Source organism: Antechinus flavipes, chromosome 1 (assembly GCF_016432865.1).
Source record: "Antechinus flavipes isolate AdamAnt ecotype Samford, QLD, Australia chromosome 1, AdamAnt_v2, whole genome shotgun sequence".
Classification (NCBI taxonomy): domain Eukaryota; kingdom Metazoa; phylum Chordata; class Mammalia; order Dasyuromorphia; family Dasyuridae; genus Antechinus; species Antechinus flavipes.
The window spans coordinates 326,516,455-327,064,482 of NC_067398.1; the positions used below are offsets into that span (position 1 = coordinate 326,516,455).

Below are 548,028 nucleotides of genomic sequence, written 5' to 3' on the forward strand. Positions count from 1 at the left end.
CACTTTAACAATTTTCTTATTATGTTTATCTTTTGGGTGAGGAGAGAGAAATGTCTCTTCTACTCTAGCACCAACTTGAACAAAAGGTAATAGGTTCCTCTCAGGTGAAGTTCAAAGATGGCTGTTAAGTTACAAATTTTCTACTTATGTGATGGTTGAGTTATGACCTTCACAAGGACTAGGATCATTTGCCAGTCTGTCAGTGTTTAGTTTTAAGGTAGGTTTAAGGGATATTAGAGGAATGTTTCCCTTATTTACCCTGACTTGAAAATCTAAAGAATTGGCAAGTTTGTAGGAAATTATTTTAACTATAGAAAGAAAATGAAAGTTATTCTACAAGCCTTTTCTTGGGGAACTGGAACTTGGTCTCTGGGTGGAAGTACAATTGAGATGTCATCATGTTCAGTGTGTGTCTACTGGGTGAGACTGCTACAGTCTGGCACATGCCCAGGGGACTGGAGTGAATGAAACCCAGCACAACACAGCCTTACCCTGCCCAGAACTGTTAAAAGATTGAAAAGACAGTCATATCCTTCATATCTTGTTTTCTTTTCTTTTTTTTTCCCAAAACATCTCCTACCTCTCTTCCAAGCTTTCTATTACTTTGAACTTGCCTTCTTAACTTTTTTTTTCTTCTGCCTCTCTTTAAATAAAAAAAATAAGTGGTAGGAGACTTCCTTTGCCAGTCACAGACATTCCTGCTAATCTCTCCCTACATTTTCAAGAATCCTTTGCTTCTTTTGGAAATATTTTAAAAGATTAATTCAACAAATCTACAAAGAAATTTTATTTACAGTATGCACTTTACACTTCTTTTTCTCTGTACTTACTTTCCTAAACCTCCATGATAAAAAAAAAGATCTAATCATCATTCAGTCTGTTTTAGTGTTTAAGTCAGAGAGGGGAAAGAGCCAAAGTTACTTTTTTTTTTTTTTTTTTGGCAGTTTTCAGTCTCAGGACATCAGTGTACTTCTTGAAAGTAACCTGCTAGGGAGCCAAGCCTTGTCTGAAAAATCTTCCCCTTAAGTAACATTTTAAGAGAAGAGAGAACTTTAACTGCTTATCTCATCAGATTAATGTAAAAAGGCCTTGGAAGTTTTAGTGGACTTCAAGACCAATATGAGCCAATAGTGTTATTTGACAGCCAAAAAATCTAATGCATTCTTAGGCTTCATTGATAGAAGTGTAGTGTGCTGATCAAGGGAAATCATTTGGTCAGCATTTATTAAGGGCCCGTGTGCCAAATACTTTGCCAAGCAAAGGATACAAAGAAAGGCAAAAGATATTCCCTACTCTCAAGAAGCTCACAGCGTAAAGGAGAAACCTACTAGATTCTGTGTGTGTTGTAACACATACATCCCCAGTTCTGTATTCTGTTCTTAGGGCCACATCTCTGGAAAGAAAGTGACAAGTTTATGTGCATATATAAGAGGATGGCCAAGAATCTAAACCAAGGGTATTAAGTGTATAAACTGTAGGCCACATGCAACCTGTAAAATTCAAATACTACCTAAATAAGACTAAAATGCAGTTAAGAAATATTTGACACAATAAAACATAGATAATATTACATTTTGAAACTAAGTCAATATGTGGCCCACAAAAATTTTTATGTACATCAGCTGGCCTCAATTTCTATTTAAGTGAATACCACTTATCTAAAACATGCTATATGAGAGTCAGGTAAAGATGGTAGGAATGTTCAACCTAGAGAAGAGTAAATTTGGAGGATATGTAATAATATCCATAAAATATTTGAAAGGCTATTAAGCCTTTTTTTTTCTTGGTCTCAAAGGACCTTTTGAACAAAAACACAACAAGGTTTCTTAAGTAAAAACAATGGCCTGCCTATTTTATCTTTTTACTTACCTTAAACTATTTACTTATCTTTTTACTATCTAGCCATTCAAGGATCTCTCCAGATTATTAACAAGCTATTTAAAGATTTCACAAAGGTTTGGGTTATACTTACCTCTTTTCCTTTACCCTCCATTTCTTCCCTATTCTCTCCCTTTTTTCTCTTTTACACACATACACACACTTTAACAATTTTCTTATTATGTTTATCTTTTGGGTGAGGAGAGAGAAATGTCTCTTCTACTCTAGCACCAACTTGAACAAAAGGTAATAGGTTCCTTTTATGGTACACATTCATCCAATTGGTTAATATAATAGAGTAGCTGTTGTGAGAATGATGAGTCATATGATATCATAGTGAGCTGGAGCTCCTGTGATTCCTCTAGGTTTGAGTTTATTTCTAGGAATTTCTGTTCATCCTTAATTTGTGACATTAGTATAAGATCTAGAGAGAACCATGATTTTATTATTAAAGTTGTTATTCATTCTCACCAGTTTTACAAAATCTCAGGAAAGAGAGCACTATTTCCCCTTCTTTATGTGGCCCTTGTATTATTTGCTATCTGCTTCAATATCTATTGTCTCCCATCTGCTATTACCCTGTCAGGTTTTAATACAACATTGTGTTAATATTTATATCTGAAAGTTTCCATATAGCTCCTTGGAATACTTATGGTTTTGGTTTTGGTTTTTAGTTTTCCAATCTTTCCTTGACACAAGGGTTTGGGAAAAGCATTTCAATTAGGATACATTTAATCAATTCTTGATTTAACAAATTTTAAATAAGTACCTACAACATAGCTGCCAGACATTGTGTTGAACATTGAGGATAATAACAATACTACCCCCAGAGTTAGCTGAGCTCTTCAAAATGTTATATAGGCAGCTTCAATGAATAGAGAGCATTGAGTCTGGAGTCAAGAAGAGCTGAGTTCAAATCCACCTTTAGACACTAACTCTGTGACCTTAGGCAAAGCCACTGTCTCTCTTTTTTTTCTCATGTGGAATATGAGGATAATTGTAGCATATACCGTCACATATACCTCCCATAGCTGTTGTAATAATAAAGTGAGATGTTTGCAAAGCACTTTGCAAACCTTAAAATGCTATATGAATGCTAGCTATGGTGACAATGATGATGTTATATGTTAATTATGGAATGGATCCCATTTCTAATACATGTTCTATGTCTGGGAACTCCATCCTTTCACCTTTTTTGCTAAATTCAATGTTATTCCCCATCATTTTTCCTTCCACATGACCTCCTGATTGTTTCCATGTTAATCCACTCCTAATCATCTATCTTAACACTGGGCATTCTTCATGCCCTGCTTCTTAGATGGCACTCTTGAGTCATTGCAATTGAGATATATAAAGCTAATGGGTGTGGGAGGGGGGAGTTTCAGTGACTCAGAAATGAGATGGGACTTCCTAGCTAAACTCTTAGATTACTATTTTTAGAATTAAGTTGTTGCTACCACTCTTACTAAGAATAAAAATACCTCATTTGCATTACTTTCTATGCTTCCCAAATCAAGTTTTTGTTTAAACAATAGATAATAGATCCAGAAGTGTAGAGAAACCTGAAAATGAGAGAGGTCCATAATGAGAGTATTTACTTTACTTTCACTGGTGATACTCCTTGAAATCTTTATTTGAAGAAATAAACCAAGCCAACTAAACTCATTCCTACTATTCTTCCTACTGTCCCTTCTCCCCTACCCCATTTATATGTGTTATTCCCTCATTAGAATGTTTCCTGAGGGAAAGATTTCATTTTATTGTGGTTTGTATTTGTATTCTTAGCATTTAGTGCAGTGCTTGGCTGTGGTAAGGACTAGGTACATGCTTTATCTCTCTACAACAGGAAGATGATAGATTTAGAGTTTCAAGGCACCATAGAAGTCAATTAGTCCAAAGGCATATATGTAATAAGTAACAGTGCTTGGGAGATTCCAATCCAAGTTCTCTAATTGTGCTAGCATGCCTCTACTAAGGTGGTAGGGAGAAGCTCTGCATGTGCTCAACTTGTTTGAGAGATTCACTACTCTTAGGAATTAAATTCTGCATAGTCAGTAATCACATTTAAGATATGCTGTATTTCTGGACAAGTTGTTTTAAGTTATGTATCTGGGAAAATGACATGTTACAATTGATTTTCCCATAGGACAAATGGTCATAATAAGGATTTATATTCCTTTCCTAAGAGAGCTTAGTGATAAACTTTTTGAAAAACTGCTATGTGCTGTAGTTCTTCAATTACAAATTATGTGTGTGTAAGTATAGATCATTTTTAGTTGGAGTAATTTTTTAATCTTAACTATTTCAATATATTTCCTTTGTAATCACATGTGTTTTCTATATTTAATATTTGAAAGAATCCGTGAGACTGACAAAGGGGTACTTGACTTGAGTTAAAAATCCATACTATACAGTATAAATGTTTTCCAAAGACTATTACTTAAACACAATGGTGAAATCAGTTCTGTAGTTGTCTCTGTATATGCCATCATCAAATATATTTATTTATTTTTAATGTTGTTTTCTATTAGTAAGAATATAATCCTTTGAGGGATAGAGACAAGAACTGTTTTTGTCTTTTTATCCCCAGTGCCTAGTATGGGGACTTGTATTTAGTAGGCTCTTCATCAATACTGGAGAGTTGTGAAGTCTGGGGGAGAAGAGAAGAACTTTTTTATTCTCTGTATCTTCTTTAAAAACAAAAAAAAAAACAGGGAAAGTGTAAATTGACATAAGAAGGGACTTAAATGAATTCATGTTTTCCTTCTCTTGGATCTAAAATGCTGTTTTTTTAGAGTACGGATCAAATTTCACCTAATGTTTCAAAAACATTAGTAAATCTTCATCTTAAATATAGTTTGTTGAGGTCTAAGTCAGAGATTTGAACCTACTTTGTTCTGTCCCAGGGTCTAAGGTGAGCTAAAAATATTTAATGAGATCAGGAAGTTACACAGGCCAAGGAACAGGGACCTCAGTTATCCATCTCACTGGCTGAACATATGGAGATGGGATTTCTCTATAAGAGAAACAAGTGTTATCTAGGAGAAAAAGGAAATAGAATTTACATAACTTTGAATAGCTGGTTCTCTGGTGGAATGGATGTATGAAAATAATTTGTTCCAATGCCCATGAAAGCAGCTAAAGCAGGTGCTAAGGAACACTCAGAGCTTGGTCAGACATTCACAATTACAAGCTTATCCATGTCATCTTGGGCCATCATCAGTCTAACTGATTTTCAGTAGATTCTCTGAACTGGTCTCTGGGTAAACCCCAGATAGTGAATGTAATGTAGGACCACATGGGCATTTTTCTGAATGGAGATTCCCCGTAAGAAATGTCTTGCTTAAAGACATTAAAGAAAAAATTCTTGCTTAAAGGGTCTGAGAAGGATGTACACAGTGAAATATCCAAATATCTCCCTCTCCCCCAAAAAATGATAAGCATTTATATAATACTTTAAGCTTTGAAAAGCACTTTGTTTATATCATGATGATACTAATAACCCAAGGGAATTCCCTTGGGTAGTAAAAGAAAAGCAAAGGGAATAAACTAAGGAAAGAGGCCATGAGAGTTGACCAAAAAAAAATAAAAAAGTGGGAAATTGGTCTCAGTGGGGGAATGTATAAGGTAGTGAATTTAGGAGAAACACAATCCAAACAACACTTACATGTGGATATTTGACATAATCTGTATGCTTTAGCAGTGCGTCCGTCTGAATTTATTATCCTAGACTAGAAACTTGGCTTGGTTGTTTTGTTTTTTTTTTTTTTAACCTTGTCTTTTCCCCACTGAATTCTTTCCATCATACCCCTCACTGGAGCTATTCCATACCCTGTCTTTAAGTCCCCATCCTGAGGTGTGTACTCTCATACCCAGTAGATGACATCACTCTCTGCTTTCTAAGAAAGGTTATGGAAGATATCCAGTGTGAGTTCCTTCAGTTTCACTTCTTCAGGCCAGTATACATCTTCATCCATTCTTCCCTCCCTCTTTTTTCTAATTTCAGAATTCAGCTTGCCTTTGGATACAGAGATTTGGATGGGTGAGACCCTTAGCTCTGGATAGAGCTAATTGAATACAATAAGGCAAAGTAGGTAGTTTTTGGACTGTATAAACCTAGCACTAAGTTCAGAATGTGAATACTCCTAGGGAAAAAAATCACAAGCTGGTAAGAACAGCAGGCTCCTGGGGTCATAAAGATAAAGTTTATTTTACTTCCCATTTTTCCCCAAGAGTAACCCTTAGGCCTTCGGGTTTGAAAAGAAAGCCATATGCCTTAAAGGTAGTGAACTGTTAAGGAAACTCCATCCACATGCATGCAGTAGGAAGGAACTGTACAAACATCCGTCACACTGTCCTTCCCTCAACTATCATCAAGGGACAGTGTCTCAGAGTACTTAGTAGGTACTTAATAAGTATGAGTTAATTGATTGAAGTATTTGCCATTTGACTATTCTATATATATATTACATCTTCTGGAAGTTCTCAATTTCTATGATTTTGGCATCTAATTTTTATTCAGAATTTTTAATGTCCATAGTGATGGTCCTTCATAAATAAATTATATTTAAATAGCACTTTGAGATTAAATAAGCACTCTCCTCACCACAACCCTATCAAGTTAAATAGTGCAGGTATCAATGTATCTATTTTACAGGTGAATAAAGAGGCTCACAGAGATTTAAGTGGCTTTTTGAGGGACATGCACATGAATAAGTTTGAGTAGGATTCTCTATTCAACTTGGAGCTACATTTTCCCATTATATTGTTTTACCTCATCCCCATAATTCTTTAAACTCCAGCCCTAAGATTTCTGTCACCCAGCAGAATGGTCCTACTGTAGAGCTCTTCATCACATAAGACACTTCTACCTCCAATAAATTGGACCTGAAATTACCTCTCTGACCTCTTGTTTTTTTTCCATTGCTTTACTACAATGGCATGTTTTTAGTCTCCATCCTAATACTATTAATCACTTCCTTCTCTTGGAGAGATAAATATATTAAAATGAGTGGAAAGAACTATAAATAGGAAGACTTCATTTTTAGCCCCTGCTCAATCACTAACTTACCTGTAACCATCTTTGGGTTTCTGCAAAATGAAGAAGTTAGGTTCCCTACCATCACCACACCATGCCTTCTGCCACCAGCCAATAAGTCTCATACCAGCACCTGGAACTCTAACAGTTCTGATTGGTGAGTTTTCACCTTACATTGTTGGGGGTCTAGCACTTCATACTACATACCATCCATCTCTACACTGTGACAGCCCCAATCCCTTGATTTTTGTTTTCCCACATTAGAGTGTAGGCTCCTTGAGGGCAGGGATTATTATATTTGCTTGAATTTGTATCCTTAGTGTTTAGCACCATACCTGTCATATAATAGTAAGTACTTTTTTTTTTAATCTGTCTTTAATAGATAGTCTTAGATTACTTCCAAACTTTATTCTAGACAAATCAAACCACCTGCATTGCAATGAATGTGCCCTGACTTTTCCTTATTTTTATCTTTTATTATACTATGCTTTATGCCCAAAAGGGACTCTTCTTTTGAAACCTCTTCCACTTCTCAAAGTCTATCTCAGTTGCTAACTTTATAAAGCTGTCAAAATATTTGGAGACATCCTTTTTTTTTTTCCAGAGCTAATGAATTTTCCTCAACTAAAGGTGATTTATCTGGTCTGGAATTGCCAGTATTTTGTATAGACTTCTTTTCACATATTTTCTCATTTGTGTTGTAGTTATTTGTGTCATCCACTCATCAAATTTTGTCATTTGTACCTTCTGAAATATCTTTAATCCATTCTTTCCCTTACAATCCCAGTCATTTCTGATTGGTAGAGCAGTGTAATAGTACTAGAACTCAGATTAGAAAGATATGAATTCAAATCTTACTTCATACACTTAGTAGCTGTGTGGTTCTATATACTCAACACAAATTTCATCTGCAAAAAAAAGATAATAGCACTGGCCTTACAGGTTTGACATGAGGACTGAATTGAGATGATATTTGTAAAGCATCTTGTCAACACTATATAAATCCTAGCTCACTCCAGTTCTTGTGTGCCACCACAAGATTAAAACAACTCTTTGATTATGTAATGCTCCTACTAGAACCCACCCCCACCCCCACACACACAAAATCCATAATTGATCTGACACACGAATATGATCTTGTATATCTAGTCCAAGTCTGCTTTTCCTGACACTCTTCTAACTGAATCTCAAGCTGGTCTAGTTATTGACTGTTAAATGTCTTTTGTGCTTTCTCCCTTTTCTTATCCCATTTCCCTATTTGAAACATCATTGCTTTGCTTTGCCTATTCAAGCCTTAGCCCTCCTTCAAGGCCCAGTTCAAGTCTTAGAACCTCCATGAAACCTCCTCTAAATAAATACTCTTACCTATGCTGATTTCTCCCTTCTCAACTCCTGTGTAATGAAGTACTAAACTGTTACTTTCTGGTTAATTGTGCTAGTTGTGGCTCCCTAACCAGATTATAAACCACTGGAGGGCACGGATAATGTGGAATTTAGATTTCTTTGCAGAATTAGCCCCACAGAGAAGGGAAGGGAAAAGAAACACTACTGGCACTATACAACTATTATATGGCTCTTCCCATCAGGGATACATTTGAATCTGCTGAAGAAATAGGTTTCACATTCTCCCAGGAACAAGAATTTACAATTAGATTTGAGGAATCCTGTTATGTGTCCCAAGAGGAAGAGAGACACATAGAGGTATTTGGTGCAAAGATAAACACTGGGTAGAGGGTATTGAGCTAAAAAGGCTCACTGGGAAGTGTACTCTTGGAGTAATGTGAGAGCTAGAAAAGATTAATAAAATCTATTAAACACAACCCCTTTTTGCTGATTCATTTGGGAAAGAAAAAATAATAGATGAGGCTGTAATACTTCTCTAGTGATATTGAAGTCCCGAGTAAGAACCTTGAAACAAAGGCATAGGTGGTGTTTTCCTTCCTTTTTCCAGTTGTTGTGATTTTGGAAAGGACGTGAATAGCCAGATACCTCGAGGATAGTAAAATTGTGTTTGGCCAGAGTCCCACTGACCTATTAAGTGAAGAGGACCAAAATGGCATCATTATCTTGGGCTCAGGGTACAGTGTGTCTGAACTGTGACTAATCAGAGCAATATGAGCTTGGAAGGTTCCACCACAGGTCAGGCACAAACAGCCTATATGAACATTTGGAGTGGAATGTGTGAAGGGCGGGGAGGGGAGGGGAAAAGTGTTCCTCTTCCAATCTACTGACCCTTACTGAAATCTGCCTCCTATTTCCCTGGCTCCACCCCTCAACCTTCCATTACATTGCATCTCTATCATTTTACCTGGCACTGGTGGTAACTTCTCTCACACCCCTTGACATACTGGTCCTAGAGGGGGAATCCTGATACTCTTCAAACTCCCTAACTCCCAGTTCCTAAACCTTCTAAAATCCCATGATCTACTCTATCATTCTACTTGAGCTGCACATAAGGAGAGTTACACATTAGATCTCACCATTATCTATAGGAGTTCCACTTCCTTAATTACAAATAAGCATTCCCACATCTGACCATAACTATTTCACTTCTCCCTTTGTCTCCTAGCTCCTAACTCTTTAACCTTATATGGTTCTCCAATCCCCCCCCCCCCCCCCCCGCCCCGCCTCAGGCTATTGCTCCTGTTTTGATTTCACTCAGCTTCTCTAATCTTGGCCCAGTCATTAGCCGTGTCTGTGCACTTGAAGCCTTTGCCCCCTTGTCCTGCCATCATTCTTTGCTTGCAAAACCATGGATTGTTCCCACTGTCCATCTCCTACACTCCTAACCAAGAGGTTTGATTTGTCCAAAATTGCCTCATCTCTCATCCCTGTGCCTCTGCATTGGCCAACCCCGCTGCCTTTAATACACTTTTCTCTCAATTCTATCTCATTTACTTTGTGATACACACACACACACACACACACACACATACACACACACGTGCATGTATATGTAGTGTGTAACATTATATATATGCAAATAAAAACATTTGTGTCTGTATGCCAAATACACATTATCTTCCTTGACAGAATATAAGCTAATATCTTCCCATCCTTTTTGAATGAGTTTCTTTTTTTTCCCCTCCCTTAGTATATTTTATTTCATTAAGTATTCCCCAATTACATTTAAAATTTTTACATTAATTGAAATTTAAAATTGAATCCCAAATTCTCTCCCTCCTTATCCTCTCACACTCTTTGGGAAGACAAACAATATGATATCAAGTATACGTGAAGTCATATGTATTGCCTTGTTGCAAAAACAAAAAAAAGTTTTAAAAGTATGCTTAAATTTAAAGCAGAAGACTTGAATTTGCATTCCTGTTCTACCACTGTTAGTTGTGTAATTGTGGTTGTTAGCCTCTTGGAGATATGGCTTCCTTATCGCAGAACTGCATGAAGTTCGAATGTGAGAAAAATAATTTGTAAACTATATTTGAGCTTTATTACTTTGTTTTGCAATGTCATCTTTTTTTCTCTTTGCCTTTATGTTAAATTTAAATATCTCTTCATCACCCCACACATACATATACCTCTCCCCCTACACACACACACACACACACACTCTTGACCTGGTCCCTCATAAGGTCTCTCATACACTCCATCTCTATCCAAGATTCAGAACTCTCTCTTCTTCCTCTGTTCCACTTTGCACACCCTTCCCTTGACATTTTCTCTTCTGCCTCCTCAGCATTTTTCTGTCTATGGTTGCCTTAAAAAAAAATTCCATCATGTCTAGAAACATCCTATTATCTCTGAAAACTTGAAGAGAAGCCTTCCATTAGTCCTTTCAGCTTTTTTAAAGGGAAATTTATTTGAATTTAATATACATAGTTCTTGATCGACTCTGAAAGAAACATAAATATATCCCCAATTCTTTACAAGTCCCTTGAACTGTTCTAAATAACTGAAATACAAAATAGATAAGTATATGAGAAGTACAAAGTGAAATGTGAAGACTAATGGGAGAAAGGATAAAAACTGGTAGGAAGCAGGGATAACTTCATGGAGGAGATAGCATGGCAGCTTGGCTGGAGCATAGAATACTTAGAGAACATAACTGAATCAGACATTGGAGGACCCTAAATGATAGTTTGAAGTTTAATTCAATAGAGATTAGGAGCAATCGAAGGGTTTTGAGCAGAGTCCTGATGAGCATGAAAAAAAAAATCTAACAAAAGTAACAGGGAGAGAATGTAGGTATAAAGATTGATTAGGAAGACCATTGTCTTTTAATGGAATAGCAAGTTTACACTTAGTTCCAGGAGTTGGAGGAGGGCAAAAAGAGAATTGGGTAAAGGAGATGGCTCGCAACATAATGGGGTTCCAGAAAGCATAGAAGGTGCTAATGGAGAGCTGACTGTGAGGAGGCTTAGCATGTCAATAACATTCTCTTCAAAGCATAACTTAATGAAGGAAATTAATGTTATTTCAATTCAATTTAATTCTGAAAATATTTATTGAATATCTACTGTGTACAAAGTAGTTTTTCCATGCCTACAAAAGGATATCCATCATCACTGCTGTATAGGTTTAATAGTGCTCCAGTAATCTAGAGCTAACACAACCCCTGCTGCTGGTTCTCCTTTGATATTATGTTAGTTCCAGTTCTTGAGCTCAAAATGTTTTTTATCACTTGCCCCTGAACTAAGAGTCCAGTGCTCTGGGCCCTGGTTATCTGTCTTTTATATCTGTGTCCCATCTTCAGTTAGGAGCCTGCCTCTTCTTCCTCCCCATAGTTAATAGTTAACATTTTAAGGTATAAAGATTTACACATCTCACATGAGCCTCAATGAGTCAATCAAGCAGCATTTATTAAATGTCTACAATATGCCAGGCACTGTGCTAGATGCTGGGAATACAAAAATAAAAAGAAACAATTCCTGCCCTCAAGGAGCTTACATTCTATGGGGGAAACATTGATACATGCTACTAAACGAAAAGTACATAGTAAATTGGGCCGGTGGGTTACGCAGGGTCTAGCACTTAGGGAGATGAGGAAAACTAATCCAGAAAGTAACATAAACTGAGCTTTGACAGAACCTAGTGATTCTAAGAGACAGAGGTAAAGAAGGAGCGTATTTTTGCCTTTGCTGGCAGAGTGTTGGGAAATGGAATATTAGGAGACAGATGACATGATAGCAAAGAAGCCAATGTAGCAGGAATCAATAATATGTGAATGAGAATAATGGGTAACAAGCCTGGAAAGGTAGACTGGAGTCAGATTGTGAAGGGCAGTCATTTAGAGGAGTTTGTATTTAATCTCAGAGGCAAAAGGGAGCTAGTGAAGTTTAGGGGTTTTTTGTTTTGTTTTGAGTTTGGGTTTTTTTAATTTTTATTTATTTTTGCTTGTGACTTTAGGGCTATCACTTTGGCAACTGTATGGAAGACATAATGGGGATGGGGGGAAGAAACTTGAGGTAGGAAGACCAACTATTGCAAGTCCTGAACTAGGGTGGAGGCTGCCTATGTGTGAAGGAAAAGTAGGGGAAATATGTGAGAGAGACTGCAAAAATAGAATGAATATAGGATCTAGTCAGATATGGGGAATGAAAGTTGAAGATGACTCCAGGTTTGTGTACTCAATGACTGGAATATGGCAGTGCCATTGGCAGACACAGCAAAGTTGGAAGGGTGAGGTTCGGAAAAAGAGATGAGGTTGAGATGCCCCACAACTTTCTGAGGTAGGTAGTACAGATATTATTATTCCCATATTTAAAACTAAGAAACTAAGATTCAAGGAGATTGTGACTTTCACAAAGTTACAGTATCGTAGTTTTAGAACCCAAAGTGACTAGCTTATCTAGTTTAACAGAGACCCAGAGAAGTCAAATAATTTGACTAAATTCATAAAGGAAGTTAAGAAGAAACCAGAATCTGAACCAGGACTCTAACTTTGCCTCTGTCAGCCCATTTCTTCTAGCACTGTAGGGTCCTATCTTCACTTCTAGTTGCTCTCAGGAATCAGAGATCTACCACTAGAGTGCAAGGCACGTGAGTTAGATCCTGATCTCTGGAACCAAACTTCCTGGATGACCTTTCTCTTGATCACAGGCTCTTCTGACTTGCTAGAGCATCTACATAGTTGCCAAACTTCCTTATGATTTCTATTTGCCTCCCAGAATTTTTATATATTCCTTACTGACGCCCATCTTTTGGGAGATCTGCTCATTGGCTTCTGCTGGATTTCTGTTGCATATATATTAAGAGAAACTAGACATTCCCCCATCCCACATTATTGAATCTATCCAGTTTTCAAATTCCAGACACCCTTGGTTTCACCTGAACTAGCAAACCCGGTAGTCAAGATATCTAAAGCCCTTCTAGACATAAAATTCTGATTCATGTCTTAGTAAAAACTAACTCTGAATAATTTGTGGCTCAGCAAATTAGTATAAAATAATGATACAATTTTAGAGAATAAAGAAACCTTAAAGATTATCTAATTAAATATCCCAAACATGTAAGAAAATCATTATCTTGAATAAGTGGTCACCACAACTCTATTTAAAAATTTCTAATTATTCCATCATTGGTTAGCTATGTTTTGATAAACTTCAAATACCCATTCATCAGTATGATCACTCCTTTGACTGGTACACATGGCAACCTATAGCTGTCTTCCACATATTGTGCAAGTTTTGAGCAAGACATTCTATAAATCCTTCACAAAAAACCCACCCAGTTTACTGGAAGCTTTCTGTTTTTTTTGTTTTCCCCAATATTTCATAGATAGCACTGGCACACTCAGAATGCCCATTTTTTTATCCTATGTTCAGCCTTAACTTGCTTGTCCTTGATATCTTTCATGTTATTTATCAAAAGCAGGGTCTTTATCAGAAGCAAAAGGCCTTGTATTGTTTAACATTTTTATCAATGAATATATTAAAGCCATAGAATTTTGTATCAAATTTGCTGATGATAGAAAGTAAGAAGGAAAGACCATGTTCTATGATAAGAGTCAAGATCCAAGAGATTTCTACAGAATGGAATATTGGGGTGAATCTAATAAGATATGTGTGACCTTGAAACTTATATTCATCTTTAAAATGTGATGGTTGGACTACATTTACCTCTGTCTTTGTAAAGATGAAATTCAATAGAGGCAAATGTGAGGTCCTCCCTTTGAATTTAAAAAAAGAAAACAAAAATATTCCATAAAAACACAAGAGGGGAAGTATTACTAGACAACAGTTTGTGAGGAAAAGATCCTGGTCTTAGTGGTATGTAAGCTCTGCATGAGATAGTCCACCATGAAACTATGGGCTGCCTCAAGCACTTGTCTCTAATTGGTAGTCTGCCATTGCATTCTGTCCTGGTCAAAACACACCTGTGGTACTGTGTTCAATTATGGACCCATTTTCAGAAAGACAAGTTGCAGAGCATCAAGGAAAGGACATCTAGATTAATGCAAGCTCTTGAGCCATGCCATACAAGAGATGGGTGAAGGATACTTAGCCTAATGAGACTTAGTGGGTCTATGTTAACTATCTTTAAGAACTTGAAAAGTTGTCATGTATTCAAAGCATCAGTTTTGTTCTTTGGCATCAAAGGGCAAAACTAGAAGTAGGAAGTAAAATATATAAGGAAGCAGATTTAGGCTCAATATGAGAAAAAATTTCCCAACAAAAATTGGCAGCTTTGAGATGAGGCAGCTTTGAGATGAAGTAGATTTTCCCTAGCTAGAGCTTTCTAGTAAGGTTCTCTAAGTGTTGGGGATGTTCACAGGACATGGACTAGATGGCTTCTGAAGGCTTTCCAACTTGGAATTTCTGAGATTTTAATGTTCCAGAATTCATAGTAATATAGCATCAACAGGACAGTGTTATTAAAAGATGGGCAGTTGGGGAAAAAAAAAAAAACTTGGATCAATGATAGTTAACTGACGCGATTCCTAAATGTAACGCAACCCAACATCTTGGCAAAACAGTGGTGTGGAATAAGTTGGGGAAAGAACCTTTCCTGGCTCCTAGTTAGCAGCATGAGTTGACCAAGTCAACTTCTCTGGTCTGTTTTCCTAACTGTAAAATGAAGGCGTCGACCTGGGTCAGGAGTGGGGAATGTCCGGCCTGCAGGCTAAGGCCTAGGAAATCATTTGCTAAGGCAACTGCAGGTGATGATGAACTGAAAGCTAGGTACAACAACCTCGCACTGTTTGATTTTTAAAGCAGATAATTTTGTATGGCCCATGAATATAACTATACAAGTGGCCGTTGGCAAAAAAAATCTCCCTACCCCTTGCCTGGGTGATTTAAGATTTCTTCTAATGCTAAATCTAAAATCTCATAATCTTATTTTTGTTCCAAGTTCAGAACAGTCATACACACACACACTCGTACACACTCATTTTTAATGGGGTGTGCAATATATCTTTTTCATCCTCTGTTGCTTTTCCTCCCCAGTATAGATGGGTAGGTCAAGCTCATGAAAGATTGTGGAAGCCCAATATTTTTCTAGGGTTCAATATAATTAACGCATCAAACACAAACAGAAACATATGGAGAATCAGGCCACCAAGAAGTAATTCTACTTTTATTTGGACTTTGTCCAAGATTGTCTAAGCCAATTCTACTATTATTAGCACCTACTATGCTCCAGGCACTGCGCTAAGCAAGCTCTAGTGACACAGGTTACCACCTTCAGGAAGCACCTACCTTCCTGTTTTATGCCTTGCTGACACTGAAACAGTGGACTGAACAACATTCTCATGTATGCTTTTGATGTGTTATTTAGGAGACACTTTTGTTTGAGAATCTATAAAGCTATATTTTGCTCTACTAGGTCACATCAGCTTTGTAAGTTAAGCACAGTGGGATATTATATTCTCTACATCTCTCAGTTGTACAATTACAAAGATGTGGGCTGCAGTCTTCTTGTTCTTATTCATGTTTTACATTAATGATGTCCTCATTGTGTACTTCATTCACATAAAATGGGCATGTGACAAGTTGTTAAAGTCTTCTCAAGCTGCCTTTTTTTTTTTTTTTTTTTTTGCGGGGGGGGAGGTGTCATAGTACTGTCCACTATCTTTTTGAGTTCATTTAAGTTTTCATTCTTTGAACTGATCCCTAGATGTCTTTTAAGATTGTATGGCCTCCTGACAGAGCTTTCCTTCCTTTCTTTTTAAATTCCCTTTTGCCTAGGCTAAAAGTACAGGGGCTACTCACAATCTTAATTCTCCTGATTTTTGTGGATTTGGTCTCTCCTTACACAACCTCCCGCCTAGCCAGGGGCTTACTATATTGATGCCAAAGTTAGTAGACACCTAACTGGCTTAACCTACTGCACCCCAGAATTCCTTAGCTCAAGAGATCCTCTAGCTACAGCCTCTCTGAGATCAGAGAACATAAGAGTAACATAAGAGCCCTATACTTATCTCAGCATTAATTTTGACTATTATATATTTATTCAAGTCTATGCTTCCTGCCTTTCAAAGTGCCAGCACTATGTTCTCACCTAGTACATCAGGTACTAAGATGGAGCAGTTCACATGGGATTGATATATTAATTTTTTGCCATAGGAATTTTGACAGAACTGATACATTTGATGTCTATTGTTCTTCCAGTTTCATTTACAGATTCTCCTAAGATTTGGCTCAGTTGAGTTGTATACCAGCCTCACTGCAACTATTTTTTTTTTCTGGATGAGGTAATTGGGGTTACGTGACTTGCCCAGAGTCACACAGCGAGGAAGTGTTAAGTGTCTGAGACTGGATTTGAACTCAGGTCCTCTGGACTTCAGGGCTGGCACTCTATCCACTGAGCCACATAGCTGCCCCATTGCAACTATTTTTTGCCATTTTGGAATGACACTGTTCATATTCACCATTTGTTGGACAGCTCTAAATGTTGAAGAATCCTCTCTGATTTTCAGATGAAATATGCCTACTTAATTCTTAGGAATATATTTTTTCATTGATCCTATTTTTCTCCTGTGTGGCAACACAAAGTAAACCTACTCCCCATCTTCTACAGCTTTTCAAATTTTTAAAAATAGAAATTGTGTCTTTTTAGTGTTCTTCTTTCAAGGATAGATTTCTCCAAGTGTTTCAACTGTTCCTTGTGACAATGTTTCCTAAATCCCAGCTATAAAATGCCTGGCATGGGAAAAAGATAATTGACCCAGAAGTCAAAAGACTTGGATTTGTCACTAATCAATAAATTGAGAGACTTTGAACAAACCAGAATCTTTTGGCTTGGGTTTGGTTTTTTTTTGTTGTTGTTTATAAAATGATCACTGAATTTCTGATTTTATTCCTGTGGAGACACAGGACTCTTCCTCAAATATGATACTCAGATTCATCCCAATAAATATACAAGATGTAATTCATATTCATTTCCTTTTTTTCCCTTAATTTTTGCTAAATTGTCAGGTCAAAGGGAATACTAAAGATTGAGTCTAGATTTCAGCTGAGAATTTGAAAAAATTTCTTGCAACATCTCTAAATAAACACATAAGGACGATATGTGGATTAAATTAGTATATATAATGGATTTGATGTTAAATAAAAAAAAGTTTCTGGTAGGGTATCCATAGATCTTTTGATTCTATTCTGGCCAACATTTTTCTTATTTGGAATGCTCATCAAATTCATAAATGACACACAAAGTTGAGAGGAAGAGCTAATATACTAGATGACAGAATCAATAATATTAATAGATTGTGATAGTCCAAATATTAAAACAAATAATTTTATAAAAGTAAAGTTCTGTATTTAACTTCAAAAATATCAAATGTATAAGTAGAGGAGGGAAGAAGCTTGGGGATTTTAGTAAATTGAAAGCTTAAAATGATGGGGAAGATGCACAATGCAACGGAAAGAGCAAAAGAGTTACAATCAGAGGACCTGGCTGGGTGTGCTCTACAATATGACCTCAGGAAGTCATTTGACTTTTCTGAGCCTCGGTTTCTTCATCTATATAATAAGGAGGACTGGAATAACCTCTAAAGTTTCATTTAGTTTTAAATCTAATAAGCCTTAATTAGTTCACATTAACAGAAATGTAATGTTACTACTGTATTTTATTCTGGTCAAACCAAGTATGGACAAATGTGTCCATTTATGGAGTGTCACTGAAAAAATGAAGAAGAGTCAATAAGACTATGAGGATATCAAATAAAGAACCATTAAAATAACTGAAAGCCATTTGCTTAAAGGAAATATGGTATAGGATATGGAAGCTATCTTCTAATATTTAAAGGCCTGATTTTCAGAGGACTGGACTAGAATAAATATGGGAGTTATGTGAAGGCAGATAGCGATTTTGGCTCACAATAACTGAACCATCCAAAAAAACAGAATGGAGTATTTTATAGGGAGGTAACCTTCCCATCACTGTAAGTGTTCAAATAGGGACTGACTACTTATGTTAAAGATATTTAGGAGATTCTTTCATTGGGTAGAAGACTACTATCTATGTATCTAGCTGTAATATATCCATAATTGACTAAGCTGGTTCTTTTTCAAAAAGAACAAAATAATATCCAGTAGAAATATGAAGTTTTTTTTTTTTTATTTTGAAAAAAATTCGTAGGTGTTACAGGTATCATTACATATTCTATATAATGGCACATAAGTCAACCTTTTAAATTAAAAACAACAAAACAAAAACCTCCTTCCCCTAAACTGGAGTTGACTTATATGTATTAGTATAAAAAGTATAAAAAGACTCCTGATCCATACAGTGCTAGCCCAAACCAGCAAAGCACCACTCTGTTGGCTTTGGTCTCTCTTTTGTGCTGCTTTCCTCTAGATCCTGCATCAGGAATCCAGTGGACAGAATGCTGAGTAGCAGCTATGTCTGTAACCCACTCAGGTCTGTGTGAGACCCAAAAAAGGTAGTGGGTAGTTGGGTTTGCGTGGAAGATCAATTTGTAAGATGAACTTAAGTCATAATCTGAGGTTTTGATCCAGTACTACCTTATACAGTCATACAAATCAAAATCTGCTAAAGGGAAAATCTACTCTAAATAGACCTTAGGAATTGAACAGATTTTATTTTGTTGTATTCCCCATTAGAAACACTGGTATTTATCTGGATTAGAAATTTTTCTCACGTTTGTGAACAAATCACTCTTTAAAAGTTTGAAATACCTGCCATAGCCACTGTTAAGTAAACATAAATTTATAAGTTTAACAGCATTTTCCCCCTTTTCTTTCTTTTTCTAAGCTCAGAGAATATAACTGGCCAAATTTTTGACTTGGGACTTTCTGTTTTCTTCAGTTAACAGGTTTAGGTTACATGTCAAAAATCCCAAAAGACCATAATCAAATTTTCATAAGCAGCATCCTATGAATCAGTAACACAACACAAAGTTCTGTAAAACTTTAATTTATTCCCCTCCCAAGTATCCAGAATATATACCCTTTTTGTTGTGAGAAATGTGACAATGAAAGTACCAAACAGAACTGTTCTTATGGAAAGTAAGGGGGAAAATAGAGTACATACTACCAGGCTATACAGAAAACATCCCAATTCTTATTTAATGGAGCAGTGCAATTAACAACATATTGTCTCTGGCAATATTATCTTCCATTGGATTTATGAATGTTTGGGAGGTCAGGGTTAAATCCAAAGTGAAGATGGGCCTCTGATGTATTTTTCTTATTAAATCTTAATAGGACTTTTAAAAAAGAAGTTATATTGGATGACCCATCAAACCATATAATTTAAGTCAGGGGAATTAAAAACCCAAACCTTTCTTTTAGTTTATTCAAAATAAAAATACACATAGAATTATGAAAATATAGGTTTACTATTTCCACCACGTAAGTTGATGCTGTTGTTTGAAAGGCTTGAAATTTTTTGTTCAAGTTTTTAAAGCTCATCTCGATCCCTCAATAAGGTATACCTATATTCGCTGGGTGCTAGTTTCTGGAAGGAACTCTCTGGTGGACTGCTTGCTACATCTTGAATGTGCTGTAAAAGATAAAAAGATAATATATTTCAGCTTTTTAGGTTATGCTGTAAGTTGATCACAGAGTTAAGATAGATAGCTGAAGCTCAATAAAAACTTGATGATTTAATGACTAAAGATAGCCACTTTATTTGAGGGGACATCCATTGATTTCATTTTCGTTTTCATCATTAAAGGATTCAGAGAAACTCTATCCAATAAAGAAATGAAAAACTCGGAGACCATCTTTTTCAATATAAAAAAAAAAAAAGTCTCTTGTTTATTTTTATTTTGGCCATTGCTTCAGGATTGCTTAACAGCATTACTTTCTACAATAGAAACTTAATAAATTAATGCAAGAGAAGAGCTTTTCTTCCCACTAAAATATACTATTTAAAGAATATGAAAACTCCTACCTGTCCAGGGGCAACATCAGTGGGATCAGGACCATGATGGAATTCTCTGTGCAATTTTCCTGAATGCAAGTCTAACACAAACTGTTTAAGCTTGTTTGGAATCCTGAAATCAAAAAAGCATATAAATTCAGCTTAGAAAATTAAAAAGTGTTTTTAAAGTAAAAACGACAACTGGTGTTGTTTGAACAATTTAATGCTTTGGATAGAGCTGGCTGGCTTCTCTGGTCATTAATTATTTTCTGGTAGCTAAATAAAAGAAGGTTTGCATTAATGTTACCACTTTCTTTTTCTCTCTTATCCTCTCCTAAGGGCAAGCAAGTGTGGTTTCTTTCCTTCAATAACTCCCACTGAGTTGTACTAACCAATAACTTCATTGTATACCCATTCTGACTCCCCACTAGCCACAGAGCAACAGAGAACAGCAGGTGCCAAATGCACAGTTTACAAATACAAATGACTGTTAGGTAGCTATATTGACAGGATGCTTTTGAAAGGTTCTCCAGTGCTGAAGTAATTGCACATGGACCACAGATAAACACCAAGAGATCAATTTAAATTTAATCTGACATCATCTACTGTCCCCCACAGCAAAGTGCTAAAATATCAATTCTATCCATGAATCTCAAAGGTTCTATAATGCTTAAGATGAAAACTACTATTAGCTGTTCTTGTAAAGTCTGAAGATCAGATCGTACCCAAACAGTATGAATTGCTTTTGCTGGGCAACTAGCAATTTATGAAGAATCAAACCTTCAAGGAAACAAATTAATAATGTTTCAAAAGCAGCATCTATAATCATAACTTTAAAAATTAGTGAAGCTTCTCAACTCTTATATTGCTTCTGCCAAGGAGAGAATAAAAAAAAAGCATATATGGTTTACTGATATCTAAGATAAAGTAGGAAACACATTAGAGATTTTGTTGTGGTACAATCTTGTACAACCATCTTCTTGGCAGAGAAATTGGAGTGGTTTGTTATTTTCTTTTCTGGCTCATTTTACAAATGAAGAAACTGAGAATATGAAGGTTAAGGGACTTGTCCAGGGTTACACAGCTAGAAAATGTTTCAGGCCAGATTGGAACTAGGGGAGATGAGTCTTCCTGAATTCAATCACATCACTCTGTATTTCCTAATTGCCCCTCATTAGAGGCTTAACCATACTTGAAGAGTAAAAATAAACAGAAACAGAAAAACTTCATCCACATTTGCTAAAGAACTCCAAAGAATTTTGCACAAGAGGTTTCACAGGATTAGGAAAGGAAAAATAATGTCATGATTTCTAAAATAAGGGAAGAGAATAGTCTGTAAATGATGTCATTGAATTTGATTTCCATTAGGAGCAAAGTTCTAGAATTTAAGTGCCTTATATATAAGATCTTACATCTAGAACTAGAAGGAACCTTAGTGTTCATGAGCCCAATTCCTTTACTTTACAGATAAGGAAACTGAGGTCTAAAGAGAAATTTTAAATAAATTTTAATAAAGCTAGCCAAGTTTTCCTGATTTAAATCTAACACACTCTTCACTACCCCCACGCTGCCTGTCCTAAGTGCTTGATAAATGTTTCTAGAGTAATTAAATTAAGGAGATGTTTAGGAAAAGGAAGAGGTAACCACAAAGAGGCCAGCATGACTAAATCAAGAACAGGTCATACTGGTCTAAATATTTTTTTCCGACAATTATTCAAAGGAAGAATCAGGAATGCTATATAAATTACTTGGACTTTAAATGACTATTTAAACAAAAATTTTCACTGAATTTATTATGAAAAAGAGCAATGTAAAGAGGTCATAAAAAGAGGGGAAAGATCCACATGTACAAAAATATTTATAATAGTTCTTTCTATGGTAGCAAAGAACTGGAAATTGAAGGAATGCTCATCAACTGGAGACTGGATGAACAAGTTGTGATATATTAATATAAATTGCTTTAAAAAAACTGGAATGAAATGATGCTGAGTGAAGTGAGCAGAACTGGGAGAATATTGTACATAATAACAGCAAAATTGTGTGATGAACAACTTGATGGACTTAGCTCTTCTGAGCAACACAATGATCCAAGAAAATTCCAATAGATTTGTAGTGGAAAATGCCACCCATATCCAGAGAATGATCTAGAGTCTGAATGTAGATCAAGATATACTATTTTGACTTTTGTTTTTTTGTTTTTTCCTTTCTCTTTTTGTTCCGATTCTTCTTTCACAACATGAAAAATGTAGAAATATGCTTAACATAATTGTATACGTATAACCTATATCAGACTGCTGTCTTGGGGAGGAGAGAGAGAGAAAAAAAACTGGAACTCAAAATCATAAAATGAATGTTGAAAACTATCTTTACATGTAAGTGAAAAAAAATGCTATTAAGTAAGAAAGGGGTAAGAAATGTTAAATTATACAATAATATAATTAGAATGATTTCGAACAGTTAAATGCCTGGACCCTAAGAATAGTCATTAATAAACTGATGCTAATTTCAAATGAGGTTTTTTTTGTAGTTTCTCCTATGAATCCTTGCTTGGTCTTATGTTTTACTAGGGTTCTCTAATCACTTATCATAATTCTATCTATCCCTAATAATTGCATGTATTTATGTCCCAATGGCATATTTATCAAATTTGCAAGTGACACAAACCTGGGCTAGAGAGTTCACACAGTAACCAGCTGAATGAGGATATAAAGACAAGTCAGAAATGTCAAACACATGCATGACCTTGTATTCCCAAGCACAGATTAAACCAGATTAAACTGTAATTGGGAAATATTTAACAAAATAAATACAACAGAACATATATTATTTTATATGTTTTTCCTCCCAGTCAATATAGGTTTTTAGTAACCCTTTTTATAGTTTACTAATCCTGTGTCTGTTTGACTCTGATACCACTGAACTAGAACTTAAAGCTGATCTAATTAGATGAAAATATAAGGCCTTAAAGAACAGTTACAGGGTAAAATGGATAGAGCTCTGGGCTGGGAATCAGGAAGACTCATCTACCTGAGTTCAAATTTGGTCTCAGATGCTTATTAATGTGTGATCCTGGAAAAATCCCTTAATCCTGTTTGCCTCAGTTTCTTTATCTGTAAAATGAGCTGAGCTCCAGTATTTTTGTTAAGAAAACTCAAAATGGAGTTTTTATAAAGAGTCAGATGTGACTGAAAAACAAATGAATGGCAACAGAAAAATGCAAAGCTTTACTCCTGAGCAACTTCACAAGTACAAGAAGCTATCAATAAGGACAGTTCATCTGAAAATGACTGAAAAAATTTAGTAGGTTGTAGGCTCAATGAGAGAGTGAGGCTGAGGACTGCAGACAGTTTTCTTTCTCTCTCTCTTTGTCACATCCTCTCCCACCCCTCAGCCCCCCCCCCCCAAAAAAAAAAAAACAACACTGGTGATGTTACTGGTCTTCTTTGAAAGTGAAGGACAAATAACATCAGCAATAAAGCTACTGAGTGTAAACAGTGCTCCCTTCTCTCTTTTTTTCACCCTGTGCAAGGTCAGAAATATTAATCTGACATTATGTTGTTCTATCCTTGTCTTCTGGATCAGCTTCTGTCACAAGTAGCATCTAAACTACACACTAAGAATCTCTATCTCACAGAAATAAATAGTATTCATTCAAAGCTATAGAAATGATAAAAGACATGGTGCCCAGAAGTGTGAGGAGTATTTTGAGAAATATCTGAATACTTTCCAGTTGTGTACCTTTATTAGAACAGCTAAATTAGTCCTACTTTAAACTTGTAATAAGTAGGTTAAATTATAAGCAAATCAACTGCATTCATGAAATATGCTTGTATCTCATGTTGATATAAATTTCCATTAGAAAACCTAAATTCTGATATTCTTTTTTTAACAGCCAAAAAAGAATATCTCTAAACTTTTAAACCTTCTATTTTTTAAATGAAAGTAAAGTAACATGCTTTAACTTTAATATGTTTAGGACTATCTACTTTGTCAGAGATTTTTTCCCCTCCACTCAAAAGTAGAGTGTTATTATGAGTCTTATTTGGGAAGTAGGCTCAATAGATTTTCCAATATTTCAATTTCTTAGCTAATCAGATCAAGAGACGGCAGAAAATCAAAGTAAATTTACTGAAAACTGCTTTTAAAAATGTTTTTTCTTCTTCATCTGAGTTAAAAGAGAATTTTACAGATAATAGTGAATAGGTATAACTGTAGATCCCTGCTGGAAAGCCACTCTGGCTTAGAGCTGAGGCCTTTCATTATGGATTACCTGAGGAAAAGGGGAAGAGTATTTTTTTTTCCTAATATATTTGGGTCCTTTATCTTTTCAGAGGACCATGGCAGGGGGGTGGGGGGATGGGGGGGGGAGAGGAAGGGGGAGGAGAGGAGGAAATACATTTATTAGTTCAGTATTACCAAGATGATATTTTATTTGGCTACAAACTGAATCACATTTCATGTTTAAAGTAAAAACTACTGATTAACACTACTTTCTATTTAACTCTGTTGGCTCCTGGATTTTGAGATCAACTGCACATCTTTCCTGCTCAAAGTAATTATTTTCTAATCTTAAATAATAATAATAAATAAGAAAAATATTTTCTAATCTTAAATAATAATTTAAACTTAAATTCATTATGCTATTAACATCCAAAGTCTGTTTCTGGGTGCATTATGCATGTGTGTATATGTGTATTTAGTATCATGAGATTCAATTTTAAATTGGACAAAGATTTACTAAGTGTCCAATGTGAGCAGTTTACTATACTGGGCAATTAGAAAGACAGCAAGTTTAGGTAAGACAATTCCCTAGTCAAATAAGGGAATACTACACATAGAGAACAAAAACCTATATTTATTTGTATTAATATGTATTATCAGTCATGTAGTACATAACTATTAATCAATAAGCAATATTAATTGCTTATATTTCAGGCACCATTTAAATACATTTGAGAGGTACAAAACAAAGTGTGTTGAGACCAATAGGGAAAGATTCTTGGAGGCCCTAATGTTTGATAAAAATTCAATAGGCTGCCTATAAAGGGAAGACATACAAGGCAAAGAAACACAATATATCAGGGGTAAAAAATTGGGATTGGGATCAGACCAGTTTGGAGAGACCATAAGACTATAAGGCAGGGAATAAAATAAACAAGATAAGGACATATTATGGGAGACCTTAAACCAAGGAGAAGATTTTAAACTTTACTAGGTAGGCACTAGGGAGTCACTGAACATTTCTGAGCAGAGATCTGACATGATATGAATGAGTTATGAAAATCTGTGTGCAGTATCCTATAGGGAAGATACCCAGACTTAAGCAAACATGAAACTCACTAGATTAGAATGGGAATCTCTCCAAAGATTTGCAATTGCGAATTTTAGGTTCAGTCAGAAAATTTCTAATTAATATTCTTCTGTTCCCCATTAAGTCCTCCAATAGCTATGCCAATAGTTTATTAAGAACTCCCATATCTTTTTGAAATGCTAATTATGTATTATGTGTAGTTTTCTGTCTTATTTGATAAATCAATTCCTAAAGAAAGAAAATGGGAAACCAGAACAGATTTTGACAAACTTGCAGCTCAAGAAACCCAAGAAATCTGAAACAAAGTACCAATGCCTATAATATTTGAATCACTGTATGCTGTGATTTTCTTCTTTTAAAATAATATAAAAGATGGTTCTCTCTGGGAGAAAGCAGGTTTCTCAGAGAGGTTTTCTGGAAGTAGTCTTAGTATCAGTTAAGAGTAATAATCACCCAAAATGCAGCCAGGTGATAAAAGTTCAGATCTTTTATTGTCTCCAATATAGTCTGGTTAGCTTAGAGGCCTATCTCTCTGCTTGGTTCCAAGAGCTCCCTCCGAATGTCTCCAAATCCAAAGGTTTGTCCTTCAGCCTAGCCAGCCAAGTGGAAAATGGAATGGATCTCTCTTGTCCCAGAGAGAAGGCTTCTGGCTCTCAATCTCCCAAAGTGCTCTGCATCTGTCCCAGCGTACTCCTCTCCAATAGCTGAACTCTCCTGACTGGGCTCACTGAAGCTCTATTTATGCTCCTCAAGAGAAAGGGATTATGGGTTTCTTCCCAGAGTGCTCTCTGGCCCTAAGAGCTTCAAGGGAGCTGTTAATTCACAAAGTTACACAGTTAACTTTGTGAATCTCCCATACTTGTGAACCTCCCATACTTGTGAACTCCAATGAATACTTAAATATTTCTTGCTTATATGAGCTCTCTAAACTATCTATCAGTTCTACTTACTACCTTGTTTCTCCTGGCCCATAACATCTCCTTATAGGATTAGATCAATGATACTGAACCATGCTAAATTAGATAATGTCTCTATCTAATGACTTAACAGTTTGTAAAGATTCCAACAACTGTAGATATAACTGGAGAGCATTTTGCAAAAATAAAGGTCAAAACTGGCAAATAAAGGGTTTCTTCTACCTTTTAAATTCTATAACCCTCAAAATGGAAGACATATACAATTGGGGAAAAATCCTTTGAAAAAACATTTCCCATAAAATTGGATGTTGAAAAGTATTAGACAATTTGAAAAATTATCCATTCCTAAAATTTTCAAATCATAAAAGCACTAATTTGTGAATTTGGCCATAAGAAAAGCTGTATTTCAACTTTTAGCAAAGAACAGTTTATTTTATGAGAGACAGCATTGTAACACTACCAGGGAATTAAGGAGCCATCCCTTTATGCCAGTGTTACTTTCATTGGGTGGTCCTGAACAAGTCACTTCACCTAACTGGATCTTAATTTCTTCTTCTGAAAATGTAACTTTTTGCCCAGATGATGATAGGGGCATCTTCTCATTCTAACATTCTATGGCATGATGTTGCCATCTTGTGGCTTCTTTAGAAATCAAAGTAAGGTAGCCCACAGTAATATATCTATAAGATGAAATGGGTCCTAGGAAAATAGTCCACAGAAATCTCTCACATACAGAACAAGAGAGAGACAGAGAAGAAAGAAGAGGGGGGTGGGGGTGGGGGGTGGAGGGGAAATAATGTAAAGTGCAATGAGCCCAGAATCAGGTGACCAAATCTGGGTCCAAGGACCCCCATCTAAATATTGATATAACCTTGGGCAAATCAATATCAACACTATTAAAAATGAGCATATGTAGAATGAAATTTCAAAATGTCCTTTTTGAAAATGATAACATGAATTCAATTAAAAAGGAAGTATAAGAAAATAGTAATTTAAAAAAACACTTTGTATGGCCATTATGAATAAACATATTCTTCTACATTATCTGACAGAGTTTAAACATATTTCAAGGCCTGCAAAAATAAGTAACATGCTGTGTCTTTTTGACACAGAAAAGACCATAAGAGGATAGAATAAGCTAACAGTGCCATGACAAAAATGGCTTACGAAAACTACGAAGACCTGTGGAAAGATAATGGAATATTCAATATCTAGTTATATGCATAGTAGAAAACCATTACATAATTGCTTGAAAATGAAAAAAAAAAAGGAAACATGTATAATGTAATTCATATAACTAAAGTATAACAAATTCTTGTATTGTGTTAATCTTGACTTTTGCTGATTAAGGGCAGTGTAAGGAACAAAACAAACAATTCAACATTAATCAAAAAGTTTACTAGAGAGACCTGAGAAGCAAAGACATTAAAGAAAATTCCCTAAAGGAGGAAAAATGTGGAAAATTTCTGGTTATTTATATTTTTTTATTCCCACTATAGTATTCCTTGAAGACACCTTTTACTTCTGTTCTTCTTTAAGAGTTCTTCACTGGTTATGTGTGATAGCTTACTCATACCCAGTATGTGCCCTTCCATCAACATCTGTGATTTGCATTCTTAATTCTTTGAAAACACACAATTTCATGTCCTGATGCTAAACCTACAACACTACAGAATATTTTTATTAAAAAGATGAACTCTTGTTTTTAGGATAATCCATGGGAAGTGTATGTTAACAACAACTGACATAAAAATAAGACATTTTCCAGGAAGACAGTTTTAATTCCATTAAAATAGTTTTGTAATTTCTTGAAGGCAATTCAGCCTGATAAATATCATAGTGGGGTGATTCGTGGGGTGATTCCGGAAGGTAATACTTTTGGAATATAATTCCAGAAGGTTCCACTACCTTGGAAGGGACTCAACTATGGCTCTGGCAACAAACTGTGGCTGTTTTCTAAGGACCAACCATATTAATCACTAGGAGGTTAAGCAATTGATGATAACATTTTTGGCCATGGCAACTCAAGAGACAAAGTCATGTTCTTCAACATAGTAATAATGTCAGAGTGGTTAATGTTCACTTAAAAAGTTCTCTTTTTAAAATATGCCACTCAGAAACTAGGCATTGACCCACACTTAACACCGCATACCAAGATAAGGTCAAAATGGGTTCATGACCTAGGCATAACGAATGAGATTATAAATAAATTGGAAAAGCACAGGATAGTTTACTTCTCAGACCTGTGGAAGAGGCAGGAATTTATGACCAAAGAAGAACAGAGATCACTATTGACCACAAAATAGAAAATTTTGATTATATCAAATTGAAAAGTTTTTGTACAAACAAAACAAATGCAGACAAGATTAGAAGGGAAACAATAAACTGGGAAAACATTTTTACAATCAAAGGTTCTGATAAAGGCCTCATTTCCAAAATATATAGAGAATTGACTCTAATTTATAAGAAATCAAACCATTCTCCAATTGATAAATGGTCAAAGGATATGGACAGACAATTCTCAGACGAAGAAATTGAAATTATTTATAGACATATGAAAATATGCTCCAAATCATTATCAATCAGAGAAATGCAAATTAAGACAACTCTGAGATACCACTATACACCTGTCAGACTGGCTAGAGTGACAGGGAAAGATAATGTGGAATGTTGGAGGGGATGTGGGAAAATAGGGACACTGATACATTGTTGGTGGAATTGTGAACACATCCAGCCATTCTGGAGAGCAATTTGGAACTATGCTCAAAAAATTATCAAACTGTGGATACCCTTTGATCCAGCATTGTTCCTACTGGGCTCATACCCCAAAGAGATACTAAAGAAGGGAAAGGGACCTGTATGTGCCAAAATGTTTGTAGTGGCCAGAAGCTGGAAAATGAATGGATAACCATCAATTGGAGAAGGGTTAAGTAAATTGTGGTATATGAATGTTATGGAATATTATTGTTCTGTAAGGAATGACCAGCAGGATGAATACAGAGAGGACTGGCGAGACTTACATGAACTGATGCTAAGTGAAATGAGCAGAACCAGGAGATCATTCTATACCTCAACAACGATACTGTTTGGGGATGTATTCTGATGGAAGTGGATCTCTTCAATAAAGAGAGCTGATTCAGTTTCAATTGATCAAGGATGGACAGAAGCAGCTACACCCAAAGAAAGAACACTGGGAAATGAATATAAACTGCTTGCATTTTTGTTTTTCTTCCCGGGTTATTTATACCTTCTGAATCCAATTCTCCCTGTGCAACAAGAGAACTGTTCGGTTCTGCACACATATATCGTATCTAGGATATGCTGTCACCTATTCAACATGTAAAGGACTGCTTGCCATCTGGGGGAGGGGGTGGAGGAGGGGAGGGGGTGGAGGGAGGGAAGGGAAAAATCGGAACAGAAGTGAGTGCAAGGGATAATGCTGTAAAAAATTACCCTGGCATAGGTTCTATCGATAAAAAGTTATTAAAAAAAAAAAAAAAAAGAAATAAATGAAATTCACCTGCTCAAAAATAAATAAATAAAATAAAATAAAATAAAATATGCCACTAACATAGTCATGTTAACAACTAGTATCAATTACGGCATTTCCCAGGGAGACAATTTAAACACATTATAATTCTGTCTAACAGAATCCATTATCATAACTCCCAGGCATGGCTTTCAAGTCAAAAAGGGAATCATACAAACCATTGTATTTTTTCACTGAATGTACCATAAATGACATCACATTCTTTAACTCCATTAAAAAGTACATTAAACAGTTATCTCATTCTATGGAAACTTTCTCCCAATGATATCAAAGTATATTCTAGACTTGAGAAATATAAAATTCCAAATGTGTACCAAGGAAGAATGGAATCTGAAAGTTTTGTATTTGAATCTAAATGATAAATTGAACCAATGTATGAAGGCAACATTTTAAAATACATCTTGGTTTTCCTCAGGTTAAGTCACAATGAAAAAATAGTTACCAGGAAGAAAACTAAGGCTAAAATCTGTTAAAAGACTAAAGTCAAAACTTAATAGTAAGAACACATTTAAAGCAATTAACACCTATATAATACCAGTTTTAATGAATGTTTTTGGCATGACATAGTCCCTGAAGGTAATCAAACAAAAACTTATAAAATTACACTTAATAAAATATGGGGCTTGTTAACTCCAAAGCAGCTATAGAAATATATTTCCTCACCAAAAAGGAGGAAAAAGATGAATAGATATTCCCAGAACAGGTTAAATATATATAAAAAATATCTTTAGGAAAATCAGGCCTTATAAAGCAATAACAAAAACTGACCACAGATATAAATCAAAAACCATTTATTAAACATCTACTATGTGTGCCAAACACTAAGACAGGTGCTGGGGAGACAAAGAATAAAACAATCCCCAATATGAAAGCATATACATTTATATATAAAGAATTTTTTATAGTTTAATATTTATATATTTCATATTTAATATAATTTTTTTTAAAAAATCAAGTGTATGTGTGTGTACACACACACACATATTGAAAAAGAGAGAGAGAGAGAGAGAGTGTAAATTAAGAAGGAGAGTACTAATAGTTCTCTCCAAGTTGTACTACTGAGCCTGGACTTTGTCTACCCTGATACAGAAATCTCTTCATCCTGAACGCTCACTCTACTCCTGAGATACTTACTATGTTGGCAATTTTAAGAAGGAGGTCAATCATGTTTTCAATCTTCTCTAAGCATCACTCCTGACAACCCACCACAGGATTTTCTCTATCATTCCTCAAACTGGGTGACTTCATCACCACTTTCTTTCCCATCAACACCCACCTCCTCCACTTTTCAATTTCCTTTTTTTGTGCTGCCTTCCCCATTAAAATGTGAGTCCCTTGTGAACAGGGATTGTCTTTCTTTTCACTGGCATTTGTATTCCCAGTGCTTGACAAAGTGCCCACCCAGCACATGATATACACTTAAATTCTGGTTGGCTTAAGTGGAGTAAAATCAGGAAATGTTTCATGCAGAAGATAAGCATGAAGGTAAGTATACATAACCTAAAGGAACTTACCTTCTAGAAAAGTCAATACAAAAAGATGTTGGAAAGGAGTGATGGGAGAACAACTGATTTAGGGCAAAGGCAGGAGTAAACACAAGGTTCTGGGAGGGGATGAGGATAGAAGTCAAAAAGATAGCTTGGTGAGGAAAAGACCAGTAAATGAGAGAGAGCTGCCTCCTCCCACCCTACCTCCCCACACCCCCGGCCCACCCAATCAAGATAAGGCAAAAGCTTAGCTATCAGGGCTGGGGATTCAGAGCTGTATTTTAAAGGAAAACAGAGAATCTATTGAGATAGAGGTAAGAAGTGCATTCCAGGCACAGAGGATAGCTACTGCAAAGGAATAAGGATGGAGGGGACATACTGTGTGTGTGTGTGGGGGGGGGGGGCAGAAAGAAAGCCAGTCTGACTGTATTTTTAGAGAATACAGAAGAAGAATGTCTAATAGAAAGGCTGGGGTAAAACTGTAAAGGGCTTTAAAAGTTAAACAAAGGAATTTATATTTTATCCCAGAGGCAATAGGGAACCATTGGAGTTTACTAAGTTGGGGAGTAATATCATCAGATTTGTGCTTAAGAAAAAAAATTCTTTGGCATTAGTATGGAAGATGGACTGAAGCAGTGAGACTTGGAGAAGACACACCACCTAGGAGACTAGGACAAGAATCTATATGAGAAGTCAGGAGGGTCTGAACTAGGATGGTGGCTGCAAGGTGGATCTGAGAGATACTGTGAAAGTAAAATGTCCTTTTTCTGGCAATTAAAAACATATAAAGTGAGAGAAAGTAAAGAGTTGAAAATAATGCCAAAATTAAGAATACCAAAAGCCTGAGGAAATGGTGATGTCTTTATAGAAACAGAAAAGTTTGGAAAAGGAGAAGATTTAGGGGAAAAGATGAGTTTAATTTTGGACATGCTGAATTTGAGACATCCCTTGGACAAAGCATTTAAAAATGTTCAACAGGCAGAATTAATGCAAGATTGAAGCTCTAGAAAGTCACAGTACGATAATATAAAGATTTATGTATAATCTACATAGAAATGATAATTAAACCTATGGTAAGTTAAAAAGAGAAAAAATAATACTAATAGCTATTATTTATATATTATACTTTAAAGGTTTACAAAGAACTTTAATCTCATTTGATCCTTACAACAATCTTGTGATATAGGTGTAATTAATATCTCTATTTCCTATTTATATATTAGGAAACAGCCTGAATGAGGTTAAACGACTTTTCCAGGACCACACAGATAGTAAGTGTCTGAAGCAAGATATGAGTCTTCCTGATTCCAATTCTACTGCTCTATCCATTGTTCCCTTATCTATATCTATACCTAGTATGTGTAAATGTATATGTATGTATGTGTGTGTGTACACACACATATATAATATTTTTGGTATGATATTGATTTGTATTAACTCAAGGTACTTCATCTCCTAATTTATGAAATGACTAAGATCTAAGAGAAAAAATCAAAAAGGCATTTCATGTGAGGCATCTCATCAACTTAATGAACAATATATCAACAAAGAAGTGGGGGGAAAAAAAGAGATCAAATTCTAAATTCCACAGAATTCACTTTAAAAGATATCAAACTTGTTGATTAATGGAAATCATGCAATACAGTGGTAGAAATAGCACAACATTTCAAGGCAAGGTGTAAAATTTTAGCATTTAACAGTAACAAGACAGACAACATCAGATGGCTAGAATTATACATCAGAACTAGCTATCCTTAATAAGCTAAGAGATGACAAGTCCCAAAATATCCTTCAAAATTAAACAAATAAACTATTGGACTAGAACATCATTAAAGAACACTTACTGCTTCCAACATAGAACCCTAATGAATAAAAATTCTAAAACAATGTGTTTAACAGATTTTACCATAATGGATCTCATAACTTCCAAACCTGTCAAGTATACAACTAGCAGGTCTACGTGTGGCTTACAACACTCACAAGTGTGGCCCAAACCAGATTAAAATATATTTTGCAAATATGTAACAAATTAAATAAAAATACAATAAAACATAGAAAACATTACATTTTAAAATTAAGTTGTTTTGTATCATGAGCAAAAAGTTGTCAGACTTGACATTTTTGACCTTTCAAATCTCTTCCTAAGAGAAAACGTTATGCACCAGATCTAAAGTTTAAAAAAAAAACCTTTCCTATTCCCTTTCCTCCCTACTTTCCTATCTCATAAGATAGATTTGTGCATCCAACTGAGTCTATTATTTCCTCTTTGAGCCAATTCCAATGAGTGTAACATTTCATGTTTTGCCTTTGTACTTCCCCTATTTCCCCCTCCACTATAAAATCTCTTATGGGGCTTTTTTGCGTAAGATAATGTATCCCATCCTATCTTTTCCTTTTTCCTTCTCCCATTGCATTCTTCTTTGTCACCCCTTAATTTCATTTCTTTTAAGATAACTGTGCCATCACATTCACTTCATACTTTTCTGCTTTCTGTCTGTGTATACTCTTTCTAAATGCCCTAATAATGAGAAAGATTTATAAGTTATAAATATCATTTTCCCATGTAAGAATATAGTTTAACAATATCAACTCCCTTATGATTTTTCTTTCTTGTTTACCTTTTTATGCCTCTTTTGCTCCATGTTAAAAGTCAAACTTTCTATTTAGTGCTAGTCTTTTTATCAGGCATGTTTGAAAATCCTTTTTTTTCACTGAATGTACATTTTTTCCCCTGAAGAATTATACTCAAGTTTTGTTGGGTAGGTGAGTCTTGATTTTAATTCTAGCTTTTCTGCCCTCCAGAATATCATATTATAAACCTTCCAGTCCTTTAATGTAGAATCTGCTAAATCTTTTGTCTTCCTGACTGTGGCTCCATGATATTTCAACTTTCTTTTTGGCTCCTGCAGTATTTTCCTCTTTAACCTGAGAGCTCTAGAATTAGGCTATAATATTCCTGGAAATGTTTATTTTCAGATTTCTTTCCAGAGGTGATTAGTGGGTTCTCTCAATTTCTATTTTCCTCTGATTCTAGAATATCTGGACAATTTTCCTTGATAATTTTTTGAAAGATGATACCCAGACCTTTTTAAAAAAAATTACGACTTTTAATAATTCATAAATTATCTCTCCTGGACCTATCTAGGTCAATTGTTTTTCCAGTGAGACATTTCATATTTTCTTCAATTTTTCCTTCATTCTTTTGATTTTGTTTCATTGTTTCTTGATGTCTCAAAGTCGTTACCTTCCACTTGTCAATTCTACATTTTAAGGAATTATTTTCCTCAATGAACTTTTATGGGTCTCTTTCCATTTGACCAATTCTACTTTTTAAGGCATTCTTCTCATTGACTTTTTTGTACTTTCTTTACCATTTGGCCTATTGTTTTTTAAGGTGTTATTTTCTTCAGTATTTTTTGAGCCTTCTTTACCAAACTACTGACTTGTTTTTCAAGATTTTCTTGCATCACTCATTTCTTTTCCCAATTTTTCCTCTACCTCTCTAACTTTATTTTCAAAATTCTTTTTGAACTCTTCCATGGTCTGAGACCAATTTATATTTTTCTTGGAGGCTTTAGATAAAGGAACTTTGACTTTGTAGTTTTATCCTAAGTGTGTGTTTTGATCTTCCTTGTCACCATAATAATTTCTGTTTGTTTCTGCTCATTTTCCAGTCTATTTTTGAACTCTATGCTAAGGTATAGCCTTGGTTCCAAATAAAGGGGGCACTATCCCAAGCTTTAGGGTTTTTTGTGAGCTGTTTTCAGAGATTAATTCTGGGGACCTGTAGGTTTTTGCTTCTTTTAAGAAAAAATCCAGAACTGAAGAGATTATCTGAATCTCAACACCCCAAACAACAGAATTGCAAGAGAAACTGTTAGCCGCAAAAGAGTGATAATAGAAAGAACAGCAAGAAATTTCTAATTGTATACAAGGAGACAGAAATGAAGGTGAAAATCTCAGTCATCTGTGAAAAGGAGGAGAGGGACATGAATAGGACCATATGCAACACCCTGCAGATAGAGTACATATTGGATGGTACATGGAGTGGGAGGGGAAGAACAGAGTTCATACCAATAGCAGAGGTGACTGACCTCTGTGATGATTAAGGAGGGAAATGGGTAATTAGGAAAGGGAAAAAACTGAAAAGGAGAGGAAGTGTAGGAGGTTTTATTTTTGAGGTGGAAGGAAGTTCTACTAATGAATGTTCCTCTGGATGAAGGAAGATGAAGACTTAACCTTCAGGGTTTTGGAGCCTGGAAAAATCTATTTGTCTTGGCAAATGGCAGGAGTTGAAACCCCTGGGAACAACTGGCATTTGGACCAAAGGAGATTTTTATGCAAATGTAGAGGGGGAAAAATGATCAGTGAGAGGATACAGGTTAATTACCATGGGGCAGTATCCTTTCTGACACTAAAATTGTCACTATTCTTAGAGTAAGGCACAATAGAAAAGCTTTACAAAACAATGACAGAAATCACCTACAGGTCAGAGCCTAGAATGGATACCTTGTGGAAGCTTTGATTTTATAAAGAATGCTGAAAAAAGAAAAAGACCAGATGATTACACGGGTCATGAATCGGACAATGAGCATCTAGAGTAAACATAAAGAGAAGATGGATAATGAAGAGAATGAAAGAAATCCTTTTTTAAAAGGGACACAAAAAATTAAATAGGAAAGGGGAAGAAGAGGAAAAATGAGAGGGTAGAAAGATATAGAAATATGGGTTAGCTAGGTAACAGAGTACATAAGAGTGCCAGAGAACTGGAGTCGGGAAGACTCATCTTCCTGAGCTCAAATCTGGCCTCAGAAACACTTCTTACCATTGTGACCCTGAGCAAGTCACTTCATCTTGTTTGCCTTAGTTTTCTCATTTATAAAACAATTGGAGAAAGAAATGGCAAACCAGTCTAATATCTTGACAAGAAAACCCTAAAATAGAGTCAGAAAGAGTAAGACATGACTGAAAATGACTCAACTACAACAAAATAAACATATAGTCAAATAAAATCAGAAGACAGGAATTAATAAAATCCTAAAGGAAAAAGAGCAATTTTTTTGTCCAAAAAAAAAAAAAAAAAAAAAAAAAGGAATCAGAATTGAGGAGAAAAGAGGCTACCTTTTTTTTTTTAAGGTCAAAGAAAAATAACTGAAGGAATGAGAAATACTCTGCTTATAGGAAAGGGGGAGGGAATCATAACTTGAAAAAATAAAAATTTTAAAGACAGTTGAAGGAAAATATAAATCTAACTCTTATAACTTAAAATGTGAATGAATTAAATAATCCAATGAGATGAAAAAGAAGAGACAAGATCAGACATGAAAACAAAATTCTATAATTTGTTGCTTACAAAAAACACATTTTACTATCAGACAAAGCAAAAATAAACATTCAAAACCTTAAAAAAGATATAATAAACAAGGAAAACTGAATTATGCTAAAAGGAACCATAGAAAACAAATCAATATCAATAATAAATTTAGATATTCCAAATGACTAAAAGATACATCTGAGCTTCAAGAGAACAGGACTTCTTGAATAAACTATATTGTTTATTACAATACTGACAGGAGACGCTGCTATCCCTCTTTCAGTTTTGGGTAGATGTTAACAGAAAGATTAAACAAAAGGGAAAATATGGCGTTAAATAAATTTCAGGAGAAACCAGAGTTAAAAAGGCTTTAGCATCTTCTAAATGAAACAGCAAAAGAACTTACATATTTCCCTGCACCACATAGAACTTTCACAAAAATTGACTATGTACTAGGTAACAGAGATTTTGCAAGTAAATATAAAAAGGCAGAAATGATCAACACATCCTTTGCAGACCATAATGCAATTAAGAACAGAAATTGATTCAAAAACCACAAACAAATGACACAGACCCAAATGGAGATTTAACAATGAAATCTTAAACGAGTGGCAAAAACAAAACAAAACAAAAAAACAAAAAATCAAAGCATAGAAATTAATAGTTATGTAAAAAAATATAATGATGAAACAACATACCACAATTTCTGGGATGTAGCTAAAGCAGTCCTCAGGGATAAAATCATATCCTCATAAATTGTACATTAATAAAATAGAAAAAGAAAAGATTAATAAACTGAATATGCATATAAAATTAGAGAATCAACAAATAAACCTAAAATAAATACAAAAGACATTAAAAATCTGAGGGGAAATAAATAAACTGGAAACAAAAAAAAAACCCATAGGAATAATAAAATTAAAAACTTTTTTTTTGAAAAGAAGAATAAATCTGATGAACACTTTGCTAATCTGATTAAAAAGAGCAAAAAATCAAATCAACACAATAGCAAACAAGGGGAAATTATAGCAAAACCAGAAGAAATAAAACAAATAATTAGCACATATTATGTACAGTTAATATGCTAACAAAATTAAGAACACAAAAAAGAATACCTCCAAACATATATATTATCCAAATTATCAAAAAACCAGACAGAAATCTTAAGTAACCCAATCTTGGGAAAAGAAATATATCTAGTTATAAAGGAACTACCAAAGGGGGCAAGGAGAGACAACCCTAGCTCTGCTGTCTTCAAAGGACAATCTTACCAAATTTTTAAAGAACAATTAGTACTTCAAAAATTAAGAATCCTGTCAGAATCCTTCTACGAAACAAATACTGTCCTGACACCTAAACCAAGGAAAGAAAATACATAAACAGAAAACTACAAGCCAATATCATTAATAAACATTGATTCCATTTTTTTAATTCAGTTTAATAATGATTTATCCAAGAAATCATTCATGATTAACTGGGATTTATATCAAGATTATAAGCAGCAATAAAACAAAGGAAAATTCCATTCCAAATAACTACAAAATGCATAAAATATCTGGGGATCAATCTTCCAAAGTACACAAAAGACTTGTATAGATTAAATTACATAGTACTCCTTAAAGAATTAAAGAACAAACTAAGTAGCTACAGAAATGTTCAGTATTCATGGCTAGGCCATACCAACATAATAAAAATGATAATACTACCAAAATTAATTTACTCTTTAATGCTATATAAGGTTGCAGGCTGGATTATCATAATGTCCACTGTCCTAGAGAAGACAGGAGCGAGAGCCTACTCCTTTATGCTCTGGTACCATACAAATCCTAATCTTATTAGAACAAATCAAAATGCTCTTATTACCATCTGCTAGAAATGTGTCAGTGCAGATGGCACTTACAATTAAAATGAGCAAACTATGAATATGAATGGAATGGACTGAAGACATAAATGCACATATATTATATGTCAATGCTATATTGAAAAAAACAAATCTCACCAGTTACAAACTGGATCCTAATATTGCTGTCAACAGTATTCTCAGTTCCAAATCATATAACACACTACTGACCTGGCATAGGACAATCATTAAGAAAAAATATTGCACTCAGATGACTCAGTGGATAGAGCACCAACCCTGAAGTCAAGAAGACCTGAATTCAAATCTGACCTCAGATACTTAACACTTACTAGATGTTGTGGGACCCTGGGAAAGTCACTTAACCCCAACTTTCACTTATTGCAAATTCTAGAAATTATACCTAATAATGAAAAAGATGACAAAAAACACCAAAGTCTCAAATTATTTTGAAAAGGAATGGCCAGTTAAGACTAATTCAAAAACTTTTTGAGTGAAAACCTGAATCTAACTATCAATTTACATCCCAATAGAGTAATTTGAGAAAGCTATCATCTGACATAAACATCATGCATTCTTCTGCAGAACTTGATATAAAAGCATAAAAACATTCCAGGACCTGCACAAAGTAACAAATGTAACTAATTTTGCCACAGTAAAAATCACAGAAGATGGAGGTAACAAGCTAGATATAGATCTAGAGACATTGAACATATAATAGAAAAAGCAATTTGAGAAAGTTATTGAAGAAACATTTACCAAAAAGCAATGGAATATCCCATCAACAGGTACCTAGCTAATGGTCACAATAAAGAACCTAAACTTCATATGGCCGAACTCAAAGAAACATGAGGAAAGGAATTTGGAATATATAAGTATACCAGAAATTCTAGATTCCTTTAATCAGCCATTGAAAGCCAAAATGAAAAGGCTGAGGCAATATAAGCAGTCAAAGCAGCATGAAGAATAAAATAAACATTTCAACACCAATCGAAAGTTTTGCCCCAGAGGTTTGAAAAGCAATGAAATCAAAGGCAACAGAAAGGAGGATGTGGAAATTTTCTGGTCATCTATATAATTAAAGAGCTCTATACAATAAAAGATCAAATTGACTTTAACAAGACATAGAGAGCTTGCAAATATACTACAATGAATGACAAAACAGTCACATCAAGGAAGGGAACTCCTTTGATAAAACTAATTTCATGGCAAAATTAGAAATCAGCCAGATCAAAAAGTTTTGGCTCAAATACTTTGTAGTGATATCTGAATTACTAGCAAGGCCCAAATAATTTATTCTTAAGAGAAGGAATTATTTATTGCCAAAGAATGATAAAATTGACGATCTCTTTAAATACAGGTGATGTATGTGTTAATGTACGTTATACAAAGCATTTGGTTTGTAGCTTAGGAAAAAAATCTATAGGTATTCACAAGAAAATAATATATTATATAAGGCAAAAAAGAAAAAAAAAAGGAGTGTGCCAAATAGTCCCTAGGATAGAGAGAGCAATTATTATTGATTTGACAATAATGAATAAGCTGTCACAAACTCCCAAAACATATAAAACATAACAGTGTAATAGTAAAGACTGTTAAACAGGTAACTGCTACTAGAGTCTTTAAAATATATTAATGCCTTTGAAATTACTGAGATCTAAGAGTAGAATTAAAAGCTCCAATGTCATGAACAAGAACCCTATGAATTCAAACAGATATCAGCAAAGAAGTATTCGATAAATAGCTTAGTTATAGGGATCTGTTTATGGAAAGGGAGGGATTTATGATAGCAATTCAGGACTGGGTCATTGCAATCAGAAATTACAAAAGGATCTCATTATTCTTAATGAGCCTAGACTTAGTGATCAGCATACATTGTATGAAAATTATACAACAGGTCAGCATAGGCTATAAAAAATCAGCAACTACTGCCTAATGAGACATGACCAGGTGACTAGAATTAGATATTAAGAGGTTTCTTTTTTTCCCCCACAGACTGACAATTGACAAATCCTTAAACTACATGCAAAGACCAAAATATTCTTAAGAACCTTAACAATAAACTATGCTAGAACAGGACTATGATTACAATGCAAACTACTGCCCACAAATGCTCAACTATGTTTTCATTCAGTGTCAACACACCAAAAATACTCCTAATATCCAAACTACACAAAACAAAAAAGCTTTCAAAATCATCTTATGTGAACAGAATGAGGAGGTACATATGATTCTTACCATGTTTTCTGCTCTAAGAATTTATATTGATGATGCTTTCAGCAAGACTAGAGATGGGATAAACCATTTACAAGTACTAAAAAGCCATTATTTTATCCATCTATACAGTAGTTCACAGAACAATAAATCTAAAAAAATAATGCTAGAGGGAGCAGCTAATTAATGCTGTGGATAGAGCACCAGCCCTGAAATAAGAAGGACCTGAGTTCAAATCTGACCTCAGACACTTAATACTTCCTGGCTGTGTGATCCTGGGCACTGAATCCACAGAAAGAAAATGAAATAATTGTAGTTAAAATTTATAATGTCACTCTGCATCTATTAATTTTGGATAAGCCTGGGTAAGAGATCTGTCCTTGGTGCCAGGTCCTCTTCCTTCCATACAAAGTTATCTTCAGTCCCTTTGATCCTTATTACCTTCTCTGTAAAATAGAAATAATATTCACGCTAGCTACCTTGTTAATGTTGTCATGAGAAATAAGACAAAACCACTTTGTAACCCCAGAATGCTTCACAAAAATAAGTTATTGAAATCAGGAATTAAGATTTCAGTATATTGAGTCTGAAGTTGCTTCTATGTATGACCAAGTTGGATATAAACAATCTTATGTATTCCTTTTATTTTATTAAATAACTTTTTATTGACAGAACCCATGCCAGGGTAATTTTTTCCCTCCCTCCACCCCCTCCCCCAGAACTGTCTGCATCCTTAGACCATTTATCAATTTACAAATGACTCTTCTTTCTGTAAATTTGAATCTGTTCCTTATATATCCTGGAAATAAAACCTTAATCCTTTTCTTTCTAATTTTAGCTTTATTAGATTTGTGCAAAAAAAAAAAAATTAGCTTCATGTAATCAGGATGATCTATTTTATAATCACAATTCTCTACTCCTTTTTTGGTAATAAACTTTTTTCCTATCTATAGATCTGATCTTTCTAACAAAGTATGATGTGTTGACCTCAATCTATTTTTTAATAACACTGCTGTATCCTTTTCCCAACAATTTTTGTCAATAGTGAGTTCTCATCCCAATAGCTGGGGTCTTTGCATTTATCAAATACTAATGTTTGCTTCTGGGTATTTTGCACCTAATCAGTTCCACTAGTTAAATTTCTCTATTTTTAAGGAATACTAAATAGTTTTGAGAATTACTGTTTTGTAATATAGTTCGAGATTTGGCACTGCTTAGCCTGGTTTATTCCCCTTTCTTTTCATTGTTTCTCAAGACCCTTGATGATCTTTTTTTTCCCCTCCTCTATATGAATTTAATTATTTTTTTCTAGTTTTAGAAAGTAGTCTGTTGTTAGGATGATTGGTATAGCGCTGAATAAGCAAATACATTTAAGCAATATCATCATTTTTATTGTATTGGTTTGGTCTATTGTATTGATATTGGTCAAACAAACAATATCCATGAGCAACTAATATTTTCCCAATTATTTAGATTTGTCTTTCTGTAAACAGTTATTTGCAGTTCACATAATCTTCTGCTATGGGCAGACAGTTCTCAAGAAAGAAAACTAGGCTATTTATAATCATTTGAAAAAAATTGCTCCAAACCATTGGTTGGTTGGTTGGTGCCCTTCCTTCTTGAAGAGGAACAAAATGACATCACTATGTTAAAAATTGAGTTGCAGTGTGTCTGACTGTGTGGTTGATTAGATCAAACTGAGCTTGGAGTGCTCTGCCACAGGTCAGACACAAATAGTCCATATGAACTTTTGGGGTAGCTTCTCTAATTTTGAGCATCTCATATTTTTTGGGGGGTTACTTCAATTCTGCTTTGCTCACAGAGCCCAGCCTCTTCTCTGAAGAGGCTACCCCATGCTGGGAGTTCTTGTGCCAGTGTCTCCCATGTCTTATAATTGATTCTGAAGTTCTTAAAAGAGACCTTGAGAGTGTCCGTGTATTGCTTTTCTGACCACTATGTGAGCACCAGCCCTGTGTGAGTTCTCCATAAAGTAATTTTTTTTGGCAAGTGTACATATGATATTTGAATAATGTGGCCAGCCCAACAGTCGTGCTCCAAACCATTACTAACTAAATAAATGCAAATTAAAGCAATTTTGCAGCTCCACTTCCCACCTATCAGAAGAACAAAGGTGACAAAACATAGAAAATGCCAAATGTTGAAAGGTTTATGGGAAAACAGTTAATTTGATGCCTACTAGTAGACTTATAAGTGGATATAACCATTCTAGAATGCAATTTAGAATTATGCACAAAAGTTATTTAAGCAGTACATGCCCTTTCATACAGTTAGAGCATTGTTAGGCCTATCCTCAAGAGATCAAAGAAAAAAGAAAAGATCCTTTATGTACAATAACATTTACAGCAGTTCTTTTTTTGTGATGGCAAAAAAACTAAAAACTAATGAGACGTAGAAAAGTTGAGAAATAGCTGAATAAATTGCGATATATGAATATAACAGAATATACTTATGCTATAAGAAACAAGCAAAGAGATGATTGCAAAGACATGGAAAAATAATATTAACTTATTCAAAGTGAAGTAAGCAAAAATAGAAACATAATGTATATACTATCTTAATATTTTTAAAATGAATCATTTTAAGGAATTTTATAACTAATGGGATTGGGTAGAACTCAAACAATTTACATAATTATAACACTGTAAAAAGAACTTAGTAAACTTGTCAAAATTATAGTCTATATAATGACTATTCATGATTCCAGAAGACCAATGATAAAAGATGTTATCATTACAAAGAGATGAGAAATTATTAGTAAAATGTATATTAGCAAAAAAAATTATTAACAAAATGATAAGAAATCTTTAGGATTTCTGGATTTCAGATTCAGTTATGAACATATTAAAAATATTCACTGCCCCAAATACTTTGTTATTATTATAGCCTGAAAAATTTACATTTAATGAAGTAAATTATATTCAAAATAATCAATTCTAAAAAGTTTTCCTCCAAAGTAGAAGCTTGCCATTTCACTCAGTCTGCCAATCTATATCCAGCTGCCAACTCCAACAACTTCTGGGTTAAAAATGTGCCTTTAGAGATTTTTCCTTGTTACTTGTCTTATCAAAGGAAGGTTTGTCAGCCATCATTTTTGCCATCCAGAATCAAATCCTCTTCCTAAGATAAAGTATTTATTCTTTGCTTTTTTTTTCCTGTTAAGAGTAACAACCCTACCTTTACTGCCCACATTTTCCTTTAGGCTCAAACTATATTAAAATCTCCGAGAAGGCAGAAGAAATCAATATGACAAAGCTTAATTAACTTCAGACAAGCAAAATGAATGACTTTTTGCTATTGTAGCAAAAAGTCAGTATAAAAGTTTTTGTTGTAGTGTTAACTAAACACTAGAAGCTTTTTAAGATAAATTTTGCCTTTATTACTGATATATAAATTTTCCCATTTATTGTTCTACACAACTTCCTATATACAGCAAATTTCCTGTAAAAAACACACGAGGTGTGAATAGTTAACACACATACACACACACACACACACACACCCTGGACCAAATAATTTTCCAACTGGTGAAACTTAAGGCAGTTGTGAAGATCATAAGAATTAGAACTGGAAATGACTTTAGAAATGAATCAATCTAACCCACTTAACCCATTTTACATTTAAAGAAACTCAAGTTCAGAGGGGTTAAAAGACTACAAGGTCATATGGATAGAAAATGAGAGAACTCAACTCATCTTTTAATTCCAAACTTACTGCTTTGTGAATAATAACAACAGCTCACATTCACATAGGGCTTTAATATTTGGCAAAAACTTTACAATGAAATAGCTTATCTTGGAAGACAAACCTGTGCTCTAATTTTCTTTTCAGGTTATCAAGCTTTAAGACATTGAGATAATTAAATTTTATGTGAAAGAAAGAATTCTTTTATAAAAGAAAAGTATAAATAGAATTTGAATCAGCAAAGAAAACTAAGAGTTCAATGAGAGCAGGAATTATCTTTAAGACATCCCTGACCAATGACTTCTTGGTCTCTATTCAAAGATTCTTAGAGATAAGAGGCAGATTTTGCTTTTAGACATTTCTAATCATGAAGAAATTTTTCTTTAAATCCAATTAAAATCTGCCTTACTGCAACTTCCATAAATTGTATCTTGTTCCCTTTTCTGAAGCTAAGCAAAATGAATTTATTTCTTCCTTCCACATGACAGTCTTTAAAATATTTTAATTTACCTGTTATTTCCTTTTTCCCAAAAATTTTCTCACTCTTAATTTAAGCCAAACATCCCTAGTTCTTTGAACAAAATTTTTAATTCTCTCACCTTTCCGGTTTATTCTCCAAGAACAACTATCACATAAAAGAAAAATTCAATGAAAGTGGGCAGAGGGTGGAATTAACCACTGAATTAACAAAACATCACTATTGCAATATAGAATATCTGGAAAAATGAACATTTTAAATTCAAACTCAACATTTTGATTTCTGTCAACAATAAGGAAAGGCTCAAATACTTACGATAAATCCTTGAAATCTGGAAAGACATACATGTGCCTGAAGCTGTCAATGGCTATTACAGGGCAATCTGCTGGTGTTTTTTGTATATGCAGAAGTGGATGTCTAAATTTATCACAATCAGCATGTAAAAAGTTTATTGTACCTTAAAAAGGAATAGTATTTGGAGAAGATAAGAATTATTTGGCATATTACTAAAATGTTAAAAGTAACATGATAATTCAAATACAAGCCATTTGTCTAAAATGAGAATTCTTTGAAAGAAAAAAACTGAAGTAGATCATGAAAAACAGCTACATAAAATTATCTCAAATTACATATGTATATAAGCGAAAATTGGAGTCTAAGCAAGGAAGGTATTATAGGGAACATGGAGTGGGTCAGGAGCTGCCCTAAAGTCTTAGAAATGGCAAACGGGCACTCTCGACAACTTTACTGGCACATTTGAGAGGCTAAAGGAAAAGTTGAATGAGGACTGGAATGAGTGGGTACCAGAGCCTCTCATCGACATGAAGTAAAACATGAGACAATAGCCTATATGAGTTTTTGTATAAGTCAGATTGGGGGGTAAGTGTGCGGGTGTAATAGATAAAATATTGGACTCTGGATTAGGTAAGTTTAATTTTGAATCCTGCCGTAAGACACTTACTAGCTACATAACCTCTGATTACTTCAATTTTGTCATTGTTAAAACAAGGATAACAACATCAATCTACCAGAGTTGTTGCGAGAATAAAATGAGATAACATATGTAAAATGCTTTGCAAATTTTCAAGCATTAATGTTGACTATTATTATATACTTGAACAAAAGACACCGAAATGTAAAATCAATATCCTTGAGTTATTTAAAGTAATCTAGGAATTATAAAAACTAAGAATTGCACCTCTTTTCCAATGTACCTCTTAAAGCAGTAAATATTTTACTTTTAAAAGTGAAATTTATATTTTATCAAATTTATTTAAGAGATTATAATTTGAAGTTTACAGTTCAAGTCCATTTTTCTGATAATCTATTCTGCAGATTATCCAACTGTCCTATAAACAGAGTCCCAATTCATTTATCTACATGGGAACCATCATCGTCTAATCAGAAATTTTATCTTTATATTACATTTGGTAGTCAATCTAACTCAGCTTATTAGGCAATTATTATGTTTATTGCACTGCCATATTCTTAATTCATTTTGTCTCTATAGTTTTCTAATTACAGACTTCCTGATACTTCAAGATACACAATAATTTGAAAACTTCTTTTTGTGTAAAAATATATTCTATTCGCTGACCAGACAGTTCTTAGTTACATGACTGAGGAACTTTAATTAAAAAAAAAAAAAAAGGAACTAAAAAGAGGTCATTTGAGGTCTAGAGGAAAAGTATCTAAATTTGTCACTTTCTCTCCTAAATTTGCTGCTTCCCTCAGCTATTTGATCTATGACATACTAATGACTCGAAGCTCAAATCAAAGAAATCTATGCAATAGAGCTAATCATGGCACTTTTGTGCCTAATGTTCTTCAGTGGGCCGAGGACCCTTGACTTACTATATAAATATAAACTTATTAGCCTGGTATTCAGAATCTTATACAATCTGTTTTCAAATTATCTTATCAGCCATATTTCAGTAGGAATGAATACCAATTATCCCTATATTTTAATGCCCCAATCCAAACTAGACTTTACACAGCAATCCGAATCTCCCCAAGCTTCTTTCTACCTTCATCCTCTGAGATGTCCCCCCAAGGCTAGAACAGGACCCCACCCCACCTCCTAGCACCTTTCTTTTCCTTTGCAGCTCACCTCAAGTTTTACTTTTTTCATAATTCTTACTGCCACAAGTGATCCTTCTCTTCTTTGACTTTCTCAAGTCATTTTCATTTCAGTTCTCCTCTTCGTTTTATCATTTTCTAACTTGTGTAACATTATTTGTATATAACTTTTCCCCTTATTAGATTATAAGTTCCTTAATGGAAAAGACAGCATTGTTTTTTATCTTTTGTGTGCCTAGTTCCTGGTTCAGAACCTTTTACACAACGCATAAATAAAAAGTCTGTTGAACTGAATTGAATTGTCAAGAGAATCAATGCTTTTTATTTCCTCTGTTAATATTCCCCTGTATTTGCTTGCTAAATTATGACTTGGCTACATCTCTAAAATTATTGATTAGATTTTCACATGTAGGTTCCATACCAAACATTTTTAAGTATACTTGAAAAGATAGCAAAGAGAAAAGAGAAACTGGTTAACCTACCTTTTTCACTTATTAACTGTCGGGCTACTTCATTTTGGAATACATCTAAACTCACTGTATCCTCTTTCATGTGGAAAAGTATGAGAAAAGGCAGTCCTTCTTCTGTCAATTCCTGTATATAATGAAAATTATTATAGCTTTTCATTTAGTTCCAGTTATATTCTAGAATTTAGTAGAATAGAAATATTTTTAAAACAACCCAACAAAAGCAGCATGCAACAACACAAAAATCTGATGGGAAAACAGTCTAAATATAAATATTGATAGCATTACTCTTAAAGCAAGAAGGTCCTAAGTATAAACAAAACAACTATTTTTCATCTCTGACTTCTAAGAATTATAAGAATGATAGACTGGGGCAGCTAGATGCCACAGTAGATAGAGCACCAACCCTGAAATCAGAAGACCTGAGTTCAAATCCGATCTCACACACTTAACATTTCCTGGCTTTGTGAGCCTGGGCAAGTCACTTAATCCCAATTGCCTCAGGAAAAAAAAAAAAAAAAGACAGACTAAGTCCAAATCATGGTCCATCAAATTCAATAATCTTTGCAGGTAGCACCAAGAGATATTCTGCAAGGTACTATTATTGTCTTAAGAGACATAGCCCTAAACATTCTTGACTTCCTTTCATTCTTTATCAATCTATACATTATTTTTGAATCTATCTTCATCCAAGTTATTTCTCTTTCTACTCCTATATTTTGAGATTCAATGACCATAAATAAAGATGGCAAGAACATTAGGGGTTAGAAAACTTACATTTTGCCAAAGATTAGTTGAATAATTTTGGACATAACATTCAACTCTGGCTGTTTCTCTATTTCTAAAGTGAAAAGGATTAGACTCAAAGATCTTAAATGCCCTTTTCAAGTGAAAAAATTATATGATTCTATGTTTATCCTATGCATACCCTTCTTACTTCTTTAGATTTCAATCATATCTCTTGTCAATTTTCATCTTTTATTGATTTTTTAAATGACTTAGTAATCTTGAAAGACCAGTCAGTATTAGATGGTTTTATTTTGTATTTTGGTGTCTGGAGATAGTTATAGATTCCATTTAAAAGTAGACTTGTACATTACTGGAAAAAAATTGCTTATTTCAGATAGCTGCAAGATTTGAACAACTGTTTTTAATCAATCAAGAACTTCTCCCCTATTCAATTCAATCAGTAAATGTTCCTTGAGCAGCTCTATGTACCCAACAGTACAGAAATTATAGATTAATATAAAATATGGTCCTTATCTTTAGGGAATTTATAATCTAATTAGGGATGTGACACTAACTGATAAAATAACTAAAATAAAACTAGATGACAAGATATACTATAACTGAATATTAATACACTGGAATTCTGGAAAAAAGTGAGATTTATATGATTTAGAGTAATTAGTCAAGGCCTTGTTGCAGAGACTAACCTGATCTAAGACTTGAAAGATGAATATGATGCAGACAAAGAGAAAAAGAAGAGAGGAAGAAAATTTTCTAAGTGGACGGGGATCAAAAACTACAAGCAGAAAGGCATAGGTATAAAGAGCAATAAAAAACATACATAATCCAGGGTCCTTTCTATCATTTTTGGAAGCTATGAAGACTTGTTGGTCAAAATCAAACAGCTTCTAAATATCAGACGTCAGATCTGAACCCATATTTTCCTGACTCCAAATTTAGTACCTGAGATATTTCCTGACAGCATGCCCAGTACTAAATGCACTATTATTCAATCTACCTCTCTATATATGTAATATATCTATAATATATACCTAAAACATAGCTAAACATATCTAAAAATAGATACATATATATCTTTCTTCTTTTGTCAGGATCTGTGGTGTCAGTGGTATGGAGAATTCTCAGCATGGAATCCAATGAAAGTCAGCAACTATTTAGTCTCAGAGAGCTGTGTCTATACTACTAAAAGGTAAAATAATTTCTCTTCCCTCTCTCCATCTCCCCCCTTCCCTTCCTCTCCCTTCTTTTCCTTTCCTTTCCTTCGTCCATCTCTCTGTCTCTCTGAAAGAAAGTATCAGCTGACACTTACTTATTGGTCCTTTTTGGATTAGGAAATCAGTGTCTTAATCTACTGGTACTAGATTCTTTGGCTCAAATATAACTATTTGGAGAGGCCTCTCTATTATATAACTAAATATACTCCTAGCAGGCTAGATAAATCAACCAATGTGGGTTAGTTTGCACAGGAAAGGAAGAAGATATGCTAAGACAATGATATGTAAGACAGGATTCTAATAAGTTTATATTCAAAATAGATGAGTACAAAAGATGTACAGATGTGTAAAAAAGCAAGGGTACAGATACTTAACCAAGAGCAAACACAGACTAGTACCATTTATTTGTAAAAATAGCATCACAAAAACTAAAACTCAAAATGAGCACAATCTTATGGAAAATGTTGAAAATAATAAAATGAGCTTTAAAGTATATTTTCCAACAAGAAAAGGAAAAAAAGGAAGGAATAAGCCTATTGGTTAAACTGGTGACATTATGTTAATGGACAGCAAAAAAATAAAAAAGTAAAAATAAAGCTGCTTAACTCTCATTTTGGTTCTATCTTCTCTGTAAAAAAAAGAATAATGCAAGGAGTAAAACAAATATAGTTAAAAGTTAACTACAGCCAATGACTGATGAGGGTATAGGGAGAGAACATTTAGCAACTATAAGTTCAAATCTCTTAGTGTGGACAAATTAGGCTGCAGGATGATCAAATAACTCAAAGATGTGAAATAAAAACCAACTGGGGTAATCTGTAAACTATAAGACTATGAAGGGTGTGTTATAAGACTGATGGATAATTTCCTCAACTCTTTTTTTTTTTTTTAAGGGGAAAGAAGGTAGATTTCTGCCAGCTACGATGAAGCAAATAAAGTCAAACTCAGGCTAAATTCTAGAAATCCTGAACATATGGCTTGTCAGCACATAAGAAGATAAGTGAAGATCATCAGGATTCTAGAATTCACTAAAAATAAATTATGCCAAACCAAGTTTATTCCTGATTATGATACATTTAATGGATTCTTAACGGTCTGAATTAAATTGAATGCTATAGATGACCCCTATCTAGATTCAGCAAGGCTAGGTTTTTTTAAAATCTCTTATAATACTCTTGTGGATAAGTATGAAAAAAAAAATGTGGGCACTGTACATTTATATAGTTTAATGACAGAGTCCAAAGAGAATTTAATGAATCTTTGCCCACCTGATAGAAGGTCTCTAGTTCCATAAATCTTTGGTGTTCAATTCTGTCCTGATCACTATTGTAATCAAGGGATTGCATATCTTTCCAATTGGAGAAGGCACAAAGCAAAGAATACTAATATACTGGATGACAGAATCAGAATCCAAAAGACCCATGATAATATAAATTCCTAAATTCAAGTTAAAAAAAAAAAAAACAAACAACTTCAAGCATAGGATGGTGGAGATTAAAGATAAAAATGCTTAGGGTCCTAACTGACTGAAAGCAAAACCTGATTCAACCACATGATGTGAATACAATTCCTGTCCTCTGCTTGCCAGACCACAGCTGAAACATATATTTCAGTTCTGGGTGACACATTTTAAGAGGGACCATGAAAAACTGGAAGGTGTGCAAGAAAAATAAAGCAATAAAAGTGAAGGGATCTGTTAAGTGAAACAAATTTGAGGATGGAAAGAGACAAATTCTTGGAAGTCATCAGGTTGAACCCAAGAAAGTTCAGGGGATGCTAGAATGTGAGTATACAGGCTGACTATGTTTGATTCATTTCAAGAAGTCATCTCTGAATTAAGAAATGACACTTCTAACTGTCTGTTAAGTTTTTGAGGATAGTGCGTGATAGGTTTCTGATCCTAGCAAATCCTTCAGGTTAAAATGGAGTAGCTGAGTCTTGGTGGAAGCTTTTCATCAGGAACAATGTTACCAGAGTTTGGGGTTGTTGTAAGACTCAAATGATAGCTCACATAAAGAATTTTGTAAATCTTAAAGCAATATATAAATTCAAGTTATTATTATTATATTGGAGCAGTAAAATAAGAAAAGTTGGAAATTAGACATATGCTCTATGTATGAGAAATGGCAAGAAAAATTTCAGGATGTGAAAGCAATGTAATAATATCCAATAAGGAATGATAGATAGGATGAATTCAGTAAAAATGGGAAGGCATTTATAAGTGATACAGGTTAAAGAATAAAAACAACATTAAAAGCAATGTGTTTGTCATTGAATTTTGCAATAAAGTCATTTTCAAATGTACCTGTGCATTCCTTGCACTGAGAAAATATCTCCCATCATCTCTGCTTGTCCAAATCTTGCCCATCCTATGAGCTGTAGCTCAAATGTCATCCCAAATAAGCAATGGGTTGTTTATGAAATGCCTACTACACTAGGAAATGTTGAAAACAAATCAGTTTATCCTCAGGGAGCTTACAACTTAGGAAGGAAAGACAATGTGTATATTTTAGATATAAACAAAATAACTTGTTGGGGGTTGGGGATGAGATGAGGTTGAAGGCTTTAGCAGCTGGGGGTGTTGAAGAAGATGATATGAGTGAATTGAGTGATCCTTGAAGGACGCTAGAAATGATTCTAAGAGGCAGAGGCCCAGAGAGGAGAGATGGAGTGCCTGCTTGAAGGAAGAAGCAGAAGGTTGGACCACAGAATGAGTGAGTAATGAATAATAAGTCTAGAAAGGTAGAACGGGGCCAGGTTGTAAAAGACTTTAAATGCCAGAAAGAGGAGTTTAAATTTTATCTGACACATAAATAGATTTTTAGTAAAAAAGGAGAGGGAACTAGTCAGACCCATACTTTAGGAAAATCACTGTTACACAGAGACAAGGCCCCAGAAAGAAGCTAATTAGGATACTATTATGATCAGAGATCATAAGGTCACAGGTGATGCGTGCTAGTGCTTCATCCCTGATATGATCATTTCTGATATTTTTTGAGATTCACAATCTTCTGTCATTTTCTTGCATGAGATTTAATAAATGAGTCTATATTCCAAATTATTCCAAGACTTGCTCTTGGTTTCCATGTCTTTTCTCTCAATAAAGTGAAAACTCTTTGTTGACTAAGGAGTTTTTTAAGGTTCTTTGACTTTCTTGAATAACTGCTTTATAATAATTAAACTTCTATAGAAAAAAATTGTCCATTAATAAGCACTCACTAAATGCCTATTATGAGCCAAGCATTATGCTAAATAATGGAGACACAAAGTAAAGAAACAGCTCCATGATAAAAGTCTTAGTGGAATACATACTTTTATCTACCTTCCTTCCCTGCCCCTTCCAATTTACGCAGCTTACTTAAATAGGCCAGCTCAATCTAACATCATATTTTGGCAAATGAAAACTTTAATGTTAAAAGAAAATGCTAGGACCCTACTTCTTCAGGGTATTGATGTTCATGACAATAAAGAATAACAAAATAATTATATGAGCAACAGAGATACACAAGAGGTACAAAGGATATATATAGGAACAGCATGATTGCTTTTTCATGCAGATCTTGTAATTGTGGTTGTTTTTTTTTTATTCTTTTTACTCTGCTATGTGTTCCTTGCCAATGGGGAGACTAAGAAAGGTCTGACTTGTGATAATTTTTTAGTATGAAAAACTTTAACAAGCAAAGAGACAAGAAAAAACTTTATAAAATGTATCAATTGTCCATAAAGATTACTAAGTTTAAAATCTTTTGCATGAACAAAATTAGTGTATCAAGAAATATGAAGTATGTATGGGGAAGAAGGGGGGTGATATCCAAAGACAGATGTTAGTCTAATGGATATAAAAGTATTTACAAAAAGACTTTTTATAGTAGCAAAGAACTAAAAGTAAAGTGAACTCCCATTGATTGGAGGAAGAGTTGAATAAACTCTTCAAACTCTGTGGAAGATGAATGCAATAGAATATTACACTCCACTGCTTTAAGAAAAAAAGGAATTTGGAAAATTTAGAAAAAATGAAGAGATCATATTTACTGATGCAGAGGGAAATAAGTAGAATCAGGAGGCCATATATAATGTTCTAAATAACATAAAAGACAATAATATTTAAAGTCACATTAGAATAACAATCAGTACAGCCACAAGTCTTGACAAGATTTTTTTTTTAATTAAAGATTTTTGTTTTCAAAATATATGCATGGATAATTTTCAACATGATTCATCCTTGGCAAAACCTTGTGTTCCAAGTTTTTTCCCTCCCTTTTCCCTAGCCCCTCCCCTACGCGACAAGTTAAATGTGCAATTCTTATGTACATATTTCCACAAATATCATGCTATATGAGAAAAATCAAAAAAAAAAAAAAAAGGAAAAAAGGAAAAAATGAAAAAGAAAAGAAAATGCAAGCAAACAACAACAAAAAGAGTAAAAATACTATATTGTGATCTATATTCAGTTCCCACAGTCCTTTCTCTGGGTGTAGATGGCTCTCTTCATCACAAGACCACTGGACCTGGCCTACATCATTTCACTGAAGAGAGCCATGTCCATCAAAATTGATCATCATATAATCTTGCTGTTGCTGTGTATAATGATCTGGTTCTGCTCATTTCACTTAGCATCAGTTCATGTGTTGACTTAAGAAGATTAATGAAGAACAACACTTACTTCATAATTGGCAGAAAAGATAGTAGCATATACATGTAGAATAACACACATTTTCAGATATGGTTAAGACACATCTGTTTGTTTTGCCTAATTATATTTCCTTCTTAACAAGGAGAAGTTATGAAGTTATCAAGGAATAACTAAAGGGCATTAATACAACTTTTCTTCATCTTTCTTTAAAAAAAAAAAAAAAAAAGATTCTTGCCAGGAAAGAGCTGTGGTTCAAATTTTTGTCTACTGCATTTCACAATTAGGAGTTCTAAGGCATTTTGAAAAATGCCATTATATTGTACAAAAAAAAATCACAGCACAGTCAATATAACTTGAAATGTTGTGATAATTAACCTTTCATCTTTAGAAATATTAATCACAATATATGGGAATTTCTTTCTTTTCTTTTCTTTTCTTTTTTTTGCAACACTAGCTTATTCAAACAGAACCAAAAAATAGTATGAAGAAATAGAGAAATTCAAACCAAAACTTTAAACCAAAGTTACTATAAACTTATGATAATTGTTGCGGAAAAACCACACTGAAAATGCTCCATGACAATATAACAAAAATTAAACAACAACCATCAGTTTCACATATTGCAAATTAAGATTTTAAAATTCTACTTAATAGTTTTTGATTAATGCTAAAAATGCTAACATGATGTTAATAGTATACTGTACAAAAAGTCCAGAATAAAATATTTATTCTTCCCTTAAACGGATCACATTATCCACTCTGACATTCTTTACAAAACCTGAAATATAGTAGACACTAAAATACTGAGGATTATAATTTAATTTGTACAGAAATTCTGTAAAGTACTGTGCTTCTGAGACACTGAATATATGTATAGGATAATCATTCAACTTTGTCCAACAGTATTTAAAACAAATTTTAAAGATTTTTTAAAAATTCTTAATCATACTTTTATAATTTTATCTCTGATGTGAGAATCTGTTATAGAGAGCAGCTGCTAGAAATAAATCCAAAATCAAGAACAATTATCTCAAAAATCTCAGGATACATCAAACATATCTAAATTGTCTTCATCTCCCACTACTCCCATATTTTTACATGTTTTTTTCCCCTTATGGAAGCAAGCAGATAGAAAAATAATGGTATATCACTATCTTCAGATACAAATGAGGAAACTGAGAGATGGTGATAGTGATTTATTATTACTTATTCTGCTATTAGTTTATATGATCCTTAAGCTGAGTTGACAGTATACTCAGATTTCTTAAGTCTTAGCAAGTGCTCTTTCTTCTATATTGAAGAATAATAAGAAAATATCATCCTTATATAGGTGAAGGAGGTGAAAGATCCACTGATTGATATCACAGGATCAGGACAAAGATCCTACTTCTGACGCTTACCTGTGCAACTCTAGACAAATCATTTAGCTTCATCTAGACCAAACTATGATTAATGGAACTGAGTAAGAGAAGGGTTGCTAAATGTTTAAAAATTACGTTTTGATATAATCATAATAAAACTAAAGCATTTAGATATAGAATCACAGAATCTTAAAACATCTAGTCTAATCCATATCTGAACAAGAACTGAACTACCTGAGAGGGGATAATCCAGCCATTGCTTGTTTTGTTGGGGCTTAGGGAAGAAGGCTAAATAAATCAGGCCCATGAAATGCTCCATTATTCATAATTATAGTAACATCAGCAGGAACCTTCATTTCACAGTTGCTCAACAACCTTTTCACTAATCTTAAAGTGACTTCTTGTCATGTTCCCCATAGCTCCAAGTTAGAATTCGGTTCCATATTTCTTTTCTCTTCATAGTTTCAATCACTACTCATACACTCATCTCCTACTTCATTGAGACTATCAAGGCCATCTGACATGGCCTAGCTCAAAAAAAATCTCAATCTATTTTCTATTCCTTCATTCTCACTTGAAGAAAAGGTATCTTTAATTTTTTCAGATCAATGTCTCTTTTTATGCCCCTTTCTAAATTTGTCTTTATAATATTGTCAACATGCAAGCTATTTTTTTGTTCAACTCACTTCACTCTGCATCAGTCCAAACAAGTCTTCTCAGATTTTTGAAACTATTCCTCTCATCATTTTTTAAATAGCTTTTTATTTTTCCAAATACATGCAAAGATAGTTTTCAACATTCACCTTTGCAAAATCTTGTACTCCAAATTTTTCTCCCTCCCTTTTCCCATCCTCTCCTATATACAGCAAGCAATCCAATATAGAATAAACATGTGCAATTTTTGTAAACATATTTCTCTATATATTTTAGAAACTCATCATTTCTTAAAGCAAAATAGTATTCCATCATATTTATATTCTAAAATTTGGTTAGTCATTCCCATATGACATACACTCTCAATTCCCATTCTTTGTATGCACAAAAACAAATCTATCGCCTCTAATTTTTTTGGTACAGCTTCAGTTAGAATTTGTTTTACTCAGAACTAGTCTCTTCCTTGATCTATTTTACTCTTTACTTTCACTTTTCCCTTTCCTCCCCATTTGTCTATTAACTGAAAGAATTCCCTGAAATTCTTTCAGGATTCAATTTTGTACATTCTTTCTTCCTTTGACCAATTCAGATGAGTGTGAAATTCAAGTGTCATCCACCACCCTCCATCCTTTTCTCCTCATTTTTATGGATTTCTACTTGCACACACCAATAATGTGATATCATTTTTTCTTTTACCTTTCTCTTCCTTCCCTTACCCGAGTACTTCTCCTCCTTTTCCCTTTTGTTAAAATCATCAAGATATAAGAGAACCACTCCCAGGACTTCTAATTAGGCTCCCTCTATGATCCTTAATAATTATAGGGTCTTGAGAGGAGATGCACATCATTTTTCCACGTTAGAATATACATAGTATAGCCTTGTTTCAACTCTTATGATTATTCATTCACATTTACCTTTTTATGTTTCTCAATCCCTGTTTTTGCTCTTCAAAAGCTCTATCCAGCACTGGTCTTTTCATCAGGAATGCTTGTAAGTCTTCCACTTCATTAAAGATCCATTTTTCCCCTGTAGGATTACATTGTTTTAATAGATAAATTATTCTTGGCCATAAGTATATCCATTGTCTTCTGGAATATCATATTCCAAGCATACTCTGATCCTTTGTAGTTGAGGCTTCTACATTATGTATAATCCTGATTGTGGCTCCTCAGGACTTAAAATTCTTTCTTTTTGGATGCTTGAAGTATGTTTTCTTTGTCCTAGAAGCTTTGGATTTTGACTATATATGTTCCTGGAAGTTTTCATTTTGGGGTTTCTTTCAGTCTTCTGAAAGTGGATTCTTGCTATTTGAGTTTTGATTCTAGAGATCCAGTAAGTTTTCTTTTTTTAATCATTATTATTTCTTGAAATATGATGTCTAATCTCTTGTTTTTAATATAACTTTCAAGTAATCCAATGATTCTTAAATTATTTCCTCTTGATATGTTTTCCAAGTCAGTTGTTTTTGCTATGAAACCTTAAGTTTTCTTTTCTTTTTTTTTTTTTTTTACTTTGTTTTACAATATTTCTTATTGTTATGTGGAATCATTAACTTCTATCTGGTCCATTTTAGTTTTCAGTAAGTTGTTGATTGGGTGAGATTTTTTATCTATTGTGACAGTTTCTAATTCCCTTTCCAATTCTTCCAAAACTCTCATTTTTTCCCCCATTTTCAATTTTTCTCTAGTTCTCTTATTAAAATATCTTAAATCTTAAAAAACAAATCTTTTTGTTTCATCTCTTTCAGGAAGCTTAGTTGAATTTGTGCTCCTTTGAGGCTATGCTTGTTAGACGTTTTGAAGTCATTCTCTTCTTCTGGGTTTGTATTTTAAGCATTTCAGGATTCTTTTTTTCCTTTTTATTTTTTGTCCACTCTTCCAGCCTACTTCATTTATTTTAGGATCAGGCTCCACTTATTTCTCTAAGGAATGTCTGGGCTGTTCCTGCTTTTGATTTCTTGGAGATACTGAGTGTTGTATTTATTATTCCAGTCTTTCAGGAACAGCTCAAGAAAGAATCTATAAACTTGCAATGTTCCCAAAGTGTCTGACCCAGAGCACATTCTGGTCCCTACACCCAAGTTTTATAAGTTCCTAATGTGAGTTTGGGCCTGAGCAAGATGGGCCTGTGGACTTGCCTCCTTTTTGAAGTTTCAGAAAACTGTTTCTGGACTCAGTCACTATTAGTTGGAAAGATTAGTTGAATGTAACTGAACTGTGTAAACTTTTCTTTTGTCTGGGATTCCCTCTTATTTATTTCTCTTCAGGCTTCAGACTGGGCTAGAAGATCCTTTTCACCTCCAGGGAATCTGCTACCTGATTTGAATTAAAGCCTTACTGAGGATAGAGCTCTAGGCCTGTTTGCATTGATGATTTTACACCACCGCTCCAAGGAGCCCAGAAATTGTGATTGCTGAGTAGCTCTGAGAAACACAAATGTACACCCCACTATGCTGGACCCAGGGCTTCTTCTAGCCTTTGACACAGCCTTTCTCTGCTCTCGAATGTTCTGTGCCTGGCACGCTCCTAGCCAGATCTTTATCCTGAATATCCACACACTTTTTTTTTATCTCCCTATTTTGATGTGGGCTGAAAAAAATTAATCTGCAATTTGTTCTTGGATTTCCCAAACAGGATTAGTGTTACATTTTCTAAATCTGTTTGAAGGAGTTAGTAGGGAAGGGAGAAGAACAACAATTGTTTTGTTCTTCCTTATACTCAACATCTTGGCCCACACATCCTTTTAGATCCCTTTTCAGGATACCACTTCTATATTGTAACTAACAACCAAAAAGGTTTCTACTATGTGCCAGGCACTGAGGATATAAATATGAACATATGACATAAGGAATATTCATTCTAATGGGAGAAATAGTCACATAAGAAAATATATACAGCATAAACATAAAGTTAATAAACAAAAATATATGTACAAAATAGTTAAATACAAGATAATTCAGGAAGAAGTAGCAATTGAGGGAAATCAGAAAGATTTGCTGAAGATGGTGTTTGAGCTGCATTTTAAAGGAATACATAAAGTGAAGGTAAAGAAATAATGGATGCTAAGCATTAGAGATCATGAGATCAAAGTTATAAAAGATAGAAGACTAGATCACAAAGAGGGAGGGTGAGCATTGTACAAAAGTACTAAATTGGTGTCAAGTTGTATGGAGCTTTAAAATTTAAACAGAACTATGTATATTTTATTCTAGAAGCAATCAGAGTCACTGGAGTTTACGGAACAATGGAATCAATTGGCCAGATTTGCCCTTCAAGAAAACTGCATTAGTTATAGTAATTTTGAACTATTCAATTGTGATAGGAGACAGAATCTCAGGGCAAACACTAGAAATGGATATATAGTTCTGGGAGTTATCTCCATAGAAATAGTACTCCATGGGGTAAACGAATGATTCCAAGACAAGGGAGGAGGGGCCAGGGAACACCTGCATGCTAAGGAGTTAGAGAGGATGAGCCAGCAAAAGTCATTGAGAAAAAGTAGCAAACAAGTGAACTGGGGAAAAATAATGTTATGAAAGCCAAGAGAGGAAAGAGTTTTGAACAGGACATTTGGTCAACTGTTAAATACATCAGATAGCTCAAGAAGAATGAAAGCTAAAAAAAAAGATCATTAATAACTTAGCGAGGAGTTTCAGTTGCATTTTTAGAATGACAGAAGACTGCAAACAGCTAAAGAGTGAATGAGAAGAGAGGAAGAAGAGGTAATGTGTAGATAACCTTTTTAGAGAATTTGATTAAAAAGAGATATAGAACTACTAGTCTGAAAGGATTCACAGAATTTACTGAAGGTTTTTTAATGATGGGGAAGAGATGGGAAGAGTAACAAAAGACCCAATATATAGAAAATGGATAAAGATTCAAGAAAAAAATTGAATGACTGAAGATATAATCTGCTGAAGATCACAGGAAGAGTGAGGACTAATTTCTTTTTTAAAAATTCATAATACCTTTCTATTTTTCAAAATATATGCAAAGATAGTTTTCAACATTTAGCCTTGCAAAACCTTGTGCACCAATCTTTTCTCCTTTCCTCCCCCCTAGAAATAACCCAATGTACATTAAACATGTACAATTCTTCTAAATATATTTCCACATTTATTATGCTGCACAAGAAAAATCAGATAAAAAAGGAAGAAAAAAATGAGAGAAAAAAAACAAACAACAAAAAAGGTGATCCACATTCAATGCCCATAGCTCTCACTCTGGATGCAGATGGCTTCCTCCATCACCAAGTCTTTTGGAATTGGCCTGAATCACTTCATTATTGAAAAGAGCCAAGTCCATCACATTGTTCACTGCAACAAGATTATGTGATATTATCACATAATCTTGTTGCAGTGAACAATGTTCATTTGGTATTACTCATTGCACTTAGTTATCAGTTCACGTTAAGTCTACCCCAGGCCTTTTTGAAATTATCCTGCTGATACAAATTCCTTTTCTGCCAAATTAATCTTCCCAAATACATTTGTTAAATAATAATTTCCTTTTCCTAAAGATTTATCAAATTCATATTTTAATATATTGTTGGCTCATGTACTCTATTTCATTAATTTATTTGTCTAGTACCATACAGTTTTGATGACAATTCTCATTTCAAGTCTGGGAATATAAAACCTTACCCCTTCACTGGCATTTCTTTTCAGTATGCCTCTTAATATTCTTGCCAAATTATTTTCCCATATAAATTTCATTATGATTTTGTTTAATTCCATTAAGAAGCTTCTTTGTATTTTAATTGATACTACATTAAATCATGAAAGGGATAGGGATTCGATTTGTGATTTCATTAGCAAAGGGAATTTTTGGGTGAAGACACTCCTTGAAAGTGAAGGGCAAACAACACCTTCTCTGCAATTTATAGTCTTTTAGAGAATTTCCTAAAGCACTAACAGGTTAAATTTTTTGTTCAGTCAGTTAAGTGTCATAAGACTGACCTAAAGTCAAGTCTTCAATGTCAGCTTTCTCTCCAATATAACAAGTTTCTCATTGCATTAAATATATAAGTTAATTTGAGGGTTTTTTTTAACTTTATTAAAATGAAGCATTCATAAATTCTGAATATCTTGTTTATACTGGTGCCTAGACTTCCATATCTCACTTCTAAACCCTTTGAAATTTCATTCCATTTCTACTACTCTATTAAATCTACTCCCTCAAAGGTTAAAGACCCAATCTTCAAATGAATATTAAAGGTAAAACAGACCTTAGGGAATTTTTATTTCAATCTGTTAAATGAGATACTGAGGTCCTCAACAAAAAAGTACTTTGTCTTAGGTGATAGATAATAAAAGGTAGAAGCAGGACTCAAATCCAGACCTTCTGAAAACAGGCAGAATTTAAGGCCCAGGGCAATTTCATTTTTGTCTCTGTGATTTGCACATGTTATATATAGTAGGTACTTAGTAAGTGCTTGAATTCTATAATACCATATTAGCCAATTAACTGCTTTTCTTGACCTCCTTGGATCTTTATATCTACCCCACTGTCCTGATATTTCTCCTTGGCTTCTGGGACCCAAATTTTCCCTGTTCTTAACAGTCCTTTTCTGTTTTCTTTCTTGGCTCTTCTTCCTTCTATGTCCTCATAGTATTTCCCCCAAACCCTTCCCTGACCCTTTTCTCTCATGTACTTCCATTATTACTTCTTTGTAGATGGTTCCTAATTACCTACATACAGTTAATGATCTGTTGTTTCTGATTCCTCCCAACCCTCATTTTCTTCAAACTTTGCTATTACTAACAAGAACACCCAGCCACTGAGACTCACAACCTAGTTGTTATCCTCAATTCTTCAATCACAAACATGCAACCTAATGCCAAGGCCTACTAATCTGTCTCTCACAGATGACACTTTCTCTCCTCTGACACAGCTATTACCGTGGCAAAGTCTTCATCACATTACACCTGGACTACTGAAACAGCATTTTTGTTGGTTTCCTTGCCTCAAGTCTTTCCCACTGCAGTTTTTCCATTCAACTGCCAAAGGGATTTTCTTAAAGTGCAGTTCTGAGTCTCTTATGTCCTCTATTCAATGAATTCCACTGGCTCCACATTACCTTCAGGATCCCATATAAAATCTTCCTTTTGGTTTTTAAAGCCCTTCACAATCTGGCGCGCCTTCCCTTTTCAGGCAATGGCCTTTTTGTGTCCTGCATACCTGACATTTCATTTCCCAATTCTGTGCATTTTAACAGGCTGTTGCAAAGCCTGGGATGTCCCCTCCTTCTCACTTCTGCCTCCCTTTAAGACAACTTAAATCTCACCTTCAACAAGAGAACTTTTCCAGTCCTCCCTCTGATATTATATCTCCTTTACCTTTTCTGTCTTTAACATACATCTTTTTTTGCATGTTGTTTCTCTCACTAGATTGTGAGCTTCTTGAGAATGTGGACTATTTTCTTTGTCTCCCAATCAGTGCCGGATGGTAAGCACTTGTTGACTTGACACAAGTATCTCTATGTGAGCATCACATCCTGCTTGAGGCCTGCAGGATTCTTGGGGACCAGCAGAGGGCAACAAAGTTCTATCTAAAAGAAGCAACAGTTCTACCCTGCCTTACTTTGAAGTGACTGCCCAAAGCCAGAGAAATCATGATCATGAAAATGGTCAGAATAATATGGGAACCAATAACCCTTAGTGATAAGGGATTATAAAACGTCTTCAAGTCTTTTGGACGAGTCTTTAGCCCAGGCAGACATTTTATACATACCGCTATGAAAATCTTTCAGTAGATTCTTGAAGAATCCATTTGGCCTGAAGAAAGGGTGTCATGCTAAACCCAAGGTAGCATTTCAATTTTGGCCCTCTTTGATAATTACATAATTAGAGATGGAAGGGCCATCAAGTATATTGCTACACACACACATACCCCTATCTATCTATCTATCTATCTATCTATCTACAAAAGCGTATATGTATATATGTGTGTAAGCAGGAAGGTCAATAGTCTGCTGATGATTCTCAATACTCTATGAAATAAAGTATTTGATGATGTTACTCTTGGCTATATAAAATGAGAAAAGGCCCACCTGATCTACTGGTACTCAAAATAATGATGATTCATTTTGACAACTGGGCACCTGATCCTTTCCAGGTATAGCAATCAGAATTTTTAAGTGATCTAATTACACTTCCTCTTTACATCCTGTGGTATCTTTCCACTGAGATATAATATTAAATTAAAAGGCACATGGTGGTGGTGGAAGGGAGGGTTTCTAAGCAGGAACTCAACTTAAACGAGAAGCCCTATATACCAAATTAGAAACTTACACAATAAAATGATTTTGGATATTTGATGAATCAGAATGTAAGGCTTTTTTTTTTTTTTTTTTTCCCCGCTGAGGCAGTTGGGGTTAAGTGACTTGCCCAGGTCCCCCAGCTGGGAAGTGTTAAGTGTCTGAGGTCAGATTTGAACTGGGTTCTTACTGACTTCCTACTGCTCTCTCCACTGCGCCACCTACCTGTCCCTTGTACGCTTTCTTGACTTTGATCACTCAGAAAATTCTTCATCTCTTTTTTAGGTTTCTCAGGCAACCAAGGTAGAAACATGCAGAACTGAGGGATCGAAGGAAACTCTCCAAGTTTTTCAGTTTTAGAAGTGATTCTTGCTTCAGGGGGAAGGGGAAGGAGAAGGAGAATTTATGTAGACTCCATACTACTCAATGATGTGTTCCAGGAATTTCATTTCTTTTCCCGTAAAATGTGTACTTTATCAGTTTTGCAAATAGCTTGTTGTGCCAGGAGTAGGATACACTAAATTTAGACAAGATGTTGATTAGGGCTCCAGTAACTATTTTAGGATGTCGTCCAGATAGGGCCTATCTTTCTGTAACAGTTATAGCATATTAAGTTTAAGGTGTCCTATCATAAAAGCACAGGGAATTACAACTGTCATATATAAGCTTCCATTCTAACAGGTCACTGAACTGAAAGGTGATTTTTTCTAATTGCTTTCTTCCTTTATTCACATAAGAACAGCCCAGTTTCATGAACATTTGCACAAGCTAAAGCTTATTCAGCAAGTCAGGAATTAGCAACAGAAGTTATTGATCTTGCATCAAGATTGAATTCAAGATTTTATGGTTTGAACAACAGAATTTCCTACTTTTATTTGTGATATTCAGGATGGTATGCACTAAGTAAATGAATTGACAAAATTCTAGTATAGCTGATTTTCCAGAATTGTTGGAGGGGCTGTCAGATCTCAGTAAGGGGTACTTGACTGGCACTGTTTTACCCAACAGGCCATTAGTAGCACATGCAGACTGCAAAGGCAGGTGAAACACCTCAATTTGCAAGGGACTAAACATGTTCAGATATTTCCTGAAAAGACCAAGGAAAAAATAGAATGCGGAGAGAGGTTGACTACAATGTTGAGGTAGTGATAATAGCAGCTAGCATTTATTTAGCACTTTAAGGTTTGCAAAGCACTTTTAAAATGTTATTTCATTTAATTCTCATGAAACCCCTGTGAAGTAGTATGATTAGCACCCTCATTTTTCAGATTAGAATACTGGAGTTCAAAGAGTGTAAGGGACTTGTCTAGTAAGCATCTGCAATCTTTCAGATTCCAAGTTCATTATTCCATTCATTATCTCACTTTACTGGTAGAAATGATGATAGTGCAGAAGACTAGTTGGGAAAAAAATTAAGCCTCTTTGAATTTCATGCAACAGCTGCATCATATGCCACTAGAAACAATGCAGATCAGGTTTCCATCTGTTCTAACAAGAGATATACCTGTCATCAGTTATGGACACAACTAATAACTGATGAAATATTTGCCTCTGAAGGACCAAAGGCAGATTAATGACATTTCTAGAAAGTTCCAGAGTCCCCTCGATCTTAAGTTTAGAGCAATGTTTTCCAAACCAAAGTATATTGCAAAGTATTAAAACATCTAAATTTCCCCTCAGTGACAACTTAAAATTGCATAAGTATATAACATATATTAAATTCTGCATTAATAGTAAAAAAAATTCCCCTTATTCTTTTAACTGAAATAAAATGTAAATCACATTAAAAATTATAGCTAAAGATAAGTACATAAATGCCATAAAAATATAAAAATAAATTGAAAATAATTAGTATTATTACTGCTCCATCTTGATAATTTTTCTATTCTTGAAATGTGACATCAAAATGTAGAACAGGGTCAGACACCAGCTGATTTCTTTGCTTTGATTTTTATTATTGCTAAAAAGGTTTCTTGCTGAGAGTAATTCCAAAGGCAATTAAATATAAAGCCTCCAGAAATGATTTTTCAACAAATAAGCACTAAAAAGATTCCTTTGGTCATTTCAATTCAACAAATTTTTATTTGGAAAAATAAATTAGTTTATTTTATGGTGAAGTTTTGCTGGCCTCATTTGTATTTGAAAATACATCTTCACAAATGGCACACAATAGTCTTTGCACATTCTTCTCTAAACCAGGCCAAACAATAAGCCCAATTTAAAAATAACTGATGCTATGCATCTATATAAAACCTAAGAATTTAAGCATTTTTTAAAGTCAAATGCAAAAAATAAATCTTAATGTTCTTCTTCCAAGAAAAAAATAACGAATCAACTATTTTGTATTTGATTATCTTTGACAAAACAAAATCAAGCAAAACTTGACTAGTAGCTATCTGAATGGAAGACAAGATGTGGCTGGAAAACTAGTCAAGATGTCAGAGTTAAAGAAGAAGCATTATAGAGAAACTCCCTCACCAACTACTCAAACAAAGATTTAAAGGAGGAAAAAAACCTTGGAAGATCATCTTTCTTTACAAAGATTACAAATTCTACCCTCAGGAAAGTGACCAAGGCAAGAATGATGAAACAGTGGTGGACCAGGAAAGTAGAGCCAGCCCAGGAGCACAAAACAGGCCAGCAGCACTATCCCACTCTCCCTAAAATCTGACTATAAATTAAGGATTCAAACCCCAAGGCAAAGAGCAAGACAGCAACTCAATTACTTGTATCACAAAGGAGTTCCCAGATACTCTAAGCAGAACAAGACTACTGCTTTGTGTTTTAATCCGGAAGGGGGAATCATCAGACATGCAGGCCCTGATGTATATATAACAGGATTTCAGCTCCATCATTTGACATAACCTGAGTATGATAACTCTACTATGTATGTCTTCATCTTTATTGTCAAGATCCAAACCAGGCTATAGAATAGCAGTGATCAGACTGTGCCTTTGATTGGTCCACACTGGGTTTGCTGAAAGTCTGTAGTTTACTCACTAAAGCCAACACTGTCCTTAAAGAAAAACAGTGGCAGAACACTAATAAAAACAGAACAAAACCACATAAGGCCATGACAATCCCAACAGGAGTGAACAAATGATTAAACTAAAACCTTTGAGAGAAAGGGTTGGAGAGTCCCTGATGTGAACTGTGTCCCTTTTAATCCATGGGAGAAAGATGATTGGAGTTTGAAACTCTCCTCTAGGAGGGGCACACCCTTCTGTCCATAAGGGAAACTTCTAAGGTAAGTAATCTCATTCAATTTTGAATTGAATTGAAGTGAAGTGAAGTGAAGTGAAAAACAGTCTCCTAGATTCATCCAGTGATAGGCCCACCAAAGATCAAAGAAGCCCTAATATATCTAGTGCTATATGCCCAGACATCTTTGCAGAAGTTCTAAGGCAATTTTGCCCTCTAAGAAAGCTGTCTTCTTAATAAAACTATCCCACCAGGATTCTTTGCCCACTAAGTAAACTATCTTCTTAGTGAAAATAAATCTCTTTTTGCCACAGACTTTGGGTTTTCTAATTCTTTCACAAAGGACCTGCGATATCAACCAGAGGGGATCTCTCACTCTCAATTCTTGCACCTTATCACAAAGTCTGGCCCTAATAAAAATTCCCCAAATAATGGACTAGGAGTGCATACTGAAGTGAATTTTCTTTTCTTTCTTTTTTTTCTTTTCTTTTTTTGGCAGGTGGGATGGAAAGAGAGAAGAGAAGATATGTAGGAATTTGTTTTGTATTGAAGAAGGGACCCCAAAACTCTTTATCTTTCTCTTTCCCTGACTTTGGGAAGGAGCTATGAGGTAAAGCACTTGAAGCTCCTTGAAGGAGAAAATCTCCAGTGAGAGACCCCGCCTGAAAGGTTCAGCTTCATTCTGTTATCTAGGTGGGGTTGATTCAGTCCTGAGCTAAAGAATTCCAATCCTATTCCATTGAAGATTTTCTATTCAGTTCAGATGGGACTGAATTCCCATTGAAATCCAGCTTGTAGATAGAGAGCCAACTTGGGACTCAATCCTTGCAGAGGTCTTAATATGCCATGCTATGCTATGCTATGCCAAGGAAACCTCTGCCTGCTGGAATAATATTCTACCCGCTCTTTATCTCCCTCACCTGTTTCCCTAAAGAGACATTTTGCCTCTCTGTCACGATTTCTCTAAACTTTACTTCTCTGCCAGAACTCCTCCACTGAGGAATTCAGCCTTTCTATTCATGCATAGTAAAGGCTGACTTACCAATGCCAATAATAAACCTCTTTTATCAGTCTAGCCTTTTTGGGTTTGTAAATTCCTTTACAAAGAATCTCTGTGCCGCCAGAAGAAGGTTCCCCAAACTCCCTACCTTTGTGATGAATCCCAAGGGATTGCAAGGGAGCCTAACCTCTCCATTTGGTTCCCTGAATCCCGAACCTGCCACTAGACCATATCATTTAACTCTCTGACTACCAGAAACCCTAATCTCATTTTGATTCCCTAAATCTAGACCTCATCATTTGGTTCCCTGACAAAAAGAAACCTCAAAACCTAAATCTCATCAGTATGACATATTTGCAATGGGCTTTGTTTTTCTTGCCTTCTCAATGGGCAGAAAAAGAGAATATAGAACTGAAATTTTAATTTGATTTAAAAAAATAAAAACTTGGATATTGAGAACACAATCACAATTCCAGAGGACTCATGATGAAACATGCTGCCCACCTTGACATAAAGAGGTAATGGATTCTGAGTGAAGATGGAAGCATTTTTGTTGGACATGGTTAATATGGAAATTTGTTTTGAATGTATGTGTTTATAATGGATTTTATTTTTCTTGCTGTCTCAATGGAAATAAGAGATGGAATGAAAATAACTCAGAGAAGAAAAAATAGAATTTTATATTAAAAAAGTAATCATGAAAGAAAATCATCCAGATATATTAGAGGAAAGGAAACTGAAAATAGAAAGAATTCACAGATACATCCTGAATGAAACTCCAAAATAATAATTCCCTAGAATGTCACACCCAAAATCTGGAGCTCCCAGGTTAAAGAAAAAATACTACAAACAATTTGAGAGAAAGTTTTAAAACCAAGGAACCACAGGCAAGATCATAAGTTTTAGCAAAAGTTACTATAAAGAAGGGTTCTGAAAGTAAAGAATGCAAAAGTTTAAAAAGCAAAAAAAGATAAAGACTTACAACCAAGAAAAATTTATACAGGAAAACTGCATATAACTCCTTCAGAAGAAAAACAGATCTTTAATGAAACAGAGGCCTTCTAAACATTCTAGATGAAAAGAGTAGAGCTGAATGGAAACTTTGAAATATGAAACCTATTATCATTAAAGATCATAGAGGAAGTAAAGACAGAGAGACTGGGAATAGATTTTATAGGTTTTGAAGATTTTAAAAGAATGGAAGGGAAAGAAGAAAGGATATAGGAGGAGAAAATGAAGAACAGGGAAAAATCTCACATAATCAGAGGGCATAAGTAGAAGTTTACATAAATATGGAAAGGTAGAGGGGATGGGGTCATTTGAATCTCATTTTCATCTGAATTGGTAAAATCAGGGTAGAGTACAAGCACAAACACAAACACACACATATACATATAATTTGGTATAGAAATACATTCAACACAACAGAAAAATGAGAGAGGGAAAAGGAGAATAAAAGAGACAATAGATTCAGGGAGAGCAGATTGATAACAAACCCTAAACTCTGAGAGGGGGTTCTGAAGAAGGCTTTAAAAGGAAAGAACCTATGATTACAAATTCTGCTTGGTCTCCAACTGCACAGAACAAAATACTCCCTGATAACCTCCCCACCCCCCATTTTCTAGTTTTCTTATGTTTGTTGTCTTTCCCTGTTAGACTTTTAAGTTCCTTGAGAGCAGGAACTGTTTCTCTTTTTTTCTTATTTGTATCCCCAGTGCTTAACATGGTAGCTGATACACAAGACGCACTTAATAAATATTTAGTGAATTTAATTGAAAGAAAAAGTTTAAGAAAACAGCACAGAAATACACAATTAGCAATCAAAACTATAAATATGAAGGGCATGAATCACTGATTGGAAAAAGAATAGATAGGAAAACAAAATCCAACAACATGTTGCTTATAAGAACCACACTTGAAACATAAATACTGACATGGAATTAAATAAAATAAGGAGCTAGAGCAAAACTCTATTTTTCCTTAGCTAAACTTTAAAAAAAAAAAAAAAGGAGGTAGCAATTATGATCAGAGCTATGGCTTCAGTAAAAATAGATTTAATTTTGAAAATTAAAAGGAAAACTACATTTTGCTTAACGACAGTATTGACAATGAATTAATTATAATACTTAACATATATGTACCAAATAGCATTTGCATTTAAATGGTTAAAATAAAAAACATAAGTTATAGGAAAAAATATGGTTTTATCTGGAAATATAAATATCAGGTGCTCAATAATAAGAATGCTAAGAAACTGTCACCTACTATCTGTAAGACCTAGGGCACTTGATATATTAAAACTTGGTTTTCTCATGTATAAAAGAGATGATCTCTGGGGTCACTTCTGGCTCTAAACATATGGACCTTTCATTTCTATCTAGGAGTTAAGAGCGTCTCAGAAGATTATAAAAGATTCCTTAAGAATCAGTCTTATGAATTGATAAGCTAACAGCTCATAAGGTTTACAAAGCTTTTTTTATGAATTACTAATGTATTTGTAATTAGATGTCATTATGATCGAAGCAAAGGTAAAATCCCTTTATAGCAAACAAAATGGAACATTTAATCTGGTTTCATGAAATTTTAACAGCTTGAAGACACATTTTTATTACATTGACATAATTTGTGGTTTATCTACTATGAGTTCTGGGTTAGGCTTCTTTGCCCAACATCTTGGCCTCTTGAAAGAGACTCAGCAACTACATACAATTTAGGGGAGGGAAGGTAGTCATGTCATTTTGTACAAAAGAATATTTTACTTATAATGAATGTATTTCAAAACAACTCACATAGGATAAGAAAAGCAAGACCTAAGAATTAGCTGGGTTGAAACAGAAGTTTAATTTTTCAGGTCTTTATTTCTTTTAGATTTTTGTATCATTTAGGGATTTGTTTTACACTGGCATAAGACTCAAGAGTTTAGATGGATTTTAGTGGTGGACGTTTAGAATGGGGAGGGGCACACAAAGGGGTAATTATGTTTTCTCTATCTTCACTTCAAACAGCACACAATTATTCTGATACAGATTGGAGGTAGTATGTGTATGATAAATATACATATGTGTTTATATTTGTGTATGTGTATACAGATCTACACACATATACATACACATAAATAAAAGCTTTGTGGCACTGTATGGAGAAGGTGTTCATAACATATTTTGGCAGATTGGAGAAATCTAGGAACCCTTTCTTAGAATAATGTTTTTAAATGTATAAAATAAAACACAGAATTACAAAGGAAACAAAAGGTTGGTGAAAATAAAGATTTAATTTTTCTCCCCATCCAAGTTCAATGACCCCCTCAAAATCAAGGATACTACCTGCATTATCTCAAAAGAGATAGCTGCAATGACAACACTATAAACCTCAAAGTACTACGTGAATATAAATTATTATACCTGTCATTTAAAAATATGATGTATAAAAAAAGATTATATCTTTAGGTAATTATATTATTATATAATATAATATTGTATAATTAAATTATATATACATATATTAGGTAACTAAGGTAACTTTATCATAGAATTTTATGATTTTATAATTTTAATTAGTTTTATAGTCATGTTTTTACTTAGATCTAGATTTTAATTTATTGTGATCTCACAATGTCAGAACTCCTTCCATCATTTTAGATCCCAACCTTTTCACATCCTGGTAGAAGATATTCAGAAGCAGCTGAGAAAAATTCATTCCCTATAGTGGCCAGTCTTCTGGTGATAGTCCTTTACATATTTAGCTATGCTGATCCCTAGATGACATGTATGCATATAGTCTACTATTAACATTTTTTCTAATTTACTGAGACTTGCCAGAATTTATTTAACCTATGCTGGAATAGCATTTGAATAATCAAAGATCACCTCCATGCACAATGAGACGTCAGAAAGGCTTCACTTTGACTCTGATTAAATCTATGTTAAAAGGGATAGGGAGCCATTAAAGCAATAATTTCTTTTTCTCCACCTTTAATTATAAAAGCAGACATTATTTCTGCATCTGAGGAATGCAAAAACCTAGTTCTTGGATAAATATAAATTAAAAATACAATGCTGAAAATTCCATACCTCTCCATTTTCAAATGTTATTTCCCGCACAAGAGGAACACATTTATCTTGAGCCCAAGCATAAGCCAAGTCAAAATTTGTTAGAGATCCCAGGTATAACATATCTGGAGCATTTTCCTATTAGGAAAAGAAAGTGAACCAAAATTTTGTTAACAATTCTTGCAGGTACTTGGAAAGTATAACAAAAATATAAGATAGCATGTCAAATCAATTCCCTGGCTAACTGATTGTTAAAATTCAATTATTTATCAAGTATGTACTGAATATCAACATAATGAACATGTGGGCATTGCATGATCAAGGTAATACGTGAATAAGAAAATAAGCATAAGCCAAAGTTTGTTTGTTTGTTTTTGCTGATGCAATTGGGGTTAAGTGACTTGCCCAGGGTCATACAGCTAGGAAGTTAAGTGTCTGAGACCAGACGTGAACCCAGGTCCTCCTTACTTCAGGGCTGGTACTCTATCCACTGCGCTACCTAGCTCCCCTGACAATGTTTTTAACAACAACAAAAATTGTACTATAATTGTATAAAGTAACTAATTATTTAAAGTCCAACTCTACTGCCAAGAGTACAACTCCATTGGGCTGGATTCATTGTTTGAATACCAAATGTATACATGCCAAAAAAGTTACTTCATGGAGAACTCACACAAGGCAAGCACTCACAAGGTGGAAAGAAAAAGTGATACAAGGACGCTCTCAAGGTCTCTCTTAAGAACTTGCTAATTAATTGTATAACATGGGAGACATTGCCACAGGACTGCCCAGCATGATGTGCCCTTATCAGGGAAGGGTCTATGCTCTATGAGCAAAGCAGAGTTGAATTAAATTAAGAGATGTAAAATGTACAAAGTTAGAGTCTATCCCAAATGTTCACAGGGACTATTTGTGTACGACTTGTGGCAGGGCACTCTGAGCTCATATTAGTCTGATGAGCCATAGTCAGACAAACTATAACTTGACGATTAACACAGTGATGTCATTTTGATCCTCTTCGATAATGATGGACAACAACCAACCAATTAACTATGGTATACATCAAAATTTCATAACGAGTAAGAAAAATGAATCAATACTAGATACATGCATCATTTCAAAGGAATGTCTTTAAAACAGTAACTAATATTTATATTTTCTTTAAATTTCCAACATTTTTAAATGATTAGATATATTTGAGCATATCAGAATCAAGTATATATCATATTAAGTCATGCAAATTAATAAAATGCTTCCTGGATACAAATTGGGTACTAAATTATAGCCTGATAGAATACTATTTCATGCTATTGAATGAAATACACAAAAGTTCTCCCCTCTCTCATGAATTGTATAAACATTCTATCCGAAAGCATAGTCCCTAGAAACAAAGTAAATGCTTAATAAATGTTAAGTTTTCTTTCTTCCAAAAATTTAGTAACAAAGTTAAATGGAGTTATTTAGAATTTTTTTACATACATATGATTCATAGAGGTAAGAGCTGAAATACCATAGTTAACCAGATTGCTTTTCCAATAAACTTACCCCTGGTGGTTTGTAGAGTATGTTGTCTCCACTATATCTTTCTGGTTTTGAAATAGACCTAATAGCAATAAAGAAGTAAATGAAGATACTTTTTTCTACTAGGACAACAAAAGTTAAAAAAGTAATGAAATTGCAATAGCTTTGGCTAATTATTTTCAGTGGAAAACTGTACAAAAAAAAAAGTAAAAATGAAGATAACCAGAACTTAGCTCTATATTAAAGCAAAGATCAATAAAATTATTAGGTAGTGATGAAAAAACAGAAATGATGAAAAAACAGAAAAGTTGATCAATGGGATATAATACATAAGCAAGACCAAAAGCAACCAAATATACATAGTAGTCCATTATGACAACTATTAGAATAGGGTCTTACCATTTGACAAAAAACTACCAGGAAAACTAGAAGGCAGTTTGGTGAAAATTCATTTAATTTAACATCTTATGACAAACAATAAGCTTCAAGTAGATATATGACCATTTCCTATATAAATAACCTAAATTTATATATTATAAATTTGAAATTGTAAAAAATAAGAGTAGAAATATTTTATACAGCTATGGTTAGAGGAAGAATTCTTCTCTAAACAAGGGATGAATTTTATCTTAAAAGATAAAAGAGACAATCCAATGATGTAAATTAAAAGTTTTAGAAACAAAATAATAAACTACAAAAAAACTTTTCAGCAAATAACTCTGATGAAAAGATAAAAATATATAACAACAGCCATTTTTCAACTGCCTAATAAAAAGGCCTGGGTCCTTTTCAAAACAAACCATAAAAAATAATCCTTCATAACACTAACAATAAGAAAAGTGCAAATCAAAACAACTCTGATTCACTTCATCCTCAGAAAGGCAAAGATGAGAAAAACCAAATAAATGTTGGTGAGGCTAAGAAAAGACAGGAACTCTGATGTTCTCTTGATGAAGCTGTGAATTAGTCTGGGAGGTGAGAAGGGAGGTGAGAGGTTAGTCTTGCTGAATGGTTCTCGTTCTCTAATCCATCCTTGATACAACAGCCAAATAACCTTTGTAAAGTATATGTCAGACCATTTTACTCCCAGACTCAAAAATTTCCATTGGCTTCTGATGATGTTTTAAACTTAAATTTTACACTCTGGGATTTAAAATCTTTGATAAACTGACTCCCTTTCACACTTCTTTCACATTATGCTCCCCTTTATGTATTCTACATTTCAGTCACATTGGTCTACTTGCCATCCTTTGAATTTACAATCCATCTCCTATATTCATGTCTTTACACTGACTATCATCTCTCATGCACTTTTTCTTCACTTGCATCTATTCGAATCCTTAGGCTCAGTGCAATTCTTTTTATAATTATGTTAATTCTCAATAGTGTTATTCATCATAACTAAATCTAAACAAGGTCTTAACCCAGAGCTTTTATTAGAATGCTGCTTTCTAATTCATGCTGAATTCCATTTCAAATTCTTGCCAGGACTGGACTACTTTAGCATATGACAGCATAATTTCAGGTCTCTTTATCATCAAAACATCACAGGGTCATAGATTCAGCATTGGAAAAGAGCTTATAAGTTACCTAGTCAAATATTCTTGTATTAAAGAATTTTTACAAATTTTTTCAACTATTACCTGTGATGGGCCAACTTTACTGAGATTAGGCTGAAAGACTTTTCAAAAATTATTATTGCTAGGGGCTCAGTGTATAAGACCAGATCTCCAATATTGGGTATGCAAGAAGACAGACAGGAATTTTAAGATCTGTTACCTAAGTGTTAAGTAGGGCTAAATAAATGCTTTATTCTAAGAGAAAAGGGACTAGGACTAAGAGGTATGAATTCGAGAAACCTCAAGAAAAAGTCAAGCTTCATCAGGATGGAGTAAAAGAGAATACAGAAGGAAAACAAGGGAGGCAAATGAATTGTAGCCACGTTCTCACTCTCTATCTCTTTAAAGCAGTATAAGCCAGGCTTATTTAGACAGCATTGCCTTGGAGATTACATAATCTTTGTTAGGTTGAAGGGAGGCGGTCTGGTTTTGAAAGGTAGCAGTGATAAAAGTTTTGACAATGGACAGTATAAATAAGGGGACCAATTTCCAGGCTAGTGTTTTGGAATATACCCTTTTTGGTCCATGAGTTATTGGAACCCTAAACTCCAAATTCTTCCATATCTTGCAATGTATTTAAGATAGTATAACATCCTATGGAAAAAGCAAGGTACTGATCTTGAATAGGATAAAAGAAAGAGTGATGATATATATACATAGTGGATCTTTAAGGTGACTGGCACTGTATCTTGGTGATGATTATTGACAATAGCAATAAAAAAAATTAAAAATATGAAGCACTCAGTTTAATAATCCTTGCAATAATGTTGGCTGGTAAAGTATTAGCTTCACACTAGGAAGCATGCTGTTTAATATAGTAGATCATGGTCAATAGTGTCAAAAGTTTCAAATGTCAATTATTTGTCAGTCTGCCTCTACCTGAGGGGTGTCCTTTTTTCTCTCTCTCTGGATATCACCTTGCCTTACCTATTAAGGACTCGTAGTATCAACCCCAATTTTTCCATCATTGTGGGTCCCCGGCTATCCCCTGATCCCATTCCTCTAGACTTTGATATATCAGGAAATCACTCAGGAAAAATACTCAGATGCACTTTGCATTGCCTAAAAATAATGGAGGGTTGAGCCACTGTGGGGCTCTAGGAAAAAACAACTATGTTAAATATACATAATAATGAAGCTGAAATTTAATTTAATAATAATGAAAATATTAAGAGTGAGATGGGGAATCTATGAGATCATTTGAGTCAACTTCCCCCCTCCCCCCCCGCAAATTCTAACATTAATCAACTTACCCAACGGCAGAAAAGAAGACACAATCATCGTGCAAAATATTTGCTACTCTTTCAAAGGTTCTATAGTTGTCTGAGTCCTTTTGTTCAAAATAGCCAATGATTGTTCTTTTACTGCGCTATAGATATAAAACAAAAGCATTTACATGATATTCTTTATATATAGAATGTTCTTCACTCTATTGTGTTAACATGACATTGTTCATATATCCCTTTCTCATGTATCTAAATAGCTATACCTGTCATCCATGTTTCAAAATATATATAACCAAATATAAATTCAATTAAAACATTTAAAACTCATAATATGAAAAAAAATTTTGCTTAAATACTGATCTTTATGATAATGAGAAAATTATTAAAACCTATTTTCAACATTTTTATTTTGAAAAGTCAAAACAAGATTTTAAATTTAGGGTTGGATACATTTTAAAATATAATAAAATCTCATTAAATAGAACTATACAAATTTAACATTTGTGATTAACTAAAAAATGTTGGGCTGATTACAAGTTCGTATAGTAAGCCCTTAAACACTTATCAACTGACTTTGGCACAATTTATGGTGGAAAAAGTGAATTATAAGACAAATTAATCGTGTAAACCGGGGGGAAATACTTAAAATATTTAAGTAGCTTTCAAGTTGGCTTGATTCATTAAAGCATATTCATAAAGAAACTATACAATACGAATCTCTTAGGAACACTGATTTGAGAGTGAAAGAAGTCCCTTTTTAAACAGATAAAGAAACTTCAGAAAAGTTAATAGTGACTTTGCCAAAATCACACAGATAGCAAGTAGTAGAGTCAAGATATAAACATAAGATTTCAGTCTCTGATTCTGGTACTTTTTAAATATCATCTTTTGATACCTTTAGTCATATATATGGGGGAAAATATATGTACTTCTTTTAATAGGCTTACATCCACCACTCCCTCTGTCAATTAAATCAAATTATTGATATTTAAATGTACTTTAAATATTCTAATCAACAATTTTTTATTCAGCAAAATGATAGCGCTATCTTAAACTGTAATTCAAAAAGCCAAATCAGTACAGATAAAATTTTATTACAATAAACTTTAATTTTATAATGTTTTAAAAATAGTCACTTTTTTGATTATATAGAAGTGAACAACAACAAAAAGAAGGTATTAAAGAATTGTAAATTTTTGTTTTTTGTTATATTATTAGTATTGTAATGAAATTCTGTTTACAAGATGGGTTCTGAACAAAGTTGTTTCAGGAACTTACATCAAGAAATTTGATTTCTTCCATGTCATGTACTTCTTGAATAGGGTCACTTTTTTGTTGTCTGATGTAATCTGCTATTGCTGTCACTGATCTCTGACCCCTGTATTCTCTCTTCATCATCATACCATTCCGGAACAGTTTTAGGGTAGGGTATTTGCTTATCCTGTATCTTTGGGCAATTTCCGCTAAGAGAATGGAAAAGTTAAAAAAAAAAAAATCTCCTTCAGTCATATTAAAAGAACGATATGTTGATCCTTTGTCTTATCAAATTCAAGTCTATTAACATCCATGTACCTACAAGTGTTAAAATCAAAGTTTATAGAAAACTCAATCCCAGCTTTCAGGGGGCTAACAATTTAGTAAGAAAAGAAAAAAAGTCTTTGGGGTGAAGGAGGTGGAAAACCTAAGAAATAATGTGGAATGAAGTAGGGTAAGAGCCCTGTCTGCTGTACCTGCATTAAATATCTCTATTGAGGTTTTATCCTTTTGCTTAATTATTTAGACTAGCAAAGAGAGTTATTACCTTATGTGAGGGAGAATGATAAATAGAAGGTTTGAGAAATTCTGTAAGACTAGTATTTTTATTTCTAATTCTTTCCACAGAATGAGCAGAACAGAGAAAAGCAGATAGGAAGGGTGGGAGGCATCTAATTACCAGTGAGGTAGACACTGAACTAAGAATACAATCACTACTTCCATCAGTGATGCTTACTTTTTAACTGAAGATTAGAGGACTCTGAAAGGCATGTGGGAAAAGACTCATATCATAAAAGGTAGTCATTATTAATAAGTGACTTCATATAAATCATACATAAGACCTTTTTAGGTGTTCAACTGATAATAGCAATCAAACAACAGAGCATCCAAAGATATTTATAAAATGACAAAATGATTAGCAATAATCCATTAAATAAAATCCAAATGACCAATGACTGATTTAAAAAAAAAAGATTTAAATAATAACTGAGGCAGCTGGGTGTCATGGAGAGAATTGAACTTAAGTCTCAGAATTTGCTGGTTCCAGGCCTGCCTCTGACAAACGCTGGGCCACAGTACCTGGTGATATAATTCACTCAGCTTCTGGGTTTGTTTTGGGTTTTTTTGCCCCCATAGAACTCTCCAAGAGAGTCTATTTCTGAGCAGGAAGAGCAGATACATATTCAGTAGAAGGCATTTCCTCATTGGGACTTGCTTATATAGATCAAATCACAGATCTTATTCAAAGCAACAAAGAATTTGCCATTATGCTCAATTCTTAAGATGTTTTTAAAGATACTAGAAATCAGAACATTATTCACAACTAGCTTAAAATCTATTTTTAAATCTAAATAAGTTTTAGTATTACTACTCTAAATAAAACCTTGCTATTTCAGATTTATACACAGTTCTTCCTCTTCCTCATGTAATATATGTATATATTTTATATATATAATATATATATCTTCCCCCCCAATAAAACCATTCCAACTATATCTCAATTTAATACTTCACAAAAATAAAAAGTAAAGCTTAAAGTAATCTTTTCCCAAGATTAAACATTAACAATCCCATCATCTTGGAAAAGGTCACAAAATCCTTTCTGTTACATCACTTTAAACAGACTGTAACAAAATATTTAAAACAATATGACTGAGTACTTACAGTGCTGATCACAATCTACTCGGGCAAATACTACTTGATTCTTATTTGGATATTCTTCCTTAATGACATTGGAGGCTTCTTCAAAGATTGGATGTAACATCTGGCTGAATCGACACCTATACACAATGAAAATACAAATTAAAATGGAAAAACAAAGCATTCAGATTTTATTATAATTATTAATACTCATGGTGAGTTTACTTCTGTTGAAAAAATATACCATTAATTTATTTACAATGTGATAGTTTTCAAATAAAGCCAAACCACTTTGGTTTTATTCAGTCCCTACAGTCCTCTCTAATGCAGATGGCTCTCTCAATCACAAGTTTATTGAAATTGGTCTGAATCATCTCATAAATAATCTATTTTAAACAATCTATTTGTGTGTAAAGCCTCTACTGCACATCATAGGAAAAAAAGGAGTGTGTGTGTGTGTGTGTGTGTGTACCCCAACAAAAAGCTTTAAACTTGAAAAATACTTCAAGGACCAGTGACTCCTCTACTATAATCCTAGCAATAAGGAGGAGGACATCTAAGTCTTAACCTGTTTATCCTAACACCCTCCAGACAGGCAAGCATTGCCACTTGATCTGTCAATGAACCCTCAGAACCCCCGGGCTTCAACATGCCCCTTAGTTCTAAAATCTTCAATATATATTATCTCTCCCAATTAAAAGATGAAATCCTTGAGAATGAGAACTATTTTAAATTTTTATTTGTATCCCTAGTGATTATTTCCATAGCTCTTGACCTGCATTAAGTACCAAATAAATGATTTTTCATTCAAAGAATGACTAATTGATCAGAGAAGAAGGGACATATTCAGAAATTGCTGCTCGGTATTCAGTCATATCTGACTCTTCATCACCTCATGGCCCAGACTGTCCATAGGGTTTTCTTGGCAAAGATACTGGGGTGGCTTGCTAGTTACTTCTACAGTAGATTAAGGCAAACAGGGTTAAGTGACTTGCTCAGAGTCATACCACTATTAAATGTCTGAGGCTAAATTTGAACTCATGTCTTCATGACCCCAGGCCCGACACCCTATCCTAGGCACCTAGTTGCCTCATTCAAAAATTAAAGCAACATAAAAACAAAATTCATGTCTTCATGACCCCAGGCCCGACACCCTATCCTAGGCACCTAGTTGCCTCATTCAAAAATTAAGGCAACACAAAAACAAAATTCATCAATAAAAGTTTAAAACAAAGGAGTGGGAATACTAGGTGTTCCTATCCCTAGGTGACTATTAGCCCAGCCACATAGTTTAAGTTCTATTCTATTACTCAGAATCAGGTAGATGTTCTGAAAGAGTACCTGTCTCTACTAAGTATCCTGCAAACAAGTTCTATTCTATGGCCATGGTTCAGCCAGGCACCCAACTTCTCTGATCTTCAGTTTTCTCATCTTTCAGGAGGTGTCTGAACTACATAGCTAACTATGAGGCTGTGAGGAAGAGACTTTGTATACTTCGAGGTATACTATAAAAATTACAGTTATGATTGCCTTTTATCTATCTATGCCATAAAACCAAAATCATACATAAGAAAGAAGAACTCTTGGGAAGATATTTTGTCCCATAATGAAGCTTGTAAGAATAGCTAAAGCTTTCCTTAAGCTAGATGTTTTAGAAATCTGAGCACAAAAGACTTATTTCCTCCCCACCATGTTTCCTCCTTTTTTCCTCTTTTTTTCCTTAGTATATGCTCCCTCGCCCTGTTCTTATATATATAAATGTCCCTAAATGGGGGGAGAGAGGCGATTTCCTATTCCTTCCTACCAGAAAAAAATTCAATTTTGAAATGTAAATAATCATAAAATGCATAAAAGCAAAACTATCACTTACCAGTCGGCATAAAAATTAACTAGAGCAACATCTGCATTGTCTGAAATAAAAAAAAAAAACACATTATACTTAAGTTACTCATATCCATATTTTTCCTGTTACTATCATTTTAATTTTATTCAGAAACTAATATGCATGACATCATCCTAGACAGTTATTGACCTCCCCCTTTGCTTCAGAGACTTCTAATATGCATTATCTCTAGATGATATCCATTGTTCTTGACATCTACAAAGGATTAGGGGAAGGAATGGGAAGGTTTAAGATCAATCACTTTAGGTACAGGTATCAGCTTTGATAAGAGTTGGGTAGAAATAAAACTAAGAGTTGTAAACGAAATTTGTATAAAAGCTCCATTAGTAGAGAAAACTAGGACTGGCTACCTAGGCACAAAACTACTTCAAAATTCTAAAAGATTGATGAGGTTTAGGTTTTGGGATTCCGGGAACCAAAATATGATGAGGTCTAGATTGAGGGTTGTCAGGGAACCAAATGATGAGATTAGGGTTCCTGGTGATTAGGGAGTTATAGTCTAGTGGGAGGTTTGGGGTTCAGAGAACCAAGTGGAGAGGTTAGGCTCCCCTGCACCCCACCTGGGATTCGGTGCAAAGGTAGGGAGTTTTGAGAACCCTGTTCTGGTGATGTAGAGATTCTTCGTAAAGGAATTTACAAACCCAAAAAAGCTAGATTGATAAAAAGAAGTTTATTATAGGCATTGGGAAGTCAGCCTTTACTATAGAAAGGTTGAATTCCATAGTGGCAAAGTCCCAAAAGTAGTGGAGGAGTCCTGGCAGAGAAGTAAAGTTTAGAGAAATCCCAACAGAGGGACAGAGAGTCTCATTAGGGAAATAAGTGAGGGAGATACAAAGAGGGTAGTGCCGGAAGGGAATATTATTTCAGCAGGCAGAGGCTTCCTTGGCATAGCATGGCATAGCATGATAGGACCTCTGCAAAGAGAGTTTTAGATTGGCTCTAGCTTTGGCTACAAGTGAGGCCTGTTCCACGGGGCTGGGCTAGTGGGTGGAATCCAAATTGGCTCTTTTTATCTACAAGCTGGATTTCAGCTTGAGCTGGAATTTAGGAAATCTTAGAATTGAATAGTTTAGAATTAGAATTAGAGAATTAGAATTCTCCAGTTTAGGACTAAACCAACCCCACCTAGATAATAGAATGAAGCTGTTATCTTGTTTCTCTCAGGTGGGGGGGTCCCACATTTGCAGGATCCAAGGAGAATCTCTCCTTCAAGGAGTTTTAGAGTTTCTGGATCCTTCTTCAAGATGGTCCATTATTACATTTTTTCTATTATTAACAATACCACATAGTAAATACAATCCAATTCTAACATTTGTGCATTTACCATTTATGATTTTAACCATTTGCATGATTTTATTCACCTCATTTTTACTTTTATAACTATGAACACTCACAGCTATGCCTAGTGGAGAAAAAATCTGAGGCACAATATATGCAAGTTTGCATATTCTACTACTTAAAGTGTGCTCCCATACATTTATTACATATTTTCATTATTTGCCTTTAAAACTGAAGTTTTGTTGTTGCAATTATGCCCCCAAAGTAAAATGAAGTCCTTTGGGCTCTAAGGTGATTCTGAGACTCTCACCAGCTTTTGTATTTTTAAGTCCTATCAACTTCTTTCTTGATTTCTGGAGAGCAGCCAAGATAGAGAGGTTTACAGTATAGTACAGGAATACCTCATTTTACTGTACTTCACTTTATTGAGCTTCACAGATATTGTGTTTTTTACAAATTGAAAATTTATGGCAACTCTGTGTGGAAAAGTCTAGATAGACAGCATTTTTCTAACAGAATGTGCTTACATCATAACTGTCGCATTTGATAATTCTCATTATTATTATATCTGGTATAATGATCTATGAAGATATTAATGCATTTGTTTTTGCGAGACCACAAACCATGCCCATGTAAGACAACAAATTTAATTAATAAATGTTACGTGTATTCTGACTGCCCTCCTACTTGGTCATTTCCTATGTCTTTCCCTCTTTTGAGGGCTTCTCTATTCCTTGACAAACAATAGCATTAATATTAAGTCAACTAGAAACCCTATAATAAATGGCCTTTAAGTGTTTAAGTGAAAAAAAAAAAGAGTCAATCAATGTGGCAAATTGTATTGCTATCTTATTTTATGAAATTGCCACAGCCACTCCAACCTTCAGCAACTACCACCCTGATCAGTCAGCAGTTATCAATATCAAGGCAAGACCCTCCACATGTAAAAAGATTATAGCTTATTGAAGGCTTAGATGATGTTAGCATTTTTTTTTTAGCAAGAAAGTATTTTTTAAATTAAAGTATGTACACTACTTCTTTTATACAATATTACTACACACTTAATATACTATAGTATAATATAAACATAACTTTTAAGTACACTGAGAAACCAAAAAAATCTGTGTGACTCAATTTACAGCAGTGATCTGGAACCAAACTTGTAGTATCTCCAAGGTATGCCTGTATATATAATACAATGTCCTTATACTGACTGCCATCTGACACAGAGGAAGTTAAGATTCAGGTTTTAAAATGTTTTCATTTTAAGAATTTTATTTGCTATTCAGTATTTATGGTAGGGTATGTTTCAAACATTATTAAAAATAAATATTGTTGGACAGCTGGGTGGCACAGTGGATAGAGTAATAGCCCTGAAGAGAGGAAGATCTGAGTTCAAATCTGGTCTCAGACACTTAACATTTCCTAGCTATGAGATCCTGGGCAAATCACTTAACCCCAATTTCCTCAGCAAAAAACAAACAAATAAATAAAGTGTCTGAAATCAATGTTCATTTTAATTGGGATGTTAGCACAAAAGGTCATAGAATTCTAGGGAAGTACTAAAGAGAAAAAATGTTTTGCATGTTGCCAATTTTATTTTGTATACTTTATGGATTATTTCACAGTTACTATATAAGAGAAAGTGCATATTATCAGGACCAATATTTTGTTATAAAGAATTGTATGAAGAAAAGTGTATTTTCAGCAATCTCTAGCACTTTTTTGATGACTTTTTTGAGGACCTAACCCCCTATCAATTCAATATATCAATATTCACATTTTTTACTTTTGCACTGTTTTCTAAGGAAATTGTCCCCACAAAAGTTGAAGATTAAGTATATTTTCTTTGTTCTCTATTCACTTATCAATAACTCTCTATAACAAAATAATTATGATATCTGCATATCATCACAGGAAGGAATGAGGAGAAAGACAAACTCCATGTAATACTTTTTGTCTTGCCAACAAGTAGCAAAAAGCCACAAAACAAATTGGGAAAATATTTCAACCCTTAGACAAAAAGTGATTATAGATATAATATCTCCCCCTTCAATTACACATTTAAAGCACTTCTTTTGATTTCCCTAATTAACTTTCAGTGTTGAACTTTGATTTGGACAAAACATATTACAATAAAACAATTTGCATGTTTATTCACATTAATTGCAAAATGTTGTTTATTTGTTTTAACTCACATCATTTTAATTTTTACATTATTAGTTCAGTGAATGTATGATGAAATACTATTTAAAAGTGACAATTAGTAAAGAAACACTTAAACAAACCCTAAATATAACTGTTATAAAACTTTTTTAATAAACCATGAGTTTTAGCTCAAAATTATAATCACTGTCGACAAAATAACTCTACTACTACGATTTCAAAAATGAAAAACCATCTCCATATCCATCCCAAAACTCTTTAGCAATGGTTACAATCACACTGCTTGCAAACATAACAGTAAAACACTAATTGCTTGGATGTACTTAAGCAGCATCAAAAAATGCATTTTACCTTTTTTACATGAAGTAGCTGGCAATTCTTCAAACTATCAATGATTAAGTTTAAAAAGCAATCTTTGGAATATGGTTTCAGACCATTCAGATCATACAGCCCCAAATACTATAATGTCCATGTCTATTATTTTATATATATATACAATCAGAATTGAGTTTATAAGTTGACTTGAAATACCTGATGAAAGGATATTCAGAAGACAATAAGCTACAATAAGATGTTGAATTATCATAAAAATAAAAAGTTATTTAATATATTTAAATAGGAGAAGAAAGTAATAATATATTTTAAAAAAAGATTTCTGAAATCAAAAAGATTTTCTGGTTATTTTCTGGTTTCTTTTCAATTACTAATGAAATGAAATTAATCAGAATACTGATTTCCCAAATATTTCAATTAGTCAGAGTTTTCCAATAATTTAATATGCAACTCTTTATAGAATAGTAATTACACAAAGAAAATTTTCAAGTACTTACTTAAAATTTCATCTATATTTCCACTATCAAGACTTGCTATTTCAGCTGTTATTGGAGTGAAAATCCAAGTTATCTGAAAATGTAAAAAATACAAAATTAGCAATTAATGTTTCAAGATGAGGTAAATTAAGTCAATGTGTGGAACACTCAGAAATTTTATAACTAAAGTAAATTCCACGTGAAAAAAAGATACAAATAACCGATAATCAATTAATGTTTTCTAAGGAATTTCAGATCTAAAGTTTCATTTTGGAAGGCAAAGAAAATTAGAAATATTTGCTATAAAATTGTCTTTGCTTTTTTTTTTTACTTCATTTATTTGTTTGTTTGCTTGTTAATTAATTAATAAATCAATTAATTGCAAAGATTGGGTCTCCTTACCCAAACTGGAATTTGGAACTATTCATGGACCCAGATCTCATTCTGCTCAGCATAGAGGTTTTCCGACAAAGGTTGATTCACCTCTCTTTAGGCAACCCAGAGTCCTTCCCACTAGGGTTCACCATATTGATTGGACATTGACACCTAACTGCTTTACTGTAGCTCAGAACTCTCAAGCTTAAGAGATCTGCCAGGTTTGGCCTCTCCAAAAGCAGAGATTAAAAATGTTCATCATTCTACCTACAGCCTGTTTTTATACTACCAAATAAACATAATCATAAATTCTGTAAGTAGTTAGGAAAATTGAGAATGGTTTACCTGTTCAAAGGAGCTGGCCTTTTTAAGACATTGCTAGGGGCAGCTAGGTGGCACAGTGGATAGAACACTAGTCCTGAAGTCAGGAGGACCTGAGTTCAAATCTGGTCTCACACACTTAACACTTCCTAGCTGTGTGATCCTGGGCAAGTCACTTAACCCCAAATGCCTCAGCCCCCCCCCCCCCAAAAAAAAGACATTCATTGCTAATTCTATAGTTTACCACAATCTCAATATCTGCTATATTAGATGCACTATTTATTTAACTAAACCAAATTTATTTATGACTAACGTCCAAGGAAAGACAGGTTCTTTATTTTTAATTAAAGAAAATGTTTATTAAGATTTTTCAAGTCTGAATGAATTTAAAGTAAAATTTATTCTAAACTACAAAGTTATTTTAGCACTATTTTAAGATACAGTTAATGTTTGTCCTAATGATTTTTGTCAAAATGGCCTTAAAAGCTTCTGCCAAGTTCCCATCATACAACTAGATCAATAAAGTGGGGGAGATGAAAAGAAACTGAGATGAAAGGAAGAAAAAAAACATTAATTATAACAATAATTAAAATGCTTACAAACTACTCAAGGGCTAAAATGCCAATAAAGACATGAAATCATGCCCAAGTTATATAAGATATTCACAAACGACTGTTTCCATCATATTCATTCTGGGAATCCTCCCTATGGGTTCAGTTCATAACTGTGTGACTGTAGTTGGGCAGGACTCAACTACTAAGCCTGAATTTCCTTATCTGTAAAATAAAAATGATAATACTTGATCAATCTAATGACCAGTTTATTGTGAGGAAAGTGCTTTGCAAACCCTAACCTGTTACATAAAAATATGAATTATTATTATGAAGATATATCTAAGTAAATGATCTAGTAATATGGCTGTCTTTTTGGCTGGTAAAACAGAAAAAAAAATACAACAAATCACAGTTTTTGGAATTAGAGGGCCTAGGTTCAAATATCCCAAATGTCAGGCTTTGATATTTACTACATGATATTAGATAAGTCACAACTACTCTGGGCCTCAGTTTCCTCATCTGTATAAAGTAAGTCACATTTCCCTCTAAGATTTCTTCCAGCTGTAGTTCTATTATCCTATGTAGCTATGTTTTCCAAAAGATAAAATATATAACTTTAAATCTTAGAATATATGATTTGAATAATAATTTTTACTGCTTATACTTTGAGATGTAAATGACGTGATTAAACCTTAACAATTAATAATTAATGCCCAAACTTCTTATATCCTACCTTTAAAAGTTATTAACACATTTATATGAGAATATATTCTTTTTTTAAATTTAATTTAATTTTATAATAATTTTTTATTGACAGAACCCATGCCAGGGTAATTTTTCTATAACATTATCCCTTGCACTCGGTTCTGTTCCAATTTTTCCCCTCCCTCCTTCCATCCCCTCCCCTAGATGGCAAGCAGTCCTATATATGTTAAATATGTTGCAGTATATCCCAGATACAATATATGTCTGCAGATCCAAACAGTTCTCTTGTTGTACCAGGAGAATTGGATTCAGAAGGTAAAAATAACCCGGGAAGGAAAACAAAAATGCAAATAGTTTACATTCATTTCCCAGTGTTCTTTCTTTGGGTGTAGCTGTTTATGTCCATCATTTATCAATTGAAACTGAGTTAGGTCTCTTTGTCAAAGAAATCCACTTCCATCAGAATACATCCTCATACAGTATCATTGTTGAAGTGTATAATGATCTCCTGGTTATATATTCTCCTTCTTGAAAGAGATAACTGGTTCCAGATCATCACTAAACTCAGCTATATAAGGACAAAATTTTTAACCAGGAAAATTGTTCAAGAACAGATCAAATATAAAATATTCAAATAAAATTATATAGTGATGTATAATACAATTAATTCCATCATTTAAACAATTAAAGAACCAGCATCATTGAAAAGTCATACAGAAAACTTCAAAATTACTGATAATAGATCTTTGGAAAAGAAGCAGCATGGTATAGTAGATAAAGATCATGGAGTTGAGGACCTGGGTACAACTTCTGTCTCTGATGCATACTGGGGTTACCTTCTTTGAGCAACTGAGGCCTTCAGTGCCCATGCAACTCCCTAAGAAAGGAGCTACTAAACCTTTTGGTTCCTGTAACCCTTACTTTCCTTTTTTGCTCTCTAATGAGATTCGTATAAGAAACTCATTTAATACTGGACTAGATTTTTAAAAAAAAGTGATAACAATGAAAAATGAAGTAACATCTCTATAATAATCAGAAATTCCAAATTGATTCCTAATAAATGAAATTATAACTTTTTTTGTGTACCCTTAGAAAACTATATCCTCTTCTTACTAAATGTTCTCATAAAGCTTTAATGCCATCTATAAAAACGTAATATCTGTGAATCAGGAATTAAATCAGGCATATTTCCAATTAAGTTCAAAGTGAGAAACAAACTACAGATTGAATATGATACATGGGTATCTTTCAAAAACACTTTACTTTCCCTCTTTTCAATATAGAAGGAAATAAACTGTAGAGTTTAATCATGCATAGCAAAGAGTTTTTTTAAATAGAAAACTTTATTCAGTATGTAGCATTTTTAGCATATTATATATAGTTGTTCACTGTTTCATTCACAAAAAAAATGAGATTTTCTTTCAACCAGTAGTATTTTCAATATAATTTTTGAAATATGAAATTAGTTTCTTATACTAATCTCATTCCTATATCCCATGTGGGTATACATAACTCAGACTGAGAACTGCTGCTAAAGTCTATAAATTGTAAAAAAAGTTACCTATTTGCAATGAGAGACTGAATTTCCTAACCTGTATATAAATGAACTAGACTCCCTCTTCCCCCCAAAAATCTATGATAATAGAAATACTAAGTAATAAAAACCATCTTTATCAAAAAGTCATTTAATGCATAAAGTTCTGATGAACAGCTTGTTTTCTTTATGAAATACTTCCAACCAACATGCAATATGATACCCAGTTGACAAGATTTATTCAAATCAAAGTTAACTAAAAAAAGCCAATGACCAAAAATCTTTCCACATAGTGAGTTATCCATTTTTTACCATCATTATTAACATGTAGCACAAAGGAAAATATATTTATTTATTTAAATTGCTAATAACAGGTATCTTGGGCAAAAAACAAGATTCTTCAGAAAAATATCTTTGAATATCAATAGCTTAATTGACATTTTTGCTTAAAGACTGAAAAGGTCTATCTTTTTTTGAATGGCTGATTCTAAATTAGGGTAGTAATAATAACAATGATGACAGTAATAGCTAATGTATAATGCTTACTATGTACTATATACTGTATAATGCTGTACTACATAAGGCGATTTATTAATTTATAATCTCATATGATTGTCACAATAACCTTGGGAGATAGAAGCTATCATCTCCATTTTTACAGATGAGGAAACTGAGGTAGAATGTTTTTTTTAAAGTGACTTGTTAGATCACACAGTATCCAAGAGCAAATCTGAGTTCAAGTCTTCCTCTAAGCCCTATGTTCTCAATAGACACCTAGATGTATTATCAATGATTATAAGTATTTTATTTAGATCTTAAAGATACTTAATCAAAATTTACAAAAACAAATAAATTCTTTATACTATTTACAGATATCAAAGGACAAAATGAGGAGATGTCATTTAAGATATTGTCAGATATATTCCCAGTGAATGTTCTATTGCTTAAGAGTTTTGTATAGAAAGAGCACCAGACTAGAAATCAATCAATTAAAACCTAACTTTTCAGCTAATCACTTACAAAATAAATATAACATGGAAAAGTTAAGATTCAAAGATGGTAAGTGGCTTATTCAAAGACACATGACTATAAAGTAGCAGACCAAGGTATTAGTCCTCAAACCATTAGTCTGCTACACTATAGAAAGTCACATCTGAATGCTGCAGCTTATTTCCCTGTAATATTCTGACAGAAGGATCAATGCTTAATTGTAAGAATAAAAATTGGTATGGAGAGCTAATTCAATTCATCAATTAAATTAACCAATACTTAATCACGTTCAAGGTTTGATGCTAAGAAATTTGGTAACAGACTGCTAGGGTATGGGACCCTGCTGAGAGGTAGTACTGAGGCCACCTTGGCCTTTGGTGCACAGTAAGTTTTCTGCCACGTTGCAGAAACGCCCTTGTTGAACAAGGAGCAGTGATGCACAACATGGGAACAAGTTCAGCCTGAGGGTCACAGCAAATGGCTCTTAAGTAGGGATGCCTTAACAAGGCCTCTCACCTGTGAACAAGTTGCTGATGTGGATTGGCTCTTCTCCCATTGGCATGCACACGCAAAGCCCACGAACTGCTTCTCTAAATGTGACTGGAGATTGCCTACTGTTCACAAGCTGATTATGCTTACAAAAATGTTTATCAACAAGACTGTGCAGCATAATAAACTGGAGCTCTTTTCCCACTCTATGAGTCTCCTGCCTTACATATCTTGCTTCTGAGATCAAAGGGCTCATATGCTTTGAGCTCTTAACACAGCTGCAACAACTAACTCCTGGGAATAGGGACTTAGAATGCTGCCACAGCGATTATTTTGTGGTCAAACACTACTTCGTGGTCAAGACAACCTCCAAGAGGACTCCAGAGGAAGATTCTGCCAAGCTGCACTATTTCCAGACCAGGCAGAGTGTGGTGGAGATGGCTAAGTAATCTAATGTGGCAGAAAGTAGGTACCCTATTCCCTTCAGATAGGGAAGTATATGTCAGGACTATATATACATGTTCAAAAGGGCAGGTATGCACAGTTCAATTAGGAGAGCCAATCCAGCAATTTAGTAACCCACTCACAGGCAAGAGGCCCTGTTAAGGTACCCTTCCTCGCAAGCAACTACACTGTGACTCTCAGGTTGAACCCATTTCCATATCATACATCACTGTTCCTTGCTCAACAAGGGAAATTTCTGCAATGTGGCAGAAAACTTATTGTGCACCAAAGGTTGAGGTGGCCTCTGTTCTCCCTCTCGGTGGGATCCCATACTCTAGCAAAAGACAGTTTTTATTTACAAAAGAAGTTTTCACAATGTTGGAAAAGGGGAATGGGAAGGATACAGAGAAATAGTAATGTATGGACCACAAAACCAAAGTACATAAATAAATACAGCACAAGGTATATCATAGGGGAAAATGGAATAGTGGCTATCAATAATATATTTTGTAACATCTCTCAAATATGTCCCTTATCTCCTCTGATACTTTCTGATGAAGACTTCACATGCTGTGTTGTTTTTGTTACATTATAAAAAGGGGAAAGCCCTTGAAATAAATGGACTCCATTTTCCCACCATCCTCAGGAGTCCCACCTCATCACTTCTCCACTAGGAAGGTATATCTTAATCACCCCAGCTTGGGGGTTCTAAAAAATATTTTAATCACTCCTATTTGGGGGCTCTAGAAAAAGCAGGACACAACAAGTCTTCCTAGCAAAAACTGACTTCTCAGTGTCAATAAAACTTCCCTTTTGCCATCCAAACTTTTCGGGTTTGTGAATTCTTTCACTCTGGACCTGTGCCAATCAAAGAGGGGTTCCCACAACTCTCTGCACTGCCACTAACCACATCATTTGGTTCCCTAACCTCATCACTAGAATATACCAAACAAATACTTACTAAGCATGTATTACATGCTAAGCACTGGAGATTGAAGGACAAAAATGAAACACTCTCTATCCTCAAAGATTTTACATTCTAGCAGAGGAGACAACATATACACATCTATACAAGTATATATGAAATAAACAAAAGGTAACTTGGAGTGGAAAGCACCAAAGGCTTCACAAACAAAAAGGTGTTTGAACTGAGCCATGAATAAAACTAGGGGTTCTAAGAGGCAAGCATAGAGTGCATTCCAAGTATAGGGAACAGCCAGTACAAAGGTTCTGGGAGATAGAATCTTGTGTTTGAAGATCATCCAAATAGACAGTTTGGTAGAAAAACAGTGTGAACATGTATAATAAGGTTGAAGAGGAAGGCTGAAGCCAGCTTCTGAAGAAATTTAAATGCTTACTAGAGGAGTTTGTATTTAAGATTATTAGGAAAAAGAAGCCACTGGAGTTTCTTAAGTAGAGGATAGAATAATCAATAAATACTTATTAATCCTCTATGTGCCAACCACTAAAAATACAAAGAAAAAAATGAAAGTTCTAGTACTCAAGGAGATTACATTAAATCGGAAAAACTATATTAAAATATACGTAGATAAAAAACAAAAACTACATGATCACACACATTCATACCCATATCCATGCATCTGAGCAGATTAAAAAAGGACAAAGGGGAAAGGGATTTGGGAATCTAAGGTAATGTTTAATCAAATTGGTTAACTATGTCAAGATTGGGAAGAAGGAAAATGAAGCTACAGCAAGAGTGAGGGTTTGGGAAGGCAGAAGTCTCTGAGAAGAGTGAGTTTAGGAGGAACAAGGAAGTGGGAAGGTCAGAATGATAGAATATAGGAAGTTATTCCAGATAGAGAAATTTAAAAGTTCTTGATCATGGGGTGGCATACTCAACAGTGATAAAAAAGATCAATGACAACTGTCTCTCTATATGGCTAGGGTGGCTCTCAGAGATATAGATTGTGGGAGATGAGAAAGCTGATAAAATGGAAAAGAGGGCTGAAGGAATCATCCCAACAAAGACTTTAGTTTGAAGGAACCTCAAAGGCCATTAAAATGTAACTCCCTGGTTTTGCAGATGAAAAAAATTAGAATCCAAAAAATGCTAAGTAGTTTATGCAAGGTCCCATGGGTGGTAAGTGGCAGAAATTAATTAAAAACTCAGGTCTTCTGACTCCAGATCATAGAACTTTTCACTGAATATAAATCCAATCCCAAAATTTACCCATAAAGAAACTGTTTTGGTATCTAAGGTGGGATTTAAATTTAGTTCTTCCTAACTCCAAGTCCAATACTCTACGCACAACACCATGCCAATTCTCAACACCAAACTGTCTGCTGCAGTCCCATAGTGTCAAAGAGAATGACTTAGGGGACAACAGATAACTTATCATCAGAACCAGACAGAGATGTAGAAGTAAGCAGTAGAAATCAAAGAACATACCTATTCTTTTCTGAAAGTGTAAATTTAAATGAAAAAGACAGAAGGAATGATAATAGTCTTATCTGTCAACCTCTTACTCAATGTAAGAATCCTCTCTAAAGCACCCTAACAGATGATCATCTAACCCAAGCTTGAAAATAATCAGTGAAAGGAAGAATACCCACAAAATGTACAATTCCAGACAGCTATAATAGTTAGAAACATCTTTTTATTGGACTGAAACATGCCTCCCTACAACTTCTGCCCAAAGATCCGAGCTCGGTCCCATGGAACTAACAGATAATTCAAATCTCTCCTACTTGACAACTTGATTTTTAAGGAAAAACAAAATTAACCTCCACCCCTCACCCCCCACTACTATTATTTCTATTTTTTGCACTTGACTCCTCATTTTTAAACCAACTTTCATCATTTTGGTTCAGCTCTCCTTTATTAACTCTTTAACCTAATTATCATAGTAGAAACCTGAATTATCTCCTGGTATCATTTCTACCTTCTCCTTTGCTAAAGCTATCTTTTTATTTTCAATTTGATTTTTTTTTTCGGGGGGTAGAGAGGGGCAAGGTAATTGGGGTTAAGTGACTCACCCAGTGTCACATAACTTATAAGTGTTAAGGATCTGAAGCCAGATTCGAACTCAGGTTCTCTAGACTACAAGGCTGGTGTTCTATATACTGCACCATATAGCTAGCTGTCTTAATCTATCTTTTTATATATATAAAGTTCTACTCAAAATCTTTCAATGGCTCTCTATTTTATTTTCTTTGGCAAAAACAACAACAAAAACTTTTCTATGAAATTCAAGGTCTTCCAACAATTTGCAACCAACCTAAATTCATATTCTTCACACACACACACACACACACCACCCCATTCAAGTCTATTCCTTGACCTTACTAGCATAGATTTGGACCCTAATGGTCCAAATTGCCCCCATTACAAGAATAATGGTGATGATGATGATAACTAGTATTTATGTAGCAGTTTAAGTTCACAAAGTGCTACACATGTTGATCTGATTAACTATATCCTATGAGGGTGAAATGAGGGCATTTGCTTGCCCAAGTTATAGAGGCAAGATTGAAACTCAGGCCCTTTGATTCCTTATCTAATGTTCTTTTCCCCTTGACTTGACCTTTCCTACCCTTGTGCACTGTATGCCCACCATCTCCATGCCACTCCCCAGACCTCCATTACTTTACCTGCTGAAATGGGGTCTCTTCATAAAGTCTTCTTATTTGTCTCCTTCAAATCTCCATTCCAGCTAGAAGTCATTCCTCCTCCTTTCTCTAATTCCTCATATCACCATTTGAACTTCTTTTACATATTTATCATAGCCTAACATAGTTACCTGCTTATTCATCTTACTTCTCCCAGATGAATTCAAGTTTCTCAAGGATAGGACTATGTTCTTTTTCATCTTTTTCAACTCTGTACCCAGAACACAAGAGGTATTTAATAAATATATGCTGAATTGAATCTAATGGTTTTAAACCCAAATCCCCTCCTTCCTTTACCATTCAGGTGGCCTTGTTTTAAGATGTAACTTTTTAAAAATTTTTGAATAAAATAAAAAATTTCTTGTCCAGAGATTATTTTCAAATTGGTTAAATGAGTGAAGTGGCAAAATGACTTGGGTCTATTAGGACAAAAATATAATAAAAACATTTATACAAGAGACTATCAAACACTGAAACAATTATATAATATCTAAGCCTACTGATATATTTAATGAGCTTTGTCATAAATGTTTTATTAGGCTGTGCTAGCAAATGTGAGTTTGGATTAAAAATAGAATATTCTTAATTAGAATAATTTTTTATGCCAAAAATTTACAAGATTTTAAAAAGCTGCCTGTTTTCAAACCAAGTGAATTATTTTACTTTTTATACATTTGTGTGTATTCAGAACTTAAGTACTAGAGAAGAATGAGTTTAAATACCAGAGGGCTTTTACATTAATATTCAAAGTGAGGCTTTACAAAAATTTTGTTTCTCTAACCTAATTTGAAAACTATATAGATGTTAATTTAAAAAAAAAAACTGTTCTACTGCTATCTGTTTAAAAATAGCATCAATGGGTAGTTCTACATTTAAAATATTTGCATGAAATAGTTTTCACTTCTACTATAAAGTGTCTGGAGGATGTATGCAATCTATTCTTCCTTGTGGCATTACTTTTTCTAATTAGCATTAGATCTGCTGGGCATACTATATTAATAGTTTAGTTTATTCTTGTTAAATCTTTCATTTACCTTCCTTTCTGTTGGGAGATGCTAAAAGGCCTTTACAAACTGAGTCTCTCCTGTAGCAGGAAATTAGTGTTGCACCAGGCAAACAACTCTCTCCCATTTCTAATCCAGATTGACATGTTGGAGCTACCACCTGAAGCCCTAACCCCACAGGATTCAATGGATGGCTTTGTTCCCTAGGTGCATTTTTCTTTCTGCACTGTTAGTCTTCTGCTCTTAAATTTGCATTAAGCTGGCAGGCAATAGGAAACACAAGGGTCTGCAGGCTGCTAGAGGAGGATAGAAGATGGGAATAGTCCCTAGAGAAAGCAAAGCTGAAACTGACAGCAGTTGTAAGAACCCCTGAAGTTTGACTTAAGAACCATCTAATATGGAACATCTCACTGGAGATTCCCAGAAGGTTTATAATGAATTAGAAAGTTCAAAGACTAGAAAAAATAGTATATGAAATAATAGGAAAGTTAAAAACGATTCAATTAATTTACTCAGAGAAACAAATTTAACCCTTCATCATCTTAGTGGCATTTTATAGAAGTATACAACTTTAATAAAATATTACTTTTCAGTTTTACAGGTTTTTATATATGCTACCAAAATAATTTTTCATCAATTCAAGTTATACTTTTAAAGTTCAAAATAGCATGTGTAAATGGTCGATAGTTACTGTCTGCCTCTAAAAGGAGGGGTAACTCTTATTGTGAAACACCTGTGTAGCAGAATTTCACAATGATTTCCATACTAGCAACAATTGTTGACAAACTGCCACTAACAAAAAGATTAGCAGTGGCAGCATTCTTTAGCCCACCAGTCCTTCCAATTTAGCCCTCATGGTCATCATCTGGGGAAGTAATTTCTATGGAGAAGAGGCCAGTCCTGCCAATCACCTGTGATTCACAGAGCAGGAAAGCCAGCCTACCTGAAGGAACAAGGCACTCTGACAGAGAAACAAGAGGGAGCAGGGACCAAGCAAATAAAATCATCATATGTATATCCTGATGGAGACAGACCAGGACCCTAAAGCCAAGATTCACTGTTAACAGTAATGCACCTAAGTCTAATACCCTCAGTATCCTTGTGGACATGCAGCTTGGCAACTGCTACTTAAGGTGCTACATATATATCCAAATCCAAATCTTAAGTACAAAGATACTAATAGTAGAAGTAATTTTTGTTGTAGCAAACAAATGGATACAAAGTGAGTGTTAGGTAATCGCTAAATAAATTGTGGTCTATGAATGTAATGAAATATTCTATTATAAAAAATGATGACCTCAGAAAAACTTGGGAAGATGTGTATGAATTGATATTTAGTGAAATAAGCAGAATCAGGACAATTTGCATGATGACCACACTAATTAAAGGTAAGGAACTCTGAAAGACTACAAAACTGAACTCTAAATGATAAAATAACCAAAAACTTCAAAAGATTAATGATGAAGCATCTTTTGGGAAATGAGAAATCAAGAATAAATATAAGATTAACAGATTGATGAGTGTGTGGGGAGGAGTTCTAAGAAGGATAATGCCCAGGAAAAACTTTGTTTTGCAAAACATGTTAAGAGCAATTTTTAAAAAGCCTATGTGGGAATCAAGAAAGAAGAGATAGTACAATGCTTAGGAAAGATGACATAGTAACAGACTGAAAAAGTCAGAAGTATTCAACTCCAATTTTGTTTCATTTCCAACAAAATGATCTTCAAAATTGAATAGGATAGAAAAATAATAAAGAAAGCTCAAGACAAGTAAATAGAGAGTTTAGTGCCTTATAAATTGCTCAAAATGAAATTTATTCTTAGACCTAAGCAAATGAAATTGTAGGACAAAGGGAGATCTTAGATCTTCTGATGGCAATATCTGTGAAACTATAAAGAACATGTTCATTCTCAAGGACAGAAGAAAAATGATTCTAGAAATCTAGATTCTAGAAATTACCTTTCAGATAGTATGAAACTGATCTCAGAAAAAATTAAATAAACAGTTTATTAAAAAAAAGTAGCAGTCAGGAAGACCTAACTTATTTATCTAAGATTCTGACATGAGCCCTCTTCTTTTTTCCCTCTGTGATATTTCTCCTGATGATCTCATCAGCTACCATGATTTCAATTATCATCTCTACACAAACAATTCTCAGACTTGTCCAACTCTAACCTCTCTTTCTGCGTTGTCTCCAACCTCTACCTACCTATTAAACATCTAAAATTGTAGGTCTTTAAGTTCTTTTAAAAGATGGTACAAAAAATATCAATAAAAATCATTACTCAATTCATCATCAATTAAAAGAAAAATATGACAAATGCAGAGACAACAATGAATTTGATAAAGAAAAAAAGGACTCAGTTCACTGTACTACAGTTTAGATTACTTGGGTAAATCATGTTATAATAAAATACATGTAAGAAGAAAATTAAAATCAAATAAAGATGAATGTTGAAAACCATTTTTACATGTAATTGAAAAAATAAAACACTTGTGAAAAAAAAGAACTGGAAATATCTTCATGGAGTTTTGCTAAGTATAGTTATTGTGGTGCTAGGAAGTGACTGTCTTGTTTTACATAAATTGGACTTTCAGATCAATAAGGTTTTTCTGATTTTGGAAGGATGGACAAACAAAAAGAAAGCAGATGGTTAGCACATATCCAATGTCCATTCAGGGATGGGCAAAAAGTTTTCCTAACTAGTGAGGATTGTGATATATGTTTGTTGCTTGTTTGTTCTTAATAGATGGAAAATATGCAGGAGAAAAGACCCTGCCATCATAGTAAAGGGAGATGTTGGGGAAAAGATTCAGCATTTTAATACTAGAAAGCAACAGGACTGACGCAACACTGTCCCAAGCATTAAGATAATGTTGAAGCCATAGAGTAAGCCAAATAAGAGGATTTGGGTAACTAAAAATTAAGCAGATTGAGTAGACTTGTGGACCATCCAAAGAAGCATTAAGCTGTTATCTTAAGTACTTTCACTTGTTAAACAAACAAAAATCTTTAATACTTTCCCAGTAAATAGTTTGGGGGGTTTGGGGACATTAAAAATGGCTGCTACCCTCATGAGGAAACAGAGAAATTCTTGAAATCAAGACAAAAACAAAGTGAGGCCAATTATGGAAGGCAAAAGACTAAAGACCTGGGAGATGAAGCTTTTTATAAAGTTTCAGACAGTACAGGAAATGGAGCCAGAACTTAAAAGAGTCCAGGTCAAAACAGCTTTACTATAGTTCCCCTTTTCAGGACAGAAAGTCATAGTCTTTACTTAAGATCATAGGAGAGTTGGTAGTAGGTTCACAAAACAAATCTCTCTCACATATTTTTGTGTACTTATTAAGGAATGAAATTATGTAAAGAATTTTAATATTGTTGCTTCTTTTTTAGCAATCCATAATTTAATAAATCGGATAAAGTATTCATGGATGGGCAAAGATATGAACCAAACAAATTATATCAAAATGAAAAAGAAAAAAAGCCTGGGCTATTGTCCGCATATTTTAATTTCTTCTGTCTTTAAATTATACTATCAAGTACTACTAGCATTTTGTAAAAGCAAGATCCGAGTATCATTATTAATACTAAAAGATTTAGTTCAAACAGTTTTTAAAATCTATTTTTTGATACTTGCTCCTACACCATATCCATTTCTTGCTTCCTTTTCCATCAGAGGCAAATGTTACTTACACAGTTGATAAGAGTGTTGGGCCTGGAGTCAGAAAGATCTGATTTGAAATTTGGCTTCGGAACTTACTAGCTGTGTGACCCTGGCAAATCACTTAAAAACCTCTGTTTGCCTCAGTCTTCTCAACTGTAAAATGGGGACAATAATGCACTTCCCTCATATTTGTAAAAGCACTTAGCACAGTACCTAGCACATAGTAGATTCTATATAAATGCTTATTACCTTCTCTTTCTCCTAGATTTGAGCCATCCCTAACTAAGATTAAAAAGGGTAAAACAAAAGCAGTTCAACAAAACCTTATTACACCTTCTGTGTATAAAATCAAATTTTCTCTACTATTCTCTGGGACCAAGATTGGCTATTCTAGTTACAAATCAAATTAAATCCTGTTTTTTCTTTTGTTCTTCTCATTTATTTTGTTGTCACTATGCCTACCTTTTCCCTGATTCCAATTAGTTCAATCTTAATCAATTCACATTTTCTCAAGTACCTTTGAATTCTTTATGCTCACTTCTTAAGTACAGTAATATTTCCATTATATTCATAACTTTAATATTTACATACCTCTAAATTTTGCAAAGTGTTTTGTATATATTATATAATTAGATCCTCATAGCAATCCTGTGAAGTACATGTTATTACTAAGTGACTTACCAAGGGTCACACAACTAGGTCTGAAATGGCATTCAAACTGGAAGTCTTCCTAACTTCAAATCTAGCAACCTATCCATTAGATCAAGGTTTCTTATACTTTTTCTACTTATGATCTCTTTTTGTCAAAGAACTTTTTACCAGACCCCAAGCATATTTGGTATATGAAATATGTATACAAATCAAACATTTTCTGAATAATACATCATAATTTCACAACCCACACATTCAGTTAAAGTGACACCAAAAAGGGTCATGACCCACAATTTAAGGAGCTTTACATTACACCACCTAGATGGCTAGGAATAGTAATGTACTTTAATTTGTTACTACACAAAATACTGTTATAAACATTTCAAAAAATATTTCTAAAGTGTTTATCATGGATAATGAGTGCTTTGTAGCAAATACTAAAAGAAGGCATTCACAATGACAAGAGTAACCTAAAATTTACTCTCTTATCATCTCTACTTCTTAAAAATCTTTTACTTTCTATCTGGCTCAGCAAAGACATTAGCTCCTTCAACAATTTATCTGGATCTGTCTTTTGCTCTTATCATATGCTACCCCATGTTATTTATCTGTATACATGACATAATATTCAATTCTACAAACATTAATTAAGTACCTATGTATAAGCAAGCTTAATATAAATTTTAAAATGAAAGTTCCTCCCTCAAGGAGCTTACATCCATTCCACTGTGAAAGCAACAAGAGAAGTAATTATGAAATAATAAAAAATGATTAGAGGTTTTGAGGTCACTCAGGAGACCTAAGGATCAGGAATTACTCAGTAGAACTAGAGGTATAGAAGTCTCTTCCAACTCAGGTTCTGATTCTATGATCTGAAGAGATTATTTAGTCCAATCCCTTCACTTTACACTTAAGGAAACTGAGGGCCAAAAGTGGTCCCCAATAATTATACAGATAGTATGTAATAGAGCTAAGGTCTGAACTTCAGGACTTTGATTTGATCCTGAACATCAGGATTTGATATATAATGACATCATTTAATTTCCCACACACAAATCACTATAATTCAGGGATGTCCAGAGGAGCAATTTAGATGTAAAGGGCTATTTGACTCTACCCTAAATGATCAAAAAGGCCTGAGCCTTTTAAAATCATTTTTCTCTCCCCTCCTTGATGTCAGTTATAACAGTCTCTTTCTTCTCTTCTAATGTGATGCTTCTAATCTGCTACTGATTGGGAATTTAAATAAAGAAGCTTTGTGTTGTAAATATAGAGAAAGAGGGCATATGAGTAAATTACATAAGCTTTATGTGTAAGTACCTTGTAAAATTTATTTTCTATGAGTGAAGTGAGAAGAACCATGAGAATAATATAATATATCCAGTAACAAGGTAAAAGAAAAGCTTTTAACAACTCTGAGCAGCCATGATTTCGAGAATCAAAGAAAAAAACATGCTACTATCTACCTCCTGACAAAAGTGATATTCTCAAGATTCAGAATGAGATATATTGTAATGGGCTGAGGCTTGAGTTGATGCACTGAGGTCCCAAGCACATGAGGCTAAATAGTCATTGGACCATACTCTATTAATATATAAGCTTGGAGAAAGAATGGCCCCCGCCCACTCTTTGTGCAAGTCCTGATGTATTGTATAGGAAATGACAATTCTGGTGGGTGGAGGCAGGGGAGTGGAAAAGGAAGGGGAGGAGAGACTGCTTGGGAGCCATCTTGACTACCTTTTTTCTGTTTGTTTAGCCTCATGTGCTTGGGACCTCAGTGCATCAACTCAAGCCTCAGCCCATTACAATATATGTTTTTGAAAATAAGAATTTACCTAGGAATTTGTTTTGCCTGACCATAATCATTTGTTACAAGGGTTTTGTGTTCCTCCTTCTCCCCACAACTTCCCCTCAGGAAAGAACAAGAAAGGTGGAAGGCAAAGAAAATAAATGCTTGTTAACATTGAAAATAAAATTTAAAATTCAGTCTAAATGCAGGGGATACCTACCTGAAACCTGATCATACTTCTCCTAAATGAAATTTTTGAATAGCCCAGTTCTAGATCTATTATATCACTACAGATATTCAAAAAGATTTTTTTTTTAAATAAATGAAAGAGGAAGAAAACTGACTTCTGCTTCTCAGTACTAACTGGGTCCTCCTTATTCCAGGGAGTGAAGCATTATTAAATTTCCTCAGGCTAGGATTCTCTAAAGCTCTGATACTTCCAATTCAAAAATAGGAAATAATACAAAGGCAATCAAGTCAATTTATATGATGAAGCTATACATCCAGATTGTTTGCTTTAAACATACACAATCACACAATTCACAAATGCTGGAATTGGGACTAAAATTTAACCCTTCTTCCATATGGCAACTCTTCAAATACTGGAAGACTGCTATATAGATTATGGCTAAGGAGGAAATGTTCAAAAATTGGCTTAGTAATGTGTTCTTAAAGAAAAGTTCAAAGAAAAGTTCTGACTTCAGAAGTACAGCATTGACTTTACACAGAGGCAGCTAAGTCTTAGAGATCTCTCACAACTATCTTCTCTTAGCTTCCAAATCATTCCCTCTAAATTCAAACCCTCACTGTATCTCCTCTGACCTATTACAATAACCTTTTTATTGATCTCTTTTTCTCAAGGCTCTGTTCCTCTTCCATCTACTATGAACACAATTTCCAAAGCTTTATTCCTAAAATACAAGTATGGTCACCTCACTCCTTCAAAAAGCTACAATGGCTCCCTATTAATACTTGAATTCAAAGATAAAAATTCTTCAGTTTACTTTTTAAAGCCCTTTAAAAATGTTTCTGGGTTTATTACATATTATTCTCCTTTACACATTCTAGAAACTAGATGAACTGCTTATAAATGTCATCACAGGATGTTATGATACCATGTTTATATTTTCATTTACAATTATTACATCCCCACTAAGGTTTTATGAGTATAATTTTACTTTTTTGTGTGTATGTGTGAATTCAATTGCTTTGAATACGTTATTTATCAAATTCTTCTTATCCACATGTTCTTTCCAAAGTTACCAATAATTTCTTCATTGATAAATCCAAAGGCCTGTTCTCATTTCTCATCTTTTTTAACCTCGGCAGAATCTGAGACTGGTGACGATTTCCTCCTCTTTGGATTCTTATGACACTGTTCTCTCTTGGTTTTCCCTCTACCTGTCTGATTGCTCTTTCTCAATCCCATTGTTAAATTATCCTCTGTATCCCTTTCCCAAATTCTACATATCTTCCCAAGGCTTTCTCCTGGCCCCACTTCTCTCCACATTCTTGCTAACTTCATCAACTCTTATAGAGTCAATTATCATCATTGTGCAAATGACTCTCAAACCTATATATCCAGTTTCAGTGTCTTTCCACAGTTTCAGATCCACATCACCAACTATTGACAGAGATTTAAAATGAATCTCACATAGGCATTTCAATTTCAACAACTTCAAAATAACATTCTCATTAACATTCTCCCTACATTTACCCCTCTCCTGAATTTCCCTTGGAGTTAGTCACTCTTGTCTCTTCATTGTTCCTCATCCAACATAACCTATCACCTGCCAAGTCACCAATTCTACCTTCACAATACTTCTTGTGTCTATCTCTTTCTTCTCACACCACAAATAACCTAGTCCAGGCCCTTATCACCCATCTGGACTAAGCCATAGCCTCCTACTGGTTCCTCTTGCCCAAAATCTTCCCATTGCATATTCTTCATATAGCTGCCAACGTGATATTACCTAAATTCTGACTGTCTCAGTTTCCTGAACTGTAAAATGGAGGTAATGATAGCCCTTACCTCTCAGGTTAAAAAAAACACTTTGCAAACCTTAAATAAGTTATATAAAAACTAGGTCTCATAAAGCACAAATCTGATCATATTCCACTCAGTTAACTACACTGGCTCCCTTCTATCTCTAGGGCCAAATATAAACTCCAGGCCATGGCATTTAAAGCACTTTACAATCTGGTTCCAACCTACTTTTTCAGTAGCATACATTACATTCTCCTCTACAATTCTCAAAGTCAAACTAATAATTCTTGCTATTCCTCATTTCCAAGCTTTTACAGAGGTTGTCCCCCACACCTACAACATTATCTAGTATCACCTGTTTCTTAGAATCCTTGGCTTCCTTCAAAGGTCACTAAAATGCTACCTCCTAGTTTTCTAACTTTTTTGTATGCCATGATTCTTCTGATGAAGTCTATGAAACCTTCTCAGAGGAATGCACAAATTAAAATACATAGGATCACTGTATCCTATTTTATTGAATAACCAATTCTATTGAAATGCAGTTATCAATTTTTTTTAAGTTCACAAAAACCAAATTAAGAACCCCTACCCTAAATGACCTAAAGAGTCTCACAGAGACTCTTAAGAGTTGGAAGGGACCTTGAAGATCATTTATTTTGTTAACCACTACTCTTGTGCACTATCTTCTCAAGAATTTCCCTGATGGGCCAGTTTCAATGGTCTTGTGAGAAACAGAACTATTTCTACTCAGAGAAAAGAGTGTAGGAACTGAATGTGGACCACAACATACTATTTTTACTTTTTTGTTGTTGTTTGCTTGCATTTTGTTTCCTTTCTCATTTTTTTCCTTTTTGATCTGATTTTTCTTGTGCAGCATAATTGTGGACATATGTATAGAAAATTCTTCTACACATATATACATACATATATGTCTCTATATGTTATACATATATTGGATTACTTGCCATTTAGGGAAGGGGATGGGGAAAAGAAAAAAATTTGGAACACAAGATTTTGCAAGAGTAAATGTTGAAAATTATCTATGCATGTTTTGAAAATAAAAGTTTTAATAAAAAAATCCTCCAAAAATTAATTTTCCTGATGTTGCTATAATTTGATATGCTCTTCTACTCTGCTTCTTGGCCTCTACCTAATCAAACATTGTCCAGAGAAGGGGGTCCACAATAAAAAACTTTGCTATTAAACTTTAGGACAACCTAGTGAAATCATTAATAGGGTAACGGTGTAGGGTATAAGGTAGTGTGCGCCATGGATGACAACATAAATATTTAATACATTATTTGCAGTCAGAAAAAAAATTTTGTAAAATATTGTACATGAAATAAGATGGTTTTAATATTACCATATTAAAGTTGATATACAGTTAAAACTATATATAAGTTCCTATTTTATATACATTTCTCTTTTCTTTATTTATTTAAAGGTTCCTGTTTATCAATATTACTTAAGTTCATAATATTTTTTTAAATGGATATTAAAAACTCTGAAGAGAAAATAGCATAGCTTATATGGCATGGGGAATTCATACAAGCTAATATTTCAGTATTTCCACTAAATGCCAGTCTAACAAGTTTACAAGTTCACAAATATAAAAGGAGACATGTAGTTAGACTTCTTAGTTAAAAAAAAATAAGGAAAAGCTAATACTGTAATTTTATAAACTCTGTCCTTTGGAAAACTGTTGATGGTTGGGATACTGACTTAGAAATAGGGAACTAGGGAATAGCTGACATTTAGCTAGCGCTTTACAGATCTCTTTCAGATTTACAATCTATTTTACATACTTCATATCATCTGAGGTAAATGAAGTCTCTAAAGAACTGAAATTGAGTATTACCTAAAGAGCAATGGAGGATATGATGGACATGAACAGACCATAATACAATAAAAGCAAGAAATTACAAAATTAGGTAAGGGATTTCATCAAAGAAATATACTGATAAAAAAAAAAAAGGCAGGACACTTTGCAAAAGTGAGGGATATAATGGATTGTCTCTGTGGTCTACTAGTATTTTCAGATGTCAAAAGAAAGGCCCTTAAGTAGTTGGACAAATCCTCTAAGATTGAATTTATGACAGGAAAAAAAGCAATCACACATAAAGTACACATATAAATGGATAATGATCTGTCTTCATAATAATGAATTAACTATTAAAATAATTATTTATATTATTGTTTCTTCTGTTTTACAGCTATACTTTCTCACAGAAATCAGGACATTTTTTAAATGGAAGAAACTTTGGGGTGCATCCAGTTTCCTTCCTGAGACACATAACAGCAGGGTGAGCACTTCAGTTTCCCTTTCTATAAAATGGCAATAATAATAATAAAAATAGCACCTATCTCACAGAATTCTACCCCATGTTTCTTTTTCTAAGAAAGTTACTAAAGAAGTACAATTGTACATTTTATCATCTATCTTCTTTATCATAAAGTTTACACAATGGGTAATTCAAAACACTAATAAAATCACAAGTCAAGCTGTGCTGACCATAATAAACATTTCTAAATCACACCTCGCCCCCCATGTCTGTGTCTGTCTATCTGTCTCACACACAAACACACACATACTCTTTTTATATTAAAATATTTATATAGTAGAAGGGAATTGGAGTTAGTAAATTAAATTTAGATCCTAGCTCTTAAACTGAGAAGCTATATGAATTTAGGAAATTCTTTTAATATTTCTGATCCTCAGTCTCCTCATCAATAAAATTAAGATAAAACTTCCACTATCTATCTCATAGTATTACCATGAGAAAAGTTTAGTCTTCAATCTTAAGAGTTAAAGAATTCTAAGTTATCAGAATAGCTTAAGAAAAAGTCCATCTTTTAAATATTCAATCTCCTCCCTGTGATCTCAGAAGAATCAAAATATATTAGAACTGAGATAATTACGGCTGTGAGATCTGGCATTCCAAAAAATAAAAGATGAGCATAGTCTGCATATTATCAGTTTTAGATATATTGTTAACAATGGAACAACTAAAAATAAGCAAAACAGACAAAAATAAATTATGATAATCAATATCAGTAATACTACAAAATATAACATTAAATCTTGCACAGATACCCATGTTGAACAAGGTAGTTTTGGAAAAATCTGGGAAGAATTTATATGAACTGATGCAAAGTGAAGTGAGCAGAACCAGGTGAACCATAGACACAGTAATAGCATTTCTGTACAATGATCAAACTATGAATGACTTAATTCTCAGCAATACAATGATCTAAGACAATTCCAAAGAACTTATGATAAAAAGTGCTATCTACCTCCAGAGAATGAACTAATGGACTGAATATTGTTTGTTTTTAACTTTCTTTACTTGGGAGCTTTTTGGACTGAGTTGTCTTCTTGCAACATAGCTAATAAGGAAATATTTTCCATAACTGCAATGTATAATACATATCAAATTGCTTGCCTTCTCAAGGAGAGGGAGGGTAAGGGAAAGGACAGAATTTAGAACTCACAATTTTAAAAAAAGTTTGAAAAAATTTTACATGTATATGAGAAAATAAAAAATATTTTTAAAAAAGATATATAAGACAACACTGATGCATAGGTTACAATCTGCATCAAAGATAACGAGGAACTTTTCTTATGGAAATAAAATATTAAGACTATATTTAAATAAGATGATATTCAAATCACTAAAAACATCTATTTTCAGTAGAAATTTTACTTTTTAACACAAAAAGCTTTAAAAGAAATTTATCAGTCACAAAGTTAAGATTGTCCAATTCAACAAATGATATTTTGTGATGTCCAAATACATAATAGATGGGGAAAATCCCCTTGTAAATACTCAATGAATGTCATTAACCTGGTAAACTACAGTGAATTAGTTTTCTATAATTCTGTTCTCCTGTTTAAATGTACAGCTATGGGAAAGCTAGAAAGACAAATATTGAGTATTAAAACCAAATACAAACTACCACTTTGATTTCAAAGCATTGTGTACTTTTTTTAAAAAATGAAAATTAAATTTCTCTTGTCGTGCCACCGTTTCCTTTTACTTACAGATCACTGCAACAGGTTAAAAAATTTAAAAATAAACAAATTTTTATATACTAAGCACAGTTGCAACATCAAAATAACCAATTCCCAAATTTCTTAATCATCGTTCTTAAAACTTAACAGAGCTCTTAAATCAACAAATCAGACAGACAAGTCATAGAGAACACAGAACACAAATTACACAAACATAGACTGTACACTTACAACATTAGACAAACATTTAACATAGAGACTAGGCCTTTTCCCCAAGAATAGCCTGAGGGAAGTTTCAGCTCCATTTTCTTTCCTCCCAGAATCCAAACAGAGCTTTTCTAAGCTACCAAGCCCCAGTTTGGTGCATTTCTCTGCCTTCACAGAGAAAGCCCAGATATAACCAGATAGTGCCCAAAGCCACTCAGAACCAGATAATGCCACATAGTATTCTACTGGCATTTCCCAGAGTTGTGTAGCTCGTCAGCCCAACTTTTTCCAGGAACCGGATTTGCTAGCAATCAGACCAGACAGAAAACTTACCCTGCAGGGGTTTCAGACCAGATTCTCCTTTTTGGTCAATAGGGGTGTTGACAGTGAGTTCTTGCTGTGGCTGGAACTGGTCTCCATGGGATTCTAGAAGAAACTATATGCCGACTTCCCTAAAAGAGTCCAGGACCAGCCAGCTCAAGGCTCCCCGTCAAGACCTGATGTTCTCCAGTCTCTAATCCTGCTCTCAGATCTCATCTCAAGAGAGGCCTCCAAATGCAATGCTGGAGAAACTGATGTAAGATAGAGATTAGAGAGTTTTTAATATTTTATTTGGATTTTTGAGAGAGACTGTGCTGGGGGCATGATGCCTCCAGGGCTGATGTCCAAAGCATCCCAGAGTGAATGAGAGGTTCCCATGAAATATATATACCCGCAGCTCCAAGCTCGGGTAGTAAACAAAGGCGGGAGGGTGGAGTCCAAACTGTGGTGAGCAGGAACTTCCAGTCAGGGACTATTAATCCGGTTCTGACAGGTTGGGGGTAGGCCCATAAATTCTTACAAATTGGGAGGATTTAAGAGGTGTCCACCTAGAGCCAGGAAGTCTGGATTTAGAGGATACCAATTCGGTATCTGACATAGGACATCTGGAGTTTTATTTTTTGGAATGCCAGATCTACACAGCCCTAATTATCTCAGTTCTAATGAGCAGAAAAGAGGGGTTGCAACCAGAGAAACTGAGGCAGGGCAATTCAGGAAAAGTGAGGCAGGACAATTCAGAGAAACTAAGGCAGAACAATTCAGGGAAACTGAGGCAGAACAATTAGGGAAAGTGAGGTAGGACAATTAGGGAAACTGAGTCAGGACAATAAAAGGGAACTGTGGCACAACACTCTGAGGTATGAAGAACATTTGCTAACATTACAAAGAACCAAAATGAACTGACTTGACATTCATTTGGGTCAAACTACAAGTAGCTTCAAAACATGGAGGACATGACAGGATCTCCATACTCAATGAACTGATCAATAAATGATGCTACTAGACTATAAAGGATAAGGAGAAAGAAAATTTCACTAACAACTACTCCAACATTCCAATCATTTTGAAAAACAGCAAAAAAGAATGATGTCAAATTCCAACCCAGAAAACATCACAGAAATATCCAAATATTGTACAAGAAGCAGCTGGCATACAGAGAAACTGAGTTTCACTTGTTTCATATGTAAAAGAAGGATAACAAATACTTGTGCCATCTCTATCACAGGACTATATATACTCTCGATCTTTTTTTCCTTTTCTGAGGCAACTGGGGTTAAGTGTGAGAATGCTTTGTAAATAGTAAAGCACTACTTATATAAAGAACCATCACATAGAAAATTTTAATATATTAATTATTTGATAACTTATTAATAATCATACTATATTATTTGAAATGGGTAGAATCAAAAAAAATGTATTATCTTTTTTGTTATGGAGAGGTTTTCTTTTTGGACATCTACAGTAAATCACATCAGATCCATAATTTTTCTTAAACAAAGTTACAATGAAAAACTAGTTTATAAACAAATTTCATTTATCATATAAAGACTTGCTAAACCGCAACAACTGATAAATGAAGTCAAAATTAGCATCAAACTCATTTATTTTTAAAGTTTTCTTTATTGAAATTAAATTTGTATTAATTTATTTGTATCAAATAAGGAAAAATCAAAAGATGACAAAATTGATTTTAAAATTCCATGATGAAATTTTATTTCATTTTATTTCATATTAAAATTTCTTTTAATGTTCAATAGAACAAAATAACAATATGCTGAATCAAAATCTAAGAAAATTTGACTGGCATGATTCTTTGTACACATACAAAAGCAATAATTTTATATCAGCTCTTATTTCTAATAATGCTTTTCACATACTAAAAAGTTCATTATTAAATGAAAAAATAATAAATGAAAAAATATGGCTTTTTAAATAGTATAAAGTATCATATAGGCTAAAAGTGATTATACTATTTTAAATAGTATAAAGTGTCATATAGGTAAAAAGTGGTTATTTTATTGAAAGATGATCTTAGTTCCCTGGCAACTTAAAATTCTATTATTCTAATTAGAAAAAGATGAAACAATCTATCTAATGAAGAAAGGATATAAACATTGTACCTCAAGTAGAAGGAGGGACCTCCCCCTAAACCATATACAATGATCCTTACAAGTCATATATGGACTTAGAAAAGCACATTTTAACAGTATTTATGATTATTGTATTTTTATTTATTTTGTTAAATATTTCTCAATTACCTTTCAATCTGATTCACTTCACTAGAGTACTGGACTCCATAAATTGCATGTTCGACACTTTTGCTTTACACTATTTCAACATTTCAAACACAAAGCACTATAGTCAGGAATGAACTTTTATTAACTGAAAATTAATCTATATAAGGGAAAGCATAAATTTCTTATTATGGATTTGGTAGTGGAAAACTGGCAAAGAAAGTGATAGCCCCAGGCTCCATAATAAGAGACCTTAAATGAATTAGTTCTGAACCTGTTTATTGACTCATCTCATTAATTCTCAAATAGGTTAACCTTTTATAATCAATGGATTACTAGCCTCAGGGTGAAAAACAGATCTAGAGCTGTCACTTGGTTTTTAACTCTCAGAGACCAAATCACAAAGTACCTATTAGGGTGTCTGCTTTTATTGATTCAACGTTCAACAAACATTCCCTGAAATACCTATTAGGTGGAAGAATCAAATAAATATGGTAGAAAGGAATGCATGTAGAACATGGGTTGGAGATCAGTAAAGGCCTTTTACCAAAAGTGAGATTTGAACTGAAATTTGAAGGAAACCAGTTTATTTAGCATGAACAGATACATTTCTCCAATAGTTAATATCAATTAAGAACAAATTCACAATTTTTAAATCAGCTATACCAAAACATTAATTATTTATGACACATCTTACTCTCTTTATTTGGGGAAAATATCAACAACAATGACAAAAAAGACAACAGTAATTAGACTAAATAGGCATGGCAAGGAATTTTAGAGATTTGGTCTATCACTAGCTAGGAATAAAATAAACAATTGCTTCCTAATGCAAAAAAAAAATGTTAATAATGACAAATATTTATCTGCTGCTAGGGTTTAAAAATATTATCAAATGGACATAGCCTTCTTCAACAATGAAATGATCCAAATCAGTTCCAATAGAGCAGTAATGAATTGAACCAGCTATACTCAGCAAAAGAACTCTGGGAGATGACTATGAACCATTACATAGAATTCCCAATCCCTCTATTTTTGTCTGCCTGCATTTTTTATTTCCTTCACGGGCTAACTGTACACTATTTCAAAGTCCGATTCTTTTTGTACGGCAAAATAACTGTATGGACATGTATGTATATATTGTATTTAACTTATATTTTAACATATTTAACATGTATTGGTCAATCTTCCATCTGGGGGAAGGGGTGAAGGGAAGGAGGGGAAAGGTTGGAACAAAAGGTTTTGCAATTGTCAATGCTGAAAAATTACCCATGCATATATCTTGTAAATAAAAGCTATATAAAATAATATAAAATAACTCCCTCAGTTATATTTTATATAAAATAATATATATATATATATATTATCAAAGATGAAAAGATCAGTGTTTTAGTTCTAAGCCCACAAGGAATATCTAACAAACAGGAAGATATTACCATTATCATTATTATTTTAAAACATCAATAAACTTCTAAGTAACTAATATCTATTATGCTTCCAACACAGTAGGGAAACAGAAAAGAATAGCATTGTATGGAAAAGTTGAAGAACTTACAGATCAAGTACATATTGATCAGAGACTGTTAGCTAAATTAATTGAAACCTTAAAGGCCTCGATTTTGGCTTCTTGGGAAAAATGTGATTTTAGATAAGGTCTGGACTACATTCCATTGTCCAAAGAAGAAAGCTATACATTCTACTGCATTCCACTGACCAAATAGAGGAATAAAGGTTTATGTGACCAATCACACCATATAGAGGATGGGATTTGGGGGGTTCTTTGTCTGAAATGTATAAAAACTGTGAACATTTTCAAGGGTGTGGCTCTCTCCTGTTGTGAAATTCGGCTCACAAACCAGGATGGGGTCTGGTTCTCAAGATTTTAATAAATAATTCTGCTTAATATGAGTGATCTCTGAATAGTCAATTTGGGTAAGTCTCTTCGTCCCAAACAGCATGATCCCTATCTTAACAACAACAAAAAAAAACTACCTTATAATTCATCTGAAAATTATACACGAAATGAAAACAAGTACAAAGACTACATATAAAGTATAGTAAATCCCTTTGCAAATTGGTGCTGTTCTTTCTCATTTTTTTCTGTTCCCTCAAGTACACTCTATCCTTTAATTATCCAATATTTCGTCCCTTTCACCTTTTGCCTTAATATGCCTGATTAGAATCCCCTTTACCTTTTTTTTTTTAATCTTTTTTTCCACTTCCCAGTCTTTAAGATTTAACTTAATGGCAACCTCCTCAAAAAAAAAAATTTTTTTTAAAGAAAATCAGAAAACTGAAAGATACTTCAAAATTCTAATTTTTCCCAGGCTGGCTTATCTGATCTTCCCCAATATGCAATGACCTTAATTCCCTCAGGCCTTCCCTAATACACTGTCAACACTCCTCTTAAGATATGGGATGAGTCAGTATATATCATATCCTTAATAAGTTCCTGTAAGTGCAGGAATTTTCGCTTATCTAAAGATTTTATCTGTAGAGCCAATATTTGAAATAGAGCAGGCTCTTAATAAATGTTCAAAGTCATTTACTACAACAAATATAGAGAAGATAAGGATAACTTGTCAGTGATATTTGAAAACTAATGACTAACAATATATTTTACCTTGCCCAAATAATCTCCAACTAGTTTTGTTTCAAAACTTTCTTACAATATGGGACTTGATTCTGAGATTCTCTCTTGAAGGGCAGCTACATTAGTAGAATATGAGTTCTGAAAGACTGGAATACATTAACTATGGGCCTGATGATGAACTGTGCATCTCGTACTGTTACCTGACAAGGTACAACCAATCCAGCTTTTTTTGGAGCGTTTATCATAGTCTCAAAGTAATGGCTTTTCCTGATGATGCCAAAGTGCTAAATTGTACAGGCAATCTTTAGCAAGGAAGTACAAATACCTAAAAAATCAGAAATACCTGGCATCCTGACATAAGTAACATAACCACAGGTTTCAAGATTTTTATCACCAGTTGGCTAATCACTTTTCAGTTTTTCTAGTCCATTTCTAAATGTGTAAAATTTATTTTGTAGACCATTATCCTAAGGAAAAGATAAAACTAATCCTACTGCATTCTATTAAAAAAAAAAACTTCTATAATGTGCAAAACCTAGTTTACTTGTCCTCTGAAGTATTTAAATAAGAGTAAAGTATACTAGCTGCTTCATGCAGAACATCTTTGTTATACCACGTTCCCCCAGTCTCTTTCTAAACTGTTATTAAAAGTACATCAATATTTAATAAGCATTATTAAGAAATATTCTAAGAGCATCAATCTATTTCTAAAATATGTATATAAGGAAGTGAAAAAAAATGTCATAAACAATTTCGAAGTATCAACAGTTGAAGTTAATTGGTCCCCTGAACTAAAATGCCCAAAATTACTCTCCAGGTAGAGCTGGAGCTATTCTATTGGGGCTATTCTATGTCACTGGTGGTTTACATGGCATTGGGAAGTCTGTTAACTTTCAGTCTAAATACTACTGACAGTATTTAAATGCATTTTTTTTTTGGTCTGGAGAAGAGCGTTAAGTTACTTAATTTCCATGAATTTCAATTTCTTCATTTCTAAAAAGAGTTTGCTCTGGGCAAAGGTTGATTCAGGATAGACAGATGGTTCAGGCTTAGGACTAGAACAAAATGAGGCCCTAACAAGTCATATAACTTTTTTTTTTTAAGTGCTGCTTTATCGCTTTTGGGGGCTTAGAGACTTAAGTGAGGACCAGACCATGAGTGCAGAATTTCACATATTATTATATTAAATCTGACTGATGAGTTGGTTTGCTTTACTGAACTGTTTTTCCCCTCTTTCTTGTTCTTTGATATAAAAGATGACTAAGGGAGAGATGCAAGGAAAGCCTAAATGCCCTCCTTTGCTTAGCTACAACTTCCTTTTATGTTCTATCTCATTTATAATAACAATATCAATACTAATATGTTTGACATCAAGTCAAGCACTGATCACTAGACAGGGAGCTTATGTCAAATGCATCAATTTAATTAAGTAATGTTATAGACAGGTCTAAAAACTGCATTCTCTAACCTCAACACTACAACAGTAGAAAAGACCAAGCAAGACTGAGGGCTAAAAATAAATGTCATTGTTTCAATGTGTTGCCACTGAGTGAATTAACCTGTGAAAGCTGTTTCACCAAATGGAGACAGTACTCTAAAATTGAGTTAGGCACAAGGCCTGAGTTTCATGTTCTCAGGGATGACATGTCTTCCAGGGGGAATTTAGCTTTCTCCCCAGTATCCCTCCCTCTATGTAGTACCACATTAGCTCTAGAACCAAATAAGGCAATTTGTTACTCTATTTATAGAGATATAATTGGTTTAAACATACTTCCCTATTCGTGATTTGGACCGCAAGGTCATCCATTCTGGTCACTCAGAGCCAAGGTCCAGCCTATGAGTATTGTTATCCAAGACTTGTATATAATCCCCTGCTTGCTTTCTGTAGCCCACCTCTCCTCACTGCTAGACCGCTCTGTAAGACGCCCAGCTCTCACGAGATTTGCCAAAAATGAACCGCTATTGTTTTTCTACTTTGAGATATCTCTGAAGGACTCTTAGAGCTTCTGACAGTAAGCTCCACCTGGTTTTGGAAAGATCCCTTGCAGAGGGACTCATAGGAAAGCAGAAGTTTAGACGGAATTCCAACAAGATCAAAGTCTGGCAAGTTGAGTCATGTACGTTATATGCATATAACCCAGGCAGTCTACCTGAAGTCTGGGGATTCATTTGTTGAGTTCTCTACTGAACTCAGGAAGTGCACTGACAGCTTCCAATGGCTGAGGTAGGGAACCCAAATGGAAAGAAGATGGTGAGAAAGCCCCTAGGGTGACTTAAAGGGAGAGGGTAACCTTCCCTATTAAGCTAAGTTTGGTTTACTCTGAACTTGGAAGTGTGATGACCTTCGCAATTATGGTAAAGAAACAATCTAAACCAGTGCAATCAGAGCACAGGAATGAGGTACCTGTAGATAGTCCATTAGGCAATTGATTACAGAATTGGGAATTACCAAAATACAAAGGAAAAGATTTTTTTAAATGATTAAGTACTGCTGCTTTGCATGAGGCAAAATGGATATTGGGGTGGCACTATGTAGCCAAGATTCGGCTCCTCCAAGGATTGGATATGCTAAAAGTTAAATATATATATATATATATATATAAAAACTGACAAAGAACTGTTTAATCCAGAGGAAGCCACTTACGTGGCTCTCTAGATGCCGGGAGTCCAGCAGTTGGGAAAACACAAGAAGAAGGAAGAATAGAGACTTCACTCTTGGAATCCCCTCTCAGCTCTATCCCTAACATAACCTTCCCATTCCGAGGCTGCTGCAATGCCTCCTCCTAAGGCAGAATTTGAGGAGAGGGAAGGAAATCTCATAAATCTGAAGGAATTTCCACATGGCCCTTTAAGGAGAGAATTAAGACAACTTTTGAAAAAAAGCAGGAAAACTTAATTCTAGAATCAAAAGCTTCTGGCATGTTCCCTTTTAGGGAGGTGCTAAAGGCACAGGGAGGTTTAGGGTATGTGAATGCCCTCCTCAGCACAACAGAAGGGAAGTTAAGTCATTGATGAAAGACCAGCAGGTCTATCAGATCAATTTTGGGGCCCTAATATGAGGAGGTCCAATGAGGAGAGAACTTTGGTCAGAAGAGCCATCATGACTGAATGGGAAAGGAGACATCCTCCTGCGGCTGGAGCAGTACCTGCTAACCAAAAATATCCCAATCAGGATTCCCGGTGGGATCATAATAACAAGGCCTACAGAGGCCATATGCAAGAGAGATTAAAGATGCTGTGCCCAAATCACAGAACCTTAAGAAAGCCTTTGGGATAATGCTGGAGAAAGACAAGTCTCCTTCAATGTTTTTAGAAATATTAAAAGAGAGTGTGAGGAAGTACTTGGAATTGGACTCCTTGGATCCAGACAATGAATCCACACTAAGAGTACATTTCATTATCAACTCTTTGTCTGTCAGTAAAAAGCTATGTAAGATAAATAGATGGAATGATAAACTGTTAAAGGATCTATTGGAAGAGGCAAATAAAGTCTATGTAAGATGAAATGATGAGCGGCAGAAGCAAAAGGCAAAAATTATGATAGGTAGTTAAGGTTGTGACAGGCTCACCCAACAGTCCAAGATGGTGGGAAAGACTTTCAAATAGAAGAGGTCATCAAGAAAGGAGAGTGCTGGGAAATTGGGGGAAAAAAAAATTGGGCGTGCAGGAAGAAGAGACACATTTTGAGAAATTGTCCTAAGAGGACATAATTCCATTATGGAATTAGATGATTATGGAGGCCAGGGATTCATAGAGCAATCCTATCCAGAACCCTTGATAAATTTAAAGGACCCATGAGGAGGAGGTGGAATTATTGAGAGATAATAGGACTATTCAGTCTTCTGTAATTTACTTCCCCTCTTGGACAAAATTATCAAAAGAAACTCTTATCATTTCAGGAATAAAAGGTGAAATTTTTCCAGTACCCTTTTCTGAAGTCTTACAAGTTCAATATCAGAAAATTACTGTCCAAAACCAGCTGCTTCTGATTCCAGAGGCAGGCACAAACTTACTGGGAAGGGACCTAACTACTAAACTGGCTATTCAGCTGATTCCATGGGGATCTCACATTGTCCCAATCAAGATAAGACTTATGAAGGAGGAAGAGGAGAAACAGATTGACCCAGAGGTTTGGGCCAACCCCTAAAATAGAGAAAGAGTCTGATGGCACCACTAAAAATTAAGTTAAGAGATCCCACCATGATGGCTTCGGTAAGACAATACCCTGTATTTCTAAAGGGAAGAAGAGGGCTTCACCCTATTATACAAGGAATATTGAGGGAGAGACTCCTGGAACCTTGCATTTTCCCCTTCAACACACCTATACTACCAGTTCATAAAGGGGCTGGGACATATCAGTAAGTCCAAGACCTGAGGGAAGTCAACAAGATTCTTCTACTCTCACCCAGTGGTCTCTGATTCATATTCTATTCTAGGGAGAATAAAAGGAGAAAGTAAATGATTCAGTGTCATAAATCTAAAGGATACATTTTGGGCTTGACACCGACATGTTAAAAGTAGGGACATTTTGCCTTCGAATGGAAAAATCCAGATATAGGAAAAAACAAGAATACAGGTATTATGTTCTTCCTCAAGGGTACACTGAGTCCCTGAATTTATTTGGGCAGGTCCTTGAGGGCTTTCTGGAAGGATTCAGGGCCCCCTTGGAAAGCCAGGTATTGACTGCAATATATTGATGACCTATTGATAATAGGGGGTAAGAGAATCAAGGCCAGCAAAGCTACAATTGACCTGTTAAATTATTTGGGATCAGATGCTATGAAGGTGTCACAAAGTAAGTTACAATTTGTTGAGAGAGAAGGTGAAGTACTTGGGACACTGGATCAGTGATAAGCAAAAGAAATTAGACCTAGAATGAATGGCTGGCACTCTCCAGACTCTATTTCCAAGGAATAAAAGAGAACTTAGGAAATTCCTAGGAGTACTGGGGTATTGTAGGAGTTGGATCAACACCTGTACCGTTTTAACAAAACTTATGTATAAGTATTTATTGGAAGAAGTGCCAGATAAAATAAATTGGGACCCAGAGGGAGAAGTGGAGTTTAAGAAATTGAAAGAAGTACTTAAGACTCCTCCAGTGCTGGTTCTCTCCACCTTGGAAAAGCTATTTCACTTATTTGTGAATATGGATCAAGATGTGGCTTTAGGAGTCCTTGCTCAGATCAGGGGAGGACAAAAGGGTATAGTATTTCTCTTCTGTTGTGGTGGCAACTGCAGTTCCGGTGAAAAAGAGTAAAAATGACTTTGGGGGGAAGTCTTATTGTTAGTATTCCACACCAAGTCTGAAATATCCTTAATCAAAGGGCAAGAAGATGTCTTACTGATTCCAGAATTCTTAAGTATGAAGCCATTCTCCTTGAAAAAGATGATTAGATTCTAGCCCGAGATCATAATTTAAATTTTACCTCCTTAATCTCAGGGGAGAGCTATCCTACCAATTGTGTAGACTCCATTGACCTCTAAACTCAGGAGCAAGAGGACCTACAGGAATTCCCAATTCCAGGGGGAGGGGAGGAAAAACTATTTATAGATGTGTGATCTAGTATGGTGGAGGGAAGAAAAATCAATGAATATGCAATAATAAATGGTGATAATTACTCCCTAGTTGAGGTAGTTGATTATCCAACTCGTGGTCTGCCCAGAATTGTGAACCATATGCTTTAAATCAAGTCCTAAAATGCCTAAAGGAGAGAAAGGGCAATATCTACCCTGACTCCAAATATGCTTGAGTGGTGACTCATATTTTTAGAAAGATATTGGAAGAAAGGGGAATGATCAATAGTAAAGGAGGGACTTGGTTTATGGTACCCTGATCTCTCAAGTATTGGAGAATTTAGAATGGCCAAGAAATATAACAATAACTCATGTGAATGGCCATTAGCCTGGACAATTCTTTGAAGCCAGAGGTAACTGTCTTGCTGATGAAGAGGCAAAAAGGATGGGATTTGTGGAACCCGATGCCCCGTGAACAATTGTTAGCATTAATTACCTCTTTTCCTCTGAATATTCCTTCCCCATTCTTTACCCCAGTAGAACAGAAAAAAGGCTTTATCTTTGGGGATGGAAGATCAGGATGGTCAGTAGTATCTCCCAGATGGACAAGAGGTACTAAGCCAGGTATTCAACACTTGCATCAGGGCAGTCATTGAGATGTCCAAAACCTGTGCGATGCCATTCTCACAGTATGTATCTGCTGATCTCTATACCTTAGCACGACATTTGGCGGAGAGAGCTGCCTTGTGTCAAGGCCTTTCTATGTCAAATTTCTAAAGGGGGGAAGTCACCAGGCCTTCGGCCATTCCAAAGCATACAGGTAGACTTCACTGGGGGGCAACCCAATAGGCAGTCTCAAATACCTACTGGCCACAGTGGATCATCTGATATCTTGAGTGGAAACCTTTTCCTTGCCTGAACCACCACCCCAGTGGTCTGCAAGATTTTTTAGAGCAGATAATTACATGGTATGGAGATGGTGGAACAAATTGATTCAGATCAGGGAACACATTTTATTGGTAGCATTCCGCACCTTCTTACACAGGCCTTAGAAATTACTTGGAAATTTTATACTCCCTGGCAATTGTCTTCATCAGGAAAAGTGGAGAGGATGAGCCAGGAGACAAAGAGACAACTTACAATGCTGATATTAGAGATTTGGTTACCCTGGACTAAGTGTCTTCCTCCAGATATGCACTAAGCCCCAAAGGGATATTGGGCTATCTTCCTATGAATTTCTGTTCAAGAATTCACACCTGGGGAGAGAGAATTGGGACCCTTTGTATAATCCAAAGGTCAGATTCTTAAGAGATTATGAATCTACTTTGGCAAAAATACCTCCTATTTTACAGACTAAGGGACTGCCCAAACTCCACCTTTGGGCTTCCTGTACATAAATTCCAGACTGGGGTTTGGATCCTGATCCAGACAGCTCACATTAGCCTAGAGGGACCTTTTCAGATCTTTCTAACCTCGGACTCTGCCATTCAGACTCAGAAAAGGAAAAGGAAAAAGACTCATCACATAAAAGTAAAGAAGTTTGTCGAACCTAGTAAATGGACAATTGAACCTTCTTCCACCCAGGATGATCAAGAAATATACCTGAGGCGTAAGTATCCCACTGGCTTGGTACATGAACCCTGAGCCATTACCTCAACTCTGTAAGATTGCAAGACTGCTGATCTTTCTCAATATTGCCATTCCTTTTGTTCTGTTAGTCATATTTGTATTAGGAATCTTTGCATTTCTCACCATTGTGTGGGTCAGAAATTATTTAATAAAAAAAAAGACTGGAGAGAGATCTCTAGAAGCAAAGTTAAGTTTATTATACGTACTAGAATCAGGCATCCCACCCATCGAGCAGAAAATCGAAGGGAGGAAGCACCACAGGGGGCAGGGTCAATGCTTTTAATCCCTAACTCAAGTTCCCCTCCCACCATTGACCCTCATTCTTATTGGCTGAGGATCTTACATTCTAAAAGCGGAAACTACCCAGGAAATTGAACTTGACCAATATGTACATAGTAGCCCATATTTGGTTGAAATAGGGAGGATAACAAGAAGGGGCCTTAAGTATGCCCTTAGGGAGATAATAGAGAGGAGATTTTAAGTATGCCCTTAAGAGGATAGCAAGGAGGAGACACTTTAAGTATGCCCTTGACTTGATGCTTAAAATCCTTCAGGCCTACTCAAACTTTGAAACAGATGAAGCCTTACTCGATTTTCACAACTGTCTTGAAAGATCTCACCTTATCTCGTTCACCACTACACTGCATAATCAACCCATTCCTTTTTATAACTCATGTCACAGCATGATCAGTGCTCTCCTTTTCATACCTTTTGCTTATCTAGTACCTTTCCCTTGATTTCTTCAGGAGAACATCTTTGAACAACTAATAGAAACTATTACTAACACCTTCAATTTGACCAATTGCTTGGTTTGTGGTAGACCTCAGCAATTGGAAAAATGGCCATGGCTACCCAGTCCCCTTGAACTGCAGTGGGTCTTGAGGGAATAAGTGGAAGCTTATAAGAATAATACTGGATTTTGGTAGTTAAATCAGGAACAAAATTGGCACCTAACCAAAGAATGGAAGAGCTTATATTATTTGAATAAAACTGGACACCATCCCTCAGGACTGGGTCCAAGCTAAGAATTCTTAAGTCACTGTAGGTGGACATACTCTCCAAAGGAAACCATACAGATAATCAATTGCTCCCAATACTGGCCACTCTTTAATTCTACCCACATATGATTTTACTTCCAACCCTCCCATATTTGGAAAGCATGCCAAATTAAAAGGGAAGGAGAACAGGAAATGGTGACCTGTGAGTTTCTATTGGGCATTATTCCAAGAATCATTTCAGAGTGAGAAGATCATAGCTCCACATTGGAGGCAAAATCTAACCCAAGAACTCTAATTCAATAAACTGCTTGCATTCTTGTTTTTCTTCCCGGATTATTTATACCTTCTGAATTCAATTCTCCCTGTGCAACAAGAAAACTGTTCGGTTCTGCACACGTATATTGTATCCAGGATATACTATAACCTATTCAACATGTAAAGCATTGCTTGCCATCTGGGGGAGGGGGTGGAGGAAGGGAGGGGAAAAATCGAAGCAGAAGTGAATGCAAGAGATAATGTTGTAAAAAATTACCCTGGCATGAGTTCTATTAATAAAAAGTTATTTAAAAAAAAAAAAAAGAACTCTGATTCAATGTATAGGGTCTGGGCAGGGAGAGGAACGTCTAAAACTAAGAAAATACTATACTAGGGATTGGAAGTGGCGAGACAAAAAGGGAAAGAAGAAACACTTCCCTAGCTTTTTGGAGTAAATAATCTTTGCAACCCTGGGAAATGCTTTTGTTAATGGACAGAATCCATCAAACTTTGGAACTGTACCTGACACAAAAAAGTATCAAATTATAGGTATGGACCTCTTGGGGATAACATCCCATTCTATTATTCCCATCCAAATGTAAGGGAGATGTTAGAAATGGAAGTTTGAACATAGTATGTTGTTGCCCAAAGGAGGACCTGCTATAAGGAGCCATTATTGGATCTGTGGCCAAATAGCTTATACTCATCTGCCCACCAAATAAACTGGAAGCTGTTACATTGGGGCAATCAGGCCAAAATTCTTTCTTCTTCAAGGACAGGAAGATAAATATGTAGGCAACCAATTATACAATGATTTGAAGAGGGCAACCTTAACACTTCCATTGTCCAAACAGCAGATGCCAATGGTTGGGAAGATACATAGCCGCCAGAAAAGATCACTCAATAGTATAGATCAGCATAGGATGGAAGTTGGGCAAACTGGGAAAACATCTTCACAATTAAAGGTTCTGAGAAAGGCCTCATTTCCAAAATATATAGAGAATTGACTCTAATTTATAAGAAATCAAGCCATTCTCCAATTGATAAATGGTCAAAGGATATGAACAGACAATTTTCAGATGATAAAATTGAAACTATTTCCACTCATATGAAAGTGTTCCAAATCACTATTGATCAGAGAAATGCAAACTAAGACAACTCTAAGATACCATTACACACCTGTCAGATTGGCTAAGATGACAGGAAAAAATAATGATGAATGTTGGAGGGGATGCGGGAAAACTGGGATACTGATGCATTGTCGGTGGAGTTGTGAACAAAACCAACCATTCTGGAGAGCAATTTGGAATTATACCCAAAAAGTTATCAAACTCTGTATACCCTTTGATCCAGCAGTGCTACTACTGGGCTTATACCCCAAAGAGATACTAAAGAACGGAAAAGGACCTGTATATGCCAAATGTTTGTGACAGCCCTTTTTGTAGTGGTTAGAAACTGGAAAATGAATGGATGCCCATCAATTGGAGAATGGTTGGGTAAATTGTGGTATATGAATGTTATGGAATATTATTGTTCTGTAAGAAATGACCAGCAAGATGAATACAGAGAGGCTTGGAGAGACTTACATGAACTGATGCTAAGTGAAATGAGCAGAACCAGGAGATCATTATATACTTGAACAACAATACTGTATGAGGATGTATTCTGATGAAGTGGATTTCTTTGACAACGAGATATATAACTCAATTCCAATTGATCAATGATGGACAGAAGCAGCTACACCCAAAGAAAAAACAATTGGAAATGAATGTAAATTGTTTGCATTTTTGTTTTTCTTCCTGGGTTACTTCTACCTTCTGAATCCAATTCTCCATGTGCAACAAGAGAACTGTTTGGTTCTGCACAAAGATATTCTATCTAGGATATAATGCAACATATCTAACATATACAGGACTGCTTGCCATCTGGGTGAGGGGGTGGAAGGAGGGAGGGGAAAAATCAGAACAGAAGTGAGTGCAAAGGATAATATCGTAAAAAATTACCCTGGCATGGGTTCTGTCAATAAAAAGTTATTAAAAAAAAAAAAAAAAAGAATGGAAGTTGGGAATACAGGACCCTAATTTATATACTAAATAGGCTCCAGACTATAGTTGAAATAATAATTAATAAGACCACTAAGGCTCTCAAACCTTTTATCCAACCAAGCTACACAAACTAGAGAAGCTGTCCTATACAGTATTGCATTATTTTTTGGCCGAAGTTGGCTCTCAACATGCTGTATAAAGATTGATAATAATAGGCAATTGGTAAAAGATATAACTATATAACTAAAGACATCAGAAAATTAGCACATGTCCTGATTCAAACTTGGACTTCTCTATTTAACACTTTGTGGTGGTCTTAGTTTGAAGGACCCTGGTGCAAACAGGCTTTATGGTTTCTCCTAATAGCCCTCAGTGGAGTTATTCTCCTTTCTGTATGTCTCCCATAGATGATTCAACTTATTACCAATATGGTTCAGAAAACTCTGTCCAAAATGATTATTATAAAAGATACAGTCAAGGAATCAGTGTGATTGATGGTGCTCAAGAGACAAGGATGGGAATGGGTAGCCTGGGAGGATGGCAAACCTGAAAGTAAAGTTGACCAGAAAGTTGAGGAAATGTATAACAATTGGTGTAAGAAGCTGTCAAAAGATAACATAAAAGGGAAGAATTGGGTGGACTAACCTGTGAAATCTGTCTCACCAAATGGAGAGTTAGGTGCAAGGCCTGAGTTTCATGTTCTCAGGGATGAAATGTCTTCCAGTGGGCATTTAGGGACCTTCCACTCATCCTCCCCAGTATCCCTCCCTCTATGTAGTACCACATTAACTCTAGAACCAAATAAGGCAATTTGTTATTCCTTAGAGATATAATTGGTTTAAACATACTTCCCTATTCATGACTTGGACCGCGACACCATCTACTCTGGTCACTCAGAGCCAAGGTCCAGCCTATGAGTATTATTATACAAGGCTTATATATAATCCCCTGCTTGCTTTCTGTAGCCCACCTCTCCTCACTGTCAGACTGCCTTGGTGGTGGTAAGATGCCACCATGAGACTTGCCAAAAGTGAACCGTTTTTGTTTTTCTACTTTGAGATACCTCTGTTTTAATTGCGTCAGCAGTCTCTGGCCCAAACCCCACAATCAAAATATTGTTTAGTGACCTGACTACTGATAGTAAACCTTTTCACATGTATTTAGTCTGGTCTTCAGAGAAAATATATGGCCTGTTGCTGAGATGGTACTTGAGGTCTTTCAATCAGTAGAATCTTCGAAAGCTTGCATATCACTGGCATAGACTTTGAGAACTTAGGGTTACCTCCAAGCCATGGTAAGGCATAACAGCAGACTTTGTGAAAAACATGTGACGGATGCAGGAATTCTAATACTTTGTATGCTCTAAACATATTCATAGTATTCGTATTCTTCTTCTAGTAATTCTGGGTACAAGATTTATCCATATATCATATGACTTAAGGATTATTTCAAAAAATAATGAATTATAGTCTATACAACTGGATGCATGTTCTCATTGATTAAATTTTCCACTATGACTGCCAACATATATGTAAAATGATAAAGAGAGGAAGAGTAGGGGGCTGTCAAACACCTGACTTTTGCAGCTACCCTTTTGCACCACAGGATATGATTTGGAAACATATGGTCACTGCACTGACAATCCTTCTGAGTTTTAACAGATGGTGCTCCTGTAGCTTTTTTGGCCATTTGTAATGTCAGTTATAGTAATATAACTCTTCATTATGTAAGAATTAAAAAATTAACGGTTTCTTGAAGTATTTATCACATTTTTTTCTATAAGTTGTGCCACAGATGTCAAAATAGTGATAAGATGTCAAAATAGGACAAGTGCAATTAAGATTGATATAGACAAAAATCATAGTATATATTTTTGCTTTTAATACAAACATTTTCAAATACTAATATAAGTAAAGGGAATATTTTTGCTAAGTGATATAAATAAAAATGGAGCAACTACATTTTATGCTTTGTAGGATGAAAGGTATCATTTCCTTTGCATAGAAAGCCATCACTCTCAATTACCTGAGCACTCAAAACCATTTTAAAACTAAATCCCTGACTTATTATAAATGACTAGTTGCTTGAAAAATGATTATTTTATAGAAATATATAATCTTTCTCCAGAGATAAAAGTGTAATTTAGTAAGAAGAAGAAAAAAAAATCACTACATAAGAACAAATCTCTGCCATCAAAAGACAGACATCAAAAGCATATTTAAGGGTAGACTTCAAATAAATGTTTTTATACTGTCTCAAACATTCATGTAATCTCTGCTGACATATTATCACCATTGAACAGATGGGGTATAAAGATATAATTTTTTGTTACTCCCAAGAGTAGGATATATACATGTGATATTCACAGAACATGTACATGGTAACCACTCACTTTTTGCAAATTCAACAAATATCTATTCATTCACTATATATTGAATGAACAAAGCTACATGTTGAGGGAGATGTAAAATTTAGACAAGAGAAGACTTCTTACCCTAGAAGTCTAATAGAAGGATAAATACACACACACACACACACAATAACAATAATATAATATAGGCAGAAGAAAGGTATAAATGTGAAGTACAAGTGAAGGAAAAGATCATAATTGACTAAGGGAACAAGAAAGACTTTCAAGGAAGAGGTGATAACTTATAATGGGGTCAAAAAGCATGCCTGGGATAGGTAATATATATAAAAGACAAAAAGTTAAGTAGCAGAGTGGATAGAGGGCCAGACCTAGAGTCTAGACGACCCAAGTCTCAGATATTTACGAGATGTGTGACCTGGGAAAATTACATAACCCTATTTGCTTCTCAGTTTCCTCATATGTAAAATAATCTGAAAAAGAAATGACAAACCACTCCATTATCTTTGATAAGAAAATCCCAAACAGAATCAAAAGAGTCAAATACAACTGACAAATAACGACTGAAGAAAGGCAAAAGAAAGAAAGAAAAATCCAAGGTGTTATGTAACATACAGAAATTAAAAATTTCATATATTAACATTTCTTTTTTTCCCTTTGTATACTGAAATGTTTATGCTTGTTGATGATTGTTAAATTCATAATAAAAGGGAAGGAAAGAGCTAACATAATGACAATTCATAGAGAATGCTGAATGCCAGTTTAAAAAGCTGAATTTTACTAGGCAACAGAGAATTACTGGAGGACTCTGTGCAGAGTGATGATCAAATAAATAGTAGTCTGGCAACAACAGAAAGAACAACTGAAGGGAGATCAGCACAGAAAAAGACCTACTAAGGCAAACTGGATAGAATGCTGGGCATGGAATCAGGAAAATCAGATTCTTACCTCAGATATGACTTCATGATTCTTACTAGTTGTTTGACCTTGGCTAAGTCACTTAACCTCTGTCTGCCTCAGTTTTCTTAGCTGTCAAATGAGGATAATAAAAGAACTTGCCTCTCAGGTAGTTGCAAGAATTAAATGAAATAACTAGTCCCTGGCACATAATAGATGCTTGATAAATTTTTTTCCCCTCCCTTTTCCCCTTATTATCAGGCTACTGAAATTCTCCAGATGAGTATTAATAAGAATTGGAAGGAGAGAAAGAGGCAGAAGTAAAACAGATATAAAACTTGGTAACTAACTAGATATAAAAGGAGAAGACAAACACAAAAATAATATCAAAGTTCCAAATATGTGACTAGGTAAACAATGCGACCACCAATGAAAATAATAAACTTTGAAGAAAAAGCCTATTCTGGAGAAATAAAAAAACTATTTTAGATACATTAAGTTTGAGCTATCAATGGGATATCCATAGCTTGTAATTAAAGATAGAAGCCTAGATAGAACATAATTAGAAATAAAAGCCTAATGATGAGGAGAGGAATCAAATTTGGAGGGAGAAATTTGGAGTAATTGAAACTATGAGAATAAATAATGTCAGCAAGGAAAAGAAAGCTAAGGATAAAACTTTGAAGAGCGTCAGAATAAGGAAGAGAAAAAATAGAAGAGATTGAGAAGGAAAAATAAGAGAGGAAGAAAAAACTCAGATTTCAAATTACAAAGGGTTGTAAGGGACACATGAAAAGGAAGTGGGACCACTAAGTATAAGTAAATTTTCCCCCCCAAGAAATTAAGCTGTGAATAAATGCAGAAATGGGACTACCATCACAGAGTCGCAGAGATGTAAGGTGCCTAGTCATCTTGTTACCTCTCATTTTACACATGAAGAAACTATAGCCCAGAAAGATAAAATTGTTTGTCCAATATGACCTCATCTCATTACAAGAGAAAGCATAAGACTTTGTTGTCCTTAAAGTATGCCAAGAAAGTAGTTTTCATCCCACTCTGCCCTTCCACAGGATGACAGATAATGCCTCATTAACTTCTACAATAGCATTTGCTGAGAACATAAAGTACTTTTACAAATGTTCATTTTAATTATTTTAAAATCTAATTTTCACAAACTGAGAAATTAAGCCATTTTTTAATACTTAAATTTTATTTTAACAAAGCAAATAAACATAAACTTAAAATGGTATATAATCTTGGGAAAGAATTATGCAGAGATCACCACAAGTGATCTAGATCTGCTGATTTCTACTCTATAAAATGTGAACATTAGAGCAGAAGACATGTAAGGTCCCTTATGCTTTAAACTTCTGATCCTATAATGTTTGAAAGTTAATACTTTCCAAGAGCAAGAAACTACACAACCCATGAAGAATAGACGAGAGAAAGTGTGTTTTCAACAAAAAACACCTGGGCATGTTTGCACACAGATGAGAAGGAATCAACATAGGGGAGATTGGAAGCAAAGTCCCAAAAGAGAGTAAGTAGATGGGATGTAAACCAGTGACAAATTCTGAATAATTTGCCCTGTATCTTAGTGATAATATATATAGTAAAACATTTTGGAGTCTAAGTTAAAATAATTTGCTAGTCACTATGAAATACACAACCTACCCTCTCTTCAATATAAAATGACCTTAAAGTCATATTTCATACTAGTCTTCTCTTAGCCCAAGTTCATTCATCCTTCAGGCTCCAAGACTCCAGCACATGACAAGCCTCTCTTCTTTCAACATGCACTGTGCCATCCTCACATCTCTCCAAAGCTCCTTGCACACATCTATCAAGATAATTTTCTAATCTTTTATCCCATCATTATCCTCCTGAGGAGGTTTTAGTGGATTACCCAAAGCCTACTGAATCAAGACCTAACTGTTAAGCTTAGGATTCAAGAGACTTACACAGTATGACTCTAACCACCTACTTTTTATTTCCCACAACACAAAGGTTCAGTTTTATCTAAGTTGAACTACTCACTGTCCCTAACACAACTCGCATTTCCATTCCTTTTGTTCCTTTAACTCCTCTTTTTAAAAATCCTCTCATGCTCCCTGTCTTTGCCTATTCACATTTTAGTCTTTCTAATACCAGTTCAACTTCCATCTCAGTCCTTGATGGTTTTATTGACTACATTGAGACTAAAATCCAAGAATTCTAGAACTTAATGTCATCCCAGGTACTTCTTTATGCATGTCTCTTTGGAACCTCAAACTTAATATGACCATAATGAAACTCATCTTTCTCATTAACCCTGTTCCCTGCTCCCCATCCCAACTCTAAAACACACAACAATGAACTAGATATCATTTAGCTAAAAGTCCTCACTTCACAAAGAAACTCAGACCAACAAAGATGAAGTGACTTGACCAGAAGTCATAGAGTTAATAAATGGCAAAACAGAAACACAAAAATGCTAGGGTTTTTTAGCTTTAAGCCCAGTGATTTATTACACTGTACTCTCTCTTCTTTTCCTATATTTCAATGGTATTTATTATCTAAACCTGAGAAACATTTCTCATATATTCATCTATGCCTTACATTCCAAATGAGATTTTGAGCTCCTGGAAAGCAGTAACCAGTCTTCTATCTTGTATAATGCTTAGCACAATGTTTCACTCAAGAGTTAAGTATTTAACTGCCTACTGGTTGAACAGAAAATAATTTCATTATTAAAAAGCTCAATTTCCTTAGTGAATATTTAGTGAAAAACCAGGCTGAATTACACTCATTAACTTTATTGCAGATTATTTTTTAATTTACTGATAAAATCTCCTATTATTGTAGATAAGATTAGATGATGATGTACTAGAATAGTATAATTTAGTCAATGAGACAGATTAAATAAACAAGCATACCACCAGAATAGTGAATGATCAATGGATAGATGCTAACCTGAAGCAAGGTGTCTAGAGGAATGCCACAAGGCTTTGCCCTTGGTTCTGTTCTAGTCAATATTTCTATGAATGACTTAGGTAGATAGAGATAGCATGTTCTTCAAGTTTTCAGCTGAATGAAAAAAACTGAAAGAGATAATTAACATTGAATAATAAAAAAATTTCAATAGTCAAAATCCTTCCTAGGATCTAAAATAAACCAAATCTAAAAGGGTAAAAATTTTAAAAGTATCAATATAAATCCTTACTCTTAGATTTGACAATTCAAGAACAAAAACATAGGATGGAGAAATATGACTGGACAATAGTTCATGTGAAAAATACTGACACATTGTAATGGATTATAAACTCAATGAATAAAGAGTACAACAGGTCAAATTAAAAAAAAAATTAATACAAAAGTTTTCCAAACTTCTTTACTCCATTCCCTAAACTATTCCTCTTTCTATTTCGGGGGGGAAAAATCCCATCTTGCTTTCTTACTTTAATATAGAGAAAATAACAGCCTAATTCAGATTCTATATTTCTCCTATTCCCCAGTTTCATATATATCCTTATAATTCTTTGCTCCACATTCAGAAGAAAAGGAGGTTCTTTTTTGTTAAGGTCAACAATTTCCCTTGTGTCATTGATCCCATTCCTTTTCATCCTTCCATCTTCCCTAGTAACTTGCTCTATATCATTTCCTTTCTTATTCTTGTTTAATCTCTTCCTTTCTTTTCCTTCTTTAATCTTTCTTTTCGGCTGTTTATCAACATCATCAGATCTCTCATCCTTAAATCTTTATATGATCTTGACATTCCCTATCAATAATCTATTAGGTACCTATTATGTGCCAGGTACTGTGCTGAAACACACACACACACCCCACTCCCCCACCCCCTCACCCCACCCCAGCAAAAGACAGTCCTTGGCTTCAAGGAGCATACAACAATCTGATGTGGGAAGTCAACATTCAAATAATCTCTCTCTCTACCTATTCATCTTATTATTTCAATAATATCTTAATATCTCAATCACACATATATACACAGAGCAAGGTACACAGGATAAATAGGAAATAATTAATATAGGGAAGTCATTGGAATTAAGAAGGGATTGGGGAAAGCTTCCCATAAAAGGGATTTAAAGAAAGCCAAGGAAATCAGTAGTGAAAACTCAGTGGTGAGGAGGGAGAGCTTCTAGAAAAGGGGAACAGCCAGAAAAATGCTGAGAGATGGTGTGTCTTGTTCATGAAACAACCAGAAGGCTAGTATCACTGAAATGAAAATGAAGAGTATGTGGTAAGGAGTAAGATATTAGAAGACTGGAAAGGTAAGAAGGGGCTAAACTATAAAGGGCTTTGAATGTCAAAGCATTTTATACTTAATCCTGAAAGTGATGGGGAGTCATGGGAGTTTACTGAGGAGTGTGTGTGTGTGTGTGTGTGCGCGCGCACACATGTGTAAGAGAGAGAGAGAGAGAGACAGACAGACAGACAGACAGACATTAGGAAAATCATTTTGGTGGCTGAATTGAGGAAATAGATTGGAATGAGAAGAGACTCATGTAGGTGAAGCACACCTACCAGCAGCAGGCTATTACAATAATGAGATGGTCTCCACCAGAAAAAAAGAAGAGAAGAAAGAATATTACAGAGATGTTGCAGAGGTGAAATAGGCAGGTCTTGGCAACAACTTAAATATATGAAGTGAGAGATATTAAGGAATCCAGTATGACTCCTAGATTTCAAGCTTTTGACAGTAATAAATATGGTGGGGAATGAGGAAAAAGGTTTAGGAAGAAAGATAATAAATTCTATTTTGGACATATTAAGATATCTACTAAACATCCAATTTAAGATATCTGAAAGGCATTTGGAAATATGAATTGGAAGTCAACAGAAAATTGAGGGCAGAATAGCTAGCCAAGTTCCTAGAAAGGATGGTCTATTCCCTCCTGATATCTTGGGGTTTACTGGCTAGATTTTTCTTAAGGACCAGGCCTTAAACCAAAATCAATCATTAACTCATTTGGTTATTGTTATGGTCCAGATTGACTCAGATCGAATGCAAATAGCAGTCATTTCTTCTCTGGCCAGAAACCCTGAGGATCTTCCCCTCCCAGATTTATTATTATTATTATTATTATTTTTTGGACTTCAGAGGAGATTCTTTGCTTCAACTGAGGCTATAGCCTCAGTCAAACTGAAAACTGTTGAAGACTTCAGCTTAAAAAGGCCAAGATCTCCCACTGCATCCAGGGCCCTTTCCAGTCATCTTGATCTATATTTGGCTACTGGATTCAGACGGCTCTGGAGGGGAAAATGAGGCAAGTGACCTTGCCCAGCCCTCCCTCACTTCGTCATGGCTTCACCTGCGTGATGTTATGATCCTCTTTGAAAAAGAAGAGCAAACAACAGCAACAACAATCTCCATTTAATTTTTGATAACTGATGACCACCTCTTTTTCCTGTTTCTCCAAGTCTTCTCCCACTTCTGTGACAGTGATTTCTCCTATTTTTTGATTCATCTCTACTTCCATTTTCTTCTGGTAATCCCACACAAAGGAAGAAAGGTATCCCTCAAGTATCCAAACTTCTTTCTATAATCTCTCCCCAGGTAACATGGTCATCTGTACCAATACATTCGGTTATCTCTATAAAAATGACTCAATATGTTAGATAATTACCTAATATTACTCTCTCTTCTGAATTACAGTCCTGCATCACTATTTCCTGGATATCTTTATAAGACATACCATTACTATCTCAAAGTTAACATGTTCCACATGGAACTCATCCTCTTTTCCCCTAAACCTTGCTTTTTTCCTCTAAACTTACCTATTTCTGTCAAGAACATTACCAGACTCCACCAGTCACCTAAGTTCCTAATTCGAGTGATCCCTTCTTTCTCATTTCTCAAACCAATCAATAGCCATTTCTTGTTGATTCTACTTTATTTTATTTCCCATATCTGTCTCCTTTCAGATCCTACTTCTCATCTAGAGTATTGTAAAAGGTCTCCTAAATGATCTACCAGCTTACAGACTCTCTCTATTCCAAACCATTTTCTACAATTATGAAAAAAAAGTCCTAAGGAAAAGGTCTGGCCATGCCATATCCTTCTCAAAAGTTTTCAATACCTCCTCCCCCATTATCACCAGGATAAAATACAAACCCCTTAAGTTGTTTAGGATCCTAAACTGCCTGATATCAGCCAAAACTTCTTTTCTAGTTTTATCTCCCTGTCATATACTGTAAAATCTAGGCACACTGGAGTATTATCTGATCCCTGACCTCAACATGCTTTTTTCCACTTTCATGCATTTGTGCTTTTCAGGATTTTCTCTTTCCATGCATTTTGTATTTCCACAAGCGGTCCTTCATGTCTGAAATGCTCCCTTTCTCAGAATCCTTAGCTTCCTTTTATGCTTAGCTCAGGCTTTACCTTCTCTGAAAGTAGGGGTTCTTAGCCTGGGATATATGATTTTTTTTTACATTTATATAATTATACTTTCATATAATGTGTGTCCTTTGTAATCCTGAATATTTTATTTTATCCTTTTAAAAATATTATTTTGAGAAGGGAGTCAACAAACTTCATTAAACTGCTAACAGAAACCACAACACAAAAAAGGTTAAGAATCGGTGTCCTAAATTCTTTTCTGATGTATCCAATTATTAATGTTTTCCCTTTGACAATTTTCTTGTATTTTCTTATCAATGTACATAGTGCATTCTTACCCCATCTCTCATCACAGGAATGGGGATGCTTTCATTTTTGTTCTTGAGTCCCTAGCATGAAGCCCAGTAATTTGCACAAAACAAAGACCTAAAAAAGTTTGTTGAACTGAATTGGACAATGTTCAGAAAAAAGAAGATAAGAGTCCCAGGTTCTCAATTTTGGTCAGACCACAACAGAAGAAAGCACTATAGTCAGTTCTAAGAAATATATATTAAGAAGAATCTTGAGAAAATGGAACAAATTCAGAAAAGAATGACCAGGATGGTAAGAAGACTTGACACCATAACAAATGAACTAAAGATAATTTTTTACTGGATGAGAAAAATGTGGGGGTGAAAAGAAATGAAAAGAAGGGAACATCCTACATTTTTTAATTAAATGGTTTAAGTGCTGAATACAGAGGAAGAATTAGATACCTTTATTTGGTCCAAGACAGAAGAAACAGGAACAATGTATGGAGCCCCAAGGAAACAAATTTCTAATTGCTTTAAACTTTCGAAAATTTCTTAATAAATAAGAGTTCATAAAAGTGAAAGAGGATTTAGGAAATAGTGAATTCCCCTTATCAGAAGTCCTCTAGCAGAGGCTAAGCATTGTTAAAGAATATTATTGCAAAGGCAGCTAGGGGGCGCAGTGGATAGAGCACCAGCCCTGAAGTCAGGAGGACCTGAGTTCAAATGTGACCTCTGACACTTAACACTTCTTGGCTGTGTGACCCTGGGCAAGTCACTTACTTAACCCCAATTGCCTCAGCAAAAAAAAAAAAAAAAAGTGCTTATTTATGGTTATAAGTTAGTGATTCCATGTTCCTTTCCTGAAATATGATTCAATCTTCTTCAAGAGTTTTGTTAAATTGCCATAGTCTAAACAAGAAGACAAAACCTTCTAAGAAACTATATCTGTTGTACAGTAGTTTTCCTGTTCAATATTTTTCATGTTTTCTAATATTTTCGTGTTTAGAAGTATCTTTTTTATATAAAAGATATTATTGCTTGACCACCTCAAGACCAGAATACACAAGACAGAAGCAGCCTATGTGAAGTTAAAGAACTTATCTTCTACTTGTCACCAATCACTTCTCACTATGGATCTACTGTGGCTTCTCAAAAATAAATTAATAATGATTAGTGGCTAAAGTTAATATGTCACCAAATAATATCAATTTGGAACAAGGGTCTATCTATGCAAACTACATTTAAGTTTATACCAAGCAGGTTAATACAGTGGGGAAAAAAAAAAAAGAAAAGAAAAACAACTGGCTTTGAAGTCAGGAGACCTGGGTTCAAAATCTGTCTCAGACTTTTAACATTTGTGGCCATGAGCAACTTAACCTCCTGCAGTATCAGTTTCCTCACATCAGTTTTCCACATACAAAATGAGGAGATTGGTCTCATGTCTCAGACATGGGGGTTGTGTTTTTACTATTGTTGGGAACGCCTAAGAGAGAAACTTCCTCTTCCATAATTGTTAGTAATACAACAGATAGATCTTTTAAGTCTTCAATATTAAAATTATTTCCTTCCACAAGGACTCAGCAATGCTTCTGTTTCAGGAAGAGCAATGAATGTTTCTTCCATTTTATTTAATAAACAATTATATTTTATACAACCTTCATGTTTACACTGTTTGATAACTTGTTTGAATTTTTATAATACTTTTCCTTTTAAAAAGTCAAAATCTTTAGTCACTAATATCTTAAGTCCTAGAGGGGAATTTTCACCTGGATTCCAGGGAAGTCGAGAGAATCTCACCCACACCAAACTGAATTATTCCAATTCGACGTCTCTTATAAACTATCTTTTTGCCTTTTAAAAAACTTTTCAAATATAAACAATACCAAAACTTAGCACATTGTAGCAGAACCAGCATAATTGCTTACAAGTGATGGCTGCTTAATGTTAGCTCAACTGAATTGGTGGTTCTCAAGTGGCTCCCTATAAAATCCTGGGTAGGTCCTTTAACTTCTCATTCAGACCCAATTCCTCATCTGCAAAAAGAGGGAGATGAATGACCTGGTCTCATTCTGTTGAGCTGAAATGATATTCTAATCTTAGCAAATACTCACTGTAAGTCTAAATTAATTTCTTTAACTTCAGCCCCATTTCCTCATCTGCAAAAATGAAAAAGACAGGCAAGATATTCTCTAGGGTCCCTTCCAACTCTAATATTCTATACAATTCCCTTAAGGCTAAAATGCTTTCTAACTCAGTATTCTGGTAAATAACCACAGTGTACCTGTCCACTGTCACAAAAGGCCAGGCAAACTTTGGTCCGTTTCCAAAATAATGTTGTCTAGGATAGGTCACCATACTAAAGGTGTGTTTGGGACAGATGGATTAATGAGGGAAGGTCCTCCACACAATGGGATTCGGAGAAGAATTAAAAATTCTGGGTGTCCCAGTAGATCCAAAGGCAAGGTGAATAGATGAATGAAAACCTGGTTCATTCCCCCGAACCAGGTCCATGCCCGAGGTAGAAAGAAAAGTGGAATTGGAGGTTCAAGCAAGCAGTCTAGGAATTGCACCGCCACCGCGTCCGTCTTCTCCCCCCTTTCTCCCCCAGTGGAGTGTCAGCCACACAAGTTCCGTGTTTCCAGCCAATCACATGTAGCCACAACAGAGGGATCCACCAAAGAGGCAAGGTTTAAGGGGTTGAGAGAGAACCGGCCACCGCACCTGTCAGCTTCACACCCCGGGACTTCCCCACCGGCCTCCCCGGACAGATCTTCCCCTAGCACCCCCACCCTGGCTACGCAGGAGCAAGGCCACGCCCCCCCGACCTCGAGCCCCACTTCCTCGCCTCCAAGGCTGCCCAGAGGGGGCCTCCAAGGCTGCCCACCCCGCTCCCAGGTCCAGGGGAGAGGAGGGGGCGGCCTGCAGTGTTTCATTCAGACTCCAGATCTCAGCTTTCCTTCTCTGCAGATGTCGCGCGCCCACCACCCCTGAGACACCGGCGCCCGGGCCGCCTGGGGATTCCCTCCCATCCCAGGATTCGGTGATCAGGCCTCCTTCCCCCTCCCAGTTCAGCCCCTGACTTCTCGGCCCCCAATCCCAGCTCACCCCATCATCCCTGGCCTGGTCCAGCCCAGCGGGAGGGAGCAGGCCGCGGGGGAGCGAGACCCTGACCAGAGAAAGAGGTAGCATGGGGAGCCGGCGGGGGCGGGTCCGGGCCGGCTTCCCTCAGGAGGCTCGGGAAGCGGCGCCTCCGGCGGAGTCGCGACTCCTTGCAGCCCCCGGCCCAGTCAGCGGCGGGAGGAGGAGGAGGTTGTCAGCCACTCACCAAAAGCAGCAGGGAGCATCGGAGGTCGGGGGAGGGCAAGAAGATGGCAGCTTTCATTGTAGCGAAGGGGTCTTGGGCAGGGAGAGGCGGAGGAGGTGGCCAAGCTCCGGGGGTAGGAGGAGGAAAAGAAGGAGGTAGTAAGGAGACGGCGGCGGCGGCAGCTGCTCTTCAGGCGACTGCAGCGCCTCGTCCTCTCGACCCGGGGCTCCAGCAACTAACACCCGGGGCAACTTCCAGAGAGGGCCCGCACGCCCTCACTTCCAGGTCCTGGCCACACCGAAGCACGCCGGGAACTGTAGTTCCGAAGCCCTTACGTGTCGGTAACAGAGCTGAGAACTCGGTTTCCCAACAAGCAGCGCGGGCCTGATTCCACACCCCTCTGGCTCTCCCGGCTCCCCACCCCTCACCCTCACTTTGCGGCGTAGCAGTTTGGGATGGGAAAGGAGACGTTTATGAAAGAGAGTCTGACTGACTGAACCACAACTACAATTCCCAGAATGCACGGGAAAAGCAGTTAGGGGTGTCCCGTTAACGCCCCTCTTTCCCAAACTCTACGGAGACCCGCGGCTTCTGAGCGGAAGTATTCCTCTGGGGCTCGGAGGTTTAGGGTTTTTTTTTCCTACTTCGGTGGAACTGCCTGTGGGATGTCGATGCAGTAAGAGGTGAGGGTGAGTCGGAGGGGGTTCGGAGGAGGCTCGAAGAACTGGAAATCAACTTGAGGGCTACTCGGGGATTTCGGTTCTTATAGGTCTGTCCAGGCAACAAATCCCTTAACTTCATTTCTAGAGGTCCCAGGGTGACACATTAGGAAACACCCACCTACCTACCTACCCCACCCTCAACGAGAGGCTGTTAGTACCAATCTATCCCTCTTGGCTAGAGGAGTGGGGAAAGTGTCCAGACTTCCACTTAACTGCAGGGATTGCAAGCTCCACGAGGGCAGGAACTGCCTTTGACCTTTTTTTTGTATCGCCAGCTCTTGGACACTAGTATTACTTCATAAATATTGATTGAAGGACACATCCTTCAGCTTATTCGGAACAATACCCAGTTTTGGTCAAACTATGTAGGAAGGAGGAAGGAGAAACTGGAAGATAGTATCCCAGCTAGCACAGGCAGAGAATCTGAATCAACTCAAAAAAAGCGGCCCTAGCCTCTGAGGATAGCCCGTTCTTTCTAGCACTTAAGAACACGTGAAACTTAGTATATGACTCGTAGGCACCTTTCATAACACGATTGTTTCCACTATGAGTGCAACTGGTGTGCTTGAAGTCTGAAGAAAGTTTTTTAGAGATCTTTCTGGGACCTTTTCTGCCAGCATGTCAATCCCAGCTTTTCGGGTCATTACACTGTGATCATGAATGCCTGGCCTTTACCATCATTAGGAAGCTATCCTCTTTAGAGCGGAGATTGATCCAGTAATCCTTATCACTGACAAGGAGTAACACGATCTAGATTGACTGAAGAGATTTGTCTTGCAGCTCTGCCAAATCTTGAGAGTCTCCGAGGTTGTAGTGTTCGTGCTTTCGGTGGTAATTGCATTTTTTGATTCTTGGTACTGAACACTTATTTGTAACCAGTCAGCCTGACTTAAGACAGGCTGGTAAATTTTTTTTGGATTAGAAAAATAATCTCCTAAGGAGTAACTCAAGGTAAAAATTGACCAATTGAAAACTGGCCCTTTAATTTAGATTTTCTGCCTTCAAAGAAAATTCAGTGAAGTTCCCAATAAATATATACCTACTATGTGCAAAACACTATACTTAGAGCTAGGAATACAAAGGTAGATATGACATGTACTTGGGCTCAAGAAGTTTACTATAAGATGAGAGTTCTGGTTCATTGTGAAAAGGGTTAAAAGGCTCATCCAGGCAAAGTACAATGAAAAATCACTTTACTTTGAGAAATATCAAATAAGATTTTGTGAAGAAAGCAGTACTTCAATTCGAATTTAAAGAGAAGTACTTCAGCAGAAACTGAAGACCTGAGGGAGTAGGAGAAGGAATTCTATTATAATCATAGAGATAAGAGAAAAATGGTCAGTAATCTAGGAAGGCTAGAATGTAGAGAAGTAAAAGGGGAGTAGTTTGAAGTAAGACATAATTGGATCCAGATTGTGAAGGATCTTGAATGTCAGGAACAAAAATTTATACTGTAATTGATAGGCCATGGGTAAATTGGAGACTAAATTGGAATTCTCTGATATACCCTCTCTCTAGAAGCTTTTACAATATAACCAGTTGAGAAATATTTGAGCCAGGGTGGTTGTAGGAGTATTAGAAAGAAGGAACATGCAAAAGATGTTATAGGATAGACTCACCAGTTCTCTGCACCTAGTTGGGTATAAGTCAGTAATGACAGATTGTGATCCTGGGTGGCTGATACTATTAGCAGAAACAGGGAAGTCAGCAGTAGGGCTCATTAGAAGAGGAAGATTTTTAGTTTCTTCTGCATTTGAATCAATATAGTTACATTGATACAACAGTAAACTTTCCCATCCTAAGTAGTTATACTACCTACCTAAATAGTAAAATATGATTATGTTATTTCTAGTAAAGTCACATTTCTCATACTGAATCACTTTTGATGCCAAATTATGGTTTCCTAGAGAACAAAAAAAATCTAACATCTCAAAATTTGTGTTTTTCTTTGGTATAGCTAAGAAAGAAAAATTCTACTCTTCGTGGCTAGAGAAGAAAAGAAAAACGTTTAACATAAAACCTCTAATATGGCAAATTTAATACCTTTCTAAATTTTAACTCAGAAATTAATCTCAAAGTTGCCAGTGATTTGAGAGGTAAGGCAAAATAGTACAGTGCAAATAGCACTGCTTTTAAAGTCAATAACCTTGGTTTGAAAATCATAATTCTAGTAGTATTATGTCTTTGAGGCAGATGATTACATACCTTCCCATATACCATTTTTAAAATGAGCATAATATTTGAATCATCTACCTTTCCAAAAAAGTGCTTTATAAATCTTAAAGTGCTGTAATAAATGTGAAGTATTTGTTATTGCTATATTTTGTCCACCCCTATCTGAAGCTGTCATCTGCTCTGGACTTTCTGAGAAATGGTCATCTGGACTTTTCTTAAAGATTTCCAGTGTAGTAGAAGTTATTACCTCATGAAGAATTCCATTTCATTGCTGGACAGTTCTAATCATTGATCAATCAGTCAGTAAGCATTTAAGTACCTCCTATGTACCAAATACTTTAAGTGCAGAAGAAACCCCCATAATAAATAAAACACAATCCCTAACTTCAAGAAGCTTACAGTCTAATGGAGGAAACAGCATGCAAGCAAATGATAAAAAAAAAAATGTATTATTTTGTAAGATATGTAAGATAATAAGAAATAATTAATAGAAAGAAGTCACTGGACTTAAGAGGAGTTGGAAAAGGCTTCTTCTAAAAGATGGGATTTTAGTTAGATTTAAAACCAGGAAGGTCAGTAGTGAAAATGAAGGAAGACATGGGGACAGCCAGAAAAATGCCCAGAGCTGAGAGATGGTGAGTCTTGTTCGTGAAATAGCCAGGAGGTCAGTGGCACTGAATTGAAGAGTATGGGTTGGGGAGTAAAGCATAAGAAGACTGGAAAGGTAAGAGAGGGCTAGGTTATGAAGAACTTTGGATGTCAAATAGAGCATTTTGTATTTGATCCTGAAGGTAATTCAGGAGCCATGAGGTTCACTGAGTAGGAAGTAGTAATGATGTGTTTGAGGTTCAGTATGAGATATAGGAGAGCAACAATTGGCATTTGGTCATGTGAAGAATTGACAATGGCCATTCTCTTTACCAAAATGTAGGTTTATTTATGAGAAGAGGTTATAAACAAAATAAAGAGATATAGTAGACACCAGGAATGACAAATATGAAGAGAGTATCCAGAGAGCATATAGTTAGCAAGGAAAGGGCAAATATGCCACTGAATAGCAGGCTAACTCTACAGAGGAGTTTAGCATACTAAAAGATTGTTAGCCATAAGAAGGAGAAAGATACCATAAGGTATGGAGGAAAGGGAATGGAAAGAAAGTCACCACAAGGTAGAACCCATGGCAGGATAACCCGAAGGGATTCAGCAAGGATGGTGTGGCCCATGGACAGATTTTTTTGGGGAAATTTAACCTCAGAGGTTTGACATAATTTGGCTTTCTTGTTAGATACAGTAAAGTAGGTTTACCCCTGACCTCCACAGTGGGATCAGACTGTAAGGCTGGAGGTAATACTGTTTTTAAAGTCTTGGGTTACCTATTCAACATGTAAAGGACTGCTTGCCATCTGGGGGAGGGGGTGGAAGGAGGGAGGGGAAAAATCGGAACAGAAGTGAATGCAAGGGATAATGCTGTAAAAAATTACCCTGGCATGGGTTGTATCAATAAAAAAGTTATTTAAAAAAAAAAAAGATAAAGTCTTGGGTTACTAGTATATTTATTTTTTACTGAATATCTCAGGATATTAATAGTTAGGCCCAGAATTGAAATGAGAAGAGTGTACTTCCAAAGAAGATCTACAGACAAGATGCATTGAAAAAATGTCTGATTTCAGAAGAAAAAATAGAGAACATACTGGAAATACACTGCAGCATCTTTAAGTTAATATGTCACTACATTGTCTTTTGAGTCACCTGCAATTTGAATTCTCTATAAAATCCAACATTTGAAACAACATAGCATTATTGGGGAAAATGTTTTTGTTTTAAAAAATGGCTCTTGTAATATCGATATGTTTTACTTGACCCCACATATGTAATCAGAATCAAACTGCTTGCCTTCTCAAAGAAGGGGGAGGGCCAGGAGAAAGGAAAAAAATTTGGAATTCAAAAATTTTTTTAAATGATTATTAAAAATTTTTTGTATGTAATTGAAACTAATGAAATAAATAAATTTTAAGGCTGGGCCTTGGTGCAAAGAATTAACTGGGAATAATTAAAAACTATTGCTGAATTTCCAAAATTCAATCTATCCCTCTCTTCTCATTTCAATTCTGGGCCTCTTTCATTGACCATCTGCAGTGCCTCACCCAACTATATGTACCTACGTAACATTCAAGGTAACATTCAACTTCTTGTTGTTTTCTGAGTATTAAATAATTTTCATCCTCCATTAAATAATTTTCATCATAATTATTCTTGAATAAATTGTTATGGTAATTTCTTTTGAATAATCTTAGAATTTAGAGCTAGAAAGGATCTAATCCAGCCATATTATTTTACCAATGAGAGAACTGAGGAAAAGCAGATAGACCAGAGATGCATACCAAAGAAATTCTTGCTGGAGGTAATACTGTTTTTAAAGTCTTGAGTTACTAGTATATTTATTTTTACTGAATATCTCAGGAAACACTGTTATTTCCCTGACAAAAAAGGGAGAGAGAGGAAAATTGCAAATAATAATACTCAAGGTAATTAAGAGAGCATCAATAATTACTGACATATCAGCCATACAAATCTTTGTGAGAATGATCAATACCCATATATGGGACAGGGTTTTTTTAATTAATAAAATAAATAGGTTTTCACAAATGATTCTTTAATGCATAAGACTACGGTTTTATAGTCACATAATTAACTGGAAGCCCTAAAGAATGAAAGATCTCTAATCATTTTTTGCTGATTTAAAAATTTTGTATTTGACTCAATAGAAAAAATTGAAATGTTAAGAGTCAAAATTCAGTAGTTCCTATGTTACTAATATTAAAACACAATCTTAATGACTCTTGCAATAAAATCTTTCATACATTCTTTAAAAGCATGTAGGATTCCTTTATAAATGCAAGAACTCTAGAATCCTCTGATTGTAAATTTCAAAGAGGTCAGCAAACAGAAAGATATTTAAGTTCAGTCCAGTCCAACTGATTCTAGTATGACTCCCACAGTAATAATCAGATGTTTCCTATGTGTTAAAATTTAGTTAATTTCATTCTATATATAATTTTTCCCCCAGTATCCATCAAATTTAATGCCTTAGATTCCTCCTGGGAAAAGGAGTAAGCATAGTTTTCTGGGTATTCTACAGGTATTTGATCTCTTACCTTTTCTGAAACCTGAACTATATTTGCTAACAAAACTACTCCATGACCATGGAAATGACTTCATACAAAAGGTACATGTTGACTTTGTTTGGAGTATCTTATCAAGTTCTCAATAGAATTTTTCTGCTTATTTATTTACTAATAGGAGCTCTTAACCTGAGATCCAAGAATTTGTGATTTTTGTTTTTTGTTAATATTTTTACAATTATATTTTAATCAAATGATTTCTTTGTGATCATATAGATGTGGCTTATATGTATTTGCTAACAGTATTCTGAGAAAGGGTTCAGAGGCTTTACCAAACTACCCTAAGGAGTCCATAACAAGAAATTAAGAACTGCTCTAATAGATTTTGGTGCATTAGCTACAATTACCTTCATAGATTATTTTTTTGTTTATGCTTATTATGAGCACTGCAAGATAAGAATACCAAGTAACCCATGAAATTATATTTCTTAGTGTTTTCAGGCATACAATTAAAAACTCCTTTGTTTGCCTTTTAAAGGAACACCATTAAGTTTTCTGTTAACTACAAATTCTTTTTATCTGTTGGTTTTGTTTGTTGCAATTCAGTTCTTTCAGCAGTAAGCCAATTAATTGTTTTTAAGACAAAGCACTAAGTACAGTTACTCTTTGTATACCCCAATATTTCTAGGGGTCTAAAACTGATTACTAGTATCACTCCAGTAGGGCCTTCTCCCACTGCCTCTGCCCAACTACCACTCTTCCACAACATTCAAGACCCTTTTTTATTTATCTTATTTATCTTTTTTTTTTGTTTTGTGGGTTGCCATAGTTAAAGAATTCATTATTTAGCATCCAACTTATTGATAAAGGATGTCTGCACACTTAGCTAAATTGTTCTGATATTTGACTGAAGCTGTGTTTGAAACTTTGTGCCCAAGCTTATGCTGCATTTGCATATCTTTCAAAAGTTCAATGTAATCTCCATACCAACAAAGTAAGTTTTTATAACTAGGGAAAGCATTTTGTTTAAATGTAAAGGATTTTTTTTTTTTTTTTTTGGTAAAAGTAAAATAATGACTTATGATGACCTATTACATATAACTTATTTTATAGACATAAGAATGGATGGAGAAGAGTGTGGGAAACTCTTTTGTATTGCATTAATTATCTTTTATTGATTCAGGTTGCATAGGCTCAGAAAACTATGAACTCTTCAGAGAGCTGGGTCCTTAGTGGTTCCTCATTAGCATCCCAAGTTCACGCTGCTGCTGTTAATGGAGATAAGAGTGCTCTCCAAAAGCTGATAGCAGGTAAGCATGCTTTTTAAAGTCAGAAAACTTACAAAATAATTTGAGGAGTTTTTTTTTTTTATCTCAATTTGAATTTTCAAGAAATTATTCATTTTAGTAGAAATTGTCCTTTTATTCAAAGTCTTCAAAGTGAAAAAGTAGGAAGGATACCTAAAACAGGTTGTTTTAAAACAATCATTTGTGTAATATTGCCACTGAAAGTTAGAGCCACATGAAAATAGAATAAATATGCCCACTCATGAGTTGAAATAAACAAGTGCTTTTAAAAATAAAGTAATTATGAAGCAAGAGAAATGTTAGTAAAATAGTAAATGAGAGTTATGAGTTCATATTCAGCCTCAGATACTTATTAGCTCTGTGATCTGCCTAAGTCACTTGACTCTGCCTCAAGTTCTTCATCTTTAAATAGGAGTCATTATAGCACCTATCTCCTAGGGTATTTATGAGGATAAATTGAAATAACATTTGGTATAACTATACAAATCTCACAGAGCTAAATAAATGCTTGCTCTTATGAACCACTTTCCAAGCTCTTAATAAAAAGGCATAAAAAATAAAGGATTGAGATCTAATAATCAAAATTGTATATTAGATGAAATGTGGCTAAAAAATTCAGTTTATTAAGTATTATGCACCTACTGTGTCTAAGTCACTATGTTAGTCACTGGGAGATAGAGACCAACATAAAATAGACCTTTTCCTCCAGAAGTTTGCATTCTACTAGGCAGCACAGAGTGGTGGACAGTGCTGAACTTAAGAGTTAAAGAACCTGAGTTTTAACTTGACTTTTCTACTTGCACAGTGAACAATCTCTTAGCCTTTCCAAGTCTGTTTTCAGATCTATAAAAGAGGGAGAATGCTGAACCAGCTGACCTCTGAGTTTCAGTTCTGGAGCTTTAATTTATGCTTCTATATTGATATTAGTTACACCAGACATACAGGATAGTAAAAATACAAAATAATTTTTAGAGGAAGATAATAGCAATACTAGCTGAGTAGAATAGGAAGGTGGTTTTTTTTGGGGGGGGGCTTTTTTTTGGCTTTGGTTTTTTGTAGCAGCTATACTACTATATGAAAGTGAGTCAGTCACTGGGGAATATAGATACCTTATTGGATGTGGTAATAAGTTTTAAGGTATCCCAATTTTGAAAATAAGAGAGCACTCAAAATGAACCAGAAAATAAAGAAGAAAAAATAAAATACATAATTACTACTTTCACAAGGTCATTGTAGTAATCCTGATAATTATACCCTGGTTATTTTAACTTCTAATCCCTGGTAATGGAAAACAGGATTGTTTAGTAGAAGGAGCATTCCATCTAGGTTTGAGTTATGAATATCACATTTCTTAACTGCACTGTGATTTGGGGCATACCCTCTTTGAGACTCCATTTCCTCATCCTTAAAATAGAAATAATATTTGCAACTTCGCAAAATTGTTGTGAGGAAAGTATTTAAGCAATTCTGAAAGAGCTACATAAAGGTAGTATTATTGGTTAAATAGTAAAACCAATATAATAAAGATTAAACATCTAAATGTTATAATGATCATTTAACCTTCAGCAATATCTTCAAAGGGACTCATCCTTTTCAGACTTCTTTATTTTCATAATGTTTCAATGAGATAAGTGGTAAATGAGATTTTTAAAACATATGTCTGTTCATAATTCTTAATCCCTTTTGTTGCCTAATAATTGTTGTTGTACTCTGTAGTAATTCAAAGTAAAAAGAAATTTTGAGTTCTGAGTCAAAAAAAAAAAAGGTCCTGATAGGTTATATTGTTTATTATTAGCATAATTAGTATATGTTTAAATGAGATCTAAAATTAAAGACCTCATAAAATGATTACCATATCCAATTATAAAAATACTTTTTTTTTTTTTTTTTTTTTTTTGCCAGCAAGTATATCTGTTGAGCCTTGATTTGTTGCCTTCAACATTAGTGGAAAATTATCCTAGACCTAGAAATCTTAAAGAAAATAAACTAAGCACATATGTGATATATTAATTTTTTAAAGTGATGATAAAACAATTATAATCATTACTGTTATATAATTTTATGGCTTATGTACCTAATGTTGTTGATAAACTATATAAGTATAGTAAATCAAATTAATATTAATACTTCTTAATATGAAACAAAAATCATGTCAAATTCTTACTTTTTTTGTAATTTGCATTATGATGGTCTTAGAGAATTTTGAAGAAATCTAAGTACTTCAAGCAACATTAATCATCCGCAGTTACTTGTTTTTTAACATTAATATCAGCTATATTTTTTTAATAACATGCTTTTCTTTAAGAAAAAATTAAACACGAAAATTAGACATTAGCAAATATAACATTTTTCTTATTTCTGAGATATAAATATGAAAATTGAAACAGCTGAACTAACTAAAATCCAACAATTCAATAAATAATTAAGTACCTATTCTATATAAGCAATTGTTTCCAGCCAGTAAAGATCACAGATTTAGAGTCTAAGCTGGAAGAGATCATCAAAGAAACCCAAATTCCATTTCTTCTGGCTATAGAAGATTTCATGCATGAAGTGATAGCTGAATTTAGCCTTGGAGAAAGATTTCTATAATATAGGGATGGTATAGGATCTGTTCTGGGAATGAAGGATTTTGTATTAAAAAGCTAAGATTTACATATAATTGGGGGGAAATAAAATACTCAATTTTTTAAAAAAGCTAAGAAGGTAAAGGCAAGCCAAGACTAAAGAACACACAACAAAAAATTATCTCTGGGACAGAAAATAAAGAATAGGAGGACTGTATGTGAAATAAAGCAGAAAAGATAGATTGGAATTTTAAATGTCAAGCAACTTGTGAAGAAGACACAAATCTAAGATAGGGATAGAGACCAATATGAAATAGGCCCTATACTCTAGAAGCATTCAGCTATTAAAACTTTTTGAACTTGACTTATCAATATAATTACTTCTCTAAAATTCTTTTTAAAATAAATTACACATTTTCTAACATAATTTTTGTGAATAGAGCTTTGTAATAGGCCTCTATTTTAATCCTAACCAGAGTTGATTTTTATTCCTATCCTATGGAAATATATAACAGTATTCAATAGAGATTATAATGTCACTATCACTCTCCACAAAATCACAAAATCTATGACCTTATCAATGTGAGATTTATCCCCTTTCTTACGGTATACTCTTGTTCATATCTTATTTTAAATCTTTCACAGGGCTCCCTGCTAGATCTAGATAGCTTGGTATTGCATAAAAAGTAAAGTCATGGTATAGGATGGGCTCACCTTCTTTTTAAGTAATACATCTGTCCAATGATAATTCTTTAAGATGCTTCTTTTGTATAGTTACTGATTAATAATCTGTTGTGCCCTGGTCGTGTCTTTACTTCATTGCTCCTTCAAGTGACCTGAAACTTTAATTCTTTGGAAGCTGTAATGTTTATGACTTGAAGCTATGTAGATAGGATTACCAGAAGAAATAATGACATTAAGAAGAAAGATTTCAGGGAGAAGCGTGGTATGAATAAAAACACTGCTTAGTTTCTCAAAGATAATCTAGTCTATCCTCTTCTTCAGTCCTTGTCCCAATTCATTGTACATTCTTGATGTCTGTCCAAGATAATATGTACTGATACTCCCGACCATACAACTGTATATCATAGCTTGGACAATATGCAGTCTTTGTTCAATTTGTTTTTCATGTATTGAATAGTTAGACTAAACAATTTACTGATTTATAGTTCTTATTTAGGAGATTCTAAAATGTTCTAGGGCTTGCTGGAATCGGAAATGTCATCTACAAATAGGAGCACCTAGAAGAACTATTCATCTATCAGGATATCATCCTCTTTAATTTGGACTCTATATTGAACATCATCTATGATGGCCAGTCTATGGTAGTGATTGTTTCCCTGTTTTATTCTTCATTTGATATTAATAATAACAAATCACAAAGAAATTTGTTATTACATTTTTATTTTTACATTATTATTATTTACATTTTTCAGAGAATTTTATAAAAATTTGGCATATTCTTGGGATACACCTTGTTAGATGAGAACCTGTAAAGTGGTGTTTTGCTCTGCCAAATCAAAGAACTTTTTTTTATAATCATCATCAGTAAGCACAAGGAGATCTTATAGTCTATCAATCTTTCAGTTGTCTGATTATAAAGATGTTGTATGCTATAGAATATCACTTAAAATACCTGCTGTTTCTTTCTTGTGCTTTCATCAAGGATGCCCTAAAACAATGCGTAGGTTATTGTAACAGAAATTTTTAGAAAAAGGAAAGTAGCCATATAGATAAGTAAATTTTGCTATTTTTCTCAATTGCCTTTTGAGGTAATAATAAAGCCTGTGATTTTTTTTTCCAAGCCTTTGATAATCTGTCCCTCTTTCAGATCTCATGAAACTTAATCTCTCCAACTCACTTAAAACTTTTCCTTCTAGCAAGGATCTCCTCTCTGTATATTTGGTCTACTCCAGATATCAGTAAGCTGTGATTCACTGCCAAATATGACCCACCATCTCCTTTTGTATGATATGTAAGCTAAGAATGGTTTTTACAATCTTAAAAGTGCAATAAAACGTTACTTAAAAATGTAAAAAGCCATTTTTCCCCAGCAGGCCATAGAAAAATAGACAGTGGATTTGATTAGCAAGATATAATTTATGATGCCTGGACTTTAGTTTTTCTGCTCTTCCCATTTCTGTTTTCTTTAGAATAGATTTTGATTTTAAAATCCACTTGTTAGGAGTTTTTTTGTCAATCATGGAAGTAAAGAGAACTATTGTAGAAATCTTGACCAATCTTTTAAATTGATTGTTTCTTTCTTATCTTCCATTTACATTTTAAAATGTCTGGGATGACCTGACTTAATAGGATTTCTTGCCATACCATTTATAAACTTATTGTTTCCTACATGTTTCCACTATTTCATGAAAATAATTATTTTCCACCATCCTGCTCCATAAGATTTTTCAAATTTATCTGTACTCCAAATGGTATTGACTCTAGATTTGCTTAATGTGGAAATCATCAATCTTTTTACTGAAGCAATTGATTTGCCTCTATTAGATTCTTTTAAAAATGGTCATTCCTGGGGCAAATCACTTTAACTTTTCACTCTTCAGAAGAGTTTCCATACTTTGATAAAAATACATGGCTGAAACAATAACAAAAAATAGATATAGTGGATAGAGTACTGACCCCTGGAGTCAGGAGGACCTGAATTCACATCCAGCCTCAGACAATTGACATTTACTAGCTGTGCGACCCTGGGCAAATCACTTAATCCTGATTACCTCACAAAAAAATAAAAAAAAATTTTTTTAAATGATGACAGCCTGTGTTTATTCTTTTTGTCCATTTCTCTTTTTTTAAAAATATCAACAAATTCTCCTGTTTTCATTTTCATTCTTCTAATTTTGTATTGATGTTGATCTTTAGTTTAAATAAGTTGATTGTGTAAAATAATTGATTTGGAGTCAACACACATCAATAATCAGTCATTCCTTGTCTGTTAAAACATTATCAGTTTCATCTTTGGTGATTTTATTTGATGCTTGCTAATTTCCCAACTCTCTTCTTGAAGACAAATATTTGTAATACATAGTGCAAGACTTCTTTGAGAAGTTCCTCACTCTTGAACCATGTTTTTCCAATAGATTTTTGCCATTCTTTTCGTTGAAGTTACCTAGTATTAGTGGATATGTTGACTTTATTTGTAGTGCCTTAATGTTTATTTTTCTACTTCCTCAGCAACAATAGATGGTGGTATATGGTATAATTTTCTTCATAGTGGTTTAATTGCATATGCTTTTATAATTATTGAGTATAATTTTTATGAAATGTTGTAGTGATATTTTTGTTGCCTTTAGTTGTAAAATAAAATTAATTTCATTACCTCTTCAACTTGCCTTTTTAAGATGAACCCTATATTTTATCTCTCCATTAAAGTATAAGTTTCTTTCAGCTCTTCATTTCATTTATTGCAAGACTATCAAGAGTAATATCATTTTGTTCCTTTAGCAGTTTATCAAGTCACTGGTCACTAGACAAGTGTAGAGAGTCACAGACAGTGGGGGAACTCTGAGTGAGGTATAAGACCCTCCAGCCCAGAGGGAACCTGCTGACAATGTCTGGTTTGGCTCCCATCTTCCCCAAGGGCTCTCGGCCTTCCTGAGAAGTCAGGGGTAATGACAATCTTTGTTGAGATTGAAGCAGAGTGCTAGCAGATGCAAAAGGGGATACCAGGTGACCAAATACATAGCAAGTTGTTTATGTGATCCCACATGCATAATGTTGTTTTTGTTACATTATAAGAAAGAGAATGTCCTTGAAATAAATAGACTCCATTTTTCCATCATCCTCTGGAGTCCTGCCTCATCACTTCTCCACTAAGGGGTATATCTTAATCACTCTGGTGTGGGGGCTCTAGAAAGCAGGACACAATATTTGGTGCCCCAACATGGGGCTTTATATCACCCTAGTGTGGGGCTCTAGAGAGCAACGGTACGTTTTGTTACCCCCAACTTGGGGGCTCTAGAAAGCAGGACACAACAGACAAGTCTCTGACATTTAAGAGTACCAATTAATGTTTGAAGATCTTAAAATCATGTGTAGCTACCCCTGGTTTTCAACGTTCTGTCACCATCATTATTAAAATAGGAGGTTGATTAAGATTACTACTTAGATTACTTGGACAAAGAATCCATCGCCAAGTTACCATCCTATCCATGTGATGGTATCTCTATACTTAATATTGTCCTCAAAAAGCAGTTTCTGGTTGAAATCTTTTTAAAAAGATTCGATAATAGCTTTCGTTCTACTGGTGTAGTCTTTAAAAACATAGAGTTACCTCCTTACCACAGTGAGACATCAGAGTAGATCTTGGTGTCCTACCACTTAAGGATATTGTTTTTCTGAAATTATTTATGTATGAGGGACTAAGTAAAAAAAAAAAACTTTTAATATTACAAGAAAAGAGTCATCCATAAATCAAAAGACTTATTATTTTAGAGATGAATATATTTTTGGAATCAAGTATAGTAAGATTTGAATTTGCAGCCAGTAGTCCAGCTCCAACACCAATACTTTTTCAGTGTTCCATTGTGGCCCTGGATTTTCAAAGTCTGTGTCACAGGCAAACAAACTCTGGCAGGCCTTGTTTGTGATAAAACTTTCATATAGGTAGAAAAACTCACCGGTAGCCAAAGAAACAGCATTGCTAAGTTTGGAGAGACTTAATATCAAGCTGGCCACCATGTGATGCTTTCTTTATCCCTTGTCTTCCCTCTCCTCTCACCCCACTCCTAGTTCAAGCAGAGAATTGGCTGTGGCCTGTTCTGGTCCCCACTGATAAAGTCAAGTACCATGCAGCTTCGGTCATTCATATAAGCAGTGTATTTGATAATTAGCTTTTACGTAGAACTTAAACTGCCTTGTACTTGTAATTATGCAAAAAAAAAAAAAGATATATCCTTTTATTTGACCAGTTATTTTTAAGCAACGTTCTTAAAAATAGAAAACATGAACTAATCAAGCATGTTATAAATTGGTAGGTTTAATTTTTAACTCTTCTTGGTTTTTAAACTTCTTAACTGATTTGTTCTGACACCTCACTTTTAGTAGGAACTTTTCCACTAGTTTTGTCAATAATTTTGCTGTCATAGTTTTCAAATTTTGTATTCTTCTGCAATTAACTACTATTTCTTCTTAAACTTGCATGTATTTTAAGCCACTTTTATTTAACCTTTATGTTTTATCTCAAAATATATGCTGTGTTTCACTTTTCTAGACTGTGGCTTGTCACAACGGATGAAGCATTTTGTCTGGATTCAGCTTTGCTCACTAACCACTCAGTGAATTCATTCGCTTAGTATCTTCTGACTCTCCTACTCTGTCTCCATGAGAAGTATGTCAACGATAGTGTAGTATGTGTGATTCCTTGAAAACAGACATGTCCATCTCTACAAAACCTGACTGATTAAATCAAAAACCTTCTGTGTTGCACATTGTCATGGAAGAGAATTGAAGTTTTCCCTGAAAGAGACCTGTGTTAGTGGCAATTCTTAGTATTTGAGATAATATGGTACATTCCTTTTTTTTGTTTTGTTTAACAGATTTAACTATATTTATACACTGTGTTCTCTAAAACTTCCTCCAGTCAATCGTGATATAATACAGTGCTCCATTAAGAAAGATAATATTCCTTTATTCCAACAAAATCATTGTAAAGGGGACCCACTTGATATTTTTAAGTTGTTTTATAATCAAATTATTGGTTTTTCTATCCTCACTATTAAGTCAATTAGTATTTATTTTTGTATTTGGTAAATGATGACAGATGCAAAGTTTGAGTTAATGTCAAACTTAATTGGGAACATACTTGAAATGATATAATTTAATCCTGTCGGTGTTACATAATAGTCCTCTGACAAAAGTCCTGTCTTAATTTCAGAAATATCTCAAAAGAAACAATGTGATTCTCCAGAAAAGTCTATTATATTTCAGTTTTATCATCAGTTGTATGTGTCATTAAATAGTGCTAGTTTGTTAAATATCTTTATTTTGGAAAGTACTTGAGATTTCATCAGATCTTTTTCAGGATTATGTTTACATGAAATCCTTTACTGGTGAGCAAATCCTGTCTATGTTTTCTGTGCTGTTGGCTTTTCCTTCCAATTCTGCTAGCAACTAGTTTTACAAGGAACCCTTTATAGCAATTTTACTCCAGTGAATTATTGGAGATTTATCACTTAAGTAGAATTTCCATTTCAATTTTTATTTATATTTACAATGCAAAAGTAAATGAATTATTTCTCTAAATCATTTTACAAAAAATAATAAAAAGCAATAAATCCATTTGGTGTGTACTCAATAATACCGCTATTAATACTGATATCTTTGGTGGTGGGGTTTTTTTTGTGTGGAGTCGGGACCAAGATGTGATGTCATCTCCTAATGTCCCTTTTGTCAACAGGGATGAAGTGCTTTGTAGCATTTTAGGGCATTCCCTAAATTTGATGAATAAGGGAGTGGGGGGAATGGTTAGCCAAAATGGGGGAAAATGAAAGATCCATTTCAATTCTTTTTCCTTTTTACCTAAAAGCCTACTTGAAAAATACAAAGATTATCAAGTGCTCTATAAATTCTGAGGCCCACAGCATGTGTAAAGGAGAGAAAAAATAACATTTTACATAGAGAAAGTAATTTAGGCTAAACTCTCATATGATAAGGTAAGTGCTTATCCTGATGATCTCCTTGAATATTTATAGGCTAAAGATTGTACTTAACTAGAAGCTAAGAATTTTAACAATCAAGCCCAAGTAGTAATACAGTATAAATATATCAGGGTTACAAATCCAGACACATGCCTGCTTCAAGTCTGCCATATAAGTCTGTAAATAGATATAGATTTATCCTTGACCTCACTGAGAAGATCTATAAGATAAAATGCTGAATGTCTTATTGTGAGCATTTCAAGAGTAGTACTTTTGTCTCAATTGTTTCCTCCCAGTATTTTAAGTGGGACATCATAAATTTCTGATTTTTTAGATGTCTGCTTATTGTTTGGATCCTGAACTTTGTGAGGAATTTCTCTAAGCTTTGCTAGGCTACTCCTCAGACAGTTGTTAAAGAACTTGTCACCTTGCTAGCACTTGAACCTTTTCCAGTTTGGTAGAACCTGCCAGACCTTATACTACTATAGCTTTCAAAAAGTCAGTGACATCCTTCATGACAAAGCATTACAACAGAAATGCTGGTGAGGCAGTGGGTGGTACAGTGAATAGAGTACCAGCCCTGGCGTCTAGAAAACAATTCCAATCCAGTGTAGTCTCAGATACTTAGTAACTAGCTGTGTGATCCTGGGCACGTTACAGAATCAAGATTGCCACCCCCCACACAAAAAAATTGCAGGTGTAGTTTTTTCCTGTTGTACCTACTGTTCTCCACACACACACTGCTCCTGCTTAAGCATGCAGAGATTTTTGGTGAGGACAGACCTGTGTGTCCTATCTTGGTTTAAGTCTTTGACCCAATCGCTGGCTTTCATTGGCCAACAGCTGATTCCAACCCAAGTCTCATTTGGTCATTGTTTGGGTTCTGAAGGCCTAGAGTGAGCTAGCCATTGTTTCAGTTTTGGACAGAAATCTCGGCGGTGTTCTCCCAGATATATTTTTTTTTGAGTAGGTAGAAGAGGCCATTTTATCTAATGGCCTTTACCTTAGACCAGGGGTCCTCAAACTTTTTAAATAGGGGGCCAGTTCACTATCCCTCAGACTGTTGGAGGGCCGGACTATAGTAAAAACAAAAACTTTGTTTTGTGGGCCTTTAAATAAAGAAACTTCATAGCCCTGGGTGAGGGGGATAAACATCCTCAGCTGCTGCATTTGGCCCGCGGGCTGTAGTTTGAGGACCCCTACCCTAGACAAACAGATCTAGGAAAGACCTTAGCTTAAAAAGATCAAGGTCTCTCAGGACCATCTCCAGTAGTCCTGATCTATTTCTTGCCTCTGGGCCCAAAGGGCTGTGGAGGAGAAAGTGAGCCAGGTGACCTTGCTCCTCACTGTCTCACTGAAATCCAATTCACTTGCAAGTCATGGCTTCCCCTTCCTGATGTCATGGTCTTCTTAGAAAATGAAGGACAAACAACATTGGCCCCAACTACAAGTAGCAATAATAAAAGTTAACTTTCATTCCAACCAAAGGTAATGTGAAAACTTAAAAATATTAGGATACGTCTTGTAAAGAGAGGAAAGAATCTAGAGTGAGCAGTGAGACTTAAGAAGTTAGGAAGATAAAGCTGAGGTCACTTCAGCTTGTTAGTGATTTGGGGGCTAGGTCACTTATTGCAAGTAGGAAGATAGCACTATGGATTTGTAAAAGTCACCGTGGAGAATGAAATAAGAAATTGATAGGGTCAGAGTAGAATTGTCCAGTAGCGTCAGGACCAAGCTTAAGGCAGATAATTATTTATTACAAATTACCATGAATTTGTAATGGAATAAGCTCATTTTTTGTGACTTTGTGCTAATGGTGCTTAACAGCCCTGTAAGCAGAAGCAAAGGAATCATGTTATAAAGGTTTCCCAGTGATACACATGAGAACAGATGATTCTAAGTAGTAGCTATGAAAGTTACAGCATTAGACTACATGGTCAAGACTAAATACTGAAGCAAGTGAAGCTAGAATGATATGGACTGGCAAATAGACTTGGGTCAAGAGTCCTAAGATCATGATGAACGCAAAATATATGATTAGTTGTGAGTGAAAGAATGAGAAAAGAGGTTATGGTGTGTCCTGGATATTGAAGACGGTATGATAACATGAAATGGTGAAGTCTAAGGTGTGTCAGAATCGCACCTGGGGAGATGAGAAAATGCAAAGGTGAATTTTGGAGGAAACTCAAGCATCCCAAGAAAGGAAACAGAGTTTATTCCAGGCATAGGGGACAACTATCTGATGGCATAAAGATGACAGCCCTCTGAATGACAGCAAGAATGTCACTTTGTGGTAGTGTGTGTGAATTGGAATAGTGAAAAAAAAAAGTCTGAAAAAATATGTGGGAGCCAGGTTTAGATGAACTTTAAATGCCTAACAATAAGAGTTGGTATTTGGCAAGAGGGAGCCATTGGAATTTTTTGAGCCAGGTGAGTGATGTAATCAAACCTATGTTTAAAAATCATTTACAGCTGGGTAAAAGATAATTCAAGAGAAAAGTCAAGGAGACAAGTTAGTAACTACAAAGCTAAAAGATAATGAACACTAGAAATCAGACAGAGTAGTCTTATCATTCATATAAATTATCACCGCTTAGTAAAATAAGCCTTAAAACAGGAATTCTTAAACTTTTTTGTGTCATGGCATCCTGTGATCATCTAACAAAGCCTGTGAATCCCTTCTCAGAGTAATGTTTTAAATAATTGAAGGAAATACCAAATTTCAATTAAAAATTTGTCAAAATGAAGATACAATTTTTTTCTATCCCAATTTATGGATCTCTAAAACTTGTCCCCCATATCCATTAAATATCCATGGGCTCCAAAATAAAGAACTTAATGAAATGTCAGAATGTGGCTGATAAAATGCACAGAATAAATGGCATCACCTGATCCTTATCCCAGTTCCCCAACATATCTATGCTATGCTTCTTTTGGTCTTCACCTCCATTTAGAACTGAATACCCCCCCCCCTTGTGATCCCAGCTTTTTCTGGTTTCAGACCCACGGTGGCCCATGCATGCCAGCCTCCAACTCAGTCTGGATACTTCTCCCTCCTTCATACCCTTTTTGAACTCTAGCTCTGAGAAAAGTAATCCAGTCAATATCACCAATCCTGGGAAAGACATGTCAGTGTCTTTTACTCCAATTACCTTTCTAACTTTCCTGCCAGAAAATTACCACTCTTTATATGTCTTGTCTTTTCATATTACAACTTAAATTACTACCTATCCATTTAGGACCAAGTTTAATTCAGTTTAATAAGTATTTATTATATGTAAATATATATGTATATATGTATGTATATATATATATATATATATATATATATATATATATATATATATATATATATAAATTGTATATAAAGCCTATATTATATATGGACAGAAATAAAAGAGAAATGTATGTCTAGATAAGAAAATGCAATACATCACATATACATGTAAATGTTAAATTTTATATATATATATATATATATATATAAACCTTTTAATGGATCCTCTAGTAACAAGAGGGAAGAAGCCTGTTGAGGGCCCTGACATCAGATGCTCCAGAATTTATTAGTTTCTCTATTCAGAGAACTCAGTAGTTAAATTATCTAGTCAAGTCAAGGGATAAGGGTGAGAATTGTTCAATCGTTTTGGTCATGTCCCACTTTGTAATTCCATGGATATCAGACCTTTTTATCTCACAAATGGCCCAAGCTCATGTTTCTTGCTTCCATGACACCATCTATCCTCATCCTCTTTTCCCCATTTGTCTTCAGGTTTTCTCAGTAGTCTTGATCTTTTCCATTGGGTCCCATCTTCTCATTATGTGACCAAGTATTTAAGTATTTATTTAAGTATTTGTCCTTCCTAAAAAATAGTCTGAATTAATTTAAGTATTAACTGATTTGGTCTCTTTGCTATCCAAGGGATTCTCAAAAGTCTTCTGGAGCACTACAGCTTGAAAGTATATGTTGGAAGGCTCTCAGCTCAAGGGTGGGAGTAGGGGTAGGGGCCAAAAGTTATCCAAAAAACTAAAGAGAACTGATCCTGTCTACAAGGCCAAGCTGATTTCTCTTGAACAATTACTCCTATATACATAAAAGAGAAATCATAAACAAATTGGTGAAACATGGAAGAAATTACCTGTCAAATCTATAGATAGGAAAGTTCATGATGAAGAAAGAGACACAAAGATTCATAGGAGACAAAATGGATGATTTTGATTATATAAAATGTAAGTTTTTACACAAAACCAATGGAACTAGAGTTAGAAGAAAAGCAAGAAAGGGGAAGGGGGAATTTTTCTGATTCTCATTTCTAAAATATGTAGGAAATTGTTAAATTTACAATAATAAGCTGTTCCTTAATAAATGGACTAAGAATATAGATAGGCAATTTTTAGGTCCAAGTTATCAATAGTCATATGGATAAAAACATAATGCTCTAGATTACTAATAATTAGAGAAATGTCGATAAAACAACACAATGCCACTTTACACACATCAAATGGGTTAAGATGGCAAAAAAGGAAAATTGGCTCAACCACTCTGAAAAGCAATTTGGAACTATGACCAAAAAAGCTATTAAACTACATAACTTTTGACCCAGCAAAATGCTGAAATCTATATCCCAAAATGATTTTTTTTGAAAGAGGTGAAACATACATATGTTCTAAAATACTTATAATAGCTCTTTTTGTGGTGTCAAAGAAATGGGATGCCCATTAATTGGGAATGGCTTAACAAATTATGGTATATGAATGGGATGGATGGAATATTATTATACTGTAAGAAATGATGAAAGAGATGGCTTCAGAGAAAAACAGGGAAGACTTGTATGAATGTATGTAAAGTGAAGTGAACAGATTCAGGAGAGTAATTTATCCATTAACAATAATATTGTAAAAATAACCCAATGCCAAAATCACAATTCCAAAGAGCTTATGATGAAACATGCTATCCATCTCCAAGTAGAGAATTAATGGACTTGGAGTACAAATTGAAGGACATTTTATGTTTTTTGCGGGGAGGAGTGGCTAATGCAAACCTTTTTTTTTTTTTTTTTGGCATGACTATACATTTGTAATAGATTTGTTTTGTTTTGTTTTGTTTTTCTATTAATAGGTTTGGGAAGGGGGAGAAGGAAAGGAGAAAATTTTAATTGAAAATAAAATTTAAAGTATAATTTTTAAAAAGATTACCCCTAGCAATTGATTTTTATCAGCTTTTAAATATATTTGTTATGTACTTCACCTCCGTTTATGTACCTAACACTTCATTAACAACAAAAATAAATTACCCCATTAGGTGGGGTAGGGGGTGGCATTTTTCAACTGTACTCACCCTTGCCCAGCTTTGCTCCATGAACTTACTTTAACCTTCCATCTTACCCTTTCAGTGGTGGTTTACCTTGTTAAGCTACAGTTACTTCATCTTGTGAATTGGGTCTGCAAGAGGAGAAGATGTGATAAAAGGATTACCAAAATTTGTATTCTAAAGGTTACACAAAGTGGCTAAAGCCTGGATCTGAGTTTGACCTGGAAGTTTTCTTTAAGGATAATGGAGCGAGGAGCTGGGAAGAATAAAAGTTGAGCTTTCACAGCTAAATTAGGCTCCTTTTACAGTCTATTTTCTGAGAAGGAAAAATCCAGATACAACATAGGAAAGGTGAAGCTATTTGGGATATAATGGCATCTGAGGAAAATCCAAAAATGCTATGGTATTTTTTTTAAATGCCTGTTTACTCAAAGATTACAAGAAACTACCTGCTTTTCAAGACCATTTTGGCCACATAGAGTTAAGAGACTCCAGCTGGCACTGGCTTTGAGAAAGGACCTTGACAATGGTCAACAGATACCTGGAGTGTTAATTAAATACTTATCAGCTATACTTCACCATTGAGTTTCTCCTACTCCCCCAAAAAGGAAATAAACCTTCACTTTCTAACTTATGAGAGATTTAGGATAATCATGAAAACTTAACCATCATGAACATAGTTAAAATGGAATGTACAACTCTAAGAGTTTGTTCAATCTACCATGCAAATAGGATCAAAATTTGAAGTGGTTTCATCGTCCTGCCTGGTAGTGGGGAAGATGAACCAATGAATGATGAAACATTATGTGATTACTAAATACGGAGCACTGTGCCTAGTTCTGTGGATACACACATTCCCTCTTTTAAGGAGTTTATAATTAGTGAAAACTACAGAATGAGAAATAAATAGGAGAATGAAAAAGACAATGGAATGGCAGAAAAAGGGTCAAGATGTCCAAACATAGCTACTGTTGCTTATTTGGAAATCAGGGATGTATAGTAAAGGCTGTGTATTCAGAATACAAAAAAATTGTGATTTTTTTTTTTTTTTTTTTTTTTTTTTGCTTTTAGTTCAAGCCCTTTCTTTGACCCAACTATTGTTCTGGTTTTGTTGACTCTTATATTGTCTTTGTACTATTGATCCTGCCCATTCTCTATGAGCCAATGATTCACTGTGGCTTATCTAGTTATCACACAACATGTAGATCCAGCCCTTTTTTTTGCCTTTGGTCTCTCCTAGAACAGACAGGCTAGTAACAGTTGTTTTTTGTTTATTTTAGTTTTGCCTTTTGCCTCAACCCTGCTTAGATTCTATCTAAGTCTAACATGCTCTTTGATCTTAGGTTTCCAGTCTCTTATTTTTTTATCCTTCACAAATCCAGACTATCTTTACCCAAACATCTTTTCCCACCTCGTCTTGGTCTCCAGATTTGTGACCAACTATAGAAGGTTCTATTGCCTCATTCTTCCAGTCTGTCTGTGGTCCTTATGCCCTACAATTTGACACAAGAGCTAAAAGATACTAAACTAGGGCTAAAGTAATTTTGAATTTAAACATGAAGATATACTTTTAAGACGTTTGTTTTAGGAACTCTTAAAAATATTATAAGCACTGCCCCAGTTTGAGGTATACTGCAGAAGTTTATTTTGTAAGTTGTTTGAGACTTTGAAAGTTCCCAATAGAAACAAAGATGAAAATGATAGTAAAATTCACAGGATCCTGCCCCCTAAAACTCTTTTAACTCATAGTATATTCTTTTCAGAGTAATGAATTCATTGTATAGAGAATTCTAAGAAAATCCTGCCACCAATTTAGTTGGACATCTACCCTGTAACCTAGTCTTCTGTATTTGCCTGGGGCGATGCAAAATTAAGTGACTAGGTGACCTGAGATTGATATATAGTGAAAAAATCCAGTTTGATTCCTGCCTCAATTTCACTGGCTATGTGACTTTGGGCAAATCAGTAATTTTTTTCTCATGCCATTTCTTCAAATGTAGAAATATCACACAAAGTTGGCATGGGGATCAAATGAGAGAGAGGGGGGAGGGGAGGATTATTTTGCAAAGTTTATTTTTTTATTAAAATTCTTTATTTTCAAAACATATGCATGGATAATTTTTCATCATAAACCCTTACAAAACCTTATATTCCAATTTTCCTCTACCCCCTTCCCTAGATGATATTTTGCAAAGTTTAAAGCACTACATAACATTAGGTAAAAATTTTCATAGGCACTTCACAGGAAGACAGCATGGTATAATAAACAAAAAAGGTGGGTGTCTTTAAAATAAAAAAAAGACCTAGACTTGGGGCATGTAGATACAGCACTACCTTTAGAGTCAAGAGAACCCAAATTCAGATGTAGCCACAGACACTTCCTAACTGTGGGACAAGTCACTTACCATCTCATCTCCTAAAAAACTAGATTCAAGCCTACCTCTGCTACATTCTGACAGACTTTGGGCAAGACTTTAAACTAACAAGAATATAAAAATGGGCGAGTCTGCTTTGGTAGTAAGCTTTCTCTCTTCAGGAATGCCTTAAAACCAGCTGTTCTGTTTTCAAACAACCCCAGGATGTCCCAAGACCCTCTCAAGGAGTCCACAAGGTCCAGATGCTTTCATTATGCTGAGATATTCCTCCCTTTTCCAACTAAATCTGTAAGACCAGGTTTTATTATTATGCTTCAGCAGATATAAAAATCTAGCTGTCTTCTTTTAAGTCACAAATATGTATGCAAAAGAGTACCACTCATTACTAATTTTTTTCTTTTGAAAATGGTTACTTTTCATTAAAAATTTTGATAATTCATAATGGATTTGCTGTTGCTTTTAAATGAATTAATGAATAAACACTTATTAAGTACCTACTATATGCAAGGCATTATGCTAAAGATATAAAAAATAATCCAAAAGAGGGTCTCTGCTTCCAAGAAGTTTACAATTTAATGGAAGAAACATGCAATCAAGTATGTACAAAGCAAGCCATACATTGGATAAATAAGAGATAACAGAGGGATGTAAGGAAAAGTTTCATGGAATGAGCCTTTTGTTTTTCTGGAGATTTTTGAGTGGAAGCTTTTTAGTCTTCCCCCCTCTTCTCCCCTCCTCCCCCCAGAAAGTCTAATTCTTCATAACCCGTTTTGGTGTTTTCCTGGCAAAGGCAGTGGATGGATTTGCCATTTACTTCTCCAGCTCATTTTACAGATGAGGAAACTGCAATAAACAGGGAGAAGTGACTTGCCTCGGATCATACAGCTACTAATTGTTTGAGGATCAGATTTACAAACATATATAACCAAGGAAAGGAAATCAAATCTTTTGCCTGCTAAATAAATCATGAGGTCTTTATCAAGACTAAATTGGTTCTTTAACCTAACACCATCCTGTGGAAATACACATGAAATATAGTATTTTTACTAGCAAATCTGTTTCTTGTGACAGTATCAAAACTGACAAAACCAACTTCCTAATGATATGGCCCATATGCTTAATTTGTATTAAATTATGTATTAAATTGTATTTAATTATGTAATTAAATTGTATTAAAATATGTATTTGCTTAATACATATATCATTGTATAAAATGAGCTGGTTGGTATCCTATTGCTTCTTAAAATTTACCTCTATATTAATGAGGTTAAGAAATTAAAAAGTTTTTATTAAGTGCCTACTATGTGCCAGGCATTGTACTGAGAGCATTGGTGACATGAAGAAAGGCAAAAGCAGTCCTTGCTCTCAAGGAACTTACAGTTTAATGGGAAATATAACATGTGCCCATTCAAGGGAACAGTTGAAAATTTGGATGTAGAATAGCCTTTAGCAAAAATTACTAGATCTAAATTGTTGCCTAAAAGAGAGGTATTTCTAAGGAGCCTGCAAATTACAAAAACCACTGTTTTTTAACATCCAGCATATACAATATAAATAAAACATGAAAACACAAAATCCATAAAATTCCAATATTATAAGCATAACCAAAACCTTATGGAAGCTGCCATAAATAAAAAAGATAATAAGCTAAGAACAGGTACATATTTCATTTCCTTCAAAAAAAAGAAAATTGATCAAATTAACTTAATACTGAATTCGTTAAAATCAGTTAACAAAATTATATGACCCTATTAATGCCATTTCCTACTCCATCTCATTACACATATATTCTTCTATTCTATTAATGTGAAATGATGTTCATTCTTCCCTTTTCAAGTTCAAAACTTGGTCTTCAACTCAATAGAGTTTTCCCTTGAGGAAAAATTTCTAAACTTGGGCCTAGAATTTGCTATTCAGCTTCAAATTATATAAACTTCAAATTGTGTTAACTTCAATTCAAAATTATGTTCTGTTATCCAACATTTCTGACATCTTTGGTAGGGGATTCTGTAATATTCTCCATCTACATGAAGCCTAGTTAGATACTAGCCCTCAATGAAGTGTTAGAAGTTGTGTGGTAGTAGATAATGCTGGAACTTAGAGCCAAGAAAACCTGAATTTGAATCCTACCTCAAGTACTTCCCACCTATGTGACCGTGATTAAGTCACCCCTCTGTTTCAATTCCTTCTGGGGAAAAAATGGGGATGATAATAGTACCTATAAGTTTGTGAGAATCAAATAAAAGAAAAATAAAACAAATGTGATATACACACAAATATGAATAATATTTGTATACATGAAAAATGTTTTGCAAAACAAAGCACTATACAAATGTTACTTAATATTTTACCTAATAAATTATTTTCCTCAGAGCACTTGTGATTGATTTTTATGTTCCAGAATAGTGAGAGATGTATAACTACTGTTTCATAATTAGAAGAGTTAATACCTAATGATGTAGTCAACCTATATATCACAGACAGAAACAGTTTCTTTAGAGAAATGCCAAAGTGGTGTGGGTTTTGTTTGTTTGTTTGTTTGTTTTTGTTCATTTGTTTTGCTGAGGCAATTGGAGTTAAGTGACTTGCCTCGGATCATACAGCTACTAATTGTTTGAGGATCAGATTTACAAACATATATAACCAAGGAAAGGAAATCAAATCTTTTGCCTGCTAAATAAATCATGAGGTCTTTATCAAGACTAAATTGGTTCTTTAACCTAACACCATCCTGTGGAAATACACATGAAATATAGTATTTTTACTAGCAAATCTGTTTCTTGTGACAGTATCAAAACTGACAAAACCAACTTCCTAATGATATGGCCTATATGCTTAATTTGTATTAAATTATGTATTAAATTGTATTTAATTATGTAATTAAATTGTATTTAATTATGTAATTAAATTGTATTAAAATATGTATTTGCTTAATACATATATCATTGTATAAAATGAGCTGGTTGGTATCCTATTGCTTCTTAAAATTTACCTCTATATTAATGAGGTTAAGAAATTAAAAAGTTTTTATTAAGTGCCTACTATGTGCCAGGCATTGTACTGAGAGCATTGGTGACATGAAGAAAGGCAAAAGCAGTCCTTGCTCTCAAGGAACTTACAGTTTAATGGGAAATATAACATGTGCCCATTCAAGGGAACAGTTGAAAATTTGGATGTAGAATAGCCTTTAGCAAAAATTACTAGATCTAAATTGTTGCCTAAAAGAGAGGTATTTCTAAGGAGCCTGCAAATTACAAAAACCACTGTTTTTTAACATCCAGCATGTACAATATAAATAAAACATGAAAACACAAAATCCATAAAATTCCAATATTATAAGCATAACCAAAACCTTATGGAAGCTGCCATAAATAAAAAAGATAATAAGCTAAGAACAGGTACATATTTCATTTCCTTCAAAAAAATATTGATCAAATTAACTTAATACTGAATTAGTTAAAATCAGTTAACAAAATTATATGACCCTATTAATGCCATTTCCTACTCCATCTCATTACACATATATTCTTCTATTCTATTAATGTGAAATGATGTTCATTCTTCCCTTTTCAAGTTCAAAACTTGGTCTTCAACTCAATAGAGTTTTCCCTTGAGGAAAAATTTCTAAACTTGGGCCTAGAATTTGCTATTCAGCTTCAAATTATATAAACTTCAAATTGTGTTAACTTCAATTCAAAATTATGTTTTGTTATCCAACATTTCTGACATCTTTGGTAGGGGATTCTGTAATATTCTCCATCTACATGAAGCCTAGTTAGATACTAGCCCTCAATGAAGTGTTAGAAGTTGTGTGGTAGTAGATAATGCTGGAACTTAGAGCCAAGAAAACCTGAATTTGAATCCTACCTCAAGTACTTCCCACCTATGTGACCGTGGTTAAGTCACCCCTCTGTTTCAATTCCTTCTGGGGAAAAAATGGGGATGATAATAGTACCTATAAGTTTGTGAGAATCAAATAAAAGAAAAATAAAGCAAATGTGATATACACACAAATATGAATAATATTTGTATACATGAAAAATGTTTTGCAAAACAAAGCACTATACAAATGTTACTTAATATTTTACCTAATAAATTATTTTCCTCAGAGCACTTGTGATTGATTTTTATGTTCCAGAATAGTGAGAGATGTATAACTACTGTTTCATAATTAGAAGAGTTAATACCTAATGATGTAGTCAACCTATATATCACAGACAGAAACAGTTTCTTTAGAGAAATGCCAAAGTGGTGTGGGTTTTGTTTGTTTGTTTGTTTGTTTTTGTTCATTTGTTTTGCTGAGGCAATTGGAGTTAAGTGATTTGTCCAGGGTCACACAGACAGGGAGTGTTAAGTGTCTGAGGCTAGATTTGAACTCAGGTCCTCCTGACTTCAGGGCTGGTACTCTATCCACTGCACCACCTAGCAGCCCATAATACAAGTTATTGCAATCAGGAAATAGCTATTCCAAAAAATAGATAATGATCAGCAAATATTGAAACCTTTTTTTCTTTTTAAAATTCCAAGTCATTTGTCTATGTACTCCATCTTCACTAAAATTCAATGCATCAAAAATGTAAGTACCTACTATGTACAAAATGCTGGGGAACGCTAAGAAAAAGCAAAAAAATAACTTATGCTGTCAAAGAGCTCAGATTTCATAAGATATATTGTTCCCAATGTATCTTATACCTTTTGGCTGACATGAAATATAAATGTAAGTCTTATTGACTTTTACACTGCTTTTTATCTAAGTAAATTTTTACAATTTATTTTATTGAAGCTAAAGTGCCTTCCAGTCCTTCATGAGCTATAGTAGAACGATTAGCAATAGTTACTTGCTTTTAATTTTATTTTTTCTTTCTTTTATAGCTTTTGTATCAATTGAGCCTGGTATTAGCTCATCTCCCTTTTCATTCTATTCCCTCCCCCCCCCCCCCCAGCCTTTTTTAAAGAGTCTGGGGTTTTACTTTGTTACTTAACCAGATTTTTGTCACAAAACGTCCCTAAAAACTGTTCTTAAGCAATGAAGAAAATGAAGGACAAGAGTATTTAACAAAAAGGTAAAAATATTAATGGGGCAGCTAGGTGGTACAATAGAGTGCTAGGGCAGAGTCATGAAGACTGGGCAAATCACTTAAGTCAGTTTGCCTCAGTTTCCTCATCTGTAAAATGAGCTAGAAAAGGAAATGGTAAACCACTTCATTAGTTTTGCCAAGAAAACCCCAAATGGGTTCACGAAGAGTCAGACATGGCTAAAAGGGCTGAACAACAACAAAATAAATGTAAATGCTAAATAAACATTAAGTAGGCATGTTGAACTATGCTGGGTAGTCAAGGAGATAAAATGTTATATAAAATATCTCTATTTTCATGAAGCTTCTACTCTATAAAGGGATAAAACCCATATAGAGACAGCTAGAGTTTACAATATAACAATAATTAATATTGTTATAGAGAATGGAGAAGGGGATTGGGGGTAAGGGGAACTTCAAGGAAGGCTTCCAAGAGAAAGTCCATTCTTTTTTGTAGTTTTTTAGAAACAGAGCATCTACTACATATGTGACAACAGGGTACAGAGAATCAAGTACAAGGCTTGGAATCAGGAAGACTCCTCTTCTTGAGTTCAAATCTGGCCTCAGACTTTAGTTCTATGACCTGGACAAGTGACTTCAATCCTGTTTGCCTCATTTCCTCATATAAAAATGAACTGGAGAAAGAAATGGCAAACCACTCCAGCCTTGCCAAGAAACCCCAAAATCAGGTTACAGAAAGTTGGATGTGACTGAACTATATTTACTACATATCTTGTATTTAAAACAATCCAGATATCTTCATTAAAAATTGGTTTATACCAAGAACATAAGATTTTTAGTGACTGGAGTTCTATCATTAATAAAAGAATTATTTTAGGAACCTGAACTCTCAATTTCTGTTAAGTTGAATTCATTTAAATTCTGTTAACTTCTTATTCAACTTTCACATAATTGTCAGCAGAAGCTCCTTTATTATATTCACTTTAATTTCTGCACTTACAATACATATTCATTTTTCAGGAATTTAATGCTGATGAATACTCCTATGTAAACTCTCAGGCAGCTGACAAATAGTGATTTATGCCTGGCAGAAATCACACCTCTTAACAAAAGCTTGCTGGACAGGAAGCTGGCAACATGCAGGAGCAGAGAGGAATGTGAGAAAAATTAGCAGGAAATGTAGAACTGAAAAAATATGGTGATGGATGACTCCTTCAAAGAAGTGGTGTTTATCCAAAGAAGGAGTTAAAGCCTACCACTTGTCACCTGATGACCTAGCTGCTTGTTTGCTGCATCAAATTATCAGTAAGAATGATGGTGGATTCGGAATCAATAGTTCAGCAGATCCTGGGAATCAGGGATTGTGCCCTGACTCTTTAAATGAGGAACCCCATTGTCCTTCAGACTATTCCATGTTTCCCACGAGAGAGATTTTGCCAGCCACAATTTGGGGACCTGACTTGCCAGCTTCATGGGAAATGGCGAGGAAATGGCTCTGTTATCACCAAACTCAATTAAACAAATACCATTTGTGTTCAAATGTGCATTTTGATCCAAGTGAAGAGACAAGAGCTTATGATCTTTCTTCATCCAGAGACTCACAGTATATCCTCCCTCCACTGCCATCAAGAAAGAGAGCTTTTCTTAATTTTTACTGTTCATGCTGGAGTTTCAATTCACATAAAAGCAAGAAAGAATGGACCGTTTGCATGCTCAAAAATAGTTTTGAAGATTTAACTAAGTCTTTCTTCAGTTGCCACTAACTCATAGAATATCTTCTCACACTCTAAAGGCATGAAATGGCATAGATATTTATCTCCTCAGGCCCCCCTAGAATCTCAAGGGAAAGATATAGAGATCCAATTTGCCAGTAGAGTTGAAATAAGGACCGTTCCTATCTCTATGGAATATGTGAAGCCTCCCTATGTATTGGCACCAATCCCAGCAAATTACACATACTCGAAGGTCTAGGGCCTCACTGTTCAATCCCTTCCCCACAGCCTATTTTAATTCTCTATTACCTTACAACAACGGGAGAGTTAGAAATAGTTATTGTTCCCATTTTACAAATGGCAGCTACTAAAGATGGGAGAGGTTGATTTAGCCAGGTTTCATATAGCTAGTAAGGGTCTAAAGCAGGATTCAAATTCAGGTTTTTTTAAATCAAAGTCCAGTTCATGGATTTATCCATTGCTCTTGTTTAAAATTTTATTTTTTCTCTTTTGAAAGAATAGTGAAAATCACTGAAGTTTTTTCATTGCTATTTCCAAACAAATGGTCAGAAGCTTTAAATAGTTTTTGAAACTAAGTTCAAGTCAATACAAACATTTATTATGCACCAGCTACATGAGCATCATTTTACCAAATACTAAGAAAGATGCAAAATCTAATACATGATCCCTATTGTTATGAAATTTATCTAGTTTATATAGGATAGCTTTATAAAAGAAGTAGAATGTAAGCTCATTGAGAGCAAAACTTTTTAATTTTGTCTTTGTATCCCTAGTGTCTTGAACACAATATATAACACCACCAGGGGCACTTTTTCCTTTCTTTCCTTTCTCTTTTTTCCCCTCCCATTTTCCCATCCTGGCTTACTCCAGGATGTGATGCTAATTTGCTCAAACAACTTCAGTGAGTTGAAAGACAATAAATTTTAGAGAGATGGAGGACCACCAAACTTTATCATTTGCCTTACCTCTTTGCCCTGTTGATCCCTTTCTCATCTGCTCAATTGGTACAGTTTCAGTACCTTTGTGCTTTGCCATCTACCTTGTTGATGAATTCTCATGACTTCTGAACTTTTTCATCTGTCCAGCAATTTAACATTTTTACTTATCACCTCTACTATAATGAGTTCCTTGAAAGTAAGGATTTTTACTTTTTCTGTTGTTAGCCCCCACCTAACAGCAAACACCAAATAAATTCTTTTTTTTTCCTTGTTAATAAAAGTTCTTCTCATTTAAATCACTCTAAAATAATTTATGATAAATTCATTAGAAGTGAAAAGTATATATGTATATGTGTATATATATATGTTTTCAGTTCTCTTTTAAAGTATTTAAATTTCTAAAACCAAATTAATTTTTGCTACCCAGTATGTGGGTATACACTAGATCCTTGCCACCCCATGTGTGGTTTTCTTGGCAGAGATACTGAAATAGTTTGCAACTTTTTTCTCTAGCTTATTTTATAGAGGGGGAAATTGAGGTAAACAGGGTTAAGTGACTTGCCTAGAGTCACACATAGGAAGTATCTGAAGCAAGATTTCAACTCATGAAAATGAGTCTTCCTGACTTCAGGTGCCATACCCTGCACTGCCTAGCTGCCCATATACAATAAATATGCACATAAACATGAAGATAATAAACACATAGGGATATTGGCAGAAATAAACATTTTCATATTATAGATTCCTATGTATAAACATCAGCTCTCCCATTTAATTTATACCTATTGCCTTGGGATATCATCCCCTTTGAAAACTTTACTGAGTTTTAATGCAATCTCATTTTTTGAACAAACCAAGTTACTTGTTTACTAGGAAAAAGTGGGACCAGATGGTGAAGTATTGACTTCCTCTTGGACAAATGTGATCACATTGTGTTTGTTGAATGAATTATTTTGACTCTTACAAATTCATGCAAAATTTTAGCTTTTTACCAAATGTATATTAGTCTTTAACTCAAAGACTCATATAGTATGACCACATTATGCTTATAGAATGAAAAAGTGATTTTTAGTTTTTTCAAATCCATCCAACTCTCTCAGCACCTGTTTAAAAATAAATAGTTGGTGGAGAGCCTCAGTTAAGTAGGAAAGCTATTTTTAAAATGTTTCTTCCTCTATCAGCTGAAAGGTTCATCTTCTCATTGCTGTCAAAGTTATTATCCCACATAGTAGTGCTTCAGCATCTTTTTGGTGGAATTATATTCTTCAGCAACCTTATTCTCTTTTATCTTGGTGAATCTCTTCCATATCTCTTTGTAAATCTACTTTAGTTAATCCACCTATTGCATTAGAGACCTTTCTGAACTGATCTTTTAATTTTTCATGTATGTTATTACAGCATTTGGATGGTATATCTGTTGTCATGATGTCTCATCCTTGAACATATATTAATGATATTTGGGAATTTCTAGTTTTTTGTTTTTGTTTTTTTATGTTAACTAGTCAAATTCTGAAATTTCTTGTGTCATTGTTGAGCTGATTGCATCTCTGGAACTAAAGAGAATGATGGAAGTTTTTGGAATCTGACATTGAACTATTTTACCTTTCTTTTGATGGTCCAGGCCAAAATGCTCTCCTTCAGTGCAATAGTTTGTTGTATGCTGGGTGGGGGTAAAGTGACAGCATCCTGTGCTATTTGCAGTTCTACTTCATCACATTTGTTAGGAGGAACTCATTGTTTTTTATTCTTGTTTTTCAACATTTGGTTTTCACATGACTGCTTGCAGGTCCTCCCATTGTTCTGCTAGACTAGCTTCTCCCAGTCCTGTCCTACCTGTGCCAAATCTGCATTTGTCTCTGCACCTTCTGCTCCACCTTGATATAGGTTTGAAGTTGAGTCACTAAGAGGATGACTATTTTCAAGTTTCTAAAATATGTCATATCAGCTCTTCTTTTTTTTCTTCTTTTTTGCTGAGGCAATTGGAGTTAAGTGACTTGCTCAGGGTCACACATCCAAGAAGTGTTAAGTGTCTGAGACCAGATTTGAACTCAGGTCCTCCTGACTTCAGGGCTGGTGCTCTATCCACTGCACCACCTAGCTGCCCCAGTCTACTCTTCTAACACTATAGAGCTTCTACTGATGAACTTTCCCTAAAGACTCATTTGACAGTTATGATTAACCCTTGGCAAAGATATTTATTGACTAATAATTCTTATCAATAATAATGTTATTTTATTAGCAACAATAATAGCAAAGGCTCATGCATCTTGGAACTGGGTATCTGCTGCCTCAGGGTCACTGCCCTCTGTCTATGGGTGATTCATACTTTGAGATACTGCAGATTTTGTGTTCTTTGTCCTTATTTTTTGAAGAGGACCAATGACATGAAAGGTGATGTCAAAGTCTCAGCCTCATTCTTGCCTCATTCTCATCAGAGTCCAGTGGCAGACAAAATGATTGGTTTACCTTACTCAGGCCAAAGATTGGGAAAGAAGTTTCTACTTTTTTCTTTTTGGAGGTAATTGAGTTTAAGTGACTTGCACAGGGTTATACAGTTTCTGAGGCTGGATTTGAACTTGGCTTTTCCTGATGCCAGGAATTTTATCCATTCTTTTTTTTTTTTCCCATTAAAAATACTTTATTGATAAAAATGTTAACTCTTATCTGAGCCTTCAATGAGTTGTAATCTTTTTGTGGTAGAGGGTTTTGCCTTGAAGTTGATAGTTACTGAAAGATGAGGATGCAGATTATTGAATTATTATTCTCACAGTAGTTGTGAGAATGTCTTTTTTTCTTTTTTCTTTTCCTTCCCACTTAATAGTATTTTTTCCAATTACATGTAAGATCATTTTTAACATTCACTTTTATAAGATTGAGTTTCAAATTTTTCCCTTCTCTTCTTTTCCTTTCCCCTGTCAAGAAAGCAAAACATCTGATATAAGTTATATATGTGCAATCATATTAAACAATTTCTACATTAGTCATGTTGTTAAAGAATCAGAACAAAAGAGAAAAAACAAAAGCAAACAAGTGAAAATAGTATGTTCTGATCTGCATTCAGACTCCAGAGTTCTTTCTCTGAACAAGGATAATGTTTTCTATCTTGAGTCTTTAGGAAAAACATTTGTCTTTGATCATTGAATTGCTGAGAATAACAAAATCTATCATAGTTGATCATCATACAGTTATTGCTGTTACTTTGTATTGTGTCCTCCTGGTTCTGCTTACTTCATTCACAAACAATTCATGTTACAGGTTTTTCTGAAATCCACTTGCTCATATTTTTTTAGTATAATCTTTTTATTTGTTTGTTTATTTAGTAAAAGATCTGGGTATTTTTACTGAACTTAAGAAGATCCAAGATTTAGCAGGGGTCCTCAAACTATGGCCGTGGGCCAGATGCAGAAGCTGAGGATGTTTTATCCCCCTCACCCAGGGCTATGAAATTTCTTTATTTAAAGGCCCACAAAACAAAGTTTTTGTTTTCACTATAATCGGGCTCTCCAACAGTCTGAAGGTCAATGAACTGGCCCCCTATTTAAAAAGTTTGAGGACCCCTGATTTAGAGGCAACATTACGTAGTGAGATAGGCAGCTGGCATTGGAATTTTGATTTTTTTTTCCTCTAGATTTTTATTCTTAAATGGGTTATTGAGAGGCCTCTTACCTTAACTCATTTACTACTCTACTTCTATCCTGAACGTCAACAATGATTCCCCACCTTTCCTCACTCTTCCTTCCTTTCCATACGTACAACTTTTACTTAGATTCCACAAAGAAAATAATTTAGGCTTTAAAATAAGACAGGAAAAGATTTCCCAGAGAATATTTCCTATTTTTCTAGAAGTTTGGATTAAATATTGATATAGGTTCCTTCATTCAGATACAAATGAAATAAGTAAAGTGCTTGGTACATAGTAGGCAATATTGTTGTCATTTCATTCATGTTCCACATTTTGTTACCCCATTTGGAGTTTTCTTGACAAAGATTCTAGACTGGTTTATCTCTTCCTTTTCCAACTATTTATGGATTAGGAAACTGAGGCTAACAGAGTTTAAGGTGACTTGCCCCAGGTCACAACTAGTAAGTGTCTGAAATTAGATTTGAACTCAGATCTTCCTGCCTCTAGACTTCACTGTGACCCCCTACTGTGGGACACTATGTAAATGTTATTCCCTGCATTTTCCCTTCTACATCTGGAAAGACCTTTACAGTGGGGAAGCATTTGTTCATAAATTTAGGATGGCTTTATTTTAAAATTTAACTTTTTATTCAATTAGCAAGCTTTTATTTTAATTTTTCTATTTTTTTCCCCTATTGGGAGGAGGAGAAGAGAAAGGAGGGGAAAACCTGTAGAAATAAACATCATCAAACAAAACAAATTCCCACATTGATGGTATGCAAAACTGGATGTCTCATTGTACATACGTAATCCATCATCTTCCTATCAGGAGGTGGATACTATTTTCAACAGTGGTCCTCTAGAAGGATTTCTTAAACTTTTTCTACTCACTACCCCATTTTGCATAAGAAATTTTTGGTATGTAAATATATAAAGTAGGTATACAAATCAAACATTTATTGATAATAAATCATAATTTCATGACTTCTACATTCAGTTAATGAGACCTCATTTGGGGTTATAACCCACAGTTCTAGAATAATGGTTGATCATTGAGATAATGAAATTTTTTATATATTTTTAAATCATTTTTACAATGTTATAGTGATAGTATAAATTGTTTTCCTGGTTCTGTTCACTTCATTCTTCACCAGTTCTAACAAATCTTAGGTTCTTCTGAAACTATCCTTTTGAAAATTCATACAGCATGATTATATTCAATTATAAAAGCCATTCCCCCAGTTGTTGGGCTCCTATTAGTCTTCTATTTTGAAATTCCACAAAATGGGCACTTATGTTTTTGTATACAAAAACTTGAATAGGCAAAAACAGCACTAAGATTTTTAGGACACCTATACAATTAGATTTGTTCTTCTTTCTTTGATTTCTTTGGGGGTGTAGGATTAATGGTAGTCCCACTGAGTTAAAGAGTATACACAGCAAAGAAATTTGGAGGAAATTATTTTAAAATACTTTTCAGAATGGCTAGACCAATTCACAACTTCATTAAGTATAATTAAGTAATGTACCTAATTTTCCATAATTCTTACAATATTTGTTATTATTCTTTTTTTGTCATTTTGCCAAGTCTGATGGGTGTGAACTGAGCCTCAGAGTGATCTTAAATTTTTATTTCTCTAATTATTAGGGATTTGGAGCATTTTAATGTGATTATTGTAGTTCAGATTTTTTTCTTTGAAATCTGAATATCGTTTGACATTCATCTTTCTTAATCCATATCAAAGAAACTTATTGTAAAGTTGATTTCTAATAACCTGTTTTGCTATGTTACTTTTGTTAAACGTATTTGTTGAAAAAACTTCATAATGAAAATTGTCAGTGTTATTTTCTGTGATCCTCTATATCATTTCATTGAAAAATTCTTACCCATTCTAGATCTTAAAAGATAATTTCTTAATTGATTCTCCAATTTGCTTTGTGATATCACATATGTCTGTCATATATATCCATGTGGAGTTTATTTTAGCATATGTTAGATATTGGTCTATACCTAATTTCTGCCAAACTTCTTTCCAGTTTTTCCAGAAGTCTTTGTTAAATGACAAATTCTTACCTCAGTAAATATGGTCATTGAGTTTATTAATACTATGTTCTTTTAATTCTGTGTGTTGGGTTCCATTGACTGACATTTTTTCATCAGCATTAAATCATTTTGATGATTACTGCCTTATAGTCTGTTATGTGATCTGCTACTGCTATGTCCCCTGTTTTTTAGTTATTTCCTTGAAGATCTACTTCTCCAGATGAATTTTTAAAAATTTTTTCTAGTTATACAAAATACAAATATGTTAAGTATTGTTATTTTTATTATATTAACTCATCCTGCCCCTGAAAAATTAATCTCTCCAATTATTTAAGGTTATACTGATTACTATAAAGATTATAGTTGCGGACTTCTGGTTAAGATGGCAGAGAGGAGGCTCACAGCTGTGTAGCTCCACGCTTTCTCTCACTATCCATTTCATTACAAGCCTCTGAATTAATGCTTGACTGAAAAAAAAACCCACAAATAGTTACCAAGAGAAGCCATCCTTGAGATTCGCCAAGAAAGGTCTGTCTTTACTGGAGGGCTGGGCCGGTTTTAGATCGGGCGCAGGCGGCGGGCAGCGGCAGTGAGAGCACGGGAGCAGACGGGAGAGGGTGGGGAGTGATCGCAGCCGTCTCTATGGAGAGAGCTTCGCTATAGGATTAGATACTTTGCTCCGGCAGCAAGTCAGCAGCCCAGCAGAGAAGCTAAAAACACGGGGGGTGAAGAACACAACCCCAAACAGCTGGAGTCTCTCGGGACCTGGCCGCCCCCCCCCCCCGCCTTCCCCTCCACAGTGACTCAGCACGCTCTGGGATCTCAGAGCGCAGGCGCAGCACAGTCGGGCTAGTGCCTCACTGCTACCCTCTGCAGTCTGTAGAGGAAGCTCGGTAACACACCCAGCCCCTCCCCCAAAGAAAGACTCCAGTTTTTTCTGTTTTTCTTTGCTAGTTTGTCTCTGATTATTAGACAGAATGAGCAAGAAACTGAAGAGGACTTTAACCCTTGACAGCTTCTATACAGATAGAGAGCAGACTCTAAATCCTGAGGAGACTAAAAACAGACAGTCCCCAGGTGAATCCCCAAAGGAGGAGATCGTCTGTTCCTCAGCACAGATGAACCTCATAGAAGTGATTAAAAAGGCTCTCACAAGGGAGCTAGAAGAAAAATGGGGAAAGCAGAGTGAGGCTTGGCAAAAGGAGAGGGAAGCTTGGGAAAAGGAGAGGGAGGCTTGGCAAAAGAGCCTGGAGAAGTCAGTTAAAGAGAGAGTGGATAAAGAAGTAAAATCCTTGAAAAATAGGATTGGTGAACTGGAAAACAAAATTGGCGAAATGGAAAAAAATTCCACAGAACAAAAGAACTCAATGGGACAATTAGAAAAAGATTTTTAAAAAGTGAGTGAAGAAAATACTTCACTGAAAATCAGAATTGAACAATTGGAATTGAATGACTCGAGGAGACAAGAAGAATCAGTCAAGCAAATCCAAAAAAATCAAACAATGGAAAAGAATGTGAAATACCTTCTGGGGAAGACAACAGACCTGGAAAACAGATCCAGGAGAGACAATCTGAGAATCATCGGACTCCCAGAAAAGCATGATGAAAAAAAGAGCCTGGACACTATTTTCCAGGAAATTATCAAAGAGAACTGCCCAGAAGTCATAGGAACAGAGGAAAAAATAAACATTGAAAGGATTCATCGATCACCCACTGAAAGGGATCCTAAAATCAAAACACCAAGGAATATAGTGGCCAAATGCCAGAACCCTCAGACGAAGGAAAAAATATTGCAAGCGGCTAGAAAAACCCAATTCAAGTATCAAGGAGCCACAATAAGGATCACCCAGGATCTGGCAGCATCCACATTAAAAGATCGAAGGGCCTGGAATATGATATTCCGAAAGGCTAAGGAACTTGGTATGCAACCAAAAATAACTTACCCAGCGAGAATGAGCATCTTTTTCCAGGGAAGAAGATGGACATTCAACGAAGTAAGCAAATTTCACCTATTTTTGATGAAAAAGCCAGAACTTAGCAAAAAGTTTGATCTACAAATATAGAACTCAAGAGAAATCTAAAAAGGTAAAGATTAATCTTGGGAACTATATTTCTGCTATATAGATGTATAAAGAATACATGTATACCTTGTTCTAGAAATTGATGTGGAAAGGACATTGTACCAGAAAAAGGATAAAGTGGGGGTAGTACATCTCATGAAGAGGCATAGTAAACCTATTATATCTGAGAGAAAGAATGGAGGGGGATGAATATAGTGGGTATCTTACTGCCTTCAGAATTGGCTTTAAGTGAAAAATCTTAAGACATATTCAATCTATGGTGAAACTTCTCCCACCTCATTGAAAAGTGAGAAGGGAAAAGTGAAAAGGAAAGGAATAAGCTAAGCGGAAGGGAATACGAAAACTGGGAGGGAAAGGGGTTAGATAGGGAAAGGAACTCTAAGGCGGGGGGAGGGATACTAAAAAGGGAGGCTGTGAGAAGCAAGTGGTGCTCACAAGCTTAATACTGAGAAGGGTGGTAAAGGGGAAAGAAGGGAGAAAAGCATAAACTGGGGTTAACAAGATGGCAAGTAATACAGAATTGGTCATTCTAACCATAAATGTGAACGGGGTAAACTCCCCCATAAAGAGGAAGCGGTTAGCAGAATGGATTAAAAGCCAGAATCCTACAATATGTTGTTTACAGGAAACACACCTGAAGCGGGGAGATACATGCAGGTTAAAGGTAAAAGGTTGGAGCAAAATCTACTATGCTTCAGGTGAAGTCAAAAAGGCAGGGGTAGCCATCCTGATCTCAGATCAAGCTAAAGCAAAAATCGATCTAATTAAAAGAGATAAGGAAGGGCACTATATCTTGCTAAAGGGTAGCATGGATAATGAAGCACTATCTATATTAAACATATATGCACCGAGTGGTGTAGCATCTAAATTCTTAAAAGAGAAATTAAGAGAGCTGCAAGAAGAAATAGACAGTAAAACTATAATAGTGGGAGATCTTAACCTTGCACTCTCAGAATTAGATAAATCAAACCACAAAATAAATAAGAAAGAAGTCAAAGAGGTAAATAGAATACTAGAAAAGTTAGATATGATAGATCTCTGGAGAAAATGTAATGGAGACAGAAAGGAATACACTTTCTTTTCAGCAGTTCATGGAACCTATACAAAAATTGACCATATATTAGGACATAAAAACCTCAAACTCAAATGCAGTAAAGCAGAAATAGTAAATGCATCCTTTTCAGACCACGATGCAATGAAAATTACATTCAACAAAAAACCAGGGGGAAGTAGACCAAAAAATAATTGGAAACTAAATAATCTCATACTAAAGAATGATTGGGTGAAACAGCAAATCATAGACATAATTAATAACTTCACCCAAGAAAACGATAATAATGAGACATCATACCAAAATGTATGGGATGCAGCCAAAGCGGTAATAAGGGGAAATTTCATATCTCTAGAGGCCTGTTTGTATAAAATAGAGAAAGAGAAGGTCAATGAATTGGGTTTGCAACTAAAAATGCTAGAAAAGGAACAAATTAAAAACCCCCAGTCAAACACTAAACTTGAAATTCTAAAAATAAAAGGAGAGATCAATAAAATTGAAAGTAAAAAAACTATTGAATTGATTAATAAAACTAAGAGTTGGTTCTATGAAAAAACCAACAAAATAGACAAACCCTTAGTAAATCTGATTAAAAAAAGGAAAGAGGAAAATCAAATTGTTAGTCTTAAAAATGAAAAGGGAGAACTCACCACTAACGAAGAGGAAATTAGAGCAATAATTAGGAGTTAGCCCAACTTTATGCCAATAAATTTGACAACTTAAATGAAATAGAAAAATACCTCCAAAAATATAGCTTGCCCAAACTAACAGAGGAAGAAGTAAATATCCTAAACAGTCCCATCTCAGAAAAAGAAATAGAACAAACTATCAATCAACTCCCTAAGAAAAAATCCCCAGGACCAGATGGATTTACATGTGAATTCTACCAAACATTTAAAGAACAATTAACTCCAATGCTAAATAAACTATTTGAAAAAATAGGGATTGAAGGAGTCCTACCAAACTCCTTTTATGACACAGACATGGTACTGATACCTAAACCAGGTAGGCTGAAAACAGAGAAAGAAAATTATAGACCAATCTCCCTAATGAATATTGATGCTAAAATCTTAAATAAAATATTAGCAAAAAGATTACAGAAAATCATCCCCAGGATAATACACTATGACCAAGTAGGATTTATACCAGGAATGCAGGGCTGCTTCAATATTAGGTAAACTATTAGCATAATTGACTATATCAATAACCAAACAAACAAAAACCATATGATCATCTCAATAGATGCAGAAAAAGCATTTGATAAAATCCAACATCCATTCCTAATAAAAACACTTGAGAGCATAGGAATAAATGGACTTTTCCTTAAAATAGTCAGGAGCATATATTTAAAACCATCAGTAAGCATCATATGCAATGGGGAAAAACTGGAACCTTTCCCAGTAAGATCTGGAGTGAAGCAAGGTTGCCCTCTATCACCATTATTATTTAATATCGTATTAGAAACACTAGCCTCGGCAATAAGAGTCGAGAAAGATATTAAAGGAATTAGAGTAGGCAATGAAGAAACCAAACTATCACTCTTTGCAGTTGATATGATGGCATACCTAGAGAACCCCAGAGATTCTACTAAAAAGCTATTAGAAATAATTCATAATTTTAGCAAAGTAGCTGGCTACAAAATAAATCCCCATAACTCCTCAGCATTTTTATACATCACCAACAAAACCCAACAGCAAGAGATACAAAGAGAAATTCCATTCAGAATAACTGTTGATACCATAAAATATTTGGGAATCTATCTACCAAAGGAAAGTCAGGAATTATATGAGCAAAATTATAAAAAAGTCTCCACACAAATAAAGTCAGACTTAAATAATTGGAAAAATATTAAGTGCTCTTGGATCGGCCGAGCGAACATAATAAAGATGACAATACTCCCTAAACTAATCTATTTATTTAGTGCTATACCAATCAGACTTCCAAGAAAATATTTTAATGATCTAGAAAAAATAACAACAAAATTCATATGGAACAATAAAAAGTCGAGAATCTCAAGGGAATTAATGAAAAAAAAATCAAATGAAGGTGGCCTAGCTGTACCTGATCTAAAATTATATTATAAAGCAGCAGTCACCAAAACCATTTGGTATTGGCTAAGAAATAGATTAGTGGATCAGTGGAAAAGATTAGGTTCACAAGACAGAATAGTCAACTATAGCAATCTAGTGTTTGACAAACCCAAAGCCCCTAACTTCTGGGAAAAGAATTCATTATTTGATAAAAACTGCTGGGATAATTGGAAATTAGTATGGCAGAAATTAGGCATGGACCCACACTTAACACCATATACCAAGATAAGATCAAAATGGGTCCATGACCTAGACATAAAGAACGAGATTATAAATAAATTAGAGGAACATAGAATAGTTTATCTCTCAGACTTGTGGAGGAGAAAGAAATTTGTGACCAAAGATGAACTAGAGATCATTACTGATCACAAAATAGAAAATTTTGATTACATCAAATTAAAAAGCCTTTGTACAAACAAAACTAATGCAAACAAGATTAGAAGGGAAGCAACAAACTGGGAAAACATCTTCACAGTTAAAGGTTCTGATAAAGGCCTCATTTCCAAAATATATAGAGAACTGACTCAAATTTATAAGAAATCAAGCCATTCTCCAATTGATAAATGGTCAAAGGATATGAACAGACAATTTTCAGAGGATGAAATTGAAACTATTACCACTCATATGATAGAGTGTTCCAAATCATTATTGATCAGAGAAATGCAAATTAAGACAACTCTGAGATACCACTACACACCTGTCAGATTGGCTAAGATGACAGGAAAAAATAATGATGAATGTTGGAGGGGATGCGGGAAAACTGGGACACTAATGCATTGTTGGTGGAGTTGTGAATGAATCCAACCATTCTGGAGAGCAATCTGGAATTATGCCCAAAAAATTATCAAATTGTGCATACCCTTTGATCCAGCAGTGTTTCTATTGGGCTTATATCCCAAAGAAATACTAAAGAAGGGAAAGGGACCTGTATGTGCCAAAATGTTTGTAGCAGCCCTATTTGTAGTGGCTAGAAACTGGAAAATGAATGGATGCCCATCAATTGGAGAATGGCTGGGTAAATTGTGGTATATGAATGTTATGGAATATTATTGTTCTGTAAGAAATGACCAGCAGGATGAATACAGAAAGGACTGGCGAGACTTACATGAACTGATGCTAAGTGAAATGAGCAGAACCAGGAGATCATTATACACTTCGTCAACGATATTGTATGAGGACATATTTTGATGGAAGTGGATTTCTTTGACAAAGAGACATAACTGAGTTTCAATTGATAAATGACGGACAAAAGCAGCTACACCCAAAGAAAGAACACTGGGAAACGAATGTGAACTATCTGCATTTTTGTTTTTCTTCCCAGGTTATTTATACCTTCTGAATCCAATTCTCCCTATGCAACAAGAGAACTGTTCGGTTCTGCAAACATATATTGTATCTAGGATATACTGCAACATATCCAACATATAAAGGACTGCTTGCCATCTAGGGGGAGGGGGTGGAGGGAGGGAGGGGAAAAAAATCGGAACAGAAACGAGTGCAAGGGATAATGTTGTAAAAAAAAAAAATTACCCTGGCATGGATTCTGTCAATATAAAGTAATTATTAAATAAAAATTAAAAAAAAAAGATTATAGTTGCTTTAATATTCATATGTTCATATAGTTCCTCTGTATCTTGATAGTACTTGGAAGTATTAGCAGTACTCCCATGTATTTTATAAATTCAGTGATTACTTTAAATAGAATTTTTTTTATCTTTTTATTCTCAGTTTTGTTGGTAATATATAGAAATGCAAATAATCTATATGGCGTTAGTGGTAGAATTGAATTCCTGCTCCTGTACACTCTACCTTCTTCTCCCATAAGTTAAAAGTTTGCTTAAATTATTTAATATCAAATTTTAATTAATTAAATTAATAAATTATTATAAATATGTTACCTGTAATATATTATTAAATTATTATAAGTTAAGTTCATTAGATCAACCAAGGTACTTTTAATGCTTATATGGCCCTGTTCATAATCTGGAAATTATCATTCTTCTACCAGAATACAGATTTATCAATCACAGATGGTAGACATGGAGATATTACCCACAAATTTATAGTTATTCTTTTTTTTTTTCCTGAGGCAATTGGGGTCACACAGCTAGGAAGTGTTAAGTGTCTGAGATCAAATTTGAATTCGGATCGTCCTGACTTCAGGGCTGGTGCTCTATCATTGTACCATCTAGCTGCCCCTTTTTTAACAGACAGAAGCTATTTTGTAAAATTTTCCTAATTTTTTGCTAGACTTAATTGCTTACAAAGACCCATCCCGACACAAAAACCTTTAGTCACAACTGCAAGGTTTTTTTGTACTTAACTGTCATGAACATGAATGATTTGTTGAGATTGGGATAATGAGTAACTGCTCTGAAAATTAAAGTTCTTCATTGTTATTTTATTATTTTAGGAGATTTTTTTACCTTAGGTTGGGAATTGAAAGGCAGAATTCTATGCTATCTTGTGAAATCAGGTATAATTAATTCTAGATTTGGCACAGAATTTCTTATGAGGGTTCTGGGTAGAAGAACTTTCACAAAGCACTTATTAGTCTTGCTAGTTATGTGACCAATATGATAACTTTGATAAATTAAAGGTATTTGAAAATCATTTGCTTTCTTGGGAACAGTCAACTTACCACAATTTACTCGTTCTCCTTTTAGGAAACCGTGATCTCAAAGACAAAGAAGATCAGTTTGGGAGAACCCCTCTCATGTACTGTGTGTTGGCTGACCGTGTTGATTGTGCAGATGCCCTCCTAAAAGCAGGAGCAGATGTTAATAAAGCTGATCACAGTCAAAGAACAGCACTCCACCTTGCAGCACAAAAGGTGAGGAAAACCATCCCATTAAAGCCTAAATAGTTCATGTAGTATTTATTACTGATTTCATTTAACTACTTTGGTGTTAACATTATTAGCTGTCCTGCTTAGAAATAATAATCATAACTGTGGACTCATGCTTAGAAGTGTTTTGTTAATTAGCTGTAAAGTGTTCTTTCCATAGACTAAACTTTCATTACTTAGTGATGATTCAATGAAATTATAAAACCTTATATTCTGTCTTTGAACTGAAAGTATTAGCATTGTTTAATATGGCATTTTTTCAGTAGTCAGAGAATCATAGAATTTTAGAGCAGAAATCAACTTTAAAATTCATTGAATCCAGTCTTGTTTTCATAGACAAGAAAATAAATATCTAAAGTTATTTTTTAAAATAATTTGTTCCAAATCTCACTGATTTACTAGTTGATTTAAAATACCTTGCTCTATTCAGCTACCAACTGGACTTTTTGTCATTGTAAGAAAGTAAACAATGAAAACAAGTTTTGAAAAAAAAAATAATATTCAATCATTTCCTTTTTTGGAGGGGGCAGACTGAATCTACAATTTCATTCTATGAAATTCTATGTTCTATGATGATATGCTTATGTAATCCTTTGCAGTTTGAATATCTTTTTCTTTATTGGAAGAGATAATACTAGTAGATCTGTCTTCTCTTTGTCATCCATTAACATTACTTATTTTTGTCTTAATTTTGCTTTAAAAGGGTTCCCTATTTTCATTTTTTTGTTAAATCTCTGCTCATTATTGACATTAGCTGATCTAATGTCTTTCTTACAGATTTATGCTATTTTTGTTGGTTCCTGATTATATCTCATTCTTCCAATCTTTGGCACATATTATTTTTTAACCTAAAGTGTTTTTCTTCCCCTTCTCCCAGATATTCCTTCTCTTTTTTTCTCTACTTCATTTTTCATTTTATGATAAAAATTTCACTTTTTAAAAAGTCCTTCCTCTGGCATCAAATTCCTTTTCATAATCTCTGCCATGAAGAACCACTTTTGATGGAACTAGGGATGAGATTTACAATGGACTAAGGCTTAGAAATTGTTAGAATATAGTCTGATATTCTCAGGCTGCAGATCATAGCCAGGAGAAGCATGAGTCAATCATGCAAAGTTGTTACCATAAGATGTGGTTTGATTAGTAAACAGGCAATCAGCAAGGGGTAAGGTCCAAATTAGAAATAAGAGTTCATGCCACAGGACTACAGTGTTAAAGAGAAAAATAAACAGACAAGATCTAGGTCAAACAGTAAATAGCAAATGCTGGTGGAATGGGGAGGGGAGGAATGAAAGAGAAATCTGATTTCTCACTAAAAGCCTGAGATAATTTGTAATACTCTCAATTTTCTAGAAACATAGTCATTCTTATATCTAAGGATAAGAGATTGACCTTCCTTATGCTTTATTTATATTAGTCTCACTGGACAGCTCCCAGCTCCTGTCAATGAGGAGTCGTTCCAAGATGCCCATCTCTAAGTGGCTACAGATATCTCATCATGGAATTATATCTATCTGATCTGTGAATTTTTTGCAGTGTACATATGATTACATCTATCGTTTCCTCCTTTTACTATTATAAATTCCTAGATTGACAAGTAGGCTGGTTTCTACCTAAAATGATCTATAAAATGAACTCAATCTTTTGCCAAAAATCCATCATTTGTGTATTTTAAAATATGGTACAAAGAAACAAAATCTCAGCACCCCAAATCCTGTCCTTGAATACTGTTACTTTTTCCTTTTTCGAAGATATAGAGTTTAACTGGAAGAAGAAAATGTCCCCTGTGCCCCTAAATTTTCAGTTTCCTATTCGTTTGTTATTGTTATTGCTGTTTGTCCCTTGTTCTAGAAAAGGAACATGATATCAAGGAGGGAAAGCCTCGACATGAGGTTGAATTGGATTTCAGTGAGGGAGATGTGAAAGATCACCAGCCTCACTTTCCCCTCCAGAGCCATCTGGGTCCTGGATGCAAGGACCTTTTAGGTCTTTAGCATATCTCAGTTTGAGGCCACGCCTATTTCAGTGATTAAGGTGAGGTAGCAATTGAGACAAAGAAAATCTAAATAAATTTGGGAGGGGAAGACCCTCAAGATTTCTGGCCAAAGCAGAAATGATTGCTATTTACAATCAATCTGAGTCAATCAGGACCCAAATTTAGAACCTAAAAAGGCACTAGAGATATATTTCAAACTCAGTATCATTCCCATATTACTAAGAAGTGAGTAATAGTGTTTGGGTTAGGTGGAACTTAACATGAATTTTATCATATCTGTTTACACACTCCAAAAAGACTACAGTTTTTCACACAACACAAAAAACACTTGTCTTCTTTGAGCAAGGAGTCACTAAGTACCAATGTGAATATCCTTGCTTCACCTACTATAGGGAAAACACCCATGTTATAATATTCCTATTACATACCTTAATTAATACAATTTATTCTCTATTCTTCTATGGTGAAAATTTCTTCTACTCATTAACCATTTCAACATAGATTTTTATTCTATTCTATATCCTTAGGATATTTTTATTTATGGCTTTCTTCCTAGATTATTTCTTTTCACTTATGTCTTCTCAGATAAACTGATGCATAAAAACACATTTCTTAAGGCCTGAAATTTTCTTTTCTAGCAAATAAATTAGCTTGAACTTACAGCATATATAAACATTGACTACCATAGCAAGCCAGGAAAAACCAGTATATGCCCTATAACACTGCAGTGGTTATCAGCTTACTTCCTGGGCCTCCAGTCTGAAATGAGTCATGCTTAATTTTCCCTGGAAACTTTCCATGGTACCTGTTTTGGTATATCTTTCCTGGGATTCCTGAATGCAACAGTTTAGTGGTAGTCCTTATTGGTGCTACTTTCTGCTATCATTATTGATGTTAGTAGTTGAGATTCATTAGATATCAGATTTACCAGGTAGGTATAACCCTCTCATCAAACAGTCAAGTTTGTCTTTAATATTCTAAAATATCTCAATTTTTTTTTCTTCATCATCACTTAGGGCACCTGTGCTCATTATTTAGTACCTAACCTAGGAGTTCTTAGCCTATGGTCCTTGAATTTGGGGTTTTTTTTAATGTTAATTTTATTTTAATATTATTGGTTCCTTTTGTAATCTTCTATATTTTATTTTGTACATTTAAGTATATTATTTTAGGAATAAGTGTATGTGTGGGTCAGAAACCATTTAATAAAAAAAGACTGGATAGATCTCTAGAAGCAAAGCAAGTTTATTATACATTCTCAATCCCACCTATCTAGCAGAGAATCGAAGGAAGGAAGCACTGTAGGGGGCAGGGTCAAGGCTTTTAATCCCTAACGCAAATTCCCCCTCCCACCACTGATCTTATATTCTAAACGCGGGAACTATCCAAGAAATTGAACTTGACCAATAAGTACATAGTTGCCCATATTTGGCTGAAATAGGGAGGATAACAAGAAGGGGGCTTAAGTATGCCTTTAGGGGGATAACAAGGAGGAGACTTTAAGTATGTTCTTAGGAGGATGGCAGGGAGGAGACACTTTAAGTATGCCCTTGACTTAATGCTTAAAGTCCTTCAGGCCTATTCAAACTTTGAAATAGATGAAGCCTTACTCGATTTTCACAACTGTCTTGAAAGATCTCACCTTATCTTGTTCATGTATGACACATAAAAAAGTTAAAAACTGGTCTAAGATACTACATTTCTAAAATGATCAAAAAATAGTGGAGGATCTTTGTTTAACTATGTATATACTAGGGAATAATTCTACTGTTTTTTCCATTGCAAATAATACTTTTTACATGAACTAGTTCATGATTGTGGAGATCTTAATTTATAACCTAATTAAAAGAATTCATCTCATTACTACATTTTAGAGTTTCAAAATGTTTTTTTTTTTTTTTTCCAGTCAGGAAAAACAAACAAACAAAAAAAACCCTTTTGGTCTAAGGTATCATGTGATGTAGGACCTTGTCTTCATAATACTACTTTTTTGATATGTGCCTTATTAGTGCACAAAGTAAATACTTGTTCACTCACTGTAGTCTGTAGGACTTCATGCAATGAAATGACCATCTTGGAGAGTTTTAGTGGTGAACTTTTGTATGTAATCAATTGTGTGCATGTATTATAAAGGAAAGTGAGTAATGATTGTGTCGTTGACATAATTATTAGTTGGGATTATTAAAAGAGTCAGGTATCAGAAAACATTTCTTGGAATGTAGGACTGCATTTGGAATTTGATACTTAAGATAAAGATGAAGGTTTTGTCTCTTTCCATTAAGATAGCATCTATATCACATGCAATCTGGAGCTTTCCTCTTAGGTAATGAGTAGAATTGAAATGGAAACTAGGAAGCTTGATAGCCATCATGAATTTGGCCATTTTGAGTAATCTTTAGGGCTCCAAGGATTCTGTACAAGATAGTTTTCTGTCCTTTTAGGAAGATAGAGAAAACTTTATATTTGACTTCTTGCCTTTATAGTTAAAAAATCAAATTAAAACTCAAGAATTTTTTTTTTGGGGGGGGAGGAGGAGAGAAAGATATTAGCACAGTTAGGATGCTTAACTAGTATTGATATTACAGAAAAAATCTCAAGCAAATAGTGAGTCAATATCCACAAGGGCATCAGAATTTGGTTCAGACTGCTTCTCAGATGGAAACAGAGTTGATATTCCTCTATGCTTGACAATACATATTCTCCCCAGTCAACCTCTATTCTTCTGTTCCAATGCTTTTGTAAAGAACATACTGAAGAATTATCACAGAGTTTATGATCCTTTCCCCTCTAGATGTGTCTATCTATATGTAAGTACTGCAAGACAGAGTGCCTCATTGATTTGTTCCTTGCATGGATTCCATTCCCAGACTCCTCAAGAGACTTATTCAAAGAATGTCTACTGTGTAAGCAGTAGGATAATCTTAGAAATGTAAAAACTCCCTGATAGCAGTTATCTTCATTTGCTACCAGTGTTGTTCCAAGAGAATCAATAGCTCTTACAAGAACTGGGTCATTTGTTTCCTAATCTTCAGGTATCATCTTATCTAAAATTGAGAGCATTGAGAATTTTTAGTATATAATTACAACATTTGGTGGCTTGAGGATGAGCACATTTTTATGATAATGACATTAATATTATTAATACAAAAGCAAGAGGATGTCTTAAATTAAGCACAGTGGAAAGAATGTTCTTTATCCTAATCTTTCTCAACAAAGAAATTTTAACATATACAAAAAGATTTCTATTTATGAGGATCACACTAAAAGAATTTTGAAATGCAGTTTTTATTGAGGAAAAACCACAAGGTAGAAGGTATCCTGAGCTGGCCTCAGGATCAGGAAGACAGAAGTTCAAGTTTCACTTAATGACTGCCTAAACTTGGGCACTTCTCACTTAAGTTACTCTGACTTCAGAAGTTGCACTAGTCTTTAGACTAAATTGAAGAGTAGCTGCAGAGGCAACCAGATGGCAAAGTGGATGGAATGCCAGGCCTAAAGTCAGGAAGATTCATGTTCTTAAGTTAAAGTGTGAACTCAGACATTTAGTAGGTGGTGATCCTGGACAAGTCACGTTCCCCTATTTGCCTCAGTTTCCTCATCTGTAAAAATGAGTCTGAGAAGGAAATGGCAAATCACTCCAATATCTTTGCCAAGAAAACCCCAAATGGGTTCATGAAGAGTTAAACACAACTGAACATCACGCGGATCTGCCTTTATACAAAATTGTTTGGGGTTTTTTTTTGGTCTGTTTTTTAATGGAGATTTTCTTATGCTATATTGAAATCTTAGGTCTGGACAGATGAGGGGGGAATTGTTGACATGACTTGGAAATCACATGATATATTTTCCCCCTTATAAAAACTTGAAATGTGGAAATGTTTCAGTGTTCTAGAAGATTGTCCTCACCATTTTGTTAAACTAGAAAAAAAAAAAAAGAAAGAAAGAAAGAAAACATCATTAAATAAAACAGTTTGCCCTTAGCATTTCAAATTTAGTCATTTATATTTCCTTCAGTGTTCATTCTAAACCAGAGGTGTCAAAATTTTGCCCACAGTTAAACTCCTGAGTGTAGCCTAGACCAGATTAAAATGTAATTTGAAAATGTTAAGGAAAATGAATATCAATACAGTTCAATTTAGTGTTAATATGAAGTTTTCTAAGCTAACATATAGCCTATAGCATCTGTTTCCTATTTGAGTTTGACACCATTCTTCTAAACAATTTTTAGGTCCTCCAAATTTCACCTTCTTGCAGTGGCTCTGTGTTTTCATTAGGTATGTGTACTATGTCAGTGATGCAGATTACAACCTCTCTATACTTACTCATTCTATGAGATTCTTATTCATATATTTCCAGCTGCTCTCCACAGGGGATTCATCCAACATGCTGAAGGCTTTCCTCTGATCCTCCTAATATCTTCAGAATAGAGATGTGGATTGCACTTTGTCTCTCTATTAGTTATCTCTTATGTTAAGAGAAGAGCAAATTAAAACGACTCTAACCAAAGGAATGAAACCGCTTAGGAAAATATTCTGTATCTATTTCCAGGCCTGCCTGAAGTCCTGCCATTATCAACCCTGTTTTCCTTCTTACTTTTTTTTCCCTTTTCTTTATACATATATATTTTGATATATATCTTTGTAGATTTTGCTCTGTATTTCAACAAATATCTTTTCATATTTCTTTAAATGCTTTATATTTTTATAATACTAATATACATTAAATATATTATACTAGTTGTGATAATATATTAAATATTATGTTATATTAAAAGATATTAAATAATTAAATTAAGAATATTAAATATAGCATAACCTTTCTAGGTATTCTCCACTGTTAGGTATAGGTTGTTTTCTATATGCTTTTTAAAAATATAAAGTCATCTTACCAACATTATTGTGTCCAAATTTTTCAAAAAAATTAATGTAAAGTGTTTATTTTTCCCCTAAGATTAAACAAATCTTAAAATGATAAACATCTAAATTTATTTAAAGTGAAGATATTCACCTTAAAGCCTCTTTTTAAAATAAAGCTTCTGTTTATAAAAAGGTTTTTCAAATACCTATCATTTTTCCCCTTGTTGTTCTTAGATTTTGGGAATCAAAAGAATTGAAAATAACATTAAAATGAGTTAGCAAATTCAACAGGGATATTAAAATAATTGTACATAATGGAATCAGAACCAGACATATCTGATTAATTGAAGGATTACAAAAAGTCTTTTTCATTAGTTGACTATATGAAAAGAGACTAGCATTAAGATATTATATTGCTAAATTTACTAGTTATGTATTATAATCAGCTATGTCTGTTAGGTCACTTCCAGAGAGTTACTTGTTTTGAATTTATTTTTCATTATAGTAATTTTCAAAATTTTCCTCATTGTTATCTTTTAACTACTGATCAGATTTTCTCACCTCTAACCTGAGCTTTTAAGTGTATTCGTTTACTTCAGTTATCTAGTTTTCACAGAAAATAAACATTTATTGGGGAGACACCTCCATCAACTAAAAGATGACACCATTTTGCTTTTTAATGAGGCATAATTCCTTCAGGTTCAAAAGTTCAATTGTAAGTATTTTATTTGATGGGGGAGAAGGAGTTGGAGGAGATGCTTGGGGATGGCAGCCTGGGCTTAACAGAAATCCACTTTAAAAAGACTTAGGAGTATTAGTGAACCTTGAGTTTAATAAGAGCCAGCAGGGTGTAGTGACTAGGGGGAAGAAAGCTAATATATTCTTGGACTGCATTAATGTACTCTAAACTGGTAAGACCACTTCTGCTGTATTGTGTCCAATTCTGGGCATTTGTATTTTAAAACAGGGATAGGGAAACTATAGCATGTTAGAATAAGACTGCCATCATGAATCACTGGGGAATAAAATCTTAATCCAAACAGTTAAAAGAACTGGGAATTTATCTTAGTAGAAAGATGTAAGGGGAAAACTTAGACACAGTCTTCAACTATTTGAAAGACATTATCTTTGTGTATTTCCAGGGGCAGAATGAGAACATACAAACTAAAATAGGTTTTGGTTCAATATTTTTTAATGGGACTTTCAAAAGAGATCTTTTTAAATGGGATATTCTTGCTTTGAGAGGCAATGAGCTTCCTTTAATTGGGAATGTTCCAAAGGAGTCTGAATGACCATCAGTCAGAAAGGCAGAAGATACCTGTGTGAGTGAGGAACTAAATTAGAAGACATCTAAGATATTTCAAATGCTAAGACTATAATTCCATAACTTCACTGTTAGATATACCATTGGTTATTTTATATTTTATACATTTTTAAGAAAATATAAATTTCTTAGTTTTTTAATCAGAATTCCTGTCTTATTAATGCAGTATGCCTGCCTGGAAAAGATAGATTAATTATCAAAGTTCCACAGATAAGATATAGAAATGCTTGGAGTCAGTGTCACTGTATTAAAGATAGCTTTGGATGGCACAGGAGTTAGTGTTGGAAGACCAGAGCAGGTAATACTTCAGGAATTTAATTTCTCTGTTTGTTTCCTCATCTATAAAATGGAGAACATAATAAGCACCCACTTCACAGAGCTATAGTGAGGACCAATAGAGAACACATAGGTAAAGCACTTTGCATACTTTAAGACCCATCTAAATCATCTTCACCATCACCATCCAATCCCCTATCTTTTTTCACCTTCACTACAAGAGAATAATGAAACTAGTTGCAAAAACCATATCTATATCCTTAGTCCTGTTTTCTCAAATCCAGTCAATCTTTGACATAAACAATTTTGTTTTACAAAATTGGAATAATGGAGAAATGAAATCAGATAAAATATAATACCCAAAGCAACTTCATTTTCTTCACTTTTTTCAATTTAATGTTTCCCAAGAGCCTATTATATGCAAAACTCTGAGCTGGGCACTAGGGTAAGATATGAAACCAAGGAATTTATAGAATTCATAGTCTAGTAGAAATAAAACATATACATACATATTTAATTTATATCAGATTGCTTTCTGTCTTGGGGGAAGGAGAGATAATTTTGGAACAAAAAGTTTTGCAAAGGTAAATGTTGAAAACTATCTTGGCATGTATTTGGAAAAATAAAATACCATTTAAAAAAATATGCATAAATACGTGGAAAGAGCAAAGGAATTGGAGTTAGATCTAAGCCTGTTCTTTGTCTCTCACATTTCTTAGCTATTTGACCAGAGGCAAATCTCTGAACCTCTATCTATAAAATGGGCAAAATATCTGTACTTCCTAAGGTGCTTGTGGAGAGATTTCTTTATAAACCTCATATAACCTCATATATGATTGTGAGTTGATGGTATTATAATTATTAGTAATATCAGACAAAATAGATCTTGGTAAGTTTTTTTTTTTAGGTATAAACAAAAGACTGTGTATAGTCTGATTCTGTAAGAGGAGAGGACATTTGAATATGTTCTAGAAACATTTTTAACAAATCTAATGCTAAAATGGTATAGGAGGGAATATTCCAAAGATAAGAAAGACCATGAATAAAAACTTACTGATGGTAAAGTGTTGGAAATTGGAAAGTTTAGCACAGTAAATTCAGGTCTTGAAATCCTAAAGAGAATATGGCGTGATAAAGTTCAAAACATACATTGGCACTAGATTATAGAAACCTTTGAATGCCAAGATTAGAAATTCGGATTTTAACCAGTTATTAATAGTAAGTCACTGAAACATGAGCAGAGGAGTGATGTAATGAATTTTATATCAGGATGGTTAAATATATAATGGACAAAATGTAGAGAGTAAGACCCATTAGAAGACTAATATAGAAGGATCTATATTAGAATGGCTACAATTGCAATAGAAATGATAAATTCAAGGTTTATTGATATTAAACCCAAGATTTTTTTTTGCCCTCTGGAAATTACATTAAATTATTGCTGTCACTGCAGTTAACACAATAATGACTACCTGTTGAAGATGCCATTATCTTTAGTTTTCTCCATAAAATTGGAAAAAGTGAAAAGCATTTGCATAAAACTAATTCCCACATCTTGTTATATATATATATATATATATATATAATATATATATATATATATATATATATAAAATATAAAGTATATCATCTATATGTTTAATAAAAACCAAGAGTGTATAGTGACTAGGGGGAAGAAAGCTAATGTATTCTTAGACTGAATCATTTTCTGGTCTAGTATAATCCCTAGGGTCTTTTCTCCTTAAATAGTTATTCTATATCTTAGTTTATTTTACATTTTTAGGTTTATAATATTCATTATGTGCCTCTCTAATAATCATTCTTTTTCTTCCTGGTTATTTAACAATAAAATTTATCATTCAACATATTGGCCATCCCATTTAATTAGGTGTCTGTGACCTCAGTGTATGTGTTCTTTATACTTTCATCAAAGTCAAAGGTGAAAATAATAAACTCAATATCCATTGTAACACAAATTTTTTCTCTTACGTTTTCCCTCTTAGCGTTTATTGGGAGACACACCAAATGTTATTTACACAGAAAATGAGCATTATTATGTTAGAAATGAAATATTGTGAATATCAGAAATTCAGTTTTATTAGTACATTTGTCCATTTTAAAAGCATATTTATATAAAAAAAACTTTGAAGGGTGCTAGAGTTTTGACTGTAATTATTGTAAATAGAGCTTTATTTCTCTTGTTCAGACATGTATAAGCAACTATAAAAATAGTACCTATGAAAAATAAAATTATTCTTAGCTTATTCAGTGAGTTTACCTGATTTATTTTTCATTTAACATTCTTAATTTAATCTCAAAAAAAGCAATCAGTCATACTTCTTTCATGTCTTTTCACAAAAGAGACTAAATTATCAATGTTTTTGCCCTAGGTAAGGCCAATCCACTTCTATGAATTCCACAAATGTGTTTCTTCATTAATAAGGACAAAAAAACTTCATTGGTCTTACTAAGTATATTTTAAATCTTGAATAGGACTTTAATCTCCCAGGAGTTTATTCATTTAGTTTCAAGAAGATTAATGCAACTCAATTAGAAAATTTATCTCATATTGGATATAAAAATGAAAAAAGCTTTAGGCTATAGTGGATTTTAACCTAACATTCTCCACAGAAAAAATTCCAAACTAGATTCAGCTATTACTTCTATGAAAGCAGAATTTTCAATTTCCTGGGACCATCTTAAAAGTTTGGAACCAATCAGTGAAAGGTTAGAACATTTCTGAAACATTTTATGGAAAATTAAGGACTAGATTATACTATCTATATAATTTTTTTTAATTTCCTAATTCATGAAAAATCTAACCTCTTCCCCTTCCCAAGCTGTAGATGAAAACTCTCTTGACCACCATCAAATACTAGAGAAGACCAATAAATATATATTTATTGCTTTTTATAAATGCAAAAACTTAACCATATTCATATTTATATATTATTATCATAATACTTTTTTTTAGTTTGGCTCCTAACCTCAACATTTAATCAAAACTACTTTCTCTTAAATTACTAATAACTTCTTAATTGTCAAATCTAATGGCTTTTTCTCAATCCTCATTCTCCTTGACAATTTTGCAGCCTTTGATAGTGCTAATTATCTTTTTCTCCTTGATAAACTATTCTCTCTAGATTTTCATGACACTGTTTTTTTTCCAATTGCCTGACTGTTCCTTTTGTCTCTTTTGCTGTATCTTTATTCACAGTATGTCTGCTAAAAGTGATATTCTAGTGATGTGATGATTTAGGCCCTCTTCTCCTTCTATACCATTTCATTTGATGAGCTCATCCTCTCCAATGATTTGAAGACATTGTATGTGATGCAACTTTTGATAATTTTTCAATGTGCATTTTTGGTACTTTTTTCTTGTTTCTTATAGTATATTTAAAAAAATTATACTGACACTCCTTTGGTATATTCAATGTCTTTCTTTTTTTTTTTTTTTTTTTTGCTTATAAAGATTTCAGAAATTTTTTTTGTTGATATTCCTATAATAAAAGTGTTTCTATTTCACCTCTAGTTTCCCAGATATCTGATTTTTTTTCTTTCTTTCTTTCTTTTTTTTTTTTTTTTTTGCTAACTCTAGATCTATTTTTCTTTGAGCATCTAGTTACAATTTTTAAAAATATGATTTGTTATAGCTATATATTATTCCTGTGGTCTAATTTGAATGTGTAATATGTTTTCTGGTTTTCGAATTTTAGTTTAAGCAATATTTATGTAAATCAAAATTCCTCAACAACAATAAAGCGGGTAACCCCTAAGGTCACTAAATCTAGATGTCAAATGATCCTAAGAAGTGATAGTAAAAGAGAAAGTTAACTGAAGTTATGATCACAGAAATAAAATGTTGTAATAAAAAGATATCTCTGCAGACTTTGTATAGACTCAAAGCAGATAATGAACAGGAAAAGTTGTCTTTCTCAAAAAACAACAAACCATTAAAAGAAAAGAGACTTCTTGGCCACCATCTGGTAAAAATCCAAGTCTATGTACATCTCCTTTGGGCATGACATTTTGAAGCAGACAGATAAATTGGGGACATATCAGAAAAGATTAACAAGAATAATAAAAAAAAAAAAAGTTCAAGAATTAGACCAGAAGAAAAGGTTAAGAGAAAAATACATGTTTAAGCTGGAGGAAAATAAAATATAGGAAGATTTAAGGGAGTACAAAGGTGTCAGTTGAAAAAACTAAGAGTTTTTCATCTCCCAGGGACAAAAATTCCAGGGGAAAAAGAGAAAGGAGTTAGCGTTAAGCTTATAAAGCACATAATATTAAATTTGAAAAACAGTAAAAAAAAAAAAAAAAAAAGAAAGAAAGAAAATAATAATAATCCTATTGCAAAGGAAAGTAGCTTAAGCCCTGAAGCAACATTTAAGAGGCTGAAACAAAAAAGGTAAGCTTTTAAAATACATGATTGGATATATTGTTAAGATTTTTAAAATACATTACATTAAAAACTACATTTTTTTTTTCATAGCTTTTTATTTACAAGTTACATGTATGGGTAATTTTACAACATTGACAATTGTCAAGCCTTTTGTTCCAATTTTCCCCCTCCTTCCCCTCCCCCTTCCCCTAGATGGCCAGATGACCAGTAGATGTTAAATATATTAAAGTATAAATTAGATACACAATAAGTATACATGACCAAACAGTTATTTTGCTGTACAAAAAGAATCAGACTCTGAAATATTGTACAATTAGCCTGTGAAGGAAATCCAAAATGTAAGCAGGCAAAAATATAGGGACTGGGAATTCAATGTAATGGTTCTTAGTCATCTCCCAGAGTTCTTTCACTGGGTGTAGCTGGTTCAGTTCATTACTGCTCCATTAGAATCGATTTGGTTCATCTCGTTGCTGAAGATGGCCAGGTCCACCAGAACTGATCATCGTAGAGTATTGGTGTAGAGATAAGGATCTCCTGGCCCTGCTTGTTTCACTCAGCATCAGTTAAGTCTCTCCAGACCTTTCTGTATTCATCCTGTTGGTCATTTCTTACCAAACAATAATATTCCATATTATTCATATACCACAATTTATTCAGCCATTCTCCAATTGATTGGGCATCTACTCAGTTTACAATTTCTGGCCACCACAAAGAGGGCTGCCACAAATATTCGTGTACATGCAGATCCTTTTCCCTTCTTTATGATCTGTTTGGGATATAAACCCAGTAGTAACACTGCTGGATCAAAGGGTATGCACAGTTTGATAACTTTTTGAGCATAGTTCCAAATTGCTCTCCAGACAATCTGGAATTATGCCCAAAAAATTATCAAATTGTGCATACCCTTTGATCCAGCAGTGTTTCTATTGGGCTTATATCCCAAAGAAATACTAAAGAAGGGAAAGGGACCTGTATGTGCCAAAATGTTTGTAGCAGCCCTATTTGTAGTGGCTAGAAACTGGAAAATGAATGGATGCCCATCAATTGGAGAATGGCTGGCTAAATTGTGGTATATGAATGTTATGGAATATTATTGTTCTGTAAGAAATGACCAGCAGGATGAATACAGAGAGGACTGGCGAGACTTACATGAACTGATGCTAAGTGAAATGAGCAGAACCAGGAGATCATTATACACTTCGACAACGATATTGTATGAGGACATATTTTGATGGAAGTGGATTTCTTTGACAAAGAGACCTAACTGAGTTTCAATTGATAAATGACGGACAAAAGCAGCTACACCCAAAGAAAGAACACTGGGAAACGAATGTGAACTATCTGCATTTTTGTTTTTCTTCCCGGGTTATTTATACCTTCTGAATCCAATTCTCCCTATGCAACAAGAGAACTGTTCGGTTCTGCAAACATATATTGTATCTAGGATATACTGCAACATATAAAGGACTGCTTGCCATCTAGGGGAGGGGGTGGAGGGAGGGAGGGGAAAAAAAAATCGGAACAGAAACGAGTGTCAATATAAAGTAATTATTAAATAAAAAAATTTAAAAAAAAAAACATATGCAAGGATAATTTTTTTTTTTTTACCATTGACCCTTATAAAACCTTGTGTTCCAATTTCCCTCCCCTAATTGGCAAGTAATCCAATATAAACAACATACTTTAAAAAATGGAGATGTAGTTCAGTAACAATGCACACACTCAACTTCCATTTACCTTATGAAAATTTAAGAAGAAACAACATATTTAAGAAACTAGTATTAAAAAGAAAGTCAGATCTTAAAAAAAAAAAAAAAGAAGAAGACAAATTGCTCTCCAGAATGGCTGGATGTATTCACAATTCCACCAACAATGTATCAGTGTCCCTGTTTTCCCACATCCCTTCCAACATTCCACATTATCTTCTCCTGTCATTCTAGCCAATCTGACAGGTGTGTAGTAGTATCTCAGAGTTGTCTTAATTTGCATTTCTCTGATTAATAATGACTTGGAGCATCTTTTCATATGGCTAGAAATAGTTTCAATTTCTTCATCTGAGAATTGTCTGTTCATATCCTTTGACCATTCATCAATTGGAGAATGGCTTGATTTCTTATAAATTAGAGTCAATTCTCTATGTATTTTGGAAACGAGTCCTTTATCAGAACCTTTGACTGTAAAAATATTTTCCCAGTTTATTGCTTCCCTTCTAATCTTGTCTGCATTAGTTTTGTTTGTACAAAAACTTTTCAGATTGATATAATCAAAATTTTCTATTTTGTGATCAGTAATGATCTCTAGTTCTTCTTTAGTCATAAATTCCTTCCTCTTCCACAGGTCTGAGAAGTCAACTATCCTATGTTTTTCTAATACATTTATAATCTCATTCTTTATGCCTAGATCATGAACCCATTTTGACCTTATCTTGGTGTATGATGTTAAGTGTGGGTTGATGCCTAGTTTCTGCCATACTAGTTTCCAATTTTTCCAGCAATTTTTGTCAAATAGTAAGTTCTTATCCCAAAAGCTGGGGTCTCTGGATTTGTAAAACACTAGACTGCTATAGTTATTGAAACACTGTAACTTCAATATAACTATATTTTTATATAACTATATACTATATAAACTATAATATTTCAATGTTTTGTAAATAGTAATAGCAAAGTATTTTGATGTATCTTAACATTTGTTTTAATTATTCTCTCCCACTAAAAATAAGTTATTTGCTTATGAAAACAAAAGCCCATTAGCACCTTAGCAAAAGAGGTGATTCCTTGTACCCAAATTAAACAGGAAAACATTCTTCAGTCTTGAAGTTTTAGTATATATTTGCATGAACTAAAATAATACTCTATACAGACATCTGACCACATGACTAGCACAGTTTTAATTCAGTAGCAGATGATTATATTGTTTAGTTAGTCCCTTGAGTCCTGAAACATATTAGAAACAAATTCGGGAAATTAAAATACTATACTAAATTTTCACACTGATTTTACCAGTTTCTGGGAATTCCCTCAACACATTCATAACCCCAAATCTCTAAGGCATTTCACACTAACCACATCTTGTCTATACTTTTCTATAAATCCTTCTCAGTGATTTTGGTATATAACTCAGTTTTCTTATTACCATGGCCTGCCACACAGATCAACACTTCCTATTAGAAACTGTGACTCTTGGAAACTCCAAGGGACTAAGCACAACAAAGGTTCTAATTTAAATCAAATTAATGGGAATTTTTTCTTTTTTAATTAATATTTTATTTTTGTCAATCGACAAGTGCTTATTCCTTCTCTCTGTGAGTCTTCTTACTACTACCCCGACAAACATAGAACCTTGTAATAAATATGCATAGACAGCTAAGCAAATTCTTGTACTGATAATGTCCAAAAATATGTCTCTTATTCTTCATGTTTAGTCTATCACATTTGTTTCAGAAGATTGGTAGCATTCTTCATCATGAGTTTTCTGGAATCATATTTGGTTTCTGTGACATTTGAACTTCTTGTACTATATAAATTATTCTTCTGGTTTTACTCACTTCATTCTAAATCAGTTCATACAAATTTCCCTGATTGAGACTATCCCTTTCATTGTTTTTTTATTTTCTTTTTAATTTTTAGTCACAGTTTCACTGCTCCCCTACTCATTGAGAAACCTAGAAATAGCTTACCCATTTTATACATGAAGTTGTGCAAAACATTTCTACATTAGCCATGTGGAGGAGGGAAAGGCCAAAAAAAAAAAAAAAAAAAAAAAAGAAAGAAAGAAAGAAAAAAACCAACCCTTTGAAACAGAGAAAAGTATGCTTTAATCTATTCTCAGAATATCAATTCTCCATCTGGAGGTGGATAACATTTTTCATCATGAGTCTGTTGGAATTATCATGGATCATTGTATTGATCAATAATCCAATAAGTCTTTCAAAATTATTTATTGCCATGATATTGCTGTTACTATGTACAATATTCTCCTGGTTCTGCTCATTTCTCTTTGTACCAGTTCACATAGGTCTTGCCAGGTTTTTCAGCAATTATTTTCTTCATTATTTCTTACAACACAATAATATTCTATCAAAGTCATGTACACAAATTATTTAACCATTCCCCAATGATCATCCCCTCAATTTCCAAAGAGCCATCACAAACAGAGCTGCTCTAAATATTTTTGTACATATTGGTCTTTTTCCTTTGATTTCTTTAGAATATATTATGGAAAGAATAAATTAGAGATAACCTCAGAGGAAAAGCTGAGTGAAATGGAGCTTTCTTCCTTACATTCAAAAATTAGTTGAGATCTGATTAAATTCTGAAGGTTCTAAGTCCTGGAGCAGTCATTAGACATTCAGCTTACCTACTGAGTGACACTAGAAAACTACTGAGAGGTTAGTTGAGCTTGGGGGTTAAGCAGCACTAATTAATGACAATGACTTTCTCCATACTCATGATTGTGGGAAACTGTGGAAGAAATGGTGCTACTTCAAAGAGAAATGTAGGTTTTACTTTCAGAACAGAACCAGTGTTCTATTGCCTCTTGGATGGGTGGAGTCATGAAATATTCTATCAATTTCAGCTCTAAGGAAGCTGTGAATAATCTTTTATGTTATCTAATAGGGGGCTCTTTTCAATTAGATTGGGAATGGGTAAGATAGCACAGATATAGGCAAGGTTACAAATGGGGAAGTGGTCAATAAAATGATGAAAGCAGGATTAAGTTGATATCGGAGTATAACAGAGTTGTCAAAATCGAAAGGGTTGAGATGAGCTGGAAAACCATTTATGAAAACAGAGATTTGGGTAAGACAACTCATACCAGATCTGCAGGCAGGATACAGGGAGCTCTGGAGAAGATGACTTACATAACATATAGTTACTCATGTTTCCTACTCCTGCTGAGCTCTGAATTGGTCATAAGCAGATTGTATCACATTTTCCAGTAGTTACACCCTGGAAACCCGTGGTTGTACACACCTTCTCCCTGACCCATCACAGCTTGCAGTCTGATTCAGGATTCTGGGCTTCTATTTTTCCAAGTGAATATGTCAGTAACACAAATTTACCCTATATAACAAGGAAGTATCCCTGGTCTCTGAGATGCTGATGATACCCAACAAGAACTAAATACCTCTATGCAGTGGCAATTACACCTACCAATCGATCATCAGTATAAGAGCTGATTATCAAAACTAAGATGAAATAATCAATCTCTATCCCCTACTTTTGAGTGCTTAGCACATGAGTCACTTCACAAATGTTTGTTTCCTCTCCTTTCTTTCCTTCTCTCCATGAGAAGTTTTGAGCTTTCACTATAACATTTAAACTTGTCTTATCTCAAAATAATTATTTATATTCCATAAAGAGCACAATTTACTGCCATTAAAATTATATTTACAAAAAATAACATTAGAAGTTCCTTGTTGACTACGCTTTTAAAAAGTGACTAAAATGTCAGTACTATTAGGTTTGTGACCCCAGGACAGAGGAAAAGGATAAGGAAGAATTTTTTAATCATCTATTGTGTGCCAGGCATTAAGCTGGATGTTTTTTGGTTTGGATTTTTTTTTTTTTTACACGTATCTCACCTTAAGCATCATAACAACCCTGTTACAGTTACAGTTGAAATAAAGAGGCAAGTAGAGGTTAATTGTTTTGTCCAGGATCATTAAGCTACTAAGTGCCTAAGGTTTAATTTGAACTCATCACTCTGTCTCCAGGCCCATTGCTTTATCTATTATGCCATCTAACTGCCTCACAAATAGATCCAGAGAACAATAAAGTATTTATGGCAGCACTTTCTGTAATAACAAAAAATAGCAAACAAAGCATATGCCCAGTAACTGGGAAATGGCTAAACAAATGATGGTACTCATGAATATAATGGAGTGTTATTGTTTCACAAGCAACAGTGAATATGGATAATATGAGGAAGTATGTGAAGACATCTCATAAAAAGTAAAGCAGGACAATGATGATAACAGTAAGAACAGAAAAAACAACAAAGAAAAATGAAACAATGCTATATGTTTTTCCAAATTTAATGTTTTGTCTTTCCCCAATGTTAATTTTATTTTCCCCCAATTACATGTTAATTGTCAATGGTTGGGTTTTACTTTAAGTTTTGAGATCCATAATGTGTCCTCCCTCCCTGAGATGGTAAGTAGTGGGATATAAGTACATATGTAATCATATAAAACATTTCCATATTAGTCTTTTTGTACAAGAATATTTAAATGAAAGAAAGGAAGTAAAAAAATATGCTTCAATCTGTATTCAGACTATCAGTTCTTTCTCTGGAGGTGGATAATATACTTCATCGTTAGTTCTTCGGGATTATTTTGGATCACTGTCTTTCTGAGAATAGCTAAGCCATTCACAATTCTTCATCTAACAATATTGTTATTACTATGTGCAACATTCTTCTGGTCCTGTTCACTTCATTTTATAGCAAATCATGTAAGTCTTTCCAGATTTTTCTGAAATTATCCTGCTTATCATTTCTTATGACACAAGAATATTCCATTATAATCCCACCACATGGCAAGGAGTTGGAGATTGAAGGGATACCCATCAGACAGAACAAGTTATGATATATGAATGTAATAGAATACTATTGTTCAATAAGAAATGAAAAAAAAAACTTTTGTGAACTAATGCTGAGTGAAGTAAGCAGAACTAGGAGAACATTGTACACAGCAAAAGCAAAATTGGGTGATAATCAACTATGAGAAACTTAGTTCAGCAACATAGTGATCCAAGAAAATTTTAATAGGTTTATGGTGAAAAGTGCCATCCAAATCTAGAGAAAGAACTATGGAGACTGCAGATTGAAGCATACTATTTTTACTTTTTGATGTTTTTTCTTTCTCATTGTTTTTCCCTTTTCTGATTTTTTTTCATAACATGACTAATATGGAAATATGTTTAACATGATTGTATAAGTGTAACCCATATCAGATTACTTGATGTTGTGGGAAAGAAAGAGGGAAGGGAAGGAAGGAGAAAAAAATCTGGAACTCAAAATTTTACAGAAATAATTGTTTTTTAAAAAAACTATCTTTACATGTAATTGGAGGAATTCTATCAAGGTAGGGAAAAACTAGTCATATACCACAGCTTGTTTAACCATTCCCCCAATTGATGGGAATCTCTTTGGTTTTTCAGTTTTTAAACTCCACAAAATATAATTTTTATACAAATAGATCCTTTTCCCCTTTTTAAATCTCTGGAATATAGACCTGGAAGTAGTGCTGAATCAAAGCATGAAACAGTATTATATTTCCATATTGCTCTCTAGAATGATTGGATCTATTCACACTCCACCAACAATACAATTTTCCTACATCCCATCCAATATTCATCATTTTCCTTTTTAGTCATATTCACCAAGATGTGAGGTGGTACCTCAGAGTTGTTTTAATGTGTATTTATGACGATAAATAATGCTATATAATTACATGAAGAAGGAAACAATAATTTTTTTTTAATTTTATTTTATTTAATAATAACTTTGTATTGACAGAATCCATGCCAGGATAATTTTTATACAACATTATCCCTTGCAATCGCTTATGTTTCGTTTTTTCCCCTCCCTCCCTCCACCCCCCCCCCCCAAGATGGCAAGCAGTCCTATATATGTTAAATATGGGAAACAATAATTTTTAAGTGCTTACTATGTGCTGGGCACTCTGCTAAGTGCTTTATAAATTTTATCTCATTTAATATTCATAACAGCCCTGAAAGGTAGGTACTATAATTATCTCCACCTTACAAATAAGGAAACTGAGGCAGAGATTGAGGGACTTACTCAGGATCTCACAGCTAGTAAGTATCTAGAACTGAAATCCAGTCTTCTTAATTCCATACTGTAAGTATCTAGAACTGAAATCCAGTCTTTTTAATTCCATACTGTAGTATCTGACTCTTCTTTCTTTCTTTTTTTGTTGTTGTTAAAACTTTATTTTCAAAACATATGCATGAATAATTTTTCAGCATTGACCCTTGCAAAATCTTGTGTTCCAAATGTCCTCTCTTCCCTCTTCCCCCTCCCCTAAGTGGCAAGTAATCTAATATATGTTAAACATCTTAAAAATATGTGTTAAATCCAATATATGAATGCATATATATACAATTATCGTGCTGCCCAAGAAAAATCAAATCAAATTGAAAAAATGAGAAAGAAAACAAAGTGCAAGCAAACAACAAAAAGAGTAAAAATGCTATATTGTGATCCACACTCAGTTCCCACAATCCTCTCTCTGGGTGTAGATGGCTCTCTTCGTCACAAGATCATTGGAACTGGTCTCAATCATCTCATTGCTGGAAAGAGTCACATTCATCATAATTGATTGTCATATAATATTAATGTTGCCGTGTATAATGATTTCCTGGCCCTGCTCATTTCACTCAGCATCAGTTCATGTAAGTCTCTCCTGTTCTCTCTGAAATCATCCTGCTGGTCATTTCTTATAGAACAATAATATTCCATAACATTCATGTACCATAACTTATTCAGCCATTCTCCAATTGATGGGCATCCATTCAGTTTCCAGTTTCTAGCCACTACAAAGAGGGCTGCCACAAACATTTTTGCTCATGTGGGTCCCTTTCCCTCCTTTAAGATCTCTTTGGAATATAAGTCCAGTAGTAACACTGCTGGATCAAAGGATATGTGTATTTTGATAACCCTTTAGGGCTATTCTCTTCTTTTGAATTGAAAGATTGTGGATGTTGGATCCTACATGTGCTATTGGATTTGATTGCTGTATTGATTGCTTCTGCTGTACTGCTTTCAAATCTATTTCGTCTTAAATCTTTATTATAAGGGATAGTTTTATGAGTGAGGAAAAGAGAAGGGATATTTTGGTACTTTGGAGTTAGAGAAAAGTAAAAAAATATCGACAAAAGCTTTTTCTTCTAAAAAGTATTCCTTGCTGTACCACCCAACATTGCACCCTATAAACAATTGATTATTTTGTCTAAGTATCAGCTTTGCTGAGCGTAACTTTGCTCTTACCCTAAAAAGAAGTAAGGCCAGAGACATGCTTCAATGAGAGAAAAACATTGCAGGAAGTCCAGCTGGACCTATATTTTTATTAGCAGTTTCCACTTCTGGAGACAGATAGCAATGCTTCTGACAGAGTAAATTTTGATCACTATTTTTCTCAGCCTGGCCTTGATAGAGCTTATTGAAAAACAGGAATTCTGCAGTTTCATAAGAAGAACATTCATAGTGGACCATGTGCATTGGGGATTCTCCTTCAGTTTCTGGAAACTCTTCCTCAACAAAACAGTTTTTCAACTGTTGGGTAATTTTTGTGTCTCCTTCTGCACAACCCTTATAGACCAGCAAAAGTTAGAAGGTAAAGGAGAAATTAAAGTTAAAAGGAGAAGCTATCACTACAACCCCACTAACCTGTATCTACTTCCTGAGAAGTTCCTGGCTCCTCATCTCTATTCTCAAAGGATGCTTCTCATGGAATATGAAGCAGCCAAAACTAAATCTAGTCTGCTTTGGAATATGTGATAGAATTTAAATATACAAAGCCTTTATTAAGCATTTACTATGTACCAGCTACTGTGCTAAGCATTGAGGATACAAAGAAAACAAAATGGCCCCTATCGTCCAAGTACATAAATTTTAATCAGGAAAGATAAAACATAAATGGGAGCTAGAAAAATAAAAATTAGAGGGGAAGAGAGTACCTATGGAGGGGCAAGGCAGCTGATGGAAAAGTGGAATGGTCCAGAGAGTGAGATAAGCAAACAGTTAAGTGAGCAATATGATTGGGGCTCTTCAAGAAATAGTCATCCCCAATTCCAAAGGACCCATGATGAAAAATGCTTTATCTCCAGAGAGAAAACCGAACTCTGAATGAAGAATGAAATATATTCTTTTCACTTAATTTTTCTTGCTTTTTGTATGTTTTTTTTGTAACATAGCTAATATAGAAATTTTGCATGACTTCATATATGTAATTGATATCATATTGCTTGTCCTCTCAAGGGAAGAGGCAGGAGTGGGAGAAAATTTGGGAATCAGATTTCTTTAAAATGTTCTTTTTTTTTTTTATATATGTGACTGGAAAATAGAATGTGTATATATGTGTGTGTGTGTGTATATATACATGAAATAGTTATCTCAGACCAGAACTCACAAATCTATGAGCAGGCCTCAGGGCAGGGCCATCCTTAGGGTGAAATAGCCTGAAGAATGAATTGAGAAGGAAATGAAGTTTATTATGAAATCATCCATAACTTGCTTTTACCCAATTTGAATTTTTTTTCTTTAATCACTGTAATGATTTCATTTGGCCTAGTTGCCTGGATGAAACGTGTCGTCAGAAGCTAGCTGGAACTTTTGAGTTTCAAATCTTTATCAAAAGCACCACTTTGGATTTGTTGGCAATCCTATCAAAAGAGAATAAAATATCACTCTCTCCTCCCATTCCCCAAATGTAAAACACACTTGTATTTGATAGATGGCCTGTACTTTTCTGGGGCTTCACCAACCAGAAAGAACAATCGGCCAAGAGAGTTAATTTGTAGCAGAGAGACAATGGGGATACTGCTTTTGTCCAAAATTATACACCTCCCAGAACAACATATAACCCTGAGGTAGACATGTGAGAGGAGGCAACAAAAATAAACTTGCTGACAAATTGCTGGGACTTCCTAAGGGCCACTGATGCTAATCTATTTGAAACAGGCCTTTTGAAAAAGTTAAGAGTTGCTGCACCTTACTATCAAGGGCCCACAACTGCCCATAATTGGGAATTAATTTCCTTCCTCTGAGGCTAAGTACTCCCAGACTGCAAGAGTGTCAGTCAAGATTTAACTAACACTGGTAATCCTGGAGGAAATTTGATTTAAGAAGGGAAGAGCTGAGAGAAGGCATAAGGGCTAATTTTATGGAGCAGATAGCAGCCGAGCTAAGACTTGAAGGGGAAGAAAAAGTTTCTGAGAAGCAGATATGTAAAGGGAATTTTTTTTGAATGTGGCAGAACATGAAGGGTTAGAGATTTTCCCTACTTCTTTGACAAAAGTATTAGGAATTTTAGTGGTTTCATTAAAGCAGGAAAACTATATTAGCAAAATTAAAATTAGAAATAAAAAGATCCAGATTTTACTAATTGCAGGTGGCATGGCAATGTATCCAAAACACATTATTTATTTTTTTAAAAAGGTAAGACACAGAATTCAACAAGTGTGCAGTATATTAGATTAAATGATAAAGAATCATATTCTCCAAAGCAATCCTAATAGACTGGACAAAAAATGCCCTTGCATCCAGAAAGAGAACTAAGGAGACTGAATGTAAATCAACACATGCTATGTTCACTTCTTTTTTCTGTTTTTTTTTTTTTTTAATGTCTCCCATGGTTTTTCCCTTTTACTCTGATTTTTCTCTCCCAACATGATTCATAAAACAATATGTATTAAAAATAAACTTACTACAATAAAAATCATATTTTTATTTATTAGCAATAAAAAAACAAAGAGTAACTCAAGATATAGATAGAGTAATTCAAAATGAGGAATTCAGTGAATTCCGTAATCCAGTTTGCCTGGGTGACAGAGCAGAGGATAAATATGAAATAAGAATCAAATAAGATTGTGGAAATCCTTAAATGCTTGATTTAGGAGATTGTATTTTATTCCACAGGTAATAGAGAATCATTAAAAGTTTTTGATCTGGGAGATAATTTGTAATAAGAACGGTGCCTTAAGAAATCACTTTATAATCTGTGTGGATGGATTAAATGAGATTGGAAGCTGAGATACCAATTAGTAGGCTATTTCAATAGATCAGAAAAGGTTATGAAATAATATAGCGGCTTTGATTAATGGAGGGAAGAAGCAAAGATGAAAGAATTAGAAAATAGATACAAGACTTGACAAAGAATTGGACATAGGACTTAAAGAAAAAATTGCCTACATTTGTATTTGAAGGACTACAAAGATAATTCTTTCAAAAAAAAAAAAAACAGGGGAGCTTAGAAGGAGGGATAGGGAAGAAGGTGAAGGGAAAAGTTTAAATGATTTCTATTTTGGATTCATTGAATTTGAAATGTCTCTGGGATATCAAAAAAGTAATGTCCACAAGATACTTAGAATCATAAATTATAAAGCTGGAAGGAGCATAGAAATCTCTGAGTCTAACTCGTTCCTTTGAGATAAAGAAACTGAGTCTAAAGAAGTGATTTTCCCTGGATCATACAACTAGTAAGTAATTGAAGTAGAATTCAAATTTAGGTCTTCTGATTACAGCAGCACAGTTCCTTGACTAAACTTCATTGAGAGAGGCCATCTTTTCTAATGTTCTCATTTTTTAAATTGAGGAAATTTTGTGAATAATTGTCCAAGGTCAAGCATATATTAAATGATGGAGGTATTTGAACTCAAGACTTTTGCTTCTGAGACTGATATTTTTTCACCCATTTTACCAGATGTAAATTGCTTTGAAGTTTTTTTGTCTCAGGTTTATCATAGCTGCTATATGTTAACTGTGATCTAGCTGCCCCTTTTACCATTTCTTGCCCCTCACTTAGGATGTGCTTCTTCCTTACATTTTGTACAATTCTATTCACTTCTTACATCGTACCATCTTTAGGAACCTAATAGGGTAAAAGTAATAATATTAGGAAATTCTATACACAGCTGTATGCTAGTAAATTAGATGATTTAAAGGAGGTAGAAAATTAAATACAAAAATGCCAATTATCAAAACAAGAAAGATATTTTTTTAACTAGACCAATATCAGAAAAACTACAAGTCATTAAAAAATTGGATGCTGCCAAAAAAAAAAAAAAAAAAATCACCCCACCAGCTTTCAAGGTGAATTTGTTAAAACTTTCCAAGAAGAAATAATCTCTCAGTTCTATGAATTATTGATTATATTAGAGAAATATGGAAGAGTGTTTAATATCTTTTATGAGGCAAATATGGTATTGGTTTTTTTTTTTAAGAATAACAAAGATAACAACAAAAAGGAAACTTATATGCCCATTTCCTTAATGACTATAGATGCAAAAATGTTATACAAACATTAGCTATTGTAATATGATAATACTTTTTAAAATAATTTATTATGTCCATACAAGATTTTTACTAAGTATACAAAGCTAGTTCAACATTAGAATATCTATCAATCTAATACAACAAATAACATTTCCCCTGAAACATGATTATAATCAATGCAGGGAGGAAAAGCCTTCGGAGAAATCTGGTATTTTTAATACTTTGTTTAAGAAAAAGACACATTAGAAATCATATGAATAAAAAGATTTTTCTCAGCATAAAAGTATTGACTATAAACTGAATTAACATAATGTGAAGTGGAGTAACATTAAAAGCATTTCCACTAAAAATAAATCTGATAGTGCCCACTGTGTTTACTTTCAGTAATTATTTGACACAGTATTGGGATTTTAGTGGTTGTAGGAAAACAAGAAAAATATATTTTCCCAATTAAAATTAAAAATAAAGAGATCAAAATTTCACTAATTGCAGGGGATAAGGTAGTAAATTCAAATGGTCTCACTTGAAAAAATTAAGATAAGTGAATTCAACAAAGGTATGGGATACTAGATTAAAATGCAAGGGTTCGTTCATATCCTTATTAGTAATAACATCAAGAAAACATCATGTAAAAAGATCAAAACTTTTTATAATAAAAACAAAGTATAAAATAATTTAATATTAGCTTCCTTAGTCTGATTTACATAAGGATGACTTTGGAATAAAATGGACTTATGTGTCAAACATTAGGAATAAAAATGGAAAATTGAGATAGCACCTGCTCCCAAAGAGCTCATATTTCTAATTCAGAGGAGACAAAACACAAGAATTCTTCAGGGTGTACAGGAAGATTTAGTAGTCTTTAGAATATGGTCACTGGATAAATGGCTAGGTACAGAGGATACAAAAACAGGGCAAGTAGAAAAGCCTAGTGGTTCTTATGACTAGGCTATGGAGGCAGGAGATTCTCCATTTTAAATGGAAGAATTACATTTGGTGATTCGTTGTTCATCTCAGGATTATAAGGGGTCCTATATATATGTTCAAAAGCCAGGGGAAATTCTGATGTACTCTGAGTTGACAGGGTCAGGCTGAGAGTATTGAGGAAGCTGAAATAAAGAAAGATACAAATAATTGGAGGGAAATTCAATGCACCTTTGAATCAATATAATTAAAGTGATTATGCCCTCAAAATTAATTTTTGTATTTAATAAGTTACCAATTAAAATTCTGAGGGTTTTCTACTTAACTGAATAAAATCATGTGAAATATTTATATGTCAGAGCAAGCAGGATCCTAGATCTGATGGAGGAAGAAAATCAACGGATCACGTGTAGAGATGAGACCAAACAGAGAAAGAACTTGAATACAGCTTCTGATTCACCTACCATCCCTGGAGCTGGTGTCTAGAAGGGGGGAAGTTTTACTTGTTGACCTTGATTTTTCTGGACAACTTCTCTCTGAGTTCTTGGAAGTAATTGTCTATCTCATCTTCTATGTCCAAGAGATTTATCTTATTGGATCTGTCAGAAAAGAAAGATTTGCAGTATGCCCATCAAGATGACTGCCACCCAGAGCTGAAATAGCATGTTCTAACTAACCCTCAATGAGGTAAACATTTGCTTAAGAAGAATAATGAGTTCAAGGTTGTATAGGTGATTCTGAACAAAGAGCATCATTCAGTAGAGTGATTCATTCTTGAATTCAGTAAGCTGCCACTTTTCTCTACCAACTCTAATTCTTTGTTGTCCTAGCTGGATCATTTGTTTGATACCTTTATTCTGAAGATTATCATCTGTGACGTTATTTTGGACCACATCCTTCTAATCCATAGCTTTACTATGGATTGTTCCCACACATGAAGCTGTCGTATAAAATATGGAGAAGATCAAGGTGACCAAAGAGCTCCCTGGGATCCAGGGATCAGAAAATGTGCAAATCCCAGCTGGCTAATGCTAGCGGAAATTGTGACCTCAAATATTTTAAAGACAATTATATGTTAAGAAGAACTCACAAGGGAAGCTAAAATAGGACTGTTCAGATAGCACAGGACTTGACTTTGGTGGCCAGAATGGCACCCCACTAGCCTGGAACTCTATTCCAACTCGAAGAGCTCTAACTACATTGTACAGACCCAACCAAACCCAGAGGTCCACTTAACTTGTGCTACTTCCACTTCCTGTACTGGTGACATGCTAAATCTTTAGTTTTTAGGAAGGAATCTCAAGGAGTGAATGGAGAGAATCTGAGTCCCTGTTCTTTTTATTTCTAAGTTCCTCTGGACACAAATGGTCATCAGTATATACTGTGCTATGGTATTTATTTCAAAAAGTTTCGAGTTTAAAAAAACAAGACTATCACGGGATATATGTTAGAGGAAGGGTCGGGAAGAGATCGGTGGAATTGGTCTTATATGTACAAATTTTTAAATATTATTTATTTTGATCAGTTGTTTTCTAGTCATGTCCAACTCTTTGTGACCCCATTTGGGTTTGTTTGTTTGTTTGTTTTTTTGCAAAGATACTGGAGTGGTTTGTCATTTCCTTTTCTAGGAGAAGGCAGATGAGGAAACTCAGGCAAACAGGGTTAAGTGACTTGCATAAGGTCATACATCTAGTAAATATTTAAGGCCAGATTTCAACTTAGGTCATCTTAATTCTATGCCCAATACTTTATCTACTGCAATATCCAATTGTCAGTTACAGAATTATTATTCATATCCCTCCAGGAAATTTCCAGTGGCCACATTACTCACCCAGAAGCATGCTTCTCCAACTTCTTTTTGGGGAACATCTTCACAGGCATTCTGCACATATGCCAGTCCCCATTTCAATAGTTTACGTTGATTAAATTTTGAGACTTTCATCAAGCTCTTCAAAGAATGTCTCTACTAATTCATCCTCTGCAACAGAATATAAACCAATAAGTATATTGCTAATAAGAGTATTTTGATTAATATCACAGTGAGTTAAATGAGCCTGGAATCAGAAAGATCTGAAATCAAATCTAGATTCTGATAACTACTAGCTGTGTAATCTGGGCAAGTTGCATAAGTCTCTGTAAGCCTTAATTTCTTCATCTATAAAATGGTGATAATAATAGTATCCTTTTTCCAGGGCTGTTGTAAAGATAGAATGAGATAATTGGTAAAGTGCTTGCAAACCTTAAACTACAAAAATCATTATCATCATTATAAACAGCAATTATTTTTATGCTTGACTTTTTGCATATACTTATGAGGACTACAACATGAGCTGACCAAATGCCCCATGAATTAATGTTTCTTATTGACTTTGTACATATGATAAAACCAGTCTTGTCAACTTTACTTTCTTGTTCAAGGAGAACCTTTAACTCATCCTTCCTTTAGCTTTGACTTAGTTGTGTTTTCTGCTTCCATTTAAAACAAAAAGATGTCAAGATGTCTATAACTTGGTTCTTTGGGGACTCTGTTCCTTTGTTGCTCCTTGTATGATGATCTCACAATTAAAGGACCAGCAATTAAGAATATGGACAATTCAAGAGATGCATGATCCCTTATACCTTCTGTTCCCTTTTCTACTACTCTGGGAAGTAGATAGAAACAATCCAGGAATGGGGACCATTTGTATTTTTCTTTGTTTCCTAGATTACCCTGCCAAAAAAATGGTCTGCCTCTTAATAGTTTTTGACACTCTTGCCTACTCCCTTCCTCTCGATATTCTCTCCTTCTTGAAGTATGGTGGCTTCCAGACTTCTCAGCTCAGAAACACCAAAAGAGATTTAGAAGGTCAGCAGAAAAGGTCTAGGGGATGGGGTCCTAGCCCATGATCCCACCACAGCCCACACTAGTCCTCCCTAGCCCCAGCCTGGACTTCAGTGTCAGCAAGGTGGAGCCTCTTAATCAGCGGCAGTACTGGAGGCTTCTAGACCCCTCAACCCCAGGGACTCAGACCAGGAAGGTCTCAGAAGTGGAGAGGGTCTGTGGCAACAGGGTGGGAGTCTGATATGCAGTCCCAATGCAGGCCATGCTAGCACTGCCTAGATCCCAGTTCTGGCCCTAGCATCAGCAAAGCAGGACTCTGTTGCTTTGGTACATTAGATCTTACAGCTACAGTAAGGCAGGGACACTTCTAACAGCTCCAGGGCTCAAAAGAGCACTTGTGGACAGGTTCCTAGAAGGAGCTCTGAAAACAGCTGCACCCGAAGCCTGGGGCAGTGCCCCCTCTACCCTGAAAACAGAGCCCTACTTTAACAGTTAGAAGTGAAGTAATAGGCTAAGAAAATGAGCAGACTACAGAAAAGGTTTCTGACCATTGAAAGTTATTATAGTGACAAGGAAGATCAGAACAAACTCAAAAGATGTAACAAAGCCAAAACTTATAAATCTAAATTCTCCAATAAAAATAAGAACTGGGTTCAGGCCATGGAAGAACTCAAAAAGGATTTTGAAAATCAAGTAAAATAAATAGAGCAAAAATTAGGAAAACAATTGAGAGTGGTACAAAAGGAAATACAAAAGGCTAATGAGAAGAAGAATGCTTTAAAAAGCAAAATTGGCCAATTGAGAAAGCAGGTACAAAAGCTCACTGGGGAAAATAATTCCTTAAAAAATAGAATTGAGCAAATGGGAGCTAGTGACTTTGAGAAATCAAGATACATAAAGCAAAACCAAAAATATGAAAAAATAGAAAAAAAATGTGAAATATCTCATTGGAAAAACAACTGACCTGGAAAATAGATCCAGGAGAGATAATTTTAAAATTATTGGTCTACCTGGAAGTCATGATTTTAAAAAAAAGAGCCTGGGCATCATCTTTCAAGAAATTATCAAGGAAAACTATCCTGATATTCTAAAACAAGAGGGTAAAATAGAAATTGAAAGAATTCACCAATAATCTCTTGAAAGAGATTCCAAAATGAAAACTCCCAGGAATATTATAGCCAGATTTCAGAACTCCCAGGTCAAGGAGAAAATGTTGCAAGCATCCAGAAAGAAACAATTGTGGTGAAACCACAGTAAGGATAACACAAGATTTATCAGCTTCTACATTAAAGAATTGGAGGGCTTAGAATATGATATTCTGGAGAACAATGGAGCTAGGATTACAACCAAGAATCACTTCTTCAGCAAAACTCAGTATAATCCTTCAGAAGAAAAAGTGGTCAATCAATGAAATAGAGGATTTTCAAGGGTTCATGATGAAAAGATCAGAGATCAGTGAAAAATTTGATTTTCAAATATAGGACTCTGGAGGAGCATAAGGAGGTAATCAGAAAAGTGATATCATAAGGGACTTAATAAGGTTTATATGTTTATACTTCTACATAAGAAAATGATACTTGTAACTCATAAGAATTTTCTCATTATTATGGCAGTTAGGAATATATATAGGCAGAGGGCACAGGTATGAATTGAAAATGAAGGAATCATAACTTTTTTAAAGTGATGAAATTAAGAGGTGAGTGAGGAATGTCCTGGGAGAAAGGGAAAGGAAAAAATAGAATGGTGTGAATTATCTGCCATATAAAAAGAGACAAGAAAAAGCTTTTACAAGTGAAGGATGAGAACTCTCATTAGAAATGGCTCAAAGAGGAAATAACATACATACTCAATAATAGTATAGAAATCTATTTTATTCTACAGGAAAATAGAGGGGAATGGGAAGGAGGCAGAGTGCTAAAAAGAGTGTATATCCGGGGAAGGGAGTGGTCAGTATCAAAACACTTTTGAAGGAGAGGCAGGGTGAAAGAGAGAATAAATGGGGGGAAATACAGTTAGTAACAGTAATTGTAAAAAGAATTTCAAAGTTTCTCTGATAAAACCTCATTTCTAAAACGTAACAGGGAACTGATGCAAATTTATAAAAAATAAGAGCCATACCCCAATTGATAAATGATCAAAATATATGATCTGTGCCCAAAGTGCTGTGAATTCATACATATCCTTTGACCCAACACTACTAGACATGAATACAAAAAGAGATTCAGGGGGCAGGGAGAGGAAAGGAAAATGATCTATATGTACAAAAAATATTCATAACAACTCTCTTCTCAGAGCAAAAGAAAACTGGAAATTGAAGGGATGACCATCAATTAGGGAATGGCTCAATTACACTGTGGTGTGTATTTATGATTGAATATTATTGTTCTATAGGAGATATGAGCAGGATGCTCTCAGGGGAAAAAAAACACCTAGAAAGACCTCCATGAACCTCAAGCAAAGTGAACTGTACCATAGCAATGTTCTGAGATAACCAGCTGTGATGACATTGCTATTCTCAATGGCACAATCATCCACCACTACTCTGAAGAACTTATGATGAAAAATCCTATCCATACTCAGAAAAGGAAAAGATTGAAGCGCTCTCTCTCTCTCTCTCATCCTTTCTTTCTCTCTCTTTTTCTCAAGGGTTTTTATTTTCATTAGGGTAGGAGATTTATATTTTTTCACAACAATTTTTATGGAAATATTTTGAATAATTTCTCAAGTAGTTTCTTAATTGTGGGTGGGAACAAGGGAGACCTAGAACTCAAAAATTAAAAAAAAAAAACAAAACAAATGTTAAAAATAATTGTTTTGAATGTAGCTGGGAAAATTTTTAAATAAATAAAATAAAATGAAAAAAAAGAAAATGCAATAGAACAGACTTGCAAATCCAAACTTAACTTATATAATGTCAATAAAGAACATTAGGAGCAGCTAGATGGCACAATGGATAGAGCACTGGCTCTAGAGTCAGGAGGATCTGAGTTCAAATTTGGCCTCAAACACTTAACCCTTCCTACCTGGATAACCCTGGGCAAGTTATTTAACCTCAATTGCCTGGGAGAACATTAGATAAAAGAGCATTTTTATAAATGTCACTTAATCCCTTTTTAGAATTTTTTCTTTTTTCTCAATTATATGTAAAAACAATTTTGACACTCATTTGTTATAATTTTTGAATTCTGAATTCACTTTTTACTTCCTCTTCAATCTCTTTGGAAAAGGCAAGCACTTTGATATAGATTATACATATTCAGTCTTGCAAAACATTTCTATATTAGCTAATATTACAAAAGAGAACCCAGTTAAAAAAAAAAAAAAACACCAAAAAAAAAAAAAAAGAAAAAAATTTTAAAAGTTCTTCAGTTTGCCTTGACTATCAGTTCTTTCTCTGGACATAGATAGCCCTTTTCATCATTAAGAATATTTCATTGTATTGCTGAGAATGGCTGTCTTACAAATGATCATCATGCAATATTGCAGTACCATGTCCAAGGATTCCAAGCTCTGATCATTTCACTTTGCATCACTTCATATAAGTCTTCCAAGTTTTTCTAAAAATTTTCTGCTTATCATTTCTTATAGCATAATAGTTTTCTGCCAAATACTACAAGACCAATTAGTTCTACCAGAGCAATGTTATAAAAGGATAAGTGGCAGGCTGATGTTGTTTTAAGACATATAAATTATGTTGATTATTATGTATTAAAATAACAGTAAAAACTATGTTGATTAAAACAGAGTTATATGAGGAACATCCATAACTTTCATAAACATATAGGGTACTTAGGATTTTATATCAACCATATAATTCACAAAAAAGCTATCATCTTTCTGTCTTCCTCACTTTGACCTTCTCTTCAAGATTATTGTAAGAAAAGTACTTTGTAAATTTTAGAGCTCTAAGTAAATCTGAATCTTTTATTACTACTAGTAATAATTATTATGCTAAGAACTAAGCTAAGAACACAAATATCTATTTGCTACAAATAGATTGAGAGTTCCTCACTGGCAGAGATTCCCATGGAAACCAATCAAAAAATGAAAAGAAAAGAGTGAAAGTATATTGAATTTCCTTTAGACCTACTGCTTGGTTTTCATTAGGCCCATGCTGACTTCTTTTAGATGCTGGGCATATGGCCAGTGATTATTTTCATGGCTGATGCAGTGGATCTTTAAATCCATCAATTTTCTTTTTTAAAAAAAATCATTTTGTTTAAATCCTCCTTTCAAAACAAAATTTAGGCTTTAACTCTCAATAGTGACTCTTGCATATTATAGTACCATATTTACTCATATAATTTTTCCTCTTTCTTTCCCCTATAGACATTATGATTTAAAAAAAAAAAAAAAAAAAAGGAGAGTGATGAATACTGTGTGAACTCAAGGATTCTTGAAATTATAATTCCTGGCATAATTCCACTTTTCAAAGGCACTGATCACCATTTAAATGTATAAATTTGGCTGAGATTTCTCTAGGTAAAAATACTCAGGCTATTATCCTCTAACGGGTGAAAATACACTAGAAAAGTTGGTCAAAAATCCTTTTGTGACAATTATCAGGTATAAGACTATGGGTTGGTCATTTAATCTCTCTCAGTATTGTTTTCTTCCTTTTCGTGAGGAAAAAACTTTGAAAAGGACCAGATGTATGTTAGTTATTAGCGGGCATATAGTAGGTGCACATTGTTTACTAAAGAAATGTCAAAGCAAATCCAGAAATATCAGTTACTTTAACAATCTAGTGCAAATTATTATTAAGATAATTAGTATACTGTTGGATGTTGATTTCAAAAGGAGTACAGAACAAATATATCTCTAGCTTCTACTTTTTTACTCTTGTCAGGAAGGGAAAAAAGCAAGGACCAGAAGCTGGTCTGAATTCCTGAGAGAGAGTAGAGGTAGCAGTCTAGAATTATCACTTATCTGATCCTTAAAATATTATTGATCTGGGAGGAGTAGCTTCTGGGTATAAGCTATTTCTTAATAAAGTAAAAGAAACCAAAGTTTTATATCCAAGACTTAACTTCCTTCCCACAAAATGCCATTTCCACAAAGAACACATGTAGCAAATAGCAAAGAAAGTCATTTATCCTAGTAGATAGCAAAACAGAAATCAAAATATAAATGTGAGAATATATGCAGATAATGCAATTGTGAAGTATCTCTGCTCACCCAGGATTCGAGTCTCAGATTTTATTAATGAGAAAATTCCCCGTAGTCTCTAGAGAAGCAAGCTAAGGTAAAAACATGATGGAGACTCTCAACTTCTCTCATGTCTATTATTCCCAAAATCTTTTACTTCTTTTATCAATCAAAAGTAAGGTTGGAATTGTTCATCTCTCCCAAAGACAAAAGCTAAGAGATTCTCAAAAGTTGATTAGAGCAAAAAAAACAAAAACAAAAACAAAAAACTAAGGAGATCTTTCCTCTCTTCCAATCTGTCCTCCTTTGAGCAAGCACAAGATACTGGTCTCCACCAAGGAGGAAAGAGCCCCATATCAATGGGCTTTGGGGTTCAGGTTATACTAGCTTTTCTAGGTTTTATTTCCATTTCTGAGGGACAATCTACATTATGGATGTGATCTTGGAGTTAGTACAAGTTGAATTCAAATCCTATCTCTGATGCATACTACTTGTGTGACCAAGACAAGTCATTAACTTCTTTGTGCCCCAGATCATTCTCTAAGACTATAAGTTAAATACATATCTCTATGAGTGGGATATGGAGGCAGTTTCCACACTAATTAGCTCTCATGCTAATTAAATTATAAGTCTATTTCTCACAACTTTCTATTGCTACAGAAAATAAATTCACAAATAATCTTAAAATTTGGAGACAGAAGCACATATGCATTGATCTTTTTGTAAAAACAAACAAATAAGCCCTAAGAAACCTATTTCAGCTGTACCCGTCGAGATGCATTCAAACTGTCAGGAATGTCAAGAGAACAGTATCCCATGGCCAGATGTGGAATTACATCACCATTGTTTGCTAAAACTCTGTGAGACAGGGATCTAATTTTTTTCTCCTTCTAAGGCAACAAAACAGTAAATAGCAAGCCTCTGGATAATACCCAGGGGTAAACCTCGCCAGACAAAGTGCTATAAATTTTATCTTAAGATTGCAACCACTGGGTCTTACTGTGCCTTCAGAGATTATAGATTGCTGTGACTGGAACCAGCAAAGGTGGCAGTTGGGGAAGAAATGACAGCAGGAGGAAGCACTTGTATTTCTTTCTTAAAATTATGAGATAGGCAACTATATGATAGGTAAAAAGTATTAAAGCACAAACAGATATAAAAAGACAAGATCCACATCTAAATGGGTAAAATAATACCTCAATAGCTGGAAAGTGTTGAGGTCATCAGGGACCAATGAAATCTAACCCAGAATGAAAAAAGAACAACCTTTAATACTATCAGAACTCTCTAGGCAATTATTTTTCACAGCTCCAGAAGGACAAGATGTCTGTGATTGAATCCTTCAATAGTTAATGTGGTGTACATTCAGTGAGGGGATAGGAGGGAATTTGGATTTGTATATGTGGATTAAATAGCTGCTCTTGTTTATTCACATACATTTTTAGCTGCTCGAAGTCCAGAAAATATGGCTTTTTCACTTTTGTTTCTTTCAAGTTTTTAACATTTTTTATAAGTTCTTAGTCTTTTCTCACATTCATCCTAAAACTTCATCCCATTCAAACACAATCACCAGCATCTTAGACCTCCTATAACTCTTGCTAGAATCAAACTTTTTTTTACTTACGGTGCCTATCATTTGTCACTAAAAGTGATCTATCAATTGTTAAGTCCTATGTATGAAATATAGTATCTAATGTAGTATCTTGCACACCAGTAGATACTTAATGGAAAATGAATTTAAAATAAGATCATTTATCTTGTCCTGTGTGAAGGATGCTGGTGATAAAGGTGTAAGAAGGGGAGACCTGAAACCAGAATATATCCATGACTTTGAACTACTAGAAGAGAATGTAAAGAAAAGATGAAAGCTTATGGGGTGGGGGGAGTAATGAAAGGAGAGAAGGTACAGGAGAACAGTTTAATTTGAAATTTAAAAGCCCAAATCTTTGTATGTCTGAATCAATTAACTATTTCTTGAACAGTTACTCTAGTAGGGGATACAAAGAAATAAAAGACAGTCTCTGCTCTCAAAGAGGCTAGACATATCCTGATTTCTTTCTTCAATAAGATAATACCATAAATCAAGTCTAGTGTGTTTAGGTAAAGCTTGAATGGTCACTTGCTCATTATAAGCCCTAACTTTGTTTATCTTGTTAAGTTTCTTTCTGTGCCTTAGGAAGAATATTTTGGCAGTTATATGAAGAATGGTTTGGGAAGAGAAAAAGTTGAAAGTATGAAATCTAGTTTGGAAACTATTTCAATGGTCTATGCAATAGTAAATAAACCCTTAAACTCAGTGGTCATTTCTGTAAAAAAATAAAAAATAAAGAAAAGAAAAAAAGAAGTAAGAGATGATAGAAATGATAAAATGTACATAGGAATAGAGAAAGAGTAAAGAATTATAAAAGACTCTGAAATTGTGATTTTCACAATGATATTTCCTTCAATACAAATAGAGAGACTTGAAATCATGGTAAAACATGTGCAGCATATTGCTGTACTAAAAGATAAAATGAATAGGCAGAAATCAGAGATAGGAAGATGATGGGAAGACATATGAGCTGATATAGAATGAAATAAAGCAGAACCAGGAAAAATACATATACACATTTATAATAATTTCTATTACATTGTAAATATAAACAATTTTTTAAAAAGAATGCTCTGTAATTATAACAAAGTATGACTCCAGGAAAGAAATAAGAAAATGAACTTTTCTTCTTTGCAAAGTTAGGTGACGTGAGTATAGAACACTGAATATTCTATGAGTTGGTTAATGAATTGATTAGTTTTACTGAACTGTTTTCTTTTTTTCCCTTTCTTGAATATTTTTTGTTATGAGAGATGGCCTTCTGGGAAAGAAAGGAAAAGAAACATGAAGAAATTAACATTATATTAAAACAAAAAATAAAAAAATTTTAAGACATAGAAAAATTTGAAGAAAGAAGAGGTTTGGTGGAGAACTAGACATTGATTCTGAAACTTCTGTAAAACTTCTGGATATATAGAGTTGGAAGTAGAGTTTAGGAGACAAATTAAGACTACGTGTGTGTGTGTGTGTGTGTGTGTGTGTGTGTGTGTATACAGAAGCCATTTCTATAATGACTGAGTTACTGTGAGAGTATTGAGAAAGAAAAGTAGAACATCCAAGATAGAGCCTTAAGGGACATCTACAGTTAAGGGGAACACATGGGTGATGATCTGAAAAAGAAGACTGAGAAAAAACAATCAGACAGATAGGAAAAGAAACAAGGGAGAATAATATCACAGAAATGAAGGGGGGGAAAGCACAAAGGAAGAAGATATAGTCAGTAGTATCAAAAGCTGCAGAAAGGTCAAGAAGGATTGAGCAATTTTTAAAAAAAACATTGAATTTAGCAATGAAGAGATTACTGGTAACCTTGGGAAAACAGTTTCAATTAAAAAACTAGATCATGAGGAATTAAGAAATGAATGTGATGTGAAGTAGAGCAAATCAGCAAAAAGAACTTTTTCTGGCAGAGTGGCTGGGAAAAGTAGAAGAGATATAGTCCAAGTACTGAATTCCTAAAGAAAGGAAAGAAAATGACTTGAATATAAAGGGTTATAGATCTCTTCCATTAGGATCTGAAGAGGTTGCCATGGGTTGATGTAGTGGACTTCAAAGGAGAGGTTCTTGACTAATATTAGTAGAAGAAAGGTGTGGAAGTGGTGATTTCCTCATCTTGCCCCTGTGGACCAGGATGCAAGAGAGAAAATACATCCAGGATTGGGGAGGGTGTTCAGTGATTTAGGGGAGGGAAGCCAAGTTTCTGTGAATGTGAGAAAGTAGAAGGAGCCTAAGAGAAAAAAAAATACTCTTAGGTAAAGGAAAGTATGTTACAGATAAACTGGGTTTTCAATGGAAATTTAGAAGGGGAAGACATTGTGGAAGATATGGGAAGGAGAGAATTAAAGCAGGTGGAAATGAAAAAACAGTGATTAGAAGTACCTAGAGACAACAGTTTTTGCCTAGTCAGGCAGACAGTGAATCTGAATCACAGGAATTAGGAGAGACAGGTAGGTGTTGCTAAACATGGAATAAGGAAGTTCCTTGGACTTTAGCTCATGCCTAAAGAATTCTGTAATGATAGAGGATAGTATCCTTTAAGTACCAGGAAAGAATGGAGAGTGATTCAGGCATCTGATATAAATATCTTGTGATTGGGTTTTCAGTGGCCTAACTGAATTCACATTCACATTTTTTCCTGTTATGTTCTGCCAACCTGCATAATCATGCTCTACCTGAGAATACAAGTTCTGTTCCCCAGAGAGCATGATGTTCTAGTGTGGTTTTCTACCTATTGTCCCAAGCTTGGGAGTTTCCTATTGATCTTTGTGTTCTCTTTTTTTAATTCTCATGTATTTTTATAAATGCCAGATCTTTCTTTATATCTCGTAATGGGTATTTTTTCAACCACTGTGTGACGTTGCATTATTCTCTCTTCTGAGAATACAGTTGTCTTGTTTTCTTTTCCTTTTAGAGATTTCTCCTTCCTTTTTTCTACCCCATAGTATTTATTCATTTCCCTGAGACTTCTCTTTTACTTAATCATTTCTGTACTCTTTTTCTTTGGTTTCCATGAAGACTTTCCCCCTATCTTTTCTCTCTCTCTCTTTTTTGTTATCATTTTTATTTTGTTTGATGTATTTATTGCTGCTCTTAGGTAATAAAGGACATAACCCCTCACTTAACATGTTGCTGAAATTCCTTTCATGATCTACATCATATTTAATCTTTTGTGGTGATTTCCATTTTCAGCTCTCTACCCTATCTACATTCTCAAAGATCATTGTCATAAGATTACAGATTAAGAGCTAAAATGTACACTGGAGATCATTTAAGTTCAATTTCATTTTACAGATAAGGAAACTAAGGCCCAAAGAGGTTAATTTTGCTCAATATCACATAGGTTATTCATTGGCAGATTTGGAATCTAGTTCTAACTCCAAACCCAGTACCTCTTTTTTCTTACCACACTTCTATTTTACCTCAAGAAATCAAATAACATTTTTCTCAACTTTCATTCTCCTTAAATTCTCTCATATTTTAATTCAGCTGATCATATACATCCTTTCCTCCTTGAATCTCTTCTCTTTTAGTTTCTTAGACTTACAAATTCTCCTGTTACCTTTTTGACCTTTCCTCTGTTTCCTTCAATGGTTCCTTTTCTCCTTTCTCTTTCTTTTTTGTTATTAAACAGAATTCAATTAATTAATTTGCTTATTTTAGTCCAATTCTATCAAAAAATTTATTAATATATGAATATTCTTGCCTGGAGAGAGATTTAAATGGGCAAAAAATTCCCTCCTATTTAGAATTCTCCCACAGCTACTTCTTTAATCACCTCTTTTCTTCATGCCCACTGTGAGCATTTTTCAAGGTTGAGTCACTGGCCCTTTGCTTTATCATGCACTTTCATAGTTTTAGCTACCACCTTTATGAGAATAGCTTCCAAATATATATCTCTAGGGCTGCCATATTTTCTTATCTCCACCTGGCCATTTCCATTTATCAGTGGTAAAGTATTTACTTATGTCTCCAACTCTCAACTCAAACAAGTCTAAAACCAAGTTTAATTTTTCTTCCTTATAAGGAAAGGCTTCTTTTAGTTATGTTAACGGATCTACTTTTAAAAAAACACTAAGTCAAATTTAATTAGCTGAAACAAAGACTGACTCAAAGACACAGATATGACAAAAGTAACAGCCACAACAAACTGAGAGACCCAGAGAGAAGAAAAAAAGATGAGCACGTTTTAAATTAGATGGCCAGATGAATCAAGAGTTCTCCTTCTTCAGTGTTTGGGGAGGGAAAACACCACTAGAAAGCCAAAGACACAATCTTACACTGTAGTGGCCTCTCCAACTCCTATTCCATCCTTGTAGCCAATACTCACAGATCTAACATCCCAGAAAAATGGGGTCTGTACCAGAAATGGCAAAACAACTTGATTTGAGGCATTCCCCCAATAAGTTTGTTCATATAGTCCCCAGTTATGCTAAGTGATTTGTGAGCCTCAGATGAAAAAAAAAAAAAAACTGGGGAATTTCCCAAGCACTTTGCTACAGTGAGGAATGAGACTTTAAAAATCAGGGGTAGGTGAGGGAGCCCCTTACCTTCGGGTGAAGCAGAAAGTCAGGTTTTGGAGCACAAATGTTTGCTGAGCTACAGTTCACACCCCACCTTAGTAGGAAAAAATATTGGGGTACTCATTACTTGGACCCCATTTTTCTGGGATGCTGAATCTGTAGATATCGGCTATAAGAATAGGATAGGAGTAGGAGAGGCCACTAGAGTGTTGGATTGTGTTTTTGGCTTTCTAGGGGTAGTTCTAAATAAACATGTGACAAATTCACAATGGCCATTCTCTTTTCCAAAAGGCAGATTTCTTTAGAAAAGGTTACAAACAAAATAAAAAAGAAAATAGGTACTAGGAGTGACAAACGTGAAATAGAGTTGGGAGAGCATATAGTTAGCAAGAAAAATCTTCCCAGGGTTCCCAGGGGAACACATAATTAACCATGCAGATAAAGGAAATGCTCCATGAGATAGGAGTAAGCCATTGACTGACAGAGCCATCGAGAAGTTTAACAGACTAGCCAGAGTTAACTAGAGTAAGAAGAAAGATGCCATTAGAGGGAAGACACTATGAGGGAAAGAAAAGAGTGCTCATGATGGACTTAGTCCTGGAAAGAACTTAGCCCAAGTTTATCTTTCTTGCTGACGTGACTCTCCCAATTTTAGCATTTCTTTGATTAGATGTCCTCCCTTCTTAGAGTTTTGTAAAAACATCTTCCCTCTTTTCCTTTCCCACTCCCCAAAAATGAATCCTTCTGTTCTAAAATCTATTCATTATCCAGAGTTGAATGTAAGCTCCTTGAGGGCAAGAACTATATGACCTTTTGTCTTGTGTAAGGGGAAAACTCTCTAATTTTCACATGTGACAGGAATGCGGGTATGGATATTAAAAAGTCACTTAATGCTGGGTGAGGTTAAGTACCAGCTTAAGTACCAGCAATAGTACTAAAAGGTGTACTCAGGATTAATCACAGCAGCCCCCAGCCTTCTTTGTTTTGCTTATAAGGCTGTGTATTTATTAAGATTCTCTGGTTGAAAGAGAATTCTAGGTTATACTCTGTAAAAAAGGTTAAGGCTTCAATCAATGATTTCACTGATCTAGGCAAATTCTAGATTGAGACCTCTATATCAATATACCTTCTCTGCAACTTGTTTCAAACTACAAACTCTTAAACTTAGACCAAAAATTACTGTTAATGGTCAAATACATTATTAGCAGTATTAATAGCATATAAAAAGTAGATCAACATTAAAATAGAGAAAGGCCGTGACATGAATTGCAGATGGATGGACTTTTTCCTTTCATTCCCATCTCCTGTCCTTCCTTCCACTGGTTGGAATGGAGAAATGGTATAACAGTATCCTACTCAGGCATTGATCCAAAAAAGTGGAAAAGAAACGAACTATGAGTTAGACTTCAACCTCAACAATTGACCAAGCTGCTGATTTAGCCAAATTGCTTTCTGTCCCTCTGACCTTTTCTAGTCATGAAATCCTGGGTCACTAATTAGGATTGGCAGAGAGCTTAAAATAATGATAAGATTACTTCCTGAGTCAAGCAAGAAAGAGCTTGCCTCAACTCAGGGGGATCAACTCAGCCTTGCAATTCTAACTCCTGTAGAGATCTTAGAAACCCTCACTTCCTATATCCAATCAGTAAGCCAAATTATATCAAATTCCTAAAGTTAAATTTCCCTATAAATCTGTCCATCACTTATGCCATTTTTGCTACATTCCCTTTTTTATAATAGCCTTTTATTTTTCAAAATACATGCAAAGATAATTTTTAGCATTCACCTTTGTAAAGCCTCGATCCAATTTTTGGATCCCTCCTCCCTTCTCTCTTCCCTAGACTGCAAATAATCCAATATAGGTTAAACATATGTGATTCTTCTAAATATATTTTCATATTTATCCTTCTGCACAAGAAAAATCAGGTCAAAAGGGGAAAAATGAGAAAGAAAAAACAAGTAAGCAAACAACAACAAAAAAGGTGAAAATTTTCATGTTATGAACCACACTCAGTCCCTACAGTCCTTTCTCTGGGTGCAGATGACTCTTTTCATCACAAAATCATTGGAACTGGACTGAATCACCTCATTGTTGGGGGAGGGGGGGAATGTCAAGTTTATCACAGTTGATTATCACATAATCTTGTTGCTGGGTACAATGTTCTCTTGGTTCTTTTCCCTTCACTTAGCATCAGTTCATATAAGTCTCTCCAAGCCCCTCTGAAATCAGTCTGCTGATTGCTAAAAGTCCCTTTTGGGTTAGCCTGCCATAACATTCTGCCTCCTGGTATCTTTCTCCTTATCCCTCCCCCATTTTTCTCTTTTTTTATAGCTACTTAACTCTAAGTGCTAAAACTCCTCTGTGGATTTAGCCTGCCAGTTAATGGCATGCTTCCACTTCATGATATATTCCCTTTCTCCTGGTTAATTGTGAGTTCTATTGGGGAACTTGTCTTTTCCATTGTTAATTGTTAAAATCCCTATCCTTGCTAAGTCTATGCTCTCCCAAATCTATTTCATATTTACCATTCTTGCTGTCTGTTGTCTCTTCATTTTGTCTGTAACATCTTTTAAATAAACACACCTTTTGGCAAAGGAGAAAGCCATGGTGAATTCTTCACATATAAACTGCTGTAGAACCCCATCATTTGGTCCTGAACTTCATCATTTGGTGCAAATTGTTCTCCTCAATCTGATCACTAGTTCACCTGTACTCACTCACTCTTGTTTTGACTAATGACTAAAAATGACTAATCATTGTTACTGTTCCTTGCCTTAGGTGACAGTATTGGTAGAAGTATCTAGCCACACATCTTCCTTCCCTAAGTCTTTCTAGTGAAGTTTTCTCAAGGTCAAAAAATCTAGAAAATTAGAGAATCCTAGATAAATAACTCACACTTTCAGTCTGAAATTCTATGCAACATTTATTTGGTCATAATGGTTTATACCAAGTTTACATTCCCATCCCCACTGCCTAAAACAGCTTGTTATTCAGCCATTTCAGTCGGGTGCAACTCTTCATGACCCTATTTAGGGTCACATAGCTAATAAGTGTCTAAGGCCAGATTTGAATTCAGGTGCTCTATGTATGTGCCATTTAGCTACCCATTTATTTTGTACATAGAGCATTCATTAAGTGTTTACTATGTGTCACATATCATTTGAGTGCTGGAGATACAAGTTCAAGCCAGCAAACCAGTTTCTACCATCAAGGAACTTATATTCTAATGTGAAAAAAGATAAAAATCTAAAAGCAATCTGTGTTTTTTCCTGCAGGAAGCCTTCTAGGCAGATCCTACTAGTTCAGAGGTTCCCAACTTTTTTGGGTTATGTGTGTGTCATGGAACCCTTTGACAATCTGGTGAATCCTTTGAACTCCTTAGAATGTTTTTAAAATGTATAAGATAAAGTACATAGAATTAAAAAGAAAATTAATCATACTAAACTATGTTTATTAAAATATTTTTGAAAATAAGTTCACTGCTTTTTTATTTCTTCAAATCATATTACATATATTTGTTACAACCTGTTACTATAATGAGCTCATCTTAATCACACTGGCAGTATAATGGCTCTTCAGGTCCAAAGGTCCTTTCTGCTACTTTAGGAAGTTAATATTTAACAAAAATGTTAGAAATACCATCAAAGTCTGAGCCCTTCCTTCATTGAGACAGAAGCTGTGCTCTCTGCTTTAATTATGATTCCATTTATCTCTTGATTATCCTTATTCTCTTAGTGGCTGGGAAAGAATTCAGATTACTATCAACATTTAGGTAAGAAAGCAGGAAAGTATATTAAAGTGTGATTAATAAGAAGGTACTGAGAGGGAAAGTTGGAGAAATAGAATAGACCTTTTCTTAGAACTTCCTTCAATCTTTATGAAAATGGTGACATTCCAATTTTCTGCCTTGAAATGCCAAGTCAAATAGGCTTCCTTGATTTCTCCCTTCTTTACCACAACTCAAGCCTCAATTTCTTCTTTTACTGGTTGCCCATATGTTGTTCATTCTTTTTGCCTTGCTTCTTGATGTCCCCATTCCTTCAGCTTTGTGGCAAAAACCTTAAAATGTCTGTCTGGTTCTAAGATAATTTTTCATTTTATATAAGTGCTTCATCTAATGAATTAAAAAGCCTAACCCTAATCCTAAATTCATTCATTCAGTGACTTTCAAGAACTTTTAGCATTTGTTGTCATTCAGTTGTTTCATTACTGTCTGACTTTTTGTGACCCCCATTTGGGAGTTGCTTGGCAGAGATACTGGAGTGTTTTGTCATTTCCTAAGGCTGGATTTGAACTCATGAAGATGAGTCTTCCTGATTCCAAGTCCAATATTCTAGCTACTGTACCACCTTGCTGCCTCTTTGGAACTTAGTCAAGGCATTAAGGGATTTTTTTTTTTAATATGTTTTCTTACCTGACAAATTTATAGGATTAAATGAAATGAAGTCATTTTAATTGCACCCTTATAGTCCAATGTTGAATTCTGCCCCCAAACCTCCTCCATTAAGTTTTTTAGGGCCAAGACTGACATTTTCTCTTTGAATCCCCAACACCTAACAATTTGCCCATATTCAAATACTTAAATGGATTTGTTTCATTGGTTTGGGTAGCTGAATGAATTTAAAAAATTATTACTCTCTTACTCTGTGCAAAGATAGTTCTTAGTGTTGTGAGATAGAAGCAGAAAATTAAGATAATCTTTGTTCTCAAGGAGCTCTTCTTTTAGTAGGTAGAAGCTTTGCTCTCTACCTTAATTACAATTACAGGAGTTTCTGAGTTTCTAATCCTGAACTATTTGACTATTTATGCCAAAAACTTTGGTGGCAAAACTTCCTATTCTGGGTTTTTTTCAGTTAACACTGAGTATATCCTCTGCTAGGAATTGCCAGACTGCATCTCCATAGGGTCTATTTTTTTTAGGGTGATGACTGTGGATAGTAGGCTGAAAGTATTCCCATTCCCAAGGGTCAGGCTCCTGGAGTGCATCCATCAGGATCTAAGGGGAAATAGTTCCTTCCAATGATGCAGGTTAAAATCCATCCATGTTTACCCATCCTGTACATCTATATCCCTACGTTTTCAGGTCATAGTCCATTTCCTCTGTCTCAGAAATACATATTGTTGGCCATGTTCTATAAGATATCCATTCAATGTATATGTAATCTAAACTGTAAAATTATGAAGGATGATGAGCAATTTCTTCTCTTTCTTCACAAAGAAGAAAAAAAAATGGTGGGCAAAACTAGGCAAAGGAAAGATCGACAACATGTACAATCACCCAAAGCCATGGTTGAGTACTTAAGGATGACAATGAGAAAAGGAAATAGAAGAAAAATGGAGATTTGCAAACTATTTTCTCCATCAAGAATATTGGAATCACCACAGTTGGGTCCTAATATCATAGTCCCTGAAGTGTTAATTGTCAGTAAATGAGATTTATTAAATGGCTACTATGTGCCAGGCACTGTGCTGGGGATGCAGAGAAAAATAAAAGATAAAAAAACAGTTCCTGCTGTTGGCTTACAGTCTGAAGAAATGGTAATGACACCAAAGAGAACAAAGACAGGAAAACTAGTCAGATTAGATCAGAGAAGGGATTCATCCTGAAGGTTATATGACTGTCAGGCACTGAAAGACTGGAATGTAAAAGACAGGAAGATGTCAAAAGCAAAGAAAATCATTTCAGATCTTATTGATATTTTTAAAAAGTAACAATAGAACAGCAGTTACTAACCTATGTGACTCTCATCTATACAAAATCTTTGAGGGTAATATGAACATGAATTGAGGGCATCCCCAAGACGGATATTAGTAGGGAACACACAAGCTTTTACAAATGATGTTCAATACTGAACCACATTCATTACCATTCTCAGAATTGACTGAAAAATAGTAAGATTCCTTTGTACTTCCTTATTTGTTGGTTTTTAAACAGTGTTCAACTCAGTTGAACAAAACACTGCCTTACAGTATCCTTGAAAGCCAACTGGCTTCTAGCCATTATCAACATCATTCATGATTCCTTGGAAGAAACAGCCTTTTTCAAATGACCCTCATAACAAACATCAGGCAAAGCATAAATTATCGAATGTGTGCTTGGTAAAGATGTTTGCATTGTGCTGGAAGAGATCCTACCTACAGTCCCAATCAAGAAGGGATTCCATTAGATGGTGAGATCATCCAAATGCTCCTGTTTGTGTATAACATGGTGTTGATTGTATCACCTTTCAGAACATTACAGAGCTTCCAGGAAATCTGCAAGTACTAAAAGAGTTCAGTTTTTCCATCACACAGCAAAAACCAAAAGGATAAAGAATATCTCATTTCAACATGTTTTGCCTTTAATAGGTGTTTAATAAATTTTTGTTGAATTGGATTTAATTTGTTGAATTAAACTAAGTTGACTATGTGCATTTCTAGCCATCTTTTTCAACTATCTTACCCAGAATGCCTTTTCACCCAAAGTCCATTCATCCTTCATACTTGTTTTAGGCTCCTTATCTTCTGAAGTCTTCCATGAATTCCTGAAACTTGGAATGATATTTCCCTCCTCTTAACTAATAGCACTCATTTACAGTTGTTTATTTTTCAAATTTAATCTATATGATCAAGGAATTCTACTATTGTTATTTAGTATATAACACAGCTTTACTAAAGTCTTACTACAGTGCTTCATCTTTACATGGAACTGTCCATTATGTTTTTGTAGTGAATACAAGTTCTTTATTATAAGATTAACAATGAATTCTATGTATATTACCTAAGACTGTACCTGCTAAATTAGAATGAAAGGATTATAAATTTAAAGTAAACCCCTTACTCCTCAAGTCCTTTAAGTCCAGGACTGCTATACTCTTTGTATATCACTCATCTATCCCAGAGTTATATACATACACAATGGGTACTTAGCAAAATAATCAAGTAATTAGATCAAACATAGGTATTGCACTAAACTGTGTTTTGGACTTTCTAGAAAAAAAATTTAACTATTTATTTGTCCTGGACCATCCCCACTACATGGAGATTTTAATAAAGCCTCTGAACTTCTTCTTAGAGTAATGTTAAATGCATAAAATTAAAAATAGATTGCAAAGGAAACCAGTTAAATTGAAATAACAGTTATCAATTTTTTTAAGTTCACAGACTCTAGATTAAGAATCTTTGTCTTACAATAATACTATAATTACATTAATTTAGAAAATGGAATGCATATTATGTTGATCTAAAAGGGAAAATGAAAAATAAAAAATAAAAAAACAACATGGAGATATGCTGCAAATCAATAGAGAACTAATGCAAACTGTATCATTCATTCCTCAACTACTTATTGAACATCTCTACTTGTCAGCACCAGCTGCAGCTCGTCAGCCCAGCATGGGTGAGGCAAGCTTCAAAAGCAGATGGCTCCCAGCAGTCCAAGAACAAACAAAGCCAAGTACTGCTGCTATTGCATGCTCCATGGAATCTTTTGGCCCATTGATTTCCCCATGTTATTTGACCCCACATCTTACTACATGGTTGGTTCTCTTGGTCTGATCACTTCTTGGCATGTAACATGTGTATTCCACTTCTTGCACTGTATGAACTAACTGGGAAAAACCTGACTTGGTCAATGAAATATTCCTGATCCCATCCACATCCCCCTTTCTCACAAACTTGACAGACTATCAGGCCCAGATCTCTATTTAGACTCTATTTGTCTATACTTACTCCTCCCCTGTCAGCCAAAAGAATTTGTCCAGGATAAATGAATAAAGCATTTATTAAACATTTACTGTATGCTAAAGATTGTGTTAAATGCTGAAATTACAAATAAAAAAGACAATCTCAGCTCTTAAGGAACTCATGTTCCAATTGGAAAAAGAATACATAAAGAATTCTGTAGGTCACATGGTTCTTTGAATACAGTGGCAAAGCATATTTTTACGCCTTTTCTTTAATGTCATTTCTTCTGATGAAAAGATATGTTTCTAATGTTGAACCATTTGACAGTGTCAAGGACTTGGCTAGGAAGAACTTTTCTGGGTATTCAGTAACTGTAGTTATGGCACCTGCAGGAGCAGTTGTTAAGCTATCTCTCTACTGGATTGTTTTCTAGGATGATGGATAAGGACTCACTGGGCTACAAGCCCAAGAGTCTTGAATTCAGAGTGCTAGATTGTTTCCATCAGGGTCTGAGGGGTCATGGTGGTCAAAGTGGTGGTTTTTTACTTGCCTGACATAGGCTGCCTCCTGTCTCTCTCTCTCTCAGGGGATCTTGCTACATCTGCTATGTTGTATGCATTAATTGCTCCCTCCCATCCTTTTCCTCCTTTCCTTTCCTATTGCCTCAACCACATGATTGAGTTTTAGACTGGAACTTTTATCACAGCACTGCATAATAAAATAACAACTCAGAGGAATTGGGGAAATGCCCAGAAGAAATGCTAGTGTCAAGTACAGGGGAGAGGTAGAGAACAATGAAGACTGAGAAAAGACAAAAAATTGTTAGCATAGTTTCATCAACAAGTAATTTTCTTTTTTTGGCTGATATACTGTTATGCATGTTGTAATCATACTCTACCCTCATTTCAGCAATGTAGTTGACAGTGTCTCTCAAAACAACTTCATTGACATGAGAAAGAGATATGATACAGTTTACTGAGCTGATTAAAGGACCAGATTTGAACAGTGATGGATAAAGGAATTGATGCCATCTTTGAGATGAGCGATATGCCCTAGCATTTTGCCTTTGTTCCTTCAAAATTGAACAGTGACTTGTATCAAGGCATGAATGAAATATTTATTATTTTCAGATAGCAGAAAGATAGAAAAAAATAACTAATACATTTTCCATATGGAATCTGAAAGAACTTAATAGACTTCAACAATGGACCAAAGAAAAAGAATAAATCTTAATGGAGATTAATATGAAATCTTACATTAGGATTCAAAAAACTCACTTTAGAGGTACACTATGGGCAAGAGATGACAAAATAAAATTTGATGTGAAAAAAAGACCTGAAAGTTGTAGCAGACCATTGTATCAAAATCAATCAGCAATATTATATAGCAGATAAAAAAAAAAAAACTAACAAAGAAGCATACTTTCCAAAATTAGGTTTTGGCCAGTGGTCTGCTGCTAAATGTTTAATAACCAGCTCTATAATTGGACAGTTCTATACAGAAGACACCTTTTAGGTTAATCTGCTATATTAATATTGTCTCCATAACTTTCTTAAATATAGACAACAAAGCAATAAATCAGGCCCCCAAGGGTAGTATTTGCCAATTTTTCAGATGTAAATGTTAACAGTAAACATTCAATACTTGACTTCTGAAATCCAGCATGAGCTATCTGTAGCATACCCCTGCTTCTTTCTCACTTCACTTTGGACAGACCTCACCTGGAATAACTGTGGTCACCTTTGAATGCTACATTTTAGGAAAGTTTTTTTTTTTTTTAAACAAATTGTAGAGTAACCAAAAAAAGGGTTATCAGGATTATAAAAAAGGCCTTGAAATTAAAATCATGTCATTTTAAAGAACTAATCAAAGAAAAACTATTATCCTTTAATGTGGAGAAGACTTAAGGGATACATGATGTTGTCTTCCAGTATTTTAAAGGTTATCAGGGGAAAGAGGGATTGTTTGTTTTGCTTAACCTGCATCACCATCAAGCCTCTATATCCAGCCAAAAGCAGAACTAGGACCAATGAGTTTTGAGTTATTCTCAGGAGAAAAAAAAAAGACCAACCTGCTAACAATTAGAGCTGTCCAAAAGTAGAGTACCCTACCTTGAAAGACCATTGCTGGAGGCTTCAATGAGGATTTTATTAGAAACATTATTGAGAAGATTCTTTTTCAGATATGCATTGGATTGAATGATCTTTGGGTCCCTTTTAACTCCAAGATCTTAGGAGTGCAACTTCTATCAATCTTTTGTGAACAAATTAAATTTCTAGATTTAATGCTGAAGTTTATAGAATCTGGTAGAAGACAGTAAAATGCTTTTTTTTTTTTTATCATAATCCCTTGTTTACCTAGTTGTTAGCACTAGACAAAAATCCAAAATGAACTCTTCTGTTCCCTTGAGTAGCTTCCTAAAGAACTATTTCTAGGAAATAAAGAGGGAAAACATAAAAATATAGAAATAGTGGAGTTTACAAAGTGAAGATCTTTATTCTAGTTTAATTTGGCAATAGAATAACTTGTCTAGTCCAGTTTAAGAGGTGAGGACTCAGTGTTTTTCCCTTTCCTTCATCCAGTTGCATTTGATAGGCTAGAGAATGAAATACAGAAATATAATAATTGTAATATAGAAATGTAATAATTATAATGTAAAACAACATCTTTTTGAAAGAAAGTATACCTATGTAGAGAGTCTACATATGCACACACACACACACACACATATATACATATATATGTGGAGAGAGAGAAAGAGAAGTTTCCATATGAAAATAGAGAGCCCTTGCAGGTTGGGAATGGACATACTCAAAAATCAGAATGTCAGGGTGTTACCCTTGAACTACAGGACAAAATCATAGAATCAGAGTTGAAAAATCCTTAAAGATCATCTAGTCCAACCCCCAACCTGTGCGAATCTCTTCTTCAACATCATTAATGAGTGATATCAGTCTCTATTTGAATTATACTGTGCCTTACTGTCTCTGTTTTAGCGAGCATCATGGAGGAGGCAGAGAACCTTGGTTCATACCCCCGACCATCTGTTTGTATGAATTTGGATAAATCATTTACCTTTCTAGACCTCAGCTTCCTCATCTGTAAAATAAGTAATTTGGATTTGATGATATCTTAGGTCCTGTCCAGTGACAACTCCCCAGGTATCCATTTTTGCACTAATCTGTATAGTATTTTCAATCTACAACTGCCCTGGCTGCTAGGCTAATAAGGAAGATATTTTGTTATCTAATCTCAAAATTTCTGCCTTTGAGTTTTGGGTCTTCCTGTGCTAGCCTTATAGTTGCCTTCTTTCCAAAGTGGGAATTAGACCTCTGTAAATTTTACTCTCATCCCTGATCTGTTTAATTTTCCTGTGGAATATTTATTTAATAATTGTTAGAATTCTACCCTTGGATGAACCTCAAGAATTTATTTTTTATCATATTACTCTTTTGTCATCTGGACCAGGTTTTATTTGATAGCACATTTTTTCTCCAATCTTTTCCCAAATTTTTTTTCCATCATTTTCCTTTGATAGCTAGAATCAAAATTCATAGCTTTTCCATTTTCAAAGACTTTTCCTTTTATTTATCTGAGAGATGTCTCTAGGTTTACTGGAAAAAATAGAGGTCTTAAGTTTTCTAGGTTATGAAACTTGTGTCACCAGCTAGCTCTACCTATCTCCCAAATATCTCTTTGAATCTGTGCTGAAAGTTTCTCTCTCCCATTCTTCTCCTCACTTCATCCTCCTCCTGTTTCCCAAATCCCATCCCTGCCAATTGCCAAGGAAATAGTCTTTATGATCTTTGTGACTGCAATTTCATAATAAAAATATTTTACATACCATAAAAATAAATCATAATTTCTACCACAAGAAGAAATTTTCTACTGCAAGTTTCATCAAATAGTAAAAGATTTATTAACTTGTCAGTCAATGTATCTTTTAAATAACTATTCTTCATCTAAAACTTGGCCCTTCTATATATAGGATCTTTCCATTCTTGAAATCCCCACTCCGACCACCAACCCAGACATTCAGTTCCTGAAAACTTCTACATGGCAGCCAGTATTTTACTGTTCTCTAATCATAAGAGGCAATGCAATACAGGGGAAAGAATATAGGATTTGGAATTGGAGTCTGAGTTTCAATCGCAGTTTCCCTATTTACTTCCTGTATGAGTGATTTTTGGCAAGTCACTACCCATTGTTTGAGCTCAGATTCTTTATCCACAAAGTGAGGATATTGGACTTGGTGAACTTAAAGGTTTTGTCCTGTTCTAAATCTAAAAGCCGACGATCATGCAGTCAACCAGTATTAACATATATGGTCCATAATAATAAAACAAGGAGTGATTTATCCTATTGTTGACTTTTTGCTTATGTCCATGGTACTCAAATACAACTCTTATTCCTCATTTGTTAGAACATATTACCAAGCAACAGGGCCAAGAATAAATATGTTTGTTTTTCTCAGAATCATTGAAATATGTATAAGGCAACATTCCAGATACTACCAACTGAGAATCACAAGCATTCAGGTAGGCCTTTATCATTTTCTCCAAATGTTTCAAAGGCTGTCATGTAGAAGAGAGGCATTAGCTATTTTGTATAGTTTTTAGACAGAAGTAGAATTAGTAGGTAGCAGTTATAAGGCAATTTATTTTAATTGAAAATATAATGTATGATGGCTGATCTCTGCTTACCATCCACCTGTCTTACCACCACAGCTTTTCTTCTATCTGGTCCCCTTCAAAATAGCTTAGTAGAAACTTCCTTGTGCCGCTTACTCTTCCTTCACCAGTAATGTGAGAGACAAAATAATTTTAATGTCCTGTCTTTCCTATACTTACTTTTGTTTCTCAGCCCCATATTGCCCCAAACTCACCATAAGTCAAAGATCAGAACTCATACATAGGATTAATCAATTGGGAACAAATACCAGAAACAGGGATATAACACTTTAAAGAAATTATTTTGAAATGTTTCTATGCATCATTAGAAATGCCTGGGTGATCTTCAGTCACCTGAATCCATGCCATGGAGGATGTGTTTCAGGACACTAGATTCAAAAGCAGGATCTCAAATTGCCACAAGCTACCTGTAGCATCTCCCCTCTAACCCTATAAACCATCTTGGAGCTACATTGCTATACCTAGTAGTGTTCAGAGAATGTAGCTAAGAACAGCTCCATAGGTGTATTTATAGAAAGTTGAAAAGATAGGCTAAACAATGGAACAGTAGAAGGTTTGAATTTATCTATTTGTTTATGTAGAGATTCATATGAGAAAGATGCAATGTATGTGAAATGGGCTTGGAGAAGCCTCTTGGATAGGAGGAACCACAATGGTCCCTTCTAACTCTGAGATTCTCTGATTCCAAGTAGTTGGAGAAGTAGTATATACATCATCTACTTATACATGTTGATAAAGATCAGAATAGTAAGGTGATAAAAAAAAAACCACCACCCCCCAAACATTAGATTTCTCAAAAATTAATGTCATATTTCCAAAATCGATTTAGTTAGTCAACAAAAGAAAAGTGATCTCTTTTGCAGAATATATTATTTTCTTACATTCATATAGCACTCTAAGGCACAAAGTTTCTTCCAACCAAAATCTCATGAAATATGAGCTAGGGACAAGCCGTTTAGTGTGTCTGGGCCCTAATTTCCTCATATATAAAATGCCAGAATTGGATCAAAGGATTAAGGTGCCCTCCAGTTCTAGATTCTCTGATCCTAAGTAGTACAAATATAATTGTCCCCACTTTACAGATAGGGACACCAAGACTCAGAAAAATTTAATCCCAAACACTAAATGTCAGAGAGTCGTTTCACATCCAAGCCATTTGACTCTAGGAGCAAAATATATTTGAACAGTCTCTTTTGATAAATTATTACATTGGATAAGCAGAAAGTTTATTAATGTTGTTCTTGCACTGTGCTGGATAAGATTCTTGGAATAGAAATAGTTGCTGTAAGTACAGATGGATGTTTTAAATTATAGGTGTTAATGAAATAACTACAAATCCAAATTGGATTTTTATTGTTGATGTCTTAATATCACATTTCATTATAAGTTTCTCAAAAACTTAAGATGGTTCATGCAATTTAGAAATCTGTGTTTTTCAAATTGATCGTTTTATAAAATTCTCCTAATTGGTCCCTCAACATTGGCCACATTATGCATCTTATATACTTTATATATAATATGTATGTACATATATATGTATATATATGTACTAAAAAATAACTATTTTAGGCATCTAACATTGAATAGATTTTCCTTTTTTGTTTTTCTGAGATTTGGAGGGCGAAATGGGGGTGAAAAAATAGCTTTGCCTTCCAGCATATCCAAATTTCTAGGGCCAATAAGTTAATGAGCTTCATACTAGGCTTAAGCAATTCCACCCCAATAGGGTGGCTGATGTGCTCAATAGCACATTTCCCCCTTTGGTGCTTTATACTGTATTTTCAGGTTAATTTCTTCAGTTTCTGTTCCAGCCAATTTTCTAGGGAAAGAGAGTCAGTGCAGCCTAGTGGAGAGGAAAAACATAAGCATTTGCATCTCTAGAATGTTTGTATTGACAAATGGCAGTCAGCTATTGACATTCCTGTCCCTTGATGATACTTCAATTGGCTTATCTTTGCTGGTCAAATGCCTTAATTGTTCTGGCCTTTAATTCAGTCAAAGTTGGAGCATGAACGGAGGAGAAAGGGAAGGAGGAAGGCTTGTAGAAAACATCAAGCTTGAGCAGGGAAGCTGCTGGCAACGATCAGCCTGTCATAATGTTATGATTTGTTCATTTTTATACCATTTATTAGCCTTTACTTGTTGTGCCATTTGGCCTCTGGGGCAGATAAAGTGCTGTCTAATTTGGTGGGTTTGCTTCTGTCAGAGTGCCCTCGACAGAGAAGGTGTTAACTGTAGTGACAAGGAATCAATAGCTGTCCTTGTCATGAGGAACGTGAGTAGTTGGGCCTTTCATCTGGAGGATTAGAGGTCTAATTGGATTGAGAATAGGGAGGGTGGGCTGTTGGGTAACCCTGTCAGCTGGGTGAAGCTGTCAAATGTCAGCCTTATTCATGCTGAAGGGAAGGAGGGAGAGTTAGGCTTTAGAATCCAGGAGGCAGGCAGGCAAATGAAAAGCTCTTTTTATAAAGTAATGGATGGTGAAGTAAAATAGATGAACATATGCTATCTCTTATTTTAAAATTAGACATCCCTTTGGATAATGAATCTCTGCAACTTTAATGATATTTTCATACCTCGTTATGTGAGGAAGCACATTCTACACGTCCAAGCTGGTTCTTTATGTCCTCTTTTTTTCAGCAGATATACTGGTCAAATAGAGATTAAAAATGGGAAGTGGTTTATTTGGGAGCAAGAGGGTCTTAAATGATTACACTGTTATTAGACGATGACAAGCACCTTTGTAATAATTAGCTATTAATGAGGTAGATGGGTTGTTTTTGTTACTCATGTTGTTGTTAGGAGCATCAACTAACCCAGATGGAATACTTTATAATTCTGGATAGATATTTGGCAGCCTTTTTTTTTTCTTTTGGACTGCTATGTGGAAGTTAGGTTCCTTTTTAAAATAAAAGGTTTTCAAATGTACAGGAAATAAGCCAATGGATGAAAAAGGATAGGGAGTTAAATTCTGTAATTTATTTAAAAAATAATGCTCAAGAGATTTAATCTTTTAACATATTGGAATAAATAAAAGGATTAGATTTTAAATGCCAAGCATCATGGTATACAATTTCTTATTCCTTTCCTGCTTGACACAATCTCTTCTCTACTTACATTTTTTTTTTTTTTGTAACATGCCCACTGGGAGCTGGGGTATGGGTGGGATGAAGGAAATTGAATTGCTTGCTAACTGCAATATTCTTAAAACTATCTCTTTGAGACCAAGTACTTTAAATTCAAGTAAATCCTTGTAAAGGTAATATGAACGAACTGTATTTTGATAAATGCTGAATACAAAAGCAGAATTTGCAGCATAGACACAAGTGTTCTACATACAAATCTAATTTAAAGGATTGTTGTTCTCTAAAAACATTTATAAATTTCTTTGAATGTACTGAGGATATATTAGCCTCTGGGAACAGTTTTGAGTATCCTAGTTAGTTACAAGCAATAATAAGGTTTACTTCTGTCACATAAACAAGCATATATAGGATCCCACAAAAACCTCAAAAAAGACAAGTTGATGGTAATGATGATGGGAACTGAATAATTCTTGGGTTGGAGAATATTTATTCAACCATCTCTCTAAATGACTCCTCCATGTTTATAAAATATAATTTCAACCAGTTTGAAATGATTCAAAGAAGTTCTGCAACAGAATGAAATTTAAATACAAATAGGGAAGAACAGAAACTATTAACATGTTATCAACAATGAAAACTATTGAGAATAGCTATAAGATTGTTCAATCATAGATTTAGATCTGGAAGAGATCGTCAAAACCTTTGAGTCTTATTACAATAAACTGAGACTGAGAAAAGTTTCATTATGTGACCTGCCACAGTCATAGAGCCAATCTGATTTCATACACACACAAAAATCACAAATCCTTAAAGTATTCATGCATAAAAGTTGTAGTTTTTAAAAAAAAAATTTTTAAAGATGGCTATTTGATGGTATGGAAACATCCTCATAAATTATCATTTTGTTGTTCTTATTAGAAGAAATTAATCTTTATGAATAACTGGTTTTTATGATTACTGGAGATTACTACAATTAATAAAAATTGTAAGGTGTCATTTCTTCCTAAACTAATTCATTTAGAGAAAATGACAGAAGGGAAGACTACTTGATGTCACAGCAAGACCTTTCAAAGAGGACTGGGGGGAAGGGAATGATGAGTTATTTCCTATGAGCAGATAAGAATATTATCTTTCCTTAATGACCCCAACTCCAATATGAGTATTCTTTTTTCTATCCCCACCCCAACTACACCTTCTGCTGTGTTAAAGATCTCTGGTAACTTAATCACCAAATCCACTGGTCTTTTCTCAGCCTCGTTGGTCACTGTTGACCTTTATTGCCCATTAGCTCCCTGAAATTCTCTTTCCCTTTGGCTTCCAGGGACTTGTTGTTCAATCTATACTAGATGGCTGGTGATGCTAGTTGAGGGGCACACAATCTCAAGATCATCCCTCTGGGTCACAAATAGCATAACGTGGATGAACAATTTGGGTTGGACACAATCTCCCTAGCTATCTATTTCTTCATTTCCAAAATGTGAGTGTATTAAATTAAATGATTTCAAAGAACTCTTCCATCTTCAAATCTGTGGATCCCATGACTTCTATCATCTTGTAATTGATGTTTCTGGAACTTTCTTAATATTTGTTATGGTCTTCATTGATGATCATGTAGTCTTCTTACATTCAGCAGAACAAATCCACCAAATATATTCCCAAAAAAGTGAAGTAGTAGATTATATAAATCCAAGGGAGTCTCCAGGTGCTTTCTCTTTTTTGGTCTCTGTTGTATTCTGCCAATCCTTTCTCTAAGGGAAGTTGTTGAGGGAAGGACTTTGGTATTTTTTTCTTTGATCTATTTATGGTCATTCTGTGACTAACCAAAGCTCTTGGGTTTGAGGCATAGAGAAATTCTTAAGTGGGACAGACTGAACTGAATATGTGATTGGTTGGTGGAGCTTCTCCTACATTCTTGAAGAGGACCAAATCATATCACTGTTAGTCAAGTTAGTAGGTCCAACTGTGGCTGATCAGACCAATATGAGCTGGAAACGCTCTGCCATAGGTCTGATACAAATGGTCCCTTATTAACATTTGGGATGGATTCTCTAACTTTCCACATCTTGTGTTTCTTCTGAGCTAATTCAATTCTTCTTTGCTCATAGATCACTGCACCTTCTCTGATGAGGACATGCCATGCTGGGCAGTCCTGTGCCAGTGACTCCAAATGTCATACAATTAATTCTAAAGTTCTTAAAAAACACCTGGAGAGTGTCCTTCTATCACTCTTTCTGACCATCTTGTGAGCGTTTGCTCTGTGTGAGTTCTCCAAAAAATAGTCTTTTTGGCAAATGTACATTTTGCATTCAAGCAGAGTGGCCAGCCCAGTGGTGTTGTGTTCTCTGCAATAGAGTTTGAATATATGTTTAAAGGAAGGACCTCAGTGTCAGGTGATCTTCAGAATCTTCCTAAGACAATTCAAATGGAAGTGATTCCATTTCCTGTCCTGGAGCCGATGTACTGTCCAGGTTTCACAGGCTTGTGATAAATAATAAGGTCAGCATGATGGTTTTGTAGAGCTTCATTTGGTATTCAGCTTAGTACTTTTCCTCTTCCACACTTTCCTTTTAAAGCCTTCCAAACACTGAGCTAGCTCTGGCGATGTATGTGTCAACTCCATTATCAATGTGTACATCCCTGGAAAGTACATCTCCATTTGCTGTAATTGATAGTTCCACATATGGATGGTGTAATGCTGGCTGATAGAACACCTGTGTTTTCTTGGTGTTTATTGTTAATCTATCAATACTTTATTGTAACTCAGCTTTAGAGCCTTTATTGAGTACATGATGATCTGCAAACAAAAAATCATGCACTCCTTCCACTTGATTTTAGGCTTGTAGTTTTTTCAAGTTGAAAAATTTTCCATCAGTGTGATAGCGGCCTTTGATGCCGTGTTTGTCCTCATTTGAGGACTGAAGGATTGAAACCATCATGTTAGAAAGCATGGGAGCAAACACACAGCCTCGTTTCACTCCATTGGTGATTAGAAAAGCTGAAGAGCATTGTCCATTGTCCAGAACCCAAGCAAGCATGCCATTGTGAAATTGACAGACTATACTGATCAGTGTACTGAATATGTATCCCAAAGTGATTGATATGGAGAGGTAAGTTCTGAGTCATTTCTTTTTTCTCAATAAATTTGCTATTTATTTTCCTCCTATTTCTCTATAGTAGCAATTTTTTATTTAGCATTTTAAGTTCACAAAGCACTTTTCATATATTTCATTTGATCCTCAAAACAACCCTATTAAGTAGGTGCTATTATTGTCCCCATTTTACTGATATCTATGTCCAACATTCAAGGATTATACAGGTAATATGAAGGGAGAATATGACTCTTTTTTTACCCTTAGAAAATTCCTGAAAGCTAAATATTTGGCAAGTTCATAGCTGGGGTTTGGATGAGATCAGGATAGCTTTTTGCTGGGTTAATGGTCCATGAAGGAATTGTACACATTTGGACTATTTAAGATTACCCTGGGAATGGGGCAAACTGGCAAAGTAACAAGTAGAATAGGATAGTTTATTAGCTCCATATAATAGTGAGGCAAAAAATGATAAGCCACAAATCTCTAAAATGAGAGAAAACTTCAACTTTTAGATATTTCAGAATTTGAGTTGTTTGAGATTATCAGTGAGGAAGAGTATAGGCTCTTAGGTGTGATCTTTTAGGTTATTGAATAGGATAATAAAGAGTACTTATCTGTATCTTGTATAAAAACTGGGGTGGTTTTAAGCCATGGCAGGATACACTTAGATATGCTATTTTAATATCCATAATATCCATATTCAACTTGAAAAAACTACAAGCCTAAAATCAAATGGAAGGAGTGTTGGTGTATGATTTTTTGTTTGCAGATCACCTTGTACTCAATAAAGGCTCTAATCCATAATATCCATTTTAGCATCCAATCAGTCATGGCAATAAATGGGAGCTGCAGTCATGAATGGAGTTTATAAGTAGGGTTCCTTAAACAGTGGTCCAGATGAGACCTTCTCCTTTTCTTTCTCTCCATCTCTGCCCTCCAATTTGACAGGCAGGGGAGACAATGTAATATTCAATTCAACAAGCACTTATTAAGGACTTATTATATAATGCTAGAACTATGTTAGGGCCTGGGTGATGAAACTCATCCCTGCTCTCATGGTTCCTTATATTCTCTTTCAGGGAAACAACATATACACAGATAAATAAATACAAAATAGATGCAAAGTAAATGCAAGACAATTTTCTGATAACTGGAGAGGTCAAAACATGCCTTGAATAAAAAGTGACACTTGGACTGAGCCGTGAATATACCCAAAGATTCCAGGAGACGGAGGGGAGTAGGGAGAGCATTCTGGCATGGCGGACAGATAGAGCAAAGGCAAAAAAGATGCAATATTGTATTTGAGTAGAACATAGGATATGTGAGGGGAAATAAAAGTAAAATCAGTCTAGAAAGATAGGCTGGAGCCAGATTGTAAAATGTCATAAAAATCATTATATCACAAGGTGTTCTGGTCTTCATGCATCTAGCATACACACAGTGTATGTTTAAGTTGTGGGTCCCCTTGAGGGTACTAAGGTATTGTTCTTAATGCCAGCCAAAGCTAACGTTTCCTTGAGTAGCATAAATTCAAAGTTGGACCAAAGCCTTGGTCCAAAAAGATCTTGGCAAGAAGTTCATATGTTGGCTATGGCTATATGTGTACCCTGTGAAATGGTCAGTTGCCACAAATATATAATATGCTTTAATTCTTTCAGCCATCAAATGACAAAGCAAACAAGTTCTAAAAGTTTACTGGTGCTTGTATTCTCTAATACATAGCATAAGCTGGTAGTACCTTTTTATTTGCCTATACTGATCAGAAGTCTCAAACTTTTTTATGGCATCTGCAGCTATCTTTGGCCAGTAAAATTCTGTTTCTTACTGTTTTTAGTGTTATTTCATGAACTAAATGTTCAAAGTCATCATCTAGAGTTTTCAGGGCCATAAAGAGATGTATGCTGGTTAGTATTGACTGCTTTTTGTTACCATGTATATGATAAATCACCACATTCTGGTACAATCTGTGATTACACAGCTCCAGCTTCTAACATTGTGTTAACAACACTCAAGTACCTTCAAGGAACTGGCACTTGAGTCTTTTGGCAGATTAAATGACTTTCCCAGGACCACACAGTTAACAAATATCTATGAAAAAAATTTGAATTCAGATCCAGGTCCAACACCATCTATTGCACCAAAAATCCATTCCTTGCCTAACAAACAATGTAGGATATCTTGGTATGGTATATGGGTCCATTTTGATTCTTTTTTGTTTGAGGTTAGTCAATCAAACTAACCCAGGAATTGTACTAAATGTTGGGAAAAGACAACATGTCCTCAAGGAATTCAGTTTAATAGAGGAAGATAACACATTTAAAAAAAAAAAAAAAACTAAACTAAACCAAAAAACAAAAAGTAGGGGAGATAGAGCCTTTGCTCTATCCGTACACCATGCCAGAATGCTCTTTCTACTTCCCTCCATCTCCTGGAATCTTTGGGTACATTCACGGCTCAGCCCAAGTATAATTTCTTATATAAGGTGTGGAAACATGATGAATAGCTAATATGACTGCCTTGAGCCCCTTCTTTAAGTAGAGAATATGGGAGAAGCTCTTACATGTTCAACCTTTGTCCTCTCTAATCAGAGGGAGGGTGGGAACCTAGGGGCAGGGGTTACTGAAGAGGTCTGAGTTTTATGTAATTTTACATAAAGATGAGTTTCATTGTCAACATACATATACCTTTCCATTCTTCATTATCATCAAAATTAATGATGCATATGGGCTATTAAACTCTTTGAAAGTCCAGGAGATTATTTAAATGTCCTCTGAGCTCATTCCTCATAAACAAGTTTTTCTAGATCTTTCCTGGAATGATAGGGAGTTGATAAATTGGATTTTATGAGTTGTTCCTCAGTCATATTGCATATTCCACTCTTGCATATTGAGAACAAACTTGTTCTGTTGCTGAACTTCTATCTCAACTACTTCTCTACTGCCTGGGAATTCTCAAAGTCATATTTCTCTGACTCTGATTCAGAAATTGAAAAGTCAAACTTTTTCTGCTATTCATTGTCACTATTTGATTCTATCTTGAGTCCTATATGCTGTTATTCATACTTCACGGATAATTCAAGCTGGCTAATTTAAACTGAGTTAAACTCTGTTGCTTGCAAAATACTGGTAGTGTCCTGAATAGAATGGACTTTGTTCCAATTAAAGCTGATGTTCTGTTTATTTATCTTAGGCAAAGGCATAGAAGAACTACAATGGTCTCATTGTAGCTTATTGCCTTATGGACACCAGAAATAGCTTCAGAAAATTCAAAAGTTATTTCAATGTATCCCAGATAGGAGTAGTTTTTGTCACTTAGCCCTCAGAGACCAAAACTTTCAAGAGATCAAATGGGTATTTATTTTTTTCATTCATTTCTCATAGAATGACTAGAACATGGTAGTCACTTGTACTCCATTTCCTAAATCTGGTCCTACAATCAATCTTTACCTTCTATACCACCACCAAATCTTCTTCTCTCCTTAGATACACGTAGCATTTTCTCCACAATTGTAACTAAAGGAATGTCTGCCTTTTTGGTGTTTCTTTTGATGGTGATATTTATGTGTCAGTCCAGTTTGACCTCCCTTTCCTTACTTCATCACATTTCCAGATGGAATAAGTTTATCCCTCATGTTTCTGTGATTTGCTTCAGTTGAATAGAATTGTTGCTTTGCTTAGTTTCCTTACTTTAGGTATGCAAAAATGTCCATGTGGTAGTTGGAGTTGAGTATTTGTTATATGAGTTCTTGTAACTCACACACAGAGATAATTTTAAATCACACCAGTCCTATAATCCTATGGGTAATTGGATCATTCTAGTCAAATCTATATAAACTTAGGAAGGATTATTAGTAGTATTAGCCCCAGTCTGGATAGTGAATATCAGGTAGATATTCACTATCTACCTGAAACAGAATTAGAATGACCTTTTTCTCTTCACTGAATTTTCCCCAAAATTTAATCCCTATCACTGCTATTGTTTGTCCAAGGACATAGAATAATTCAAATTTATATATTTATTTTACATACATACACTCAGAGTTTCATTTCCTTTCATCTGCCAGTGTTCAGAAGTAGAGTCTTTAAGGCTTTCTACTAAACAGGCATCTGTTAGGGGCCTACATGACTTGTCCAGCCTAATTCTCCATGGAATCTTCCTTAGGGAGGACTAAGGCTCTTCCCTGAAAATGTTTCTAGACTTGGATTTATCTCTGTGTCACTTACTGTGCTTTCACTTTATGATCTACATCCAAAGGATGCTTCTTTGTATTACTCAAGGACTTCACCTCAATGTGATAAAACTATGAGGCATTTCTAGCTAGTACCATGAGGCTAAGTTTGGGCCTTCTCAAGGCTACACAGCTGAATCTGAGAAACTTGTCCATCCTGGAAATCAGGTGATAATAGAGGAAACCACTGATGGTTTCATTCCCATTGTATTTGTGTTAAGGATAAGGTTCCCATTCAAATATTCTATATGGATGAGAACAGAAGAATCAAGGACAGATCCTAGAAAAGGCATGGTAATGTTTGATGGATCCTGGGTTCATAAAACCTGCTTTTTGGCCCCATAAATTCATGCTCAACTTCAATAATCTGAAAAACCTACAATTACATTCTATCCACATAAGTCATGGGTCCTACAGGTTTTAGGGACAAAAGTGTAGTCAGGACTGGGGAAACAAAGTGCACAGAAAAGAAAAGATTTGTGGTCACAAGGTTATTAGAAACTAGATTAGTGAACAAAAAACAAGAAATATCAAGGGGCAGGGCAAGAATAGTAGGATGTCAGAGCTCTGGACATCATAATCAGTGCCCAATAGAAACAAGAACTAAAGAAACAAGATTATGGGAGAACAGAAATTTGACACCAAAAGCAATGAAAGAAAAGGATCTGGTGCTGAGACAACTTGTTTTTACATCTTTAACAATCATTATGCCTGTCTACTCTGGGAAGAACGAGGTGTGAGTAAACCCAGCCTTCAGGCAAGACTAGACAGGTGATGAAAAATGACAATGGCTGACTCTGATCTGGGGTGGGGAGCAGAGTTCTGCAGCAAAAACATTTCCTTGACTCTCTCTAGAGAGCACATAATAATAATGTTATGCTTAAAGTTTAACAGTAAATTATATAAGTGGGGAAAACATATATACTAGACATACTTTTAAGTTTAATTTTAATTAAATTTAATTTTCTGCAATACTTTCTTAAATTGAGACAATGAATGAAACAATAAATCAAGCCCTAATTTGTAATACTTGAGATTTTCTGAGGTGTAAAATGTATATACTGAAAATTTAACAATCAATTCTGGAAAGCAAGTTGGCTCCAGCATACCCCAGAATATGGATAACTAAGTTTAATAAGATAAAGCACATAACTCAATTAGTAGTTATGTTTTTATTAAAAAAAAAAAAAACCATAAAACTAGTAAGGCAAAAACTAGGCATTGACTCACACCTAATACTGTATACCAAGATAAGGTCAAAATAGATACATGATCTAGATGTAAAGTATGATGTTATAAACAAGTTAGGAGAAACATAGGATAGTTTACCTCTCAGATCTGTGGAAGAGGAAGGAATTTGTGACCAAAGAAGAACTTAGAGATCATTACCGATCACAAAATAGATAATTTTGATTATATTAAGTTGAAAAGTTTTTGTACAAACAAAACTAATGCAGACAAGATTAAAATGGAATCAGTAAACTAGGAAAATATTTTTACATTCAAAGGTTCAGATAAAGGCCTCATTTCCAAAATATATAGAGAATTGACTCAAATTCATAAGAATTCAAGCCATTCTCCAATTGATAAATGGTCAAAGGATACGAACAGACAATTTTCAAATGAAGAAATTGAAACTATTTCTAGTCACATGAAAAGGTGCTCCAAATAGCTATTGATCAGAGAAATGCAAATTAAGATAACTCTGAGATACCACTACACACCTCTCAGATTGGCTAAGATGACAGGAAAAGATAATGACAAATGTTGGAGGGGATGCGGGAAAACTGGGACACTGATACATTGTTGGTGGAACTGTGAATGGATACACCCATGCTGAAAAGCAGTTTGGAACTATGCTCAAAAAGTTATCAAACTGTACATACCCTTGACCCAGCAGTGCTACTACTGGGCTTATACCCCAAAGAGATCTTAAAGAAGGGAAAGGACCCATATGTGCAAAAATGTTTGTGGCAGCCCTGTTTGTAGTGGCTAGAAGCTGGAAAATGAAAGGATGTCCATCAATTGGAGAATGGCTGAATAAACTGTGGTATATGAATGTTATGGAATATTATTGTTCTGTAAGAAACGACCAGCAGAATGATTCCAGAGAGGCCTGGAGAGACCTACATGAACTGATGCTAAGTAAAATGAACAGAACCAGAAGATCATTATACATGGCAACAACAAGACTATACAACGATCAACTCTGATGGACATGGCTCTCTTCAACAATGAGATGATTTAAACCAGTTCCACTTGTATAGTGATGATGAGAGCCATCTGCACTCAGAGAGAGGACTGTGCGAACTGAGTGCGGATTATAACAGCATTTTCACTTTTTCTGTTGATGTTTGCTTGCATTTTGTTTTCTTTCTCAGGTTTTTTTTTTTTTCCTTCTTTACCTGATTTTTCTTGTGCAGCAAGATAAATATGTATATATAGATATTGGATTTAACATATTTAACATGTATTAGACTACCTGCCATCTAGGGGGAAGGGTGGGGGGAAGGAGGGAAAAATCTGGAACAGAAAGTTTTGCAAGGGTCAATGCTGAAAAATTATCCATGCATATGTTTTGTAAATAAAATCTTTAATAAAATTTTTAAAAAATAAAACGATATTAACATAACAACATAGAAGCAGCTGGATGGTACAGTGGATAGAGACCTTGAAGTCAGGAGGTCCTGAGTTTAAATTTGACCTCAGATACATCATTTACTAGCTGTGTGACTCTGGGCAAGACACTTAATCCCAATTACCTCACACAAAAAAAAATAACAGCATAAATTTCCTTACCTAAACAGCTGAGTGGCATAATAGATAAAGCATTGGGCTTAAAAATCAAAAAAGAAATGACTTTGAATTCTCCCTCCAGTTTTTACTAGCTGTGGGACCTTAAGCCCCTTAAGCTCTTTCAGCCTCAGTTTCCTCTTCTACAAAGGATAATAAAAACTTCTATCTCAGGGTTATATTGTGAGAATCAAGTGAAATATGTGCTATGTAAATAGTGTATTATTAACAATAATAATGTATGTGATGTATATGCAAAATAATAATGATTTCTTATTCACAATGTATTACTGTGTAATAATAATTGTATATAGTAAAAGTAAAAAAGTTAAAGAAATGTGATAGGATAGGATCAGGGACTGGTCCTGTAATTTCACTGGGTTAAGAAACTCCAGAGTGAGTAAATTCCCTTTATCAATGCTGGGCACCCTCTCTGCCAACTCTAGACTTAGAGAGCTGCCTAGAAAACAGAGAGGTTAAGTAAGTAAATATCCCAAAATCCCATGGCCATTGAGTGTCAGAGATGCTTCTTGAGCGCCTAACTTCTAGGCTTGCCTTCTAGCCTCCTTATAACATTTCCTCCCTACAGAAATAGCATGCCTATGTCTAAGTCGCACAACTTTCTCACTGCCACAGTCAATGTATATGTGAGTCACATTCAGAATCTTAGTGGGGCTATCAGGAACCATTCAGAATTAATTGACTAAAGTTGTAGCCTTCATAGACACCTCTTGCTAGTTAGATCCTTTACCAAGATTTCCCAATAGATCAAGATGCATTCTCAGGATATGCAAATAAACTCTCTTCTCCTAAGAAGTCACTAACCAGTATCCCCTTGAAGAATAGGAGCACTACAATGAGAAGAAAAGGAGAGGCACCAAATTATTGACAGGAAGGAAACCAAGTGACAAATGGATTGGGGTATAACTATTGCTGATGCCATTTATTCTGTTTTTCCTGTTGTTATCAGTTAAAACGTTAACTCCAGATTTGAAGATTGCTTAATATATCTATGTCTTATTGCTTCTGTTTCTGCCTTTACATGGTGTTAAAGATTTTTCGTATTTGTCTGAAGTTTCAAAGAAGTGTTAATTGCCTTATTAACCTCCCATTTTATCTTTAGAGTTCCCTGATCCCTTTCCTTAATTTGTTTTTTTAATGTCTTTTGTTAATTAAAAAAAATGTACATTCTTTATTTTTTATTTTTAATACATTTAAAAATTTTTAATTTTTATGTGCATTAATTTTTAATATCTACCTCATTCTTTTCTTCAGTAAACCCTATCTTGTAACAAAGATTTAAAATGAAAGAAAAAAAATAATTAAATGGAATCAGACGTAAGTGACAGAAAACACAATATTCCATGTCATATTTTCCCACCTCTGCAATGAAGGGAGGAAGGAACATATTCTCAACTTTTTTCTTCGGCAGTTTCCATAATGATTAGATCTATTAACAGCTCTGCCAACAGACCATTTATTATTGTGCCTGTTTTTCCACAATCCCTCCAACATATTCACTGTTTCCATCTTTTGTCATCTTTGCCAGTTTGTTGGATGTGATCCTATATTTGTTTTTGCACTGATCAAAATATCTGTTGTGTTAGATTTCCTAACGTTGCATCCTGATGTGAATAAATCTTTGTGACTTCCATTTTTACAATTTATTTTAGTCCCCATTGGCTATAGCAATTACACTTTAGCAATGCCGCCTTTGAAGCTCTTTTATTAGTGCTCAATCACCTTTTAAATTTCATTTTATAAAACAATGTTTTTCTTTTTTAGAACATTTAAGATTATTTGAACAGAACAGAACTTTAAAAAGAAAAAGATCTTTTTAGAAATGAGGCTTTTATCTGAACCTTTAAATGTAAAAATATTTTCCTAATTAAGAAAGAGAATACAGAAGATATTTTCCATGCAATGAGAAATAAATTAAGAATATTATAAAAAGTTATAATTGTTCATAAATCACATGGTAATATGTCATTTGGTGTAGTACATTGATGTGTTCAATTGGAAACCAACAATCCTTCTTTTAGAGACTAAATGAAGTCTTTAGTAACAAAGCTATGTTACCCCAATCCTCTTCATCCTCTTCATTTGCCCTAGTCATATCTTGATCCAGTTTCTATCTCTGTTGGTTGATTTTGAGCATGGACTTTCTTATTGTTTCTAAGCTTTGTGATGTGTACATGGGCAGAGATATAGAATTTAAATTAAATGAAAGTCATCATATTATGGTAGTAGAAAATCAAAGGATCTAGATCCACTATTTTCTGGTTATGTCTACTTAATTAAATCACCTAATATCTCTGGATCGCAGTTTTGTCACCTATAAGTGGGAATGTAATAGCACCTGCTCTACCTTGTAAGGATTAAATGAAACCCATACATTAAACAAACACTTGAGAAACTGTAAAGTTATGTCACTTCATTAATTTCAGTATATGTTATAACTCTAAGGATAGCTTAAGTTTGATAGGAGACCCAATGCCTTATCCCAATAAAGAATTTTTGCTAGTGAAATTTCAAACAATTCCTGGCCAGTGGGGTAAATTTTTTTTCTGGGAGACTGGGATTGCTTTGCTCCTCACTATACCATATAAGCAATCTGTCTTTCCTCTGAGTCAGTCTAGTGCAGTTGGACCCCCTTCCTTCATTTCTTAATTTGAATGAGATTTAAAAAATACCCTGGCCTTTTTGTTTTAAAAATGGATCCTATTGCCTTATGGACTTTTAAAATGATTTCAGAAAAGATTTTACTTTTATGAGCATACAACTAAGGAATTTATTAATATTCTGCCATGAAACATTGAATTTATCCAATATGCTTCCTTCTTTTTGGTAGAGAGGTAAAATATTTACATAGAGAATGTTGCCTATACTACCAGAGGCAATAACTGTTGCCCATTGCTTTTGCTTTAGTGTTTTTCTTAGTTACAGGAGAGATATCAATGAGAAGAGTTTGTTATTTTTACCTCACCCTTCAGATGCTATAATATAGTAAATGGGATAATATTTGTAAAGTGCATATCATAATGCTTAGCACAAAGGTACTGTGTAAATACTTATTTCCTTTCCTCTCCTAATATAAAAGCAAAAAAAAAATTTAGTTTTTAAAAGGGAATGATACATTGAGAGTGATTCAGTAGCAGGGTTTTCTTGGAACTGCTTCAAGGCTTAGATACCACTGATCAATTAATCAGTACTCTGCCTGTTTGTCCCTAGTTTGAAGTAAACTAAAATTTCCTACTGGGTCTGAGCTGGAATCAGAAAGACTTGAGTTCAAATGTGACTTCAAACACTTACTAGCTGTATGACTCTGGGCAAATCATGCAACCCTCAGTTTTCTCATCTATAAAATGAGCTAAAGAAACAAATGACAAGCCACTCCAGTATCTTTGCCAAGAAAACCTCAAATGGGATCACAAAGCGTCAAACACTAATGAAGACTGCTTAAAGTCCTCAGCTAAGGTACTATTTCTTTGGAATACAAGTTATAAAAAAAAATATTATACAAATTTGAGTTTAGCTGACAAATATAAACAATATAATTGGCATCCAAGGTTGGCTGCTTTATTCACTGTCATATAGATATGTATATTATAGAGAGAGGGACAGTGTAGGCTATCATCCAGACAATATTTATCAATCACCTACTATGTGTAAGGCACTATTAGTACAATTCTTTCCTTTGGACTTGCGATCATTTAAGGTAATGTAGGAGGGCCTAAACCTACCACTAGTATGCAAATTATACAAATGTAATTTAATAGTAATGTAATTGGGTTCTTAGAAGAACTAATTTCTTTTTTGAGACATCTCAAAATAATCTTGTCCAAAACAACTCATCTTTTGTCCTAAATTTCCCTCTTTTCAAGTTTTCTATTATTGTTGAGGGTACCACCCATTAGCTTAGTCACCTAGATTCAAACTGTCAGCTTCTGTAGCACCTCCTCACTTGCACTCATTACATATCCAATCTGTTATCAATTCTTGATTTGGGTTTCTTTTCTTTTTTTTAAATTCTAATCATCACTGCCCATGTCTCTTAAATCCAGTCCATTCTCCAATCTGCTGCCACAGTGATTGTATCACCCCACCCCTTCCCCCACATCTCAACTGTCAAGCATTAACACAGAGGCTTATTGTTACCTCTAAGTTCAAATATAAAATTTATAGCTTATCATAGTGTCCCCTTTCTATTTTTCCAGTCTTACATTTTACTCACTTCCAATTTTCTCTGGTCCAATGACACCAAAACTTCTCACTGTTTATCATACAAAATACTCTATCCCTCATCCCTTTACTCACTGCACCCCATGTGTCCCTCCTCATGATTTTCTGGCTCCCTTCAATACTCTGCTCAAATCCCATTGTAAATAATTTTTATGTGCAGTTATTTGCATGTTGTTAATCTCCATAGAATATTAACAGGGATAATTTTTGCTTTTCTTTGTTTCCTTTGCATAAAATACTTATTAACTGATTTCTATCACAATGCCCCTGGTGTCTCTCTCTGTCTCTGTCTGTCTGTCTGTGTCTCTCTGTTTCTCTCTCTCTCTGTCTCTCTCTCTCTCTCTATATATATATATAGATATATAATGTTTCTTTCTCAGCAATATTCACCAATATTCTCCTATTGGTGTCAGCTCTTCTTCTGAATAGTTTAACCTCCCACTTTATGACATTGTTTTGTTTTTATTCCCATCTAGGAATTTAGATCTCAACCTTGTAGAAAAATTCAAAATATCTGCTCAACCTCAAGATATATAATCATTTAATCATTTGAATACATGCTCACTGATGTCATAGAGATTCAGACATGGGGGGGTAAAATTGGTATTCTATTTTTTATGATTATTAGGACTTTAGAACCCCTACTATATCATCTGCTTGTCATATAATACTTAAAAAAAATAATCCTCAATGAGGACCCCTTTTACTATTTTATATAACTGATGTTATGGAGAATCAATGGTCTCATGAAGTGTAATGCTCCTCTGGACATATTTTGGTATTTGTTCTAATAGGAAGAAAGTGACATTTATTTATAACATTTATTTAGATCTGGTCTGATTACTTTAATTCCTTGCAATTATATTCTTTGCCCTACTTAACCTCCGGTAAGGAGGATTAATTATTATTGAATAGAAGTGGCTTACTTATTTCTCTAGTAGGATATACTATGACTGGCATTTGCCTCTGAATCAATGTTTTTTTTTTTTTTAATAATTGTTTGGTTTTTTTAATAGCACTTTTGATTCCTAGAACCAGATAGAAAAGCAAAGAGGATTTCCTGAGGGACCTGTTCCCTTGGGTTTCTAGAACAAAGAACAGATCTCTCTTTGAGGATTTCTCTTTAGTTTTGTTTAAGTATTGTTTGATAAGCAGAATATAAAATGGACCTTCTAAAACTCGACTTACTAAGGATGTTTGTTAAATTCACTCCAATTTATATCTCCACCTCCCCCTTCTCTAACCCTCGTCTCCTGATATTAAACTCCATCTGTATTCTATTAACACTGGAACCTTAAGATTGTCTTTAGTATTCATGGTAAAGACAAAAAGAACCCATAATTACATGAAAGGATCCTTCCAAAATCATCTTGGAGAGAGAGAGGGAAGAAAAAGGAATTGGCAGAGTTAATTTTCATTGCATCCAAAAAAAACCAAGAAACACCTTTTCATGGGATACTTGGGTATATCCTCTTAATAGTATTAATGGTGAATATAGGCACATAGGATGGCCATAAAGATAATTTAGTGTATGAGCCAACATCTGAGATAGAGGGTGAAGAAATTGTACAAAATTTGACAAGTTTTTCCAGCTGAAATTAGCTCATATTTTGTCACTTAGTTACCTCAACACAAAGAAAAAGGAAACAGCGTTACAAAGAACTAGTTCATTAAGAATAAATTATGCCAGTCTAGCTTCTTCTCTCACTAGATCTAAGCTCCTTAAGGATAAAGCCTTTGTTTTCCAGTTAGTATTTATATTCCCATTTTAGGAGACTTCCCTGGCACAGAGTAGATGCTTAATTAATGTTGATTGACTATTTATTGACTGACTACCCACAAATCATCATATCACAACATTGTTGGTTGTTCCTTGAATTAAATACCTTTTTTTCCTCCCACTGCTCTGCCTTCCCTCCCACCCACATGTCTCCTACCTGCCCTGCGTACTTCCCTAGATCTACCGAGTTTTTGTTGTTTTTGTCACTGGTGTCCCTGGTCAGCTAGTTCCTATCTATTACTTGGTCCAGTTGTTGCAGTGCTGTCTAACATATAATGTTACTGCCCTCTTCTGGCTTCTGCAAATGTGAACACCCAGTCTCCTATTCTCTGGCTATGGAGTAAATACATGTACAATATCAAATTGAATGAGCAACAAATTATGGCAAGCATGCACATGAACACAATATAGTATTGTCATCGAATTATCATTTACAACCAAGTTAATCTGACATTTAATAATGTAGCTGTAATTGCCATTATTCTGCATGATCATCCAGCATAAGCAATAACTGTTCTGTATTTTCATGTACTCAAGCCAAGTTTTTACAATTTTTCTTCTCCCAGCCTGTTAGTTTTCAATACCTATAACTAGTATCAGCATCAATAGTTTCCCCTGATATCTCGTACCATTTAAATCTTCATACACTATGTCATTATTTTGTTTTTTACTGGTTGAAGTTTGCAAATTGAGAATTCCCAAGGTGCCAAAGCAAGAAAACTAAACCTGTAGCCTAAGTGCACTAGGCTCAGGAGTATTTTGGGTTTAGCTTATGCTTTCTCAGAGCCAATTGTTAACATTGTGAGCATTTACACTTTAAAAACTATCAACCACTACAAATCTGGGCTTGAATTATTGTTTTGTTGATTGTCAAGATTTAATAAAATAGTGGAGAAAATATTAGTAATGTAGATTAAACTTGAAAATATATTGATAGTTTTAGAGAGCCAGTTATTAAATATTTACCAGGATACTCTGATCTTAGACCTCTAAAAATAAAAAAAGGGGGACTCTACTAATGGAAGAAAATAGTGTAAAAAGGAGAGGCAGGGGTCACCAAAAAACAACTTTGACAATTTCAGAATTTTACCGAAAGGTGAACCTTTTTATCTCATACTGTGTGATTTAGTCACTCAGAAGACACATCAAAGGATAGGAGACTATAAGTTAAAAGATTTTGGCATTAGATATAATGAAGTCTTACCCCTTTTTAATAAAGAAATTAAATTAAACAGAGCAAAAAGCAGAGTTAAAATTTGAACCCACTTCTTCTGACTTCAAATCCAGTGATGTTTTCCTCCATTATATCATGCCATGGTGCTTATAATAACTATTGATACTATTTTAATATTATAGTTATCAACAACACTTATTACCTGCATACTACATGGAGGGCTTTTGCTAAAACTATAAAGTGGTGTGAGACACAGAATTTATAATCTAGCTAAGAAGAAAGATAACATATTGCCAAATTCTGCTCTAGGCACAGGGAGATAGGGAAATATCATAGCTAAAAAACAATAAATCTGAAAAAAAAAGGATTAAAGAGGTTTAAATGTCAATAAAATCAATATGAACATTTCCCATATTTCTACCCACTCTTTAAGAGTTTTGTGACAAGAAAGCATCACTTGCCACAGGAGAAAGTTTAAGCAAGAGGGCAACCTAGAAACTGTCTTTTTCTTTCTTGTAAGTTCTACTGAGTCACTGGCTTCTCCAGCTCAGGAGCCAGTGATTAGGGGAAGTCTTTCACATTTCAAATGGCCCACATCCTTGGGGTCCTTTAAGTGCTTAGAATATGGTCCAGCCATCCCCAATACTCCCAAATGTTGAACCAGTTGGTCAGAACCAAGCAAAGTGTTTCTGAACACGTGTGGTATACCATAGTATGTTTGTAGTTCAAGTCCTGTCTCTTGACTTGTTAGAGATGTTCTCAGATTCCTGCATGGCAATTGATAGAACAAGGTATTTTCTGCTACCTCCACTTTTGTGCCTAAGATCTTTGAGCCTGATAATTATTTGAAGGGTAAGAATGAAAGTGGAATGTTTCCTGAATTATGAGAGATGGGCTAACCAAAAAAAATGTGGGGGCTCTTATCTATGATGTCAGGTGTTATGGGGCCATCTAAGATAGACAGACACTTTATTTTGGGGGAAATTATTGGAAAAGGAGGGAAAGACTTCTTGGCAGATTTTAGATGTAAAAGCAAAATTAAATTAAAAAGGAAAGAGATGTGAAATACTTAGAGGAAATATGCCAAGTGTTATGGACATAAATCTTCCCAAGGAATTTTGTCTCTTAAATTATCTGGCAAATGCCAGAAGAATAACTTTGGGTTATTCTCTCAAGTGAGGGAGCCTTATGAAGATGCTTTCATTTTTCTCCCTTGGGACATCACAAGTGAAATGCTAGCTCAGATTCCATAGGCAAGGACAAAGAAATGCCCAATACACAAAAATTTTAACTTTGGGATAAAGGCTTTACTTGTGAATATAGCTATGCATAGATATTTCTTTGCACATATGTATATATGTATCCATATATGTGCATATTTTTTCAAAGCATTGATTCATTTATGGTCCTAAAATTAAGGAAGGGTAGTACTTGAAATTCCAAAATTCTAAAAAGCAAAACCACATTTTTATGTATGTAATAAGAAAAAGGTATAGAAGCTACAAAAGCCAAACATGAAAAGCCATTGCAAAATTAGCATTCTGTTGGACCTAGGCGAGAGCTATTGTCTTCAAGTATTTGAAAGGCCAATAATTGGAAGAGGGACTAGGCTTGTTCTGTTTGGCACTGGAGGGCAAAATTAGGACCAATGTGTAGAAGTTGAAATAAGGTGAATTTAGATTTGATTACAAGGGGAAAAAAAACTTCCCAATCATCAAAGCTATCCCAAAATGGAATGAATGATCTGTGTTTGGAGGTAGTGAATTCTCTTTTGCTAGAGCTCTTCAAACAATAGCTAAGATAGCTATTCAATGGGGTGATGTAGAAATAATTTTTTATTTGATTGAGATAGCCAATAAAGTTGCTTCTGACTGAAATTCTGCCAGTGTGCGAGGTAATACATTTCAGTCTCCTAATTTTGGTCAGAGCTCCCTGGATATCAAAAAGTATCCAAATGGGTAATTCTAATGGCCTTTTCTATAATATTCAAAAAGTCCATCAGCTCTCTAGAAAATATTGTCTTTTACTTTAAGGAGGATTGTCTTTTAAAAGGTGTTTTCAGGGCAGCATTTTTTAATATCAGAACAAGTTTATTATTTTCTCATTTCACTATTTATCATTTCTAAATAGGTGAGAACAGGGTTTCTCACTTTGTTTTGTGTCTTTGCCGTATTTGGCAGTCTATTGAAGGCTATGAACCTCTTCACTGAATAAAAATCTGGAATTTAAAAATATTTTTAAAGACAAAGCTGTGTCAGTTGAAGAATTGAATTTTTTGTATATAAAGAAAATGGAGATTGTAGGATGAAAGTTTTTATTTCAAAGTTTTTGCATCAATTGATATGTCTGGCCCTTTTAGTGTTCAATGCACAAAATAAAACACACAAACTTAAAAAAGAAATCAGTGATATTGAAATAAATAAGAATTTATTTTTCCCATCTAAATTCAGGAACTCCTTGAAACCTGTCAACAGACCATAGGTGGAGAAACTCTGGGTTAGAGATTAAAAAAAAAAATTAGTCTGATGAAACATCATTTTGTACTTGCATGCAAAAATTTAATTGTGTTTTGATGTTTCAGAATGCCATAAAAATGGTATCAGTCATCTAGCCATTGCCATGCTTTATACAGAAGATTTTCTTACCATATATGGCAGTTCTAATTGACATTCAAGGCTCAAATTTGTATCTACTCTCTCTGAGCAGTTCAACAAACATTTATTAATCTTCTGCTTTGTGTAAAGCACTGTGTCAGGCACCATAATAAACAGAAGCCATTTCACAGAGGTAGGGCATTTGAGGGACTAGACTCTCAGACAAGGAATAGGGATGTGGGAAGAAAGGAACTGATGTCTTTTGTTTTTTTAATTAATAAAACTTGCTGACAATAGAACACACTGTTTTTTTTTTTTGTTTGTTTGTTTGTTTGTTTGTTTGTTTTTTGCTAAAATGTACCTAGTTAATATCCCTTTTCGTTGAGCTCAATGGTATTTTGAAGCTTATTTTTTTAGTAGGTAAACTTACTTATTTTTCAGTGGGGTTATGATTGCAACTTGACATAAACCAGAATATTATGCAATGTTTTCACAAGTGCTTTTGTAAACACAATAGTAGTAATGGATCATTTTGAAGGAAGGCACCATCTTGCTGCATTATCTAGAAATCATCTTTCAGGTTTCTGACATAGCCTTAATCTGATGCTCAGGCTTGTCATTTGGATCAATAGTAAACCAGATAAGATGTCTTCTACTTGCAAGACTGTGGCTGTAAAAGGTATTTGAAAAATAAATTCACTTTTTACGGTCATGCCACAAACTCAGGGCATACTAATTTGTCATTTGTCTCTCTATCTGTCTGTAAACAGTTGGTTAAGTTGATGATGGATGAGAATGAGGTGAATTCTACTTGAAGCAAAAGTAATGTAGAAATAAACTTTGATTTCCACAAACTGGCTACTTGAGTTGGTATATCAAGGATAGGATTCACTTTAATTAATCTACACCTATAGAATTATGAAGAACCAATTTTGCTCTCCCTCTCATTCAAATTGTTAGGAGACTTCAACATTTTCCATTCCCAAATTTAGCTCTGTAGATGTTAATAGAATTTGTGAATGATAGAAATAATGTCTTTTAAAAAAGTGAAGTGATTAGATAATCTTTTCCTTAGTTACAGATGACAATGGATGATAATTAAGATGATAATTCTGAGTGCTAGAAACATTAATATGTGAATATGAAATATGTAGAAATAGAAATGTAGTCTAAAGGATAAGAAGCTATTCAACCAAAATCAACAAACATCTGTTAAATACCTGCTGTATGCAGAGTAGAGGTAAATAAAACCTAGGGTCCTTCCCTTATAGAGCTCAGGAGGGAAATAGAACACATGTACAAATAATCATGACGCAAAATAAGATAAAGACAGGCACTTGGCAACGTCTGAGAAGGAAGCTAATTTACAATTAGGGAAACTCAGCATAACTTCATAGAAAAAATAATATTTGAGCTGGATGGTGAAAGATTACAAATTAAGTAGATATGAGGAAAGGTTTTAAGGAACAAAGTGTACAGTAACACAGAAACAAGATATTTGGTATATATACAAGGGAGGGTAAGAAATTCAGTTTGACTGAAATGTGGAGTATATGGAAGGAAATAGAAGAGTTAAAGTTGGAAAGAAAGATTGACACTACATTATGAAATGACACAATGTATGTAATTGTAGACCTTTCTAGATTTTTGTGTTTTGCTTGCTGATTTGACTTTTATATGTGAAATCCTCAATTTTGGAAATCTTTGTTCTAATTTTGAATAAAAGCCTTCGGTAAACATTAACCTGTTTACATTCAGTAAACATAAATGGTATGCTTTAAAGTTTAGATACTAACTTTGGAGAGTAAAGAATTAAGCTGCATGGCTTGGGCAGGGTCTTAATGGCCTTAAAAAAAAACCTATTTGTTACCCTTACACACCTAAACCCAGAAGTCCTTTCATTCATGCAAAGATAGTTTTCAACATTTATCTTCACAAGACCCTGTGTTCCAAATTTTTCTCCCACTCCCCAAGTCAGCCAGCAATCTGAGATAGGTCTTCTTATCCATCATTCTGGGGTAGGGGGGGAGATCAAAAGAGAAATAAATGAGGAAAAAAGAAAAAAAAACAAGCAAACAAACAACAACAACAAAAAATATATATATTACGTTTTGATTCACATTCCATCTCCATAGTTCTTTCTCTGGATATGAATGGCATTTTCTATCACAAATCTATTGAAATTGCATTGAAGCACCTCATTGTTGAAAAGAGCCAAGTCCATCACAGCTGAACATCACATAATCTTCTTGTTACTGTGTACAATGTTCTCTTGGTTGTGCTCACTTCACTTAGCATTGGTTAATGTAAGTCTCTCCAAGCTTTTCTGAAGTCAGCCTACTCATCATTTCTTACAGAATAATAATATTCCATTATATTCATATGCCATAACTTGTTCATCCATTTTCCCAACTGAGGAGCATCCACTCAATTTTCAATCCCTTATCACTACAAAAAGGGTTGTTACAAACATTTTTAAACTTGTGGGTCCTTTCCCCTCTTTTATGATCTCTTTGGGATACAGACCCAGTAAAGCTACTGCTAAAATCTATGAAATTTTGCAATAAAAAGAACACCAATGACTTGGAAAAGAACATTTTCAATAGAGTAGTGGGGATAGAAATTAAATTGTTAGACAGTAATAACAGTAAGAACTTAGTTGAGAATACAAAAAATAACTTTAGAATGGATGAAATCTGTGTGATTTTTTAAAAAAAGAAAAATTGAATGCTATGGTTTTGCCAAAGTTGAGAGTTAATGAGATAAGAACAGCAGAAGATCAGGAAATCAGGTATTGACTTTAGGATTGGGGTAGGAAGGCAAGAACAAAAAAAGAGGGAAATATTAAATGGATAAATAGGAAATACTCACACAAAGGAGGTTAAGAAGAGATAGCCCTTTTCCTGATCCTTTACTTGATCCCATTCCATCCGGTGTTCTTTATCAGATAAGTCACTCTGGTATTCCATTTCCTCACTAATCTTCAACCTCTCCTTATCTATTGGTTATTTCCTGGCTGCCTGCCCATGTACATATTCATTTTTTCTCTATCCTAAAAACAAAAACTTCTCTAGAGCCAACCATCTCCCATAGTATTGCCTTATATCTCTGCTCACTTTTATGGCTAAACTCCTTAAGAAAGCTATCTTCAAATAGTGCCTTTACTTTCTTCACTCTCCTCTTTCTTCTAAATACCTTGATGTATGGAATCCTGCCTCATTATTCAACTGCAAAAACTTTCTCCAAAGTTACAAAAGGTCTCTTAATTGCCAGACTTTTAATCTTCTTGTTGATAATGCCTTCACTTAGACTTTCATGACATTATTATCTGTTGGTTCTTCTATTCATGTGACACGCTTCAGTCTCTTCAGCTGGGATTTTATCCAAGTCACATCTACTAATTGTAAGTGTCCCACAAGACTTGGATCTTTTCTCCCTTTATACTATCTCACTTGACCTCACCAACTTTCATGAATTCAGTGATCATCTCTACAGCTGATTCTCCTACCATCTTTGTTACCCACAATTTTGGCACCTCAGAGCCAGTTCTAACCTGTCTCTTGACTTTTAGTCTTACATGACCAACTGCTTCTAGTCCATTTATAATTGGATATTCTTTGGGCATTTCAAACTCAACATGTCCAAAACCGAACTCATCATTTCCCCCTCCCCCAACCATCTTCACAACAACCTCAATCTTGCAACCTAGGTGTCTTCCTTTACTCCTCACTCTTACTTCACAGGTGAAGCAATTAGATCAGAAAGGAACTTGGAGAATATCCAACTGCTGTCAAATGTTGTAGTTTTTAACCTTCACTTCAACTCACTGATTGGGCATTGCCTCAAACTTTGTCAAAGTCAGTCTGTCTCTGTCTCTCTGTCTCTGTCTCTTTCTGTCTCTCTCTCCCTTCCTCTCTCCCTTCCCCTCCACTTCCCCTGTTTCCTGTCTCTCTATTTCCCATCTCTCTCTGTTTCCCATCTCTCTTTCTTGTTTCCCATCTTTGTCTCCTCTCTCTGTTATGATTCTGTTTCTACATTTTTTTCTGTCTCTGTGTGTGTCTCTATCTCTCTGTCTCCCTCTGTCTTTCTGTGTCTTTTTCTGTCTCTTTGTATCTGTCCTTCTGTCTCTATGTCTCTGTGTCTCTCTGCATGTCTTTCTCTGTGTCTGTATGTATGTGTCTCTGTGTTTGTCTGTCTATCTCTCTCTTTCTCGCTCAGTCCCCAAAACTTGAATGTTTCCTACCTTACCAGTCCTCTTACCCTTCACTGTCTTCCACATATTCTATACTCCAGTAACACTGACCTTCCTGTTGTTTCTTGAATACTACTGACTATCTCCTGATTCAGCCTTTTCACTGTTTGTCCCCAGTGACTAAGAGGCTTTCCCCTGGCCTCCTGGCTTGCTCAGAGGATTTCGTTTAAGATTCAGTTCAAATCCTACCTTTAACAAAAGGCTTTTCCTTACCCTCTACAAGCAAGTGCCTGCTCTGAGGTTATCTCCCAGTTACTCAATCCAGTAGATATCTTCTTTTGTTTGTAGTTGTTTGAAAATTGCCTCTCACATTCGAATGGCTTGAGGCAAGCAGAGCAGCTTCTCTGAGATGAAGACCTAAACTCTTTTGGGCTTGGAAATCATCTTTTGCCATTTTATTCACCATGTCTTGTCACTAGAGTACATTTTACCATCCTCTATTACTCTAAACTCCTTTCTCTCAGCTTAGTTACTGATAACCACAGGTGATAGAATATCTTATCTATCATTTTATATAAGATATAGTAAGAATTCACCTCTACCCATTCTAAATGTGGTGGTAAAGGTTTTGGCATTAAGAATGGGTAACAACTGTCAAGTCAGAGGGCAGTGCTCAGTAGTTACTTAGCTGAAACCCTTTGAGTCTTGGTCATTAATGATAGCCCGAATTTCAGCTGTCTAATGCTTCATATATATCTCTCTTTTCTCAGTATTTTATACAATTTCACTTCTGTTAAGGAATTGAACTTAGAAAAGACAACAGATAGATCTGAAAATTAGTTTTAGAAAATGCCTCCCAAGACACATACCTAGATTGAGTAGATGAATTGATTTTTAAAACTGCATGATAGAATCAATGATAGAACTGCACGATAGAGGCTTGTTGGAAAACCAAAGGAGGGAACATAATATCAGAATCCTAGATCTCCCCGAGGAACAAGAAGGTAAACAAGATTGGTTACTTGAAATCTCAGACTTTAATATTTCAGGATTGTCTTATAATAAAGGGGTTTTCTATGCAGCTCAGAGAGGCCTTATCAGGGCCACTGAGAGAGAAGTCCATTGAATGTTCTTGTGACAGATTTATACAGTGATAGAAAAAGTAGATATTAGCTGGAACACAGGAATATGGAAGGTGAAACATGCTTGTTTTTCTTTACCTGAAACAAACAATAACAAAGGAAGGGAACTTTTTTTTTAAAAAAAAAAGATTATTTCTGAAGGTGAGGGAGGATATAAATCAATAAAAAATAGCATTTGTGTAGCCCCTCCCCTCTCTAAAACTTCACTGTTAATGTGCTGGGAAAGGAAACATTTGTGAATATCTAAGTAGAAGAGAAAATATTTCCGAGAACGGTCGAAAGAAAGGGAGGAAATTCCCTAATATATGACCATGGTAATAAGAAAAAAAATTTTTTTTTAAATTGCAGGGCTTGAGTAGTGGCAAACAGAGGAGCAAATGCTTTGAGAGAAGAAGGTAGTCAATAGCTCTCTTTGAGAAAGATTCTTTAGGGATTTTTATTGTGTAAGGTAAAAACAAGTTAATAGATCAAATGAGCATGAGAAGATCCTTTTCTGTCATTTGCTACATACACACATTCCTTTCTGAAGAAGAAGAGTAGTTTCTTCCCTACTGTTTGTTTTGGTTCCCTACTTAAGGTGGAAAAAATATTTTTATATAGCATGGGTAAAGGAGTTAACTGATAACCTACAAAAAAACTAAAACTCAAAATATTTTGAATACCTGGTAGGCTAGAAAGCAAAATCAATTTCATATAGCCATCTTGAAATTGAACAAGGATAATCAGATACTTTTTAAAGCATTTGCCTTCCTTTTAAAACATGTTTGTTAATAAAGATGTGTATGTATATGTAATATATGTATCTTTATTTCTCAATTTCAGGGAGATCAGGTTATCAGAAGGTCCTGATTTTAGTCCTCTAGAAATCTAACTTTAGACACCACCTATATGCATTTGAACAAATCAATTACTTGTTCCTTGGTTATAAATTAGGGATAATAATAGCACCTTCCTCCTAGGGTTATCATGAAGATCAAATCAAATATTTGAAAAGTGCTTAATAGAGTGACTGACACATAGATGCTAGTTAGCTGTAGTAGCTTTAATAGTTTATAGACAAATTTATATATATTCATGTATATATAGGTATATATAACTAATATACATATAAAAAACTGTCCAAAAGTAGAATGAGCTATAATATTATGTATTATATTCTAATAAGCTATTATATATATATACACATATATATATGTGTGTGTGTGTGTGTGTATGTATGTGTGTTTGTATATGTGTGTGTAGGAGAGTGTATATGCTTTCTTTTATTGAACTGAAATTTATCTCTTGGTAATTTCTACCCAAATGCTCCTAGTTCTACCCTCTTTGACCAATCAGAATCCTATTTCCTCTTTGTATGAAGTTTCCTACCATCTTTGTTGCCCACAATTTTGGCACCTCAGAGTCCTTCTTTCATTTCCTTCATCCAGTCATTTATCAAGCCCTGCCAATTATATACTTCCTCCCCACATCTTTAGCCTCTGTCTCTTTCTCCTTATATTGCCACCTGCCTAAGTCAGGTTCTCATCACCATTACCCAGGACTAATGTAACAGACTTTCAATAATTTTCTACTTTGACTTCTATCCCATTCCCTGTGCTCTCTATTTTGTATAGCATGTATCTATGCAAATATTTTATCCTCAATCACCAAACCCACAGAGGAGACTATAAGATTCTTGAGAGCAGGGATTATTTAGTTTTCATCTTTGGATTTCCAATGCATCATGCAAAGTAAGATGAGCATTTATTAAGCATTTATGTGCTAGTACTGTTCTAAGTATTGGGGATACAAATAAAAGCAAAAAGGAAAAAAAAATTAAGACAGTCTTGGTCCTCAACGAGCTTATATTCTATTATGGGAATTTAACACACAAAAGTGAGTGGAGGGTTAAAGACAACATCCATATCTATAGCATGGTGTCAAAGTTCAGAAAGTCAAAATCTGACCAGGAGGAGAATGAAGGTTACTATCCCTAAAATGGAGGCGTTGGAAAGAATTCACCCATGGTAGAAGGGGGCATTGGCAGTGGGATGTTTCATAGTGAGGAAGCTCCAGACATTGAGGGTGAGGTTATAGCAGAGCTATTGTGGCAAAGTTCAGAAAGTCAGAAGCAGAGCCAGGAAGGATCACCATCGAATGCCTTTCACATAGAAGATGCTTCATAAATGTCTGTTGAAATGGAATAAATCCAATTCCTTTTCTCTTAATCATGATTTTGGGTAGAAAGAAAAGAAATATAGGGAACTACTTTGATTTGGACTCATGGGACTGAGCTCCTTCCTGGAGTACAGAGTCCCACACGCATACACACACACACACACACACCCCTCTCCCTTTTCCTCCCTTTTTTTCTTTCCCCCTCCCTTCTTTCTTTTCTCCCCCCTTTCTCTCTTTCCTATCTACCTCCTTCTTCTTTTCTGTCTTTCTCAGTCTCTCTCTGTGTTTCTTTGTCTTTCTATCTCTCTCTCTTTCTTTTCTCCTTTCTCCTACTCATTTCTGCTATCCAAGCCCCACACCAGAGGGCAATCTGGAATCAGTCCTTTTCTTGAAGAACTTTTATGTATTTTGCTTGGCTTACTTCTTTATCACTAGGCAAAGCCACTTAAATTTAACCCTTCATCAAAGAAGGATGCTTTTATTTTAACCTTATATCCTGAAGGGGACATGGATACATATCACAGGAGATCTCTTACATGATAGCAAAGGAGCTTGGCCAGAATGAGTTTAAAGCACAGGGGAGGAAAAGTGACACAGTGGAAGAAGTCAGCTCTAAACTAGATTCTGGTTGCTCTTTCAAATAACAAGATGCTTTTCCATGGTACCAATGGGCAATAGTGAACTTCACATAACAGAGAAAGCACATAGAATCCCAGCCCTGGGCAAAGAGGAGGAGAAGCATCAAAGATACTTTCTTAGAGTGTTGCCTTATTTTGGGAAAAAGATCTGATTCTGGGTGTTACAATAGCATTTTCCTTCCTGATTGGGCCCTTTGACTGTATACTTCTTGATAACTATCTATTCCTATGGAAACCATGGAGAATAGAGCCAAGATTTTTTAAAAAGGCATTAGGGAAAATAACTTAGGAGTTCAGCCACAGAGCAGCTCAAGACATTACCTTCCTTTCAGTCAGATTGCATTTGAGAGCCAGAATCAGCTTCAAGTCAGAGATGTTCTTGGCTGATGTGTTGTCTAGTTGGTCTGCCAGATGGATGAACATCTTAAATTTGAAAACTGGCAAAAAAAAAAAAAAAAAAAAAAAAAAAAAGGAGCTGCATTTAGAATTTTGAGCTGTTTCATTTTTGTTTTTATTCTTGGATGAATTTTGTTAGGGGAAAGAAGCTTCTAAAGATTTATAGAATAAATCAGGCTAGTGATGCTGATATCATTATGGGTGCTACGTAGTTAGATTAACATTCCCTATTTAGATTTAACCGAAGAATAAGGTTAAGTATACAGGAATTTAAGATTGTGAACTTCAAAAAGCAGATTTTTCTGTCAGGTCAATTTTATATAGTGTAATGAAAGGATCCTTGACTTTGGAGTCACAATGTCCAGCTATATGACCTTAAGCAAATAAATCACTTCACCTAATTCTGAACTTCATTTTAAAAATAGAAATAGGACTGATTAATCTCCAAGATTTTCCTTATAGTTAAAAATTTTGTTATTAATGAGAGAAGATTACCACCCCTCTCTAGCTCATTTGGGCTAACTGGAAGATGAAAAGGTATTAACAAGCCACAATATAATCACAAGGTAAGTAGGTATTGTTAAGGGAGGAGATTTGCATTAAATTTTACACTAAAGTGGGTGAAGAGTTAGGAAGGGTGCTAAATTTCCCCACTTCCTCTACCTCTAATTTACTACATCTCTAAAATAATCCATGTAACTTCTTTGTTTTCTTAACAGGCAGATATGTTTGCACTTAGGTTCATTTTAATGAAAAGACCAAGTAAATACAGTTTAATCATATATTTGGATCAGCTGAAGCTAAGCATGATCCAAAAGGATAATCAATAACAAAAAGCTCACTTCTTCATTGTGTTTGCATATTGTTGTTGATATGTAAACTAGTAGAGGAAAACTCTCTGAGGCCTTTCTGCCATAGACCAGAATAACCTGACTGTCACAGTTGTAATGGAATGAAATAATGACATTGATCTTAAAATTTATACCCGTGTCCTTTGTAGCACATTGCTGGTGGATATGTGGATATTCTGAATGGATGCTTGTATGTAAAAATTAAATCAAATTAAATTTTAATTAAAAATTAAATTTAAAAATCTCTTTGTTTCATTCAAAATAACCTTCTAGTTCAATTTTAGAAACACAATTGGAGGAACTGTATTTGAAGGCATATGATTTTATAACTTGGGAATTACTTCCACCTGTACTTATGTGTAAACCTATCTAGAGATTATAGTTTTTAAGAAGCTGCCTAAGTTTCAGTGTAGTTAAAGGATTTTACTTGACGTTGGTTACCCAACTAATAAGTGTCAAAGGCAAGAAATTAAGCAACTCTGAGCTACCACCCCATACCTAACAATTTGGCTAACATGACAGAAAAGGAAAGTGACAAATGTTGGACTGAGTGTGGGAAAATTGAAACTGATGCACACATTGAAGTTGTGTACTGATTCTATAGAGCAATTTGATACCATGCATAAATCTCATAGTCTAGCTGAACTTTAATTTCTTTACCTTTAAAAGGATAGTAATTCTTATACTCTTCTACCTCATAAAGTTGTTGTGAGGAAAGCATTTTGTAAGCTATATATAGATAGATCCTATATAGGATATATTAAAAATATTTTTATTGTGTATATTTTGAGACTTTTGAAAAAATCTATTCATAAATTATTTTGGATCCATTGTGGCGCAATAAGATGAAAGGACAGATCAATATATCAGGCACTGAAACTGATTATCTTCTATTACCCATTTTTATTTCTGACCAAATAATTGGACAGATGCCTCATCTCAGTGAGTGTCTAGCTTCCCAGTCAGCCATTTAAGGGCTGTGAAAGCCCATCTTCTTTTGGGTGGTCCATGTTTCATATCATATCCTAGATCCCTGCAGTGTCTCTTGATGTGTGCATGTGCATGCACCCACACACACCCACACAAGCCCACACACACACACACACACATACACACACCACACACACACACACACACACACACACACACACAATCTCCTTCAGCTCCCTTCTCGGATCTTCTATATTGCCCCACTTGTTTTCCAAAGATGGCTGGGTTTTGTTTGCAAATGCCATCCCAGGACTCAAAGAAAACCAAAATTGTAATAACTAAACTAATTAGTTCAGCAATGAATCTTAGGGGGGAAATGAAGTAAAAATGTCCAGAAGGCTAAGAGCTCAGAAATCGAGGAGTTATCTGTTGGAAACTGAATCATGGAATATCAGAACTGAAAGGGACCTTGAAGGTCATTTAATCCAACCTTACCTGAAGCATGAATCCCATTTATAATGTCCTTAACAATTGATTTTCAGTACCTATTGGAATATGGCAAACTTATTTTCTTTAAAATTATTTGATTCCATTTTTGGATAATTTATTCTTCATCACATTCCAATTATGTCCACTTACTGGGGAACTAGATAGTACAGTGCATAGAGTGCCAGCCTAGAGTCAGGAAGACTCTCTTCCTGAGTTCGTATCTGGCCTTACACACTTATTTACTGTCTTATTTAACCTGTTCATCTCAGGTTCCTCATGGATAAAATGAACTGAGAAGGAAATGGTAAATCTCTCTAGTATCTTTTCCAAAAAAAATCCCACACTGGAGTCACAAAGAGTCAGATATGAGTGAACAAAACATGCCAAATGTATCTATGATCTCAATATTAGCATTCTTCTCAGTGATATAGATTGCCAAACATTTATGCTCATATATCCTGTAATACTCTTGTCCAAGTCTTTCCATAAATTTACCACACATGTCATAGGACTCTCTCTCATTGTTTCTATCATCATCATCATTACCATCATCATCGTTTTGGGTTTTTTTTTTAATATTTTTTTTTATCACAATCACTCACAAAATACATGTCCCCTCATTGATTTAAGTCTCTCTGTACAATAATGAAAAGCACTTAAGAAAAATACTAACACAATGCTTATATTTGACACTGTATGCAATATTATGCACCCCTTGCCTCCCACCTTCTGGAGGACAGGAGAGAAATGCATTTTCTCTTTTCTGGGGCTACAATTACATATCTTACAACTTTGTTTCCATGCATTTGTAGCCGATACATATGTTTCCTTGGTTCTGCTTGCTTCACTCTGCATTGGTTCTATACATCCTCTTGTTGTCTCAACATTGTGTAGTTGCCAATGGAGCAAAACCAGTGGCACATATAAGGTACATGTTAGTTATCCCTTATTTTTACTATATGATTGGCTTTTTTCTGGTCATGCATTTCTCAGGTAGCATCCTCTATACTGTTTATCTTTCCTAAATCCTCATTGGTTATAGAAATAGCTTATTTACACCTATTATGTACTTCTTTACATCAAAGTCTGAACAACACACAAGTATGTCTTCCAGTAACTTCTACCCATTGATCGTATCTTTACCCTCTTGAACCAAGCAATAGATTTAATAGTTCTTCTGTGTGGCAAACTACCTTAAATCCATTTCACATCTGAGACATCACCCTCATGACATCATTGGTCTTCTTGGAGAACAAAGAATGAACAATAACAGTAAAAGATATTTAGAAAAATTTCTCTTTACTCTCTTTTTTCTTGTTCGAAATCTCAACTCAGTGTATCATGCTTTGGGGGAGAAAGAGCACTGCGCCTCAAGTTAGGAAAGACTAAACACCAACACTTATTTAGCCAACTTCCAAGGGATAATAATGCTTATAATATCTATCTCATGTTGGTTGAAAGAAAATGCTTTCTCAACATTAAAGCAGTATACAAATATGAATTTTCAGTATTTTATTCTTTAAGGGAATTATAAATCTAGAACAGAAAGGGATCTAGATCCATGTGGATCTAGAGCAACCCACTTGTTTTACAGACAAGGAAACTGAGACCCAGGGAAATTAAGCAACATATAAGGTCACACTCATTAATATTTGCATTATCAGAACTTTATTCTTGGAAGTTTCTCAATCCTTTTGAGCAAGTTGCATTTTACTGTCTCATATTAAAGAATCCTTACATTTTTCTCTGCACTATATTGAAATCTACTCTCTTATAGTCTAAAATCAACATTAGAATTAGAATTCTTCCTAGAATTCCTCTTCTTTATCTGTCATAAATGCTTAATGCCAGGTAACTTTCTCTCAAGACAGAATTGAGATCTTTGAGGATTTCAAACTGTCTTGTTTTTTGCCTTTGTAACTCCAGTGCTTTGCATATAGTAGGTTTAATAAATACACATTGAATGGAATTAGTAGTTTTGGTCATTTCTACCTCTCTATCAAATTCTTGCATGTTAGAATCAGTTAAGAAAAAGTTATCTTTGTTGCTTTTCTACCTTCTGAGGGTCAAAATATTTAGCAAGGCAGAAACATAGCAGATGCTCTGCTTTCAGCATCATTAGACTTCCAGAAAATTCCAAAGAGGCAACATACCTTCCCATCATAATTATATCCTATCTGCATTTCAGGATAATGATCTATATCAATTTCTTATCTAAGGTATCCCTAATATATGCTCACAGCGGAGTTACTTCTGTTTTTCTCTACTTTGATCCTTATTAAAATGTTCTCCATGATACTTCCTTCCCTCATATATGTGGATTTCCATACAAATGTGTTTTCTTGAATTAGATACTACACCATCTTTCCTCCTGTTTTTATATACCTTTTTAAGAAGATATTTCATTGCTATAGGAATTCAATGCTATATAATTAGATATAGATATAATTAGATAAAGATTCTGGGAGCCAAGAAGACATGGTTCAAGTTTTATCTCTGAGATAGAGACAGAGAGAAAGTGAGTGTGATAGGAGCCCACATTAAGAGACACCTTACTCTGAGCACCCAAATTTGTTATGTTACACTAGCATTAATAACAAGCATACACATTTCAGATTTTTTTTATCTTTTAAATAGAATTTATTCAGGCAGAAAGAGACATAGAAGAGACTAGGCCAACTTTCCTTTTCCCTCTATCCCAATCTCAGAATGATGTAAACTGAAAAAGAAAAAGAGGCACCTCATCCAAATGCCTCATTTTACAAATGATAAAACTAAAGCCCAGTGTATATAATAAAATGGTGTATGCATGGATACATAGCTATGAAGGTGCAGACCCAGGATTTAAATCCAGATCCTCTGAATTCAAAACTATTGCCTTTCCCATTGTACCTTTCACCTTTGATTCAGTTTTAGTCCCCTCCCCCAAAAAAGTAGACACCAATTGAGAAAAAATCTAAGGGGACCTGGGGAACAAGGTATGGTACCACTGGATGGTTGCAGAACTGTTTCAGTATCAATTGCTTTTATCTCTTCTCCAAGTCTTACTGCCCTCTTCAAGCTCAGAATCATATCAATTCAGCTGTCACCTTTTCTGTAGATTCCAGTTTGCCTTTTTTTCCATTCCTGGTTCTAACTCAGATAATTTTGGTCATGACTCCCATGCACTGCAGCCAATTCTGGGCTTCTCTCATTGTTGCCATCTATTGGAAATGTCCCCTTCTTCATGAGTTTTATTTTTTGTTTTTTCTTAACTTTCCTACTCTGCTCTCCCTTACCCCTTGCAAAGTGACCAAGAAAGGAGGAGGGAATGCTACTGATTCCAAAGTCTGCTATATATCCATCAAATTATATTTTGCAAAGTTACATAAAAAGTATGTATCATTCAATATTACTTGGGGTAATTGTATACAATATACTAGAAAATAGGTCACCTGCAGGTCTATACTATAGACTTTCAGTAGACTTTACATATACTCTATTATCTGAGCATCATGCTTTCCTTAACAAGTTACATGCCCATTACCAACAAGCAGCATCAGCCTACATGAGTGGCAAGCTCAACCATTAAATCATTAATCCTAAGTCATCATACATCAATCTGACTTCACTCCTTGTAGTTGTCACTTCTGAATATCTTGTTTCTCAGTTTTCATAGGGAAATAAAGTAATTTCATTGGCCTTCATTACTAATTCTGCAACCATGCATACCCATCTCAAATGAAGGGGTCTTTAACTCCTAAAAGCTCAGATAATATTTCTATTCCTAGGGTTTTTCCAACTAGAATTTTAGAAAAGAAAGAGTCAGTCTTTACATTAAAGTACTTTCTCTTATCTACCTTCAGTAAAATACAAACTTCTCAATTATTTTTGTCTTTCTATCCTTAGCACTTAAATACTATCTGTATGTACTTAGTACTTGATAAATGTTTGTTGAATGGAATTCTCTTCTGGGAGTGTTCAACAAAGTGACAGTAGTTATTATTTCCTCTAAATATTCCCAAATATTCCCTACATGAACATTCTGGCTTCAGCTGTTTAACTACAAATCTTAGATGGGCTCCTTTAGGGACTCTATTCTTTATCCCTCATTCCTGTCTTCCTATTTAGTGGGGAATTTAGCTACCTTGCTCGTGGACAAGAGATACTTAGGATTTTTCATCCCTAGAGAATCTAAACTATTCTTTCAAGCTATCTTATAGATTTACAGCCTATCTTTTTGTTTTAATTATCTGATATAGGGTAATCCTCTACTAGTTCTCTGAGATACTAACATTTCATAACCCGTCTCTGTCTACAATGTGATCTTCCTCCTATTCCCCACCTCCCTCAGATCTTAACTTCTATAGTCAGAGAATCATAGCATCCCAGAGGTGAACAAGCTTGGGGTTTACACAGCAAACACTAAATAAAGGCTTCTTGTCTTGTAGATTGACTGAACAGGAAATTCCTATAATAACATTCCTGAGTAGTAGCTGTCCAGCTTCTGCTCAAAGATTTTCAAGTTATGAGGCACTGCAGAAGCAGGAAATAATTTCTGCTTTGTGGATAATTCTGTTAAAAAATTTTCTATTTGTATCAACTTGAAATATGCCTCTTTGCAATTTCTGTCATTTGTGCTTAATTTTGCCCTTGGGGTCTAAGTAGAACAAGTCACATCTTCAGAAATAACCCTCACTAGGGCTTTACTTTTCCATGTGGAATTGCTACTCCCCATTATGACATAGAGTTTATGCCTTTCACCTTCCTCTTCTGGGCGTGCACAATTTGTCAGTGTCTCTCCAATCTTTTTTATTACCTACCAATGCCCAGACCCCTGCTCTGTTCCTTTGTTCTAGAGTATGTTGAACTTGATTTTGCATGTAGGAGTATTCATAATTGTTAGGTGGTGTTAATGATGGAGCAAAATCTGTGTTGGAAAAAACCCCACAGATCTAGTCCAGTTCATATCTGAGCAAGAATTACTTCTATAATACCTAACAAATAGCCTCCCAAACTCAGCTTCAAAACCTGAAGTATCAGGAAACTCACTAACCTACAAGGAAATTTTATAATAATGATGATAGACTTGATCTGAGGTTTCTTACTTCAGTAACCTAAATAATGAGTTTGTCTCTTTAGAGCTGGGATGAGTTAGGAATAGCTAGGTCACAGGAATAGTTCTCCTGAGCCACTAAGTAACATTCTCTTATGTGAATCCTTCTTTTATTTGAGTCCATTTAGTATAGGCCTCTGCTAACAGACTACGGTCATCTACATAGAATCTTTTAAAAAGGAATACTCTTTACAATTCCTTGAAATTTTGATTCTTTGTCTGCCCTGGAGCATGGTTATCTCTTGACCCCCTGACCCTAAATGTAAATTCCTGAATTCCAGGACTTTCTGGATAATTTTTGACAATGGTTTCATGCTGACTTATTGGCTCTGATTTTGAGTTTCTGCCTTCTTATTTGCCTCTGTTATTTGGTAGGTCCTTTGCCTGTGATCCTGATTGTCTAGACTCTTATCCTTTTGGTTGTTTCTGACTTCTAGAATGTTTATATCTTTCAATCCTTAGCTTATTTAGAATTCTGCCTGAATCCTGATCATACTCAAACATCTTTATCTTGTGTGCCCACACTTTATCACAATGTATACTTCCCAGATATTTTTTTGAAAATGTTGTTTTAAATAGGTAATCTTAGGTATAAGTGAATGTAGGAATTCTTATTTTTAAAGTGCATCAGGTGTTCTTTCTTTAAAATAAAATAATGCCTGTTCACAATAGGCTTTGTGCTTCCTTTCATCTACAGAACTAATCTATAAAAATTTGTCATAGTATTTCTGTATATGTACTGGTGAAGAGGTTCAAGGCAAAAATCTTTGCCCAAACACAACTCCCACTGACTTGTACATCAGCAGGATTTCAGTGGTTAAATATCTTTTAAAGGTCACGATGAATTATTTTATTATCTTTGAAATGTTATGACCAGAAAGGTCAAACCTGATTTCGGGTATGAAAAGTGCCCCATCGATTTATTTGATTTTCTTGAGTATTTATTGCTTTTGAGAAGAAAGGAGATGGCAAGAAATTTGGAGCAGGGTGCCCTCTTGAGGAAATTTTTACATTTACTCTTGGCACTCATTAAAATGATAATCCAGATAAATGAAACTCAAGTAAGTAAAATATTAAGAACAAATTAAAATCACCAAATACCACATACCTATTTTAATTGCAAAAGAGTTAGTACTTTATAGACTATTGACTGAATTTTTCTTACACAATCAGTTGGGTCATTTATTTCCCTAAATTCTATATTGAAGTCTTTATATGTTTAAAATTTGAAGCTATTATATAATACTTTATTGGTGAAAACAAAAATCTATAAATCATACTTGAGTTTTTTGTAATGATGAAATCATATCTACTTCAGAAAACAGTTGATTATTTTGGGATTTATGCCAGTAAATCTGAAATGTTCTCAATATAAACAATTTCAAACAAAGGGAGTTTTCTAGTAAGTAAAAAAGGAAAGGAAAAAATGGATTTTTCATCCTCTTATTTTTTTCAGATTCCTGAAGTATTAGTTACCTCCAACCAAGTAAACTCTATGGAAGGATTAGCAAGATTGGCTCCTCAACCCTATGTCCTTCTAATCCTATCAAAGTAGGCTTCATCCCAGTTTATACTTTTGCATTAGTGTTGGCCTAAAAAGGAGAGCTAGAAGAACTCCTACCTCAGTATTTCTCTAGTTATGTATTGTTAATCTCATTTTTCTAGTCCTATTGATTCAGTCTTTCAATTCCCTGCCCATAAGTTGAGTTTCCCCTTTATCAGGGTCAGCTGTCTATCCATTTGGACAACAAATTTCCTTCCAGTTAGAACTCTGCCTGCTCTGCCTCTACTTGGATTAATGATGAGATTTTAAACTCTACTGTGTTTTATGTTATGGTATTTTTAGTCTACCTGTTCTTTCTTTAGTTTATAGGAGTTAAAACTCTTAGGGACCTTGGAAATCATTTAATCCAATCCTTTTCCTCCCTTAAATTGACTTCTCCCTCTTAGATGCTTTCTGATCCCTTCACGAAGAAGCACAATAGAACATATATAATCATTGTAATTTCCCAGACCCTCCAGACAGTCCCTTCAGTCCCCAGGGCTTCATGTAGTCCTCCTGGTCTCATTGTACTACTCCCCAATTTAAACTCTTCTAGAAAAAAAATTGGGGGTTGATGGCAACTCTTGGCATTTTAGCAAGTCTTATTTTCATCCCAGAGGCCTTTATGGGTTTATACATCTTTATGGTATAACCTTAAGGACTGAGACTATTTCCAATGATTAAAAATACTTGAAGCAACTAGAGCAGCAATTCACTCTATACTAATACTATCTGAATAACTCACAGTAATAAAGAAGAGCAAAACCCATGTTTTTGTTCTCCCTTGTCTTGGCTTATTATTTTACCATTCCTCCAGCTTGCAGTGGGAGAGAAGTTGTACACCATTATCTTTTCCCAAAAAAAGACTATTCTCAATCAATAATTTCCTCTTCTCTGACTAAAAGGGTAGATTATAGGATTTTCTTGCATCTCCAAGAGGCTACATCCACTCAGGAACTCTCTTATAATACTAGAAGGTTAGATCCCCAAATTTTTTAACTTAGCATATGAAAGGATCTACAAAAATCTCATCTACAGGATGATACAATTCCAAGTCCCCAATACACACTCTAATAAATTCATCAGTTTAATTAGGACATTTCCCTGATGACCCTCCTGAATCATTTGTGATATATTTACATTACTAATGGTGTCATTTCTAGGCTTTATGCGTCACAATGATCTGTCATGATATCAGAATGGGTGGAGTTACTGCTCTGCTAATGTAGAAAAAAATTACTATATGAGGTGTTTTGCTTCTTTCTGGCACATATGCTTCAAAGCCCCTGGTAGTGAACTGTGAACTCCTTAGTCATTCTATTCTGTTGCTCAGTTGCTTTTTAAAATTACATATTGTGAAATGTACATCTTCACTATCATAAGTACATTAGTTATTATTTGGGGAAATAGCAGGGTTAACCCTTTGGCCAATTCCAAATTCAATTAACTATTTCATCATCTATTCTATATCTCAAAATCTTTTTAAAATTTAAATTTATAGATTGAGATATAAGATACTACTTAAATAAAATCTAAACTGAAAGAATATTTATTGATCATGGCTGGACCATGTCAACATAATAAAATTATGTTACTGACAAAAATAATTTACATGTTTGATGTTATACCATTCAAACTATAAAGGGGACACTTTGCAGAATTCAATAAAATAGTAACAGATTTCATTTGGAAAAACAAAAGAACTAGAATCCCAAAGGAAATTTGAAAAAAAGATAGGAATGATAGAGGACTAGCTCTTTTAGACCTCAAAATATATTTTAAAATAGTAACCATAAAAACCATTTGGTATTAGTTTTAAAAAATAGAAAAGTAGAGCAATGCAACAGACTAAACAAGGAAAAATTAGAAATATTGGAACTTAGTACTCAAGTATTCGATAAATCTGAAAACATAAATTACTTAGGAAAAACTCTCTACATGATATGTACTTCTGGGAAAACTAGAAAGCAGTCTGGCAAAAATTAGGCTTTTACCATAATTTACAGCAAATTCAAAATGAATATGTGACCTGAATATAAAAGATCATACCACAAAAAATTAGAAAAAAAGCAGATTATGTATGCCTTTCACAGCTATTGTGTAGGAAATGAATTCTTAACCAAACAAGGGATAGCAGCAATTACAAAAGATAAAATAGATAATTTTGGTTACATAAGTTTGAAAAGCTTTTGCACAAACAAAATTAAAATGCATCTAGGATAAGAAAGGGAAATGGTTGACTGGGAAAAAATCTTTGTATCAAATTTCTCAGATAAGGAATTGATATCCAACATAAATAGAAAGCTAACAAAAATATAAGCCATTTTCTAATAGGTAAGCAATTAAAAGAGTTGAACAAATAGTTCTCTAAAGAACTGCAAACCATTAAAAATTAGGAAAGCATGCTGCAAATCACTAACAAAAAGATAAATGCAAATTTAAAAAAATCTAAGGTTTCTCTTCACATATAACCAATTGGCAAAAATGACAAAAGATGGAAATAGTCAACATCAGAGGAGTTGCAAAGAGTTGCACTTGTGGTGCATAAATGCAGTGTTTTAAGAAATGACAAATATAATAATATAGGGAATCATGGGAAGTCTTATATGAATGGAAGCAAAATAAAGTAAACAGAGCCAGGAAATATATACTGAAATACAGTGATATAAATCAAAAGGACAACAAAACAATTTAAAATGATATTATGAAATTATAAAACACAAGATTGCCTCAAAGAAGAGGCATGAGAAAACATACCCTACAACATAATTCTTTATACATACGGAAAGTACACCAGTGTAGAACATTGCATATGATGACAGATTTTTTTCAACTTTTTGATTAGTTTTGCTGAATTTTTTTCTTTTCCTTTTTTTTGGTAAAAATTCTTTTTATAAAGGATGCCTCTTTGAAATGTAGGATACAAAAGGTTACAAAAGAAAATCTATGCAATAAGTAACAAAATATGTTGATAACATTTGTTTTTAAAAATAAAAAAAAGAAAATATGAATTTTTTTTGTTTTGACCTAATTATTTGAAGTTATAAGTTGTGAAAGTCTGATAAGAGACTGAAGTAGTAACATAGGGAGCTCAGACTTTTAAAAAAAACGTACAAAGGATGGAACATCATATAACAGATGAATATAAAATATAATTATCTACTTATAAACAGCACTTTTAATGGTAACATTCCTAATTAGTGGGCTTGTGAAAAATACTATAGATGACAGAAAGATTGTTTTAGCTATGTTTGAGGCAAAGAGAAGAATAAAGTTGCTGAGCTTGCTATCTCAGCTAGATGGAGCATTTTTAATTTATGAGTGACAAGGAACAGCAGCATTCATCTCTGTATTTTTCTTCTGTTTTTTTTTCCAAAAAGAATTATCTTCAGACTGAAAGAATAGACCAAAAATAATTAATATTCAATTAAAGTTCAAGATAAATATTGATATCCAGCTTCCCTAAATGAACATTCAATCCATATAACGAAATACTGAAATATCATAGATGTATATACTGAACTATTGTTAATAATAACTCAGGCATCCAACCATCTGGGAGAGCAATTTGGAACTGTGCCCAAGGGCTCTAAAATTGTGCATACCCTTTGATCCAGCAGTGTCTCTACTGGGTCTATATCACAAGAAAATCATAAAGGAGGGAAAAGGGCTCACATGTGCAAATATATTTGTAGCAGCTCTTTTTGTGATGGCAAAGCAGTGGAAAATGAGTAGATGCCCATCAACTGAGGAATGGCTGAATGAGTTATGGTATAGGAAAGTAATGTAATATTATTGTTCTATTAAAAATGATTAACAAGCTGATTTTAGAAAGTCCTGGAAAGATTTATATGAACTGATGCTGAGCAAAAGGAATAGAACCAGGAATACATTGTACACAGTAAGAAGATTGTGCAATGATCACTATGAAAAATTTGGTTCATCTCAGTGGTTCAATGATCTAAAGCAATTCCAATAAACTTTGGATTGAAAATGCCATCTGCACCCAAAGAGAGAACTATGGAGACTGAATATAAATCAACACATGCTATGTTCACTTTTTTTTCTTTTTCTTCTGTTTTTTTTTTTCTCTCATGGTTTTTCTCCTTTATTCTGATTTTTCTCTCCCAACTTGATTCACAAGGAAATGTGTATTAAAATTAATGTACATGTATAATCAGAAAAAAAAGAAAACAAAAAGGGAAAAATATTATCTCAGGAATCATGGAAAATGAAAGAGATATTGCAGAAATAGTTAGGAAAATATTCCGATTTTCAGAAAAGGGAATAATGTACAAATTACAAACCATTTGACCAGTTGTCAAGATTTTAGGACAGATACTTAAATGGTTCATTGTGAGTAGTTAGGGAAAACAATGATCCCTAAGTTGAAGAAATTTTCTTTATCAGTGCAGGTCAACTATTCTGCAATTTATAATCTTAGAAAATTGTCTGGGACACTTAGAGATCAAGTGATATATCCAGGATCACATAGGAAGTATGTGTCAGAGATAAAAACTGAACACAGATCTGCCTGACAGCTCTCTATCTATTCTACCAGGTTGTTTAGATACAATATACATAAATATAAGGAAGGCATTTGATAAAGCCTTTCATGCTGGTGTGATAGAGAGAACATTAGATTTGACATTAAAAGAAGCTGGGTTCAAATCCTGCCTCCATCACATACTGCATGTACTAAGGTTTTCATTTCCTCATTTTATAGATTTTTAGTTTACAAGATTTTTGCTTTACAAGAATATTGTGAAAAAAGTATTTGGTAAACTCTTAAAGCACTATGCATATCTGTGCACCACCACCAGTATCGCCAGCACCACGCCACCCTTCCTCCTGCCATCCCTCTTTTCAGCCTGCCCTTTTGCATCACCAAGTCTTTTTTCATGCTGTCTCCAATACCTGTTTTAGACTCCTCCAGGCTCATGTTTGTCTACTGAAGTCTTTCTCTTCCTTCTAGACCCAATTTAGCTGCCACTTCCTCTATGAAGCCTTATTTACGTGATCTCTCTCATGCTAATAGAACTCTCTCCTTCCTTGAATTTCTCCCAGAATCTTCCTTGGATTTGCACCTATGCCGTCATTTCCCCCATTAGTTTGTGTATTCTTGGATACCACAGTCTATGTCAATTTATCTTTGTTCCCAGTAGACCAAATCAAGTAGTAAGCATTAGTTTTCATAAAGAACATCCTAATTTTTTTTTTATCCAATGATATCCATATTCAGAAGTCACTTTAATGAGATTGTTGAAGTTTTGTTTGTTTTTAGCAAACCAAGAAACTGGATCCAGTACCATAAGCTTAAATCTTTGGCCCTCAAGCAAACATTTCAGAGATCTTTCTTCTTATCCTGTGATTTACAAAATAGATATATATCCAATAGAAAATGACTCCCTTATTTTGTCCTTTGATGGAGCAGAGATTACTTGAATTGTGTTTATGCATCTCTTACTAGTATATTATGATAAGATTTCTCTGGAACAGGAGATTTTAAAAAATACAAGATTTTTTTTCTTTGTTCCTACTCTAGCTCTTTCTCCAATGATATTTTGATTTTCCATATAAAACAGAACTAGAAATTAGGAAAGGGTCATCAATTAATAAATATGCCCTGAAAGGTTAGTTGAAGTGAGTTATATTAACTGGCCTATAAGTGGTATTATTACAATGTAATTTTTGGTAACCATGGCAACTTTACTATGACTCCAAAGTTATTTAGAAAGAACCTCTTTAGCCCCTATATCCCTAAATTGTATAGGGTTGGATCATGTAGCAGTTGTATTTACAAATGTATCTCTTCAGGGAAAACATTGGAGTTTATTGTTAGCAAATCATTGATTCTCATTATTGTCAATTATTTTTCCCTAGGGAAATTATCGTTTCATGAAACTCTTACTCACTCGTCGAGCAAACTGGATGCAAAAGGACTTAGAAGAAATGACTCCACTGCATTTGACAACCCGTCATAAAAGTCCTAAATGTTTGGCTCTTTTGTTAAAATTTATGGCACCAGGAGAAGTAGATACACAGGACAAAAATAAGGTAATAATGTTAGTAAAAGCTGACATTTATATAGCACTTTAAGGTTTGCAAATGACTTTGTAGACATGTCATTTTTATCCTTATTTTATAGAGGAAAAAACTAAGGGTGAGACAGGGTCAATGACTTGTCCAGGATCATATGGCTAGTAAGTGTCTGTGATGGAATTTGAACCCAGAACTTGCTGACTCAATTCAATGCTTTCTCTACTATACCACATTATTCAGAATGATTTTTCAAAGGAGATTAAAATGTAATTCTTTAAGGGAAGCAGTATGTCTTCTTAAAAGATAGAGACATGAAATCAGGATGGTAATGTCAGACTTGGAAATTGACTGGATATGAGGGAGACAGAGTTGTGCAAGTTCACCAGTTTCACTCTCTCCTCTGGAGCCATGTGACTCCACTGACTAGTTATGGATCAGGATGACTGGAGATGGCCACAGATGTAGTGGGAGACTTTGGCCTTTTTAAGGGTCTTTCTAATTGACAGATTGGCAAAGCCCATTCAGTGATTAAAGATAGCTTGGAAGTTAAGCTATAAAGGAGAAGAAAAAGTCTAGAGTGACACTTTGGTTACTAACTTGGGTATCCTGGAAGATTAATAGTTCCCACAATAGCAATCATGAGGTTTGGAAGTAAGGGAAGATGATGAGTTTGGTTTGGCAGCACAAATTTCACAAAGGGAATGACCAGCAGGTCACTGGCTGAGAAAGATCTACTGGATTTTGAGGATGTAAAGTTACTGGGAACTTTCGAGAGAGAGCAATTTCAGTAGAGAGGTCTCAGAAGCCAGATTGCAGGGATTTATGTATGGAATAGGATGTTATGAAAGGGAAGCACTACATATAGATGAGTCCAGAAGTTTTGCAAGGGTTTGGAAGAGAGGACAATAGTTTCAGGGGGTGGCAGGATCAAGTGAAAGTTTTCTAATGATGCAGATCTGAACATGTTTATAAGCAAAATGGAAGAAGCCAGTATAATAAGAGAATATGAAGTTTTAATGGAGGGAGGAGGACAGGAGAGGGGATGAGATCAGAGGCACAGAGAGGGGGTTACTAAGGGCTTTCTATAATCCACACAGGTATTGAGCAAATCACTTCTATGTTCTAAATTTCCTCATTAGTCAAATGAGAGGGTAGCCCATTGAGTAGCCCATTCCAGGGCTAAAAATGTGATTTTGCATAATTCAACTAATGGACCATCTACTGGTGAAGAAGGCAAGAATCAGTTTCCCTTGAAAACTGCCTAAAAACTAAGCCTCTGAACAGAGTCTGATGGAATGAAATCATTCTCCAGCTCAAGACAGACTGGGAAAACTTCAAGAAAGGTCAGTCTCTCCGGGATGAAAAGGGTGTTGAGCTCAGCTCAGACAGATTGTGGGAAAGCTGGTGAGAGAGTGTTTTAGTAGAGGACACAGAAGGGGAACAGCTACCAGTCCTAGCTCAGAACACAACTCAAAGACAGCATGCTGTTTACTGGAAAGAGCAGACAAAGATATCCCCTACAAACACAAGGGGCCCCTGCACTCAAAGCCAAGGCTCAGAGCTTCCCAGGAAGCTTGGGACAGCACCCTCTATACCTCAGGAGCAGAACTCCACCTTAAAAGTTTAAAATAAAATAGAGGAAATACCAAAAGAAAAGGAAAGAAAATGAGCAAGAAACAAAAAAGAACCTTGACCATAGAAAGCTACTATGGTGAAGACAAGGACAAAATGTCCACAGAAGAGATCTCAAAGAGTGATATGAATTGATCTCAAGCCCAAAGACGCTTCCTGGAAGGGTTTATAAAAGACTTTAAAAGACAAATAAGAGAGGTAGAAAAAAAAATGAGAAAAGAAATGAGAGGTATGAATAGAGAGTCAACTTCTTGGAAAAGGGGAAAAAAACATTGAGGAAAACAACTCCTTAAACAGTAGAATTAACTAAATGGAAAAAAGATATATAAAAACTAACTGAAGATCACATATTAAAAACTAGAACAGGGTAAATGGAAACTAATAACTTTGTGAGACATCAAGAATCAATCAAACAAACTAAAAAGAATGAAAAAAGGGAAGAAAATGTTAAATTCTCATTGGAAAAACAATTGACCTGGAAAATAAATCCAGAAGAGACAATTTAAAAATTATTGGCCTACCTAGAAGCCATGACCAAAAAAAAAAGCCTAGGTAGCATTCTACAAAAGATCATTAAGGAAGATTGTCTCAATATTCTAGAAACAGAGCAGGAAATACTGATTGAAAAAAATCCATCGATCACCTTTGGAAAGCGATCCCAAAAGGAAAACCCCAAGGAACAATGATGCAAAACTCCAAAAATACAATCTCAAAGAAAAAATACTGCAAGCCGCAAGACAAAAATAATTCAAATATCAGAGAGAAACAGTTAGGATTATCTAGGATGTGGCAGCTTCTATAATAAAGGGTTGGAGAGCCTGGAATACCATATTCCAAATAGCAAAGAACTTGGGGTTCCAACCAAGAATTAATGAGACTCAGTATCACTTTCAGGGTAAGAGATGGAGCTTCAATGAAGTAAGAGACTTTCTGTCATTTCTATTGAAAAAACCAGAACTAAAAAGAAAATTTAATTTACAATCACAGGACTCAAGAGAAGTATAGAAAGGTAAATGGGGGAAAATGTATATTATTTAAAGATTAAACTGTTTGTAGCCTTAAATGGTTAAATGATATTTGTAAACTGTAAATGTCACTGGAGCAGATAGAGGGGAACATCACATGGACTGAGGGTATAGTTACGAATGGACTCTGAGGTAATGATATCAAAGAAAAAGACATTAAGGGATGACAAAAGTTCTGTACTGGAAAAAAAAAAGAAAGGGGACTATAATTGGAAAATTAATTCACATGAAGAGGTAGAAAATATATTTTATAATCAGGGGAAAGAAGGGAGGGAGATGAGCATTGTCTAAAGACTGATCTCATCAGTTTTAACTCTAAGAGGGAATAATTTAATCATTCAGTTGGGTATAGAAATTTATCTAATCCTATAAAGAAGTAGGAGAAAGAGGAAAAGAAAAGGGAGAGACAGGATAGAAGAGAGGGTAGAAATACCAAGGAAAAAGGGAAAAGGGGAAAAGCCAGATAGAAGATAGGGTAGTGTGGAGTGGATTAAAAAACATACAACTTAGAACAGGGTGGAGAGAACAAAGGTGTATATAGGGGATAAAATAGGATAGAGAGAAATTCAGAGCTGGTAATAATTGTGAATGTGAATGGGATGAATTCTCCCATAAAGTGGAATCAAATAGCAGAGTGGATTAAAAACCAGAATCCCATAATATGTTGTTTACAAGAAACACATTTGACACAGAAAGATACATGCAGAGTAAAGGTTAAAGACTACTACAGAATTTATTATTCTTCAGCTGAAGTGAAAAAAAAAGCAGAGGTAGCAATTGTAATCTTAGATAAAGTAAAAGTAAAAATAGATCTTATTAAAAGAGATAAGAAAGGAAAGTAAAAAAAAAAGAAGGGAAGAATAAAGCTCAATCATGTCATAAACCACATATTAAATTTATTACCAAGTTGCTTATCTTTTTAAAAATAATTTTTCAGAAATAAGGCTTAATAGCCTTTCCATTTACAAATAAATGGATATCAGCTTTAAACCTATATGTTATTTTTTTGTTTTTAAACATTTCTAGCAAACTGCTCTGCATTGGAGTGCCTATTACAACAACCCAGAGCATGTGAAACTTCTAATAAAACATGATTCTAATATTGGAATCCCTGATATTGAAGGAAAGATCCCACTTCATTGGGCAGCTAACCACAAAGAGCCTAGTGCTGTCCATACTGTCAGATGTATCCTGGTAAGTATATATTTTCTGTTAAAATCTCTCTTTTGATATAAAAGCATACTTAATGACATTGAATTCTATTTTCCCTTTTGAACTTGGAATGATACTTGATATCCTAGGTGTGAAAAAAAGCTGGGGTCTCCCCAATTTTAATAATTAAAAATTAATGTGAGAATAATAGTTATTTCTCTGATTAAATCTAGAACTCTACTTACTAGGCAGTAGCTACTTCTTTATGAAGCAGAATCCACATTACTATTATCAGTTGAGGCTGATAAAGAAGATAAAATAGCTGGATTTGTGATCAGGAGATACCTGAGTTCAAATCCCATCTCTATTTAATAACTGTGGGACAAAGCAGCTTTCTCTCTATCCACTGGACCATACTGCTTCTCCTGCTGCCTAATATACTGTTCCTCTATTATTTTATTTGACAAGTAGCTGTGAATGTAACCTAACTTGGTCCCTTCCCACTCTGTGCAGACCTTGCCTTCAGTGATACTGCCTTCCTTGCTGTTTCTCACATAGATGTCATTTCCAGAAGCCAAGCTTTTTCACCGACTGACTGGCTATTCCCCCAGGCTAGGAATCCTGTCCCTTTTTGTCTCCACTTCCTAATTTCTCTGACTTCTTTTAAATTTCCTTTAAAATTCCATTTTCTACAAGAAGTATTTCCTAATACCCCCATAATATTAGAACTTTATTCTGTTATTTCCAGTTTATCCTGCCTATATCTTGTTTGCATACAGTTGTTTTTATATTGTCTCCCCCATTAATCTGTCAACTCAATAGCAGGGACTGATTGAAGAGTGACCTTTCTTTGTATCCCCAATGGTTGGCCTAGTACCTGTCAATCAGTATTAAGCATCTACTGTGTGTATATAGTAGGTACTTAATAAATGCTTCTTCACTTGACCCTAAACTATGAATTCTATTATGTTAAAGACCAATCTATAAATAACCATTTATTAAGTACCTACTAGTGGACAGCTAGGTACATTCTACTGGGTAGAGTGCCAGGGTCAAGTCATGAAGACTCATCTTTCTGAATTCAAATTTGGCCTTAGACACTTACTAATTGTATAACTCTGGGAAACTTACTTAACCCTGTTTGCCACAGTTTCTTCATTTGGGAAAAAAAAATCTCAAATGAGATCATGAAGAATAGGACATACCCAAACCAAGTAAACAGCAACATGTACTAAGGATTGTGTGAAAATCTTTGTCCTACTTTAAAATTCTATATTTTACTTAAAAATCTATTATCTAGCTAGTATTTAGCACAGTGCTTGACCCAGTCGTTACATAATGAATGTTTGTTGAATTTAAAATTTGCTTTTCATTTACTCTAATATTCATACTTTCTTGCTGTCTTTATAACAGCGGCTTTAATTCTGGGTTTTTTGGGGTTTTTTTTGGTAAGTCAAATAATTTTCTTTTCTTTTAGGGCTTCAAGATTTGAAAAACACTTTATTTCTATTTATTTATTATTTATTTTATATGTATATATATATATATATACATATAAATAAATATAAATATATAAATAAAATTATTTATTGTATTTATAAAGGATTAATAAATCTTTTTTCAAGTGGAATTAATTCCATTGGTTTTAAGGGAAAAATATTTAAAGACAAGACAGTTCTAGAAAAGGGTCATATCTTTCAGTTATTCTCTGCTAATATCTTAATTACAAAGGTCATCCACTTGAAAGTTTTGCCAAAGGATGGGCTCAGTCATACCACTGTGGAAAGTCTCTTGTTCCATCCTGAGCACACACGCTATCAGTCTCAGAGATCCAGATTTATATTTTGAAAAGATAAACATAGTTTTAGGCTTAAGCTTAAGCTCTGTTCATCAGACTTAAAAGCAGCTAGTGGCTACAGTTTGAGACTTGGAATCATGAAAATATAAGTTCAAATCCTGCCTCAGAAACTTACTAGTCATATAACCCTCATTCAAATCCTTCAGCTTCTCCCAGATTCTTCATCTGTACACAATGGGAGTAATCACAGGGTTGTTGTGAGGGTCAAATGAGATAGCACATATAAGCTACTTTGCAAACCTTAAAGCTCTGTATCCATGCTGGTTATTAATGTTGTGGTTGTTGTTGTTGTTTAATACTGCTATCAAAGGAAGACTATTAGAAGGTTTGTTAGGGGAAAACAATTTAGCATCTGTAATTTTGAGTGCCAGTCAATTGTCAGTCTACAAGCATTCATTAAATACCTACTGTGTTCCAGGAACTGTGCTAAGCCCTGCAGTTAAAAGAAAAGCAAAAGGACTGTTGTTCTCCATGTTTGCCTCAGGTCTCTTTGCATTTGCAGGATGCTGCTCCAACTGAATCTTTACTGAACTGGCAGGATTATGAAGGACGAACACCTCTTCATTTTGCAGTAGCTGATGGCAATGTGACGGTGGTCGACGTCTTGACCTCCTATGAAAGCTGCAATATCACATCTTATGATAACTTATTTCGGACACCACTTCACTGGGCGGCCTTACTTGGTAAGTTGAATAAGAATTAAAACACCAGTTTGTGTTGTTCTTTCTATCAGCCAATGAAGCTCCTGCCCACTGCCTTGTCTAACATTTCAATCAATTCCTGCTGAGTTTTTTTTTTTTTTCAAAAAACAATAATGGCCCAATTCAGGCTTTCCCATGATGTAGGCGATGTCCCAGATAGAGTTTCTTTGAGAGGGAAAAATATGTAAGTACTTTTTGAAAAATAATACTAGTTACAGACTATATTCAGATTTTATACAAGCCAGATTTGTGAGAAGATCTATTTACTTGAAAAAAAAGGCTTTATGGATTTTCAGTTTGTTTAATGTAAAATGATAAGAATTTGTCCCCTATAACATAACTTCTCCACATTCATCTTAAACTCAACATCAGAGCCTTCTATTTAACTGATCTGAGAACTTGAAAAAGTTGTCAAAATCATTATTTAATGTTACTACATACATATGTATAATGTATATCCCTACATACCTAACAGCAGCCTGCTACTAGTGCCTGATATATGCTAAGCACTACACTTTACAATTAATATCTCATTTGATCCTCATAGCAATTCTAAGAGATAGGTACTATTTCTGTCCTAATTTTATAGTTGAGGAAACTGAGACAAACAGGTTAAGTGACTTGCCTAAGATAATACATTTATTGTCTAAGATTGTTTTTGAACTTGGGTCTTCCTCACTTCCAAGCTCAGTGTTCTTTCTATCCCTTTCACTACTTACCTGCCTCTAAAATACAGAAGGCAGGAAATGGCATTTATTAAGTACTTCCTAAGTCCCAGGCACTAGGTATTTTAGAAACGTTATTTCATTTGATCCTCACTGATATTTTTGGAACGTATATGCTATTATTATCCCCATTTTACAGTTCAGGTAACTGAGGTAGACAGAGGAGAGGAGAGAAGGATTTGAGATATATTACAGAAGTAAAATTGACAATCTTGGTAAAAACAGATTGGATATGGGTTGTGAAAAAATAGTGAGTAATACAGGATGACTCCTAGATTGTGAGCCTAAGGGACAGGGAGGCTAGTGTTGCCCTCTAAAATAAGAGAAACTATAGAAGGAAGGGAAGGTTTAGGGGGAAAGATTGTTTTGCACATGTTTAGTTTTCATCTGTCTTCCAGACATCCTGTTAGAGAGTCTGAAAGCCAGGTGGAGGTGTGATTTGGGGATTCAGTAGAGAGTCTGGAGCAGGAAAGGTAGATGAGAATCATCAACATAGAAATGGTAATTAAATCCATAAAAACTGATGACTATTCTACAAATGAAGTAGTTCATAAGTTAATATTGATGGAGAAGAGAAGGGAGCCCAGGATGTCCCTGTGGGACACCTATAAATAGAAAGTATAATCTGGTTAAGGATCCAGCAGAGGAGACTGAGAAGGAAATGTTAGAGAGGTTGGAGGAGGACCAGAAGAGAATAGCATGTCCAAAACCTGGAGAGAGGAAGTAATCAAAGAGTAGGGAGTGGAGGCTGCAAAGAAGTCAAGGAGAGTGAGAATGGAGAAATGGTTATTGGGTCTGGCAGCTAAGAGATCATTTTAACTTTGGAGAGAGCAGTTTAGGTAGAATGATGAGAATGGAAGCTGGATGTTAAAGGGTTAAGAAGAGAGTGGGAGGAAGGAAATGAAGGCTTCTGTTGCTGGTAGTCTTTTCAAGTTTGAGACCCTTGGACAGCAAGGAGATCAAATCAATCAATAATTAAAGAAATTAATTTAGGCTGTTCACTAGAAGGTCAAATATAGAAGCTGAAGCTTAACATATTTTAATCACATGAGGAGAAGAACAGGATTTATTGAAAAATACTCTGATATTGGGAAAGATTGAAGGTAAAAGGAAAAGGGGATCAGAGGATAAGATGGATAGGTAGTTTTATGGAAACAACAAACATGAACCCAGGCAGACTTCAAGAGATAATGGAGGAGAAAAGGGCCTCACATGTCATAGTCCCTGGGATTACAAAGAGTCGGGCACTCTGATCTCTGAACAACAGCTTTTCAAATTTAGCTACACAGGGCAGAAGAGATACAGAATAAGAATTAGTGGCAATGGAAAGATCAAATGAGGTTTTTCTCAGGATAAGGAAAAACAGGCATGTTTATAGGCAGGAAATAAGCCAATAGTACAGAAAGAGACTGAAATATGAATGAAAACATGGAAATAACAGAGGGAGATAAGTCTGCGGGCAAATGGAATGGTATTACTTGAGTAGATAGAAGGGTTGGCCATTTCATCATCCAAATTCTGGGTGAAAAAAAGGAAATGCTGGCAGAAGGTTCATAAACGATAGCAGATGAGGACAAGGGAAGCCATCCAAGATCACTTAGCAAATAAATTATGGAACTAATCTTGAACCAAAGTCTGGTGGGCACTCCTGCCACTGCGCTACAATGATTAATGACAAGATGTCAAGATTTCTCAACATCTTAGTCTCCTTTCTTTGGAAACTTTGTGAAATATAATTCCAGAACTAGACATAATATTCCAATTATGGTCTGACCAATACAGAATGCAGTGTAGTTATTACTTTCCATGATCAGTATATTTACATAGTACAAACTACATTTCATTTTTTTCCTATAGTTGTCTCATACTTCACTGCTTATTGAGCTGTGACTAACTGAACTTCTTTTCCATTTTTTTTTATACAAATGGCTCCTACTCTCTCTCATTCTATGTTACATAATTCATTTTTTCAACATCCTATGTTACATAATTCAATACATCTATAAATGTAGAACTTTTGGTCTATGTTAAATTTCACCTTGTTGGTTTTGATCCACAAATATGAGTTAAACAAATCAATTTGAATCTTGTTTCTCTTACCCAAACATGCTATCAATACATTCCTTTTCTCTGATGTCACCAACCTTCTAACCTGTAACTGTTTTCCCCTGTACTGGAAATTCAGACTTTAGATCCATTTTAGGTCTTTTGCCTCTGCTGAACAACTTGTACTCATTCTTACAATTCATGTTTCCTGGGAACCAGTTCTGAAACCACCAATTTATGCATGTAATCATATTCATAGTTACCAAGAATAAATACACCTTTTGACTATTTACTTATTCCCTTTTTTTTCTTTGCATTCTGTTTATTTCCCTTATTGTAACTTTGTGGTCAAGAAGTAAGACTATAAATTCATATTAAAATAAACACCCCACCCCACTCCACCCCCCAAAAAAATAAACCCAAAGTATTAGATAAGAATGCTTTCCTTTTGGGGAAATAGAACACCACAGAATCTTTTGTTGATTTTTCCATGGAAATAGAAACAACAAATAGACCAGTTTTCAATAGAATATTATAATTTTTATCGGTGGTAGGAAGGTGGAGTAACAAGATTCAAACAAACCCTGATCACCCAACAGAGCCTTAAAGTTAAGAATAGTTCTATGAGTAGCAATAGTGTTGTTTTTTTTCTTTCAGATTTTTGGCTCTCCATATGAGAATTATTAAGCAATAAAACATCGCTAGCCTAGTTGGAGACTTTCTACAGTACAAAATTTCTAACTTAAAATATATTGATGAATCAGAGGCAGTAGGCATAGTAAATGAAGCGTTGTAATTAGAGCTTTGGAGACCCAGATTCAAATCCTCCCACAGACAAGTGTTTTCATTCCAGGGTGAGAAGCTAGCATAAATGGAAAAGATGCAGAAACAATTTTATTGTTGTTGTTTAAATGGTAATGAAAGTTTCCAATGATCTCTCTAGCTTTTTCAATTTGTTAACTGCTGCCCTCTATGAATAAGATTCAGGCATTAATCGTAGAGCATTTTTACCTGCAGGAGAGTGTGAGTTTGTCATCTGAACCTCTGCTTTCAAAAGCCATCATGAGCTAAGTTTAAGCCAACCTCCCCAGGCACTGGTTTGGCTTTCCCCATCTATGGGCATTCCTGATGGGTGAAAATGTTTGATTAGACACTCTATGGAAGTTCTGTAAGCACGATCTAGAGTCTCACAAAACAGGAGTTTGTCCTGCTGTAAAGATACTTCAGTGCTTTAACTGTAGAGATGAGGCTGAAACACTGACTAATGATGTTCCAGATTTCCTTGTTAATACTATCAAATGTGTGACTTTTGGAAAGTCACAAATTCACAGAACTGGAAATTACCCTAGAAATCATTTTATACAACTGTTAGCAGCTTTGCATGTTGCAAATTAGTAAACTAAGGCACTAGAGAACTACAATGATTTGCCTGAAATCATTTTGCTTACCAGTGGCAGAACCTAAACTTTCTTTCCATTGTTTTATTATTTTTGGGGGGGAGAGAATATTTTTTCCCAAAATGTTGGTAAATTTGGGTACAAACTTCATAAGTAACTGCCTTAAAATGTCTTTTTCTTCTTCTGTGATACATCCAAGGAAAATTACCTAAATCTCACTCTTTTGGAAAGGAAAAAAAAAAAAGATTTAATTCAGTAAACATTAAGTCTTCACTTGGACTCTGTGCGAAGAAGAAAAAGAAAGACTACCTAACCTCAGGAAACTTACAATTTAATATAAAGATAAATATGTAAAGATTTTTAATGCTCTCCTATGTTGTTTTCTTTTGCTTTGAAATCCTAACCCTGGGTCTGCCACCAAAGATACCTTAGCAACTTTAAGGGCATCTTGGAGACCTTGGATAGAGTCAGAAGAACTGTATTTGAATCCTCACTTAGCCACCTGCAATCCAACTAACCCTGTGCAAGTCATAAAGATCAATGTGCTACAGAGGATAAGACAGAGGAAACTGTATTCAAATCCTCCATTAGCTACTCACTACCCATTTAACCCTTCTGTACCTCAATTTTCTTATCTACAAAATAAGGGTATAAACAAGTTTAGTTGGGGGAACATTTTTGCATGAAATAAAATGTGCTTTGTCTTCCCACAAAAAGTTAAATCAAACAAGAAACACAGGACACTAAATGCTTGTTTCTTCTTTTTCCTTCCCTTGTTCTGTCCTTGTGAGACAGAAAAACCTCAACTGTATAACTTTGAACAGTACCCTGGGCTCAAGGTACTTAGATTTATATTCAACTCAGTTGAATATTACACATTCATTAAATACTTTTTAGATACCAGACCCTATGCTAGGTGTTGGAGATATAAGAACAAAACCCAAATAGTCCCTGCCTTTGAACTTACTTTCTAGTAGAGGGAAAGTTTATCCTAAAATATGAAAACAACTAAATTCTCAATGCTATCTCTAAAAGCAGGATTTTGAAATAATGTCAGAATAGAAAGAAAAATCCTTTGCTAAGACTTGTGGTGCATATCTTTACTGATATGACTTGCTTCTGAACCCTGACTGAGGGGCAGCAAGGGCCAGAGAGCTTCCTGTTGGTTGGGCAGTTTTCCCTAGATTATCCAGACTCTTGGGGCATTGGATTTGACTTGGAAGAGACTATTCAGAAGGTGGGAGATTGTGTTAAAAAGGAGGAAGATAAATCAAGAAGATGGCAAAGAAACCATCATGGAGGTACTTTTGCAGGGGGCTTCCTCCCACAGATACTGCTAGGGAAGAGGAGAAGGAAAAAATCCCTTCTCCTTCTCCCTCAAATACTGGAAATCTAATAGTCAGCTTGCAGTCTCCCAAGAAGCATGCTTGGAGCAGGGAAGAATGAGTGTGAAAATTGTTTCTCTGTTTCACTCAGTCTACTGAGTGGCTAATTCTTTTTCTTGATTGCCAGTCATCTTAGACACAGACTTCTCCTACCTTCTGGCTAAGGACCAGTCCTGAAAGTCCACTAAGAAAAGTCCAGAATGCCCATCATTTGGAATTGGCTAAGTTATGGTATATGAATGTTATGGAATATTATTGTTCTATAAAAATAATCAACGGGATGATTTCAGAATGGCCTGGAGACTTACATGAACTGATGCTAAGTGAAGTGAACATTGTTCACAGCTTACAAGATTATGTGATGATCAGTTCTGATGAATGAGACTCTTTTCAACAATAAGGTGATTCAGGCGAGTTCCAATAGACTTGTGGTGGAGAGAGCCATCTGCATCCAAAGAGAGAAATATGGGGACTGAATGTGGACCACAATATAGTTTTTTCACCTTCGTCGTTGTTTGCTTGCTTGCTTGTTTTTTCTCTCATTTTTTTTCCTATTTGATATGATTTTTCTTGTGCAACATGATAAATCTGGAAATATGTTTAGAAGAATTGCACATGTTTAACCTATATTGGATTACTTGCAATCTAGGGGAGGGGCAGGTGAGAAGGAAGGGAGAAAGAAAAAATTGGAACACAAGGATGTTCCAATATATATAGAATGAATGTTGAAAACTGTCTTTGCATGTGTTTTGAAAATAAAAGCTATTTTTTAAAAATTAAAAAAAAAACAAAGAAGAGTCCAGAGAATAAGTCCTTTCCTACTCCCACTCCACTCCCAGCAAAGGAGCAAGGGTCCAAGTTCAATTTCATGAAAAGTTCCCCAGTGCAGCAAATTGGGGAGAGAGTGTGCTCCATTGACCCCCATTATACTTAAATAGGCATCATAGGAGGGAAGGAAATAATCATTTATCAAATACCTAATAGGTATTTAATACTGTACTAAATGCTTTACAATTATTTTTTCATTTAATCCTCACAACATTTTATAGCTGAGGAAACTGATGCAGACAGAGGTTAAATCACACAATTAGTTAAATGTCTGAAGTCAGACTCACCATCCTGAGCACCTAAGAAATGGAAACATATCAGCTACTGATGTTCTTTAAATCCCTTTGTCCTTGCCGTGTGAATGCTATTAACCAAAACTGATTTTCCCTTTTAAATTGTTGAGGATCTTTATATTTGTTTTGTTATGGTGTAGGTACTCTTACAAATCAGTTGATTTTTCTTTTATCACAAAATATCTTTGCTACTCCTGATAGATCACTAATTACTTACCTATTTTTTTATTTGCTGTTTGTGACATTACCTATGAGAAAGGAATTGCTGATGACTGAAGCAGATTGAGTTTCAAGTTATCTTTACCACTGATTACTGTGTTGTACTGGGGTTGGAGAAAGGGAGGAAGAGAGGAATTTTCCAAATTTAAAAGGATCACTGAGAGTAGCTTATATCAAAACCCAAATACACCCCAGTAATGTGCTTCTTTTTTTAATACACATTTTCTAAACCAATAAATTACATAAGTAAATGTAACATATAGTATTGATGCAGCTAAAGTTCCCAAAGAATTTGAAATATATTATTGCATTTTAGTCTCACAATAATTATTATGCCCATTTTTCATATATGGAATAAGGCTGAGAGAAATCCAGAGTCACACAATAAGTATCTGAGACCAAATGTGAAGCCAGACCTTGACTCCAGTTTAAGCACTTTTATCCACTGTACCACTTACTTTCAGTTAAAATTTGTTTTAATGTGGTAATGAGTATATCTGGATTCATCAGAGCTTCTATGAGAAAAGCCTAAAAGCAAAGACAAGAAAATCTTATTTAGGTGAGACTCAGGTTTGAAAATAATGAAAATTCATTCAGGGCTGGGTTGAATGTCTACTTTTATATTATCTTTAGATTATGCAAAAGTGTGATAGATTTATGAAATCAATCACTAGTATAAAGAAGATTATGATACCCTCTTAAAATAGCAATTAGATTTTCACTAACAACTTGAGTTAACTTCATTTCACTTAAGTAAAGCTCATGTCTCTTTAATTCCAAGGGTATTCCTGAGGAATTGGGATTTTTTTTTCTCTAAGATTATTATCTTGAACTCCTATTCCTCTGCTAACACACATTGACACCCCAGGTCCATTTAACATCAATTAGCTATTATACTAGGTAAAGTTCAGATTTAACATAGTTTCTACATAGAACATAGTTCTACTAAGCCCAGATTTAGATAAGTCCCTGTGTTAGCTGCCAGTGGTCCAGGTCTAAAAGACTCCTTATTCCACTAGGCATTGGTTCAGAATCCCACGTGGGCTCTGTGCCCAGAGAGATTTCCATCTAAAATCAAAGAACAAATAATGAGGCAAAGAAGTTGTTTTCAAAACATAACTCCATTTTAGTTGAGAACACCCTTCTCTCCTCCCCTTATAGCATTATCTCTTTTGAGAATATTTTCAATGAATGAGAACACACACCAACAGAAGAATCAGATTCTTGTTGACTAATTCCTTTTAAATCCACCCCTAATTCCTAATGATCAGTCAATTCAATGAGGTTCTTCATATAGTTAGAAGTTGGGGACCAATTACAAAATATCTATGTATGCTCCAAAATTCACTGGGAATTTTATCACTTGAGCACCCTGTACATGCCCACAAATACTGGGTTTATTGGCCCAAGACCCATTATTCTAATTTACACTGACTCTCCTTGAAATGATTGTGAAATTTTATCATGTTAACATCTTTGAATATTAGTCAACAGCTATGAGCCATTTAAATCCTTACTTTTGGTTAAGAATGTTAGACTGATAAATCCAGGGAGCGATGGAAACTACATAACCAGAAATCAACAAGACATTTGACAAATCCTAGACTTGGGCATTTGCAGTCTCAAGAGTCATGTTCAAAAAGGAAAAGAATAAAAGTTATAGCTCTTTTTAAAGTCTGTTAAGTGGATTCTCTTCCTGATCAGTTACCAGTTATCTTAGACACGGTTTTGCCCCATCTCTCCTGCCAGGGACCATGGGGACCAATCAGGAGCCTCTGACTGACATCTCCCATGGTATTCTTGTGAACCAAATGGAGGAATGTGGAGATCTCCTCCTGATCAGTTACCAGTCATTTTAGACACAGTCTTGCCCCATCCTTCTTGCCGGGGACCATGGGGACCAATCAGCAGCCTCTGATTGACATGTCTCTCATGATATTCTTGAGAATCAAATGGAGGAATATGGGATGAATGAAAGTAGATAGATTTAGACTGTTTTTATGTCTCTCTAGCTCTAAAAAGCATTAATTATTACCAATGAGCAGTACTTCAGGACTTTTCCACCGATCCCATTCAGTGCTATATTTTAGCACAGTGCCTTCAATGATTAGGATGAAGAAATGAAGGGCATCCATAATAAGTCTGTGAGTGATTTAAAGCTGGAATAGGTATCAAAGTAAAATATCCAAAATTAAATAGGAAAGCTATGCAATATTATGAACTAATGCTAATGAAATTTAATAGAGATACCTATAAAGTTCTTCATTTAAGTTTTTTTAATCAATCTTGATTCAAAGCAATCCCAATAGATTAGTGATGAAAAGAGCATCTGCATCCAGAGAGATAATTATGAAGACTGAATGTGAATCAAAACATAGTATATTCACTTTTGTTATTGTTGTTTTTTTTTCTTTTTCATGTTTTTTCCCTTTTGATCTGATATTTCTTGCACAGCAGGGCACATATGGAAATATATTTAGAAGAACTGCACATGTTTAACATATATTGGATTGCTTGCTTTTAGGGAAGGGATAGGGAGGGAGGAATAAAAATTTGGAACACAAGGTTTTGCAAAGGTGAATTTTAAAAACTATCTTTGTATGTATTTGGAAAAATAAAAAGCTATTTTAAAAGTCCATCTCATGTGACAGCTAGGTGATGTAGTGGTTAGAGCACCAGGCCTGAAGTCAGGAGGACCTGAGTTCAAATCTCAGACACTTAACACCTCCTATATGTGTGACCCTGGGCAAGTCACTTAACCCCAATTGTCTCAGCAATTAAAAAAAAGAGGGGGGAAAAAAGAGAAAAAAGAAAAAAAATCAACCTCACAAATACAAGTTTAGAGAGGGTCTGAGGAGGTCTGAGGATTATACAATTCATGTAAGAAAGACCTTGGAACCTTGGAATTGAGCAATGTAAGTTGGGAGCTAATAAAAACTTAGGCCTTTGACATAAATATGGAATCTAGAACTCCTAAGGAGGTAATAATTATTTTGTTGTAAGGTTTTTGAGGACAGCACAGAGCTGAACACATAGTAAGTACTTTAAAATGTGTTTGTTGGCTAATCTTTGCACCCCTAGTGTTTCCAAACACATAATAGACACAATAAATATTTGTTTAATTGAGTCTGGCTGTTATTGGATCCAAAGAATTTCATCCATCATTTTTAGATATGGTTGTTGATAAGATGGTGATTATCCAAAGGATGATGACCAAGATGATATAAGAATCATTTGAAGGAACCAGAATATTTAGCTTAAAGAAGGAAAAAAATGTGGGAAGGGAGGTGATCATTCTTTTCAATTTAAATAAATAAATAATAAATAAATAAATAAATAGTTATCAGATAGAAATGGGTTTAGATTTATTCTGCTTGGCCACAAAGGGCAGAAATATAACTCCTATTCTTACATGAACCAATGCTAAGTGAAGTCAAGAGAATATTGTACACAGCAACAGCAAGATTATACAATGATCAATTCTGACAGACATGGCTCTTTTCAATAGTGAGGTGATTCAGGCCAGTTCCAATGGTCTTGTGAAAGAGAGAGATATCTGCACCCAGAGAAAGAACTGTGGGAACTGAGTGTGGAACCCAACATATCATTTTCACACTTTTTGTTGTTGTTTGCTTGCATTTTATTTTCTTTCTCATTTTTTTCCTTTTTGATCTGATTTTTCTCATATAGTAAGATAATTGTGGAAATATATATAGAAGAATTTCACACGTTTAATATACATTGGATTACTTGCTGTTTAAGGGAGGAGGTGGTGGGAAGGGAGAGAAAATTTGGAACAAAAGATTTTGCAAGGGTGAATATTGAAAATTATCTAGCATATGTTTTGAAAAAAAGTTTTAATAAAAATTTTTTTAAAAAGAAATAGAACTTCAGAGTGAAAATTACAAAAAGCAAGCATTGGAGCTCAATATAAAGAACAATTAGAGACATCCAAAAAGCTGTCTAATGTGTTAGGCTTTCATGTATTGTTCTTTTTTGTTTTTTGCTGAGACAATTGTGGTTAAGTGACTTGCCCAGGGTCACACAGCTAAGCAGTATTAAATGTCTGAGGTAAGACTGTCCTCCTGACTTCAGGGCTATTGCTCTCATGTATTAGTGAAGTATCTAAGCATAGGTCATTTGATTAGGTTGTGCTCAGATAGACATTGGACTAGATCACTTTTGGAGACTTATGCAACTGTGAGTCTGATTTTCTCATTATAAAATAGTAATGAGTTATAGGAGATTAATGAACTAAATACCATGTTGGTATGCTATGTAATGAGAAAGATTCATATAGCTTTTTAAGAACATTATCTTGTCTCATCATAATAGCATTCTGATGTAGAGACTGTCATATATTAGCTGCATTTCTCCCAGTTCAGGCTTGGTCACATGACCTATTTTATTATTATCTTAATAACTATTAAGTTGAGTTAGGACTCGATATGCCATCAAAGTTCTCTTTCTTGACTGGATCTAAGGCTTTTCCACTAGACCATCCTGTTTCTTAATATTTATAGCTTGTAAAATTTAAGTTAATATTTGTTCTAAAATCTAAGACTTTATTAATACAAAAATTAGTTTTTCCTCAATTTTAGTTCTATTAATTTATATTTCTCCTAAGATCTACTTCATTAACTTAGAACATTTCCAAGTTGTACATTTTCCTTCATGTTTCTTTTATTACATTTCTAACTATTCATTTTAATTATGATGGAAGACTAGGGGAGTAATGAGAAATTCTACCATGTTCTATAGGGCTTTAACTTTTTACCAGAATATTAAGAAAAAAACTAACAAGACTTAGCATTGTCCTTTCATTACTGCAAACACAGTTGGAATATTACCAGAAAATAAATGCTGAGAATTTCCATATATTTTTCCCATGATAGTAAATCACTGTTCTCTTTCATATACTATGTGAGGGCTAACCAATTTTGAGGTCAAGAGTCAAATGCTGACACCTTCTGTACTGGTCCAGACCTGTCTCTAAAACTGCATATACAATTCCATCTCTGTTTAAATTTGTAATACATTTTCTTGGCTCATCCAACAGCCATAGCTTTAGTGCAGAATTTCAATTTGCTTCTCTTTAATGATATTCTTTGAAACAGCTACCTTAAATAAGAGAGATTTACTATACTGACTATAAGTCTGAGTATAAACCATACCCCTAAAAATGAGCTCACTTTAAAAAGAAAGGAAATTAAATAAATGAAATAAAATTATCTTGTAAAAACTACCAGGCAAGTTTTTCCCACATCTCTTCCAATTCAAATAAAGATGGTTTATACAATTTTATCATCACTATTCTCTTCCTCTTATTCACATTGTTGTCTTGGTTACTTTGTCATCCTTCTCTTACTAAGAGTGTAATTACAAGCTGTGCTCAGGTTTTTGTATAAGCCAAATTTGAAGGGGTTGAGGGAAGGAATGCAGTATGTATTTGAAGCAACATGCACATTTAACTTTTGTTCAAATCAAGATAATTTTAAATATATTTAAAAAGGAAAAAAAACTATATCTGGATTTTTAAAGACTATGCCCCTATATATGGGAATCTTAATTTTTCGACCATTCACTTTCTACTTAAAATTATTTCAGAATATATATGTATGTATATATGTATGTATGGGAGTACTCATTGAATCTTATTGGCCTTTTATCACGTCTTTTTTTAAATTTTTTTAGGTCATGCACAAATTGTCCATCTTCTTCTGGAAAGAAACAAGTTGGGAACCATTCCATCTGATAGCCAAGGAGCAACACCACTCCATTATGCATCTCAGAGTAATTTTGCAGTAAGATATTCCTCAGAAAATTTATTGCAATTTTAAAAACATCATTATTCCCAAAAGCATCTTTCTTCTCTACTCAGAGAGATATCCAAGTTATCCCCTAGAACATAGAATTAAGAAGCAAGAGGGGGCGGGAGTGGAGAGGAAATAGTGCTGGGAATAGCATTCAGTAAATAACTAACACATCAGCTCAGGACAACAGCATATATGACATTACAAACAGAGCCCCTACCCTCTTTGCAAAGAAGGGAAGGAGGTAAATGTTCTCACCTCTTATAATATACATCCTAGTGATCTCAGACTATTATACCAGTGGATCAGATAACAGGGAGCTGTGGAAAACAGCACTCTCCTTTGTGAGACCATCCTTAAGATTTTTCTTTGTTAACATTATCTTGGTTATTTTAAACTTAAATCTATTAGCTTTAATCAGTACACTTATTTATATTTTTATTTTTTATAAATAGGAAACTTAGAAAGAAGAATTGAAAATTTTGTCAGAGTGACTTGGTCAATGAATAGGACAAATTACAGGAACAACTGATGACTGTCCATATTAAGGAAGGGGAAGGAAAACAGGCAACCCCAAATGATGAATAATCCAAAATTTTAATTTTTGGTTTTGGATTTATTTTCTTGATTAACCCCTGCACATGGGTGTGTTCTGGAAAATAAGTGCAAACACAGATAGTGAAGCCACGCCATAACTGTCAGTCTAGAAGGACCTGGAAAATCAGGCAGTTTCTGGGCTTTGCATCCCACTCATTTTCTCCATGTTCCTTGGCCCCCTGGGAGTAGGCTGCTTTTTGTCTGTGCCAGACCAGGCAGAGTAGACCTCCTTCAGACAGTCCCTTGACCTGAGACTCCTTAATCGCTTGTGTTTCAAAGGTCTTCCCAGCTGTGCTGCAGAGCAAGAGGAAATTCAGCTCCAGCCCTGGAGGGAGACAAAGCTTGTAATTAAGCAGAGCAGATGCTGTCAGTAGGATGAGGAGCCCACCTCTCTTCCCCCAACAAAGCAAGTAATTAAGCAGAATATTGTAGGTGCTGTCAATAAAGGAAGATTTGTTTGGGATAATATGCCCACTGGAGAGTTGATTTTCTAATCATGGTGCACATTTTTTGAGCATCACAGCTTGAATCTCTTTGACTGTCTTGAACTTTTACCCCATTTAAGGTTTACATCCACTGGTTTGAAAAATGCCCATCAACCCACAATTAAACTTTTATCATTTATAAAATGTGTCCAACTGATGAGATCTCTGGGTAGAAGGACATAGAAAACAACAAAAATGAGTAATTAGTAATAAGCTGAGTGGTATACATTTGATTTTGTAAATATTTGACCTTGCTCTTGATCCCCAGAAATGTCCTTGTTGTGCTTACCCCTTCCACTTACACAAAAGCTCTCCCCGCAAAAGTGGGCTTTAAAATAAAATTATCCCTAAAGTCAAATATTTCACAGCCTCTGAGGACCTGACTAAAGAAAAGAGATTACTCAGAATTATATTTACTTTTCCCCACTAGAATCAAGTCAAAGAATTTTGAAATAGTCATCAGGATAAAAAGAGATAGAATAATGTATTTCTAAATAATTGTCCATCATTACTCAGTTAATACATCATAGCCAAGAATGCATTTAAGAATTAATTAAAGAAAAGATAAGACATCTTTAGACATTTGTGGGCAAGGAAAAATGATATATTTCTTACCAGCACACAAAATACATAAAAGGTATTTACTTTGTCATTTTTCCAATAAATCCAACACAGCTTTCTTTTGATACTTTGTGTATAATTGCGGCCACATTCTTTTCCGTCCTTCCCCAAAGGAAAGGTAAGAATTGACATTAGATATTTATAGTTTGATTTGGTTTTCTTTCAATAATTTGCAAATTTGCTTTCTGGTTTTTAAGACTCAAACAGGGAAATTTAAGTAAACTGCAAGAGTTTCCCTAATGGTGATTGCCTTACTCTTGTGATCATTCTTTTTGTTTCCCATTGTAAAGAATTTAAGCTATATATCTAATTTAAGTTCTCTCAAGTTTTCTTTCTTTTGATCCTTCCCACTTTCGTGTACCTTTCTACCTTCACTTATCTCTAACACTTAAAAAATTTTTAAATTATCATATTTCATTACTTTGCAAATAATAGAAAAATCCCTTTGTAGTTAATCAACCTGCTTTTCTTTTTTCCTCTTTTGGAGGAAGATGTTAACAATAACTTCCTTGGATGCAGAAAGAAAAGAAGCTTTTTAAATTCATTTCCTATGTGTATTGTAGAGAGGGGATGTATTCTCTTCTCCTTGAGATTGAATTATTCTTAAAGAGGAAGGCAGGAGGGATGTTAGGAGGTTTATCTATACTTGCATCATCAGGTCATTTAAGTGAGTAATAGATCCTGCTATTCTCCAGGATATCCAGGAAAAACCTAGGAAAGACTTACATGAATTAATGCAAAGCAAAGTGATGTGAAGTTCTCCAGAACCAGAAGAACATTGTACACAGCAACCGCAATATTGTATAATGATTAACTATTCTCAGCAATACAATGATCTAAGATTTGGGGGAGCCTGATACCAATTCACATTGGAGGCGATCTAGTTCAACATTCTCATTTTAAAGATGATGAAACCAAAGTTCTTAGAATTTCTGTAATTTGCACAGGGTCACGTGGTTAGAGTATTAAAGTCAGGATCTGAATCCAGGGCACCCCTATTCTAAATCCAGTCTCCCTACTCATATTGCCAACAGCCTACTTTACATTTAAGAGGGAGTTTGCTTCATTTAATTCTTGCCTATTCCAAAGAGACTTTTAAGAGGCATATAAATTCTCATCAAAAGCATTAACAATTTAGGATGTAGGTTTCAGTTCTACTTGAATTATAGAAGCTTCTTGTCTGAATTGACTGATGGCTATATGTAAATATTAAATTGTGCTGCCTGGATTATTTGTTGAGAAAGAAAAGGCTAGAACAATGATCAGTAGTAGAGCAACTAGGTCTGAACTTTCTTACTGTTATCCAAGATATTATTTTGAGAAATCTATTCTTGCAGTATATACTGAAGAGACAATTGACAAAATTGTGAGTGACTATTCAGCAGATTAACTAGTCTATAATTTGGAAATCATAAAGGTGTATTAATAGGCCCTAGGGCCCACTTTTACAAACCCTACACACATTGACAGGTCATGTTCCTAGGGCATGGCTCCTTATACCACTCTTCAGAATTCTAGAGGTAATCCTGAAGGATTAGGGATTTTTCCTAATATTGTTCATAAGTCCTTATCTTATGAGTTTCCCCCATTGTCATAAAACTCATTAATATCTCCCCAATAGCAGCTGACCAGTTTACTTCTCCTCAACATCAATTAATCAATGAATATTGATTCTATCAATTGATAAATTGATGATAAAATGATGATAAAAATATCAGTTATATTTTATAAAGGGACAACTAGATGGCAATGGATAGAGTATGGGGCCTGGTGTGAAGAAAAATCTTCCCGAGTTCAAATCTGACGTCAGATACTTTCTAGCTTTGTGACTTTGAACAAGTCACTTAAATCTGTTTGCCTCCATTTCCTCATCTGTAAAATGAGCTGGAGAAGGAAATGGCAAACCACTCCAGTATCTTTGCCAAGAATTTGGCATTTGCCAAATGGAGTCAGAATAGGATACGATTGAAAAACTGAACAACAATGTATTTTATGAAATGATAAGTAAGGGCAGATTGCTTTGCTTTCTGCCAGCAGAATCATTGCTGGCCCAAACTGCTACAAACAGAAGTTGCTCACTGAGCCTAAGTCCATTTGTCTACTTAGATCTCATCACCCACTATGCTTCTCCCTGCTGCTCAGGACATCTTCTTGAACTTCCCTGGCCATTTTTTTTCTTTGCTCCTACTGAGAGATAGAAAAAATGTCAGAGAAAATCTATCATTTGTCTTTCATAATTTAGAGGTTTTATGATTGTTCAAGTATTCTAACAATTTTTCCTCTTGGGTTGATCATGACTATCTCATCTGAGCTAAAATATAACCTAGCATTTCAAGCCCCCTGAGCAGGAAGGAAACTCAAAAGGAAATTATCCAGGAATATTAATTGATTATAATCTATAACTTAAGATAGAATTAAATGAGGGACAACTTGGATAAGTGGTCTCAGAAAAAATAATCAGTTCAATAGCGACTTCATACTTAAGAATCATGAATACTTTCTTCTAGAAAGTCAGAAGATACTAGAAAAGGGAAGCACTAAATAGCATTACCAAATAGGAAATATAATTTAATTAAAATGATTGGTGATTGGTGTGGCAATAATTTCAGCTATCTATATGCAATTAGACTATTCACCAGTTAGAACAATGTCAAATCAGAAGCAAAGATATAAATATACATCGCATATAGGACAATAGTTATTGACCTGGTCCATCAAAATTAAATTTAAAAACATAAATATAAGAAGGTAAAGATAGTGGTCTTAATTAGCATAATTTTCTTATTACATCTAGCAAATACAAACCAGTTTGCCACAATAAACAATATGAAAGAATCTAGAAACTTCATTAGCTAGTAAATGTTTGATCCCCTTACAGAGGGGAGAACAATTTCAACTAATCAATTAACCAATTAACATTCTTTTATAACCCATCTATTTTATACCAGGATTGAGAGTTTAAAATATGAATTTCTTTATAAAATAATTACAAAGGAGATAGCAGGAAATCATGAGCAGTGTTACCTTATAAAATAGTGGTATAAGCAATCACAAGTCTGTAGAGAGCTTGGTATGAGACCCATTTAAATCACAGCATGTCAAGTGCACTCATGCCTTAAAACAAGTAAGAGAATAAATGGATGTAAAATGGAGAAAATTTGCCAATGTTTCCATAGCTATCTATTTTTATGATCAATGCCAATGAAACAACCTCATTTGAACACTTAATGCCTCAGCCTAGAATAACAGATAGAAATAGCATTAAATATGATGAAATTAAGATAGGAAACCAAAGCAGACCAAGCACACACTGAAGAAACTAGACAGGAAGTAAAACAATCTAAAAAGCAGTGAAAGAAAATTTTTATAAAATACCAAAGAAATGGGAGGGAAAGAGAGAAAATATTCATGTCCCCCACAAAAGGTGGTATCATTAACTATCAAGTTTTATTCCTGCTTTTTCATCTTTATAAACTCTTTATGAGAATTATGTTAGCACACATAACTAATGAAAATATGGGAAGTAAATAATCTTTTGCAAACTGTTTTATATAGTAGACTACATCATTTTTAAATGTTTTGTTAAAAGATTAACATCAAAAATCAATACAATCCGTCAAGCTTGCCTTGTAACTAATTATGTTTGACTTAATTCATTTCAGTGCATAAAATATCTTAACAAATTTTCAATTCCGCTCAGTTCTCATCAGGATATTTTATTTGTCTGTTCATTCTCATTAGCTTTTCATCTTGTGTGAATATAGTTAGCACATATCCCATTCTTTTGGTTCTGTGTTTTGACTTGGTATTATTTCATATAGGTTTTTCTAGTTTTCTTTGTCTTCCTCATACATGTTAGTATTTAACTACATTATTTTCCATCATATTAATGGACCATGATTTATTTAGCCACTCTCCTATTGTTGAACATTTAGACTATTTCTAGGGACGTGTGTGTGTGTGTGTGTGTGTGTGTGTGTGTGAGAGAGAGAGAGAGAGAGAGAGAGAGAGAGAGAGAGAGAGAGAGAGCATAAGAATAAATACAGATCTCTAGTGCTAATGAGAACGAACACAGCTCTTTACTGCTTCTAAATATAGCACTCTTGTTTTTAATAACACTTTCAGAGTATATTCCCAACAGTTGAATTTTTAGGTCAGATGATATGGTTATTTTTGAACATCCTATTGTGTACTGCCAGAATGCTCACCCAAAACATTTTACAAATTTGCAATTCTAGTAGTAATGGATGATTGTACCTGTTCTTCCACCATCTCACAGAACTGAATTTTGGTGCTTTTAATTATCTATATCCATTTGATAGATGTAACATGGCAACTTCAAAGGTGTTTTAATTTGCATCTCTTTGATTATTAGTAAATTTGGATACTTTTTCAAGTAGCTACTCACAATTTCTATATCATCTTTTGAAAATTATTCAAATCCTTTGACCATTTGCTCATGTGGGCGAGAATCACAACAGTGATTTTTTTTAATGATAACTTGCTTATTTAAAATGACAAATTTTTAATTTATCATGTGTCACATACTTTTCCAATCTATTTTTTTTTAAGTATCTGGTTGTTATTTTCACATGAAGTAGTTTTAATAGCAGCTAAGTGAAATGGTATGGGACTTTCAGTCAATAAGACCTGTGTAACTTCAAATACTGCTTCAAAAATTTACTAGATGCATAACCTTAGAAAGGTCTCTTAACTTCTCTTAGTCTCAGTTTCCTTATATGTATAACAGGTAAAATAATAGCACTTACTTTACAAGGTTATTATAAAGATCAAATGAGATAGTACATATAAAGTATTTAGCAAACTTTAAAGCATTATGTAAATGTTAGCCATTATTATTTATTTCATGCCATCAAGCACATCTATATTGTATTTAACAATCCCTTTTATTTGTGAACTAAAAAAAAAACCTTCCACTACAACTTCATTCAATAATTTTTTTATATAAACTTTATACTATATTACATTATGTTAACATTTTCTTCAAAAGTCCACATCTTTTACCATATGTGAAAAAGGCATTTGATTTGATAGAGCCTCTCCACTATGGAAGCTATCATAGATAACATCATATAAGATCCCTTGATAAATGCAATCACATAGATATTGCTGTGACCCTCTTATTATTACCCTCAAGGGAGATGTAAAATAAAATATATATGCTTACCTAAAGGGTTCATCACTGTAATGGAGGTTTTCATGTACAGAGTCCAAAGGGAAGTGGGATTCACTTGGGAGGTGAGGTTCTTAATCTATCATCTAGAGATTAAGTTTATTTAAAATATTTGATAGTTATATTTTATTATAACTTGTTTCCTTTAACTTTTGTATTTTATTTTGTTTTCAAAAAACTGATTCTAAGAGGGAATGCATAGATTTCACAAGACTCCCAAAGAGGTCTATAATGAAAAAAGTGGTTCAAAAGTGGTTTTTGATCATAGGATCTTGGGTTTAGAGATGAAAGGGATATAGAGGTCATCTGGCCCAAATCTCTCATTTTGCAGATCAGGAAGCTGAGGTCCATAATGATGAAATGATTTGTCTAAGATCACACAAACTATGGGTCTTATAAGTGCTTTGTTTTATGATAAGATTATGTTGATTTCAGTAAGACCCAGAATATTAATGGGTCTCTTCAATGGAATCTATGATTTCCAAAAAGAATTCAACAAAAAAAATCCATTCAGGAAAAACTAAAGAATGAAAAAGCCTTGTCCACACTATGACATGCCATTGAAAATTCAATTTGTTGAGTTAATTCATCAATTTGAGTCAGGCATTACATATGGACAAGGGGTTTTATCCAGGACTGAATAGGAAGAAGAAAGAAGGTTAGCTTACATTGGAGAAATTACTGTGTTTTTAATGTTCCCAAGTTGCTTCCTAACCCAAAAAAAAAAAAAAAATCCCGCATGTTTTTAATACAAATGTTCTCAGTCCAATGATGCTGTAGAATTATAAATCTTGGGAACACCATAAGACTTCCCAGGTCAAGTCAACTCTAATTAATTAGATACTTATTATGTGCCAGTCACTATCCTAAGCACTTAGGGATACAAAGAAAAGCAAAACAAAATAAACAAAAAATTAAAAACAGTTCCCAAGAAATTCAGTCTAATGAGGGGAACAACATACAAATAACTATGTATTACCAATATGTAGACAAGATCAATTACAAATCTTCTCAGAAGGAAGCCGCTAACATTAAGAGGGACTGGGAAAATCTTCTTACTTTTAGAAGGTGGAACTTTAGTTAAGCTTCAAATCAAAAGACAAGAAACCAGGAGGTAACCCAAAGGTGCATGGTAAGCACTAATGAAGTACAAGATGGTTCCAAGAATTACCTGCACAGGTATTATGTAAGGTATTGTTGAGAGAATGTAAGAAGTGAACCAATCATGGAGAGAGAACAAAGAACAATGATCAGTTGGACAGCCTGTACCCATGGAATGTTAAAAGACCTAGAAGAAGGACATTGGGGTGAAAGGAGTCAAAGATTTGTGGAAGAATAGGGACAACACTTAAATGGCTGCCATCTTCTCTCAGTGGTGGGAATACCCACATTAATGAAATCCTAGATTCGCTGAAGAATTGAGTTACTAAAGTGCAGCTGCATGTGTACATACATAACAAATGAAGCTTTAAGCTTCACTGGCTGAAAGCTCACATGATTCATTCAGTATTGCTGAGAATTCTCTCCCAATGGGATGTTCTATTATTGTCCCATATGTCTGAAATTGGTCCTCATTAAGCATCCTGGAGTGTAAGGGAGCTACCTTCTACAGTTAGTTGTGACATGATAATTATTCCTTGAATCCTTCAACTTCTAACAATTAGATCTGCTTAAAAATAAAATGGGTTGTTTCATATGGTTATCCCTTATGAGAAAGTTAAATGACCATGTATATCAGGTGTGCAACTGGAAGAATTCGTTTTCTGATCAGGATTGGTCTACATGGCCTCTGGGGACCTTTCCAAATCTGATAGTCTATGATTCTATGAATTATCATTTTTTTATTTTCCCACCCATGATCAGGAATGAAGCTTCTTAAATCTCAAACTCCTACTATGTAAAGCAGGTAGAAAGTACCCTTGTGGCCATCTAGATTTACCCCTTCATTTTTACAGAGAAGGATATGGAAACCTAGAAAGAATGGGGAGAGAGAGATAGGGCAAATGAGAGAGATGGAAGGGGAAGGCAGGAGGAGAAAAGAGGGAAGGGAAGGCAAACAGGGAAAAGAGAGGGAGAAAGAGTGAAGGAGGGAGAGAAAATGTGAGCTCGCCCACAGTCATACAACCTATATGTTTCCAAGGGAAATCTTAGAGCTAGATTTCATTTTAACACCAGTTTCCTATTCCCTATAGCATACCACTAGAATAGTATGAGGGGTGATAACCACCATTTTGTCCCACATTAGGACAAAATGAGGAATTTACAAGTCTTTAAATAGTTAATAAAAGGAGATTTACTTTGCCCTACCATAGCAAGGATATGCTTACCAGGATACAATAGCACTTAGCTTCTCTGGAAGCAATCTACTTCTGTAGAACCTTATCTGATCAACAAGGCAGGGTCAGATGAATCATGGTCTTCCCATACCCATGAAGCCAGAGGAGCCCCAATTCCCAATAAGTGGGATCTTTTCTTCCATTAGGTAACCAGGTTGCTGCATTAAGAGTGGTATGGGCCAATCAAGTCCCAGGAACAACTTTTGTTGACTTTTCTTTGTTGTAAGATATGGGGCAATCCTAGTCTATCATTTAGATTACAGTATAGGTAATAAGATTATAAACTGAGTTCAAATCTGGCCTCAGACACTTAATACTTCCTAGCTGTATGACTCTAGGCAAGTCATTTAACCCTAATTGCCTCAGCAAAAAAAAAATATATATATATATATTCTTAATAGAATTTGTGGTTGGTAAAGGAAAAAAGGAGGGGAGAAACTTAAGTAAACGTTTTCACGTTGTATAATGCATGTTGACTTCTTTTGTCATAACAAAGCAATCATGTTAAATGCTCACTCAGTGACGCTTTCTTCCAGGAGACAGTGGAAGTATTTTTGAAACATCCTTCTGTGAAGGATGATTCAGACCTCGAGGGAAGAACATCCTTTATGTGGGCAGCAGGAAAAGGCAGTGATGATGTCCTTCGAACAATGCTAAGTTTAAAATTGGACATCGATATTAACATGACAGACAAATATGGCGGTACAGGTAAGAACTTACAGATTGAAGGAGAAAATAAAATAATGAAGTGAGTAAATGAAGGACTGAGTAAATATATCATTGTTTTCATTTTCCAGGGAAGTTTACCTGGCCCCTAGCTTCTAAATGTATACATGCCTTTTTTGTAGGTCCCCTGAGTAAAGTATCTTTGGAAAAGCAGCTATGTTGCTTAGTGGATAGAACACTGGGCTGGGAATCAGAAGATGCATCTTCCTGAATTTAAATCTGGTCACAGATACTTCCTAGCTGTGTGACCTTCAGCAAGCCACTTAACTCTGTTTGCCTCAGTTCTTCATCTGTAAAATAAATGAGAGAAGGAAATGGCAAACTAGTATCTTTGCTAAAAATCGAAATAGGGTCAAGAAGAGTTGGATACGACTAAAAAACAACCAAACAACAACAAACCTATCAAAAACATTCTCTGTTGTCATGACCCCATACTAAATGTAAGAATCCCCTAACACCCTAACACACACCCAAGAGAATAGGAGAAGGATCAGAAGGTGCTGCAAAGGACACAATTACTGGCCCTTCTCTACCCAAAACTTAAGATAATTCACATCTTAGCCTGGAGTACAAGAATTCCCTTGGGGAAAGCACACATGTACACACATATGTAAATGCATCATAGCTATCAAGATCTCCAAATCCTTATAACCACAAAACCCTACTCCCTCAAAAAAAAGATGCCCACTATCACAAAGAGTAGCAGATATGAATACTTTGTTATAAGTTGGACTTTTATTTCTCTCTTTGACATCCTTGAGATATATTAAGTTTTTTTTTTTTCCTTACAATTTTCTATTTGGGGGTAAGTGGAATTTCAGCTTCTAAAGAAATTGTGTTTCTAAAGAATAACAAGGAAGGAAAACTAACTAAGAAGAGGTGATTGTTTCAAACTAACAAAATCACATGGACAAGAATAGTAAGGATAGAAAAAGGGGAAAGGAAAGGAAGGAACTGACTTCTTAGGTGATACTCATGAATAAAAAGATGAAAAGTGGTATTAACCAAGACGATAACCAGGAACCATGAAGATCTATTTGAATTCAGGGAATTAGGGTAAAAAAAATACATATACATAGAAGCACACTTCTATGTATATGTATTTTTTTTACCCTATATTGTGTATATTGTATATACATCCACACACATATATTTAGACCAATGGAAAAGTAAAGCCTTTTCTCATGATTTTATTACAAATTTTCTCACTTCCTTTTCAGCTTTACATGCAGCTGCCCTTTCTGGCCATGTCAGCACTGTGAAGTTATTATTGGACCATCATGCTCAGGTGGATGCTACAGACGTCATGAAGCACACTCCACTCTTCCGAGCCTGTGAAATGGGGCACAAGGAAGTGATTCAGACACTTATAAAAGGTTAGTTGTTAGTTAGCTCCTGAGCTGGACCAACTATTTTTTATCTTTTTACCACTCCCCCAGCACAACATAGTTACTTGCACACAGTAGGCATTTTATAACTATTTGTTGAATTGTACAAGGTGTAAAGAAGTCAGTAGTGTAAGAGAGACATTCCTAAGTACATGGTTTGAAATAAAACATTCCTAAATAACTCATACTTCTAAACCATCTGAATATTTGTAAACTGCTTGCCTCATAACCATCCCATGAGTTAAGTAGACAGGGACTAATGAATTAAACCAGGGTTCTAACCCTCCTCCTACCATTAGCTAGAAGTATGGCCTCAGTTTCTTAATCTATAAAATGGGACAAAACCTGCCCTTCCTTATATGTAATTTCTAGGAAGATCTAATTAGTTCTTTGCAATATATGAAAACACTCTAAAATGGTAATACATATACATAGCTATATATACATACACATACACATATATACATGTATTGTGCATATACATTCATATATCTTGTATATATATATACACACACTCATATATACATATGTATACACACACACATACTAATATATATATGCATATATAGGATTCTTAAAAGTTTTTCTATTCACAATCTTTTTTGCCTGAGAAATTTTGTTGGGCATATAGATATATAAAATAGGTATACAAACCAAACATTTATTGATATTAAATCATAAATTTCATGACTCCCAATTCAGTTACACAACCCCATAGGGACTTGTGGCCACAGTTTAAGAAGTTTTGAATATAAAAACATTGCACCATTTCAAAGTGTTTTAACATATATATATGAAATAAGTGTGTATGTGATGAATAAAAAGGCAAAAATGAATTTGGAATGTATTGCTTTAGGTGATATTGCATCAGTAACTTCAGATAATTCATTGTACATAAGAGAAAAGCCAGATGGTGTAGCATAAAGTCATTAAGATCTGATTTCAGGCCCTATTTCCAATGTATACTAGCTAGGGGAATATGGACAAGTAGTTGAGCCTCTCCTCCAAAATGTAAAATTTTCAGTGCAAATAAACTGCTGATCTGCATTGGAGTAGGATATTTCCATACCAGGAATTTCCCATACGGATACACTTATAGATCTAGATACCCTCCTCCCTCCCAATAAAAACAAAAATTGGAGAATAATTACTAGGATTTTGTCCAACCTACTTCATATTTATGGGAAGAGAGTGTTATTGTGGGAGAGGGTGGGGGAGAGTGGGGGAGAGAGAGAGAGAGAGAGAGAGAGAGAGAGAGAGAGAGAGAGAGAAGGAGAAGGAAGAGGAGGGAGGGAGGGACGATGGATTGTGACCAAATATGGAATACTTGGCTGTATCTGCACCTATTTCCTCATCTGAAAAATGAAGAAGTAAAACTAGGTGGCCTCTAAAGTTTATCTTGGGAGCTTTAACACAACAAAAAAAAATCCATATGTGAACCTATAAACAGTCAAGGAAAGATCTTTTCACTTTCCAGTTAGCCTCTACTTTCTTCAGAGAACGATCATGTCCTCAAAACTGTTGGGCTATTCCAACTTCCGAGGATCTCTGCATCCCTTCTGACACATAGTATTTCCCTGAGTGGGTTCCCTTGACCAGGGAATGCCTTCAGTATCCATGAAGAACCAATATCCTCCTCTAAATTTACACAGTCCACATGACTCACTGCACCAGTAACATCTAGGTTTCCTCTCCCATCAATTGCTTTACTTCTCATGGTGATTAATCACATCTCTTACTTGGTTGATCCACCATTGCCTTTGTTCTCTGTCATCCTGGAGCTACAAGGTTCCTTGCATCAGCCACGGAGAAATCATCTCCATCCTTGCTGTCTCCTCCTGCATATCTCTATCTTTGGCTCTTTTTTTTAATCTCGAGGGGGTAGTCCAGGTATATGACTAGCCACAATTTCAAGGTGTTAATCACCTTGACAATCAATTCATTACTAAGATGATCCATCATTTGTGAGTCACATAAATGGGCTTTACACATACAAATCACAGAAGCATTACTGAAGCAGTGATAGAGCAAGTTCAATAGATAAGAATTACCTGTACATCGGACTGGTTTCTTAAAGGAAAAGGTTTTATTGTCACATAAAGCAAGACAGGACCAAGCAACATCAGGGGACTAGTTAGTCTAAGGAGAGTATTTTAGGATGAGTATTTTATAGGGAAAAAGTAGGGCTAAAGGGGGGGAGATGTTTACTCCTTGCTTATTGATTAGCCCTTCTCAAGGGAGATACTTATTTCTTAACCACTAGCCAAATTTGAGAAAACCACTACAAGACCCAATCTTCCTCCTTGTCCTGTTTACCACAACCTAACCCCCCTTTATCTGTCCTGGTGTGCAATAATAACTTTCTTTTTTCTGCCCCTGCCCCTAATTACAAACAGAAACCCTACTGGGCCCATTCCACTGGGCGCCTACTGGTCACATCCTCCTGGAAATACTTGGACTCTTGAAATCTTAGGTAGAGACTCCAGAATTCATAATTCAACTTTTCACTCAACAGAATTTCTTCTCCTAGTACTATTTGCAACCTGTAACTTCTCTGACAACTCCCACAAGAGGGCTATTCAGAAACCATTTTCACACAGAACCTTTTATCCAGAGCTGAACATTTCCAACAAAATGTAAACAAGATTTTAAAATAGAAATACCATTTTCATTAGTGCCTCTAGCTGTCTTGTGAGCTTTTTGAGTACTTTGTGAGAGCAAGGCTGTATTTTCATTTACTCATTTGTGAAGAATTTATCGAGCACATACTGTGTTCAGGCTGTTGACTTTCCATTGATATTTTAAGCGAGCATACATGGAAAGAAATCATTGTTTGATCGATTTTTTAGACAAACGAATCCTTAAATTCCTCAAAGTGTACAACAGGAAGGTAAGCTTTATATTGCAAAACCTCTGAAAAACTGGGCAAGATGGGTTTTTTTTTTTTTCATTCTCTTTTCAACATGTGTTTCAGTATTGGGGAGATGGGACAAGAAGAATAGAACAGTAAAGGTAATTTTGTATCTCTTTGTGATGGGAGCTCTGGATTAACTTGTGGGATGGACTAGCTTATTCTTAGGAATTGCTAAAATGCCCATCCTAGGACCTCTGTTATTCCCAAACTGTCCTGTTTTATAAAGAATGATGAGAGGCTGAATTTTTTTTTAATTTTCTATTTATTAAGATAAAATAGAAAAAAGACAGAAAAGAAAAACAAAACAAAATAGAATATTATGTGCCCAGCAGAACATCAGGGATGATTCAAAATATATAACAATAAATTTCCAGTTCAAGAAAGGATATATAATAGTAGAAGAAATTATATTCATGAGTGTCCATATTTTCTTTGCTTTCTTGTAGATTCTTTAGTTCTCTGCTGCACACTTCTTTTACTTTATTATTTTCCTCTCACCTCTCCCAAGAAGGACATAGTTAAGCACAGATATTTAATAGATATATACAAATACACATCCTCGCTCACACACACACATACATACATATACATCCATACCCATTCACAGACCCATACATATATACAAATATCTACATAGACACTTACATAAAGCAACATGCTTACCTAGCTACATATACTCAGGCATATATGCACACACATGCATTTACCCATATGAAAACATGCATCGAAAACTATATTACTTTGACAAAGAGACCTAACTAAGTTTCAATTGATAAATGACGGACAAAAGCAGCTACACCCAAAGAACGAACACTGGGAAACGAATGTGAACTATCTACATTTTTGTTTTTCTTCCCGAGTTATTTATACTTTCTGAATCCAATTCTCCCTATGCAACAAAAGAACTGTTCGGTTCTGCAAACATATATTGTATCTAGGATATACTGCAACATATCCAACATATAAAGGACTGCTTGCCATCTAGAGGAGGGGGTGGAGGGAGGGAGGGGAAAAAAAAATCGGAAAAGAAACGAGTGCAAGGGATAATGTTGTCAATATAAAGTAATCATTAAATAAAATTTTTTTAAAAAGGGAAAAAAAAAGAAAAGAAAACTATATTAGTGTGGCTTATAAATAATATAAATTTTTCTCTTGATTGAATCTTTAAATTTGACTTAAAGATAAATGATTACTAGCCATAGTTTTTTTTTTTTCTTAATAAATTCAACTCCTGATCCTTATTCCTGCTAACTCTTCTACTTAAATTCTGCTCCTTAACTGGCCTTGCTATTATGCAACTTCCCCACAACCATGGATCCCTCCCTTATCTTCTTACCCCATTCTTTGTTTTTCCCTCCATCCAACCTCCCGCTTTGTTTCTTTATAGATCTTGGAGGGTGTTATACCCTTTATTGCATATATGAATTTAAGTAGAAGAGTTAACAGGAATAGGAAAAAAGTTCAATTCATATTACTCTCTCCAGGTCTTTCTGAAATCATTCTGCTGGTCGTTTCTTATAGAACAATAATATCCATAACATTCATATGCCATAATTTATTCAGTCATTCTCCAATTGATGGACATCCACTCTGTTTCCAGTTCCTTGTCACTGCAAAAAGGGCTGCCACAAACATGTTTGCATATGTGGGTCCCTTTCCTTCCTTTAAGATCTCTTTGGGATACAGATCCAGTAAAGATCCAGAAGGTCAAAGGGTATGCACAGTTTGATAGCCCTTTGGGCATAGTTCCAAATTGCTTTCCAGAATTCCAACCATTTTTTAAAAAAACTATTGTTGATTGATTAAATATGGCTGATATCCTATGTATCCTAGTTATTATATAATAATATTTCTATTGTTATAGGGATAGGAATAGGAATGGGAGTGGTGATTCCATTGGTTGAGATAATTCCCAGATAAGAAAACTCAGCACCTTCCCTGAAGTTTAGTCTTACTGAGTGCACTAGAGTAAAGCTTCTCAATCTGGGGGGTTGCTACCCCATGTGGAGTTGCATACCTGAAAGTATGAATCTCAAAAAAATTCGGCAACAGTAAAAAGTTTCTGATCATGACCAAGAATTAATTCAAAATCAAGTGCATAATGAATCCAAAGAGTTTCAAACAGTGCTTGCCTGTGTTGCATAGCATGACTTCACTGCAGCTTTGGTTCTGAACACACAACAAGTACACTTTGTACTGCACATGCACAAATGCTGCCAGAAACACCTGGGTTCAGACTCGAGATGGAGTCACCTCAAAATTTCTCAGGCAAAAGGAGTCAAGAGTGGAAAAAGTTTAAGAAGTCTTGCCCTTGTGGGGCATGGTACAATTGCCTCTAGCTTTAGAGCTTTTCACCAAATGGCAAAGAGAGATGTGTAATCCAGACAGGGAATATAATCAAATTGGGATTTTATCTCAATTACTCTAAGACTGATAGACATATTTTAAATCAAAGAGCTTTGCAAATAAAACGAGGATCTGATATTTGTTAGCATGAGGAACTCCCATTGTGGAAACTTCCTTAGCAATAGAAATCACAATCTCTCTGTGACAAAGATAAATCTTTAAGAGAAGCCTAAAACACATACAGGCTAAATGACTTGCCCAATGTACAAGCTGTAACTCAAGTCTTTGAGACCCCAACCCTCAACCTACTCCAGAGTAAACATATTCTTTAGTCATGTTTAGATGTTGATATTTTTGAGTATCTTGAATTTCATTTTATCAAGGGCTAAGAATTTACCAATTCAGTCTTCTAATTAATATTTTTCTTTTGCTCTTTTTTAATGGCCCAAATAGTTTTTGGTATTTTTTTTTCTTTTAGGGGGTGCAAAAGTAAGTGAAATGGTTGGATAGGATCTGTAATATCAATGGAATTTCCTATTAATATCAAAGAATTTCTAGTGAAGAAATTCCCTGCACTAATGTAGATTGGCATCTGAGCTACAATTTAAAGTTTTAATAAGTTGCCCAGGCCATTAAAATGCTAAGTGACTTGATTAGGGTCACACCTAATTGGTGTCATAGTTGGGACTCAAACTCATATTCTCCTGATTTCAAGGCCTATATTCTATCCCTTATTCTTTTTTTTTTTTCTATTTGTTGGACATTTTAAATAGCATTTGTTTTTTTCATTACAGGAGGAGCAAGAGTGGATCTAGTAGACCAAGATGGCCATTCTCTTCTTCATTGGGCAGCCCTGGGAGGAAATGCTGATGTTTGTCAAATATTGATTGAAAATAAAATCAATCCAAATGTGCAAGACTATGCAGGAAGGACCCCCTTGCAGTGTGCTGCATATGGAGGTTATATTAACTGCATGGCCTTACTCATGGAAAATAATGCAGACCCTAACATACAAGACAAAGAGGTAGAGATTGGGTATTTTATTTTTACTGTAATACATTCAGTTTATTTTATCATTCTTAAGACTGGAGCCTTTTTAAAATTAAATAAATGCTATCTAATTTTGTTATCTATTTAATCATATACTTATATGACTATATCATATGATATATTACATGTTATTATTATTAAGTCATTTTAGTTATGTCCCACTCTTGAAGAGTGAGATTTTTGTGGCAAAGATACTGGAGTGATTCGTTAATTCCTTCTCCAGCTCATTTTTCAGATGAGGATACTGAGGCAAACAGGGTTAAATGAATTGCCCAGGATCACAGGGCTAGGAAGTGTCTGATGCCATATTTGAACTCAGGAAAATGAATCTTACTGACTCCAAGTCACTTTATCTTCTTCACCACCTAGCTGCCCATATGTTATATATATTTTTAAAATTTCAAGTCATAACATATCTTTTTTCCATTCATCCATTCAACAAATAAATTATATTTATTAAGCACCTACTATGACCACGTTAAGCACAGTAGCTACCATAGAGTTAAGGGAGAGATACAATGGCGACACAGTCCTTGGCTTCAAGAAGCCTCCAATCTTATCATCTGCATTATAGACGTAATGTGGAACAAAGTTGATTATTAAGCTATAATTACTGGAATATTAGTGTGAGCAGCACAGTATTTATACAAAGAAAATATTTCACTATTTGATAAACATTCTGAGACAGAGAAGTTTAAAGACCAAGTTTTTCTTGAAGGCCAATCAGAAATGAAGATTTGGGGCTGTAGTAGAAATCAATATGGAAAAAAAAAAATCCAAAACCCAACAAATTGTTTCAGATTTATATTTGATAAGAAATTTTAGAAACATATCAATTATGTCAAATGAGGGAACATAGTTGGATGTGGTATGGTAAAATGAGTGTCGTATTGTTCTTCCAAAAAATAATGGAGTCACTTAACTTCTCAGTGCTCAGGCCACTCTGAGACTACAAACAAGTTGAAGGAAAGGTAGGTGTTTGCTCATTTGAGCAGATAGATGGTTCAATGGATAGAGCACAGAACTTAGAATCAGAAAGATCTGAATTCAAATCCAACGTCAGATATTACTGTCTGTGTGACCCTGGACAAATTACTTAATCTCTGTCAAAATCTACTAGAAAAGAAAATGGCAAACACCTCTAGTATTTTACCAAGGAAATCTTTTGGATACTAATTTGGGACATGCTATAGTCTACAGCAAAGCTTCTTAAATTCTTAAATTTAAGACCCCATGTTGGGTCTTGAAACTTAATGTGGGAATCACAAAATTATGATTTATTATCAGTAAATGTTTGAGCAAAGGTGACATAAAAATTTCTCTAGCAAAAAGAGAACATGAGTGGAAAAGATTTAAAAAGCCCTCATCTACAGGGTCAAAGAGTTAAGCCTGATTGAACCATCAGACGACAAATATCAAAGCGATTCCAGATCCTTTTCCCATCTCCAGTCTCTGTGGGGGTTATCTCCAACTTATAGGGACTTTGGGAAACTAGCCACCAAAACAAGTTTCAGGAGTTATGTAAGAAAATCAGTCTTTATTTTATCACCCTAGGATCTAAGAAGTGTTAGCCAGTCTGATTACCTATGTACTTTTTTCTCCAAAATTGACTCTGAAAATCTTTTAGCTGTTTAAACAAAATTGAAAGTGAGCTAACAGTAAAGATTTGCCTTCATCAAGGACTTTTTTTTTTTTTTTAAAAAGACTATACTTCAGATAAGGTAATTCTTCAATCATAAAATTAGGAAGACCTAAATTCAATTCCAGACTCAGATTTACTAGATTTGTGATGCTGTACAAGCATCACATTTAATATCTGTCTGCTTCAGTTTCCTCAACTGTAAAATGGGAAGAATAATAATAATACCTATTTCCCAAGATTGTTATGAGGATCAAATAAGATTATATTTGTAAAGTTCTGAGCATTTGGTTTCTAGCACATAATAAGTGCTTAATAAATGTTTGTGTCCTTCCTTCCAATTGTATTAAAAATTAAAGTTCAAAAATAATCTTTCTAAGACCTGATTTCCTCTCTTCTCTTTTCCACCCTCCCTCACCCCAACTCCCAGGCATTTTTGCTATTTAAATTGAATATACATGCAGATATCTGTCTTTTCAAGCTGGCATAATAATGTATTCTTTTAAAACCTGACACACTCTTCTTTTGTTTTAGAAGTGTTTGCTTTTTGTTCTCGTTCACAGGGCAGAACAGCACTGCATTGGTCCTGTAACAATGGCTACCTTGATGCTATAAAACTGCTACTCAGTTTTGCAGCTTTTCCCAATCAGATGGAAAACAATGAAGAAAGGTAAATTTCTGTGAAAACTCACCACCCTGCTCAGTATACATTCTTGTTTTCTGGATGAAAACAAATCCCAAAGACAAAAAACAGAGATTTCTATATTGTTGAAGAGAAATTAATGAAATTAAAATCAGTGAAATGGTGCTGAAGATATCATAAATAAAGAGTGAATGAATGCTATACTTAGCTCTGCCTACACTGGCCAGTGAAAAACACAAAATTTTTATAGCTTATCTAGTCCAACCCTCCTATTTTACAAATGAGGAAACAGAGATCCACAATGTCCATCAGTTGTGAGTCAAGAGCCAGCAGCAAGGAGACCATAGCCAGGCTAAGCCCTGCAGGGTATGGCCCATATAGAATAAGAAATGTAGATCAAAGGTAGGGTGGGGAAGAGTGGGTTCTGTAGAGTAGAAAGAGAGCATTTGGGACTCCTCTGAATCCAGGAAACAGAACCAAGGTCAGGGTTTGAGGTTTTTAGGTCAAAATTGAGGGAAAAGTGTAATATATGATCTAGTTAAATAGGTTAGTGAGCAATAAGGATGCGGTGCAGCCCTTAGGAAGGATGTAGCAATAATCCCAAAGTCAGGCCATATCTATAAGAATAAGAAAGCTCAGGCCAAAGTGAAAATAAATACATATCTTTCTTCTTTTTCTCTGCCTTATTCTCCAAGAATAAGCTTCCTCTCCCATCCTTCTTCCCATCTATTTTTTTAAGTTTACCTGGAAATAAAATGCATGGAATTGATTTACTTGCATGGGGAACATCACCCACATAGTCTTCCTTGTATAAGCAAGTGACTCTATACCCCACAGTGATTAAAAAATAATAATAATAATAACAGTTATTTATTAAGGAAGGAGAGAGTCTAGGAGGTCCAACATATAGCAATTATTTGAAACACAAATGAAAAATCCATCAATGCACCAGGTTGCCTGTATAGAACACACACACACATCTCATTTGGACAATTAAGACCACTGCAAAATAGTAATTGACAATTATATAGCAGTTTCCTTCCAAGATTTCTGTGAGGCAGGAAGTACAAGATGTAAGTATCCCCATTGTATAGATGAGGAAACTAAAACTCAGAGGTGAGAAGGTTTTCCTGAGATCACACAACTAATAAGTTATAGAACCTAAGTCTCTTGATTTAGTTAGCTTTCTCTCCTAGAAGAGTTTTGACCATAAGTGAAATTCGCTTGGTCTAATGATGGTCAGGAATCTCAGACTGAACGAGTAAATGAGAAAAGGATAGGGCTTTTTTCTCTTTGAAGACAATAAAAAAGGAAAAGGGAATGAACCAGGCATAAAATTAGAACTGTACAAATAGTTTAACATTTATAAAAAGACTTAAGATTTATTGCCAAATTTCTTTCTGTCCAACAACCATACAAAGTAGGTAATTATGATTATGATTCCATTTTACATATGAAGAAACTGATGCTTAAAATGTTAAATAACTTGCCTGTGGTCACACACTTAGTGTCAGAGAAGGGATGGAGTTAAGGCAGCAACCTGAAACCAGGTGCTTCTTTCCTGTTCTGCAAGATAATTAACAACTCAGTGTTTGCTTTTGTAAACTGTCTGAATGTCAGTTATATTGTTGATTAAAACAAGGACATGGTGAAAAATGTCTGATTGTGATTCAGGTCTTAGCTACTGATGGGGAATTCCTCAGCCCAGAGATCCTAAGATCATCCTTGAGATAATTCCTTCTACCTAGGCTTGACTGGAGGTCAATAAATCAAGAGACAAGGCTAGAAGATCAAAAGTTTAATTAGCATCAGTTGATGGACAGTTGTCAGGTGGCTACAACTTTGTAGAACAGAGGGAGATACAAACACATACAGGATTTTACACAGTTTTAGAACAGTTGACAAAAGGGACCCATCAAATAAGGCTACTAGGCAACTTGCTTTATTTCAGAAGACAGGATGACATGATGTAGACGAGGAATGGAGAATGTCTTAACTTTGGAATAACCTTTGTGTTGTCAAGATCTGGTCAGTTCCAAATGGGCTATTTCCCTGGAGTCTCACACATCATTAAAATGTCTAGCTGGGACCTAAGGGCTAGGTCTAATATAGCAGAGGCTTTCTTTTGAGATTGTGCGTTAAAATTGATTATTGTTCTGGTCCCTCTGACCACCTCACTCCCCCAACACACACACACACACACACACACACACACACACACACACACACACCACACACACACAAGCATGAATACTTCTAAGTCAGTATAAAAAGCTTAGAAGTAACTAATGTAAAGGGACAATTGCAAAGGGGAATCTGGAAATCATATACAAACTATCCCAAAGATCAAAGCAGTTATAACTTAAATTGTATTATATTTTATATTGCATTTATATTATAATTATATATTATTATGTTATATATTAACCAATATTTACATTCGGGTAATATGTGCTGAACCAGGGGATGCCATCCATATAGACACTGCTGTCAGAGCCTTTTGGTCCTGAGATTTATAAGTCCCAGACAAATTCCAGACCTCTGTAGAAAAGACCAGCAGATCACCAATTTTGAGATGATGTGGACATGTTAACTCTAAAATCTTACTGACAACTTTGAGATGATTTGAAAATGTTAATAAATAAGCACAAGCTGACACAGATTAGAGTTAGTCTATTTCCTCTCCCCCAAAATAACCCTATAAAAATGAGTTCTCAAACTGCTGCTCCTCTCCCCAGTATTCTTCTATCTCCATGGGATTCATACTGTCAAGTACTCCCAACTCTAATTCATGGCTATAAGAGTAATATTTTCCCCTGCCATCCTCTTCCTCATACTTCCTGACTTCCTTCACTATTCCCTCCTGTCCTCACATCATGATCCTCTGAAGTAGCTCAAAAGAAATGTGAAATTACAAATTTAGAAAATCCACCCCAAATGTTCAGATGGACTATTTATGTCCAATCTATGGTAGGGCATTCTGAATTATATGGGTCTCATGAGCCATGGGGATACTCTGTAACTTGACTCTAAACATTGATGTCATTTTGGTCCTCTCTAAGGATGAAAGACAACAATCAACTAACCGCTGCTTTGTCTCTGCACTTTCCTGTAGTTATTAAAGTGTGATTACACCCCTGTTTCCTTCTGCCATCATAATCTTTCCCACAGGGTATCCAAAAAACTGGACATGACTTTACATAATTTCATAAATTATCAAATCAAGATGAAATCATACTGAAAATCTGTATTTATGAAATCCAACATGCTACATTTCTTTGATTTCTAATGTTACAATTTCTAGGGAAATGTTTTTTCCCAACTCACAAAATACAGATTTTATGCGTTTCCTCCATACTACTATACATACCAGGGCAGTTAAGTGTCACAGTGAGTGCTGGGCTTGAAGTCAGTAAAACTCATCTTCCTGGGTTCAGATTTGGCCTCAAATGCAAAATTTTAATGCACAATCTTGGGCAAGTAATTTAACACTGCCTCAGTTTCCTCATCTGTAAAATGAGCTGGAGAACAAAAATGGCAAACCACTTTAGTATCTTTGACAAGAAAATGCTAAAAAGGGTCATGAAGAGTCAGACGCAACTGAAATGACTGAAGTTAGTCATGGAATCTCAGAACTGGGAATGACGATCTGATTTCACAAATAAAGAAACCAACCCATAGAGGAAAAGGGATTTTTCCAAAGGCAGACAGTTCTGACTTGAATCAAGGCAGATTACCACCTAGTTCCCCCTGCTCCTTGGAAAAAGGCAGTGTGCCTCAATTGCAAGGAAAGTTCTCAAGCAGAAGAAGAAAAAAAAATCCCCTTGCTTACCCTTGCAAACCTATAGTTATAAAATTCAAATGGCAGCCTCCCAGCTCCATTTAACGTTCCATCATGTGCATCCCAAGATGTGTGGTTTTCAGTGCTCTGGCTTTGCTTTTTATTCTTCCTGACATTTCAGTTTAGGCACTCTTTATCATCCCATCCACCAATCCCTATATGGCAAGTCCAATTGTGTCTCCCCTTCTTGTCTTTATCTGCTTTGCATCCTTCCTGGTTACCATCAAGGAGGTCTTAATTTTACCTTCTCATGCATTGACACTAACCATTTCACTTGATGGACTTTGTAGGCTTCATTTTTGTCTGCTACTTCTGGCTTTCAGTCAATAAATGCCTGACAGCCACACTCTGATACCAGGGGTAATATTCACTGTGCTTGAATGTTGCTGAATTGAATCTGGGATGAAAGTCTCCATGACGATAATCACAGTGTGGTCAATTGCTGAATGCACTTCAATTCTATCTTACTTCTCTATGGGGCTTCTTTGTTCTGTAGTAGCAAAATAAACCCCGAACTTCATCTCCTTGCTTCTGTTTTCCATAGACTGAGATAATTGCTATTCTTTAGATAGAAACAAAATTTGGTCAAGTTAAGCTCTATAAGCAGAAGTAACACAAACTAGGTTATGTTTAACCATACAAGGTGTTCTGAACTTTAAAGCCTAAAATTCTGCTATGACTTTTGGAACACATGGCATGTAGAATCCTATGGGTAATTAAATTTGCATTATTTTTTGTTTAGTCATTTTCCAATCATGTCCAACTTTCCAACTATTTGGGGTTTTCTTGGCAGAGATGTCATTTCTTTCTCCAGATCATCTTACAAAAGAGAAAACTGAGGCAAATAGGATTAAGTGACTTGCGCAGGATCACACAACTAGGAAGTGGGTCAGACTGGATTTGAATTCAGAAAGATGAGTGTTCCTGACTCTAGAACTGATGCTCTCTCCACTGCATCACAACCTAAATTTACATTGTACATAAAAATTAAACTATTTTTAAAAGTTAATCCAGTTCCTCATTTCAGGTTTTGGTTTGCTTTTTGGTTTGGTCCAGATACGTGATTTTTGTGTGTGAATAACTCCTTACAGGTTTAGAGAATTACCTGGATGACTAAAAAGTTGTGATTTATCCTAGGGAGACACAACTAGTATGTGTCAGAGACAGGATTCTGGCTTCAAGACTCACCTTTTATCTACTACCTATGAAAAAGAGATCATAAAGTTTAGAGTAAGAAAGGATGCTAGAGGCCATTGAGTCAAACTCTCCAATTTTACAAATAAGGAAACAGGCTGAAAGAGAGTGACAGGGGCAGCAAGGTGGCACAGTGGATAGATAGAGCACTAGCCCTGAAGCTGGGAGAACTTAAGTTCAAATCTGACCTCAGACTAGCCAACTAGCTGTGTGATCCTGAGTAAATCACTTAAACCTCAATTTCTTCCCTTCAAAATGCAAAATACAAGAGAGAAAGACAGAGACAGACAGACAGACAGAAACTTGCTCAGGATTGCATAGTCAATAACTGAGGCAGGATCTGAACGCACAATTGGGGTTAAGTGACTTGCCCAGGGTCACACAGCTAGGAGGTGTTAAGTGTCTGAGACCAAATTTGAACTCAGGTCCTCCTGACTTCAGGACTCTATCCACTGCCCATTTATCTGCCCCTTGAACTCCCATCTTGCTCATTCTTCTGTCTGCTAAGCCATTTAGCTTCTTCTACATTTTTATTTGTATGGTTATTTTAAAATGCAGTTCATTTTTCATGTGAAATTAGTAGTAAGCAACACTAACAAACAAATGGGAAGTATTAATACTAGTAGCAATAGCAGTAGTAGTAGTAAAAATAACAGTAGTAATAGCAGTAGTAATAATACTAGTAACAAGAGTAGTAGCAGTAGCAGTAATGCTAATAGCAATAGCAGCCACTGTAGTAGTAATACTAGTAGCAATAGAAATAGTAGCAACATTACTAGTAGTAATCCTAGTAGCTATAATAGTATAATAGCAGCAGTAGTACTAATAGGAGCTGCAGCAGCAATAGAAGGAGCAGCAGCAGTAATACTAATAGCAATAACAGCAGCACTAGTAGTAATAGTAACACTAATAATACTAGCAGCAATAGCACTAGCAGTACTAGAAGTAGTAGTACCAGTAGTAGTAGTAGTAGTAGTAGTAATAGCAATAACTCTAGTAGTAGTAGTAACAGCAGCAGCAGTGGTAATACTAGTAGCAGTAGCAGTAGTAATAGTAGTAACTGTACCAGTAGCAGCAGTAGTAATAGCAGTAATGCTAGTAGCACTAGCAGTAACAGAAGTAGCAGCAGTAATGATACTAGTAGCAATAGCAGTAACAGCAGTAGCAGTAGTAGTAGCAGCAGCAGCAGCAGTAATACTAATAGCAGTAGCAGCAGTAGTAATACTAGTAGCAACAATAACAGCAGCAGTAATAATGATACTAGTAGCAATAGCAGTAGCAGTAGCAGCAGTAGTGATACTAGTAGTAATACTAGCAGTAGTACTGGTATAATAGTAGAAGTAGCAGTAGCAGCAATAGTAATAGCAGTAATAGTAGTAGTAGTAGTAGTAGTAACAGCAGCAACAGTAGTAATAGAGTAGCATTAGCAGTAACAGAAGTAGCAGCAGTAATGATACTAGTAGCAATTAGCAGTAGCAACAGTAGTAATACTAGTAGCAACAATAACAGCAGCAGCAATAATGATACTAGTAGCAATAACAGTAGCAGTAGCAACAGTAGTGACACTAGTAGTAGTAATACTAGTAGTAGTATGGTATAATAGTAGAAGTAGCAGTAGCAGCAGTAGTAACAGCAGCAACAATAGTAATAGAGTAGCACTAGCAGTAACAGAAGTAGCAGCAGTAGTAATAGCAGTAATACTAGTAGCACTAGCAATAGCAGAAGTAGTAGCAGTAGTGATAGTAGTAATAGCAGCAGCAGCAGCAGCAATAATGCTAATAGCAGTAGTAGTAGTAGTAGTAACAGCAGCAGCAGTAACAGAAGTAGCAGAGTAGTAATAGCACTGATACTAGTAGTAGTAGTAGCAGCAGCATTAGTAGTAGTAGTAACAACTGACATTTAGATAGCCATTAGAGTTTATCAAGCACTTTACATATTTTATATCTCATTTAATCCTTTCACCTCTGTGAGATAATTTACAAATAAAGAAACTGAGGCTGAGAGTGATTAAATGACTTGTCTTAGTCAGGACTTGAACTCAGGTCTGATCCAATGCCTGATTCCCTATCTGAAGATATATTTTACAGCTTTTTAGTCATGACAGCAGATAAGATCATGTGTGTAAGGTGCTTTGTAAACCTTTAAGTACTATAGAAAGAAGGAAGAGGAAGAGAATGAAGAAATGTATTACAGGGAGAGCAAAATGTTTGGGGTTTTTTTCCTCCTGGATTAATCTCCTGGATTTGAAAAATGCACTCTGAGATAAATAATGCTTTATCCCAAGAGAACCCCAAGATTCAAGGAGTTAACTAAAGTCTAAATAATCAATTGAGGCCTTGTTTTTTTTTCATACCCATAAGAAAGGGTTAAATAGAGACAGAACTTTCCCATGAGAAATAAGGAGGGATTTGAGACAAGGTAGGAAGGGGTTAACTGAAGATTATCTCTACACCTATGTAAAAATAGCTGTCTTTGTTATTGCTCTCCACATTAATTCCTCAGCAAATAAAAGTTTAACCCTTGAATTGGCTCAGTCTAATTAAAAGAAGAAGGATTTTTATCTATTCCTGTATCAATAAAACATAGGAACATCTGGGCAAAAAAAAAGGAACATCCCAGTAGCCAAACAAGAACTGGCAGCAGAGAAAACACAAAGACTATCATTCAAATAGCTTTTATAGGATGGGGCATACTTTCCACAGGGTGTCCTGGAAATCAGCTGTGGGATATTTGGGGTCATTTGTTGACATGGAAAATTGTAGGTAGGATCCAGAGAGAGTAATAAGCAAGGGATTCGTTGAATCAAGCAAACCACCTGGTTGAAGATAACTTTTGTCTGACATTTGATGCTCTCCTTAAGTCTAGCTCTTTGATTAGTGCTATCCAGATGCCAAAAGGGGAGAGAGACAATCTCAGAGTCAGAATGTAGAAGAGCCCACTTTTGCCCTCTACTTTTGTCATGAGTTATGTGGCCTGAGCAGTTCTCATGGAAAAAATGGAGTTGACTCTGTAGCAGTCTTAAGGTCAAAATTCCCTTGAAGGAACTCCCCACCCCTTGGTGTATTATAGTAAGGCTAGAAAACTATAATAGGTCCCTGTGGCAGGTTAGGGCTCACTAGTGAGAGATAACCTTTTTACCTCAAGTACTTTTCCCTTCTATGGGGACCACAGGGTAGTGGTTTGAATTTAGCAGACTAGATAGACTTCCCTTGAAGACTAAAAAGTTCCCACAATTGAATGTGGTCCAAATAGTCCCAGAAGTTGGGGCTCGGAGCCACCTGTTACATTAGAAAATTCTATACATCCAGCCATTCTGGAGAGCAATTTGGAATTATGCTCAAAAAGTTATCAAACTGTGCATACCCTTTGACCCAGCAGTGTTACTTACTGGGCTTATACGCCAAAGAGATCTTAAAGAAGGGAAAGGGACCTGTATGTGCACGAGTGTTTGTGGCAGCCCTGTTTGTAGTGGCCAGAAACTGGAAACTGAATGGATACACATCAATTGGAGAATGGCTGGGTAAATTATGGTATATGAATGTTATGGAATATTATTGTTCTGTAAGAAATGACCAGCAGGACAATTTCAGAAAGGCCTGGAGAGACTTACATGAACTGATGCTGAGTGAAACAAGCAGGGCCAGGAGATCATTATATACTTCAACAACAATACTATAAAATGATCAGTTCTGATGGACCTCGCCATCTTCAACAATGAGATGAACCAAATCAGTTCCAATAGAGCAGTAATGAACTGAACCAGCTACACCCAGTGAAAGAACTCTGGGAGATGACTATGAACCACTACAAAGAATTCCCAATCCCTCTATTTGTGTCCACCTGCACTTTTGATTCCTTCACAGTCTAATTGTACACTATTTCAAAGTCCGATTCTTTTTGTACAGCAAAATAAATGTATGGACATGTATACACATATTGTATTTAACTTATACTTTAACATATTTAACATATATTGGTCAACCTGCCATCTGGGGGAAGGGGGTGGGGGGAAAGAGGGGAAAAGTTGGAACAAGAGGTTTTGCAATTGTCAATGGTGAAAAATTACCCATGCATATGTTTTGTAAATAAAAAGCTATAATAAAAAAAGAAAAAAAATTTAAAATTCTAGAACACTTTTCTGATGGTCTTTGCTGAATATGAGTGGCCTTTTCTGCCTTCTTTAATTCCTCTCTTCCATTCTTCCCCAAAATAAGTCTAGAGAGAAAATGAAATTCAAGAAAACAGTGTGTTAGCAGACTATACCACCCATCCACCTACCTTTCCTGAACTGTGTGTAGTTTTGATTCTGAATTAGATATAATAAGAAATTCAAACCAGAAACTCAGAATCAAGGAATTCATAGGCACAAATTTTTGCAATTTGAATGTCAGGGATAGGCAGAGAGTTCCATTGATGGTGATAGCTAGATCCCTATTATTGGGAATAATGAATCTCCAGAAGTGGTATCATTATTCCAACTTGAACTGCACATTTCCATTGGGCTGGAACCAATTATCATATTTTGCATAATTATAACTTGGAATAGTGCGAATTTGAATACATTCAAGTACATCAGGGGATTGATTATTCTCACTAATTTAGACCTATTAACCAAAATGTAGCTTGAATTGCATTGTTCTTATGATTGAATATTATTTTCTTGTTTTAGGTACACACCTCTTGATTATGCTTTGCTTGGGGAACACCATGAAGTAATTCAATTCATGTTGGAACACGGAGCTCTGTCAATAGCAGCTATTCAAGACATTGCTGCTTTCAAAATCCAGGCTGTCTACAAAGGGTACAAGGTCAGGAAGGCATTTCAGGACCGAAAAAATCTCCTAATGAAGCATGAACAGCTGAGAAAAGATGCTGCAGCCAAGTAAGTCTGATCCTTGGAATGTACCCAAGAGCCCTTTCCCTTTGTGCGGGGGGGAGGGGGAAAGGGAAAGGGGGAGGCTCTATTGAGTAAAAACAAAGAGAAGATGCTAAAGGAGAGACTTTAGTGAGAAGCTAACCTTTCTTTTTTCTCTTCTTCCTCCCAAAAGGGAGAGAAAAACTACGCAAAAATGCTGGAATGAACAATAGGATGGACCAAAGAAATTAGATTGGCTTGGACTTAGGTTGCCCAGAAGGCAACCCAAACATAGTTTTCCACATCCCACCAACCTCCATATCCCCAGGCAAAATTATAAAGTAGGCAAAGTAAGGATTAATACCCTGCTATCTCCCTCTTCCTTGTCATAGAATGGCAAAATTTTAGCATTCCAAAGGATGCCAGAAGGCACATGAGACAACCCATACTTGAACAAGAACACTCTTCAAAACAACCATCACCATTTGTCATCCAAGCTTCACTTAAATACACATAATGATGAGGAACTTGTCACTTAATGAGTCACTCTATTCCACTTTTGTACAATTGTGTTAGGAACTTTTCCCTTACATCCAGCCTAAATCTGCCTTTCAAACACTTCCACCTTTTGTTTCTACTTTGCTCCTATAGAGCCAAGAAAAACAAATTTAAACCCCATGCCAAAAATCTGAAAGATGCGTCCAGATCTTTGAATTCAGAGACCAGTCCCCTTCTTGAAATTTTTTTCTTCTTTAGGTTAAACATCCTGGATTCATTCTTCAGTCAATATTTTTTCATAATTCTCTTACAAAACTTTTTCTTCTACATCTCTTACTTGATTTTTAAAATCCTTTTTGAATTCTTCCAAGAGGACTTTTCAGGCTTGAGACTAATTCATATTCTTCTTTGAGGCTTTTCATGTAGGTATTTTGCCATTGATATCCTCTTCCAAGTTTGTGTTTTGATCTTTCCTGTCATGAGCCTTCCCTTCATAGAAGGCTCTTTTTGGTTTTTGTTTTTTTTTTTTAAGTTGAGCTCTGCTCTTGGGGCATAGGGGGCACTGTCTCAAGCTTCCTGGTCTTGTCATGCCAGTTGTGCTGGGATCCCAAGGCTGGCATTGTCTTCTGCCTTAGAACTGGAGGCCTGACAATTAGCCTGCATTAGGCTAATTGTCAATTAGCTTGCTCAACCACTGGGCCCTGGTCTCCTTTTATCCAAGAGAAACAGGCCTTTTTTGAAGTCCTTCTAAATTATCTTAAACTGGAAATTTGTTTCACTCAGTCTTTTCTGTTCTGTCACTCCAGAACCTATTTAGAAGCTTGATTTAACATTTCAGGGGAAACTGGAAAGATCTCAGGCAACTTCCTGGCTTTTCTCTATCTTCTAGGTTCTTTTAAATGACCTAAAAGTAGCATGGTAATCCTTCCCTGCACTTGTCAATCTTCTTTTCAAAATATGATATCCAGAACTGAACTTTCTAGATATCTGTGGATCTGACCATTTTCTACAATTTTTCAAAGATCTCTGACAGTTGAACTGTTTCATTCTGGGCACTTTATTTCTATTAATGAAGTTGACTTTTGCACTTTTTGCATGTTATGTAGGTGAATCAGAGTGAGCTTATTGCCCACTAAAACTCCCAGGGGTGTGTGTGTGTGTGTGTGTGTGTGTGTGTGTGTGTATTCTCCCCATATTTCCCATCCTGTACTTCGTCAGGGTTGTTGTTTTTTTTAAAACATAGGATTTTACATTTATTTCCATTAATACTTATTAGATTTAGCCCACTGGAATCATAGAAACATACTTTCACATATACTATCTCATTTGTAGTTCACAGTCATATGAGTTAGATGTGGCAAGGTTTTACTATTATTTTAGAGATGAAAAAACTGAGCACGGTTGCTTAGGGAATCTGCCAAAGATGACACAGCCAAGGCTCCAACATGAATCTCTGAATCCCAGTCCAGTGCTCTCTCCACTCTGGAGTTGGACCTCCAAAGGTTCTGTGCACACTATCTGTCTATCTCACTCCTCCATCCTGCCTTAGGAAGGACAGAATCATCACTAAGACCCAGAGGTCAGGTTGGCTCAGTGAATATCCAAAACCAGGAATGAAGAACTTGACAGGGAAGGATGAGGAGGTTTAGAATGTCAAAATACTTAACCAAGTTTAGCATTTTATAGTAGCTGGTTTTTCTCCTTTGTGCTTGTCAAAGAAATTATGTGCTATTTATGAAACTCATTAGGAATTTTACTTACATTTCTGTACCTATCAATTGCAAGGCAATACAAATGCCAGAAATACTCAAACCAGAAGCTCAGAATCCGGGAATTCATAGGATGTCATATAGATTTTTGCAATTTGAATGTAGGGGGTAGGCAGAGAGTCCCATTGACAGTCATATCTAGATCCCTATTATTTGGAATAATGAATCTCCAGAGTGGAATCATTATTCACATTTGAATTGCACATCTCCACTGTAAAGTTCTTACCTGTACTAATATGAGTACCTTCAATTGCTCAAACTGAAAATAATTCGATGTTCTTTTGTCTCAATAAATTCCTTTGCATGTTTTGATTAGCCAGGTTGCTGGGTGGTGCTAGGTCTAGAGTACAGAATTCCTTAATTCAAATCCAGTCTCAGACTCTTAGTAGCTATGTGACTCTAAGCAAGTCATTTAACCTCTGCTTCAATTTCCTCAACTGCTTAATAACTAGATAATAACAACATCTTTCCCCAAGTTTATTGTGAGGATCTAATGGGATAATATTTATAAAGTATGAAACACAAAGCCCAGGACATAGGAGGTACTTAAGAAATGCTTGTTTCCTTTTTTCCTTCTTTGAATTATCCTGGCTGCTAACATTCAATTCAACAAGAATAATTATTAAGTACTTAACTATTAAGTAAAACTTAACTATAAGTATTAACTATGTGAGACCTTGGGAGACAAAGATAAACGATTACAGCCCTTTCCCTCAAGAAGCTTATAGTAGAGGAGAGAGAAAGGACATGTCCACAGTTAAGTAAATGTTTTATCTTTGCTTGCTATAAATTTTGTCATTTTTGTGTATGTAAATCTCAGGTAATAATTAGAAGGTGAGGGATCAGGAAGGCTTCTTGTAAGACACAGACACAGCACTCAAACTAAACCTTGAAAATCTAGGTATTAGAAGAGGTGGAGGAGACATCAAAAATAGATTGCTTTTATGAGGCGAGATGTGAGGGAGAGTTACTTTAACATTCTGAATCTCTAGAATTATCTACTCTTTGATGCTCTTTCTCATTCTCTCAACTAATCTATACCCATCCATTTTTAAAATTCAGCCAAAATTCAACCTCCTTGACTAAGCTTTTCCTGGCCTCTCTGATATCACATTCCACTGAGCTCCTGTAGCCAGGGGTGTGTTGGAGGATTGATCTCCAAAGCTGATGGTTAAATTTTCATTGTGAACATTTCCACCTCAGAACTCCACAAGTACCACAAACCCAGACTTGATTTATTACTTTTAAAATATATATTATTATCTAGGCTTTAGGAAATGATGGGGAAATGTAAATAATAGAGATTAAACTTAAAAGCATATAGTATGAACATTTTGTTTTCAGACAGCCCATTCCTGCATATAACACAGTTTATTTGACTCATTTATTTAGTGAATGTCTAACATAGTCCCTTGTATATAATAGGTATTTGATAAATGTCTATTAATGATGAGGATTTTTCATTTCAGATCTTTTTACATATCCTATAAATTCTTTTAGGGCAGAGAGTATGTGTTATACTGCTTTGTATAGCAGTAGGCTGACCTGACCTATTGTCTATGTGCCCCATAGCTCAGATTTAGCCTGACCTCTGCCTCCTCTTCAGACTCTGAGATATTGGGCACAATAACATGTGAATAAAATGTGAAAGTTGGAATTCATTAAGCTCCTAACTAGCACCAGCTCTGCCACCTTCTCTTTTTTTAAATAATTTTAGGAAGATTTAAAGTTGGAAAGGACATTTGTTTTTGTTCAGTCACATCTGACTCTTCCTGAACCTGTATGGGGTTTCTTATCAAAGATACTGAAGAATTACCATTTTCTTCTCCAGTAGATTAAAAAAAAAAAAAAAGAGGTTAAGGGACTTACTCAGGGTCACACAATTAATAGGTGATTGGGTTCAAATTTGAACTCAGATCTTCTTGGAGCTCTATCCACTGAATCATCTAGCTATTTCTAGAACTTTGGAAGTCCTGTATTACATTTTACAAATGAGGAAATGAAACCCAGAGAGTTTAAATAACTTAGCTAAGGAAAGATCTAGAGATGCATTTCAATCCTATCTTCCTTTTCTGCTAGCTTTTTTGTTCTATAAAAGCAGAAACATTTTAGGTAGAAACTGGAAGAGATAAGATTTAAACAGAGATTTTCTTACTTTCAACCCAACATTCTTTCTGTCCATACCACTTCTTCCTTAGGTATCTAATATTCTCCCTCCCATAAAGAAAAGTGATCTGGTTCAATTAAATTGAAGAAGATTTTATTTATTTGTTTGTTTATTTGAACAAGTATTTATTAAATGATTAGGTTTTTAGGAACACAGAGATCAAAACCAAAACAGTCCCTGCCTTTAAGCAGTTAATATTCTCATGGGGAAAATTATATCTGCATAGAAAAAATAAATAAAACAAAGATACCAATTAATTACAGAATAATTTCAGGCTCAAGGGGAACATAGCAACTGTGAGGATCAGGAAAGATCTTTTGTATAAGGATGGCACTTGAGCTGATCCTTGAGTAGAAGTAGGAAATAGGCTTAAAAGAAGTTGAGATGAGAAGGCATTCTAGGCATCCTGTACAATTCCTACAAAGCTATGAAGGCAGAATCTTGTATTTAGAGGTAAAAATACGGAGGACATTTTAATGGAAATGTAGAGAAAATACAGGAATAAAGAGGAAGTGAATTCAGTCTAGAAAGAGAGTTTGAATTCAGATTATAAAGAGTTTTAAATATCAAGTACACAGTAATAGGGAGAATTAATAGGGATTGTTGGTAATAGGGATCCAGATTTTGACATGATCTGACTTGTGATTCAGGAATAACAATTTACTAGTTAGGTTGAGGATGTACGGGAAGAGACAGACAGAAGGTAGCAAGAAGCCAAGTACAGAAGTCCAGATGAGAAGGGACGCTAATGTGAAATAGAGTAGTGCCCATGTGAGTGGAGAAAAGACAATGAATATAAGAGATATAAAGATTTTAAAAATTGTCAAAGCTTGGCTTCTCATCGGTTACATCAGGAGTGTAGAAAAATTGCCTTGACAATTTTACCTCCACATCTCCTAGATTGCAAATTTGGAAACAGGAAAAATAGTTGTTCCCTGAATAGAAATTGGGAATTTTGGAGGCAGGATAGCATTGGAGGGTTGAAGTAAATATAATGTTTCATTCTGTACATGTCAGATTTGAGATGCCTCTGGAATGTCTGGGAGTAGACTTCAGGAAGTAGTTGAAGATGTAGAGCTAAATGTACAGATTTGGATGTCATCAGCATAGAAATTTTAGCTAAAATGATGAGAATTCATGACCTCACTAAGAAAGTATAGAGAAAAAGAGAGGATGGACCAGGACAGAGCCCTGGGGATATTCACAAAGAATAAGTGCAACATAATGATGATCCAGAAAAGAATTGATAAGTTACTTATTCTGTCATGGAAAATATTTTAAAATGTTATTGCCACAGTAACGTTTGAATTTTAAAAGAGTATCTCAGAAAAAAGTCTCCAATCCCAATATTTTTTAAAAGTGGAATTATAGGCCCTATGACACTTGATAGTGATGGTATTTGACCACTGAAAACCTTCTGATGCTTCTCTAGTCACATATAGACTACTACTCATTATCAAGTATTTATATCTCTGACCTATTACTGACAATTTGTCTCACAAGTTTTCTTAATTTAGATATATAGGTTTTTCCAAAGCAAAAAAAGGAATTTATTCCCCACCCTTACCTTCAAATAGCCTTTTATTAAATACTTGTTATATTCTAGACACTATACCAAGTACTAGAGATAACAAGGAAAAAGAAATAGATCCTGCCCTCATGGAGCTTATAATCTACTTATGGGGGAGGAATGAATATAATACTTTCTCATATAAACTATTTGTATGTTTTTGTACACATATGTGTATAGATATACACATTCACAGAGTAAGGGCGGGGGAGCAGTATCAGCTGGAAGAATCAAGGAAGGGCCCATGTAGAACATGGCTCTTGAAATGAGCTTTTAAAAAAGCTAGGAATTTTAAGAGGCCCTGGTGAGAAAGGAGTATATTTCAGGCAAATGTGACAGAGTCTGAACAAAGGTACAAAGATGGGAGAGGGGATGTTCTATATGGGGAGCACAAAGTAGGTCAATTTGGTGGGAGCATAAAATGTATAAAGGGAAATCATATATATAATAAGTCTGGAAAGGTGATCTAGAACTAGATTTTAAAAGAGAGGACTCTCATTCATCCTAGAAGCAATAGGAAGCTTTTTGATTAGGGAAGTGATATGGTCAAACTTGTGCTTTCAGACTGTTATCTATCACAGTAATGTGGAGGATAGATTGATGGGGAGAGAGACTTTTGAAGCAGGGAGACCAATTTTGAGGCTATTGCAATAATCCAAATGGAGATGAGAGAAACATGGCAAAAGGAGTGTTAGAAAACACACAATCCAACCTCCTGTCCCAAGTAGATATCTCTTCTACATAGGAAGTCAAGCATTAGCTACATCACCAAAAAAGAAGCAAGAAAAAGAAAATTTTATAAGTATGCTTTAATATGTCCCCCAAGTTCATTATTTCTCTCCCTGAATGTAAATAGCACTTTTCTATTATTATTTTTTAAATTTATTTTAAAAAACAGACTAAGAAAAAAGAAAAACAGAAAAGGAGTACAAAACAAAATAAAACAAAACAAAAGAGAACATTGTCATGTGCCCAGCAGAACATTAGGGAGGATTCAAAATATATAACAGATTCCCAGTTTAAGAAAATAGATTTATTAGTAGAAGTAATTATATTCATGAATAGGTCTGAAATGGTCAGTGAGCTGGGCAATGTCACTATTAATGCACCATCACTATTAATATTAAAATGCTGAACACAAATAAATTTGAATTTTTTCTTAAATGTGGGGACCTTTTTCACAAGAATGGGTACAACACTAGGTTCCCTATTCTACTGTGAGCTATGTACCAAGTGGACTAACTGGAGGCTTAGGTATAGATAGTATAATAGAGATTTTTTAAAAATTCCATATCACTATTAAAGCAAAGCTCTAATTGCACATTCAATAATGGTCTCATTGCTCCCTCCATGATTTTTCCATTTACTTCTATTCAGTTGGGAGGACTCAAAAAGAAAAACTCCATCAAGGGAATAATCCCATTCTGTATCCCTATCCCTAACCCCAGAGCTTGATCAACAGAAAAATCATTTGATTAACATGAATAACCTACATGAGCAGCTGTTGCCTTTGACACACTCATCCACAAGTGACAAGGTCTAGCCCTATTCTGGGCTGATTGTACATTGACTGTCTCATTTCTTTTATGGACTGAGCGGCAGATACTGCTAGTGGGCTGTTTGCTTCTCCTGGAGAAAGGAAAATGACTGTTCTGTGAATAGTAAGGTCTAATTTATCAGTTCAAACACCGGGGTAATGGCAGGGAGATCTATACGAAGCATGAGACAGACACCCACACATTGTCTGTTTGTGCACTGCCAATATTAGTATTTGAAACCAGCCACTTTTATCAATGCCAGAGGGAAGGCAGCACCCCGGCCTGCCAGGAGTGCAGTTTTTAGATCAATTAGCAGCATTTCAGGCGCCCAGGTTCAATCAGCCTCTTCTGCGGAGCATACATGATAAGATAGCAAATGACGGATAGAGTTAATGCTTTTCCCTGACAGCTTGCACTGAAATGACTCCTACTGGCATTGATATGAATCACAGGAGCCGCCGATGACACACTGCATAACTAACCTGTCATTTGCTGTGCTCTGAGTCAGTGTGTTGACAGTCAGCAAACCATGTTACAGAATCCGAGTCAAATAAAAGTATCTGAAAGCTACATGCTCTGACACTTACCATCTGTCCACTTTTCCCAAGAAAAGGATAGCATTATTCCCTAACCGCTATGAAGAACAAATACAAGTGTGAGACCATTTCAGCCATAGATCATGAACTCATCCCCAAACACCAAAAAGAAAAGGAAAAAACTTGTGGAACTGAAATTTGTGAAAATCGGGCTTCATAAATTGGCTTCACCAGTAACTGGAAAAATGCTTCAGATCTTTCCCCTCACTCTCCTTCCTCACCTTTTGTTTTTTTTTGTTTTTTTTTAATTAAAGCTTTTTATTTTTCAATATACATGCATAGATAATTCTGCAATTAGCCCTTGCAAAAACAGTTTCCCCTTTTTCCACTTTCTTCCCCTATATGCAAATAGTCCAATATATGTTAAACATGGTAAAAATATATGTTAAATCCAATGTATGCATACATATTTATACAATTATCTTGCTGTACAAGAAAAATCCAATCAAACCAGAAACGAAAATGATGAAGAAAATAAAATCCAAGCAAACAACAGAAAGAGTGAAAATGCTATGTTCTCACCTTTTCTTTTTAAAGAAACCTTAGTTATCTTAATTTTTGTTTCTCATATTCTTAGTGATTGGGAATAGTTTCATATGAATATGGGTAGGGCAGCTAATGTTTAAGCTGAGGCTTAGGGACATCAACATAAATACTTAGACTGCAGACCCATTTTGTAATGTAAGCCAGGTTCCTGTAGCTTTCCCCCTTCTAATTCCTAAGTCCTGCATTATGTTTGCTATTGTTCCTATTATTCTAGGAGTTTTTGCAACCCCCAAAGACCCTACCACTATTCATTTCCACTCTCAGGAGGCAGTAAAGCCACGATGCTATAATTATTACAATCCTATTACTAGAGAATTTGGTACCAGACATTGCTTCATTCTTTAGTAGATTATTCCTGAACATCTACTATGTATAAAACAATATCTTAGAACTTTAGCAAAAAAGAAAAAGGAAAAAGTCAGTCACTGAAAGATATTTATGGCAAAATTATTTGTAATTGCAACCAAAAAAAACCCTCTGTTAATGGCCCAGAAATTGAGAAATGCCTGAATCAATTGGAGCATGAATTCTGGTTCTGGGTCTTTCTCATCACAAAAATTGATATTATTAATATTTTGATGTATATGGGACTTTTCTTTTGGTCTTTGACTTCTTTGGGGATATATGCTTAGGATTGGGTTCTCTGGGTCAAGGTTTTTCAGTCTTTTTTCACATAATTCCAAATATCTTCCAAGTTGGTTGAAGCAATTCAAAGCTGTACTAATTTTATATGCATGTGTTGTGCTTATAAATTCCCACAACCTCTTTGGTTAGCCATTTCCAGATTCTGTCATCTTTGCCAATTTGCTGGGTATACAGTGAAACCTTAGTTATTTTAATTTTTATTTATTATTTCTTTATTTATATTATATATATAAATATAAATATATTTAATTTTTATTTCTCATATTTAGAATAGTTTCATATAGTTGTTATTAGTTTGTAATTATTTTCACTATTCACTTTTTTTTTTTACCACTATTCACTTTAATCACTCCATAGTTGGAGAATCTATCTATGCCATTTAAAAAGATATAATTACATAGTAGATAGAATACTGGACTTCAAACCAGAAATATCTCAATTCCAGTCTCAAATCTGACATTCACTAGCTGTATGATTACAGATAAATCACAGCCTTTCTGATTCTGTTTCTTTACTTGCAAAATGAGGATAATACCTATAGTATATATCTCACAGGTTATTATGAGGCTCAAGTAAGAGAATGTATATAAAATGCCTAGAGACTTTTAAAGCATTCTATAAATATGAACATTCTATGTTGTGATGTTACTGGTATCTATAGCTTGAGGATGCTGAATTCTACTATTTTTTGAATCTCCAAACGATCCTTGCTTAGTGGGCAATGCTCATTTTGCATCTACTTTATTTGATCTATGTTTACTTCTAAACGAAACAGCTTATGTACCCAGTACAGCTTCACCTGCTAGTTTTTCTTTTCTACAACTCCCACTTTTTTATACTTCTGAACAAGACACCATCACTTGTGAAAAGTAACAGTGTGATGTGTTCACCATCCATCATAATTGTGTTGTATTGTTTTTCGGTCAGGCTCCTAGTATAGCTCCTAGTATAGCAATGGATAGTTTGGGGATGATGGTATCCCTTTGCTGAATTCCTCTAGAAATGCTGATTTTCACAGAAATACAAGTAGCTTGAGAGCACTTCCAAGTTCAATATTTATCTCTTCAGTGATCTTAGTATTCATTGGATTTATTCTATTCTTGAGCAAGGTGTTTGTGATATCACTGCTATTTCCATTAAGTCACCTTTATAGTTCATGAAAACTATGGATACTCAATATTCTTTTCATTTTCTTTTTTATCCAACTATATTGTGATTGACAGTTAAATAATCGACATGAAAACAAGCCTGCTTATGACTTCAATCAATAAGTGCTCCCTTGATGCCTGACATGATTGTTTTAAGGAATTCATGATATTCCTGATATTCTACCCAATATGGGAGAACCAAGTTTTAGGTAGAAAGTTTGTGGATTTTTAGGAGAGTTGAAAAGGTTATGAAGCTCATATTCTTTTCAGAAGCATAACATTTTCATAAATGAAAAAATAAAAATACTTAGAAGGTGGTTCTGCCACTTGAATCCAAGTAGCATTGTGATAACTTCAGGGTTAATTCATACCAGTCACATAAATGCAAGGAGTCCAGAAGTCATTGTCATATTCTTTATAGAAACTATTTTTACTTTGTTGTTCTGGTCTTTATCATAGCAACTATTTTCTACTTTAGTCAAAGATCTTTTACAAGCTTTTTTTTTTTTCCTTCCCAGTTATCTCTTTACTTCTTTTGTAGTTGATTTAGTTTAGTTTAGTCTAGTTTAGTTTTTTCTTTTAGAAAGAAAAAAGCCTATCCTGATTTCTAGCAAAATCGTTTGTATTCTTTCTTCTTGAACTTTCCTTCATCTTTTACCTTGGTTCTTCTTGCCAAAGAAAGCCATTTACCTTTCTCAAACTTTGCCCTGATCTCTTGATGGCCGAGATTAATTTCTTTATGAAACTCTCATTGCCTGCACAGACTCCTTTTTCTCCCTTGAATTAAGTATCTTCTCATTCTAGCTCACCAGCTAGTGAAAATGGTTTTCTCATCAGGGCCTTTTGGGTTTTCCTCAATTCTTTTAGGATATCTCAAACTGGTATCCTTCTTGAGGAATCCATATCTTTCTATGGGTCTATTCCATAAGCACTTCTCCACCATCTGTAACCATGTATTCTTGTTTACTATTAATAGAACAAACCACAATTCTTCCAAATTTGCCAATGGAAGTCTTATCTTGCCTCGTTCTCTGTCCAGGGCTGGAACTAAAATCACTCTGCAGAATAATTTTAGCTGACATTTCTTTCATCATCTTTTCAAGGTCTGAACAGAGTCTTCCTAATTCTCATTTGCCACCTTTCAATATTGGCTATTGCTCTCTGCTGGCACAGACACTTGAATAATTTTCAGACTCTTGCCTTGACGTAGTTTTAGCATTTAAGGCAAGAGGCAATCACAACTTTGAGTGTGGCAAACAGCATTCTTGCAAACATTGAAGCCAAGGCTACCCATATGGGCACTGTTCTCGCAGGTCTTTCCAAGAAGGTTGTGATCGCCAATTTTCCACTCTGACACAAGGTCTGCTGTTCATCGTGCTTCACACACATCAATGATGTCAACCTTGTTTTTAGACAGAGGCAAAAATAAATCAATGTGCAGGTCTTATATGTAATCCCATTGATTTTCTGGGGAAAAAATGTCACAAATTGTCATTTCCTTTCCACTCCCACTACAACCACCATATCAACTTATACCTAAACTTTGTAACAAGCCTACTAATTTAACTTCCTGAAGCTAATCTATACCAGATCCATTCCATATTTCATCCTACCATCAAACTAATTTTCTTTTCTTTTTTTTTTTTTAAAATGCTGAAAGTATGTCATTCCCCTGCTCAGATATCTGCAGTATCTCCCTATTGCCTAAAAGTAAAGTCTAGTTCTCTACCCTGCCATTCCAGCCCATCCACACTTTGGCCCAAATCAACCTCCCCATCTTTCCCCCTCATCATTCCTATGTAAGTACCCACTAATCTATTTAGAATAGCCTACCAATATCTCAACAATGCCTTATATTTCCACACCATTCTCTTTTGTCTCACGTTATCCTTGCAGGATTCTCCGCATCACCTTTCCAAATACTTTAAAACTTAGCCCAAATGTCATCTCTGCTGAAAAGCCTTTCCCAAAATACCATAGAGCACAGTTATCTCTATATTTAGGAAGTCCTAAAATCTTTATTAGCATTTGATGTAGGATAAGTAATGCTTTGTGAGTTTTCTTCAATTTAATTTAACTTTTGTATTGTCCATTATGTTTCCCATCTGAGAATAAGTTCACTAAGTTCTTAAAAAGTATCTTTGTCAGGAGACTGGAAGCTTAATTTGAATGCTTTAGACAAATAAAAAACACTATGATGTCTCCCAAAGAAAACCAATTTTTGGTTGATTTAAAATAGCCCTGGATCCTGTGTGCTCTTCTGCATCGTCAAAGATATTAGGAAAGTTTAAAGAAATGGACAGAGGATTCTAAGATTCATAGTTTCTATGCCATATGTACAGTTTAAATTACCTACTAGTATTCTAAATATGAGATCCATATCTAGTAACGTCAGTCTTAATGTTCTTGCTATGAAAATTATCACAAAACAAAACAGCTTAATGCAAAGATGTTTTGCAATTTCTCCTGTACAGAGAAGATAAAAGGAGATGAGTGGATAAATCTACTCCAAAGGAAAGAAGAAACATTATCTCAAAGGACATTAGGACTATTGAATAACAGTGCTCATGATAAATCTATACCAAAAACTGCTATCTTCCCTCTCACATGTCAACATCTTTTGCAAAGGCTGAGGTAGGAAAATTCTCCAAAGAATTCAGTAAGATTTTCCAAACTAAATCAATGTGTACTTTGATATTCAATAGTTTTAATATAAAGATAGGCATGGGGAAGGTGACAAAAAAAAGTTAGGAAATTTATTTCTGAAAAAGAAATGAGAGAAATAAAATGTTGGTAGATTTAGAGATACTTCATGCCTATGTATAAAGAATACTTTCTTTGAAAAAAGTATTCTCAAAGGTAAGGGAAAGGGTTGTATTGGACATAGAGAATAGCATAACATAGAATCATAAAAAAAATAAAATTAATTACATTTCATTAGACAGGAAGTGAATTATTGCCATAGAAGTCATAGTCAGATGACTATGTACAGTAAGATAGTTGTCTTATTAGAGAAAAGATCAAAATAAATAAAAATTAGAAGAAAATATGAAAATAAGAAAAGATATGTTGTGCAATTAAAACATCTCCAACCTTACCTGTCTGAATAGATTATTCATTCCTAAAACAGGAAGCAGATGTAGGATCAGACATTAACACAAAGTATCACTATTCCCTAAATATCAATTAATTGGCATGAAAAGAAAAAAAAAAAAAGCCTAGAAATCACTTCAAATAGCAAACATTTAATCTTCCTAAGCAGAGAGATATGGTAGCTAAAGACAGTACTGGGAATAAATTAATTTTTAAAATCATAGGAAGACTAGCAGATTATGAGAAGTGTCTTCTCATAAAGCATCAGGAAGCAAAGAAAGCTTGGCAAGAGATAACTAAGAAAAGTCATCCTGAAAATATTTAAAGGTAAAACTTAAAGTACAATATGCAAAAAAGGAAAAAAATCTGTCAAGATTTTTATAGCAAGTTTGTTTGACACCAATGACTGTGGAATTATATTTAGCAATTGGACTTTAACATATCACAGTTCTTAATGTGCTACATAAGGACATGGAAATGGCACTGTAGAAAATGATAGCAATAAATGAAAATTGTGCAATTTCCCCAAAGTAATCCAGCCAGTCATCCTCCTCCTTTTCAATCTAAGGTCCAGTTTACAGTCCATTTGCAAAGTCCATCCTTTAGGACATTCTGAATTACCTTTGGGAAATTGTACAGTTCTTTTAATGACTCCAAGTGTCTAATCCCAAATTAAGACCTATGTTATTAACAATGTTCTTTCTGTGATATTTGGCTACATATCATGGAATATTGTAGTCTCTGAGGAAATGAAGTTGCAACAAAGAATGACTGTGACAAAAAAACATCGTGGGCTCTCTGAACATCACTGAACATCACTTTCTTTTCATGCATGCTAGAGGTAAAATCCTCAATTATTTGTCATTTTTAATAGTGCATCTTATGAGCAACTCCAAGCATTTTCCTTGACTTCTGTTCTTAGAACTCTCCCCCTCCTCATTTCTGCCTCAAGACTTTCCTCCAGTCTCAGCCAAAGTCCTACCTTCTACAAGAAGATTTTTCCAGTCCTCCTTAATCTTAGTGTGGGAAGAACCTTCCCTTTTATGGGTGATCTGCTTTACCTCTGTTAAGGTCAGGAAATTAGCCTGGGTAAGCTGCCACAGCCCACTGCTTTCCTAATTGCAAACCTAATGGAGATAGCTCCTCACCAATCTCATTCCCACATATTCAGACACAGATTAACTGAGTTAAGGAAGAAGTGTTTATTTCTGAGAAGCAGATGTACTCAATTCTTTAGAATACAAACACAAGATTAATTAGTTAGCCCTACTTCTCCAAGCAGTACCCTGACTGTTCAAGATCTTTCCAGGATGAGCCCCAGCTCTGAAGTCAGAAGGACCTGAGTTCAAATTTGGCCTCAGACACTTAACACTTCCTAGCTGTGTGACCCGGGGCAAGTTACTTAACCCCAATTACCTCAGCAAAAAAAAAAAAAAAAAAAAATCCTTCCAAGATACAATTCTCCATTATAAGGTAATAGTATATCTAATTCTAAACAAAATGTGACCAGAATAGCTCATGCTCCTGTACTGTTGGTCACATGTCATTTTCCCAATCCTTACTTCTCCAAGAGTTAATCTTCCCTTCTCCCTCTATATCCTCACTAGGGGGTCAGAAATTCCCAACCTCTCCAGATTTCCCCATAAACAAGACAAAATGGCACCTTAGGGCTAAAATAGAGCAGTTAAGACAAACAAGAGTTGGGGCAGGACAAGGCCCTCCTAGAATAAACTGAGAAGATCTGAAGAAAGATACTAGTACTAAGATCACATCTCCAAGCCCGGTTCTGAGGTAACATTAAAAGGCTGAGGGAACCTCTGCTGATAAGAGATGTCATACTCAGCTGTGCTGCTGGGACATGGTCCTGGGTGAGAAGGAACCAGCACATGACCTGGTAATTCTGAAGCAATGGATAGGGACACTGATGGCTTTGGGCACTTACAGGAGGATGACTCTTGCTTTGGGGTTCCAGGCCAAAGGGAAGAACTGAAGGAGGTCCTGAAGCCAGAATCTCCATCCCTCATATCCCCAAACCAGAGATGATTATTCTAACAATCTACTATAATTTTTTTTTTTTAAATAAGCAGGTAAAAGAGAAAGAACCTAGCCATAAAAGTTACTATGGGAATAGACAAGGCCAGGGCTCATCATCAAAGGAAGATACTGAAACAAAAAAAAGAGCCTCTCCTATGCAAAAGAGTAATGTTAAATTGCTACCTGCCCAAAAAAAATCATACAAGAACTCAAAAAGGACTTTAAAAATCAATTGAGAGATACTGAGTACAAACTAAAAAAATACAATAAAATAATCCAAAAAAACAAGAAAGTTATGAGAAAAAAAAAGTCAACCAAACAAAAAAGGAGATCCAGAATCATAAGGAAGAAAATGACTCCCTAAAAACTACAACTGGGCAAGGGGAAGTCATTGAAGTTAAAAGAGATAAGAAATAATAAAGAATGAAATATATAGAGAAATATAAATATAAAGAATGAAAAAATGGAAGCATCATATAAGAAAAATAACTGATCTGAAGAACAGATTGAGAAGAAAAACATAAAAGTAACCATACAACCTGAAAGCTAAAATCAAAAAAAAAAAAAAAAAAAAAGAAGAAGAAGAATCTTGTTACAGTAGTACAAAGTATAATTTTTAAAAGTTGTACTGAAGTATTAGAACAAGAGAGGAAAGTAGAAATAGAAAAAATCCACCAGTCACCACCTGAAAGAGATCCTACAAGGAAAACTTAGAGGAACATCATAGCTAAATTCTAAAACCCTGGGTCAAGGAGAAAACATTATGAGCAACAAGAAAAAAAAAATTACAATTTTAAAATAATTTTAAACTTTAAAAAATAATTTAAAATTGTGGCAGAGCCACAATTAGAATCACACAAGACCTAGCAGTGGCTACAGAACACTACATGTGAAAGAAAAAGAACTGGGGTTGAAGCCAAAATTATCATAACATACTTAGGCCTAATCCTCAATGACAACCATAAAAATGGACATTCAACAAATTTCAGGATTTTTTTTTGCAAGACCTGAACTTATTAGGAAATTTGATATATGAGATCCAAGAGAAATATATAAGATAAATGTCAAAGACTAATTGCAATAGACTTAAAAAGGACAAATTATGCTTTATATCTAGAAATGTAAACCATATGTCTAAGATTGTCATTAGTAATTGGGTAGTTTGAAAGATGTGATTCTTAAAAAGTAAAAATAAAAAAAGAGTAATTATATTATAAGAATGAAGTGCCAGGGGCAGCTAGATGGTGCAATGGTTAGAGGACCAGCCCTGAAGTCAGGAGGACCTGAGTTCAAATCTAGTCTCAAGACACTTACCACTAGCTGTGTGACCCTGGGCAAGTCACTTAACCCCAATTGCCTAAGCCAAGAAAAAAAAAAAGAATGAAGTGCCAGAGCAAAAACTGATATAGGAATTAGATGGATGAGGACTGGTAGTTCTGGAATCCCACTAAAATCAGGAAAATAAAAAAATAAAAAAAATAAAAAATAAAATATATATATATATATATGTATGTATGTATGTATGTGTATGTATAAAAGTCTTCCAAATTTATAAAGAAATAAGAGTGGGAGGGAATAGGGTGAGTAGGAAATATAGGAGGATGTGTAGATTAATAGGAATGGGATAAAGAAGGAAGAAAAGGGAGGAGAGAATAAAGGAGGGATTCTTGGAGGGGATAAAGGACAGGGTTGTGGGGGAAAACTAGGTTAAGTGATAGCAAGGCAAGGTATCAGGTAGAAGTAAAGCAGAAGAGTCAGCAGGGATAGGAAATAAGAAATACACAAAACATAATAATAATAATCAAGAGTAGAATTTATTTGAAAAGCAGTGGTAGTGATCATTGATCTCAGAAAAAGTTAAAGTTTAAATAATTTTAATAAAAAGAGAAAAATAGGGAAACTATACTATATGTCAGCCATGTTAATATTGTTTTAGACTATTTAAATAACTAGATACTATAAAGTTGGAATATTGTTGTGGCATAGGGAGTGATGAGTTAATGGACTTAGAAAAATAAATATGGAAAAACTTGGATTTATGAAAGATAGTGTTATCTATCTTCAGAGAAACAGAACAAACAAGCATACTATGGCCTTACATAGATGTATAGAAATGTATATATGTATGATTATAGATATCTATATATGTATATATAAATATATCCATACTTAATTGTAGCCTTCTTAGGGAAAGTGGTAGGGAGGAAAGGGGGGAAAGGATAAAGTAAAAAGTGCACAGCAGAGAACAAAAGAAAACTTACAAGGAAGGAAAGAAAAGATAGATAGCTCTGAATGAATTATAAAGGTTTTTTCAAATGAAAATTTATTGTCTTTTATTCTGAATCCTCTCTTATGCTCTGCTGTACACATAACAATGTTTTTTCCTGTTTTGTATTGTTTTAAATAAGTATTTTTAAAAATTTGTTTAAAAGGAGTCAGAGCTAGAGATATAAATTTGAAATCTCCTTAATAGAGGTAATTGTGACATCATGATTGGGAAAGACATAGCCAAGGGAGAAAATATAAACATAGAAAAAAGAGTCAAGGACTGAGAACAGAACTATAATAGCAAAATGTCCACCATAAATGTTTCAGCAAAATAGTAGGCAACAGCTTAGAAGTGTGTGGTGTCTCAAAAATCAAGCAAATACAGAAATAGAGGTTGTTAACAACTGTCAAATACTTCAGAGAGGTCAAAAGCACTGAAAAAGATGTTTGTTTCTCAGTGTGGTAATTAAAAAGTTATTGGTATCCTTTAAGTGAGCACTTTGTTAAAAGGATCAGAAGATAGGATCCATGTATTCTTGTATATACTTAGATCTTTACATGTTGTTTCCCCCCATTCAAATGTATGCACTTTGAAAAAAAAGCAAGGCGGAGTGGGGGGGAGGGGAAGGAGGAACAAAAGATTTTGCTTCTTTTTTTTTTAATCCCGAGTGTTTAGCACAATATTGAACATATAATGAAATGTTTTAGGAAATATTTGTTGACTTGAGTTGATTTTAATCTTCTCAGTGATGTAGCCTTGTTATAGAGGGCACCCAATACAACAGGAATACATCTTTTTTTATTTTTTAAGAATAAAGATTATTTTGCAATGAATTTTTAAAATGTACATATTTTAGGGCAAAACATCTTAAACTGTGGGTCACAACCCCAAGTGCGGTCACATAATTGAATGTGGGGGGATCATGAAAAATTTGGCAACAGTAAAAGGTTTCTGAATTCTCTACATCTTGAAGTATCAAGTATTTTACACCAAGATGTAATTTTTATGTAAAAATAAGCAAACATATTCATCCCACTACTATGCAAATTTGCTTTCATCTTTAAAAAATAGTAAAATTATATATATACAAAAGAATTGTTTTAAAATAAATTTCTTTATGATTTATTACCAATAAATATTTAATGTATATAACTGTTTTATATGCCTATATACCTGGGGTCATATAAGAATTTCTTGGGATGGGGAAATGGGTCACAAATAGAGAAAGTTTAAGAAGACCTACTTTAAGGCACTTGGTTAACCATATAAATAATTTGTTTTTAATGCCCCCCTCAGACAAGTAAGGGCCTGAAGAAAGAGAAAAAGGTTTGGATCAGTCCCTGGGGGGAATAAGATGGGGATTCGCCAATGGTTAGATAGAAGAACTGCTGAATAACCAAGCAGGCCCTGCTAAGCAAAATTTGTAGCATGTGAAATCAGCTTCCTTTCAATGGTCAATGAACATGTATCTCGATGCTTTGTAACTTTAAAGCACAGTATGAGTTTGAGCTAGTTATGAAATATTAAGAATTTCTGACTAATTTGGAATGCCCTGGATGTTTGATCTTGTTGCTAAAAGAATTGGCTTTAATTCCAGAAAACGTGAAGAAGAAAGTAAGAAGAAAGAAGGAAAACACCCAAGGGGAACCCTGAGCCCAGTGAAATGCCGAGGACCAGCACAGCAGCTTCCAGAGAAGCGAAATCCAGCCATCAGGCCTCCACCGTTGCCCAGCAAACCCACAAATATAACTGGCAAACAATCACTCTCCAGCAACGCCTCTCCAAGCCAAATAGGAAAAAACCACAAAGGATCCCCAGGAGTGTCCCCAGATATAGCACACAGAAAAGAGCAATTTCTTTCTACAGAAAGGCAAGGAGAAAATCACCGAAGACAAAAAGGTATGTTTTAATTTATACCGATGAAGCAATAGATATTAGAAACACAATTCAAAAGTTAGAAAGGAAATAAGGGCTTATTTGGTTCAACTTCCCATTTAAGAGATGAGGAAACTGAGACCAAGGAAGATTAAGTGACATACAAGAGTCACAGAGATAGAAATTGTCAAAGATAGGATTTGAACCCAGTTTCTCTGTCTCTTTCCACTGAACTATACTGGACTGCTCTCTCCTTCGGCTAACTACTAACTGGTACTAACAAAGCTTTCTCTATTGATGTCTTTTATTTATTTATTTTTTTACTATCACTTTTTTTGATTATCACATTTTTTTATTATCACATGTCTACTTCACTTCTCCCTATTCTCTTTAATAAAAATGCATAGATAAGCAAAGCCAGCTATGAGGTTAATTCAGTTAACTGCAGTTAGACTGACTGTTTGGGCCAGATTTCTATAACCCAAGTACCACTACTTTCTTAGATGTAAATTATCCCAATAGTAACCAAGTGGGAAATAAATACCTCTAGTGCCATGTAAAGGGCTGAAACTCTGAGTTGATGCACTGAGCTCGGACAACCCAGCACTTAAAGCTAATTACCAATTGGACAATACTTTATTAGCATATCCTTGGGAAATGGCCCTTCCCACTATTCTGTGCTAGCTTGATCTTTTGGTGTATACCAAGAATTGTGGGAAGGATTAGGAGGTGGAATAAGACAAACCGGAGTCATTTTGGTGGTAGACAAGGAAAAGGAAGGTCATGGAGATCCTGCATCCATTCCCTTCACTTCTTTTAAAGCTTATTGCTTATTTGTCCATCTCCCATCATAATTATTGTCATCAGCATCACTGTGATGCCAGAAAACAGGGGTTTCCCAACCTAGGGGAGACATGCCTCCAGCAAGTAAGAGAAGCTTGGCAAGAGGATTTAGGAACTGTTTGATAAAAATGTTACATTTTTCTATTGAAATATTTTAAAAGTAGTAGAATAAGTGAAAAATATTGAGTATTTGGAGAGAAAGCAGTGGAAAAGATGTGAAGTAGGAAAGGAATTATGCATCTGAAATATTTGAAAAAGATGTTTGAAGAAATAATTCCTACTGATAACCCAAGGAATGAGGCTGAATATGAAACTGTTTTTGTATTGAGAGTAAAAAAAAATCAACAACAACACTCCAATTAAAGACAAACTGAAGGATCTCTGAAATAACTAGAAACTGTGGAATTGATTTCTAATCAATGAAGTTACAAATTTTTGTTGTACCCTTGGGGAAACAAAACCTGTTCTTAGATGTGCTTAAAAGGTTTTGATTCTATTTATAACCACAAGATGAATTAGGATTCTCAATCTGTTCTTAATCAAATCCAGTGCAACATATTGAATATGCTACTATTTTTTTTCAAAAATGATACTACTACTACTACTGATAATAGCAGCTAATATTTATAGAGCACTTATATATCCTATACTGTGGTAACCATTTTACAATTATTATCTTCTATGATCCTCATAGTCTTGAGAGTTGAATACCATTATTATCCCTATTTTACAGTGGAGGAAATTGAGGCACATAGGTTAAGTGACTTGTTCAAAGTCACACAACTGGTACATATCTGAGGTCACGTTTGAATTAAGGTCTTCCTGACTCCAGGTTGCTTACTCTATCCACTGTACCACATAAGAAACAGAATCTCTCATCCTAAAAAAACAAATGTGGTTACGTACCAAAGAAAATTTTCTTTATGAAACTTTATGTAATTTAATGTTAAATATTATTATTGAACTGACTTGTATTAATTCCTTACACTGGGTAAACTCTAGAATGTATTCATTTTTTCATATTGAATAGAGCATAAAGGAAAGACCTGAAAGGCAAAGGGTTAAAGTGAATAGAAAGGGTTGGTATCTATGCTGTAGAATACCTTCTAGAGTAATTGTATAAAAAAATGAAGCGACAAAATAAGCTATGTCTTGTAATTTTAGTGCTGACAAACATCTGCTTTTTCTGTTTCCTTTAAGAACCAACCAGAGAGCATTTCAAAGGCAAAGTTCCTTCTGTCCATTTTGGCCCCAATGAAAGGGATAATGAATGCAAACCTCAGGTGAACATTTCTAAGTCAGAAGGTGAAAAAGGCCTAGAACCGCCATCTCTCAGAGGAAAGAGTGTCTCAAAACATCCTTCTCATGGTAAGGCAAGTGGGTCTGGAGATAAGTTAGATCAGAGGCGAATGGTGGCTTGCAGTAGGGAGCCCTTGGACAGAAGAGAAGAAATATGCTTGTCAAATTCTAATTGCCCAGTTGGAAACATAAAGCACCCAAAGGACCATGAAACGGTATCAAGGACCAGAATGCACTCCATAAGAAGACGAAGTAAAGAACTAAAGGGAGAGCGGTGCTCTCCAGCTGGTTCTAGCAGACCAGGAAGTGCCAAAGTAGAACCCACCCATCCAGGGAGTGAGCCTTCATGTAATCGGACACAAAGAAGCAAAGGGGCAGAAAATGAAGTCATAAGAAGAGTTTGCTCTGGGCTTCCATGTAAAACAGGATTGGCAAAACCTGGGCTCAGTAATCTAGGGGTGCACCCCACCCCTGGTGACAGGCCAAATTTGGTGAAGGCAAAAACAGCATCTGCAAATGCGAGTGATCAATTGTCCTTCTCTCCAACGGGGCAGAATCTGAATATTGAACTTCTCCCATTAGAGAAACGGCTGATGATCATTGAAAAAGAAAGAACAAGGAAAGAGTTGTTCCGGAAAAAAAACCATGCTGCCGCTGTGATTCAGAGGGCATGGAGAAGGTAAGGTGATTTTTTTATATAAAGTGATTTTTTTAAAACAATTCTTTACTATTTAGTTACAGTGAAGTATATTGTTTGATCTAGTCCTTAGTCATTGAATGGGTATTTTATTGCATTGGTCCCAGGAAAACTGGAACCTGAGAAAGACCTTAATTTAGAAAAACCAAGGTCATCCACTGCAAATCATCTTGACTTTTTGTCTTTCCTATGTCTCTGGAAGAGTAAATAGGCTAATGACTTTGACCAGCTCTTCCTCATTTAAATCCAATTCATACACAAGTCAAGATATCACCCTTGTAATATCAGTGGTCATCTTCAAGAAGCAAGGATGAACAATGATCACCACCATGTTGTTTAGTAAGAATGTACCAAACATGGACACTTTTTTGTCTAGGGTAAGTCAGAAAGTGAATTGTCATTAAATGATGTTGAAGGTACAACTATTATCAACCATTTACATGTGATTTGGGGCAGCTGTAGTAAAAGGATTAAACTTGGAGTTGGAAGACCTGCTATCTTTTCTACCACTTATTAGCTGTATGACTTGCAGCTAGTCATTTAAGTTTTCTGTTATTTGCAACAACTCAATTTAATAAGCATGTATTAAGTGCCTTACTGTGTGCCAGTTACTATGTTAAATGCTAAAAGAGATGGTTCTTGCCCTCAAGATGCTTCTAGTCTAATGGAGGAAGCTGAAAAAGAAGGGGTAGCCATTGGGGAATACCCAGTACAAGGATATGTTATTCCATGGAGTCAAAACCAAGGAGAGCTGCTGATAAAAAATGAAGTTACCAAGAAGGTTGTGAGTCATCTATAAAAGGAATTCTTTATGGTGCTTTTCTCAAAGGGTTTTTGTGAATGAGAATCAAATGAAATAGTATATTAAAAATACAATGTAATTCCAAAAGCCCTATATAATCTGTTATTAATCTTTTTTTAAGAACAGTACTGGACTAGCCAAATTTGATAAAACACAACCATAATACTACATATCCTTTTCAGTTGCACAACTTATATCTGCGCTTAGATTAATCCAAGAGATTCCACATCTCTCAAATTAGGTAGTTTCATCCAAAGCTCCTTCTTTTGTGGTAACAGTATAGAGATAAGGAGTCTTTGACTCAGAGAAGATCTGAAGATTGGAACAAAGCAATTTTCCATTCTGGTGCAGGCTGTGATGGCCCCTGCAAGGTAAGAATTGGGGAATGAAAGCTTCTTACAGATGTTTGGTGGTACAAGAACATGGTAGTCTATTTGGGATTAGGGGACTCTGATGATGTATTTGGTATTAGATGGCTGTTGCAAGACAGTAATGTATATGTGGTTTTGCACTTTGTATGTGCAGTTTTAGATATCTGTCACTGAAGGACCATTATAAGAATAACAAATAGAAAGAAAGCATGAGGATTCACAGACTCTTATAGGTATTCAGATGTAAGAAGAAAAGGAGAAAGATGAAGGAAAGCTTCTTAAGTTTCTTCTTGAAAACATCAGAAATTGACAAAATGAGATCTAAGCTAACAGGGAAAATAAACCATGTTCATAAAGACAGATGTTCACTGATTGCAATGATGAGAATTCTATCTTTTCTTTAGCACAAAAAAGGAGATCTGGCCTTCAGTTTCCTCCATCAGCTAACTGACTTGCCATCTCTCCTAAGAATACTGTGTCCATAGCATTCTAGAGGAATAATTCAACAAGATTCTGTAAGCCATCTTACTGCAAACACTATGACTCTTTAAGAGCCAGTAATGTTGTTGATTGGAGGATAGTCAGAAAATGTCTATTAAATGGCCCTCTACTTATGAATACCAAATCAGAACCTCACACTTGGAAAACTCTGATTATACTTTTTGATTCAGATTTGGGATCTCACTAGTATAAGTCACTACTGGTGAGGAAATGCCTCTACCAATCCAGGCCATCCCTGATTAGAAACTTGGAATCTTAGGAAGTTGTCTGATTGTATGTTTGGATTCGTATTTGGGAGCGAGAAAAAGTTTTATAACTCTTTCTTAATTGTGTTTATTATCTTAAGACTATGAGGAAAAAAATGACATGTAGGATGGTATCCACTTTGATATTGTGTGGTATCAAGTATCAATCACAGGTAGCTTTTTCTTAATAAATTGCTGTAAAGCTAGGGCAGCTAAGTGGAGACCTAGACTCAAGAAGATTCATCTTCAGGAATTCAAATCTGGCCTCAGACATTTGCTAGCTGTGCGACCATGAGTTGGAGAAGGAAATGGCAAACCACTCCAGAATCTCTGCCAAGAAAGCCTCAAATGGGATCACAAAGAGTCAGACATATCTGAAAAATGACTCAGCAACAATATAGCTCTAGTATCATGGCTGATAGGCAATCAGTACCAGAAGTCAAATTATGAGCATTTAAGAACTGGAGTTCTAAATTCAAGTTCTGGTTATTCCATTTCTCTGAGTCTGTCTTCTCATTTTCACTTTTCATTTCTAATTTGGCAAACATTACTAGATATATTCCACATTACAAAAGTCTTTGGAGTCTTCAATAATCACTGAGTGTATAAAAGAGTCTTTAGACTAAACAGTTTGAGAACTACTGATTTAGATAATCTCTAAAGCCCCCCACCTCCATGATTTTATGAATCTACCAAACCTTTCATCATCTGCCATCCCTTAGAATAATCATTATCATATATCTTCTACCTCCAAAGTAGTTTCAAATATTTACTATATCTATAATCTAGTAATGCTGTGATAAAATTAACTCTTATTTAAATGTCCCCCAAATCAGGATTTTCTGATTTCAAGGGCTAGTACTGAAATCCATGAAGGCTGATGTCAGCGAGAGAGCTCTAGACTTGGTAACCATTTTCTGAGTTCTAGCTTCTGCCATTTATTAGGTGTGTGTCTGAATAAGTTACTCATACTTAAACTTTTAGTTTTTTCATCTGTAAAATGGGGAGGAGAATTGTCTAACTGTTCACAGGGTTATTATCACGTTCAAATGAGATGATGTACTCAAAGTGCTTTGTGATCCTTAAAGTACTTTATAATGTAAGCTAGAAATTGAATTCTGGGCTTTGATAAACAAGTTTGAGCTTTCTCTGTCCAAAAATAATGTAGATTTCTCCCCCTTAAATTTTCAACTCTATTAAGGGGTTACTGGGGATGGTGAGGTGGAGGAGGAAGGGAAAAGTAGATTTTGAACTTGTTCAAAAACCCCAAATCAAGAAAAGTAGATTTTGAACTTGTTGAAAAACCTCCAAATGGTGAACTTACACCATTCACAAAGTCTAATACTTTTTGAGATACTAGAATACTAAGGCATTCAAGCTCTTTGCCAACTCTTCTCCCCACTCCCCAACCTTCCTGAACTGACAACCACCCCTACCCTAGAGAAATGATTGCAGCAACAGAAACACCTCAGCTAAGCCACAAGAAAGCAGAGATCACAAGATGGACCACTCACTGTCCTCAGGCACCTAATCCTGGATACTCACTTAATATTTATCTGCCTCATTTTTCTTCTGTGTAAAAGAAGAATAATTATAGCATTTTCCTTACAGTATTATTATGAGGATCAAATAAAATAACATGCTTGGGAAACATTAAAGCCATGTTATATAAATATTAGCTACATGGTATGTAGTCTATCATTAAGTTAGTTTCTACTATGTACAAAAACAAAAACATTATGCTAGGGAATAGATTAGCTACAAACCTCCATTCTCTTTTTTGTAAAATTTTTTAAACCAGGTTGTTGTTTAGTCATTTCAGTCATGTCTATCTCTTTGTGCTCTCACTTGGGGTTTTCTTGGCAAAGATACTAGACTGGTTTGTCATTTCATTCTCCAGCTAATTTTACGGATGAGGGAACTGAGGCAAACAGGGTTAAGTGACTTGCTCAGGGTCACACAGCTAGGGAATGTCTGAAGTTGCATTTGAACTCAGATCCTCCTGATTCTAGACCCAGCACTCTATCCACTATGCCATCTGTAGAGGTCTTCCCATTAAGTCAAAGTTTTTCCAGAACTGGCCATAACGATTTAAGAGTCTATCTTTTGGCCTGTAGAGTAGTCTTCTCCTTTATAAATACTCATTCTTGCCAAAATGACTCAATGTACATGCATATCTGGTTTCACACAGTAGGTGTGTTCCTGTAGAATTTTTTCTCAAACTGCCTTTCTATTGATTTACTTGATCATTTCAAAAACATTTCAGTTTCATTTCTAAATAATCTTCAGTTGACAATTCAAATCTTAACTTTATTATTCAAGGACAAGATGGGAGTTAAAAAAAAAAAAGAACCTGAACTCTAAATTCTTTGGTTGGTAGCTAACTGTATAACCTTGAACATATCCAAGATCAACCTCTCTGGCTCTGTTTTCTCATCTATAAGTCAAGCACTTGTCTACATTTTAAAAGAAATATTGACAAACCAAAGAAGGTCAGCCAAGAGGCCAGAGAGTCTTGAAACCATGTTGTAATGGATGAAGGGACTTCAAGAGAGTATCCTCCAACAAAAAAAAAAAAAAAAAAGGGTACCCTATGCCTATTTAGTCTAAGAAATAAACTCAAATTCCATAACACCATTATTTTTCAAAGAAATTATGAAGTTCAATTGTTTTTAATTGAAAAAAAAACCAATGCTTTTATACTCCTGAAATTTATTTGTCAATTTAGTATTTATGTTGTTCATGACATTCCAGGTTTGTAGCTGTTGTACACACTTCCATTGTCTTTGAAACTGAGCTAAAACCATTATCCCCACTTTTAGGACCTTTTTTTTCCTCTTATGTCAGTTTATATACTCTGAAAATAAGTGATAACGAATGATATACAACTAAAAAAAATTGTAGCATTAGTAACCAAGGAACAAATTCAGACCTACTTGGTATATGAAATACTTGAATTCAGGAAGCTCAGTTTGGAGAGAAAAAAAATGTTCCCTGAATGGGTGAAATTGGGTAATACCGTTTAGGATTGAAGTTCAATGATTTGGGAAAAATATCAAAAATCTGTAAAAGAATTGATCCCAGAAAAAAGAAAATTCTTCATGTGACAGCCCTTTTGATAAGTTTGGAATTGGTTGCTTTGGGATGGACTTCTCTAAAGACACAGTGGGGTGGTGTTCTTTCCAGTCTGAGGCTTGAGCTAATCAAGAAGAGCCTCAGAGAGAAAAAGAAATGGGGGAGCCCTACAACTGGCTAATTATGAAGAATTTTTCTCAAAAATCTTAGCGAACTGGGCTTATACCCCAAAGAGATACTAAAGAAAGGAAAGGGACCTGTATGTGCCAAAATGTTTGTGGCAGCCCCGTTTGTAGTGGCTAGAAGCTGGAAAATGAATGGATGCCCATCAATTGGAGAATGGCTGAGTAAATTGTGATATATGAATATTATGGAATATTATTGTTCTGTAAGAAATGACCAACAGGATGAATACAGAGAGGCTTGGAGAGACCTACGTGAACTGATGCTAAGTGAAATGAGCAGAACCAGGAGATCACTTTACACTTCGACAACGATATTGTATGAGGATGTATTCTGATGGAAGTGGATTTCTTTGACAAAGAGAAGATCTAATTCAGTTTCAGTTGATCAATGATGGACAGAAGCAGCTACACCCAAAGAAAGAACACTGGGAAACAAATGTGAACTATTTGCATTTTTGTTTTTCTTCCCGGGTTATTTCTGCCTTCTGAATCCAATTCTCCCTGTGCAACAAGAGAACTATTCGGTTCTGCAAACATATATTGTATCTAGGATATACTGCAACATATCTAACATATATAGGACTGCTTGCCATCTGGGGAGGGGGTGGAGGGAGGGAGGAGAAAAATCGGAACAGAAACGAGTGCAAGGGATAATGCTGTAAAAAAATTACCCTGGCATGGATTCTGTCAATATAAAGTTATTATTAAATAATAAAAAAAAATCTTAGCTTGGTCCTGGAAAATAGTTCTCTTTTAAAAGAGGTGTGGGGTTGCATACATAATCCAACTGTATTAGTTGGTTCTGCATAACTGACTTTTCAATGTAGTAAAGGAAGAAGCAGGGAGGAAGGGGTTAATGGAGGAGTAGGAAAAATGGGAAATGACAAGCATAAAAATAACATGCACCAATAAAACCTAAAGAATTTTTAAACATAGGTTAATAAAATGAAGTACCCTGAAATAGAAACAAAAAATAAATTTTCTGTCCAGGATCAAAAATAGTGAGACTATTCTTTATCCTAGAGACATTATATTTCTTTGTCCCTTTGCTCCAGGTAATTTTTTTCTTAGTTCACCTTATCCCTTCTCTACTGCCTGAAATAAAATATAAGCTTTTTGAAGGCAAGGACTTCTTTCTTCCCCATTTTGTCCTTGGAAATAAATGCAGAGTTTGGGACATAGTAAGTGCTTAATAAATGCTTACTTGAGATGTTTTATTTCATGTTCTTCATTCAAATCTCTTATCAGTCTTTTTCAACTACGTTTTGCCCATTAGTAGACATTTAATAAATATTTGTTAAATTTGTAAGTTGATGTTGAATAAGCCTTATCTTAGTCTCAATGAAAATGTTGCTGTGTAAAAAACCAAACCAAACAAACTTTTACATATTGAATACACTTAATGAAAAGCTGTTAATAATAATAATAAAGCAGATAAATCTCCATTCTCAAATATATGTTACATCTGCAAATTAGTTTGGATTTTTTGGTGCATATTTAATTGGAGTAGACATATTGAATGCACTTAATAAAAAGCTGCACATCTCCATCCTCCAGATATATGTTATGTCTGCAAATTGATTTGGATTTTTTTAGTACATATTTAGTTGCAATAGCTAACAAAAAAACAAAACAAAACATTAATTTTAAACATATTCAATATAATATTGTATATCTAGGGAAAAGCCAATCACAATTAGTTGATGATGGTGGTAACAATACCTGATTGAATTAAATTTGTTAAACAAATATTTTTCATCGACTAAATTAGCAGCCATTGCGAATTCCCAAGTTCCTCAGACAACCTTCCACAGGAACTGGTTCATGAAATTCAGACCAAACTAGCTCACCTCAAATAAATGCTCTTTTTTTTTCTTAGTTATCAGCTACGAAAGAAACTGTCCAAACTTTGCAGTGCTCAGCATCAAGGTGAGGAAGATGAGGATGCGTGTAGAGAAGAGAAAACAGCCTTTCTCTTCCAAGTTGCTAAGAAGAAACAGCTGAACCCTAAGGCCTCGAAACCAGCCTCATCCTGTAAGACCCCCAAATCTAGCAACAAGAGCAGCTCCCTCATCAGGCAAAACAAGCAAGCTGTCCTCAAACAAATCTATGGTAATTCTTTCTCTCCCAGTTGAGTAACTATGGGGAAGAAGTTCACTTTATTATGCTCACATCCTATGATGAAACATCCCCTCACACATACACCCAATATGAAATATGAACTAGATGTGACATAGCAATGAAGAAGGTTTTGTAGGAGCATTTTCTGAAATTTTCCCTTGAACAAAAGAATTCACACATTATTTTTAAGGGTTTAGAAAGTAGCCAAGCGTTTAGACAATGCTGTGCTACATATCCCCATGTGATTTTTATTCTGGGTCACTAACTAATTTCATGAATTCCTACAGATACTTTTTGGTATCTAAAATTCACTCTTTGGAAGAATGGTTTTCCTCCAGTCTTCATGGTAAATCCCCTTCTTTACACATGCAATTGCAAACCTGTGGCTGCCTTTAGAGTGCTAATCTATTACTTCATTCACACAAAATATGAAAATATAAGGCTCTATAGAAACATAATATACAGTTATAACTTCCATATTGCAACTTTCCCCATCACAATGTTGATATATCATGGGTCAGCATAAAAAATTTAATGGGAATTTGGGGGGGAGTTTTGAGGAAACCTCAGATGACAAGCAAAGGCTAGCAGAAGACAAAAAATGCTTAGAAATTCAGACATGCATAAAATATATTATAATAATACATAATATGAACTCATTTCATTTTTTAATGCCACAATAACTCAGACTTCTTCTCTGGTATGAAGGGAGGATCAAAAATTTTGGTAAGATTTTCCAGATCATGGTCAGGGGACAGGATATCACACCATAAACTCCACTATGTGGAAGGCATAACTAATTTTTTTAAAATAAACATTGAGTATCCATGTTGCCATATTTGGATACATTATCTTTTTCAGCTTTGTCAATTCACATATGGGAAATATTTCGTAGAATTTATGTGCTATCCATCTCTGAGAAAGCAACTAGCACAAAGGGTATTCATTAAGTACTTATTAATGATAACTGATTCTACTGACTAATTCTAGGTACTTTTACTATCTGAAATCAAAATAAGATCTGCATAGAACTGATGATTCTGTGAAAAGGAAAGGCAACAACTAGGTGATGCAGTAGATAGAATACTTAGAGGGAGGAAGCCCTGAGTTTGAAACCTGCCTCAGACATTGACTAAATGGGTGATCCCAGTCAATCACTTAATCTCTGCCTACTTCAGTTTCCTCCTCCGTACCAGGGGAATAATACTAGCACCTTTTTCCCAGGATTATTGTGGAGTTAAAATGAGCAATTTGTAAAAATAATGATAGCATTTCTATAGAGCTTTATAAAGAAATAGAACAACAATAATAACCCATACCTATTTAGCATATTAAGGTTTACCCTTTGTGAAGGAGTTGATGCAAATATGATTATCTCCTTTTTGCAAATAAGGAAGCAGAGACTCAGAGACAAGTGACTTGTGCAGGGTCACACAGCTAGTGCATATTGGAACTATGACTTAAACATAAGTTTTCTAGTTTCTAAATATGAATCTAAATTTTACTAGCTAGATGATCCTAAGCAAGTCATTCTCTTCTTAGTTTGTTTCCTCACCTGTAAGATAAGGATATTGGAATCAATGATCTTGAAGGCTCCTTTCTACTTTAAATCTATGATGCTGTGATACAATGACTTTTTTTCCAAATGAGTCTTTCTAGCAAAACAAAACAACTATTTTTTTTTTTTTTTGGCAAGGGAATTGGGGTTAAGTGACTTGCCAACATCACACAACTGGCAAATGTCAAGTATCTGAGTACATATTTGAAGTCAGGTCCTGCTAACTCCACTGAATTAACTAGCTGCCCCTACAAAGATATTCTGAAACAAATTCTCTAATAGAATCCCAATCCCAGCGTCCCCTTGGCCTTCATGATACCAGCTCCCCATAAATAGACAAATAGGATCAGTTCAGATGAGAATTTGGATTCAGATGGGGGCAACCATGAGCCTCCTATGTTGGTTAGATTGATTGATGGCTGTTTTTCCTTCTAGGATGCTCTCAGGAAGGGAAAGTACATCACTCTGTCAGACCTTCATCCAAGCCTCCTTTCTCTGCCATGCACCTAAACTCAGGTAAGTCAGTCTTGTGGGCATGCAGTCACTGGTCAACTATCTTTAGTTCAGATTCCGCAAGTTTATCTTGTCCTCATTTACATAATCCCCGGACATTGGAGAAATGGCCTGGGAAAGTGTTAATGAGTTAGTTCTTTGTACACCCTGAGTTTTTAGTTTTTTCATATTTTAGGTATGTGATTTTGTCAATATAGGCACATCCTTAATCATCACAGATGCAGCCTTTCACCTCTTAGTGAGAGTCAGTCAGTCAATAAGCATTTATTAAGCACTAAGTGCCAGGGACTGTGTTAAGTGCTGAGGATGCCAAAACAACAACAACAATAACAAAAACCACCCTCCCCTCGAGGAGTTTGTTATCTAATGTGATAAAAGTAAGAGAATTCCAATAGATTTATGGTGGAAAATGCCATCCACATCCAGAAGGAGAACTATGGAGACTAAATGTGGATTGAAGTATACTATTTTCACTTTTTTGTGAATTTTTTCCCCTAATGTGACTAATATGGAAATATGTTTAACATAATTGTACAGGTATAACCTATATTAGATTTTTTTTCCTGAGGCAATTGAGGTTAAGTGACTTGCCAGGATCACTTGCTAGGATTGCCAAGGGTTCCTTGCTAGGAAGTGTTAAGTGTCGGAGACCAGATTTGAAATCAGGTCCTCCTGACTTCAGGGCTTATGCTCTATCCTCTGCACCATCTAGCTAAAGAGATGTGGAGGAGGGAGAAAGAAAAAATTTGGAACTCATAATGTTATAAAAATGAATGTTGAAATGAGGTGATTCAAAGTAATTCCAGTAGACTTATGTTGGAAAGGGCCATATGTATCCACAGAGAGAACTACAGAGATTGAATGTGGATCAAAATATAGTAGTTTCCCCATTTCGTTATTGTTGTTGTTTTGCTCGTTTTTTCTGTGTTTTTTCCCCTTTTGATCTGATTTTTCTTGAGCAGCATAAAAAATATGGAAATATGTTTTAAAGAATTGCATATATTTAATCTTTAAAAGATTGCTTGTGGTCTTGAGGAGGGGGAAAGGAAGAAAAGAGAGAGAAAAATTTAAAACAAGGTTTTGCAAAGGTGAAATGTTGAAAACTATCTTGTATTTGGAAAAATAAAGTACTATTTAAATAATGAAATGTTAGAAATTATCTTTACATGTAATTAGAAAAAAAATACTATTGAGGAAAAAAAAAAGAGTAAAGGATAATACTTTTAGTTGGCTTATATGCCACATTCTCACTAAGTAGTCTTTGTCAGTGACTGTGGCTGGGGAAAAATTGCATGAACCTCATCCCCAAATGTAACTACACTGTGTGGGACGGGTGCTAGACCCCTTTCCCAAATTAGTAACCAGAGACATCTTCAGGCACAAAGGGAAAGCATTTGTTTAGTCCCTGCAGGGAGAGGCGCAAGGACACCCAGAAAGCTTCGCAGCTCCCGCCCTGTGCTGCATCTGACCAGCAGGAAGTGGAACATCCAGTTACAGAGCAAAAGACCCGAGCCTTTTCATTGAATAGACTAAAAGGAAGTAATCACCCCTGACCAATGGTCACCGATGTTGCCTGCTTCCTGTGGTTGACGTCACTTCCTGTAACTGCGTGTCACTGACTTGGGTTTGACCTTTAGAGACCGTGGTCCGGAGATCATGTGACTTCCTGAAACCTGAGGCCCAAACCTCCTCCGGCCCTGGGAACAGGGATCATGTGATTTGGGCCTAGTCTCCTTAACTAGGCTCAAAACCGAGAAAGCTTCATCCAATCAGTCCCACTCAAGCCTATCCTGGGCTCCCTGCAAGTAGTAAATCCTCCAGATTTATAAGTGGGCCCCCCTTACAAATGTGTAGGATTTAATACGTGGAAGGAGCTCACAAGTTATATGGTGGCCCGGCGCTGTCAAACAGACAAAGGGAAAGCCGTCGGCAACACTGCCCTGGCCCAGAACCAGATGAAGATGAAAATCACTACAACATAGATAATGTTCGTCGGTGGTTTTCTAAGCCGATGTGCGGCCTGCAGGCACCCATTTGGCTTGACCTCACTGCTGAGTCCCGCAACTAACTATAAAGAAGTGCATAATGTCCAAAGAAGCTGGAAGCTTCCAGAGGTGAAAAATGGCAGAGCTAGGATTCAAATCCAAATCCTTTTACTCCAAATCTGTCACTCTTTCCTATCACGGAGTCCCTTGGTCACATTTTAAAGTGGGTCCCTGCAGGGCTTACAATCCCTAAAAATGGCCTTTGAGAACCCAGGATGCACCTCTAAGCCATGTTAGGTTAGCAGAGTAGGATTTTAGAAGGTTTTCATGCCAAGTTTTTTAATGGCTGCTTGATTTCAAGTTTGTATTTTGTTAACTTTTTAAAAAACTTTTCATAGAAATGTAACTTAGAAATCAGATTGCTTGCAATCCGACAAGCAGACTATGGTACCCAGTTCTGCAATTAGCATTAGTCTCTAAAATTAGAGGCAAATTGTTTTCAGAGTCACATAACTGAGCTACTGGGACACAAAAAGAAAATGAATTATTAGAAAGAATTTAATTTATAAAGGCACAAAACTACCTTTTAGGGGCAAGGGCTATGAATTTTTTCTAACAATCTCAAACCGTTTTAGTCATCCCCAGGCTCCTGCCTGGCCCTCCTCCTATCATTGATAGATAGAGTATGTATAACATTTCAAGCTCTCCTCCTCAGGTATCCAGAGGATACTAAAAATCATAGGATCATAGACTAGAAGGGACCTTCAAGGCCATCTAGCAGATAAAAAAATTAAGGAACAGAGAGATCAAACGAATTGCCTGAGGATATTCAGCTAATAAATGTATGAGACAGGATTTGAACAGAACCTTTCTGATTCTGTTTAGTGCCTTATTCCACTGTATCATGTTATCTTTTAATTTCTAGTCATTTTTATCTTTCGGCAAGCAGGTACTATATAACAAGAAAACACACTAAATTACTCAATATACCATAGTCTACATAATTTCAGAACTTTGTACTCCAGCGAGTAATAATTTCATAACTGTGGAAGCTTCTTCTACCATTGATGCAAGTGGCAAACAAGGCAAGAATCACTGCTGATATGCAAATGTTTTATGCAAAAACTCCAATGGGTTTGGGATCTCTACACTCATAATAGGTCCTTCTCTAATGCCCTTCTCCATTACTACTGAAAATAAACTGTTTTATCATCAAATTAGTAAAAGTTCACAAAAATGATGATATTCAATGTTAGCAAGGTTAAGATATATATGTGTGTGTGTGTGTGTGTGTGTGTGTGTGTGTGTGTGTGTGTCTGATGAAATTTCGAAGGGGCAGAAACGTTTGGGAATGTAGCAGGGCACTGCAGAAGTTGTCAAAGTGATCATACTTTTAAACCCAACAATTCTAAAATTGGGAAGATACCAGAAAAACATTATTAAGGAACTTTTAAAAAATCTTACCTGAGAGGAGCAGGATGGCACATGTAATGGCAATTGCTCAGATTTATTTAGTACATATTATGTACCAAGTACCATGCCATATACTTTGTATTTTCTCATTGGATCCTTACAAACAACCCTGGGAGGTAGGTGTTGTTATTATTCCCATTTTACATTTGAGGAAACTGAGGCACATAGAGAAAAAATGACTTGCCTAGAATCATAGAGCTAGTATTGTGGCTGAATTTTAACTCAGGTCTTCTTGACTTTAGACCCAAGGCTCTATCCAATCCAATACCTGCCCTATAATTGGGGAAAAGGGTCCTATGTCCAAATTCCTCCACTGACCCTTACTAAAACCCACGAGCAAATTGCCTAAAGTTTATTAGGTGTTTCCCTAAAACTCCCTAGGACTTTTCTACTGTCACAGATGGGTTTATATACTGGTAGGAGTTCACACCAATGAAATTACGAAATAGATAGATAGATTTTCTTTTATTTTTCTCAATTACATGTAAAAGTTTTTTAACATTCATTTGAACAATTTTTTGACTTCCAAATTCTTTCCCTTTCCCTCCATATCTTGAGAAAGGAAGCAATTTGATATAGATTATACTTGTGAAGTCATACAAAAAATATTTCCATATCAGCCATGTTGCATAAGAAAACACAGACAAAAAAAAAGACCAAGAAAGAAAAATAATGCAAAAAAATTATGCTTCAATCTGCATTCAGACTCCATTAGTTTTTTCTCTGGAGGTAGACAGCAATTTTCATAGTAAAATTTTCAGAATAATGACATAGCTTTTCAAAAATATTTATATTACCATTATTTGTAAGTGGAAAAAACTGCAAATAACCTTTTTAACGTCATAGAATTGGTACTTAATAAATGTTTATTGAATCAAAATGATTTAGAAAATAGTTTGACATAGTGTGAAACAATAATGTAAGAAAATACCATAATGCATCTTCTAAGAATCACAAATAGAAGGCATACGGTGCATTCTCTTGATCATGGTTCCCCCAGAAAGTTGCTCTTTCCAGGCACTCTGTGGGTCACAATCCTTTCCAGATTATAGTTCCTGAGTCTCCTCTCCTTCCCTCCCCTTCTCTCCCCCCCTCCCCCCCACCCCCCCCACCCCCCCCACGCAAATGATCTGTTTACTGTTTGGCCAGAGGTCACTTTGCTAAATTTGAAGAACTAGTAAATGAGAGCAAAGGGGCCGCTAGGTGGTATCATAGTACATAGGGTGTCAAAAAGATTGTTCCTGACTTCAAATCTGAGCTTGGACACTCACTAGCTGTGTGACCCTGGGCAACCTATTCGCTTCAGTTTACTCATCTGTAAAATGGGCTGGAAAAGGAAATGGCAAACTGCTCCAGTATCTCTGCCCAGAAAACCCTTCATGTGGCCATGAAGAGTTGGACACAATTGAAATTATCTAACAACAGTGGAAGCAACAACCCAATTAAAAACTTGAGCTCATTCTCCTAAAAATACAAACACTTTCAGGGGTCAATGTGATTATAATTACATCATCTTCCTGACTCCTAGCCTAGCACTTCACTCTGTACTACTATTATCCTGCCTCTACAAATAAAAAGCTATAAGAGGAAAATACACTCATAAGTACTCTGGTAGAGAAACAAAAGGACATAGGTCATTGGACAATAAGATACAGGAGGCAAGTAACAAAATTGCTGTAGTTATGTGTGTGTGTGTATATATATATAAAACAGTTTTCTAAAATTTAGTATATTAAAGAAAGTAAAATATTGTCTCAAATGTAACTGTTTTGTTACCCCCATAAAGCAATAGAGGATGAATAACTTGAGAATTTGAACTACAAAGTTTGAGATTTTTTTCCTTTTCATGGTCATGAATCATCCCTACTGCAACAGAGTGGAGTGGCCTTTAGCTTTCATAATGTGATGAAAATGGACAGCATTAGGATGCCTTCCCAGTGTTTTGTTTTTGTTTTCAGAGTAATACCTATTTTCATTTATCTAATTAATAAGAGTTTGGTAAACTTCATCTTCAATAATATGTTTTCCTATTGACTCCTGTTGTTCATGACCACATCGAATTTGTTTGATAAGTTCAGTGCTGTCAGTGGCAAATGCCAGGTCCAGCGAATGCCTCCAACCATAAGTATCTATGGTAACATTTCTTTCTCCACTGGATTGTCTTATTCTATATAAGCAAATGCTATCCAAGAAGATGCTAAGTGACTGCCAGAGGGCTAATATTAATTTAGTTTAAGAAAAAAAAGAGTAGGATTGGGGAGAGAGGAGTGACAATCATCCTCATGCTACAGAGAACAAGATGGTTTAACTTAATCAGTAACAAGCTGGTTTCAGGAAAACTTGTTAAACTGGTACAAGAGTGCCACTAGGTACCTACTGAAGATTTCTGCATAATTATTTACGTTGGGGTGTTAATTTGTCATTAAGGCATGAAGAGTTTGTTTTTAAATGGTAGAATTTCTAAATCCTAGAAAGTTCTACCATTCAGATGAATTACAGCTGTAACTTGAAGTATTCTGGTCTTAGAGAATTAACTTAGAGAGATTAACTGATTGATTTATGGAATTACAGCTTGTATAGACTATTCACTATATCAAACCTCTTCAAATGGAGCTAGCAAGAATCAGTAACAGTAAAATCTGTTTGTATAGTCATGTGCACACATCAAAAAACTATGATTTGGGTTGCATAAGTGGTTATTTCACAATGTTTGCCTAATAACACATTTTTTTAAAAGCAAAGGAAAAGATCATACATACGTTAAATAGAAGCCAGAAAATCCTGGTACCTTCCCCCCCCACCCTGAAAGACAAAGGGTTAGAATATATTAAATTCTATTGAAATAAATAGCTTATGGTATGTATGCTAAGTGTAGTAAATTTTCAGTCATTTAGGGTCCTAATAAATCCTTAAATGAATTAATGTTAATTTTGAGTGATTTTTAATTGAAATAAGACTTCCTATTCCCAAGGCACTAATAAAACATGGAATTTTCTTTCCATTAAATATTGATCAGCTTCTTGACTTTGATTTTAACCAGTAAATATTGACATTAACCAGTAAATGTTGCTGAATGTCAAGGTTAAATTGCAGTATATATACACATATGTAATATATATCTGTGTATCTACAAGTGCATACACATGCCTTTTTGTTGTTTTTAAGTCATTTCAGTTTTATCTGTGATCTTATTTAGGGTTTTCTCGGCAGATACTTGAATGGTTTAATTTCCTTCTCCAACTCATTTTACATAGGAGGAAACTGAGGCATTAAGTGACCCACCTAGGGTCACCCAGCTAATAAGTGTCTGAGCCAGATTTGAATTCAGGAAGTCTTCCTGATTCCAGATCCAGCATTCTACCCACTGTACCACCTACCAACCCATAAATCTGTGTTCATTGTGTCCAAAAATAAAACTGAATTCTCTGTACTGCACATGAAAATCAGCCCGATTTCAAAACCACAGCACATGTATGCCATGTATTTGTATATACTCAAATACAAATGATTTAACAAAGCCATTGATATAGTGACCCATCTTAATTTAATCAAAGTGATTAACTCACAATCCTCTTACATGTTTAAAATGTTCCTTACTCTTATTGCAAATTTTGGTTTTAAAAGTATACATTCAAAAAAAGCGTGTAGCAATTACTAGATTTTTTTCCCTTAATTATCATAATCCCTGAGAAATTAATACTTATCACATAAATATTTGTTGACTTCAAGAAACCTGGGGTGAGATTTCTTAAGGATGGCATCGATGCTTCTCTTCCAAGAAATGAGAGAAACCAGCAAATGTGGGAGAAATTAGCACCGTATTTCAGATACCATTTCTTTGCCCTAAATGATCTTGGTGCTTTCTAAAATGATTCCTACTCCTCTAGCTCCCTAAGAGTCTAAATAGAAACTTCCAAGACCATCCTCAGCTCTCTTCTAAATATTCCTCCCAGAAGAACCTCGCCTTTCTGAATTTTAAAGAACCCTTTTCCAATGAACCCCAATTGACACCTGCTCTCCCTCCCTTTCCCTGATTAAAAAACAAAAAAACTGAGGATACAGGCTTAAAAAACTGCCCACCTAGCCCAGTATCTTTTGATGTCTGAAAGTAGCTCCATCAGACTGGGGTAAAGCGAGTCATCCTTCCATTACAGTGAAGTTTAGATTATAAAAGCTTACCCTCATTTTGCAGGGTTTTTAAGTCATCAATTTCAGACTTTTTAATATCAATCCATAGATCATAACAGTTAGAAAACGTTAAGGAGAGTTGAATTAAAACCATTTTACCAATCCCAACGAATTTATTTTTGAACTAAAATTAATGACTTGGAACATCTATGTGGTTTTTGTTTTAACAGTAAGCAACCTGCAGTATGTAAACTTGCTTGAAAATAACGGAAAATCAAGGAACTTTTCCTACAACATGAGACCAGCTACTGAGGTGAAAACAAGAAACCAAAAATTCAGTCACTAAATAATCGTCTTCATGAGATGGGACATTAAAGTTGATTCTGTTAACAAAGTCATCACATTTTCACATTTCAGTCATTTAAAAAAAAATCTAGCCATGAAATGGTGCAATATTTACACAAGTTCAAAAACGACTTTGGAGTAAGTTTTCTTGTTTATGAGTTCAAAAGCTGGACCTCTTTATTGCCATTCATTTTATAAATGTTCTCACCTTCATGACAGGGAAGGATAATTGTCAGTAGGATTATTAGGCCTATAACATGTCTCTTAATAGTAAAGACCATGCAGATGATGGTACTTAAGTCTCTCAATTTGCGGCTAGTTAGGAAATATGGTAATTAGCAAAACATTGGGTAGTTTGAGTAACGATTGCTTGTAAAGTTAGATCTTTCCCCATGAAGTGCTGAGGTCAAGTTTGACTTTCGAAGATGGGGATTGTGGAATAAACGGAAATAAGCCAGAATAATAAATCCTACATAAGGAAAGCACTTTTAATGGTACTTTCAGACAATCCCTTTAAATGAATTCACTAGTTTCCAAATCAGTATCCTCAACAATGTAACTTCTACCATTCTGCCAAGTCCTTAGGCTCTCTAGGCTCTCCTAACCTTAAAAGCATCAGTTACAAAATTTTCCTTAGCACTTACTTAAGATTCTACTTCAAGTCTAACTTCAACATCAGACCCAAAGAATAATCTCTTTCGGTATGAACTTGGAAAGAGTCTATAGTAGAATACCTAAAGACATGTTTGTACCCTATGAAGTTAAAAGTTTAAGAGACGTACATGCAACTTTATCACACGTTGAGGGTCTGTACGCCATAAAGAACATAATCTTTATCATTAAAAATGTGTATAGATGTATCTGAAATAGCCATCTCTGGGAATGGGTTAAGCAAAGGAATCTGTTCTATACTTCTAAGTTGGTTCACATTTGTTTTCTCTGCCCTGAGGCTAGGAAAGAGAGAAGAGAGAAAATGTTCAAAACAGACCCAAATTTGCATCAGAAATTGTATTAGTACTTCTGACCTTTCGAAATTTGAATTTTATCCAGTAGTTTTTCTACATATCCTAGGAGACCTATTTGGTCTGTGTAAACAAGTGACGAATATGGGCCCGGAGTAGGTTAACTAACTTCTATTTTCTTTTTAAAGATGACTACTTTTAATTGGGAAGGTTTCCACAACAAAGAAAAGAGAAGTGCTAGTGAATTTTACTATTCCCTGCATTTCCTGCTGAGTAATTGTGCAATATTAACCACAAGCTATAAAATGCTTTATCAACCACAGATGGTTAGAAGAAAACAGTTACCTGAATTTATAAATCTCAATAGTCCAGATTATCTAAATTATCAAGTGAGTTAGTCTATATTGCAGATAGATAGCTGTATAGTGACAAGACACTCAACCCTAATGGAATTAAGAGAAGAATATGATATTTAAAAAAGATCAAATGAAACCCACCATCAGGGTTGTCATATAGAAAATTTGCTTGCAATTATAATATATAACATTTTAACATCACACATGGAAAACAAATTTGATAATTAATGAAGTGGAGAGTTCCACTGTGTATAGCAAGACAAAAAAAGAGCAAGGTGGCTTGAATATTTTTCATAAATACTCAATAATGAAACCATATTTTCAATCCATTGTCACAGTACAGGAAAGGAATACACATCCAATTTTCTTTAAAGTTCAGCTTTATTGACAAATATTGTCCCAATGTTTATTTTTCAAAATATTACAGAAGTAAACAGTTTAAAATTGTGTCTCCTCAACAGACTGTGCTAACTGCCCCGGAGCCATGGGGGCGGCTGGCCAGGTAAATGTTGAAGCAGTAATGAAGGTCTGTAAGCCACTGCTCCTGAGTCCCTCCACTCTTCACTGTCTGCAGGAGGGGAAAAAAAAAATTGAATTAGTATCCTCTGCTCCAAGTCTTTTCAGACACAGGTTTTGTTTTGTGATATATTTGCCATGTGTTTTTATTTAACAGCATTTATGCCCATTTCTCCCTAATACAGCCTTCCTGCAGTTCCCTTCCCCTCTGCCATCTCTGCTAGACATGAAATCACAACAGATCTAGCAACATCTCTAACTCGACTGTAATATTCACCAGGCCACATAGCTACTCCTTGGGATCCACAACAAGAGTGGTTTGCACATTACTTTAAATGAATTACAAAGTATAACAATGAAAAAATATTATGTACAACTAAATCTGATTTGTAAATATAGTGAATTTTCAGAGGAACGATTCCCCAACAGCACCCCATTCTCAGCACATTCTAAGGGAAAGGCTATACTACTTAAATTATGGAAATGCTGTATGTACTTTCTTCAGTCTTGAAAACCCCATACATACTTAGTTCCAGTGCCAATTTTTTTCTAAGGTCCTGTCCCCAAATGAATGCATATACACTGCTTGGAACATTTCTCTACCTCCAGCTTACTCAGTTCTAGCCAATAACTTAAGGGGGAAAGTCCTTGATCCCACTAAAGGATTTCTAGTGAAGCAAGATGTGACCATGAGCCTGGACAACATTGAGCACCTGGTTCAGAGATAGTTAAGAGTACGAGGTAAGATTTGCTCCCTATCCTACTGGCCCTGGGACCAGCTCTCTATGATTAAAATCATCTTAGCAAAGCACAGTGATGTCACTAAGCCTGGCTTGTCTGCCCACCAATTGAGTCAAAAGCCCATCTGATTTTGATTTCTCAGTATGAGTCTATATCATAATCTTGACATGGGGAAAGAGGGATGAGAAGTGTTTCATAAAAACAAAAACAAAAAAACACACTTTCTTCAAAAGTAGAGAAAGAATAATTTTAAAGAGTCCTTAGTTGGAAAGTAGCCAGTAAAAGTCAAAGTTATTTAAAGAGATATGCAAATGCACCTCCTTCCCTTCTACTCAGAGGAAAGGGAATATAAGCATTGAAAACTGCACATTAGAATTGTGTCAGAGATCTTGCTGAACTGCTTCCTTTCTCTTTTGTAAAATTCTTTGTGATAAAAAAATGATTCTCTGGGAAAAGGGAATGATATTTTGACAAAAGAAAGTGATATAAAGTTAAAGATATCAACCAAATTTAAATCGGTTAAAAAAAAAAAAGATTAATACAAGCCACTGGAAGTTACAGATCTTAATCAGAGATAGCTGATTTTTTCCTAGCGTAAGAAATAGTATCCTCCTAGCAGAGGCACTGCTTTATATATACTGCTTGCAAAAATCTGGGATAGACATTTACTAAACAGCAAAAGAATCAAAAGAAAGAGGGAAAATACCGAAACATACAAATATTTTTACGTAAGTGGAATAGAAAAAGAAGGGAGAGTCCAGGAATTGGGAAATGGCTCAACAATTTATGTTATAGGAACTAAGTTTTGTTACAAGGGGTTTTTGGGAGAGAAAAATAAAAGCTCATTAATTAAAAAAGAGAATGGCTTATTACACTCTACTCCTCCTTTGGTAACAGTAAACCTCCAGCATTATGAATTACACGGTTCCTTAAATAGTCATCTGGTGTTGTCCAAAGCAAGCACAAAACCAAGACAAAAGAATAAAGCAAATAACCTGGGTCAAATAGAACAATGTATGACAGTGAAGAGAGAAAATAGTCATACCTTGTTTTGTCTCATCAGGCAAAATAAATACTAGATGAGTTCAAGTTTTCTATTTCAAACAAATTACACGTCAGAATAATAATCCTAGCAACCCCAGGTTTGGGATAAGATGAGATAAACTGGGCTAGGGCTAGTATGCTGACATGTTACCAAAGAGAAGATGTCTTCCCAATGCCATCCCGAGAGGGGATGGGCTCAAAGAAGCACTAACAAGCAGGAGGGGGAAAAAAGAAGACAACAACCTAAGGAGAAATGTAAAGGACACCTTGCAGAGAAAAAAAGACAGAAATCCTACAGCAGACTCCAAGGTCCGTTTAGGACAAGAGCTCTTGACCAGAGGGAACTTATTTGGGGTGGGGGTGGGGGGATGGAAGGATAACTATTTCTATACATTTTCATTTAATGCATTTTAAAAACACGACTGAGAAGGTGACAGGCTTATAGGAGATGACATAACAAAACTTTAAAAACCCATTTTCTACCAATACATAAAATAAAAGTGACAACTACAAGAGTTCAGTTTGAAAGGAAAAGGATGAAAGGTTAGAAATGTTCTGCTTAAAAGGTAGCCAGGCTAGATAAGAATAAAGAATGTGCACAAGTGATACTTGGAAGACAAATCTAATCCTATAATTCAGGGTCCTTCAATGAAAAGAGTAACAAGATTTGTAGCAGGCTTTTACAGATTGCAAAGTATGTTTATAGATATGATCTCTTGTGAGGTAGGCATCACGGGCATTCCCTATTTTGCAGAGAAGTCAGTGTACTGACAAACTAAGGGTCAAAAAGTTAAATGACTTATCCACATACATATCTACTAGAACCAAGATCTTTCTGACCAAAAATTTAATGTTCTTCCTACTCTACTGACAAAATGTAGTTTTTCTAACTTTCCTCCATCATTTTACATAATCCTAAACATAGTGAGGACATCAAGCACACACCCTTCCTAGTAGCTTATAAGACAAGAGATATTTCAGACTATGTACAATGTCTAAGATTCTGATGACTGAAAAAGAACTTACCTAATATAATAACCATGATAGTTTTTCCATCTTTAGAACAAAAGAAACATGTCTTCCATTTGAAATTAAAATACTTGAGTTAGAGAAGTAAAAAATGTTTCAAAACCAACTATTCAACTAGAATTACTTATCTTTTAAGGAATAGCTGTTAAAAAGCAGCATGACACAGTGGAAAAGGCACATGGGACTTAGACAATACTATATATATCCAGTGAATGGCCAAATGTTCTTTTTTTTTTTAATATCCACATCTCCCACCCACCCTTTTCTATGCCCTCAAATGTTGATATAGAGTCCAGCTGCTTCAGTTACCAGAGGGCTTTTGGTTTAGACCATCAGCTCTTACAGGAACTACTGAAATAGCTTACTTATCTTCCCCATTCCAATCCATACTGCACAGAGCCAAATTACTTTTTCTAAATGAATAAACTCTTCTAACTTCCTTTTGGAATAAAATCTTATTCAATCTCATCCTTTAAAAATGCTCACTATTGTCTAAGTTTTATCATGTACAAAACTCTTAGTATAACATTTATTGATAAGTAAATAATCCACATAATGTGATTAAAATTTTTGGAGACCACTGAAGTAGATAACTTCTGAGTTTTCTTCCAGCTTGAGATCTAGGATCCTATTCATTTCAAATACTATTAGCCACAAAATCAAATGTAGACGGCCAAGATTTTATGCAGCTTCACAGCTTTGACATAAGGGTTCTTGGTGCGAGATCATCACAAACTGTCAAAGCTAGAATTCTGAATGCTGCTTGAACCAGGCAACACAAGCAAAAGCACTCACACCAAAGGTTACATATCCTGCATTAGTTAGCACAAAGGTACAATCTATTTCCAACCTCGGCCACAATGTCTGTTGAAACTAATCAGGACCCCATTGAGACTACAATATTATCTTAATGCTAAAACCCCAGAAATGATCTCTGAAAAAAACTTCTTACCATGATATCCTTGACAATCTGCTGTACCAGAAGTGCATTTGTCATCATGTGCACTCTAAGTGGTCCATGCTGCAATAGTAAGCGAATCAGCTGAGCAACAACTGGCAACTCTTCTTGACATGTTTTATTGATTTGCAAATTCTGGAGCATCAATCTTAGTACTCGAGGTAGAACAGCCAATACTGAAATACAGGATCCCCATAATTTATCCCTGAAGATAAAAAGGACAGGCATCAAAGAAGAGCTATAAAGAATTTAGCAGTGAAAAGATTCATCTCTTCTTTCCCCCAAACAAAAATATTCACTTAACAGGACAACACATTTGAATAGCTGAAAGCAGCAAACAAAAGCTAATGAGGAAGAAACTGATTTCATTAGACAGAAAATTAATTTTGTAAATATACTACAAAGGTCCCAAGGCTTTCTGAAAACTTGATAATGGATAATTTATCAGGCCCAACAAATAGTAATATAACAACACTAATATATTACTAATATCAGTTAAACAGACCATTAGACTGAGAAGAAACTGACCAAAAGAACCAAAACCCAAACAACCAGTGACAGTTGATCATCACTAGACATATAACTGAAAAAAAGCAGAACCTAGAAATAAGAGAATGAAGTAGAGTGTAGATCCCTGGCAAAATTCTAGGACATCAGGTTTTCAGAGCCTTTAGAATGGAATAAGGTAATTCCTAGGCGCCAACACTAAGTCACAAAAAGTAATGACAAAAAAGGAATAACACAGATACCGTTTACTTTGGTTCTACTATTCCAGAATAATTCTGTATTCAGGATGAAAGAATATGAACAGTCTGATTGTAACAAGATCAAATTTATTTGATACTTAAAAATGTTTTATAAAACATTTTACTTAACACAATCCTGTAAGATTGTACAAGTATCATACCATTTTACAGACAGGGAAACTGAGTTTCAAGGACATTAAGCAATTTAAGCCCCCAGTGAACAAGGATAATGAAACATTTTAAACTGGATGTCCTAGAAACATCTTAAATTTGATGTGTCCAAAATGAAATTTATCTTTCCCTCCTTTCTTCCATATTTTTATTAAAGGCCATCTTTCCAACTTCTCAAGTACATAACTTTAGCATCAACAATTCCTCACCTGCCCACACAAATTCAATCAGTGGCCAAATCTTGCCATTTCTCTCTTCACAATATAACTCGCATCTAACTACTTATTTAGGCATACTTTAGTTCAGACCTCCTAATCCCTTGCTTAGAATATTATAAATCTTCTAAATGAATTCTCTTCCTGAGGTTTATCACTGAAACTCCACTGTTATAGATGCCTGTTAATAAATTTCCTTAAACATGGATCTGACCTGTGATTCTCTTATTCAAATACTCACTGGCTTCCTATTGCCTCTAGGATAAAATATAAACTCTTCTGCTTAGTTTTTTAAAGCTGTGTAAAATCTGGCCTTTATCTTTCCAGCCTTAGTGGACACTATTCCTTCTCCTATTGTCTGCAATCCAGTCAGCCTAATTCTTATTTCCTCCCATAGTACATTATCTCCCACAGCTTTGCCTTTGTACAAGCTACCCTACACACAAGAAATGCTATTGGAATTCTTATCTCCACAACATATCTTATGCATATCTTCCTTTAAGATATAGCTTAAGCACAAATCTTCTACAATGAAGTGTTTTCTGATCCCCAATTGTGACCTTCCTCTCAAATCATCTGATATTTAATTACTCTGCATGTTTGTAATTATATTTTTGCAAATGTGTATTTTGCATGTACTTGTCTGCTTCTATTAGAATGTAATCTCCTGGTAAGGATGGATTCTTTCATTTTTTGTGCTTGTATTCCCAGTATCTAGCACACTGCCAGAAATGTAAGTTGGTGCTTAATAAACAGATCTTTCGATAAACATTTACTAAGTATCTACTCTAGAGAAACAAAACAAAGCAAAACACAGTCCTTGCCCTCATAGACTTTACAGTTTAATAGACAAAATGCAAACAAGGTAAGCTCTCTCTCTATATATATATATAGGATAAAAAGAAAATAATTATAGGAAGGCATTGAAAATAAGAGGAGTCGGGTAAGGCTTTCTGAAAAAGATGAGATTTTAGTTAGGACTAAAGGATGCCAGGAAAGCCAGTAGGCAAAGATTCCAGGCACAGCAGAAAGAGAAAATGCCACAGCCAAGAGATGGAGAAGCTTATTTGTGGATCAGCCAAGACATCAGTGTCAGCGGGCAGAAGAGTGTGGCAGAAAGAAAGGAGTGACAAAACTGGAAAGGAAGGAGGGGGTTAAATTGTGAATGGCTTTGAATGCCAAACACAGCATTTTATATTAAATCCCAGAGGTGACAGGAAGTCATTGAAACTTACTGAATAGAATCAGAACTGTGCTTTAGGAAAATCATTTTAGTGTCCAAATAGTGGATTGATTGGAGTGGGGAAGATACTTGAGGCAGGCAGATCCAGCAGCAGGTCAGTGCCACATCTAGCCATTCTATAAGAATCTGCACCAGAATTTGGCAGCATCAAAGGAGAGGAGGGAGAGTATTCCAGTGATGAAAAAAGTGAAATAGTTAACTTTGACTGTAAGAGAGGGGAAGGTTTGGGGAAAAGTCATGAGTTCAGTTTTGTTAATAATAAGAAATAAGAAATAATAAGCAAAATAATTTTTAAGTTTTTTTTTTTTAATTTTAATGTTGTTACATTTAAGTTGTTTACAGGACATTGAGTTGGAGATGTAAGAATGGAGGTCAGGAGAGAGATGGGACAAGACACATAGAGCTGAGAATCATCACCATAGAGACTGTAATTAAATTCATGAGAGCTGAGATCACAAAGTGATATAGCAGAAAGGCAAAAGAGAAAAGGGCCCATGACAGAATCCTGGATGTGATTTGGATAAGGACCCAGCAAAAGAGAAAGAAATCTGATCTCAACTTTGAGAGTCCAAGAAATGATAGAATAAAAGCCTAATACAATTCAAAATTCGGTTAGTATTCTAAATAGCATGGTAAACTATGTATCTAAATACACAAAAACCCATAAACTAATTTTAAAAGCGCTTCTTTAAAACAAATTTTAAATTCCAAGAATTCTGAAAGGTTCCCAATAAAGCCAGAACCACTCCCCCAAAAATAAATAAATAAAAAAGCTTATCGTCCAGTATAAATCTAGGATGCTCTTTTTTCCTCCCTCTTATGAGACTTCTAACATGTATAGTAAGAAAATTCACTGAAGAAACTTTCTCTTTTTGGAAAGAGAGAATGCAGTGCAGAGTAGAGGTGAAAGTAAAGAGAAGAGAAGTTGTAGAAAATGCAAACAATTACCTCTTTCTCATATGCTCTGCATCCGCTTTTTCTAAAGTGAGGAGGAAGTGAAGAAGACTGTAACAGCAAGACGCTAGAAATTTATATATTGTGTCAGTAAGTACACAAGCTTGATCCAGGAGCTTACTCACAACACATAAAATAGATCCAGCAGTGCTATCAGGGATTACAGACAATCCAGCCTAGGTATAAAAGACATAGGTTAATTATATATTTACAAAAGATGCTATCCACACCTCCTTACAAAGCCTCCCCACTCCCACCTTGAAACAGGCTCAGTTCAAAGTCATCCTTAAAGTACTTTTATTTTAAATTAATTTAACACACAGGTCCCTATAACCTTGCTTCAAAGTTCCTATTTTCCCTTGAGAATTTATTTGTATAGTAAATTACCTTAAAAAGTAATCTCAAGAAAAAACATGACTGAATAAATATTTCCTTTAATGTCCTTTCCCCCTGAATTTCCTTATTAGACCTTACTTAGACCTATGCTAGTCAGAAATATCTTCACTATTTTTTAAGCTTGCAGAGAAATCAATCTCCCCCAAATAACAATGACTTTAGTATTACCAGACATGCACCTGTGGTTTCTAAATGATACATAGGACAATTAACTCTTATCAAGTGTTCTCCTTGAATAATTCAATTGCATTTAAGAACACAACTTTAGCTAATCAAATAATTGAATTTTAATGTGAATATTTAAAAATCTGGTCTTTTTTTTTTTTTAAAGCTTACATGAACTACTCTCTAGAAAGTTAGGGATGTACATACATTTTCCAGTTAATACAGCACTACATTATTTAACAATTCATTAATCCACAGCACCTTTTATTCTTAGAAGTACCATATTTCTTCCCCTTAAAGAAACATTTTTAGACAAATCTAAGTGATGAAGCCTACTTATTAAGAGCTTCAATGTACATTCATGATAAATATATGTACAGCTGCCAATCATTAAACTCCTTTATGCCAAGGGTATTTAAAAAAAAAAAAGATCCTGGAAGTCAATAGTCTTAGGAGACCAAAATTAAAATTTATCAATAGTGCGCGCTTTCTCTCTCTCTCTCTCTCTCTCTCTCTCTCTCTCTCTCTCTCTCTCTCTTTATATATATATATATTTTAACATTTCCTAATTTTATTTTAACCTGCTTCTGGAACTCATGAGTTGTACTAAGTTTAACACCTCTGCTTTATGCTATTACCATAAAATTGCTACTCCTGTGGACTTTCAGGAGGAAAAACTTTTCAGCCAGTAATGATCAGCAAGCAAGTGCTAACTACCTGTAAGGCTTACTGAGCTAAGCTTTGGAGATAGAAAAGGCAAAGACTTTTAAGGAGTGAGCATTCTAATGGGAGGGACAACATATAAAATATCCAAAATAAACATAGAATAGACAGAAGGTAATATTACAGGAAAGCATGTGGGGATTGTAAAGGCCTCCTGTACAAAATGAGATCTGAGTTGTCTTGAAGAAAGCATGAAAAACTGAGGAAGAGGTCAAGTGGGAGAACAAAGAATGGGAGATATCTGGAGCAAAGGAACGAAATATGAAAATTTAGGGTTAAAAAAAGAATGAAGAGTTGAGATTTGTGAGCCTAGGTGACTAAAAAAGATGACAGTGCTGTGGTATGGAAATTGAAATGGAGGATTTGGGGGAAAAAATGAGTTAAATTAATTGATTCACTGTACATATGCCAGATAGCAAAGGCAGGAGGGGAAAGAAAGTTGTGAGAAGTCAAGAAAGCATGAAAGGTAAAAGTCATGAAAAATTCCCAACCACAGCTAGAGTTGGATTTCATGAAACTATGCTCTATTACTACCTTTACTCATCTTTTTCCTTTTTTTTTTTTTTTAAGCCACTGGGACCTATTTATTATCACTTCCTCAGCAAGTTAATTATTATTTGTTCTACATAAAGGAAATTTTAGCGATATAAATGGAATGTTTGCTAAGAGATGAACATAAGGCTAAATGAGAGAACCAGATGACATTTGAGGTCAATTTAGAATTATATAGTCATACAAGTTGACATCCACAATTCTTAGAAATCTTGTGGTCCAATCCACTCCTTTTACAGTTAAAGAAACTGAGGCACAAGAGTGTTAACTATCTTACCTAAGGTCAGACAATTATATAGTAGCAGAGTTGAACTTCCTAGAAGTCAGATCTGATTTCTAGTCGAATGACCTTTTCATAGCATATAATTAAGTAAGGTCCTTAGAACAGCTCCCCAAGGAAGAACCAAGGTGCAATAAACAAAGTTTAATGTCCCTTGTCTGTCATAACACCACCCATATTACTTAAAAACACACACACACACACACACACACACAACTCAGTCTAAAATCAACAGGGAATAAAAAAATCTACTTACCATATGCTTACTGATAGCACTTTGTAGGACATCCAAACACTGCCTTCGAGCTGGAATAATGGATAAGTTGTGACACACTGCCTGTCAGAATAAAAGAAAATGAGTAATTCAACAAAGATTTCTTTATATTGATTCAATCAAAAAACACATCTTTCCCCAAAATCTAACAATACCCCACAATTGTGTTATTTCTACCAGAGACACAGTAGAAATAGTTTTCTCCAGCAATTTGAGCAGCAGGAAGAGCCTATGTCCAGATTCTGAGGGCTGGCACTACAAACTAACAAAGACTCATCCATTTCCCTGGCAGGTTTCAAATGAGGTAGCTTATATCCTTGTCCTGAGTTCTGCAGGAATCTCAATACAAAGCCTAACAACAGCTCCCTCTTTCTTTGCATACTTGGAATAGGATGATTAGGAATTGAGGGGATCTCCAGGAATACTATCTACCAAGAACTGCTGCCATGATGCAAGAATTCAAGGTCATAAAGTAGAAAAGTAAAGGGTATTGAGTGAAAGTTTTATCCGCAACTATGAAAAATCTATGAATTCTGGGATTTTAAAACAGTTTCCAAAACAAAGCATCAGTGGGATACAATTTTTGTCAGACTATACATCATTTTTATTTCCTTTTCAAAGGCATCGCATTTTAAGAGTATATCCAATATCTAATTATAATACCCTATGTATATGTTAATGCCAAAAGTGTTAGCAATTTTTAAAAGAACTGATTATCAATGACCCCCCCCCCCAAAATGCTGTGTATATGCAAACTAAAAACTCAAATTTCACCTCATATCCTCACACTTCAGGGAAGAAAAGGTAATAAAAAAACATAAAAGAGTGGTGACAAAAAAATGGCCCAATAAAACACTGTTGGCAGAGCAATGAATTGGTTCAACAGATCTGGAAAGTAATCTGGAATGAAGAAAAGTAACTAATTGTCACTTTTTGGAGAAGTACCCACTTCAGTGTCAGTGGTCATCTTCAGAAATGATTGCAAAAAAAGTGGGAAGATTTGTTTCAACTGATGCAGATGTAAAAATAATCAGGAAGATAATTTTTACAGTAACAGAAATACAGTAAAAGCCAACAACTTTGAGTTAATTAGCAGGTCTTATATCCAGTTATTCAATTCCAGAACTGATGATGAAACCATGCTTCCTAACAGAAAAGTGAATGACTCAGAATACAGAATGAAAAATATTTGAGGGTATGGCCAATGTAGAAATTCATTTTCATTTGCTATACTTGTTTGTAATAGATTTTGACTTTTTCTTCTCAATTAGAGGAGACTGAAGTGGAAAAGTAATTTTTGCTAATTGAAACAAAAATTTTTTAAATGGATAAGAATTAAATAAATAAATTAAAAAATTAAAGAATAATATAAATTTCTTTTAAAAATTAAATAAATAAATAGCAATAATTAAATTAAATTAAAAGGGCATTAATGAAATTTAAGTATATGTATGAATACATGTGTGTGTGGATATAGCAAGATTTTACCCTAAAAAATAAATAAATAAGAAGTACTGATGACCCTATCAATTTTCCTTTTTTTTTTTTTTTTTAAAGGCCACTACCTGTGCTTAAGTTTACACCTTTGAGAGTACACAAATTAACTCACACATTAGAGTTCACAAGTCCAGAAGATTCACAAAGTTACAATTCCCCCAATCCCTCTCTCTCAGAGGAGGAGTCAACCTTTGGGTTCACACCTTATAAGAGATCATATATAAAAAGCTCTTAGAGTCAGTGAAGTCAGTCAGTGGAGGAGATTGACAGAGCCAGAATTCAGTCGGCAGAAGATTCAGAGAGAGCTGGAGGCTAAAGCTGGCAGAGGCAAAGGACAAGCTGCAAGAACTCTTGCAACCAAGCAGAGAGATAGGCCTCTAAGAAAACTAACCGGGCTATTTTGGAAGAGACAATAAAGGATTTGAACTTTTAACAGCTGGCTGCATTTGAGATGCCAGCTTTGAACTGAAATTAAGGCTACCTCCAGAAGGTCCCCAAGAAACCTGCTCCCAGAGAACAATTATATTTTAGAGAAAAGAGAACACTACATACCAGGAGACTCTTCTGGTCCTGCCTTCCCATTTCCTTCTCCCTCACACCACCTTAACAACCCATCTATGATTTTCCTACTACCACTGGAAACACCATCTATTCCTTTTTCTTACCCTTTCACTAGGGGATTAGACTATTCCTAGGACTTAGATGAGATGAGAATCATGACAAGAGAATTCTATTTCATCTGATGAAACAAGAGCAAGAACATTAAGCCTTCTCATCTATCCTGCCGCTACAATTTATAATCCTCTCCCCTCTCTGTTATCTGATCAATGTATATAGTCCAAGAACCTCTAACATGACACCTTGCCATCCAACTCACTGCTGTATCCCTAAGGCCTCCTGGGCCGCTTCATCAGTCCTGCAGCTAAAATTTAATTTGTTATTCCCCCCAAAAAGAATGAGTCTCTTAAAAACACAGATTGTCTTCTTTGCTCTAGTTGTATGTCCAGTGTTGATAAAACAAAAACAGTAAGCACTTTAATAAGTGCTTTTTCGTTCGTTTACACCACTATGATTTCTGGATATATCCTTTCCTACCCCATGTGCTGAATACTAAAAAAAGGAAGTCATTTAAGCAAAAGTAACTTATATCAACAACATATACAATATGCATTTCCCTGATAGGAATAAGTAAACGCATTTTCAGACCAAGAATGGACACCAAAATTAAAATCCAGCTTCCTTTTGTGTTTTTCGTTTTCATTTGTTTTCCTTTATGGATTGATTCTCAAATTACCATGTAAGAGGACTGCTTGATCATATACAGGACTACACATTTTGATTATACATTTTCTACTTTGTGAGAAAAACAATGGAATTGAGAAAAATAGTTCTACAACACAGAGGGGGGAGAGGTATTTGGAAAAAGCACTGTTAAAATATAAAGCTATGATTGCAATTCTTAAAAACAAAAAACAACTAAAAGAATTGTTGGAGAGAGGTTTTAAACAGTAACTTCAGTATTCTACCAACTTGAGTTTTAAGTGGAAGACAAATAGTCAAGAATAATAAGACTCGAATAGCACAGTTCCACAAACTGTATGAATTTCAAGTTCTATTCTATGAAAAGTAGTCTATGATTTGAACTTAACAGGGAGCTGAACAGAAAAAGATTACTCACAAAGAACTATGTGAATAATGTAAAGAAATAAAAATAAAGAAGAATGGAAAAGAAATGGAAAGAACCACCAATTTCCATTTTAAAGAAGCATATTGAGGACAACTCAATGAGATGGTGCAGTGGATAGAACACCAGCCCTTTAGACAGAAGGACCCAGGTTCAAATCCTAGCTCAGACCTCAACTGCCTCATCAAGAAAAGAAGCATATCATATTTACAAGTGGATCAATTTACAAGAGGATCAAAACCCTCTAAAGTATATCGCTCTTCATTTCTGGTTATCATGATGGAATGCAGTGCTGATCTGATCTATTTTCCCCACCCAAAAATTATTCAGGAACTAAAGTCAAAGAAAATATCAAAGTATCGAAAACTCTGATAAATCTAGAGGCACTTTAAAATGAATATGCTATTCTATTTAATATCTCTCATTTTTTTTTTTTTTTTTTGGCTGAGGCCATTTGGGATTAAGTGACTTGCCTAGAGTCACACAGCTAGGAAGTGTTAAGTGTCTGAGACCAGACTTGAACTCAGGTCCTCCTGACTTCAGGGTTGGTGCTTTATCTACAGCCCCACCTAGCTGCTTCATGAATATGTAATTCTAAAAGTAGGGTCTCAATGTAATAAAAAAATTAAAAAAAGGATTTTCCATAAGGATACGCATACCTACAAGAAATGAAGACATTAAAAATGAAATTAAAACTCAAGGAATGGACTATAAAGAAAATTAACTTACCAAAAAAAAAAAAAAAAAAAAAAAGAGGTAAAAGGCAAGCCTTATCCAAGAAATGTAATTCCTAAAAACTAAAAGACCAAAGGGATACACAGGGAAACTTAAGTTATACTGGCCTCCTTTCTGTTCCTCAAACAAGAAGATACTCCATCTCCCTACTTCCAGCATTTTCACTCGCTATACTGTGTGAATTTCCTCATCTCCACCCCCTTTCATGATTTTCCTCAAGCCCTGGTTAAAATTCCAACTTTTACCTAAAGGCTTTCCCAACTCCCCTTAACTTTAGTAGCTTTTTTCTGAATATTTCAAATTTATTTGATATCCTTGTTTGTACATAGTAGCCTATGTGTTGTCTCCTCCATAAGATTGCGAGCTCTTTCACAGCAGGGACTTTTACTTTTTCTTGTGTCCCATCTTTAATAACTATTTGCTGACCGAGTCCCATGTCGCTTCTATGGACATCTTTGGAACCAAAACAGATTATTACACTTATACTCCAACCTGCAAGTTGAATAACTAAAGACACAAAACCTTCTGGTTAAACAGGCTTGCATAATGTCAATCATTTTCCACATTCCACCTCCTCTCTGTGTCCCTGTATGGGCTTTTCCTGATCTCTCTTCATTTTTTCCATAAGAGAAAAAATTCTTTACTCATGCCAAAAAATATTTTTATTGCTTTACATCCTAAATACTGATCATATTCTAACTCAAAGACACAAAAAGGTTTTGGCCTAGAAAAAATAAGGGTCTATGTGATCTGTCTTACATGGAAGAAAAAAGAAATATAACACTGGATAAAACTTGCAGAACTGGAAGAACTCCCAAGATTCTGACTCTTCCTGTCTGGATTCTTAACTACATGAAAGGAATTCTCACTCAAACAGGGAGTCTCTATGTTCTTATCATATGCCAACAGCTGTATTACACCACTGTATGACTAAAGTCTCTTTTCTTCAGCTTAGTGCTGAAGAAAAGCCTTTTCTATCCCCAAACTTGACTTCATTAAAATCTGTTTCCCATTCCTAAAGTAACTCCTTTGCCATTATGTTCAATGACATTTAGGGATTCATTGTCCCCCAGTTCCATAGTTATAAAAAATAAAATTTGAACAACTTACCTATTAGCCAGAATAGAATCTCACTTGAGACTTGTAGCATAACTCTATCTTCAATCACAGTTTACCTCAAAAATCACCTTTTTATATGGGCCCTATTCTGATCTCCATAGCTGCTAGAGCACACCCCAATTACTTCTTATATATCTAATATTCCTTTTTCCATGTATATCTTGTTCCCCCATCTTCTACCTCAAAGAATATAAAATTGTTGAGGACAATTTTGATTTTGTCTTTTTATTCCAAGTGTTATTAAAACAGTGTACCTGACTCAAAGTAGGCATCTAATAGATATATATTGAGTGCTGAAAGATAAAGAGTCAGTAAGATAGGACAGAGCTGGTCTTGATAATGCTAGCCACTAGGCTCCAATGAACTTCAAACCAAGGCACCAAATGAATCAAGAGGTACAACTAACCCAATATCAGTCATCTTTTGATGTAGAAAACTAGAAGTCCCAGAGAAATGAACAAAGGAAAATGCCATCCTTACTTTCAAAACAAGACCAGAATGAAGCTATAAATATTTAGCCAAGGAACTTGATTTTATTCCTGACAAAATTTATCACCAATGGAATGATTAATGACTTTTTACAAAAAGAAGAGGTAATTACCAAGACTCAACCTTTTCCTCAAGAAGAGATCAAGGAAGAGTAACCTCAATTTTTTTTTCCTTGCCAAATGGGAGGAAGGGGAAAGGTCACAGCAAGATTACTAGATTGGCCAATCACTATACATGAACTATGGAGAAAGAGTTTCACATGCTATTCACATAGAACAGATAGAAGGATGTACAATTATTGTACAATAATTAGGTAGATACAGCTTTGGTTGTAGAATAGCCAGGAATAAGTCAGTCTTGCATTGGAAAGATGTCTCCTGGAGAAGATCCCTTGGACTGGACTTTCATAAATACAGAAGTGGCATGAATATTAAATCTTTAACGGACACAAAGTTAAGAGAGACATTCTGAACAGTAAAATAAGGAAGAACATTCTAAGAACTAGAATAATGGGCTAAATCAATTTAATGTTATAGCATAATATTTGGGTTAAAAAACAACTTTACAATAAAATAGAGGAAGGGGTGACTAGAAAACATTTCATGCGAAAAATATCTGAAGGTTTTCATCAAACCATATGCTCAATAAATCAATAGCTTAATACAATAGCCAAAAAATATGATTTTAGGGTGAATGAAGAGAAGCAGATATTTGAGGGCAGCTGTTTCTCCCCACCTAGTCTCCTTCAGACTAAACATTCTGTTTCTTTACTTCTCATGTGATATGAACCCATGGTTTTTTGCCATCTTGGATACTCTTTGGTTTATCAGTGTCCTTCCTCAGATTTTGTGCTCAATATGAACAGAAAGAACTGTTATTTCCTATTTTCCCTGTCTTCAGAGAAAAGAATCAGAAACAAAAAGAGTAAATTTAGGACCGATACAAATAAATTTTCTCTAAAAATTAGAGCGAGCAAACAAGTTGCCACCTTTGAGTTTTGCAACAATTTTTTCACTTTATTTTTCTTGCCCCTCACCCAACCACCCTTTTTTGGGGGGGATTGGGAAGGAGTAATACAGAAATATCTTGCACGATCTCTACTGCATAACAAATTTTTGCCTTCTCAAAGGATAAGGAAAGGCCGAAGAAAGAGAATGCAGAACTCAAAAGAAATACTTTTTTAAAAAATAAGCTGTTTTGAAAAGCAAACAAAAATATGACTTTTAAATGTTCTTTCTAAACTTTTTGACCATTACCCACCATCTTGGAGCATTCATTTATGAAATAAAATTCACCTTATCTGTAGTTGAACTGTTATTTCCTCATATAAACTTGACATGCTTATGTTGTTTACAAAACTGGACTGTAAACTCTTTTGGGCACAGAATATAATTTAAACTATGCCTTGAACACTATACAAACATTTAAATTTCATTAAATTACTAAGACAATTACCACTAATTATGACTTGAAATTAATGCCAAAATTACCTCTGTCACATCCCAGTGATGTAAAAACTGATCCAAGTCAGTTAGATAGAGAAGTACTGGCGAAAGCTGTGTTTGGCTAATATGAGGGTTTCCTCGGATGCTTTGCAGCCATGACATCTCCTTTGCTGAAAATCCTAAAGAAAGTAAATTTAATGGAAACTGGAATTATGATATAATAGGATTGAGAATGAGAGGTCACTTAAAAATCATCTAAAAGAATTTTGTAATTTTACAAATGAGAAAACTAAGGCCTATAAGACTGCTTAAATGACCTCTAAATTCAATGCTTTTTCGATTTACATGGCACCATGGACTATTTCAAGGCATTATCTTTAAAGAATATAGTATTTTCTGTACAATATTATCTTCTATAAAGATACTATACATAGTGAAGGTAAAATTTGAAGACAAATTCCATATTCTTAAAACTTAATATCTGAATGAATTCTTTTATTTTTAATGTTTCAGTACTTTTTTGTAGCTTACTGAAAAAGTGAAATACAACAACATTAGAAGGTGAACAATAATTAAAACACCATAAGCTTTTGTGCATAGGAGACATGATAACCTCCATCAATATTGTGAAGAGCATACCAAAGAATTTTATTGTGGTTAATTATAGTAAAAACCACAATTTCAAGTAAAAGGCTGCAAAAGGAAACAGTGATTGCTCTCAAAGCAAATAAGCAAATGATATAAGCACAATTTTAAATCTTACTAACCCTAGTGTAAAATATTAGAGTGTAATATTTTACTCCAAGACACAATATAGCAATCTGGAATTATGCCCAAAAAGTTATCAAATTGTGCATACCCTTTGATCCAGCAGTGTTTCTATTGGGCTTATATCCCAAAGAAATAGTAAAGAAGGGAAAGGGACCTGTATGTGCCAAAATGTTTGTGGCAGCCCTGTTTGTAGTGGCTAGAAACTGGAAATTGAATGGATGCCCATCAATTGGAGAATGGCTGGGTAAATTGCTATATGAATGTTATGGAATATTATTGTTCTATAAGAAATGACCAGCAGGATGAATACAGAGAGGCTTGGCGAGACTTACATGAACTGATGCTAAGTGAAATGAGCAGAACCAGGAGATCATTATATACTTCGACAACGATATTATATGAGGATGTATTCTGATAGAAGTGGACTTCTTTGACAAAGAGACCTGAGTTTCAATCGATAAATGATGGACAGAAGCAGCTACACCCAAAGAAAGAACACTGGGGAATGAATATGAACTATCTGCATCTTTATTTTTCTTCCCGGGTTATTTATACCTTCTGAATCCAATTCTCCCTGTGCAACAAGAGAATTGTTCGGTTCTGCAAACATATATTGTATCTAGGATATACTGCAACATATCTAACATATATAGGACTGCTTGCCATCTAGGGGAGAGGATGGAGGGAGGGAAGGGAAAAATCGGAACAGAAACGAGTGCAAGGGACAATGTTGTAAAAAAATTACCGTGGCATGGATTCTGTCAATATAAAGTTATTATTAAATAAAATAAATTTTTTTTTAAAAAAGACACAATATATACTTAAAATGAATCATTTGTAGATAACTTTACCATTTTAATATTGTAAATTCTGTTACATGATTTCACAATATATTCTATTATCTAATCAAAAACTTCTTACAGCCCTGAGAAAGAAAAAGTCTAAAGCTTACTAACTGAAACATTCTTCAAATAGGGTTCTAATTGTCATTTCATCCCACAAATTTCTGGAAAAATATTTAAAACCAAATTTAGATGCTAAATATGTAATCCTTACCAATAATAATCCATCAGTATATTTTCTATCAAAGTAGACAGTTTCTTATTTTTTTTAAATAGGGTTCACATGCTACATATATTCTAATTCATATTTTGTGGTCTTGATCTATGAAATCAAATAATACAATACTAAGAGATACTGAAAGCATGGTACATTCCAATGTTCTTGGTCATATTTAAAACAGAAAATTAAACAAGAGGAAGAAGGAGGTCTAGAAGTGGTATGAATTACCTGTAAGGGTTGAAAATAAGAAACTGAAATAGTCCACATCATTCATTGTACTTGCTTGAAGAGAACGTTTCCATCCAGAAAATGCAGATCTACAAAAAATAATTCACATTTGTAGAGTACTATACAATTATAAGATATTTCCCTTAAAACAACTCTGTGAAGTAATGAAATGGATTATAAAGAATATTTTTAAGTTATAATAAAAATGCTCTTTTTGAAGAAACAGCCATCTTTTGACTGTGGAAGGATATTTTTAAAATAGTTAATTCTTTTTTAGGCTTAAACTTTTTTTTTTTAATTTCAATAATATACTCAAGGAATTTCTCTTTGCTTCTCTCGCAGACAAAAAAGGCTCAATTCTAATCCTAGTTACTATTGTTCTTCCCTTTTTTTTTTCCCCAGCTGCTTATACAGTTTAGGGTGACCTGAGGGTGAAGTAGCAAACAGGCCAAAGTAAGAGATGGACTACTGCTTCTTCACTGGAAATAATTATAAGCTTTCTTTTCCCCTTGGGAACAAAAAAGGTTGAAAGTTAAATTTGAAGGATCATACTCTATATCCTAAAAATGAAAACCACACAGAAAGCCATCAAAACATTTCAATCTATAACAAGGTTATACAGAATGTTTAATATTTATGCCATATCCTTGAAGATGAATTCAAATACAAATTAAATCTATTTTATTCACAAATTTCACAATTCTACTATAAAAAATATAAGACATAAATATAAATTCTACTATAAATAAGCTGTTTGAAGTTTCCCAAAGAATTTAACATTCCTTTAGTGAATAATTTTTATGTGTATCTAAGTTTTTATAATCAAGATTCTGAATATGTAGAAGTAAAAAATTTTATCATCAAGATTTTAAACCAGAAATAGAATACTAAATAAAATCACGAATAATCACAAAATAAATTTCTAATATAAAGCAACAAATCTCAAATTTCTCTTTTTAATATACTGGTAAAAATCTTTTCATAAGTCTATAAAAATAGGCCCCAGAGGTTTTGTTGTAACAAAATTTCACCAAAAGAAAATCTCTATTACTATAAATAGCATGCCAACTTTGAAGGATTAATAGACTGAATAGCCAAAACCCTCACTTATCACCATTCTTATCCTACCTAAGCCCCACTATCCAATACCTTCATTCCCATTTACGTGTTGCTGAATAAAGGTAAAAAATATTTCCAGAACTGAATGGGCTGATTTTACTACAAATTTAATAAGCAAACACCCCTTTCAAAATGTATAGGCAACTTTAGTATTAAAGATCATACACTTAAAAAAAATTGTGAGATCACTTATCTTTCACAACCATGGGTAGATGTGCTCTTAAATCAACAAGAGATAAGAGACAATCACTAAAGACAAAGTGATGTGATCACATAAAACTGAAAAGTTGATACACAAACAAAATATGTTGATAAGAAAAGCCGAATGGACATTGTTGATGGAACTGTGAACAAATCCAACCAATTCTGGAGAGCAATTTGGAACTATACTCAAAAAGTTATTAAACTGTGCATACCCTTTGACCCAGCAATGTTTCTACTGGGCTTTCATCCCAAAGAGATCTTAAAGGAGGGAAAGGGACCCACATGTGCAAAAATGTTATTTTTATAGTGGCTAGAAACCGAGGGGATGCCCATCAATTGGAGAATGGCTGCATAAATTATGGTATAAGAATATTATGGAGTATTATTGTTCTGTAAAAAATGACCAACAGGATGATTTAAGAGAGGTCTGGAGAGAGTTACATGAACTGATGCTGAGTGAAACGAGCAGAACCAGGAGATCATTATACACAGCAATAATACTATATGATGATCAACTCTGATGAATGTGGCTCTCTTTGATTCAAACCAGTTCCAATTATTCAGTCCTGAAGAGAGCCATTCCCAGAGAGGCCTGTGGAAACCAACTGTGAAACACAACATAGCATTCTCACTCTTTCTGTTATTGTTTGCTTGCATTTTAGTTTTCCTTCTCAGGATTTTTTTTTCTTTCTAGATCTGATTTTTCTTGTGCAGCAAGATAACTGTATAACCATGTATATGGCATTTTAGTTTTCCTTCTCAGGATTCTTTTTCTTTCTAGATCTGATTTTTCTTCTGCAGCAAGATAACTGTATAACCATGTGTATCTATATTCGATTTAACATATATTTTAATATATTTAACATGTCTTAGACTACCTGCCATCTGGGGGAAGGGGTGGAGGGAAGAAGGGGAAAATTTGGAACAGAATGTCTTTCAAGAGTCAATATTGAAGTTGCAGGATACAAAATAAACCCACAAACGTCATCAGCATTCTTATATATCACTAACAAAACCCAACAGTTAGAGTTACAAGAAGAAATTCCATTTAAAGTAACGACTGATTGTATAAAATATTTAGAAAATCAGAAACTTTATGAGGAAAACTACAAAACACTTTCCACACAAATTAAGTCTGATCTAACCAACTGGAAAAATATTAAATGCTCTTGGATTGGGCAAGCAAATATAATAAAGATGACAATACTACCTAATTTAGTCTATTTATTTAGTGCTATACCAATCAAACTCCCAAAAAACTACTTTGATGAACTAGAAAAAATAACAACAAAGTTCATATGGAAAAACAAAAGGCTAAGAATTTCAAGGGAATTAATGAAAAAAAAAAAAATCAAATGAAGGTAGCCTAGCTGTACCAGATCTAAAATTATATTATAAAGCAGCAGTTACTAAAACCATCTGGTATTTGCTAATAGACTAGTTGATCAATGGAATAGGTTAGGTTCAAAGAACAAAACAGCCAATAACTTTAATAATATAGTGTTTGACAAACCCAAAGACACCAGTTTCTGGGATAAGAATGCATTATTTGACAAAAATTGCTGGGAAAATTGGAAATCAGTATGGCAGAAACTAGGCATTGACCCACACTTAACACCGTACACCAAGATAAGGTCAAAATGGGTTCGTGATCTAGGCATAAAGAACAAGATTATAAATAAATTGGAAGAGCATAGGATAGTTTACCTCTCAGACCTGTGGAAGAGGGAGGAATTTATGACCAAAGAAGAACTAGAGATCACTATTGACCACAACATAGAAAATTTTGATTATATCAAATTGAAAAGTTTTTGTACAAACAAAACAAATGCAAACAAGATTAGAAGGGAAACAATAAACTGGGAAAACATTTTTACAATCAAAGGTTCTGATAAAGGCCTCATTTCCAAAATATATAGAGAATTGACCCTAATCTATAAGAAATCAAACCATTCTCCAATTGATAAATGGTCAAAGGATATGAACAGACAATTCTCAGACGAAGAAATTGAAACTATTTATAGACATACGAAAATATGCTCCAAATCATTATTAATCAGAGAAATGCAAATTAAGACAATTCTGAGATACCACTACACACCTGTCAGATTGGCTAGAATGACAGGGAAAGATAATGGGGAATGTTGGAGGGGATGTGGGAAAACAGGGACACTGATACATTGTTGGTGGAATTGTGAACACATCCAGCCATTCTGGAGAGCGATTTGGAATTATGCTCAAAAAGTTATCAAGCTGTGCATACCCTTTGATCCAGCAGTGTTTCTACTGGGCTTATACCCCAAAGAGATACTAAAGAAAGGAAAGGGACCTGTATGTGCCAAAATGTTTGTGGCAGCCCTGTTTGTAGTGGCTAGAAGCTGGAAAATGAAAGGATGTCCATCAATTGGAGAATGGTTGAGTAAATTGTGGTAAGTGAACGTTGTAGAATATTATTGTTCTGTAAGGAACGACCAGCAGGATGAATACAGAGAGGACTGGCGAGACTTACATGAACTGATGCTGAGTGAAATGAGCAGAACCAGGAGATCATTATATACCTCAACAACGATACTGTTTGCGGATGTATTCTGATGGAAGTGGACCTCTTTGATAAAGAGAGCCTTAATTGATCAAAGATGGACAGAAGCAGCTACACCCAAAGAAAGAACACTGGGAAATGAAATTCTGCACACATATATTGTATCTAGGATATATTGCAACCCATTCAACATGTAAAGGACTCTTGCCATCTGGGGGAAGGGGTGGAGGGAGGGAGGGGAAAAATCGGAACAGAAATGAATGCAAGGGAGAATGCTGTAAAAAATTACCCTGGCATGCGTTCTATCAATAAAAAATTATTAAAAAAAAAAATTAAAATAAATAAATAAATAAATAGAATTGGGAATCTATGCTCAAAGGTGTTGACTAATCATGGTCCATGTCCAAGACAGACTCCAAATCAATAAAAGACTGCTTTTAGAGTGTAAGATCCTGCATATACCTATTTATGGGTGAAATTATGCTTATTACATCATGCCCTCAAACAATGCAATTCTTCTTAAACAAGACCCAGAATAACTCAAGACATCAGCCAAATCTTAAAAAAATAAAAATAAAAATGTTTAGTGTTTCCACAATGACATATTAACTGGATGGGTACTCCACAGATTTGGTACATCAATGCAGTTATCTTTAATTTGTAGTTAGCAACTACATGATACAGTGGACAGAGCATTGTCCTGAGTTCTGAGATTTTATCTGGCCTCAGACATTCACCAACTTTGTGACTTTGGACAATTTATTTAGTCTTTCTGTGCCTCAGTGTTCTTGACTGTAAAATGGGGATAATAGCGTCTACCTTCCAGGATTGTTGTAAAGATAAAATGTTTATATAAAGTGCTTTGCAAATTTTAAAGCACTAAATAAATACCAAAAAATATTAAGACACTCACTAGCTATACAACTTTGGGCAAGTCACATAACGTCTGTTCCTCAATTTTACCATAATAGTGCTTACCTCATGAAAATCAAATGAAATAACAAGTAGAGCTCTTAGCAAAACTTGAAGAGCTATATAAATGCTAGCTATTAATAATATTAATAATTTACATTTATATAGCACCTACTATATGCCAGGCCCTGTCCTTAGAGTTTACAAACATCTTATTTGATCCTCACAACAGCCTATTATTATCCCCATTTTAAAGTTGAGGAAACTAAAGCAAACAGGTGAAGTGACTTGCCTAGCATCACAGAGCAAGGAAATAAATGAGGCTGTATTTGTAATCAGGTCTTCGTGATTCCAGGTCTGAATCTTAGAATGCTACACCACTAGCAGTCCTAAATATAAGAATGAAGAGTTCTTTCAATTCAAAAAGATTATCTTGTCTATTCTCCCTATTTTACAAGCAAGGAAAATGAAGCCCACAGGGGTAAAAATCACTTGCCTACCCATCATACAACCAATAAGTTACTCAGTCCAGGACTAGAATCAATTTCTCCAAATCTGAAGCTTCCTGCTCTTTCTGGCATACGAACACATGCATGAACGCATGCATGCATGCACCCCATAGAATAGTAACAAACTGTGTTCTCACAACTAATTGTGTCTCTTCTACACCTAAACTTAAGAATCCCTAAATTTGTTATCCTATATTTTAATATGCTTTGCAGAAGAATATAGCTTTGAATGCATTTTGTAGTTCAGTATTCAAATAATGGAAATCACTACTTTAGAAGGATTTCTGAATATAGTATTAAGACTAATTTATAATAGTAAAAGTATTAAATTAAAATAGCTACCTCTAAAGCAAAGAGTTTCACAGTGTATTCCATACTCCTGAATGTTATTGCATATTTTTAAAAAACCTTTAAATAATTGCCTAAGTGCAAATTTTATGTAACCAAAAAACCAGAATATAGTAAATACATTATTTACAAAATAAATACAACTTGCCTATTAGATATTTAAGGGTTCACATCAAAAACCATCAGACTTTGAACTCACAAAGAACTCAACAAAACTATCTGCTGTTACTGAGGAAAAATTGAATAGGAAAGGGTCTCCCCAAATGTTATCAATTCAAAGTCTCAGTGTAATGCAATTCTTCATGGCAAAGACTACTTTATTACGAGTAAAAAAAAACTTGAGAACCAATGACCTAGAGCACCCTTATCCCAAGGGTCAGTTAAAATAATACTGAAGTATCAGAAGTTTCCCAAATACATCAGAAGTATCCAAAATTTCCAAAATCAAGGAGTCTAAATCAAGTTTATTTGGGGGGAGAAAAAAATATTACATTCTGATCGTTTTGTTGTGAATTGTTTTTTCACATTCCATTTTCTAAATTATATTCTCTAAGTTTAATTGCATTTGGTACAGTGCAAAGATACAAGTGGATATCCTTTTAATGATAATTGTCATATAATCTGAATTATAATCCACTGATAAAACATCAAAGACCGTCCATTTCTGGTTATATAACATTTAAAATTTATTAAGTTGCTACAATACTAGAAATAAATTATTAAATCATTCGCATTTACTCATTTCTAAAACCTAACTTTCTATACTTGACATTTATCTTAACAAGCAACTATAGTAACAAATCTTAAAACATTGCTGATGAAAAAAAATGTGTAGAAGAAAATTGAAATCACTGTTAAGGGGACAAAATGGCATACAAATAAGGCTCACTTGAACATACTACCTCATATGCAATATCCTTATGAGGGCAGCAGCCAAATTTGAACTAAGTCTTCCCATAATACAGCAATGACTTAAATGACATAGTAAATCAGCAGGTAGACAAGGCAGAAAATAGATCAATTGGACCAAACGCTGCTGAGATGCTGCAGGAAGAAGAACCACAGTGCCTTCTTGTGGATCTAAGAGACAAAGAGAAATTAAACTAAAGTATAAAAACTGTTATAAGTCAAAGGAATTCAAAGATTTTTAGAAACAATTTTCAATGACTGCTACATTATTCTGAATATTGCCATTTCTGAACCTTACTCAGAAATGAAGAGTTACTAGAACTGTCACAAAAACATCTTTTCTTAAGGTCTCTTTATTCAGAAAATGCCCTAATCATCATTTAATGGGGACATTCTTGCCTAGATTTATAATTCAGGATAAGTCAAAATATACAAAATACTAATTTCTAGCCATTAAAAGTCAAAGTATTACAAAGTATTTTAAAAGCAATTCCACTTTTTTTTTAGCAGCAATATACAATGCTTACCATTACATTTATGAAACAGAACCAGACATTTTCTTTTTCAGAAAAGAAAGTTGAACAAGTAAAGCTTTTAAAGCTTTCATTTAAATGATGTGTCTCCATAAGTGGTGAATAAAAGCATAAAACCTTTAAGTGTGCTTAAAGATGGAAATAAATACATCATATTACAATATGATGTTATTGATTTTTGAAGAAAATAGTACTTTCTCCTTAAGAGATAATTAAATGAGTTTCCCTGAGGGGGAAGACCAAAGATTCAAAGAACAAAAATATTATTAACTTCTCTAAGCTTCAAAGAAAAAAAATTTCTCCCCAATACTAAGTTACTTGTTGATTTCATATGCTGTAAGAAAATGAAATGACTACTTTATATTTCAAGTGCAGCAATCACATCTAAAGTATACATAAATAAAAGCTTACTCTAAGTCACCAATATTTTATAATTCCTGAGTCTACTAATTTTTAAATGACATACTGAGTTTAGAATTATTTGAACATTTAAAGTTTCTTCAACTAATTATGTCTTAATATCCTAAACCACTCAATTTAAATGAGAAGTAGGGAAAGGCTACCCCAGAAAATTTCATTTTGCCTATTTCGAGGTGATATCAAAACAAAAAACAAATACAAATATTTTAAAAACTCATCAGAAGTTAGGTTGTTGAATATCTCAGTCTTACCATAGATCCGAGAAGCAGTGGCTTGCAAACTATTTAGTAACTCTTTATTTGATCGTGCTGCCGCAGCATGAATAATATCAATAAGTTGAGTTGAGAGTTCAGGGTTTTTACAGCCAAGTTGAGCAAGCTGCAAAGGCAAACTAGCCAGCCAACGAGATAATACTTTACTTCTGCTTCTAAAAAAAAGGACAAAGATGAACAAATACTTGGCTAATTAAAAAATAAATAGAAAGGGAAAGGGGGGAAAAAACCACAACCACAACCAGCATGTTTTAAGAATATTAAAAAATGAAAAAAATATACATCAGTACACAGGTAGCTTATCTATTAAACTACTGTGAGTAGGGTTCTGTACTAGATACTTGGGATAGAACAACAAACAATGAAATCTCTACTCTCAAGTAGCTATCAAAGAGCCCTTCATTTGACTGGCATAGTAGGGGCATAGTATTGTTCCACTTAAGCAAAATTTCTAAAAAAGTTGACTTAAAATTATCTTTATTCCACTATGATAAAAATTACTCTAGCATTCTTCCTTGTCTCCTTAAAAAGAATACAATGAATGTAACTGAATCTTTTCCTAATAAGTCAAAGTCATTCCTAACCAGGAAGTGAACAGGTAGTAAAGACTTTTTTTTAAAGAGGCCACAAGTTGTAATGAAAACAGCACTGTAAAAAAGATGAGTTCTAGTCCTGTTTTTCCACACTTTCTGTGTAACTCTAGACAAATCACTTAACATTCATGATTTAGGCCATGTTCCTACAGAGTAGATGTCAATTTGTAATGGGAGATTGAATTTGTTATTTCCTCACACCAACAAAATCACAGATCTACCTCCTAATCCCCAGTAACTTTTTTCCTTTACTATGTGGTACAGTACAAAGAGCATTAAGAAAATGGGATGCTCTATTTTTATCCGCCTGCATTTTTGATTTCCTTCATGGGTTAATTATACATTATTTCAAAGTCTGATTCTTCTTGTGCAGCAAAATAAGTGTATGGATATGTATACATATATTGTATTTAACTTATATTTTAAGATATTTAACATGTATTGGTCTACCTGCCATCTAGGGGAGGAGATAAGAGGAAGGGGGGGAAAATTGGAACAAAAGGTTTTGCAATTGTCAGTGCTGAAAAATTACCCATGCATATAACATAAATAAAAAGCTATAATTAATTAAAAAAGAAAAGAAAAGAAAAGAAAATGGGATGTGAACCTAGTCCACCACTCAAAGGCTCTGTGACCTCCCAAGGTCTTGGCTTCTTGTAAACAGGGATTAACAACTACCTCATGGGGCTATTGTGAATTATATTTAACATATTGCATTATCACGTTCTCTCCTATAGAGTACCTACTTTTAAAATTGGGATTAGTGATAAAAGCTCCACACATGCCCTCAAATATTCTCCATTTCCTCTCATGATGCATCAACAGCCAACCTAGAATCTTTCTAGCATTACAATTCATACCCCAATCAATAACCAGAAATACACAATGGTTTTGGACTCCAAAGACTCAGGTGGCTGAGTACACATCTTATAAAGGCAATTTCATTGTGTTTGGCCTATCAGGCTACCCAAAGTTGGCACCAAAATTTTCTGCCACTGCACCAATAGTAGAGGACATAGGACACAATTAAAACTGCAGAAGAGTAGAAACGATTAAGTGAGCAGCTACTTGGGACAGCAAAAGAAAATACCACTCAGATACAACATAAACTTCTTTAATATACCAAACCCACCTATGACCAATCATAAATATCGTATATTTTCCTGAGTATCTGGTCTTCAACTACTCATAAATTAAAACTAAAATTTTAAGTTAATAGGCTATTTGAAAAATATGCAACTTATTAAGAATCCTGCTGTTAAGAATCCGGCCTTAAGCATTACATAAAATTTGCTTCAGTATTCCAACCCTGTTAACTTCAAATTTCTAAACAGATCCAACCAGGTTCTCCCTTCTTTCTACAGCCTGTTTGCCAAATCTTTCTCTTTCCTCATTCTGGCTGGCTACCAGGTGCCTCTCCAATTACCCACCTATATAGGGTAGACAAAGCCTCTTTCTCCATTTGAATGAGTAGATTTGCCAAACACAATCCTATTAATAAAATGAAGGATAATGGGTCCTTACATTTCATTACACCCCCCTGGCCCATCAGATATTTATCAGGCTACAGACCCCTCCAGATTCCCAACAGGAGATCTGTCCTATTGCTTGTACTATAAAACTCTCAAGAAAGAGCCTTGCCATCTATGCTATCACTGCATCTTAGAAATGATCCTAAAGCTTTCCCCTTCTCCTCATTTCTGAACTTTTCTTTATGATTTGTTTGCTCTAATTAAAATGGGAGCTTAATAAGAACAGGATGTGTCTTAATTTTCTATTTTCATCTTAAGTGTACTTGGATACTTTTTTCCTTCATTTTTTCCCAAAATCTTTATTCCTATAAGATTCATTAATCAATAGATAATATACTGTTCTATTCAATCCTTTAAGTGAACTATAGTACAACATGTCAAAAGGAAGACATATGAAATTTATACTTAGGAGGAAAAAATTAACAAATTAAAATCTTTTCTTACTTGATTTTGTGAGGACCCATTTCTTCTTTCTGATAAATGCTACTAAAAAAGTTCAGAAGTGAAGAACGGACAGAAACAAGGAGATTCTTCTGTTGATAAAGTGTATAAACTGCCCTGATTAGCACCTCTGTTGCCACTAGAAGAAAAGAAAAAAAAAAAGTTTATAACAAAATTTACACCAATTGATTAAACATGAACTTTGGCATCATTATATGATCCGTCCTCATCTTCTGTGGAAAAAAAAATTTATTACAGCAAACTTACAATCATAAAATTTTATTATAAATACTACAGAAAATCCAGTCCACTGAATGGTCCACAAAAGTGATTCACAGAGTTGATATGTCAAAGCACCAATCAGCAACTGAAGAGACAGAAAACTGATAAAAAAAAAAAACATATTAAATGAAATGGCACTCGTTGTTTCAAATGATTGTCAAGTGACAAAATCTCAGAATGGGTACCAAAAGCTTAGAATTTAAAGAGAGAAAAGAATAAGAATGATATCAAAAAAGAATTTCTTTTGAGTGAAATATAAGCCCAAATGCTAGTCACAATGAGTATTACCTAACACACTCTTCTGGCTAACATGCCCAGAATATATATCACTTTCTACCAAAACAACTAGTTTATACAAATTATTAATGGATAATTAAAAACTGTTCGAATTGGCTTTTGTCCATCCCAAATTTAGTCTCCTACAATAAAAGGCAGAGATTGAAAATGTAACAGTCTCTAAGGTCTTTTTATTCCTCTACTGACAATGAAGATATGAAAATGTGCACAGCACCTACACATTAACCTTGTAGACAGGTCTTGTAGTCCACAGTCACACATCAATTATACTACCTATCCTCTCTAAATCCTCAGCTTTAGCAGTAAAATATATTTTAATAATTACTTTTCAGTCTATAACTATAATTGTTTTCAAATATATCTCATTTTAGAGATAGAGAATTGGTAATTTAGGATGGCTTTTCTTTTTTTCCTTCCATGCTATAATGGGTCTGAATATATAAAGGTTAAAAGGAAGCTAATGACTCCTTGAGACTTCAAGAAACAATTTTTTAGAAGTCAAATAAATGCAAAATATGAAATATCTCATCAAAAAAACAAATGACCTGGAAAGCAGAAAAGAAATAACTTTACAACAGTTGACTACCTGAAAGTCATGATCAAAAAAAGAGCCTAAATGTCATATTTCTAGAAATTATCAAGAAAAATCACCTTGATATTTTAAATCCAAAAGGTAAAATAAAAATTACAAAAATTTATTAATCATTTTCTGAAAGATCCCAAAATTCCAGAGATCCCAGGTCAATAAAATACTGTGTCATCAGAAATAATACAAGTATTTGGAGTTACAGTAAGATGACACAAGATGTAGCAGTTTCCATGTTAAAGGAGCAAAGGGCTTAGAAGATAAAATTCTGGAATGAAAAAAAAGGGTTAGTAAGATTCTAGTTAAAAATCACTATCTAGCAAAATTAAGGGCTGAAATAGAGAGCTGTCAAGCGTATCTGATGAAAAGACCAAAGCTGAGTAGAAAATCTGACATTCAAACATAACACTCAAGTGAAGCATGAAAAAGGTAAATATAAAAGAGTAAGCATAAGAGACTCAATAATTAAACTACTACTTACACATTTCTATATGTAAAGATGTTACATTAGGAACATTATCATTATTACGACAGTTAGGAATCTGCAAAGAGGAGGCATAAGTATCAATTCTGTTGATGTGCACCCCCCCCCAAAATAAAATAAAAATGAAGGGGTGAGAAAGAGGGATCCACTAAGAGAGAATGGGAAATTTTTTCTCACATACAAAAAGCATGCAAGTTGGAACTTCTATAGTTATAGAGTACTTGAAATCCCACTCTTACCAGAATTAGTTCAACAAGGAAAGAATATATACACAGAGACACATACTCTCAGTTGGGGATGGAATAGGAAAATTGAGGGGGTAGAGGGGGAATGAGAATGATAAAATGGTAGAAGGGAGGTAATGGTTGGACGTTTGAGGAGGTGCAGAATAAAAGACAGAAAGAGAAGGATAAACAAATGAAAATAGAATAGAAAATACACAATAATCGTAAATGAATGTGAATAGGATAAAATGGAAGGAAATTAACAGAATGTATTAGAAACCCAAATCCCACATTATATTGGTTATGAAAGATACACACATGATTAAAATAAAGGGCTAAAGAAGAACCTTACATTAAATTCAATTACAGCTTAAAAAAAAAAAAAAGACAGGTAGTAATCACAATCTCAGACAAACCAAAAGCAAAAATAGGCCTACTTAAAAGAGATAATAAGAGAAATTACATTTTGATAAATGAAATTCATGGTAAAGACAATGAAATTATGGTAAAAATTTTCTCTGACAAAGTGCTCATTTCTCAAATATATGAGTTAAATTTATACTAAGAACTATTCCCCAACTGATAAATGATCAAAGGATATGAACAAGTAGTTTTCACAAGGAAAAAAAAAAAAAAATCAAAGCTACCTATATTGAATTGAAAAAATTGCTATGAATGACTAATGTTTAGGAAAATTCAAATTTAAACTCTTAAGGCACCATCTCACACTGCTCACAAACAAATACTAGAAAGGATAAGGGGAAATAGGCACACTAGTAAACTGCTGGTAATGTTGTGAACTAGTTCACAAACATCTGGAGAGTAATTTGAAACAGTACCCTTTGACCCAGACATACTCCAAAGAGATCAAAGTAAAACAACCTATGTGTACAAAAAAATGCTTGTAGCAGCTCTTTTCATAGTGGCAAAGAATTAAAAATCAAAGGGACACTTGTCAATTGAAGAATAGCTGTACCAGTAATAATATATGATTATGATGGAATACTACCATGCTATCAAAAATGATGAGGTTTTGTTTCAGAAAAACATGGCAAGACCTATATGAATTAAGGCAAAGTGAACTAAGAACAGAGCAGCACAATAAGAGCAATGTTGTAATAATAATCAGTTGAGAAAGACTTGGATTTCTCTGATCAATACAATGATTCAAAACAATTCCAAAGGACTCATGATGATGAAATGCTATCCACCTCTAGAAAGTTGAATTCAGAGTGCAACTGAAGTATAATTTTCTCACTTTTTTTTATTCATGATATGACTAATACAGAAATGTTTTGCATAATTTCATAGATGTAAGTGATATCATTTGGGGTAGGAGGAAGAGAATTCAAAACTCAAAATTTAAAAAGAAATATTAAAAATAAATGTCAATTTTAAATGGGGAAAAAATTTAATCCTCACAACAACTCAAACCCACCCTACCATTTACACCTGCTGCATGATATTTTATAGACGAATTCAAATGATTTACATTTTTCTAGTGTAAAAACAACTTTAGAAGTTAAGTGACTTCCCTAAGGTCATACAAGCTTTTTTATGTGGCAAAGTTTAAGGCAGAGCAGTAGTTTTTTTTTTTTTTAAATTCACGTCCAATACTGTAATCTCCATACCAAGAAAACAAATTATATGTTGCTTGCTAAATAATGAATTGATTTTTGTAAAAAGAGATGGTCATAAGGGATATTAAAAGTAATGATAAATGATTACCTGTTCCTCCTTTAGACTTCACTATTTTTGTCAATGGTCCACTACCATTAACTGTCTCCCATTGCCAAAACCACAGTATTATCTCAAGACTTTTTCATCTTCCTTATCATGTGGTCACTGTTCAATCACTTCAGGTGTGTCTTATTCTGTAATCCCATTTGTAGTTGTTTTTTTGGCAGAGATATTGAAATGGTTCACCATTTCCTTCTCCAGCTCATCTTATAGATGAGGAAAATTGAGGCAAACAGGATAAAGGGCCTTGCTAGGAGTCACAGTTGTTAAGTGTCTGGCCAGATCTTAACTCAGGAAGATTGAGTTTTTCTGACTCTAGGATGACACTCTTTCAAAGCTACCTTATCGGATGCAATCAATGAATTATTAAATCCTTGGGATTCTATCTCAGCAAAATTTTTTCCTATTTCCTCATTGTATTCCCATCATTACCACCCTAGTATAAACTTCAATTACCATTGGCCTGACCTACTGCAAGAACTTCCAACAAGTCTGCTAAAGTTAGACAAATAAAAAAATGACTGTCTCAGTTCTTTCATTCAATAAACACTTAAAAAGTGCCTATTGTGTGCATGATCCTGTGTTAAGTACTGGAGATTTAGTGGCAGAAGTGAAATGGTCTTTTCCCTTAGGAGGGGAATTCTGCTCTAGGAAGATCCACAGATGAGTTCTTAAGAAATGATTGAAGAGGGAATAAGTGTTAATATAAAAGGAATAATCAGGAAAGATAGATATAATGCCATGATACTTCTAAGGAAGGAAAATCTGCTTGTGCCTAAAAGACAAAATACTGTTGAGGGGGAAAAAACCCCACCCACACCCACACCCATCCACACATGCAGGCACACATGCCTAACAATGTCATGCCCTGAAGTAGCTTCCTATGACTTTGGGTTGGAATTTAAAACCCTCCATGCATTTAATCCTATCTATTTTTTCAGACTTACAACATATTACTACCTTTTAAACACTCTGGTCAAACTGACCTATGAGATAATTACCCCAAATTGGCAATACACCTTTTGTCTTCTATGCACAAGCAGTTTTCCCATCCTTAGAAGTATCATGGTGCTTCCTCCCTCACCTCTGGCCTTTTAGAATTTCCAGCTTACTTCATAGGCTCAGCTCAAATACCTATACCTACCTTTCCTGACTTTCACAAACTTGTAACTATAATGAATAGAATCAAAGTTTGATAACATCATAAAAACAGTGTGAACAGTAATATTAAATTTCTTTCTCCAGAGTTTAGTAACAATTAACTAAATAGAGTACAAATAAAAATAATCTTATCCACAACTATTTGTCAGAGTAATTTTGGGAATATTACTTACCTCTATTTGGCTGTATTTGCATTAATCTCCATGTTACCCCAAGCAATCTGTTCAACTGCTTATTGTTTAGCTTGTAGCCATCTTCAAAACTCTCAGTCACAAATTTCCTAATCATTTCTATCCAATCAAAGTCCTTCTGCAAAGTTGAGGTACTTGCCAGGGATACCATGATATCACATAAAGTTAAATTCAGTAAAAGATGATCTACATTGTTTAATGGAGACATATACTTGCTGTTAAATTAAAAAAAAAAAAAAAAAACCCAAACTATAAGACAACACATCTAGTATAATGAACATTACAAATACAATTAATGAGATACCTTATTAATAAACATTAAGAAGTATGACTCCCTTAATTTAATAAAGTGCAACCTTTAACAGCAAGTGCAAACATGCAGGAGTAACAGTTTTGGTAAGACATTTTCATCTCATCTCAATATTTCATATTGGTCTATTGTTATCAGGCAAAACTCTATGTAATAATAATGAATTCAAATTACTAGCCATGGCTAACATTGGTCCTTGGTCCTGAGGAATCAAACATATCTCTTTATTCTCAGTAGAGAAAGGGGTATATATAAGAGCAGAATACTAAAAACACTGTCAAAGTTTTGTTGTTGGTCATTTTACTTAACTTTTTTTTGCTACAGAAGAGGGAAAGAATAAGCACTTATTGAATGCCTATTATGTGCCAGGTACTGTGCCAAGAGTTTACAAATATTCCCTCATTTGATAATATTGCTCTTCAAGAGGGCATTCATTTGAGAGGGAAAACATGCTATTTTTACGTTATCAATAAAACATTTTTAAAAACTAGGGTGGCAGAATAAAGAGTTAGCTATGTCTGGGATGAGAAACATCTGAGTTCAAATCCAGCCTCAAACACTTACTAGCTATGGGACCCTGGGCAAGCCATTTAAGCTGTTTGCCTATTTCTTCATCTGTAAAATGAGAGTAACAGCACTTACCTCCCAGGGTTGTTAGGGGATCAAATCAGATAATAATTACATAGCACTTAGCAAAAAGCCTGGCACATAGTAAGTACTATAAATGTTAGTCATTATCATTATTTGTAACATGCAACAAATGCAACAAGCACTGCAAAAGGCCAATTTCCTAGGATTAAGATTATAATAATCCCCCTTAGAAATTTTACTTAAGAAATTATTGAAAGAATGGATGTTAAATACACAATACTCCTCAAGGAGACTCATCATCTGTCATTCCTATTAAGCTCCTTAACCTCACAATTAATTTCTATCTTATTACTAATTTTAAACCCACAACATTTATTTTTCCAGACTCATACTCTTTGGATTTGGATAAGTGTTAAGGGGCAAACTGTCTCTTTTTGTCAGCTACGACTGTCATATTTCCACCACTAGCATTCTATTGGGTCACAATCATTACGAGTTTTCTCCTGGTAGGATCTGATTATGTTTAGACTTTTCTTCTTTAGCCAAAGAAAGTCATTGTTTCTTTGCGAAAGGCTGCCACTTACGCTCATTTGTCAGCTGTGAGATCTTGGACAAAATCTTTCTCTTCTATAGACCTATTTCTTCAACTTCTTCTTCAAATATCTTCTTCTATCTATTTTCAACTGGCTTCTTCAAATTAAATTAAATGATTCCAAAAGCTCCCCCTCTCTCCCCCCCGGTCTACCTCTCTAATTCACATTCTCCTGTTTTACCCAATAATTAAATCAAGAACCATCTCCCTATTAGTTTACAACACTTCTTCTGTTTACTCCAGTGAGAATTGATCTTTATTTTCTCTAAACTACAGTATTTATCTATACAAAATTTTATTAATATGAATTATTTTCCTTCTTTACAGATGAGAAAACCTGAGGCTCAGAAAGTAACAATATATTAAGTGTCAGATCTGGAGACTGGTCCAGAATAAAATTTGCCCAAAGTCAAACATATTGCCACACTATATTAGTTTCATAAGAACTAGAAAGATAAATATCAAAATAAGCTTCTCTCTAAAAATATAGGGGACAATGGGTATGAATACTGCATATATGTCAGACCAGATTCATGTAAAGGTTAGTTTTGTTCAACTGACTATTCCTTTTTGTTTGTTTTTTTTTGATATAAGGAATGTCTCTTACAGGAAGAGAAGTAGGAAGACTATTTTGAAATGAAAAGCAAACAAACCAACAAAAATATCCTTTTAAAAAGTATTGTTTCCCAAAATGAAGAAAGAAAAATATTTAATAGGATGTAAATCCTAGTTTAAATAACAATAATTTTGACAGTGATTATTGAAAATGTAAATAATCAAAAAAATTCTGGACTCATTCATATTTTGTAACTGAAAAATTTTAAGTTATAGATCACACATTTGTTTTTCAGCTCTATATAATGGAAAACAGTACCTTTTATTTGATTCTTTCCTTTTATGTTTAATTATTTCTTGTAGATTATAAGGAAAATTACTCATAAAATGATGCTTAAAATCAAGAAGGTAATTCTTTCGAAGCCATACCTCCTATTAAAAAGACAACACAACATTAGAAAAAATCTGAATAAAATTATGTTTAATTACTTAACAGTATAAGTAATAAAAACTTGGAAACAGAAACTTAAGTTTTCTTTTCAATTATTTATTGTTCAATCATGTCCAACTCTTCATGACCCCATGGAATCAATGGGGTTTTCTTGGCAAAGATAATGGAATGGTTTGTTCTTCTCCTACATTTCCAGTGTGTGCCCATTTTTAAAAATAAATGAGGAACTAAGATAAATAGGGATTAGGTGACTTGATTGGGTCACACAGCTAGTGTCAGAGGCCATATTTGAACTCAGATATTCCTGACCGCAGTCCTAGTGCGCTATCCACTGCACCATCTCCCTTCCCCACTATAAATGACATCTGCTAACAACAATGCAAATAAAAGAAGTGGAATGGTCCACCATTTTCACCTTAAAGTCTTTTTATATTAGTCATTCACAATTTGTTTTGCACCCGAATTAAACGTTAGTGAAATTTTCTTTTGTTATTCTGAACTTAACAGCAAATAAACTGAGCATTTCCATATACAAAATCAAATAGAAAGAGCATTGTACATGAAACCATGAATCTCTATGAAACTGAAAAATTGTTTTTCTTTTTAATTAAGTTCAACATGTCACTTTCAAAGCTGTCCTGTTTGTTAAAAATCACCCTGGAAGTAAATACCACAAAAATCAAATTTAAGATTTTAAGCAATTAAAACAATAGTAATGAAACACAAAGGAATTATCACAGAACTCTAAACTAAAGAGCATTTGTAGGGTTCAAGTATAGACATTCCTTCCATGTACATCAAAATGTATCTTTTAATAACTTCGATTAAAGATAACTAGGCATTGGCATTCAGTCAAATATAATCTCATATATCACTGAGGAATTTTCAGGTAAAGATAAGTATAGCTTATTAAACAACATCCAATGAAGCAGTGAGCTACAAAAAGATTTTTTTTAAATCACTAAGTTACTGATAAGCCTTCAGACAACACATTTCACCAATTTTTAACTATATAAAACTTGCAAACATACTAAATTTAAACTAAATTACCCAATAGCTATATTAAAACCCACAATCATACTTATATTTTATTCTAAAATGACCAAAAATTTTAATTTGCTAAAAATGCTGCATACTTGTTTTAAGTAAAGTTTCCAACTATGTTAAAAAGACTAACAAGATTATATGTGTAAAAGTAATCTTGGGACCCCCAATTATTTACCAACAATTCTAAGAAAGATCTAAAGCTCAAACTTTTTACTTGCAATTTGAATTGTCAATGAGCCCTTAAGTTTCCAAAATTGATTTTCCTTAAGTACTTTTTAAAGGTCTTTCCAAGCATTGTATATAAGGGGCTAGGAAAGACGCCTAGTTCAAAAAGTAATAAAAATCCATTTTTAATAAAAATGTTTTTTGCAGTTATCAAACTGGACATATCCTTTGATCCAGTAGTGTTTCTAAGCTTATATTCCAAAGAGATCTTAAAGGAGGAAAAAGTGAACCGTATGTGCAAAAATATTTGTAGCAGCCCCTTTTGCAGTGGCAAGAAACTGGAAAATGAATGGATGCCCATCAACTGGAGAATGACTGAATAAGTTATGGCATATGAATGTTATGGAATATTGTAGTTCTACAAGAAACAATCAGCAGGATGACTTTAAAGAGGCCTGGAAAGACTTACATGAACTGATACTAAGTGAAATGAGCAGAATCAGGATTTCATTGTACATGACAATGGCAAGATTCTACGATGATAAATTCTGGTGGATATGACTCTTCTCCACAATGAGATGACTTAGATCAGTTTCAATGATCTTGTGATGATGAGAGCTATCTACACCCAGAAAGAAGACTGTGGGAATTGAGAATGGATCAACACATAGCATTTTCACTTCTTTTGTTGTTTGTTTGAATTTTATTTTTTTCTCTCTTTTTTTCCCCCTTTTTGGTCTGATTCTTCTTGTGCAGCAAGATAATTGTATAAATACATATGCCTATATTGGATTTACATATATTTGTACTATGTCTGGATTGTTTCCCATCTGGGAGAGAGGGTGGGAGGAAGGAGGGGGGGGATTGGAACATAAAGTTTGGCTAGGGTCAATGATGAAAGATTGTCCTTGCATGTGTTTTGAAAATAAAAAGCTTTAATTTAAAAAAAAAAAAAAAAAAAAAAGCTTTTTGCCCACTTTTATTGCCTCACTCTGGCACGTGAGTAATTATAGGCTCTTGCGTCATTAAAGCCTAGTATCTGACAGAATGTGCCACACTAAAAAAGCCTCAAGTGTAATCTTGGCAACAAATCTGTATACAGTCTAGTTAAATACGTAGAAGCCCATTACCATGCACATTCTAGTAGTGGAATTGAATCTCAGCAACCTTCAAATTCTCACTAAAAAATTACTTTAGAAAACAGAACAATGGCTCACAAGTTCATCTTACATTACCAAAGGAACAAATCCCACATCATTTCATAGGATACTTATATCATCTCAAACTTTTATATTCATGAAAAAAAAAAAAATTCAATGATGAGTAGGCTAATTTCAGAAGTCTGGAAAGACATGAACTGAGCAGAACCAGGAAAACATTGTACACAGTAACAGCAAGAAGATCAATTATGACAGACTTGACTCTTCTCAGAAACATTCTTATTCAAAACAATTCCAATAGAGTTGGAACAGAAAATACCATCTGCATCCAGAAAGAGAACTATGGAGACTGAATGCAGATCAAAGAATACTATTTTCACCTTTTTATTTGTTTGCTTGCTTTTTTCTTTCTTGTGGTTTTCTTCTTTTGATTTTTCTTTCACAAAATGACTAATATAGAATTGTTTAAATTGCCTGTGCATGTATAACCTATATCAGCTTGCTTGCTGCCTTGGGGAGGTGGGAGAAGAGGAAGAAAAAACTTGAAATGAAAAACCTTACAAAAATGGATGCTGAAAACTAACTTTACATGGAGTTACGTGTAACTAGGAAAGATAAAATAGCATTGAATTTTTAAAAAGGGGGAAAAAATCTTCAAAAAGAACCATTCAGAAAATACTGGCAATTTATGCATCAACATCTGTTATAGAAAATGAATGGGTAAGAAAATTCCGATAAAGGAGGGGCATGGTAGGTACATTGAGAAAAAAAGCTAAATTTGTGATCAAAGTACTATAGGATTAAATATGATACTGGCTTTTACCTGTGTGACCCTCATTCAAATCATTGGTTTCCTAAATGACTTTTAAGGCTAATACTTAAAAAAAAAAAAAAAATCCTCTCCAAATTAAATCAACCCACACTTTAAAACTCAGTGATTTCAATGCAAAAGTAAAAATAGGGGAACATGATGAAAAATTTAAGAAAACATGGTTCAGGATTAAGAAATAAGAAACCAAAACTTTTCAAACTACAGTCCTCATCCCTTAGTATCATGTATACTTTTTTCAAGAAGTGTGAGATGCTGGACAGCTAGTGTCAAATAACATTTGTTTCCAAAAGGCAAAATTAATTATTGACAGGAAAAAAAAAACTGATTATGAATATGGAAGTCATTTCCAAGTCACCTGCCCCAGTACTGTCACTGATTTGTTATAGGAAAGACCTAAATATATAATAAGTTAGAAGTTTTAAAAGATGTGCATGCAACTAAGACAACATCAGTCTGACCAATTTAACCAAGTTGCTGACATCTCAAAAAAAAAAAGGAAACTGGTGAAGAAACAGACATTCACACAAAGTACCATTTATTAAGGAAAAAAAGGATTCTAGAACCTAGGATCACATACTTCAACTATCACAACTATGCTAAACATAGCAATATGGCAGCCAATAGCAAAACCATTTTAGAATATCAAGTCATTTGCAAAATTTTGTGAAGTGAATGTGGAACAGAATGAGTACCATTTTATAAAGCAAGAAACAGTAGAGGGTAAAATATATTTGTAGAATTCTTAATAAGAGACCCAAACACCAGATCAACCAAAGGGGGCCAAATAGAAGAATAATGAATAAACAAAAAATATAAAAGATCTATTAAAATCTCTGTAACAAACTCTTTCCCATCAATGACAACAGAACCAATATTTCTGGATTCCAAAATCAAGGTCATCATAATACTACACGAAAAACAGAAATAACAAAGAAAATAAAAGACAGTAAAAAGAAACTAGACCAGATCAAGTACACAACAAGGTTTTGAGAGGGAGTGATCAATTCTCAACATATATGAAAGTAGAGAGGCATCAAAGGCCTAAAAGAAATTGGAGCATTTGATCTGGATTCAGAGATATTCACTTTGGATTGAAATCATGGATACTACTACCTAATTACCTTGAATAAGTCACTTAAACTTTCTTACTAAGCCTTGATTTCTGCAAAATTAAAGAAGTGAACTAGATAACTTCAAAAATCTTTTTCAAATCTAAATCTATGAACTTACAATAAATGAGATGACCAAGAAAATAACTATCACTCTCCATGTTTTTTCCCATGTCTACTGAATCTTGATGACAAAAATCTATGCATGCATCAAGGAGATGTTTTGATGAAGATTTTTAAAGGAAACAAGTAGGCTTTTGCAAATGATATTCTAAAGCAGCCTTTTACAGATATACAACTTTATAAAATGGAGAATACAAGACTCCACTTTATTCACCCTCTGCTGACCAAAAAAAAGGAGTCAGTAGAGCAAAATCCTGCCTTTAAAGGCTCTCCCATGTTGCCTCCCAAAATTTTTATCAAAGTTATATAAGATTCCTTGAAAGATGTAACAAAAAAACAACTTTGAAAACCCCCTGATGATTAATTTTGCATGAGGCATAAAAGAGGGAGACATATGCTCACCAAAGGTTTTTGCCACCACCATGGAGGATGTCCGGGATAAAGTCCAAATTGAAAAGAAATTCCTCTGTGGATGCTGAGGTCCTCCAGTTGCAATCAGGACAATGTCATCTGGAAACAGGAGCCTCAAGCCCCATAGGATTGCAGAGCTTCCTAAATGAGATCCATAATCACTCAAAAAGCTGGGCCTAACCATCCACACAAGAAAAAGTGAATGGATGAAGATGAGATCTGCAGTTGGAGGGACAACCCAGAAAACTGGTCTTTTAGTACAGTACGTATATCCTGGAATAGACACTGTTGATGAACAATGAACACAGAATTAAAAAAAGGTAACCAAAGAAAGCTGGATAGCATTTGGGGACATTGTATAGCACTTTTTAATAATCCTAACTTCTCCTTGAAATCATGATCCATCACTTTGAACATCAATAATCTTCCAGTGAAGCTTATGATTATGGTTCGTATAATACTAGTTGGAAAGATTTTAAGTTAGGTCAACAGAGGGACATTGTAGCTATCAGGCTTGCAATGTATTATCAAGAAAGAGTTGTACAGGAAAAGTAACATTAAGAATTTCATTAAAAAGATACATAACCTTCAAATGAAATGGTCTGGTTATGTTCCAAGAGTGTCAGATAAATAACCAGTTAAAATCACATTTATTAATGTTACCTATAAAATATGAGGAGTTAAGGATGAGAGTTTGGGAAGGAGGGGGTGCGCCAGGGAAAAGAACAGACTTACAGGAAAAGGTATAAATAGTTTGCGCGACCCCTCTCAAGTACCCACATAAATAAGAACATTGATAAGATAAAATAAAACCTGTAAAAATTAGATAATTTTGTATATTTTTCCCCTTTGAAATAAAGAACAATAATCAGATTTTCATAGGTTTAAATCCCACCTCTGATGCTATTGTTAATACCTAAGCAAGTCATTTAACACCTTGGGCCGGAGTTTCCTCATCTGTAAAATGAACACTTACATGAATTATATGAGTGAAGTACATAAACGTTAGGAGAGGAAGGAGCATTAGGAGAGGAAGAATATGTGGGAATTTAACTTGTTTCACCACTCATTTAATTATACGTGTTTGAAAAAAGAATTTTTTTTCTATTTTCAGTGAGAAGAAGAGAATTTTCATTGATTGAAAAAACAAAATTTAATTATTATATATTTTTTAAAAATAAAACAAAAGGATTATATTGAATGGTCTCTGCTGTTCTGATTCTACATCCATAGATTCTATGAAGCTACTGTCACCCTAAGTCCTCCTGGAAAGTTTAGAAGCCCTGAGAAATATTTTTCATGCCCCTTTCCACACAGTATTCCCAGTTTGGGATTGTTGGGTTTCTTTTCTCCTTTAGATCAGCTCTGTTTTCCATTCTCATTGTATTATATAAGCCTAAGTTACTAAATATTCTACATTAAGGATTTTATTCTTAGTGCTTCATTGACATTAGTCATCACCGGACTTTCCCTTTTAAGTATTTTTCTGGGAAATGAAGATAGTCCCTTTTACATGGGTCTCAGCTGAGTCTTGATTTGAGATTCAGATAACAATTGTCGTTTATTATTGGGGTACAATATTATATTTTTATTTATAATATAAATTCTTTGTTTATACACTGTTTAAAGAAAAAGTACACTTTGAAGCACTTGTACACATGCCTAAAAGTATTATCAATTGTAACAATCGAGCAAGAGTATAATCCACAGGCTGACTAAAATGTGTCTAACCCACCTCACATTTCATTTTATATAAAAATCCTTTCCCAGGGAATAAACATAGCTCCTGGGCTTTAAGTCCAAGATCAATGTTTTACTTGCCTTCTCTGCTACCAGTTGGATGAGTTTCAGCTTTAAAAATCATCCTCCTTTATCTGCCTTGACAGTTTACAGCTCTCCTCTTATTGTTTCTTTCCCCCTGGCACCATTCAACAGAAGCAGAAACAAGAACTACAGAGGTAGTTTCTGTAACTATAACAGAAAAGTTTCTAAGACTAAATTATCTTTGATCAGAAAACTATCTACCACTTAATTCTTTTTTTCTTTCAATATTTTTATTTTTTTCCAGTTACATTTTTTTTAATTTTTATTTTTTATTATATCTTTTTATTTACAAAGCATATGCATGGGTAATTTTTTTCAACATTGACTTTGCAAAACCTTTTGTTCCAAATTTTCCCCTCTTTCCTCCCACCCCCTCTCCAGTTACAGTAAAAAAAAATTTTATATTTGTTTTTAAAACTTTGAATTCCAGATTTTCTCCCTTATCCTCACCCCTAGCCCCCATTAAGAAAGCCCATTTGTTATGCAAAACTTTCAGTAAAAATCATGTTGTGAAAAAAAAAAAAAATCAATCTCCTTCCCCCAAAAAATTAAAATTTGAGAGAGAGAGAGAAAGAGAGAGAGAGAGAAAGAATACTTCAATCAGTATTCAGACACAGTATTCAGTTCTTTCTCTGGGTATGGATAGCATTTTTCATAAATCCTGCAGAGTAATCATCCACTTACTTCTTTAAAAAGCGAAACATCACATTTCTCATCAGCTTTCTAGCTAGAAGCTGCTACTAATACATAATTATGTATCTTAAAAACATAGTACTTTTTTTTAGAAGGAAAGAGAGTATAAGGAAAAATTTGAAAGTAAACATGTAGAATGTATCTTATGTATAAATACACACACACACACATATATAGGAATATATATGTGTGTGTTATTTACTTTTAGCAAGTAACATGAAATGGGAATTATTAGTTTCATAGGGAAGCTCTTTGCATGCTGCTGTGTGTATGGAAATGCTCTTTTTTTTTTTGGTGATTGAGTTCAAAATAAATTTTCTTCCTAAATTAAAAACAGAAAAATGTTTAAATAAAATAGTTCTCCTTAGCTACAATCTTTCAATAGCTACAACCTCACCTACTTTGGAAAGAAAATGTAAAACAGTTTTATGGAAATTTGTAGTCTTTAGCACAAAATATTTTAAAAGAAATGAACACAGAACATTTGGAATTTAAATTTAAAGTAGTCTCATGATAGTTAAAAAATATTTCTTAAGTCCTGAAATTTTATCTATATCCTGATATTTTTTTAAAACCTAATTCTTGGCAATTCCACTAAAAAAGTTCAACCTAGACCTTAATAAGCAATTTCTTTGTCTCTTTGCAAAGTATTCATGAATTACCTGGATTGTACATGAATCAGCATGTACTGTCCAATAACCAAAAAAAAAAAAAAGTACTTCAAAAAAAACAAAAAACCTAAAAGGAAGCTAAATCTTTTCTTTTAGTGAACATCAATAAATTTAATGATTAAGAACTTTTAACCTGTTGCATATTTGTAACTCTTGTAAATATCAAAAGAAAATTAATTTCTATATTATATATGTAGACAGAAATAAAATTTCTATAAAGGTAAGAAACGTATCATTTCAAAATAAATCAAATTCTTAAAATTTTAAAAATAGCATTCTCCTGAGCAAAATTAATAGTATACAATAATTTAAAAGAAAACTTTTTTTTTATATCCATAATGAGTGTCAAGAGTTAATTTTGTTTTTTTCTTACCATTTTGTCTGTATCATCATGTTGCTTAGACAGTTTCCACAATAGGGAAATAACACTAAGTACTTGCTCCATAAGCTGATGAGATTCTGATGTTAAAGGATTTATAAGAGAAGTAGGAAATTGTGAAGGTGAAGCTTCAATCCAACATTCAATTAATAATGGAATTATTATTTCAATGAATCCTTTCAAATTTTCAGCTGATGACAAGCTGTCATCCAGACCACCTGCTCCTCCAACTAAGCACCTAAAGCAGAAAGGAAAATAAGACACATTAAAATGACTTTTAAGTTCCACCCCCTAGATGATTTAAAGGTTAGAAAATAGTAAGTAATAAATAAATAACATGAAGTGGCAATGCTAGATGTCTACAATGATAAATGTGTAGTATCATATAAAATACTGATTATAAAGCACTATAACTTATTAATAAATAGAGCCCACTGAGTAATTTTAAAATTATTACTTCAAGATAAGATTTCCCTGACAAAACTAATATACTTTTAATCACAAAATCAGATTACAATCACCTACGGAGGACATGACTTCTTCAATCATCAAAGATCAACAACTAACTATAGATTAACATAAGATAACTTGGTGTGGACATAACTGAAATCTCTTACCGTAGCCTAAATTGTGAGTGGATATTTGGCTGAGAACCCCCATTTTCGTAAACCTGGATGTGTTGTTGGTCATTGGCATGTTCCTTCCAGTTGACATATATGGAATTCCTAGTAGCATAAGGGTTGTCTTTTCTTTCCTGAAGTCGATCACCAGATTCTCCAAACCTACTGGATCCACAAGTCAAGGCCTGAAGGAATTTACTGAGCCTCGCTAATACATTCAGCCTCCACTGTTGAGAAGTAACTCTCCGATTAGGATTAACAGACAATATCCAGGTTTGGGATGTGTCTCTATTTTTCAGTTCTTTAGAAAGCTGCTGATGAGAAATAAGTTCTACAAAATTCTTTAGCAATACACTGCTGCGGCCAGTAACAAGAGCTGGGTACTCTTCCAGCAGAATATCCAAAACTTTCAAAGAGTCCTCTTGAATTCCTTCAGTAATATGAGTCATGGCACTAGAGAGATGGGCACTTACTAAAGGAAAAAATGGAGTTATTTGTTCAAGTCGTATTTTTGGAGCCAAAAACTGAAGAAGGCAAACTGCTGCTGCTCTTACATTAGGATCTTTGTCTGTAAACACTGCAGTTACTTCATTTAATATGTTTGAAAGGTGTGCCTCAATTGTGAACGGATACTGAGACAAAAGGTCTTTGAGCCCAAGAAGAGCACTTTGCTTAACTCCAGCATTGTAGTGGTGCATCTGTGATAGGAGATCCTATAAATATAAATAGTTATATATGTATTATGTATATATGAATATATGTGAAAGTATTAACTTCATGACTACAATTTACTCAGCTCTCCAAAACATAGCTTAATTCAGTTCCATAAGGAATTTAACTAATATTTAATTGGATTAATAGACAACCTAAAATTATAGTACTTAAAAAAATTTGGAAGTACTCAATTTGCCTTTGAACCCCATTTTCATTAATGTGGATATGCTGTGAGTCATTGGCATGTTCCTTTCAGTTGACACATATGGAATTCCTAATAGCTTAAGGGTTCTTTTTTGTTCCTCAAGTTCTTTCTTCACCAGATTCTCCCAATTTAATAGACCCATATGCCAAGACCTGAAGGAATGCCTCACTAATATTCAATCTCCACTGCTGAGATGTGAATCTTTGAATAGAATTAATTAAGAAAAAAAGTCCAATATTTCCTATCAACAAACTAATATGCTTGCTTAGGAAATCTTTTCACAGATGCAGATAAAATTTCATGAAAATATAAATATTAAAATCTTCTCTATCATGAGATAGTCCATAAAATACTTTTAATTTGTTTACTGAACTGTCTAAAATTGATTCCCCTGTCTCTAGTCTTTTAATAGCAATCAATGATTCTAATGAATGACCCTTGAAGTAAAAGACAAAAAGAATGAAAGTCAAATTACTTGGATACTCTTATCCAATGATTAAATACCAATTCTTCTTTACTTCTCCTTAATCATCCTCAAATACCAACATAAAGCCACACAAAATGTCCAAACCACACTTTCAATAAAAAAAAATAATCTAAAAGCTAAGAAATGCAAAGGGAAAAGAAATTATAAATTATCTTTATCATTCTACTTTGGGGTTCAAAAAACTTATCATATACTAATTTTTTGGTTCCCCATACTTTAAATGGGTTAAAATCATTAACTCCTTCCTTTCCCTGACATTTCAGATCCAATAAGTTACTAGATGGTTAGAAAGCATTTTTAAGGTTTCCAAAGTGCTTTCCTCATAATAGGACAATGAGATAGGCAGTACAAGGACTAGTGTTCCCATTTTACAGATGAAGAAACCAAAATGCCAATAAGTGATTTGATATGTTCAAATAGCTAAGAAGAATCGGAAGCAGGATTCAAATCTAGGTCCAAAATTCTTTCCTCTATTTCATAACACATCTCCTCCAAGTATTGTCTTTTTTTTTTCCCCCCAAATTGTCCTCATTACCATCTCATTGCCTTACTTGGCCATTACCAATTACTTGCTTATAGGTCTTTTCATTTGTAATTTCTCACTATTCCTATCCCCTTTCCAAAATGCTACCAACAAAACCTCTTAAATATAGATAGTAATGTTCACATTTTCCTCAGGCTGAAAAATCTTCATGGACTCCCCACTGCTTCTTTGGTAAAACTCTTACTCCTATGATCTTGCAATCAAGACACTGATATTTGGCACTATCCTATCTAATTAGATTTATTATGGTTTTCTAGGGGCCACAAAAGAGCATGAATTAGGCTCCCTTCCCTCAAGAAGCTTACAAAATATATGTGGAAACCACACAAGTGAAAAGTATTGTTACAAGACAGCAACACCAGAGAAAACATATAGTTTATTATCAAATGAATAGTATGAACACTAAGTGCTAAGAGTTTAGAGATAAGAGACACTGGACTAAAAGTTGTTTGAAACAGGATAGTGGAAGAAGTAAGGAAAAGGCAGTAGAGTACAAAAGATGACAGGCCCTTTAAACCAGAAAACAGAAACTTTAATTTGGACAAGCAACCAACAGTTTTGTGACAGTCCTCTTCGTTGTACTAGAAATAAAACAATTTTCATTAAAAAACTTTATTAGATAATTTTATAGTAAAACCTTTAACTACTAAAATATCATGGTATACCTTTATGTTAAGTTTTCTGTTATTAGTTGGGAGTGTTTCATCCTCTTTGAGTTGCACAGGAAGGCATATTGTTTTTGTTTTAAAGTTCGTATCTGTGGCATTTTCTACTCTAGGCTTCTTTCTTCCAACTTTCAGTTTCACCTTTTGAAAATCATCTTGGTGTTTCCTTTTTTTAGTCATTCTTGAATCCTAAAATTAGAAGAATGATTTCAAAATCAGAGTAAGAATAATAAATCCAAAGAATGCACATGGTTCAATGCTTATATTGTTATTTTAACATTTAACAGCCTGTGGACAAGGTAAATATAAGTATGTTACAAAATCTGCAAAATTCACAAAATGATCTGTCTGTGTAGTCAAGAAATAGAGGGTAGAGATGAGGAACACGGGATGAGGAGAAAGAAGGGGATGAACAAATGGCATACCAGAAATGCCCCTAAATCCTTGAGTCTTCCCTCTCCATCCACCCCCAAATCTAATGAGCTTACAGAATTGTATAGTACAACTCATTCAAGCACTAACTCCAATAATTCAAAGTCAACAATTACTATATACAAGACTAGATTAAGTGCTGAGACAGTTATTAATTAAAATGTTTTCCCCCTCATGTAACTCACAATTTTAAGTAATGGGATAATGATACAAACACAACCATAAAAACTATTTCTAATTCATGCATGTACATTAAGTATACATACGTATTTTTGTAAATATCAATTGGCTATCTATTAAAGGAGTCCCAAGAACCTAGAGAAAGTGATTCTTGCCTCCAGTTAAAACATTTTTCCATTTTCTAAACTTAATGATTAGAGTAAAATCAAACCTGATTTTTTCCCCTTTTCTTTTGTGTCCTTATATGCTTCACAACAAACATACTTCGTCAATTTTAAATAGAAGTTGTGTTCAGCCTCCTTAGAGGAAAGCAAATAGCAGTTGTCTACAAATGAATTATCCATTTTGTAAATTAACAGCCTCAAACTGGGGCCCCCTCCCCTCTCAACATGGTTAAAGGTTTTTCCACATTAGATCAAACTGGGTAGATTGATAGATTTAACAATTGACTAAAAACAGTGGTAATAACATCATCCAATTGAAAAATGTACTATGATGAATTTTCTCAATAATAGTTCTCAGTTTCATTTTAATAAAAAAATCAATTAATAGCAAAAACCAACTTTAAATTTACACAGTAGTGATAAGAAATAAATGGCACATTAGAGAAATAAGATCTAAAGAATTAAAAAAAACTGGCCTCAAATCTTCCTTTCAGAGGCTATTACAGGTTAGGGGCCTATTTAGATATTTGTTGCTGTTCAATAATTTTCAGTCAAGTCCAACACTTCATAATCCTATTTTAAGGTTTTCTTAGCATATTTTACAGATGAGAAAACCGAGGCAAACAGGATTAAGTGACTTGCCCAGGAACATATAGTTAATTAGTGTCTGAGACAGGATTTAAAAAGAAGTGACTCCAGGGTTGTTCTATCCACTAAGCCACTTAGCTGCCTCTACGGACTTGTAAAATAATAATTTAGTAAATAGTTCTTCCTTCTGAGATAATGTAATGCTGGGGGGGGGCTGCAAGGTTATGAAGCCATATTTCTATTCATGCTTAACACAAGGTATGACATGTCCTACGATGCAACTTCTTACATGTAATGTTATGTATAACTGTAGTCCCAGGACTTATAACACTGATTCTGTGCAATGGATCAGAACAGAAAGCTTTAAAGAGGTTGTAAAGAAGATGCTGTTAACTTGCTACCAATATGTTTGAGGTAATGGTGAGTTCTACTCTGAAATTAGCCCTTTCTTTGGTTCACTATCCCCAACAATGTGTTGACACTATTACTTAGATGTCACATTACAGTAGAGACAAGAAATAGAAAAGATATTCTTACTTCAATTCTTTTATTATATAGATAAGAAAGATAAGACCTAGCAAGCTTAAATGATGCTTCCAAAATAAGCAATAAGACTCAACCAAGACTAGGCAACAAATATAGGTTTTCCAAATCTAAACCCAACATTATATTGTTTTTTTACTACATTAAGTTGCTTAGGCCACAATAAGGCTTAAAACTAACATCCTATGTAACTACCCACCAATGTTTGATATATGTACATCTAATGATTAACTTTTTCAAACAAAACAATAATAAAGAAAAACAAATAACACCTATGTACTAATACCTTGAAACGATTATATTTTGACACTACCATCATCTACTAATTCCCGATTTTTTTTTAATTCTATTTATAAGATATAAGTATAGTAATAGAATTACTTGGATGGGTCTACATTTTTTCCAATGATGAAGCTATTATTGACAACATTTTGTAGTTTCTCTTTAAGTTATTCCCTCATAATCAAGTAAAATCCACAGAAGAAAGTTTCATTATGTTTGGATTATCCCAGTCCCCCAACCCTCAAATGATAACACCATCATTTGATTGAAAAACCCCAAATACTCTTTCTACTCCAAATGCACATAAGAATTCTCTCTATTAATTAATAGACAGCTGATTAACTAACCCTGAGCTTAAATACATTTTATGATAAAATAAGGTAGCCTATTTTTAGATACTCTTACTTCCTCATGTTGAACTGAAACCTGCTTCCTTATGTGAAGGAATGCACATATAAACATTTTCTTATTGGAGACTAGCTCTCAGCTCAAGTCTATGATCAAAGAAATCAATCACTAATGGTACAATATCAGGAATCTACATGCTATATTACTTCTGGGATTTAAGGCTGTAATAGTTTAGATCAGTTTGATTAACACACAGTATATATTTTTATAGAAAAAGAATTTTACTATTTCAAATTTGAAAAAGCCCTGGATAAGATCTGGAGTGAAGCAAGGTTTCCCACTATCACCATTATTATTCAATATTGTATTAGAAACACTAGCCTCTGCAATAAGAGTCGAGAAAAAGATTAAAGGAATTAGAGTAGGCAATGAGGAAACCAAACTATCACTCTTTGCAGATGATATGATGGTATACCTAGAAAACCCCAGAGATTCTACTAAAAAGCTATTAGAAATAATTCATAATTTTAGCAAAGTAGCAGGATACAAAATAAATCCCCATAAATCCTCAGCATTCTTATACACCACCAACAAAATCCAAGAGCAAGAGATACAAAGAGAAATTCCATTCAAAATAACTGTTGATACCATAAAATATTTGGGAATCTATCTACCAAAGGAAAGTCAGGAATTATTTGAGCAAAATTACAAAAAAGTTTTCACACAAATAAAGTCAGACTTAAATAATTGCTCTTGGATAGGCCGAGTGAATATAATAAAGATGACAATACTCTCTAATCTATTTATTTAGTGCTATACCAATCAGACTTCCAAGAAAATATTTTAATTTAGAAAAAATAACAACAAAATTCATATGGAACAATAAAAAGTCAAGAATCTCAAGGGAATTAATGAAAAAAAAAATCAAATGAAGGTGGTCTAGCTGTACCTGATCTAAAATTATATTATAAAGCAGCAGTCACCAAAACCATTTGGTATTGGCTAAGAAATAGATTAGTTGATCAGTGGAAAAGGTTAGGTTCACAAGACAGAATAGTCAACTATAGCAATCTAGTGTTTGACAAACCCAAAGATTCTAACTTTTGGGATAAGATTTCATTATTTGATAAAAACTGCTGGGATAACTGGAAATTAGTATGGCAGAAATTAGGCAAGGACCCACACTTAACACCACATACCAAGATAAGATCAAAATGGATCCATGACCTAGGCATAAAGAACGAGATTATAAATAAATTAGAGGAACATAGGATAGTTTATCTATCAGACTTGTGGAGGAGAAAGAAATTTGTGACCAAAGAGGAACTAGAGACCATTACCGATCACAAAATAGAAAATTTTGATTATATCAAATTAAAAAGCCTTTGTACAAACAGAACGAATGCAAACAAGATTAGTAGGGAAGCAACAAACTGGGAAAACATCTTTACAATTAAAGGTTCTGATAAAGGCCTCATTTCCAAAATATATAGAGAACTGACTCAAATTTATAAAAAATCAAGCCATTCTCCAATTGATAAATGGTCAAAGGATATGAACAGACAATTTTCAGATGAAGAAATTGAAACTATTACCACTCACATGAGTGTTCCAAATCACTATTGATCAGAGAAATGCAAATTAAGACAACTCTGAGATACCACTACACACCTGTCAGATTGGCTAAGATGACAGGAAAAAATAATGATGAATGTTGGAGGGGATGCGGGAAAACGGGGACACTGATGCATTGTTGGTGGAGTTGTGAACGAATCCAGCCATTCTGGAGAGCAATCTGGAATTATGCCCAAAAAGTTATCAAACTGTGTATACCCTTTGATCCAGCAGTGTTTCTATTGGGCTTATACCCCAAAGAGATATTAAAAAAGGGAAAGGGACCTGTATGTGCCAAAATATTTGTAGCAGCCCTGTTTGTAGTGGCTAGAAACTGGAAAATGAATGGATGCCCATCAATTGGAGAATGGCTGGGTAAATTGTGGTATATGAATGTTATGGAATATTACTGCTCTGTAAGGAATGACCAGCAGGATGAATACAGAGAGGCTTGGAGAGACCTACATGGACTGATGCTAAGTGAGATGAGCAGAACCAGGAGATCATTATACACTTCGACAATGATATTGTATGAGGATGTATTCTGATGGAAGTGGATTTCTATGACAAAGAGACTTAACTGAGTTTCAATGGATAAATGATGGATCTTTACAAGCTGCTAACTAATTAGAGTTGATCTGATCTTACAAGAAGATGTTTTGGGCCAGAACCTGAAAACAAGGTACTAAGTAGAACTAATTAGCACAATGCTTGTGTTTACACCTTTACTCATCGGAGTTCACAAGTATGCCAGATTCACAAAGTAAACTTTGTAACTTTGTGAATTCACACCTCCCTTAAAGCTCTTAGGGCCAGAGAGCACTATGGGAGAAAACCCATAATCCCTCTCTCTCGTATCCCACAATTCCTCCCTCTTGTATAAAAGAAAAAGACAAGAGGCTCTGGGTCAGATTTCAGCCAGAAGCCCTCTCTCCAAGGCAAGAGTGATTCAAGAGAATATTTTCCACTTGGCTGGCTGGTGGCAGAAGAAGAGTTTTCAGAGAAAGAAGCTACGAGGCAAGAGTTCAGCAGAAGATTGACAAGGCTCTCTCAGAGGCAAGACAGATTCAACTTGGTGCTGGCTCTGGAGGCTGAAGAAGGCAGAGGCTGAAGGACAAAACCTTTGGATTTGGAGACATTTGGAGGGAGTTCTTGGAACCAAGCAGAGAGATAGGCCTCAATTAACCGGGCTAATTTGGAAGGAGAAAATAAACATTTATATTTTTACCAGCTGGCTGCATTTTGGGTGATTATTACTTTCAACTGCAACTAAGACTGCCTCCAAGAAAACCTTCCCTGAGAAACCTGCCCCTCTCCCCCAGAGAGAACTATTCTACTTATTTTAAAAGATCACCACATAATCATAACATGCTCATTTAACAGCTATGTGAAGATCTTGTGAGACAAATCTTTGACCCAAAGGGTGACCCAATCCATTGTTGGACAGCTCTTGTCATGGATTCCTTCCTTTACAAGGAGTTAAATCTGCTTCTCCCTATGCCTAAACCATTATGGCCAATTCTGCCCTCAAAATACAACATATCTATTCCCTCTTCTTCTACATGGTAGGCCTTCAAGCATATGAAGACAACACTCACATCTCCTAAATCTTTTTTCTAGGATAAAAAAAATTGCAGATTTAATCAAATTAAAACCAAAAGGAGTAAAAAAACAAAAGTAGCAGCTTCACAGTTTTTGCATTAGTGGTATTGGAATAAAAAAGAAACAGTGCATCAAATTTGTAAATCTCAATGCTTTAAAGAAGGCCTAAATAAATATTTGTTGAATTTTGAACTGATAAAAGAGAAATTAAAATTATGAAGACCTTTAAGTACAGTAGCCCCAATTTGAGAAATTAATCATGGCTATTTGGAGGACTTCACTGCTTTAAGAGTAGTATGTTTTACATGTATTCAATACACAAGTATTTATTCAGTAAGCACCTTCAATGGATCTAAGATGATCTTAAATTGTTTCGAGGAAATACAATGAAATAGATCACACATGTCCTCAGGAAATTCAAACATCACCTCAGCTAGAAAAGTTTCAGTGGCCAAAGGCTAGTTCTCTAGACAAAATAGGGAATTCCAAGCAAAAACACCACATGAACATGGGCATGAAGTAAAGGATCTAAACAGAACAATTTATTTAAATTGGAGTAAAAAAAAAAATTCTAATAGGTAGATCAAATTATAGAGGGCCCTAAATACTGGTGGATTTTTAAGACTTTATGTGACAGACAAACGTCAGTACAAGTTCCTAGACAAACAGCAACACTATAGGTAGTATTTAACCAAATATAGATTGGAGAAAAAGAAAAAGGTGAGTGGGAAGGGTAAAGATTAGAATCTGAGAAAACAATTAAAAGGCTATTTCAAGTCACACCTACAGTCAAATTGAGAACTGGTCCAAACATTCTGGAGAGCAATTTAGTCCCCAAGGACTATAATACCACTGACCCAGCAATACCACTACATTTATCCAAGAGTTAGGAAAAAATCTATATGTACAAAAATATTTGTAGTTTTATTTTTTGGTTTGGTTTTTTATGTAATGACATAAGAATTGGAAATTGAGAGAATCTCATTAATAGAAGAATGGCAGAATAAGTTGTATAATGGTGATGGAATATTTTATACTATAAGAAATGATGAGCAAATGGTTTTAGAAAACTATGGGTAGTAAAATGAACCAAAGCAAGCTGAAACAAGCAGAACCAGGACAACATTGTACACAACAATGATATTGTAGTGATTATGAACTGTGAAAAACTTAAAATTACTCTGATCAATACAATGAGCCAAGATAATTCCAAAGGACTCATGGTGAAAAAATATAGCCACCTTCAGAAAGAGAAGAACTGAGTGTAGGCTGACATTTTTTTTTCCATTTTCTTTTCTTGCTTTAAAAAAAAAAAAAAAAAAAAAAAAGCATGGCTAACATGGAAACGACATCATATTCTCAATGGGTGGGAGAGGGCCTAGAAAGGAGAATATGCAACTCACAATTTTTTTTAAAAAAAAAGAATATTAAATGTGTATATATATACACATATATATAAAATAAACACACATCATAATCTTGACGTTATAATATAGATCTGGACCAGAATGACAGCAGTAAAAACAGAAGAAATAGCTGTGAAAGACATTGTTAAAGAATAGGGAAGACTTGATGACCAACAAAACAGGAATGTAGTTGAGGATTTCAAATCTGGTTTTCCTTGATTTCCCTCTGGAGTTGTTCAACAATTTTTCAGTCATGTCCAATTCTTCATGATTCCAATTGGAGTTTTCTTTGCAAAGACACTGGAGTACTTTCTTTTGGAGTGATTTCTTTTTCAGTGGGCAAACAAGATTAAGTGACTTCATCCCAGTTAGGAAATATGAGATCAGGTTTAAACTCAGATCTTCCTGACTCCAGGCATGGCATTTTGTCCACTGTGCCAGCCACCTCTTCAAAGCTACAAATGGATATTTTGTTTCTACTTTCATCCCTCAAGCATAACTATTGCAACAGAACACTGAAAGGAGAAAAGTAGCCCTTCTCAATGCTCTATCCATCAGCTGGCTGACATTACAATTATTTAAACTAGCCTCTCTACACATTATGTACATCAAAGGTTAGCCATTATTCATGCAAAACTGTTGTCCCAGTTTTACCACGTTTGCCTTCCAATTTTATTGTAGAACAACTTTAAGATAAAGAAATACAAAAGGTTTCACTAAAAGAACATCTATCAAATAAACAGAAAAGAATGAATTTATCACCCATTTCCTGGACTGTCTTGAATATTATATAATCTGCTTCTACTCATCAAGCTAGAGATCCCTGGTCAGAATATCCATCACTTTTATAATCCACACTAATATTTCACCCCCATAAATGCAATAATGAAGAGCTGATTGAAAGATTGACAATATGTCCCAAATTACTATTGATCAGAGAAATGCAAATTAAAACAACTCTAAGATATCACTACACACCTGTCAGATTGGCTAAGATGATAGGAAAAGATAATGATGAATGTTGGTGGGGATGTGTGAAAACTGGGACACTGATACATTGTTGGTGTAATTGTGAATGAATCCAACCATTCTGGAGAGCAACCTGGAATTATGCCCAAAAAGTTATCAAACTGTGCATACCTTTTGATCCAGCAATGTTACTACTGAGTTTATATCCCCAAAAGATCTTAAAGGGAAAGGGAACCCACATGTGCAAAAATGTTTGTGGCAGCCCTTTTTGTGGTGGCTACAAACTGGAAAATGAATGGAGTGGATGCCCATCAGTTGAAGAATGGCTGAATAAGTTATGGTATATGAATGTTATGGAATATTATTGTTCTGTAAGAAATGACCAGTAGGATGAATACAGAGAGGCTTGGAGAGACTTACAGGAACTAATGCTGAGTGAAATGAGCAGAACCAAATCATTATACACTTCAGCAACAATACTGTATGAGGATGTATTCTGACGGAAGTGGATTTCTTCGACAAAGAGATCTAATTCAGCTCCAATTGATCAGTGATGGACAGAAGCAGCTACACCCAAAGAAAGAACACTGGGAAATGAATGTGGACTACTTGCATTTTTGTTTTTCTTCCCAGGTTAGTTTTTACCTTCTGAATCCAACTCTTCTTGTGTAACAAGAGAACTGTATGGTTCTGCACACATATATTGTATCTAGAATACATATTTAACATGTATAAGACTGCCTGCCCTCTAGGGAAGAGGGTGGAAGGAGGGAGGGGAAAAGTAAGAACAGAAGTTAGTGTAAGGGATAATGTAAAAAATTACACACACTTATGTTATGTCAATAAAAAGTTCCTTAAAAAAAAAAAGATTATCAAAGTTACTTTGAAAAATAAAATACATGTGACAAGTTCAGTTACGCTGATTTTGTTCCAAAAAATACCCAATTTTCAAATTATTGCTAATTACCAAGCCAGATAGCATAGTAAGCACTGGACCTGGAGTCAGAAAGATCTGAGTTCAAATCTAGCTTCACACTTATTCGGTATGACCTTAAGCAAGTCACTTAAGCTCTCTGCACATTTCCAGTAAAAGAGAAATAACAGAGCCATAATAGGATCTAATTCTGACAGCTGCAAGGATAAAATTAAATATTAGTAAAGAACTCTATATTATGATGATCAATTCGGATAGACATGGCTTTTTTTCAACACCAAGGTGATTCAGGCCAGTTCCAATAGTCTTGTGATAGAGAGCCATCTGCACTCAGAGGACTATAGGGACTGAGGGTGAATCACATTAGTATATTTTCCCTCTTTTTATTATTCACTTTCATTTTTTCTCTCATTTTTTTCCTTTTGGATTTTTCTTGTGCAATATAATTGTGGAAATATGTATAAAAGAATTGTGCATGTCTGACCTATATTGGATTACTTGCCATCTAGGGGAGGAAAAAAAATTTTTGGAACACAAAGTTTTGCAAGGGTAAATGGTGAAAAGTATTTATGTGTTATGAAAATAAAAAAGCTTTAATAATTTTTATAAAAAGAGAATAGGCCTCCTACAAGAACTGACAGCTGATTTTTGCCTTAAAGTAAAAAAGAATTTTTTGAAAAGGAGAGCTCAAATTGGAGGTAAGAAGGACCCGGTTCAAAGGCAAAGAATGGTTTGTCATCTGGTACAGGAAAGAATAAGTAAATTTAGGCAGAGCTTAGAGTATTAAAGTTATCAAAGGAAGAGTAAATTGCAATAAACCTAGAAAGACAGGCTGAAACCAGAAGGTAAAGAAAGGCAATCAAAGGAATTTATATTTTAGACTACAGGCAATATGAAGCCACTGGAGTTTCTGGATAGGGGAGTAAGACAGATTAATGGAAGAGAAGATACCAATCAAACAAGCTAAGGAAACTACTACAATAAGTCAGGGAGCCATGATGAGGACCTTAGTCTTTCCATGGTTCCAACCTAAGTCTTACATATTACTGGTTTCAAGACTGACTTGCTTTAAATTACCTTTAAATACCTATTTCTGTTTGTTACTTTAATTCTTACCTTGTTTTACCAAACATAGAAACCAGTGCTTTGAGAGGAGGGAAAGGGTTGAAATAAATATGAAAAAGTTTCTTCTAGTGCCTTGCACATAATTTAAGCACAGCCCAGGAAATAGAGAGCAACAGATTGGCTAAGATGACAGGAAAAGATAATGCCAAAATGTTGAAGGGAATATGGGAAAACTGGGACACTGATACATTGTTGGTGGAACTGTGAACAAATACAACCACTCTGGAGAGCAATCTGGAACTATGCTCAAAAAGTTATCAAACTGTGCATACCCTTTGATCCAGCAGTGTTATTACTGAGTTTATATCCGAAAAAGATCTTAAAGGGAAAGGGAACCCACATGTGCAAAAATGTTTGTGGCAGCCCTGTTTGTCTAAAAACTGGAAACTGAATGGATGCCCATCAGTTGGAGAATGGCTGAATAAATTGTGGTATATGAATGTTATGGAATATTATTGTTCTTTAAGAAATGACCAGCAGAGTGATTTCAGGAGCCCTGAAGAGACTTACATGAATTGATTTATACAAGGCAACAAGATTATTGAGATTATACAAGGCAACAAGATTATTATAATCAACAATGATGAATGTGGCCCTCTTCAACAAGGAGATGATTCAAACCAGTTCCAATTGTTCAGTAAAGAAATCAGCTACATCCAGAGAGAGAACTATGGGAAATGATAAGGGGAAATAGCATTTCCACTCTTTGTATTATTGTTTGCTTGCATTTGTTTTTCTTTTCAGGTTTTTCTTTCTTTCTAGATCCAATTTTCTTGTGCAGCAAGATAACTGTATAAATATTGTATTTAACATATACTTTAAAATATTTAACATGAATTGGACTACCTACCTGCCTAGGTAAAGGGAGTGGTGGGAAGGGGTGGGGGAAAGGAGGGGAAAATTTGGAACAGGTTTTGCAAGAGTCAGGGAAATGTTGAAAAATGTTTTATAAATAAAAAGCTATATTATTTTTTTTTTAATGGAGAACAAGCCTCAAAGCCAGACCACCTGGATTCAAGTAAAGATCGGCTTCTGACACATATTAGTTTTTAACCTCTCAGCACTTAGTAATTCTCAAAGACTGCAAGTTGCTTTAAGAATTTCCTCACGACACCAATAATTTAAGTCCTGTCTATAAAATAAGTTTATCCCTTGCACATTGTAGATGCTTTATACATCTTCAATTTTTCTATTCCCTAGCCTCACCATAGCTGAGTCACTGAGAAGTAAAAACTTTGTATGTCATATATTTTCCTTGTACCTTCAATCCCTCCTCCCCCCTCAGGATAACAATCTTGGTTCCAGAACTGTGCACACAAACACAAGTGAACAAATGTGAACTTCAGTGAATCAACTAACATTTATTTAGCACTCACAATTCGTCAGGCACTGTTTTTCTCTGGGATACAAAGAAAGGCAAAAAACAGTTGCTGCCTCCTGGAGCTCACAATCTAAGAGAATAGAGCAATATGCAAAAAAAAAAAACTACGAACGAGCAAAATTCGCACTCCCCGGCCATCCCCAGGTGCTTTGCATTCCAAAGACCTTTCCCAACCACCCAGAACTCATTCAGGACTGGAGAGCCACTGAAGCATGATGGTCTTCCGAGGCACAGCATGCTTGGAAAGCATGGCTACAGGGAATGAAATTTTATTAAATTCTTCACTTATGAATATGGTACCTTCCCCGTCAAATCACCAAGCGCAAGAGACCTCAAATGCTTCTCAATCAGAGCTTTCATTGGAGGGAGGGCAGCGGGACTTCTTCCTCCTTGAAATTTACCCGGACGGCGTCAGCCTTGCTCCTCGGCCTAGCCTAGGCCACAGACGAGGGAGTAGGCGGGAAGAAGTAGGGGGAAGGGAGGAGAGAAGAGGGGACGAGCTTCGCAGGCTAGGCCCTGGCTAGGCCGGTCCCCACCCCCCAAGTGGAGGGCGCAGGGCTCCCTGCCGCCCCCAACACCAGAACTTAGACCTCCAGGGAGCAGCAGACGCCCCGCCCCGCCTGCCCAACCAGCAGGCAGACCCCTAAAAACCAGTCCGGTGGGCCCCACGCTCGTTCCTCGCCCTGGCTCCAGGGCAGCCGGTCCCCAAGCCTTAGGCCTCAGGCCTCCCGCAGTCTTTGCGCGCGGGAAAGCCCACGGGCTCGGGCGACCCGGGTCCCCGCGCTGCGACTCCCGCGCCGCGACTCCCGCGCCGCTAGCTCAGGGTCTCCGCCGCGTCTCCCCCCCTCCCCCCGCCCTAGCCTCGGGCTTCTAACCTGGGACTTTGATGTGTGGTACGCAGGGCCCAATGAGGGCTAGGAGAGACGTCGGCTCCTGCCACTACTACCTCAGCGAACTCGCCGCGCTCAACGCTACCTTTTCTTCTGCTTAAGCAGAGAGCGTGTTTTCAAATCGCCTATTCCTCACGCGGCCTCCGCGTAGCTTTCCCCCGCCCGGAAATCCGGTTTCCCTGCCCCCGCCCCTTGCAGGGTGCGTTCCCACGTGACGTCCCCGGCGCGCAACGGGTAGGGGGAGGGGGCGGTCTTGTCCCCGCCCCCTTCGGGGCGGTGCCTCGGAGAACTGTGAGCAGTGCTCAGAATTTCGACGAGATTCCTCCCTCTCTCGCGTGCATTATCTTCAGCCTGAGGCCAGTCTACCCACCCATTCTGACTCCCGCCCCAAAACCTGGAGAAGAGATTCTCCCAGACTGTGAACGGATTGGGGCGGAAAGAGGAACACCTTACAGTGGGATTGTAAAGTGATTTCGCAAGCATTCATCCACGCATTCTTGAATACATATTTTAAGCAGTTCCCAAAAATGCAAAAGCAAACATTAAGCCCCAACTTCAAGTTGAGAGAACTGTGGTAAGTGCCAGGAATACAAATGGCCCAATCTCTACCCTCAGGGAGCTTTTCTTCTAGGAGAGGAAGAGATCGTATTCATAGATTGAGGTGACAAGGAAGAATGAAAGCAATTCATAAAAGAGATCGAAATGAGAAACTGCCGATTGAGGATGGAAGGGATCATTTATAGTTTGGGGGGGTTCCTTAGGACAGGTTTTACGGAAGAGGGGGCTCCTAGGCAGGACTGTCAAGGAAGGAAAGGATTTCTCTGTGTGGCGAGCAAAGCTGGGACATTTGGAACAGTCTGGTAAAGGAGATGGTCTGGACCTGGAAGGATCTGCAGGTTATGTCCAGGCAGAGAGTGATGGAGGGAAGAAGAGTCTTGAAAGGTCACTTCAGTAATAAGAAGAAGCAGGAAAACATGATGGTTTTCCAGGAAAAGTACGTTCTTGGATTTGGTTGATTTGGAGGATGGATGGAGAAAAGATAAAAGCTGTGGCTTGATGTGTTTACATTGTATTCTCGAAAAAATACAGACAAAATGAAGGGTTTTTTTGAGCTAAGAGGTAACAAAAACTCACATTTAGATAGTATTGTATTTGGAATAGAAGAATTTGAGTTCACTTCCCACTTCTATCACTTAACTTTGTGACCTTGCACAACTGGTTCTCAGTTTCCTCACCTGCAAAATGAAAGGAATGGACTAGATCATCTCTAAGATTCCTTCCAGATCTAAATATATGCTATGATCCTAAAGTTGTGTAATAATTATTATCTCCATGTTGTATATGGCTTTGAAAATTTGCTTTCTTTATGTGGTTACAGAACTTAGTAAAAGAATCTAAAGCAGGGTTTCCATCCAATTTAGATCCTGATGCCTATCAACTCTGATGTCCTTTATAAACATGGTCTCCCTTTCCTCTTCCCAGTCTAATCCATCCTCCCCTCAGCTGCTAGTCTTCATAAACTTAAAAAAACATTAGTGGCGCCCTATTTTGAGGTAATATTATATATATTTTTAATTTTCAAAATATATGCATAGGGGTAGCTAGGTGGAGTACCAGCCCTGAAGTCAGAAGAGCCTGAGTTTAAATCTGATCTCAGACATTTAACATTTCCTAGCTGTGTGACCATGGACAAGACACTTAACCCAATTGCCTCAGGAAAAAAAATGCATAGAAAGTTTTCAACATTAATACTTACATAACTGTATGTTCCATTTTTTTTCCTTCCCTCCCTCCCACCCTCACCTCTAGACAGCAAGTAATCCAATATATTAGGCAATTCATATATATAGATATAGATATATTCATATCTATGTATATCTACAATTATCATGCTGCACAAGAAAAATCAGTTCAAAAAGAGAAAAAGTGAGAAAGAAAACAAAATGCAAGCAAACAACAATAAAAAGAGGGAAAATATTATGTTGTGATCTAGTCCCCATCATTCTTTCTCTGGATGCAGATGGTTCTCTTTGTCACAAGATTATGGAACTGGCCTATTGAACCACATCCCTATTGAAAAGAGCCACATCCATCAGAATTGATCATAGTATAATTATGTTGTTGCTACATACAATATTCTCCTTGTTCTACTCCACTTAGTTTCAGTTCATGTAAGTCTCTCCAAACCTCTTTGAAATCATCCTGTTAATCATTTCTTATAGAACGATAACATTCCATAACATTCATATGCCATAATTCATTCAGCCATTCTCCAACTGAAAAGTTTCCAGTTTCTTGCCACTACAGAAAAGGCTGCCACAAACATTTTTGCACATGTGTTGGAATCCTTACAAAGTGTTAAGTCGTTAGAATTGATAGAGACAATAATTATCTAATTTAGCATGGTTCAGTATGATTGAGCTGATCCTACAAGGAGATGTTATGTGCCAGAACTTGAAACGAGGTACTACATAGAATTCAGGAGACAATGGTTAAATCTAGTTTAGCATTGATTTAATCCTACAACAAATAATGGTATAATGATTGGTATGTACTCAGTGCACAGCAAGAAACTCTCAGGGCCAAAGAGCACTCTGGGAGATACAGAAGCCCACAAGCACTCTCTCTTGGAGGCAAGACAGATTCATTCCAACTTTCACCTTGGTGCTGGCTAGAGATATTTGGAAGAAGAAAAGCTGAAGCTGGCAGAGGCAAAAGATTAGTGGCAAGAGCTCTTGGAACCAAGGAAGGAGAGAGGCTTATAAGAAAGCTAACCGGGCCCAAGGAAAGAGAAAGACTTGGAAAAAGAAAATAAACGTTTGGATTTTATTAGCTGGATGTATTTGAAGTGATTATTACTCGGAACTGAAACTAAGGCTGCCTCCAAAAAACCTCCCCAAGAAACCTGCTCACAAAGAACTATCATATATTATACAAAAGAAGAGAACACCACACACATGTGGGTCCCTTTCCCTTTTTTATCATCTTTTTGGAATACAGACTCAGTAGAGAACATTGCTGGATCAAACAATGTGCAGTTTGATAGCCTTTTAGTCATAGTTCCATATTGCTCTCTAGAATGGTTGAATCAATTCACAACTTCACCAGCAATGTATCAGTGTCCCAGTTTTCCCAACATCCATCATCATTCATCATTATGTTTTCCTATCATCTTAGCCAATCTGAAAGGTGTATAGTAATAATGAAGTAATATTTTTGAAACACTTAATGCAATATCTGGTATATTGTACCACAAAATAAATGCTTTTTCTCTTCCATTCTTTCCTTTCCCTAACCCTTCCAGGATGATCAAATATAAAATCTTCTATTTGGCTTTCAAAATCTTGCACAACCTGACCACTTTTTACCTTTCCAATCTTCTCATACTGTACTCCCCTCCATGCACCTTATATGAAACTATACTTCCTTGCTGCTCTGAGATTATCTTCCATTTACATTCTCTATATCTTGTGCATTGCATATTATTCCATCATCAAAATGTGAATTTATGAAAGACAAGCACTGTGTCTCTATCTTTCTCTCATCAGTTCTAAATACATTGCATGTATGCCAGGGACAATAAGTACTTGTTGATTGACTTTATACCATGCACCTTTCCAGTATGATCAGAGTTGTGTGTAGAAAAATTCATCTGGACTGGAAAAAATAAAGATAAATGTTGGAGGGGATGTGAGAAAACTGGGATACTAATATGTTGTTGGTAGAGTTGGTAGAGCAAGTAGTGGGAGAGCAGTTTGGAATGTGAAAAATTCAAAACAGGTGTTATAGTCACAAGGACTCTTTATTGTCATGAAAAGGTACATGAGTTAAATCAAAATAACTAAGCAACAGGCTGTGAGTGATGGGGGCTATTTAAGGGTAAGAGGTAAGAGGGTAAGGAGAAGTAAGAGCAGGATCTAGAGCAGGGGTCCTCAAACTACAGCCCGCGGGCCAGATGCGGCAGCTGAAGACATTTATTCCCCTCACCCAGGGCTATGAAGTTTCTTTATTTAAAGGCCCACAAAACAAAGTTTTTGTTTTTACTGTAGTCCCGCCCTTCAACAGTCTGAGGGACAGTGAACTGGCCCCCTATTTAAAAAGTTTGAGGACCTCTGATCTAGAGAGTTAGGGAAGAGCTAGGGAAGGGCCCTAGTTGAGAACAAATTTGCAAGCATTATGTCTACATCAGCAACAGCATGATGGGACAGGAAGAAATAGGGTATGATAATATAGGAAAATGAAGTTGCTTTGGTCACAAAGGTCTTTTGTAGGACAAGAATGTGACTAGAGCACCTGTGCAGAGAAGAGAGATCCCTTACCTGATATGGTGAATTGAACATTTCTTAGTCATGCTAATAAGATAGTACAAGGAAATTGGCCTCCCTTTGTGTGTGAAAATGGGAACAAGATGGACTCAATTAAAGTTCACATCATTCCTGGCAATGTCGACAAGATGGACTGGTTAAAGTTTATATCATTCCTGACAGTGGTTGCACCACATCACCTTATATCACTTTTTAATCTTCATCTCCTAAAAGAACACAAAAGTTTGGAGTTTTTGTTGTTGTTGCTATTGTTGTTTTTGTCCACATGTGATTTTATTAGTTTGGCAGATTATTAAATATCTACAATTTAGAGTCTTAGAGAGTCAATTGTGGCTCTATGATTCCTCAAAATCACACAGCCCTTATGTATAAGAGGCTGGACCTGAACTCTGGGTCTTCTTGATTCTCTTATACTGAATATAATAGGCTTTTAATAAATGGTTAATAAATTGAATTGAATTTATGATTGAAATGATGAGGGGAACCCTGAAATTCTCTCACTCTCTCTCTCTTTCTCTCTTGAACTTTGGGGGGGAATGTTTGAGAAACTCCCTCAGAGAAGCTTTCCCTTAAGAGACCCGCCCCAGGGAATGAAGATAAAATGGTTTTGTTCTGTTATCTGGGTGGGACTAGTTGAGTCCAGGACCACTCCTATTTAGCCCTAGCTGGAGATCTAGATTTTGACTTCTACTGAGTTGGAGATTACTCCAGAGACATTTATTCAAATGGAAAATTTATATTCAGTTCTGAAAATCTCTGCCTGATTTCAACTCAAACTAACCCCCAGCCTCTAGCCAAAGTTTCAATTATAAAAAGAGGCAACTTGGTGCTCATTCCTTGCAGAGAGGGCAAAAGCAGTAATCATACCAGGCCAAGGGACCTCCCTTGGCATAGCTACCTGCGAGGGACTCTCTCTGCCCACTGAAAAGACATTCTCTTTTTCAGCATTAATCTCTTTCTCATCTATTTCCCTAATAGGACCTTACCCCTCTTTATCTCTCTAACGGGATTTCTCTGCTAGAAACTTTCTTTCTCTGCTGGAGGATTTCTCTGCTAGAGCTTTACTTCTTTGTTGGGACCTTGCCATTTGGAAGTCAGTCTTCCTAACAAAGGCTAATTTCTCAATGCCAAGTGCTAATAAATTTCTTTTGCCAGTCTAACTTTTTGGGTTCATAAATTAAGAAGGTCTGCGCCGACCAGACAGGGATTCCCACAATTCCTTGCCCTGTGCCAAACTTCATCAATATGATTACTTTTAGGAGAAAAAAAGAGGAATCTATGGGTGGTTCTAGTACCTCATTTGCTTCTTCCTCCCTTCCCAAGAAAAAAATCAGATTGCATTTATTTTTTCTCAATGTTAAATAGCAGTGACAAATAGAATATAATAGTCTCCGAAGAATTAAATTTATCATAGAGAGGGCAATGGATGGAAAGATGCAAGGTGGTTGTGAGTAAGCTGTAACATATAATTACTGAGAAACTTTAAGAAGTAAAAAGTATCATCAAGGAACAACATATGATAAGAAAAGGAGATGGTGTAATGCAGGAGAAACTGAGCAAGACAGAGATTAGAGACCAATTTAATAGTTTATTAAATGGAGAGTTATACTGGGACCAAATGGAGCTTGGTGACAGGGCTGGATGAGACTATCATCTCAAAGAATCCAGCCTTGAGCATTAGACAGGAAGAGTCTTTTCATAGGATAACAAGAACAATGACATAATGTGGGAGGTACCTGGATGGAGATAACCTAAAGGGGGAGGCACCTAGGATGACACAATGGAGGGAGGTACTAGAGAGATTACTGATATTCTAATGACATCTAAAATGGATAAACCTTTATCCTGTCAAATATTAAGAAGGAATGATTATAACCTAAAGATATAAAACCTTTATCTCATCAACCATTTAAGAGAGAATGATTATAGCCTGGGGTTTTGGGGCAGAGCAACTGAGGTAGAACTTTATCTCATCAAACATTAAGAGGGAAAAGTTATAACCTGAGGCAGAGTAACTAAATAGGATAATTAGGGAAACTAAGTCAGGGAATTGTGGCACAACAATGAACTGATCATGTTGTAAGGAAAAGGTATGATAATTGCAATAGCCACAGTGCTTCACTAGTATACTTCTTATGTCAAGAGAAATCAAGGAAGGTTTGCAGTGCATTAAGTAGATGATTGTTATGGGAAGATATAGACAAAAGTCGCATGGGATGGGCATCTACATCACTGAAGGGAATGTCCAAATCAATAAGATCACAGATTCACTGAAATATTTGTTACATACATACATACATACACACACAAGATCCCCAAATAAAAGCCTGTTCCTTGAGGGCAAGTACTATCTTGTTTTCGCCTTTGTATGCTTTGTTGTTGTTATTATAGTTGTTTGCCCTTCATTCTCCAAGAAGACCATGCTATGACTTACAAATGAGTTGGATTTAAGTGAAGGAGGGCTGGGCAAGGTCACCTGCCTCACTTTCTCCTCCAGGATCACCTTGGATTCAGAGGCCACTTATAGATCAAGTCAACTGGAGATAGCCCTAGATGTAAAGGAGACCTTGGCCTTATTAAGCTAAGTAGATCTTTAACTGGTCTTAATTTGACTAAGGCAATCAATAATTAAGGTCGGCAAGAAAGGAGTCAGAGAAAGGCCTCTTTTATTAAAAAAAAAAAAAAAAATTAATCTGGAGGGGGAAAAGCCTGAGGAGTTTCTGGCCAAAATAGAAAAAAATTGTTATTTATATTCACCCTGAGTCAATCAGGGGCCAAACAATGACCAAGCTAGATTTGGCATGGGACCTATTATTGGTCAATGAGAGCCAGAATGATTTAGGTTTAAGGCACTCCCTTAGAAAGAAACCTAAATACTGAAAAAGGGAGGAAGCAAGCAAGCAAGTTGTGTTGCCCAGTCCTCAATGAGGGAACTCCTATTCACAGAGATTGTTTGTTCTTGGTTCTTGAATATGACCTTGCCATCAGAGTGGTAATGCCACAGACATGTAAGTGAATTGTCTTTGAAGGCATAGCACCTAGCAGGAGTTTAATCCCAAATTTTGTTTGTTGATTGAACTAATATCTTGTTTGATCCTCAAAATAAAGGAAATTAATTTTTGTTGATGTAGGAAAACTGGAACATTAATACATTGTTGGTGAAGCTGTGAACTGATCCAGCCTTTCTGGGGAGCAATTTGGAACTATGCCCAAAGGGCTATAAAACTGTACATACCCTTTGTTGGGATTGGGGTAGTAATTCCTAATTTAAAATAAGAGGCACAAGGCATGAGACATACGTGAAGAATTCACAATTACATTCTCTTTACCTAAAAATACCTTTATTTTTGAGAAGAGGTAATAGATAAAATGAAAAGATAAAATAGATACTAAGGATGGTAAATATGAAATAGATTTGGGAAAGTATATAATTAGCAAGGAAAAGTGTTTTAACAATTAACAATGGAAAAGACAAGTTTCCTAATGGATTAACCAAGAGAAAGGAAATATACCATGAGATGGGAGTATGTCATTAACTGTCAGGCTAAATCCATAGAGGAATTTAGCAGATTAACCCCAAAAGGGGTTAACAAGGAAATAGAATTACAACACTGATTGGCAGGTTAACACTAAAAGGGATTGTATCCTAAAAGAGTTAGCTATAACAAGAAGAAAGACACCATGAAGAATGGGGGAGAGAGTAAGAAGAAAAACTATGATGTGATCGAGCCGTTCTGGAAAGCAATTTGTAATCATAACCAAAGAGTTATAAAACTGTGTGTGCCCTTTGATCCAGCAGTGTCACTACTGGCTTTGTATCCCAAAGAGATCTTAAAAGAGGAGAAAGGACCCACATGTACAAGATGTTTGTATCAACTTTTTTGTGTGGTGGCAATGAATGGATGCCCATCATTTGGGGAATGGCTGAATAAGTTGTGGTATATGAATGTAATGGAATATTATTGCTCTGTAAGAAATGATGAGCAGGCTGATTTCAGAATCAAAAAAGCCTGGAAAGACTTACATGGATTGATGCTGAATGAAGTGAGCAGAACCAGGAGAATATTATACACAGGAACAAGATTAAATGATGATCAATCATGATAGACTTGGCTCTTCTCAGCAATATAGTGATCCAAGACAATTCTAATAGACTTGGAATGCAAAATGCCACCTGCTTACAGAGAAAGAATTATAGAGACTGAAAGTGGATGGAAGCATAGTATTTTCACCTTTTTATTTGTTTGTTTTTCTCTCTCTCATGTTTTTTGTTTTTGGAAAAGAAAAAAAAAAAAGATTGTACATGCATAACCTATAGTTTACTATCTTGCAAAGTAGAGAGGAAAGATAGGGAGGGAGAAAAAATTTGGAACTCAAAATCTGACAAAAACGAATTTTATCATAATTCAACAGTATTTTATTTTCCAACTACATGCAAAGATAGTTTTCAGCATTCAGTTTTGTAAAATTTTGTGTTCTAAATTTTTCTTCCTCCTTCCCTTATCCCCATCCCTCATTCCTAAGACAACAAGCAATCTGATATAAATTATACACATGTAATCATTTTAAGCATATTTCCATATTAGTCATGTTGTGAAAGAAAAATAAGAACAAAAGAGGAAAAAACTATGGGAGAGAAAAAACAAACCAAAAAAAGGGCAAAAATAGAGTACTTTGGTCCACATTCAATCTCTATAATTCTTTCTCTGGAAGTAGGTGGCGCTTTGCATCCAAAGAATGCATTTGGAATAAGATGGCATTTTCTATCCCAAGTCTATTGGAATTGTCTTGAATCACTATATTGCTGAGAAGAGTTAAGTCCTTTGTAGTCAAATGTCACAAAATCTTTTTGTAACTATGTATAAAGTTTTCACTAAACTCAGCTTCAGTTCAGTAAGTCTTTCCAGGATTTTCTGAAATCAGCCTGTTCATCATTTGTTGTAGAAACGATAACATTCCATTACATTCATATATGGGACATCCACTCATTTTCCAATTCCTTACCACCACACACACAAAAAAGAGTTGCTACAAATATTTCTGCACATGTGGGTCCTTTCTCCTCTTCTAAAATTTCTTTGGGATACAGATTTAGCTTTTTTTTTTTTTTTTTTTTAGCTCTTTGGGCATAGTTCTAAATTGTTTTCCAGAATGGATGGAGGATCAGTTCACAACTCCACCAACAATGCATGAAATCTATTAAAAACATATTTGAAGTCAAAGAAACCAAGTTCAAATGTCAGATCTGTCATCTACTATATAATCTTATTTAAAAAAAAAAAAAACACTTGAAAAGACATCTCCAACCTTTTCCTTAGTGAGAACGTTTCAAAACATCTTTATTAAAAGAGATTAACACAAAGAACATTTTTGCCTACTGGCAAAATTTAGAACCTTGATTTGGAAATCTAAAATTAGATTATCCTCTAAGGTCATTCCTTAGGTAGTTAGGTGGTAAAATGGAAAGAGCTATGAAATTAGAGTAAAGAAGAACAAAATTCAAATCTTACTTTAGATATTTATTAACTGTATAGACCTAGAAAAATCATTTAATTTCTTTCAGCTTCAATTTTCTCTTTTATAAAATAGTAATAAAAGTACTTATAAAGAGTTGTTGTGGAGAATAAAAATGAGATATATCTAAAATGCTTTTCAAACCTTAAAGTACTATGTTAAAATTGGATATTTTATAATTCCTTTCTCACTGAATTCATCTTATGCCTCCTCTAAATGCCACACTTAAACCTACTTACCCTGTTACACTGCTATCAAATCCTATGTTATCTTTGTCACAGCCTCCTCTCTCTTATGAATGAGACAGTCTACCTTTTTAACATGCAGCTCTCATTAGTATGATAATCCTAGTCTCCAGATTTCTTTTCTTGTGCTTCTTCAAGGCTTTCTTATGTCTACTTTTTTGGTCCAATTCAATTCCTTGAGAGTGTTCTCGATTCTTACTCTGAAGCTGCCGTTAAATATCAGTCAGTCCACAAGAACTTCTTAAGCTCTGGAAATAAAGAAAGCAGAGTAGAACATGGTCCCTACCCTCAAAGAACTCACATTCTAAAGAGGGAAACTACAAGCAAACAATTATATACATATGAAATATATTCAGGATAAATTAGAGAGAATTTTAGAAAGAAGGCACACAATATATGAGCATAGGAGTTGTTAGAAATGGGGGACCAGGAAAGGCCTGATAAAAGAGAGAATTTGAGCTGAATCTTGAGGAAAGTCACAGAAATAAGTTGGTAAAAGTGAGGAGGAAAAATATTTCAAGTATGAGTGCCAGTTAATGAAGCCTCAGCTCCTCACTGAAAAGTTCTCTTTTTCTTTTCTTGTCTTTCTGTCAGGAACAATCAGAGGACTCTCCTTAAGATTTTCCAATTCTCCCCAAAGACTGCTTCATGTCTCTCTCTCGCTTGGATGCCTCATTATTTCTTCCCCACCTCTAGCCCCCACAGCCAGGATCTGCAGTCAGTAATGGAGTTCATCATCTATTATGACCTCAGAAATAGCCTAGAATAACTCAAGAAACCTCTTATACATAGAAGAGGTATCCTGGATTAAGTGTATTTTCCATCCACTCACAATCATAGCCCCTGTACCTCACTGATGTGTTTAAGTCAGTTCTATCTAGTTTTATTGACATCTGCAAGTCTGGCCAAATAATCATCACCATCATCATTGCTAGCATTTATGAAGCACTTTGGGGTTTGCCAACAGCAACTAGGTGGTGCAGTAGATAGAGCATCAGATCCAGAGTTAGAAAGACTCATCTTCTGAATTCATACCTGCCCTCAGACCTACTTGTGTTGAGATTCAAAAAGAGATTCCAAAAGATTGGGGTCCCAGACCAGAGCCACAAAATATCTCAAAAGAATTTGCAGGCTTGAATCCAACTCCAAGTCAAGGAGCAAAGTTTATTGTAATTGTAACACCAATTGAAGTGGGCTAAGTTCCAAAAGAATTTGGCAAAGAACCAAGAAAGAAGATAAATTCAATGTTCAAGAGACCAGAGATTCACATTACTTATTTGCTAATTTTATGGCTTACAAGTAGCATTGAGGGGTGATCTGTTCACTATTATCCCGGGAATTATCTGTTGCTACCAAAAGATCATCTACTGACAGTAATGTTTGTAGAACTATCCTAAGATTAGAAGATTTTAGCATCATTGATGGACAAGTTGTTAGAACAATAGCACTGAAGTAAACTAAGATCTTTTGGGGGTCCTGGATCCCTTTCTGGAGAGCTCTTAAACCTTAGGAAAAGCATACCTTTCCCAGACAACACCCAGTTATCTGGCCAGAGATATGGTCAAACCCTCCATTGAGTTGAAAATTAGTCTGGGACCACTCCCAGTAGCTCAAACTCCCAAAATACGTGATCTCTTTTCAATTGGAGATCTAAATCCAAGGCATTGACAGCATTGCAGGAATCTCATTCAATTTTGAATGGAAACCCAAGTCTCAGACTGCTAATAAAAGACAACTCTGAACCCTCAATCTTCGCAGAAATCTGAAACAGAATCATGCTTGCTAAGGAAGCTCTCTTCCTTAAAAGCTGCCTGCCAGGACTTTTGCCCACTGTGAAGATATTCTCTTCTCAGTGTTAACCTTTGCTATTTTCCTAACAGGACCTTGTCACTGAGAAATCTGTTTTCCTAGCAAAACTGACTTCTCATTGCCAAACTCCTAATGAGGAGTTTTGCCCACTAAGAAAGCTTCCTTCTTAGTGAACAATAAAATTCCTTGTTTGCCATACAAATTTTCTGGTTTGCAAATTCTTTCACATTGAACCTGCGCTGATTAGAGGGGATTCCCCACCCCAACTCTCACACCTTTTCATTACCACTAACCTCATCATTTGCACCTCATCAGCACTATACCATCAGGGGACCTCAGCATCACCAAGAAGCTGTATCCCATCAGTTGGGTGACCCTGGGTAAATTATGTAACCCTATTTGCCTTAGTTTCTTCAAATTTAAAATGAACTAGAGAAAGAAATGTGGCAAACCACTCCAAACTCTGTCAAGAGAACTCCAAATAGGGTCCTAAAGAGTCGGACACCACTCTAACAACAACTATAGGGTTTGCAAAGAGTTCTCTGCATGTTGTCTCATTTGATTTTAGGAGGAACGGCTCATGAGTATTGTTCCCTGTTATTGTATTTCAGGGGAATTCAGGCTCATTTTTCCAGGATCACCAAATCTCAGCCTCAGCTTGCTAAGGTAGAATAATTAAAATGCCCTTCGTCATAAGAGCAGTTAAAGTATTTCCTTTTCACCTGTGTTCAGGAGAGATCAAAGCCTTTAGTCACAGAGAACAATCTAATTTAGTTAGGAGTCTTATATCCTTAGTTACTTCCAGGATCCTCACAGCAAATGAATTCAAGACAAAACAAAAGGTAAACCTAGGAGACCAGGTAGTTCTCTATTATCTAGCCTATATCTCTGTTTTTATTATTCAAGTCTGTCAGTAGCAAAGCTTGATTGTTTTGGTGCTGTATTTTGGCTACTGCCAAGTCTTTTTACAAATCTATCAGAGAAATAAGCTTATTCTTCCTGTTTCCTTTTGATATCTTTATTTTATTCCTGAAATGGCTTTTAAGCTTGTAGCTGCTGATGTTCATAAGTTTATTGCTTCTCCTGTAATCTTTCCTTAGCCTTGATTTAAAGCTTTGGTTCCTTGTTCAAGATCCATAGTTTGATATTTTTTGTTACCCTTCTAGCTGCTGACCCATTTTCTCTTTTTCACTTTCAATCATTCCTCCCTTTTAAAGATCTGCCAATATTGCAGGTGATTTACCCTTAAAGTATGCCAAACTAACCAGCCTTCAATATTTTCCTCTTAATTACTTAAATTATAAAGACTATATTGTCTCTTAAATAGATCTTTCCTCTAAGACAATCTTCTTTTCACAATGACAAGGATTTACAGTATCCTACACATCAACTATTTCCAGACAAATTGTATTTCTTACTTTTTCTATCTGAAACTTTAATTTTCACTATATGTGCATTATTGTTGCAATTATAACATGAGTGTTAGATATTCACTAAGTCCCCAGGCTATTCCCAATTCTATACAACAATTAGCTTTCAAAGGATGGGCAATCAGCCAAGTACTACTCTACAACTTTGTGCCAAGATGGTGGTCCTAGACCCTTCTGTCCACTGTGATCAAGTCACAAAGTAATCTTAGCATATATTAAATTGATTAATATACTTTACTGAGCCTGCAGAGTTTCAGCTAAAACTATAATAAACTTGTTGCACAGATATAGTTCAAGGCCATCCTCCCTCACAGCCCATTACATTAGTAAACACACATAATTCTTTCCTGGTACATATCTCTAATGCTATTCTCTAACCTTCCTCAATTTTGACCCAACCACTAATCCAGAAAATGTTTCTTTTCTTACTGTTTACAACTATTTTAAAATCATTAGCTTTTATAAGTATAAAGCTACACATAGTAATCTGATCTCTTCTTTACATACTATCTTTTTTCTATAGCCTCTGTTGCTCATCCCTGTTTTATCAGGAACAGTCTGTTTCCCTCTCATATCTTAAGAGATATCACACTTGTATGATAGGAGCCTAGTCAATAAGGGTTCAGTCCTGTGAGCCTGCACATTTGGTGAAACTGTTTCTGAGAGTGCTTGGTGATGTGGAATGGAGTGGTCCTGTTCTGTACTTGAGAGCAGCGGATTTTGTTACTGCTGTGAGCAGTGGATAAATGAACCATGTAATTAAAAACAAACAGATTTTTGATTGGCTGCTGAGCCAGAACTAGATGTGCATTCAAAAAATACTAACAGCCAAAGCAAACCTGTATCCCACTTTCCATCCTAGCTGATTCTAGGTGAGGAGGTAAAAAGAAAACCCCCAAATGGGATCATGAAGAGTTGCACATGACTGAGACTAAACAAAACCCTCAACTCTTTTAAAGCATTTTTTTTTCCAAATACATGTCATGACACTTTATACCATTCATTTTACAAGATTTTGAGTTTCAGATTTTTCTCCCTCCTTCCTTCCCCTTCTTCCTAAAATGACAGGCAATTTGATATGTTATATGTGTGCTACCATGTAAAATATATTTTCATAATAGTCACAGTTGTGAAAGAAGAAACATATCAAAAGGAAAAAAACTGAAAAGAATAAAATAAAATTTAAAAGTATGCTTTGATCTGCATTCAGAGTCTATTGGTTCTTTATCTGGATTTCCTAAGACAAGATGAGACTGTTTCAGTTCTTGAAAAACTAGCAAGAATCATTGGATTCCTTGAGATGAAAAATTGTTGATGAGACTTTTTCAGTACTTCAAAGCTTACAGGAATTATTAGATTCCTGGCACAAGAACTAATGGACAATGGAATCCTTTTGGACTATTTCTAGGACTTATGGACATGTGTAAATTTTCAGGATGATTCTTGTTATTTGTTACATTACTACTAGCCTGTGTTATATTGCTATGTGCTTATGTAAATTATTTGTAATGCCTCCCATATTGATGGATTTATGTATACCATGTATATCTGTTTCAAAGTTCTGGCCCATATTCATGGATTTATGTATACCTGTTTCAAGTGAGCCCCTTCAGAAACTGGCTAATCTGATTTGACTTCCTATTTCCTTTGGTGTTTTCATCTCCCTTCCTGAGATGTCAGGGAAGGCGTGATCACCTTTTAGGTGGGGTTCTCAAACCCAAACTATGATGAATATGGGAAGACAGGGTCCCTCTTGGCAAGGGACGTCTAGAGAAATTCGTCAATGTTTTCAGTGTGGAAAAATTGGACATCTAAGAGCCCAATGTAGAAATGGAGATAAGAGTGAGAAGACAGGGTGAGAGAAAACCCAAAACCCCATGTCCAGAATGTAATCAAGGCTTTCACTGGGCCTCTAAATGTATATTGACCCAGAGGAATGAGAGGCAGGATCCAGCTCCAAAGTATCAATCAAAGGACAGGTGGGGCATGATAGCAGCTGAGGTTATACCCAGAGAGACTTCAGAAATTCAGAACTCTGATGTCATCAACCAACAGAAAAGCAATCAGGATTACAGTTGGGGAGAATACAACCCTTTTAAGACAACAAGACAATATCCAATGCAAACAACTCCAATGTTTTCCAATATTTTCCTTTGTGAGTCTTTTAGAGCTGTCTTGGATCATTGTGTTGTTAGAAAGACTTGTCATTCATAGTAGATCATCACATAGTATTGCTGATGCTGTGCACAAAATTTTCTTGGTTCTGCTCATTCACTCGGCATCAGTTTATGAAGTCTTTCCAGGTTTTTCTGAACTCGATCCCCTTAATATTTCTTATAGAACAATGTATTCCATTATATTCATGTGACATTATTCAGCCATTCCCCAACTGATGAGCATTCACTCAATTTCCAATTCTTTGCCACCACAAAAAGACCTGCTAAAAAACATTTTGCACATGTGGGCCCTTTTCCATCTTTTATTATCTCTTTGGAATACAGACCCAGTAGTGATCCAGCTGGATCAAAAGGTATGTATAGTTTTGTAGTCCTTTGAGCATAGTTACAAATTGCTTTCCTGAATAGTTGAATCAGTTCACAACTCCACCAACAATACATTAGTATTTCAATTTTCCCACATCCTCTTCAATGTTTATCATTTTTTCCTTTTTTTAGTCCTACTAACTGATCTGAGAAGTGTAAGGTAGTAACTCAGAGTTATCTCAATTTGCATTTCTCTAATCAAAAGTAATTTAGATCACCTCTTCATATGCCAATAGATAGCTTTGATTTCATCTGAAAACTGCTTGCTTATATCCTTTGACCATTTACCAATTAGGGAATAGCTTGTATTCTTATAAATCTGAATTTGTTCTCTATATATTTGAGAAATGAGACCTTTTATCAGAGACACATACTGTAAAGATTGTTCTTCAGTTTTCTGCTTTCCTTCTATTATTGGTTGCACTGGATTTGTTTTGTAAAAAAAAAGTTTTTGAATTTAATATAATCAAAATTATCAATTTCACATTTTGTAATATTCTTTCTCTCTTGTTTGGTTATGAATCTATAACAATTTCTTTTTTTTTTTTTAAACAACTTCTTTAAGAATTTGGATCATATGCTACTTGATAAATATATGTTTAGTACTGCTATTACTTCATTTTTTGCAGCACCTTTTTAGCAAGATGTAGTTTCTTTATTTCTTTTAATTAGATCTAATTTTGCTTTTTGCTTTATCTGAGATCAGGATTGCTAACTCCTGCTTTTTTTACTTCAGTTCCAATCCCTTACCTTTATTTGAAGTGTCTATTTCATGTATTTTTTTGTAAACAAGATTTTGTAGGATTCTGATTTTTGACCCACTTTTCTATCTGCTTCCATTTTATGGGAAAGTTTATTCCATTCAAATTCATAGTTATACTTATTATTTCCCTCTATTATTTCCTATTTCCCTCCAATTTATTTTTCCTTCTTTTTGTCTTTTCCTTCTTTTCACAATTAATCTCCTCGACAGTGTTTTGCTTTGTTTTACTATCTCCCCTGGTCTACCTTCTCTTCTGTTGATTTCTCAACCCAACTCCTACCCTTTTTCAATCTTCCTCCTCTCTATTTTCCTACTGGGTAAGACAGATTTCTACACTCAACTAATTATCCATATTATTCCCTCTATGAGCCAATATTGATGAGAGTAAGGCTCAAGTGATGTTCACTGTCCATCCTCCCATCTTTCCTTCCACTGTAATACGCTTTTTCTCATTTCTTCATTTGAAATAGTTTATCCTATTCTATCTCTCCTTTCCTTATGTACATAGTGTATTCTTCTTTCTCCTCCCTTAATTATTTTTTATGTCATTCCTTCAAATTTACATCCATACCCTCAATGTATAGTCCTTCTATCTATGCTACTAGTGGTGTCATTTTTAAGAACTATAAATATTATTTTCCCATGTAGGGATGTAAATAATTTGACTCCACCAAATATCTTAAGTTTTCTTTTGAATCTTGATATTGGACATCATATTTTTTGTTCAATTCCGTTCTCCTTATGACAGCTTTGAAATCCTTCTATTTCATTGAATGACCATTTTTTCCCTTGAAGTATTATGCTTACTTTTTCCACACAGATGATTCTTGGTTGTAGTCCTAGCTCCTTTGCTTTCCAGAATATCATGTTCCATAACCCCTGATCCTCCAATGTTGCAGCTGCTAAATCCATTGTAATACTAACTGTAGTTCCCTGATAATTTTGGCCACTTGCTACATTTTCCTTGACCTGATAGTTCTATAATTTGCCTATAATGTTCCCTGTAGTTTTTATTTTGAAATCTCTTTCCTAAGGTAATCAGTAGGTTTTTTCAATGGCTATTTTACCCTTTGGTTCTAGGATATCAGAGCAATTTTTCTCGACAATTTCTTAAAAGAGATTGTCCAGGTTCTCCTTTTAATTATGACTTTCTGGGAGTCCAATAATTCTGAAACTGTCTCTTCTGAATCTATTTTTCCAGTTCAGTTGTTTTTTTTTTTTTTCAAGGAGTTATTTTATATTTTTGCCCATTTTTTCATTCTTTTGAATTTACTTGGTTGATTCTTGATGTCTCATAGAGTCATTACCTTCCACTTGCCCAATTCTAACTTTTAAAGTGTTTTCCTCATTTAACTTTTTGCTTCCTTTCCCATTTGACCAATTTTGCTTTTTAAATATTTGTTTTCTTTTTTCAAATAATTGACTTTTTTCATAGTTCTCTTGCATTGCCCCTATTTTTCTCCTACTTCTTTTATTTGATTTTTAAGCTCCTTTTTGAGTTCTTCCATGAGTTCTTTCTGAATTTGAAACCACTTCCCATTTTCCTTTAGAATTTTATCCATTGGGTATTTTAATAATGTTTTCTCTTCTGAGTTTTGCTCTTCCCTGACACCATTATAATTTTCTGTGGTCAGATTCTCTTATTGTTATTAGGTTTTGCTTATCTTTTTTGGCCTTTTCCCTTTCTTTTAAATTTGATTTAGGGTCCCAGGTTGGAAAGAGCATATTCTCAGACTTCTTGTGTCAGAGGCTGAAGGACCTGGCTATTTACCTGGTTCTACACTGATGATGCCCTGAGGCCCCAGGGGAACCTCTTATCTAATGATACGCTGAAGGAATATCTAGGAGTGGGTAGCTGGTGCTGTTTGGAAGCTGTAGAAATCTGGCAGCTTACCTGATGCTAAACTAGGGTCCTGGTGCTGGTGTCTGGCATGTGTTAAGGCTGGTAGAGTGTTTTTGCATTTCCCCGGGGCTACACTGAAGCATGTGATGGTCTGGCCTCTGGAGGTTGCTTATTTACCTGGGGCTACACTGAAGCATGTGATGGTCTGGCCACTGGAGGATGCTTGTTTACCTGGGGCTACACTGAAGCACATGGCAGTTCTTGGAGCTGGAGTCTGCCCATCCCTTGGCTGTGCTGAGACACATTGTGGGGTCCTGATATTGCCCCACACTACCCTGAAGCTCAGGATTTCTCACGGGTTTGCTGAGGTAGGGCTTGCTCTTAGTTTATTGAGAGTGTTCCTATCTGTGTTTCCCTTTTATCAGAGTGAGACAGACCTTTTCTGACAATCTTCCAAGTTTTCTTGGGCTTAAAAGACTGTATCGTCCCATCTTTTTGTTGGTTCTGCTGTTCTACAATTTATTTGGGAGAATTATTTCATGATTGTTTGGAAGTGAATATGGGAGAGTTATGGTGATTCTGCTTATTCTGCCATCTTGACTCCTGGAAGCCCCATCTTATTCTTATCAAGTTGATTTTTTGTATCCAAGTATGAGACTTTACATTTATCTGTAATGAATTTGATTTTATTAAATTCAGCCCAGTGTTCTAGCCTATCAAGATATTTTGGGGTACTGAGTCTCTTATGCAGAACAAAATGGGAGCCTTGTCTTCCCTTATTACTGTGAGTCATGAAGGCTATGCAGGCCAAAGGAAAAAGAGCTGACTGAAAACTTCAGTTCCTTCCCCTCAGTACAGCCTTAATCACAGGGGAATCCTCCAAGAGTAGAGTGCTATACTCTTCATCCTATTTCAGATAAAATACCATTACATAAAATTTCTATTACTGATCAAATCAAATGGATCAGAGAAAATGAATTTATGACTATGGCTATGACACCTTCCCCAAATCAAATAATACTGGACCATAGTCATAAAATAATCAATCTGTATAAAGTACTCATGTTGAAGGAAATTTGTGAGAATGAAAAGAACTACATATATGTGATTATGTGAGCGAGACAGAGAGACACACACACACACAGAGACAGAGACAGAGACAGAGAGAGACAGAGGCAGACAGAAAAAGAGAGACAGACAGAAAAGGAGAAAGGGGGGAAAAAGAGAGAGCCAGAGAGAGAGAGAGAAAGAGAAGGAGAGAGAAACAGAAGGACTGGCTTCTAGCAGCCAAGTTATAATTGGAAGGGGAAAAGGCACTCAGGGATGTAGAATTCATCTCTGCTCTTTTAACTTTGAAGACAGTAGCTTCTGGCTAGTAGGATAGCTGTGCAAGGATCACTGGGCTGTGCTATATGAAACAAGGTTTTCAAGTCTCAGTTCTCCCACTAATTAGTTTGGAAAAGTGATTGAATTTCTCTGAATCTGTTTCATTATTTATAAAATGAAGTGATCCTACTAGAAGATATGTAAGCTTCCCTTGAGCTTTGTTATTCCAAGATTCTAGTTTCTTTTGAGATTTTCCTCTTCCATAAACAATGCATGTCAGGACCTCAACAAATATTCAACATTTCTGCCACAGGTAGATATAGGTGTGAGCAAAAGGCAATACAAGTACAGATTTCAGAAAACCAGAACCATTCTGATAGGTTTGAATATTGAAAGATTGCCCAGGAATGGGGCTACTAATGAAAATTCTAAACCACCATCTTAAAGAACTACATATGGTAAAGACCTCCCTAAGAGTAACAAACTCTCTGGGAATAATCACTCTCCAGTCTTGGATTCTGCCTTTCCTATGTGACTAGTCCTCATAATTATGGAACCATTGACCATATTTCAGTCTAGCTTATTTACTTTACTGACTTGATTGTGTTTCTTAACTACAATCCTATCCAGAATGGAGTCATTTCTTATTTATATTCTTGCTATAATCCTCCACACATTCATCCACACCTTTATTTAAAACAATAGATATTAGAAGGAAATATAAAGACTAATGAATCTTAAGATCCTGCCCTCAAGGAGATAGACTCCCATACCTGTCTGCCTTGTTGTTGTCCTTGCTATAATAGTCCACTAATCATTATTACATATTATATATGGCTAAAAAAAATTCTTTATTATTCTCAGCCTGCCTTAGGCCACAGCCCTGGCTTCATATTCTGGTTTCAAAGCCAAAGAGTTCAACTTGGCTAGCCTATTGAAATAGGGAGTATCTTCTCTTCCCTTTTCTATCCTCTTCCTCTTTTTACTCTCTCACACAAACAAAATTTGTTTTTCATTTTAATTGGGATGGTAAGCCTCTTGATATCTGATCAGTTTCCCAGTCCTCTGGCTTCATTTGTCTCCTCTGGCCTTCACTTCCTGACTCCATGAGTAGCCATTTGCAAGGTTTACTAGTTACTACCCTAGAATTTTATATCCCTATAACATTTTTCCCTCACTAATATTTTATTTTTCCAATTACATGTGAATGTTATTTATAGTATTAATTTTTGTAAGATTTTGAGTTCCAATTTTTTTTTCTCTCTCTCTTAGTTCCCTTCTATCCAAAATGGCAAAGCAATCTAATATGTTACACATAGACAATACTTTTAAACATATTTCCATGTTTGTCATGTTTATGAGAAAAAAACAGTACAAAAAAGAAAAAAAAAAACATGAGAAAGAAAAAGCAAACAAACTAAAAAAATCAATGAAAATAGTATGCTTTGATCTACATTCAGTTTCCATAGTTCTCCATATAGATGCATCCCAAGTCTATCGGAATTGTCTTGGATCACCACATTGCTGAGAAGAGCTTAGTCTAATCTTGAGATTGATCATGACATAATCTTGCTGTAATTGTGTATATTACTTCTTGGTTCTGCTCACTTCACTCAGCATTAGTTCATTTAAGTTTTTCCAGGCTCTTCTGAAATCAGCCTGCTCCTCATTTCTTATAAAACAATAATATTCTTTAAGGTCATATGCCATAACTTATTCAGCCATTCACCAATTGAGGGGGATCCACTCAATTTCCAATTCCTTGCCCCTACAAAAAGAGCTGCTACAAACATTTTTGCATATATGGGGTCCTTTTCCTTCTTTTATGATCTCTTTAAGATACAGGTCCAGTAGAGACATTGCTGGATCAAAGGGTATACACAGTTTGATACCTCTTTGGGCATAATTCCAAATTGCTCTCCAGAATGGTTGGATCAACACATTAGTGTTCCCTTTTTCCTACTTCCCCTTCAATATTTATCATTATCTTTCCTTTCATCTTAGCTATCTGATAAGTATGAGATGGTGTCTCAGAGTTATTTTAATTTGCATTTATCCAATCACTGATGATTTAGAACATTTTTATATGACTATAAATGGCTTTAATTTCACCTGAAAGTTGTTCATATTCTTTGACCATTTATCAATTAGCCCCCATGTTTTGACAACCTAATGGCCCTTAACCTCCATGATATGGAACTTGATATGTACCATGATATTCCAAATTACTTTCTGAAATAATTGGATCAACTCCACAAACAATGCAAGTCAGTAGTTGCACCACCATCGAAATACAAAAAAGTATATAAAATATAAATATCAGAAGACATTTATTTGGTACAAAATTTGGTAGTGTTTTTGGCTAGTGCTTGATCTTAAATAGGTAGGAAAACAACTGCAAAGAGTCCACAAAATATTTTCAATTTGGAGTATATACTGGATTATGCTAGAAAGGTCTCTGGATTTGGGCCATTGTTCTAGCTTTGTATTTAGCATATATCTGGACACAGAGCCAAAGTTAGGGTTTTTGGTCTTCACTTAGAAACAAGAAGAAATATTGACTTCTCAAATGGATCATGAGCATCCCATCACTTTTTCTGGTTTCCATGGTTTAAAACAAAGGTGTCAAAACACATGGCCCATCATTGCACCTGCTACATTCCCAGGTGTAACCCAAATGTAATTAGGCCAATTTCCCCTTTTTCTTTTATGAGCCATATTACCTTATAAAATTTGTATATTTTATGCATCTCTAAGTTTCTAAACTTTTTCTATGTCATTTGTTGGCCTTTGTGTACCATTTGCGGCATCCACAAAACTGAAAAATTCCCACTTAATTTCTTATATCAACCCATGATATATCAAAACTGAGATGGGGAAAGTTGCAATATAGAGGGGATAACTATACACCCAGAAAGTCAGTAACCTGTGGCTATTCTTTGACTCAAAGAAACCACTGCTTGGTAAACACTCAGACTTAAAAGCATAGATCAAACTATGCCACACACACCCCCCCCACACACTGAAAAATTCAATGATTATCAATTCCAGAATCAAATACAAAATCCTCCACTTGCCATTCAAAGAGATTCATAACATGCCCTCCCTCATACAGTTTTCCAGTCACCTTATATCTCACACCCTTCATGTATTCTGTGATCCAGGGTCTCTGGCCTCCTTCCTATTTTTTTAAATACAAAACACTGACTGACCATTTTCACTGGCTATCCCCCAAGAATATAACGTTCTCCCTCCTTATCTCTAGTCCTTGGCTTCCTTAACTTCCTTTAAGTCCCAGCTAAAAGCCCCATTAATTCTAGTCCTATTGTTGATTATTTCCTATTTATCCTGTTTATAAGCTTCTTTGAACATATCATATGTGATATCTCTCAGTAAATTGTGAGTTCCTGGAAAGTAGGAGTGTCTTTTGTTTTCTCTGTATTCCCAATGCTTACCAAAGTATCTGGCAAACAGCAAGCAATTAATAAATATTTATTGATTATTGACTCATATATACAAAAACATTTATAGCAAGACTTTTTGTAATAGCAAAGAAATGGAAACAAAGTGGATGCCCTTTAACTGGAAAATGGCCAAATAATGGTATTATGTCATAATAAATCATAGCATATTATTGTGCAATAAAAATGAAGAAACATGGTTTCAGAGAAATGTGATTCAAAAGATTTTATGAATGTATATAGTATGAACTGAGTAGAACCAGGAAAATAACTTATACAATGATTACCATAATGTAAAGGAAAACAGTTTTGAATGATTTAAAAGATTCTGATCAATGCAATTATGATTCCAAAAGTTTGATGATAAAATATATTTCCCATCTCTTAACAAAGAAGAGAGAACTAACGGTTCAAAATGAGACCTTTTTGGACATGACCAATGTAAGAATTAACTTTGATTATATTTAATACAAGGGAGGGATCGTATCTTTTCAATCTACTATACACTTAAAAAAAAAAAAAAAGCTGTAACAGAAATTAAGGCAGATAGGTGGCACAGTGGATAGTGCCCCAAGCCTGGAGTCAAAAAGACTCATTTTCCTGAGGTCAAATCCTGCTTCAGATACTTACTAACTGCATGATCCTGGGCAAATTACTTAAGCCTGTTTGCCTCAGTTTTCTAATCTGTAAAATGATCTGGAAAAGCAAATGGCAAAACCATTCTAGTGTCATTATTAAGGTTCACAAAGAGTAGACACAACTGAAAAAATATGAGTTAAACAGAGATCCACAGTTTCATATAGAATCCATAATTCTCTGTCTTTGAGAAATAAAATATTTATACTTATTGACCTCACAATAAAAGGGAAGACAGCCAGGTGATGCAATAAATATAGCATCAGATCTAGAGTCAACAAAATCTGAGTTCAAGTTTGACCTTAGATAGTTTCTGGCAGTGTGCCTCTAAGCAAGTCAACCCTGTTTCCTCTGTTTCCTAATCTGTAAAATGAGCAGGAGAAGTAAATGGCAAACCCCTCCAGTATCTTTACCAGGAAAACCCCCAAATGGGTCACGAAGAGTTGGACCACTTTATCGTTGAAGAAAGTGAGGCAGAAAGAATTTTAAATGATTTGTCCAGAGTCACAAAAGTAATAATTTTAATTCTAGAATATAATATCCTGTTCTCAACTCATATGGATAATAAGTAGCCTTAACTCTTTGCCAACACATCCTGAATAGAGGTAGGATAAAGAATATGGGAGTACCTGAATGAAAAAATGATAGATTTTTAAAAATATGAAGATATTTTAATATTGTATGGTTGTATATTTAACCTCAGTTCACTTTTTAATGAAATTATAACAACATTTAATTACATAAATATTTATTACATGAATGACAATTATTTTTGTGCTTTTTGGACTCAGGTCTTTATTTAAAAAGGTCGTGTTATTTCATTATGTGTGTGTGTGTGTGTGTGTGTGTATGTGTATAATCCAACTTATTCAAGAGATTTCATTTCCTATTGTAATTAGGCTATGGTACCAGCAACACTGAAAGCAGCTGGATGACTTGGATAGAATGCAGGGCCAGGACAACTTGAGTTCAAATCCAGCTTAATATGCTTACTAATTGTGTGACCCTGGGCAAGTCACTTATCCTATTTGCCTTAATCCCCTGGAGAAGGAAATGGCAAACCATTCCAGTATCTTTGCCAGGAACCCTCCCTCCACCTCAGACAGTATTGATATGATAGTCTATAAGGTCACAAAGAGTTAAACACGATTGAACAATAACAACTACCAACATGGCACTGTGTTAATTATAGATTTTTGAGCCTAATACCAGTCGCCAGGCTTCCCCCAGTTATGATTAACTTAAGGAAAATTTGCAAACTTTTCTCAAAAAATTCCTTTTTAAAAATAAAAATAGAATCATTTGTTGAAATAGTTAAACATTAACATCTCTATAAAATCTTATCAAAGGTGTTGCTAGGGGAAAATAGCACATTTAATTTTAACTCATTTGTTGACATTTCCCCCCCCTTCTTTTAAATCTCACTCAGCTGTAGCCTGATATTAAGACATAGCTGTAAGACAAGATAGTTTGAAATTACTTTCCTGTGTTCATCTCTCTGTCCTCAGGATGTGTTGGCAAAGAGTTAAGGCTACTTATTATCCATATGAGTTGAGAACAGGATATTGCTGAATAGAGTCCAAAAAGCACAAAAATAATTGTCATTCATGTAATAAATATTTATGTAATTAAATGTTGTTATAATTTCATTAAAAAGTGAACTGAGGTTAAATATACAACCATACAATATTAAAATATCTTCATATTTTTAAAAATCTATCATTTTTTCATTCAGGTACTCCCATATTAAAGATAATGTGCTTTATAAAAAGTGAGTACATGAACTCATAAATTAATTTAGTAGTTTTAAAAGAACATATAATCTGACTCTTTAATATGAAATTTTTTCCAAAAGCCAGGTGGTAGTAGTTACTATTTGCTAGTTCAAGTAATTATCATTCAAAAGGACACCATTGCTTTAGAACTGAATTACCAGCTATGCTGGTCTATATTTCTCTTCAAAAACATGCATGAACATATTACTCAAGCTATTCTGACATTTGCACAGCTGACATTCACAGGAACCAGAAAAATATTCTTCTGTATGATATTCAATGACATATTCAAATTCTGTAATGAAGATATGAAAGTTATTAAACTGTAAACCTTATATCAAATGATCGATCTGTATCCATGAATTTTTTTTTTAAATGACTCTTTTTGGCTGGTGCAGGGGAGAGGAAGAATGATGGGAACCAACTTTAGAACCACATTTCAGCTTGCAAATGGGTAGAACAGATTTTTGCTCAGAAAATAGGCAAGACATACACACACATGGTTACAGGAGTTTGGCAGCATATAAAAAGAACCAGGGACTAAGAAATACACTAGAGTTCAAAAAAGGAAGAAGGGAGTGGAACTTGCCATTTCTCATTATTAGGAAGTATGAAAAGAATAATAAATATGGAGGAATAGGTACAGAGAAGACATCTATTGATGAATGTCATTCTTATTTGTATTAGACAAAGAAAAGCTAAACACACACACACACACACACACACACACACACCATTTAATGTAAAATATATATCAAACTGCTTAAAATAATTCTACATATTTAACTTATATCAGATTACTTGCTGAATTGGGGAAGAGGGAGGTAAAGAAGGGAGGAAGAAAAACTTGTAACAGTTTTTCAAAAACAGGATTTCAAAAATGTTGAAAATTATCTTTACATGTATTTGGAAAAATGAAATACTATTTTAAAAAAATATTTTATATCAAATTTAATATGAAAGCAAATACGGATGATGGGGGAGAAAAATTTGGTGTTTAGTTGTTTTCATTTGTATCTGAATCTTTGTGACTCTCTTTGGGGTTTTCTTGGCCGAGATATTATAATGGTTTACCATTTTCTTCTCCAGCTCATTTTATAAATGAGAAAATTGAGGCAAACAGGAGTAGGTGACTTGCCCAGAGTCACACAGCTAGGAAATGTCTGAGGCCAGATTTGAACTCAGGAAGATGAATCGTCCTAACCCCATGCCCAGTACTCTACTCACTGTGACATCTAGTTGCCCCTTTGCAAGAGTGGTTTAAAGGAAGGATAATAAGGGGGAGGAGATAGCTACAACTAAAACCAAGTTTCCTAATCCTAAAGGGGTTAACTAAAAAGGTAAAAATGAAAAACAAAGAACTAGAATTTCAAAGGGTACCCATCATTTGGGGAATGGCTGGACATATCAGTATATGAATGAAATGGAATGTTATTTTCCTATAATAAAAATAAATGCATATAAGAGAAGTAAATAGAACCAAGAGAACATTGTACATAGCAACAACAAAATCAAATGATGATCAACTGTGATGGATTTGGCTCTTTTTTGACTTCATGGGTCCTCTAAAAAGATACTGGACATCTCCAGGTGTCCCTGGGTAACACTTTAAGAGCCATTATTCTAAAGCATGATGAACGTATGTGCAATCTGTCCTTGATTCCTATTGCAAATAATCCATCAGCTGATCTGGAGATCATACTAGGATACTGACAAAGCCTGGGAGTCTATACTCTTTGAAATTCAAAAAGTTTTTCTCTGGCCAAAGTGATAGAGGAAAACTAACTGCGCCTATAGCTAAAGCTTTTCTTCACTCCACATTCCAAATGTTTCTGGAAGGAAGGGGGGGATAATGGGAACACAGTATCTTACAAAAATGAATGGTGAACTTCTAATGGTCTTGTGAAGAAGAGAACCATCTGCACCCAGAGAAGACTATGGGGACCGAGTGTGTATTACAACATAGTATTTTCATTTTTTTGCTGTTGTTTGCTTGCATTTTGTTTTTATTTATCATTTTTTTCCATTTTGGTCTGATTTTTCTTGTGCAGAGTGATAATTGTGGAAATATGTATAGAAAAATTGTACACATTTAACATATATTGGATTATTTGCCATCTAGGAGAGAGGGTGGGGAGGAAGGAAAAGAGAAAAGAATTTGGAACAGAGGTTTTGCAAGGGTGAATGATGAAAATTATGCATATTTTTAAAATTAAAAAGCTTTAGTAAAAAAATTTTTTAAATAAAAAAGAAAGAAAATGGTGAAAACCATCTTTACACACGTAATTAAAAATACTAAGGGGAAAAATACTATTAAGTGTACTGTTACTACAATTTCTCTAATGACTTCTCTAGCTTGATAATTTATAGACTATTCTTGCTTCATTGGCCCAGTTTTCTCAGTTTTCTGAGCATGATTCTTAACTTTAAAGGATTTTTGCTCTTAGTCTAAAGTCTATAATTGATCATCATCTTGTCACTTTAAGTGAGGTGAGGACAGTTAAAATCCGTTACAGCAAATCAAATAAGTTTGAACTGTATCAGACTAGATTAAACTGGCTCAACACACTAAAACCAGTTTGAATGGGCTAAAACCAGTTCAGACCAGTTTAAAACAGTTAAAACCATTTAAAATTCATTAGTTTGAACCAACTACAATTAGTTCAAACAAGTTCAGACCAGCTAAAACTGGTACATTGTTGTATTCAGTTCAGTTGTTTCAGTCATATCCAATTTTTTGTGATCCTCTTTGGAGTTTTTTGGCAAAGATAATAGAATGGTTTGCCATTTATTTCTCCAGCTCATTTTATAAATTAAAAAAAAAAAGAGGCAAAAAAAAAGTTAAGTAAGACTACTAAAGTTATAATCTAGTGTCTCACTCTCCAATAGAGGTAATCTTGATTTCTTTCTGCCAGCTGATGTATCACCAAATTAAAAAGGCTTTGTAAATAGGCTCCATAACAGATCATACATCTATTGTCTGATTTAGGGTAAGAAGAATTTGGAAAGAATCTTCATCCAGAGACAGGTCATCTGGTGATAGGTTTAAGTCATAGAGAGATTGTGATTTGCATTACTGAAAAGAATGTCCATACTGACGAAGTTATGGATCCTTGAAATACTGCATTGAAATTTTCCTCAAGAGTTTTCTTAAGATCTAGAGATAAAATTAAACTTGTCTGGAATATGTATATATATATACACATACATACACACACATACATATATATGTATATATACTATATATATGTATATATAGATCATAATCCTTTATTATTGGCTTCTATTTTTGAGAATAGAATACTTTAGTTATAGGATATTTAAAAATGTTTTGGTGTGTAATATATTTCTATTAATTAGAACATTTTTGACAGTTTTATTTGTAGTTCAATATTGTATTAGAAATGTTAGTTTTAGCAGTAAGAAAAGAAAAAAGAATTAGAATAGGCAACACTATCACTCTTTGCATATGATATGGTGATATACTTAGAGAATCCTAGAGAATCATGCAAAAATCTACTTGAAACAATTAATAGTTTTAGTAACTGAACAAGTAGATTAATTTCTGTAGAATTGTCATTTTTATTATATTAATTCAACCTATCCATGAGCAATTGATATTATTTGTGTGAAAAGTGTTTTTAAAATGGAATTTCTCTGTCTATATCTTGCTGCTGAACTTTGTTAGTAATATATAGAAATGCTCATTTGTGTGGGTTTATTTTATATCCTGCAGTTTTACTAAAGCTGTTAATTGTTTCAAGTAGATTTTTGCATGATTCTCTAGGATTCTCTAAGTATACCACCATATCATCTGCAAAGAGTGATAGTGTTGCCTATTCTAATTATTTTCATTTCTTTTTTCTTTTCTTATTGCTAAAACTAATATTTCTAGTACAATATTGGATAATAGTGGTGATAATAGGCATCTGAACTTACTGGGAATGCATCTAGCTTCTCCCCATTACAGATAATGCTCACTGATGATTTTAGATATAGGCTGTTCATCATTTTAAGGAAAACTCCATTTATTCCTATGCTCTCTAGTGTTTTTAATAAGAATGGGGGCTGTATTTTCTCAAAAGCTTTTTCTGCATCTATTGACATTATCATATGATTTCTGTTAGTTTTGTTATTGATATTTTCTTATGTCGTGCAAGGAAAAATCAGAACAAAAGGAAAAAAACTATGAGGAAGAAAAAGCAAGCAAATAAGTAAAAGTGAAATTAGTATGCTTTGATTTATATTCAATCTTCATAGTTCTCTCTCTCTAAGTGCAAATGGCAGTTTCTATTTCAAGTCTATTGGAATTTTTTTGAATCACCACAAGGATTTTTCCCTTTTGGTTTGATTTTTCTTGTACAACATCACAAATATGGAAATATATTTAAAATGATTGCATATGTATAACATATCAGATAGTTTGCTGTCTTGGAGAAGTAAGAAAAGGAAGGAAATAATATTGGAACATAAATCTTACAAAAATTAATAGTGAAAACCATTTTACACATGTAATTTAAAATACTAAAGTGAAAAAAAACCACAAGAAGTGATTATTATATGTTCAGTGTAAGCATTTACATTTTGGGAAAATGCAAATACTCTAAATCAAGATTTGGTTTGTTGTTTTGATTATTTAGACTTAATTGATAGGAAAAATGTTAATAATGCAGATTAAACTTAATAGTAGCATATACGTCGTTCAATCTATTCATATTTATTACATATTTATTTCATATTACAAATTAATATGTCTTAGAAAAGGAATGGATGCCCATCAATTGGGGAATGGCTGAACAAGTTGTGGTACATGAAGGTAATAGAATATTATTATTCTATAAAAAATGATGGACATGCTGATTGCAGAAAGGCCTAGAAAGCTTTACATGAATTGATGCTGAGCAAAACAAGCAGAATCAGGAATACATTGTACAACAATAACAAAAATGTATGATGATCAACTATGAAAGGCTTGGTTTTATCAATGGTACAGTGATCCAAAGCAATCCCAATAGACTTGGGACAGAAAATGCCATCTGCATCCAGAGAAAGGACAAAGAAGAAAATAGCATGTAAAAAACATGCTATTTTCACTTCTTTTTTCTGCCTTTCTTATCTCTCCCATGGTTTTTCCCTTTTTCTTTGATTTTTTCTCTCTCAACATAATTCATATAACAATGCATATTAAAAATAAATGTTTAAAAAGGGGGGAAGAAATTAATATGCCCTATTATTATTGTATTTTTTATCTATCCGTGACACACATAAATTGAATGGTGTATTTATATTACACAGGTATCAATCACATATATCCAATACTTGTATTTGTAATCCTAATATTCATCAGAAAGTTGGAGATGTAGTGCTTAAATGTTTTACTTATTGATCTATTATTCAGATAGTTACTATTGCAGACTCAGTTGAACTGCTTCTGAATAATTCCTTACCCAGGTATTTGGAGTAGGACAAGGTGAAGCATGAGTGTCTTGACCTACATGACAAAGCCTGTCCATCATACTAGGTTTAATTTATTTTGCTAAAGTCAGGGAGACAGGGCACCTCTTACCTGTGTATAAGAGGAGCAGAACCAAAAGTCTTGTCATTATGCAAAGTTGAGGTCAAAAGAGCTAATGAATAAGCAATATCATGAGGAAGGACAGAAGCTCTCCCTTGGATGTAGCAAATATTCCAAAGACCAGTATGCTATAACTGGGATGCTATAAGAGAAGGATTTATGTTAAATCAAATTTCTGTGAAGAGATATAGAGATCATAAAATCTTGCTGTTACTATTCATAATGTTCTGATTCTGCTCATTTCATTCAACATCAGTTCATGTAAGTCTTTCAGGCTTTTATGAAATCAGTCTACTCATCATTTCTTTTAGAACAATAACATTCCATTACAGTTATACATGATAATTTGCTCAGCCATTCCCTAGTTGAAGAGTATCTACTCAATTTCTAATTCCTTGCCATTCCAAAAAGACACTACAATCACACAATATATAGATTTCTAGGGGAATTGTTCTTCAAAGTCTAGGCCTGTTGGATGCTTTAATAAAAGCATTCACTTTTCACTCTGAAAGACTTAAGACTTGATACTCAAAATAATGATCATTCTCACCTCCAGAAGATTAATGAAGAACCTTGCTTCACACATCTTGACAGAGAGGTGATGGATTTAGGCTGGATACAGAATGAGACATACATTTTTGGAAATGTTAAATATACAAATTTGTTTTGCTTGCCTATATTTATTTATTTGTTACAAAGATTATGTTATTCTTCTTTGATGCAAAATGAAGTGAGCAGATTCAGGAGACAGACAAATTTGAAAGACTCAGAAGCTCTGATTAACACAATGACCAAATAGATCTCCTGAGGATTCATGATGTTATCCACTTGGACTTAGAATATAGATTAAGGGTTATTCATTTATTTATTTTTGAAAATAGCCAATGTGAGAGTTTGTTTCACATGTTTATGATGGGTATACATGTTTATGAGAGGGAGATATTTGTCCTGGAAGTAAAAGAAAATTAAATTAACAAAAAGGCAAAAATGTTTTTAAAAGAACATCATTAAAAGTTAATATGCCTACTCTTCTACAGCTTCTCTAAAACTAGTTATTTTCGCCTTTGTCAGCTTTGCCAATTTTATGGGTTTGAGGTGGTACTTTAAGATTGTTTCAGTTTACATTTCTCTGATTATTAATAATTTGGAGCTATCAACAATCTTCCTTTGAAAAGTGACTATTCATACTCTTTTGCCATTGCATCAATTCACATCAACTCTTCATCATTTCTTACAGTACAATATTTCATCATATTCATATACCATAACATCTTTAGCCATTTTTCAATTGAAGAGCACTCCCTCAGTTTCCAATATTTGACACCACTAAAAGCATTACTATAAATATTTGTGTATATATAGGCCTTCCCCTCCACCTTCTTTTATCTCATGGGGCATACACGGAATGAGTCAAAGGTTTTGTACACAATTTAATACATTTTTGGGCATACCTCCAAATTGCTTTCCACAACAGCTGGGCCATGTCACTGTTCCACCAATAATGCATTACATTCCAGCCATTCTGGAAAGTAATTTGGAAGTATGCCCCAAAAGTCACTCAGCTATTAAATTATATGTCTATCCTTTGACCTGCTATACCACTATTAGATCTCTCCTACATAGACATCAAAGAAGGAGGGAAAGGATCCATATGTAAACTAAAGGGATATCAATCAATTGGATAATAAATAAATAATTATAGTATATAAATGTAATTGAATATTATTGCATTAATAAAAGACAATGAAGAATGTTTAACTCTTTTATGAATTTAATATTCAAATTTTTATTATTACTTGTGTAATCTGGAATTATGTCCAAAGAATTATTAAACTCCCTATACCCTTTGAACCAGCAACACTATTTCTTAGTCTATTTCAAAAGATGATTAGGGAAAAAGAAAAAGAACCTCTATGTTCTAAAATGTTTATAGCATTTCTCGTTGTAGTGATGAAGAACTGGAAATTTCGGGGATGCTTATCACCTAGGGAATGGCTAAACAAGTTGTAATACTTGGTTGTGATGGAATACCACTGTACCATAAAAAATGGTCAGCTCAATGATTTTAGAAAAACTAGAAAAGACCTGCACAAAATAATGAAGAGTAAAATGAGAAGAATCAAGATAACATAACAGCAATATTGTTTTAAGAATGACTTTGAGTGAATAAGTTATTTAGGCTATTATAAATATACAAATTAATTATAAAGGACATATGAAGATGCCATCTGCATCCAGAGAAAGAACTGATAAATAGAAATATGTAAAGAATAATTTTACACATATATACACATATATGTATATACACACATACATATATGTATCCATCTCTAGGGTGGGGAGTGGAGGAAGGGAAGAAAAAAGCAATTTACATGATAATTTTGTTGTATATTTGAAAGAAATAGCAAGTGATGCATAGTAGATTTGCAGTTTCATGTACAATCATCGTTTTTCTTATACTATGTTATGGAAGTGTTTATTTTATTTCATAAAGTAAAAACAAAATAAAAATTCTATTCTATCAACATATTAATAACATTTCATTGATATATTTTTGATATTATGATATATTAATATAATAGAATATTATTCCATTAATAAGATAATGAAAGACAGTTTCAGAGAAAATTGGGAAGGCTTCTATAAAATGATACAAAGTGAACTGAGATAAACTATAGTAACATCAGCAGTATAAATGACTTTGAAAGTTTAATCAATGCAGTGACCAGCCATATCTCTAAAAGACCTATGATGAGCCAGGCTATCTACATTCTGGCAGAGAGGAGATGGATTCAGGATGCAGAATGAGATACGCATTTTAACAAAGCCAATGTAGGAATTTGTAAAGTTTGAAGGGTTTTTTTCCTTTTCTTTTTCAAAAAGTTTAAGACAATAGATGAGAAAGAGAAAATAAATCTTTGTTAATTGAAAAAATCAAAATAAAAAAAAGATAACTAATTACCTAAAGACAAAATCAATACCTACAAATAATATCATGGATGATAATATAATAAATGCTCAGCTCAGATGCATGCTGACCTGGCATATCAAAGTGAAGAAAATGCAGAATCATTAAATTATAATGATATACTTTCAAGAACCATAAAGAGACAGAGTTGTCTTAAAAGTAAGTTTTTTCATTCTCTCATACCCGTGCATTCCTTTTAGCTACTTTCTTTTTGATGGCTGTACTTTTTTAATAGAAATTCAATGGAACAATGATACAGCCCCTACACTGGGGGTATAAAAGTTCTGAGGAACACTTTATATTCTAGGGCAGATGTTAAGATCATCCCAAAATTTTCACTGTCATAGAACTCATGATGTTTAAAATATGCATAATTAATTTACAATAATGAGAAATTTTCTACCTGGAACTTTGTCAATGATTTCTGAAGATGCAATGATTTTTACTAGTGATAGAAGAAGAAGAAAAAACAATACTCCTCACATATCAGCACAAATCATTAAATTCAGATTATTCTGCATAATTTTTTCTCTATATGTAAATATACAAAAGTTATTCACAGATAGTTAAATGAAATAATTACATTTCTAAGGCAATAGATGAACCTTGACAAGAATCTTCTACATAAGTTCCAAACGCCATCTACATCTTATCTAGGTTTACCAACATTTAATAATTACAGAACTAAGGTTCATCTTGAAAGCTACATTTTTAGGATATTTGAGATACAATCTTAGCAATTAAAATGGAAATTATAAATTAGAATAATTGTTAAGATGTTTATATTTATAGCATTTTATAGCTTCAAAGATCATTTAGACCTCAAGAATTCACAAATAGTAAGTGACAAAAGGAAAATATGATGTGAGGTCCTTGGAGCTCAAATCTAACAAGATTTTCACACTATGTTCTATACCTCTCTGACTTTCTTTTCTCTTTGTTTTCCATGTTTTTCCATGTCTCTCCTCCCCCTCCTCATTTGAATTATTTTCTTTTTCCTTAGATTCCTATCTATTTCCACAGGGTAGTTCTTATATGATTTTGATTTTTCTTCTACCTGTCTGACCATTCCATTTCATCCTCTAGTGCTATTTTCATCTGTATCATTTTTGGTAGCAATGTGTACCTCAACATTCTGTCCTGAACTGCTTCTATATATCTTGGTGACTTTATCACATTTCATGGGTTTAATCATTATCTCAATGCAGACAACTCCCAGATCTACATATCCAGGCCTACTTTTTCTTGAGTTCTAGTATATTATCACAAGCTTCCAATATTAATTAAATATTAATTAATTAATTAAAATTTGTATATCCCATTGTAATTAATTCAGGCTATATACCAGAAATTCAAATAGTGAAGCTGAAGCTTACATACTTTGGTCACATAATGAGAATATAAGACTAGTTGGAAAAGACCTTAATGTTGAGAAAGACTGAAAGCAAAAGAAAAAGAGGATGAGTAGAGTGAGATGGACCATTACTGTCATGTAAGCAGTGAATATGAATTTGGACAGACTTTGAGAGATATGAAGGATAAAATGGTCCAGTGTGCTATGGCCCATGGGGTTACAAAGAATCAGACACAATTGAATGAATGAATAACAGTAACAACAAAAGTCCCATTGATATTTTAATATATCTAGAGACAGAGTTCATTATTTTTCTCCTCAAATGTGCCCTTCTTCTGAACTTCCCTATTTTTTGTAGAAGACATTACCAACCTCCTAGTCATCCAGGTTAATAATCTCAGTGCCAACTTCTATTCCTAAGCCTCAACTGTTTAAACAATTTCCAAGTCTTTTTTTTTTTTTTTTGGTGGAGGGGATTTAATTTGCTAAACTATGTATATTTATTTTCTTTTTTAAATAGTATTTTATTTTTCTAAATACATGTAAAGATAGTTTTCAACATTCATTTTTGCAAAACTTTGTGTTACAAATTTTTCTCTTTCTCTCCTTTACTTCCCCTTGCCTAAGACAGCAAGCAATTTGATATAAATATGTGCATATTAGTTTAAATATATTTTCATATTTGTCATGTTGTATAAGAAAAATCAGACCAAAAGGGAAAAAACCATGAGAAAGAAAAAAAAAAAAAAAGAAGCAAACAAAGAAGCAACAACAACAAGAAAAGGTGAAAACACTATGATGGATGTGGATGACATTTTCCATCCCAAGTCAATTTGGAATTGTTTTGAATCACTTCATTGTTGAAAAGAGCCAAGCCCATCACAATTGATCATCACATAATCTTCTTGTTACTGGTACAGTGTTCTCTTGGTTCTTCTTGTTTCATTCAGCATGATTAAGTGTCTGAGGCCAGATTTTAACTTAGGAAGATTAATCTTCCTAACTCCAGGTATAATGCTCTTTTTACTGTAATATCTAGCTACTCATTATGCTCTATGGGAACTTTCATTTTAAAAGGGGAGACAACAAGTACATATACATTTTTATACAAAACACATACAAAACAGAAAAAGTAAATGTGGAAAAGGCAGGTTGGGAAGAGAGGTATGACCAAGAAAGGGCTCACCACGACGATGCTGCTTGAACTGAATCTGGGATGAAGCCAGTGATTTAAAGATTTAAAAGAAGATTTGAAGAACAGACAGTGCAAAGATAGGAAGAGACAGAAGATGAAGGTCTTGTATGAACCAACAAGTAGGCCAGTGGGATTAGATTATAGAATGTGTAGAAGGGAAGGATGTGAAATGTCTTATAAAAGAATGCATATTTGACTCAAGAAGAGTTAGAAAGCCAGTGGAGTTTATTTATTGGGGTGGAGTGGGTGATGTGATCAGATTGGTGCTTTGGGAAAGACATTCTGGTGCTTTTGCTGTGAAAAATCACTTAAAGTGGGAAGAGAATTGAGTCAGGGAGAACAATTAAGGTGACTATTGCAGAAGAACAGTTCAGTAATGATCAGGGCCTGCACCAGGGTAATGTTTATGTGAGTAGAGAGATATTTTGGAAATAGAAATGATAAGATTTGGTAATTATTTTTTATTGAAGCTTTTTTTTATTTATAGAGAATATGCATGGGTAATTTTTCCAACATTGACCCTTGCATAATCTTTTGATGTAAATTTTTCCCTTATTCCTCTTACCCCCTCCCCATCTGGCAGATAGTCCAATACATGTTAAATATGTTGAAATACATGTTAGATCCAATATGTGTATACATATTTATACAGTTGTCTAGTTGTGCAAGAAAAATCAGACAAGAAGGAAGAAAAATTGGGAAAAAAACCAAAATGCAAGCAAATAACAACAGAGAGAGTGAGAATGCTCTGGGTGTAGTTGGCTCTCTTCATCACTGCACAAGTAGAATTGGTTTGAATCCTCTCATTGTTGAAGAGAGCCACATCAATCAGCATTGATCATTGTATAATCTTATTGTTGCCATGTACAATGATCTCCTGGTCCTGTTCATTTCACTCAGCATTAGTTCATGTAAGTCTCTCCAGGCCTCTCTGTATTCATCCTGTTGATCATTTCTTACAAAACAATAATATTCCATAATATTCATATACCACAATTTATTTAGCCATTCTCCAATTGATAAGCATCCACTCAGTTTTCACTCTCTTGCCACACAAAGAGGGATGCCAAAAACATTTTTGCACATATGGGTCCTTTTCCCTCCTTTAAGATCTCTTTGGGATATAAGCCCAGTAGAGACACTGCTGGGTCAAAGGCTATGCATAGTTTGATAACTTTTTGAGCATAGTTCCAAATTGTTCTCCAGAATGGCTGGATGTATTCACAATTCCACCAACAATGCATCAGTGCCTCAGTTTTCCCACATCCCTTCTAATATTCATCCTTATCTTTTCCTATCATCTTAGCCAGGTGTGGAGTGGTATCCCAGAGTTGTCTTAATTTGCATTTCTCTGATCAATAGTGATTTGGAACATCTTTTCATGTGGCTACAAATAGTTTCAATTTCTTCATTAGAAAATTGCCTGTTCATATTCTTTGACCATTTATCAGTTGGAGAAGATTTGGCAATTATTTTCTGAAAAACTTACATGAACTCATGCTGAATGAAGTAAGAAGAACCAAGAGAACATTGTACCAGTAACAATAAGATTATGTGATGATCAACTGTGATGGGCTTGGCTCTTTTCAACAATGAAATGATTCAAAACAATTCCAAATAGACTTGGGAAGGAAAATGTCATCCACATCCATCATAGTGTTTTCACCTTTTCTTGTTGTTGTTGCTTCTTTGCTTCTTTTTTTTTTTTTTCTTTCTCATGTTTTTTTTTTCCCCTTTTGGTCTGATTTTTCTTATACAACACAACAAATATGAAAATATATTTAAACAAATATGCACATATTTATATCAAATTGCTTGCTGTCTTAGGGAGGGGGAAGTAAGGGAGAGAAAGAGAAAAATTTGTAACACAAAGTTTTGCAAAAATGAATGTTGAAAACTATCTTTACATGTATTTAGAAAAATAAATAAATACTAATTTATTTATAAAAATAAAAATAACATAATATTAAAATAATAAATATAAATATAATTTAAAATATATATATAATACTAAAAAATTAAATAAACATACATAGTTTAGCAAATTAAATCCCCTCCACCAAAAAAAAAAAGATCTGGAAATTGTTTAAACAGATGAGGCTTAGGAATAGAAGATGGAACTGATGTTATTAACCTGAAATGAGAACTTTGCAAGAGAGTTTGGAAAAGGAAACAGAAATCGTCTGAAAAAAACTCCTTATAAAATAAATTTAGTGAAATAGAAAAGGCATATAACTCCTTACAAAATAGATTTGACAAACTAGAAAAAGAAAACTCCCTGAAAAACACAATTTGTGAAATGGAAAAAGAAAACAATCCTCTGAAAAACACTATTTGTGAAATGGAAAAAAAAAAATCCATAGTGCAAACCAACTCATTTAAAAATTCAATTGCTCAAATACAAAAAGAATTAAAAAAGGTAAGTGGAGAAAATAATTCACTAAAAATTAGAACTGAATAAATGGAAATGAATGATTCAATGAGATTTCAAGGATCAGAAGAGCAAAACCAAAAAAAAAGAAAAAATAGAAGAAAATGTAAAATACCTCCTTGGAAAAACAACTGACCTGGAAAATAAATCAAGGAGAAATAATCTAAGGATTCTCAGACTTCCTGAAAATCATGATGAAAAAAAGAATCTAAGCATTATCTTTCAGGTAATCATCAATAAAACTGCCCTGATGTCCCAGAATTAGAAGGGAAAATAGTCATTGAATGAATTCACCAGTCACCTCCTGAAAGAGACCACAAAATGAAAACTCCAAGGAATATCATAGCTAAATTTCAGAACTATCAGAGCAAGTTAAAAATATTGCAAGCAGCCAAAAAGAAACAATTCAAATACTGAGGAGCCACAATCAGGATTACCCAGGACCTAGCAGCTTCCACCTTAAAGGATCGAAGGGCCTGGAATTTGATAGTCTGAAAGGCAAAGGAACTTGGAATGCAGTGAAGAATAAACTATCCAGCTAAATTGAGCATTATCTTTCAGGGAAGAGGATGGGCATTCAATGATACACTGAATTTCATTTATTTCTGATGAAAAGATCAGAGCTGAACAAAAATTTTGACTTCCAAATATAGAACTCACGAGAAGCATAAAAAAGTAAAAAGGACATAACTCTTGAGAACTATATCTCTGTTATGGGTATTCATAGAGAATATATACATAGAGAGGTATAATTTGATTTTATTGTGATAATATAAAAAAGAAACTAGAGGTAGAAAGGGGATTATACTGGAAAAAGAGGAAAATGGAGATACAATGAGGGAAATTACATCTCATAAAGAGGCAAAGAAGACCTATTATAATTGAAGGAAAGAAGGGAGGGCGGGTGAACATTGTGTGAATCTTACTCTCGTCAGATGTGGCTCAAAGAGAGAATATTAGCAGTATTTAGATTCACGCACCTTGGAGGGAAGTGGGAGGCTAAAAGGGAAAACAGAAGTACTAGGGGAAAGGTATAAGAAAGTGGGAGGGCTATAAAAGGGGAGGACTGCTTGAGGGAATTAGTGCTCTGAAGCAAAACACTGGAGAGGAGGGAAAGGGGAACAGGAAAGAGAAAAGCATAATGGGGTAAATAAGATGAAAGGAAATACAGAATTAGTCATTTTAATTGTGAATGTGAATGGAGCAAACTCTCCCCAAAACAGAAGCAGATAGCAAAGTGGATTAAAAGCTAGAACCTTACAATATGTTGTTTATAAGAAATACATTTAAAGCAGAGTAACATACAGAGTTAAGGTAAGAAAGCTGAAGCAGAATCTATTGTGCTTCAGGTGAAATAAAAAAAAAAAAAAAGCAGAGGTAACAATCCTGATCTCAGATCAAACAAAAGCAAAAATAGATCTAATTAAAAGAGATAAGGAAGGAACTATATTTTGCTAAAGGGTACCATAGATAATGAAGTAATATTAATACTAAACATAAGACTTCCTAAAGGAGAAGTTAAGAGAGCTCAAGAAGAAATAGACAGAAAAACTATAATAGTGGAGGATCTCAACATTGCTCTCTCAAAACTAGATAAATTAAACCACAAAATAAATAAGAAAAAAGTTAAGGAAGAAAGTAGAATTTTAGAAAAGTTAGATATGATAGATCTTTGGAGAAAATTGAATGGAGACAGAAAGGAGTATACTTTTTTCCTCACTGATTCATGAAACTATACCAAAATGACCTATACCTAGGTCATTAAGACTTCAAAATCAAATACAGAAAGGCAGAAAACAGTAAATGCATTTTTTTCATATCCTGATGCAATAAAAAATCATATGCAATATAAGACTAGGGGAAAATAGACCAAAAATTACTTGGAAACTAAAATAATCTAATCCTAAAGAATGAATGGGTGAAACAGCAAATCATAGACCCAATCAATAATTTCATCTAAGGGAATGACAATAATGAGACAACATACCAAAATCTGTGGGATGCAGGCAAAGTGATAATTAGGGGAATATATATATATATTTTTTATCTTTAGATACTTGCATAAAATAAAGAAAGAGAAGATCAATGAATTGGGCTTGCAACTAAAAAAGCTAGAAGAAGAACAAATTTAAAACCCCCAATTAAATATCCAAATTAATTGATTGATTGATTTTATTTAATTAATTTAAATTAATTAAATACCAAAAATTCTAAAAATAAAAAGAGAGATTAATAAAATTAAAAGTAAGAAAACTATTGAATTAAGGAAACTAAGAGTTGGTTTTATGAAAAAAAAAAAAAAAGATAAACCCTTAGTTAATTTGATTAGAAAAAGGAAAGAGGAAAAATAAATGGTTAATCTCAAAAATGAAACGGAAGGACATTCCATCAATGAAGAGGAAATTAGAGCAATATTTTGCCCAAGTTTATGTCAATAAATTTTACAATCTAAGTGAAATGGAGGAATACCTATAAAAATATAGATTGCCCAGATTAACAGAAGAGGAAATAAATTACTCACATAGCCCTATTTTAGAAAAAGAAATAGAGCAAGCTATTAGTCAAATCTCTAAGAAAAAATCTCCAGGGCCAGATGGATTTCTATGTGAATTCTACCAAACATTTGAAAACAATTAATACCGAATACTATGCAAACTATTTGAAAAAAAATAGGGAAAGAAGGACTCCTACCAAATTCCTTTTATGACACAGACATGATAGTGATACTTAAACCAGGTAGGATGAAAACAGAGAAAGAAAATTAAAGACCAATTTTCCTAATGAATATTGATGCAAAAATCTTAAATAAAATATTAGCAAAGAGATTACAGAAAGTCATCCCCAGGTTAATACACCATGACCAAGTAGGATTTATACCAGGATTGCAGGGCTGGTTCAATATTAGGAAAACTATTACCATAAATGACTATATTAATAAACAAACTAACAAAAACCATATAATTATCTCAATAGATACAGAAAAAGCATTTGATAAAATCCAACACCCATTCCTATCAAAAACACTAGAGAGTATAGGAATAAATGGAGTTTTCCTAAAATGATCAGTAGCATTTATTTAAAACCATCAGCAAGCATCAAATATAATGGGAACAAACTAGAACCATTCATAATAAGAAGAGGAGTAAAACAAGGTTGCCCATTATCACCATTCCTATTCAATACTGTATTAGAAATGTTAGCTTTGGCCTTATAAGAGAAGAAAAAGAAATTAAAGGAATTAGAATAGGTAATGAGGAAACCAAATTATCACTTTTTGCAGATGTTATGATGGTATACTTAGAGAACCCTAAGAGTGAATTAAAAACTACTAGAAAGAATCCACAACTTTAGTAAAGTTGCAGGATACAAAATAAATGCACATAAATCATCAACATTTTTATATATTATCAACAAAGTCCAGCCGCAAGAGATATAAAGATAAATCCCATTTAAAATAACTGTTGATAATATAAAATATTTGGGAGTCTATTTGCCAAGGCAAAGTCAGGAATTATATGAATACTTTCCACATAAATAAAGTCAGATCTAAATAATTGGAAAAATGTCAAGTGCTCTTGAGTAGGTCAAGCAAATATAATAAAAATGACAATACTACCTAAATTAATCTACTAATCTAGTGCCATACCTATCAAACTCCCACAAAATTATTTTACAGATCTAGAAAAAATAAAAACTTCCAAGGTTCATGTGGAAGAACAAAAGGTCAAGAATTTCAAGGGAATTAATGAAAAAAAGTTGCCAATGAAGATGGCCTAGCTGTGCCAGATCTAAACTATGTTATAAAGCAGCAGTCATCAAAACCATTTGGTACTGGCTAAGAAATTGAGTAGTTGATCAGTGGAATGAATTAGGTTCATAGGACAAAATAGTTAATAACTATAGCAATCTAGCATTTGGCAAAGCCCCAAATCCCAGCTTTTGGAATAAGAACTCATCATTTGACAAAAACTTCTGGGAAAATTGGAAACTAGTCTGGCAGAAACTAGGCATTAACCCACACCTAACACCATGTACCAATCTAAAATCGAAATAAATTCGTGATCTAGACATAAAGAATGATATTATAAACAAATTAGAAGAACATAGGATAGTTTACCTCTCAGACCTGTGGAAGAGGAAGGAATTTTTGACCAAAGAAGAACTGGAGATCATTATTGATCACAAAACAGATAATTTTGATTATATTAAGTTTAAAAGTTTTTGTACAAACAAGACTAATACAGACAAGATTAGGAGGGAAGTGAGGCAGCTAAGTAGCACAGTGGGTAGAGTACTAGTCCTAAAGTCAGGAGGACCTGAGTTCAAATTTGGTCTCAGACACTTAATCTTCCTAGCTGTGTGAGACTCTGGGCAAGTAACTTAACCCCAATTGCCTCAGCAAAAACAAACAAACAAACAAACAAACAAACAAACCAAAAAAAAAAAAAAAATTAGAAGGGAAACAATAAACTGGGAAAACATAATAATTCAAGGGTTCTGACATTTCTAAAATATATAGAGAATTGATTGAAATTTTTAAGAATTCAAGCCATTCTCCAATTGATAAATGATCAAAAGATATGAACAATTTTCCGATGAAAAAATTGAAACCATTTCCAGTCATATGAGAAGGTGCTCTAAATTATTATTGATCAGAGAACTGCAAATTAAGACAATTCTGAGATACCACTACACACCTAACAGATTGGCTAAGATGACAGGAAAAAATAATGATGAATGTAGGAGGGGATGTGGGAAAACTGGAATACTAATACATTGTTGGTGGAATTGTGAACGCATCCAGCCATTCTGGAAAGCAATTTAAAACTATGCTCAAAAAGTTATCAAACTATGTATACCCTTTGATCCAGTAGTTTTTCTACTAGGTCTATATCTCAAAGAGATCTTAAAGGAGGGAAAGGAACTTGTATGTGCAAAAATGTTTATGGCAGCCCTCTTTGTAGTGGCAAGGAACTGATAACTGAGTGGATGCTCATCAGCTAGAGAATGGCTGAATAAATTATGGTACATGAATGTTATGAAATATTATTGTTCTGTGAGAAAAAAACCAGCAGGATGATTTCAGAAAGGCTTGGAGAGACTTACATGAACTGATGCTAAGTGAAACGAGCAGAACCAGAAGATCATTATATACACTTCAACAACAAGACTATATGATGATCAACTCTGATGAACGTGGCTCTTTCCAACAATGAGATGAATGAGGTCAGTTTCAATGATCTCAAGATGCACCCAGAGAGAGGACTGTGGAAACTGAGTATGGACCACAACATAGCATTTTTACTCTTTTTGTTATCATTCATTTGCATTTTGTTTTCTTTCTCATTTTCTTTCCTTTTTGATCTGATTTTTCTTGTGCAGCAAGATAATTGTATAAATATGTTTACATATATTGGATTTAACATATATTTTAACATGTATAACATATACTGCATTACTTGCCATCTAGGGGGAAGGGTGGGAGGAAGGAGGGGAAAATTTAGAAAACAAGTTTTTGCAAGGGTCAATGCTGAAAAATTATCCATGCATATGTTTTGAAAATAAAAAAGCTTTAATTAAAAAAGAAATTATTTGATTATTTCTTCCAAAACTGCTATAGAAAGGATACTTCTGAAGTAATATAATCTCTTCTTAAGATGGCAAGCACATTTTGATAGAATATACAAATCCAAGAGCTCCTGCTTTTATGTCAAGTAATAAGAAACTTTTGAATCTATAAAAAGTCATTTTTTCCATAATGGAATTTAAAGTGAATGAAATTAATTTTGCATACGTATCAAGATACTTAACAATGCCAGTAGTTTTTAAGACATCTTCATTCTCTGTTGTCAAACTTATACTGTGAAAAAGTGTAGACAAAAAATTAGTTATCAACAAAGCATCATTTAAAATAATTTCATAAAGAGGAAAAGCATGTTCACTAAAAAACTCTTCTTTGTCAATCAATATTCCCAATGGTTCTATTATTCTAATTACCAATCCCACTGGTCACACAATATGTTTCCTGAAGATGATTAATATTTACAACTGGGAAAGGTGAGATCAGCAGAGATTCATCCTGAAGAGAAATCTTTAAGAAATCAATTCTATTTCAATCTCCGAGAGCTCTTTTTATTAACTACAAATATGAGAATTTTCCCCCTAAAAGTCTAAAACATTTTTCTTGTGAATAACTAGTTATATGATTGAAAATTGTTGCATATTTTAAGAAAACTTAAAATTCTAGTATTTTGAAAGTATATGAAAATATTTATATGACATTTTAAATTTTAATATCTAATCATCTTTTGTCTAAGATCAAGGAAATGGTACAACAAATTTAATGCTGAAAACACAAATTATTTAAAAGCAAAATTAATTCATTAAAACTTGGAATCTAATTCAAATGGAAACTGTTCCACATATTGACTTAGAAAACCACAAATTAACATCATCTATATTGTTTCTGTTTTTATTTATTTGATAAGATAGTTTCTAATTACATTTTAAACTGATTCATGCCATTCTGCTGTCAGTTTGCAAGTCATAAGCTTGATGCCTCTGCACTAAAATGTAATGTCAATGCATGAACCTATTTTTAGTCCTTCATTTTTTCCCCTTTCACAATATGTCTTCTTGACAGAATTTTTTAAAGCAAAAAATGGATAGTTACATCTTTTACTACTGTAAATATGGGGAAAATTACAACCAGTTTCAATCCAAATGACATTTTAAAAGAGGAAATAGAGAACTTTGAATATTTATAATAAAAAAGCTTTTTTATTGAATGCATGAATAAATGAATGCAACTAAAATTAGAGAGAAATGATACATTTTAGGGGGAAATCATTAAACAAATACATTTGATAAAAATCTAATATCTAAAATTTATAAGTAATAGATATAAATCTTGAAAATCGAACCATTACCTGAAATATAAATGGTCAAAGGACACAAAAAAGTAATTTTCAAAAAAAGAAATGAAAACAATCAATAGTTACTTGATAAAATGTTTAAAAATGTGAAGGATAAATTTGTACCTCTGAGGTATTCCCTTTGGCCCATCAAATTTGCAAATATGGTTAAAAAAATTTTTTTAAAGGAAGAATTCAGTATTACAAGATCTCTTGGAAAATCAACAGGTATGGTCACTGCTGCTGAAACAATGAATTAGTCCAACCAGTTTGGGAAACATTTTGAAATTATGCAAAAAGAAACAAACCACAAACACTAAATTGTTTATACTGGTCCAAATATCCTACTACTGGGCTTATATTCTATCCCTCCTTTCTCTCCCCCCAAAAAAGACAACACAAAAGGACCATAGAAATATAAATATTCATGTATAATAAAAGAAAGCTGTAAATGAAATATATAACCAGTACTGGGGGAATGGCTAAACAAATGTAGTATATGATTGAAATGGAATGTTACTGTGGTAGAAAAAATAAATATGAAGAATTCAGAGAAACATGGGAAGACTTACATGAATTGATATATGATGAAGAAAGATAAACCAAAAGAACAATAATAATAATAACTAGCATTTATAAAGTACTTTAAAGATTACAAAGACCTTTACAAATATTGTTGTTCTTATTTAGTTGTTTTAATCATATCCAATTCTTCTTGACCCCATTGGGATTTTCTTGGCAAAGATACTGGAGAAGTTTGCCATTTCCTTCTCCAGCTCATTTTTTTTTTAAATTTTATTTTATTTAATAATAACTTTGTATTGACAGAATCCATGCCAGGGTAATTTTTTACAACATTATCCCTTGCACTCGCTTATGTTTCATTTTTTCCCCTCCCTCCCTCCACCCCCCCCCCAAGATGGCAAGCAGTCCTATATATGTTAAATATGTTGCAGTATATCCTAGATACAATATATGTTTGCAGAACCACACAGTTCTCCTGTTGCACAGGGAGAATTGGATTCAGAAGGTAAAAATAACTCGGGAAGAAAATCAAAAATGCAAATAGTTCACATTCGTTTCCCAGGGTTCCTTCTTTGGGTGTAGCTGCTTCTGTCCATCATTTATCCATTGAAACTCAGTTAGGTCTCTTTGTCATAGAAATCCACTTCCATCAGAATACATCCACATACAATATCGTTGTCGAAGTGTATAATGATCTCCTGGTTCTGCTCATCTCACTTAGCATCAGTCCATGTAGGTCTCTCCAAGCCTCTCTGTATTCATCCTGTTGGTCATTTCTTACAGAACAATAATATTCCATAACATTCATATACCACAATTTACCCAGCCATTCTCCAATTGATGGGCATCCATTCATTTTCCAGTTTCTAGCCACTACAAACAGGGCTGCTACAAACATTTTGGCACATACAGGTCCCTTTCCCTTCTTTAGTATCTCTTTGGGGTATAAGCCCAATAGAAACACTGCTGGATCAAAGGGTATGCACAGCTTGATAACTTTTTGGGCATAATTCCAGATTGCTCTCCAGAATGGTTGGATTCGTTCACAACTCCACCAACAATGCATCAGTGTCCCCGTTTTCCCGCATCCCCTCCAACATTCATCATTATTTTTTCCTGTCATCTTAGCCAATCTGACAGGTGGGTAGTGATATCTCAGAGTTGTCTTAATTTGCATTTCTCTGATCAATAGTGATTTGGAACACTCTTTCATGTGAGTGATAATAGTTTCAATTTCATCATCTGAAAATTGTCTGTTCATATCCTTTGACCATTTATCAATTTCTCCAGCTCATTTTTCAGATGAGGAAGATGATTTTTGCACAGATACCTAGGAAGTATCTGAAGTCAGATTTGAACTTTTGGCATTTTAAAACCTGAAATGATCTTACTCATACTTTAATGGTGAAGAAGAAAGGCCCAAAGAGTTTAAAAGGATTTAAAAGCCACATAGCTAATGGCAAAATTGAGAACAGTTCAATCCTCCTTACACTACCTCTCTTAGTTGTTGTATCCTCTTAGGTTGAAGTACAAGTCTGAATTGCTTTCTCAATTCCCTGTGAAGTTTTATAATCATTTCCTTTCTTTCCCTGAAACTAGTAGGAAAGAGGGAAGATCTGAGATTACTGGAAGGAGGTAAATAGTCTTGTTTGAGCCTCAGTTGTGACTTCAACAATGCCCTTTAGCTCATTTTACTAGATGAAGAAACTGAAACACAAACCAGTAAAACAAAAGAGGTAAAGAAAAGAGTGTATTAATGTAATGGTTCTCAACATTTACTCTTATAAAATTTTGATTTCTGGGTTTTTTTTTCCTCTCACTTCACCCTTTCCCAAGCAGTCTGATATAGGTTATATGTGTACGATGATGTTAAATATTTCACATTAATCATGTTATGAAAGAAGTGTCAGAAAAAAATGGAAAACTATGAGAAAGAAAAAAAAGTAAAAATAATGTTCTATCAGACAAAACCCCATTGATGCCATCTGCTTCATTTGACACAGGAAAAAAAGAAACAGCTAGAATTGGTACAACTAGTCAGTATCCTTGAGGAACTATTCAATAGAGTGGTATAGGTTTCTTTGTTTTAATCAAACATCTTTTCTTCTTTTTTAAAAACATATCATCTTCTTCCAGGAAGCATATAAAGTATATAAGCTTTCTACAAATGTCCAAGTCAGGCTCTCATTAATAAAAAAAATTATTCTGGTTTTTCAGAGATGTTGCTACTTGGACCCATGTTCTGGCAGGTATTATCAAATTAAAAAGGTTCTGAGTCTGTGTTAGAACACACTTACAAATGAGATAGAAGCTTGAAAGTCAAGCAAGAAAGCAGACAACTCCACAATGAGAGAATATCAGAGACAGAATGGGCTTCTAAATCCCTTCTACTATATACAAGACAAGGGATTCAGCATTTGCTTGAAGACCTTGGGTTTGAGAGTAAGAAGCAATCTTTCATTGTCATTATTCAGTTGTTCAGTCAGGTCCAACACTTTGTGACCTTGTGGACCATACAGAACATGGAGTTTTCTTGGCAAAGATACTAGAGTGATTTGTCGTTTTCTTTTCCAGTGGATTATGGTAAATTAAGTGAATTGCCCAGAGTCATACTGCTAGTAAATCTGAGGCCAGATTTGAACTCAGAATTCTATGTACTAATTCACCAGACTGTCTCCTAAATAAATTTGTCATTGTTATTCTTATTCTTATTCTTCTGTTGTAGCCATTCTGCCAGTTAAAATTCCAATTAAATATGTTATTTTCTAGCCCACAACTTTAAATTAAAATTTAATTTAATTAATTTAATTAAGAGAACAGAATAAGTGACTTTTATAGGGAGGAAGGGAGTTGTTTTCCTCAAATTAAGAGGTAAATAATAGAGTTAATAAAGTATAATGTGTTTAATTAAATGCAAAACATGAATTTACTGTTATCCTTTTATGAAACTTCCTTGATTGAATTGAGAAGGGACCATTCAGGGTTTCAACTTCCACCTGCTCAGAAAGTATACAACAACCTTAGAGAAGCAATACAATATCACAAGAAAAAAAGTGACAGGGGTCTTACATTAAGGAAGCATGAGTGGTTACATTTACATGTCCCATCAATATATGCTTTACTACCAAAAAAAATTCTTTCAGTTCTACTCGATCACTACATGACTCAACACAGATATTTGGAAATATAGATATATATGAATATGTGTGTGTGTGTGTGTGCCTCACTACTTTTTTTTTTAATTTTATTTTATTTAATAATAACTTTATATTGACAGAATCCATGCCAGGGTAATTTTTTTTACAACATTATCCCTTGCACTCGCTTCTGTTTCGATTTTTCCCCTCCCTTCCTCCACCCCCTCCCCAAGATGGCAAGCAGTCCTATATATGTTAGATATGTTGCAGTATATCCTAGATACAATATATGTTTGCAGAACCGAACAGTTCTCTTGTTTGTGTGCCTCACTACTAAAAAAAAAGTCCTTTCAGCTCTGTTGGATCACTACATAACTGGACACAGTTCCTCTAGCTCCTTTGCTTAGAATCAGGTATGGTAATTTCTAAGCATGCTTTGTAGGAAAACATTCATTATTACGCTTGCATCCTCTCTTTTCTGTTGAATTTTTTAGTTTCCCTCATGGCAAGTTGGTCTTGTCAAAAGAGGAATTTTTTGGCATGTGTGCTATGTTATTTGTAAGACAAGTTTTCTGCCTTGTTTTTTCTCTTACTTAAGAGAAGATAGTTGTAAAAGAAGAGTCTTATCTGTAGGATTAGAAGGAGGATGAAGCTTTGAGTAATACTCCCAGAAGTGATTACATTAATAAACTCTCATTTAAAAATAATTATCAGTCAAAAGAGAAAGAACCCAAATATATAAAGTTACTATGGGAATAGGGAAGTCTAGGATTCATTCACAGAGGAGGATACTAAAGCAAAAACTGTCTCTCCTATTCCAAAGAGCAACATTAAATGTTCACCTCCCCAAAAAGAATTCATAGAAGAACTTAAAAAAAAATCAGAAACTCAAAAAAATTCAAATAAGAGAGTTTGAGAAAAAACTAGCAAAAGAAAAAGAATAATCCAAGAAAAACAAAATTATGAAAAGAAAGTAAACCAACTGGAAAAGGAGATCAAGAGTCTTAAGGAAAAAAAAACTCTGAAAATTAAAATTGGGCAAGGGAAATCAGTGGAGTTATAAAAGACCAAGAAATAATAAATCAACATATAAAGAATGAAAAAAAAAATAGAAGAGAAAGTGAGCCATGAAAAACAGCAGATCTAGAGAACAGATGAAGAAGAGAAAATATAAAAATAATTGGCCTTTCTGAAAGTTATGATCAAAAACAAAATCTTGATACATTAATATAAGAAATAATTCAAAAAATTGTCCTGAAGTGATAGAACAAGAGAGGAAAGTAGAAATAAAAAATCTACTTATCACCACCTGAAAGGTGTCCTACAGAAACATCATTGTTAAATTTTAAAACCCCCAGATAAAAGAGAAAATTTTACAAACAATGCGAACAACAACAAAAAATTCAAATATGCTAGAGGTATAATTACAGTCAAACAAAATCTATCAGCAGCTACCATAAAAGACCACAGGTCCTGGAATACTATAAATTGACCATCAATAAAACCAGATTGCAGCAGAAAATATTATATCCAGAAAAAATAAGTATAATATTGAATGAAAAAAATGAACATTTAATTAACTGTCAGATTTTAAGGGTTTTGTTGAAAACAAACCTGAAATCAATTTTGACATATGAGAGCCCACATCAAAGACTAATTTCAAGGGACTCCATAAGGACAAATTGTTTATGTTTTATAAGTAGAAATATAAACCTTATGTCTAGAATCACCATTAACAATTGAATAGCCCAAAAGAAAGATTGAGGAGAGCTGAGTAAGATGTAATTATAAAAAGCAAAACCATTTAGGAAAAGATTAAAAAAACCAATCCACAATAATTATGCTCTACAGATGAGGTGCCAGATCAAAAACCAACACATAGGAATTAGAGGGGGGGGGTGAAGGGAAGAAGGTTGGTAGTTCTGAAATCCCACATACATCAGGAATGGATTAAAGAGGGAAGGACACACACACACACACACACACACACACACACACACACGCACACACACACTCGCATACACACCCCTAGAAGCAAATAGAACCCTCCAAAAGCTATAAAGAAATAAGAGGTGGAGGGAAAAAGGCAGAGTACAGAAAGGTTTGTAGTTTGAAGGGAGTGGGATAAGGTGTGTGGAAAGGGATAAAGAAGGAGGGAAAGGTGGGGGACGAGTTCTTGGAAGGGATTCTTGACCACATCTCAGCAGCACAGCTGGGTCTGACAATTTTTTTTTTTTTTTTTAAGTTTTTTTTTTCTCCCCAAATACATACAAATATAGTTTTCAACATTCACCCTTACAAAACTTTGTGTTCCAAATTTTTTCTCTCCTTTCCTCCCACTCCCTCCCTTAGATGGTAAGTAATCCAATATAAGTTAAACAAATACAATTAATAAGTTAAACAATACAATAAGTTAAGTAATAGCCAGGCAAATTATCAAGCAGAAGTAACACAGAAGATTTAGTAGATTTAGGAAACAAGAAATAACATGTATATGTGTGTGTATGTATGTGCGTATGTATTTGTGTATGTGTAAACATAAATATATCCATGCTTAATTGTAGCCTGCTTGAGGGAGATGAAGGGGGAAGAAAAGGGAAGAACAGAATAAAGTAAAAATACACATCAGAAAACAAACAAAAAAAAGTCTACAAGGAAGCAAAGAAAAAATGGACAATTCTGAATACAATGTTATTATATATATACTTTTTTGAAATGGAAATTTATTATTACTTTTTTTGAATCCTCTTATGTTCTGCTGTAATTTTTTTCTTTTTCTATTTTTTCTTCTATTTTGTTTTTTTTCAATTTTTAAGTTTTAAATTAAAATTAAAACAAAAACAAAAAAAAAGATTTTGAAAAATTTTCATTTTAAAGATGGATTATACTTATTCTAATTCTGTCAAGGGACAGAACCTCCAATTGGTCAGAGTTAGAAGGCAGATGTTCTCTCAGTAACAAATAGAAGGATTCACCTTGGTCCTAATCACTGGAAATATTTAAGCACAGATTAGATGATCATTTGTCTAAGATGTTAAATAGTATTTTCATGCTTTAGGCAAAAAATAAATTTGGATGAACTCTAACATCATTCCTCACTATAAGGACCTACAATTCCATAATTAATGATTATTTATTTTTTTATATTTTTTTTTTAAATCTCCTTTGAATTTAAAAAGATTTTTTGGGACTAATTTGGATGTTCCAAATCTCTTTAAAAAGTTGTATGTCAGGGAGCAGCGAGGTGGTGGCAGTGAATAGAGCACTAGCCCTGAAATCAGGAGGACCTCAGTTCAAATCTGGTCTTAGATCCTTGTGTGACCCTGGGAGACTTAACCTCAATTGCCTCAGGAAAAAAAAAGAAAAAAGAAAAAGAAAAGTTGTAGTGTAAAAATGTGTTTGTCACATCTGTGCCATTGAAGAATGGCAGATCAAATTATGGTACTAGGATGTACATCCTCAGAAATGATGAACGGGATAGATTCAGAGAAATGGGAACACTTGTATGAACTGATGAAGGAGAAGTAAGAAGAATCAGGTGAAAACCATATTTAATGACTATAGTAAAGCTAAATGAAACAATTGTAAAAAAGCTTTTAAAAAAATTAATACTGGCTAAGATGACAGAAAAAGATAGTGATAAATGTTGGAGGGATGTGGGAAAACTGGGACACTAATACATTGTTGGTGGAGTTGTGAATCTAACCATTCTGGAGAGCAATTTGGAACTACACTCAAAGGGCTGTGCATACCTTTTGATCCAGCAGTGTTTCTACTGGGCTTATATCCAAAAGAGATCATAAAGGGGAAAAAGAACACACATGTGCAAAAATGTTTGTGGCAGCCCTTTTTGTAGTGGCTGGAAATTGAATGCATGCCCATCAATTGGAGAATGGCTGAATTAGTTATGGTATATGAATGGTATGGAATATTATTGTTCTGGAAGAAATGACCAACAGGAGAGACTTACATGAACTGATGCTGAATGAAATGAGCAGGACCAGGAAATCATTGTACATGGCAACAGCATTATGTGATGATCAACTCTTATGGATATAGTTCTTTTTAACAGTGAAATGATTCAGACCAGTTCTAATGGTCCTGTGATGAAGAGAGCCATATACACCCAGAGAGAGGACTGTGGGGACTGAGTATGGATCACAACATAGTATTATCACTTTTTTATTATTGTTTGCTTGCTTTTTGTTTTCATTCTCATTTTTCCCTCTTTTATCTGATTTTTCTTGTGCAGCAAGATAATTATGGAAATATGTACAGAAGAATTGCATGTTTAACATATTTTGGATTACTTGCTATCTAGGGGAAGGGAGGAAGAAAAAATTTGGAACATAAGGTTTTGCAAAGGTTATTATTGAAAACTATCTTTGCATATATTTTGTAAATAAACAGTTATTATTGAAAACAATAACAACTTTAATCACTGCAGTGACCAAACAGTACCCCTGAAGACAATAAGATATGCTTCCCATCTTTCAGCAAAAAAGGTATTTATCAGAGACACAGTAGGATATATGTATATATTTTTTTCAGATATAGATAATTTTTGCACATATTTTTTCACCATATTTATTTGTTATAATAGAAAGCTTTTACTTTGGAGAAGTCAGGGGAGGAAGAGAAGTAGTAATAGTGATTTTTAAAAAAGAAAAGAGTGTTAAACATTTAAAAAACACACTGAAGAGAACAAAAGGAAGTTCAGAAGGGGATAGAGAAAAGCATAGCAGTGTGGGTACTAATATGTTTATCTTAACATATACTTAATAAAAGAACTTGCATAATAGTCATGGTTTACAGTCTTCCTTTTATTTCTGCTTTTTATATAAGAAAACATTCATGTTTGTCAAATCTAAAACAGAAATTTTTTTTTACAATTTATAATTCATTATCATATAAACTAATCTTAAACATCAAATTAAAAGTATATAACATATAGATATATTTATAACCTAAAAATAATCATAATAATATCATTAATGTGTTGGGTAGGCTTGGTTTGGAGTATAGTCTCTCAAAACATAGTATCTTGACAACATTACTATTCATAATCCTTTTTCAACTACTTTTCTTTCTTTTCCTTGATTAATCTGTCTCTCCCACTATCCTCCCCTCAACCATTATTGACATACACAAAAACAAACACAGGGTCAAATTGCCTAAAACACATATTTGGAAAAGTTTTGCATGATTGCACATGTGTAACATATATTAAATTGCTTATTGTCTTAGGGAGAAAAGAAAAGATACAATTTGTGTTGGAGTTCTTGTTCTTCTTTAAAATAATAATGGTTCTCTCTGGGAGCGAGCAGGTTTCTCAAGGAGGTTTTCTGGAGGCAGTCTTAGTATCAGTTGAAAGTAATAATCACCCAAAACGCACCCAGGTGATAAAAGTTCAGATCTTTTATTGTCTCCAATATAGCCCGGTTAGCTTAGAGGTCTATCTCTCTGCTTGGTTCCAAGAGCTCTTGCAGCTTTGTCCTATGCTTCTGCCTCTGCCACCAGCCAGCACCAAAGTAAAAGCTGTAATCAATCTTTCTTGCCTCCGAGAGAGGGCTTCTGGCTCTCAATCGCCCAGAGTGCTCTGTGTCTGTCGCAGCGTGCTCCTCTCCAATCTAATTCACCTGAACTCCCAACTGAGTCCGCTTCTTATATATCATCTCCCAAAGGTTGACTCCTCCTTCTGGAGGCACACCTAAGGGAGGTGTAAATTCACAAAGTTACAAGGTTTACTTTGTGAATCTCCCATACTTGTGAACTCCAATGAGTAAAGGTGTGAACACAAGCACTGTATCAATTAGTTCTACTTAATATCTTGTTTCAGGTTCTGGCCCAAAACATCTCCTTGTAAGATCAGATCAGTGATACTGAGCCATGCTAAATTAGATAATTATTGTCTCTATCAACTCTAATGACTTAACAATTTGTAAAGATTCCAACAAATCTGGAACTCAAAAATTTTTGAAATGGATATTGAAAATTGTTTTTATATATAATTGGGAAAAGAGAACAAAAAATAAAATACACATCACACATCTGATCATACTATTCAGAATCCTTCAGGGATTTCTGTTGGCTTCTGAGATAAATTAAAAAATCCTCTGGCTGACATTTAAAAGCCCTCCTCAATATGACTTGCTCTTCCAATCTTATTTCATATTATTCCTCTTCACATTCCCTCTCTCTTACAGTTTAATTGGTTTATTAGCTATTCACCCCATGTGGTATACTAACTTCCACCTCTCTTCCTTGATCCAGGTGGTCTCTCATAGCTGCACTCCTGGAAATTGTGCTGGTTTTATCATCAGAGAATTTGAGTTTGAAACTCAGCTCTGCCACTTATTAAATGTGTGACTGTGGTTAAATCACATAATCCCTCTGGACCTCAGTTTACTTTTCTGTAAAATGAAATTTGCTCTAGATATTTTCAAAGATCCTTAGAGGTCTAAATTCAATGACCACCACCACCACCACCACCATCATCATCATCATCTCTCTCTTACAATCCCAAAAGCACAATTGTGCTTTTTCAAAGCACTATCTAGGTATCCTCCCTTACATGGAGACCTAACTGATTTTAGCTATTAGTTTTCTCTTCCTCTTGAAATTGCATAAAAATTTTGTTTATTTATTTATGTGTATATGGTATGGCTCTTTGTAGAAAATAAGCTTCTTAAGCAATTCCAATAGAATTGTGATGGAAAGTGCCACTTGTACTGAGAGAGAAAATTTTGGAGACTGAATGTGGATCAAAGTGTGGTGTTTTCATTTTTTGTTGTTGTTTCTGTTTGTTTGCTTGCTTTTTGTCTTTCTAATGTTTTTCTCCTTTTGATTTGATTTTTCTTGTGAAGGATGATGAATATGGAAATATGTTGAGAAGAATTGCACATGTTTAACCTATATTGGATTGCTCATGGGAAGATGGGAAGGAAGAAGGGAGAAAAAGAGGGAGAAAATTTTGGAATACAAGGTTTTGCAAACTATCTTTGTATGTATTTGGAAAAATAAAACACTAGAAATGACAAAAAGAAAAAAAGAAAAAGAAACTGAACTTCTTAAAAGAAACCATAGTTTCTTTGTAGCACTAGCTTCCAGGACAATGTCATGCACCTAGTAGTTGCTGAATAAATGTTTGTCTGATTGGACTTAATTGCATTTACTGCCTGCCACTCACTTTCTAGCTTCTTTTCTTGTTTATTATCCATGCATTCACTTTTGTTTGTCCAAAGTCCCTCCCTTAGCAGCTATCCTCAGCAATGAGTCATGCTCCAAAATTGCCTCACATTGCTCTCAAATCACCCCACCTAACACAATTCATTTTCTCTTATTAAATCTCAGCTATTAGAAAATAAGCTGATTAAACAAATTCATATATAAACTAAACAATCAATGACATTTCCTTTGCCCTCATTATCTCTCTTGAGTGTTTGTTAAGATAAATAGATCTCTCGAAGAATCTAATTCAATGCTACAGAGGATGGGAATGGGAAATTATTTCGAAAAAAGGAAAGAAAAAAAGCATTTAGTAAGTATCTACTCTGTAACTAGTACTGAACTAAGCTGGGGATACAAATTCAAGCAAAAGGAAAAGATAATCCCTTTCTTCAAGGAGGTTAGATTCTAGTGAGGGAAGACAAAACACACACACACACACACACACACACACACAAGAATTGAAAAGGAGATGAGAAAGAAAGAATAGGGGAATGATTCTGTCTAGTATGTCAGGAACAGAGGTGGGATTTCGAGGAAGGAAGGAAGCCAAGATGGGATAAATAGAGGCTCTAGGAGAAAGTCACTAATGAGAAATGAGAAATGGGTCTTGGAGAGGGATATTCCATGATGAAAAGGCCACTAATATCTACAAACCCTTACTGAGTAATTTGCTTTAGCATGAGGAAACCCCAGTCAAGAAAAAAAAATTCTCAGATTGAACATAAATAGAAGCATGGTTTTTGGAAGTTACAAAGTCAAGAACAGGACAGGAGATGGGACTTGATCCCTTTGCCACTCAACTTGACTTACCTCCACACCAGTTTGATCTTGTCAGAAGGAAGGGTAATGCTCCTGCTAATTAACATAATGATCTTGTACAAGTCACCTAAAATCTATTTCCTCTTTTTAAAATTAGAAGATTGGACTACACAGTGGCTACTTTACCTTTCAGCTGTAATGTTTTATGAAAGTGATTTTTATTTATATATAGACATTTATTTAGGACATATTTCTTTTTCTTTTAAAAAGTTGTTTTTATATTATGTTTTGTTGTAGGATATATTTCCAGACATACACTTTTTATAAAACATTTTCCTCTCTTAAAAAAAAAAAAAAAGCTGGTAGATTATCCATTAACAAAATTGACGAATGTGACATTTAACTTTGGCAACATTATTAAAATAGATCATTATTTTGTCACTTAAAAATACATTTAATTGATGCCGTTTGTTTTTAACATAAATATTTTCTGCATTTGACCCTCATCTTTCCTTGCAACAAATTGAAAATTTAGGCAAAACTTAAAGACCTTATCTATAACATTCTACTTAGTGCCTCATCCCTCTATGGTGAGAAGTGAGTAGGTTTCTTTATCTACTCTCCAGGAAGGGTTCAACTTCTTCAGTGTTACTTTCACTTCCATTGTTATAGTCTACTGTGTATATTATTCTCTATCTTCCAATTACCTAACTGTTTTAGTTTATGTAGTCTTCTCATGTTTATCTGAATTCTTCATAGTCATCATTTCTTGGAAAACAACAATATTCCATTATGTTCATACACTGGAGTTTGCTTGAGGAGGTAGAAGTAAGTGAAAGGCACATAAATACAAGTATGTAATTTTTATTTACACTTTTACAATCTTAGTGAAGGCAGGGTTTGAAATGGCTAGAGGCCAGCCATATTATGTATAATAAAGTCAGGAATCTGAAACCAAGAATTCTGGTGAACAAAGACAGAGAAAAAGAGAGAGAGAGAGAGACATTAAATTCACATAGTCTTTGGCAGTTTGTTGGAAGTGAAGTCCATAAAATGTTTTAGAAGGGGCACAATTTGGCAAAAAGACAATAAATAGAAATTATAGAAACTTTTTAAACATAATTCATATTGAGAGACTATAATCTGTGCAGAAAACGAAGGCTAAAAATAGATATACTTTTATGCCTGTGAGCACTTTTTAGCTGGCTGGTTTTTCTGAGTTCCCAAAGAACTACCCCAGAGGTGGGATGGATTGGGATGGGAGGACTCTTTTTTTGGAGAAGTCGAGTCTATCACTGATTGTGCTTCAAAGGCTGGTAGGTTCTAAAAGAGAAGAAAAATAGCGAAGTTTTTTTCCTCCCAGTTCAAATATTAAGTATGTGAAGACACTGCCTTTCATTTTTTTTAAATGTATAAATACATAATTTTATTTCTTTATCAAATTTTCATGGGATTTGTTTTAAAACAACAATAAAATAATAATATAAAAATTGCAAATAGTGCCAAATACCACAAAGTATAAATTATTGTAAAAATGTGTTCAAATTTTAAAGAAAAATACAATAGAATTCAGTTTTGAAACAAAAACAAAGAATGAACCACATCAGGATTTCCTTATTCTTTAAATGACAAACTTAGAAGAAAGCTGTTCCAGTTCTGGATCTGAGTCTCAAAGTTCCCTCCCTGTCAAACTGGAATCTTTTAATGGTATATAATGAAACTTTGGGTCAAGATGCCAAGTCAGCTGTTTCCCATGCCCTCCCTTTCTTCTTTGTTCTTCCATTAAACCACAGAGTGGCTTTGAGTAATAAGAAGGGGTACAGCTTCACAAAATCAAGCTTTGTGACAGCATGGCTGTTTAATGAGGGAAGGGGAGCCTAATTAAGCTACAGGCAATACCCTCCCCAAGGATTTCCTTTGAACCTGCTGGGTTATAGCCCTGGGATATGAGGGAGAATAGAAAGGAGCCAATAAGCAGCTGGCCAACACCTTTCTTCCTTCCTCCTTTTCTTGGGAAGCGAGGAAGCTATTTTTCCAATAAATCAATTAATTAACAAGCATTTATTAATATTTTCTGCTTCTTGCTCTGGAAAGAGTATTCAAATCAATACTATCATTGCTACTGAAAAGGGCAGGAAAATTGACTGCCTTATGGCAGTCAATTTCCCAGTCCCTGTGGCTGTCTAGATCAAAACTCTCTTCCTGGGTCATCATTCTACTATTGTGTTGTACTCCTCTATTAGGGCAGGGACTATTTTACTTTTGTATCTCCACAGCTTATCAGTACATAGCAAAGCACATAAATGTTTTTTCATTCATTCATTTATGAATTCTCCCTGGGTCCCTGGAGAAGACATGAAGAGCTGGAAGAAGCCCAGATTCAGACAGATGTCGATGAATTCCCAAAAGGTAAAGCCTTAGAGCTCAATGAGAAGTAAATATGCCTAGCCTGGATTAATACCCAGAACTAAATCAATCATGCAGCTGTTTGGCCAGAAATGATATGAGAAAGGAGGTGTCTTTGGCATTTTAGGCACTAAACACATCAGTCCTGATATTTGCTGGAATGTCCTATTATTGGCTTCTGTGAGCTCTCCTTTCCTATCATTGTCTAATGAGGGCAAAAGAAATTTGGAAGTCAACTAGTTTCATAGGCTAGTCACTCTGTTTGTTCCAGATTATGTCTGGGATCCCAAGGATCCATAGAGAGACAGAAAATCTGTCCAGACATCATCACTCCTCTTGGAAAGCATGTAAGCAGCATTTAACTTTTTCTTGTTGATTTTTACAGCAGAAAACCAGAGAAAAGGGAATAAGCATTTATTTGGTACTTTCTCCTGAGCCATTTACTGTGCTAAGATTTTTATATAAATATTATCTCATTTGATTGTCACAATAACCCTATAGAAAATTGCTATAATTACCCCTTCCCCCCTCCCCCCCCCCCATTTTACAGTTTAGGAAACTGAGACATATAGAAGTTAAGAAGTTGAATTTGAACTCAGATCTTCCTGACTTCAGGCCCAGGGCCCTATTCACTCTCCTATAAGTTGCTTCTAACAAAGTCCTGAACAAAGTCACTGGAAAGGTGCGGGGAAAACTGGGACACTGCTACATTGCTGGTGGAGTTGTTAAAGGATCCAGCCATTCTGGAGAGCAATTTGGAACTATGCTCAAAAAGTTATCAAACTGTGCATACCCTTTGATCCAGCAGTGTTACTACTGGGCTGATGTCCCAAAGAGATACTAAAGAAGGGAAAGGGACCTGTATGTGCCAAAATGTTTGTAGCAGCCCTGTTTGTAGTGGCGAGAAACTGGAAACTGAGTGGATGCCCATCAACTGGAGAATGGCTGGGTAAATTGTGGTATATGAATGTTATAGAATATTATTGTTCTGTAAGAAATGACCAGCAGGATGATTTCAGAAAAGCCTGGAGAGACTTACATGAACTGATACTGAGTGAAATGAGCAGGACCAGGAAATCATTATACACTTCAACAACAATACTGTATGAGGATGGATTCTGATGGAAGTGGATATGTTTGACAAAGGGAAGATCTAATTCAGTTCCAATTGATCAATGATGGACAGAATCAGCTACACGCAGAGAAGGAACACTGGGAAATGACTGTGAATTGTTTGCATTTTTGTTTTTCCTCCCAGGTTATTTTTACCTTCTGAATCCAATTCTTCCTGTGCAACAAGAGAACTGTATGGTTCTGCACACATATATTGTATCTAGGATATACTGTGACATGTTTAACATGTATAAGACTGCCTGCCATCTAGGGAAGGGGGTAGAGGGAGGGAGGGGAAAAGTCAGAACAGAAGTTAGTGTAAGGGATAATGTAAAAAATTACCCAGGCATGGGTTCTGTCAATAAAAAGTTATAATTTTAAAAATGTTTCATTTAACAACAACCAGGATGTCAAGGAGTTACCAAATGAAATCCTGCACTAGAAAGATAAGTGGATAGAGTAACCTGTCCTGGAGTCAGGAAGACTTTAGGTCAAATATGACCTGAAACATTAGCTGTGTGGCCCCAGGTAAGTCACTTAAACCTGATTGCCTCGACAACAACAGCAACAAAGATAAAATGCAATTAAAATAATGTTGGGTTAATTAATATATTATCGTGGTGAGCTTCTAAGCCAGAGAAATCTGATTCCAAATTCTGTCTCTGATACAAGCTGCCTCTGCGACTCTAAACAAATGACTTAATTTTGTAGGGATTTGCAGATAATTTTTTAAGTTGGAGAGAAGCTATCAACCTGCATTGAGAAAGGCAATTTCTTCACTCAGGAGTTCCCTGTACAGGTGAAATCACCTACTCCCGATCTCTAAATTATACTTTAAAACTTTGATGACTATGAAATATACTTTCCTGAACTAGTGCCAGCTATAATTTATCCATGTCTTCTCATTCTGACCTGTTTGGATGTGGTCAGATACTAAGTAACAGTATCAGCGAAGAAACCCATAAATGAGACCTATTTTTGGTCCTTAGGGCTGTGTCAGGCAAGCAACCAGTGAATGTAGCAACAGGAACTATGAGGATGGGTTAATCCTTGAAATCCTTGAATAATTACATTTTTAGAACCCTTTAAAATTTGTACAATAATTCTGTAAATTAGAGGTATCCTCTAGGTGGCACAGTGGATAGAGTACCAAGCATGGACCTAAGACACTTTATGTGACTGGGCAAATCACTTCACCTTTTTGCCTCAGTTTCCTCCACTAAAATGAGCTGGAGAAGGAAAAAGCAAATCAAATGACAATAAAGGTGAGCATATACATGGAAAACATGTATCGGTTTATAAACTGTGGAGTCAAAGATTGCAAATCTGATGGCAGCTGAGCAGAAAGAATGAAATTATCTCAATACCCTTGTCAAGAAAATCTCAATGAGATCGTAAAGAGTGGAACACGACTGAAACTGCTGAACAATTTAGGGATAAGGAGTGGGAGAGTGGGAGAGGTGACATCGAGAGGCTCCAATTAGTTTGCAAAAATCAGTGGCACCCATATACCTTCCTAGTTGGGAAAAGCAAAGATACATTATTTGTCCTAAAAGTTAGTAGTGGTGTCCGATATATACTGCCTGCCTATCTGACCTACAACTCAAATCAGGCCCACAAACATTTAAGGAGCGTGGAGAGTGCCTATTAAATTAAATGCAATCTTTAAACACAAATCATAAACACAAAATCATAAAACACAAACGCAAGTGTTTTTTTCAAGGAAACTTCAAAGTTGAAGTTGTTTGTTTTCCTCCTGATCTAACAATAGTAAATTCCAAGGGAGTGAAAAAACCAAAACCGCTTAACTAGGTGATAGAGGCCTGCGGGGCGGGAAGGACTGCTGCTTTCCCCCCAGGTGGGTCCCACTCCCCGAGGTAACAAACAGGCCTCTTGGCACCTCTCCTACAGAGGAAGCCAAGCTGCAAAGCCTGCGGAGCTGGGTTTTTCCCTCCAACCCTTTCCCTCGATAGTTGCAGCCCCCAAGCCGGCTGGGTTTGGATTCAGTCCTGGCCGCTCACCCCATGGAACACACATGAACCCGAACCCCTGGGGGCTCGAGCCCTTCCAGGCCCCCGGCGCAGGCTGGGGAGGTGGGGCAGGCTAGGCCGGGGGGAAAGGCTGCGCTCTGCGAGCATCGGCGGCCGCCCCTCCCGGGCTCCCGCGTGGCTCCCGGAGAAGGGGGGAACTGGAAGAGCAAGGGCGAGGAGACCACTTCTAGGGAAGATGAACGCAGCCAGAGGAAGCGGCCATGCGGGCTGCCTGGCTTCCGGACCACGCTGCTTCCCCGCCCGTGGGCCAGCCGCTGCCGGTGCGGTGGGTGGTGCTTTTATTCTTTGTCAATCTGGAACCCTGCTGCGCGCTCTCTGGCATTGCAATAAGAAGGGGGAGGAAAAGAGGTGAGCGGGGAAGCCAGCACGAATCTCCCTCTTCCTCTCCCCCCTCCCCGCATCACCCCATCCCATCCCATCCCATCCCACCCCGTCCCACCCCCAGCTTCCGCGGCGCTGCGGTCCGGATGTACTGCAGTATCAGGTAGGATTCCCCCTTTACCTCTTTCTTCCCCGGGCAGCACTGCCCCGGCGGGCCAGCTCCCCGCCTCCCTCCCAGCCGGGACTCCGGCGCTGAGCTGCCTTTGGTGTCCTCCATAACCAGCGGGGTGGGTTGCCCAGGAATTGCATGTAGAGAGAGAATGGGGCTAACCTGCCGTCCATCTCCATCCTGAATGCCCCAGGCAACATTTTGTTTCACGGAGAGCAGCTGTAAAATGAGAGGTTTGTGTTTTTTTCCTTGTTGTTTTTTTAAACTATCCTTACCCTTTTCTCTTCCCATGGAGAGAAGAACTTGAAAGCATTTGAGTTTGTGTTTTAAACCTTCAGGGCAGGTATCATTACCTAGGACAGGAACTATGAATTTTCCGTCCAGACGTTCCCAAGCACTTCGGGCTTAAAAGGCTTGGAGACCCTCCGATGCCAGTCTCATGATGTGGTCTGGCTGGGCAAGCAGGGCCAGGCCTGTTCTTACCCTTCGAAGTAGCATTGGTACTCCGTATTCATTATGGTACGGCTTTCAGTGATTTATATGCCCCCAGTTAGACAAGCCTATTGAAAGGAATCCCTGTGACCTGGAGGGCAGCAATAGCTGTGGAGCTTTTGGAAAGAATCTCGTGGTTAGGCTAGGATTTAACAACCAGGATGAAGTGACCCAAAAAGTTGATGGAGCAATTTTGTTTCCAACTTTTCTTTAAGGGTATCAGGAAAGAGCAGGCCTGCTCCTCTAGAAGCAATTGCTACTAGCCTGACATCTAGAAGCAATTACTATTAGCCCAGCATCTTGAGAATTTATCTTGTCTCTTGGGAATTTTTCATTGCTGTCCCCAAAACATGACATTCTATCTGTTGCTACAACTTATTTTTGTCTCAATGTCCTCTGGGAAAGAAATGAGCCCCACTTTTATGAGGGGAGGGAAAAAAGGACAATAAAGGTGAGCATATACATGGAAAACATGGATAAGTATATCAGTTTATCTTTATTAAAAAATGTGGAGTCAAAGAAATGATTGCAAATCTGATGGCAGCTGAGCAGAAAGAAATTATCTCAACTTTAAGAAACTCTGAAGGAGACTTAAGACCACAGCTAGTTCAGCTCAAGCACCACCTCCTATAAGAACTTCCCTTCCCTTCTCCTCCCCTTCCCTCCCCCACCTCCCACCAGTTTCCAGTACTTCTCTTCCTTAAATTGCCTTCTATTTACTTATCTGGTTTTATAGTATTCCACTCTTCACTTTCAGTCTCATGTCAGGACAATGTAAGCTATTTGAGGGCAGCGATTCTTTCTTTCTTTCTTTCTTTTTTCTTATATAAAATCATAGATTTAGAGATGAAAGGGATCTTGGAGGTATTCAAGTTCAGTCCCCGCATTTCAATATGAGAAAACTAAGATCTAAAGAGGTTTTGTAATTTGACTTAGATAATAAATGAAGAACCAGAAATGGAACCCAAATGCACTCATTCCAGAACTACAATGCTTTTCATATCATTATATGGATGGCTTTGTAACCTTAGCCCATTGTCTTGCCAGGAGCAAACTGCTTGATAAATGCAGCTGGAGTATTTCAAATTCAAAGAAAAATGTGTTCAAATACTTTTCAAAAATGAAATGTTATAGCATTACTTGTACTGTGATTCTCATATTAATTAACCAGTATGCATTCTAGTTAAACTCCTTTATTAGAAATTTCATGATCAGATAATAATAATATATGGGACATAAGAATGTGTTAAGAGAAATTACTATGCAACAACATTATAAATGCTAACTAAAATAAAGTCAGATGTGGCTAAAGACAGTATTTGCAAGTAAGGAAGAAAGTAGAAGCAGAAAGGATTGGTTGTTGATTTAGGGTTTGGTGAAGCCTAACAAACAATGGTAACTTCACATGAGTTAAGAAGATCTTAAAAAAAAAAAAAAAAAAAAAAGGCTAACTTCATATAAAGGAGCTTTGTTCCCAGGAAATTAATTACTCAAGGTATGACTAGTTGTTTTCTGTTCTAAATTGACTTTAATTTTGTCTTATAATATTGAAGAGTACTTAAAAAATTTTTTTTTATTCCACTTTAAACAAAATATTTTTTTCAATCAAGTATTTTCTCTCAAAAAGGAAAAACCCTCGACTTAGTCAAACAATATGAATCCCCATTTTGACCATTTTTAAAATGTGCGTCTGTATCTTGAGGTCATCACCTCTCTGTCAGAAAATGCATGTTTCATCATAGACTCTGGAATCATAGTCTTTGCCTTGTTCCAAGTTCTTAAGTCTCTATTGCCTTTTGTTTTCATTGGCCTATAACACTTCATCTAGATTGTTGCAGGTAACTTAAAAAAAAAAAATTCAACGTAATAATCTCTCACTAGAGGTATACTTTTAAGAAAACTTGATGCATAAAAATGAATTTAATAAAATATAAAACTTGAAGTAGAAATTATTTGTTCTACTGAAGGATTAAAATTTTTAAAAATTTAAAGTTTAAAAAAAGTTTTAAAGTTAAAAAAATTAATTTTAGAGTACCTTTAGAAAGTGAGTTTCTTTGGTGCCTTTAGCATTCTTAATTTCTGAGATTCTACAAGTTTCTTAGTATACCTCTTGAATAAAGCAAAGCTTATCTATATTTGGAGGCCCTTGAGCTCTTAGCTAGGCCAATCCACTAGCTAGGTCAACAGGCAAAATTCTTCTTCTACCTAGCGTTGAGACTGAGATCCAACTAGTTAACATCTCCATTCCCTTGGTCTCTTCCTTCTTCCTCCTCTCTCTCTTTCATATATCTAAATATTTAAATATTTCAAGGACATGTGATTTTATGGTAGTGGGTACTTCCTGCGTTAAAGGCTTTTCACAACCCTATATCACTTGAGTAGATAGGAGTTGATGGAGCTGAAAAATTGATCCCCTAGGGATCAAGCTTCTGCCAGTGAGCATCTCTAGCTACCCTGGACCTCGGAAATCCAATCTATTATTAAATCAACTGCCTAAGTGTGAAGTCTGTCCAGCTGAGGAAGACTGGTCAGAGCTATTCCTCCACTCACATAAAATCTAAGAAGACTGATATCATTTCCACTTCATGATGAGACATAATATGTGCAATAATTTAATTAGGAAATGGTCAGGCCAGCAAAACTGTTCCAGGAAGCCACCGGACCCAAAGAGACATTAGTATCCCTTTCAGATATTCCTTCTTCCACTCAAAAGAGTTTGTCCTCATTGTTTAAATGCTTAAGCCTAAAATACTGGACTGGCAACCGCTATGGAAAACTAGAACTAGAATCCTCATTCTCTTAGATTTGATATCTCATTCCCTGCTTCATTTCACACATTCCTTTCTCTCACTCACAAGTAAGAAAATAACTTTAGTGTCTTTCCCTTCTCTTCCTCCTTCCACCTCGTTATATCACACAGCCTGTGTTAGGCTACTTTGGAAGATATTACTTTATAGTTATCATATTTCCAGGTTTCTTTCCCCATCATAATTTACATGTCCTGCCTCACAATCCTTCCTTATCCTTTCTGTGACTGGATGATATAAATTAATTTGATAATTTAAACCATTTTTGATTTCTTATGGATTAATGTATTAACCCTATCAGGGATCTTTTAAAGTTAATGCTTTTTTTTAATCCCCAAGGAAAGATTTTAATGATAGAGTGTGTGTAGTGGAGAGGTGGTTCAGTGAATAGAGCACTGGACCCAAAGTGAGGAAGACCTGAATTCAAATTCCATCTTAGGCACTTATTAGCTATGTGACCTTGGGCAAGTCACTTAACTCCCTTTGCCTCAGTTTCCTCATCTGTAAAATGAGCAAGAGAAGAAAATGGCTCTTCAGTTTCTTTGCCAAGAAACCCAAATGGGATCAGGAAGACTCAGAAATGACTGAACAATAGTAACAATAAAAAATGATAGAGTGATTTCAGGCATTTGGAGAAGACTTCTGGAAGAAATATTTTGGGGGGAAGGGAAGGCTTCTCAACTCATACCTTGATTTAGTTCATACAGATACATGAATTTACATAGATAATAAAAAAAAAACAACCAACCAACTACATATATTATATGCAGTTCTCCAAAGGGCAGAATAATGCAGAGAGGTAAAGGAAAAGAACAGTAAATACATACGGAAAAATGTAAATGTAAAGGAATTATGGGATGCATACAAAAGAAAATGGTGCAATAAAATTTAGGGGAAGAAAATGACTGATGGTGGGTAGTTAAGAGATAGTTGTTAAACATTTAACAGCATATCCCTGGATCCTGGACACTACCCCTCTCTGAGCCTCCATTTCCTTGTCTGTAAAATGAAGATAACAGTATCTGTTGTACTTAACCTCACAAAATTGGTGTGAGATTCAAATGAAATATATATGCTATATGTAGGTTTATACATACATATATTTTATATATTTATATTTATGTATTTCTATTTTATACATGTATATATGTATGTGTCTCTATCTCTCTATATATCAGACTTTACAAAAGTTAAAGTATGCTGTAAATGTCAGCTCATACTATTATGATAATAAGATTGTCAGTGGAAGAAAGATAATGGATGCTTTAATTAATGAGTAGAGATATACTTTGGGTGAGATGAATGAGCTGCCACAGAATGTTAGCCATTAAATGTGTACTATCAGCTAGTCACTATGCTAAGCACTAGGGTCACAAAGAAAAAGCAAAAACAGTGCTTGCCCTCAAGAAGCTTATGTTCTAATGGATGAGACTACATATACATAAATTGGTATCTGTAAGATAAATACAAAGTAGATGGAAGATAGCTGTAGAAGGGAAGGCACTAAAAAATGATCCTGTAATTTTAAATAGTACTACTTTATTGCATCTAAACTGCTATAAAATCAGTGAGGCAGCATAAAGTGTGGTGAGGCATTGGTAAATGTCTTTGTGAGTATGTACTATGAATAGTTTAGCTATTTTATTTGATGTCAGGATGATAATAACAATAGCTTACACTCATACAGTACTTTAAGTCTCATAAAAACGCTTTATATATATAGTCTCATTTGACATAAGTGTAATTCTATTTGCCAGGAAAGTGAGACAGGAGTGCCTATTATGTTTGAGGTCTTATAATAGCAGATGAATAGAAGTTTGTAGTTTTGTAATAACTAGACAGAACATAAAATTATTGGAGCAGAGTGGATTTGCTACCTTAAGTTTATCTATTTCCTATCATGCAGCTGATCTTGCAGAGTTAAATGGAGGTCTCTTCTTTTTTTATTAAAGATTTTTATTTTCAAAACATATGCATGGAAAATTCTCAACATTCACCCTTGCAAAACTTTGTGTTTCAAATTTTTCCCCCTTTCTCCTCCCCCCCTCCCCTAGACAGCAGGTAATCCAATTACATACTTCCATAATTATGCTGCACCAGAAAAATCAGGTCAAAAAGGAAAAAAAAAATGAGAAAGAAAACAAAATGCAAGCAAACAACAACAAAAACGTGAAAATGCTATGTTGTGATCCCCACTCAGTTCCCACAATCCTCTCTCTGGGTGCAGATGGCTCTCTTCATCACAGGGCCATTGGAACTGGTCTGAATTGTCTCATTGTTGAAAAGGGCCATGTCCATCGGAACTGATCATCATATAATCTTGCTGTTGCCATATACAATGATCTCCTAATTCTCTCACTTCGTTTAGCATCAGTTCATGTCAGTCTCTCCAGGCTTTTATGAAATCATCCTGCTGATCATTTCTCACAGAACAATAATATTCCATAACATTCATATACCACAATTTATTCAGCCATTCTCCAATTGATGGGCATTCATTCAGTTTCCAGTTTCTTGCCACTACAAAAAGGGCTGCCCAAACATTTTTGCACATGTGGGTCCCTTTCCCTTCTTTAAGATCTCTTTGGGATATAAGCCCAGTAGAAACACTGCTGGATCAAAGGGTATGCACAGTTTGATAACTTTTTGAGTATAGTTCCAAATTGCTCTCCAGAATGGTTGGATTTGTTCACAACTCCACCAACAATGCATCAGTGTCCCAGTTTTCCCACATTCCCTCCAACATTCATCACTATCTTTTCCTATCATCTTAGCCAATTTGAGAGGTGTGTAGTGGTAGCTCAGAGTTGTCTTAATTTGTATTTCTCTGATCAATAGTGATTTGGAGCACTTTTTCATATGATTAGAAATGATTTCAGTTTCTTCATCTGAAAATTGTCTGTTCATATCCTTTGACCATTTATCAATTGGAGAATGGTTTGAATTCTTATAAATTTGAGTCACTTCTCTATATATTTTAGAAATGAGGCCTTTATCAGAAACTTTGATTTCCCAATTTATGATTTCCCTTCTAATATTGTCTGTATTTGGTTTATTTGTACAAAACCTTAATTTAATATAATTAAAATCTAGTTCTTCTTTGGCTATCATTTCCTTTCTTCATGGAGGTCTGTTCTTGAAGCTCTCCAGAGAAACTGATTACCTCCGAAGATAACTCCCCTTAAATGTAAACAATGTGTATGTGTATATGTGTGTGTGAGTGAGTGTGTGTGTGTGTGTGTGTATGTGTGTATGTGTGTGTGTTGCTCATAAAGCCACAATCTAAATTTTCTCTTCTTTATGTCAAACAACTTCAATCTTTTAATTAGTCCTTGTATGGACAGCTGCATGGCACTACAGTGCATACAGCACTGGACCTGGAGTTAGGAACATTTATCTAACTGAGTTCAAATCTTGTCTCAGGTTCTTGGTAGCTGGGTTAGTTACTTAACTCTCTTTGCCTCAGTTTCCTCATCTGTAAAATGAACTGGAGAAGGAAAAGGCAAACTATTTCAGTATCTTTACCAAGAAAATCCCAATTGGGATACAAAAAGTTGGACACAACTGAACAATAAAAATGACAGTCATGCTCTCTAGTCTCCTCACTGGCGCAGTTACTTTCTTATGAACACACCCCAACTTGTCATTGTCCCAATTAAAATGTATTACCCAGAATCCAATAAGAACTCCAGAAGGGTTCAGACTAGGGAAGAGCACAGTTGGGTTTCTATCTCCTTGGTTCTTGATACTGCAGCATCTTCAGCAGATGAGTGATGTTATTAGGCATCCTTTTTTGTAGTTTTTTGTTTTTGTTGTTGTTGTTGGAGCATTTTTCCTGAGGCAATTGGGGTTAAGAGGCTTGCCCAGAGTCACATAATAAGTAAGTGTGTCTGAGGCTGGAATTGAACTCAGATCCTCCTGACTTCAGAGCCGGTATTTTATCCACTGTGCCATCTACCTTCCCCTAGGTATACATTTTAGGAGCATTACTCCAATCTAAAAGCAGTTTTGTGAAATTAAAACTGGAACTCTCCCCGTCTTCATGAAATCACAGATGTAGTCCATAAAACACCAAATCTCAAAACAAATAAATCAAAATCCCACTTATTGGTTATACAGAATGAAAGGAAGGGTTGAGTAAAATTCCTAAATGAATAAGAGTGCTGATGAGCTTAGTGGGGAATGGATTGTTAGTGAGCAGAAGAACAAATTAGAAAAAAATTAAAAGAAATGCAGAAGGGAAAAATAACCATCAATTCACCCCCACCCGAACCAGTAACCTTTAACTTTAGTAAATAGAATTTAGTGATTTGAGCTATAAGTGAACAACTCTTTCCAGAGTGGATAGGGATAGAAAAGAACTGGGACTATTATTTTATGAGTACAAGGGCTCCCAGATAAGGATATTCCATATGTAATGCAGTCAACTTATAATTCCTCTACGATCTAAAGATCGTCTAGGATTGTTATTGTCTAGAACACAGGTTTAATGAGAAAGTAATGTAATCAATGGGTGTCAGAGTTAAGATTTGACCCCAGGTTTTCCTGACTCCAAGGATAACTTTTCCATTATATAATACTTATTCTGGGAATCTCCAAAGGAGATTTGTTTTGCAGGCTATATCTTATCTTGATTCCATGAAACTGCCTCATGGACTATGCTGAAAACTGCTAACCTTAATTTGAGGTAGCAGCCTGATCCTAACCTAAGAGGAATCTTCATTTGAGTTTTTAAGTTGATGAAGTTTTTCCAAAGTGTTCTCTCACTTCATCCTGGAGTTAGGAAAACTTCTTCCTGATTTCAAATCTAGCCTCAGATTCATACTAGCTGGGCTTACTAGGCTAGTTAGTTAATCTTATCTGCCTCAGTTTCATTAACTGTAAAATAAGCTGGAGAAGGAAATGACAAGCTCTATATCCTGGATTTTAAGGATAGACCTGATTTCAAATGGCTTTTCTTTGTTATCTCAGTAAACCATTGAAAGGGCCCCAAAATATTTTCCATGAGTGTTAATTTAATAAATCAAGTCTAAATGATCTCTGAGTCCAAAGCTCCATTGCAATATTTTTGTACACATCACACAACATTGTTGGTCATGGATTAGGGCCAGATACCAAGAAGTGTAAGGTAAAATCCACTCCTTGAATAAAGTGTAAAGCTCTTGACTCTTCTTTGACTCACTGATTTTTGGTAGAGTACTGGTTCAAGTAGATAGATAGATAGATAGATAGATACACACTTGTATTATCTACCTTAAATGGCTGTTGTGGGAGTGAAATGAGATAATGATAATTGGCTATAATACCTCTAGTCAAAATCTCTAGTCATACTCCATGTACTACTATTAATAGTAACAATATTTTTCAAACTCAAACTAGGACATATGATCTGACAAAGATTATTCTTTTTACAAAGTCTTATTAAAAATAAACTTCCTTTTCTTGAAATCAGAACTGTCTCATAAAATTTAGAACGTAGGATTACCATGGTGTGTTGGACATAAGATGACATGACAGAAAACAAAAGTTTGAGCTTCTAAGCATATCAATTTATTAAGTGGTATATGTTAATTGCATAACAAATCAAGACCAAACCTCCTCAGCTTTGGCGCTGGAACTCAAATACAGAGGAAGACAAATTTTTTTTCATTAAAAACTATTAAATAAGACCAGTTAATTAAAACAGTGAGCCAGGATGCAAAATTAAATTTGATTTCTTACTGGAAGAAAGATTAGAGACTTTCCAAGTTGGAAGGGAGAGAGCTAATGAGTGCAATTCTCTGAAAGCAGACACGAAGGTGTTCCACTCCACCCAAATGTCTGCAAATAATCAAAGGAATGTAGAAATAAGAATTGATTGACGAGTAGAAGGTTCATTTTGGTTCATAATTTGGAATACTTGAGATATATAATTGTGAAGACACAATAATAAATGACTAAAATAATCTACTGTTTGATAAACCCAAAGACTCCAGCTTCTGGAATAAAAACTCATTGTTTGACAAAAATTTCTGGGAACACTGAAAAATAGTCTGTCAGAAACTTGGCATAAATCTACCTCACCACCCTATAACAAAATTAAGGTCAAAATGGGTACATGATTTAGGTGTAAAGATAAGCAAATTAGAAAAGCAAAGGATTGTTAGGATTCTTACAAAGCCTTAAGTCAGTTGTTTAATCTTAGCATCCTGCTCAGCAGTTCTCTAGTTCAGAGTTCACACCTTTAAGAATTCACACATTAGTTCACACATTAGCATTCGAGATTCACAAGTCAGGATTCAGTGGAGGAGATTCACAAGTCACAGCTCCCACAATCCCACTCTCGGAGGAGGCATCAACCTTTGAGCTCACACCTCTAAAAGGGCATATAAAAGGACGAGCCTCAGTCAGGAGTCAGTTGAGGAGACTGAGAAAGCAGGATTCAGTCGGGCAGAACTGGGAATTTTGAAGAAGAGAAGCTGAAGCTGGAAGAGGCAAAGGACTAGTAATAGTAATATACAAGGAGGGAGAAAGGCCTCAAAGAAAGCTAACTGGGCTATTTTGGAAGAGACTATTAAGGACTTACCTTTTAACAGCTGGCAGTATTTGGAGTGACTATTACTCTGAACTGAAACTAAGGCTGCTTCCAGAAGCCCCCAAGAAATCTGCTCTCAGAAAACGATTATATTTTAGAGAAGAGAGCACTACAAAGGGTAGTTAACCTATCAGATTTTTGGAGAATGGAAGAATTTATGACAAAACAAAAAATAGAGAACATTATCTACAAAATGGATAATTTTGATTATATTAAATTTTAAAAGTTTACAAAACCAATGCAGCAAGATTAGAAGGGAAGCAGAAAGCTGGGGAAAAGGCATTAATTAGAGAAATGCAAATTAAAACAGCTCTGAGGTACTATGTCACACCTCTCAGATTAGTTAAGATGACAGGAAAAGATAATAATAAATGTCGGAGAGGATGTGGAAAAACTGAGTCACTAATGTATTGTTGATGAAGTTGTGAACTGATCCAGCCATTTTTGAGACCAATTTGGAACTATGACCAAAAAGCTATAAAATTGTGTATATCTTTTGATCCAGCAGGGCCACTCCTGGATCTGTATCCCAAAGTAATTATAAAACAGGGAAAAGGACCCACATGTGCAAATATGTTTGTAGCATTTCTTTTTGTGGTGGCAACGAATTGAAAAATAAGTGATGTCCTTCAGTGGGGAATGGCTGAATGAGTTATGGTATATGAACATAATGGAATATTATTGTTTTATAAAATATGATAAATACGCTGATTTTAGAAATGCCTGGAAAGATTTACATGAACTGCTTGCTGAGTGAAGCAAGCAGAAACAGGAAAACATTGTACACAGCAACAATAAGACTATGTGATCACCAACTATGATAGATTTGGTCCTCAGCAATACAGTGATCCAAAGCAATTCCAATAAACTTTGAGTGGAGAATGTTATCTGCAAAGTGAGAATTATGGAGACTGAATGTGGATACTATTTTCACCTTTTTTTCTCTTCTGTTTTTTTTCCCTTAGTAGTTTTTCCCTTTTGTTCTGATTTTTCTCTCCCAATATGACTCATATGGAAATATGTAAAAAAACGAATGTGCATGCAAAACCTAAAACAAAAAAAAAGAAGTATAACTGTGAGAAAAATCCTTGCAAGTCTAACTGGGTTTCTAGTCAACATAACCTAGATCTTAGTTAAGTTAGTTAAAGATCACTAAGTGATAGGGAAAGGTGGTGTAGTCTCTTAGCCATGCAGGGCTACTCATAATTGAATAAAATTTTCTCATCAGAAAGAAATAGATTCATAACTGGAATTGAAAAAGAACTGATCTATCTCTAGAATTGAGTCACAAGATGGAGTCAGTGTGGTTTACTTAATTCCTACTTGCATTTACTTTAATTCCTTCAATAGCAACTATAAAAAAGACTGCTGCTCAGTTGTCTCAATGAGGCAAACTTGATAGTTTATGTTTCCTATACTTTAATTTGTAAAATAAAGTCACTAGATTTTTCAGTTTTCTAGAAACCCACTGCCTTTATGCCCTCTAGACAATTCTTTCCATCCAAACCTGTTCTCACCTAGTAATTATGTTGGAAACCACTATATAAATAGGAGGTATTATTGGTTTTGTTACTGAATGGGCATTAATAAACTGACTCATTCTAATTAAGGCTATGGGTGCTTTTTTTTTTTTTTTTTTTTGTCCCAACCAATAATATCATGTTTATTTGAAAAAACATTCTCTCATTTTAGAGATTTTTCTCAGGAACTATAAGAGATTAAGTGATTTGCAAATGGTAATGCTATAATAAATCAGAAGCTATTATGGATTTATTGCAAAGCCTCATTAAAAATAAACTTTCTTTTCTTGAAATCAGAATTCAATTATTTCTGACTCCAAGGTTGTCCCTTTTTCTGCCCTCTGACTTTCCTCTTATTCCTTTAACAAATTAAAACTGTCTTCTAAAAGACCATAAACAAAGCTTCTTGAAGCATTTTTTTAAATTTTATAACTTTTTAAAACTAGGTTTGTCAAACTCGACTTGAATTCAAAGCATTCATTGCCTTCTTCAAGATTGTCCCTTTATTGACATCACTATCTCTCCCATCCCTTTAATACGTTAATTTTTAAAAAAGACCACAAAAAACCCTTTAAAAGCCTTTTCATTCTGTAACTTAAAACTAGAGGTGAAGTAAAAAAGCAGGAGAACATGGCAAGAAGTTGAACTGTGCTGAACTCCATTAACTTGCATGACCTGTTGCCACTTGAACATCTTTACCTGAATGTCTTGTAGACATCTCAAACTCAATGTATCCCAAAATGGAGTTCATTCTATTTCTGGGGTTCTTAACTAGCAGTTGATAAGCTTTTTAAAAAAATGTTTTTTTATAACTGTATTTCAATATAATTGGTTTCTTTTGTAAACTTGTGTATTTTATTTTAATAAAACAATCATAATGCATTAAAATAAATGCATTTAAAATATTATTCTAAGAAGTAATCCATCACACAAAGAATAAGAACTCTTGTTCTTTTTCCATACAAACCCATCCTTCATCCAGACTTGCCTTTTTCTTTGGAATGACCACGATTCTTCAGATCACCCCAGATTAACATGCTTTGAGATATCCTTGATTCTTGCCTCTTCCTGATCATTCATATTCAATCAGTCATCATATCTTATTGACTATACTTTCAGATTCTCTTATGCATTTGTTCATTCCCTTTTCTTCACTCACATACCCACCACCTTATTTCAAACCCTCCTCACCATTTGGACTAATGAAATTGCCCCAGCTCCAATATCCTGACTGTACAAAAGGACCTTTTACCTTACTATTTCCAAACTTTTTCTCTCTAGATCAAAAAAATAGTTTTTTCATAGATCCTATCTGAAATATATTTACTCACAGGGATTTTTCCTATGAATTTATAGAAATGTATCTGGGATGCTCAATTTCCCTGCTTTGGGCAATTCTATTTTTTCTTACTTTCCCTTCTCAATATAACCTTTGGTTTACTAACCTGGATTACTCTTTCTTAAGGAAAATGCTACCAAGTGCATCATCTCAAGTAAATGCCCAAGTAAATTCCCTTGCTTGTCTGGGTCTGAATTCATAGAAGATGACTCTTGTCATACCTTTGTACCCCAATATTTTTGGAGTACCTCAACGGGACCATTGTAGCAACCTCCTAATTGGCCTCTATTGTTTTGGTGTCTCTCATTTCCATTCCAGCCTCCATAATGGTCAAATTAATCCTTATAAAACACAGATATACCTATATCATTCTCAAAAAAAAAAAAAAATCTTCAGTGACTTTCTATTGCCTCCAGGATAAACCACGTAATCTTCAGCTTGTCATTCAAAGCCCTCCACAAAACCCCCACCTACATTTCCAGTCTATTCTAATCAACCTGGCTTATTACTTGTTATTCTTACCTGACTTTCCAGGCTGCACATAGGTTATTTCATATGGCTGGCATTCACAATTTTGCCTGAGGCGCATATTGAGTCACAGCCTCATTTGTGGCTCAGAGTTAACAATTTTAACCATTCTATGTAAATCAGTGCCATTTGTGCCATTGAACTCAAAAAAGAGACAAAATTTCTGTTCTTGTGTGCGTCTTATTATTGCTCATTATTCTAGTTAGCTGTATAACCTTTATCAAGGATTGATCTATTTGTGCCTCAATTTCTTTATCTATAAAATGATTGGATTTTAAAAGAGACTATCTTAAAGATCTCTTTGAACAAAAAATCTAGATGTAAATGATAAAATAGATCCATGACCTCATTGATTCATGAGATTCTTACCATATATAGATAACAACCCAATTTCCCTTGCCTACTCTGTTTGTCTCTCCCGTGTTTTTCCAAAAAATATACCACAGGGGTTCCACCTATTTTGCTGGAGTTTTCCCTTAATTTCTTCCGACATTACAAGGGTTTACTCTGGTGGTCTCCCACTTACTAGGTCATTTCTTTCTGTCACACAGCTCTCTGGGCATGTTCATTCTTGTACTTCATCAGACTTCCTCACTGTTTATATTATGCAGCCTGCCAGCCTCTACCATATGCTTTTCCATTGTTCTCTGTGTGATGAATATCTTTAATTTTTCTGAGACAATGATGTTCCAGGTTTCACTGATATATACCATTAGTAAAGTGTTTATATTGATAATATGAACTCTTAGGAGAAGCCAGTTTTCCAAAAGCAATCTGGTCTCTTCAACTCCTTTTTTTCATTTCTGCTCCTTGTCATTTGTATTGCCTGTCTCATATATTGACCCATACTGATAAACAAACTATGGAGTCTCTTCTGATCCATGTTGAAATCTAGAAAATAAATATTCCTCATTCATTTAGTTTTTCTTTTCTGGAAGATCCATGTCACTGAGTCAATATAAGATAATACTAAACATTACTGTAAATAAACCGTTATTAAGTATATACTTGGTGCAAAACAAATATTGCTGATTTTAGAGTGAAACTGCCCTTACCTACTAGTTGATAGTGTTGAGTGTGTTCCAGTGTTGAAGTCCTAAAACAAAGTCCTGATCTGATTTTCAAGTTCGATTATAGATCATTGGGCTTACAAAGTGAGATTTCTTCTCACTTGCAATGATGTTTTAAGTGTTCTAGTTGTTTCAGAATTGTTTTACTTGATCTTTACGTTTTATGCTCTCAATGTTTCATTTGTCTTTTCTTTCTACCCTTTGGCCACCTTCTCCCTCTCATTTGTGATTTTCTCTAGGAATTTCCATTTTGATGAATGGACCAGATCAGTTGTGTTTCATTCTCATGTCTTTGCACCTATTCCTGTTCCCCACCCCCACCCCTACCCCTTTTCACACATACATTGCAGCTCCTTTGTTATCTTCTCCCACTAGGAAGTAAGCTCTTCAGAGGTTAATTGCTAGAATTCTTTATGCTTTTAAGTGTATCCCAAGGCTTAGCACAGTACCTGACATGAAGAGGCTTTGTAATAGCCTGCTAACTTGTCTCTTCCTTCCTCCTTTCCTCCCTTCCTCCTTCCATTCCTGCCTGCCCTCCTTCTTTCTGTCTCTCCAATTTTAATGTCTCTCATTATTTTATGTTACTTAAAAAAATCTCCCTAATTTGATTATAATATGTCCTTACATTTGTTTTAAAGTTTTACCTCTTCTCTGTTTCTAACATTGTAAGTGACTTTTTGTACTTAGTTACTTTTAAAATGAAAAAATAAACGTACTTTAAAATATTGATAGAAGCTCTTTTTTATTTATAAATACTTTTATTTAAAGTTTTGAGTTTCAAATTCTGTCTTTACTTCCCCCTTCTTTAGAAGCAATCAGCTATAGGTCATATATGTGGAATTATGTAAAACATTTCTATATTAGTCATTTTGTACCAGAAGACTCAAATAAAAGGAAAAAAATGAAAGAAAGAGAAAAATTTCATGATTCAGTCTGTATTCAAATAATATTAGTTCATTCTCTGGAGGCAGATAATATGCTTCATCATTAGTTTTGGGAATTGTCTTAGATCACTGTATTGCTGAGAATACCTAAGTCATTTACAACTCTTCATCAAATAGCAATATTATTTGGGTTGTACTGGGTACAAACTTCTCCTGGTTCTGTTCATTTCACTTTGCATTAGTTCATGCAAGTCTTTCCAGGCTGCTCTGAAATCATTCTTGTCAATTCTTATAGCACAATAATATTCCATTACAACCATAAGCCACAGCTTGTTTAGCTATTTCTCCAAATGATAGGCATCCATTTGATTACCAGTTCTTAGCCACTATAAAAAGACATACAATAGTAATTCTTTACTGACTATAATGTCTTCTTAGCTAATGGTATTTTTATATGGTTGCTGTCAGTGTGTACATAGATTTTTTTGTTCTACTCTGTTAGCTTTACATTATCCCACATAGACCTTTCCATACATTTGTATGATTTTCCTATTGTCATTCTCAATAGTAGTTTAGAATTATTGCATTATTGTAGTGGCTGTCTGTTCAGTCACTGTTGGACATCTGGGATATTTCCAGGTTTTGGTCTTATAAAATAGCATTACCATAAAAACCTTTGAACAAATAAGTTCTTTCTTTTTTTTTTTTTTGGTTAATTTTCCCAGAATATATACCTGGTAGTGAGATTACTGGGTCAAAGGATATGACCAAATTATACCTTTTTGTATCACTTGCTACATTATTGCCCAGCAAGAGTATTTAATCTAGGTCTATGAACTTATTGGTGATTGCTGTTGTTTTAATCTTTTCAATCATTGGTTTCCTTTGTGATACTGGGTATTTTAGTCTAATGCATTTGAAAACATTATTGTGAGAACAGACTCATAGGCTTTGTCAGCTAGCTAAGAGATTTAAAAAAAAAAAATATACATTTTAAAAACACAGAAAAAGAAGGTATCCAGGAGTAGCAGCTGATCAATAGTGTCAAAATACTGCAGATAGTTTGAGAATGAGAACTGAGGAGACACCATTAAACTTGGCAATTAAGAGATCCCCTGTCTCTTTGGTATTCAGTTGAATGACAAAATCAGACTACAGATGGTTTAGAAGATGAAATAGAGGCACAGAATGGAGACAGCTTTCTCAAAGAGTTTAGCCAAGAAGGCGAGGAGAGACCTGGGATGATAGCCATTGAGTATGGTTTTGATGAAGTTAGGGTTTCTTAAGGATGGAGAAGGCATAGAAGTATTTGTAGGAAAAAGGAAAGTAGCCAATAGATAGAGAGCCAAGATTAGACCAAATGGGGATTCTGGAGAGGGAAATCTATTGGAAGAGATGGGAGGTGATAGAATCAAGGAAGCATAATGAACAGTTTGCCTTGGCAAGGAGAAGAGCTAATTAGGGGGTAAGATAGAGATAGTGGGAGAGAAAAGATGGTTGAATTATGGGAGATGAGGAGGAGAGGAGAAGAGGAAACTCTGTGAAGTGTGTGTGTGTGTGTGTGTGTGTGTGTGTGTGTGTGTGTAGAAGGAACTGAGATCTTTAGCTGAGAGGTCAGGGAAAAAGAGTAGTGCTGTGGAAGGTTTGGAAAAAAAACCATAAAAATTTGCTTTGGACACTGTGAATAGAATAGAGGAAAAAAAGTCAAAACAACCTAAAAAATGGTTGAGAACTATAGACTCTAATGGTAGGGAAAGTTCAAAGAAAGGAAAAAATCAGTATTACATTATGTTGCTCTCTGATTGTAATGCTAGAGTGCTGAAGTACTTGAATGCAACGCAAAGAACTCCTCCTTCCAAAGCTAGCAGTTTAAGAGAGTTCCCAGGCCAAACATCTTATCAAATATATTATTTATATGTATGCTCCATGAGTTACATGTAGCATATTACCCATAGGTAATAAATGACATTACACTTGCATTTTTCCACTTATTACACATGAGTAGTGTCATTGATTATCCTCACATTATTTATCTCGTCTTTTGTTTTGTTGTCTATTTTGTAAGATTTTAGAAAATCTTGGTTGTGTTTTTTTTTTTACTGTAGTGCATGAGAAGTAAGTCTTATCAAAGAATAATATAAGATGATGGTGTTTAGTGTAGTAAATAGTTTGATGGACTTGGAATCACTAAGACCTGGGTTCAAAATTTGCTCTTGATACTTATTAGCAAGTCTTTTAGCACCTGTTGAATATTTTTGAATTATTGTTGAATATGTTGAATATTTGTTATAGGTTCATGTTTTATGTTATTTAGATGTCACAAATAGTGTATTATGTTTTATACCTGTTAGATATACCTGTGTGTGTGTGTATGTGTGTATAAACACACATACACACACAAAGCTATATATCACATATGTATATGTATAGTTATAAGTATAGATATAAAAGATATAAATATAAATATATAGATATACATCAGCATTGGTTGTGGTTGTGTTCAGTCATTTCAGCTGTGTTTGACTCTTTATGACCCCATTTTAGGGTTTCTTGGCAAAGATACTTTTTTCAATAATATTTTATTTTTCCAAAACTTCAAAGATAGTTTGCAACATTCACTTTTGCAGAACCTTGTGTTTTAAGTTTTTTTCCTTTCTCCCCTAGAAAGCAAGCAATCTGATATAAACATGTGCAATATATTCCCATATTTATCATGCCGCACAAGAAAAAACAGACCAAAAGGAAAAAACATGAGAAACAAACAAACAAAAAAGCAAACAATAATGACAACAAAAAGGTGAAAATTATGCTCTGATCCACATTCAGTCTCCAGAGTTCTCTTTCTGGATGCAGATGGCTCCTTCCATCACAAGTCTATTGGAATTTTGGCAAAGATAACAAAATGGTTTGCCACTTCCTTCTCCAGATCATTTTGCTGATGAGGAAACTGGGGCAAACAGGTTTACTTGACTTGCCCAGGGTCACACAGCCAACAAGTGTCTGAGAGTTCTCATCTTATTAGTATATTCATTGTACTCTGGTCCTTGATCAGAGAATTAAACATCTGGAAAACAAGAGGGAAAAAAAGTCTTTCCAAAGTCTCCATTCAAGAAGGCTTTCATGACCCTTCAGATTTACTTATTTTCCTTGACTCCATCATGTCCTCAAGATAACCCATCAGAAAACTCATCATCCTTCCACATTAGAGCAACTTTGGAACTCCCATCTCATCAGTATCTTCAGTACGCACAAACTTTTTGATTAGAGTGCTGGTGTAAGAGCTAGAATTGAATCTGGGTGTTCTGATTCCCAATTCAGTGGTCTTTCATTATATAAGACTATCTGTGTTTTAAAAATGGTGGCAGTCTAGTAAAATTATAAAGAATCTTGCTTGATTTTTTTGCTGTGAGAAATAATTTTTATCAAAGACTAATGCAGATATTCATTGTATTGCTGAAAATAGCTAAATCATTCACAATTCCTCATCAAATAATCAAATAATCTCTTAGTTCTGTTCATTTCATTTTTCATCAGTTCATATATCTTTCTAGGTTTCTCTGAAATAGTCCTGTTTGTCATTTCACAATAATATTCCATAACTTGTTTAGCCATTCCCCAAATAATGTCATTTATTTGATTTCCAGTTCTTAGTCACCATAAAAAGCTTCAAAAGCAATTCTTAACTAATTTTATAATGTTTTTTTAGTTAATGGTATTTTTAATGGTTGCAGTCAGTATGTATATAAAGTTCTTTATTCTACTTTGCTAACTTTGCATTATTCCACATAGACCTTTCCATACATCTCTGTATGATCTTCCTACTTACCATTCTCAATAGTAGTTTAGTAAATACATTATTGCAGTTTATTGTTATTTAGTATAGTAGGTAGATTGCTAAACTTGGAATCATTTAAACGGGTTCAAATCTTTCCTCTTGACATTTATTATCAAATCACTTAGTCCCTAATTGATAGGATTATTGTGTGTGAAAAGAAATGTATACAAAATGAGTTATGTGTAAAATTCTTCATAAGCCTTTTAAAACCTGATATGATGGGTTATTATCATTAATTAAGGAGATACATTTTGAACACATAAATTTAGACATATCATATGTTTTCTTATTTAATAGAAACTTTTTAGTAGAGAAGAAAACATTTACCTTTAGAGCCTTATAATATTGTAAGGATGATCAATTGTGAAAAACTTAGCTACTCTGCTCAGGACAGTGATCTAAAACAATTCTAAAGGACTGATGATGAAAAATGCTCCCCACCTCCAGAGAGAGAACTGATAAACTCTGAATGCAGATTGAAGCATACTTAAAAAAAAAAAAAACCCTCTGTTTTTATTATTTTATTTTGTTGTATTTTTTTTTGCAATATGGTTTATGTAGAAATATGTTTTTGTATAACTCCATATGTATAATCAATATCAAATTGCTTATCTTTTCAAGAAAGGGAGAAGAGAATTTTTAAAAACATTTTTAAAAAAAATTATTAAACATATATTGGACTACATGCCATCTAGGAGAGAGGATGGGGGAAAAGGAGGAAATTGGAACACAAGATTTTGCAAATGTTAATGTTGAAGAATTATCCATGCTTATATTTTGAAAAATAAAAAGCTTTAATAAAGAAAAAAAAAAAAGATGGGTTAAAAAAGCTTTTTTGCATTTAGGTTGATAAATATTTAATGAAATAAATAAAAATAATTTAAAATAATTAATTTAGATCTTTACTAGTAATTAGGCTAAAGTAATTTGTTGACAATTTAATTGAACATATAATTATTGTGTAAAACTTCCTTTTACAGGATTCTTACTCCCAGAGGAAAAGCATAGAAAATGCAAAATAACGAAATTATAAAACCTGCCAAATACTTTTCTGAATTGGAAAAGAGTATTTTGCTTGCATTAGTGGAAAAGTATAAATATGTGCTTGAATGTAAGAAAAGTGATGCAAGGACAATTGCCCTTAAGAAGCGAACCTGGCAAGCCCTCGCCCACGAGTACAATTCTCAACCAAGTGTCTCACTGCGGGATTTCAAACAATTGAAGAAGTGCTGGGAAAACATCAAGGCACGGACCAAAAAGATAATGGCACATGAAAGGAGAGAGAAGGTAAAACGGAGCGTTAGTCCACTTCTAAGCACACAGGTAATAGGAAAAGAGAAGATTGCCAGCATGCTACCTGAGCAAATTTACTTTTTACAGAGTCCTCCAGAGGAGTCAGAATACCACGCTGACACAGCAAACCAAGGTATAAATGCTCCTGTTACCCCTTTCTTTGTTCATTGGAATGCCTTCTGCCTTTCTTATGTAATGGCTCCAATTTGTACATAAAATTTAATGTTGATTCTTGATTTCCCCATTGAAAGATGGGGACCATGGAGTTGTGTAGAGGAAAAGAATCAGATGCTTATTTATCAATATATTCCTCCCACTCCATCTCCAAGTCTAGCCTTGAAACAAATTTTGTGATAAAAAGTTTAATAAAACCAACAGATTATTAGTATTTTTAAATCACATAATATTTCCCATTCCCCGCCTTCCCATGTTTTCCTTTGTATACATGAAAATACTCAAATCAGAAGCAGCTAGATGGCACAGTGCATAGAGCACTGGCCCTGAATTCAAATCCAGTCTCAAACATGTTAATACTTAGTAGCTGTGTGACCCTAGGCAAATCACTTAATCCCAATTGACTTACCAAAAAAAAAAAAAAAAAAAAAAAGCTCCAGAAAATACTCAAGTACAGCTCTAATACATCATCCTGGCATGGAGGTGACTTTATCTTCCTGCTTATGGGGAGAAAATTCTGGCAAGCTAGAAATGCTAATAAAATGGACTTGGCAAATTGAAGAATCCATCATCCTGTCACCAACATAGCCAAACTTAAAGAAAAAGAGAGAAATTATTAAATGATGATTTTTTTTTTTTTGATTAGAGTAAATCCTGAAATTACTAAGCTATAATGAGGTTGCAATATACATTGATTGAGAGGTGGGCACGATCACAAATTTTTCAAAATACTGAAGTATCCATTCAAATATATCTTACCTGCCATTCTTTATATTTTCAGGGATCATGAATTTATCTCTCCTCCTTAAGCTGGAATAAAATGGACAGCTAGGTGATACTGTTGACACAGCATTGGGCCTGGAAGCAGGAAGACTTAAGTTCATATGTGTCCCAAGATGTGTGTGACCCTAGGCAAATCACTTAACTGCTGCCTCAATTTCCCCATATATCAAGTGGGAATAATAACAACACTTAATTCCTAGGGTTGTTGTGAGAATCATATGAGATAATATTCATAAAGCACTTTGCAAACTTTAAGATGTCATATAAATGTTAAATATTTGTTTTTCTCTTTTAGAGAGAATTTTTTTAAAAAATGTTTTCCTTTGGTCCATACACAATTTGTTGCATATATTATAAAGTACGGAAACAAGTCTTCTCTGTGGTTGATATCCACCTAGAAAGAGGTCTTTATTTGAATACCACCCTTTTTATCAATGATATGAAGGCATGGGAGGAGGGGGTGGAGGAACATGCATTTATTTATTTAATAAATAACTGCTATGTCCCAGATACTGTGCTAAATGCTTTATGTATTATCTCCTAGGTCCCTTGCAGCAATCATATAAGATGGGTACTATTATCTCTATTTTACAGTTAAGGAAATTGAGGTAGACAGATTAAATGACATGTCCAGGATCACACACAGAGAAAGTAAATATCTGAGGTATATTTGAACTCAGGCCTTTTAGACTCCAAATCCAGCCCTATGTCACCTAGATGCCAATAAAATGGCCAACTTGTCAGATTCTAGGAACAAAGTTGAAAAGTATCAATAAATCATCTGTTTGAATCGAGATCTCATCAGACAACAGTGTAGAGAAAAACTATGAAATAAGACTGGAAATGTTGGGGACAGACTCTAGAAGGTCTTGAATTTAAAGCTGATGAATTTGTTTGTTTGTTTAATCTTAGAGGCAATAGGAAATCCCTGGAAAATTTTAAGCAATTCTTAAGATTAAGAAGTCTAGTAAAGCAAGAATATAATTATTTCCTTTTTAAAATTGCTTAGTATTCTTACTCTTTCTAGATACTTTTCAGCATCAATTTTTCATATTCTTTAAAATATCCAACAGTGACTTAAATTGATATTCCATTAAATCTCCATTAATTTAGTCTTTCCAGGCATAATAAAATAAGTCTTCCACATAATAATCCTTTCTTTTAGTACTCCCACTGGAATTTAATGTTTTTATTTACATAAATAAATTATTCCTGGATTTAGTAGCTAAGTCTTAAATATTTTCAAATACTCAATTTTTAATTATATTTTATATCTAAGTGTTGTTAGTCTATAGGAATAGAGTTGATTTTTAATTATATATTACATTATATTTACCTTCATTTCCAAACATATTCCATCCCTTACTATTCTTTCTAACAAAGAATAAAACAGAAGGCAGTTCAACAATGTTGGCCCAGCATATCAAATGAGTTAGACAACATGTGCAAGGCTCCATTATCATAGCCTCCACTATTCTGCAAAGAAGGGAAAGAGGTGCAATTTTTTATCTCTTCTAGAGCCAAACTTGATCATTATAATGACACAGAATGCTGAGTGCATATTGAATTTGTCATTTTAAATCATTCTCTAAGTTTATATTAATGTTGTCTATATGAGGTGAAATTTTATTTCTTTCTACATTTATAACATTTCTTTTTCACTTATGATAATGGTGGTCAACATTTCTTTACTGATTTCAGCAGGTATTAATTTCAATAAATCTTGCTCTTATTTTTAATGTGGAATTTCTCTAGGCAATATAATGTTAATTCTTGGTTTTAAATATGATCTGTTTGTCATATTAATAAATAATTATTACTTATTTTAAGATTTATAATCAAGAACATGTTTTAACTGATAATGGATACAGATTTGCCATTTATTTGCTAAAATAATTACAGGAGTTTTTCTTTGTTTTCTACTTAATATGAAACATTCATAACTTTTTGGTGTGTCATGCCTACTTTTCATTAGTTCTAGGAAATAACTTTTAATGTTTGCTAAAATTTCTTATAGGATTATTAAATCTAGTTTAAGAATAATTTGTCTATATGGTAAGTGGAAGTGTTGTCTTTTCTGGTGTGGGAATAAAAAACCACACTGAATAAAATTAGAATTTATATTTAAAATTTGCAAAGTGCTACTTGTGTTTGAGAGTTTGAGGGGTTTTCTCATGATCTCTCACTTCTTCCCAAGCTAGAATTTGTATCCCTGGTCATTGCAAATCATCTTGATTTTTTTTTTTTTTGACTGAATTTCAGTGACCCTGGAGGAAAGAATGAGGCTGATAACTTTGCCTTCCTCATTTAAATCAACTTATAGGCAAGTCATATCATCATTTTCATTATATGATTGGTAAACAGCAATAATTTTCAAAGAATGGAGCAGAGGTAACAGGGCCATGACAGGTTAGAGATGGTCTGTAGGGTTTTCTCTTCTCCTATCCCTACTTTATTTATAAGAGCATAACTCTTTGCCACATAGATGAATCTCCCCTTTCCTTGGTACATTTTCTGTGATCAATTTGCAACTTTTTCCACTTTCTAAATTTACTCTTTTAAGTTTTTAATCAGAATTTATTTTTATTCTTAACTTGACAAATACCTGCCCTCCACCCCCCCAAAAAAAAAGCATTTTCATATACAAAATAGAACAAGATGCTAATTTTTATTGTATACAGCCTGCTTTAAAAAAAATTATAATTAATTTAGCACATTGCTTTCAAGCTGCTTCTGTTTCCTTCTGAACTTTTTCATTTTTTTCTGGGTAGTTTTAAAAATGCTTTATTGAAACTTCTTTCTTCTCTTTTCTTTTTTGTCAAAATTACTGATAGGTCCCTTCTTCCCTTGAATCTTTCCCCTCCCTACTCTGGAGAAAAAAAAAATTACAAAACAAAAATACAAAAAAACAAACAATAAAGAAAAACAAATTCACATTTGGACAAATCCTTGTCCAAAATATATGTTTCATATCATGAATCCAGCACTTCTCTGGCAGGAGGTGGGTAGTATGTTCCATCATCAACCCTCTGAAGTCATGGTTGGTTGTTGTACTGATAGAGTTCTTAAGTCTTTCAAAGTTACTTGTGGTTACAATGTTGTTAATTTTATAAACAGGTTCTCTTGGTTGTGTTTACTTCACTACATCAATTTTCTTCCCAGGTTTCTCTGCAACAGTCACTTTTGCCATCTTCCACTACATCCATATACCATAATTTGTTCAGCTGTTCTTCAATTAATGGGCATCTCCTTTGTTTCCAGTTTTGTTTTGTGTGTATATGTATGTGTATTTGTATTGCTACAACAAAAAAAGCTGGTACAAATATTTTTGTATGTGTGGATCTTTTCCCTTTTTTTTTGATCTCTTTGAATAGGCTTAGTGTATTATTAGATCAGAATTTTGTAGTTCTTTGAGTATACTTGCGAATGGTTACCAAAAAAGGCTGGACTACGACATTTACTAATGTGTCAGTTTTTTCAAAGCTCTTCCAACAATTGTCATTTCCCTTTTTTTGTCAACTTTGCCAACCTGATAAATATAAGATATAATCTCAGAATTGTTTTAATGTGAATCTCTTTGATTATTACTGTTTTGGAGCATTTTTTTTTCTTCTTATGGTTGTTGATTACATGGATATCTTTCTTTGGAAACTAACTGCCTATTTATATCATTTGCTTATTGGGAGAATGGTTGTCATTCTTATATATTTTAATCAATCCTACCTGGGATGTTGTTGTGATTGAATCATTTTCAGGCATGCCTGATTCTTTGTGATCTCATTTGAGGTTTTCTTGGCAAAGATACTGAAGAGATTTGCCATTTCCTTCTCCATCTCATTTTATAGCTGAGAAAATTGAAGCAATTGAAATTAAGTGACTTATTCAGGGTTATACAACTAGTAAATAACTGAGGCCGGATATATTTTAAGATGGCCACTAGGAAGTACAATGGATAAAACAGTGAATTTAGATTCCTGAATCTGAACCTGAGTTCATGTCTTTACCTTAAAATGCTTCCCACTTCCATGAGGCACTTTACATCTCACACTTTTACTTCCCTCATCTGTAAAATGGGGATAGTAATAGCACTTCCATTATGGGATGCTGTAAGTACATAAAAAGATCCAATGTAAAATGCTTTGCAATCTTTAGAATTCTGTATAAATCTTAGTTATGTAGTTGTGGCTATTGTTAAAATTTAAGATGAATTGTTGTGTAGTGCATACAAGACTGGGCTTGGTCATAGGAAGACCTGGGGACAAATCTTGCCTTTGATATGTCTTGTTACTATGTGTAAACCACTTATCTTTTCAGGGTCTTAGGGAAAACTATAAATTACCGACAAGTTGTGTCAATGGAGAATGTTCTTACTCAAGAACTTTAGTTCTAGATCTTACTTAACTTACAAAAACAAACCTAAAGCTTTTTCTTATGGAGAAAATACTTTCTCTTGGTAAAAGTACATTTAATATTAGGAAGCAAAAATATTATGTAAATCCATTTTATCTGTTTGTTTTGGTTTGAGATTGTCATACCATCTGTTCCTTCCCATTCATTTTATTCTATATTCCTCCCAGGGCTTTTTAGTATTGCCCTTCCCAATCTGGCCTCTACATTTATAGTCTATTGATATGGGAGAACAACCTTTGAATATGTTTCCTACTTCTGTCTTTCAGAACCTTTTCCTGTTTCAAATCGAGAACTATGTGAGGAAGAGAAGGAAATAATTCACTTTCCAGTTTGTGAAGGGACCTCTCAACCTGAACCTTCATGTTCAGCGGTCAGAATAACCACCAATAAAAACTACAGGAGCAGAGCCTCTCAGGAAAGTGCTTTAAAAAAGATGCATGAAGAAGAACACCATCAGCAAATGTCCATTTTGCAACTGCAATTGATTCAGATGAATGAAGTACATGTGGCCAAAATTCAGCAAATTGAAAGAGAATGTGAAATGGCAGAAGAGGAACACAGGATAAAAATGGAAGTTCTCAACAAAAAGAAGATGTATTGGGAAAGAAAACTGCAAACTTTTACCAAGGAGTGGCCCGTGTCATCATTTAACAGGCCCTTTCCCAATTCACCATAGAGGATGGGGAATGAACACACATGTAAATTCACATTTAACTAAGGTGTTTGGAAGAAAGAGTGTGTAAGATAAATCTGTGAATTTATGACTTGTCAAAGTTGGAATGAAACCAGTTAAATGTCTGAATCAAATGGAAAGTAGTAATTTTTCTGACATTACATTCAGGTAACACACACAACTTGCTCCATTTCTGACTCCTTTATCTATAATCACCTTTACTAAGGACGAGAAAAGAAGCAATTTTAGTTTTTGAACATTGTAGCTATAAATGTGATCATTCTGAACATGATGTCTTTAATTAGGATTCATACAAGAACTCTGTGGGTTTGTTTTTTGGTTGTTGTTTTTTAATCAAATACAAGGTATTTACAATGTGACCATTTATTATTATCATTTGGATTTTTTTTTTTTTTTGCAAACATTCAAGAATTTGTACATGCAAATGAAGGTTGTTCAATAAAAAGGGATCCTCTTGGAGGGGTTAAATACTTGGTTCAGTGATCCTACCATTGCTCTGAGAACATCTGAAACTCTTCTTAAAGAATCAGCACAGTTGTGACATGGTCTTTTTAAAAAATCTCTTCCATTTTCATCCATTGAAGGTAAATTTAATTTTTTATAACTATCAGAAATCATCTGAAAATCAGTCTAATGCTTGGGAAAGAATAGAACATAAACAAAGTATGTAACAAGGATCTTGGTCAAGAAGTGCAAATGATAGAACAAACTTGAGAATCTACAGAGTAATGTGGCAATGGGGACAAAGTAGGCCAGGTAGACAGTGCAATGAGATGGAACGTGTGCTAGCTCTGGAATCAGAGCACTTGGGTTCAAATCTGGCTTCTGACATTTAATACTACAGTTGGAGTGTGATCACTTGTCCTTCTTAGGCCTCAGTTTCCCCAACTATAAAATAAAGTTATATTCAGTGACCGCAGATCCTTTTTGGTATAAGTCGAGGAACTGAAATCAGAGCTCTTCTGATCATGTGGGTCAGGGATATGAAACAGCAATTAACACAATATAAAGAGACCAAGTGTCTAATGGAGAGAGGCAGGATTTTGTGAGCATAATAAAATGGACAGTATATGAGGCAAATTTTGAATAATGGGAAGTTTTTTGAGAGGGAGGAATGAAAAGAGAGATAACTATAAAGTCATGAGAATATACCATTATAACATTGAGAGAAAAAGAAAGAAAAAGTCTTGATAGAGAGAGAGAAAGTGAGTTTTGGTAGAAAGAAAGAGTTAGGAGAGACCTGTAAAGTCGTAAGACGATATGACTATAATGTTGAGAGTTTTGGTAGAGAAAGAGAAAGGGAGAGAAAGAAAGGACTAAAAAGTCAAAAAAAAATGACTAATAGAGAAAGAAAGGAGAGGGAGGGGGAAAGAGATGGAGGGAGAGAGATAAAGGGAGAGAGAGACAGAGAGAGAGAGGTAGAGAGGGGAAAAGAGAGATGAAGGGAGAAGGAGGAGGAAGAGAGAGACAGAGATATAGAGACAGAGAAGTAGGGAGGGGAAAAAGATGGAAGGAGGGAGGGAGACAGAGACAGAGATAGAGATGGAGGAGGGAAAAAGAGAGAGAGGTGACTATAAAGTTATATGATTGATTGTCTTGGAAGGATATTCCCAAAGAGAAGCCTGAATTCCAAGCTGTTCTGAATAGTGCTAACTCACATCATTGAATAATCAAGTATATGGCCCCAAAGGTGACTGAGGAAGGAAGCGTTCACTTGGATGTGTACATCTGAGCACATTTGTTTCATTTTCTTATTATTTTATAATCATACCTTGTATGTTCTAAGAAGGTACTGCCTTCCTGGCAGTGTTCCCAAGGGCTCCCACCTTTTCTCTGAATTTTCTGCCTATTTCTATATTGATTTCCTTTCATTTGGGCTTCTAGTCACAGCCAAGGCTATTCCCAGTCATGCCAAAGGTGCTAGTTTAGAAATGTGGTAACATGATGCATTTAGACAGTCGTGAGCTGCTTGGTTGCTTTTCCATCACCAATCTAGATCACCAACATGGACTGATTGAACAGAAACTTTGAGAAGTGCTTTTTGAGCATAAAATGACAATTTGGAGAAGAAAAAGCTAAGATAAACAGTTGATAAACACTCTAAGAGACAGCAAAAATTCAGTCATTGGAATGCCAACGAGAAGATTTGAGTTTCTCCTCTCCTTACTTACTAGCCGTATTCCACTTCACACTAGAGACTCAATTTCCTCATCTATAGAATGAGGGGGTTGGACTTGATGACCTCGTAAGGTTTCTCCTATCTTCAAAACGACAACCCCTCTGAACCTCAGTTTCCTCATCTGTAAAATGGGGGTTATAATGGTTGTACTATCTACCTCACAGGGTGGTTGTGAGGAAGAGTGCTTTGTAAACTGTGAAGCACTGTGTAAATGTGAGCTATTATTAGAAATTCTTAGGTAGTTCTTTAGTTTCCCAAGGCAAAATTTCCTAAGGTCACATGTGATGAGATCACGAAGAATAGCAGGATAATGAGTAGAATGCAATTTATATGAGAAGAGTGCTGTACTTGGGGTTAGGAAACCTGGCTTTGAGTCCTCTTCGGATGCTCACTGCCTGTGTGATCCTGGGAAAGCCACGTAATCTTTATGAGCCTCTATTTCCTCATCTATAACATGAAGGTAACAATACCTATATCACCTACCTCACAGGGTTGTTGTGGGGAAAGAACTTGGCAAACCTTAAAAAATATAAATGTAAATTATTATTATACTTAGCTTCTAGAAGACAAAGACCTGTTTTGTTCGGAGCATCAAGAACATCCTAAAATAACGCATCCACAGAAGCATTGTGTGCGTCAGGCAAAAAATCTTTGCTATTCATTTTTTTAAAATTCTGAGTTCCAAATTTTTTCCCTCCCTTCCTTCCTCCCTTCTTCCTTTCCTCCCTCCTCTATCTCCCTCTCATTGAGAAGTCAAAAGATTTGATTGTGGTAGATTGTATATGTGTTACAGGTTATACACATGCAGACCACCACTCGTTTTCTAACAGCCTGTCCCTTATCCTCCCATTTCCTTGGTCCCTGCCTTCTCTCTAAACAGTATAACTCTAAGTCCTCCCCAATTCCCTGTGGACCCTCTTAATACCTAGATTAATTAAAGATGGCACTAAGTGGTAGAAATCACACTGAAATTCAGAAGCCATGATTCCAGACCCAGTTTTTATCACTGGGTATTATATAACCTTGGACAAACCTCTTCTCTTTGTGAGTCTCATTTTCTCATCTCTAGAAGGAAGCAACTGAACTTAATGATAGCTAGGTGGTATAATGGATCAAGTCAAGAAGATCTTAGTTCAAATCCTGCCTCTAGTTGTTTGACATTAGGTATGTAACCTCCCTCTCAATTCCTCAATTTTCTCATCTGTAAAATTAAGGAGATTGGACTTCTCTAAGGCCCCTTCTATTGCTAACATTCTGTGCTTTTGGTTAGGGGATTACATCCTAGCTTTAGAATTGGAAGGGACCATCTAATCCAATTCCAGTTATTTTATAAGTACAGAAAAAAGGTTGAGAGAGATTATGTACTCTGCTGAAGGTCAGCTTTTATTGTTCAGGCATTTCAACTTTTTCTGACTCTTTGTGACCCCATTTGGGGTTTTCTTGACAAAGATACTGGAGTGTTTGTTATCTCCTTCTCCAGCTCATTTTACAGATGAGGAAACTTGAAGCAAATAAGATTACGTGACTTATCCAGGGTCACACAGCTAGTATCTAAAGTTGAATTTTAACTCAGTTCTACTAGATTCCAGACCCAGCACTCTATCCATTGCACCATCTAGTTGCCCTATGTAGGTTACATAAATATTAAATAGTAGAGGTAGGATTTTAATCAAAGTTCTATGATTTCAAAGCCATTGCTTTCAAATATAAGGCCTTAAAGATAGAGCCTACAAAAGCAAATATTTTCTTGGTTAGTGTTACAATAGAATCCTTTTACATTTTCATTAAAAATAATGTGTATTTTGAGAGCAGTGTTTTAGGGAAAGGCAAATGAGTTTTTTTTTCAAATAAAACATTTCCACATTAGCCACATTTTTCTTTTAATTTTCATTTTCCCCAGTTAACATGTAAAAATAACTTTTTTTTGGTTTTACATGTACATTCATTTTTTTAAACATATTTCCTTATGAATAATGTTTGGAGAGAAAAAGGGAAAACTATGAGAGAAAAATAAAACAGAAGAAAAAGGGGAAAAAACAAACAAACATAGCATGTGTCTCTCTCTGGATGTGGGTGTTTTCCATCCACAGTTTATCACAACTGTCTTAGATCACTGAACTACTGAAAAAACCCAAATTTATCATAGTTGATCATTGCACAACCTTGTTGTACAATGTATTGCTGGTTCTGCTTGTTTTACTCAGCATCAGTTCACGTAAATATTTCCAGGCCTTTCTAAAATCAGCTTGTTCATCTGTTTTATAGAACAATAATATTCCATTACTTTCATATACCACAATATATTCAGCCATTCCCCAATTGATGGGCATTTTCCAATTCTTTGCCACCACAAAAAAAGCAGCTACAAACATTTTTGCACATATGGGTGCCCTTTTCCTTTAAAATTTCTTTGGGAATACAGATCCATTAGTGGCACTTCTGGTTTCAAAGGATATGTGGTTTTGTAGCCCTTTGGTCATAGTTCCAAATTGCTCTCCAGAATGGTTGGATCAGTTCACAACTCTACTAACAATTCATTAGTATCCCAGTTTTCCCACATCCCCTCTAACATTATCTTTTACAGTCATCTTAGCCAATCTGAGAGATGTGAGGTGGTACTTCAGAGTTGTTTAAATGTGCATTTCTCTAATGAGTAGTGATTTAGAGCATTTTTTCATTCTACTATAGATGGTTTTAATGTCTTCATCTGAAAATTGTCTGTTCGTATCCTGGGGAATGACTTGTATTATAAATTTGACTCAGTTCTTTACAAGTAAGGCCTTTATCAGAAACACTGGCTATAAAAATATTTTTCCCACCTTTGTGCTTTCCTTCTAATCTTGGTTGTGTTAGTTTTGTGCATAAGCTTTTTAATTTAATGTAATCTACTTTGCATTTCATAATATTCTCTAGTTCTTTGGCCATAAAAATCCCTCCCTTCTCCAAAGACTTGAGAGGTAAATTATCCTTTGCTCTTCTAATTTATGAGCCACATTTTAAAATTTATTTTTATTGAAATTTTTCTATTTTTAAAACATATGCAAGGATAATTTTTCAACATTGACCCCTGAAAAACCTTGTGTCCCAATTTCTCCCCTCCTTCCTCCCACCTACTCCCCTCAATTAGACACATTTTTTTTAAAAAAGAAAAAGGTGAGAAAATTATGCTTCAATTTGCATTCAGAGTTCATTGGTTCTCTCTGGAGGTGGATAGCATTATGAGTCCTTTGGGATTGTCCTGAATCACTGCATTGATCAGAACAGCCAATCTTTCATATTTGATCATTGTTACTTTTATTGTCCATAATGATCTCTCAGTTCTTTAACTTCACTTTGCATCAGTTCATATACATCTTGCCATGTTTTTCTGAAACCATGCCCCCTGTAATTTCCTACAACACAGTATTATTCCATCAAAATCATATGCTACTTGTTCAGCCATTCCCCAGTTAATGAGCATTCCCTCAATTTCCAATTCTTTGCTACCCACAAAAAGAGTTGGCTATAAATATTTTTGCACATCTAGATTCTTTTTCTTTGTTCTCTTTGGGAAAAGCAAGTGAATTCAATTTTACTTTGAAGGGCATCTGTAGGGAGAATGGAAAACATATTGTATGTGGACAAAGGGCAGAGGTTGGGGAGAAAAGAGACTTGATATATAAAATTCACAAGCCTGGAAGAGAGGACATACATTTTCATTGGTACCAACTGGCCTCCTGCCAGTCGTGTCCCTCTGCCTTCCTATCCTATAACACTGACATTTTTTCTCCTTCTAAAATATATGAGGCATTTCTTTCTTAGATTCAAATGGCAGAGAAAAGAATGATATAGTATCAAACATCTTGGAGACAGACAGACAGAGAGAGAAAGAGAGAGAGAAGAGGGTTGTAGAATGCTTGCAGTAAAATTGGATATTCTTACATTTGATAGGGATGGGCTGAAGGTAACTCTTGGAAGAGCCAAGTAAATAGGGTCCTGCTATATTGTGCCAACTTTATACTGGCAAAATTTAATGGCTGTTGGAAGCCAATGAACAAATAATGAGATTAAGGGTGGCTGCAAAATCTGTTCTTAACATTGCCATAAAGTGTGCCCTTGAACACAACCTAATTTTTCTCTACCTTGGTTTTTCCATTAGTGAAATTGGTATGATGCTTAGCTACCTCCCACAAATGTTAAGATTAATCAGTTAATAGTGGTAAAACATTTTTATAATAAAAAGTATTCTAAACTATGTGACATTGTTGCAATACTAACATTCACTCTGATCTTAAAAGTCTGTGTTCATTTTCCCTAAAGCAGCAGCATTACAAATGTGTCCATTTTTTAAAAACACAGTTTTTTATGGTAGTATACCTTTCCCACTTCTACCTGTTGAGGTGGCTGAGGCTGGTAGATTGCTTGACTTAGGCAGCATTTGGCTGCAGCAGGGCTAAAGCTGATGGATGTTTGCAATATGGTGGCAAGGAGAGGGTCACCAGTTTGCCAAAGAAGAGTGAACCAGCTCACTCAGTTCAGAAAAAGATGATAGGTGAATGCGTCTGGGTTGATCACTATTGGGATGGGGCCCATGGGTGACCACTGTACTTCCAGTCCAGGTAAGATAGAGACTCAGTCTCTAAAAATAATAATTAAGAGTATACAAAAATCTAACCACTCAAATGTATATTAGAGCATGGTTTTTTACCTTTACAAAAGTTCAATATAAGAGTTCTATAAATAGCCCCTGAGAACAGTTAAATAGGATTCCTTTTCCAAAAATGTGATTTATACATAGCTTTTAAAGAACATGTCTAGAGGGCAGCCAGATGGTGCAGTGGATAGAGGTCCTCCTGACCTAAGTTCAAATCTGCCCACAGACACTTAACACTTTCTAGCTGTGTGACCCTGGACAAGTCACTTAATCCCAATTGCCTCAGGGGAAAAAAAAAAAAAGAACATATCTACTAAATAGAGGCAGAAACATAGCACAGTGGATAAAGCATTGGTCTTGTAGTCATGAGGAACCGAGTTCAAATTCTGCCTCAGACACTTACTACTTCCTAACTGTATGAAGTTACTTACAAGTAACTTGGGCAAGTCATTTAATCCCAATTGCCTCATCCCCCTCCCAAAAAAGAATATACTGAATAAAAAAGGCAGCTTAACATATTTGATATAGGTTTCTGAAATAATTGAGAATTCAGGACAGTCAGCTTACTTTCTATTCTATTATTGTTTTATAGTTATCTCCATGTTTCTCTCTGATGGTGACTCTTGCTTTTTATATGAGAAGGGTGACTCAATTACTTCCTCAACATACCAGGATCTGAACATGTGGTTGGACCATTAAAGTGTTTGAATGTTTCAGGCTCATAAATATTCCTAATATTTCCTTTAATATTTTTAAAGCAGTGGATGGCAGTCAGAAAGTCTGGGTTTGACAAATTTCAACACTTGCTGTCTGACCTCAAGCAAGCCAGTGAAAGGCTCTGAGCTGAAGATTCCTCCTCTAAAAAAAAAAGTTCGTCCTTAATAGTGTTTATCTTTATTATGAGCCAAATTATTTTCCAGATTACTTTGTATACCTGAGCTGATGTAGTAGATACTTGAAAGCCCAGATTTCAGATGTAGATTTTTCCCATTTCTCCCTTTTTGTGCGAAGCACAAGATGAACACCTTGGAAGTTAAAAGGGGAGGGAGGGGGGAATCCTCCTCTTCCTGTTTTTTTTCCTAGTTACCTGATGGATTTTCCAAAAGTGTATTAGTAAAAAAACTTAAAAGAGTTATGAAAACCATTTAGGAAACTGCTGAGAAAAGGCATTCTTAATGGTTTTTTGTGTCAATCTTTGGCAATCGAGTGAAGTTTATGAACCCTTTCTCAGAATGTTTTAAGTTGCATAAAATAAAATACATGCAAAGTAACCCATAATTTTGAAACCTAGTTATGAACCTATTAAAGAAATATGTGATATAGCAATATGTCTAGCAGTAGTTCTAATGGCTATCATAATTTTAAAGGAGTGGTGAGATGAAATATTTCAAGATAATCTACAATTACTAGGATGATATGAAAATACCTGATTTCTGTTAGTGAAAAGATATTGCTTATATTACCATGGTTTGTTGCCTATATTTATAATGAAAAGAAATGCTACATTTCAACTAGAGCTTAGTAAAAATATATATTTTTAAAAATAATTGAAATTTATGTGGACCATAGGGTCTGTGGACCCTACCCTGAATAATACCAATTAACACATACTGTTATCATATCTGGTTTCAACCTTCTGGCTTGATTTTTAATTACATAGCAAGCAAGAAAATTCTCTTTTTCACATTGCAGAAAGGTCTTCTGGGGGTCGCTGCTGGCTATGGGCCAGGAAATGGAATTCATAATTTAGAAATGTTGAGAGATCACTTCTTATACAGGTTATTCAGCCTGTTAAGGCTTATTGCCAAATAATATTGGATGCTACTCTTGAAAAACATTAACAACACTAAAAGAATTTGGTCTTAAAACTACTGGGACAGGTAGTTAATTCATTAGATATTTTCTAATCATCAACTATGTGCAGAATACTCTACTAGGAGCTGGGAAAATTATAGGAATAAGCTCAGTCAGGCAACAAGCTTCCATTAAGCACTTTCTAGGTACCAGTACTAAATACTGGGAATATTAAAGGCAAAGAAAAAAAAAAGCCTTATCCTATCCGTATTTATAAGCAGCATATAATCTAAAGGTAGAGATCAGGGGACAGGGAAGAGGCAACATGTAAATAATTAGGTTTGTGCAAAATACAGAGAAAATGAAAGGCAATAATAACAAAGATAATAAGGATAAAGATAATATTGGAGGTGAAAGTTCTAATTACTAGGCCCTCTGGCAGAAGGCAGGCTTTAAGCAGTGTCTTCAAGGGAACCAGGGAAGTTAAGAAGCAAATGTTGAGAGGGAGAACATTCTGGTATGAGGAACAGTCAGTATAAAAGGCTGGGAAATGGAATGTCCTTTGAGGTCCTACAATGTAGTTAGACTATATTGTTCATGGTCAGGGGAATAAATAATAATAATGGAGAGGTAAGGAGGGATCAGGTCGTGAGAAGCTGCAAATTTCAAACAGAGGAGTTTATATTTGATGTTGGTGGAACTAGGAGGCTATCAGAATTCAGTGAATGAAGGAAGAGGGGGGACATGATCAGACCTTCACATTAGGAAAAAATATCAAGGCAGCTGAGAGGATGATAGACAGAGATAGGGAGAAACATGGTCAGGATTATTGACATAGTCCAGGAGCAAGGTGATATGATATGAGTGGAGAGAATGGGGAAATATACAAGAGATCCTGTGAAAACAGAAACGTTAAAATTTGGCATCAGATTTCATAGTCTCTGGATATGAGAATAAGGAGGATAAAACAAGAAGCTGAGCATGGGTAAAGTCAGGGAAGTTTCTTTGATAGGAAAGTTTGGAAGCAGGAAGAGATTGGAGGAAAAGATGATGGGGTCTGTTTTGGATAAGAGTTTAAGATGCCAGTGGGACATCTAGTTGAGACAATAATAAAATGGCAGTGAGTGATTTAGGATTGTAAATTCAGGAGACACCAAAGCTGTATACATAGATCTAGGAATTATTTGCATAGAGATGATAAAGAGGCTGATAAATTCACCAAGTAAGATCACATAGAGGGAAAAGAGAAGTTCTAACCTTGACTTTTCATAGTTAGTTGGTATGACCTGGTGAGAGAACCAGTAAAGAGCAGTGTTATAAAAACCTGAAAAGGCAAGAATAGCCAAGAGTACAGGCTGATGTACAGTATGAGCACGCTGAAGACAGGTAAAGAAGAATGAGAATTGAGGAAAGGCCATTAGACTCGGCAATTAAGAGATTATTGGTGTCTTTGGAAAGAGCAATTTCAACCAACAGATTGATGAGATCTGAAGTCAGACTGTAAAGGGAAGAAGTCAGTAGATACAGAGAATGATAAGGGAGAGCTGAAAGAATAGTGGGGGCAATTTGCTAGCAAAGTATGGAAGGCATACAGTCAAAGGTCTATGGAGATAGATCGGCCTTGGCAAGGAAAAGGGCCACTTTTTCATCTGAAGTGAAGGAGGAAATTATTGGGAAAGATGTCTGAATGATGAGAGAGGAGAGGAGAGGAGAGGAGAAGGGGTAGTTCTGTGTTAACAGCCTCAATTTGAGGGGTGAAATATGAGACAAGGTGCTCAGCTAACAGTATGGGGATTAAGTCAGCAGAGTTTTGTGATTTCTTTCTGTTCCATTCAGCAAAAAAGGAATTTTTATTTAAAAAGCAGATGATATGAGGAATCCAGAATTGGAGGGGGGGGGTTAGTAGCTAACTTGTGATTAATGATAAGGAAGAAGAAATTTAAGATGAAATTCATTTAGTTCATCAAAGGATGGAGATAAGACAAGAGAGCGAAATCAATTCAATAGTGATGGCCTAGATAAGAACTGAGGGTAGAAAGGAATAGAAGCAGTGGAATAGAAGAAGAGAAGGGTTAGAAGTTTTAAGACACTGGGAAAGATAAAATGATAAAAGATGATTAGATAAAGGAACTTCAGAGTTTGTGAACAGGAATAAGTTTGAAAAAGGACTTTGAATACTTGTGGCTGAAGGCAAAATCTCTATGCTTAGCTAAGGTAGATTGAAGATGTCATGGAAACTAAGTATGATGAGGAATTGGAAAGTCAGGGTATTGGAATGGGGTCCCAATACATATAGACACAGCTATGTGACTCAGCAAAGAGTGTGCTGAGCCTGGAATCAAGGAGATCTAAGTACGAATGGCCTCAGACACTTGCTGTGTGAGCTTGTGCAAATCATTTAACCCGTTTGCCTCAATCCACTAGAGAAGGAAATGGCAAACTATTCTAGAATTCTTGCCATGAGAACCCCACCACAGGATTAGCTTGCTGTGACAAGACTAAACACCAACTAATATGTATACTGAAGAAATCTAGAATAAGGGAAGGAAGGAGGCCAGAAAGACTGAGCAAAGTACTAAATTCATTGAGAAAGGAAAGTCCTGGGAACAAAAAATAATAGTCACTTAGATTGTTGGACCATAACATCAGAATGGGGATGCTATGATTGGCAAGTGACTTGGATTTCAGTGAGGGAGAACTGTGCAAACTCACCTGCCTCACCTTCCCCTCCAGAGCCATCTGGGTCCAGGGGCCAGATAGAGATCTCCCATTGCATACAGGGCCATCTCCAGCCTCTTAAGTTAAAGAAATGTAGTTAAGAAACAGTTTCTGCTTTCATGGAGCTTACAGCCTCTTAGGGGAAAAAAACTAACATTCTAAGGACATTTTTTTCTTGGTTCAGTCTTCTCAATTTAAGTTTTGCTTTATTTTGCTTCGGGTTTTTTTTTTTAATTTTTTATTTAATAATTACTTTATATTGACACCCATTTCTGTTCCGATTTTTTTTCTCGGGGTTTTTTTTGGCAGAGATATTCAGTGGTTTGCCACTTCCTTCTCCAGCTTATTTTACAGATGAGAAAACTGAGGCAATCTGGGTTAAATGAGTTGCCCAGAGTCACAGAACTAAGAAGTGTAACTATAATATTGAGTGATGTTGAGTGCACCAAAAAGGAGAAAACAAAGTAAGATTCTAAGGAAAAGATTGGTAGGGATCAGGCAAGGCGCTTCAGGCAGGAGGTAGAAAGTTGACCTGGGCTTAAAGGATGGATAGGAATTCAACTGGAGGAAAAGGAATGACAATACAGGCCTATGGAAGAGTATAAAGGAGGCACATAGGCAGGGAAGTATTGCTCATAGGTAGTAGTTCATAGAGCATATAAAAGGGAATAGTATGAGACAAGACTAGGATATAAGTAGGGGTAACAGATTATGCCAGACTAAGAAGTTCAAACTTAGAATTCATAAGCAAAACTCATAGGCAACTGGGGGGCTCTGAAGGTTTTGGAGCAAAGGAATGAATGGCAAGACTACCTATATTAAATTAGTTTGACTGCAGTAGGAAGGGTAGATTGGGGAAGAGAGAGTCAAGTATAGGAAGTTATTGTGATTTTCCAGGTGAGCAATATTATATTAGGTAATAATGGAAATAGATAAAGGATAGGCTAGATGAGAGACATTGCAGATGCAAAGTAGGTGGGACTCGATAACTGGATGGATATGAAAGGGGAAGGAAGGGGATAAATATAGAAGAAAACTTCCAAGGTTCAAATATGGGAAATTAGAAAGACTGACAAGAAGTGATGGCCGAAGAAGTAGAAGTAGAATGTGGAGAGGAATATAAGTAACTCAGTTTTTGAAAACTTGAATTTTAGCAGAACATCTAAGTAGGGTTGTCCAAGTAGCCAGTTGGAAATGAAAGTTTAGAATTCAGGAGAAAGGACAGTGATGGAAATTTAGGAGTCATACATAGTTGACTGAAGCCATAGGAATTAATAAGGTCACTAAAAAAGAATATAATTTAAAGGAAGGAGAAGAGGGCTAAGGACAGAATCTGAGAGAATGTTTATTCTTAAGGAGTCAGGAAAAGATCAAGTGGTGAAAGGGAAAGGAAGCCAGGAAAATCCGTTGTCATGGAAACCACTAGAGGAGAGACTATTGAGAGAGGAGAAGTCGATTGTACTTGTCAAGATTGTGATACCTAATGGTGCTGCAGTGGAGAGAGCATGGGCTATTGTCACTAAACTGTGTTGTGAGATTATAGGAGAGTCACTTTCTTCTCTTACACATAACATGGTCCTTTGAGGCTTGCAAAGCAGAATTAGGGTTCCCAATGGAAGGAACCCAAACAAGAATGCTTGCAATGACTCCCTTCCCAAACCTGCTAAGTGACCTTCAGTCCTTGCTTGGAAGTCTCCAGGGAAAGGAAACCCACTCCCGAGAGGCAGTGCATTCCATTTATGGCTAGCACTAATTGTTCATAAGGTTTTTTTGTAACCTTATGTAAGCTTAAATTTATCTCCCTCAAATTTTCAGCTGTTCTTTTGAATTCTGCCCTCTGGAGCCAAACTAAGTTTAATAAGTGTTGATATAACAGTCTTTCAAATATTTGAATACAGCCATCATGTCTCACTTCCAAGACTTTTCTGCAGACTAAACATTCCTAGTTCCTTCACCAGATCATCACATGGCATAGAGCTTTTCATTTTCCCCCTTTGGCTTTTCACCATTCCAAGTTGCTCTCTTCTAGAAACTCCCCAACTTATCTGTCAACGGCCTTCCTAAAATGTGGTACTCAGAACTGGATACAGTGCTCCAAATGTTCCCTGTCCAGGGCAGACTGATGACTTCCTCCTATATAAGCCAGGAGTTCTTGATCTTTTTTGTGACACTTTGGTTGTCTGGTGACGCTTATGGATCCCTTTCTCAGAAGAATGTTTTTAAATGCATAAAATTCTGCACATGGGATCACAAAGAAAACCAATTACACTGAAATACAATTATCAAATATTTTTTAGAAAATTCATACTCCTGAGATTAAGAACTCTAGCAAGCCATTATTCTATTAATGCAGCCCAAGAATGTGACAGCTTTGGCAGCTACATCATTTGATTCTTAGAACAACTTTTGTAGTAGGCACAAGAGATATTATGCCATTTTATAGATGTTCAAAGAGATTAAGTGACTTGTTTATGCTTATATAGGTACTAAGCATTAAGTTTGGGATTTTAACTGAAGCCTTTCTCATTTCAAATCCATTTTTTTAAACTATCCTATATTACCTGTATTATAAACTGAGTTTTATGGAAGGGCAGGAATGGTTTTTGCCCTTTCTAATATCCTCCACACTGAGTACTGTTCCTGACAAGCACTTAACAAATGCTTGTTCATTATTTCCTAATAATCTAATTCTAAACAATTTGACACCTCTACTTCCTCTTATCCTAAAGATAATTATAGAAGTATGTATTAGCACCAAAATTCAACCCAGTTTTCCACATATCTTTGGGAGAAAAATTCAGTTTTGTGAAACCTCTTCTACTGAAACACAGAAGCTTTAAAATAAATGGCCTGGTTTTGCAGTGACCTTTCTACCTCATACATCCCACAGTTCTTCTGGTATCCTTCAGGAAGAGGTAAAAAGCACTACCTTGTTCCCATCTAAATCTTCTAAGATACCTGCTGCTCCCTTTCAGTCCACGCTTTCATGTGATCTTAAGTAGCTAACAGTACCAACTTTTAGAACATCAGAAAAACAGCTTCTACTCACCACTCTAATCCATCCTGTCAAACTGACTTTGCTAAAATGGTGGAATAAATAATTTTTGTCATTGTATCCCTTGTACCTGTTAACACTATTATGCTTTACACATTTTAGAAGGGAAGGCAAAAAAGTCTGGGTTAAAATCACAGCTCTACCTTTTTCTACCTGTGGGACTTGTGGTATCAGTTTCCTCATATTTAAAATTAAAAGATTATACTAGATGATCCCCAAAGGTCCTTAGAACCTTAAAACTTTGATCTTTTATAAATATGAAGACCCTGAAAGGTCCTAAAAATTGGTAGGCATTAATATAAAGCTAGCAAGGATTCTTAACTTGGCATCCATGAACTTTAAAAATATTTTGATAACTTATTTCAATATAAATGGTTTCGTATATAATATAAGGTGTTTTATTTTATGTATTTAAAACATGATCCCAAAAAAGGTATCCACAATTGGTTAAGACCTTGGATTTCAGATGGCAGAAATGATAGTTTCTAGCTAGTCTTGAGTGTTATATGTGACAGTGTATATTGAAACCTCACACACCCATACCTACCTATAAATAAGCAATAGGGGAGGGAGTAGTGAGTAAGGGACAGCCCTGTCATAAGGGAGAAACCCTTAAGGGGTTTGGAAGCTATTACATATGATAGGGAGGCCTTGATTTAGGACAGTGCTTCATTTGGATTGTTCAAAGAAATGAGACTACTTAGATCTTAAAGCTACAACTCTCAATCTGAGTTGAGAAATAAAGGGAAAAAGTAACATGGAATTGCAAATGGACTATGTGGAAGTTAGAGTGGTTCAGTGAGGGAAAAAACGTTTTTGAGAGGCCCTCCACTTGAATCTCAGCTTTGCTATTCATGAATTGTATAGCCTTGTACTTGTGGATCTCAGAGGTTCCTTTCTGCTCTAACTCCCTGATCCTATGGACTACCAGATGTGGAAAACAAGAGTTATTCAAAATTTTCAGGGAAGGTTATGATAGATATAACTATTAGTTGCTTCTATTTAGATTTAATTTTCTTTTCTTGTGCTCCATTGCTTGATATTTAACTATTACTTAGAAGGAATTTATTGTTTCTGGGCCTGTCATTTGTATTACTTTTTTTTCCTCTAAAGCTATGATGTGTGGTAGTTACTAGATTTTCTTCTCAATTTGTTTTTCAATTTTCTTTTACCTCTTATCATCATAATTTGCTTTCTCTGTATTCCTTTTGGATCCCTCTCTGGTAAGCTCCTGGAGGGCAGTAGATTGTGATTTTTTATTTTTAAGTCCCAGATGAGTGTTTAACAAATTTTGGTGATTTGATTGGTAGTCCCAACAGCCTAGCCTAACACTTGAATAGTGCTCTTGCTTATTGCAAGATGCTTATTTGTCCCAACAGCCTAGCCTAACACTTGAATAGTGCTCTTGCTTATTGCAAGATGCTTATTTGTCCCAACAGCCTAGCCTAACACTTGAATAGTGCTCTTGCTTATTGCAAGATGCTTATTTGTTGTACCAACTTACTGCTATGGGAAGTATAGAGGCAGAATGGATGGAAAAGTATGATGCTGACTAGATCTTCTGAAATGGTTTCTATCATATCTCATCCAAAGTGGGAGGCTTGGCTCAGCAAACCTGATTTTGTTCCTTTCTGTTCCTGATGCCTCACCCCACTTCTTTCAGCTCATCTATGCTATCTCCCCATCTCGAGGACCTGATTCCTGTTTCTTCCTCTGACTTTTTGCCCTTTTCTGTACCTAAATTCCCATCAGACGCCCCTCCCTCAGCTCAGCAGGACATGTCTAAGTACTTTTCCTTGACAAGTCAGAGTGTGAAATTGATGGTCAAAAGCCCGAGGTTCTGTCTTAAGTTACAAAATATTGGACAAGTCCTTTCTACTTTGGTCTGATTCACTTGCCGCAAATGCAAATTAACAACAAAGGGCCCAATTGAAAGATAATTGCATTTTTGTCAGGAAACACTCCTAATGCTGTTTTTGTTATTATAGGTCTATTCAACCAGCAAATGCAGAGTCTTAGCATTGCAGAAAAACTTCTATTTAGTGACTCAGAGGAAGTAATAGAAATGTTACATCATAATCCAAATATTCTATGCTTCCTTCGTAAACATGAAGCCTATATAACATTATTATTATACTTAGATTATAAAATTATATTTTATATTATTTATATATTATACATTATAATATATAGAAGTTATAAAAACTGAAGTAGAAAAAGTTCTGGTTTCTTGGGAGTTGGATGACCTGAATTCTAAGCCTGAGCTCTGACATTTATGAGCTATGTAGCTATGTGACTTAGGTAAGTAATTTTACCTCTTTGGGCCTCAACTACCTCAGCTTTAAAATAGAGTTAAAAAGATTTATTTTGTTGTAACATTGTCCAGGTCTTCACTATCTGAAGTCTAGGTAGGTTATAGTTTATCTTTCCCATAGAGTTCTCAAATGCCACTCTTAAGTTCTAGGCTTCTAGCCTGTGCCCATAGTGGTCCTTCAAGTGTAGAGAAACCTCAGTTCCATTTAAGCATTAACAAAGTAGTTTTTACAAAAGAATGTTTGCTTCAAAAGCATAATAACAAATATATATACATATTCTCCCAAAATGTGAGACATCATCCACCTCTATCATTATACTACTACCTCATATTTTAGGGAAGAGAAGGAGATTAGGTTTATAATCTAACTCACTTAACTATAGAACACACAGTCTCAAGTTCCAAGTCCAAAACCCTGAGTTCAGGTTCCAGGAGGACTCTGCTTTCTCCAGGCTCCCCTGTCTGCAAGTTTCTGCAGGAATTCTGACTGAAGGTCGCCATGGTTTGAAGCAGTGGGAATCACCTCCATCGGATGCTAGAGTAAATGACAGGACAAAAACGAGAGCACCAGACCCCCTTCTCTTAAGAATCAGGGCAAGAAAGATACTTCCCCCTCTCAGTTCACGGTGTCAGAGCTTTGGGTCAACGGTGATCTTCCCCCTTTGGATACAGCAGGAGGGAGTCAGAAAGAATGACCATCTTGGTCTTTCCCGTATTAAAGAGGTAGCTTTTCTAGTTATGTAGCCAATCAGAAGAGACCACATCCATTTATCCAGTAGGGGATGCAAAGCACTTCGATGTAAACACTCTGAGCATGCTCCAAAGGCCCCTTAGGATGGCTCTCTTATAGAGAAGGTCAGCACTGACCTGGAGTCTGAACTTGGGTTCAAGTATCATTCTTATTTTCTGACCATAAGTAAATCACTTCAGTGCTCCAGCACTGGTCTGCTGGTCTGCAGAGGATTAGCCAGTCTTTATCAGGGGAGAGATTTGGGGCAGCTAGGGGGCACAATGGATAGAGCACCAGCCCTGAATTCAGGAGGACCTGAGTTCAAATCCAGTCTCAGACACTTAACACTTCCTAGCTGTGTGACCCTGGGCAAGTCACTTAACCCCAATTGAGAGTGAGAGCGAGATCTCATCCTGATGGAAATCATAAGTCTGAACTCCCCCCCCCCCCAAAAGCTTGACCACAGATTTAGGACTAGAAGGACCTTAGAGACTAGATAAGGAACTAGATGAGGAAATGTTAAGTGACTTATCCAAGATCATGCAGAATTAGTAACTGAAATAAGATTTGAAATCTGATCTTCCTGCTGCCAGGGTGCTGTAAGGAAAGAAAGCATTTTGTAAAAATTAAAGTACTCAAAAAAAAAAGATTATTCCCACCCCTCTCAAGTTGTAAAGAAAGCATTTTTATGTAGATTTAAAGAGCTAAAGAAATGTCTACTATGATTACTACTACTATTATCCTCTCATTGCTGTGAAGATAACTCTTAGTAAAAAATTAAAATGCTATGAAAATGCATAGACTACAGTTCACACTACCTATGTCCGATCCCCTCCCCTCCTGCTTCTTTGCTATGTCAGAAAGTTCTTAGAAAAGCACTCTGTGGACTTGCAAGTACTAAAGAAACGCGAGCTCTTAAGGCTTACAGGTCTGGGTCCCTCGGTTGGCCACCACCTATCGCCCGGCTGCCAGCTTACTCACTAATCTGACAAAAGCGCCCACAAAGCGATTCAGGGTAAAGCTTTATGTGAAAGTCGGTAAATGTGTAATGTGTTAACATTGTCATGGTATTGTTGCTTGGGGCATCTGGGCCTCATTGGAGCTTAGCATTTGCTGTAGATAGCAGCATTCCCTCGTTCTTCATATTCCTCTTTGCTGACCCACAACTGCTGGAAGGCTTGGAGGGAGGCCAGGATGGAGCCTCCGGTCCATACAGAAGTCTTCCTCTCCGGGGCCGCCGCCACAAGGGGACTGTCATTGGGAAAGAGCTGGCTCAGCTCCCTCTGGAAGCGGTCTGGGAAGCCATCCAGCATAGTGCAGCCCCCACATAAGAGTATGTTGGCCATCATCTCCTCCTTAAAGGAGGCTTCGCATTTGTTGAGACAGGCGGCGGTGGCGGAGGGCAGGCCCTGCTGGCCAGAGCCCACTAGGGAAGGCTTGAAGAGCATCTCAGAGCACAAGAACCTTTCCTTGCCAATGGTGATCAGTTTTCCATCCGGGAGCTCGTAGTCTACCCGTAAGTCTTCGAGGGGCAAGCTGAACTCTTCGTCCGGATCAGACGCCGCGTAACAACACTTCTTCTTGATGTGTTCCATGATGTGTAGGTGTTCGTCATTGAATTTGTGCCCGGTTTCATTCAGTAGCTTCATTAGGTAATTTGTAAGGTCGCACCCAGCGTAGTCCACGTGGCCTATCAAACCCGGCATGATGTCCCCCTCTGAAATGGGCACCACATGGGAGACGCCGTGGCCACTCTCCACCACCAGTCCCGAGGTCTTGCCATAGGAGTAGATGGACAGCAGGGACTGAGAAGCGATGTGCATGGCTGGGATGCTAAAAGTCTCAAACATGAGTTCTGCGTACTTCTCCCGGTTACTGCTGGGACTCAGCGGGGGGTCAGAAACGAGAACAGCGTGCTCCTCGGGGAGGATCTTCATGGCTGAATGAAAGATGTACTCCCAGATATCCTGCACACAGTCCCAGTCCACCACAATTCCGTGTTTGAGAGGGTTGACCAACTTGAGGGATACTTCTGTGTTCAAAAGTTCATGTCCGACATAGGTTTCTTTCCGATTGTCTCCTGAGTTGGCAGTCTCTGGGAAGTGCTTACCGACTGTTGATGAAATGAAATAGGTGGGCCTTGGCTCTCCTGCATAGCCACACTTACAATACTGGGAGCCAAGGTCGATGATTAGTGCTTTGACCTTTCTTGTTTTCTTGGGTTTCAACTTCATCTGTGTTGGTGTCCCATTATCTATGGATTTCCCATCTAGATTCATTAATACACTGGCTTCCCCAGGATCACCTTGGGCAGTTCCTACAGGCATGGGCCTTGGGCTAGGGGTGTTTCTCGTTGCCATTTGCCTCCCTGACTCAGTTTTCACATCCACATACTTGAGATCTGTGGTGAGAAATAAGTAAGGATTACTCTGTGGTGGATGTCATGGCGATAGCTGTAATTATGATGTAATAAGCACTCATACGTCAGAGTTTTTCCCCCTCGGTAGTCTATATGATGTACTGGGGATTTCACTTTAAAGTTCATTTAAAAACTCCAAGCACCATTCATTCTGAGAACCTCTCTATCTCACCCTCCTTTTACTCCTTTGCTAAGAAGGGTTGAGTCCTCTTAAGGTAGTATTAACAGTTGTATTCAAAGAATCAGGCAGGTTCAGAACTGAAGTTTCCCCGATTAATTTCTTTGAGAAAAGATGAAAAATATCAGCAAGGAAAGTCAAGGGAGGCAACTTGAGAAATGATGTTCTGAGACCAAAAAACAAAGAAACTAATACTTGCAGTGGCGTAGAGAATAAAGAGCCAGCCTTGGAATCAGGAAATGCTGGGTCAAGTTTTCTTTGAGTAGATACTGGCCATATGACCTAGGTCAAACCACTTTCAGTATTCTAAGCAATTAAAGACTGGAAGTTGCAGAGAAAATAACTGACTTGTATTGGCAGAAGGAGTTGCCTATGCTAATGAAATAAGTCCAGTACTCATTCCTCTTACTATATTCTAAGAGGTAATGCAGACTTACATTGTGGAGTAATGGAAAGTGAACTCAACTTGGAATCAGAAGATTTTAGTTTGAAATCTATCTCCAGCCTTTGGTGGGGTGACTTTAAATTTTTGTTTGAAGAAACTGAGATTTAAGATTTGTCTTTAAGAGGTATTAATATTAATGACCTGTCCTGTCCTACTTACCTCATATTGTAGTTTTAAGAATCAAATGAGATGCTGTAAATAAATTTTCTTTGTCAAATGTAGAGCAATAAACAAATGAAAACTATTAACATCACCACTAGAATAATCCTCCTTTTTCTTGTTCTACTATATGGAAATGTTCCCTTTCTCCCCCCTTTTATTTTGGTGTTCATAAATTCAAGATAAAAAGTAAAATTTAAAAATAGCATTATTATTATGGTTAAAAGTAACTTAGGTCTATGATAGCAATTAATAAAACAAAGAGAAAAGTTCAATAAATATTAAGGTCCTCTAGATATTCTGTTATGGGCTAGGTATTCCCCAGTACCAGTAAGTATCAATATCAGTACCAAATAAGATACCAAAAGTATCAGTAAGACACAATCCCTTCCCTCACATTTTTTTTTTAATTTAAAAGGAATTAATACACAAGTAAATCTAAATTGGAACAGAACAGATATGCATATAAAGTGTCTATGCATACAAGGTGCATGAAATCTGAGGAGGGAAAGATCATTTTCAACTGGGAACCAGAGAAGCCTTCATGAAGTAAGTATGTAGCATTTGAATTGGTTCTTAAAGGATGAATAGTATTATTTTAACAATTCTTGAAGACAAGATTATAAGAGAATATTTCAATCATAGGAGACAGGAAAGTACAAAATTTGTAGAGGAGCCAGAATTTGGTAAAACATAGGCTTGAAGCAGGGAGACTAATTAGAAGCTATTTCAGTGCTACAAGACAGAGGAAATAAATACTTGATCTGGGACAGTATCTGTGTGAGTGAGAGAAGCAGATACATAGGAAATAGGCAGAAATAGAAACAATAAGATTTGGCAATTGGTTGCCACCAAGGATGAGACTAAGATGGTAAACCTGGCTGTTTGGAAGGATGCTGGCAAAAGGGAAGTTTAAAAAGGAATGAGTCTGCAAGGAGAAATAATGAATTCTGTTCCATGTATGCAGAGTTTGAATTGCCAACAGAACATCTGGCTTGAGATATTCAATAGGCACTTGGTGATGCAAGCTGGGTGCTCAGGAGAGAGGGGAGAGCTGGATTGACAGGTCTGGTAGTAATCTGCACAGTGATGACAACTGAACCCACGGGAGCTGATTAAATGCCAGGAACAGGAGCAAAAGCCAATACTAATAGCTAACATTTAGATAATGCTTACTGTATACCAGTTACTATGCTAAACACTTCACAATTATTGTCTCATTTGATCCTCATGCCCTGGGAGGTAGATATTATTAGATCCATTTTACAGATGAGAAAACTGAGGCAAATAGTTTAAGTGACTTGGTTAGGATTACCCAGCTAGCATCTGGGGCCAAATGTGAATGCTAATTTCAGGCCTGACACACTATCCACGGAGGTCAGGAAAGCTCTAGGAGGCTAAGGGACATCCTTCTATGTACTTTGTATGTCTCTTGCTGCCTCACATTAGAATGTGAGCATTTAGCACAGAGTCTAGTACAGAGTATCAATCAACGCTTGGCGACTAGATGGATGATGAGCTAGCAAAGGTCTCGGGAAGCAGCAGATAGGTAGCAGGAGAACCAACTGAATGCCAGGCTAACAACAGAGATGACAAAGACCATGATTTCGGGGCACTGACATTCAATCGGGGAGAGAATGAATGAATGAAAAAGTATTTAACTTTGCTGCAAGATTTGTTGCAAATCTGTTGTTCCAAGCTTAACTACCAGAAAGTCTGAAGTTGCTGGAATGATAAGTTTTAAAGTTCAGTCTCCTAGCTTTCTTCCAGCTGCATGCGGCCTTTTCCTGCCCAGCAAGCACTGCCTCCCCTTCCCCTAAAAAAAATATATATATATATATTTAAAATACAAGCTCCTTGAGGACAGAGATCGTTTCTTTTTCTTTTCTTTTCTTTTCTTTTTTTTGGCCTAGAATAGTATCTGGCACACAGTAGTGGGTATTTAAATATTTGTTGATTGATTATATATAATATAGGCAAATGGGGAGAGATCATCTGATTTAGGGCTTTTTAAACTTTTTTCATTCCCAATGCCTTTTCACTTAGGAGATTTTTTACCTGACCCCAAGCTATGTAGATATATAAAATAAGTATATAAACCAAACATTTACTGATAATAAAATCATAAAGAAATATAAAACAATTCTCTAGTACATATATAATTTTACCACATATTAAAGACAAAAGCAAATTTACATACTAATGAGATGGATGTGCTTGTTTATTTTTACATGAGGAATTTAATCTTGGTGGAATATTTGATATTGCAGCATTTAGAAAACTTTTACTGTTATCAATTTTTTTGTGACCTCCATATACATTTCAAGAACCTTTGAACTAGTCTAGGGTAAGGCAGATTAAGTTCCTAATAGCCTAGCAGGTCCAAGCAAGAAGCTGATTTCAAACACAATGGCTATCCCTTGTCTACTGAATCACAACTTAGTGTATTCAAAATTCTTCCATAATCTGACTCCATCCTATCTTTCTAGCCTTCTCTAATACTACTTTCCCTCATACACTGTGTTTTAAACAAATTGGATTATTTTTTTCTCCCTGAAAAGGTCTCATGCTTTCTCACATCTATGCTTCTATTCTTACTTCCCCAAACCTGAATTAAAAAACATGCTAACAACACCCTAGCAACAACACATTTTATGAAAAGTGGAATTCTTCTTGACAGAATTAGAAGGGGAGCCTGGCCATTGACTGGGAAAGCAATTGGCCACACTTGCACAGAATATCCCTTAAAAGACAGTTTGACAATTTGAGAGAATCCAAGCCCCAGATGAAGGGTAGCAGACACATGCACAGATTCTATATGGAGACAGACACATTCTAGACAGGAAGGCGTCTGAGAACAGAGAAGAAAGCTGTATGTGAATTTAAGAGAAAATTAGCTTGGCCAGTAGATTTGGATGGTGGAAAGCAGGCCTACAGAGTTCTGCTGAGCACTTGGTTATCACTATGGATACTATGCTAGGGGAGAGCAATGTGAAGAGGAAAGAACACTGGGTCCTCCAGACACAGAGGCAGAAGATGATTTCTTTATATGTCATTATCAATATATTCTAAATCTGTGCTTCACTTGTCCTACAAGTACCTGAGGAAATGCTTTACAATTCTTATGTCATCTTAGTAAATAAATTCCTTTACTTTGATTATAAAGAAGGGAATCAGTGAGAATAGATATGAGAGAGAGAAAGGAAGAGGGAAAAAGGGAGAGACAGATAAGAGAGAGAGAGAGACAGAGACAGAGAGACACACAGAGAGAGACGGGGCAGAGAGGAAGAGGGAGAGAGAGAGAGAGAGAGAGAGAGAGAGAGAGAGGAAGAAGAGGAAGGGAGGGGGAAAGAGAGGAGAGACTAAGGCTTTGGGACGACAGGCCCTCTGACTGGTCCAAATATGGTCCAGGAGGACCTGAGCCTGATATATTCAGCTCTTTACTGACCTACTACCCTTAGTTATACCCATGTAGATGGGAGCAATGATAGGTATGACGAATACTAGGAATAAATTTTATTCTTCGTCTGGAAACATGATTAACAAGCACTATTTCAATAGCCTATTATATTAGAACAAGATAAAGAGGTATAGTGGGTAGAGAGAAAGTCTAAAGTCAGAAAGACCAGTTTAAGACCTGTTTCTGATACATACTTGTTATGTGACCTTGGGTAAGTTAGTCACTTAAACTCTCAAGTCCTCAGTCAACTTTCCAAAATAACGGTTCTCATATGATCCACTGACCTGCAAGGGATTCCTTTTTCTAGTGATCTAACAGGACAAAATTCATACTATTACTAAAATGTTGCTTATTTACTAAAATACTTCCTTTTCCAACTATACATCAGTGTGAGGCTAAATTTTCTTAATATACTTTAATCAAAATATATGACTGAAGAAAATCGATCTACTTCTATTAAGCCAGATATGAAAGAGAGTTGCAAAGAGAATGTAAAAGCAGTAGTGATTCAAGACAATTGCAATAGACTTGGGATAGAAAGTGCCATTCATATCCAGAGAGAGAACTATGGAGAATGAATGTGGATAGAATAGTATCTTCACTTTTTGTTTGTTTGTTTGCTTTTTCTTTCTCATGGTTTTTTCCCTTTTTGGTTTGATTTTTATTGTATAACATGACAAATATGGAAATGTTTAAAAGCATTGTACATGTTTAATCTTTATCAGATTGCTTGCCGTCTTGGGGAGGAAGAAGGTAAGAAGAAGGAGAAAAAACTGGAACACAAAATCTTACAAAAATGAATGTTGCAAACTATATGTTTTAGAAAAACAAAATACTATTGTGGAAAAATATGTAAAACAGTGCCACTCTTCTCACTAATATTTTTTTTGTTTTGGAAGTTATTTTCCATAACGTTATTTATGTTAATAGGTAATGAGTTTATTATTATTTTAAACAAATCATTAAATATTTTTAAAATGTATCATTTTAAATTTCTAATACATTTAATTTTTAATAATGAAGATATAAT

The 548,028-nt window shown here is 34.9% G+C and overlaps 5 protein-coding genes across 10 annotated transcripts; 2 read left to right on the forward strand and 3 right to left on the reverse strand.

Annotated features, from left to right (window-relative positions):
- Nucleotides 1-19,236: 19,236 nt before the first annotated feature.
- Nucleotides 19,237-136,537, reverse strand: ERP44 (endoplasmic reticulum protein 44). The gene is made up of 12 exons (XM_051966801.1): nucleotides 136,289-136,537; nucleotides 85,138-85,210; nucleotides 80,831-80,870; nucleotides 78,985-79,100; nucleotides 77,344-77,528; nucleotides 76,093-76,208; nucleotides 73,245-73,302; nucleotides 71,721-71,837; nucleotides 47,596-47,707; nucleotides 45,350-45,491; nucleotides 20,234-20,336; nucleotides 19,237-19,840 (listed from the first exon to the last, which is right to left on the reverse strand). Exons 1-12 carry the CDS (start codon nucleotides 136,343-136,345, stop codon nucleotides 19,739-19,741), a joined length of 1,221 nt encoding a protein of 406 aa, XP_051822761.1. The 5' UTR covers nucleotides 136,346-136,537; the 3' UTR covers nucleotides 19,237-19,738.
- Nucleotides 136,538-136,667: 130 nt separating this feature from the next.
- INVS (inversin) lies at nucleotides 136,668-370,567 on the forward strand. 2 transcript variants are annotated; one of them, XM_051966778.1, is made up of 17 exons: nucleotides 136,668-136,950; nucleotides 143,470-143,596; nucleotides 181,761-181,927; nucleotides 281,486-281,659; nucleotides 285,328-285,495; nucleotides 287,814-287,994; nucleotides 300,600-300,709; nucleotides 310,488-310,659; nucleotides 311,898-312,053; nucleotides 318,120-318,349; nucleotides 320,578-320,684; nucleotides 330,362-330,574; nucleotides 350,018-350,319; nucleotides 352,339-353,116; nucleotides 360,193-360,425; nucleotides 362,428-362,508; nucleotides 370,322-370,567. In XM_051966778.1, the coding sequence occupies exons 2-17, from the start codon at nucleotides 143,491-143,493 to the stop codon at nucleotides 370,435-370,437; spliced, it is 3,294 nt and encodes a 1,097-aa protein (XP_051822738.1). In that variant the 5' UTR covers nucleotides 136,668-136,950; nucleotides 143,470-143,490; the 3' UTR covers nucleotides 370,438-370,567. The 2 variants fall into 2 exon arrangements, with proteins under 2 accessions (XP_051822738.1, XP_051822731.1); XM_051966771.1 differs by lacking the exon at nucleotides 370,322-370,567 and adding an exon at nucleotides 363,908-364,076.
- A 1,549-nt stretch (nucleotides 370,568-372,116) lies between these two features.
- Nucleotides 372,117-432,861, reverse strand: TEX10 (testis expressed 10). 2 transcript variants are annotated; one of them, XM_051966792.1, is made up of 15 exons: nucleotides 432,779-432,861; nucleotides 420,236-420,424; nucleotides 417,618-418,333; nucleotides 416,995-417,238; nucleotides 408,455-408,567; nucleotides 406,070-406,302; nucleotides 401,126-401,261; nucleotides 398,536-398,711; nucleotides 397,325-397,502; nucleotides 390,792-390,880; nucleotides 388,776-388,909; nucleotides 381,744-381,824; nucleotides 379,366-379,547; nucleotides 376,037-376,247; nucleotides 372,117-372,322 (listed from the first exon to the last, which is right to left on the reverse strand). In XM_051966792.1, the coding sequence occupies exons 2-15, from the start codon at nucleotides 420,413-420,415 to the stop codon at nucleotides 372,209-372,211; spliced, it is 2,787 nt and encodes a 928-aa protein (XP_051822752.1). In that variant the 5' UTR covers nucleotides 420,416-420,424; nucleotides 432,779-432,861; the 3' UTR covers nucleotides 372,117-372,208. The 2 variants fall into 2 exon arrangements, with proteins under 2 accessions (XP_051822752.1, XP_051822746.1); XM_051966786.1 differs by having other exon boundaries at nucleotides 432,679-432,845.
- A 62,439-nt stretch (nucleotides 432,862-495,300) lies between these two features.
- Nucleotides 495,301-525,648, forward strand: MSANTD3 (Myb/SANT DNA binding domain containing 3). 4 transcript variants are annotated; one of them, XM_051966853.1, is made up of 3 exons: nucleotides 495,301-496,286; nucleotides 516,541-516,986; nucleotides 522,487-525,648. In XM_051966853.1, the coding sequence occupies exons 2-3, from the start codon at nucleotides 516,572-516,574 to the stop codon at nucleotides 522,894-522,896; spliced, it is 825 nt and encodes a 274-aa protein (XP_051822813.1). In that variant the 5' UTR covers nucleotides 495,301-496,286; nucleotides 516,541-516,571; the 3' UTR covers nucleotides 522,897-525,648. The 4 variants fall into 4 exon arrangements, with proteins under 4 accessions (XP_051822813.1, XP_051822807.1, XP_051822793.1 ...); XM_051966847.1 differs by having other exon boundaries at nucleotides 496,272-496,369; XM_051966833.1 differs by lacking the exon at nucleotides 495,301-496,286 and adding an exon at nucleotides 496,297-496,505.
- Nucleotides 525,649-541,346: 15,698 nt separating this feature from the next.
- Nucleotides 541,347-543,057, reverse strand: ACTL7B (actin like 7B). Its single transcript, XM_051966863.1, has one exon. It carries the CDS (start codon nucleotides 542,695-542,697, stop codon nucleotides 541,441-541,443), a length of 1,257 nt encoding a protein of 418 aa, XP_051822823.1. The 5' UTR covers nucleotides 542,698-543,057; the 3' UTR covers nucleotides 541,347-541,440.
- Between the last annotated feature and the right edge of the window lie 4,971 nt (nucleotides 543,058-548,028).

What these genes read in the sequence shown, in the direction of transcription:
- TEX10 (XM_051966792.1), bottom strand. Translation starts at nt 420,415, where the DNA reads ATGACTAAAAAAAGGAAACACCAAGATGATTTTCAAAAGGTGAAACTG. An exon ending in CACTGCTTCTCGGATCTATG is followed by an intron (nt 397,503 to 398,535) that starts GTAAGACTGAGA and finishes TTTGTCTCTTAG; the next exon opens with ATCCACAAGAAGGCACTGTG. An exon ending in ATCACTGGGATGTGACAGAG is followed by an intron (nt 381,825 to 388,775) that starts GTAATTTTGGCA and finishes TTATTCTGACAG; the next exon opens with GCAGTGTGTCACAACTTATC.
- MSANTD3 (XM_051966853.1), top strand. Translation starts at nt 516,572, where the DNA reads ATGCAAAATAACGAAATTATAAAACCTGCCAAATACTTTTCTGAATTG. An exon ending in CGCTGACACAGCAAACCAAG is followed by an intron (nt 516,987 to 522,486) that starts GTATAAATGCTC and finishes TCTGTCTTTCAG; the next exon opens with AACCTTTTCCTGTTTCAAAT.
- INVS (XM_051966771.1), top strand. Translation starts at nt 143,491, where the DNA reads ATGAACTCTTCAGAGAGCTGGGTCCTTAGTGGTTCCTCATTAGCATCC. An exon ending in TGTCCTCAAACAAATCTATG is followed by an intron (nt 360,426 to 362,427) that starts GTAATTCTTTCT and finishes TTTTCCTTCTAG; the next exon opens with GATGCTCTCAGGAAGGGAAA. An exon ending in TGCCATGCACCTAAACTCAG is followed by an intron (nt 362,509 to 363,907) that starts GTAAGTCAGTCT and finishes GCATTTGTTTAG; the next exon opens with TCCCTGCAGGGAGAGGCGCA.
- ACTL7B (XM_051966863.1), bottom strand. Translation starts at nt 542,697, where the DNA reads ATGGCAACGAGAAACACCCCTAGCCCAAGGCCCATGCCTGTAGGAACT.
- ERP44 (XM_051966801.1), bottom strand. Translation starts at nt 136,345, where the DNA reads ATGAAAGCTGCCATCTTCTTGCCCTCCCCCGACCTCCGATGCTCCCTG. An exon ending in TAACATTTGAAAATGGAGAG is followed by an intron (nt 47,708 to 71,720) that starts GTATGGAATTTT and finishes CATTATATACAG; the next exon opens with GAATTGACAGAAGAAGGACT. An exon ending in CCAGATTTCAAGGATTTATC is followed by an intron (nt 20,337 to 45,349) that starts GTAAGTATTTGA and finishes TTTTGATTTCAG; the next exon opens with GATTCCAAACAAGCTTAAAC.